Source organism: Crotalus tigris, unplaced genomic scaffold (genome assembly GCF_016545835.1).
Source record: "Crotalus tigris isolate CLP2741 ecotype Arizona unplaced genomic scaffold, ASM1654583v1 scf7180000017611.44802233496:7321179, whole genome shotgun sequence".
NCBI classification, from domain to species: domain Eukaryota; kingdom Metazoa; phylum Chordata; class Lepidosauria; order Squamata; family Viperidae; genus Crotalus; species Crotalus tigris.
Genome location: NW_024096511.1, coordinates 57,024 through 585,250, shown reverse-complemented (window position 1 = coordinate 585,250; position 528,227 = coordinate 57,024). Strand labels below are relative to the sequence as shown.

Sequence of the window (528,227 nt, the reverse complement as noted above, 5' to 3'; positions counted from 1 at the left end):
GAAACACTGATCTAGTCCCACTTCAAATAGGGTAGAACAGTGGTGGCGAAACTATGGCACGCATGCCAGAGGCAGCACTCAGTGCCCTCTCTGTGGGCACGTGTGCCGTTGCCCCACCAGAGTTCGCCAGAGTACCAAGCACATGGCATTTGGAAGTGACAGGGCAAGAAGTGAACAAGCAAGCAGCATTGCCTCCCCCCCGGGGATGCCCTGGAGATGGCGAAGGACTGGCCTTGGCCACACTCACCTGTCTGCCATGACCACTGCAGGCACGCCCCTGAGAGCACCACAATGCTGATGCAGCCCTGCCACTTTGCGATAAATAAGTGGGTTTTGAGTTGCAGTTTGGGCACTTGGTCTCTAAAAGGTTCACCATCACTGGGCTAGAACATGGGTGTCAAACTTGCTGCTTCATGTGGCATGTCGCAACTTTTTTTCACATTGCTGGAGCTGGAAGTGGTGCAGCCTCCACATGATGCAACCGGCTTGCAGGCTGGCAGTTTGACACCCCTGGGCTAGAACATGAGCCTATAACTAGGGCAAATGAACCATGGTATTGGATGCTGAAAATAGAACAGTAAAACCATCCAGATTTACTTATTCAGTGTTTTACAATAGTCCAGCAAGATGATCTGCAGTTTCTTATATAAAGCTAAGATATCTCAGAAAGACTTTAGGACAACCATCAAGTCCCTTTTCCCAACTATGTACAACTAAAATTGTAAGAAAAATAGCTAAGATTGTCGAACTGGATGAATAATTAATAAATTTATATGGCATCCAATTCCGAGCAACTCTAACCTAATAAATGTTGGTTACATGTGGTGATTATGTGTCATATTGGTATGTTGTCAATAGCTACTTCGTAAACTGAAAGGTTTGTCTCTTTCCAGTGTGGTTATTGTTTTCCATGGGAGATATTCTGAATAAAAGAGAAAGGGCTGAGTGGTACTCTGCAAAGATTTGAGGGTGCAGGCTAACTCAGGAACATTAATTGGAAACATTAAAAGTTTGAACTGTAAGAGACTATGTATGCCCAATTCATACTTATAGAATCATAGAATAGTACTGGAAAGGCTATTGAATCTGAACCCCTGATCAGTGCAGAAATCCATTGAAGCAATATTGAAAATGGCAGTATTTACCATATAGTTTTTCTATAAATGCTTTTTCATACATCTTCATTCTGGATTAAATAGTATGACAACATTCTCAACACTGCAGTATACTCATTCAATTAGTTGAATTCCTTGTTTTATGTAAGTCTGTTGCAGTCTCTCACATTCAAATTTCCTATGTTGCATTTACATCCAGCTCAGCTTGCTTTTTACTGAGCTTTCAGAGGAAATGCTCCAAACGATTAAAACTTTTCACCAGTATATTCTCAATATAATTTATATATTTTTTATTGTAGAGATAAAACATGTAGAATTCAAATGCCCATTTAAACATATGATTCCAAACTGCTGGAATGTATGTAAACACTTAAGAATCTTTGTCTTGGTCTTCTTGAATGCTGGAAATTTAGGAAACTCTGCTTACTCCAGGAAAATGTAAACATGGTCCTTTGAACTAATGTTTGCTACTGATTTATTACTGATAAAATGATAAAATATTAGCAATAGCTAGACTCTGCCGGCTGATGATGTTTAAGGAAAATCAGGTGTATGAATTAAATACTCTTATTAAACTGGTACGCTTTTATTCTATTAATTTCTTTAAAAACTTATCATTGTTATCAAAACGGTACTACTTTTATTTATCCAGAAAAAGCAAATTCTATTAAAGGCAATGAGCATATTCCATAAAAGTGGATGGAAGCTTTCTGTTTTCAATTTAGATTACAATATTTACAGAACACATAAACAATATTTTGTAAGAGATATGTTCTATCACAATCCAGCATACTATAAAATACAACATTTTAAACAATGTGGATTCATATTAGAATTTTTCTGTACCTTAAGCAACTTTTATTAATTAACGCATGCAATAGTGGGCAGATGGCTTTTGAGAATAATTGTAAACATACAAAAACAGTCATGTCTGAAATGATACATTACAATATATAATATTTCCACAAATACAAAATAAGCTTCTACCAAAAGGTACAAAAGATATGGTATATAATCTTTTTTTTAGTAACATACATTCAGAGGGCTGTCAGGTTAACCATGGATTTAATGATGTTAAAATATCTTAAGGTAAATTAAAGTTTTCACATATTGCAGTCACAGATTCTACCCAATATTTTCGGTGATCATTTAATTTTCCTATTGAGATTAATGATATTAAATTCTCTGCAATCTTCTCTGTTTATTTAAGATTAAACTGACTGAACTCTGTGTTCTGTTGCTGACTAAACATCCATAGGGTTGGAATTCTGAATGTGTACTGTAGGAATCTGGACATTCTGATTGCCAAAGGTATATCTGTTTACACAATGGCTACGACAGTGTGTGTTGGCAACTAGGCAACAACTCACACAAATTCTTTTAAAAAGGCAATGTGACATTATTCCCGCTAACCCAGGGATTCCCAACTCCTGGTCCGTGGACCAGTACCGGGCTGTGGCATACCAGCAACCAGTCCACACAAACAAGCAAAGTCCCATCCACAGGATGCTGGCAACACACAAAATGCCTCCTCCCAATCCACAGAAAAACCTCTCTCCACGTAACCGATCCCTGGTGCCCAAACGTTTGTGGAATTCTGCCCTAACCCAGTCCACCAATGCTTTGCACTGCTGCAATTTTTCATTGTCTTTCTCTTGCTAGGCTTACACCCAAGTTCCACTTTTATTCTGGAACACTCTGGGGGTTCTACATGAGATCCATAGGTACTCTTGTAAATAAATATGTCACGGACTGGCATTTTGGTTTTGCAGCATGCAAGCATTCCATATATTTTAATTAAAAAATAAAGTCCAATGCTGCAGAAGCCTAACTAGCCCCACTGGGGTTGTCCTAAGGTTCTCTATACACATAGACATCACACTGCCTATCTGTGAGCTACACTGTATATATGCTTAAATTTGGAAAGTCAAGCCTACATTATTATTCTACTCCCAAGTAACTAATCCTGCATTAGTTACTTGGGAGTAGTAACTAAAGTTTAAGTGTCTTGAAAAATCAACCTTACATTCAATGCCATCTGAATCCTAAATATGTATATGGAGTATTGTCATGATAAAATGGGATGAGAAGATCAGCAGCAGAGAAGCACTTTCCAACTGCAACTATCCAATAAATCAGCTTTGTTTGTTGCCTAATAGGTTTGCCATCTAATAACTATTTGGGTTTGGGGCTGTTTTTTTTTTGCTTTTGCTTTAAATCCATATACTGAGAATAAAGTTGTACTATCACATATTGAGGAGAAAGAAAACTGAAAAGTGAAACTCAATTTTACCTTCTCCCCAATTTCAATCTATGAGACACATTCAATATATAAATGTTAAGAAGTATGCAGGTAAATTCAGATGGAAGATCGTGGGCATTACCACCAATGGCATTTATGCCTCTCTCTCAAGAGATTTCTTTAATGGGGGTGGGAGACCAGAAGAAACACAAAATAGCTATCTAAGTATTCTGCACTAATTATCAGAATGGAGCAAATTTATCATATTCTTAACCTTGTCTAGAAGCATCCAACAAATTTTTTAACACGGGAAACCTGCACACACAAAATACTATGGTGTTCAATCATTTAGTATGAAGGAAGCTATGAAGCATTGCTATAGCAGAAATGCCAGTAAAAAAATATTAACAGAGTCTAATGCTTAGAAGATTGCGTACCGAATGTATAAATAACTACATTTTCAAACATTTTTACTAATACATATTTGGATAAAGATTTTGAACCACAGGCTAAAAACAAAAACTTAAAATTGTCTGACTGTTAAAAAATCCCTTATATATTTACTCAATAAAATATTATCTTGGAATAAATCACCTCACCAAAGTTTCTGTCCTTTACAAAAAGCAATTAATTCCTGAACAGAATTGTTATTAGTTATCAAACTTCAGAATGCAATTTCTTTTTTTTTAATATAATAAGTCTGAAAACAGGAACGGCTAAAAATAAACTGTTATTCAAACAAACACATATTGCTTTATTTACTAAAAGTATCTTTTATTAAGTCCACATCAAACAGATTAAATGCCATCATGTCTATAGGGTTTTATGTTACCGAGGACTTCATCTTCCCAGTTGGGAAGACAGCAGAAAAAGAACGCACAACCTATCACAATCACTGTGCTTGCCCAACCAAAGCCATAAGCCCAGCTGAACATGTTGCTTCCCGTCAATATAATATCTTCAGTGTATTTCACTGGATAGATGACCAAGCCTAAGATCTGGAAAGCAGCTGGATGGAAACAAGGAGGAAAAAAAGGCATTAAATAAAATCTCACACCACACAGATTATTTGCAGCAAACTGTATTTACGTTAGAAGAGATTAGGATGGCCCCAATCCTGCTATCCTTTGTAAGATTCTAAAGACCTGCCTCTATGCCCAGAATTGGGGCCTTAAGCATATGAAGTGATTCATGTCCTGCTGTATTAGCGTTTGTTGACTGGGTTTATTTCCTTGACTGCTGTGCATTTAAATTATTACACTGGTAACAATATGTTGCAACTGTATTTTTATTTAATATATTTGTTGTCCAATCACTTGTTGAGATTGGTGGTTTTACATACTGACTGATTGAATAATGAGGTATTGTTAATATAGTACAAGACACCAGAGTATCTATCTTAATTATAATCATTTATATAAATAGATATAACATTTCCTAATTAAATCTCTTAAAGTTTCAGCCTTGTTTCTTGCATGCTATCTCACCAAATAGAGTTGAGATTGCTGCAATCTCATCTAGGGAGAATAATCCTGCATAAGAGAGATGGCTGAACTCTGCTAATGTTCAATGACCTACCTCTGTAATTATTGGCAAGACCCTTCATTGGTCCTACCAATAATTAGATTTTTCAAGTCTGTTCGCTAAACACTTGGAAAATTTTTATACCATTGACTTTATTTCCTATCAGCACAAAGATTGTTGATAATAACTTGTAAAAAAAATTTCTTAATCATGGGAAAACATCTATAACACACAATGTATGAAACACCACTATGTGTATAGCAACCAGACAAATCAATATTAATGTGATACTTACATCTGTTAAACACATCACAGAATTAGGAGCCATTAGGCATATTCCTTGTCAAAACAAGTATCCAGCACAATTGATTCCACTTTCCAACCACTTATTTTAAGAATTTTTCCCCTAACTTTCCATTGGAAACCTGCCCTCCTGTAATTTCAGAGCACTGTCAAACAGATTACATTTTGGGATAACAAAAATGGCTATTTCCATGCCTATTTCCTATGGAATATTCCCTAAGATACTTGATTGCTATCAAATCCTTCAAATACACCTGGGAGTTTTGTGCTATTATTGTTGCAGAGCTTAATATATTTAGTCTTTCATGTATTTTCTCACTGAAATTTTCAGTTCTATAATCACGTTGGCCTTCTTTGAAACTGTTAAAATGCATCTGGATCTTCAATTGTGGCACCAAAAACTGGCCAGATGTTCAAGAATGATTATGACTAACGCAGAATAGAATGGAACTCATACCCTGTGATTTAGAAAATAGGTTTCTACTGATACTACTTAAAACCACATTTGACTCTCTGCAGCTATCCATATTCAAGCATGGTCAACTACAATGCCAATTTTTTGCTTACAACATTATGAAACCAGGTTTATCTGTGCATATCTGATTCCTTTTTCATGTGACAAACTTTGTATTTGCCTCTGCTCTGTTATTTTCAATTCTGCTTTCTACCCAGGGGAGGGGGGGGGGAATCCATAGGCAGTTCTCCAAGACTGTGAGGCACAATTTTGGATGTTGAATATGCAGACAGGGTGAAGTGTGGGAATAGCAGTGTTTTGCCTTTCCCATCCCCACTCTTAATGCCCCATATATGCCAAAATAAGACAGAAATCCGACTACCCTTCTCAACTGTATCCTGCAGCCTTCCAAAAACCTGAAGGTTGAGTTACAACTTCCAATTCTCAGAAGCTGCTCAACTTAACTTGACTTATTAAAATAATTTTGATTTACTCTTTCATCTTTAAGGATACTAGTAGTCATGCCTAATTCTATCTTTAGCAAGTCTGGCTGGCATTCCTTCCACCACCTCCAAGTCATTAATAAAAATACTGAAAGATGTGAGATCCAAATGAAGGATCTAGTTGGGTTTCTGCACTACACTAAGCTTTGGTTGGGTAGCCATGATTTCTGAATAAATCATGATTGGATAAAGCTTTACTGTATAGTAATCTATAAACTATGCTTCAAAAATCACCCTTAATTCATGTAAGACAATAAACCCAAACTAAAGAAACCAAATTGTATGAAGTTTTATAAATGATTCTCATGATAGCTGTGGTTCATTCATAACTAACTTGCTACATATAATCCTAGGAGCTTTTTTGTTAAATTGAAGGTATTAAGTTCTATTATATCCACAATACAGAAGGGAATATACTGATGCATTAAATATATTTTTGCAAATTAATGCAATTGTAAATTTATGCAAATAAAAACTCATGTGAAATATCTTTAATAATACATCCCAACAGTAATAATCTAAATATATATAAAAGTTCCTCCAAAAATGAAGAGACTTGCCTATTAAAAAATAAACTTGGGGGAGGCAAATTAGAAACTAAATGATGAATTAATGCTGGCTAGCTCCAATTAAGAAAGCTGACCTGATTGAGTCTGGACAGTTGTTTGTTGCTAGTATGAAATCTAAATAAAGTTGTACAAGAGGAGGAAAGAGCTGACTAAGAAATTAAAGCTTTTTTTTTTTTTTTTTACATATTCTAGAGCAGGGCTTTTCAACCTTTTCACCCATTGTACCACTTTTAGGATATGGCAACATTCGAGTACCACCAGTCGCCTAGCAAGGTGTCAAAAACTTGATGACCCCAAAAAAGGGGGGGAAGTGATAAAATACAGGTAGTCCTCGACTTACAACACTTCACTTAGTGACTGTTCAAAATTACAATGGCACTGAAAAAAGTGCACCCCAAGTCACAGCCGAGCAGGACGCCTGCCCGTCCGGCGGCGCTCTTCTTCCTGTCTGAGGTTTTCATTGTTGTGAGCATTTCTGTTGAGGATTGGAAGTGGGGGGGTGGGGGGGTAGGAGTGTTTGGTTTTTATTCCTCCCCATCTGCTGGGTGGTTGCAGCAGGTTTTGGTCACTTCACATGACCCTGGGACACTGTGACCATCATAAATATGATTCAGTTACCAAGCATCTAAATGTAAATCACAAGACCCTGGAGATGCTGCAACATTCCAGCTGATTGGCGCTTCTTCTGGGCTCAGCAGAAGTGCCAGGATCAGTGCTGCTTTCCGGCTCATTGGTACTTCTTCAGAGCTCAGCAGAAGCACCAGGATCAGCACCGAGTTCCAGCTGGAGCCTGGCACTGATCCTGGCAATGATCCTGGCACTTCCACTGAGCCCTAACAGCCCCGAAGAAGCGCTGATCAGCTGGAAAGCGGCACTGATCCTGGTGCTTCCGCTGAGCCCTGACAGCCCTGCAGTTCCAGCCATCTCTCGCTCAGGCTTGTGCAGTGCTGCCACTGATTCAGCTCATTCCCCTCCCCCACTACCACTTTTCTAGGATGGTCGTGTACCACCTGCCAGGTGCCAATGTATCACAGGTGGTACCCGTACCACTGGTTGAAAAGCCCTGTTCTAGAGAGAAGGAAAGTCAAAGAAAATCAATTTTCTTATCTACAGGCTTACCAACAACGAAGAGCAAGCCACCGATTCCTCGAACAAAGTTAAACCGTAGGATTTCAATGGAAAATGCTATGACTGCTAGGCAGAAACAGATGCAGAGGATGACAAAACCAACAAGGTATGTAGCAGCAGCAGCTCTGCCCCAACCTTTGGGGGGGGAAAAAAGAAAGATAAGAATCATATATACTTTACATATAAATATATACATTTTGTATTGAATGTAAGCTTAGAAAAATATTGGTTAAAGGGACTGAGCAGACTCTTGCTTTTATTGTTAAAGGCATTATCTATTACATATTGTGATGCTTCTTTTCATCTTACACAACTGCAAATCCCTACAAAGAATCAATAGCTACTGTACTGTAGGCCTGAATTTGGTTGATTATCTTCTATTGACAGCTTTTTCTTTCTGTGTTCAAGGCATCCCCCCATCACTGCATTTTTAAAACAATCTGGGTAATCTACACAGTCACAAGGGAAGTGAGATTTTTTGCTAAATTAAAGAACCCTAAATAATATACCTAAATATATTGCTTCTGCTCGTTTTTTTCCCTGTGGCCTAGTGCCAAGCCATGATTTACTTAACTATAGTTTATTGAATAAGCTACAATTAGATAAATATACAAAACAAGTTTTTGTGGTTAAGACCTTGTATTGTATCCCAGTAACTTTTCAGAAATGGCGTTTATACAGCACTGTTCCAAATAGTTTCAACAGTCAATGAATCAAACTTTACCATTACAGCTCTTGTTTATACTTCTGATTAGTGCAAGTGCACTAATGTATTTTAGTTCTTTACCCTACAATTCCCAATATGGACTTTATTTTCCACAGCAATCATAACCTCATCATCTTCTAGGTAAGTGTACTTGAACACCAAGAATTTCCCAGCTCTCTTCATTACAGCAGAGAATTGAGGATAATTCGCAGAAGTCTTCACATCAGATTGGTCTCACTAGGGAAGACTACACTAAATCAACACTTTTTATCCATCATAATCCCAAGATCCCTTTCTTAGTTAGTGATCACTTGCTTACAATCTGACATATGTAAATGTTTTTTTTTTAATCTTCCATAGGTTTACACTTTACAGTAAATTACATTTGTTCATCCTCCAGATTTGAAGGCATTCTTTTGGGATTTTGTAGTTTCTCTCCTTGATCCTCAGACAATTTGGTCACTTCCAGAACATTTATGAATTAACCAAAGTACTCATCTGATTATAGACCCTTGGATTAACCCATTGCTTACTATCCTCCATTATGAGAAACAATTGTCACTATCCTTTTTGACCTGCAGCACTCAAAGGTGGACACAGGATTCACTTGTTGACCAAGAGGGGAGGTTGAGTTCACCTGATAATACAGCCATTAATCTTAAATCCTCCATTTTAACCACTTGATTACCTCAGTGCTAAACATATCCTTTATTTAGTGCCACTGTTGCTCATTCCCATTTCTTGAGGGGCCAATCTTAGTATTTTCTCAGATCACCATATCTAATTTATTTAAATCACGTTTTTTTTTTTTCATTTTGCTAAGAGTATAGAATTTAATCTGTTGTCATGGGATCTATATCCCTTTCATTCTATGGGGGAAAAGTGATTGTAGTTTTCTATTTTCCATCTGGAAAGGACGGCCACAGTATTAAAAATAACAGGTTATCCCTCATGTATTCCATCTTCCTACATTCTAATTTCTATAACAAATAACTTTTGGTGAGGAGCTATTCTTTAATGCAAAAAAATAATTCAAAAAAGATACATAGGATTCCATGTTACATCTAGTTTAATCTTGAAGCAAATCTGAATTACAAACTCTGCAATTTAATTATCATTCCAAACAAAGAATGCCTTCCTCCCCAATGCATAGGGAGTGGCTCTTTTCTGTATTCTGTGCAACATCAATACTTAACAAGTACAATCTTGAATAAGAATTTGTGCCAGTTGCAAGTCTGTCATTAACAAGTGATCTTTCTCCAAGGTAGCTTCCTTTTAAGCGAAAGGGTGGAATAAAATCAGTGTATGAATTACTTGCAATTTTTAATCTGAGTAACATCATTATAAGTATTAAGTCTTCCTATTCTGCACTCTGTTTTTCTCATTTTTTAAAAAAGGAATTCATGATGCAAATTGTAAGCAAGTTCTTCATTCAGGTAATTGCTGAAATTTTGCAATAATCTTACCAATTAACTAATTTATTGTGACACATTAATCTTAGCTAGCTCACCTGCAGCAAACACTGTAATAACACAAAGATTTAATGTTCATTCATTCCATTCCCAGTATATGTTGAATATATTCTATCTGGATGTTCTTTACAAAACATACACAAAAAGTGCTGTAAGAAAGGCCAAAGTTTAAGCACTATCTTTAAATTTTTTTCACATCTGAAATATCAGTTTAGCTTCCCTCACAGAAATCTAAATTTAAATACATAAAACAATCTACCCATGTTAAAATATTTTCCATGTATTCAAGTACACAAAATTTTGATTTAATGTTTTTGTTTCCAAATTGAATCACTGAGCTTCTTAATTCTAAATCCTAGATTCCCCTCCCCCATTATCCATATTTGATAACTAATTATGTTTAGAGAGCCCAAACATACACAACTTATAAGCAGTTACACTGTACTTTTAAAGACATCTAGGTTAGGGCAGAATTTGCTATCATAATTTCACTGACCTCAATTATCAGATCTACCCTGAATACAAGTGTTGCAAAATAAATTGGAATAGTACAGGTAGTCCTTGACTTACAACCACAACTGAGCCCAAAATTTCTGTTGCTAAGCGAGACATTTGTTAAGTGAATTTTGCCCCATTTTACAATCTTTCTTGCCACAGTTGTTAAGTGAATCACTACAATTGTTAAGTTAGTCACACCATGTTAAGTCTTCCCTTTAAGACTTTGCTTGTCAGAAGGTCATACAAGATGTTCACATGAGCCTGGGACATTACAACCATCATAAATGTATGACAGAAAGTGTCCAAATTTTGATCATGTGACCATGGGGAATGCTGCAACAGTCGTAAGTGTGAAAAATGGTCATAAGTCACTTTTTTCAGTGCCATTGTAACTTTGAACAGTTACTAAATGAACTATTGTAAGTCAAGTTAGTCCTTGAACTGTTGTAAGTCAAGGACTAACTGTAGTTTTTGTTTGGCCTGTATTTTCATACATTAATCTTTACATCAAAACCTGTGTTTTATTTTGTTGACATGATTTCAGTTAAGACAAAATTGATTCCAGGAGGTTCTTTGCAGCTGATAAACTTGTTTGGGAAAGATAAAAGGAACACTTGATTCATGCCAGAATTTTTAGACACTCCTCACAGAATTATTATCAACTCTGACTAATAGCACAATATATGCTATCTCAAAGGCTTCTGTAGAAGTCGCTTTCCATTTTATCTCAAAAACAAGTCTATGAGGGGGTAGACTCAGCTGTCCCAAGAATCACTGGCCCAAATCTCCCACCATCAGTGTGGTTAGTCATCAAGAATATTCTCTTCCCTAGAGGAACCCATTTTTAATGGGAAATTATATATTTATTTCCTTTAATCGATCGAACTATAAGTGCTAGGCTCCTCAGCTTATGTAATTTATATAAAAATTTGCTCTTACTTAAATAACCGATTCTATACCTTTTTTGTCAAAAACAATAGTTAAATAAAGGTAAGAATTAGAAAGAATATTTATTTCTATTACATTTTAAGAAATATACCAGTGAAATAGCTTGCATTTGAAGTACAAATTATACCTATTCTTTATATAAAGGAACAAATGCAATTGTCACTTTGATTTTTCCAATTAAAGGCAAAAAAAACCCCAATGATTACCAACAGTTTAAAAAAACATCTCTAAAGGACATGCTTAGCAGCACCCAAGTTCCTCTGCTTCTACAATTCCAATATACTTTGTTATTCCATTAGTTCTCAAGGCACCATTGTATACACACTCAATCTTCTGTAATTGGCACCCTCCAGATGTTTTGGGATCCCAAATATACTTTGCTGTCTGAAAATCTTCGTAATTGCCACCCCAACGTTTCTGGAGGCACCAACCTGAGGAAATCTAAGTTAATGTATCACACGAAGTCTAAATATAGTAATATGTTAACTTCTGGGTACGTTTTTTTCCCCCTTAACTACCAAAGCTTGCAAAGCGCTGCAGATCTTCCCCTATTTGGCCACAATTCAATTCTAGCTCAGTCTAACAAGAGATTACACACTCTTTTGGTATCAAGTTACAAACAGCAGTGGGGGCAAAGGAATAGTTGCTCTCCCACCACCTCTGAAAGCACAAAGGCTATTTGCTTCTCCAGCTCTGACCGGAAGGTTAGGATTTATGACGAAGAGGAGGAATACAATCAGGGCAGTCAAAGACTCGCTTTCTGTGCATTAAAACAAACGCACGATGAGCAAAGCTGGTCAAGTTTTGATGAGTTAAAGGTGCGGCAACCAGTTTTATCCAGAGCCTTTCAAACTAATTTCAATGAATAATTTCGATTGAGGCGGCAATTCGCCTTATTGCATCTTAGAATAGAACTGGTAGGGACCTTGGAGATTTTCTAATCCAACCCCCTGCTCAGGCAGGAAACCCTATACTATTTCAGACAAATAGTTGTCCAGTCTCTTCTTAAAAACTTCCAGTGTTGGAGCATTCACAACTTTTGGAGGCAGGTTGTTCTTAAAATCTTAAAATCCTCCACAGAGCAATCTGTAACTAACAAAGGCCTCGTCGCCTGTTAAGCCTTTAATCTCCCCCTGCGCCTCGCTTTAGGATCTCTAGCCCCTCTTTTGAATAGCAGTCCGGTTTCTGCTCCTCATTACCGGTTTCTCAGGCTCACCGGGCTATTAGTTTTGCATAAAAGCGAGGCTGAAGCCATATACGCAGTTTGTTTCCAAGCAAGGCCTGTACTTTAATGTCCTTTAATGTGAACCGTTGCGTCCTTTGCAAAATGTGAACCGGGAAAGTTTCTTCCCGGACCCATTTTTCGATTAGTTCCGTCTTTTTCCCCACCGTAACCCTCCCAACATCGACTAAATAAAGCGAGACTTGCGAAAGGTTAACAATGCACGCCACTTGCACCAAGACTTACTGTAATCCATGAGAGAATTGCAGATCCACTTCCCATCCTCGGGGTTTTCTTTGCGACAGTCTTGCCACAACCAGGCTTTACGCACGTAGGGGGCTTCGGCCGACTCCAGCCATCCCTTGCCAGCCAGTGCAATGATGCCAAAGATGATGGCTATACCCAAGAGAAGGGGCAAGATCCATCTGCACCTCCAGCAGGCCAGGCCGCACCTGAACATTTTGCGCAGACGGACTTCAGGTGAGGAAAAAGGAGAGAAAAGCAGGAAGCGTGGCTTCGGGTTCCCCTTTAAGGCCAATATCCTAGGGCCGGGCTTGCGCCTGGGAGGAGGCGGTAGAAAAGGCGCTGCGCTTTTTAAGCAGCGGGCAAGGTTCGAAGGACGGCCCCGCCTAGATTTCGGGCGCGCAGAGCGCCCGCCGCTGTTGTTGCTGCTGGAAGAACCTGTCGAGCGAGAGAGAAACTGATGATAAACAAACCTGGATTCCAAGCACCCTCCCAGGCTTTTAACTCTTTCTAGGCGGGGGAGGGCAGCATGCATATCCTGAGGTGCGGTTCTGTTAGGCTGCCTCTTAATGAAAAGCGAGCAATGGTAACTCCCGACAAATACACTCGTAAGTGAATGGATATCCTCGCGTATCCGTAGGTAAAGCAGCAAGTAAGGGTAATTAGAAGGAATTTCTAAGGCCACGTGCTTAAAAACAGGTTGCAAGTGGTGTTATCTCAGGAATTGCTTGCCAGATGCATTCCTCTCTTTCTTTTGAATGACAGTTTTTGTTTTTTGTTTTTGAAAGGCTGGTCGTTTCAGCCCAAACTTCAAAGCCGAACCCTTCCCAATTTTCCAGATGGTTTGGAACCGGCAGCTTATAAAATTCCCGGTATTTGTACTCTGGGTTGGATGCCACTGGGTTGAGAAGGCTTCTGTAAGAGATTTAAAGCTACCTTCTTGTACCCTTCTTTGACATGTATATATTTTTTTTCAATATGTAAAATGTGAAGAAACCTTGCTGTCAATTTTACAGATGAGAACAAACCTGCAGTTCTCTTTCTCTGTCAAATCAAACAACCAGTGGTGGGATTCAGCCGGTTCGCACCACTTGGCCAGAACCTGTAGCTAATTTTTTGTTGGCCGGGCCCAGAATGGATTTCCGGAAGCTGCATCCACACACAGAACCTGTTGTTCACAGATTTGAATCCCACCACTGATCTTAACAGTTTTCAGGAATCTCTTATTGTTTCTGCCCTTGAACCAAAGAATACAAGTAGTCCTTGACTTACAACAGTTCATTCAATGACAATTTGAAGTTAAATGGCACTGAAAAAAAGTGACTTGTGACTGTTTTTCACAAGACCATTGCAGCATCCCCATGGTCGTGTGATCAATATTCAGATGCTTGGCAAATGGTTCATATTTATGACAGTTGGGATGTTCCAGAGTCATGTGATCACCTTTTGCGACCTTCTGACAAGCCAAATCAATGGGAAAACCAGTTTCACTTAACAACCAACTTAATAACTTAAAACTGCAGTGAATCACTTAACAAAAGTCGTAAAATGGGGCAAAACTCACTTAATGTCTCAGTAACAAAAAGTTGGAGCTCAATTGTGGTCATAAGTCGAGGATTGCCACTTCATGCAGTCTATACCCCTACTCAAATGTAGAGACTTATAAGAAGACCTTCACTTGACAGATATTATCACGTTAGATTTTTATTCCAGCAGGGTGTGGATGCATGCAAATGAATGAAGTGGCAGATACTCATATATTACATTTACTGTATGGCCTTATTATTGTTTGGTTGACTAGTTTTACTCAACAGCTATACATCTTCTAGTATTACTGAAACGATCGAGCAAAGATTTATCCAATGGAAAAATAAGATTTAACTGCATATCATGCAATAAAGTCAGTACATCATTTGGCTCTGAAATCATAGCATTACATCATTGAAAACTAGAAGTGAAAAATTCATATTTTGAAAGTTCCTCAAGTTATTTTTTAAGTTAAAAAGGATGCTGAAGGATGCTGAAGGAAAGTGATAAGCCCTGCTGAGTTAGTTTTCTTCTTGTGTTGATCTTTATATAGAAGAAAGCCATTCATAGATTCCTCAGCCTGGCTCTGTATATTGTTTGTTCAGTTATTTATATGAGTGGTGCATCTATTTATAAGGATTGTCTCAGCAACCAGACAAAATGGCAGAAGATTAGATTTCCTAGTGATTTTGGAAAGATCTTTGAAGGAAACAACATCCTATGAGAAGCTCAGTTATTTTTTGGAGGTCCATAATTGGAGGTAACAGATTTAATTACATGCAGCCAGTAGCAATTTCAGGGATTCGGTTTGAGACCAATGAAACAGAAAGGGCAATGTTTTGCAATGACAACCACCCCCCCCCCCAAATTCTCCCAAAGCCACAGTTCTGCTTTACATGGACCACAATATTCAGATTTCAAAAAAATGTAGTGAGTGTGATCTGAGAACTTTTATTGCCATAAATAATCTTCAGTGTATTTATTACGAGAAGAGAATTGCATTGATTTCCTTGGGCTCCTTAGTTACATTTTTCTACTTTAAGCTATGGAATTTTGTCATGTTCCGTACAGTATTTCCAATGTGCCAGACTGACAAAACACAGATGTGCAAAAATATTAGTGTCACTTTAGCTGGTAGTATCTGTGCTGATCTCCTTTTCTGGTTCGTTGAACTAGTTGTCATAGCTACATAATGATTGACTCTTCTAGATATACAAGATAAATTGAATGTTTGAGTAGAAGCAAGTAATGCATTCTTATCCGTAGATACATGGATTACAACATCCTATATTTTTCAGCCAGTTTGTTGATTTATTCTGGAATATGACAGCATTACTGTTAGCATGGCCTTAGTCAAAATTTTGCTTGGCTCACACATTTCTTAATAGATATGATAGGCTTGTTCTATTAATCTGGTCTGTTTTCTTTGATCCTTTTTAGGTTGTTTACCTTTGACATTTGGGAACATGTTGATGACAGCCATTCAAATGGTTGCTGTGGATGGCTTTTGTGTTCCCAAAACTATGGAAGAGCTACGTAATTAGATTTATCACAAAGCTGCCTTCTCTTCCCTTAACAGGAGTTCCCTGTTCACTTAATTTTCTGAGCATATGGGATTCTTTAAAGTTTTAGATTATTGCCCCCCCCCCATTTATATTTTCTAAGAAAGTTTATTGTATTCATTTGAAGACCACAAGCATTTTTTAAAATAAAGATGAAACTGCAAGATGACATTTACAGCGTACCAATTTTCCACTATTTTTAATTAAAACAATAACAAGTCAGATTGGATCTAGTGGCACTAAGAACGATGTCTGTCCATTAGCTTTCCCAAGCAATATATAGATGATTTCAGCATGTGTCAGAGCCTATATGCTAGAATATATTTTTCTTAACATTTCTTCTTGATTTTCTGAATATCTATCCATTCCAAATTGTGCAAATGCAAATTTAATCTACAAGTTGTATGCATATTGATGGAATTTTCCATTCTACATACATTATGCTCACCTTGTCATAGCACGTCAGTTACTCTGTTACAACTGTGAGTGAAACTGAACAGGTCTTCAAATCAATGACTCAACAGAGAAAAATTAGTCTGGAGAAGAACAAATTCTTGCCCCAGCAGATTTTACCAGTTTTGCATATCTCACAGCTACTTAACATTTGTTCCTAAGACCCATCTCTAAGTGAGGAACGTGTGGAATGGTATAGACATTATATTCTGTGGTTGCTGTTTCTGATTTACACCTTTGATAATTAGTACAGACTGTCCTGCTTTTTAAGAATCAGGCCAGAAGACATAACTCCTCTGAAATGTGTTAGTTGAGAAATTGGGTCTTTGCAATGAGTGTGTCCTTAAAAGGGCCTCTCTTTAAGTAGCAATTAGGCTAGTTCATAATGAAACAGGCAATCTCTTGGATAGCCAAAATGAAATCATGTTGGTTCAACGCTTTGAAGTGATTCTGGAAAACTGGTAATCACAGCAAATCTCCCAGTATGATATGCCACAAGTGTTTTACCCACTGAAACAAAGGAATTGTTAAGTCAAGATTAATTATTCCAATTGTGATGCTCTTTACCAGTCCTATTTGGTCCCAGGAGAGTTTGATGACTATGAAGAAATCAAATGGGTAAAAGAAATCTGCGAGGGTAGGATTATGAAGGCATGGCGTGAAATTTAGGAATCATATTTGTGATTATAGGGAAACACAGTTTTAATAATTCAACTTATATTGTCCTATAATGTCAGGATATATGAGGGTTAATAGGAAATTAATAATCTCACACTAGTGACAAATTTTGTAAAATAAAGAATGAGCTTTCTTCTTGACAAACCAAACAAGTAGTTTGGTTATTTCATTTCATTTTATTAAATTTATTCTAGCTGCCCACTCCAACAGATTTTGGGCAGCTCATAAAATTTAATACCAAGTTAATACAGTTAGAAGATTTAAATAGCCCAAATTAAAAATAGCCTTCAAAACACAAAGTGACACAGTGACCCCAAATACTGTATAGTGTGGCCTGGGCTGAAAGCCAGATTTTAAGACCATTTCAGAATCCCAGGAGAGTGAGTGCCCTTTGTACCTCTGAGGGAATGTTTTCTAGATATAGGTGAGACAAGGTGGGCATAAAATATGCACCATGGAAAATTCCAGCCATATATGCATACAACTTGCAAATTAAATTTGCATTTGCACAATTTGGAATGGATAAGATATTCAGAAAACTGAGAAGAAATGTTAAGGAAAATATAGTACAGGGGCTACCACAGAGAAGGCACACTTCATAGGTCCCACAAGATGGCAACATTTTATAAAAGGGACCTAGAGCACATCTATTTTGCCCAAATCAGAAAAAACGGACCCTCAGATAATAAAGTCCTATGCCATGAAAGCCTTTAAAGGTAACAATCAGCATCTTGCAATGCACCTAGATGCCAGCTGGTAGTCAATGTACTCATGTAGCAGTGTAACACATGGGCACAATGAGAAGTGCCCGTTACTGTTTGCACTGCTGTATTTTGAATCGGCTGCAGCTTTCAGATGTTCTTCAAGGTGACCTCGTGTAAAGCACATTGCAGTAGTCCAGTACTGTGGTTACCATACTATGAGTGATTATCTGCAGGGCCCCCTGGTCAAGGAAAGGGCACATTTGGAGCACAAGATGTACATGTATAAAGGCCAATAGATTCAGCAATAACTGAGTCCAGGAGGACCCCCATGTTGCACACAAGTCTTGAATGAGTTGGAGCAGCCATATTCAAGATAGACGGTGGAAACATTTCCAGTATTTGGGGAGAGGGGAAGTTACCAGAGCAACTCAGTCTTGTCAAGATTGAACCAAATTCTGTTTCTCCCCACCCAGACCTGAACAGCTTCCAGATGCAGGGTCAATGCCTCAATATCTTCATTTGTGCAGCCCAGCATAGAGATGTAAAGCTGGGTATCTTCAAATACCGAACCAGCAGATGATCTCACCTAGCAATTTCATGTAGGAAGGGAAATGTCAGTCTCTGAGCTACATCACGAGGGACTATGGTCAATCTCTCCCTGTCAATACCAACTGGAGCCAACCACTTAGAAAGGAGGTGAACCACTAAAGCACAGTCCATGCTTCTAGTCCCTACAAGTCCAGAAGGATATCGTAGTTGATGATATTGAAAGCTATCAAGGAGCACAAAAATATATCATCCCCCAGATCCACTAGAAATCAATAATCGTGACCAGCTCTCTCCATATCCCAGTCTGAAGCCAGCATGAAATAGATCCAGATTATCCATTTGCTCTAAGAGCCTCTGTGACTGCTGTCCAACCACCTCTTGAAATATGTGTTCAATCTGCACTTGCAAGATAATGAGGTGCTCTAAGAATGTGCATAATATAAATTGCTGTGGGCTGAGAGGCAGAAACAAAGCTTCAATAGAATAGATTAGAACAGTGATGGCAAACCTTTTAGAGACCAAGTGCCCCAAAACTGGCCCCGCCCCTGCTCCGCCCCCACCCTGCCTGCCCACAGGGCCACTCACCGCCTTCAGGGCCTGCCGCAGATCACCCAGGCAGCCCAGCAGCGCCATGGTGGCCATGCCCTCTGCCCGCGCCCCGCAGCAACAACTGTGCGCTATGAGGCATGAAGGCAGAGTCTTATCTACGCTGCCTGGTTGCCATGTCCTTAGCTATGCTGCTCTGCGTGGGCCACATTTGGGGGTGACTCTCCTCCAGGGGGAGTGCTGTGAGGAGAGGGTCACGGGGGAAGGCAAGGCTGGGGCAACGGCACATGTGCCCACAGAGAGGGCTCCGAGTGCCGCCTCTGGCACATGTGCCATAGGTTCACCACCACTGGGTTAGAATTTGTGATAAATACTGAAATAAGCAACAGGAGCAAATGCTTCCTGTTCAAAACATTAAAGGAGCAGTTCTTTTAGCAGTTAATTTAAGTTACCATAAGATGCAAATAGATCAACATTTTTATTAACTAAACTGATAATCATCTGGGCAATATATTTTTCATGATGTTAACAAAATATTTTTAATGGAGTTTAAAATATGCAGTGTCATTTTTTATATTCTACCCCAAAAACTATCTGGACCTATATTCTGCTTCCCATAAAAACAAAGCAGATTTTCAAAGCCAGGAACCAAATCTGAAGCAAAAACAAAACAATGACTGTATAGCAGAAAGTGTGTTTGCTGATGCATCATTTTCCTGAGTTTCAGTTTTGCATAAACACGAAATAGGAATTGAACACAGTGAGCACCACCCAATTGAACACAAGGGCTTGCTGCTTTGTTATAGCCCACTTGATTTACTGCTTAAGTGTACTTTTCTTCCAAAAACAAAAAATGAACAGAATAATTGAGAAGAAAGTGCCAAAGAAGATAGAAACTTTATTGACTGAGGAAGCTTGAAATTCTCAAGCTTATTAAAAGAAACACAGGACCCATAACATTGTGCATGCTGTTAGTCTAAATGATGTGATGTTATGGACAATCAGAAGAAATTGTGAGAAAATAAAAGCAAGCTTTATTTAGCAGGGTGTAGCAAAGATGCCACGAAGTCTATTACAATCAGACATAAAAAAATCTGAAAGAGATGGAACATCCATTAAGTGTTTTGGTTAAGATCTGATGAAGAAGAGATAAGGGGCAATTTTCTCACAATAAAAGAGCAGATGTTGGCAGTATAGGAAGAAAAATAGCTGAGCCTTCTGAATGAACTTTGTAACTGCTTTGTTAAAACTTATTTATTGTGTTTAATAATATTTTTTAAAATATTTTGGTTATGAATGTGTTTTTATTCTTGAATTGTCTACCTCTAATTTTATTTTTCCACACTTTGTTAAACATACTGCCCAACATACTGCACAGCATAAGCGTTTTTAGGAATGCAATTACTATGCTATAGTATATGAGAACTGATGTATTCCTGGAGCAGCTTTTATAACCAAAAAGGGGGTTATTTGCATGAAATTCAGTTTAGGGAAAGGCAAAACCTGTCTGTTAGCCCCATTAAATTCTGAAGGAAATAACAACAGTGATCTCACTTGCAATCTTTTTATCACCATTAAAGACATGTCTTTGAGATATTGTTGAAGAAATCCTCCTGCTGCTTTTCTCCACAAATGCCCTATTCTTTTGAAATTTTCATTTGTCCAGATGGACAAATTAATAATTGAGTTCATATACTAACCAACTGCTGCTCCAAGCACCTATAGCCATGATGGAGAGACAATAGCACAATCCCCTGAGGCGCATCACCAGGGATGGTGTTATTTGACTTGGTGATAATGTATTTGATGTCACGCCATATGCCACTTCCACAAGGCTATTTCAACTTTCCATAGGGTGCCAGGAGACATGGATACCTCTCTCCCCTGTCTTGCCTATGGAGAAGATGCAGCTGCTACTAGTTCTATCTTGCTAGGCTGACAGTATGTTTACTCAGATGGTTACTCTCCCAGTGTTTGGATTAGTCTGAGGTTTTTGAGAGTCGGAGGTGATTCACCAGATACCTGAATTACAGGACAGTTCTACATTAAGGATCTACGTGCTTGTTTCTCTAAACAAAACAAATGAGAAATACAAAACAAATGTTTGGTGGTTAAATCACTGACTGCCTAGTATGTAAACTGCCCAGGTTCGAATCCCATAAAGGGTGTGGCTAACTGAAGAGAGCAGAATGAGCTCAAAATGGCCATCTTAGTCTCCCAATTTAATTCTTTAACTCTTTGTCAGAAAAAGAAATGAGAAATAAGTATAATTTCTGCAGGGACAGGGCTGAGCTTCCAGACTGAAAGATGAGGCAGTCTCAGCCCTGCCCGATCTTCCGGCCTTCGCCCAACTGTTAAGTTGTTCCTTCAGTGCAGGAAGTAAAGATGACCTTGATGAAGATGGAGAAGATCCATCGCCAAGGCAATGACAGAGAAAGACTGCAGAAGTCCAGATGAGGGAGGGTTAAGAAAATAAGTTGGACAGGCACCCCCAAATTCACATGAATATAAAAAAAGAAGGAAGTCAATCACATTCCGACATGCACGTTTCTGTTACTGTATAGCTAATCTTAATAAAAGTAGTTTTAGGCCTACATGGTGTCTATTTCTTGGTCTGCTCTGCCTTGTAGGGTTGACATTCACTACCACTATCTTAGAAAATATTCTTGCTCACTTCTTCCCCACAGCCCTGCTGTATGAAAACAACAGGACTCTTACTTTCTGTGGCTGACTTGCCAGTACATTAACATTAATTAATTAATTATATGAACTCTACTGCCACCTTGTGCCCTTGTAGCTTTAAAAAATGCTCCTCCTTTTAAGGAGTTAAAACCAAGAGCCTAATTTATAAATTGAAAATTAAACTTGATTAAAATAAGAAAAAAGAACTTTGTTTTAACTTTAGGTAGTCACATCCAAAACCAGATTTGGGTGGATGAAATAAGCACTGATAAAAATCATAAACAGCATCTTCAAAATCAATCCGTAAAATGCTATTGGAGAGACTGAATACAGATCCACCTAAAACAGCAAAGAAAATTATTAGTTTTATTTATACAAATAAAATATACTTCAAATACAAAAGCAAGCAATTATCAGAAACAAGCAGCCATGGTCACAGAAAATAAATCATAGATCTTGTTGATACTTCCAACCTGATAACCTTACTGACTGCCTACTTGGGGCTCAGTAATACTGTAGCTGCCAGGTCCACCTACTCGGCGTAGTAAGATGGTCTTACTACAACTGATCTGTGGCTAAACAGCATCACCTTAAGGCCAAGCTTACCAACAATCCAACCATCAGGATTCAGGTGTGGGGCTGCCAAGATGGAAGCAGAGGATCAATAATAAATCCTCAAGTCTTCCTTTCCTGGAATGGCACACCCAACAGCATTGGCTTTATCTCCCTTGGTTTGTCACAACTGGAATCATGCCATCTTTCACAATATGCCAGTCCCATTTAACGTGTCCATTCACCATCATGTTTCCACATTGCCGCACTCCTCCCATCAGTAACCACACAAGAACTCACTAGCCTATTATTCACTCACACAATCTCTAGACAACTTTATCCCAACACACCCTATAACTACCAGGTTTAGTCCTGGTAAAGCTACTGAGCCAGCCATTGAGCCGGGCTAGTAGACCACCCTAAAATCTCAGTATAAGAGCCACACAATGTAGAAACCCAATAAAACGATGGCACTTAGACTTATATACCGTTTCACAATGCTTTACAGACCTCTCTAAGCAGTATGCAGAGTTAGCATATTAACCCCAATGATCTGGGTCCTCATTTTACCAACCTCGAAAGGATAGAAAGCTGAGTCAACTTTGAGCTGGTCAGGAACAAACTCCTGGCAGTGGGTAGACTTAGCCTGCAGTACTGCATTTTAATCACTACGCCACCATGGCTCCTCCTCCCTCTCTCCTTACCATGCCCCTAGGACAGGGGTCCCCAACCCCCAGTTCATGGACCAGTACCGGGCCATGGCATGCCAGCAACCAGTCCGCACAAACAAGCAAAGCCCCATCCGTGGGATGCAGACAGCACACAAAACCACACCCCCTTCAGTCTGTGGAAAAACCTTTCTCATGGAACTGGTCCCTGGTGCCCAAAAGATTGGGGACCTCTGTGCTAGGAGCTTCCTCTTAGTTTTGCATAGTCAGAAACAATTTACTTTTCTTTGTTCTAGGGTTTGCTTAAAGAATCATTTATATTACGCTTACTCTTATTTTACATATTTCCTTTTTTCTTCATAAATGCAATATATTATACCAGTGATGGCGAACCTATGGCATGCGTGCCAGAGGTGGCACTCAGAGCCCTCTCTGTGGGCACACCTGCTGCCACCGCCAGCTCAAGTAGGTCCGTTAGGCCACTGCTGGCACCCAGAGTGGCGGCCCCACCCAGCACAAAGGAGGTGAAGCAGCTGGCTAGGAAGCTCAAGTAGAGGTGGTAGAGCACGCCCCCATGCGCTCGCTGGCCTCTGTGTGTGAGGGCTGAGGGTGTCAGGCAGCAGCTGCCCCTGCCTCACCTTGCCCTGCAGCAATGGCACCCCTGCCTCACCCTGCAGGACGAGCCTGCTGACCACTGCCCCACACACCAGAGACTCCCTGGATCTCCCCCAATCCTGCCCAGCCCCCACAGGAGTCCCCCCACGAGCAACATCAAGGCAGCCACGCCCACTCCAGCCATGCCCACTCAGTCTGCCATGTCCACTGAGTGGGCCATGCCCACACTCACCCCCGTAAGGGCACCACAATGCTGATGAGGCCCTGGCACTTTGCAATAAATAAGTGGGTTTGGGATTGCTGTTTGGGCACTCGGTCTGTAAAAGGTTTGCCATCACTGTATTATACTATACTATACTAATTACTATACTATACTATACTATACTATACTATACTATACTATACTATACTATACTATACTATACTATACTATACTATACTATACTATACTATATTATGCATTTATGTACACATCTAAATTTGTAGTGCTCTGTATTGAAAATGCGATGATTGGTAAAAGCCTTTTTTTTTCTGTTAATGGGTTAAATTAAACCTGACAGAAATGGATGTGACTACTTTATCCATTCATATAGTCATGCTCATATAATGTCAGGGTGAGGAATGAGTGAAAATAAAATCAGGATATGGAAAAGAGCACGGAAATGTCCCACTCACTTTAATCCTTTGCCATCTAGTTGTTCCAGTCAGACTAAGCCTTTTATTCTGTTCACAATTCATCTTCAACATCAAAAAAAAAAAAAAAAAGTCCTAAAAGCAATCAAGGGGAGAGTAAGGCACAGGGCTGGGGTGGGAGTTAGAATTAAAAGGCTGTACTCTGTTTTTCATACAAAGAATTTTAAGCCAGCCAGATCTCGTGCAAAAAATAAGAGTTTTCTGTATCTTTATTTCTGCCTTCTAAGGGTCACCCAGATTTTTTGCAGTTGATCTGGTAGCTCTAAGTAGCTTAGGGAACAAGAACCAGTGGCTTTTTTTAAATCATAATTGCTTGATATGATTCTCTTCTAAATGAATGACAGGGAGACCTTTGAAATGGACTCAGCCTGAATCTTTCCTACACACCCTTTGTGATTCAGTGTGATTAAATGGGTGTGACAATGTTTGAGGAATCTGACCAATATTTTTAGCCAGTCAGCAGCTTGCAACCGATTAAATATTCTAATAGGTTATCCTGAATATGATCCTGATTTTAATAAATGCTCCAACCATTTAGTCAAATTAGCTCCACCTTTAAAGCATTTGTGACTCACGATTATTCTATCCATAAAACTCAGAGCTGTTCCAGTTTGAACTCTAAAGACTATGGGAACAAAACCAAATTGTATCACATTGTAGGCTGTAATTGGAAGAACGTGGAGATATGGATTACTGCAATGCACTTTACCCGGTCCTTCCCTAGAAGTTACAACCGGTCTAGAATGCAGAGACACACCCAGTATTGGGAGTCCCTAGGTTTACCCATTTTACAGCCTCTTGCATACAAGCTGCCTCCCAGTTTTCTGGGTGCAATTCAAGGTGCTGGTTACTACAGAGACCAGGTTATCTGCAGGACTACCTCTACCTGAGTAGATCTGTCAGGGAGAATAGGGTGGGCATGCTTCCGGTCTCTTCCCTAAAATATATCCATCTTGTGGGCTTCAGAAATGTGGCTTTTCCACTGTAGCCTCCTCCTGAGATTCAACAGGCCCCTATCCTTCAATCTTTCTAGAGAGGACTTAAAACCTAGCTCTTCCCACAGGCGTGGGGATTGGGTGAGGCCAGGGTAGGATGAGAATCCATGTACATTAGAGAAGTCTGGCTGTGGCACCAGGTTCTCTTCATTTTATTTTTATTGTTTTAAGCCGCCCAGAGTTGTTTTTAAGATGGGTGGCTGTATAAACGTTTTAAATAAAACCCATAAATAAATCAGTGCTTTGTCATGTTCCAGCCAGGAACTGTAATTACCATATAATCTTCTCCAATACACTCCTATTTGAGGTGCTCATCTTTCTTCCACCTAGCTTACAGCTGTAGGAGACGGCCATGTGGATTAGTGTAGAATGAGCTTCACCTATTGTATCATCCAGATATTCAAGAATTACAGCCCCATCAGTTTCACACCACTTTAAGGTTATGGTGTATAACACCCCTTCCACCTCCTGCCATTGTTACACTAGTGGCAGAATCCATGCAACTTATTTCTATTGAAAGACATCTGCTATATCAATGGTGGCGAACCTATGGCATGCATGCCAGAGGCGGCACTCAGAGCCCTCTCTGTGGGCACGTGCGCCATGCTCCGAAGATGGCAACCGTCCCTCTTCAACCAGCCACCCACTAACTTGCCGAGGCTCCACATGGCCAAATGCATCTCAGCACCCATGCGCTCGCTGGCCTCTGTGTGCAGGGGCCATGGTGTCAGGCAGCAGCTGCCCCGGCCTCACCTTGCCCTGTGACAATGGCACCCCTGCCCTGCCTCGCCTTGCCTCGCCTCACCCAGCAGGATGAGGCTCCTGCCCACCACCCACCTGCCAGAGACCCCCTGGATCTCCCCCAACCCTGCCCGTCCCTCCCCACGAGCAACATCGAGGTGATCACGCCCACCTTGTCCACACCCACCCAATCTGCCATGACCATCACAGCCACACCCACCCAGTGAGCCACGCCCACCTGGCACCCAGCAATAAATAAGTGGGTTTTAGGTTGCAGTTTGGGCACTTGGTCTCTAAAAGGTTCGCCATCACTGTGGTATATCATGTCCATGCTAATCAGATAATCATAATGGGACATTCTTGAATTTACACATGTCTACCTTCAGTTAGATTTTCCCCTTCTGTACTGGCAAACAAAAATATTCCTTAAACACCAAACATCTGGAAGATATCAAAAGTTTAAAAACACTGGGCTGGGCAACCAAGGAAGTGCAGTAAATATCTCCACCAATGTCAAGGCTACTTGCGATGCTTCAGTGTAAATGTTTTCCTGGCAAATCTTTGGTGCTGCATGAGGAAGAGGAGACTTCAATGGGTAGCAGTCTTTTGGGTTTCCCTGTTACATGCAGAAGAGGAACAGAGTCTTTGGCTTCTCACCTGTATGACTGCACTCACTTAACAATTGGCATCTGGCAGCAGACCAGCCTGGCAAACAATCAGCCATTGTCTTCCAGCTGTAGCAACATACTGTATATTTTTGTTTCTCCTTTAATGAAACGTACACTTAATCTATTGCTACACCCCCCCCCCTTTGGAGTTTGGAAGTTGAAACTCAAATACTTTGGCCACCTAATGAGAAGGAAGGACTCACTGGAGAAGAGCCTGATGCTGGGAAAGATTGAGGGCAATAGAAGAATGGGACGACAAAGAATGAGATGGCTGGATGGAGTCACTGAAGCAGTAGGTGTGAACTTAAATGGACTCCAGAAGATGGTAGAGGACAGGAAGACCTGGAGGAACATTGTCCATGGGGTCGCGATGGGTCGGACACGACTTCGCAATTAACAACAACAAACAACATTGCTAAGAAATTGAATAAATATCAATGTTTAACCGCTAGAGGGCAGAAGGTACAAATATGAGGAAAGTGGGGGGTTAAATTAAATTAAATTAAATGCCGAATTATTTTAGGAGGTACACCTGAGGAATATTCTTACCAGTTGTGAAAAGGGTTTATCCCTACTATTTGGTAAAGTACTTCTTGAGAGAGAAACACCTTAGAGAATGCACATGTCCTAAATAAATAAAGTTGGAACAGACGTATTTTTTCCGGTTGTTTTCCTTTTCAGAATCACAATTATAAATGACTGAGTCATTAAAATTATTTATTGAAACATGGTAGGAAGCATTTATCCAAATTATATGGGTTGCATCTAAGATGTGTAGATGCTCAGAGGTTTGGAGAATGCTCTTGCAGACATTTGATTATTCGCAAAGGTAAAACAGATTTAAATTATAACAAATGGCATATGAGCCATAGGACGATATGACGGCAAAGAAGATAATGAAATTTTGGGCCACATCAATAGAAATATAATTTCCAAATCATGAGAAATAATCATTCCACTTGAATCTGCTTTGGTTCAGGTCCACCTTGAGTGCTGTGACCAATAGTCCCTTTTATTCAGAGAAATTGGAATAAGTATACAGAAAGGCAATAGAGTTGTTCAAAGATCTACGGGGATAAATTATTTTAAGAAAAGATGACTAAGAGATATTTTATATCTTGCTTTTATTATTTTTTAAATAAATAACTCAATGTGGCAAACATACCTAATACGCCTTACTCTTCCTACTTACTCTAAAACATCAAACACTCTGTGATGTGAGTTGGGCTAAGAGAGGGAAGTGGCGGATCCAAAGTCACCCAGCTGGTTTTTCATGGCTAAGGTGGGATTAGAACTCACAGACTCCTGATTTCTAGCCTGGTGCCGTAACCATTTGATCAAACTGGCTCTAAGTAGTATTTAATATTATCAAATTTGTTTTGAATTTGAATTATCAAACTGGAACAACCTGCCTCCAGAAGCGGTGAAGGCTCCAACACTGGAAGTTTTTAAGAAGAGACTGGACAGCCATTTGTCTGAAATGATATAGGGCAGTGATGGCGAACCTTTTAGAGACCGAGTGCCCAAACTGCAACCCAAAACCCACTTATTTATCGCTGGGTGCCAGGTGGGCGTAACCCTCTGGGTGGGCATGGCCAAGGCAGACTGGGTGGAGGTGGCCAAGGTGGGCGTGGTCACCTTGATGTTGCTTGTGGGGAGGGACACCTGTGGGGGCCAAGCATGGTTGGGGGAGATCCAGAGGGTCTCTGGCAGGTAGGGCAGTGGGCAGGAAGCTCGTCCTGCACGGTGAGGTGAGACAGGGCAGGTGTGCCATTGTCGCAGGGCAAGGTGAGGCAGGGACCTGACACCATCGGCCCCTGCACACAGAGGCCAACGAGCACATGGGGACAGTGTCCATCAGCAGCCACAGCCTGCCGCCCCCTCGGCCGGCACACTCTGGGGCTCCACAGCCTGCCACCAGCAGTTCAGAGAAGCCGCCTCTGAGCTGGACAGCCGGCCGACACCTGAGGAGGCAATGCAGTGGGTCATGCCTGGGAAAAGGAGAGCATGCGAGGCCAGGAGGGATGGGATGGGGGGAGGAGGGAGGGAAACCAGCTGTGCTGGGATGCATCTGGTCACATGGGACCTCAGCAAGTTAGTGGGTGGGTGGTTGAAGAGGGACGGTTGTCATCTCTGGGGAATGGCACGCATGCCCACAGAGAGGGCTCTGAGTGCCGCCTCTGACACGCGTGCCAGAGGTTCGCCACCACTAATATAGGGTTTCCTGCCTGAGCAGGGGGTTGGACTAGATGACTTCCAAGATCCCTTCAACTTTATTACTATTATTATTATTATTATTATTATTATTATTATTATTATTATTATTATTATATCAAATATTACTGTCCAAGCAACCAGAAGTATATCACATAGAAGAAGGTCAAGATTGTTCTCTCTCATTCCAGATTGCAGGAGACAGAACAATGGACTTAAGTTACAGGAAAACAGATTCTGATGGAATGTTATTGGGGGCAATCCTAACAATAAGAGCAGTTTGACAATGGAAGCAATTACTCCAGAGAGCTTTTCATTCATTTTCAGAGCTTCTTTTCATTAGAAATATTCAAGGAGAAGCTAGATCGCCATCTACCTGGGATGCATTACTTTGATTCCTGTGCTGAACAGAAGGGTTGACCCAATGGCCTTTTTAATCTATCTGAATGTATGATGCTATTGTGGGCAATATTGTAAATGCAACCACTGTGAAATTTAATATTTCATCTGGCTATTTTTGTGCAGGACTTCATAAATAGCACATATTTATCATTTAAATCAATTTAAATAAATCAGTGGGAGGCTCAGTTCAGAAATTGTACTTTTTATATAGCACACAATCAAATGAAGGAATTAGTTACCTCAGGAAATAGTAATGGACGTCATAATCTTATTGCCTTTTTAAGGGCTTGGCTTGAATACATTTATTGAAGTCAGTGGAAACATACACAAGACTTTGAAAATGAATGGAGAATAAATCATTTATTAATGAAGGAAGGAAAATTGCCAACTTTGAGGTACCTCTGATTACTAGATCTTCAAACTATATTTAGGATATCCAGCTTTTTAGCTACCCAAAGGCCATTTCTTCAGTTTGATTCTTGTATGGTTATGATATTTTATATAAAATGTTAGTATTATTGTGAGTGTATGCATATCTAAAATGGGAAACTATTGTTTCTTATTTGCCCAGTACATTATGGATATAATTTCATAATTTCAATAATATTTAGGATATCCAGCTTCTTAGCTATCCAAAGGCCAGCTCTTTGGTTTGATTCTTGTAATGTTATTTATATTTTATATAAAATGTTAGTAGATATTGTTGTGAGAATATGTATATCTAATATGGAGAACTGTTGTTTATCAAGTTGCTCAGTAGCATGAAATTATCAAATAACCCATTCAGATTGGAAGAATGAAGTTTTGAAGGTGGCAATGCTAAAATGGACCCATGAAATTAGGCTGCTTCAGACCAACTACTGTCTATTTGTTCCAGCTGTTAAAAACACAAAGCTGTACATACCTGTTCAGAAATTCAGTAACTGTCATTCTGTCTTTTTAAATAAGGGATACCGTAGCTGCATATTACTAAAGGGTTGCAGCAAAAATCACAGTTAGAACCATTCCCTCAGTGGTGGATTACAATGGGCAAACACTGTGACACATAGTAAAAAGTTCTTACCTGTTTTAATAATGAACCAATAATCATATTAGCCCAGAATATCCAGCTCAGCTTTGCTAATAGACAGTGCCCCCCCCCATACTTCAGGAAGCCTCATATTCTTGCATGCTTAATGCCTACTTGGTAGAATTCATCTGATTAAATTTGGAGGTTGTATCCACTGTGTTCAGCACTGATCATCAGCAAATCTCTCCCAATAAACAAAGATTTATTCACCATATTTCAGTAGTTCAACGGAAGCAGAAGCAGATGTAGGGCCTGGATGCTCCCTCTCCTTTGAAGAAATCACAGATGGCTGGATTTGCTCAACTGCATGATTTACAAAAAGGCCAACACTGGGTATGAAAAGCTCATTAAGCCAAAACAGTGAGATATATGAATCAAACCAATATTTTTCCTCCTATTTACTCTCCCTACACTATAAATGTCTAAAAATTGTCTGTTTCATCTGAGGAAAAACATCTCATTGAATACTGAGAATGTATGGGGAGCAGTTGGAGAATACAACTAGAAGAACTATGATTCTGTATGGTTCTAGGTAATATTCTATGCATATTCCTACATTGGGCAACGGATTAACTCTTATATGCTGATCCAAGCTTTCCATATTATGGTTCAGGATATGAGGTGGCAATCATACAAGAGGATTCTTTTTTATTACATGGCCCTGTTTTAACCTTCTATTTCTATTACTCTCTTCCACTCTCAAAAACCTGTTTATTCAATAAATGGGACTATCACCAATCAACTAGTCCTCCCCAATTAAACAATCGCTTAAAAAAACTACCCATTGCAGAATTTGGCAGAATTTGGCAAGCTTTCCAGGTTAATTTTAGATTATTTAGATTATGATCTATTTCTGTTGGTTCGTTCCGTTTAGCACCAAGTATGTTCCTAGGCATGTCAGCAAGCCTTCTATTTGCCCCCTGGGAATAACCCAACATTGCATTGCCAGAATGAGAGAAAGGGGGGTTTCTGCTGCAGTATTTTAGGTCCGTGATGCTCCTTTTATTCTGAGCCGACAGCAATTCACCATTACGCTTTTCACATTAGGGAAAATGATGTCTGCATTAGAGAGGAGTATAGCAAGTCTGATTCACCCAGCACCGTAAGCCATGGTTTGCTAAAGAAAACTGAACGGCTGGGTTCCCATGTAAGCAAAGCAGACTCCGGCTTCCCCGTCCTGCCCCCTCGGCTACCTGTCCGCCCCGCCCTCCCGCTGGTGGCGCTGTGGCTGGAGGTCTGGGCCGCCAACCGCAGGGAGCTGCCGTCACTGCCTGCCCTCTGCCGGGCGAGGAGGGGCAGGAGCGCGCCGAGTGACGTGTCCCCATCCCGGAGCTTAGCATGATTCATCAGCAGCTGCCGCTAAGATGCTGCGCGCAGCCCCGATGTAGCGCTTGAGCGCCGACCCTCTCGCCGCACCCCCGGCCCGGAGACTTCCCTTCCCTTTGGGCGCCGCGGGAAAAGGCAGGCAAGATGGAAGAAATCCTGAGGAAGCTGCAGAAGGAAGCGTCGGGGAGCAAATACAAGGCGATCAAGGAGAGTTGCACCTGGGCCAGCGGTAAGGAAGCGAGAGGCACCTTTCTTCTTCTTCTTCTTCTTCTTCTTCTTCTTCTTCTTCTTCTTCTTCTTCTTCTTCTTCTTCTTCTTCTTCTTCTTCTTCTTCTTCCTCCTCCTCCTCCTCCTCCCCCGCGCCAGAAAGGAAAGCCGACCCGCTCTGCCTGGGCTGCCTTTTTGATGTCTTAATGCGCGAGCTGCATCTTCCCCCGTTATCACCCAACCTGCCTTTAAAAACCTGGGGCGGGAGGGGGTTTTGTTGTGTGTGCCGTTTGTGAATGTGCTTTTGCGTCGGATCCATCCTCGGCTGTCGATCGCTTAACTCCGTGGATCGAGGGACTCTTTCCCCGTCTTCCTCTCCTGGCGATGGGTCCCCTCCGCCCACACCTCCAGTACATTTTTACAGTCACCTCTACGACGGCAGTCATTTCCCATGAACTCCCGATTGTGTTAAGGCTTATTCCTTTAGCTCTTTTTAAACTCTTTATTCTAAAGCTGGTTGTTGTTGTTGTTGTTGTTTTGGTCCCTTGGAGTCAGTTGTTACTTCTAGTATTCTGGGCAACAATTTTGTCACCCAATCGTTTCTGTGCTTAAGGCAGGGCTAGAACTTGGGTGTCCTTGCTCCTAGTACATGGTTTAAACCAGGGGTCTTCAAACTTGGCCCTTTTATGACTTGTGAACTTAAATGCCCAGACTTCAACGCTGGGAGTTGAAGTCCACAAGTCATAAAAGGGCCAAGTTTGAAGACCCCTGGTTTAAACCATTAGGTCAAACTGGCTGTGCTCCTAAGGTGCAGAAGTTATAAAGCACCCATAGGAAAATGATAAAAACAGAAAAGTGCTACAAGTCGTCCTCAACTTATGACTACAGTTGGGACAGGAAAATTCATCACTAAGCAATCAATCACGTGATTGCACCCAATTGTATAACCTTTTCTGCCACGGTTGTTAAGTGAGACATCACATGACTGTTTCTTGTGACCTTCCCTGCTGGCTTACTCATTGACTGTGTTGGTCCAAAGCCAACTGGGAAGGTCACAAATGGCCATCACAGGACCCCAGGAAGCTGATACATGGTAAAATGCAAGCCAGTTGCCAAGAACCTGGTTTGCAGTCAGGTGACCAGGTTGATGCTGTTCTGGCTATAAGCATGAGGATCAGTCGTAAGTCACTTTTTTCAGCACTATCATAACTGTGATAGTCACAAGTTTGAGGACTACTTATACGCTGATTTAATTTAGCCAATCACAAGTGTTGAGGTACTCAGAGTATCCATCCTCTCTTGGAAGAATCGGTTTTCTGATGAAAGAACTATTCCAGAGGACTTGTTGAAGGCAACTTTTATAATACAAAGGTTGTCCAAGACCCATTGACAGGTTAAAACCCTGTAGAATGGCGACAGCAGGGCCTATTAACAATTGGCATCTGGCAGCAGACCAGCCTGGCAAACAATCAGCCATTGTCTTCCAGCTGTAGCAACATACTATATATTTTTGTTTCTCCTTTAATGAAACGTACACTTAATCTATTGCTACACCACCCCCCTTTGGGATTGTTCGTTTTTAATCCATTTTTCCTGATTGGGTGATCTCTAAGTGACACTTTACAATAAACCAAGCAGGAATGGTATTGCGATCTCCATATCTGCAGGTAACGAATATTAAAAAGGAAAATGGCAACATAATAGATTACGATTATAAAGTCGCTGGCTTAATCTCCTGTGAGGGCCTAGCAATTTAGTAGTCTGCCAACAGCTTTATTTAAGCTATTTCATGATGGTGTCTGCAGGGAAGAAATTAAAATGTCAAGATGTAATCAAAGCCCTGTCCTCTTTTAACATGCGTTTTACATACATACACACACACAGACCTCTACTGTCCTGCAACTTGTTACACAAGACATTCTGATTCGAAAATGATCAAACAAGATATTACAATGTAGGTTAAAGAAAAATGTACTGTACCTCCTTCCCACCTTTTTATCAATATACGCTTTCTTGAGTGATGACATACATTTGGTATACTATATAAATGTGCACGTTGTACTATGGTAGACTGCTTCACTATTTTTATAACTTTAAATGGTTGTTTTGCCTTTGCTACTCATATATAGAGCAATAGTCTTTTTAAAGTGTTCCTTGAAATATATTTAAGATGTTTACATTGCTGGGGTTTTAAAACAACTATCCTTGCATCAATTTGTGCTAAAATAATGCAATTTTTTTATTATTCAAAGCTAGGAATGAGGTTATCTATAGGATGGATTGTTTTGTTTTCACTTACCAGTCAGAGGAAAATAGGGTAGGGATGGTTTTCAGTCCAGATTAAATTAGTATTTGTAAAACCTACTAATTCAAACAATAAAAAGTAACCATGAACGGATCATAAAGCTGTACTTTTATTTATTTTAGGATTTGAGTTTGTTACATAAATTAAACAACAGTTCATGTGCATTTGCTTACATAAGCATAATAAGCTCTTTTAGAAGTTAGGAAATGGTGTCATTTAAGCTAAAGAGACAAGATTTGAGATATCTTATTGTGCCATATGGAAAGGGAATTTACCAAGGGAAAAAATAGACCAAAATAAGAGGAAGAACAGAGCCTATAAAAATAATTTATTGGAGAAAATGTGCTTTTAATTTAGTTCTGAACTAAACTAAATACCTGCCCATGTCAATCCACATATATGTGCATTTGCCGTGTACAACTTGAACAATTTTAATCTGGGATAATCCTAATTGAGCAAAATGGGACTTCAAGTTGCATAAGACTATATGTAATGATGAATGTTTTCAGTTCCATGCTGGATGCTTTTTGAAATAATTCCTTCTCCCTTTTCTACCCAGAAACATTAGAATCTTTAGATGCTACTACCAAGATCCCTCCTTATCAGTTAAGGTAGGAAATACATTTTTTTTATTCTTTGGTTATGGCTGACATTTGAAATGAAAGAGTAAAAGTCCTTTCTGTTTTACATTTGCTGACTCTTGAAGTCAGTATAACACTGCTATGAACCAAAGATGTAAGCAAGATGACCCATTGGTCAAGTTTTCCATTTTCCTACATAGTTATGTATTTGTGATTCCGAGATACGCAAGAATGTTTGAGTATATAGACTGCTTGAAATATGATGGGAAATATTGTGTTTTTAGCTGACAGGTACTCCCTTCCTCTCTCTCAAATTCTGTAAAACCTCAGCCCCCAAAATCAACAAGAACATCACATCTATTGTAATAGGGGAAGGCTAAAGGAAATGAAGATATTAACTTAGAAGCTTTTGAAGTGCCCTTATGAAGTGCATTTCAGTGCTATCCCAATTAATGTTGCCATTGTCAATTCACATTGTTATTGCTTGTTTTGGTAATAGTAATTCCATAATCAGAGAAGGGCAATTCTGCAAAATCCCCATAGTCCAAAGCTTGCGAAACCCTAAAAGTCACAAACTACGTAAAAAAATGGAAATGGGCAAAATTAAAAGCTCAGAAAAGATTATGAATTACGCCTCTCTTTCTAATTGTTTGAAAGTAGACACCAATTTTGTACTGCATGCCCCATTCTTGCTTAGGAAGATGTGACTTGGTTAATATATTGTTTAATCATTGTGTGCGGAATGAACCACAGTTGGCCAGGCTTATTCATAAACCATCGCTTTCACTCACAGGAGCTGGGTTCATACAACATATTAAGCCATAAACAAAGCAATAGTGTTATTATTAAAGATGATAATAGTGCAAGCTTTGGGAAATGTTAAAATATCATTAGGTAATAACAGTGGCAGGATTAAGACTATAGAAGCAATGGAGCAAATATTACAGATCTGACATGAAGTTCTAGATATATTTTTGTCTTTGGGTCCATAGCTTTGACATATTTTTGATGGTTAGAAGGCCTTGGGTTATGGAGAATATCACAAAAGATATCTCTATGCTCTCTTTTTTTGTTACTTCCTATTTGCTTGCTGGCAGAACTGTTCTCTGGATTGATATTGATCTACAACAGAGTGAAATACTGACACGCTATTTTGTTAAAAGTCCAGCTTAAGTGGCTACTTATTAGCATTTATGGAAGATGAAGTGCAACTTATAGAAATAGATAGATAGATAGATAGATAGATAGATAGATAGATAGATAGATAGATAGATAGAAAGAAATTTTTGTTCAATTGTGTCCTATTCTTAGAAGCTCCCTGGACAATCCCTGCTGTTTTCTTGGTAAGGTTCTTCAGAAGAGATTTGCCATTGTCTCCTTTTAGGGCTGAGAGAAACTGACTGGCCCAAGGTCACTAGCTGCTTTGTGCCTAAGGCAGGAATAGATTATAGAGTCTCCCAGTTTCTAGCCTGGAGTCTTAACCACTACCTCAAATTGGCTGTCTACATAGGTGAATATATTATATCAGTATTAAAACAGAAGCAAGGAAAAGCTTCCTTCATAACTGGTAATAACTTCTAAGTCATTTGAAATTTCCCTCTCTAGGAAGCATTGTGCCCATGAAAATAACCATTTTTTTTTTATGAGAGCAGAACTGGCTTCAAGATTTCTTACTTTTTGTATGAGTTTGTTTCCTGACCTTTTAACTGTGGCCTTAATAGATGAAAAAGAAAAAAAATCTGAATCTTTCTCTAATTCATAACATGGTGAATTAGTCTTAAAATTGTTAGCCATGTGCCATTTATTCCCTCGCATTATGAAACAAATCGTGTTCTGAAATGTTGTATCATTGCCTTTAGCTTTGGACAACATTTTCTAATACTGTAATTACCTAGATTACCTAGGGGTTTTTTTTTTTTAAAAAAAAGAATGTCAATGATTGCTTTTGCTTTGGTTTCCATCTGCACAATAAAGGCTAAATCCAGAACTACATTTTTTTTCTCTTAACAAGTAGGGTAGGAAATTTTGAAGATTGTCTAAGCTTTTGCAGAAGGTGGGTAAAAGCCATGGGAGTTGCATGCAGCTTTTCTAAAATTGGTTCAAGTTGTTAAAAAATATGAAGACAATTTGGTTTCCTTCCTTCACTTTTAGTTTTCTAATGTTTTTCGTCTTGGGTTTCTGCCAGAATTGTGCATCTAAGAAGTGCTTTTCCCCACCTCCTTATTTCATGCATTACCAATGGCTTCCACTTAATTGCTTTAACATTTACCAAGATGATTTGGTAATCTTTGATAGCCTTTCATGAAACTAATTTTTTTGCTAACTTTATTTCAGTTTCTTCTTTCTACTTTTTTAAATTCTAAATACTTTAAATGGTCTGAAGCTTTAAGTAATCTGACTTGAGGTAAACAATCCATTGCATATTGTTTATTAGGCTTATATATCTCTCTTCCTTAAAGAGCTCAAGGTAGCATCCATAATACTCTCTTCCCCATTTTTCTCCTAGCAGCAATTTTGTGATGTAGGTTGTACTAAGAAAAAGCATCTGGCCGAAAGCCACCTATGAGCATTCATGGCTAAGCGTAGAGTAGAACCTGAGTTTTCTTGGTCTTAGTATCTATAGCCACAATGATAAATAAGATGCTTATTCAATAAGAAGAATGAAATAATAGTTCAGTGTTTTGAAGACATAGCAACAACTGAATTTTATTCAAAGAAATGGAGATTTCCAAAGATGTTCTTAGACTAGTATTCTGTATGTCAGTTGAAGTCGGCTGGGATTTTAGAAATTTCATACTATAGTTCATTTGTCTATTTTACAGTTGCCAAACCTTTTTGTTTGATTTAGTTTTATATCCTCCATTGCACAGTTAAAATTCAGACTCTAGCATTTTGAAGCTAGTTGAACCATCTGATGGGTCAAATTGTAGAATGAAGAGATTAGGGATAAAACTTTAGCTGATAAGGGCAAGAAGTATCTAATTGGTATTTAATCGCTAAATGCTGTGATGGGAATAAAGAAGGTCCCATAATATTAATCAGAGCTTTGGCTGAATCCTGTTCTTGATTAACTAATTCTAGGTTAACTAATTGATTTAGGTTGAGGTTTTTAATCTACTTCACTATAATACTGTACTCAGGTCCAAATAGGCCAACCATTTCAGATGACCGCTAGATGGTAACAGAGAAATAGAGTTTTCTCTATCGCTTTTTCCATCTAATAGTCATCCAGAGTTTTTAAACCTAACTAGTTCCATAGTTTATCAATGGACCAGTTTTATCATTTAAAATGTTGTACCTGTACCTGACAATCAATGTGTTTGCAGATTTTAGCTGTAATGCACTACATCAGTTTTATTAGAATCCACTTGTTCCTTTGCCAGATGGATGTCTAGATGATTGCCATACAGTAATAATTTTTGTTCCTAAAGGCACAACAAATATAGCAGAATCAAGCTAGAATTTCCAAACATGTTCAGAATCTACTTATACTTTTTGCTTTGTTGATTTTCTTTTCTTTTATACTCGATGTTAGAAAGGAAGAATGGGTTCAGAAATCATTTTCTCGTATTATCCTCTCAAATCCAGCCCATAGACTTTAATATTTAAGAGGATATGCCAGCATCACCAATCAGATGTTAGGATATTTGAAGTTTATAGTAGTAGGGATAGAGGCTTGAATGCTGGGTCTTTTGGTTCTTGCCTGAATAATCCAGTTTTGTTGTTGATGTTGAAAATAAGAACGAAAAAATTCCCATTTCCCCTGGTCATATCTCATATACTTTTAGTTAAAATTAATGGCCAAAGAGAGCCATATTGTTTCATGAAATGAATTACCTGCTTTTTATACCTCTTTAATACCAGCGAAAGACAGCAGACTGTTTATTATTATGTTTATAACATTATGAGGAATTGCTCTCTGTTAAGATATGAACAGTGCTGTCAATACTGCTATGTCATTCTCCAAATAAGTTTGCTGTAGCTTTCACATTTAGAGAAATACAACGTTGTTCCATCCCATTTTGTATATTAATACAACTGTACCACATTTGAAACTCTGATCACGATCAGGCTTAAAAAACGAGTATTAAACTGACTTTATTGAAATATAAATTGAACTAATATCATATCCATACTCTTAAAAAATATCAGGATGTTGGAGCAGTATTCCATTTCATTATCATAAATTGATTGCTGTTTTTGCATTACATTCATATCAAACTGGAATCTAACTCTTAAAAGGGTGATTTTTATAATTTAAAAGTGGACATCATCCAAGATAGTTTATGTGTTGTGCAAAAGCATTAAACAAAAATCCTATCAAATATTGACAAAGGAATTCCATTGTACTATATAGATTTCAAGAATTTTGCAGAAATTATTGGCTATATGGAATTGTTTGGTAAAGAGATAATTTCTTTTTGTAATGGAAGAGAACAACAGCTCTGTAGTCAGAATAAACCATTGGGTTAAAAAAAAGTCATGTAATTTTCTAAAATACATTATAAAATACATTATAAAACTGTTCTATTCAAATGTAACAAATGGTCTTATTCTGACACAGCCATTTGGAGGCTGTAAACCAGAGGTGTCAAACTGCCGGCCCGCGGGCCGGATGCATCATAGCAAAACTGCGCCCACCCCATTGCCAGCAATGGCAAAAAAGTCACGATACGCCACGACACGTCACGTGACATTGTGAGTTTGACACCCCTGCTGTAAATGTAGATATATTTTTTTATTTCTTTGTCAGAATGTTCAGCTTTAAATCCTGGCTCAAACATTGTCTTGCTGAATCACAATTAAGATGGGTTGTTGATCTATCCCTTGATATCAGTTAAAGAAACAAAGAAAAGGACACCAAAGAGGGGGAAAAAAAACTATAGGAATTGTATAATTTTGTTTCCCTCAATTGAGCAAATGATCACAGTGAAGAGGCTGATAGCAGCATAGCTGCATCAGCACCTTTTGTCATTCATGTATGGATCAAAGGGCTATAGCACAAGTAAAATAAACTTTGAAAAATTAATCATAAAAACACAAGCTATTTGATTTCTGAGTTCTAAAGAAACCTCTCTTTCTTTGAAAACTAGGGAGAAGTGCCTCCTTCCGCTGCAACTTGCTTTGGAGAGCAAGAATATGAAACTGGCACAGCAAGCTCTAGCAGGGATGCAGGTGAGTGGCTAAGGTTTGACCACATTTGGAGTTTTTGAGTGAAATAAGAAGTTGACAGGAAAAGTGAAGGATAAGAAAGCTTAATTATATAATGTAAAAGCATGCAGGCCCATAAAATGATATGAAAGATAAGCAAGACTATGTATTAGGGCTAATCCTGGGCAAAACCTTTACAAGTGGTTGTAATGTAGCCTTCCTCAAATTTTATGCTCTCAAAATATATCTGCTTATAAGAAAGCATTCTCGGCCAGCTTTCTTGGGAGTTGTACACTGTCACTCTCCCAGTTGGGGAACAATGCTGCAGTGAATATGGAGCAATAAGGAGTCTTTCATCTCACAAATGAAAGGTGGACTTTGTGAAGCCTGTATAAAAGGACATCACTGGTAAGTGTTGTAGGTCTCATATGCTTGTCTAATGAATCCTTTAAACAAAAGCCCTTGGTACACCAAGGTATACAGATGTTCCATCTTGGGATAATTGATGCTTTCATACTTTTAAGATGGAAAAAAACCACCTCTGGATGAATGAAAGAGAGGAGAAACTTAGTAACTTGTCTTTTTTTTTTTGGGAGAAAAGTCCAAAATGCTAGTCTGACCAATATTGAATGAGTGGATTGGTCGGCATTCTAAGGGCAAAGTTCAGTGCTGCACTTGCCTTTAAAATTTACCATTTCTTTATTGTTTGGTTAGTAAACTTATCCTTAATTCCTGCTGGCAAAATTGAATCTTTTAGTTTAGATGATTGTGAAAATATCTCCCTGGTCCCAGAACTAGAACTCACCTTCTGATTTTATTTACCTTATCTGAATTATAAAGGCTTTTTCTCTTCATACTACAACAGGAATTATGAGCCTCACTCTGTCTTGTGATAGGTATTGCATGCATTAAATAGATTTTACTATTCCACCAAAGCTTGCTTCCTGTTATTTGGAAAGGAATGTAATTTATTTGTAAATATTATGTTTATAATAACATAATGGGAAAACCGAATGGAAAACCTGTGACATTAAACAGTTCCATTTTCCTTTGCAGAAGCTGCTGTCTGATGAGCGATTTGTATCCATGGAAACTGACTCTGATGACAAGCAGTTGCTTAATCAAATGCTGAATGCAGTTAGAGTGACTCCATCTCTCAATGAAGACCTGCAGGTAGAAGTGATGAAGGTTAGTGTTTTACAGACGTCATTACTTGCTTGTTCGCAGGACAAGCTTCCTATCTGACTCAGCTCCGTCACTCTGGAGTCAGCTGTGTCCCTTGATTGAATTATTTTATGCCACAGTACAAAGCTAGCTCTTATGCTCTTATTCTTTACCAATGTAAGCCTGGATCTGCAGGACTTTACCTGTATTATTTTTTATTCATGTAAAAAGTAATTTTCTTCTTAGTTGAAAGTCTGCCCTCCCTTTTCCCAAGCCTTGGCTAATGAATGCTCCAGGAATTATCTAATTCTAGTACACATTCTATTTGCTCCAGGCCAGGGGTAGGCAACCTTGGCCTACCCCTGCTCCAGGCCATCCTGTTCCTAACTTCTAGCTGAGTTATGCATGATGTCTAATTCTTTGTTACTCCTATCAGTCCTCTAACCACATAGAATTGATAAAAGTGTTACACGTGCATATTCTCTATGAATGAACATTCTTTGTTCTTGCCAGACAGACTTCACAATTACAGGCATCCCATAGCCTTGCTTTGTTTTAGCAGACATCCCATCACTGTTGGTTCCAGACTACACTTGGATATGAGGGAAAAACAAAGTGGATGTCCCTCTAAGCTCTGGAGCCATAAATTATGCTGAAGTCCTATTCTGTTGTTTGCCAATGGCAGAGACAATCAGAATCATCACTGTCCTTAATAAACAAGGGTGGAGAACACTTTTAGTTGTTTGCTAGACTAAAGTAATTTTAACCAAATTGTATAAATGGATATACTGTATTATCTGCCTAAAAAAACGAAAAAGAAAATTTCTTGGGCTCCTCAAAAGTCCCTCACTTTAGTGGAAGAAATGTTTACTTCCAAATCTGGCAAACTTCTGCACCTGAATTTATATGTAGAAAACTGTAAATACATTGAATATATTGAATGTACTCTGCTCCTCTTAGAAATACAGTTTCATTACTGAGAATTAAATTAGTAGTAGTGCTGACCTGGCAAGCAGCCATATGCATCGGAAATGAGAAAAATATCAATATAACCTTGTTCTGCTGACTGTTACCATGACAGTTCCTTGCTGGAAGACTGCATGTCTGGAGAAAAATAAAATTATGATAGTGTATTTCCGTTCTCTAAGACGTGTATGTCATTCTACCTACCGAGACTATATAAAATTTGAAAAACTCATTTTTATTTTTTTTCCATAGTTTAACTTTGAAGTTTAACAAGAAAATGATTGAAAGGGATTGAACTGAAATAGCTTTAAAAAAAAAAGTAGAATAATTGAAGAGGTTGTCATTCCTTTCTACCAGTGGTGGGATTCAAATATGTGAACAACCGGTTCTCTGTGTGGATGCTGCTTCCGGAAGTCCATTCTGGGCCTGGGCAACAAAAAAATTGCTACCAGTTCTACCAAACTGGTGTAAACTGGCTGAATCCCACCACTGCTTTCTACCAATTCAGAAGCCACCAGTTTGTTAGATATTCTGGAGTGTTATGTTGGATTGGAGAAGGAGTGGCAGAACCTGGGGGCAGAATTAAAAGAAGGATCAGCCTAGAACCCTTATCTAGCCACAAGCGAACTAAGTCCAACCCCCCCCCCTTGAATTCCATTGACCCTTATCTAATTCCAAGCAGGTGCTAACCATTAGTTGAGAAGATTCTAGTGCATAGGCTTTTGAGCAGTAAATCAGTTTAATCAGACCTTCACATGAGGGCCTGTTTTTTCACACTTGGCTAGGACTTTAGAATACTCCAACCCAATAATGTTCTTTTCTGCTCGATTCAAAGTCAGTGTTTCAAATGAAAATTAATTAAATTTTGCTTAAATTCTCAAATCCTTCTTATTTCTAATATTTTTAAATTTAAAAAGTAAGGATATTCTGGAGGATATCTTCATAAATAGAGAGCTTAAATCTAATACTCCTTGTCTACTATGCAATTAGCAATTAAGCTTTAGCTTTTCAAAACTATGGAGCATCTGAGAGCATTCTTCATTACTACTGAGGAATGTTATCGGTAACAAATGCCTATTCCTGCAGAGAATTCCAAGGCACTTCAGCTGTTCTCTGAATAGGCCAGATCTGATAATGCTGTGCTTCTTCAAAAGTGTAAACCTGAAAAACCAAATAACATCTAGTTAACTGGAAGCGGGGAACTTTTGCAGGACTGGAAGTCTTCTGGGTGTGACCCCTGAAGTAAAAGAGAAAGCAGTAATGTTAGGGCTGAGATAGTTATGCATGCCTAAACCAGCATGGAAGAGATGAGGAAGGTCTATGGGCGACCTTTCGGGAATTTGGGAAAGCAAATCAATAAATGTGACTTGTTCACATTATTTTGAAAAGAAGGACCAGAAGAATAATGTTTTTGTGGGCAATCAATCCTGATTGAAAAAACAATGAGAGATTAAGGCACTTATTTCTTACATTCTGGGAATTAGGTTTGTGGGTTCCTATGTTGGGGCTAATCCGAAACAGAATGTGTATTTTGAAGCTAAAGTGTCAACTCTGTTATATACTTACTCCGTTAGTTTTTATTTGACATTGATGTTTTGTGACTGTGTCCATCACAGCAGACATTTTATGATTCAAAGTGTCATTTCCTCTTGTAGCATTCATTGGCTAACGGTGTTCTTAATAACTTCTCAAAATTCTAGATGTCTCATCGAGTCAAAAAGATTGATATGAAAGCTCTGTTTAGGATTTGTTATAATCATTTGGCTAGATTTACATTTTTTTTAAAAAAAATCCATTTGTTTTATGTTAATATTATCAACTTTGGGCTGTGAGATGTCTGCAAAAATTGCTCAGTAGACAGTAATTTTTGCTCATAAACTTTCCAGATCACTTTATCAACCTAGCAGTAAAACTGCCAAATTGTGAACATGGAAGTGTTCTGCCAAGAAAATGGACAACTCTCTGGTAGAGAAGAGACTTGACTGAGTTATTGGGTATATTTTTTCCTTGATTTGACTTGTTCCAACTTCCCACATTATCCTCAAATGTAAAAGAGCTGAGAAAGCAGCTGCATGCAAAGAAAGATGAAAATAACTAATTAATCCCAGCTCAACTATTTTCCTAAACCAGTGTCAGGAGTGACCTTTTCTAGTATTTATGAGCTATTCCTTCTTTACTGTTAATTAAAGTGATAAAGAATCTCTAGACTGAGATGATGACTATATACACTGATAAACTGTTTTTTGTTTTTTTACTCTGACTCTGGAATAATTAATCTTCATAAATTTAGTAGGTCTCCTGTGTCATGCAGACATGGAATAAAGACTCCATTACAAAGTGAATAAACAGTTACCTAGACAGAAGTGGGATAAAATAAAAATGCATTTTCATGGAGAAAATCTATCTATGTGGTCGCCAGGAGTCGAAAATGACTTGATGGCACATCAATCAATCAATCAATACCTGCATTTATTTGATGGGTGTGTTAGTTGCTTGTCTCTTTCAAGAAATATTAATTTTTCCTTAACCAAATGGAAATAGAGATGCATTGTTATTGATTTTCTGTGTTGACTAGGATTCTCATGTTATTTATTGTACAGAATTTTTCAGTCACTTTTCATATGCAGTGAAATTTAATTACATTATAATGAAACAGATTCTGCTGGATTTTCTTCCATATAAATCTTTTCATAGATTCAACTTTGCTGTGACGAATACATCCTGATCCTACCTTTGCCTGTATAGATATAAATAATACTGGTGTGTTCAATAAGATTTCCCTCTCCTTTCCAACCCCCCCCATTCATAATATAATATTAAAAAATTAATAACATGTTAATATGTACTTAACTGCAGTGAATTTTGGTAAAAATAAACTTGAGAACAATATTATATCATTTATTATATGTGTATCGGATTGTGATGGGAGATAAAATAAATGCTCTATTAAACCGCATTTAAGGTCATAATATTCTTTATCCTTTTTGTGAGGTTTAAGATACTGCAAGATAGCTAAGAGTGGCTTTCCATTAGTGAAAGACATTTCTGTTTCTGCAAGGTGGACCGTTTGGCATTTGCAAATCTCTCCTACTCAGTTACAATGTTTGCTCTGTAAATGTCAAATGTCATGTATAATTACTTCCTTGTTCTGTCAGACTGGCAGAACAGGAATTGCAGTATTTTTACTTATCTAAATCACTGTTGTAAAATATTTGGCATTTCCCAAGTCACTGTTTAAAAGTGCTCCTTGAAAATCCACAATCCTGAATCTAGTGTCTTAAAAAGGGTATATATTCATTTGGGCTTTTGAAGAATGTGAAATATTGATTCAGAGAAGATGTCTAAATATTGCCTCTGAGGCAGTTTCCCATTACAGAACCAAACTAGCTTTAAACTAAGCAATCAATATGATCAACCCAGACCAGGAATAATAAGTCTGCTAATGACAATAGTGCCATTCATGCAGAAAAAGCAGCTCTAGTTGGCCTGTGTTCAGTAGCATTTACCGTGTATGTGTGGGGAGGGAGGGAACAGAAGAGTCAAAATGGTAGGCACAGCAACACAGTTGAAGCACCACTTCTCTTTTACATGCCTTAATAACATATGCATGTCCAAATGGCGGGCTTAAATAATGTTTCTACAACTGCCATTTTGACACTTTGATTACTCATGCGGAGATCAAGCTTGTCTGTATTCTCAGTTGTGGTTGTTCTTCATGTTTTTAACCATTTTTAAGTATTAACTTTGTTAGGCTACATAATATGATCCTCCAGGTACAATTAATTTTATTTAATTAATTGCAAAAATTGCACAAGTGGGTGGACTTCCGGAAATGGCGTCTACGCACTTCAAGTGGGCCATTCTGGACCTGGGAGGCTTCCGTGGCTCAGAACAGACTTCTGGAAGTGGCGTCCATGCACTTCCGATGGGCTGTTCTGCACCTGGGAGACTTCTGTGGGTCAGAACGGACTTCTGGAAGTGGTGTCCACGCATTTCCGGTGGACCATACTGGGCCTGGGATACCTCCGTGGCTCAGAACAGACTTCTGGAAGTGGCTTCCACACACTTCTGGTGGGCCATTCTGGGCCTGGGAGACCTCCGTGGCTCAGAATGGACTTCTGGAAGTGGCTTCCACGCACTTCCGGTGGGCCATTCTGGGCCTTACAAAAAAGGGACAGAGCTTCAGCCGGTTCGCCATAATCAACAAAAAATTAGCTACTGGTTCTGCCGAACTAGTGCAAATGGACAGAATCCCACCACTGATTCTAACACTGAATAAGGAATTTTATCTCTAGAATCAGGGATAAATATGATCTTCTTTCTGCTGTTCCTAAGTAGACAATTTTCTTGCTTTAGGCCAGGCATGTCAAACTGCCGCCCCCCCGGGCCGGATGCATCATATTGAAACCTCGCCCACCCCATTGCTGGCCATGGGGAAAAAGTCACGATACGTCACAGGATGTCACATGACGTCGTGAGTTTGACATGCCTGCTTTAGGCTGTCTGTCTTAGCCGAGTGAATTAATGCATTTCTTCTTTGGGGAACTGCTTTACAGTTATTCCATGCCTCTATAAGAGTTTGTCTAAACGTTTAAGCATCCATCTCTCTGAGTAATTGTTTCTAATCACTTGAAAACCATTTCACAGCTCCAGTGCTTAAAAGAAATCTCTGTGTTCATCCTCTTCATAATTAAAAACATCATGCTGTGTATACTGAAGGAGTACTTAACCCTTCTAAATGTATATACATGTTTCCCAATTTATTTTGCCTTTTTTTTAACCAGGTGGCACAGAAGTGCTTCAATCAGAGGACTGAAACTAATTTTAAAAATTCGATTGTTAAATTATACTGCCTTTTCTGGACCTTGGTCAATATTTATTATCCGTAAAGGTATCAGTTCAGAGATCCTTGAGAACAACATATGGAAATGTGCCAAAAAATAGAAAATTAAAATTGTTCTCCATTCCATCCAGCTGATCCATCCACCTGATGGAAGTGGTTTGTTGCATTCAGCACACGTAGGATTACAAATAGTATTTGTAAACAGTGGGAGACGAGTAATGTGGAATAGTCCATCCTATAGATACAAATCAGAGCAAAACCAAAATTCTGGGAGACTACAATTACAATATTAACTTCTAATCAGAACTGAAGAAGATTCTTGGATGAGAAGCAAAACATTTTCAAAGGAAAAAAAAACAAGAAAGTCCAATTGTCTTTTGAAAAAACACATTTGGAACATATCCTAAATAACTGCAGTAGATTAATAAGTGAATGTAATGTAATGCTTAGAAAGATAATGTATGGGTATTTATTTTTTTTCTAAAGCTTCTTCCATAAAGGAATAAATGTATAAAAATTATTAATATTACATTTAGTGGAATATTGTAGGTTGCATCATTTCCTGGCTATACAGGGAAACTATGGCAGTTTCTTCATTTGTGCATTCTTTTCCATTGAATAGATACTCTGATTGCTCCTTGTTTCTGCTTACTCCTATTTTATTTATTTCTATTTCACATTTATGAACTATTAATACCAATTCATTGTTTTTAAGTCTCTCTCTCTCTCTCTCTCTTTCTCTCTCTCTCTCTCTGTGTGAGAGAGAGAGAGAGAGAAAGAGAGAGAGAGAGAAAGAGAGAGAGAGAGAGAAACCGAGTTTGTAGCTGCAGTGGATCTTATTTCATTTTTCTCTCTCCATTCTTGGTATATATTTTTTCATTTATATGAGAAAGATCCTAAGAAACAGGGCAAAGAAATGGTCAGATAAGAAGAGACATAGTCCACAACTGCCTAATGGGCAGAGAAAGAGTCTCAGAAGGGAACCTCCCTAACTTGTCAAGCTGTAAAAGAGATTTGTATTTTCAGATTTGCAAGATTCTGTTAATGCAGGGGTTCTCAACCTTGGCAACTTTAAGACTTTAAGTCCACAAGTCTTAAAGTTGCCAAGGTTGAGAACCCCTGTGTTAATGTAACCATACAATAAAGTAGTTCATCTGGCCATATTTCCTGTCTGGTTTACCTGAGAAGGTTAACATCACTCTGGCAAGTGTGCAGGTACAAATCTCTTGTTGTATCCTATACTCTAACCAAGAAGTTAGAAAAGATCTCTTCTGAGGCCATTATGCAGCTGTGGGCTATGTCCCCTCTTATCTGACCATTCCCTAGACCAGGAGTCTTCAGACTTGGCCCTTTTATGACTTGTGGACTTCAACTCCCAGAATTCCTCAGCCAGGCTGGCTGAGGAATTCTGGGAGTTGAAGTCCACAGTCATAAAAGGGCCAAGTTTGAAGACCCCTGCCCTAGGCAGTATCTCTGCTCCATTAATCAAGGTCTTTCTGATATACCATTACATCAGATTATTACAACAGTGTTTTATCCAAGTTCTACTAAATGTGTTGTAGTGGCACTAGAAAAATATTTATTCTGAGTAAATGTAGTTAGATAATATGAAGTCTGTTACTTGGTAGTTAATTATTTTATTTAGCAGTACTGAATTCATATCAGTTGTTCATCACTGCAGCAGATAATCAGATCAGTATGCGGAAAAGAATTAGGAATTTTGTGCAATGAATTTTGCAAGAGTATTCAAACTTCATATACAAGATGGTATGCTTTTGAGCAATATGTTCTCTTATAACAGTTTTCATGTGGTAGAGATTTCTTAAAATTGTAGTTGGCCCAATGTTAGGCTATTAATCTCCTCTCCCTCCAAAATTTCTAAAAATAACTGTGATTCCAGATTGAATAAATTGAAAGATTGGCAGCTTTGCAAATACAGAATGCTTTAATTCAGGACAGCTATTTTGAAAATAATAAGAATACAAATCTTCCAATTTTGATCTGAGGACTTTAACAATTTCTTGAGGCTGCAAGTTACTTTCTGAACTGAAATGCGTTTCTGTTTTACAGTACTATTTTTTAATATTCTGCACTTATTTTGAAAATGAAAAATTCAAATTATATTAAGTGCTGATTGCCAATATGCAAGTGCTTGAAAATACTGCCAAATTCAGTTGTAGGAATATATCTTTCTATTTAATAAAATCTAAAACTTTTTTTCTCTTATTGATTTGTAGAACCTATTAAGATAATATTCATTTTCTTGGAAACCAAAAACAATATTTTTTCTTTTATATCAGAAAGCTCTCCAACTGTGGTTAAAATCTACAATGTTATTATGGCCATTCAGTACTGGAGGGAATTTTCTTCTGAGCATGTGCAAAACAAGAATCCGATATTGTTTACTTAAAACAAAACAGGGTTTAACTGACCACATTTTAAGCAAAGTTACTTCAAGCTCCATTCCAGTTCTCTTTCCAGCGTGTAAGCATCTATATTATTCTCCATGATGCTCAATAATACAATGACCTTATCTGGGGCATCCTATCATATCAAATATACAGATTTAAACTGTGCAGAGTAGGATTTTATTTTGACATTGATAATGGAAAACATTAAGGAGATGAACAGGCAGCTTCACTTTGAGTTTTAGGACCTATCTTTCTGTTCGCTCAAGGATATTAACTCTGCATCTATTCAGGATGGATAAAAGAAATATTTACCCTCTTTAGATTTTGCCATTTACTCCCTAATTTTTTAGTATCATATTTTCACCATTTTACTGTACCTTAGCGTAGCTGTTGTTTTAAGCAGAAAGATGAGCTGTGTGTTTTATTTATGTTTTTACTTGTTAGATTTATTCCCCACCTTCCTTCTAGGATCTGACAGTGATGTACATAGCATTATTTTTCAGCTTTTATAGAACAGCATTTGGAGTAGCTTGCCCAAAGTCATTCATTAACCTTCCAGGGCTGTCAGTGAAAAAAAGAGGGCAATTTAAACAACTATGCACCTTTACAATGTGGAGAGGTTAGCCCCATCCCTGTTAACTTTCTGTAAGTCCCTCAAAACATGGTTGTGTGAAAAGGCCTGGGAATTCCAAGGGGAGGGTGAGTTGCCAAAGTGGTCCTGTTGTTAATATTTGTTGCTCTCTCCTTGCCTGTTAATCATAATGTTAATATTTTTAATTGATGTTTGTTTTTTTACATTGTTATTGTATACCACCCAGAGTCATGTTTTGTGAGATGGTGGCCCTACAGTATGATGAATGAATGAATAGCAATTAATTATATGTTCCCTGGGATTGTGTCCTGGGACTTGAGGATTTCACTACCAATTCCTGCAGTGACATTTGGATTTCTAAGCAGGGCAATTATAAATAACTTTGAAGCATAAACAATATATAACCATTTTTGTATGAAAGTTTTGATTTCACAGATTTTGTACATTCTTTATGAAATGCCAAATGCACAGCTAGCTGACACTTGGTACATCGATGAAAAATTGACAACAACATCCAAAGTATTTAATATTAAGCCACTTTGCATTCAGAAAAGTGATAGTAAGTGCCACAATCATGTCAATGGATATCATTGGAATTAATTCCTTTTTTTTTTAATAGTGGGAGGATTTTTTTCTATTCCATTTGTCTCCTTCCATGACCAAGCTTGAATGGGGTCTATATTTTCCCTTGCTACATGTAGAGGCATTCTTAATTTTCTCAGATTTCTACACTGCAGTCATTCAATATCCTTGCAAAATAAGACATTTGTAATATTTGTCCTTTGTAGCTCATTTCATTGATTTGTAGTGTTACAAAACTGTTTTTGCCCTATAAATTTAATTCATAGCATTGTAGATATGCTATTTTAGCAGACAGAGTTAATATTCCTGGTTGCCACTGTAGATCTTTCCCCATTAGCGGTTGGATCAGGATGGTCTTAAAATATTCATAATTTTATTCTTGGCACTATAAACATTTTCATGCTGATAGTTCTGGGTGTGCTACAGTCTAGACAGTAGTTTGCACAATCGGTAGTCAGTATATAAAAGTCTTATAAAAGGCTGATACAATTAATGTCAAGATCCTTGAAGACCTTTGAATTATGTGCTGCCTTTGTTTGGATTGTATTATTTTTATTATTTATTATTATTGCATTGCACTGCACAACACTGCATTGCATTGCATTACATTGTTTGTGAGGTTCTATTCTGGCTTTAACATTATGGTCCTCTGTGTGTTGTATGATTTTGCAGTCAGATAATAGACAAATATGCTCTAGACTTGCTTCCAGATTGATGTTCATCACTTTTGACCATTAACGTGTTTTTAATTGAGAGAATCGTCAATCTAAAATTCTTTTGTGCTGTATTTGTTTAAATCTAGGTACTGCTCTGCATAACATACACTCCAACATTTGTGTTGAACGGAAGTTCAGTACTTAAGATTGCTGAAGTGAGTATTCTCTGTCAATTGGAAATGAAACTGGAGCTGTTTAATAAAACAATGTGCTTCCCATTAGATTATGGGGTTTTTTTTCCATTCATGATGTTAGATTTATGTCAGTCATGTATCTCTAATGCACATAATTGTTTTGGGAGAAGTTGTTATTCTCTCCTCACTCTCTTGAACTCTTTCAGGCAAGCAGCTTCTATCAAAGTTTTTAAAAAACATACCAAAATGTGACTGCTATTAGTTTTCTGTTTTGTATATATTATTAGGAAATGAGACTTTAGTACTCAGCAATATAAGATAAAAGAAAGAGAGAGAAATGCAAATATGTGTCGACAGATATCTGGAACAGTGACTTATGTCTAAAATAGCTGGTATACAAATAGTCCTCGACTTACAACAGTTCATTTAGTGACTGTTCAAAGTTACAACGGCACTGAAAAAGTGCCTTATGACCATTTTTCACACTTACGACCATCACACGTACGACTTATGCAGCATCCCCATGATCATGTGATTTACATTCGGATGTTTGATAGCTGACTCACATTTACGACAGTTGCAGTATCCCGGGGTCATGTGATGACCTTTTGCAACCTTTTGACAAGCCAAGTCAATGGGGAAACCAGATTCACTTAACAACAGTGTTACTGACTTAAAAACTACAGTGACTCACTTAACAACTTTGACAAGAAAAATCATAAAATAGGGCAAAGCTCCCTTAACAAATGTCTCACTTAGCAACAGAAATTTTGGGCTCAGTTGTGGTCGTAAGTTGAGGACTAACTGCACATTATCTTCTAATCAGTATAACTGTATTGGTCCTACAGTATTGTCTCTTTTCCTTTTCCCCAAACAGGTTTGTATTGAAACTTATATTTCCAGTTATCACCAGCGGAGTATTAATACAGCTGTACGGGCAACCCTCAGCCAGATGTTGAGTGATTTGATTTTACAATTACGACAAAAGCAAGAAAATACAGTGAGTCAATGAGGCATCTGTAATGGTATTGGCCTTTGCTGCTTATGCTTCAGTTAGGGTTGGTGTAATGTTCACAAAACTGGATTTATAAATAGGTTTTTACAAACTATTAAAGCCTAGCAAAAAAAAAAAAAAAAGTCAAGGTAATTTTTAGCAGGCTCTGACATTTTCTTCTGGATCAGGTTTTGTCTGAGCCTAGAAAAATATGAACTTTTTCCTGCTTCAACTGCAAATTTCTACAAATTGTAAAGTAAGACATTTGTCTAGAGTAACATTGCTACTTGTGTTTTGTCTGTGTTATTGACAGTACCTGTCAACCCTGTAAACATTGGATGTTCCCACTCTGATAACTGATGAAAATTGCAGCCATTTTCTCTTTGCTTTTAACATGCTTTTTCTGGTATTTAGAAATAGGTGCATAAGGGGGTAGGTGGGTGGGATAAATGCTCCGAGCTCAGCTAGCCATAATAATAACACTGCTTTGTGGGAACCCAAGGACGAAGGGGGAGGGCTGAAGAGCTGGGGAGAAAGCCTGTGTTTTAGGCTAATTGGAGAATGTGATTTATGACAGCTTATTGGGGGGTGGGAATCACACGTTACTTTGTATCAGGGGGAAGAGAATTTAGTTTTTGGGTTCAACTATGTAGTGCTGATATTTTGTTTCCTGAATAAAATGTTCTTTAAGGAAGATTTTTTTTGCCTTGAAGTTCTTTTGATGGGTTTCATCTATCGGAACCATGACATTATCTCTATTCTCCTTTGATAGATGACTGAAAGCCAAGGAATTCTTCAAGATTTCAAGAATTCAGGTATCAGTTAATTAATTTTGAGAAAATGATTTGTTAACTTTCATATTTGTGCAAAATTATGGTGTTTTACTTTCATAAAAAAAGGACCAGAGATAGGCAACTTAATATAGGGATCTTGCTTAATAACCTCAATTGAGACTGTAATCTCAGTCATTGAGCAAAGCAGTTGTTAAGCAAGACTTCAGGTGACTGTTCATAACTGCTTTGCTCAATGATCACAATTCCCACACTCCTGATCGTGGTCATTAAGTGATTGCACAGCTCATTAAATGGATGGAGTCCCAGGTAAGGAGTATGAGGGTGAGGGAGATCCTGGGAGGTTCTACTCAAGAGCTGAAAATCCTCCCTGTTGAAATCCAAGCAGGATTTTCAGCACCTGAGGGAGAGACATCTGCACCAGACCTCCCTCACTTACCTGAGGCAATCAGTGCTCTTACCTTATTGCTCTGCCTCTCTTCTCAGGAGCTGAAAATCCCACCTGGAGTTCAATTCCATTTTATCTCTAGGGACTGATATCCTTTGGTAGGCTGAAAAGAGCTGCCTGCCAAAAGATATCAGTTCTCCTTGATAGATAGAACTCTTTTGACAGGATGCAGAAATAGAGTTTTAATCATCAAGATTTAAGCTCCATTTCAGCATCCTGTGGGAGGATGTCAGCTCCGCTTCACACACAGAAGGGAATAGAGATGCAGGATGCAGGAATAGAGTTCAGATGTTCAGGATCATGAGGTCCTTGACAACCGGTTGTAAGTAAGAACAGAATGCCAAGCATCTAGATTGTGATCATGTGACCGTGGGTAGGTGGCACAAAGAAGTGCTTTAGGAGCCATAAAACTTCCTTTCTGAAGCCACAAACAGTTGTTAAATGACCAGACTTAACTTCCTCTGGAACTGTTTCAATTCCCATCAGCTTCTTGGTCAGGGGCAAAGGACTGGGCACGCAAGCAGTCACAGCTCCTTTTACACAAGGGGCAAATGGACCTTCATACTCGAGTGCCTATTACTTGCATAGCCTGGTTTCGAAAGAGCCGCAGCCAATAGTGGGCTGCAGCCCAGGTGTTAGGGACCCCGCTCCAATATTTAGATCACATGTACTCCTATTTTATATCAGTTTTTTCAAACTAGTATCTTTTGCATGTTGTAGCTTAGACTACCATTTTCATTAGGGGAGATGGGAAGTATGAGGTAGCCAAGCTGATTGGGAATCATGAGTTGGATTCTAGCATAAGTACAGCATACAAGACTGCAGTGAATATGAATAGCTTCTAGCAGTTTTGCGTAGCTAATGAGTGAGCAATTAGAAGGTAGAAATTACTTCATGTGTACCAAGAAAATTTCAGTTCATAGGTTTTATCTTTTTTTCAAAAGTTTGGCAGAGATTGAAACAGGTTGAATGTATGTTGGTACAGTACATCTGAAATCCCAATAGATTTGTTATGGGTCAGCTCATAATTGTTTCCCAAAGTCTCTATATCATGACCACTACAAGTGATGTCCTCTACAGAAAAATTTGCAGAATTCACACTCAGTAGATTATGCATTCCAAATTGTCACATATTTGATTTGTGAGCTGGTAAGATTCTTGATAGAGTTTCTCTAAGGTGGAGTTTTTCTTGCAATATGATATCCCAGTCATCCACAACTTCAGTGTGATGGGTCCAGTTGCCAAGATTGGAGATATTACATGTGCCCAATTTTGATATAGCCTATATCTGAAGCTATTAATGCACGCCTTTTATTTACTTTGGAGATTCCACCACTGAGTCATTCTGTGATGATGTTGTCTCTGTCTTCATGGTCCTCTGTGAAAAACTTCAGACAGCCATCAGGTAAGTGAGTGTTTCTAAATATAAATGAAGTCAGGGAGGATATCTATCCTGTTCTTGGTTGGGTTTCCTATCTGTCCTATTGAATCAAGTTTAGATTTGTACTAGTTGATTAATTTTACAAGCATAACACTAGCCCAGTGGTAGGCAACCTTGGCTCCTTTATGACTCATGGACTTCAACTCCCAGAATTCCCGAGCCAGCCATGCTGAGAGGAAAGGGAGAGGTTTCCAAGCTGAGCCATGCTGGCTCAGGAATTCTAGGAGTTGAAGTCCATGAGTCATAAAAGAGCCAAGGTTGCCTACCCCTGCACTAGCCTGACGAAATTCAGAGCCATAGATATGTTCTGTATCCAGCATAATCTCTGTTCCTAAACTCCTACATTCCATGTTTTCCATCATCAGTAAAACTATGAAAAACAAGTTTTGAGTAAGTTTGAAATATGGGCATAATGCAGAACATATTACAAAAAAACAAATGCTGTAATTTTTCACTGTCAGATATTTACTCTGCCAGGTGCAGTCTTCCAGGCAGATCCTTGCACTATTAGTTTAGGTTTTGTTATTGTACTCCTCATTTGGGATGTTAATTTCTATTGTATTTTGAATATTTAAAAGAGTAGTCCACATTTTGGCATTGTTACCATAAAAACTGCTCTGTGTAAGCCGTTAGCAGTAAACCGATTTCCTTGCATGATAGAACACATTTTGGCAAATTAGTTCTTGATGTGTAGTACATGAGCTTCATTGTGGAAAATTAATTGAACATTGGATGGGACAACTACAGATTATGTAGTTGGAGGAACAGACAATTATTGTTCCCAGTAATTATTATTATAATTTATGTAATAGTATATAAATTTCTATAAGTTTAGGAACTGTAATTACTTGTGTACCTAAATAACTATAATTATTTGCAAGTGATATCTAACTACTATTTAATTGCATGCAATTTGTTAGAGAGGTTTATTGCATTGATGGGTATGTTTTTAATTATTTCAGTAAGGCTTTTGGAAGTGTGGTTTATTATTATCTATTATTTCTTTATTATATTAAATAATATCCCACTTTTCAGGATAAGAATACTAAAAAAAACATCTTATGATAAATATGAACAATTGTAAAGTCTCAGCAGTGAGAGTATCTGGTTGACCTTGTTTGAGAATACAAGATAAGCAGAACTGAAGGATCTCAAGGACTTACAAGGATTGTAAGCTAAACAAGGGCATGGGAAAAAAACATTTTGAATAAAGGGTGTCACAAAATCATTTCATATTTTAGCCTCAAAAACTACATTGATGACTGTATGGATTCACCAGGGCTCAAGCTAGATATATTTTACTTTAAATAAAAACTGAAAAATAAATATAAATAGAAGCCAATTCCTATGATCTATCCCACTGTTAATGGTAAAAGCTTTCTGGGAGTTGGATAGTCTAGGAGAGAAGACCAGATAATTTCTAGCATATTGGTGGAGATAACCATTGTAGTGGCCTCTCTCCATTAAACCATCATTGCTTCTCGTAGAAATCTGGTCTGGTTTGTTCTTAATACTAAAAGTCTCTGATTATTTCCCTGCTAGAATCCTATAACATCCTCTAGATTTAGAATCACTCCACCAGCATGTATAGAATAATTTGAGAAGAGGAGATTATCTGCCAGTAAACACAGACAAAATTTAAAATATCCTGGAGAACAGTAAGGAAAGAAAAAGCATTGAAATTCTAACTGGACTCCAAAGCACAAACAGAAACCACATATTTTTATGTTTCCTTTTCTAAGGTACCAACAAAGAACATGGAAGGGAATTGGGGGGGGAGGGTGTTTCCCTCTTTCTTTTCTCCCCACTTGAGAATGAGCAATCTTGAGCAGGCAGCAATGTCCGTGCCCCATATCTTAAATAGAAAGCCTAAATCTAGCCAGCTCTGCTTTCCTTCAGGGCTGTACATGTAGAAAAATTAATTATACTGTTCTCCTGTAGTGCTTCATTTTTTCTAATTGCTATCTCAGAGGAAATCTCTCTCTGTGTATCCTTATATATAATTCTCTTACTTTACTGATAATGTATCATTGGGGTAATACACCTTGGCATGCTGTTTGAAGAAGAAAACCATACATTTATCTGCTTCCCAAGTAGCTAGGTCAGAAATAAGCACAGAGAAATATGTCTTAAAATATTAACAACCCTTTAGGCATGCATTATTACCCCCTCTATATCTAAGCAAGGTATATATATCTGCAAGTTTGTGGTTTAGTTTTCTTTAAATTAATCCTCAAAACATAACGTGTTTGTGATCAGAGACATGTGGATGAAGCAAGTCATTAAGCGAAGAGAGATTTCCATGTCTCCATCAAAGGCATCTTTTTAAAAATAAACAAAACAAAAAAACGAGGCAGTGGAATTCACCAAGGCAGTAAGACAGAGGTTTTCTTCATTATTTTCTACTTGGTATAGTATCTAACTAGATCATTATTATTTCTATTCTCAGTTGCTGGGTAATTTGTGAATTTGCCAATTAGTGAAATTGTTGGGCAGAGAAGATTAATATGGTTCATAATTTGGTACTTGTGTATAGACCCCCTAATGACTTAGAAACAAAATACTTAAACAATTATCTCCTGGAATACTAAGTTGCCTGAATGGTGAGGCCCTGCTTGTGATCACATGGAGCAGTGATATAAAACTGAGACTTCCCAGTCACCGCATTTCATATAAAATTCATTAGGGAACTCTAATTAGCCTCACATTGCTGCATCTTAATGATAAATAAAATGTACATTGCAACTGGGACCATTTCGTTTTACTTGTATGTGTATACATATTTTTATTTGGGCAGATAAATTGGGTGTGCATATAGATAATAGTAATAATAGCAACCCGACAAAAATATCTTGGTCCTTAAGGAAGGAGTCGTACACAAAGGCAGTCTTCTGTACACAAAGATATAGAGATATATGACTGGGTGCCATGTTCATAATATTAAGATATTCAGCCAACATTCAGTAAATGGGCAGGATATATGCAATAATGCAAATGCCCTTCCAAAATATAAAGTGAATGATATATAAACTAATTGCCTATGATTAGAACGTGATTAGAACATGATTCACAGAAGTAACTTTCAGCACCCTCGCCTCATTTCTGCCTATACCAGTAGTCCTCAATTTACGACCACAATTGATCCCAAATTTAATGTAAGGATACATTAACAGGATCTTGCAGACATGGAAGTACAACTCTCCTACCATCTCCTTTACCCCTGAGAAATTAGGGAGGTCTCCACTTACCTCCCCCCCCACCCACTATCCAGCTGCAAGCTATGGTGTCTTTTATCTGACTATTCCCTAGACCAGGGGTCAGCAACCTTGACAACTTTAAGACTTGTGGACTTCAGCTCCCATAATTCCTCAGCCAGCTGGCTGAGGAATTATGGGAGCTGAAGTCCACAAGTCTTAAAGTTGTCAAGGTTGCTGACACCTGTCCTAGACAGTACCTCTGGGCTGGTTTCTGAAGGTCATTCTCAAATACCTTAACATCAGATCAGTTGTAGGAACATGCTCTTTTTAGTGCACCCAGATACTGAACTGCTAAGTTTGTGGATGTTTTCAGCCATGTTCCTTCTTTCATTTTCACAAGTAATGCACTAGGTGTAGTTTTGACCCCCATAATTGCATACAGCTGCCTTTTCTTGCCTTGCCCTTGGAGAGGACTTTCTCTTTTTTTCTGACTCACAGGAAAGTATGCAGTGCTTGCTTTTTCATTATCTCTATGCATCGTGCTTCCATTTTTCAGTGAGAATCAGCAGTTGCAGCTTCTCTACCTGGAATGCATTCTTTCTATGCTGAATAGCTTCTCTGCTAGCATGCATCACCATAAAGGATTTACTGACCTCATCTGGTAAGTAGATGTGCTTGGAATGATTAAAAAGAACAGAGTTTCAGACCTGTATCAATCTTCTTTGGTCTGTATATTTGAGCAGAGGTAATACTTATTTAGATTAAACGGGGGGGGGGGGAATGCTTAGGAAATTCAATCTATCTGAGTCTGAAATTGCTTCATGACCAAAAATCTCGGTCTTTTGTGCTGCCACATCAGAAGCCACATCTGTCTTTGAGAAGAACACCACCCAGTGGTGCACTGAAAATGCAACAGAGAAAACTGGGATCTTACCCTAAATGAATGACCCTGTGCCTTTCACAGTAGGGTGACTTAATGCAAACCTATTTCTCTAACCAAGGAGAGAAAAAGTTATTAGAGGGCATGCAAATTGAATGGACTGAGGGATTGCACTGGTAACTTTTTGGTTTTTTCTCAGTGAGTTCAACAAGGCATATATGGGCATCTCCATTTACCCTATAAACCTGTGAGGTATGTTAGGTTAAAAAAGAATAACCAGTCCAAAATCCCACAGTCAGTCTTTTGGTAAATTAAAGATTTGAACTGGGATTGGTACTTCTCCAATGCTTCAGTGCTACACCTTGTAGCTTTACAGCAGTGGTTCTCAACCTGTGGGTCGGGACCCCATTTGGGGTCGAACGACCATTTCACGGGGGTCGCCAAACAACGCAGTCCGCCATTTTTCCCCCTTTTCCTTAGCTGTGCTACTCCCTTTTATTCTATTGGCTTTTGAAAGCCAATAGAATAGACTCTCTTGAATAGAGTCTAATTCTATTGGCTTTCAAAAGCCAATAGGAATTGTCCAGGCTGTCTCTGCCCTGCTGAGCCCGCCAAAAGTCCCATTCTGCAAACGGTGCTGCACCAGTTGAGTAGTCCTCGACTTACGACCGGTTGAGTAGTCCTCTACTTACGACCGGTTGGGGGTCGCGGCATTAAAAAGGTTGAGAACCACCGCTTTACAGCATTCTGGAGTAGGCAAGGACATCAGACAATGCTCATGTAGCACCTATCTGCAACTCTTTAACGCAGCTATTTCTTTTCTGAGAATCATGTCTATCATCTATGGCTGGTAGCTTTCTGTAATGCTCATATGCTAAAAAAATTAAGACCATAAGGAGTTCAGGAAATTAATGAAAATTTGCATTAGAATATTGCTTTTAAACCAACAAACTGGGTATCATCTGGACAAAGTAAATATTACTGTGGCCTATAGAGAATGCCATTTCCATTCCCATGGAGCTATAGTATGAGTTGGAAGCATCTGAGAAGAAGCAGAGTAAATGGTAGAAATGTTATTCAAGGAGATCTCAAAATACCTCACGGATTGGACAAATATTTGAATATAAGTAGTTGAAAGATAAATGTGTCATTTTAGTTATCAGCCTGATCTCCTTTTGCTCACAGGAGTTTGAAAACTTCTGCTGGCCTGATTTCCCCTTGCTTGCTGGGTAGGAAGGCAGCTGGAGGCTTGCAAGGTCGAGATAGCTTGATCTCCATTGCTCACTGGTTGGAATGGAGGCTGAAGAACTATGGGAACCTTGAGGGGCAAGAAACAAAGCACAGGGTGCCTCGGGGTGGGTATAGCCTTGGGAGATCGGGGCAGGTGACCCTGGGCCTGTGTAGTCCCCCAAGGGCCTCCCCTGAGGTATCGGGTGCTCAATTTAACAAACATTTGCATTCATTTAATGTTTGCATCAAGAGGTGGAATCATTAAGCGAGGCCATTTTGCTTAACAGCTGTCGTGACATGCCACCATAATGGCAGGCTCCGTATCGTTTGCTCATATTCCATACCTAAAGTCTACGAGTATGAAATAGGGAGAAAAATCAGTCAAAAATAAATGCAAATTAAGGCACATGGATGAAGGAGGATGAAGGGTTGGTGGGTAAATACCAAAACCTTAATTCTGTTTATAAGTCACTCATTCTGTGTTTCAGTTATTTTCGATTGTTCGTTTTTTCTATAGAACCGTACTTTTTTTTCCAACATAAAAGAAAAAAAAACCCTATCTTAACTATCTCTTCAGACACTGAATCCTTCATTCCTTCTCCCACACTTTCTTTTTTTTTTAAATTTATTTTTCTCAGGAAGCAGCTGTGTCCAGCCCTGATAGTCATCTTGGGCAATCCGGTTCATGACAAAACTATCACATCTGCTCACAGCCATACTGGTCATGAAGTCGATTCTCCTTCTTCCGGAGTCTCTGACCACGGACGAGGCTCCGGCTGCTCTACAACTGCCCCTGCCCTTAGTAGTCCTGTTGCACGGACTATCTATTACATTGCAGCAGAGCTGGTTCGGTTAGTGGGCTCACTAGAGTCTATGAAGCCTGTTCTACAATCTCTCTACCATCGGATGCTTCTGTATCCCCCACCCCAACACAGAGTAGAAGCTATCAAGATCATGAAAGAGGTGAATTGACACTGCCTGGTTGATTTGTCTGCCTAATTGTCAACTTAAACTGCAGTTAAATTTCTTTATGAGTTGCAAAGTGTTTGTTTTCAATAATAAAATTTATGAAACAATACTGTGATCAAAAGAAACAATCGTAGCACAGTCCTTCATTAATTTCCTTGTCTGCTTGAATTTGGGAATAAACTTTGACAAGGTATTTCAGGATTAACTGGAAATTTTGAAAAAAAGAAAAGAAAAAAAAAACCCCTCCAGTTTATTTCGCCCATCTCACTAGGAAAGTGACTTTAAAATAATGTGTTAATCCGATGTTCTTTAAATTACCTTATATTTAGATACTTGGAAGCCCCCAGCGGCTTTGTGATTTAGCAGGTCCCTGCTCCACAGAACCAGAATCAAGAAAAAGATCCATTTCAAAAAGAAAGTACCACCTGGACCTCCTTAAACTGTATGTACCCCATTATTTTACATTGTTTAATAACTATGTTGCTTGATTGCTTGAAACAAATATTTTCTTCCCCTTTGACAGTATTTAATTCAATAGACTTTCCAGGATTCTAATTAGCACGGTCTTGTTCTTCAACTGAATGTGCAGATCTAAAAGTCTAAGAATCTGTTAAATAATTCTAAAATAAGCAAAATGTCTATGGAAATTCTCAGCCATCCAGGTCATGGTTGTCCCAAAGGTACTTTTTTTTTTTTTCAAAAGGCAACTGGACTTCCTTGTTTTTTCCTTGAAGTTGTTTCACTTCTCATCCAGGAAGCTTCTTCAGTTCAGAACTGAAGACCTTTGGGTCTAAAACAGGGGTTCTCAACCTTGGCAACTTTAAGACTTGTGGACTTCAACTCCCAGAATTCCTCAGCCAGCAAAGCTGGTCTAAAATATGCTGATATGCAGACATGCATCATAGATATTCTGAGACATCAGGGGAAAAAATCTTAATTACAACATCTGTAGGATTTTTTCCTTTGCAATACTGTTAATGACTGGAATACCATCAAAGGCAAGCCTTTGTTTTATCAGATGGATGCCTTTATTAATTAATCACATGGCTCTGATTAATCTAATGCTGACTCACTACCAAAGAGATGAAACCGTCTCTCCTTTTTAAAGTATAAATTCTTTACCTAATGTATAATTGATCTAGGAGGCATAAGAGTGAAGGGTGTCTTGTATTTCTTTCCATTGTAGAATCTTGGATGGTATGACTGAAGCCTGCGTAAAAGGTGGTATTGAAGCCTGTTATGCCTCGGTGTCCTGTGTCTGTGCCTTGCTTGGGACTCTGGATGAGCTAAGTCAAGGAAAGGGTCTTGATCAGGAGCAAGTCCATCTGCTTCTCCGACGGTTAGGCGAGTTAAAAGAGGGGGCCGAGACCAGCAGAGATTCCATGGAGATCAACGATGCTGATTTTAGGTGGCAAAGACGTATCCTATCATTGGAACATGCCCCCTGGGAGGCAGGCCACGAAAAGAGTCCTGACATTAGTATTAGTGTTACCACAGATACTGGTCAGACCACCCTTGAAGGAGATATGGGACAGACGACACCAGATGATCATTCTGAAATTCGTAAGAATTCTTTGCAATCCCCAGCTGGACCAGTAGGCAAAGAAATTCATTATAAAGAGCCAGAATCAGAAACAGTTGACCAGCCGGATGTAGTTCAACGGAGCCATAACGTTGTCTATCCAGATATAACTAATTTCCTTTCTGTTGATTGCAAGGCCCGTTCGTGTGGATCTAGATACAGCGAGAGTAATTTCAGTGTTGAAGACCAGGATCTTTCCAGAACTGAATTTGATTCATGTGACCAATATTCTATGGCAGCAGAAAAGGATTCTGGAAGATCAGATGTGTCAGATATAGGTTCAGATAACTGTTCTTTAGCTGATGAAGAACAGACGCCACGAGATTGTCCCGGTCACAAGTCTTTACGAACTGCTGCCCTTTCCTTGAAGCTACTTAGAAACCAGGAAGCGGATCAGCAGAGTGCCAGACTGTTTATTCAGGCTCTTGAAACTCTCCTTCCTCATCTTATAGCACTTTCTACAGTAGAAGAGGTGGATTTGGCTCTCCAGAAGTTTTCTTCAACTTTTTGTTCAGGTTTGTAAGCTGCTCATTTGGTTTCTCATTAATGGTCAATTCCTATATTAGAATCTCTCTCTCTCTCTCTCTCTCTCTCTCTCTCTCTCTCTCTCTCTCTCTCTCTCTCTCTCTCTCTCTCTCTCTCTCTCTCTATCTATCTTTTGCATGTCTATGTGTATGTGTATCACATTTTATTTTAACTAAAAGAATATCTGATCCTTGTGGACCTTTTAGGAAAGATCTATGAATGAGATATTATTCCAACATTTTTCTTGTCCTAAAAATCCATTGAATACTTGTTTGTTTGCATAAGCAAATCTAATTCCATATCATGCCATATCATATCTATAGGTAGTATGAGAAGTCATTTCAATTATTTATTTTGATTTTCTCTACCATCTTGGTATTTTCAGCACCTTCAAAATTGAACAGGGATTCCAGTGATGGCGGGGGGGGGGGTTTGGGAGGGGGTTGGGCATATCTGCTTGAAGGAAACAGAGCCATATCTAAAACTTACCCAGAAAACCATCACTAACCCAAACCCAGTCCAGCACAGTGTTCATTACTCCAGCTGTTTTACTTTTTTCTAGATGGTATCGACAGTGCTAAGTTATTTATATTTATTTGGTTGGTTCTTGTGCATAATTCCTGCCTCTCTGTATTTATTAGGTATGATGCATTCTCCAGGAATTGAAGGGAATGCCAGCTTTAACTTCCAAAACCTGATGAACGCAGATAGCCTCTATGCAATCTCTCACTACACACTCCTGCTCAACCTGAAGATGTCAAATGCAGAATACTATCGGAAGAAACCAGCTCAGTCCCCTGTATTACTGGTGAGGTCAAAGCCTGCCTTGACCCTTACAGTGGTGAACATGTTGCACTTGGCCACATCCTGTTCTATAAATCTACAGTTCAGTGATCAGGCCAAACCTTCCTTTGGCTCATAAGTGTGAACAGAATGTATCAGAGATCAGTTACTGAAAGACAGAACATAGCTGCGTGGATTTGAAGAAGAGGGATACACGGAATGCCACAGAGATTGAGATGTCAATTTCCTCCGTTTCTGTGATTTTAGGGTTTAGATTTTTAAACACCCTTTTGGATAGCATTAATCAGAAGATGAATCCCAAATTAAAAATGGATGCAAGATTTTCCTCCTGATTCAGAGGGAATTAGGAGCCCTGAATCTTTCAATAAAGCGAAAGGGACAAGCTTGCATCACTTCTTTGGTGTACATCAGCCATAATGCCCTGAGTTCAGGCAAACACTAAACTGCTAAGAAACCTAAAGGAAAGGAAGTAATTGTTCAGTGAGAGGAAATGAAAGAGGAGAGCACACAAATCTAAGATTTATAATGCTTACGTATAATTTGATATTGCCTCAAAGTGGCTTGAGAGGCTCTGAGGTTTTCCCCTTTGTAAACATAGCAATATTTTTTTATCTCCGTTGGATGCTGCAGCTGCATGTCACTATTACATTTGTGTGTGTAAAACTCCTTAAGAAGGAAACAATACATCTGGCTGTATCTTACTGACTAAATGCACTCTCTTTCATTCTGCAGAAGGAATTCATGAAACAGGTCCAATCCAGTGGAGTATTGATGGTATTTTCTCAGGCCTGGGTTGAAGAACTTTACCATCAAGTATTGGAGAGAAATCTTCTTGGGGAAGCTGGTTATTGGGGAAATCCCGAAGAGCATAGCCTTCCACTCATCACCATGCTGACAGGTTGGTTCCGTGACAGTGCTACCCTTTGGGTACTATATAAAAGCAAGAGTATGTGTGTGTCTGTGTGTGTGTGTGCTAACATAAAAAATAAATGCATTTATATCAGTGTTTAATATATTAGAAATAAATATTATGGGGATCCATCTGATATTGTATCCTTTTCCTAAAATAATTGATGGGTGAGCTATTAGGCTTAATCATTTCAAGCTGATGTTTATGACTTTACCAGTGCCACTGAGATGAAAGCAAGAAAGAAGAGCGATGCATTGCAGATAATTTATCCAGATGTTTTTCCTTGGCAGACATCGACGGCTTGGGAAGCAGTGCAATAGGCGGGCAACTGATGGCTTCGGCTTCCAAACAATCTCCTCTATCCCAGACTTGGAAACCAGACGATGCGTTGATGGCAGGTGAAAGGATGCGCACATATATGTGTGTCATATTTTAGGCCAGTGTTTCTCAACCTTGACAATTTTAAGACATGTAGACTTCAACTCCCAGAATTCCACAGCCAGCATTGCTGGCTGTGGAATTCTGGGAGTTGAAGTCCACATGCCTTAAAATTGTCAAGGTTGAGAAACACTGTTTTAGGCTAAAGATTTAGCTATTGATTGAAAGGGAAACGTTTCCTTCTATATCTGCCTGTGTGATACAGATCCCATATAAAATCTGGTTCCAGCTTTTACCTGTGACAATCAATTATAGTTTTTTTTTTTTTCATTTGGGGCATTTCATAGATGTCATCAAAGTTATGGTTCATTGACATGTACATTGTGGATAAAAACATCTGCTTGATTTTGGAATAATTCACAACCTTTGAAATAATTTCTCATTTTTCTTCTCTTTCTTTCTCAATCTTGGCCTCACCTTGTCCTTGTCCTATGAAAATCCCCTCTCTGCCCTTCTATTAGCTCCAAGGGGGAGGGGAATGATCCCATAAGCATCTGTGGAAGTTATTTTTCTGGGCAAATGTCAATATAATGGACAGATTTTTCCATCAGGGTCATGATGGGAGGAAATTACTGTCCCCCTCCCATACTTTGATATAACTTCTGATTAAATACTTAGCATAGTTAGAATAATTCCTAAGAAGGTCTTTCACTTTTCTCTGCTTCAGGCGTTGCTTTTGCACGACACCTTCTAATTGGTTGCTGGAAGAATTTGATTGATACCTTATCAACACCTCTGACTGGCCGCATGGCAGGGAGCTCCAAAGGATTAGCATTCATTCTTGGGGCTGAAGGCATCAAGGAGCAGAATCAAAAGGAGAAAGATGCCATCTGCATGAGTCTAGATGGACTAAGGAAAGCAGCTCGGCTCAGTTGTGCTTTAGGTATTCACTGGCATAGTTTTCATGTTTAGATAAACCTGTGCACTCTTTCAGTATCCAAAGAAGTTTCAATGTAGAAGAGCGTTACGCTATGTGACCTGTCCCTTTTGTGCTACCAGATGTTTAGCAATACATAGGTCATGATTCCGATCAATAAGACCAAATAAATCAGAACTCCGAGGCAAAAAAGTTCCTCAAAGAACATGTTTATTGGATACATAATATCGGCACGTTCAAAAGTGAAACCAGATCTAAACCTCCCCCCCAAGAATCAAAGTAATACAATGTAACAATTCCCACCCCTTTAGTCATGGTGCCCAATAGAACCCCTTGACGGGCTTTTCTAACTCAACGATCCTCCTCCGTCCCTCCGGCATGGGAACGACCTTGATTCCCACAAGAGTTGCTCATGTTTAGATTACCAGAAATACCTTCTTCCTTCCTCCCCTTCTGGTGGCAATCCAAAACAAAAAAAATGGCTGCAGCTAGCTTTGTTACAGAGTTGACAACATGGCTAACAGCTCCTGGAATGAACTATAATTCATCGGATGTTTTCCTCCTGATCATAGGTGTTGCCGCTAATTGTGCATCGGCCCTTGCTCAGATGGCAGCTGCCTCGTGTGTTCAAGAGGAGAAAGAAGAGAGAGATGCACAAGAGCCCAGTGATGCCATCGCTCAAGGTACGACTTCTCAGATGTTCAGAAGCTCCCAGTCAGATATTCACGATTTCTGTATTGCTCTTTTTTTTTTTAACCCTTCTTATTATGGGCAAGTATCTTCTGCAAAGATCAAGGATGCTTCCTTTAAGCAAAGAAAGAAAAGCTTTTACAGATTTAAAATGGGCAGAATCCCCCTGGATAAAACAAAACAAAAGAAATAGAAATTTTACACAGAGTCACTTTAGAAATAGATTTTATTATGGCACAGAATTGTCACAATAGGTGACAATGTGCAGTTGACTTTTCCAATCTTGAAAAAGCTTGGATCCCATTCATATTTAATGGCAGATAATCTCAAACTATTAAATTTGACTCGGCTGGAAAAAAAAGATTCCCAAAGTAGATGATGGCAAGCCACTTCTGTACATTATCAAGAAAATATGCATGTATCAAAGAAATAACCATAAGTGGAACAAGACTCCGCGGAGACCTTACATTATTCCCAATAAGGTTTGAATGGAGTTGAAACCAAGAATCTTGTAAATAAAGTAAGGGTTTATTTACTTAAAGAGTTTATTTATTTTAAATAAGAAACTATAGTTGGTGGCATATAGTGTGAATTTATTTCCTATCTGTTGTATTTTTAGGCCCATTTCACCTCTTTGGAATAGATACAAATATACAGAAGGGGAAATGGGTTTGAATCTCCTGAATCTGCCCAGCCTCTGAATCTAAGTTGCTTTTGGTCCACATATTTGCACACGTATATACTTGCTGGCAAGCAGAAAAATTGCCCATTTAACCTGCCTGCTTTCAATATTTTTTTACCTTTTCTGCTAAATATTTGAAGGTTGGGAACAGTGTCAGCGGGAATAATCTTCTTTTCCTCTCCATGCTTTAATGTAGGATAGGGCAATTTTTTTTATTTTTTTAGTTTTTGAACTGGGAACTTCACTTCTTTTTCTTCTGCCTGGGGGTTTGGGTGGCATAACAAATGATATTGTGATGACACTGGAATGGACAAAATAGTTTCCTTAAGCATTCCGGGATCTAATGGCACCCATTTTGACTCTTCACTTACAAAGGAGAGAAAAAAATGACTTGATGGGTGGGGGATACTTACATACTGTCCACATATTAAATGCCTCCAATCCACCACAGCAAAATTAAGAAATTGACATTTTAACCCCACCCACTCTGCGTCCTTTGGGGGCCCATATCAGGCCACTTCTGCTTTAATTTGCTGGAAAGATGTAAAAAAGGCCCAGGGGTATTTATATATTGTACTGAAACTCGATAGGCTTTTAAAAGACATTCTTTTCTGTCTCAATATATAATGATACAGTAAAACAGAAAGTGGAACAAAAACTGGAGCAGATGGGGAAGGCGCATGGTGTCTGCCTCCACACCGCTCATGTTTTATGCATGGATGCTGTTCTTGCTGTGGGATTGGAGATGGGAAGCCACAATCCAGACTGTTGGCCTCATGTATTCAGGTAAGGAAACTGGTTGAGCCAATTTAGACTGTAATGTGGTGCACTTGCAGACAGCTTTCTCCAAAATGAACTTGACACCTTGCAGATTGCTTAAGATATTACCAGCTGCTTTGGTGTAATTATTCCAACCCCCTTAAAAAACACAAAATATTATCCATCCCTTTATAAAAAAAATAGAGCTCAGTGGAAGGTTTTATAATAATTAATCAGGAATTCAATATTGTGCTTGCCTATTTTGCTCTACGCATTTCAGAATTTGCAGATTTTACTCTACATAATTGCAATTTCTGACTTCCCTTTCCTATAGCTGTTGCTCCCAGGAGCCCTGATTCTCATCTGACATAAAGGTTTTAAGAATTCTTCAGGTACTTTAGCCATCCCATGCCAATCCCCAGAGCTAAATCCCTTTGTCTAACTCCAATCCTTAAACTTCACTTACCAGACAGCCGCACATATCCAGACGACCACAAGATGGTAGCTACAATATACATAAACTCAATGATCTTTGCTGTCATCTGGTGCTCAACAAGTGAAACAGTGTTCCATTGTTTTAAGAAGTTTTGTTTTTGTTTTAAGTCAATCACTAAATGATTAAAAAAAAGGGACAGCAAAAAAGGGGGCAAATGCAGTATATGGAGTAACCAGGGCATTATATGTGCCAATTGGAGGAGGTTTTTCACATGGTGAATGATGTTGGATAGGACTAGAATTTCAGCTGAGAGACCATCAATCATGGGCCTCAGAATATTGCATTTTTAAAGCTGTATGTATCCCAGTAGTAATATTACTGGATGCAGTAATATTTAGGGCAGCATAGGTTCCTGCTAGCTCTGGAACAGGAGAGGAGGAGGGGTGAATGTGATTTGTGCTTATTACCTCAGAAGCCTTAATGCTATATCATTCACTAGCCTAGACCTGGGCATTTTACAGCCCTTTAGCTGTGTCTGCCTGAGCCATGGCAGTATCTCCAGCGGGGGGGGGGGGGGTCAGGGGCCAGGGCGGCAGCCGTTCACGTCAGTCCCAGTTTCTCATGTGACCCCTTGGGTAAATTAATTGACCACCCCTCCACTAGCAACTGCTCTCCTTTTTTTTTTTGCTAACATTGTGACAATCTGGGCAGAAACAATTGGCCTCTGAGCTAAAGGCAAGCCCTGTACAATGACCCCTTCCTCTTTTTTCGTGATATTCTCTCTCAAGTTATCTATGACCAACCTATTTTTTTTTTTTTTTTGTATCTCATCAGTTAGATCAGCTTAATTTTCAAAATCCCATGGGATTTCCAAAAGTGTTGACAATTCTTCAACATTCTGCTACATGACAGCTGAAATATTTGGGTAGAAACGGTTTTTTGACAAGGAAACATGAACTAAGAATGTGCATATTCCCATACAGGGAACGTAGTAAAATCAAAGAAAACAAGACAGGAGAAGAGTGGGGAAAATTTCTCAACTTTATTTGGCTTTTGCACTTTCCACTTATAAGTTTAATATGTGAACTGTGATTTGCCCTTGCTTCTATTTATATTGCTCTTACTTGCTTTGCCTTTCAAGAATTCAAAGTAAAAACCAATAGGCCTTAACTTTAAAGTTACACTTTAGGATTCATTGATATTTTTTAACCAGAGTAGGCTTCCTAATTATTATCTATCACACATTTTATACAGTATTTGATATTTGTCCATACAAAATTATCCAAAGATTGGTTCTTGAAAAATTATTAAGAGGTTCCCCCTTATTTGACATTTATTTCTATTTATCTAACTGGGTAGATGGGTAGATATTTCTCTCTTTCTCTACATGTAAAGCATTCTTAACGCAAATGAGTTTAAGTGTAAAAATTGATCAGCCTAGTTAAATTTGTTTTAGTTCTGTTGATTTAACCATCTGGCTAAAGCTGCTATGACTAGCTGAGTATTATTAATGGAGATGTACTGATTGTAGCTCAGGTTATCATTTTAATTTGCAATTAGCATATATACTTCTTGTGTTTACAGATTTACTCATTGCTGTTGAATCGGTCCCTACAGTGGCATCCCCATTTATAATTTGGTTGTTGGTATTCTTGAAATAATTGATATAACCAATGAGATTTGTGATGAGTAAACTAGCAGAACCATCCATGCCATGGTTCATTTTCCTATTTTTTATTTTCAGAGTATGGGAATACATCAGCACTCTGGAACATGTCCATTTCAGTGATGGCACTTCTCAGCCACCTGTAACTATCACCCAAGCCCAACAGGGGGCAGTGGCCCTTCAAGGTGAAGTTCAGGCTACAGACTCTCCCCAGGAACTGATTCTAGAGCAAGAGGCAGCCCTGAGGAACAATCCTGTCATCCAACCAGTATCCATTCAAGATCTTATCAAAGAAGGCAGTAAGGGAAGAGCTTTTGATTTTCGTGGAGGCAGCTTAATGACTGGGAGCAGTGCTGCCAAGGCTATTCTCACCCTCTCTAATCAAGCTGACAGGTATTAGCAACAATATATTGGTTGAAGTTTTGGATTTATTTAATATCCAACAGTGGGGGAATGCTGTCATTTTCACAACCTGGGTCAGTTTAATAAATGCCCAGAATTAGTGTGTGTGTGTGTGTGTGTGTGTGTGTGTGTGTGTGTGTGTAGCCACTTTTTTAAGATATGTATAAGGGAATGTTGAAATTTATGCTCATGTGAGATGGGTAGCCATATAAATATGACAGACAGATAGATAGAGCCACACAAATATGACAGACAGATGATAGACAGATAGATAGATAGATAGATAGATAGATAGATAGATAGATAGATAGATAGATAGATAGACAGACAGACAGACAGACAGACAGACAGACTGTCTCATTGTTCTTATTCAGTATCTTTCCATTGTGAAATTCCTATGTATGAACATAACGTAACAGATACATGAAAAGCAGGGGAGTCCATAACTTCTAGTCAACTACAGTAATCTACATATGCTTCCCCATCCACACCCACATTCCATTTTTGTAGCTCCAAGAGGCCAAGAAAATTGTTCTGTGAAATTCAGATGCAAACTGTCAAAAATAACAATGTAACATGTCATAAGAAACTATGAAGAGGAAGAGAAAGAGGTCTATAATTGCTTTCAAGTTAGATACATAAAGAAATAAATGGACACTTCATAACGCTCTCTTTAATTTGCATTGCCAGGAAGAAATGTTGCAGCCAGTTAACCTATCCTGCTTGCTTGATTATTTGTGGTTAAAAGTTGGCTTGCTTGAATCTAATTATGATAACATTGCAAACTTTTGAAAAAAGAAAGTGACAGGTTGAAGCTCTGCCTCCTGGCTGTGTAAGAAAAAAAAAATAGGGGAAACACACAATGAGCTCATTGTGGCTCATTCTCAGCATGTTGCATACTAATTTAATGTGATGTGCTTCGTGATTTTTATGGCAAAAAGTTGCCAGTTTTCTCAAGTGTCTTTTCTATATAATGTGTTTAAAGTACTTTCCAGAAATTATATTCTTTTGCTATATAATTTTTTATTGCCATACATTTCTACCATAAATCTACCATAAATCAGGATTTTCATATAGTTTTTTTTCCATATTTGAATGTACTATTTCTGTGTTTAATATATTCTCATTTTTTTCCCCTATGTTTTGTGGGTCATCGAACTGATCAAAAGTTGAGTTGCTGATTATGTTAGGATTCAGAAATACCCCATTCCTTGTTGATTGAACTGTCATTCTTTTGCATTTCTTACCGCTATGTCTGCATGCTAAACTCTTGCCCATAGAGGAGAGAAAAGGTGTAGTGACTCAGGTCTGTTTAGCTCAGTGGTTCTCAACCTTTTTTATTATTAAAAAGTTTTTATTTTCCATTTATTCATACAAAATACAATTAACCATTGGTACCGCCTGCTCATTCCCCCCAGGCTGCGTCCACCCTCTCTAAACCTTCCCTACTTCCCTCCTCGTTCTCTCCTCCCCTCCTACTCTCTTCCCCTCCCCTTCTCCTCTAACCATCCTACTTCCTCCCTACTCCTTCCTCCCCTCTCATCCCTCTCACACACATGAACGCAGCATAGGGGAAATGCCCAAGCATTTACCATGACTATATTATCATTACCCACTCACTCACCCACCCACTCACCCTCAACCCTCCCCCCTCGCTTCCCAGAGCAGAGTACAGGGTTAGTAATAAGAAGGTTAACAATAACAAAGAAAAGAAAAAAAGAAAGAAAAAAGAAAAAAAAACAAAAGAAAAAAAACATCATTCTCAACCTTTTTAATGCCGCGACCCCCAACCGGTCGTAAGTCGAGGACTACTCAACTAGTGCAGCACCGTTTGCAGAATGGGACTATTGGCGGGCTCAGCAGGGCAGAGACAGCTTGGACAATTCCTATTGGCTTTTGAAAGCCAATAGAATTAGACTCTATTCAAGAGAGTCTATTCTATTGGCTTTCAAAAGCCAATAGAATAAAAGGGAGTAGCACAGCTAAGGAAAGGGGGGAAAAAATGGCGGACTGCATTGTTTGGCGACCCCCGTGAAATGGTCGTTCGACCCCAAATGGGGTCCCGACCCACAGGTTGAGAACCACTGGTTTAGCTGCTTATATGAAAAGGTCTAGTGAAGATTTAGAAGGAATGATATCTTCTGCCTCTTTCCATGAAGGCTTTTTGAAGATGCTGTTGACAAACTGAATCTGATGGCTTTGGGAGGTTTCCTGTACCAGCTAAAAAAGGCCTCCCAGTCCCAACTCTTCCAGTCAGTTACAGACACACTCGATTACTCTTTGGCCATGCCAGGTATGCCTCTTAAACAGATATCATAAACTTCTTTTTGATTCTAATTATGGATGCAAAGCTGCTAACAATACATGTTCAGAGTGTTAATGCTGAAAGAGCTGAACAGGCGCTAGTTGTTGTGGGGATTCAGATTAAGCAGCTGGTCTTAGACTTCAAAGTTTTCATCAGTCTGGAACCCATATTTCTGAAGACTCAGCTGTCTTGATTATTAAGATCTTGCAAAAGAGGCTGCCTCTACTTGCTATGGCTTGGTTTTTATAGAGCAATGACTTCTGTATCACCTCCCAAGCACTGAGATGTTATTTCTTCAAAGCTGAGGTTAGTCCTCACATTTGATTTTGAAAAGAGTTAGGTCAATATCTCTTTAACCTGCCTTGTTAAAACTACTAGTAGGAGGTTTTACTGTAGATGTTCAACAAATGCATTATATTGCCATCCACCATTCATTCTTTCTAAATAAGCAATGTATTTCACTGTTAATATTGGTTTAATTAGCTTTTTACCCGAGTTTTGAAATTTCCTATAATCTTTTCTCAAAAAAGTTATCTTCAGTGACCCAAAGGTGCTTTTTCAAGAGGCTACTGGGCTTCCTTGTTTTTCTTTGAAAACGTTTCGCCTCTCATCCAAGAAGCTTCTTCAGCTCTAAATAAATGGTTGGAAAGGGAAGGATTTATATTCTTTGCAGACAGCTGGCCCTTTGCATTCTTTTAGAGAGTCGTTGAGGCCACTTGGAGGTTTGTCTGTGTCCTCAGGGTCATCTGAGTAGTTCAAATGGGTGTAGTTCAAATGGGTGTGGAACCCCGGCATCTAGTCAGAGCTGAAGAAGCTTCTTAAATGAGAAGAGAACCATCTTCAAAGAAAAACAAAAAAGTCCAGTTGCCCCTTGAAAAAGCATCTTTGGAACAGCCATGACTTGGATGATTGAGAATATCCATAGACATTTATCTTCACTGAATACAAGAAACGGTGCAGGAAATGGATACTTGTGAGCAGGATTTTTCAATGGTACCTTCCCCCAACCCTTGCTTCCATTCTATAGCATCCTAGAATGCTCTAATGAGGCACTGACTTTATTGTCTTTTTGACACCTGAAAATATTTGTTTGTTCCCTCAGGTATTTTAATCGGTCAGTCTGCTAATTTTAAACATATATGGTGCTTAGTAACTTTTTAATTATTTTGCCCACTGCTTTTATTTTTTAGTGTGATATACTTTAGTTACTTGATTACTGTGTTTTATTGTATATTTTAGTAGTTTTTAGAGTTGCATTTTTTGTATTTTATTGTACTGTTAAGTCACACTGGGGGGCAAACTTGATTTTGAAGGGATATTTTCAAGCGGTAAATATATAATGAATAACTGAACTAATAAAACAGGGAACAGGGAAGAAGTGGGATGTGTGTGCATTATTTTAATCTTTAATTCATATTACCAGATGTTCTACTCATTCTTAACTTGTAGGAGAAATAAAATCCACTCAAGAAAGAAGAAGTGCCCTTCACTTGTTCCGTCTAGGAGGAGCCATGCTCCGAATTGTGAGGAGTAGAAGCCGGCCTTTGCTCCATCTTATGCGCTGTTGGCACCTAGTGGCTCCTCACTTAGTGGAAGTGAGTGAAATTGGGGATAGGAAGAGGAAAGAGGGGGGAAAAATTGTAGAATTTATACTATTGCAATTGGCAGCCCAATATTTTTTTTTATTATTTAAAAGAATGAAAAACTGCCTCATTTCAGAGATTTTAAGATGGGAGTGCCCAACCTTGGCAACGTTTAAGACTTGTGGACTTCAACTTCCAGAATTTCCATGGCTGCCTGGAAGTTGAAGTCCACAAATCTTAAAGTTTCCAAGGCTGGACAACCCTATTCTAAGAAGTATATTAAATCAAAACACAATACTGTACAAGGAACAATAAACGTACATTAAAAAAAAGAAACATTAATGGAGCTATTTTTTCTTGATCTGTTTTATAACAGAGGCCTTCTGGAATAGCCCTATTTTAACTATTCTCTGTAAGGCCATAAGAGTGGGGCCATCTTGCTTTCACATTTAAGTTGTTCCAAAGGAAGGAAGGAAGCAGCCACTAAGAACATCTGTGCCCAAACTCTCTTCCATTTGGCTTCCTGATTAGAAGGAACTACCAGGTGTCTTGATTCACCCAGATCAGGTGGCTGTCTAAGATACTCACCTCCCAAAAGATACAAGTAAAAGATACAGCATCCTAAATTGCACTTGGGAACCAACCAGCACCCAATATAACACCTATTACAGCAGCATTATATGATTGTGATACCATGATTGTACAGTAAGCATATAAGCAAACATACTTTGCATTAGTTGAGGTTTCCAAATGACCTAGTCCCATGTAGAGCAAATTGTAGTATTCCAGATGTAGATTGCGGTAACTATCTTCAGAGCATCTAGTTAAGGGACATAAAAAGATCTGTGAAGGTAAAAGAAGTTATGCAAGAAAGATAATGCTCTAGGACAGGGATGTGGAACTATGATCCCTTTATGATCTGTGGACTTCAACTCCCAGAATTCCCAAGCCAGCCATAAAGGGGCCATAGTTCCACACCCCTGCTCTAGGGGATATTTCTCTAACTTGGTGCCTTCCAGATATATTGGCCTATAGTTTCTGCATCCACAAAATGGAAGAGGATGCAGAGGGAATGGGGAAGTTAGAAGTTGGAAGACAACAGGTCCTGACGAAACCATGTGAGATTATCTGTACTGCTGTCATTTTCCATATTCTTATATAATTGGCTTTTTGGTGTTTCTCTTAATGACTCTATTTTACTTGCCTATTTTTGTATATAATTATCAGTTCAGCTATAGTATCCCATATATTTGGTGCAATCACTTTTTCTAAACATAAATGCTTTTGTTCTCAAGTTGACCTTGATGTAAGGCAGTCAAATTATAAGTGGGGAATAAAAAAAAGCCAAAGCAAAAATAACCAAATCATTAAATGCTTTGGTTTATAGGCATGGCAGCCTTTCTCAAGCTTAGATTCCTATCAGAATGTCTGTGTTTTCCTCAGTTTTCTTGATCAAAATATTTTCTGCCTGTTACTAACAAAAATATTATACATTTTGCTTCAAATTCTCTCCCTGCAGGCTGCCTGCCATAAAGAAACGCATGTTTCTCGGAAGGCTGTTTCTTTTATCCATGACATCCTAACAGAGGTTCTGACAGTCTGGAATGAACCACCTCATTTTCACTTCAACGAGGCACTTTTCCGTCCCTTTGAGCGCATCATGCAGCTTGAACTTTGTGATGAGGACATTCAGGACCAGGCAAGCTAGATGTTTGGTTAAGTAAAGAGGGTCTGTCCCAGGTTTTTAAGTTTATTTTTTTTAAATCATTATATGCTTAGTGGATGCAGTTTTGCATTTGTTTATATAGGTAGTCATGGACTGTTTGAAGTTACCACAGGCGTCCCCAGAAGTAACAACCTGCTTTTGAAATTATGATGGCCACACACAAGCTGTGTGGTCACATGATCACATTTTGGACTCTTGGCAACCGGCTCACCTTTATGGCCATTTGCAGTGTCTTGCAATCGTGCAACCACAATTTGTAACAGTTTTGCTGGTTTCCAGCATTTACTTCCATTTGATTGGAGAAAATGAGTTGCATAATAATTAAGAGTTTGCTTAACAGGTTCAGCATTATGTTATAACATATTATCCTGAATAGCTGAAACAGAAAACACTGACCCATTGTGTCAGGGTAGAGATATCCCGACATAAAATTTTATTTCATTTTATTTATTAAACTTGTATCCCGCCCATTATCCTGGAGGTAATGTTGGTTTATATTACCACAGGACAGATATTTTCAGTGCTATGATTAGAAACATATAGCTGATAAAGAAGTTGGTAGTAGCAATCTATATCCCGGTTTCTTTGATGTACAAATATGAGATCCATGAAGATACGGTGCCATATTTAGAACATTCCAGAATGTTCTTTTGTTTTTCAGAAGCTCCGCAACTCATTTCTGATGTTCTTATTTCTCACACTTTTCCGTGTTGTTCTCTACACTACTGTAGTGTATGAATTCACATGGTAAATAACCTAACCCCAATTTCATTATATGTGCAAAAATTCACTGAAATTAGTGGACCTTGTCAGTCTGAACCACAGGTTATCTTTATTAGCAACTGCCACATATATGACCGTGGTGAGTTATGACAGTGATGAAAAATTAAGTTGTGATCTATCTTCTTATTTATAACCTTCACAGATCTGTAAAGGCAGAGTTGAAATCATAAGCACAGTCACAGTTTCACTTAGCAACTGCTTCACTTAATAACCAAGTTGGTGGTCCCAATTGTAGTCGCTAGACAAGGACTGTCTGTAGCTTGTTTGCTTGGTTCCAGTGAGTCTTTTCTGAGCCTAGCTTAGTCCAAATCCAGCTTAGCATTTTCTTTTGGCTGGTTATTTTCTTTGTAATGCTTTGGTGCTTCAATTATACCAGGTAGTCACCTCTATAGGAGAGCTGGTGGAAGTTTGCTCAACTCGAATTCAGTCAGGCTGGAGACCATTATTCAGTGCTTTAGAAACCGTACGCAGCAGCAGCAGCAAGTCAGAAGTTAAAGAGTATCTCGTTGGAGAATATTTGATGGGTGAGGTTTCTCTCATTCTCTCTTCCCCTTCCCCTCGCTTTATGAATTAATTTCTGAAAAGCAATCAGTTGCAAAATAGTCAACAATAATGACTAAACTGGTAAATTAAAGCCAATATAAAAGTTTGTTGCAAAATGTTAAAAATAATCAAGTATAGTTGTATTTCTATTTGGTAAATCAACCATTGATTTTTATATTTCAGGAAAAATCTAACGATTTAGGATAACATAGTACTGATTTAAGAAATGTCACTATTTATTACATTTGTGTTTGATTTTTGGAGCTGCACATGAAGCCATGTAAACAGTCCATATAATAACCGGATCTTTATAAACTTACTAAATGATGACAATCATTTCCACGTAATACTGTTTTACTCCCCATTACATCATAATTTCAGTATGAAATTGATCCGTGTTTATCTTAGTTCGTGCTGATCTCAAAATGTTAGGTACATACAGGGAATGCCATACCCAGGGCCTTTTTTGTCATAGAATGCCCAGAACGGAGTTCCGGCACCTTTTTTGAATGGAACCTTATAGGATAGGCAAGGCGGGTTGTATGACGTGTGTGAGTTCCGGCACCTTTTTTTTTTTTTTTTACAAAAAAAGCACAGGCTATACCTATTGCTCACTGCAGCTGATCAGCAAGAGGATGCAAGTCATCAGAGTAGTGAACTCTTACACTATCAGCACTGCATACCCACAGAACTATCCATCCAAAGTAGAGATTGAACCTCAGGGAGAATATCTTTTTAAAGAATGAGGCTAAGATTTCCCCAAATCCAGACTAAAATAACACAACCTATTAATTGATTACTTATTCTTTTTTAAAAGTTTGGGTGTGTTGACTCTGGGCTGGACTTAAATTTCTTCTTTTCTTCTGCCTAGCCACATTGCTGTTCCAGTAAGAATTAACTCCCTTTTTATGACCCCTTAATTCAGTTTAGACTCAGGGCAACAGGATGGATCTGAGCATTTACTGGCTGGATGCCCTTCCTGATGCCACACGGAGTTGCAGCAGATATATTTTTTTTGTGACTTAGGTGACAAACAGCTGCTGCTATCTAGGATTGAACTCTTAACCTTCTATGTGGGAGGCAAGCATCTTCACCACTAGGCCACCACGCCGCTCAAACATTACCCAAAATCAAAATTAAAAAAACTGCCCAAACTACCAGCAGCCTTTACAAACTGAACTGATTCAAAATGCGCTGTTCTTAGCAACCATTTTTTCCTCCTCCAGGCATTTAATAATTAACAGTTACCCAACTAGCAGTTAAAGTCCCGGTCAGATGCTTGATTGCGGCAGGATTGACATTTTCCTAGCTTCATCTCCTTCCACACTGAACAGTTCAGTCTGTAGAGGTCCATGATTATTTTGCAATTAATTGTGCAATTGCACAATGAGATAAAGATGTGTAATATTTTTATTTAATTGATTTATGGCTCATCTCCCTATTGTAGGGCTTTATCTTGTCTGCAAAAGGGACAGGTGAACCATAAGGCAGTAACCCGAAGGTTACGAAGACTCATACTTTCTAATGCTGATTATTAATTACTTGGATTTTTTTTCAGTCCAAATATATTATTAGTAGTAGTAGTATGCTTGAATGAGTACTCTTATGGGAAACTGCTTCATGGTGAATTAGACCATTAGCCCCTTTTTATCAGTAGTTATTAGCAAAGGTTCTACAAGGCTGGACTTGGAAATTTTTCATATAAAGGTTCCAATGATCAAATCTTCTAATACCACCCTAACTACTATTGTTACAATCAGAATCCAAAGTTCATGTTTTGTTCAGTATAGACACATATATGTTCATTGAATCTCTCTTGGTTTAATTTGACAATGAAAATATCACCCTGTGCTGGAATCCTAAGTACTCCTATCTTTGCATCAACCTCCTTGAGACTTACCTTTGATTTTTAATTTTAAAATGCAATGGATGTATTTCAAAATAAGCCCACAAAATTTCACATTATGTGCTATGAAGCCATTCAGTGTCTAGAAAACAGAACATTTTGTTATCATCTAATTATTTTCTTTGTCTCTTAGGAAAATGTCAGGCTCCAGTGTTTGATGTCTTCGAAGCTTTCCTAAATACCGACAACATCCAAGTCTTTGCAAATGCAGCCACCAGTTACATCATATGTCTTATGAAGTTTGTCAAAGGATTGGGTAAAACTTTTTTTTTAAGAAAAATCGGGCAAATTTTATGTCATATGAGGATTCGTGTTTGTTGAAACAGATGGCAAGCAGTGTGTACTGGAGGATAGCCAACACCAAGAACTACTTCTGAATGCAGTTAAAACTACAACAATTTGTGATTTTCTTTTAATGAATGAGGAAGTAGCAGTTCTGTGATTTATAGAAGAGGACCCATATGGAACTTTTATGATATTCTGCCGCCATCCACCCCCACCCCCATAACTTTCCAAGAATGCAGGAGAACATTTTTGAATTGTTTTCTGGAGGCTACTATGTTCCCATTTTATGCCTTCAATTAGCATTCATTAACAACTGTGGAAGCGTTTAATACAGCTTTCCTAGTGCTCTAAATTTGGTATTGGCCAGACTCTAAAACCCAGGAATGCAGACAATTGGTACACTTGCTCAGTGGTGGGATTCAAATATGTGAACAACCAGTTCTCTGTGTCCATTCTGGGCCTGGGCAACAAAAAATTAGCTGCCGGTTTTGCCAAAGTGGCACGAACCAGCTGAATCCCACCACTGCACTTGCTGAAGATTAACAAGACAAAGTCAGCATATTTTCTTTTAAAGCCTTTTATTACATAAAGAAAAATATAATAGAAGGGCACACTCAGGCATTTCATGATCGGCTGCAATCAAAATGGAATATGTTCTTACATATAACAACACCATGCAGGATTAGGAGATCTCAACTCCTCCCAGGCCGTTTTGTCTCCTAGCTTTTCTATTCTTTGCTTAGGCGGCAAACAAACAAACAAAAAACAAATTCTTCAGTAGTAGCAGATGGTTCAGTGGAATTGAGGCACAGGAAAACAATCCTTGGCATAAGATCAGCAGTTGAATCCTGAGGAAAAGCTAAGGATACATAGATTCCCTAGCATTGTATTTGATCCCTAAACCAAGCCAACAATTTCTGCGTATGCTCACACGCACTTTTTCTGTCTCTCCCTACCTGTTCATCCTTTGAAACCCTATTTTATTTTTGTGCCTGAGTAAACCTTTCTGGATTTGATTGACACCGTTCATAACAGCAGTAGTCTTTTAATCTATCATGTCTCACCCTTTTCTCTCTCTCCTCGCAGGGGAAGCAGACTGCAAGGATATTGGTGACTGTACATCGGGATACCCATCTACAGATTTGTGCCTTCCTGCTCTTGATTATCTCAGGAAGTGTTCCCAGGTGGGCAGAATGAAGCCATACAGCTTCAGTTGCCATTCCATCAAGGCGCTTAAATTAGTTCCTAATCAGAGGCCCTTACACGCAGTGAGCTTTTCATGTGCATTAAAGACCTGGCTTAGTGGTGAGGGCTGCATATTTCAAATCTCAAGCGATACATTCCAGACTGAAATAGCGTTAGGATTTGTGGCTTCCCCTGTTGTTTTTATTATAATGCCACATTGTTCACCCCTCAATGTGTAAAGTGGGAGAGGAGTTTAACACTTAAATTCTATTTGTCACATTTACTGTTAAATTTCCAAGTAACAGGTGAAAGCGCATGGTCAGAAAAGGGTCAGTGAAATTAAAATCACAATGAAGGTGAAAGAATATTGTTTCAAAGTTATGTAATGATCTACATTTCCATTCTCATATTTAGCCTCGTTCTCTTCTCTGCCACCTAATCATTACTCAATTAGTTTTGACCAGCTAGACCAGTGATGGCAAACCTTTTAGAGACTGAGTGCCCAAAAACCGCTCCGTCCCCACTCCGCCTCCCACCCTGCTGCTCTGCCCCCACCTGCCCCACCCGCCCAACCATGCCATGCCTCCATGGCCCACCACAGATCGCCCAGGCAACTCTGCAGTGCCATGCCAGCCACACTCTCCACCCTCACCCCCACAGCATCATCTCCTGCTGCCTGCCTATGTCCTAAGCTGCGCTGTTCTGTGTGGGCTGCGCTCAGAGGTGACTCTCCTCCAGGGGGGCTACTGGTGAGGAGGGGGCTGCGGGGGAAGGCAGGGCTCCGAGTGCCGCCTTTAGCACGCGTGCCATAGGTTTGCCACTACTGAGCTAGACTGTCAAAAAATAAACATTTTAGCAAAGTGTTTTTTAAATACATAGCTTAATGTCATGATATGCCAATGGAAATCCCAAACCAATCACATCATGTCCTTCCCTTTTTAGCTACTTGCCAAAATCTACAAAATGCCCTTGAAACCTATTTTTCTCAGTGGGAAATTTGCTAACTTACCCCAAAGGATCCAGGAACAATCTGCGAGCAGCGAGGATGGCGTTGAATGTGTCCTTTCTGAGTTTGACGATGACACAGGTAAGCAAATGTGGCTTATCTAAAGAAGAATGGACTTCTAAAACGTGGTTCCTTAGCTATGTCATATGAAGTTCAGCAAACAGATTCAAAACTATTCATTGAAAATATATATATATATAACACCCAAGGTTTCGAATAAGAACTTGACATCCTTTCCATTTGTCACGGAGATAATTTGCTAGAATGGAAAAGCTGCAACCGTAAAAGTTTTAAAAGTTTTTTTTTAAAGAAAAGAAGAGAGATGTAAGCTTAAATTTCTCTTTGATATTAATTGCCCAGACAACTTTTCCTTGGGAGCCTAAAATGTTAACACAGAGCTAAGGAGTCCGTGTCATCTTCTGCACGTGCTTATAATCAGGTATTGTAGGTGCTTTAGATTTCCTGTAGCCACGAGGAGTGAAATACAGCATATGTCCTTCAGGGCTCTGTCTAATTAGAATTCCCCTCATTTCCATCAGAAGCAGATTAAGCACATGCAGTATGCAAAGCAAATCTGCTTGCATACATTTCTTCCCTATTATATTGCAGCCTTTAATGTGAAAATGCAAACTGGAGTCTAGTCACTGTGGCAAAAGAGAGCATCTCCAAATCTGATTTCTAGTCTGTTTCCAAATCCAGACTCTGGTCTGTTCCAGATAGGGAAATGCAATACAGCTACTGTAAAAGGGCTGATAGGCTGTAAAGCCTGCAGTTGCTATAACCTCTGGTTTAGAAACTGCCCTCTAGAATGCTGTCTAAGGAATTTCCATTGGAAACTCATTGTCTATTTGATTATTTGCCAATTTCTCAGTTTTTCTCCATTCCTCATTTCTGCATGACTGCAAACCAACAGATCATTAATTTAAAGAGAACAAGCATTATTTCTGCAAGCATCATTATTTCACAAGATGCTATATTTGAATTTATGTACAACGTACATCATAATATAATGCCTTGATTCAGCAGAGAGCTGCACATATCTTTTTGGCTCTGTCCTCAGCTAGAGCCATTTCTAGACAATATCCTAGGTTTGCTTTTTGTATATACCCTATTTTACAAGGGATCTGGATTTTTATTCTATTTTTTTGTTCTATTTTTATTCTATTTATTCTATATTTATTCTAGCTCACCTTTCTACTTATACCGATAATCAGAGTGGCTTGCTGTCATCCCCCTTTTGTTACAGTCTTCTGTTTTCCTACCACTTGCATCATCTGGTTTTTTTCCCCTCACTGAAAATAAATATGTTAACAAAGGAAAGATAGTATGAAAAGGCAGCAGAGTTGTGCTAATTACTTTCTGAATGGAACTAGGCTAAGTGTATATCAGAAGTACAGCTATGCTGTGTGTAATTTTTCAAGCTGGTCAAACAATTTGTCCTTTTCTTTTTACAAAGTGGATGATCTTACTTTGGAGGAAGGTTCTAACCAGGTTGTGTTCCTCACTGATTAGTGAGTTTCTAATTTTCAAAAGGCTACCCCTTTGTGTTATATCAGAGTAGAAGAAAATAGGTTTGTGTGTATTGATTGTGGTGTATTGCATGAAAGCATTGGATGATTTGGCAGTTAAATGTGGGGAAAAGGATAAGAGAGAACCAATTCCAATAGCAGAAGCTCACATGGAGAATTTCTTTTCTGACAAGCTTGGCATCTGGCATTTGATTAGCCTCTGCTGGAAGCCAGGAAGACAGAATTGAGCAAGTCTTACATGCAGGCTGTAATAAAATAAAAACAGGCATAATTGAAATAAAGAAGTATGGATCTGGAAAAAATACAGGAAGTTTGTCGTATATTACCCGTATCCTTTGACGTAAGATTTTGTTTCCTTAGGCCTTATTAACGTCTGGATCATTCTGCTAGAAGAGCTAACAACTGCCATATCTAATTGTCCCCGACAACACCAGCCTCCTACTCTGGATTTGCTCTTTGAACTGCTAAGAGATGTTACCAAAACACCAGGTAATTAACCGAGTTTCAATACAAAAAAATTAAAAGCACTCCTTGTGAACTCTCAAGCTTCCTCCTTCCATTATATATTCAAGATGGACAATATTTAATATTTATTTAATAATATTTATTATTATTAATAAATAATAACAAATAATATTTATTTGTTATGTATATGTTGTATATAGTATGTTTAGGTGTGTGTCATGTATGTGTTTCACTTGAGAGCGGACAACTAAATTTCATTTTTGATGTGTGCCATTGTGCCCAGAGTAAAAAAAATGACAATAAAGGTTATCTTATCTTATTTTATCTTATCTTATCTTATCTTATCATCCTTATCTTATCATTTCCACCACAGGAGTCAAAATCTGCGAGTCATAGCATCTCAAAGGAAGCCTTGTCCCCAAAGCAGTGTGGCTTATATTATGACAATACACCTCCATTTTGTAGATTTTGACATACACATATGTACACTTCACTAATGCCACTGATTTCCACATCTGCTTCCAGAGAGGGTTTGATTCCAATCACTTTATCTCAGACCAATCTATTTCAAAGGCTTTTCGTGGAAAATATAATTGCAGAACATTTTCCTGAGAGCATGCTGTGTTAATTAAGTCTAAGTGCCGTGATACAAACGAAATGGAAAATCAGGAATTGAGAAGAAAAGCACACCCAAGGGCACCATTGTCTTGCCATTTCCATTTGTATTCTGTGTTTTATAATATTATTAAAATTAGTTCATGCTGGTATATTTATATTTTGCATGATATTTGATAATTTTAAATAGGAATGTAAAAGATTTTATGGATCAAATGATATTGTACTACTTTTGTTCCCCAAATTAAACCATTTTAAAGTTGAAGGGACAGGTTTAAAATAGAGGTAGGGAGTGCCCAAGTCACTTTGCAATCCCTTGAAATTTCTATGAGTATACTGCAAAAGTCACTGGCAAACAAGTAATGCCAATATGAGTGTGTGTGTGTGTGTGTGTGTGTGTGTGTGTGTGTGTGTGTATTTTGTCAATTGGCTTAATTCATTAAATTAAAAATGAGCAAACCTTTTAAAATAGGGGGAAAACAACTCCAAAATTCTGGTACTCTCCCTCCAAAGTTACCATTTTCTCACAGCTTGATGTCTTTCCTGGTCAATACAAGTTATTGAATTATAAGCAAGAGGGTGCAATGGCTGAGCCATTAAAGATGCTGAGCTTGTAAACTGGAAAGCTGACAGCCCATGTTTGAGACCTGATCGCTGTGCAACAAGTTGAGCTGGCATTACTTGCCCCAGCTCCTGCCCACCTAACAGTTTGAAAGCATGCAAATGCGAGTAGATAAATAGGTACCACTTTGGTGGGAAGGTAACAGTATTCCGTGCACCTCGGCATATAGTCATGCTGGCCACATGACCTCAAAATATCTTCATGCTGGCTCCTTCAACTAAGAAATGGATATGAGCACCATCCCCTAGAGTCAAATGCAACCAGACAGGAAAAACCTTTATCTTTAGTATAATTATAGGCAACTCATAAAGGAAATACAGATTCATAAATAAAGCTGTATAAAATCATTTGCAAGTCTAAGAGCATGCTGTGTTAATTAAGTCTAACTGCTGTGCTATAAACAAAACGGAAGATCAGGAATTGAGAAGACTGTATTTCCAGACTGTATTTCTTTAATGTGACTATATTCATAAAAAATACATGTTTACCTCAGAGAAATAATGTAGAAGTTGGCTGTCACATTAAACTTAGAGACATCATATGTGAATTTTATTTATTCACTACTTTAAAAAAATTATAAAGCATTTCCTTCCAGAGGTTCTAGATGATATACAAAAGTATGTCTGTCTTCCTGGTACAAAAAAGAAATGTAAAGAAGATGGCTAGTATTACTCAGCTAAGTATAGCTCCACCATCTCTTTCCTGTATGATTTTAACTTGCTGGTCCTCAATAGGCAAGCTGTGATTCTTGAGATGTTGTGGAACATAACTTTAGCAACTTTAGTATAACTTTAGCAGAAGAGTTGAGGTTGGCCCAATGGTTAGAATGCAGTATTACAGGCTATTTCTGCTGACTGGTGACTGCCAGCAGTTCAGAGTACGCATCTCACCTGCTGAAGGTTGACTCAACTTTCCATTCTTCCGAGGTCGGTAAAATGAGGACCTAGATTGTTGGAGGTAATGTGCTGACTCTGTAAACTGCTTAGAGATGGATGTCAAGCACTATGAAGTGGTAGATAAGTCTGGTATTGCTACCTTACCGTGGTCCACCTTGGCTGAGACTGTTGGGAACTAAGAGTTCAACAATAGCTGGAAGACCATAGTTTCTCTCTCTCTAGCCTAGTCAGTCAAAAATTCCTCTTCTCTGCTTTCTTGAGATATAGCACCAGAGTAAGAGCATGAGTTAACCTAAGCTTATATTTGAAAGGGGAGGAGATTCTTTATCCTGCTCTTTTTTATCTTTTAGGCCCAGGATTTGGTATTTATGCAGTTGTACACCTCCTGCTCCCTACAATGTCTCTTTGGCTTCATCGCAGCCACAGTGATCATTCTTACTGGGATGGGGCATCCGCTAATTTCAAACATGCCATTGGCCTTTCCTGCGAATTAGTGGTGGAGCACATTCAAAGTTTCATACATTCAGGTGAGCAAAGCACATCTCACTTGTTAACCTTGTGCCAAATAAATATGACTGTTGTAGATTCATGCAACGTAATCAAAAGCATGTGGATTAACCACTGAAATGAGAAAGAGGCCATGTTAAAGTAAAACTGGTTTAGTTTCTTCATGTATTTCATATTTATTACTGCTTTCTATTTCAGCAGACAGGGAGAAAATGGAATAATTCAGCTAAATTTCTTTGGTTTGTATTGACATTTCAAAAAATGGAAATCGAAAGATATTTGTTCAGAGTTTTCAAAAAATAATTGAAACCTACTTATTTATACACACAACACATGTATTTTATATGGCCATCCAGTTCACTGCAGACTCTGGTCTACTAATAATAATAAAACAAAAACAAGGGCAGTTCAAAACAGTTAAAACAATTACAATAAATCAATTACTATACTGTGTACCAGGGGTACCAAATAACTCTCTTTCAGTGACCTCTTTTAACTACCTGGCCATAGTGCTTGAGAGAAAATGCAGGTCTTTAATGTCTTATACAACAACAAGGTCAGAACCCTCTGGATCTCCAGAGGCATCTTGCTCTAGAGTGCAGGCACCATGATGGCAGAGAAGCACATCTCCTGGGTCCTGCAAGATAACACCATTTCATAGAAAGGAGCCTAGAGCATGTCCACATTATTGGATCTGGTGGGGCAAGCAGAAAAAATATGAGAGAATGGTGTCCCCAAAGTATCAAAATTATACACAGTCTCAACGTGATATCATCGGTCGCATAGTAGAACTTAGATTCCAGGCATGCAAGCATCCCTAGATGCTTCTAGTTAGGATACTGGGTGGGTTGTCTTTTTTAAATCAAGATTAAACAAAACATTCTGCCAAAATAGCACATTTTTTGCTCAAAAACAAAATTTGGGATGGTTCACAAATTGTTCTTATATATCATAATTTGGTTATAAATCAGTAGGAAAACTCTAATACATATGGCAGTACCTAGTCAAACTTGGTTAATCTCAAAAACTTAAGTACTTGAATTATAGCACTTGGTTAGGAGACCAGAATTGTTTTTATTTTTTATTTATTTATGTACTTATTTATACCTCATCTTTTTTGTTTCTACAAATGCAGCAATACAAGATAGTGAACATACCCAATACTGCTTCCTCCTCCTATTTTCCCTACAAAAACAGCCCTATGTGGTGGGTTGGGCTAAGAGAGAGTGCAACTGGCCCAAGGTCGCCCAGCTGGCTTTCATGGCTAAGGCAGGATTTGAACTCATGGTCCCCTGCTTTCTAGCCTGGTACCTCAACCACTAGACCAAACTGGCTATAATTACCAAGCTTTGGTAATGATTAGGAGGAAACAGAGCAGTTCCACATCTATTTTCAAAAAATAATATGGCAGTTCCCTAAGCTCACAAGAAGTAAAGGAAGGCTTTTTTTTTTCTTCTAGTAATACTTTTCTTCTTTTTTTAAGATGTTGGCTATGAAAATATGATCAACACAATGCTCAAAGATCTTTTCAAGTTACTTGTAGCTTGTGTGGCGGAAACCACAGAGACCATCTCTAGAGTCGGGTGCTCTTGTATCAGGTAGTACAGATATTCTTTTAACTGAGAGTGAAGTAAATCAATATTTGTGTTCTTCAAGTACCTAAAAATTCTCTTTGTTTCCTATCCAAACAGAATAGTAACACTAAATGAAAGGTCAAAAAAGAATGGAAGTTGTTGTATTGCTCTTCTTATTGTTGTTGTTTGCTTTCGTTTTGTGATATGTTTCCCCTGCATAACATCCTGATTGTACATAGTAAATTTATCACTGGCTAAATGATTATTATTTCTGTGAACCTCTCCTGGGTGACATAGACATGAAAATCAAATGCAAACAAAGACTCAGTACTTTGATAGCACATAAATTTCTTCACAATTCTCTAACCTAGCTGGCAGATCAATAAGGACTGTCATCTGATTGTCAAATGAATGAATGGAATCCAATAGTTGTCTTCTAATAACTGAATATTCAACAATTAGTAGGAGAAGGCCACTGCCTTTTGCCTGTGTACATCTTCTTGCAAATGCTCTGAAGAGTTGGGGAACTCCCCGAAGAGATTTTAAGGGTGTGAAGAGGGGAGAAGTTGCATTAGATAATACCAAATGATTATCTGTGTCTTCCACCATCTTGTTCCTTCTCTGCAGATATGTACTTGTGACAGCTGGTCCTGTTTTTACTGAAGAAATGTGGCGTCTGGCATGTTGTGCCTTAGAGGATGCTTTTTCAACTACTCTTGAACCAGTGAAGGTATAGCCTGTGTCAGTGATGGCGAACCTTTTAGAGACCAAGTGCCCAAAAACTGGCCCTGGCCCTGCTCCACACCCTGCCCCACCCCTGCTCCGCCCCTGCTCCGCCCCACCCTGCCTGCCTGCAGGGCCACTCATCACCTCCAGGGCCCGCCGCAGACCACCCAGTCAGCCCAGAAGCGCCATGGCGGCCACGCCCTCTGGCCACACCCTGCAGCATCAACTGTGCGCATTGGGGCGTGAGGGCAGAGTCTTGTCTACGCTGCCTGGCTGCCATGTCCTTGGCTGCATTGCTCCACGTGGGCCACACTCAGGGGCGACTCTCCTCCAGGGAGGCTGCTGGTGAGGAGGGGGTCGTGGGCGGAGGCAAGGCTGGGGTAACAGCATATGTGCCCACAGAGAGGGCTCTGAGTGCCGCCTCTTTCACCCGTGCGATAGATTCACCACCACTGGCCTATATACTATGATGGACCCTCTCCCAAAGCTACTTACGACCTGGTTTCAAAATTCCAACATCAAAAAACACCTTCCCCTACAGTCATGTGATCACATTTTAGGTTCTCAGCAACTGGCCAGCATTTACAGCTGATTACAGCACTCTGTGGTCACATTTACAATGGTTTTGCCAGAAACTGGCATTTTGTTATAGTTTCCAGTAAAACTGACCCATAGCAAACAATGGGTTCACTTAACAATTGCCTTAAAAAAGGTTATAAAATTGGGCCAATCTACATGTTGACCTGCCTTATGATGGTCATGATTATGACTATAATTGCCAGGATCAGTGATGGTGGTAAGTCAAAAACTACCTGTTACTTTCCTTTACAGTGGACTTTAGTGAACATTAGTTGCATGGCACAGCAAACCATGTTTAGTTTGTGAATCTTGGTTGCACCATCTTACAAAATGTACCAACCCAATATCTATGATGTGAGCCAAAATTAACTGTACTATCAGGTTTATATTGGAAAAATAGAAAGTACAACTAACAATAGTGTAATATGAGAAAACGCTATTCAGCTTTGTATGTTGCTTAAGATATAGTTTATTATACCAATAACATTTTGCCTCTCTGTAGAATCTGTTGGGCTATTTCCACAGTGGCTCTGAAAATCTAAGCAGTGATGCCTGTGAGGTGAAAATGGCAGCTCCTTCCCTCTCTCCTAGTGCCGAAGCTGAATACTGGAGAATAAGAGCGATGGCCCAACAAGTAAACAACTTTGTTCCATACTTAACTGGTCTGTGCACTGATGCATTCTTAAGATGGCTTAATACTTCCAATAAAATCAATGCTTAGGTTTGACTAGATTATTTGGGAATTCATTTGGAGCATTTTAATCATGCTCTTGAGTTTTTTTTTATGTTATCCGGTCTATAAAGATGGGGGTTTTATGTTGGTAACATAACTGACTTCAGTTATCTAATGTTAATTACCCTGATATATATATACACGATTTTATTTATCTGTTTATGTTTAAAGTTTGTGTATTGCCCTTCCAATTCAAGGGAATGATCCCTGGACGTTGATGCCCTCACTGAGCTGAATTAAGTTTAAGTAGGCAAGATCAAGAAACCTTATGAAAAATGTAATTCATTGAGTGTTGAGGGTGGAAATATCAGGTATTCGTCTGGGCAGATTTTGCCCATTGAACAACTCCATTTGCAATGTAGATTGAAAAGGATCTGCCTTGAGGCCCTTGATCCAACAGATTGTTTGGGGAATGTTCTGCACAAAGGTAGTTCCTCTAGTCTTGCTGAGGTCCTCTACCTGAGATGAATTAAGTAAATAGTCCAAGTGTCATGGTTCCGATAGATGAAACCAATTAAAAGAACTTCAAGGCAAAGATTTTTTCCTTAAAGAACATTTTATTCAGGAAACAAAGTATCGGCACTTACATAGTTGAACCCAAAACTAAAGTCCCCCCCATACAATGTAACAAGTTGCAATTCCCACCCCAGAAAGGCTGTCATTAAATCACATTCAACAATTAATCTAAAAGGGGGGCGCTCTCCTCCGCACTTCACAGCCCAGCCAAAACTTTATCTAGAATTGACCTTGAAGCTCACCCAGCTGCAACTGTTTAGACTAACTTAAAAAGCTCAAGTATTCCCCCCTTCTACATCTGAGAATCCCAAGCATCAGAAAAAGCACAAGTAAAGCAAAAGCTAAAATGGCTGCAATTTCTTAATTGTCACAACGTTGATACCAAGACTTAGATTGTCTCATTTTAATTCCAGATTGCTTGCTCTGGTGCTGAGTTGCCTCTAGTTCCTGAATAACAATAAGGCAACAGCACATTGATATGATTTTCCCCCCCATAGGTGTTCATGTTGGATACCCAGTGCTCCCCAAAGACACCCAATAACAAGGAAGGATTTGAGCATGCTCAGTCTTGTGTGCTTATTATTGAGCTGCCTCCTGATAAGAAGTCCAATGGCCATTCGCAAAAAAGGTAAGAAACAGATTTCTAAGATTAAACAACAAGCAAAATGAGGCAGAGGAAAGGCACTTTATACTCATATTAATATTTGGATAGTTTAGTGCAGGGGTCTTCAAACTTGGCCCTTTTATGACTTGTGGCCTTCAACTCCCAGAATTCCTCAGCCAGGCACGCTGGCTGAGGAATTCTGGGAGTTGAAGTCCACAAGTCATAAAAGGGCCAAGTTTGAAGACCCCTGGTTAAGTGTCTTACAGTGGAAAATAAAAAGTAGTTGGAATGTGTAATTCAGTAGATCAGATGTTTCCAAACTCTGCTTTACAATGGCTCCCTTTAAATAATAAATAAATATCGGTAAAGAGAATGAATAGGGATGAAAAAGAAATATAAATGTTTTGTCTTTAAATTTTACTCTGTACACCCTGTGATGTTCAAGCTTTGCAATAGAATAAGGAACATAGACTGCAGCATATGTTGATAGTGCAAGATTTAAAAACTGGTGACTCTCTTTCCAAGTTGCTTATGACCCCTCTCCCCCTCCCCAAGCAGTGCTGACTTGCAGTTTGAAAAGTCCAGCATTACATACGGTCTTGCCTCAGAATAAGAGTGTGGCAGTGAACTTCATAAAATATCCTTGGCACCATTAGTGCATGCTTAAGATGCAAACCCTCACAGCGAACCACAGATTTGCACCTCTAACACTGAGTTAGCCAAAGTATGTGAGAGGGAAGGGGAATATATGTACAGTATGATGAAAAACTTTTTTTTTTAGAAGATATTGCAGAAAGCCGACAGCCCTTAAACCCAGATTTCTGGATTAATTGTGAGCATTTGTACAAACTATGAATTCATTGTAGGAATATAATAAATAACATTCATGCTGTCCCATTTCTCAACCTATTCTGATTGGGAGCTCATTCTGTAATTTTTTATTTTTTTTTTTAGCGGGGATACAATTGTCCCTCTTTACAAGACTTGTTACAGAAGTGGGTTTGCTTGCTTGCTTATTTTATCTTCTCTTGCATGTCAGTCCAGAAGTGTATTGCAGTTTTGTTTTCACTTAGTCGAGTTTCTCTTTTTTTCTGTCTGAATTTCTTTATAATGCTGCAACCAATACACAGGAAACTTGGGTAAGACAGAGTTTCTTTCCTTCAATGCAGTTTTAAGCCAACATGCAGATCATGTATTTTCTTAAATGGCATTTGAGATACAGATATTTATCCAGAAAAAATATCCCCTTAGCTATTTAAGAAATTGAAATAACTATTTAAAACTAACTGCTATTCTCTAACTATCTAGTTTAAAAGGGAGAAGCTTTCCTACCTTTTTAAGACTAAATCAGCAAGGAAGAAGGCCAGTACAGTTGTAATTTCAGCTCTTGATTAAATTACAACCTCTGTCAGATGCATTTATAAAATGCATTTTTAAAATGGAAACCCTTGAAAGTTCCTGTGTATATTCCACCCTTCCCTTTTTCCACACTGCGGTGTGCAAATATGCCACAGTGAGATATTTGCTATTTTGCCAGTAGTGAATGTGTTACCAAGGACGACGACTTCCCGCCATACACAATTTCTGGCACACTGTGATGTCTCACTGTAAAACATGCACATATGTCACAAGAGAAAACACCCCCACCACTGTTACCTCCAAACTGAACTATCATCATTTGGGGCATCATTTTGGCTATTCTTTTACCTCAGAAAGCCACAATTTTCTTTGGTGCTAGAAAACTAATGCCAGTAGGCCACCACCAGAGAGTATTAAAACACAATGAAAGCACTATAAATACAACAGCGATTAACAAAGCCCACACATTGCAAGAACAAGTTGCAGATGATAAGCAGCATTAGTTAACGATAATGCTTACAACAAAAAATTATAACGATTATGAGGTGGTTATTACCTTATCACCTGAGGTTTCTTGAAGAAAGAGACTAATATAATTGAGCAATTCAAGAAACATTAATGAGGTTCTAAATTCTCTTTCTTTCTCTTCCTGCTACCCAAAGTATCCCTTTCAGAACAATTGTAGTGAGCCTGCTTTCCCACCAAGTGCTGCTGCAGAATTTGTACGATATTTTATTGGAAGAATTTGTGAAAGGCCCATCACAAGCTGAAGAAAAGGTAATACACCAGTTGCCAGAAACCAAACTCACTGGTTTCCTCAGGTACATCTCTATGCAGAACTTGGCGGTCATCTTTGATTTACTACTGGACTCCTACCGAACAGCCAGAGAGTTTGATACAAGGACTGGGCTGAAATGCTTGCTCAAAAAGGTATCCGGCATTGGTGGGGCTGCCAACCTATACCGCCAGTCAGCCATGAGCTTCAATATCTACTTCCATGCCCTGATCTGTGCTATTGTGACCAATCAGGAAAATATCACTGCAGAGCAGGTGAAGAAAATCCTTTATGAAGATGATGAAAGGAGCACTGATTCATCCCAACAATGCTCTTCAGAAGATGAAGACATTTTTGAGGAGACTGCTCAAGTCAGCCCACCAAGAGGGAAAGAGAAGAGGCAATGGAGGGCCAGGTTGCCATCTTTCAGTGTTCAACCTGTGAGCAATGCAGACTGGGCTTGGCTAATCAAAAGGCTTCACAAACTCTGCATGGAGTTATGTAACAACTACATTCAGATGCATTTGGATTTGGAAAATAGTGCTGATGAGCTCCCTGTCTTTAGAGGAGACCCTTTCTTCATCCTTCCATCCTTTCAATCAGAAACATCCACACCATCTACAGGAGGCCTTTCCGGAAAAAACACCCCTTCCGAAGATGATAGAAGCCAGATTAGGGACTCACTCACCGAAAACTTCACTCCTAAGGGAAGTACGGATATTCTGCTTCTTCCACCTTTGAGCCCAAAAATGGAGAAGAAAGAGCAAGGCAGGAAAAAAGAATGGTGGGAGAGTGCTAGCAACAAAATTTACACCATAGCAACAGATAAAACCATATCAAAACTAATGACGGAATATAAAAAAAGAAAACAACAGCAGCATAACTTGGCTAATTTCTCCAAGGAGATGAAAGCTGACAAGAAAGGGGATCCACTTGGTACAAGAGGGCCAGATTCACCTCTCCCCCAAAGGCCACAAAATCTGATTGATCAAGGCCAGATGAGGCATTCCTTTAGTGCAGGACCAGAGATTCTTAGGCAAGAAAAGAGGCCACGCTCCGGGTCGACTGCCAGCTCACTCAGTATATCAGTCCGGGATGGGGAGGCACAAATACAGGTAAGAAAAGAGGAGAAAAGAGGAAATAAAGTGGAAGAACTTTAACTTTGGGACACCTGCTTTTGCCTTTCATATTGGGGCACTTGGTTTCTTAATTGGTTTTTAAATACAAACCTACGATTATATAAAATAAATTAGTTTTTAAACAGAAGCCTACTATTGTATAAAATATGAGATGCCTGTGTCTACACAATGAGTCTTAAGCATATAGCATTTTTAGCAAAATGCTCTGATATACAAGATACCTACCTATAAAGTGTATACATACAGCTTCTTGGCAAAAGTGCCTTAGTCTAACTTACTTTCACATGAACACTCTGAAAATCATCTAAGTTTCTTCTGTAGTTCAGAATTTTCTGAGATTAATTCAGATGTCAACAAGATCCTTGTGAACCTCCCAGAATAAGTTAATATCCTATATTTTTTATTCAGTTTAGTTTAATTCATTCAAAGTAGTCACCAGCTGACTCCAAAACAACTCTGGGTGGTGTACAATAAAACCAACAGAATAAAAATTGAACTTAAGCAATATGAAAAAATGAAGGAAAGAAACAAGAACTAACAGCAGATCCAGCTATCCACACCTATGCACAATTTGACAGGGCCTGAACCACCCTAAACCATGGCCTGGGAGAATAGCCAGATATTTAAGGATTTCCAGAATGCCATCAGGTTGGGAGTCATACAGATTTTGAGGAAGGATCTCGTTTCAGAGAGCAGGTATCACAACAGAAGGCATGGTTTCAGATCCCAATAGATCAGTGGTTCTCAACCTTTCTAATGCCACGACCCCATAATACAGTTCCCCATGTTGTGGTGACCCCCAATCACTTATACATCACCGGGTGCCAGGGGCCTGGCCAAAGAAAAGGGGGGGAAAATGGCGGACAGCCTTGTTTGGCGACCCCTGTGAAATGGTCATTCGACCCCAAATGGGGTCCCGACCCACAGGTTGAGAACCACTGCAATAGATGGTGTTTAATTGAAGAGACCCAGAGCATACCAGCCATGCTGGATCAAACAGGTTGGGATGATGCCACAGGATATAGGTGTTTCCTCAAGTAAGTAGAGTTTTATGGGTCATAACCATCACCTTGCATTGTATTGAGAAGCATTCCAGTAATCAGTGCAGCTCAAGAAGCAGAGGAGACACAGATGCGGCACACCCATCACTGTTTGTGCTGCTGCAATCTAGACCAGTTGAATCTTCAAGATCAACTCCATGTAGAGCACATTGCAATAGTTGTTTCCTTTTAGTTTTTCATTTCTGGCATGTTTGTCATATTAACATTTTTATGCATCTTGGCCTGGATCAACTAGATATGGTACCAGAACATAGAAAATGGTCGCTAAGTGTCCCTCATCTAAAGAGATTATTCTCCTTTCTTGGGAATTTTACACTAATAGCCCTATTACTCAACCCTGGTAAAATGTTTTTCATACCAAACTGCCTTATGTTCTCACTTAACATTAATACTGCATTTTTTTCTAAAGGTGTCCTTCCTATTTTCCGTACTGATCTATGCTCTTCCATTTGTTTTTTTTTTTTTTTGCATTGTCCTAATTTATAGATTTATTTGTTCCCTTTCTCTCTCTCTCTCTTTGCATTGTTTTAGGCATGGACCAACATGGTTCTGACAGTTCTTAATCAGATTCAATCCTTACCAGACCAGATCTTCATCGCCCTTCAACCAGCAGTATTTCCCTGCATCAGTCAATTGACTTGCCATGTGACAGATATTCGGGTTCGTCAGGCTCTGAGAGAATGGCTAGGAAGAGTGGGCAGGGTTTATGACATCATTGTGTAGAAGACTTTAGTTGCCTTATCAAAGAGAGACTGAATCTAACATATTTCAAGAAACAGATATAAAGTGCATTTGTTGAAAACTTGTCTATTTTAAAAAAAAAAAGGTAGAACGATGTACATCTGCCCGTTTGCTAGTCAGTAATAACTAGCAGGCTCTATCCCATGCTGTTAAATCTTAAGAGCATAGTGTGGTCATACTCATGACCCTAGAGAATGTAAAATAGCAGAATATGATAGTAAGAGCCTTTGTATTAAATTTGAAATAGGTATTCAGACATGCTGATATTCAGACAGGCTGACAGGCTCAGTATGTTTGATGCTGCATATTTTCTAAAGAGCAAAAAAAGAATGTCTCTTTCACAAGGTAGCAAAGAAGATTGTGGAGCAAGGAAAATAGCATGGAATGGACACAGTCATAGAATAGACTTCGTCAAGACTGACCATTGAGAATGTAATGATTGTGGAGATGTCTTTAATATAGATTTCTGTTACGTCTTAAATGAGGCATCTGATCCTTAAGTCATCTAAATTTAAAACAATAGTCATGCCAACGAACAGAGGAGCCCATTTATTCTAACCTTTTTAAAAATCTTGGCAATGAAAACTAGGTCTCCAAACTTAGGAAGTGATTATATTTCAGTGTGATTGTAACAGGTTTTCAGACAAAAGTACTTACCATCTTGGAGGTACTGTAGGGGCCATGAATTATTTCATATTGCTATAAGGTGCCTATCCAGAAATTGGTAGACTTGTCCAATGCTCAGTTGAGAAATGAATTTAAGCCTTTTTTCTCATTTTGATGCAGACCCAAAACCAAATATATATTTTCTATGTTCTGTAAATTACTTAGTTTTTTCTGGTTCTATATCTTTGCTCATCTCTTCACTGGATGTTAACAAACACTGTAAAATGTATCCCAGATTTTCTGTTTTCAGGCTTTTCATTTTGTATTGCCTGGCTTCCCTGTCAGGACAAAAGAATCTGAAAATTAGGCATATGAATAGAATATGTAGAGTTATCAAATTTTTGCCCTTACAACAAATCTGTGAAATAGATTATTCTATTTAGTGACCTTTATAGTTTTAAGGCCAAGCAGAAATATAATTCACTCATCATTTTTTTCTTAAGGCAAGCTGGGTGACATCCAGAACTGAATATAACAAAATGTAATAAAAGTTACGCTAATTATGGGACAGATTGAGTCACCACATCTATTTATTTACTATATTCATACAAGATGTATAAATGCTCTCTCTCTCTGTTTTCTTTTTGAGAGTAGAGCATAACTTTTAAGTATTAATTTATAATTTAATAGGCTAGTTACAATTGAGAAAAGAATACACAAGGAAGGGAAAATACACAAGTTTATATAATGTGGCCATTATATAAACTTGTAGAACAGTGTTTCTCAACCTTGACAATTTTAAGGCATGTGGACTTCAACTCCCAGAATTCCACAGCCAGCAATGCTGGCTGTGGAATTCTGGGAGTTGAAGTCCACATGCCTTAAAATTGTCAAGGTTGAGAAACACTGTTGTAGAAGAAAAAAGAAGAAAAATTCAGTATGTAATTTGTGGGAAGCAGAAGTGAAGCAGAAGCTGGCTGGTATGGCTGAGAATTGAAGCAGTACCAGGGTAGAGGTGTCAATTAGGTGTTAAGCCCAGTAAGGGAACTTGAGACAGGCAGCTGTCACCTCATCTTGCCTTCATAATAGCATTTGCACCCTGACAACTTCTCACACTGAAATTGACCATGGTTGTCTTAACTCTGGATCTCCAAACACATAGAATGGTCAGAGGACATGAGGGTGTTTTCTGTCCCTCTAGTTGACCAACAGCAGAATGACTAAAACTCCCTCCACTCAATTCCTCTGTAATGATCATACAGAAACATAAATTCCAAATCCCCCTGAGAAGTTGTTCTGATGGGATCTATGTGAGGTGAGCTTGATTGGAAAAATGCAAATAAAGCACTAATGTCCTCTGATGGTTTCTCGGCCAATTCAAACATCAACCCTTTCATACATTTAGGAACTACTATGAGTTGTACAAGTGAAATCGCTTCTTGTTGCTGACAATTTTTCCACCAGCTATTTTATTCTTTATAGTTGTGACCGATGCTTATCGATCTTATTCTGGCTGGTGTGCAAGAGTGAAGAAAGATAAATTCTAAATATTGGAAACCTTATGGATCAAGATACGATGAGTTCAGGGGCAGGTAGCATGGGAAGGCATGCGATTTTGTCAGTGAGAAAAACCAACGACCCACAAAGACTTGCAGAGACAGTGATTAAGCTGCTTTGGATTCAAAAGCAAGTGGGAAAAGAGCAGGCTGGTCTGGAGCTCATGCCAGGGGAATTCAGGACACTGGTGTGAAAATGCCTATAGGCAGCGTGTGAGGTGTGAATCTCAGCTCCACCAGTAAAGGGGAGCTCACCCTTGAACTGCTGCAAAAACTGAACAAATGGCAGCCATGTTTCACTGCTCCAAAAATAATACGTACTATGTGATCCCACACACTTTCCTTGTGTCTTACATGAATATGATCAAAGCCTGCATCAGCTTTCCCTCTCTTTGTTAAGTCATTGTTGGAATATGCTCAGATGAGAGCAGTTGCTCTTGTATCTGTTAGAGGGCACTAGCAAAATACTCTGCCTGCTCGCTGGGATACAGTTGGGATCAAACTTATGAGCAGTGCTATGCATTGCTTGTTGTGCTAGCCTTCATTTCCAACCATGGTCATTGAACTGATTGAGTGAAGAGCCTTAATCAGCCTGCTATATGATGCCTTGTAGCTTGCTTGAACAGTAAACGGTCCTGTTTCCTTTGCTTCCCCATTTTCTCATTCAGTTAACAGAAGACTTTGAATGTACACGTTGTGTCAGCTGCTGCTGAACTCTAGTGATTGTTTATTATGAATTATGGAATTCTTTGTCAGTGCTATGCCCTGAGATGATTGTTTGATTCTTCTGTTTGTTTGTTCTTACAAGGTTTAAATAATGCTGTGTTTCTCTGGTTCTTTGTGAAGAGGGAATTGTTTTAGGGCAGGGGTAGGCAACCCAAAACACTTAAAGAGCCACTTGGACCCGTTTCCCACCAAAAACAAAACACTGGGAGCCGCAAAACCATTTTGATATCTAAAATGAAGATAACACTGCATATATCCTTTTTTACCTTTATTATAGGTGTGTGTGTGTGTTTGTGTGTGTGTGTTTGTGTGTGTGTGTGTATGTGTGTATATATATGTATATGTATATGTATGTATGTATATATATATATACATACACACACACACACACAGAGATAAAAAAGGATATATGCAGTGTTATCTTCATTTTAGATGTCAAAAGGGTCTCTCTCTCCCTCCCTCTCTATCTGCCCTTGATCTGCCACTCCTCTTCCCCCGCTCTCTTTCTTTCTCTCTCTCTCTTTCCTCTCTCTCTCTCTCTCTCTCTCTTTCTCTCTCTCTCTCTTTCTCCCCCCCTCTCCTATCTGCTGCTCACCTGACAAGCTTCAGGCTGTTGTCCAACAAGATCAGGGGTAAGCAACCTCGTCTCTTTTATGACTCATGGACTTCAACTCCCAGAATTCCTGAGTCAGCCTAGCTGGGCTAGCTAGCTCTCTCCTGCCCTTCCTGCTTCCTGCTTCCTGCAGAGATGCAGCAAAGGGAAGAGCTCAGCCCAGTAAGCTTTTCAGCTCCTCGGAGAACACTGTGAGTGCACTCTCTTTTTTATATATATATATATACACACACACACACACACACACACACACACACACACACACACACACACACACACACACACACACACACACACAAAACACAGAGAGAGAGAGAGAGAAGCAGGGAAGCGCAATTCCTCTCTCTGTCTCTGTCTCTCTCTCTGCAAAGGCAGAGGAGGCTGGGAGCCGCATGGGAAGGCTCAAAGAGCCGCATGCGGCTCCGGAGCCGCAGGTTGCCGACCTGTGTTTTGGGGGACATTTTCACACGGTGTACACCTACACTGTTTGCTAGTGAGATCTTATGCGCATATTCTAGCTTGCCCCTTTGAAGCATCTGTTGAACATGGTAACTTGAACAGAGAGAGAATCACCTTACTCAAGATTTTTTTCATCTGTTCTCCTGAAAAAAAAAAAAATGTTCGGATTTCAAGTGTAGCTTTTCAGTTCTGTGCTGTTGCGTATAGGTTACTTGTATATTGTGTGCATGGAATAACAAAGTGCTGTGTAACAAACTTGTAGGGCCACTATTACACAAAGCAGGCAACAGTGAATTATTATTTATTTTCGAAGAAGGGAAGTATTTCACATTCCTGCCACTACCAAGAACGACTATTGATTGTAAAAACATCCCAATTGCTGCTTTCACCACAAGGGCAAGCGGTAGATACACAACAGTTCCTGCTGAAGATCGTCATATTATTTATTTATTTATTCAGTCATTCATTCAAGGTGATTGAAAGTATTATGTAACTCTTGAGATGTAAGTTGGCTGCAAGGTCAGCCAAACTTAAAGAAAAAACATTCTCTGGATAGAAAGAGGAGGAAGTGCCTCATTCTGAGGATATGGTAGATAATGTCAAGGGAGGAACTAGAAAATTAGTTTAATATTTAATTGAAAATCACTTGAGCGGAGGAAGGAGGAATTTTATTTTTCGTCTTTTCCAACTTCTATAAACTTATCATGGAAATGTCATAAAAGTGGGAGACACGTTTGCCTGTGATGCTTTTGGCCTTGCAAGCAAGCCATGGGTGCACATCGATGGAGAGAGCCATTAGATTTTGTGTGCGCCAATCTATCTGCCCTTTCCATCTTCTAAGCTCTTGTGAGGCCAGAGCTCATGTTTGCATTTTGATCCGCAAGGCCCTCCAGGGCCATGGAATTGGACTTCTCCCATAGTGCCTGCAAAATCAGGCAGTCGTATACTCAGTGACTTGGTCTCCATCCATCCCAGAAGGAGAAACGGGCAGGGGGAAAGGACGTTCTTCAGGGCAGAAACTTGCACCCTATTTCACTATGCAAAGTTTGGGTTGTGATTATGGGATCTAAGATGGAATTTGCACATTAAAGGAATCAGAGGGCAGTCATAGAATGTAGTTGCTCTGCATCAGTTTTATTTGTTTATGTCCATTTTGCAAAAGCAGTTTAGGGTGGATCCTGATATCCATATTCTAAATATTCTCCTCCTAGCAGCTGCCCATGATTTGGAGGCAGAAGCAGAAAAACAAATACTGACAGCAGTGACAGAAAGTGTAGGAGTTAGAACTTTCACACAATGCTGTTATGTATATGCAGAGTTGTTGTCTGTCATGGCAGCTGGCGAGTTTGTTTTGTACCATAACATTCTGAACAAAAAAAAAAAGGTGCTCTGCCTTAACTAAAGGGAAAGTTGCTCTACCAAAATGAAAGACGAACTTCAATCTTCAAGCAATTAATTTACTAACCAGGTTCTGCAATTATTACTTTTCCCAGACAGACCCTATGCCAAACAGTGAAGTGCAACCCCCAAAGGAGCATCTTCTCTCTTATACCAAAGATCCTATTTGTTTTTTTAAAAAAAAAAATTAAATAGTGATGCTTGCCACAATTGGGCTTGTATCACTAGGTAGACATGAAAAGACAGGAATCCAAACTATTCTCCAGGGGGAAAGATATTTGGGGACTCTTTCCAGCCAACCTTTACTCTTGGATATGCCTAGTTTTTGGCCAAGATATGCAATTCTCTAAGCACTTCAAGACTCAGAAGAAGGTTAGGTGTAAAGAACTATGACGCCAGGATGTACTGAGACCCTGGATGGGTCCTTACAGTTTGTTGTCTTTGCATTTGTTTTATGGTGGCCAATGAAAGCCTATAAGGAATATCTGTTGACAAAATGTCTGGATCCTGCCATAGCTTTCCTTGCACTCTTAACAATAACTCTCCTAGACCCTCTTCTTTTGGTATATGTTGGGAGGGGAGAGGGAGGGACATAACCTGAACCATTTTTCTTGTGTGTGTGTTTAAGAACAGTTCATTGCAAGTCACTTTGCAAAATGTATTTTGTGTATATTTTGTTCAAAGGGAATTCTTAAAGGAAGATATTTTACAACGAATCATAATTATTTGTGTTGCTTGTGTTATAGAATAAAGAAACTACAAAAAAGTAAAGCAAGTGTGGAACTTTTATTTATTTAAATAAAATAAATAATTTTATTTGGGAAGTTCAATAGGTCAGAACAAAAAATGCTACTGAATAAGATAATTAGTTACATCCCCTTAATTTTGTAATCATTTTTTTTTTGTCCTAAGACAAGTGATTTGAATACCACAGTTGTCATCCTGAAAATATGATCATGCCAAATCTAAATGCTAACAGGAATTTGCTGGCAAGCAATTTTTCTGTTATTTTCCTTAATTCGTCTTTAAAGACTGTGTGAACATTTCAAGTGTAATTGTTCCAACGCACTAACAAGCTATTTTATTTTCATTAATGACCCTGTCTGACAGACTCCATGTATGAACCTAGCCCTCTTAATCCGTTTAAAGTCTTAGATTTTTCCAGTATTGCAACAATTGAGCTGATAGGAAATAGTTAGATCCCTTTCAGGAAAAAAAAAAAAACTGGGCCAAATAATCTTTTCATCCCTGTTCCTTCTGACACTTGGTTGCGAATTCTTAGAGGATCTGACTTGGGAGAGAAAGAAAGCCTGTCTTTGTGCTGTGTCTTGCCTGCAGGTGGTAGACCCTAAAACAGATTGTGGCCTATTCAGAGAAGCAGCAGTACTGGCAGTTGTCAATTGCATAGCAGCTATTTTGACAACTCTTCTGTATTCATCAGGGGCTGCACAGCAGACAATTTTACTTTCTCTGTTTGGCCCTGGAGTGGTACAGAAATCGCTATGTGTTGAACAAGCCTAGAGGATATTACTATAGGACAGGGGTGTCAAACTGCCGGCCCACGGGCTAGTTGCATCATGCGGAGGCCGTGTCCACCCCAGCTCCGGCAATGAGAAAAAAGTTGCAATACGTCGCGACACGTCACGTGACACGGTGAGTTTGACACCCGTGCTCTAGGACATCCTTTTTCCTATTGTCTGCATTGCTCTGGTGACTTTAGTTGGGCTTATACTATACTCTTCTAATCGCTGGATAATAAACTTGACAGTTCAACCCAAGGAAACAAATTAGACAATAAAGTGTCCATTATACTTATTAGGTATTATCAGATGATTTCTGGCACAATGAGCTGAACCTATTGATTACAAGTAATGAAAACTGTCATCTAGTCAATTCCTGTGATTGAACTGTAGTGGTGCAATCCTGAGGTGCAAGGAATGGCTGCACATAGGCATGGTGGTCTATTCGTGCATTACAGGCTGGAACTAGAGAGGAAAGATTTAAATTGTCTCTCCTTTATTGCTATGATCCTATTATAGTGATTGATATTTGCATTTTGATCATTGTTCTTTGCTGCGGTAAAGAATTCCAGACACTCTGACAAAAGTCATGGCTAAGGCCTGGAAGCACAAAATATGCTACCAAGTGCCACAATTATAGCACCCAACTCCTCAATGTCATTCGGATGCTGTCCACTTGCCCGGAGGGAATTTAATTAATATTCTACAATCCACTGTAGTCCTTTCTAGTTTGGTCCGAAAGCTATTCTCTTCCAATTCATTTTGGAATTATAAAGGAAATTAAGTGGGCAGACGTGGAGATTTCTAGAAACAGATTTGGAGTTTACCAATGTTATATGAATAATAACTGTTGATAGAAGAAAATATTTGTAGCCCTGGAGGATCCTTGGTCCAAATCCTTTTTGTAAATCCAAAATAGAAACGCTATTTAAGAGACTCCTCTGGTCTAATATTTGTATGTCCTTTTTAACTATTAACTTTGTAGGGGAGATGGACAATGTAAAAATTTAATACAAAAATAAAGTTAAAAGCTCAGCTGTTAAGTTAAATGTTTCACCTTGCTCAATATCCTTCTTGTAGTCAATCATATTTAAGTTGAGATTTAAGTCAATTTCATTTTTGTCCAATAAAATTTGTTCTTCTTCCATAGCATCATCTATTTAACCAATAATGCTAGAAAATTTCTGAGTTATTTGTTCACACAAGACATCCATTGTTCAATCTTATTTTAACTGAAAAAAACTTATCCAGTGAATGTCATAAAATTTACCACTCTGGAGGTTCTCAATATTTAAAAAGTAATTTTAAAAATCAATTTCAAAGTGATTAAAAATGAGAATTGGCAGAACTTTGAGTCCCAAAAGGCGGCATTACACCTATGAGTTTAGATAGAATTTTCTCTCAACTCCCAGCTGCTATTCTCCCTATCCAACCACAAAAGCATTAGTTTCTGTGGTTTACTCAGCTGTCTGGGATGTGTGTGGCCAAACTCAAGATCTTTGCTGTTTTCAGAGAGATTTCACTGGCCCGGATCCTGCACCTAACCACAAATTTCAGCAATAATGTCCCTGTTTTTCAAGAACATCTTCAATTTGCCATGACTCACTGGAGTTCCGTATTATTGTATTGTTGTTGCCTTTTGGTTAGACACAAGTGGTGTAGAATCCAAAATGAGAGAGGTACTTTTAAATTTCATTTTAAAAAATATTCAAGACATGTTGCTATCTCTTGTGAAGCATGAGAGGGGGGAGGGAGGGAGGGAGAGAGACAGAGACAGAGTGCTAAAAAAAGTCTTAAAACTGGTGTCAAACTCGCGATATCACTGGACATCGCGCAATGTATCAGGCTGGTTTTGCCATTGCTGGCAATGGGGTGGGCGCGGCTTCAGTATGGTGAAACCAGCCTGACACCCCTGTCTTAAAAGGTTGTTGAATTTGGACCAAAAGTGAGTCGGGGTTCACAAAACATAACATGCAATTGTTTAATCCTATCTATTTACTCAACTACAGTTAGCTAATTTAGATTCATAATGTGATAATAGCTTGGTGCATGCAGTGTGTTAAGCTAAAACCAAACCAGTTATCTTATATGATAGAATGAACCAGTCTGGATGTGAAATGATGCCCCTTTGTAGCCTGGGATAAAAAGCAAATCATTTTTTAAAAATAAATAGAATGCAGAAGTGGGCCCAAGTCAGATTACAATCATAGTATTAGTGGAGGCGAGTAACACATAACCTCTTTGTCCCTACCACAATGCTGCTCTTGATATAAGTTAAGAGCTTTCCTTATTAGGATCATTTTCACTCAGACCTATAGTGGGACCAAATGTTAATATCCACTCCCTGGGCCAGCTGTTGTGTTTTTCATGCATTGCATTCAAGGCTAAAGTGTAAATAACCTACTTTGCAAAAAACATGAATCTATAGTAACATCCTCCACCTGGTAGCTTTCTGAGATATTTGCCAACAATCCCTAGGTCAGGGGTAGGCAACCTTGGCTCTTTTATGACTCGTGGACTTCAACTCCCAGAATTCCTGAGCCAGCTGGCTCAGGAATTCTGGGAGTTGAAGTCCACGAGTCATAAAAGAGCCAAGGTTGCCTACCCCTGACCTAGGTATTCTTAGGCAGTCCAGCCTTTCACCGTATTTCCTGGGAAATTTGGAAGTTCTGGCCCAATGCATCTGCAAGACTTCTGTTTTGAAGCTCTATAGGCAGAACACTTGTTGTGCTTCTCATTGTGTTATTATTTGTAACCCACCAGAATTATGACACAGAATTGGGTGCTACATAGCTCTTTTAAGTAAATAAATAAGATTTGGGGTTATAGATGCTGGGGGAGAGGAGTTACCTGTTTGTTATCCGTTTTGTATTTTTTCCCCTTTCATAAGTGGGTTACTATCATTTCTGATAAATCGTTTGCCTTACTGAACAACTGAAAAAGGCTGCAAGATGACACAACATTTTACTTTCGGCTGGCAGATTTCCTAATCAATGGCTGACCTTCGTTACATTTTATTTTACAGCTCCTTCATTTATTTTTCAAGATCCAAAGTAATTATGATAATCCAGCCTGCTGCCTTATGTTACAAAATCAATAGTTTTTACCCAGTTGTCTCCTCTAAAAGTCCAGAGCTACTTGCCGCGGTTCTATTCTCCTCTTGGAGACGTCTCAGCCCCCTCTCGGAGGCACAGTCTGTGAAGCAGAAGATCTTGTCTAGGGTTTCCTTTCCAGCAGGAACAAAGAACATTTGTGCTTTCTTCATTTGCTGGCTTCAGATCAGATATTTTGTGATGGAAATAGCACTCATTAAATATTGAAGAGATCAAATTCCCCCTTTTTGTAAAAAATAAAATAAAATCCTCAAGGTTATGTCTCCTTCAGCAGGACCAGTGAGCTCATGAAATAAGAAGTTGCGAGGGGTGGGTGAGAAGTGGGGGGAACAGGAGTGAAAATGCAATGTCCTGTATTTACTTGACAAAAGAAGAAAGCCTCCTACTATTTCAGCTTAACACAGTAAGGCTTACTTCATAGATTTTCTTTTAATGACACATATCTAATGATGATCACAACAAAGCCATTAATCCTTAGCACCTATTATGGAAAAAACAGTCCTCCTGCTCTCTTGGTTTTCTTGTTTTCCATTCACTGGAAGGAATAAAGAATCCAAGTCATGACTATGAAGTAAGCAGGAGAGGGCCCTGCTACCCCTTCTGTCCATCCCACCTGAGTTACTCCTTGGCCGAGGTGGACACAGTAGCAAAGAACTATGAGACCTTTCCCCTTGGCAGAAGAAGAAAAGCTCTACCAATGGGAAATGGCTCCATCCCACATTATTGCAGTTATTTGTAGTACTAATTGGCAGCTTCTTAACCCTCGTACAGGTCCATCATTGTGGGAGTATGTGCAGAATGACTTCTCTCCATATATTTGTCTAGCCTGCTACAGCTACATCTATGTATCAGTCTACTTTTGACTTAAACGTGTCTGGCTAATTGCTCCTGAAGGGTTAGCTGGCTTTGTATCTTCAGCCTGCATTTAAGGCCAGCTAACCAAGGTTTTCTATGGAAAGTGAAGTGGTGTTGTCTATCTTCTTCTGACAAAAGTCTTTCGCTGCAGAACATTGCAACACTGCACTGTTTCCTCTACAGAACACATTAACCGACAGAAAGACTCAATTGCAATGATGCTAATTAGAGTTCCTAGCAGCCTTAAAAACTACAGGATTTGCCACAGAGACCCAAGAAGAGACAGATGATCATACTGTAGATCAAAAGAATCCGAAGCTACTCAGAGCAGCCCCCAAAAACCTACAGAAGGACCAAACCATAATTATGCTACCAGAAGACAAAGGCTGAACATAGTTATCATGGACAGATCACAATACATACCAAAAGTCAAAGAATTACTGAAAGACAAAGACATCTTAGTGAGCAAAAATAACATTTTCAAAAGAATAAAATTCAAAAGGGGATAAGAAAACAACAACACACTGCTCTTCCTGGATATTCATTAGTAAAGGAAATGACAGTAAATTAGGAATACATCTATTGAAAAACTACCCACATTAACAGAGTGCAGTACTATCAAAGTAACAACACCTCAATTTCCCTGCAAGAGGAACTTTGTAAGAGCATTATTCAGATGAAGTCATCAATGAACCCCTCTGGTCTCCATCCATGTAGAGTTTCCACAGCAATGATGGTAGTGGCACTGGCCAAAGTGAAACACTTCTTCTGCTCCAGCCAAAACCATCATATTATGCTACTTGCAGACCTGGCTGCCAGCCTGCTCCACGGGGAAGATCTCTTACATGGCATGTTGGTGGGACACATGAGTAGCTGAAGTCATATTTATATCCTCAGAATCTCTCACACATGTATGCAGTAGAAGAGCTTTCCTATAAAGTAGAAAGGAAAAGTGTTTTTAATGAGGAGGCCTTGACCTGGGTTTCATTATTTCTTACAAAACTTATAAAAACTTCCATACATATGTTCTGTCACTTTGATTCCTATCCTGTCTTAGGAAGCCTTCTTGACTTCTCACTAATGGTCAGGCTGGCTGGAGTAGTATGGGAGTTGAAGTCCACGTATTTGAACGGTACCCAAACCAAGAAAAGTTGGTTTATATATTTATATTTATATGTATTTATATATTTATATATATATGTATTTATATATTTATATTTCTTATTTTTAAATGCCCCTCTCCCTCGTAGAGGGGCTCTGTATGTATGTAAATAACATAATGTAAGTGTTCTTCTCATCTACAACTTCTCATCTATGACTGCATTAATGTGTTCCATCTAAGACGATTTCCTAGTTGGTTTTAGATAAAGGATTAGATGATTGAGAAAACAATGATTCTTATCCTTCCTATACTAGACACAACATAATCAGAAGATGAAGTTATGAATAAGATCAGAAAGGCAAATTGGACTCAAAGGCAATAGGTACATTGAAGTTCAAATACTAGAAATGAAGAAGCCTTACGCAGAGAAGTACAAAGAGTCTTTGAGGGCGAAGTTTGGAAGGGAGACCAATTAAAAACCTTTGGATAATTGATAACACAAAGTGGCAACTATCTTAATTCCATACACCCAAACCAGCTGAATTTTCTTATTACCACACTAGTAATGGGATAAGATAGGAAGACAATTTAGAGTAGTGTTTCTCAACCTTGACAACTTTAAGATATGTGCACAGATAAGTCCCAGAATTTCCCAGCCAGCATGGTGAGTGGGAAATTTTGGGAGCTGATATCTGTATATCTTAAAGTTATCAAGTTTGAGAAACATTGATTCAGAGGACTGAGGGGAAACATATACATCTCAGTACTCCATCATGGGAAAATGACACATGAGCTGACAATGGCAGCATTGCCTGGATCTGCTAAAGGTTGTCTGATGTTGTTTTGCAATACATTTTGGAGAAAGGTTCCCTGAGGTTGGTGTGGCAGGAGTTGGTATATTCCAACCGCTCTCTGCCTAACCACATTGTGCTGACGGAGGAAACTGCCTAGATGGGCAGTGAAGCATCTCTGAAACTAAAAAATTGTCCAGTTGCAGCCTTCAGACAACCTTCAGACATCTCTGCCTGGATGATTGGGAATCTTCATTGACATCTCAGTTGCTAATAACCAGGAGAATACCACTGGGGGTATTCAGTGATAACACCATCTCAGAAATACAGTTCAGAGAGGCCAACTGGCTACATTCAGAATAGGGAAGTATCTCCGGTTGACCTTGTTTACAGTGCTAGTGAAATAAACGTGTAAACCAAGCCCAAAGCTAAGGGATCTTAACTGGCAAAATGATCTTCCCACACTCATATTTTGGATCTGATGAAATATACCATATAAGCATATATGGCTGAGGAACTTTTGATCTTCAAACCTCTGCTTAAATGTCCCTTGATGATTCTTATGCAGAAGTCACAATAAACCATGTAATTCAGAAAGAGGTCATAAACTGAGCCCACACAACAGCAGGATCCAGTCTGGCTTGATCACAGGAACCAGAGATATAGTCTTCTGAGCTTTTGGACTCGTGCTGGAGCCCATCATACATAACAGCTCTCATAAACTTAGTGAGACATTTCACTAGTGATCCCCAGGGACCAAGTCATTGCATACTGTTGGCTTTGAGATTAATAAGAACCAAAAACAAATGAGAACTACACTGGAACTACACTGTTTAAAAATAATAAAATCACGTTGCAATAAACCTTTGCCATTTCCAGGCTGGAGTCAAAAATATAAATGGTCTAAACCAGTGGTTCTCAACCTGTGGGTTGGGACCCCATTTGGGGTCGAACGACCACTTCACGGGGGTCACCAAACAACGCAGTCCACCATTTTTTCCCCCTTTTCCTTAGCTGTGCTACTCCCTTTTATTCTATTGGCTTTTGAAAGCCAATAGAATAGAGTCTCTTGAATAGAGTCTAATTCTATTGGCTTTCAAAAGCCAATAGGAATTGTCCAGGCTGTCTCTGCCCTGCTGAGCCCGCCAAAAATCCCATTCTGCAAACGGTGCTGCACCAGTTGAGTAGTCCTCGACTTACGACCAGTTGAGTAGTCTTCGACTTACAACCGGTTGGGGGGTCGCAGCATTAAAAAGGTTGAGAACCACTGGTTTAAACAGTATTTCTCAACCTTTATTTTTTTGCCCATTAGCTCTCTTCCTGCCTTGATTTTCTCCTTTGCCCCCCCCATCCAAGTCCCATTACCAGTTATAGACAAGGGACAATAACTAGTGTGTTTTCTACAATCAAAAAGACAGTATTTATAACATAATATATTTTGTGGCCCTCTTGGCATATGCTATGCTCCCCCGTTACATCTTTTTCATCTGTAGCCCCCTTGAAATATCCTAAGCCCCCAGAGAGAAATATGGACCCTGGTTGAGAATTTATGATCTAAGTCATTAGTTTGCCAAGTTCCATAGGGTTGTCAGGAATCATAATAATTAGAGGTAAAGAGGGCTCTTTTTATCCTTTTATAAGAGATAATGAAAAAAACTTTTTGTTTCTAAATCTAAAATATTATGGACTTTATAAAAACAGGTCACATCTTCACACCAGGCTGTCGTAGTTAGGCAGATCAAGCCCCAGGACAGGCTTAATTGCAATCCTAGTTGGGAATTAGCCCCATTTGAATCCAGAACTATTTAGTCTAAATACTCTGCATATGTCCATCATAATTGAATGATAAGCATTTGTGTTACCTAACCGTGAGATTCTCATGAGTGCGGTTAAAAAAAGTTATACAAAAGAAAGTGCCCCGACACCTTTCTTGACAAAGGGAGCTGTTGTGAACGGTCCCCTAAAATGCTAATATTCCATTCCTTTGTTTTCTGCATCGTGCCAATTTTTTCCACCTTTGGTTTTGGTAAATTAAATCAGCAGCTACAATTTCTAGGAGCCTGACAACAAATGCCCTCTTCAATAATGCATATCTCAATTCAAAAAACTTTCCCTTGGATGTAGAAACTGCATGCTTGCTGTCCCTCGTTGATCTTAGAAAGAAAATGATGTTCCAGTAGTTTGAGCAAAGGGCCAGCAGCCACAAGGCGTCGAGTCTCAAGCCAGTGGGCATCATATTATACTCATCCCATCTTTGTCCTTTGTCAGATTTGTCACAAAATCATTTGCAAGGTTATTCTACAATCCCTTTGCTTTGATCACAAATTTGCACCAGGGGTTTCAGGCATTGTGTTCCACTTGTAGCTTTCATTTGTTTTCCCGCCTCTTCTACCTATTTTCCTTCTACCCAAAAATCATCCTACTGTGTCTCAGTTGGAGAAATCTGGATAGACAAGAGATAGAAACAGTGAGACCCTGAAAAACCATCTTTTTCCTGCCATCTAGCAGTCATCTGGGTTTTTGCAGAATGGGTATGCTATGCCTAATAATCTCATTAAGGAGAAAATAATAAAGTAGCTGGATATAGCTAGCTTTGCACAACACAATAGCTTAAAACATAATTTATTTCTTATGGTTTCCTATTCTGCAAACCTAGCAAAAATGATTACTTTATTCAGTGTGTTGTAAGCTTGGTTCAGTTAATAAATAGCTAGGATGTAATGCAAGCATTGTTAGGCAATGTCTTTTAGCTGGCAGGAGACATCTGTCAGAAAGTATACTTGTTTCTTTCTTCCATTTCCCTTTCATCAGCAATGTTTTTTGTTTTTTTTTAAATCAAAGCAGTTGAAAGGGCCAAGCTTCAGTTTAGTGGCTTTAAAAAGTTGTTGCATAAATTAGCAAAAGCACAGGGTTCTCTCCAAATCGATTTAGCCATCATATAGCCTGCCAGATATATTATTAAGAAGCCTTTAAAAGTTTGAGAGTGCTTGCAAAATGCAATCAAGTTCAGAATCATAGAATATTATTCTGGGATAGGAATACATAAATCAGCTCATGAAGCAGCTCCACACCAGTTATCAGTCATCTGGCTCTATTCATGTGCTACTAAAACTCTCGGGTCTGTAATCTTTAACTGGGAAAAATAATGTATTATAGGGCAACAATTTTTGAAACAAGGTATCGCAAATGGACTAACTTACAGAATGTGTCCAAAATCCAGGACCCATGATTCCCATTGAATTGAAATTTGGCAAATTTGTGGTTGCTACAATATCATCACTGGCTTGTCCCGCTCTTGCCCTCTGAAAATTGAGTAGATTGGTTCCACTCACTGGCTGCCCTTTGGAGCGCAGTCAGCTGTGGTCAAGCTGGTAAGATGTTGCTCCTGCTCCCAGTACTTTATTATTATTATTGTTGTTGTTATTATTATTATTATTATTAACAATAACAATAATAATAAGTTTGGAAGGGACCTTGGAGATCATCTAGTCCAACGGTTCTCAACCTGTGGGTCGGGACCCCATTTGGGGTCGAATGACCATTTCACGGGGGTCACCAAATAACGCAGTCCGCCATTTTTTCCCCCTTTTCCTGAGCTCTGCTACTCCCTTTTATTCTATTGGCTTTTGAAAGCCAATAGAATAGACTCTCTTGAATAGAGTCTAATTCTATTGGCTTTCAAAAGCCAATAGGAATTGTCCAGGCTGTCTCTGCCCTGCTGAGCCCGCCAAAAGTCCCATTCTGCAAATGGTACTGCAAGTTGTCTGCAGCGAAGGTGAGCTGTCTGGAAGTTTCCACCCCTCCCTGCTGAGCAACTACTAAAAATGTAAGTAAAAGAGGGCCAGGGGTGGGAGGTGGGAGGCCGGCAGGCGCAGGGAGGGTTGCTGGCACACGTGGGGCCTGGCGGGTGCCTTACCCCCCTTGGGCTGGGCCAGCTGGTGGCCCAGCCGGTGGTCAGCCTGCTCCGTCTCTGCCGCTTGCCAGCTACGCCTTGGCTGGCGCAGGGGGCGGCACCACGCATGCGCGGTGCTCCTGGGCAGGGAAAGTCCTTGACTTATGACCGGTTGGATAGTCCTCGACTTACGACCAGTTTAGTCCTCGACTTACGACCGGTTGGGAGTCGCGGCATAAAAAAGGTTGAGAACCACTGATCTAGTCCAACCCCCTGCTCAGGCAGGAAACCCTATACTATTTCAGACAAATGGCTGTCCAGTCTCTTCTTAAAAACTTTCAGTGTTGGAGCATTCACAGCTTCTGGAGGCAATTTGTTCAACTGATTAATTGTTCTAACTGTGAGGAAATTTCTCCTTAGTTCTCAGTTGCTTCTCTCCTTGGTTAGTTTCCATCCGTTGCTTCTTGTCCTGCCTTCAGGCGCTTTGGAGAATAGCTTAACTCCCTCTTCTTTGTGGCAGCCCCTGAGATATTGGAACACTGCTATCATGTCACCCCTCGTCCTTTTCTTCATTATACTAGACAATTGTCCTCGGTAATTCTGTTCTCTGTTTAAGTAAGGAAATATCTCTGAATTCAGAGTCATGGGTTGTCTAGTGGCAACAGAAAACTTATCTGCTGTTATAATTTATTGCCACAGGGAGGGCAAGTAACTGTGTGGAAGCCTCCTCTGTGGGGTGAGCAAAGGAATGGTAAACAGTAACATGAAAGAGAAAGACATGCCAAGAATGGCCTTATTATCACAAAATGCTCCAGAAGCAGCAGGACTAGGCCCATCTATTTACATTTAGAAGCTGAGTAGGGCTAAGCCTACTTAGTGCTAATGGCTGGCTGGAAGCAATATGGGAAGCTTAGTGGCCTAGAAGGGAGAATAATGGCCTCCTTCTGTGGAGCAATTGATAGTTAAGCTCTTCAGGAAGTTAATATCCATTGATAGCCTAATTAGATCTACCAGTGTTGAGCTTCAAAAATCCAGACAACCTCGAGATGGCAAAATAAAAACTTGACAGCTGCGAGAATAGCATTTGCCCAATATTGGAAAAATGAAAATGTACCATCGGATGAGATCATAATTAGGAAAATTCTAGAATGTACAGAAATGGATAGACTAACCTTAGATTTTAAAGAGAAAGAAGACTCAGTTTATTTTAAAACATGGGAAAATTTTTATCAATGGTTAGCAAAATGAGTTAATGAAAATTGATTCTGAAATTTATTAAGATGATTGATGCTTATTGATTAATTGATATGCTTTATAATTATTGCTATTTTTGTTGACTACAGCTACTTATTATTATGTTAACTATTCCCACTGAATACTTTTACCCGGATGATAGTTTGTTTGCTAAAGCTTGGAATGTCATCGGGGGCAACCCCATTGTTGTACCTACCCCCATTCCAATCCCTTCCCTGAACACTACCCTGAATCCCATTACCTATACTGATCCTTTTCCCCCTGTACAGTACCTTTATAAAACTTAATAAAATACTTATATAAAAAAAAGAGATGGCAAAAAAAGACTGTCCAAACCTTTGCAGACCAGTTTTGAAAGCCTTAAGCCTACTCCCTCAAAAGCCTATCTAATCCTGTTTTTTAAATATACAAATTATTTTGTTATGCCACAATTGCTGGCAGTTGTGAATAACTCAGATAATGTCTTTAAGAGGTAAAAGGAAATTGTTGTAAAAAAAAAAAGTTCTATAGTTTTGAAACAACATCCAAAGATCTTCTTGCCACCCCATAGTTGTTCCAAGTTAGTTGTAAAGATTCTTGACAGGATTGTAACTGGACTGCATATTTACATAAGGAAAACATGAAAAACATATTCACAGTGTTGGAATATTTTTTTCCCTATATATTTAAAGATTGATTAAGCAGTTGTGAATAGACAGTAGTAATGTCATTGTTTAAAAGCTGGCTTTTCCAATAAAAACAGAGATATTGTCAGATCTGCCCCGGTCAGATCCCTTAGGAAAGAAATATCCTCAAGACCCTGGGTAAAAAGATAGGTTTTTAAAGATTGCTGGCTGTGCAGTATAGTCAGGCTAGAACTAGGATTCTTGCATGAAATTTTTCCCCTCATCCCAGCTCTCCCCCTTGATCAGTTCATCTTCAGTCAATGAAGAACTGCATAGGTGTTTTGAGAACCTCTGAGATGTTTGGGGCAATCCACATTCCACTCTCAGAATGCGTGTCTTTGAAGACTGGCACAAATTATTTCGCACTTCTCTGGTCTTCATCAAACTGTCATTCCCCTTCCCTATTTCCCATCACATCCCCATACATATTTATTGCCCATTTGTTCCCCTTGCCCTATCTCCCCTAACTTTTGATGGCAGGATGCCGGCAAGGCACCAAACCGCAGATGGCAGAACTTACAGATTATAGTATCACATAGCAAAATCCATGAATACGTATGTAAAGGAAGACCTATATCTTCTGCATAGAAAAACACATATCTAGATGAAATGCCCACATTCCTGCTTTAGTTCTTCATAAATGTTTAACCATAAATGAGATATTTGCTTTCACTCTAAGATAAGGAAAACTTTGTTTGTAATAAGTTAGGAGATTCCATTCCATTGATAACGATTGGCTAAATTTCAGAACCCTATGAAAAGGAGAATCAAAGTGAAGTGCAAGTGGCCACCCACCCAAAACAGTTGAACAACTTTGAGTGAATAAATGGATTTCTGACTCTCCACTAATTGTATGGTATGCTTCCTTTCTGGCTTGGACAACTTTGACAACTGTCAAAGCCTGGATAATTTTCTCTTTCTCTTTTCTTTTATTGTGTTACGGAACCCCAGCTGGTCTGGTTGATTTATGGCTGGAAAAGTTGTGTGAACCTGACAAATAATTTAACTGATTAACCAACATGTCCTGCTTGTGCAATAGAAACAACAAAGCTTGTCAAAAGCAATATTCTCTACCAAACTAAGTCTAGCAGCTGCCTTCAGCATGTTTTGCACCTGTCAAGGTAACTAAAGAAACTTTAGCTTTTTTTATTACCTATAAGAAGGCAGTTAAGAGCGCTGAGCCTCAAGACTCTCGTAATGGCACAGTTACACCATAATTCAGTATATTTTAGCAGGTATAGTGGTTAAGAAATTTTCTTCATTAGAAGCAAGATAGGGCAACTTCTTTTTACTTATAATCCTTTAAAAATAGAAAAGGAGGGGAAACGTTTATATCTGAATGAATGTTGAGATGGGAAATATGTGAATTAATTGACTCTTTCAGTTATTATTGCAGAGTATTTTCCCCTTGCACTTTCTTGTTAATTGATTTTATTCCTGTTTTAGTTGCTCTTTTTTAATTAAAGTTTTACAAAATACATAAATCCTAACACAAACTAGTAGAGCAGAAGCAATAAAGAAAGAAAAAAAAGGCAAAAGTGTAGGAAGAATTAAAAAGTAAAAATAGAAAGAAACTTCCAGTTTTCTTTGCAGCAAATATAAGTACAATTGCAGAATTCCTTTATGGTTACAAAAATCCTCACTGTTTTTCTAATATGCAATTTTTATCAAATCATCAAAGCCCCAAATCATAATTGCATTTTTTTTTCTGTTTCATGCAAAAATTTGATAAGGGGTTTCCAGACCAGATATTATTATGTCTTTAATCAATTTAGTCATCTCTGCTAGTTCCATTTTTTTTTTTTTTTGTTGGTCTTTTTAATGATAGACAAGAGCCAACTTGGCTACTGATCATTCTAGAGATATGGATTCCAAAATGTCTATATAAAAGAAATGGTTGGTTGTTGTTTTTTAAAAAAATGATAATTATAGTTGGACACGATTGAAGTATTTGATAAATCAAACAGGAAATTCTGTTTTGAGGAAAATTCAGGTGAATCTGAATAGCCTTTATTATTTTATTTCACAATAGAAAGGATAGCACGTCTGTATAAAGCAGAAATCATAGCTTTGTAAAACAGGGTTCATATTGAGGTCATATAAGGATAAGGTTGCATCCTGTTTTGTGAACTATTGTCATTAAAAACACCCAAAAGCATACTAACATAATTCATGTATAATAAAGGACCAGAGGGAGACTTGTACACATAGTGAAACATAGTAAAATAGTTAGAAACAGACCCAAAGAGATTGGACCAATGGCAGGAATTAACAAAATGTATTCAACCTGGGGGGGGGGGAGAGAAGCAAACTAGTGCATTCAGGATAAAATACAGGAAGCATCTATGCAATTGGATAAAGTGCTTGGAAGCCAGAACTTATTTATGCTGACAAAAGGATCCTGTGATGTTAGCAGCTTGTGACTATTGATAATTTCTGAAGTACTTGTCATCATCAACCAGGTATAAAGTTTATCAGTAAGAATTATTGGATGTGTGTTAAATACATTCATATCCCATGAATACTCTTCATCTACATTGGGTAACACAGGCATGTTTTTTCCCCAGATCAACCTGCTTGGGGCATCTTCCAGAGGCCCACTGGGTTAACATACCCTAGACCTGTCTTATGCCCTGGTATGCTACTTCGTAGTTGCAGGTAAACCTCGACTTACAACCATTCATTTAGTGACTATTCAAAGTTACAATGGCACTAAAAAGTGATTTATGACTGTTTTTCACACTTACAACCGTTGCAGCATTCCCATGGACCGTTGACAACTGGCTCGTACTTATTATAGTTGCAGTGATCAGCTTTTGTGATCTCAGAAGAAATCAACCCCAACAGCTCTTTAAAAGGCCAAATCCTGAAGTTGAAACTCAAGTACTTTGGCCACCTAATGAGAAGGAAGGACTCACTGGAGAAGAGCCTAATGCTGGGAAAGATTGAGGGCAATAGAAAAAGGGGACGACAGAGAATGAGATGGCTGGATGGAGTCACTGAAGCAGTAGGCGTGAGCTTAAATGGACTCCAGAAGATGGTAGAGGACAGGAAGGCCTGGAAGAACATTGTCCATGGGGTCGTGATGGGTCGGGCATGACTTCGCAACTAACAACAACAAAAACAAGTAAAGTCAATGGGGAAGCCAAATCATTTAACAACTGTGTTACTAACTTAACAACTGTAGTGATTCACTTAACAATGGTGGCAAGAAAAGTCATAAAATGGAGCAAATCTCATTTAACAATTGTCTTGCTTAACAACAGAAATTTTGGGGTCAATTGTGGTCTGTATTGCTCCCACTACTTATCTTCCAGGGAGCATCTCACTAGGCATCCTTTCTCTAACCCTGCTTTGTAAAAGAGATTAAATTACCACAATCTGCACTGTCTTTTTGGCAAACAGAAATAAAAATAATGTCTACGATACAACCCCCTGGCTTTGTTGGATGTAGGTTTATAATCAGCGATTTCAGCTTTCCCTTTCCCCCACCCACCCCCCGGGAAATAAATCAATCTCATAAAAGAAAAATCCACTTTGGATTTTATTATTAAAAAATAAAATCAAAAGAAAAAAAGTATGAAGTCTAATTTATAAAAAATGCATACATCATCTTTAGTAGACCATAATTAATGATGACTTTCTTCCAAGAAATTAAGTAACAGAAAAGGAAATCCTAAATTCGGTACAAAATTACATGGAATATACTACTTATACAAAGTTATAAGAATGAGATAATAAAGTTTTTAACATGCCAAGACAAAATAAATTAGCATCAAGTCTAACTACAGCAGCTATCAAATCCTTAGAGATAACTTTCTCCATTATTTTGTCCTAGCTTCTTAGGTATATTTCAGCTGTTTATCACAGCTGTTGAGGAGATTGTACACTCAACTTGTTTTCCCAGCACAGGTATGAAAACTGTTCATTTTGTATCCTGAATTTTTTGCCTTTGTTTTGTAAAAAAAACCAAAACTTTAGGAAGAAAAGGATTGTGGGAATATGTGAGCATATGCCTGAACTTCGTATCTGAAAGAAGGCATTTATTCAAACTCAAATGCTATCTGGCACTTAGAGCAAGTCCACACAGTGTTCTTGCCCCGATGTGACAACAGCCTTTTAATCATTTCCAAAGCATGTATTTGCATGCCACTGCCTGTATCTTATCATCCACTTACAGCTATGGCAGGGCATGGAGTAACCACGGGATTGTCCATGCCTTTTGGAGGAAGCTTTTCACACAGCAGATAATGTTGAGCAGAACTGGAATTTCAGCTGAGGTAGCTATCTGGACAGCGCAGACCTGTTTCAGGGGCTCAGTAAAGTCATGTTGTGATGGCAGCAATATTAAAGATGATGACAACATTTTGGGACTTCCAGGTGAGGGAAAGACATCTTCAGAGGAGCAGTGACAACCATGCACTAAGACTGACAGACTGGCAATGTATCTGGTTCAATAGAAGCTCTTCTAACAAGGAGAGGACAGGAGATTGCCCACTTATGCTCTGGACAGTTGCTCCTCACGAAAATTGACCTATGAGTTTGAGTGTAAGAAGATGAGGGAAGCCATCAAGCTTTCAACTATTATGTAGCTTTTAAGGACACTGGGTTCATTAACCTCACTTTCTAACAACTTTTGGATTTATAATTATTTTAAAGTTAAAAGAGTTCTCTCCAACAACAAGTTTGAAAAATTATCTTGTAATTAAAACTTCATCCCCAAATAACTAACAAACAGCTTAAAGGAGTTAAAGAATGTAAAATAAATGGCTAAAAATTAAATAAGAATTTAATTCAAGAACATTTTAAATGAATTTAAGGAACCAGATGAATTTGGAATATTAGGACTGTTGATAATACTTTTGAAATAACTAAACAAATAAAACAATATTTTCATAGAATTTAAATTGTTTGGTCTATTAGGAAGTAGATGAATGGTTGGAAATTTGAAAATAAAAAAACAATGAAATGAGAGTTTGTGACTGTAAAAATGAGACACTACAGAGGAGTGTCTAAACTAAACTATGCAGGGACAAAAAAAGAAAGAAAAACTGTTTTTTTATTCTTGAACCAAAAGAGGTGCAGTGAAATATATAAAATGACAGATAAAGATATGACACTTGAGACATTTCAAATGGATTTTGAAGAACTGGGAAAGAAATAAAGTTAAATTGACAGCAGTAATTTCTGCACTGCAAATGCATTTTTTGAAGAAGACTCTGAAGAAGAAACAAAAGATTAGGGAAAGAAAATAATATGGAAGAATTATAGATCAACAGAGGATAAAGAGGTGAAACAAGTTCTAGCTGATGTACAAATATTGAGAAATAAATTGTGGATTATAAAACAGAGATGACAAACTAGAAATACAAATGATCAACCAAGAGATGAAAAATGATCTGGGCAATGATTTGTCATTAGATTTATTTTTTAAAAAAGGTTTCTAAAACCTTGAAGATATTTCTGAAATGAGAGAAAGAAAATTTGAATAAAAGAAAGAAAACTGAAATATTTCTATAAAATTCTGCAAACCATTTATGGACATTTTCCTGATCCTTGGTCAGAAATTACAACAATTCTTGAATTTTGTAAATGGATAATGGGAAGGGTTATGGGAAGAAGTAAATTATGAGTGAAGGCAAATATATCTGCAACAAGAGACAGCAACTATTTGTTTGTTTGTTTAATACTCTTCTGCCATCCCACAAACCATTAAAACATTCCCCAGCGCAGAAGCAAATTATGTATGTAATCTTATAGGGGTTGGGGAAATAGTAAATTTGCTTGCATTTGTTGCAAGGAAAATCCAGAATTACTTCTTTTTTTAAAAAAAAAAATCTTTTTTTCTTTCTTTTTTTCCTCTTCAATATCATTTTTCGGCTTTTCAATAAAAAGTATTTTAAAAAAAGATTTAGGATGGCAAAATTTCCTAATGCTCCAGGGCAGACAGGGAGCAACAATACAATTGTATTGGTATGGTCTTAAACTCATAGGGAGGCTGCAGTATTGTAAATGTTGGCAGGCTATCTACAACTCAGGCAAACTTCTATCTGGAAGTGTGGAAATCCCAACGTCAAGAAGGAAAGTAACAACAAGGATTTTTGCAAAAACAAAGCAACATCAAAGGCTATTAAAAATACACAAATTACAATCTTCCCTGCATTGCTGTTCTCCAGATTATATAGGACTGCAACTCCCTTCATTCTACAAACTTGGGAACCATATTCACCGTGTCTGGAGGATGTCTAGTTGGACACGGTTGCAGTAATAATATCCCAAAGCATAATCTTTATCATGAAATCACTTTATCATGGAAACTATATCATGGAAACAATTCATCTTAGAACTAAGGAGAAATTTCCTAACAGTGAGAACAATCCACCAGTGGAATGGTTTGCCTTCAGAAGTTGTGGATGCCCCATTACTGGATGGGACACGTAGGCGAGACTGGACAGCCATTTGTCTGAAATGATGCAGATTCTCCTGCTTGAACAGAGGGTTGGACTAGATGACCTCCAAGCTCCTTTCCAACTCTGTCATTCTATGTTATTCTGTGAAATGCACTTCTGCCACTGGGAGAATTATTGTCAGATAGCAGATTTACTACTAGAAAGTATCATTGGGATAACGACATGTTATAGTTTGCTTCTGGTCCAGAGAGGTGGAAGCAAAAGACACTTTTGTCTCCCGAAGGAGGTGAAGGTATTTTCCTATGATGAAATGGAGCATGCTGTTAGCTCTGGTATAAAACAAAAGGTATAATCTCATCCGGAATATTTAGCGGATGAGACCCTTCTCTTCTTCTACATTTCAGCAAGGTCACACATGCAGTCTTTCCTTAGTTTCAGTATTAACATTTCATTCCTTATTTGAAAGCACTAGGGGAGCTGAGCTAATGGAAAGACTCAGAGATGGTGGGCTGAGGATTTTTGTCCCTCTACTGCAGTGTTTCCCAAACTTGACAATTTTAAGGCATGTGGACTTCAACTCCCAGAATTCCACAGCCAGCATTGCTGGCTGTGGAATTCTGGGAGTTGAAGTCCTCATGCCTTAAAATTGTCAAGTTTTGGAAACACTGTTCTACTGCAACGATTAATCCGGAACTAAAGATATTTATTTTAAAAAAACTACCTGATAGTTGAAGCAAATATATTGCATTAGCTGCATGTTAGTAATGTAGCTAAAAGCACATCTATCATTAAAACCCAAACTCTTCATCTTCTTCGAAATTTGACCTGTGCCAGTGGAATGGTTTGCTTATGGTTCATTCAAGGATGCAGTATCATCTTGTATCATTCATGGACATTCAGAAATGTAAAAACCTTGAAATATAACCTTGAAGAGGCAACAATTATTTATTTGTTTGTTTAATACTCTTCTGTAATCCCACAGGAGTCCACAAATCATTAAAATATTCCCCAGCGTAGAAAAAAAAGCTAAAAACCCTATAACATCATTTTTCAGACGCCTTCCACAAGAGCTTCATTTTCAATAGTTTCCAGAAGGTCTGAGGCTGAGCTAATGGAATATATCACAATGTAAAGTTCAACCAGCAAGTAGCAACAAAGAGTCTGGGCGGGTGTCTCTGCAGCTTCCTATCCAAAGAGAAATTTTAACTCAGAATGCACACTGGTATTGCAAAAAGTCAGAAATGATGAGCACAGTTATTTATTTGACTCTACAGGAAATGGTATAAATGGTTTATTCGGCACTGGATATATTCAGTGGTGGGATTCAAATATGTGAACAACCGGTTCTCTGTGGATGCTGCTTCCGAAATCCGTTCTGGGCCTGGGCAACAAAAAATTAGCTATGAGTTCTGCTGAAGTGGTGCGAACTGGCTGAATCCCACCACTGGATATATCCAGCATGAGGACATCTCAAATTACGGTTCTCTTCTCTTTGCACTCGCCAGATGCCTGGACTTTTAACTTCCAGAATTCTCAGCAACAGTCACACTGCTTGCCTACTTTGGGACTTGAAGACTTCCCATTTGGGAAAGGCCATCACATACAAATCTGCAACCACAAGATTTTAAAACACTACTCAGTTCCTTAACCATAAATCATTAAAGAAAGAAGGAAAATGTCCTCAGATTCTGTTCAGGGCTATTTTGGTGTCTCCAGTTCTGTACAGAATAGCCCAGGATCAGAAAGTTTAACTTACTTACAGAAAGTTTAACTTACTTACAGTTCTGCTTCACTCAACCTGTAAATAGGCTACTTCTCAGTGACTCAACTGTGATGAGGATATACTATGGATCTATTCCATCCACTATGCAAATGGTAACAGTGGAAGAACAACAAAAATGCTGCTGTTCACCCTTCTAATTTTATCTAAATCCTTAATCTGTTTATAACATTCAATTACAAGTCTATTTGTTGCTAGTTCCTAATGTATATAAGGACAGTACCATATAGACCCATGGTGGCGAACCTATGGCACGGGTGCCCGAGGTGGCACTTGGAGCCTTCTCTGTGGGTAAATGTACCATTGCCCCAGCCTTGCCTCCCCCCGTGACTTCCTCCTTTCCAGCAGCCCCCCTGAATGAGAGTCGCCCTCAAGCGTGGCCCACACAGAGCAACACAGCCAGGGACATGGCAGCCAGGCAGCGTAGACAAGACTCTGCCCTCACACCCCATCATGCAGTTGATGCTGCAGGGCACGGGCAGAGCCCCCATAGTGCTGCTGGGCTTCCTGGGCGATCTGCGGCAGGCCCTGGAGGCGGTGAGTGATCCTGTGGGCAGGCAGGGTGGGGGATGGGGGCAGAGCGGGGGTGGGGCAGGGCCAGTTTTTGGGCACTCGGTCTCTAAAAGAGTCTAGACAAAAAGCATCAGAGGATATATGAATCTAATTTTCAACCTCAATAATCTCATCCCGTATGAAATGAAAATATTATCCAGGTCACTGTCCCCTTCTTCTCTGCTTGAAAAGATGTTCTCAGGATTCTTCCTTGGGGCTTTACCCATCGGTCTCTGAACCAGTCAAAAACTGCACCTACTGGTGATCCTTGTTCTTCCTCAGGCAAGAAATCATGTCATTTGTATACAGGGCATGTCAAGGTCAGGAACCCATGGACTCCTTTGAGGTTGCTGCCTTCTCTTCCCACCAACGTATCTAGCAAGCAGGAAAAATCCCCACCATGTATTACTCTCCTTAATAAATGGAAGCTGGAAGTGTTGACAGATGAGGTTAGTTGTCTGTCAAAAATCACTTTGGTTTTGCATGTTTCTTTGCATTGTATACTCAAAGGGAGTCCCAACAACAGACATAGGGATAGTTGTGCCATGAAGCAGCAGAAAAACAGTGGGAGTTAGCTCCCCACCCCCCATTTCATGGTACCAGCACCCTGATTGCCATCATAGGACTTCTACTGTTCAGCATGATGCAAGTTTTCCAACAGCTGACAAGTATAAGTGGAGAGCCAGATTTTAGAAATCAACTCTCCCACTTTCCCAAAATTGAATGACAGTGCTCAGATACCAGAAGGAAAGGGATGTGTCACACCATCCTGAAGGGTTCTTTCCTACAATACTCCTAAGAATTTATATTCCTTGCGGATAGCTGGTCATTTGCATTCTTTTAGAGAGTTGTTGGGGCCACTTGGAGGTTTGTCTGTGTCCTCAGGGTCACCTGAGTAATGTAAGTGAGTATGGAGCCTTTTTGGAACTGCTGAAAGAACTGTGTTAACAACTATCGTCATTCGCTTAATAGCTGAGGCAAAAACAAAAGTTGTAAAATCAGACATGACTCACACCTTGCTTAGCAATAAAAATACTAGTCCCAACTGTGGTCATAAGTTGAGGACTACTTGTACTATGTCACATATCTTTAACACTTAGCAATTTTACATTTGAATTCCTTGCCTGGATACTAATAGGACTAGATGATTTCCTTTGCCTTCTTCTTACTAATAACCGATAGAGCACAAATTCTTGCTGTTACAATTTTATCAAATGTTTCCCAAACAATGTTAAATTCAGAATATAGCCAAGGGGGAACTAAAAGAAAAATAAGAACCACCAAGTGATCATGCTGACATCTTACCGCTCTTTCAATACAGTTTTGCTATAAGGGGAGCATAGAAACCATTTGGAGTCTTTTTGCTTTGAATAATTAAATTAAATGATTGAAACATAATGATACTTATCTGTTAAAAAAAAAGCTATGGAAGATTAAAGAGCAGAATTAAGCCCGTTAGATGTGTCACTGAAAGCAATCGTATATTCTCAGTTACTAAAGCTTTTTCTGGCAGCAGCCTTTTTTCGGATTTATCATTAACATCTACATTCTAATACCTCTAAATAATTCAGAACAGCTTTCAGCTATGCCCTTGCCTGCCTAACAGCAACTGCTTTTGCTATTTACATTGCATCCAAGTGGAAATATTTCCTTAACCCTTAGGGAAAAGTAAGCCTTTTGTTATCTCTCTATAACATGAGGGCTCCCTTCCTCTCCACATACACATTATGTATATATATATTTATATATACATATATATATCAATTGTATGTATATGAACTATAAATGTAGACAATGATTTATCCAGAGTTAGGACCATGTGCACTCAGACTGTCATGGAAATACCCCTTTAATAATCCTAATGCAGGCAACCATCCAATCAGAATGCTATCTCTTCCCTGATACCTGATGCCAGCTTCCCTGGTAATGTAGGCCACTGAAGCAAATCCAGAGAGATTGAGTTAGAAGACAAAATAGCATCCAAGATTCATTTGGTCAGTGTTCTACCCTTTCCTTCTTCACTGCCAGGAACAGGAAAGAATATCAGCATGGTTTTCAGCTTAGGCATTCCAAGCTAGGCCTAGTATCAGGAAAAAGAAAGAAAGAGGGAAGTGACGGCATTAAAAATAATCAAAAAGAAGACCACAATTGAAGAGGAAGAACAAAGAACAAACCCATACATCCATGAAAGTATGCGTTGGCTTCTGGACAGTGGTAGCTGGAAGAAATTTGGACACGCTGACAGGGGAAACTATGACTGGTTAACCAGTGAACCAGGTATGCCATTGGTGGAAACAGAGCTACAGGTTCGTATCTTCTCTTCTCTTTATATTCTTTGAATTTACTTCTGTTCTTTCAAGATGTCTTGTTTCAGGATGACAAAGGGTTTGTGCAAATGCTTTATTTTACATAAATTGCATGCTGTCCTCCATGCAATAGTTCCTTTGTTTCACCAACCCAGGGAAAAAAAGTTTGCAGAAACTGATATAAATATTTACCTCAAAACTTAACATCAAATGGATATTTTGGCTGCTTTTGAATCTGTCATTTTATTTCAATCCTATTTCATTCTCAATCTTTCTTTCGGCAGACCCTTTTAGTGATATTAGAATAAGTGATAATTCAGCAAATTTTGTTTCCTGGATTATATTACTTTTCATAGTGTTATGAGTGGCAAAAGGGGAAGGCGTGAGAGATAGATCAGAAAGACTACCCTGACAAGACAATCTAAAAGAGATTTTGAGGGTCAAATTATTTTTCTCAGTATTTTTTACAGTAACTTGTAAAGTAATTTAGTCTGCTTCTTTAAAAAATAGCCTAACTGCACTGGGTCAAAAATAAAAAACTAATAGCAGGCTAGTAATGTAATTCTCTGCATGTTTACTCTGAAGTAAGTCCCACTGAATTTAGTGGAATATTGAATGGAATTTATTCCTTCTAAATATTTCTAAGTTTCCTGGTTAGACAGAATAACTTATTGCAATAAGACCAGAAGAATAATAGTAATATGACAGTAAATGATTGCAATGGTGTTTTTTGTGTTGATGTCAGCTATTGTAAGCATAAATGTAATTCTTCACATATGCATGATTTCATAGAATTGTTCACAATGCATATTTTTTCATTGATAATGTCTAAAATGTGAGTTCATTCTTCTGAATGTTTAAACTATTACCATACTAAAAAAAAAAGTAGTGTTGAAGTTAATACTGAATGTGTTTGGTCTGTGATGAAAAATTAGTGATTACTCATTTACATCTTCAGAACACTATTTAATGTTAGAGTCAACATGCTTTGAATCTCTATATGGTGATTCACATCTACACACAGTATATTTAAATATCATTCCATGTACACATTTTTTCTGTTCTTGATTAAAATAGCTTATTTCTACATCATTACCACAATAAGCCAAATTCCATTCTCAGTAATCAACCAGATTTTTATTTTATTTTTTGCTTTTTCTCTGCCTTTGTTTAAAATTCAAAAGTACACTCATATGTTCACAAAAGTGCATAGGAAAACACTGAAGAGAGAAGCAACCTAGAACTAAGAAGAAATTTTCTAACAGTGAGAACAGTGGAATTACTTGCCTTCAGAAACTGTGGGTGCTGGAGATTACTAAGATTACTAAGAAGATATTGGATAACCATTTGTGTGAAATGGTACAGGGTCTCCTCCTTGAGCAGGGGGTTGGACTAGAAGACCTCCAAAGGACCTTCCAACTCAGTAATTCTGTTATTCTGTTAAACCCTGCTCTGCAGTGATGAATTTGTAAGTTTGGCTATAAACGTGTATTATACTCATTGATTATTTTTGAAAGCCTGGCTAGGGAAATGTTAGAATCAACAAGTTTTTCTTGTGCCTATTTATTAATGAATCAAGCAATTCTATATATTTTTGTAAAAAATATTATTAGTCATATCTGTTTTCTTTTTCTATGTTTTCTCAACCAAAATATATAAGACAGACAGTACGGCCAGGTGTAAATAAAGAGCACTGTAAAAGGGTAATGTTTGTTCCATACAAGAAGACTCGGGATAAATCAGTCATACATTTTAACAGAATGTATTTGGAAGAGATGCTGTTTTGTGGATTGATTAAACCATTAGAGACATTTTGCAAAATTGGTTTACCAAAGTATTCAAATAGAATAAAAGTACACACTCTATAGTTTAATCATTCTTTCAAACTGCCTTCAAGTCTCCAGATTAAAACTCCAAAATAATATCAATGTTTTAAATAGACAAACTATCTACAATACACATTTTGTATTGTATTCAAAGCACTGAATACTTAAAGTCAACTGATGATTCATACTAAAAACCTGCAACAAATGATATCATTGCTATTGCATTTGGAAATATTGATTAACCTATCCATTCCCTCATGAGATATAAAAATCAGAGTATGCAAGATACACTTAAGTATAATTTGGAATACATCCTATTTACCTTATACCATTAGGCTTCAAGTGGTAGTAAAATAGAATTAAACATAAAAGGTTTGCAGTTTACTTTTCCTTCACAAAGTATTTATTTTAATGGTAGTGCTGCAATATTTGATATTCACCATAATCCTTTCTACCATATTATATACCATTAAATATGTATTGAATATATAATTAAAGAACAACATAAATTTTTAATTTCCCCTTTCTTTCCTAGTGACAATTTCTCCATTTAAATAATGTCCCAGCTGAATATTACAATAAGCTGGGGTCTTGTTTACATGATACACTTCTAATACAAACAGTGAAAAATGCTGACATGAGAATTATACATTTTCATGCTAAAGAGAAATGATATATATTCACATTTCAGATGTTTCTGAAGAACATCTAAAGATTGGCCAAGTATCCATTAACTCAGACCAGTGGAAAGAAAATGTCTGGAATTTAAACTATGGAACACAAATATATATAAAAAGCTCTGACATCTGCACATGACAATGGGCAAATGCATGTGTTACTTTATTCTTATAAGCAATAAAGATTCTAATATGTCTGAAAGTCTTCTATCAAATCAAGCCAAGTGCTAAATAAAGGGTTAAGTGTTTGAAGAACTATGATTTATTGTGAAGCTCTAGTTCAAAGCTCAACACAGAAAAACTACAGAGAATTCACACCACAGAAAATATCTATTAGTATAGGCAACATATATCACTAACATATACTATAACATACATATAAACATATACATACCATATTAATAAATGAACAGTCAAAATGATACTTCTCTATGTCTTTATGTCTTTGTGGATGCCCAGTGTTTTAATGCAAGTGTAAAATAGACTGAGTTTGTGTTGTCATTTGCCCCCAATGTCTATGACTAAAAATCATGATTTGCTATCTGACATAGTTTTATCATGAAACTGATATGCTTATGTACATCATTTACAATAATTCCTTTATGTTTTAATACAAGTACAATAGTCAGAATGAAACCATGGGCCCTATTTTTTTGCAATTGTTTGAAATAAGATTAAATCTACGTATGCATTCCATGCAGAATTATAAAAACTTAACAAAAACAAGATGAAAAAAATAACAATAATATATACATCCTTAACAAATCTATTAAGGCAACTATTGCTTTTTTAATTGTTAGATTGTTTTGATAACACAAAATGTAACAATAGGTGTCAGCTTGTATTCTCAAAATTGTGGTGTCCTATTCCATTCAATTAAGTTTCACAATTCCATCCAGAAGAATTCCCATTTCCATGTATGCCTTACACAAGCAGAAATATTTTTATCCCGCTTAAATGATCATTTAACAAAAAAAAAATCCTTTGGCTGTTAGCATAAATTTCTTAAAGTAGGACAGGTAGATAAATTTAAAAGAAATGAATGCTAAAGGATATCTCTTAAAGTAATTTAAACACCCTACCAAAATAATAGTGTATAAATAGCAAAAACTGTGATTTATTTGGCAGCAAAATTAATAGCTGCTTATTCATCATCTATCCTGTCTGGTTTTTTAAAATCTATTTACCTTTTTTTATTATTAAACTTTTTATTTATTTTCTAATATTACCATTATATCTTTGAAAAACAACGTGGCAGCTAAGCTACAATGATTCAATTACATATAGATATTATTAATACAAGTCTCCAACTATTCAGCCAATATTTCCTCTCTTTTTCCTTTAATATGTACTGTCTCTTATTAGCATACTTCTTATTCTATCGATCAGATACAAAATAGCTTTCTTACATTTATCAATATTTTTAGCTTATGTATATCTTAATTGTTTTAATATTCCATCTTTTAGACCAGCGGTTCTCAACGTTTGTGTGACGGCGACCCCGTCACACAAACGTTATGCGCATGCGCGGCGTGGCGCGCATGGGGGTGGGGCCCTGTGCGTGGCGCGCATGCGCGGTGCCCCCCCGCACGGTACGCATGGGGCGGGCCCCTGCACACGGCGCGCACGCGCGGCGCCGCCCGCACGCGCAGCGCGCATGCGCGGCGGCGTCCCCCGGAGGCACAGCGCCGCCCCCATGCGCGGCACGCATGCGCGGCGCCGCACCCCAGAGGCACGCCGCCGCCCCACGCGCGGCGCGCATGCGTGGCGCCGCCCCCGGAGGCACGCCGCGCCCCCGGAGGCGACAAAATGGCGGATCGCCGCGTTTGGCGACCCCACAAAAGAGGTCGATCGACCCCAAATGGGGTCGCGACCCATAGGTTGAGAACCGCTGTTTTAGACCATCAATAACCTAATAAATTTTCCCAGTTTTAATTTTCCATTAATATTTAAGTTTAACGTTTAGTATTTATCATTTAGTTTTAAGTGGCCCCAATTCCCTTTGTCACAATTCCCCAAAACATCTGATGTTCAGGATACATATCTTATCTATTTACCCTTATCAAAGTTTAAGAGGGTACTTAAATGGGGGGGGGGGAATGTAGAATGATAAGGGGAAAAAACCCTGATTACAGTTACTTCTAGCATGGTTAGATAAGTGCAGGGATGAGGATAAATTAAGTTGCAAGATAATGTTTATATGATTCACTCAACGTTTTAAATAGATTTGGAAAGTGTCAGTTGTGTTCTTCTTCATACTTTATACCATTGCTAACTCTAAGGTCAAAATCAGCTCTAGGATGGCAGGAGAGACTGGAATGTAATGCTGAGACTTGATCACTTTAACCTCTTAACCAATTTGTTTAATTAAAACATGGGTGTGCAATGCACCAGTTGCATCCATGTGTGCACTTCAGAGCATCCTATAGTTGCCGCTCCACCTATCCACTGCATAATTACTAGTGAAATCATACTGGAGAAGAGCCAAGTAGTTTGCCAAAAGCATACTTCCTTTGGGAAAGGGCACAAGCCATCAGGTTGTTTTTTTTTTAAAAAAAAATCCCAGTCACTGATTTGTTAAATCAGCCCTCTGTTAACCATAGAAGAGTAGGAAAACAGTTGCTATCTAACGGATAGCAGTAGAGGCAATATAAGAGAGATAAACATACTGATCTGGATCCTTATTTCCTTCCCTCTGGAAAAGATTTCTGTTTCAGTGGCGCTTTTTAAATGGGATAAGGGCAAAGAGGGCATTTTAACACCTGGAACTCTAGAAATGCTGCTACAGGTGTTAAAGGATGCTCTAAAATGGGTTAAGAGGTGGTGCTGTAGGACACTTCCCCTCCCAGTTTCTGAGATGTAATTAAAAGAACTCCTTCAAGGATTGTTCCTATTGGCAGGAGCAAACATTAGATACAATCAATCGTTTTGAGGTTTGATGGAGGTAATTATCGGCATAGAAAAGGAGGCTACAGAGTCTTTGCAATTGCTATTTCCAAATCACCTCTGACAGTCCATAATAAAGTTTTCCTGAGTGATAGGGTATAATAGCAAATGCCAGCCTATGTCTCAGAGGCTTGAAGAAGAGAGATGGATTAGCCCTTAGGTCAGTGGTTCTCAACCTTTTTAATGCCACGACCCCCAACTGGTTGTAAGTCGAGGACTACTCAACTGGTGCAGCACCGTTTGCAGAATGGGACTTTTGGTGGGCTCAGCAGGGCAGAGACAGCCTGGACAATTCCTATTGGCTTTTGAAAGCCAATAGAATTAGACTCTATTCAAGAGAGTCTATTCTATTGGCTTTCAAAAGCCAATAGAATAAAAGGGAGTAGCACAGCTAAGGAAAAGGGGAAAAAAATGGCAGACTGCATTGTTTGGCGACCCCTGTGAAATGGTCGTTCGACCCCAAATGGGGTCCCAACCCACAGGTTGAGAACCACTGCCTTAGGTGGAGGCATTTTTCTAAGGGCAAGTGAGAGCCTGCTTGGAGAACTCATTGGGCAGTATAACTGCTCAGTTGTGCATACTCTGCAAAACAACACATTCTATTATATCTGTGTTTATACTTGATTAATTTGCTTATTTCAATGGGTTTGGGCTTTTTTGACATTACTGTTTACTGCCTTGAGACGATGTTTTTATGAAAGGCAGGATTCACATAAAATGAAATTGGCTAAGGCCTGATACACATTCTTGTCTTGGTTTCTCCTAGAGTCAGCATAAAGCAAGTTCGACCAAAGAAGACATAGAGCCATTCCTATGCATCATATTACCAGCTACCGTGATGCTCTTCCTGGCATTCCTGTTGCTCTTCCTTTATAGACGTTGCCAACGTCACAATCCTCAGGCTCAGATCTTCAGCATTGACCTGCCAGAATCCCTTCCGGAGCATGAGGTGACAGATTTTCTCTCTGTGCTACCCTGGAACAATGAGCAGAGGTTCCAATACTCCACTCTCCTGCCTGAAACTGCCTTTCTCACTGTGTGCCTGCCTCCATCATATGAGGAGGCCACCATGAAGGCATCCATGGAAGAGGACCATGTTCAGCGATTTCAGGAGCCTTTGCCTCCTTATGAAGAGACCAAACAACAATAAGCACACAGAATTCTTTTTAGTCAGGGTCTCCAGTCTATAATGACTTCTGAAAACAAAGTAAGAAGAACTAAGAGCAAGGCAATCTGTACAAGCACAATGGAGCTTCAAAGGATTAATTTAAAATGGTAACAGTATCAATTTAAAATGGAATATATATTGAAACAGCTCACCAGCCAACTGTATTGGATGAAGGAAAGATTAAACTTAACACTATGTCTAGGAAATTCCTGGAGTAAATGACATACAGATGTTTTAGAAGGCGAATCTGAAGTGAGTTGGATTGCAACAGCTGTGTTGGAAAGCAACTAGACTTGAATTACATATATACATAATTGAAAGGGCTTTAACGTTTGTAATGCAGTAATATTTCTTAGACATTTTATGAGTTCAACAAATAACAAGTTTACATATCAAAATACTACAGATTATACATTACTTTTGAAATGTATCTGAAGGTCTCTGAATGGCACACACAATAAACGTGCGGTTTTTTGAGTGTTTAAGAAAAGTGGAACATTTGGAGATTTAATTATTGGAAGGCACAATAAGATACTTAATACACTAATGCGGTAATCTTCTGCACTGTGTATAGAACAATTTCACGATTTTTCTACTTTTAAATAAAACTCCAGTAATCTTTTAATTCTGGATATAAAGTTAAATATGGCTATGTTAAAAATAAAGTATTTAAATTTATTTATTTATTTATTTTGCTTTTCAGGTAGATTACATTTATGTCACTATAAATCAGTATTATCTATCTATCTATCTATCTATCTATCTATCTATCTATCTATCTACCTACGTACCTACCTACCTATCTATCTATCATCCCTATGATCTATTTGCGAGAACAACCTTTCCATAAGGACATCTACCTGTTCTATCTGACTAGATAGGGTAGGCATACTCTTCATGTCTTTCTTTATACACTGTCTCCTTGCAGGGGTTCTCAACCTTGGCAACTTTAAGACTTGTAGACTTCAACTCCCAGAATTCCTCAGCTTTGCTGGCTGAGGAATTCTGGGAGTTGAAGTCCACAAGTCTTAAAGTTGCCAAGATTGAGAATCCCTGCGAGTTATAGGATATGTGCCTTCTCCCTTGCCCCTCTGGAACATTCTTCCCTCTGAGGTATAGCAGACCGCTATCCTCCCAGCCTTCTAAAAGGGACTGAAGATTTGACTTTGCCCCCCAAGTGCTGGTTATAGGATGAGGTGACTGTATGCCAGAAGCTTAATCTGGGGCAAGGTTTTTGTTTTGTTTTGTTTTGATGTTTATGGTTTTAAGAGTTTTAATATAATTTTTTGTTGTTTTATTATAATATTCTTTAATTCTTGATTGGGAGCTTGGTAAAACAGCAGTGACTATATAAAGATTTTAAAATAAACATTGAATTTTTAGCTGTATTTCAACATCATAGTTTTAGATATGAACCTAAGGGAGAAAATTTAGAACAATTATCACAACTATTTTAATCAATAACATATCTATATGAATATGTAATTGCATAGTTTTCATAAGTCAACAGGCAAAGTAATGCTTTAAGTAATATCCATCAATAGACACAAACTTACTCTTATCTGATAACTATCATTTTATATAGACATGTTAGTAAAAACAGAAACAAATAATTTCTTGGTAAATTAGAATTGCCTATAGGTGAGATGTGCAGCATACAAATCAAATAAGTAAGTAAATAAATAGCTACTGTAATTGATGTGGATGCTTTACTCATATTTATTTCAAAAAATCAGTTATTTCAAAAAAACACCAATTGCCTGTTGTCATCCAGATAAACATTTCAGGACAAATCAATGCAATCTACACTAAGGAATGAATTAACATCATTATGTTGAGCTAGCATTCTACATTTTTTAAATTAAATAATTGCATCAGTATAACCTCTCTAATACTGATACTATAGCTCTATTGCTTATTTATTTTTAGTAGAAGTTGTTAAGAAACAAGCTGGAATTTAACAGGCCAATATTCTTTAAATTCAAGTCACTTGACTAACAATGCTTTTCTAGTTGGACAGATTATGCATCAACATAATAAATATTGCAAACCAATATTCAGAGTGTCTCTACTTTCTTAGCCTAATAAAAGTTTACTTTCTATCCCATCCATTCTTTATATATTAATGACTATCAAGATCTCTTGGCAATTCACAATAAAAAGGATAAGTCCATAAAATCAAATTAAAATTAAGTAGTTTGAAAATACATTAAAACCATTAGAAACTTGTTCAAAGGCAAATATTTCCAAGCTCAGGAGAGGTTCAAAGAACAGGAAATTATAAGGAAGCCTCAGGATGTTAGATAAGGTCTAACAAATGTTAGATAAGGTCTAACAAATGTATATATTGCTATGCACAGTAAAAATATAGTATTTGAGACATAGTTAAGCCTGAGAACTAGGGATATGATAATCCTTCTATTCTAATATGCTCAACAGTACTTCCTAAATCAGTGGTTCTCAACCTGTGGGTCGGGACCCCATTTGGGGTCGAACGACCATTTCATGGGGGTCGCCAAACAACGCAGTCCGCCATTTTTTCCCCTTTTCCTTGGCTGTGCTACTCCCTTTTATTCTATTGGCTTTTGAAAGCCAATAGAATAGACTCTCTTGAATAGAGTCTAATTCTATTGGCTTTCAAAAGCCAATAGGAATTGTCCAGGCTGTCTCTGCCCTGCTGAGCCCGCCAAAAGTCCCATTCTGCAAACGGTGCTGCACCAGTTGAGTAGTCCTCGACTTACGACCAGTTGAGTAGTCCTCGACTTACGACCGGTTGGGGGTCGCGGCATTAAAAAGGTTGAGAACCACTGTCCTAAATGGTACTTTGCTAGGATACCTAAAAAGACCAGGATATTACTAATCCCACTTGAGAGTTTAATCACACTTGTGACATTTGAGAGGATGGATTTGTACAGATAAGAAACTTTTATTTTTATATTGATTTATGCAGAAGCAATTTAAAGTTGCAACATAATATATTATCCTGAGCAGGAGGTTGGACTAGAAGACCTCCAAGGTCTATTGTTATTGTTATTATTATTATTCCTGGCGGTTCTAACAATGAACTGTTGTGCAAGTGAAATGTGTGGAAGAATGTACAACAATCTGCAGTCAGCAGTCTTTTCGTGTGAGATATTTTGCACAATGATTCAAAGGTTATTTTTTTTTCCATGTACATCCAAAGGTCTCAAATTTATGCACTTATTCTGAAACCTTGCCGAAGTTCACTGTTCTTACCCTGAAATTTCGTGAATTGCCTATCCCAAATTACACAAGAAGAGTTTGGCATTCTTACAAAAACAAAAAGGAAGTCTTGTAACCCTCAGCAAGTTTTCATTAGAGGACCCTCTAATCCAGGGGTTTCCAAAAGGGGTTGCTCGCACCCTTTGGGGGTGCGAGACAATATTCCAGGGGTTGCGAAAACTTGGGTTTTCAAAATTATAGTGTATATGCATAATTCGTTGCCGTTATTTCGAACTTTTGTTAAGGGTGCGAGAATATATCAGAAGCGTTCTTAGGAGTGCGGGTATAGAAAAGGTTGGAAGCCCCTGGACTAGCCAAACCCTAACAAGTAAACCTCGCTCGCTCCTTGGCTTTGCCCTGCAAAGTGCCAAGCGCGTTCCTCCCCGCAGTTCAAAAGGAGTGTGGGATTGTGAAGTCAACGTCCAGTTTGTGCTTCAACGAGGCAAGGGCGCAAACTTCGAGCGCCAAAAGTTTTCTCCGCAATCCTCGAGCGCGCGAAAAGCCCTTGGCCCGAGGCAGCCCCGCACTCGGGAGCAGCCAACGCCCCCGCCGAAATGCGAGCATTCCTTCAGCGGAAAGAAACGCAGCGCTGTGGGAGCGAGCTGGCGAGAGGAACACTCGTGCCTTCTGCTTCAAAGGGCCCTTTTCATCTCTCCCTCTCCTCCTCCTCCCCCCTTCTTTGGGCATCTGACAGGAGGCCATGAGCTCACTCCTTCTTTCCCCGAGAGACCGTGCCACCACAACAAGCGACATCCCACACCAAGCGCCACCAAAACCAGAAGCTTTTTTCCCCGCCCCTTTCGCAGTCCAGCAAAACAGCAGGCCGAGGCTCCCTTAAAATCCCCCCATGGGCGTAAATGCCGCCCACTCGCAACCAATCAGAAAACCAAATTCTCCGTATTCCCCCCCCCTCCCCGCAGTGACCAGCAGATTCTTTGTGCGATTTTCGGGAGCGGGGGGGGGCGAGCGGGGGCGGAGGAGAATAATTATTCTCTCTATCCTAAACCGGGCAAGCCCCGCCCCACAACTCTGCCAGCTAGAAATGTTATGCTCCCAAACTCGGGTGCCCTTTGTAAAGTTCTTGCTTGGGAACCAGAGAAGAGGCTAACCGAAAGGTGAGTTTGGCCGAAAGGAAGGAGTAGGCATTTTGGTCTGCCTCCCTTCCCCCCCCCCCGTCCCATATTTTGTACTACACTTCCCATAGACCTTTCCCCTGGGTCGTGCTGTCCCAATTGAACTCTTCAAAATCTGAACGGGGTCAGGTTAGCCTTTGGCTGAATGAGCGGAGCGAAGCAGGCAGGACGCGATGTAGGTGTGAGAGTTCCTGGATTGGGACTTTTCTTCTTTGAATAGAGGGGCGCGAGAAATGGAAAAGGAGGCGGTTTTGCCCCGCTGCTCGGTGGCCTGCAGAATAAAAGGTATACCGGTTGAATGGGGAGGGGGCATTCTGAAGCCATGCAAGGCAGAAGTGCTTCAGGGAGGAATGCAAAGTTTATCTACTTAAGGAATGGTGAATGCTTATTTAGGAGTGGGACTTCAGTCTTGAGGGGGTCTATCAAATTAATCAACGGGTGTGTGTGTGTGTGTTTGTGTGTGTGCGCGCGCGCGCGCGCTGTGGAGGACACTACAAGCCCAGTTAAAAGAACAGGAGCAAACTTCTATCCAGGAAGTTGTTTTCAGGCCATTTTTGTGTTTACAGTCTTCTTTTTAAAGTGATGATTATTTTTATTGTAGAATTTTACATAGGCTTAAAAACTCTAGAAAGAAAAAGTACAAAAAGAAAAGGTAAAAATAAGGGGAAAGATAACAAAAGGAAAAGAAAATATATATAAAGAGGCGATTTCTGATCTTATTTGCAGCTGTTAAAAACACCAATTTCCATCTGATCACATCCATACTACATATTATGGTCTCCTTTTTCTCTTAAAACAATCCATTTTAATCAAATTCCCAAATCACCAGTTCATTTTTATCCATTTTCAGCAAGATAACCATAAGGGTTTCCAGTCTTTTATAAAAATAACTGCTCCTTAATCAAACAAGTCAATTTAACCATTTCTGCAAATATATCTGCTTCCAATCTTGCTACTCAATTCTTTTCCTTGTTCCTTAGCCATCATAGCTTTTCTTCCTCTCTTCAACTTAAGAAGTTGAAGAGATAAGAATAAAATAAAAATACAACAACTATATTGTAGTTGTTAAAGACCTACAAGCTAGAATCCTTTGCAGATCTTCTTTCAAAAGCTTTATGAACTTAACAAGTCTAATCCAGAATATAGAAGAACTCCTATAATTTTATTCCTTGTGTTTATATAGGATGTTGAAGACTATAAAACAAGCCCTTTTTTCTTCTGGCTTGGAGATGCCTAAATGGACTGCATTGCCAAATCAGGTGACTTATCTTTTCATTTCCAGCCTAGGATTAGCCTCATTCAAGAAGTAATGGAACTGATTTTCCAAATAGTCTTCAGAGACTTACAGACCACAAAGGATCCAGCCCAAATTAAACCAAAGAGATTGTAGGGGCTAAATCCATAATGTGTGGTTTGGAACATTAGATGGTAGGAGTTTCCGGACATGCTACTGGGGGGGCTAAATACATATAAACATTGTAAATTGGTGGGGGGCACTAAAAGGGGGAAGTTGGAAACCAGATAGCTGTTTTTGTTTTACTTTTTGTTATTTTGTCTGTTTTTCTTTTTTCTTTTGCAAACAATAATAATACAGTGGAGATCTTAGTATTAAATATTAAGCTTAAATGGAAACCTTTACTGTATAACAAATAGTTTTGTATATGTTGCAGTTGTTTGTTAATGACACTTTTGCCTTTGGATGTAAATGTTAAATAACCTTATGACTGACATTTTAGGAATTACAGTTAATATTGTTATAAATATTTTTAAAAGTTTAAATTATCTAAATATTAGAGTGTTAATAATTTCTATTCAATACTGTATGCACACTATTGTGCTTAAATAATACAATGTACTACTTAGGTTTTATAATAATAAAATACAGTTAAACAATAAAAAGAGTTTTCTAGCACAATGGCCTCTAGTTCAATGTAGCCATGCCATAAAATCTGCATCACTGGTGCTAACTTTGCATGTCGTCAGTAGATGTGTGCTATTGTAGATGTGAATATCCCAGAAAAACAATATTAAAGGGACTGTGAATTTCCAACTTAATTTCATATGGCCCCCACTCCTTGTCAACCCTTGGAATTAGGTCAGGTCAGGAGGCAGAATTAGGAAGGAGTCAACCTGAGCTTCTCTCACACACTTTTATTGTTTGCCAGAATGAAAGTTTCTTTGTTTATGTAATCATTGTTTCTATTTTTTGGGGGCTCCCTTCCCCCCCCCGTCATATTTCACATCCTATACTGCTGCCCTCCTGTCTTTAGTATGCATTGCATAAGTTAGATCCTCCTTGAGAACAGCCCTCTAATTAAATAATACAAGGTGGTCTCCTTAGATAGGAAACTCTAGGATATTCCAAATAAACTCTTATTGGCCATATTGTCTAGGTTACCCAATTACTTTGCATCTTGAATGTGGACTTGGGCAGCAGCTGTCCTTGCATATTGTCTATGCTGTCTCCTCATGTAGGACACCTCACTAGTGAGATGGGTGGTGTATAAATGTAATAAATAAATACATAAAGTCACTTTCTTGCAAAGAAAGATTGACCATGTTCCTGAAAAAGAATCCTTGTGACTGAGATGACAAACAGACATAGCCAGCCCAGGTCTGTACTTGAGATGGCAATAAAAGTGCAACTATCTTGATCTGTTCATATGATGCATGAGCAGGTGGAGCAAAGTGTTGTGTGCAAGCTGTGTGCTTGTTCTGCCCTATTCTGGGCGCTGAAGGCCAGCCTGTTAGTCTCATAGAAAGGGAAGGGCAATGCTTTAACTGAATGTTGAAGTAAAATAATTTAACTGCTAGTTTCATCAACTTGTGATTAATTAAATTAATTTTGCCTATTCAACTTGAATCAAATTAATACTGAAAAATTAAAAAATAATGAATTAACAACCACTTTGCCCCAAAAGCAATATTCTGGTTTCAGTTATTATTTTAAGTCAAGGACCATATGTACATTCTAATTTTTTTCTAGCAGTCCCATAACTTTGAATAGTCAACTGGACAAATAGCCATAAACCAAGGATTATTGCTACTCTTTTTTGATATCTGTCAGGAGATTAGCCTATCCCAACCTGACACCTGTCAGGTATATGGAGGCCAAAACCCAGAATTGCAGCACAGGTAGCTGCAAGTTCTGGGAATTATGGCCTAAACATGTTTGAAAGGTGTTTCAACTTTGTGAATGTTACTTGGAATTACCACCAAAGTAGAGAGCAAATCTATGAATAGTCCATTTTTCCCCTCTCTTTGAAATAAAAACCAGACATTTGACTCTGGGATGAAAGAGGATAGATCTTTTCTATCTTACTATCTTTAACACTTTCTTCTGTAGCAATTTTTTGCCACTCAAAATACTTTTTCTAAACATTTCTACCATACAGAAAAATGTCTTTTTTTCTTTGAAGCGTGTATTGCAGATAGATGGCAATTTGACTGAGGAAATGACTTAAGAGTGGAGGGAGATAAGAAGCTCATCCTTATTTCTTTGCTTGAATCGCAACCTTTTGTGGCTACTTCTAATTTTTAAACTATCACAATATTAAATGCATCTGTGTATATTCTCCAGTAGGGTCATTCACAAGCTTGAAAAGAAATGCTCTAAGACGTTGCGTGAGCCTAATATTTCTGACTTATGAAAACAGCATGTTTTTCTGTGTAGAGCCAGTGCCATGAGGCTTTAAGAATTCCTTGAACCAGTTCTTTTTCAGCCTTGGGCAGAAGCCTGGAAAAACTTAGGCTGTTTTAATAACTACAGAGAAGTGCTGTGCATGTGCTCACAGCATACGTCAAGCACTTTTTAAAAATTCTTTGTGAGGTGTGCACAGCTATAATACTAATGGAGCTGTTTTGTGAGCAAAAGTGTGCTATAAGATCAGATTGCAGGATGGCAGTAGGAAGCATTTTTGAAATAAAATTGGAAAATGCGTTTTAAATAGTCCTTCTGTTAGTACAATGCCTCTTGTTTGAAGTCCCAAAGGTGCTTTTTCAGAAGGCAACTGGACTTTCTGAGGGCTTCCTTGGTGTGTTTTAGTTCTTTTTCTTTCCAATCTTTGCTGGTAGATAGATTTTCAGTTCTGAGGTGTAGGGTTCTGATAACTCCCATTTTGTGCTTCAGTGGGTGGTGAGAATCAACATGTAAATATTGATCCGCGCGTGTGAGTTTTCTGTAAGATGGGAAAGGATAAAACGCTGAAACACAAACCGAAGACACAGATAAACCTCTAGGTGGCTTCAACGACTCTCTAAAAGAATGCAAATGACCAGTTGTCTGCAAGGAGTATAAATCCTTCCATTCCCCACCATCCAGTCAGAGCTGAAGAAGCTTCTTGGATGAGAATCGAAATGTCTTCAAAGAAAAAAAAACAAAGTCCAGTTGCCTTGTGAAAAAAGCACCTTTGGGATAACTATGACCTGGATGACTGAGACCCTCCATAGACACTCCTGTTCGAAGGTGTTCTGTCCTTTATTCATTTACTGTTTATTTACTATGTTACATCCCACTTTTCTTCCAATGAGCTCTAACCCACCCATCTATTCTCACAACACAGGGTGATTCAGGTATGGCTGACTTAGAGTTACTGAATGAATGCCTATGGAGATTCTCAATCATCCAGGTCAGGGTTGTCCCAAAGATATTTTTCAAAAGGCAACTGAATATATTTTGCTTCTCATACAAGAAGATGCCGAAATTCCAAGAAGAACTGAAAATGTTTCTTGGATGAGAAGCAAAACGTATTCAAAGAGAAAAAAAAGGCAAGAAAGTCTAGTTATTGAATGAGCTTTATGGTTAAATGTGGGTCTGCCCTATCCTAAACTAACTCAGTAAACATTGTAACTCTTAGCAAACCTTAGTTTAATTAATGTTTTATTTAATGAATTCCTTCTGAGTTTATAGTATGCAAATTATTTAGTAATAGTGTCATGATCTGTGACCTGGACTTTTTTTTAAAGGCATCTGATTATGAAATTCGACAGTATGAACCTGCCAAATGGGTGTGTACATCTCTTAAAACCATAGACTGGGATGCAGCCATCAATGCTGGCTTCATGAAGCTCTTTAACTATATTAAAGGCAAGAATGAAAAAGGTAATATACAGAGGCTTTGGGCACCAACGTGCAAGCTATTTTCTTGAAATTGTTCTTTTTTCATGTGGAAAAAAAAACCATGCCACACAGACATATTTCATCATTTCCCAAAATGTGTTGCCTTTCTCAATATCTTACATGCATATTCTAAAAGCTTTTATTGGAAGTTGTTCTTTATTTTTTTGGCTAAAGGCGCATACAAATATTTTAATAGACATTTCCAAACATGGATAAAGAATAAGTAAGTTCTTAAAGTTGTTAGAAAAGTAATCATTCTGAGGACATTCATTTTACCAAAGGTTGTGTGGTTAAATTGCCTCAATCCTCTAAATTTTTGTTTAAAATTGCAAAAAACGTTTAATGATTGCATTGGAACTACTTTTTCCTCTGTAGTAGTCAGGTGCATTTTTAAATATTTCTAAAGTTACCTCATTTGTAGGTTTTCTGCCCAGAAAGCATAGTAGATATATTTTGTTTTGACTGAGTTAGTCATTTGATTATATTTATTTTGTGTGCAGTTAATATTGAGCTAGATCAGTGGTGGCGAACCTATGGCACGCGTGTCAGAGGCAGCACTTGGAGCCCTCTCTGTAGGCACACGTGCCATTGCCCCAGCCTTGCCTCCTCCCGTGACCCCCTCCTCACCAGCAGCCCCCCTGGAGGAGAGTTGCCCCGAGCGTGGCCCACATGGAGCAGCGCAGCCAAGGACATGGCAACCAGGCAGCGTAGACAAGACTCTGCCCTCACACCCCATCGCGCACAGTTGATGCTGCGAGGCGCGAGCAGAGGGCATGGCCGCAATGGTGCTGCTGAGCTGTCTGGGAGATCTGTGGCAGGCCCTGTAGGTGGTGAGTGGCCCTGCAGGCAGGGAGGGTGGGGGCGGGGCAGGGGGGTAGAGTGGGAGCGGAGCCAGTTTTTGGGTACTCGGTCTCTAAAAGGTTCGCCATCACTGAGCTAGATGTTTAATCATTATTTCTGGCTGATACTATTATTTAATGTATGAGAGATTTCAGGATTTTAGCATCCTAGTTTAAAGACTCATTCCTTAAAGTTTAGCAGCATGTTTAGTTTGCTTCTTGGTGGAGCTAGTGACGTGATTCTTCCTGCCTTTTGCAGGAACAAAGATAGCTATGACAGCTCCAGTGACATGCTATGTCCAGCCAGGAACTGGCCCGTTCTCCGAGTCCATCACAACAGTTGCCTTTTATTTGCCAACTCAGTACCAGGCAAACCCACCCAAGCCTTCAGAAGCAGATGTCTTCATCGAAACCAAGCCAGCAATTACAGTCTTTGTCAGGTAAATATTGACCTCTCAGAAGGGACCCTCTCTAGTTTCTTGGACTAAAAAGGCAAGGGGGTATTTTATATAGGTAACACAGTCCCTGTTTAAAATATATATTACTACCTGCTGCATATTAACTAGCCAGTTGGGATGTGTGAGAGAAAGGTCCCCGCCCCTTTCTAGTAATCTTAGTATGATAATGTTTTATCAGTTGGGATGAAAGATAACTCTTGCATACAACAGCTAATTGGTCGTAATGGAATATATCTGGGCCAAAAGCTATTTAACATTGTTAATAATTGTTGTCTGCCACTTTGTGGTGGATAAAATATGTTGTTTATACTTTAAAATATTCTAGGATTAAAAAAAAAAGCCTGCTAAAATCAAAAGTTTTCAGAAGTTCTCAGATGCTTTAGTAATTATAAATATATAGTTTTTCAATTTCTGAGCAACTTTGCTTAAGATCTAGCAGTTCTACAAATAATAAACCTAAAAAGAAACCAGGGGATGGAAACAGTACAGGTAATCCTAGAGTTACGAGCGTTCACTTAACACTCGTTTGAAATTATGTCATAAGTGTCCCCTAGTTTTTATGAGCAAGTCCCGCGGCCTCAGATCCAGTTGTCAGTGGCCTAGAAAAGGCTTTTTGTGCCTGGATCAGGCTACCGGAGGGCCGCGGAAACATCCCCCAGCCTCAGATCTGGGCGGCAGCAGGAACTGCGGCAGAAAGGAGATGGATCTTTTCCAGGTGAATATGGCGCAGCAGGAAGAGAGGGGGAAGCATGAGGTATCTTAGTGGGTCAGGAAGACCTTTGGGGCCTATTCCATCACTAGGCCTTCTCCACTCTGAGATACTTCATGTTAGTCTTAACGAGCAAGGCAGTGAGTAATGGGCAGGCTCCATTACACTCATAACTCGAGAACTACCTGTATTGTAATGGGTGAAATTTGTATTCTGTGAAAGTTATTTTATATATGCCATTACAGGAAGCTACATTTGTACCTTCTCATTTCTTCTTTCTCTTAAAACAGTCTTTGGGATTGGCCCACGTTATTGTTTTAATCCATGAATTTCATTGTTTGTTGTATTCAGAGATAATTTTTGTTTGTTCAGCATTCCATGCTCATATGAAAACATCACGGGGGTATATTCGTTTGTTGCTTTTATAATATATGGATGGATTCCCTTTGTGAGAAAATTAAACAAAGGACAGGAATAACATAAACCAACGCTTAAATGCTGGGAAAAATATTTCATTAACACTGATTTTGAATTTTGACTTTGTATGGTTGGTCTAGGTCCTGCTTTTTCAAAATATGTATGTTTCTGTTCTTAACAGATCATTTGGGGGATTTGCTAAAGCTAAAAAAAACCAAGAAGAAATACAGGCACTTGCTGAAACTTTAAGGCGGGATGGAAGAACATTTCAAGAAAAGATCTATTATACTGCTGGTTATGACAGTCCATTTAAATTGCTGAACAGGCATAATGAAGTTTGGCTTATCAAAAAAAGCTAAACTCTTTCCACAGCAATACAGATTATAAGTATTAACTTTTAAATGCTTAATTGAAAAGGGAACTTTCCTTATGTATAAAAGCTGTGTTCCTGTATATTTTCTAACATATTTCTTTGCTTTTACCATTGCCTAAATTTCTATGCTGATATAAAACTCATCTTTTTTTTGATAAAATATGACTAATAGAATAATGCTAATAATTATTATTTTATAATATTTATAATCCTTGAAAGGGAAGAATTCTGTTTTGTAGTAAATTAATTGAACTTTCTACAAAAACAGTAATGCTTATGCAAGACTTTTCCACCAAATTGGAGGCCTAATCTGGGGAGAAAGGAAATTTGAAAGGCAGGTAAAGAAATCTAGAATCTCTGTAAATCCCACAGTTGTTTCTGGAGTTTTGTTTTCCTTCAGTAGGACGCAAACTGCTAAAGGGCATTATTTTACTGCTGATCTTTGCTGCAAAATCAAACATAGTGATTTTTTGATAGTCTTGATATACTAATTAAATAAAAAGCCATTTCAAGTCCCCCCACCTTCCACAGAATAGGGAAAGGGGCAGAAAATTACACCCCTGCTGCATTACCAAATCCCACCATATCCCTTGGAGAAAAACATTAAAAGGCAGTACTCTTGAGCTGACCAAAAAGAGATTACTTAGGTAAGCCAGGAGATCCTATCTGCTTCCCCTTTAGCCCTTTTGGACCCCTTTGAAAATGTTATTTAAAAGGTAAGAAAGTTAATGCCAATCCCCAGCTGCCTCTTAAATGAAACACTGGGCTGGGGATTTTTAAACAATTCTGATGTGTCCTGTAAATCAGGGGTTGCTGAATTTGGGAGGCACTTGTGGCCTATTTAGGGGGCAGTTTTTAGGGTGAGAATGAGAGCAGCTTGCTTCAGAGGCCACCCATTCCCTTTCTCCTCCTTAACTTATTGATTGTGGCGCTTAATTCTCTGAACTTAATTTTTCTGAATAATTATTGAATATATAGGTAATTCTTGTTTAGCAATTGGTTCCGGCAACTCAATCATTATGTGAAGTGGTTGCTGTGTGAAAATCATGTAACTGCTTATGATTTTTCTTCAGCTTCCCTTTTTTCCTTACTCCCTCACCCTTTGCAATACTCATCCCAGTGCTAAAATAATTAACTAGAATGTAATTTGTATTTACATTCATTGGAGGAGGGATGACAAGAGTAAGCAGGCACACAATGGGCAATAGACATTGAAAGGAATGCAGTAGGTTGGCTGTGGTGCTTGCAGTTGCTTAAGAGGCAAAGAAAAGCCTTCAACGTGAAACTGATTAGGATCTTGTCAGTTTCAGATAGCAAGGGTAGTGGGCTGGCCTGTTCTAATCAAATTATTAAGGTTCACAGAGCTGACCTTGTTTACTTGTAGTTAGGACTTTGGGGAAAGTTCTGTGCAGGGACAAAAGCAGTTCAGGAAATAAAGCTTGTTTAAAGCAATCTGTAAAGGGGTAAGAACGGGAAAAAAAATCAAGTTAACCAAAGAACAATGCAGTATAGTGCTGACTGACTGTTGTGGCGAACACATGACAGATGCTGCAAAGGTTATAAATGCAGGCATTAGTCGCAGTTACATTTTTGACACAGTTTTCACTTCAAAAGATTGCTTTTTGAGGCAAGTACTTAAGAACTAAGAAGGGATATCCTTAATTGGAAAACCAGATTCCAGTTGATTGTTAGATGCCACAGTGTATGTAAATTATCATTCACATGCTATAAATATTCAAGAATATTCATGCCTGAAGGAGATTCAACTATCATTAGTTTGTGGGTGAAAATATTTGACATTAGTTTGTGGTTTGTTTTGGGGTGAAAATATTTGTGAAGCCTTGAGGGCCATAAAGCAGAAAATTTAGCAGTTTAGTTCACTAGAGTTCAATGCTATTATCTTCCATATAGTATGCGGTGAGTTTTTCTACCATGGAAATATGCAGTATTGCTGATCCATGTTGCTATAATGAAAATTAGCATAACTTGGTCAGATTATGATGGGGGTTTCAGACTCCTAGATTAATGCATCATTAATGTATGATTCTTACTTTTACTGTATTATAAACTGCATTTTTAATACCTGAAAGTTTGTAAGGCGCTATATATCTTTTTTTAAAGAAAAGATTAATGTAGAGTTCAATTCTGGTACTTCAGCTAAAATTCTTATCACAGATCTCCCAGTTATCCTGTATTTTTATTCAGTATAATTAATATGGAAAACTAGTGTTACTTCTCAATGAAATTGTATTGTATGCTGGTTTTTCCTCATGTTTGTGTATACAGATAGTTGACTTGCAACCAGTAGCTTAGTGACCCTTTGAAGTTATAACAGACCTCCCCAACACTATTTACAACCCAGATTTTAAGTTCCAGGGGCCACCTCCGTCACAACTGCATTTTGGAGCTCGGCAATCAGCCCACATTTACAGCCATTTGCAGCATCTCATAATCATGTGATCACAAATTATGCTTTGGGGGGGGGGCAAAAATCACAGTTTCTGGCAAAATGCCCATTGTGAATAATGATTTCACTTAATGACTATGATGTTTGCTTAATGGCCATGGTTAATATCTTAATGACCACTGCAAAGCAGGTTGTAAAATTGAGAATGATCACATAATCTACCATAATTCTGGGCTCAATTACAGTTGTAAGTTAAGGACTACCCGTATAACAGAGAATAGCAAACAAAGAAAAATGTATACATACTAATTTTGTGCCATAAAACAATAGAAAGAGGAAATATTTCTTTGTACACATTAGTCTCTAAACTTAACGAGACATAAAACTCTCCCTTAAAATTTCATGCCCTCTTAACAGTTGGCTTAATCATACCAAACACTAAAGGTGCTTTTTAGTACTAAACAGAAGAGGCAAGCCTGAAATTGGATATTGTTTGTAAGCAATTAAATGGTTTACTAATAAATACATACTCAAGCCTGCCTTTTAAAATCAAATAATTGTACTTTTACTAAGAACACATGATGTAATGTTTCATATTTAATTATATATGTTTTGGGGAATAATTCCTTATTTGGCAAGTACGCTATTTTGTAAACATCTTGGTTTAATAGGTATTGTATACATGCATTGGCTGAAGCACAAGGAAAAAAATGAAAACAAGCATGTCTGTGTATGACTGATATATGTGCAAGTAAGTAGTTAAAAATATTCTGTTCTGAAGAACATCCCACGGAATTCCAGAATGTTAGTTTTCCCCAGACCGGCTGGTCCAGATACAACAATTTCTAAGCCTGTGAACCTTTTTTTGGATTATATTATATTTCCCTATTATTGGTAACATGACATAAAATCTACACAACTGGTTCCATTTAACATTGTTTATTGCAAACTCATCCCTTTGATATGAATTATTGGTAGTGAAGTGTGATGGGGTATACTATGCCCTACTCTCTTTCTCTTCAATGCTTGCTTCAAACTCCCTGGTTTGAGAACAAATACTGTAGGCAGATTTTTCCTAAGCCCATGTGTACAAATGTTTCTAAGCATTCTAAGAGTGGGTACACATCGCTGAGTTTGAACACAATAACATAAGTAAGCTATTCTCTAAACAGCAATAGAGTTTTCAGTCAGATAGGCAGAGCAAGGTGGATACATAATTTCAAAGTATTTAATTTTATCTGAAATTTTGGAACTAAAATGCAGTTATTTAAAAAAAAAAATACCATGCTGATGTATCCTCACAGCAACCAGTGTGTTTTCAGAAATGATTACTGATTACTGCAAATGTCAAAGCTACTCTCCCCATAAAATACATGGAATGGTTTCTTTTTTTCCTTTTGGATCTTTCTGATTATGTGGATCATCTTTCTTAAGAGGAAAATAAACATATACTGTAAGAGATAAACACTATCTGATAAATATATTTTAATGATAGCATCTGGATTTCCCAATATGATCCTTTGCTAATGTTCATTTAAGGAGATGTATGGAAATAGAATTAATGGTCATTAATCTGAGTCACAAAATGACAAATGGCAGCCTTGTTTATTAAAGCAGAATCACAGCATTGTCTCTATCTTCAGTTGAATGAAGACCCCTGAAATTTACAGTATTAACAATATAGAGATGGAGGGCAAAAAAGGAGTCAAGTGTTTTTCATCAAAATAAATTATCTACATACAGGGTTTTTCTTAACATCTAAAAATGTAGAAATTCCAAACTCTGAGAAAACAAGAATTACCTTAAGAACTTCCATTATGTACAAATACTATAAAAACCTTACAGACTATCAACTTATGCAAAATTCCTTTTCAAAAATTAAAAGTTTCTTTACAAAACGGTGAGCAAAACTGCAGTTTTGTCTGTAGTTTTCTTTACAAGGAAGAAAGTGTTATTTTGTAAATCAATGATAAATTCTTAATAAACGTTAAGTCTTCTAAATGAGCAATGTTATTTCCCTAGAAGGAAGGAAATGCTGGCTATTCCTAAAAAGTAAAAGTAATTGTAGTGCACTCTTTGGTAACAAAAAGACAGTCACTGTTGAAACTTTCAAGTGATATGTTATTCAAAGCTCTTCTCCCTTTTGACAAAAGTTGACAACAATACAATTCCACACAGTTTAATAGAAAAGGAAAACGTATTCTTCACAGTTCTATGGTGTAACTTTTCCAATGTTGCATTTATTTTAAAATTGAAACATTAATGGCTGATTATTATGTTTCCCCTGAATCTATCTACATCCCCATTATAAGCCTGCAGCTATTTATTTTAGGTCTCCAAAACTTTATTCAGAGAAACCACATAGCATAAATGGCTTCTGAAAACCAAGCAAATGGATTGTAATATGGCTGCACAGCAGTCACTCCTGTATCACAAGTGTTTCTTTGTCCCCAGTTGGAATTTTCAAAATTTAACCCAAACTCTTGTTATATTATTAAGACATGGTTAGATCATAAGAGGAGATCACAGATCACATCAGAAGCAGCAGTGGGACAATGCCAGTCCTGCTAACTAATAGGCTGCACATTCCTTTCCAATAGTCCCTGCTGAAAGTTTACTAGGTTTTATAAATATAATACTTAAAAAGTTACTTTCACCTGTACCACAGAAGCTTCCCCCCGCTTTTTTTTTTTTGCAGGCTTACTTAGTTTTTTACACCCTCAAAAAAGAAAAAAAAAAGCATGCTCAAACAACAATCCAAGAACTGTCATTACTATAATTGTTGTTATTAAGGCTTTAATGGAGAGGTCTGGTTACTAGTGTCTTCCAAACAAAAAAGTCAATCCAATTATGCTGAACAGAATATCAGTATTGCATCATCTAAACAGCATCCCATACACAAATTCACCCTAAATTTTACTTAGACTCGGTGCCTTATTTGTTATATATGAAAGTCTAGCCTCTTAAGTCTCATTTAAACTTTTTTTAGTTTAAATGCTAATATATATATGTATAAAAAATGAAGGGCATTCTGTGTTACCCATTAAGATAACAAGTCCATGAGCATGTTGTCATCCTCAGTAGAGTCTCTATTTTCATTAATATCTGCATCATCACTCTCAAATACATCAGGCGGTTCCTCTTCTGAAAACCTGCGAGTTCTACTTTCTGCAGATTCAACTACTTCTACATCGCCCTCACAGATGACCGTCATAGGGCTACTCTGGATCCGGTTTCGAGCGCTGTACTTGCTACTTGCAGCAGAGGGTGGGGTTCGAGATCTGCTGTATCTTGTGCTGGATAGAGACAGACTCCTTGGCATCAGGCCTTCACTCTTGGCCCATTCCTCCTGGGGCCTTTTGGTCTTGGTAGGAGAAGCCACTGTGCTCTCACTCAGCTCTCCGGTAGAATCTAGTCTAGCCCTTTGAAATCTTGGGTCTGTATTCTTTAGCATCTCTGCTGCTGACATACGAGAACTGGTGTCTGAACGGCTCCCTTTTTTAAGAAGCAATGCTTTGAAGTTGTCGTTGCTGGTGCTGCTCTTGCGAATATTTCTCTGAATTGATCCTGCCTGCCTCAGGGAAGGCAAGTTTGGGGAAGAACCAGTAGGTGTGACTGGGGGTGATGGAGAATGATTTAGAGCGTGATCATCCTCAGAATCTTTGCGGCCAAGGACTTTCCTTTTGGATCTGTGATTGTGAGTTGGGAAAAAACAGGAAAAAGTTACTAGCCTCTCATATAAAAAACTTATTTTGCATCCCAAGAGGAAAAAGATAACAAAGTAGTCCTCTGCCTGCCTCAGATAGCGACCACAATTACAATAGTGATGAAAAACTTTACGACTACTCATATTTACAACCTTCCGTAAAGCAAGGGTAAGCTGAAGTACATTCGTAAGCAGTCATGGTTTCACTTAATGATCACTTTGCTCGATGATCAAATTGTTGGTCCCAATTGTGGTTGCTAAATGAGGACTTGTTAAGAAGGAAACATATGAGTACAGTAACTAGTGGAAGTGTATTTTTCGAAAAAAGGAATTATATGCCATATTTCAGATCTTAAATCATTTTTAGCTACCGGGCACAAAACTAAATCAAAGTGCATGCAATTTAAACGTTTCTTCTGTTTATTTTGTAAAACAAATATTTGAATCTTGCTAAACATTACTTTTAATGAACACATATTTGCAATTGAATAATCTCTTCCAAATTGAGTACAGTTTACAAAACGCATGCTAATATGCATTTCCCCATGAAATTGCCATGGGAATGGAATTAATGAAATCAAAATAAAATTGATAAGCTCTGTGGGAAATTATCAATCCATCAAGCACTTCACTTGCCTATCAAACAGCAATTAGCAAATTGGACAAAGTGTTTAACTATTTAGCGTTCAACTGACTATATTAAGGTCACACGATAGAAAAGATATTCATTAAAAAAAGATATGCATGGAAGGAAACCCCCCCCCACTCAAAATGTATAGTTTAAAACAGAACAAATATGTAATTATCGGAGTTGTATTCCAACACAAACTATAATACCAAGCATGTGTTAATGCTATCCAAATACATAAACATCTTTAAAGTAACTCAGAAATAATTATTGGAATAAGTATGGCATAGTTTCTGGTCTCTGCTGCATTATACTTGAATTACTGTTTACATTTAGTTAAACAGTGTATGCAACCCACCAGTATTATTCCATCCCTGGAAGCAGTACCCATCGACAGGAGAGGAGGGTAGTGATTCAAAATGGCTAAGCCTCCAGATAAAAAAGAAGGGAGGGGAGAGCTGTAGCAGAGTGGTGGAGAAGAAAGCTGTGCTATGGTTTTTGGAAACGTGATACTATGATTGTAGGTTCTAACCAACATATTTCTGATTACATATTCTGCCTCTAAAGAAAACTAGGTTGTATATTTTTATGCATTTGCAGTAGTACACATCAGCAAGAAATGTTAAGAGAAACGGAAAAATGTTCTTTTTCCATATTCAGTTTGACAGGAAGAACAATTTGTTAATACAGAATCAGAAAAGATTGGAAATGCAGATTGCATCACTGTAGCAAATTGAACAGTGGACACATTCACAGATATATATATATATATATGTGTGTGTGTATACACACACATACACACACACACATATACATAGCACTATGTTGTAATATGAAAATCAGCAATAATGCAAACTGCTGTTCTCTATTTCTGTCTTATACACATTAACTAAACAACGCCTATTGTTTTATATATCTGTGCAATACAGACCCCCTTAGAGAGCAGCATCCAAAAAATTAAACAACTTAAGAATACAAAACCATGGAATTTAAATTCACTTATGAAAGTGTAGTTTTTTCCCCCTAAGGCCTCCATTATGCATCATTCTTTCTCTCTTGCTTGACAAGAAGCCTCTCCTGATGAGCGTGTATAAAATCTATGACTAAAAGAACAATATAATATAATATATTATATATAATATAGTATAATATAATTGATTTTAACTGATATTATTGCCTTGACCACTGGACCAAACTGGCTCTATTTCTGGTCTGGTTCTTTTTCTTTTTTAATATATTTTATTTATTTCTGGTCTGGTTCTGATTCATATTAGCTTGAATGCCTGAAGAGTTATTTTATGTACCTAAAAATTTGTAATGTCATAAGGAATTGTTTACTTGCTTTTATTCCTTTTATTCCTTCATCACATTACAGTCAGTTTTCTTTTTTCTTTCTTCCTTTTTTTTGGGGGGGGGGGGGCAGGGATCCTCAATTTTCTCACTACATGTAAGAAAAATTATCTTTTACAGAATTAAAATTGATGATTGTGTCAATTATCCCAGATTTAATTCGAATAACTATCATGAAATAGTATAGTCCCAGCAGCAAAACTGTTTTTGCTGTCATGCTTTAACATTGCAAACAGCAACATCTACAGGACCTTGCTGCTGTCACCAGATTAATGAAAGCTGGGTGATAGTATTGTGCTAGAACTTTACCCTTATGGGCTCTGCAGATGATGACATCATGAATGGGTAAAAGGGTGGGTGGCCTTGCATAATGACACTGCTGTGTCATCAAATGATCCCCAACTACACTTCCCCCTGTAGACACAGGAAGACACTGTTGATTGCAAAATATAAGTTGGACATGATTTGAAGTTATCTTTACAATGGTTACTATCCCTATGAAAGTCAACATTCTACCACACTAGGACATAACAAGAAAAATCTTTGTGCCTCGAGTAACTAAAGTGTTGTAGTTCCTGTGCCTATGAATAAAAGCAGGCAACAGCTTGGTTGTGTGTTAATGTAGTCACTTTCAATTTTACTTTGAAACCAGTTCAATAAATGGCAATAAATGACCACTAGATGGAACCAATGCTTCATGCTAGATACTACAAATTGGTAATCCTGTACTTTCTCTATTGAAGTTCTCCTGAAGCATATTTAGAGGGTGTTGGCTTCTAAAAATTTATCACCAAAGAACCTTCCTGTAAAAATAATGTTTACACTGACTTCACCCAGCCTTCCTGATCCTGAAGCCCTGCAGATGTGTTGAACAATAACTCCCTCAAAAGATGTTCATAATTCAAATCATTTGAGGCAAGCTAAAATAGCTGAAATGTGTACCTATAATCATTTCCCCTTTTTAAAATTAAGAAAGAGTAGGGTTTGTCGGTATTGCACATTTCAGTTGATAAAGCAGCATGTTATCTTTAATTAGACTATGACAATCTCTATTCTGGCTATTGTCATATGTTTTCCCTTATGATGGTTATATTGTGTTTACTTGCCAGTTTAAGCCAAGCTTGCCATGAAGCATTAGAGTTGAGCCTCTGTCCCAAACTGCACCAGGAGTAAAAAAGAGATGGAGGGGATGAAGAGAAAGAAAAAGACACACAGAAAAAGCAATAGTATATGTTAAATCATGTAGACTGAGACAAGAGCACAATCAAACAAGGAGTCACCTGGCACCAAGAAGAGACCATGGCTGATCATGTAATAAAAGATGATTTTGTGGGTAGGAGAAGGAAACGTTATTGTAAAGCAATGAAAGGTTTTACCCCTACATACAAGGAAGGTGGGACATGGATGCATTAATTAATGAAAAATGAAAGCACAAACATTATGATAGAAGAAACATACTGAAGAAACTGCAAAGGACACCCAACAAAGTAATCTTTTTTTTTTTTTAAAAAAAAAACCAATTTAAGCAGTACCTGTGAATGGCTGCAAAAAGATCCTCAGTTGTCCTTGGTCGACTTGGCACTGCCATTATCTCACTGCCTTCCCCATGGCTTGGGCTCTGTAGCAAAAAGCTGGTTGCTGCATCTGCTTCAATCGCTTCAGCTAAAATACGAGGATGAAAAGAACCAAGCAAAAATGTAATCTAATGCAATAGTTGACAGAACGACAAATGAACAAATACAGTCTGTACATCAACTATCTGTACAACAACAATCGGACCTGTCTTTTAATAATGTTCTCAGGAACAGGCTTTTACTGGTTTATTACCAAATTTAAAAGCCTGCTGAAAGTTTTTGGATAGAATCAAAGTGGAACTCTTCCCCCAATAAAGAAATCATCATCCCCTTGATGTAAAACGTACACCTTTGCGGCAGGATTTTTTTTTTTTTTTAGAATAGGGATAAAGCTAATAAAATCTTATCTAATAAGGTTTTTTTTTAAAAAAAGAATTAAGTAATAATTTCACTACCCATAGTAATCCGAGCTTTTTGGTTTTCCTTAAGACTAGTGTGAAATTAGATTGAGGGCATATGATCTTTACCACATATGATGTAAAAATCTTTACTGTTCTTACGATGTGACTCTCCCCAATTCCAGATGTGATTGGTGACTAATAAGACTAGGTGAAAAGACAAAACACAGTGGAAAAAAACTTACAACTTTCATCCCCTTGAGAAAACTGCTTCTCTGCTCCAGGGATGCTGTCTACATTTCTGTCTGGACTGCTTCGCTCACAGGAAGAAACCGGCTCCTCCAGCCGGGGCTGCAGAATAGAGACCCTGCTTTCACAGGAGGTAGGACTCGCAGCTCCTCCTTCGGGGACCGGATCGCTAGACTCCATTTCATAGGAACCAAGTCCATCTGTAGGAGAATTGTTAACCTGGCTGTACCGTGCAATTTCAGCATCCTTCATAGTTGTACTTGGAATGCTTCTTGCTGTTTCACCCACAGCTATTTTCTCCGTTGTAACATCAGGCTGAGGGGGAGGCACAAACAGGAACAGTTTGGGTTTCTTTGAAACAGGCGGTGGCTTCTTGTTTGGCAATATATCCTGAGGCTTGCTGAGAAATCCAGATTGTTCCTGAAGGGATGAACATGCAAGATTACTACAAGGGTCTTGGTTCTGCACCAAAACTTCTTCAGCTTTGTCTGGTTGTGATTCGCTGGCAAATGAGTTAATTGTGCTTATTGCATTTCTGGGCATTTTAGCACTGGTAGGCTCAGACCTTCTGCTGTTTGGGCTACAAACAGGTGATCTCTGGGCTTCACCCCCAACTGCACCCAGCGTGTCATTGTATCCTCCTGACAAATGTGATCTGAAAGGCAACTCAGCAGAAAAAGAATCCTGGTTTTTCTCCTGAGGACTTGCTTTGGAAGCAGACTCAGCTGACTGCTCTACCTCTGATTTCACAGCTTTCTTCACTGACCTCAGCTGTACCCTCTGGAGAGCTTCAGTAGTTATTAGTGGCATTGCAGGCCTTGGGAGAACATCCTTATTTAAGAGCCGTTTTGAATTGTTGCAAGGAGCTTCCAGATTACGTTTCTTGAAAGAGTACGGTACAGGTTTATGGCCATCTCTCATGAATTTGGGATCCAAGGGTGGGGCTGGTGGAGGAACTGAAGTTGGAAAAGTGGGTGGGAGGTGATGAGAAGAATCAGGAAGCAAGGAATGAGAAGAATGGTTTGAAATATCTTGATTATTGAACCATCCAATACTTTGAGGAAAATAGGCATTTGTGACAACATCTGGGGGAGGAGGTGGAAAACTTGGTGATTCAGGTGGCTGAGGAAGATCAGTAACATCTGCTACGGGAGGGGGTGGGGGAGGAAGAAGAGGATCATTGGAATCTGAAGATACTAGTGAAGATGATGTAGCTGGAGGGAAGCTCAGGGTAGGATCAGGTTTCTTTATGGTCCCTTCAGCAGATGTATTTGATGAGAGAGATGTGGAAGAGGAAGACACTGAAACTGAAGACAGTAGACTTGATTTTCTTTCAGGCACTCTAGGCTTCATCTTGGACTTAGCATTTCCTGTTGACATAGACTTTAGGACGACAGGCACTGGTGTAAGTGCTGTGGGTGTGTTGGATTGGCTGGAATACCCACTAGACGGTGATGTAACTCTCTGTGATTTTTCTGGAGAAATAGCTTTTGTTTTGGCCACTCCAGAGGGCACTGGCGGTATAGAAGCCCTTGACTCATCACTAAGGTGACTAACATTATAATCAGTTAGCTTTGGTAAAGTATTAGAGGAATAAATTGCTGTGGATTTTAAATGGTCATCTGGAGTCCCAGGATAATCACTGTAGTAACACCACTGGTCAGTGTATTCTGATTTGATGCTACTTGTGTCACTCTGAGCTGGTGTGACTGCACAGATGGAATACATGTTCAGTCCTGTGGCAGACATCATGCTGCTACTGGCACTCACAGTGCTCTGGCTACGAGACCGCAGCATCCAAGGATCATCATAATCACTGCAGGGACTTTGTGATGGTGAGCTGCCATTTTTGCACTGGAGGTTCAGTTGCAAGGAATGTTGAAGGCTAGCTATCAACTTATCATCCAGTACTTGTCCACTAGACTGAGGTTTATTCTTGGGGATTCTTCTAAGAGAATCTGTTCTGGATGGTGGGAGAGGTGGTTTTTTTGCCTTTTTAAAAGAAATGCTACGTGTGAGTGACTTGTCATTGGAACTTGCAAAATCCTCCAGAGATTTCTTCTCGGTTCTAGCAAACACATTAATGACACTATGCCTGGGATTTGCAAAACCATTTTCACTGCAGCTTTTAACAGACTGGACATCTGAATCCACATGCACAGAAGGGTAAGAGATATCATTGTCCACAGAATATAAAGAGTGTGAGTCTTCTTTGGCTAAGACTCTTTCAAGGGAGTCAGGGCTGGAGCAACCTGGAATGGCACACTTTGACATGTGTAAAGTGGTGTCATTTCCAGAAGGTTTGAATCCACAGTGCTTTGCATTTTGTTTAACTTTGTCCTGTATGTTGTCCACAGTGTAATTTGATTCACTTCTACTGTTAATGTTGTGAGAATGGTTTGAAAAACGGTGATCGTTACTAAAATTATAGGTCACACTTTGGGGGACACTTTCTGTAGTTCCTGTATCACAAAAGGATACAAACACCATTACACCATTGGATGAGATAGTGGTGTCTGAGGCCTGTGAGTGATGTGTTGAGCTGTTGTCACACCAGGTGCCATTAGAAGAATGACGTTGCTCTTTTGAATTTATTATACCATTGCCGACAAGATTGTCTCTAGGCTTTAGATACAAAGAGTTCATCATTTTCTTATCTACTGTCTCGGAACTCTCTGCCGTATTGTTATTCATAACATCTGAACAGGATGATAGGGAAGCATTTGGTGTGTTGATGGTAGAATATGCAACATGTGGAGAGATCATACATGCTGTACTTTCTGTTTTTCCATTCTCAGAGTTTAATTCTTGAGATTTTGGCTTCTGTAGCCCATCTATCCTACAGCCATTTCTCATATCATCTATTCTTTCATTTCCTTGCCACACACCTACATGATGTAACAAAGGTCCACTTTCTGTTGACTTGGAGAGGCTATGCCTACGTTCAAGTAACTGTAGGGACACTCTTGCTCCCGATCGAGGTAGACTGTGAAAGCCCAGGTCATTATTTAGGTGAGAAGTAGACATGACTCCAGCAGAATCACTCATCACAGACATGTTTCCAGAAGAACTGGAAAACTGTGACATCTGGGCTGCAATTCCTTGACCTTTCTGTGCACGTATTCGCCTAACTGAGGGTGGCACCACTTTAATATCTTCTGTCTGACAGCTGGAGTCTTTGGTGCCACACTGCTGCATAGAAGACTGATAGCCCTCAAGTCTTCCTAGTGTAGAATAATGATCAGGGACACATAATGAATGGCCACGGATGTCACATTTGCCATTGCCAACTGTAGATATTAAAACAAAACTGTTAGAAAAATAAATATACTGCATTGTTATAATTGCATTTAAAATGTGTCCATTAATAAAAAGTTTATACAGAACTCCCATTTAGTTTTTACCATACAAGTTCCAATATGTTCAGGTATTCCTAACAAAGGACTCTTGGTATGCTTATATTTGCATTATATATTATATATGTGATATATTAGGATTTTTAAAAAGATGAAAATAATTGATATCAACTAATGCATAAAGACAGCCAACAGCAGTCTAGTAGGTTCCTTATGCGCTTCAATTCAAGTATATTTTAAATCATACCAGCTGGCACTATTAGCAGAAATGAAAATGGACTATTTTGTGATATCTCAAGAAAGAAAGTATCAAATATAAGTTGTTTTCCAACCCCTGTACTTTCTAAACTCTTTCCTCACTGTAATTAGTTTCCACTCACAAACAAGAATGAATCCTACTAAATTCATTTAAAATACTAAAAATTATTTTCTGCCAACATTATTCTACTTAAATTGTGCAATCCTTTTTTTTAAGAATTCAGTGCTTCATGACAAAACAACACTTAAAACCTAATACTGATTTTTTAATCAAAATTAACATGAAATAAAATATATTTAGAAGTATTCATTAAAAATTAAAATATTAATTGAAGCTTTCTATGCCGTCAAATAAAACAATATTATTTAGGTTCCAGTAGATACTGTATTCTAATGATTTCCTGATTCTAAATGCATTTGAGTTCAACAGTGATGTGTCGTTTATATGTTGTGATACAGAATTGGAAAAGAGATACAAAATCTATTATCTTGATCTAACAATAGGCTTGACTGGAGGACTAGGAGGAATTAGTGCTTTGCAGGAACATTAAAAAGACTACCTCAACCAACTCCCAGAACATAACATTAATCCAGAACGCCCAGGAGTATACTAACTTAGGGCCTTGCTCCCCACGTTTCTGGTTGTGAGACCCTATTTCTAAAGATGGGCTCAAGAGATCAGTTGGGAATGTTGCTACTGTACTATTTTCCTTACTTTGGGCTCCAAGATCACCAAAGATGGGGACTGCAGCCAAGAAATTAAAAGACGCTTGCTCCTGGGAAGGAATGCTATGGCAAAACTATATAGCATATTAAAAAGCAGAGACATCACCCTGCCAACAAAAGTATGTATAGTCAAGGCCATGGCTTTCCCAGTTGCAATGTATGGCTGTGAAAGTTGGACCATAAGAAAGGCTGAGCGCAAAAGAATTGAGGCCTTTGAACTATGGTGCTGGAGAAGACTCCTGCGAGTCCCCTGGACTGCAAGGCGATCAAACTGGACAGTCCTAGAGGAGATCAACCCTGACTGCTTTTTAGAAGGCCAGATCCTGAAGTTGAAACTCAAGTACTTTGGCCACCTAATGAGAAGGAAGGACTCACTGGAGAAGAGCCTAATGCTGGGAGAGAGTGAGGGCAATAGAAGAAGGGGACGACAGAGAATGAGGTGGCTGGATGGAATCACTGAAGCAGTAGGCGTGAGCTTAGATGGACTCCAGAAGATGGTAGAGGACAGGAAGGCCTGGAGGAATGTTGTCCATGATGGGTCGTGATGGGTCAGACACGACTTCGCAACTAATAACAACATGGTTAGATCATATTCTGGTATGCTTGAGATTCTCTTATGCCACACACCCTTCCGGAGGGAAGCTCGACCCATTCAAGCAGTCATTTCCTGATTATTGATAGACTCTAATGGATTCCAGAGGAACTGGGGGACATCCCGGGGGGGGGGGGTTGCTGCATGACCCTGCAGAAGCCTTGGTAGCATATCCTGGAAAAACAGCTCTGGACAAGACTGCACCTAAGTGCCTCTCTTGACTCATCCCTCCTGACTCTCCTCATGATTGATGGAGGAGTAGTGGGCTTTGAAAGAGTTTAAGAGATTCCTAGAGCACTGCTGGATGAAAACAAAGGATAACTCCGATTGGACATGACGTACAGCTGCTATTAAGGCCTACCTTATGTCACTAAGAGTGGCAAAACCACATTACTTTTCTGTCCTGATTGTGCCTGCAGGGTATCACTCTGTGGCCCTGTTCTGGGTCACCTAGTCCCTCTTGGAATGGGGAGGGGGCTCGGATAATCATCTTCAGGATCTGCAGAGGAATTTGTTCAACACCTGATGCACAAAGTCACTCGGATTTGTTCCCAGTTGAAATTCATGTCAACGATGTCTGACAAGAGTGGAATGGGCGTAGTGCAACCATCCTTGTTCTCTTGATCTCTTAGCAGCCTTTGATACCATTAACCATGGTATCTTCTGGGTCAGGCGGGGCGGTTTGAGGCTAGGTAGTGCAGTTTTGTGCTGGTTTGGTTCCTTTTGCTAAGGCCAATACCAATCAGTAAGAGAATAAAAGGTCCAGCTCATAACCTCTCCTTTGTGCCATGCCACAGGGTCAATACTCTCTCCACTCTTTTTAACATCTACATGAAGCCGCTGAGTGATTGCCACTTGTAGAGGCAGGGAAGGTGAAAAAGGGGTATATCTTCCAGAGGCATCTGATTGGCCAGTCTAAGGAATAGAATCTTGGATTAAAATGTGCTTCGATTTAATCCAGCAGGACACTTCTGAGGTGAGTAATTACAATAATTGTTTAACTTGTAATTATTAGTGTATGGATTTAGATTTTTTTTTTCTGGCAACATCTGAGGATTGAATCACATTCTCACTTTTTACATTCATAAATTATCCTCTTGACTGAACATGAAATTATATTCACTATAATTTGCTGTTAAGCACTCTCTAGGCAATGCATGCATAGAGTTCTTTTCTTATATGTCATACAAGTACTGATTCCTGATGATTAAGTATAACATACCTGTATTATGTTTGTGCATTTATTTTCTCTTTCTTTAATTTTCTTTCTTTTCATTTCCCCAAATAAGGTCCATTTAACTGGAGTTTCTTATATTAACTCTTGAAATTTGAAAATAACTTCCTGGTTCTAATAATTTTATGCTCCTCTAGAGATCCCTTTCCATTGGCAAAAAAATTAGGATGAAGACATGTACACACATGAAAAGTATAATTGTGTAACCTTGTGTAATTTAAAAATGTGCTTTAAAAAGCCCTGCTCAGCTTTCACTGTGGTAGGTCTTAAGAAGTTCTGGAGGGATCACTGGCTGTGTATCTTGGAAAAGGTAATTACAAGCTATCTTTTCTCCAATGCAATATGCAATGCATATTCTAAATGGGTTAGAAGTAAGTGGTCATCAGAAAATTGAACAGTTACTAGCACAGAGAAAGTAAACAGAAGAGGAAAGAATAATAAAAAGGTAGTGTTTCATATGCAGAACTCTACATTATGATCACAGGCTCTCATTTATAAAATCACTGTAGCTAACTGTGCGTGAAAGGATTGGATTTCGTGAACTTCAGTTCCTCCTATCTCTATTGAAGTTAGAAGCACTTTAAAAATGAAATATGATGTTGCATGAGGACCTATCTCAAGAGATGATAGAGAGAAGCAAAATTCCAACTGTGCACAATTTGGATGTAGCTGTAGATGTGATTTAAATGTTTTAGTTGTTTGCTCATATTCGCCTTTATTTAGCAGTGATTTCTGCTAAAATCATAAGCATCTTTTATTTTTTTAATTGTTAGAAATTCCAGTTTTGATATATGTACAGTTGTTCTTTGCACGAAGTATAAAGCCATTGCAAAAATTAGTCTGAGACCCCAAATCATATAATGCTTTATCATCTACAAAATTTTTAAATTATTTTTTATGTGAGAACTCTGATTATATCCAACTTCACTGTTGGTATCATTCAAATGATGTTACAGGTAATCCTCATCTTATGACCATTTCTTTAACGATGATTTGGAAATGCAATGGCCTCAAAAAGAGTGCTTTATGGTCTGTAAAGTACTTTCATCCATTGCAAAAATTTGCACCATGCCATATTCATGTGATAATGTTTTTAATATTTTGATCTGTTTAATTTGCAGTTTTAATGTGAATTTATATGCTGTTTTAACATCTGATTGGGAGCTACTCAGAGTTTGTTAGAAGATGGGCAGCTACATGTTTTTAATAAATAAATAGAATGTTGATTTTTGGAAAGTTATCAATGTGCTAAGGGTCTAGATGAATTTTAAATATGTTTTTGAAATTAATTATTAGAGTCCTTTCCATGAAAAACATGCTATTGCTTTGAACTCTTAAAAAAAGAGACTTGTTAAAAATTCTGTGAGAACAGAGAAAGAAAGAAAGGAAAGGAAAGGAAGTTCTAGGGCATTATTTGAAGGAATTAAAGATCAAGATGGTTAAAAGAGAAAGGAATATAAAGTTGATTTACTTGATTAAGATTAAAATAGCTATGTTATTATCTCTGCTAACCCTTAACAGACTTTTTGCTGATCAGAACTGAACAACGAAGTTTTAAGACAAGATATATATCTTATAGATATATCATATATATCATATAGATATGAAATACAAGAAGAAGAGACAATTCGTTGTATTTTAACAGAAAGTGACAAGTTACTAAAATTGTTTGTACTTGTTCTCATGGAGGAGAAGACATTTCTTTATATATTTCTTTTCTTTACTATACTCTTATTTTTTCTTTCTTTTCTATTTTTCTATTTCTTATTTTTTTCTTTTTAGTTTGTATTAGGTTTTCTTTTTTAACTGTAATGTTTAATAAAACTATTATTAAACAATCTTATAAAGCATAAGTATTTATTATTGAGATAGGTGGCTATATAAATTGGTTAAATACATAGTCATATATACTTGAATCTGCATCATATTTTTGAAGACTTATTATAGGTAATCCTCGACTTACGACCACAATTGAGCCCAAAATTTCTGTTGCTAAGTGAGACAGGTTAAATGAATTTTGCCCCATTTTATGAACGTTTTTGCCACAGTTGTTAGGTGATTCACTGCAGTTGTTAAGCTAGTAACACGATTGCTAAGTAAATCTGGCTTCCCCATTTACGTTAATTGTCAGAAGGGTGCAGAAGGTGATAATATGACACTGCAACTGTCATAAATAGGTACCAGTTGTCAGGCATCTGGGTTTTGATCACAGGGCCGGTTGTAAGCATGAAAAACAGTCATAAGTCACTTTTTTTAGTGCTGTTAACTTCAAACAGTCACTAAATGAACTGTTGTAAATCGAGGACTACCTGTATTTTACTTTTAAGAAGGGAGATAGTTAGTAGAATAACTATAACAAATTGATCCTCATTATATGTTAGAACTTGGAGAAATGTTTAGGTAACAATAAAACTGGCAAGTTATATCAATGTACTTAATACCTATTCAATAAAAACTATAATTTTCACATTTTCACTTTCCTACTCAGATGGCCTTTCTATGTACCATATAATAGAAATGTATGTATTCATTCAACACATAATCTGAAATGGGAAATTTTCTGGAGGAAAACTATCATCTGTGAAATGGCCTTGAAAATTAGCAAATTTTCCTAGTCCACTAGTGACAGTATCTACATGTGTTTTATTGCATTTCCTTGCAGCAAACCATAAGCATTTCCAGGGTGAAATGGGAATTTTAATTTCTTGGTGAGAGAAAAATAATAAGACAAAGAATGCACTCACTATTCTTTCTTAGTGACCAGCCATACATTCATTTGGAACTTTTAAAAGGCTATCAGACTGTATTGGTTTCATAAGCGCAATTAAATGTTATGAGTTTAGTTACGATAAGCAATTAATTGAAATGGAATACAGTTCTGATGAGCCATACCTAGCTCTCTTTGGATGTTGTCAGGGATTCCTGTAATAGTCTTTCTCCGTTTCATTTTCTTCGGCCGCCTTACCACAATGTCTGTGTAAACCAAAGACCTCCGTATGCTGGCTTGGCGGTCAAAATTCTCCCCTGATGTACAGTAGAACAAGCAAAGCACCATTATTTTCAAGCACGCTGACATCATGCACTTTCTTCCACTTGCTTATAGTAGAAATGAAGAAAAGGCATTAATATATGATGTTAGCACTGTCATACAAAGCAGGAACAGATACAGCACTCTGCAACTGTAAGGCTTAAAATGTAAAAAATTAAATGCCTATATGGATAATCTCTTGGTGACTTGATCTCCTGTGATTTTTGGATAGCAAGAAGAATGCCTGGGTTATCAGGTGTCAGCACTAGAAAAAGGTGCTGACCCTTGTACTCAGTCATGTTTAATAGAATCTGTTAAAACTTGTTGGATTCACGAAACACTGTAAGTCATAAATATAGACATGTAAACCATAGTGTTTACACAGCATCCTAAGCCAAATTAAGACCTAACAGCACAACCAAAAATAGATTTTCAAGTGAAAATGATTTAGGAAAACATCTGAGATACATATACATACAGTTACATATTACACCAAACTATACAGTATATGACTGCATGTTGTCAAAAATGACTTGTTTATAACTGTATGATTCTGTAAGTCTTGAAAAAAATACAAAAGTGTGTTTGCCTATTCATGGAATTAAGAATATTCTTATTAAATCAGCTATCTCTGATCAAAAAGATAATATACTCCATTTCATTCTGATCATTCACAAAAAAAGCATACTAATCCATAGCATTACTGCATATGGATAAACAAACTATAATTATAATGAATTGCTTTTCCACTTGAAATCTCAGTTATGTTTAATTTATCACCAGTGGATGCCATATTTTCTGAACCCCTTGAATTAAAATGAAGTTTAAGTAATTTAAGATGATTCTCATTGCATGTAACAGAAGTAAGCCTTATAGTTGACTATGTGCTGCATCATAATGGACCCAACAGCAGTACTCCAGGTCAGATAGCTATAGACTTTTCCATTTTTTTCAGTGAGTTAATAAGTTAACTATTTGTCATTAGCCATGTTTATATTCTGCTATTGTTTTTATTCTTTCAGATAGATTACAAATCAAATATACTTCACATTTTGGTTTTTGTTTGTATTCACAAAATATTTGATTTAAAATTTTCAGAAAACCAGATTATGTTCTTTCATAGCAAAGGGAAAATACAGGTATTTGAACTGTTCCATATTTTGCATTTCTGACTAGCCAAGTTATTTCTCACTGAAAAGTATCTTTAGTACGGTATATGCTAGAATGTGCTGTTTATGGATCCTCCCTAGATCAGGTCAATTCATCAGATCAGATTTAAGGAAATCATGGGATATGCAAATGATTTAAAAGAGATGTTTTAAGTTTACACACAAATATTTTCTGGATTATAGCAATAGACTAAAGGTAATTATGTCATCTTCAGTTGCATGGACAAAATTTTTGTATTTTGAGAAGATGGTATTGTATGTGAACCCAAAGACATCCTGTTTTTGTTAGAGGGTGCCTCTCTAATGTTAGGAGTAAAGGAGCTTTTACAGTTGAACAGATTAAGTGTTTCAGACCATCAACCCTGCTCTGTTCAACCTACCAGGGAGCCTCTTACATTATTGCTTTTCTTTGAACAGCAGTACTCCATCCCATACTGCAAAAACTGCAAAAAAATTCCTCAGATGTGCCAATGTTGTTAGACATTAAATTGGCTCTTGGAAGAAGTGCCGAAAGCCACTCTATTCTCATAAAAGTAGTACTACAGTTGCCTACTCTATACCTCATCCCAATTTCTATCATATCAGACTTTGCAAACCAGAGAGAATATTCAGAGGATTAGATAATAACTGTGTATAATCACAGTTATGAGGCTCATTTTACTGTTCCTTTTTTCACCAGCATTCTCATTCAGCCTTCAATTTCCTATCATCAATTAGAATGGTGTTATAAGTGGCCATTTTATAAAATGTTCATGCAGACTAGTAAGGTACTACTTGAGTTTGTCTAACACACTCTCTAAATTAAACCTCTTAGGAAAATTGTGGGTGAAAATGGTTTCTTATCTTTAATTTGCATTCCACCGATTTTTTTCATTTGAATTTCTGAGCCACTTTTTTTTTTTTTTTGCTGTAATTTACATTTATACAGAGCTGTTTAAATGTCACTTGCTAATTGAGGAGCAACCCAATGAAGCCCGTTATATGTAAGCAAATAAAGGCTTTTATCTTTTACTTGAGACAACAATCACCAAGTAACGTCTCCTACTCCCTTTCCAAGTATTTGGGTAAAACTACATCCAGAGACACACAACAGTGTTAAAAAAAAAAAAAAAGCAAAAGTTGCTGGTCTCTGGAAAAGTGTAACTACATCATGTATATCCCATATTGTACATCGTGTCCAAAACAAGTTAAATTCCTGCTTATTTAGTAGACTAAATCTACTCCCAAAGCTGATAACAAGTCAGCAGCTCTTCCTGTTAAGACTTCAGTACATTCATATCAAGTTTTTAGTACTAAAATTTATCTTACTAGAAGAGCACTGACAGATGAAACTGAAGATGGGACAGCATTATGTGCTGCAGACAAGTGAAATACGATGTCCATTATTAATTTTATTTTACAGGCTTTTAATTTTTATATAGGACATTCGAAGTTGATATTAGTTCAGCAATATTAATATTTTATTGTAATAAAATCCATTGTGGCTGGCCTAGACTGACATAAATATATTTCTATGCAAGAAGAATCAATAGATTCTTGTGACCTAGTCCTCGTATCTCACACAGACCAGAGACATATATTTGATGATATATTTATTCCCTTAATCTGAAAAGGATATTTTATCCAGAAAGCAAATATTTGGGAGGACAAATTTATAGAGCAATCTTTATGTACTTACTCAGATATAAATAGCCATAAAGCATGAAAAATGAACACTTTAGCAGAGTTGAAGTCTTTCTGCTTGAGGATCACATTAATCTCTGGTCTATTTTTTTATCCCTGTGTCTATCTTTTTGTGGGTCAAATAGGATTAAACATTTAATCTTTCCTATTAAATGTTTTTGACTAACATGTTTTTTTTTATCTTGTCTGTACCCATGACTATGGGAGGATACTTCCGCTAACATAACAGGACTCTCCCCAATTTCTTTGTTCTTTTGATATCATGTGCTCTTCATATCTGGAAGGATCTCTGCATATCCAGAGCAAATCTGGAAGTCATGCAGAGACTGCACAACTGAGGAGATTCAGTGGAGGGCATGACTATATCAACAAAGAAGCTCCAACTGAATACAAGCATACATTTTTAAGAAGGCAGAAAATAAGGGGTGAAAACCCCATTTATTGGTTTGCATTAACAATTTAATCTCCACAAACACTTTTTTTGTTTTTCTAGTGTACATGGATTTCTATTTTATCTATTTCTTTTTCACATGTTTTTTTACTGAACTCTGATTGCTGAATTATATTAAAATGCTCTAATAAGGTAAGACTAATAATATAGTTAAGCAGATATTAGTCACCACTTGGAAAAAGAAAACACCTGTTAATTGATTATTAATGAAAAAAAAAATCAGTTGGTTTAACTGATCTTGTAGATTAACGTGTGATTGCAGTTCAAAAATAGTGCCTTGAGTCTGACACTCCTTTTTAAGCAGGAAAGAACAAAACCCAGATGGAATAAGAATGACGAATCCCTTGCTAAAGAAACAAGAATTCAGTTTTCAATTGTTTGGTCTGTTTTCTAAGGATCAGAAACAGTCTTACTATATAGACTATATAGAAAACCGGAAATAATGATTGCTTCTTTTTTTGCATCAACTTCCTGAATTATGACCTAACCTATCATATTTTTAAAAAGCCTAATTCAGCTATGCCTGCAATCTCCTTCTATAGTCTTTTTCAGATTCTTGATGAACAGGTTTTAGGGCCTTTACAGGTTAACTTTGTTCTTCTCCCTGCTTTTTCTCTTGCTTAATAATTCTAGAGAAAATGAAAGCTTGCTAATTATTCTGCTTTGTCTTCCTTAGAGAACAATCTTACTTCAGTTCTAAATTCTTTTATTATGGGACAGCAGTCTCAGTTGATTTATTTCAGGTCATTACGCCTTACTCATCATTTTATGTACCAAAAATATTATTTCATAATGATATGTATGCTAGTACAAAACATATTTGGTTGTGAATGAAATGAGGTGGATATTTTAAAAGTAAACCTCTTTAAAAAACTAGCATCTTAAGAAACGTTATTATGAAAAAAGTCATTAAGCAACAAAGATTACACTACAGAAAGTTTGGAAGTATAACATTTCAGCATATTTAATCATTCAACATGAAGAAGAGAGAATTCTGTTACTGTAATAGTTAAAGGCCCTGATGCTTAACATCTGTTATCATTATTTAACATAACCAGTACTTTCTATAAAGGTGTGATTTTGCTCTAAATATCATAAAGAAATGCCATAAATCTGTAAAATTAAAAGCCTACCTGTTACATTAATCGGGATAACATCAGTTGGGACTGCTTGAGCCTGTTGTCGCATCTTCTCCTCTGGAGTTGGCAATGGAAGTGATTTGGTCCAATTTGTCTGAGTGTTGATGTCAGACAATTCACCAGGAGTTGGCGTTTTGGGTCTTTTGACAGGAATGAGTTTCTCCTCTTCAGGGGAAGGAATCGAATGCTATTAAAAAAAACAACAATCCAGTATATCATCAATTGTAGGGATTTTATGAAATTTGCTTTCAAAAATTGCAGCAAAAAGGTAAATTAGACATTTTCCCAGCCACACGTTACCTTATTTTAAATAAAGCGGTTCTTATGTGAACAAGACATTGTGACAGAATTTGAAAAAATGTTTTGGACATCTGACTCAATTTCTTATGACAGTTTTGCGGAAGATTTTTAATAGCCAAAGCAAGTGTAATTCATGGTTCAATTCCTTACTAAAGCATTTGGTAAGAAAGTAATCAAATATGTAACCATTCATTTATTAGCACAGTGTTTCCCAAACTTGACAATTTTAAGGCATGAGGACTTTAACTCCCAGAATTCCACAGCCAGCAATGCTGGCTGTGGAATTCTGGGAGTTGAAGTCCACATGCCTTAAAATTGTCAAGTTTGGGAAACATTGTATTAGCATATTAAAAGAATTCTATATTCACACTTCAAGACACAGACAACTGCAAGTCTATAAATCTATAAGTGATAGGTTAATTTTTCTGCAATACTTTCACTTTCTGGAATATTCTAAAGCAAACTCATTTGGGACTTTCTTATTTTTATTTTTAAATTTGATTAGCATTAACTTCAGCAACACTGAGGTATGATTTTTTTAGAAAAGCCATTGTTTTGCATTTCATTATGGAATAGCATAGTCCATTTTTTCTCACAACAAAGTATCTTGGGAGATAGAAAGTTAAAGTATCACAGATTATGAACACTTGAAGATATTGAAACTACTGTGCAACCTTTATTATTGTACTCTAAAAAGTTAATACATTCTTAAGATTTGATAAATATCCATTGTAACATTAATTTGATGAAATGACAGCATTTATTATACAAGAAAGCTAAGAATATATCAAAGTCCATCTCAAAAATATGTTAACATAGATACATTTATAGGAATTTTTATAATAAATGCAATGGACAAACTACAAATCAAGGAATGCAGCTTATTATGTCAGTTCGGGTTAAAACTCTGCCAAAAGTTGAGAATGATTCAGTGAGAACATAAATACTTAGTACCCTCTTATTGCCTATTTATGAATATTTCATCATAAATCATCACAACTGTGATGTCAAACATTAAACTAATATATCTATATATGGCAGTTTCCATAAGTTCCCACTAAGATTTCTGACTGTCAGGGAGTCCCATGGTCACATGATCTGCAACCTTCCCTGCCAGCTTCCCACAAACAAAGTCAATGGGAAAGCCAGTAGCAAGTCAAAAGTTGTGATCACGTGAAGTCCTCCTGGTGATTGGCGGGATTGCCGTCTCTAAACAATGCAATGACATGATATTGTGCTTTATGTTCACATCTTTTAGTGATGAAAATTCTGGTCCCAATTATTGTAGTTAAGCAAGGGCCACTTGAACAATAAATGCTATATCCATTTTTTAATCTCTTAGAAGTGTTTTTCTGAAATATGAAAAGATGCCTTGGTGGGGAAAAAAAAGGTACACATTATGAAGCTGCACCAAAGCAAAGCCATCTTAGTCATACAAACATCTTAACAGTAAATCATGAATTACTGCTTACTTCCAGGATAGCCTTACAATAAACTGATTTTTAAAAATTTTCTCAGGCTAGTGCTGATTTTGAAATTGTATAACTGGCAGAAAAGAATATATAATGCGTAAGAATAAGAAACCCTTCATTTTTGAGTGCAAGATAGAAATAGTAGAATGGATTGTTATTTATTATGTAATAATAGCCAAAAGGGATGTTTCTTCTGCCTTGGGTTCACTGAGAATGAAATAATACTTCAAGTATGGTGCTGCTATGTGATAAGCCACAGCAACATATTTCAACATAATCATAAACATACTGATTAACAATGTAAAATTAGTAACTGTCATAAGATTATGACCCTGAATTTAATTTTTTCAAATATAAAAAGAAATAAAATTGCATATAGTAAATAATGAACGATAGTTTTGTTGGGAAAGGGGGACCATACAGCTATAAATAAACACTGTTTAAGAGCACTTATAATATTTAATATAACAAGTTTGCTGACAAAGAAGGAAATCTATGATGGATCCACAGAACAAAATACCAAGGTATTTACCAACCGAAAAAAATGAATTTCTCATTTGATTATTTGCCACTGAACAGTTAAATAGGTATTGATCTCTTCTAATACAAATGTTTTAATTTTTTTCAATATTTAATGTATTAAAGTATTTTGATTCAGTCAAAGTAGCCACTACTTTTAGTACACCAAATCCCACTTGGGGTCCTAGCATTAACAAATAAGAAAGGTATTTTTCTAGGTTATTCCAATCTGAACATTGCTGAGAAACACTTTCAGTGTTATTGCAACTGATGAAAGAAATGTAAATGTGGATGGCTTGTAGCAGCTGAAGTAATTCACTGGCATTATCTATTATTAAATGTCCCAAAATTTCAATTCTAGAATTCTTAATATTTTGGGAGAGTGAAATTTAAATCCAGTATGAGATTATTGGAACAAATAAAACTAGACAAAGGACTTTTTGGTATCAGGAATTATTCTGTAGGATCATTGCACTCCACTCATTCCTTATCATTGTAGCATAGAAGAAGCCTACTGTACATTTATTTTCTGTCTCCAGGGGCATTTAATGAATCAATCATCAATCAATCAATCAATCAATCAATCCAGTACTCACTAAATGAGGGAATTTAATAGGAAAATGCCTATAACCATTATACAAAAATTCTACACATTGATGAGTAGAAAAACTCCAGAAACTAAAGAAGATGCAAAAGTAGAGCCTTTCTATTGAAGAAATTGTATATTTTGCATTTCATTTATTCTCTATATAGTTAATAATTTAATTCCCTTACACAGCAATACTATGCACATTTAATTGAAGCATATCCAACTGAACAACATGCATTTTTATCTAAAGTACCTAGTTAAACTTGGCAGATCTAAAAAAGGTAAACAGCATCAGCTATGCTTAATATTTGGATGGAAAACAATCAGGAAACCCTAGGGTTTTGTGCTAGACCGGGTAGCTGAAATTTTTTCCAGAAGAGAATAACAAACCAATTCCATATTCAAGAAATCAACTTGGACTGTCAAACTAAATTCAGGAACTGTGCCTTGCAAAATTGTAGTCTTAATCCAATGTCTTTAGGATCTTATGTATTTATAGTTTCTTTGCTTGATATAGATTTCTGAGTGCCTCTGTCTTACATAGTCTTATCAAAGAAAGGATGATGTTGTAATACATAAAACTATATTTTAATTTGAGGCTCTCTTTAAATCAAAATTTCTCTGATGCAAAGTTCATTGCATAATGCAGTCATATCAATAAATGTTGACACTTACATATATTCAAGTTCTATTTATCTTTGTACAATGGTGTTTAAAAGTTTATGAACTCTCTTGAATTTTCAATATTCCTGCATAAATATGACCTAAAATGTGATCTGTTCTCCAAACAAGTTCTAAAACTAGATAAAGAGATGTCATATCGATGTAGAAATATTGAACATCCAAGAGAGTTCACAAACTTTTAAGCACCACTGTATTCTTTTTCAGAATGTAAAGCTACTCATTTAAACAAAAATCTATTCCAAACAAACGTTTGGTTATTTTAAAAGATTTGAGAGGAACCTGAATTTTAATCAGTCATGAATCCAGCTGGTTGGTCTTCTTATGCTTCTTCATTCATTATCACAGAATTGAAAGATTGACTTTAAGGGGCACTGAATAAATTCATGGAGGATGTGTCTATCAAAAACTATTAGTCTTAAGATTTAATGAGGGCAGTATGCTTTCCACTGAAAGGTGGCAGTATGCTTCAAAATACTTGCAGGGGAACAATGATAGAAGATAGTTTCTATGTTCTGGTATGAACATCCTACAACTGACTATGTGAAACATAATTATGGATTAGGATGAGCATTGAGTTAATCTAGCAGGGCTATGTTCTTATCACTATCACCAATGTTTTTCTTAGAAATTCCAAATTTAGAAAACATTTAAGCAACAGCTTTCTCATTACCTTTTCTTTTGTGAAATCTTCAATTACAGCACAAGAATTGTATAAAACAACAATAAAATCTTTTTTTCCCTGTTATCTCTATACTGTAGGAATCCAGATATTTATGCTGGAATTACTAAATATGGATAGACATCCTTTTGATGATCAGAAGCCATGCTAAATCTTTGACATACGAATATTTTAATTTCTTGCAGTCACATTCAGAGAAGGATTTGGGGATTGCCAAAAAGGAGATTTGGAAGCTGCATAAGTTCCTTCTGTAAGATGTATGAGTTAGCAAGACCCTAAGCGTTTGTCACCGTTCATTCTTACATTAAAGGTTTTAAGAAAGTTTTGTACTTAAATTAGTTTGGAAATTCAATTTTATGACAAAATGTACAACACTTTCTGAATGTTAGTAACTTTCCACAATGCCCATTTAGAAAACAGGAAGAAAACAGGACAGAAAAAAAAAGGTTCAAATTTGCCAAGAAATGAAATAGTATTTTAAAAAGGAATAGGGAATTTAGTGTTACTGCACAGTATTTTTCCCTGTGACATGAAACAAAGCAGCAGGACAAATTTTAAAATAAGAGCATTGTTAAGAAGAGGACAACAGCATCAGACTGCAGATATTACAGCTGGATGATTCTGGAGGGGGCTTGATACCTTGATTGTCCATGACATCAAACAACAGCAGGCACTTAAGCAAGACTGAGGGAGGCAGTCTAACAGACTAGACTGTTGAGTGAGAGAGAAAAAGAAAGCAAATGAGTGACAAAGAGAAAATAATGAAAACACACAGACATAAAAAAGACATAACAGACACAGTATGCACATCACAGTACAAATAATTTAAAAAACAGGGAGAAGTTGTCATATGCAAACACATCTTTTCCACAAAACATATAATGAATGCAAGAGAGGAGCAGAAAAAGGAATATTACTTGGATCAACCAATTCAGTGTGTTTACAAGTAGGAACTGTACTTAAATTAGCATCATCAACCAGGTCTTAACATGACAAACACCTCAACCTGTGTCAGGGATTACATGTGTGTGCACAATGATAATCCAGAACTAAGTCAAAAGAATATATAACTATGCCTATATCAGGTCAAAGAAATTGTCTATGTAGTCCATATTATCTTCTCTGACAACCAGAGATGGGTCTTTTAAATCACCCATTCATGAACTAATGGGGGCATACCTCTGTTTTTCAAAACAATCATAAATGCTAGATTAATAGAGCAATCAAGTCATAGACTTCCATTTAAATGTGGTGAAACCATGCACAATGTTTATTATTTGAAAATTATGTCTCAGTTGATAAAAAAAACTACAGTATAGATTTGAGTTTCTATGAAAATGGTTGCCATTGTTACATCAACCAGTACATGTCATACATTTTTCAATCGGCAGCATTTATGTAACTCCTTAGAATACAGTATTTGATTGTCAAGCCTTTAATTACTACTATACAAACTAAAGGATGTAGAGAACAAAAGTTGAACATTTATGTCAGGGGCAGATAACCTGCAGCATCAGAGCTACAGGCAGCCTAACTCCTCTTTTTTTGTGGTCCTCGGATCCAATGGTTCAAAACCAGTGGTCTGATTTCTACCTATTTTGAAGAGGAAATGCATGAAAATTGTAGTCTAAGCTCTAAAATGGGCATATAAGCATTAAAAATGAAAGGTTACTAAACTTATGGAATTATTCCTAGCCTTGAACTATCCCATAGGTAAACTATGGCTTTTGGCCATAAAGAGGTTGTTGCCTATTTCATGGAGGAAGGTTCTGCACAACATTAATGCTCTCTGTTTCTCTCCATGCCAAATTTCTTGATTTACACCTCCTCCCCACGTATTCACCAAAATAAAATGACTTTCCTGGACGGTTTCTGTTTCTTGCTGAGCTGCTGCAATATAAATGCCTACATTCACCCTGGACAACGTCCTGGTCTTCACCTTTGACTGCCAATCAAATGAGAAGAAGTAGAGGCACAACATGAATAGAACAGAGTTCCTCTAGAAATGGAAAGCCAAGCATTTGGAGGTTGGAAAACATGCAGCTATGGTAGCTGAGCCACACATTAATGTTTGGGAAGGAAAGAATAGTTGATACACAGAGAAAGCTGCTGGAATGGGGCCAGTTGACTAACGAAAGAGGGAAGGGAGGGATGAGTCAATGATGCATATACCCAGTTTGCCTTCTGTAAAATGAATACTTGAAAGGGAAAGCAACACTCAAAATTGTGATTTGGAGTTTGGGAATTTAGATCCTACCCCCTAAGATTTACTCAATATTTTAGCTTATTGTTTTGTGACAGTCTCCTGTACTGATTTATAATGTATAAACTAGCTTAACAAGTATACTACGTGGCATATTAACTAGATTTTAAAATTTTATTTATAAGTACTAATGTGTAGGCATACCTTCAATGAAAAATTGCCTAGAAATAGAAAGCTAAAGTATTTTTTACAGTAAAAACCTTTGCAATGTTTTTGTCAGAAGATCCATTCTGTTTACTGAACCTTTCAGGCAAATTACTACCCTTAATGTAGTTCATCACATAATGAACAGGTTGCTTACCTGTAATTGGCTCTCTGAATGGTCATATGTGCATTCACACAGTCTGTCTTGGGAATTTTTCAAAAGTGAAAAATATTTTGGCAGGAAAGAAGCTTTGCTGTTCATGCTTGAGGTTTCTCTTCTGCTTCCCCGAGACAATACAGCAGGTAAAAAAAGCACCAGAATTTATCCAAAATACTCACTAGAAAGGGGAAGGTGGGTGGGTTGTGTGAATGCACAGATGATGTCTTCCAGATCCCTAGCAACAGATAATCAACTCTTTTTCTTCACTGAGATCTCTAAGTGCTTCTCACATATGGGTAACTAGAAACCTTATCTTCTAGAAACAAGTAGCTTATCATATGAACAACAAAGACAACACATCTCAGCCAAAAGTAACATCTGTTCAGGATCAAACTCCTGTGCAATAATGCTTGACAATTATCAGTGGTTGAGAACATGTATATTTGCACAACTATAGCTAATGCATCACCTTTAGTTCTTCTTGAGCATATTGTACTTGGCAACTCTTATTTGTACTTGGTTATAATTCTGCCTGACTACCACAATGTGCTCTGATGAGGCTATCTTTGAAAAATGACCAGAAATTGCTGCTAATGCAAAATGCTGTAGCTAGATTGAGAAGCTGCATGAGCTGACAACTGTCTATCAGATACAGTATAAGGTTACTTTCAAAGGTAGGTCTGATTATCTAAGGCAGGGGTGTCAAACTGCCGGCCCACGGGCCGGTTTCATCATAACGGAGCCACGCCCACCCCATTGCCGGCAACGGCGTAAAAGCTCCGATACGTTGTGCGACATCACGTGACGTCGCGAGTTTGACATGTCCGATCTAAGGGACCAACTTTTATTAACCTGACTGGGCACTTCAATAAGGCCCTTTTGAAGATGCACTCATTGCCACAAGTTTATCAATCTGGTATGCAGCAGAGAGTCCTGCATACCAGATTGAATTCACTCCCTTGAATTCCCACTTTCCCAACATTTAGGAAAATGGCAAAAACATCTCTTTTGTCATACACTTAATTGAAATGAATGAGGGTAATCAAGATGAGAATCTATTAAAAAGGGTGCACAGGTAGTCCATGTTTAGCAGCTGCCTTGTTTAACGACCATTCTCAGTTATGATGAGGAAGAAAATGTAACTTTTGGCCAACCCTTGCATTTACAACCTTCATAGGTCTTTAATGCAAAGGAAGCTGAAGTAAGATTATAGAAGCACAATCACAGTTTCCAAGCTTCCAGTCCCAGTTGTGGTTGCTAAACAAGGATTATATATATAGTATCAATCAAGATGAAGACTAGTTTGGATTTAGCATATTCTGGAGAATAATTCATTCTGCCTGAAAAAGCTGTCTGTAGTTAAAGACTTCTTCATGGCCCACTGAAGACTCCAGAACTTCAGCTGATAGTAGTTTTAAGTGCAGGATTGGCATAATTATATTTACTGCATAAGTCAACCTGATTTGGGAACAGCTGTAAATGCCTCATTTGCAACATGTAGCAGCCATATTGCTGACTGATGTATCCCATTGGACTACATTATTTTGATCGTGAATGGTTTACACTGATCACTGTTCAACAAAGTCAGTGCAAAGTGTTGATGTTACTCTTCAATTTGGTATCAAATTTGCTTAGTTATGTGAAAGATTCAGACAGATTGTAAGCCGTCCAGCGTTACCCTGCAGTAAGATGGGCGGCCAATACATTTAATAAATAAATAAATAAAATTTAGAGGAGATGCCTCCTCATCAATATAGGAAGAACATCCTTATATAATTCAAATTGTTTAACCTTTGAAAAAGTGTCAAATATTTTTTACCTTTTTAATGTTCTTTAATTCTTCCTGCTGTTGTTTATGTGTGTCTTATATGTTTCTCTCTATATAGATATAATATACAATATTGCATGATGGCACCAATTACTCTAGAATTTCTTCCCTCTGAACAGCTTCTTTTTTACTATTTTTTAAGAAACATCTCAAAATATATTTCTATTCATTAGTTTTTTTTTTTTAGAGAAGTCATGCCTATTTGGGAGTACATGACAAATGAACTAATTAATTAAACGCTGCATAAGGGACAGGTATTACTAAGATATGATGCTATCAATTCATTGTGGCATAAATAATTCAAACAACAGAATAAAGAAGACAATCACATTATGTTCACACCCTACATATCAAAGTGCAAACAAGGGAAAGCCAATAAAGGAGTGGTCGTCTCATTTATGGTACGTTCTATGGGACAATGTGAACACTACAAAGTCAGGGTATTTACAAGAGAACAATAGTTCTTTCTACGTGTTCATAAAAGCAGCAAAATCTAACCTAGCCAGTTTTTAAATCAGAGCTTTTATACCTGAGTGTTTGCACAGTTTTTTTTTTTTTTTTTTTGCAAATAAAACTATTCTGCAGAACTGAAACAAGATCCTTTTGGAACAGAACATTTTAAAAGCTGAGCTATCATTTTCAAATCTGGAACATAATATATATCTTGTGCGTTTATTTAACTTATAAAAATTACTGCAATATTTTCCATTATCTTTTCAAGAGCCTGCTGTCTCACCTTCTGTTCAATTTCTTCATAATCATCTTGGTAACTTCCATAGATTGTGCTGGATGAAGATGAAAATGTTGGACCCTGAGAATAGTATTGAGAACTTCTACAGCCATCTCTCCGAAGTTTGTCACATTCTGTAAGTGGTGGAGGATATATAAGAAAAAGATACCATTAACTGTTGTTGATTTACACAAACATTTCAAACAAGAAGTACAAATATTTCCAGGGAGGTCTTATTCATCTGTAACTAGTTTTCTCGTCTTTAATAGTTGAAAAGAGAAGAAAGTGTGGCTAACTGATGTGGCAATGTCAAAGGCTAGAAGAATAGGAGGCAAAGAATTGAAGAAGATCACAAAGTATCAAAATCTGAAAACCAAAGTTGAAAGTTTATGATGTGGTGGTCCCATAAAAAAAAACCTTAGATGGCACTTAGAAAATCTGCTCGTTGATAATAATAGTTCCATATGTCAATTACAAAAGGCCAGATTGCTTGGATTCACACATATATATGCTAATACATTACAACATATTAGGTTCTTGGGAAGAACTCAGTGTATATGAAGGCCAATACCAGCTAAAGAACTGGCAGCTGTGAGTTCACATTGTTGTGTATATTATTATTTATTTAGTGTATGATGAGAACACGACAGAAGAGAAGTAAACATATATAGATAGGCCACATAATAATCATAACGATGTCCAATTCAGCTATCCAGGCGACCGCCTCTCACTTTGCAATGGTCACTTGCATCTATAGCATTTCTTAAACTACACATGCTCCCTGGAGAGTGCAAAATGGATGACAATGTCCAGATGGAGCCGTACTGCCCTTTTGGGCCTCACGGTCAGGATAAACAGAAGTGAATAAAATCAAATGAATTATGTATATAATAATAATAATAATAATAATAATAATAATAATAATAATAATAATAATAGTAATAATACATTCTAACAAATATTTTTCAGAATATACGGGAATTGCTGAGATGAAGAAGCTGAGTAAAATTGAATTATCTTTCCATAAACATTCTAACAACAACTTGTTTACATTTAATCTGGATAAAATCTCTTCATTTATATAATTAATTTTCAATTAGTACCTTTCTTAACTGATATTCAGAGAAATATTGCTAAGAATAACAGATGCTGGAGCATATGGGAAAATAAAACCATCAAGATTTGGATGAACATGCTAATTTGCCCAATCCAACTACTTATTTCACCTTTCCAGATATTGGAAAGGGGCAGGTGACAACCAACATTTTTCAAAGTCTGCAAAATTAATTTTATTACTATAATATGATCCAAATGTTTATGGAGATTCTTAATCATTCAACTCACAGGTGCTTTTTCCAAAAGGCAACTAGACTTTCTTGGTTTTTTTCTTTAAAAACATTTAACTTCTCATCCAAGAAGCTTCTTCAGTTCTATAATAAGAGCCATAAAACTTTATACAATGTTTTGTATTTTGGTATGTTCATTCATATATACAGATGCATAGATTCATCTATGTTGAAGAAAAAATATTGTATCAGTCCAATGTAGGGCCACACCCAAATAAAATATCTGTACTGCAGTATTAAAATTATAGCATTATGTGATAATATGTAATAACCAACCAATTGTACAATGAAGCCTATTGGTCCACCAGCAGATGGCCTACAGAGGCAATCACACTGCCACAAATTTCCAATACAGTAATCCAAATTTTATAATCTCTGAAATCTGGGATTGTTGTGGATTGTTTTGCTTTTAGTTACAACAACAACAATAATAATGTCCAACCCCCTGCTCAGGCAGGAAACCCTATACCATTTCAGACAAATGGCTGTCCAATCTCCTCTTAAAGACTTCCAGTGTTGGAGCATTCACAGCTTCTGGAGGCAGGTTGTTCCACTGGTTAATTGTTCTAACTGTCAGTTAATTAACAAGCCAAGAGAGGAAACTATGCTTTTATCCTAGTTGAAATTTTTATTACAAAACGCACAGTGCCTGACTTTAGATGAAATTTAAGATGACTATGAACATGAAATCACTTAGCTCTTTAAAGATACATGGGATCATTCAAATGAAATAGAAATTTCTCCTACTGCGTTTGATTAAAAGTTATCAGAGCTACATTGTTGATAAGAAGTGAAATAAATATAGAGGTATTTGCTAACTTTGTCACAATGTAGGATTCGCACTTTTTGTTCATGTACACGTGTTGCAATATCTTATTAAAATCTTATTAAGGGGAAGAACTTATGGCACAAAAATAGCTCCTAGTTCCCACATAATACCTATCAATGATGATTAAAAACAAGAAAATAATTTTTCTTTCTTTCTCTCTCAACACACACACATACCCCAACCCAGGGGTAGGCAAGCTTGGCTCTTTTATGACTCATGGACTTCAACTCTCAAAATTCCTGAGCCGGCATTGCTCAGCTTGGAAACCTCTCCCTTTCCCCTCAGCATGGCTGGCTCAGGAATTCTGGGAGTTGAAGTCCACGAGTCATAAAAGAGCCAAGGTTGCCTACCCCTGCCCCAACCCAATCAAATTTGGGATTTTTTAAATCTCAGTTTATTCATGAACTCTTATCTGATTTCTGTATTCTTTCACAAAAGCAGCCAAGCAAGCACGATTTAAAGAAAAGCAAACTCAAATATGGTGTAAATCAATTCCTTGAAACATAAAACTGTTTTGACTGAGACCAGCAACTGAATTCCATCTGAGAAAGATGTTAATTGCAATGTTCTAACAGAGTAGAATGGCAAGCTTTGCAATTAAGTTAAAGGTGCAGGACTATGTCAGATAACAAGCCTGATTGTTTTCTCATCATCTCCTGAATTCATCATGTTACATAGTTACTTATCTCACTTAAGTAATGCAGGAAACTCAAAACTTCTAGCAAATGGAGCCTGCCTTTGTTAACAAAGAGCATATTGCAAACAGCAAAGAATAGATTGGCAGAATCTTTTATTACATAGATTATGAAGATTATGCAGTTCTGAAAGCCACCTATAGAACTGTAAAAGCTGTTTTTAAAAAAACACCTTGCTTGTATTTGTTTTTTCTGGTGTAATTGTTGTTTGTCCCAATTCAGTCTATTTCAAAGGTTTGTTCACTTAGCAAAATGCTGAAAGTGTGGTTTTGCATGTAGACTAGGAAGCCTCAATATATGTAGCACATCCGCCAAAGTATTCATTCCCCCCCCCCATTCATATGCATCTGAAATTATGTGGAATGTTCATATAGCTTATAGAATTTATTGTGATACTGTGATGTTGTTGTAACGTTTTGTTCAATTTATTTTCCAAAGCACCAGAAGGCAAGACAAGAAAAAATGAATGGAAACTAATCAAGGAAAAAAGCAACCTGGAATTAAGGGGAAACTTACTAACAGTGAGGACAATTAACCAGTGGAACAGTTTGCTTTCACTCGAGTTTTTTAAAAAAGAGACTGGACAGCCATTTGCCTGAAATGATATAGGGTCTCCTGCTTGAGCAGGGGGCTGAACTAGAAAACCTCCAAGGTCCCTTCCAGCTTTATTCTGATTCTGATTGTGATGTTTAATTCCTCGTAGCCATCCAGAGTCATGATGTTGAGATGATAACCATATAAATATAAATAAATAATAAAGTGGAAAAGTTCCTTTTAGCTGGATGGGAGAAGACTATGTGATCCAGCCTTGAAAATGTGGTCACACAGTTTATATATCATAATGCAATACCCCAAGTTTCCATGTAGCTATGGTAGCAAAAACCACAGTATAAATCACAAACTCAATTCCCTGACTCTTCATAACATTTTTATGCTGGTTTTGTCACTGAATACAATTCTGATAATATTTTCTTTTAATTCTGGTTGTCTATTTTCCATGCCGTTTTAATAGCAAAGCAACTAGTCAAAAAAGCTTCGTTTTACATTACTTCAAATATCATGTTTTTGAGGAAGAAGTTATTTCACTTTTCACACATGGAACGCTTCCAACAGCAGGTACTGCAGAAAGCATAAAATGCACTAGAGCTCATTATTTCCTCTAGCAACATAGAGTCCAGGGGTACAGGACCCTAAAGCGCTAATCCTGCTTTCTGGATTATTTACAGTATTTTTTTAAAAATAGCCCTTATATTTAGGAAATCCCATCAAATCTATAGAGAGTACTTTTTTAGTAATCTGAGCACAAGCAATTGATCAATTAGTGCTGAAGTACATGTGATCATTTTAATTTTTTTTTACAATAGAAAGACCAAATAATTAAACCAAGAGAATTCTTTGTAGTAGAATGGACTACTTGAGTTCTTTGTAAAAATATATTCAAGTAAGTCAGTAAGTCCCCTAGTGCAGGGGTCCCCAACCCCCGGTCTTGGACCTTGGTATGAGGCCATGGCATGCCAGCAACCAGTCCGCACAAACAAGGAAAGCGCCATCCACAGGATGCAGGCAGCACACAAAACCATGCCCCCTCAGGTCCGTGGAAAAACCTCTCTCCACGTAACTGGTCCCTGGTGCCCAAAAGATTGGGGGCCTCTGCCCTAGTGGCAATGACAAATCAATGTTGTTTTCTTGGTAGTAATATGGCAGTGATTTGCCATGCCTTCCCTCCCCTCAGAGTAATTGTTTTTTAAATTCTCATATTTCACAGTGCTGAGATTTCAGTTCTTCATGATATCCCATCTACATCTCAACCTTGCTTAGGTATTTCAAGATTTTCCATGAACACTTACGTGCTGCCATCTGCCAACTTCTCCTCAAGTTAAGGGTTTAGCCTGCTGTTAAAAGTCATTTCCTGTTCATCAACTGCTTTCCACTGAGCAAAGCAGAAAAGGGAGGAAAGTACCAGAAAGAGGGGAACAAGTGGCCTTGCAATATGTCTCACATTTTGGACCCATCCATTACAAGTACAGATATTCCTCTAGGAAAGGTAGCTAATGACATATATTTCTCCCCTCTGCTTATATAAAGATATGCATTTTTACCATTACAATACAGGCAATGAACACATGAAGCTGGCTAATTATGAATTAGTCTGTTTTAGAATTAAAGTCTGACCATCTTTCCAACAAGCTTCCCCCCCCCCCAAAGGGAATGTTGGTGACATATTAGTAGTTATTGAAAATCATTGAGTGTTCTTATTCATCATTAGATCATGCTCAGTGCATTTTTATATATGTAGGTATGTAAGTAACCTACAATTGGATATTTTATTGTTTCTGGCCATATGGCTGTAATAAACTGATTGATTGATTGATTGATTGATTGAGCCCTTATATGAGGAGATAGCTTTTACACCAGGCATAAACCTTTTCTTCAGCTTTGGATTAGACACCCTGGATGTTCTCCAAGTCAACACTAATCTATCTTCAACATTTTCCAATTAATTCATTAATGCAGATTTATGTCACACAAAAAGAGAAAAGAAAAGAAACAAGTCAGGATGCTCTGCTAAACCATTGTTGCACATGAACTGCATTATTAGAAAGCCTCTCAAATCAAAGCTTATACTTCTGTTTTATAGGAACAGCTGAAAATTAATACAAATGTTTGCAAAAGGGATTTAAAATCCACTAACAATGGGTATAGTAGCACAAAGCAGCTGATGGTTAATATAATTGCAACAGCTATCTGGATCACAAGAGGGCTTTTAAAAACAAATTCTTGATTCTGATAAGGATCTATTTCTGTCTAACAGTCTAAATATGGCAAATATGGCAAAACTTCAGCAATGAAGTTTGCATCAAGTGGAACAGGACCCATTTCTGTAGACTTAAAAAAAAAAAGGCTGTCAGTAGCAGAAATGAGATGCCATAAGGACTGTTTCGTATCAAGCTTAGTTTTTTTTTTTTTTTAATGCTAACAGCAGCACTTGGGCTGTTGCTGAAAAAAATATCCCAGCCTGGAATATAAAGCAGGTTCATGAACTATATCCAGAGTATATTTCACTGCAGTTTTGGGAGGGGAAAAAAAGCTTCTCTTTTTTTAAACTGAGACAGGAATTTGAACAAATGTGTTCCCAAAGCAAATTGACAAAACAAAAGACTGGTTGATTTTTACATTTTTGACAATGACACACTGCATAATGGTTATAACTGTTTAATTCTCAATAGCTTGGTACAAAGGCACTATGTAGGCATATACAAACATAACTGTTTTCCCCCAAAACCAACACGTATTAAAGGCACAAAATAACATTCAGATATTCTGCTCTCAACCCTTCAAGACCCATTTTGTCATTAGCTTTAGGGGTCAGCATAACAAGTTGCAGTCTTCCCTCAATCACACACTGGACTATACACATTCCCTGCAGCAAAGTATTTATATAGATTCCAAATTAATATGCACTTTTCAAGATGAAAGTTGGCTTATTCGTTCACTGGTCATCTTCTTGGTTCATATGACTATCACGAGAAGATTCCCGCTTTGGGGACAACGAGTTGTACTCAGTTATAATCTTCAGAAGAAGATGTAATGGGATAGAAACAGAATCTTTGTATTTGCAACCCCCTGAAATCTCTTTCAGCAAACTGGGGCACGCTGTGGAGTCTATCTGGAAGCCCCACTAACACATATGACGTTCACTGCATGAATGGAAGTCTATTAGTGCAACTAATTATGGTGAAAGAATTAACATTATGGCTGTTTTAAATGATAATGACTATTTTGTGATTTTTTTTCCCCCAGGCTGCTGTGTGTTTTAATTTTTTGCATATGTATTTTTTTATTTACTTTTTATTATCATTAGCTACGCAAAATAAAGTATTTGAGATGAACGGCCATAGAAATCAATCAAATAAAACACTTTAAGCTAACAAGCATAAAGTCGAGACAGGGCTTGCATCTTCAGCTTTCCAAGAAAGCACTAAAATCATTGGCTGAATTCTTCAAATCCTGGCCTAGCACAAGGGCAGGCAGAGAAAGAACACTGAATGCAACTATCGTCATAAAGTTGTCACCTGATCAGAGAAGGAAACAGAGCAACAGATGGGTAGGGATTTGCAGAGATAAAGAGGAAGGTTTAGGAAAAAGATATGTTTTTTTATTAGGCATGATACCTACAGTAGATTACAATGAGGGCTCACTGCTGGAGCAAAAGCTTTGTTTCAAAGTTAATAATAATTTAAGTTCCTTAATAAGTACTGACTTGCCAAATATCATCCAGAGAGAACTAAGTATTGATTATTCATGTTATGTTCTAAGCAATAAATGTTGTGAAGCATGCTTCGCACATTACGTATAGGCAAACAATTCACTACATTTATTTTCACAATGTAGAGGTAAATGGGCATGACTGAGGCAATCACTCCTTATTATCCATAAATGCATAGTGTAGATATCTAAATTACTCAGAGACAAATGGACAGGATCACCTTGAGCCCTCCCTAGTGATAGCTTGTTAACAAATACCATTTGCAAAATACTATTTTCGGTTTTGTGCCCCCCATTATGGGTTTTCTATTCATGCCAATTGTTATTTTCCAGGCACTTCGCTTGAAATTCTCTGATTGGGAGAATAAAAAAGGGAAGTATTTAATTGTAGGCATGAATTTTATTTTCAACTTGGATTATCAGCACAGAGCAATATTTTTTTCAATTATACTACTTTTATCTTTTGTTTACTGCATTAGATTAGCTTGTCTTCAATTTCCTTCAATAAGGAAATAAAATTCAAGCTGTGCTTGAATTAGGAATAGAAAATAGTACATTTTTATACACAAAAATAATTTGATACTTCTAGTATAAACACATATACTCCATAGTTAGTTATAAAAATTAACAGTTAGAAGCTTCTAACTGACCTTGCCTGACCCCAGGATCATATGAGGAAGGAAGTTGACCAGATAATTCCAGAAGTTTAAGTAGTAAATTCAGATTTGAAAAAGCATCCTGGAAGAACTTTTATAAATCATTTCTAAGAAAACTTAACAACTGTGCCCATGAAGACACCAAATGTTCATTCTGGTTTGTAGACTCTTAGAATATCTTTCTGCATAAGAAATAGCATCCAGCCTCAGAACAGAATCTTCTGATCATTTCCACCTGGAAATTCTAAAGAAATGGGAACCCTTTAGAGGAGTCTTTGGTATAAAGCAGTGGTTCTCAACCTGTGGGTCGAGACCCCATTTGGGGTCGAACGACCATTTCACGGGGGTCGCCAAACAACGCCGTCCGCCATTTTTTCCCCCTTTTCCTTAGCTGTGCTACTCCCTTTTATTCTATTGGCTTTTGAAAGCCAATAGAATAGACTCTCTTGAATAGAGTCTAATTCTATTGGCTTTCAAAAGTCAATAGGAATTGTCCAGGCTGTCTCTGCCCTGCCGAGCCCGCCAAAAGTCCCAGTCTGCAAACGGTGCTGCACCAGTTGAGTAGTCCTCGACTTACGACCGGTTGAGTAGTCCTCGACTTACGACCGGTGGGGGGTCGTGGCATTAAAAAGGTTGAGAACCACTGGTATAAAGGCATAAGTGCAAAAGAGAAACAAGAGGGAAATACCCATACAGTCTGCTTCTGTAATATGGATGCAATCTACCACCTTCTGATCTCCAGATACATTAAATGCTTTTCTCTAAATATAATAAATAGCAGTAAAGAGAATTAAACAATACAAATACCTGTTCTTCCCTTTCAAAATAGGACAGTGTGATTTTGTCACTTACCTTCAAAAATATATTCATAACTGGAAACTAAATCATTTCTTAGAATAGCTCATCAACCTAGTTCAGGTAAAGCTTTTATTGCATTATTGTCCTGCCACATTTACAAAGTTTTATGAAGGTCCAAATATTGTTGTGCCCTCATTTTTAACTATCCTATTTCCCCACCAATATTTTTTATTTTTATTTGTTATTATTATTATTACTATTATTATTATTTTCCAAAGCGCCTGAAGGCAGGACAAGAAGCAATGGATGGAAACTAATCAAGAAGAGAAGCAACCTAGAACTAAGGAGAAACTTCCTGACAGTTAGAACAATTAACCAGTGGAACAACCTGCCTCCAGAAGCAGTGAATGCTCTAACACTGGAAGTTTTTAAGAAGAGACCGGATAGCCATTTGTCCAAAATGGTATAGGGTTTCCTGCCTGAGCAGGGGGTTGGACTAATGACCTCCAAGGTCCCTTCCAACTTTATTATTGTTGTTGTTGTTGTTCTTGTTCTTGTTATTATTATATCATCCCACAGTCAGCCAAATTTTCAGACTGGGTTTGGCATTTTTGTCTACCTACTGAGTCCTTACCAAGGACCTGGGATAGGTAGATCTGGATGGTGTTACAGATATCGTCGCAGGATGGAAGCTCTTCCCAATAAGGCCGCCTTTTGCAATTGACTGATGGCAAATTTGTCAATGCCAATGGTGTTTAAGTGGTTCTCCAGTTGTTTTGGGATTGCACCAAAGGTACATATTACTACTACTACTACTACTACTACTACTACTACTACTACTACTACTATCACACAATATCTTTTCATTGTAGTGTTAAAAACTCTGTGTGGAAGCATTCCATTTTTCTGACCACAATTAAAGAACAACATATTTTCACATTCTGCTGCACTTCACTCGAAGCAGCAAATGTTTGAACATTTCTATTCTTGTCGACCACTTTTGAAACTAACTCTTATCATGTGAGGTGATAAATTACAGAGCACAGAGATTTTCACTTAGGAATACATTTTCCATACTGAGATTAGGGCAGCAGTTTTTCTAGCTAAAATCTACTCTATAAAATCATATGTCATTTAATAATGATCATTAAATCAAATTAAAAACCATATCATCAAATACTTCTGGAAGCAAGAGGGTTAATGTTTTTATATTAAATATTTGTTATTTGGTTACTAACTTCTACTTTTACATTAAACAATTAATTACATTATTCAAACAACTTTGGCTGCAATGAATTTTTCAAACAGTAGTGCCTGATATTCTAACTTCATGCTTTCAATATTCATGTACAAAACAAACTCTACCCAAGATATCAGCTAATTTTTTTTAAAAAAAAGGAACTTCAAAGTAACAATGAGATTTTTTTAAAAAAAATGCCACAATACAATCCAAACATGCAAAAATAAAAATAGTTCATTGAGAACACAGATTTTCAGCTATCAGCTTATATTTCAGACCACCCGCTTACTTTTAGGGTGTCTCAGAGGCTACCTTTCTTCTTTATTCTGTGTCAAAATAATTTAATAAATATTAGGCTAGAAATGAACTAATCTGAACTGGTCATTTGTCATAAGAGTTTCTAAGCAATTTGTGCCTTTTCTATATTCTAAATTCTTTCTCTACTGGATGTTCTAAGACCGGGAATTCTCATTTCCTGGATTTTGGAGAGGGATTAAAGGCAACATTGTACAATAGGCTTCAAGGTGACAGAACAAACCTGTTTAATTCCCCAAACCCATTAGTGAAATTAAATGAGTTTGTGAATGAATTTTGGAAAAACTGGAAACTGGAAAAACTTAAGAAAAATTAAGAACTTTGAAAAGATACATGATTCCTTAAGGCAGGAGTTCTCAACCTTGGCAACTTTAAGACTTGTGGACTTCAATTCCCAGAATTCCTCAGCTGAGGAATTCTGGGAGTTGAAGTCCATAAGTCTTAAAGTTGCCAAGGTTGAGAACCTCTTCCTTAAGGAAACAAAAGGTGGTAGCTGTGATCTTGTTGAGTGAACATGTCTTTGTAAAGTTCCTACCTCTCAGTACGGACTTCAGATTCAATTTGGCTTGACGATGCAGCTCCTCTACGCAGGGCGGCCTGCTGGATGGTAAGAAGACATTCTCCTGCTGATGCCAGGGCGCAGTATAATGAACTGTCCATCTACTCTCTTCATCTAGATTGGAGACAGCTGTAAAAGAGCAGAAAGACAAAGGTAAATTAAACACTGTGTTAAACACTAAAAGTTAAAAGAATGAAATCACTTGATAAACTCAGAGAAATGAAAGGAGTAATAACAACCATTTTGATTACTCACTCTGTTTTATGTAGGTAGAAAGGCATTTATGTGGTTTGCTACAACACAGTAGCCCAATAGTTCGAAAAACAACATAAAGTATTCACGTAATGTTTTAAAAAATATTTTATTTTTTATTCCCTTATGGGTTTATTTATGGAGCTAATATGAGACTCCAACTGAAAGTGACAGAGTATCTTATAACTTCCCGATATAGTTTTCTTTAAAAAAATGAACACAATATAATAATATACAACAAAACACAACATCAGCACAATCAGCAGCAAGCAATAACACACTTCAAAAATGAAACAAAGACTCAAATAATTTCCCAAAGACCCCTTGGAAGACCCAGGACTTAACATAGTATAGCAAAGCTCAGTCTGACCTCAGGAATATGCATTAGTGTTGTACAACGCTAATGGAGTAGAGTTGTGATTTAAAAGGATATGTAGCAAAATGTATTAGTGCAAGCAAAGTATTGAGGTAGCCAGCATCTCTGGAAGTCTTAGCATTTAGCAATTGTCTCTGCATATTTGTGCATGTATAGTCATTTGCTTCCCTGGGAAAGGAAGACGTAACTAAGGACAGATGTAAAAAACTTCTGGAACAGCTTGCTAAAATATTAGAGGAGAGAGTTCAGAATTGTTCTTTCTGACCAAAGAATTCCACAAACAGAAAGAAGGCTCTGACCCAGACCCTCATTTACATAAACTTCTCATTTACATAAATTCATGAAAGGAGTAGACAAGTCAACCTCAGAGGACAAAAACACAGAAGCAGAAGGAATCTCTTGGGACCCAAGCCATTTAGATAGAACTTTAGGATTAAAAACCAGCCTTGAGCGGTATAAAAGGAACCCTCAATTATTTATTTAGTCCCCCCCTTTCTTCACTAAAGAAATGAAAATGCTTGCACAAATAACTTCAGATCTGGGTCTTCCAAACGTGGGACACCTTTCTATTGGATCCCACTTTGTCTGACTTTTACAATTTGCTTAAAACTTCCGGAGGGCATTTTGGGTTGATTCTATCTTTGGTTATAATTTGGCTGTTAATTTCATTTTATTCTACACTTTTATTGGTTTGTAAAGTGTTTATTTGTGTGCTTTTATTGTATAAAGTTTCTTTGGTGCTTTATATTGTAAACTGCAAGCTCCTTAAGGATTAAGTGTTTATAAATGTAATTAAATAATTACAAAATGATTCAAAAGAATAACATATTCCAAGGGCAGATGAATGTAACTTTAAAACAGGCAGGAAAAAGTTTTTAGCCTGCTTTAAAAGGTCTATAAAGAACAGCTTGTTTGAGGTCTAAATGAAACTTCCACAAGAGTTTCCCAAGTTAAAATCTCCTTTGAGTTAGACGTTTGCCTGCCTCATCTCAACAACCTCCTAAAAGTGTGAGACACATAGCGGTGTTTCCAATATTGAACACAGCAAGCAGGCAGAGAACTAAATAGATAATTAAATCCTCCAGATAATCTGTTCCCACACTGCTCAAGTGTGCTGGAAACATTTGCGCTTCCCTCTGGAAGATGCTAGTGGGGCAGTTCTAAATGTAAGGGCTTCTGTGCTGTGAAAGGCTGCTGGATCCTTACCAATTTCTTCTGGCAAGACTTAAGATAGAAATACTTCAGTGATTAATTTTCCCAATACCGAACTGGAGTGGAGAGGCAGACATTTTTCTAGTTAGAACAGGCAGATGAAGAATGGGGACAAAAACTTCAGGAGAATGGATTGGGAGCAGCTCCAAAGCAGTTCCATCCTTTTCTATATCTCAATACTTAGTTAATTTATCTCTACCCTCCTCCCTTCTTCCCTCCCAACAAAGTTCTGGACAGCCCATAGTTGCTAGAACTCAGCCCATATGATTGCCAGGTAGACCAGGAAAACACAGCACAAATGATATTTCCATCTAGAGCTTGCCACAGAAACAGAACTTTGCCAACAGAGAAGGATTACATAAAGCCCTTGTGGAAAGGGATAGTATGATCAAATAAGAAACCACAGATCATCCTTGATTTACAACCATTTGTCTAGTGACCATTCCAAGTTACAACAGTACTTAAAAGAATGGTTTATGATTATTCACTGCACTTATGACTGTCACAGATCCCCACAGTCATGTCATGAAAATTGGGGAGCCTGGCAACAGGCGTGCCTTTATGACGATTGCAGCAAGCTGGGGTCATAATCACTACTTGCAATCTTCTCAGGCAGCTTCCAACAGGCAAAGTCAATGGAGGAAACTTGATTTGCTTAATGACTGCGTGATTCACTTAACAACTGCAGTGATTTGGTTAATAATCGTTCCAAAAAGGTTGTAAAATTGGGCACTAAATAAACTGACTTGCTTAGCAATGGAAATTCTGGCCACAGTGGTGGTCATAAGTCAAGGACTACTTGCATAAAGATACTGCTTATGTAATGATTTACAAATATTACATTTTCTTTGTAAATACAATAATGAAGAGACAGAATTCTGCCTTCATATGGTCTTCATATAAGATGAGTTCTGGAATTCCTTGTTTCCTTGGATGACACTATAGGTTTTTTTGTTTGTTTGTTTGTTTTGCACAAGTGCTTTCTTTATCTTCCTGGTTTGCTAAAATAGAAGAGCCCAACTAAGGTTCCATATATGTACTAAAAAAAATGCAGGTATGCCCTTCACAAAGATCCAAAAGTTGATATAAACTATAATTTTTGTGAAGAAGTTATTAGATGGCATGTGTGTGTGTTGTGTGTTTGTATGCGTATGCATTCAAATAAGTGAATAAAATTTTATAAAGTGTTAAAAATTACTAATCCCTTCAAAATCAGAAAGGGGTTGATTCACTTGACCAAATGTTGGATGGTATTCCTCTTAAAAGGCACATTCAAAACTGAGCAGCCGTCTTTTATTGCAGGGGTCCCCAACTTGTGGGCCGTGGCCCAGTCCCAGGCTGCGGGCTCTTGGCCAGCAGGCTATGGAAATGGCTGGCCAGTGTGCACACGCACTCCCCCCACTCACATTAGCATCTGTAGCCCCGTTTTTGCATGCGCACGGGCACGAACAGAGACGTTAGCATGGGGTTGGTATCCGTGCTCCATTTGCACATGCACCACTAGCCTGGGTGGATTGTGCGGCCCATTCGTGTATATGGCCGTTCGTGCATGCACATGGCACTAGCACATGCTATATGCACGAACAGGCTGCTAGTGCCGCCCCAGTATGCATGTCTCATGCGAGCATGCACTGATTCTGAAGCTACTCTCCTTCCCTCCGATCCGCGAGCCCGGAATGGTTGGAGACCTCTGTTTTATTGGTCTTTATTAACAAAGCACAAATTATTATATAACTACAGGTAGTTCTTGACTTACAACAGTTCATTTAGTGATTGTTCAAATTTACCAAGGTGTTAGAAAAAGTGACTTAGGACAGTTTTTCACATTTATGACTATTGCAGCATCCCCATGGTCATGCGATCAAAATTCGGAATGCATGGCAACTGGTTCATATTTACAACAGTTGCAGTGTCCCAGGGTCATGTGTTCATCTTTTGACAAGCAAAATCAATGGGGAAGCCAGATTTGCTTAACAACCATGTTACTAACTTAACAACTGCAATAATTTACTTAACAACTGTGGCAAGAAAGGGCGTAAAATGGAGCGAAACTCACCTAATACATGTCTGACTTAGCAATACAAATTTTGGGCTCAGTTGTGGTTGTAAGTTGAGGACTATCTGTATAATGGAATATATGCTGAGAAGTTGCGTAGGTAAATAATAACACAATTAGTGGGAAACCTGTCTGCATTTTTTTCACCACAATAACCAACCGTGATAAATGACCTGACCAAAAAAGTCTTCCCTTTCAGTCTGGCTACAGTATTTTGGCAAACCTATGAATACGACCGTTTGCCCTTAAGAGTTCTTCATGCACATCTTACTAATGGGAGTCAGCAAGATCTGCTTGAGGAATTCTAAGGTCATCCTCATTTATTACACCATATATTACCAGGACCATCTCATGCAGCCAGGTAGATCATGCTGACACAATGCTTGGCTGCCTTCTTTAGCCTTGCTGAAGAAACCCCACCCCCACCTCCCCAAATAATGAACAGAAAGATGAGCCCATCTACCTGACACTTCAATCACTTTCAATCTCTACCTATAATGAAGAATGGATGAAACAACTGCGAGGGAGAAAACAAATGGGAGAGAAAGTCACAGATGCTGAATACAGAATTAAATTAGACTTGCCACACAAATGCTGAGAGCAGGATTATTGCCAAGTTTCCTTTCGAGTTAAATGCAGAGTACCTTTGTTAAAATATATATTTATGCATAACTATTAGCCAATTAAAACAATTTGTGATCTTAAATAAGGGCTGCTTGAGCATCGGATTAGACTGAAACCCTTGAAATATATCTATGATAAGTTTGGAGAAAGTAACAAAACCAAGCAAAGGGATCCTGCAGTAGTTTTGCATGAGCACGGTGCTATAAGGACTATACAAGCTTTCAGCTGGTTAAACATCTCTATACAATCAACTCTTGCCTGTATCAAGTTTCTTTCAAGATTACTATTGCATCAAAAAGCCTTTCTCCTTTCTCCATGGCAATTCAGGCACACAAAAGAAAATGAGCAAGCGGCAATTCCAAACTTCACAAGCTCAACAAAAGCTAGGGCAGGTGCTTAGGGCACTGTTTAATAAGCTGCCTCCACACAATATCAAAGCTCAGTAAACTAAACAATGCTACTATGTACAGTTGGAGAAATAAGAGCAGGTTATGTAATGGTTTTGTAATGTTTCTGCCAAAAGTCTAAACAGATTTTTTTTTTTTTTTAAAAAAAGCCTACTTACTCTTTTTCTTGAAAAACTGTATTAAGGCTTTGAGCTTTGTATTGATAAGCACCCCCATTTCAGTAGGAAATGCCTCGCTCACTCCAGGATTCCATAGAGGGTGAGAGGTATCATGCCGAAACTAAATTCCAGCGCTTCCCTAGCAGTTCTTACAATTTCTGCTAACTTTGTTCGTCCTTATGGCACCCTTCTTTTCCTCGTTTCTTCTTTTAAAAGCAACCTCCACGTTGCAGTGAACATCCTACCCATTAGAAACCATTAACAGCCCTTGAACCTGAAAGCCTCCATCGGAAACATAATGCTGTGCCTGCAAACAGCCAGTTACAATCTGAGGAGAAGGTTGGGGAGGGGGTGAGGGCAGCCAATCTTTGTTCATGTTTGCATGGAAGCAAGATGGAGATTTCTGCTTCAATGCTCATTCATAGAGTCCCCCCTTTCTCTCCCCTCCCCACTTCTCTTAGGAAACCAAGAGTTCTTCCTTCCCCTGCAGACTGTACTTTATAAAGATGAGTACAATAAATGTACATCGTCCCCCCCTGGCATTACCTTAATGGGATCTTCAAAATCCTTTACAAGACAGAACATGAGGTAGATGCTTTAATGGGCAGGACCTAACTTATTGTAAATATGATTTTTTTTTGTAATGTCTGGGACAGTGAGATACTTAGTTTTTTTTCTAAACCCATCTTTTTTCTTTTCCTATCAAGGACTTAAAATCAGCATGATTCCAGCACTGCTATAAAGTCCCTATAGACCCATTTTTTGTGTAAATCATAAAGTGCCTTTCCCTCCGTCTGTATATTTTGATCTTTTGGGCTGCTTCTAAAATGATTTTCCTTTCAATCGTTCTGCTCTCCAGTGTTACATTTATCTACCCATTTCTGTTTTATATGAGTCTATATAGTAAACACCGCTGTACAGTTTATCTTTCCATTCATTCACTCATTGACTCACTCATAGGATTGGTTAAAACTAACTTACACTTACAATTCCCACTTAGGTATAGGGTATAGTTTCTACCTAAAATATCTTAAACCGATATTGGTTAAGTGAAGGATTTTTTAAATGAAAGCATAATCCCTTTCCTCTCCTTGCAGCAATTCACAATTTTTGCAGAGAACAATGCTAAGCACGCTATTAATGTGCTCAGCAGGGCATGCCTGTAGCACAATGCCGAGGCTCAAGAAGTCAGGCTGCCCTTTCAAAGAAAGACCAAGCAATGTCTTAGCTTGACACTGAAAGGAATTCTCATTTCCCCAAAGAAACACCAACAGCAGGGGCCATCAGTCTTTTCTAAGAGAGGCTAGATAGACTCAAAGCTTTGGGATAGCATATGTAACCAACTTTGTTTCACTACAGAAATGTAAATGGGTAGACAGACATGTTCCCTGATTAATTACCTTCAGGAAAGAACTTCTCTTACTGTAGAAGTTGCTTCAGCATACCAGAATAAAATTGGGTCCAATTCAACTTATTACCACAATGGTTTATGTTAGAAATTCTGGCCCCAATTATGCTAGTAAGTCAAGTATTCTGTATTCTGTATGAGGAAGGAGAGGGAGGATTCAATTTTCACTCAACCATGAGATCCACTATATGCCCTTGGACAAGTAACCATTTCCTAATGCAATCTATTATACAGAAGGAAACAGAATTTATTTTGATGATTGGTAATTCTTTGAAAGATGGGTATAATATAAACTTAATAAAAACTAATGCCAGCTAATCGAGATTTGTATAAAGTTTTGAATAATGTTTGGGCATGTTAAAATATAATACATAAAATGTTAAGGGCTTTAAAGGAAAATTATTTCACCGTACAATTAGAATAAATCTGGTAGCAGTTATTCAAACTAATACATTTTATTAAAAGGCATAAGCTACACTATGGTGGCAGTGGCTTCGTTAAACAGTAGCAACCACAGAGTAACATGTCTTGTCTCCTAAGAATACTTTTCTATTTAATGTATAACAAATGCATTTGTTATACATATAGAGTGTTAAACCAGTGTTTTGGCGGAGCAAACATATGTCCCATCTATGATGACAAATACACTAAGCTACAAGTATTGCCAAATGAGGTACCACAAAAAAGATATATTTTGGACTTCCGCTTCCAGATCACGGCACTTTCAGCCATACAAAGAGCTGTCACTCTTTGTTGGCTGTTTTCTCTCTACCGGTAGACCTTTATGCGGGTCTTAAATCGCCCTGGAGGGGTGACCACTGTCAAGGAGGCTTTTGCTCAGCCGCTGTGGAGCAGCGGCTCCACAGCCAGTCCGAGCTAACTCCGTACGGCTGATGGAGAAGATCGGTCAGTAAAATGGCCGTTCACTTCGCTGTGCTAGCTGAAGTCAGAAAATCATCTAAGCATAAAGAACCAGTGGTGAATCCGGGTGAGACCTTTCCTCCCTCTTTCCATTCTGAATTATTTTTCCTGCAAAGAGCTTGCTTTTTGGATGACTTCCCTGTTTTAAGAAAGCAGCTTTTGTCTGTTTGGGGAAAATAACAATAATAATAATATTATAAACAAAACTATAGAATAGCACTTATTATATTTTGAACCTTTTGAATATTGAACATCCCTGGAAAGATTCCTAATTTAGAGCGTTATTTTACTTACTATACTGAAGATATTTGCTTTTTTCTGTTTCTTTCGTTGTCATTCTTAATGAGATAAAGGCTTTTAACGTGCAAAGAAAAAGCTTTCTATAGCTTATTGAGGACATCTTGTGGCAAAAATAGTGTTTGGAGAACACTATTTCAGGAATTAATAAGAAGAAAAGATAAAGGCTTGGAAACAGCTGTGGGTTGTGTTTGTGATTTAAACATTGTGGAGGCGGATGTATATGGACTCTTAATAAATATAGTTTCCACAAAAACTTTAAAAGACTCTTTTACTATGGAAATAGAAGATTTTTACCCACAGCTTGACTATGGAGCTGATATTGGAAAAAATATTGGAAATGACAGAGGAAATGAAGTTATGGAGAAAAACTAAAGAATCACAAGCTGAGCCCCAAATTTTAAAAGACCAATCTACAGGCCAAGAAGAAGCTTATATGCAACAGTATACACAATTTGAGATGGAAGCCTCAAACTTTAAAAGATTAACCTATAGGCCAAGAAGAAGCCTATATGCAACAGTATACACAATCTGAGATGGAAGAAGAAGTTACTGATCAAGAAGTTACTGGATTATGAGCTGATATTGGAAAAAATATTGGAAATGACAGAGGAGATGAAGTCATGGAGAAAAACTAAAGAATCACAAGCTGAGCCCCAAATTTTAAAAGACCAATCTACAGGCCAAGAAGAAGCTTATATGCAACAGTATACACAATTTGAGATGGAAGAACTCACTGAACAATTGAACTTTAGAAAAATTCTGGACCTAAAATCCCAGATTGAGACCTTAAATAACTACTCTATAAATCAACTAACTAGGAGGATATTTCACAAGTCTATGTACAAATGGAGAACTTTGAAGATCAAAAAATGACTAAAAGTGAAGTTCTCACATTGCCAAAATTAACAGAAATTGACAGCCAGACGCAATCGATTGAAAGTTATGACAACCTGGATAAGCAAGCTGAAATTATAATATGGAATAAAATGGACTATATTGCGTATATGATACTGGAAGAAGAGGAAGAGAATTTTGATCAGATTGATTTGTTGATAAACATTAGTATTCAAATACTGAGATTTGATGACATAGAACCAACATTACAGAAACCAACTTGGTATAGAAAAAAAGCCAGAGTTAGATTTTAAAATGTGATTTAAAATTTTAATTATTGGGTCAAAAAGACTTTAGAAATTTGGACTGATTGGACAATCTAATTGAGTAAATGAAAGCAGTAAGATAATAATTGGTGTAATAATATGTTTGTCTTAGATATGATAGTTAATTTGGTTGAGAGTTAAATTTTATTTAACAGGTCGAAATGATTCTTTTTTTGTTTTTTGTTTACTCTGTTTATATAGAAAATTATTTTGTAATAGCAGAAGAATTAGAGAGATCTATGATAAGAGAAGAAAGGGTATTAATTAATGATGTATTAAATTAAGAGATGGAATATATGTGAAAATATTAGAATGTTATTCTTGGAATATTATGTGTGTTATAGAAGGGATACCCAAAATTTTATTAATATATTTATTTAAGATCAATTGGAATATTTTAACTGAAATTAGTGGAGATTAAAAGCAGGAGTGATTTATATAGATGTAATAGTAGGGATGATTTTGTGGATTGATTGAATTTCAAGAAGAAATAGATTAAACTAAATTTGTTATATCATGTGAAGAAATAAAGGGGGGAATTTTTTTAAGGTATTAATTTTAGTTATATATATACAACTTGTTTTGTTATGATTGACTACCCTTTCACCATGGTATTTTCCTAAGCACTTTGAAGTTAAAATTAAAAAAACCAATAAAATGTATATTTTAAAAAAAAGATACCAGTATATTTTGGTTGCCACATATTGGTTGCTTTCCCATACAAGCAGATAGAGCAAAAAGTAAATCTTTTTAAGGCTTCATTTTAAAGCACTGAATCTTCTTTCTCATGTAGTATACTATACGGCCTACTCAAAGAGAAACATTAAGAAACAATACCTATTCATTCCAATTAGATCTCATAATAAATATGTAAGAAGGAAACAAACAAAATATGAAAAAAAAATCACTAAATCCCCCCCCCACATACACTGATATTCATACTATTAATCCAATCAACCATTTTACTGCAGTGACTTATCAAATACTTCTACAAGAACTAATGATAAATAATTTATAAGTTATGAGACTTTTTTTTCCTTTTCTTTTCAAGCCATCTAGACTTAGCATCCCCTAGCATTATCCCTCAGAACAAAAGTGAGTTCTTGTCACAAAACCTCCCCCAAGAAGCAACCTCTCCCATCGTGAACTGAACTCTACTCACAATAGTCTCTTTCAACTAGGCTGCCTCAGCCTTCATGCATCTTAATACTGCCTTGGCTCCTAAGAAGTAATAATTAATTAAACTGGGGATCTGGAGAAGAATCAGAAAGTAAGTCACACTTAAAACAGCAGTTAAAAACAAAAACAAAAGCCCAACATAGAACACAAAGCAAGAGCCATACATAAAACATCTTTGTGAAGAAGATTACTGTATAAAGTAGGTAACTGCTTAGCAGAAATTCATGGCAGTTTCTTTGGCAGATCATAAATCCTGAGAAGGAGATTGGTAGATTGACAATAAATTGGATTATGATGAGAGGCCAAAAAAGTAAAAGGAGAACTGCTTATAATGATCTTATTTTACCATAAATAATAAAACTTTCTGAACAGGGGTTTTAATTTAGTATCCTTGATTACTAGGATTCATTTTTTATACCACCACAGACTACAAGCACAAGCACATCAGAATAAGATTAGTATAGTATAGTATAGTATAGTATAGTATAGTATAGTATAGTATAGTATAGAATAGTATAGTAATTATATTATTAATAAGAAAATAAGATACTAGTATTTGTGAGGATCTTTTATATGGCCAATTCACATTGATGAAACAAAGGAAAAGTATGAGGAGAAAACACTGAGGAATAAAAATAGCAATTTATTTACCAGAACTTCTGTAGTATGAAAAAGGATAGAAATAATTTAGTCCGACATTCACCATGTAACTCTATGTAAAACAGCATATCCCCTGAAAGTGACATGTCAAAGATCTCATACCCATCCTCACCTAAATGACACACACAAAATATCAAAATTAAATGCATTGCTTGCAAAATTTATAAAAATTTAGTAAAATACTCATAGTTCCATAGAATTATTTTGAGTCTGTGATGCTGACATGTAAACTTATGTCTCAGGAGTCATAATTATAGCTTGCATAAACCAAACCCTGTATGCCAAATTCAGGAATTATGGGACATATAATCTCAAAACCATGGTTACAATATTTTTACTTTTACTATACTATGACTGTTTTGTAGGCATTCATCAATCAATCTGTCTTATGGGACATATAATCTCAAAACCATGGTTGCAATACTTTTAATTTACTATGACTATTTTGTAGGCATTTGTCATTCAATCAATCTTAATTTCAAAGAATAAATTATGAAACTGCCATAAATTAAACTGGGGATCTTAAACTAGGTTTCATGGCCTATTTTACAAGTTTCAATTCTATATTTAAATCTAAAAGTTGGTTCCAATGTGCTGTGTAAACGTTACCACAAATAATTGCACAAATCACCAACATTTAAAAAGTATAAAATATGCACAAAATATTTTAATGAAATACTTCATAATATAGCCAACAAATTAGTGTGCAGGTCATCAGCAGATAGAACAGCTACATATATTTCTTCAGTAATCTACTGTAAGGTCAAGGAAGACATGATCTTAAAAGAAAAAAAAATGAGATTAAAGTGTAAACAGTCAATATTACAATCAATACAAATAAATTAGCAATCCCCTGAGGAAATCTCAACCAATAGGAGCTCCAGACTGTAAGCTTATCATATGTCTATACAAAAAACTTTGATGCTCCTCTATCTACATTCAGAACAGCTGAACCACAAAGAATCGAAGTCCTCAATTCCTTAATGTCTATTGTTCTATATCACCAGTTTATATCCATTAAAGGGAATGATATTTGTTTATGTATCAGATTTGAAGACCACCCATCTCCCTCATATAGGCAGTGATTGTTTTTGCAAAAAATATAAAACAGAAAGACAAATTTCAGAATTTTAAATAGCACTCAAAATTATTTTGGAGAAATTAATTTAGACAAAACAAGTATGACATACATAGGCATCCTAGTAGACATTAATTTCCAAATTTGCTGAAAAAATATTATTTTTACATAGCTCCTTCTACAAAGACACGGGGAATATACTCTGTGAACTAAAAATGTTAATAAATAATGTACTATATCTTTGAAGCAATAGAAAAAAGTGCTGCACAAAAGCCTTTATTTTTCAGCGCAATAAATTCCTTCAAATTTGAATAGCAACAAGTCAGTTCTGGTTACCCATTGATAGCTCAATGCCACCTCTGAATTTGCTTAATTATTTAAATATAATGCTGTGGGCTACCATCTGCTCAGCACTCTGCTTATTTACTCAGGGCTTTGCTTGCAAGCTTCCTGGCATTTATTTAGTACATTTATCTTAGCTGAATGCATAGACTAAGAGGTACCAATTTCTACAGTTATCTCAATCATTAACCTATAGTTGGCAGCTAAAAATGAAAATTAATTATTTTCTATGTTTCTAAACAAGCTTGTTCTGTAACTGAGAGATAGCAATGTAAACCACTTACACTGTCAAAAATGGGAGATTCTCAGTCATCCAGGTCATGGTTGTTCTAAATGTGCTTTTTCAAGAGGCAACTGGAGTTTCTTGTTTTTCTTTGAAGATGTTTCGCTTCTCATTCAGTCAGAGCTGAAGAAGCTTCTTGGATGAGAAGCAAAATATCTTCAAAGAAAAACAAGAAATGTCCAGTTGGGACATTCATTTAAGATGCTCAAGAATTTTTTTTTTAAAGAGTTTGGTCATTTAAAAAATTGTTTAAGTTTCTTGACGATCAAAACTAAGTACAGTCTTAGTTCAACTTATGACTACAACTGGGTCCAAATTTTCTGTTGTTAAATGAGACATTTGTTAAGTGAGTTTTGCCCATTTTACGACCTTTCTTGCCACAGTTGTTAAGTGAATCACTGCAGTTGATAAATTAGTAATCTGGTTGTTAAGTGAATCTGGCTTCCCCATTGACTTTGCAAAAGGTGATCAAATGACCTTGCAACACAGCAATGGTCATAAATATGAACCAGTTGCCAAGCATCTGAATTTTGATCACATGATCATGGGGATGCTGCAAAGGTCATAACTGTGGAAAAACAGTCATAAGTCACATTTTTCAGTGCCATTGTAACTTTGAATGGTCACTAAATGAACTGTTGTAAGTCAAGAACTATCTGTATGTTCGATCAGATCCCTCTTTTGGCCAACTGATTTATCTTTTTCTTTAAAACCCTGCCTATTTGAAAATTGGCCATTTTCTAATTTAACAAAATAACCTTCCCCATTCCTAATATATCTGTCTCAATTGCACTACGAATCCTATCACAAGCCATTTCCAGAATAGAACATTATCACCCTAATTTCAGTAAGCTAAATCAGAAGAGAGCCAGTTAGATGTAGTGATTAAAGTTTCAAACTAGAAACCAGAAGACTGAGGGTTCTAGTCCTACCTTAGGCACAAAGTTGGGTGAATGACCTTGGCCAATCACTCTCTTTTTAGGAAGCAGGTTGTGTCTCCGGGGTGCAGTGTTTAAAGTTTTATTCGTCACATTATATGAGATTAACTATTCCACGAATATTTTCATATGAGAGTAGAAGCTAGGTGATCAATGTAATACTTTTTGAAAAGATAACTATGGAACTTTGCAATACGTGCTGTAAAGATGTTTTGCTCAAGAAGAAAGATTTTTAAGGACATGGAAAAGAAGCTAACATATGGGTAACCTGTTGTAGTCATTTTTCTGTAACGGAAAAAAATCAGAACAGATGGTAGTGATGGGAGAAGCATAATTAGCTTCTTCCCAAAACAGTACAACAGATTTGGAAAATCTGGAAAAAGGTAAAATGCTGCCATCTGTAGGCAGTCAATAGTTACTATTCCCTTCTCAAATATCACAGCCATTTAAAACATCCTACCTACCTGACGGGTGAGAAAGGGAAGCTACATAAGTTTTCTTGTGCACAATGTTCTCTTTAAGATGGTCAGGACAATACCCTCTATTCCAGGTCTGGCTAGGTTTTATATTAAAAAGCTACATTAGCAAGGAGCTGGTAGACCACCAGAGCTTAACTCCTGATCACATGAATACGTCCGTGTTGACTTTCTGTCTCCTATCCAAGTCCTAATTAGATCAGTCTTGCTTAGCTTTTTTTTTTTTTTTTACTTCAGCAGACTAAGCTAGTATTTTTTCTTTTTCCTTTTTAAAAAATGAATAGTTTTGAGAAAACAAGAGAGAACGTGAAAAAATATAATACAGATAAGCTAAAGATGTAAATATATCATGGAGATTATAGCTTTTTAAAATATTACTAATTAGTTATGAATAGCTATGAATATTACATGTACTATAATCACATTAAGTAATTAAGAAGCTTTCTTATACTCCAAGTATAAAAAGCATGGTCAACACAATGTAAATCACTGAATGGAATTGTGCATTGTAGTGTTTTCAGTCCATATTACTAAAATTCTATTTTGATTTAAGAATCTCATAAAATTGAAATGCAGATTCCATGGATAGATGAATCCAAATTTTGGAGCACCCAGTATTTTCATTAAACTAGCCATCATAATTTCTTTCCATAAGCCTTGACTACTCAGAGTTATTTATTTATTGTAAACTGTTTATTATTAATATTATACACACAGCAATGTGAAATCACAGGTGCCTGCCCTTTAGCTGATATTGGCCTTCATATGCACTGAGTTCTTCCAAAGAACCTAAAATGTTGTAATGTTGACCTACATGTGTAGGGATCCAAGCATGTGTGGCCTTTTGCAATTGACAGATGGAAATTTTGTCAATCTTCAGATTTTCTAAGTGTGATCCAGGACTTTTTGGTACGATACTCAATATGCTGATAACCACAGGGACCATCATCGCTGGTTTATGCCACAATCCTTAAAATTTGATTTTCATTTTGCATATGACTGCAGTGGTTTTGATCTAATCACCATCTGACTAGAACAGGGGTGTCAAACTGCTGGCCCATGGGATGGATGCATCATGGCAAAACTGCGCCTACCCCATTGCTGGCAATGGAAAAAAAGTCGTGATACGTCATGACACGTCACGTGATATTGCAAGTTTGACACCCCTGGACTAGACTATCATAACAAGTTTTATATGGGTTAACTTTACAGACCACCAGAAACTTCCGTTAGTACAAAATGCAGTGGCCCCGTTGTTCACAGGTAGGCGCATATTACACCTGTTTTGTAGGTCCTACATTGATTTCCTATTTGATTCTAGGTATAATTTAAAGTGCTGATTTTAATCTATAAAGCTCTATGTAGTTTAGTGCTTGCTTACCTGCAGGACTACATCTTCCCATTAGAGAACCACTTTGATGATGTTGGGAGAAAAAGGGAACTGTCTTCCCTTTGGATCCCAGAGCCTAGAAACATGTTTCAGTGATGGGAACAGCCCTCTGGAATGACTCCAGTCAGTGATTTGTCTGCTTTTCATAAAAAAAGTTGAAAACAGGGCCTTTCCAAAGGGTTCTGAGGCTTGAAGCTATGCATGATGGATTTTATTTATCTTATCTCTATATTTTTAAATTTTATTGTATATTCTTATTCTACCAAGAGTCCTGTGATTGAGGTTAGATATAAGTTTGATAAACTTTTTTTCAGTGCCAGATTAAAACATTTTAATTCATAATTTTAATTTGAGAAATTGCTTATTTTTTTCTGTTTCTATGATGCCAGTTTACATTAGAGATAGTCCTTGACTTACAACAGTTCATTTCGTGACACATAAGCTTGAGCATAATATTAATAAAAATAATTTATGAATTTAGAAAGTGTGTGGTAAAGGAAAGACACTAGCTTTGTTTTTAAAGAGAGGAGTACCAATTCCCAGAAACACAGTTACTAAACGCACTGCTTTTTTTTTTTTGTTCTTAAATGTGTTAATATAAATAACAAAGAACAGGAGGGACACAGATGGGTTGTATATAGGATGACACAAGCATTTTTCATGGCTCCAATGTTCTGTTCTCTGCAGATACAATTGGTTTTGAGTTTACCCTGTTCTCATAATGGATTCGCTACGGAACAATCCCCCATATGGTTGACCCATGCAAGAATTAATATACAATTAATAAAATAATCTGATCATCTGGTTTTGTTCAAGGGGGCAGCTGGCCCATATATAAGATGCTAATTAGACAAATTAAGATGAGTCACTTTTGTCCTGTGATGAACTAATCGTTTACTGTATCCAATCCTCTTACATCTTCTAATAGGTTGTGCCAGTAGATTAGATAAAATGAGGTAGCAGATTTCTTAGAAGACAAAAGGGAAAGACAAAACATATTGCAGAAGTTAATTACTTATATAAGTGACTGATAGATCCAGATAGTCTATCTTGTTCCAGAAAGTAATAAAGGAATGTAAGAATTACAATGGGCTATTATTTACCGTGGAGATAAGAAAAAAAGAGAAAAAAAAATTAATTTTTTGATAAATATAAAAGAACTGAGGATCTTTTCTGATAATGTTGGATCTGTAATCTATGTACGGAAGAGCTTTTGTTTCTTAGAAGACTTTTGCTATCAATCGCCAATCACCAATTTTTGCTATTTTCTTTATTTCCACTGTTCCCAGAAAAGGAAATTTCAGTACTACCATTAACTATTTTAAGATAGTTATATTTTTATTATATTTTAAATATTTCATTTCAAAATAACAATATAATTAGTAATTTTCCATATTAATTATACTGAATAAGATACAGGAAAACTGGGATATCTGCATTAAGCTTTTTAGCTGAAGGAGCAGGATTGCACCTTACAAACCTTCATAGAAAAAAAAAATACACAGCTTATAGAACAGAAACAGAAGCTCGGGAACTACATGAGATAGAGAAAAAAATGTCATTTCCACCAGACTGCCAGTCTTTCAATGAAGGCCAGGATGGGCAAATGGCAAGTTCTTCTCAAGAGGCAAGCCAAACGCCACTACAGTAGGACACATACACAAAGAGAAACATACAAACACATGAAGAATGCAGTGGAATATTTCCATTCCAGTTGTTTCTTCAGAAAAATGGCTAGAAACATCTATAACTTTCATTCATTCCTTTGGTCCATGAATTATGTCAGGGTCCATTTTACATACACGTTGATTCCCACTGCTACTACCAAATATTTTCCTAGGCACTCAGAAACAAATGTTTTAAACAAAACAAATAGCAGCCATTCATTCTCTCTCCTCAACATATAACCTTACAGAAGTCATAAAGCAGCATCTGCCAAAAGTAAGATTAAGGTGGCATTACAAGGATGTTGAACAGACAGACGTGAGAAAAGCCACAAAAGAGAGACTAGGACTAAGCAACTACGTTAATATTCAGTTGTAGCTGTCATAAATAATAAGTACTTTTAATTTACAGCATTTGCATTGCTTAATGACTGTAGTTCTCTGTCTTTCAAATATTAAAGCAATTACACTATTTTAGTTAAGATAACTGACACACTATTATCAAATCAGAAAAATCTTAAATTAATGACAGCTATTTTATTACAAAGTCTTTGGTCCTGGCAAGTCAATTTTATACTGAATAAATATCTGTAACTAGGAACTTAAATACTCTTGACTATTTACTCAAACCAGCCATCTGCTAGCAATCAATCTAATTGAGTTTGCATAGTAGTGTGGGCAAGTAAATAATGGCAAAAGGGATATTAAACTAATATTTATTAGACTATGGCTACAATTCTGTCCTTGATTACAAAGTTAGTACTTGTAAATAGACGTTTCTGATTGTTTCTGCACTAGCAATGTGCTTGTTGCTAGAGCCTAAATAATCAGAAACGTCCCTTTACAAGTACTAACTTTGTAATCAAGGACAATTTATATATGTTGGAACTGGACTGCTTGAAAAGCTATTTTTTTAACTCACTGTAAAGACTTAATGACCTGCATATACTTTTCTAAGTTGGTTTGGCAGCTATTCAGATACATTTTATCATGTGAGGAGAATGCAGACATAATCAGCTCAGTGAGATAAAATTAAAGATCAGAATAAGGAAAGAGGAGCTGTGCATTGTTAATAGGAAGAAAGAAACAAAGGTAAGAAATTTAATAAATAGAGCCTGAAAATAATTTAAAAAGGATTGATAATGGTTGGAAAACTAAACCTTGCAAATAGAAATGTGCTGAAAATAGAGCAGAGGTGATAAGTTAGCGGCTGAACTAAGAAGCAGCTTTGTTAAGAACTAACAAAGATTTTGTGAAATACAGAAGCAAACATTCTATAGATATGCAAGAATAGTAAAAGAATAGTAAAAAATAGCCTTCCACATATTGGTTTGCAATAGCTACACATATCTTTGTTTATACTGATAAAACTGGGATTATATATGTAATGTAACAGCCCAAGGAAACGAGCTGCAGGAAGCCTAGCTCTACTTTATTTCCATGAATCGCTTTTATTTATGATATGATTAGCATGGTAAATATTTCATATTTCAAGCAAATATAATGCTATTATATACTACTGCATATAATATGTAGTGATAGATATATATGGCAAACAGGTTTTAGGTCAACACGTTAAAGTCTGTTTGCTTACAAGACACCCTTCTAAACAATGAGGCTCAGCAAGCTTTGTTAGCGAGCGGACTGACCACTGACCTACTTCACTGTGGACTCAACTGAATCTCTCCCACTTTTTCCCATGATGCAGTTTGCAAGTGTTTTTTCTATACACTGCCATACTGCTTTCCCAAAGTAAACAAGCAAATAACATTCAGCCATGCCAATAAACATAAAAATTGTGTGTGCATGCTGATCTGACTTTAGTTTATGCAAGGCTGATAGCAGATGTTGGAGACCAACGGCAGCCCTGGGGTCAAGGGGCACAGATAGTACAACAATTAACACAGCTTTAAAGCATGCCATCATTCCATATTGATCTACTGTGTCCATTTGCTGTCAGTTCTGCACCTGCTACCAGGATCAAAAATTAAGGACCAACATTTGTATCAGTATTTTAGCACTGTAGCAGTGCACTTCAGCAAAGCAGAACACAAGAAAAACAGACCATCTACGGAACAAAACAGATGCCCGTGTGACTTTATCAAAAAGTACCCGACACTCAACCCACTGTAGCACACTCAAAACAAACTATGAAAAGGATAACACTACCCACTCACGCAAACCATTTTAAAAGCAACCACAGGGTACTACAACTACACGGTATCACTGTAGCCACACACCAACCACAGGTAATCTTCGATTTATAACCACAACGGAGCCCAAACTTTCTGTCACTAAGTGGGACATTTGTTAAGTGAGGTTTGCCCCATTTTACAACTTTTCTTGCCATCTTTGTTAAATGAATCACTGTGGTTGTTAAGTTAGTAATATGATTGTTAAGGGAATCTGACTTCCCCATTGACTTTGCTTGTTAGAAGGTCACAAAATGTGCTCACATGACCCCAGGACACTGCAGACATCGTAAATATGAATCAGCGGCCAAGCATCTGAATTTTGATCACATGACCCTGGGGATGCTGCAAAGGTCATAAATTAGAAGTATGAAAAACAGTGTTGTTGTAATTCGAACGGTCATTAAACAAACTGCTCTAAGTCCAGGACTAACTGTAAAGCCCCTCCAAAACATCATTAAGTAAAACAAAAAAGCCAATAGCTCAAGAAGAAAAACAGGAATCATCCACAATGTACAGTATAAGGACTGTAACAACCACTTTGTAGAACAGACAAGAAGAAGAGCACATACAAGAATACTCACTCGCAATCAGAAGACACAATCAAAATTTCTTAATCTCACAACTCATGGATAGACTCAACCATAGTTTCAACTCGGAAACTTAGATCAAACTAAATCCAAAAACATTAGGGAATTCTTGGAAGCTTGGCATTCAGACAAATCAGCCAATAATAGACACATAGAAATAAACCAATTTTACACACCATTTAAAAGAGACAAAAAAGAAAGAAAAAAAGTCCAGAACAGATCCTTTCCAGAAGGATATCTCCAAGTCCATTTTCATCTTAATTTGCCTGTCATTTATTTCTATCAAGTTATTAACTCATGGATCTGCAGATAAGCAGTGCCTATAGGTAATCTCTGATAAATATGATTATCTCCCCATATCTTTTCAAATAAAAAGAAAATGAGCCCATATTAAAATATTAGAATTCTTGCCTTTCAAATTTTGCTACAATCATCCCGTTTCTATGACCCTATAGCTAGTAATATAAACCAATAAAATTGGTTTGAATAGATTGGACTAAGTGGGTACTATTTCTAGTGTAATTCAACAACTGGTCTTAAACTGGAGCCCAAGAAAAACCAGCCCAAGAAACACCTTGGTTTCCAGTTGAAGACCAGTTGTGAGATTACATTGGATACAACAGACACCGATGTCAAGATACCTCTTTATGTTACAACTGAACTCTGATGCTACGTGACTTAAGCTTTATCCCAGATTATTTATCAACCTCTGAACATACAACTGCAGACACAGATGGCCTTATCTTAAAAGCTTATTTAAAATCAGTTCTTCTAACTCTGGAATGCACTTTTATTTTAGGTCAAGGAATAATAGGACATAAAATAAATCTGTTTTTATTTCATTAAAATCTAAGAAAAAATTAATACAGCGACTCCCCATTTAGTGACTATCTTGATTAGCAACAGTTGGCAAATATGGGAGTAATAAAACAGTAGAAAAAAAACCCTTTATCCAACTAATGTGTGCACTTAAGTATAAATTTTTCACCTGACAACAATGCCAAAGTGAGAATAAAGCTGGTGTAGCTGCATGAGAGAAGTGCATGAGATGGCATCAACCAACAAAATCTCTCTCTCTCTCTCTCTCTCTCTCTCTCTCTCTCTCTCTCTCTCTCTCTCAACGGATTACATTGCTAAATGAAGAGACATTAATGTCCAGTCATTTAGTTAATAATTTTGCTTCTGTCATATTTAAAAGGTCATGTTATAATCACTTTTGGAAATATCTTAAGGCTTCATTGGATCACATATGGTCCCAATAGCTCATGTTCTGTATTATTTGCCAATGTTTCTGACCTTTCTGCTTAGCAAGCAAGAACTGATACTGGATTAAATTAAACACACTGATAGTGAAATGATGACTCACACCAAGATCAAAGCACCAAACCTACCGCACAAATAAACCTCATTTCAGTTTTCAAATATTCAGGCGTTTATTCCAATGTGGATTTTTAGAGGAAGTCATATAATGTTATTAACAATGGAATATATCAGTAGTGGCAAATCTATGGCACGCGTGGCAGAGGTGGCACGCAGAGCCCTCTCAGTGGGCACGCGCCATCGCCCCAGCACATGTGGTCTCTAAAAGTTCACCATCACTGGCCTAAGGCCAGCCAGCCTGGAGCCGCCATTGGGGAGCCCACCATCCCACCCACCAGAGACCCCCTGGATCTCCCCCATCCCTGCCCGGCTCCCACAGGTGTCCCTCCCCATAAGCAACATTGAGGTGGCCACGCCCACCCAGGCTATGCCCACCCAGTCTGCCATGACTACTGCAGCCACACCCATTCAGTGGCCATGCCCACCCAGTCTGCCACGCCCTCTGTAGCTGCACCCGCCGAGTGGGCCACGCCCACCCGGCACCCGGTGATACAGAAGTGGGTTTGGGGTTACAGTTTGGGCACTCAGTCTCTAAAAGGTTCGCCATCACTGGAATATATCATTTAGTAAATGAGATGGAGTAAAAGATTTTCCTGCCATGAAGACTGTTTTTCTTCAAGTTTCACCTTTCGAGGTTACATCTCGTTCCACCTGTTAAACCCGGGTTTGACATTTTAGAATATAGTCAACAGAAGCAAGTACTTTCACTCTTCAAAACAGGTTGTTGCTATTGACAAAAAAGCCATTTATCCTGCACAATGTTGGAGGATTTTAGCTTTTTTTCATGCAGCTGCTGCAGCATCCAAAAAATAGGTTGCTGCCAAAACTAAATAAAAAGAAATGCCTCTAATCTAAAGCAACAATAGAATGACAAAACTGCTATAGCTGGCACATCCTAGTACTAAGAGAGAAAAGCCTTCTTTGCATCGATGAAAAGCACAAATTTTACAGTTCACTATACTAGAGCTGGGAATTCAGATACTGTACAAGTGGAATAAGGTCAACTATATCATCCCTGCCAGTTCAAATACATTAAAATTATGGATTAATATGTAACCCCTCCAACAGAAAGAAAACCCCAACCCCCAAATTTTCACTGGTCCTCAACAACTTTAAAGATCCAAAACATACAGAATTTCCTTCAGATGTATATCTTGGTAATAGCCAATGCAGCATTCACTTTATTAATTGTAGTATTTTTTAGAATTAAACACCAATAATATTAGGGTTACTAACAGGCTAAAACATATTATCTATGTCAGCATTTATTTAAAACATAAACTTATTTTCTATTGATTAAGGAAGTAGAAATAAAAATATATCACCCCATCATTCCACATTTGAACTATGCTACAGGTAATAGTCCTTGACTTATAACAGTTCATTTAGTGACTGATCAAAGTTACAATGGCACCCAAAACCTGACTTATGACAATTTTTCACACTTATGACCACTGCAGCATCCCCATGTTCACCTGATCAAAAGTCAGATGCTTGACAACTGATAATATATATTTTTGATGGTTGCGCTGTCCCAGGGTCATGTGATCCCCTTTTACGACCTTTGACTTTGAGCAAAGTCAATGGAAAAGCTAGATTCACTTAACAACCGTGTTACTAATTGGACAGCTGCAGCGATTCACTTAACAACTGTGGCAAGAAAGGTCATAAAATGGGGGCAAATTCACTTAACAATTATCTCACTAGCAACAGAAATGTTGGGCTTAATTGTTACCTGTATAATATTAGAAGGTTACAAGTTTTTCCTTCAATTTTTCTGGTGCTGACAGAATAAAGCTGCTCTCACTTTGCTGCTCTCACTTTCCTCTCACTTGCACACACAGTATATTTACAAACAACAACAACAAAAAAAACCCACTAGCAAGAGGAAACAAGATTTATGTATGTGTGTGTTCACTTAGAAACGTATAAATCATACTGGTATTTATAGGCCATATAACTCTTAACAACTTTAAAAGAATATCCAGTGCAATGAAAACAATATAAAGGCAGTATCTCAGGGAATAATACATTCAATTCATTGATAAAATTCCTGTCCAGGCACATACTCCCTAACTCAGCACCTGGGGAAGGTTTTTAAGGAGAAAAATGTCAGGGCCACTGGGGGAATACTATCTCACAGTGGAGATGACACAACAGAGCAGGCTTTCTATGTAGATCCCATCAGATGACCCGGTTTTAAAGATAGGACTTGGAACATTCTCATTCTATCAGATCTTACAGGATAGGCACAAACAATGGGAGTAAGAGGATCACTCAGATAGTCAGCTTAGAGTTCACTAACTGCATAGCCATTTTACCTGGAAAAGTTCTTCTATCAAAGTAAACAAAAAATTTTTAATATATCATAGGGGAAAGACCCAGTAGTGGGATTCAAATATGTGAACAACTGGTTCCTGTGTGGATGCCGCTTCCGGAAGTCCATTCTGGGCCTGGGCGGAAGTGGTGCGAACTGGTTGAATCCCACCACTGGAAAGACCCCAGGTGCTAAGTAAGCACTGGCATAAAATTGCCAAAAAACATAGTTACTTAATGCAACGCGGTGCTAATTATTCAATTCAAAACCTTGAAAAGCCTGAAATCCATACATTATTAATACAATGGATATATAAGCAGAGTCTTGTTATATATAATAATTGATAAATAGATCTTCATATTAAATAATGTGCATGCAATTTCGCATACTGTTTTGCACTAAAAATTCTTTTCATGCTTACACTCAAGAACAGTTGTCCATAGTTCTCTGGTGTTTCCTCTGATGAGACATATGGTAACTAAAAGTGCAATCCTATACAAGGCTATGCAGAACAAATTCCCATGGATGTTTATAGGTTTGCCGCTAGGAATCATGCGGTTTGTTGCTGAGAGAAACTTTTTGCATTTTGATAACATTTCATACACATTATGGCTTAGTCCACATCCATCATATTATATTGGCTTTCCTCAAACCATATTGGGAAAAACCTCTGGATGCAGAGTTTGATGACGGCAAGTTAAATTAGCCAGCAATGCACAGCATTAGTCTTGTAGACAAAACTGTAGCCATCTGGTCTTGGTTTTCACTTGAAACCAATATTGAAAATACGAGCTGCAGCAGTGGATTAGTGTGGCTTCTCTAACTTTATTTTTCTAAACATTTTTATTTATTTTATTTTAATTATTTTTTTAAAAAATAGATTTTTTTACATTTAGCCACTTGGGCCTAAAGATTAAGGCTCTAGGCTAAAACCAATAAAACTGTGAGTTCTAGTCTTGCCTTGGACATGAAAGCCTTCTAGGTGATCTTGGGCCAGTCACTCTCTCTCAGCTCAACTCACCTCAAGAGTTTGCTGTTGTGCGTAAACTAAGAGGAGGAAGGACTATTACAGGTTAAGACTGCTGGCTGAGGAATTCTAGGAGCTGAAGTCCACAAGTCTTAAAGTTGTCAAGGTTGCAGACCCCTGGACTATTAGATATGTTCTTGAGCTATTTACAAAATTAACAAAAGCAGATAAAAGAAACCTAAAATATAAATTATAAATCTTTTATTTTTTAAATTCAATTATTTGTTCAATTTATAACCTGTCCTAATCTTTCAAACAACTCTAGGTGATGTATAACATACAAAGACAATAAAAATGAGTAATAATGCTGTTCAACTCTTTGCCAAAAAAGTAACCTTAAAATATATTCCTAGATAAAGCAGACACCTGACTATATATGTATAAAATATCTGAAGACTAAGGGTTATTCATATGTGCTATAGGCACTGATTTTATTTTGAATGACTGGCTTTGTTATCTAGAACACAGATAATCCTCAACTTACACCATAATGGAGCCTGCCCGTTATGACTGTAATATATGATGGTCATAAAGCAGGACCTTATGCGATTGACCCAATTTTACAACCTTTTTTTGTGGGGGTTATTAAGTAAAATGCTGCAATTATGTCACAGTTATTAAGGCCATTATGGTTCGCTATGGGCATTTTTGTTGAAAACAATTAGTAAATCCTAGTTTTCAGCAAAAACTAGCAATTTATTTATGCAATTATGGTCACATGATTACAGGATGCTGCAAACGACTGCAAATGCAGATCAGTTGCCAAGCGCCAATTTCAGAACTAGGTCAAAAGTGCCTTTTGGGAAATTGATCATCTGTGACCAGTCACAAATCAAGGACTATCTATAGAAGTTGCTACTGTTCAAGAAAATATCTTCTGTAACATCACATTTAAAATAAAACCTCAAGCACACATCGTAATGATGAAAAGGGGCGTTGACTTACCTGAACGCCTTTTCTCAGCACGGAGATGGATAATCCACGCAGTGGGTTGAGACTGTATTCCTGGCCAATCAGATCAGTCAGCCAAAGTTGCCACGCCCTGTCCTGGACCATGATTCTCCAGTCTTGACTCGAGCGCAGCCATTGACTGACAGTAAGACGTTTTGGCTCCACTAAATATACCCTATTATCCTAGTCTATAAGGGTGGGTGTGGATTATCCATCTCCGTGCTGAGAAAAGGCGTTCAGGTAAGTCAACGCCCCTTCTCCAGCACTGGAGATGGATAATCCACGCAGTGGGACATACCAAAGCCTATTGTCCCTTGGGTTGGGGAATAGACTGGTCCCGTGTGTAACTTTGGTCTAGAACCTGCTGGAGAACCCTCCTACCGAAGGAGGCCTCTGCAGAGGAGTACTTGTCGATTTTGTAATGGCGAATGAATGGAGAGGGCGAGGCCCAAGTGGCTGCCCTGCATACCTCTTCAATAGAAGCCTGCATGGCCCATGCTGCTGAGGTGGCAGCACTCCTTGTGGAGTGGGCCGTGATATGCTTGGGGACTTGCAAGGACTCCGCCTGGTATGCCCCAGTGATGCATGCCCTAATCCACCTACCGATGGTAGAGGACGAGACCTTCCGGCCCCTATTAGCGGGGTGGAAGGATATGAAAAGCGCTTCCGAGCGTCGGAATTCCACTGTGCGCGAAATGTAATGTCTTAGTGCCCTTCATACGTCCAAGGTGTGCCATTGTTGCTCCAGGGGATGAGCTGGGTTTGGACAGAAGTCTGGTAGGACTATTTCCTGTGATCTGTGAAAAAAGGAGTTGACCTTTGGAATGAATGAAGGGTCTATTCTTAGGACTACCTTGTCCCTGTGAAAATGACACAGGTCCTTCCTCGTTGAGAGAGAAGCTAACTCGGATATCCGTCGAGCTGACGTGATAGCTACTAAGAATGCTACCTTATGGGTCAGGTAGCGAATGTCACATGTTTTGAGTGGTTCGAAGGGCGCTCTGGTAAGAGCTTGTAGTACTCGTGGTAGTTCCCACGATGGATACCTGTGCACGGTTGGCGGTCTGATGTTCGCAGCCCCCTTGAGGAAGGATCGTATTAAGGGATGCTTGCCCAAGGATTCACCGGGGCTGGCAGAAAGTATAGTTGAGAGGGCGGCGATTTGCCTGCGCAGCGTGTTTGGCGAGAGGTCCCTCTCTAGGCCATCTAGTAAAAATTCTAGGATCTTGGGAACTGTGATCCCTTCGAGTAACAATTCCTGTTTAGAGCACCATGATTGGAAGCTTCTCCACGTGGCCTCGTAGATACGGTTCGTGGAGGGGCGCCTTGATGCCTGTATGACCCTAATTACACCCTGTGAGCAAGCCCCCTTGGCTAAAATTGACCGTTCAAGAGCCAGACGGCTAGTTGTAGCCATTGTGGCTCTGGGTGGGAGATCTCCCCCTGCTTGAGGGAGATCCTCTCCGGAGGAATCCGCCATGGATTCGTGCGGGAGAGACTCCTCAAGTCTGCGAACCAAGGTCTCCTTGGCCAATAAGGGGCCACAAGGATTACCTCGGCCCTTTCCCGCAGAATCTTGCGTACTACCGCCGGAAGGAGAGGTAAGGGTGGAAACGCGTACAGGAGTCCCCTTGGCCATGGGCTCCGTAACGCGTCCGTCTGCTCTGCTCCCCTGGATGGGAATCGGGAGAAGAAGCGAGTTAGGTGGGCATTGGAAGGAGAGGCGAAAAGGTCCACCTGGGGAAGCCCGAAGCGGTGACAGATCTCCCTGAAGATCCTCGGGTGTAGCTGCCACTCCGAGTGATCTATTGTTGATCTGCTCAACAGATCTGCTTGGATGTTTGCCTCCCCCGATATGTGGTCGGCCTTTATGGAGGCCAGATTTTGTTCTGCCCAGGCCCCCAGTAGGAGGGCCTCGGCCGAGAGCGAGCGAGAGTGTGTGCCCCCCTGACGGTTTATGTGGGCCTTGGCTGTCACGTTGTCCGTCAGGACCAGTACGTGCCTGCCTTTTATGCTGCTGTGAAAATGCCTTAACGCTAGGTGAATAGCCCGCAGCTCGAGCCAGTTTATGTTGTGTCGGAGATCCACCGCTGACCAGCGGCCCTGTGTCCACTTGGTCCCCAAGTGGCCTCCCCAGCCGAATAAGCTCGCATCTGTTGTGACTACTACTCTGTCTGGTTCCCTGAAGGGGGACCCCCTGAGGAGAGCTGGAGATAGCCACCACCTGAGGGAGTGTCGTACTCTCAGAGGTATGCCTACCCTCTTCCGGGATGCACTGATTTGCTGTCTCTGAAACGGGAGCATGAACCACTGCAGTTCTCTTGAGTGCAGCCTTGCCCAAGGAACTATTGCTATGGTCGATATCATCTTCCCTAGCAGCTGGGAGAGGCAGACCAGCGTCACTGACTGACCGCGGCTTACCTGTTTTACGGCTTTCTTTATGCTGCTGAGGCGTTCCCGTGATAGGTACACCTTGCACTCCTTTGTGTCTATGACCGCTCCCAGATGGAGTATTCTCATAGTTGGGGTTAAATGGCTCTTTGGAAAGTTCACCGAGAAGCCGTGATCCTGCAGGAGTTTTATCACTAACTTTAGGTCCGCCCGAGACTGCTGGGCGGACGATGACTGGATTAGAATATCGTCCAGGTAGCACTGGACTCTGACTGGTACGTTTCTTAGGTGTGCTGCCAGAACCGCCAGAATCTTGGTGAACACCCTGGGCGCTGATGACAGGCCAAATGGAAGTGCCCTGTATTGAAAATGGTGCCCCCTGTAGGCAAACCGTAGAAAACGGCGGTGAGCCAGAGAGATAGGGATGTGCAAGTATGCCTCCATGAGGTCGATCGATGCCAGAAAATCCCCTTTCCTTACGCTTCCAAGGATGGAGCATAGTGTCTGCATTTTGAATTTGCGGTATTTTATGTAGAAATTTAGCCTTTTTAAATCCAGAACGGCTCTCCAACCCCCCGAGGGTTTTGGGACCAGGAAGAGGATAGAATAAAACCCCTGGTCTCTCTCGTTCATAGGCACCGGCTCTACGGCCCGTATGTTTAGAAGGTGCTGAACGGCCTCGTTCATGAGCCTTCTCTTTGTTGGGTTTGTGGGACAGGGGCACGGGCAGAAGCGGTTCGGGGGCTTTGAGAGAAATTCTAGAGATAGACCATGACGTATGGTGTTCCTGACCCATACGTCCGTGGTGGTCTCTTCCCACTGGGGAGCAAACCCTGCTAGTCTGCCCCCTATGGGAAGGTCTGGGTGGGAGTCATCTGGTACGGCGGAAGGGGCGGTTGCTCCCCCGAAAGGGCCGTCTTCCCTGCGTTTGCCTATGTCTTGTGTTCTGTCTGTCCCCCTGTCTTTCCCTATCCTGTCTAGCTTGGACGGGTTGGGAATTTTGAAAGTAGTTGACCCTGGCTTCCGTACGAAAGGATTGTTTCCTTCCCCAGGAGCCGGGTCTCTTGTCCTGCCTTTTAAGCATGTGTTTAAGGACCTTGCGCTTGTCCTTGTTCTCTGTCAGGTATGGCGTTAGTGCCTCACCAAACAGCTTTGCCCCTTGGTACGGAGCCGAAGCCAATTTCCACTTGGATTTGGTATCCGCCTGCCAGTTCTTTAGCCAGAGGATGCGCCTGCTCGTGTTGTTTGCCGCCATTGCCTTGGCTGAAAACCTGGTCGCTAAAAGTGTCGCGTCCGACGCATATTCCGTGGCCGCTACCATTTTGCTGAGTTCCTGGTGAGTGCGTATATCCTCCATGGGAACCCGGCCCTGTAACTCATGGAGCCAACAAAGTGTGGCTCTGGTGAAAAAGGACGCGGAGGTAGTCGCCCTGGTAGCCCAAGCTATTGCCTGGTGTGTTCTCCTGTAGTTGGACTCACTCTTTCGGTCCTCGGCTTTAAGAGCCTCAGCAAAATCTCCTGATATGGCCGTGTCCGATATCAGGGGACCTATGGGTTCGTCCACCACCGGCACCTCCAATGTTCCCTCTAGCTCCCTTGCTACGTTAAATAGCTTCCTCTCCGCATTGCTAGGAAGCGGTAGGGAGGTTGGCGCTGCCCACTGTTTCCTTATTGTGTTTAGGAACATGGTCGGGCATGGTATGCGGTGTTGAGTGGTTACCTTTTCGGCGAACGTCGGCTCAGCCTCCGTGTCAACTGTGACAGGCTCCGCTGGTGTCCCATGCCCCAGATGGGCTGTGGCCTCAGCCTTGCGCAGAATGGTAACAAAAAGAGAAGGGTTAAACAGGCCGCTGAAGGACGGCCCTTGAGGTGAGGTGTCCTCCTCTTCCTCAGACATTTGAATCCCTTGTGACGTACCTGGCTGGTCCAGGTAAGCTTCCTCGGAGACCGACGAGTCTGAGAAGGAGGAGAGGTCCTGATGGTCCTCCGTTTCCTCCCGATGCCTCGTTCTAAGTCCTAGAGGCTTGGCTTTGGAAGTTTGAGCCCTGGCCTCAAATGCACGGTCCACTGCCTGCGCTATTAGGGTAGCTAGCAGATCCCCCGTCAATGCAGGAGGAGTAACCATTGCCTGCGACCCTGCAGGTGCTGTGGTTAGCATGGTCCTTGGGGTTTCCTGTAACCTCCGTGGGGAGGTGGATTGGGAGAGCGATGAGAATTCGCCTATCCCACCCTCTGTTTGGGACTGTGATGAGTTCCCTAATGACCAAATGGCCTGTGGGGATGAAGGGAGACCCAGCGGTAGATCAGGACCTATCCCCCCATTCTGCCTATTTTCAATTCTGGCCCTTTTCTGGGCTCTGTCGAACTCTTTTTCTAGGGCTTGGTGTCTTCTGATTGCCTGTTTGTCAGCCTTCTTTGATGACTTCCTTGCAGCCTTTCTAGGGGCTGCAGAGGATTCCGAATCCTCTGAAGCAGGTGCTCCAGAGGATGAAGGCGGGGCTCCAGTGGAGGGAATGATTGCTTCCTCCATTCTCCACTAACGCCGGGCCGCGATAGGGGGGACCCAGGTAGTAGGAGAGCTCCAACTTTGAGTAAGGACAGGCGCACTACTGGGGGCGTCTGGAACTCAGGAGCAGACTCTGCAAATTGTCAGAGTTAGTCACTGTGCACGGATAAGAACAGGCACGCTAATGGGAATGCCTGGAACCCGGCTTGACTATGGTGGGTAAGGACAGGCACGCGACTGGGGATGCCTGGAACCCACCACTAAATCCAGAAGCGTACGGGCCACTAATGGGGGACCCGAAGTCCGGAAGGAGCCAAAGGCAACTAAACACAGTTAGCTATGAAAGGTTCTTATTTACTTTAGATTGAAGACACCAAGTCCTGGAACCCGCAGCTATGTGTCTGATTTGAATGTCTCTGAATGAATAATAGATGCTTTAGTACCCCAGTACTGCTTGCCTATTAATTCACTCCAGCGGCTGAACCTATGCTTCACATGGAGCCTTAGATCCCGTTTGGACAAAAATATGGCCGCCGCTGCCAGGAGACTACTGCGCATGTGTTAAAAGGAGCAGGAGATTATTGCGCCTGTGCTAAAAAGGCTGCCTGTGCCACGTGCGGTTGTAACAAAGAGCCGCGCGTGCTCCCAGCTGTACAGACAATGGCGCCTCGTTTAAAAATCCTGAGCAGCCTGGTGAGTGAAAGAGACTGCTCCTTCGCACGCCAGCTGTTTCCCTTAATCAATCTCCCTCCCAGCATGCGTCCCCTTTGTCCTCCGCTCCCCTTGCTAATTGCCTGCCTTTCTGTTTTTCTTTCTTTCTTTTTAACGCGAGGGGTTGCACGAGCCTCCCCGTTTGTTTAAGGCGGCTGCCGGCTGCTGGAAGGTGGTTGGGGTTTGGGTTAGGGAGGGGAGTTAGGGATTTCCCCCTTTTAAGTGGGGGTGGTTTCCCCTGTAGGGAATCTGACTTCCTGAGTCTTACAATTTAGCCAGGAAATTTTTGAGTAATCAATTAAATTGAATTAAATTATCTCTAATTAACTTTTAAACTAAGCAATTTCAGCTACTAGAAGAAATCCCCCCCAATGGAAAGGAACTATACCTGCCCAGGAGCCAAAGTTTTAGGTCTTTCTGTATGGCCAGATCAGTCAAGACTGGAGAATCATGGTCCAGGACAGGGCGTGGCAACTTTGGCTGACTGATCTGATTGGCCAGGAATATAGTCTCAACCCACTGCGTGGATTATCCATCTCCAGTGCTGGAGAAATGACTTTACAATTTTTTTTCCTATTTCAATGCACACAATAGATAGATCACCGCTAAAAACCAAAGAAAACCCTACCCACAAACTCAAACTCAACCTCCAGCTATTTTGTAAATACTGCTCCCCAGCCAAAAATGGCCAAGGTACATGTTTGCCCTATATGTTGCCAACACCAAATACTTTTCCCCATGTTATTCAAAATATATTATCTGCTATTGCTGCCATAAATCAATTTTCCTTAATTAAATCCAAGGACAATGTTTATCAGAAGTAAACTAGACTGATTAAGACTAACCTAATCAAAGTTAAGCCTGATTAAAACCAACTGTAATCAAAATTAAGACTAACAAATTCAAATTATGTTTGGAGAAGCATATTATAAAAGTTAACTACACGTTTTTATTTTCTTTCCTAAGAGAAATAGATTAACTCATCCTTCAAAGTGTCCAGCTCCCTTAGACACCTTTCCAAAAATCTGTTTCTGATTCCACACTTTACTTATTTGCTAAGAACATTGCCAAGAAAAGAATTCGAAGAATGCCTTTATACATACACTACATAAGAGACAACTGGTGAACAAACCACTGATGTCTTTTTTTTTTTTTTTAAAGAGAGAGAAGATAAATTGGCATTTCTAGCAAGGAACTTTCCTCTGCAGTGCAGTAAGCACATACTCAGGATTTTTCAGAGATGGTCTTTAACATTCTATTATTAGCAGAAATTATTTCGCCTACCCCCCTTCACCAAATTCACAGCTGTACAATAAATTAGACAAGGCAAAATATTTTCAGAGTTCATCCATAGTGTAACATACCTAATTTACTCTGCTCCTCATTATTCTTATATGCTGATACCATACAATGATTCAACCAAATATTAACTATTCTGATCTTACTTGAAAAGAATTTGGGAAATCAATAATAAACCAAAGGACACTTTCCAAGTGACCTTGAAGCTGTCCATCAGTAATTCCTATGTAAAAAACAAAGTAAGCAAGCAAGGCATACTAATCTCCTGATGGCAGAATCCTCGTTATGGAAAGATATAGGATATATGTATCACACTAAATATTTTTTTTAACTTTGAACTGATAAATTAATTAGCATATATATTTTATGTGTCATCTTGTTTTGGTGACACCTTCCCTCAATACAATGATTTGACTACCTGTCACAAGACAAAAGCCATTACTTTCCTGTAAGTTCTGTGCCGACTGTAAATCAAGACTAGCTTTTAAGAAAAATAAGGCTACATATATAAAAAAATGGAATTTTGTACGCTGCATATTGCATGATAAAATGAACAACATGTTAGTAGCATTTCCACATCAAAGAACCAAGACTTGTTCTCAAAACTTGAAACAAGATAGAGGACTCAACTACACATGTTGGGTTTGATCTTTTTGTCTACACATCCTGCCCCTCCTAGTCATTAGTGTTCCCAAACTGTTACAACATCTAAAAGGGAATGCATTCATGTGCATTTGAACACAAGGAAGGTTCTGCACAATAGTAAAAGAAACTCACAGATTACATGAAAATCAGATCTTCTCACTTAGTGTAAAAAAATTGAAAAGAACAAAGGAAAAGATGTGCAGAATGTTTGTCTATGGAGATTCTCAGTGATCCAGGTCATGGTTGTCCCAAAGGTGTTTTTTCAAAAGGCAACTGGAGTTTCTTCTTCTTTTTTTAAAGACATGTCACTTCTTATCCAGGTAGCTTCTTCAGCTCTGACTGGATGGTCTTCAAAGAAAAACAAAAAAGTCCAGTTGCCTCTTGAAAAAGCACCTTTGGATGCAGAATGTTTCCACCCCACAGTTTCAAGACCTCTTTAAGCAGTGAACAACTTTCATGTGCATTGGTGCAGCTTTATATTCTTGGCCCTTCATAGACCATCTTTGTTATCAATTTCTTGCTAGTATATCTTATTGTCCTACCTCTTTCTTCTCTAAAGAAGGGTCGTGCTTTTTCTTGAGACTGAAAGAGAAAAGCAGCCTTGCTCCATGCAACTGCTTTTGCTTGTATTTGTCCTATTACAATTCCTTTTCCTCAAGCTCTTAAAACACTGACTTTCCTGCTTGTGACCCTCTAGTCCACAGGTTGGCAACCCGCGGCTCCAGAGCCGCATCTGGCTCTTTAAGCCTTCTCCTGCGGCTCCCAGCCTCCTCCGCCATTTGCAGAGAGAGGCACTTACGCTTCCCTTCCCTTCTCTCTCTCTGTCTCTGTGTGTGTGTGTGTGTGTAAAAAAAGAGAGTGGCCTCACGCTGTTCTTGGACAAGCTGACAAGCGTATTGGGTGGGACTCTTGCCTTTGCTGTGGCTCACCAGGAAGCAGCAGAAAGCAGCAGCGCTCTCTCACTATCTCTCACTCACTCACTCACTCACTCACTCACTGAGTGGGGGAAGAGGACTGGCAGACCAAGGGTGGGACAGAGCCAGCCCAATAAGAATGTGTGTCAGCTTGTTGGAGAAAAGCGCAAGGCCAGCTGGCCAGGTGAGCAGAAGATCGAAGAGAGGAAAAGAGAGGGGGAGAGAGGGGGGCAGAGGGAGGGAGGGAGGAAGGGAGAGAGAGAGAGAGAGAGAGAGAGAGAGAGAGAGAGAGAACTCATGCACAGCAGCCTCTATTTCTTTTTAATTAAACTCTTCAATCAAGCTGCCCCCCCTCTCATGCACAGCTCCCAGTGTTTTCTTTTCTCTGGGAAATGGGTCCAAGTGGCTCTGAGTGTTTAAGGTTGCCGAGCCCTGCTCTAGTCCCATACTTTGATGATGTAAATAAATTGCTACTTGGGTTTGACCTGGAGGATAGAGTACAAGTAGAGTCATTCTATAGGGGAGATGGGCAACCTCTAAACAAGAGAAATAAAAAATAAAATAAAGTAATTAAAACTAGAATACACAACTCTCATTTCAAAGCTTGTTTGATGTGGAAGTGCTGCCAGTGTACTGTGGGTGCCTCCTCAGATCCTCCTCTGTTCAGATCCTAGATAGCACATGTTTTTTTAAAGAAAAACCTCACTTCACAGCGCAGGTTTCATCTCAGTGCCAATCCATTGCCAAGATAGGCTTCCAAGATTAAGATTAACTGGTAGGACAGGAGTCTTAGCAACTGGAAAACATAAGGATAGCTTCAATGCAAACATATATGTTGAATGGAGGAAAAGTTAATTATTTGTAAGGTTCCAACTGATATGCCTCAAGACCCTTCTTCCATCCAACTATGAGCTCAGTGCCTACAACTCTGGCTGCCAGAGACTAAATTTTTTCAAAGAGATTAAATTTTCTCAAGTCATTTTCAATCAGATGTTATATAATGTAGATTTCCAAACTGAAATCTCTGTGGTAAGTCTTCGACAGTTCGTTTAGTGACCATTCGAAGTTAGAATGGCACTGAAAAAAGTGACTTATGACCATTTTTCACACTTACAACTGTTGCAGCGTCCGCATAGTTATGTGATGCTTAGCAATTGACTCATATTTAGGACGCTTGCCGTATCCTGGGATCATGTGATCACCTTCTGTGACCTTCTGACAAGCAAAGTCAATGGGGAAGCCAGATTCACTTAACAACCGTGTTACTAATTTAAAAACGGCAGTGATTCACTTAACAACTCTGACAAGAAAGGTCGTAAAATGGGGCAAAACTCACCTAACAAATGTCTCAGCAACAGAAGTTTTGGGCTCAGTTGTGGTTGTACGTTGAGGACTACCTATATTACAGTAGTGTTCCGTGTCTTGTTCTTCTCCTGCCTTCTGCACTTCCCCACTGATAATCCCTCACTGATGCCTGCCTCTCTATTCGCCCCCAATCACCAATCTTATACTTCCCTGCTCTTCTCCTCTTCTTTGAACTTGCCCGTAACTCAATATGTGTTGGAAACTGGCATTAAGACTCCCACAGCAGCAGCCCCAACTAGCTGCTCTCCTTGGAAATACCTTCACTTGACCTGGGTGTGGCAGCGATCAGATATGTCATCAGGACCAGTGCTCTCCAGCTAGTGTGGAGGGAAGGAAATAGGCAACAAAGAGAGAGGAGCAAGAAAGAAGGGAGAAAAATGCAGGACCCAAAGAATTTCCTTCACGTTTTCTACATCTCTAACAGCAACAGTGGCTAACCATTGCCCCATGTCAGCACAACAAATCTTCTGGTCTCATTTTAGAATAGAATAGAATAGAGTTGGAAGGGATCTTGGAGGCCTTCTAGTCCAGCTGCCTGCTCAAGCAGGAGAACCTGTACCATCTCAGACAAGTGACCGTCTAGCCTCTTTTTAAAAATTTCCAGTGATGGAGAGCCCATGATTTCTGGGGGCAAGCTATTCCACTAATTAATTGTCCTCACTGTCAGAAAGTTTCTCCTTAATTCCAGGTTGCTTCTCTCTTTGATCAGTTTCCAACCATTGTTTCTTGTCCTGCCATCTGGTGCTTTGGTGAATAACGTGACCCTTCTTCTTCGTGGCAGCCCCTCAAATATTGGAATACTGCTATCATGTCTCCTCTATTTCTTCTTTTCTTTAGACTAGTCCAGGGGTTCTCAACCTTGGCAACTTTAAGACTTGTGGACTTCCCAGAATTCCTCAGCCAGCTTTGCTGGCTAAGGAATTCTGGGAGTTGGAAGTCCACAAGTCTTAAAGTTGCCAAGGTTGAGAACCCCTGGACTAGACAAACCCAAGTCCTGCAGCTGTTCTTCATATGTTTTAATCTCAGGCCTTTGATCATCTTAGTTGCTCTTCTCTGAATTTTTTCCAAACTCTCAATATCTTTTTTGTGATATGGTGACCAAAATTGGCTGCAGTATTCCAGGTGTGGGCTTACTAGGGTTTTATAAAGCGGTACTAATACCTCATATGATCTTGATTCTATGTCTCTATTTATACAACCCAGGATTGTATTAGCTTTTTTGGCTGCTGCTGCACACTGCTGGCTCATGGTCAAGTGATCGTCCACTAGGACTCCAAGGTCCCTCTCACAGTTACTGTTTTTGAGCCAGGTCTCACCCAATCTGTACTTGTACCTTTGATTTTTCCTGCCTAAATGTAAAACTTTGCTTTTCTCCACATTGAAACTCATTTTGTTGGATAGGGCCCATTATTCAAGTTTGTCAAGATCTTTTTGGATCCTGAGTTTGTCTTCTGGGATGTTGGCTACCCTTACCAGTTTGGTGTCATCTGAAATTTGATGAGTTCCCATTCAATTCCCTCATCTAAGTCATTGATGAAGATATTGAAGAATATTGGACCTAAGACAGAACCTTGTCGTACCCCATTGCTTACTTCTCTCCATGTGAATGTAATGCTGTTGAGGACTACTCGTTGAGTACGGTTTTCCAGCCAGCTACAGATCCATCTGGTGGTAATGTTGTCTATTCCACCTTTTTCATTCATTCTTGAATTGTGATAAAAAAACAACAACACTGTAGGGGAATATTGATAGGGCTGTGTCAATGAAGAGTGAACTGTCATCTATCACTAAGCAATTTTAATTGTACTCAGTGAATTGCAATTGCTCCATCTGAAGTTAATTCAAATGTCCTTTCAGCCTCTTTCTCATCATAATTTAAACAAAATCTGAAGTAAACAATATTTCTGCACTGGACACTAATAAACAAAGGCTCAAGATACATATTCTTACTTACAGAAAACTGAAATGCTGTATTTATAGAAAAATAAATAAACAAATTTAATCAAGCTCTGTGGAGGTTGTGGAATCAACATATTGCCCAAATAATATATTGCAACATTGAAGAAACTAAAGCATCCCATCTCCTATTCATGACTTCCAGGGTTTGCTTCTGATCTTGTTATATGGTATCTTAAGCGATACATAAATAAGTTAAATCAAGTACTAGAAGCTACTGAAAGAAATCCAACAATAGTTAAGAGAACAAAACTCATGGAAGTAGAATAGAAACTATTACTGTTATCGAATATAACACATATACTGTATTGTTTCTTAAAAAAGTCAGTTTGCTATAGAAAACAGGAGACTCTGACCCCCTTAGGCATGAAAACTGGCTGGGTGACTTTGGGCCAGTCATTCTGTCTCAGCCAGTTTTCTCTGATCGCCTCAAAGAGCTTTTATTATTGGAAAAATAGGAGGCAGGAGTATTAGGTATGTTTGTTGCCTTAGTTTTTTATATATATATATATATATATATATATATATATATATATATATATATATATATATATATATATATATATATATATAGTAGGATAATATAATAATAAAATACTGTTTGCTTGTCAGCAAGCAACAGACCACAAAATAGACAAAGTAATAGAAAATGAAGAATCCAAAGCGTTCTGCACTTCAGAATTCAAACAGACACACATTTGCTTCCTGACACCCCAGATTTAATAATTGTTAAGAAAGACAAAAAAGTCTGGATAGTGGACCCTGCAGTATCTGGAGACGTGAGAAAAGAAGGGAAAGAACTGGAATAAATCATAAATATATAAAAGTAGCCAATAGTAGAACAAGTGTAGCAAAAGAAAGCAAAAATGGTACCAATAGTGATAGGCACCTTGGGGTTCCTATTCCTAATTCTAAAGCAGCTAGAGCAGAGGTCCCCAACCTTTTGGGCACCAGGGACCGGTTCCGCGGAAAAAAGTTTTTCTGTGGACCGGAGAGTGTGTGGGTTTGTGTGCTGCCTGCATCCCACGGATCGGGCTTTGCTTCTTTGTGCAAAGCGGTTGCTGGCATGCCTTGGCCCGGTACCGGTCCATGGACCAGGAGGTTGAGGACCCCTGATCTAGAGCACCACTTGAAGACCACAGTCATGGACAAAAGTCACTATCAGTCAATTGTAAAAGGCAATTTTATGTTACAGCTTACATCCTGCAATGATACCATTAACACCATCAAACAACATCTGCCTAATCCAGATCCTTGTGAAGGACTCAATAGGTAAATAAAGATGCCAAATCTAGTCTAAACATCTAGCTGACCGGGTGAGGAACCGTAATAAACATTATATAAAAGTTTGATCTTTAAAGCAGAGATAATTTGCTAACACTAAATTAGGTCTAATTTACTAAGTAAGAGTTAAATCACAAGGCTCCTCCTTTATCACCTGTACATGTCCACATGTTCTGAGCCAGCTAGAACCAATATAAATATCTTGGCTATATCCCAAGTGGAGGGATTTATTAGTAACTCTTTTGGTGTTTAGAATTTATTTAACATATTTTGCTAACTTTTCACTATTTTTACAGAATATATAAAAAAATCTGTTTGATTTTCCTGTGTTGAGTATCAACTTTTGGAAGAATTTTAAAATATACCCTCCCACAAAACTTTGTCCATCAGTTTTTTCCACACAGTTTTTGCTATGCAGAAGTGTTCACATGACCAATACTATAAGCAAAAGTCACCCCATTGTAATTGTAAACATATTCAAGTATTTCTCTAGATAACAATGAGAAGGCAGATAACAGCAGGCTGTGGTATTTTATCTACTGGAGCCCTTTTGTTGTTTTTTTTAAAAAAACAGAATCTGGTATTTATTACAAGCAAGATCAATGTGTAAAAGGAACATAATTGTTTTTTTTTGTTAAGATTTATTTCCCATCCTTAGCCATATCTCAAGATGACACATAGAGTACCTCATTCATAACAACCATTTTGTTGTGGGTTGGGCTAAGAAACAGTGACTGTCCCAAGATTACCCAGTTCTAGTATAATGCATTAACCATGACACCTTAGTGGTTCTTATGTAGTGCATATATTATAACTGTAAGAGAATCCCATTTTCCTCTTTTTACAGCCTGCCTATCTCTGAAACTCCCAATAACTTCTTGGCCTCTTTGTAACTTCTTTAAGCTGCTCAACAGAAATGCAATCTTTGCATACTCTTATTTTGCAATATAAATGTATTTGATTTCAATTATTTGATTTGTCCTGAAAGGCCCAAAATGGTTCATAAGAGTGCTCCATTATAAATTCCTATAATGCAAAATCTCATATGTTTTGAGTGTGACTCTAAAATTTAGGTCAGACCAATTAAAACTATTTGTGTTCTCTCTCCCTCTCTCTCTCTCTCTCTCCCTCCCTCTCTCTCTCTCTCTCAAATTTAAAATGTAAACACAAATTTAGCAATAGATAAGTAATCTCTCCATTGAAACAACATGGTGCTTAAAAATAATCAGTTAAAAATACTCTGGCAAAGCTGCAGGGGGAGAGATTGGTAGCATTAACATCCTAATCTGATTTGAATTTAAGAAATGTTACCAATGTACTAGTTTACAGCGCATACAAGGGTGAATCAGACATTTGAAAACTCATAATAAGTCGCAACAGTTATTTTCTTATTGCAAATATGTATTTCTCACCACTGCATATGACAGTCAATCCTGGCAGAACAGCCTAAAACAACTATCTTTTTATTATCTTATAAATTCTATCTCTGATGTATCAGCGTAGAATGCTTTGACTTGTACTCTATGCATATTAGTTTGATTTCTCTTTATTCCAGCAAGGAAAACACAATACAATTAAGCAGCTCTTTCCTTTTAACAATCAGTCAATGAGCAGAAATGGCAAATACAACTAAATGTAAACTTATGCCTCACAGGAGAACATCATACATTCATATTGTCCTTATCTTTGAAAATAAATGCTCATTTTCAATTCAGAAAAAGTTTGCAGAAATACAACACTGTGATACTTTTTTGTGCCTAAGCCCCACTCCCACTTCCACATCCTTAGGAAGAGCACAATTTTGGGGTATATGATACCCGCCCTAAAACCATCCCGATGCAGCTTTGCATTTATATAACTCGAATAAATCTTATTTCCTACCCACCCCTCCACACCCCAATATAATTTAGGAGGTGCCGTTTTGAGAACAGTTAGATAAAGGAATCATCTGATGAATTCTGTTTAGCAGCTGAGCCGGTGTACACGCTTCGCTCAATAAACCCATCCAAACATTCCGATGACCCAAACAATGTATTTGCAAACGGTTGATAGGGTCAGCAGTTTACAACCTGCAGAACAAGCTTGTTCCTTTGTACAGGAAAAGATTACGTGCATTCCAGCCAGAAATATGCCTTCTCTCAGATCACAAAGGACAAAGGGTGAGATGTTTTGGGGCTGTTCTCTGACTCAGTCGGATCTAAGACCAGAGATTACACTTCTCATAAACTTCTGAGGATTGCCTCGACTATGGACAAAAAGATTCCACTACCCCCTTCCCAAACAGCAGCCCAGCCCAACTGGCTCTATAAAAAAAGAAGCCAACATCACTGCCCCAATTCCTTACCTTTTAGACAAAACATTCTGAGACTGTTCCATGGAAGGAAATGGAAAAGTCTTACTTGGGGAGAAAGCCACACACCAGTGCTAGGTACAGCTGTTCCCCAGTTCCCCCCATTCGAGCACTCAGCCGAGAAGCTGGCTGCAGACCAAATCTGCTGCTTTAGGAAGCTGTTGCCCAACCCACTGATTCTTCAACAACACAACTGACACCTCCCTTTTCCCCCTCCCTGTTACTACTACAAAAAAAAAAAAAAAAAAAGACAAGAGAAAGGAAAAGGGAATTGTGTCTCTTCAGCCACGCCTATCACATACCACTTGAATACATTTTTTTTCTCCTTTGTCAGCTCGTTTTTCCTTTGAAAACAATTCACACTCATGAGCTGGTCAGTGTTAAGTAAAAAATAAAACCACCTTTCATTTACCTTAATTGTGTCTCTGAATGATGAATTCTGTCTCACGGTTAACTTTCGGGTAGTCAGTATAGCTCATGGTTAATCAAATGTTTGGCCAACCATATTTCTGACAGAGGAGAATATTCCTAGCTCAGGATTAAAATGAGAGGGTCTTTGGTACTCTCTGAACTTGGTTGTTTTCTTGCACACATTTCATTACCCAAACTAGGATACATCATCAGAGCACATCTTACAGCACTGATCAGGTTACCTAGTTTGGGTAATAGAATGTCTGCAAGAAAACCAATCTCAGAGAGTACCAAGGACCCCTCAATCATATTTCTGCCCTTATTGGTTAAACAAACATAGGTGTTACATTTGTTATACTTTAAACATTTACTGTATTTTTAAAATCAAAGGTCCCCAACCTTTTGGGCACCAGGGACCGGTTCTGTGGAGAGAGGTTTTTCTGCAGACCGGAGGGGGCGTTGTTTTGTGTGCTGCCTGCACCCCATGGATGGGGCTTTGCTTGTTTGTGGTGGACCGGTTGCTGGCATGCTGCAGCCTGGTACTGGTCCACGGACCGGGGGTTAGGGCCCCTGTTTTAAATCACATCTTTGAGCTTTATCCAAGAAATAGTACTTAAACACAATATTCTTTGTAGTTTCAGTGCCTTTCTAAGAAGAAGAGGTGTATATTGTTTGCTGCTTTGCTTCCCTGGGAAATTATTCAAATTATTGTAATTTGCACATGTACTACAACAGACACCTGTGCTGGAATAAATGTTTGAATGAGATCCACAAGGCCGATATTAAGTTCTATCCTTCTATAATACATTCATTAATTACATTAAAAGAAATAATAATACGTAACAGTGTGTCTAGAAATAATTGGGAAAATATGTGAAACCTAACAGAGTTAAACATTTTAAGTTACTATATGTATGATAATCACTTTTGCCTCTCTATATAGGAAGAGGATAAAAATGTAATAATAAATGTGATAAAGATAAAAACCAAAATAAATTAATCTAAAATTGGACTGGATTGAACAGTTCAAACAATATTTGGCTTAATAATGTTATATTTTTGTTGTTACAAAACAGCCTTGTGTGTTAAAAATAAGCAGAAAGGTAAAGTAAAAGTTAAACAATAAATAAAAATAATGTAATGCCAAATAATACAATAATACAATCACACCCTCAACATTATTTTTATACTCACTTTATACTTTCTCATGCTATGTAAATGCAGATAGAAGTAATGCTATTAACTTTTCTATCTAATTTTCCTATCAGAACAATAGATATATAAACAGGTAAATTTGCATGTAAACTCTTGCTTTGGAGACATTTTACCGTATAATGCAGAAAATGAGAGTATTCAGTCTACTTAAAAGTTCTCAATAAAGGAAGGCCAGGCATTGGAAATATAAGAAGTTAGGCTGGTCTAGCATTCAAGAAATTTTTGGAATAGTGGGTAATAAGTGCCTCGGAGTCTTGTTTTACCTAGCCATCTGCTACAGGGAGGAAAACAAACAAAACCAGCAACAACAATGCTGAAGCAAATTGGGAAGAATAGCATCCGTCACACTCTAAATTCCTAGTGTTCTTTTTAACTCTATGTTATCACCATCATTGTGGTAGGGGCTGACCCTAGAATAATCTGGGCAGCTCATAACAAATAAAAATATCACAATAAAAGATAGAAGATGAAAGATGGCAAGTGTGACAGATTGGATTGAATGAAGTAAGAGGTCCCACTCTCCCTCACCAAAACCCTGGGTGAAGAGCCAGAGGAGTGGGCACAAAGGATCTTGGGGGAATCTCATTCCAGATGGCAGGTGGTGCCACAGAGAAGGCATATTTCTGGGGTCCCAATAAATGACATTGTTTAATTGAAGGAACCAGAAATGCACCAATTTTGCAAGTTCAAATCAGCTGGGCAGATGCTATGGATATGGATGGCCCCTCAAGTAACCATGCTTTATGTTCTATATAGGCTTCATAGTCATAACCAGCACCTTGAATCGCCGCAAGAAGCAAGCTAGGAATTGGCACAGCTCACAAAGCTGAGGTGTCACATGGGCTTACTGAGGCACTGTTGCATTCTGGACGAATTGAAGCTTATGGTTTGTCCTCAAGTACAGTGTGCAGCAGTAGTCACACCCCAAAGTGACTGGGACATGAGTGACTGTCTTCCCCTGACCTAAGGAAGAGTATAACTGGCGCACCAGATAGAGTTGTGCAAAGGCTTTCCTGGCTACAGCTGCAACCTACTGTACAAGCAGCATAATATTTAGGACAGTGGTTCTCAACCTGTGGGTCGGGACCCCATTTGGGATCGAACGACCATTTCACGGGGGTCGCCAAACAAGGCTGTCTGCCATTTTTTTCCCCTTTTCTTTGGCCACGCCCCTGGCACCCGGTGATGTATAAGTGGTTGGGGGTCACCACAACATGGGGAACTGTATTATGGGGTCGTGGCATTAGAAAGGTTGAGAATCACTGATTTAGGAGGTCCTAACCCTCCCTTCCCAGAGGTCCTCTAGGGTTTATGCTGGTGTAGCTGCTTGGTAGTTACTACTGCCACCACCTCTCTTCTTGAGAAAGGTCTTTACCTGGTATCCTAGCTCTTTTTTATTATTATTTTTATTCCACCTTTATTTTCATATACAAGATAAGGTAGCAAACACACCTTCCTCCTTCAATTTGCCCCACAACCACAACTCTGTGAGATAAGTGGGCTGACAGAGAGTGTCTAGCCCAAAGTTACCAAGCCAGTTTTTCATGCCTAAGGAGGGAGTAGAACTAAAACTCTCCTGATTTCCAAGCCAGCACCTTATATACTAAATTGGCTTTGATGTGAACCAAAGAGAAGCAATGGTGATCTTAACTCCATTGTGTAAGGTAGGTAGGATTCCCACAGGCTATATTTACTTGTGAGTAAAAAGGGGAAAATTGGTAAAGCTGAAATAAATTCTATAGGGTCACTTTCTGGTGACTGCATGTTTTTGAGGCATGTAGCTAGGGAATTCAGCCTTCTCTCCATTGGGAATTAAATCCACAGCACAAAACATAATTCCAAAATCAATTTTATATATATTAAAAACCTGTTTTCCTGTTTAATTTTGCAAGTAGTAACACACAAAAAGGATGGGTAGAATAACAGATAATACAGATAAACCAAACAGCATCCTCAAGCATCCTAATCATAACCTAACCATAAAATTAGCAAACAGAATATAAACCTGGGACAGATCCAAGGTGGGTGGGATATACTGTTCAAAAAGACAAAGATATATACAGACCGAGAATAACTGCACAAATACAATAAGCGTCAAAGAGAATTGTTATCGGAGACAAAGGTTGTAACCAGCACTCACATTAAAGTGAATCAAAAGTGAAACTTCTTCATTACAAATATTTCTTATTCCTCACAAACAAAGAGTTTCTCATGCAAGCAATCACTGCTTGCTTCTCTAGGATGCAATATTACAATATTTGCAATATCCTTTTTTTAAATTATTGCCTGCAACAAATTTTTCTACCTTAGTTACTCTGATCTTTAGTTAATCCCTGAGGATAGCAGCTAAATTTCCTTCTGTTCCCCCAAAACTCTTCTCTCTTGAGGATTGGATTTGCAACAACCAAAACTTTTCTATCAAAAGAGAATTACTTTTCATCTACAAGTTCCCAGCTGTGATTCAGTTCAGTTCAAGGATGTCTGAATCATGGTTTGTGCGTCTAGCTTGGGGCAATGAATGTGGAGAGAGGGCTTGTATGCTGCCCTAAGATTATTTTTTGGGATGGAGGCAAGCAAAATATGTGTCAGAGTAATCAGGAAATCTGAAACAAAGAAACTGGTAACCTTAATGAATTTAAAAGGAGTCTCAGGAGGAAAAAAAAAAACCCATAAAATGTTTCTTTCCAGACTGATCTTCTGTTGAAACTTCTCTTTATAAAGTATTGTTTCATAAATCGGATATTTAAGCCAAAAAACGTGTTATTAAAAATAAATTGCGGTTAAATTTGATAGAACCTACAAATATGTAAAAACACTTTCCTTTGCTTTTCATTGCATTTATTTACATTTCTGTTTTTAAGGAATAAGAGAAAATTAAGTTATCAAAAGTGTAAATCTACAAAATAAATTAAAGCTTTTTAAAATTTATTTATCAAATTTATATTACTCATCTCACACAAAGTGAGTCTGGGCAGTGTACCATAAAATAAAAAAATAAAATAAAATTTCATGTAATATATAGTCCTCAAATGGAGGACATAGAAGCAGTCCTCACTTAACAATCACAATTGAGCCCAAAATTTCTATAGTAAATCATTGCAGTTGTTAAATGATCCATCAAATTATCTGACTCAATTTTACAACCATTTTTATAATGGTGTAGAGTAGGGGCCCTCAACCTTGGCAACTTTAAGACTTATGGACTTCAACTCCCAGAATTCCTCAGTCTGCAAAGCTGGCTGAGGAATTCTGGGAGTTGAAGTCCACAAGTCTTAAAGTTGCCAAGGTTGAGGACCCCCTCATTAAGCAAATCCATTCTCTCAAACAGCATTTGTTTTTTGCTGAAAAGTGGGGGAAAAAATCATTGCAAATCGCAGTCCCAGGACTGTGGGATTCTGCAAACAGTCATAAATGCAAGCCAATTGCCAAGCACCTGAAGTGCAGTCATATGATTGTGGGGGTCATGTGCAGGTCAGTTGCAACTTCAAGAACGGGTTGTAAGCAATTTTTTGGGGCAGTCCATTGTAACTTTCAACAACAGTTAAATGACTAATCATTAAACAAGGACTACCTGTATCAGATATTAAATTGATAAGAACAGATGCTACACTTGATCTTTCCATGCTAAGGTATGTAGCAGCATTGCTGCTATAGTCATAAAAACGAAGTCTTGTGTTTTTCTCCACTTGTCCATCTGTCATCTCTAAAGGATTTCAATATAACATCCATTTTCAATTTTTTTTTTTTTTTGGAACAAAAGTATCTTCCAAAATTTCTCAGCCTTACATGTCCACCAAAGATGATAAAAATTACCTTTGGATTGATTACAGATAGTCCTTGACTTATGACTAGAACTGAGCCCAAACAAAAGCAAGGCAGTCGTTAAGTAAGTTTTACCTCATTTTACAACCTTTTTGCTACAGTTCTTAAGTGATTCACAGCTGTTGTTAAGCAAATCAAGCAGTAGTCAAGTGACTCTGGCTTTCCTCATTGATTTTGCTTGTCAGAAGCTGGCTGAGAAGTTATACATGTGATCACATGACCCCAGGATAGTACAACCATAACAAATACATGCCAGTTGCCAAGTGTTCGAATTTTGATCATGTGACCATGGGGATGCTGCAACAGTTGTAAGTCTGAAAACCACTGTAAGTTAAAATACCACTGATACATCATTTTATATAAATTTCAAACCTTGTGTCCACCTATATTCTTAAATAATTAATATTTTATTGAAGCTATATATAATTTTACCAGTAAAATGACATTTCATAATGAAAAATAGATGCTATAGATTTTAAAACTTTTTTCCACGTGTAGAATTACTGGATTGTTTTGAACACAGGGCAACTAATCTAATTTTTATAACTACAAGATAAATAAGGGAAAGAGTCAGTTCAAAAGATGGCATAACTACATATAAATGGATACATCGGTACAATTTAATTTAATATTAACTCAGACTGAATGTTCCAAAGTGACCTCTGGGTCTGGCACTCCTTATCACTTTTTAAACAAAAAGAATCAGTTAAACCGCAGTAAGACTCTGCATGAAGCCAATCCCAGTCATGAATCAAGTTAGGCTCAAGAGCAAGTCAAATAAAAGTTAGAGGGCGTACAAAGGGCAATGCCTCATAAATTTGTGACAGGTCAAGAGAGAAATCTTTAAGCTCTCTTTTTAAATGAATTTAAATTTAGAAGGAAACAAGAATTAATAGAAAATAATCTGTAATAGTTTCCCATCCCTCACTGTGTTCTGTTCTGCAGTGAGAGGTTATGTTTTTGCCCTGTGTTTTTGTTATTTACCAATTAAGTTATTATTATACAAGTAAAATAAAAAAATCTGCTGCTGCTGCCAAGTTTAAGAAAGGTTTAATAGGTGGTTACAATGTATGATCAACCGTATTCCTGAAATGTATTATATTTAAGCTCCAGAACAAAGAAAAATAGAGTAAAACTAATTAATATCCAGTAATGTAGTTTTCAAAAAACAGTTAGTTGGATTAAAAAAGCCTATATGACGAAATAGATTACTGCCTGATAATAAAACAAAACTACCATTTTGGGCAAACAAAAACAATAAAGAACAGCAGCAGTAAAAAAACAAACAAACCAGAAATATACACACTAATGATGGCAAGGGGTTAAACAGTACAGACCACTTTCTGAAGACTAAACTTAACCTTAATAAATAAGGAGATCTGAATGCTTATTATTTTTTACTTGTTCATAAATTATCTTGATTTAATGATGACCCTGCCAAGTTTGTGAATATTATCAACTCTTCAGAGCCGCAAGAATTGCTTGTGAAAAATACCAAAAGGAGCTCTCTAAATTAAGAGAACAGTTCAAGAAATGAGGTTCAATTTAAATAGGTGTAAACTGATACACATTAGGCCTCAAACTCATGGGGTCTGAGCTGACTGCCACTAGTCATAAAAAAAATGTTAAGGTCATAGTGGACAGCTGAATAAAGATTTTGACTCAGTATTCAGCAGGAATGGAAAAAAGGCAAATTCCATTGTAGGCTTCATTAGAAAAGGACTTGAAAATAAAATTGCCTGACATTGTAATGCCATTATATGTTTGTATGGTACCTCTGCTCTAGGAGCATGTGTATAATTCCAATAGCTACATTTGAAAAAGGATATAATAGAGATGGAAAAAGTAAAATAGAGGAGAACCAAAATGGGCTTTAAAGATTAGAACATTTAGGAAGAAAAGTATGCTAGAAATAGAGACATAACAGAACTTACGAAATCATGCATTACATGGAGAAAGTGGACAAGGAGAAGTGTTTTGTCAGTCTTGCAAAAGGATAGGACCAGATGCCACCTCCTAAATGTATAATTGGAAGGAGATTTAGATAGAACAGAGTAAAGCAAGCAGTTCTTCAGACAGTGCATAATTACCCTGTGGAATTCACTACCCCAAGATGAAATGATGGCTACTAACTTTTAATGAAGACATTCTAATGCAGTTAATTATCACACTCCTGGAAAAAAAAAGTATTGTATGTTAATTTTATAAATAAGAAGACTAAAGTGCAAGTGAATGAAGATTATGAGCCTAATTATAACAATTTTATTTAAAAGTTTATAATTTCCCAATGAACTTGGTTTCTTTCACACCAGTTACACACACGATACAGGGTAAAATTCAACTTATTTTTGTTGTTGTTACATATTCAGTGAAGCAATTCTGTAGCATGTAATTTATTACTGTACAGAATTCCAGAGCTATTTAAAAGAACCAAATATGTATGTATGTATGTATGTATGTATGTATGTATGTATGTATGTATGTATTTTATTTTATTTATTGGCTGCTCATCTTATCTCAGTGTAACTCTGGGTGGCTTACAATCATAAAAAATAAAGATTGTACAAAAATAAAAGCATAAATAAAATACTACACAGAACCAAATACTATGGCCCAGTTAAAAGATGGGAAAGGTGGGAGCAAGGTGGGGGGAAGTAGGATCTATTGTTAATCGATCAACCACCACCACTGTGATACTCCCCCGCTGGAGCCGCACTCCAACTGGCAGAACTCTAACAGAAGATCAGGAGGGTTGCAGCCAACCTCACTCTGGTGGCAAGATGTTCCAGAGGTCAGGTGCAACAGCAAAGAAGGCCCTTCTCCTGGACCCTGCCATCCAGAATACTTGGGTCGATGTGGCCCGCAGCAGGCCTCCTCTGCCGGCATGGGTGAGACAGGCCAATCCCAGTGGGATGAGAGAGTCCCTCAAATAGCCTTGACCTATTCCATGAAGAGCTTTAAAGGTGATTACCAACACCTTGAATTGCACCCAGAAGCAGACCACCTTTCAATGCAGCTCATGGAGCAGTGGTGCTACATGGGCCATTCTTGGAGCCCCAAGAAGTGCCTGTGCCACTGCACTCTGCACCAGCTGTAAGCATACTACATTACAATACCAAATAAGATGCTTAATATACAGATCTGTGTAAACATGGGCATATAAGAAGCCAATGGCAAGCTTTTAAAAATATATATCAGTGGTGGTGAACCTATAGCACAGGTGCCAGAGGCGGAACTCAGAGCCCTCTCTGTGGACACGCACACTGTCACCCCAATCCTAGGCCTTCAGCTGGATTTTATAAAACCTTTTCGCTTTAGGCCTCCACCATGTGCAAAAAAAAAATTTCAACTTCTCGCGAGAAAAAAAAAGATCTTGCAAAGTTGGAATTGATTGATTGAACTTTTTAGTCCCATCCAGTCTGCTGTTACCACCGCAGCCACGCCCACCCAATGGACCATGCCTACCCAATGGGCCACACCCAGCCAATGGGCCACACCCAGCCAATGGGCCACACCCACCCGGCACTCGACGATGCATAAGTGGGTTTTGGGTTGCAGTTTGGGCACTCAGTCTCTAAAAGGTTCACCATCACTGATATATATAAATCTGTATGGAGAGTTGCAGAGTTATGACTGCAATTGAACCTGAGACTGCTGACATAAGTCAGTGCACTCGTAAAGCAAAATATTGTGGCCTTGTTGAGATTATTAAACAAGAATTGCAGATAGTTAAGCAGAAACCCACCCAAGCCAACCCATTCCAGGCTTGGTTCCTCATAGCCCTGAGTCTCAATAAGGCAAGGGACTGCCTACAACTCCCTTACCACCTATCTCTCCCCCCCTTCCACGGCAGCAAGCAACCCCCGGAAAACAGACATCGGCTATTCCAAGGTTTATATCTGAATTATATTTAGGTAACCTGCTTCTTGCCTTTTGTGGTAAGTCTGAAATAGGAAATTTATAGCCGATTGTTATATTTAAACTTAAGCTTAACTTCACCTACATCTATAGAACATTCTAGTGGTTGTCAGCCTCCCAACCTACTTTGTGAATTCACAAATTACACTACGCAGATTTAAGCAGGGCAGTTTCCTATTGTAGGATACAAATCAGTCATGATAGAAGTCAGTTTTCCTGGAAGTGCTTTTATATTCAATATTGCAGAGTTTCAGGGTACATGTTTTTTTGCTGTGGTGGCAACAGATGAAAATAAACCAAGTCATACCATGGTTGACTGCTCATATTTGTAAAATCAACAAAGATACCTGGGTATATTAGCGACAGATAAATGAAGCCATTTAAATGTAGCTGTTCCCCCAGTAAACTATGGCAGATATAATTTTTTAAAAAACTATCATTTTTGCAATAAGAAAGCTTCTTAAGTAAATCTTTCATGTTTTTAAACGAAAAAAAGTAGAAAAATTTAAGAATAAAAATCAAGTAGCAATTCAAGCAACTGCTAAATGAATGCCTTAAAACAGTGCATTAATCTCTTTGCTTCAAAGACAGGTTTTGTTTTTATTTTTTAAAAAAACTTTACTGGTCCCCATCAAATCAAAGGGAGAAGATTCATTCTGTCAAGGCAAGCAAACAAGGAAAAATAAAGAACAGCTATCATTTGAGATTTATACCAATGACAATCAACTATCTGCTTTGCCCTGGGGATGTCAGCAGGTGCAGCTAATCAGACAAAGTTTATTACTGGGGGACATGATTTAAGTTGGTAATCATTAGATCAGGCCTGCCAATTTGAAAGTATGATTCTTTAACCCATGGCGAAGAGATGCGCATTGCGATGTGTTTAATAATGAACTGTTATCTTCACATTAGAAAAACCAACCACACAGTTTTCATAAAGTTAGTAATGATAAAATGTAGCAATCGATAGCAAAGAAATACATAAATTATTTATTACGTCCGTTTAAAAAACTATAAACAATATTCATCGTGTTTAAATGGGCTAGTTGTTTCACTTACAATATAATTCAAAGGCTATGCAGTTCACGATTGCGGTTGCTGAGTTACAAAAATGTTGTGGATGATTATTTCGCTCAAAATCTTGGCCTTTGGAATTGTGCTTTAATAATCAGATGGGATGCCTGACTATAAATTTTTGCACTGTACTTCATGCTTGTGAAGCCCTTTACAATCCTTTCAGTATTCAACTTTAGAAGCTCATTTTTACTACATCCTTCTTCAACATTCCTACTCTGTGAAATTGCTGTTACCTTATATGGGGTTCAAATGTCCTAAAGGACCGCTTTTCTTAAGGTTTGATGGGGGAGAATGAAATACATGCCAAATGAAATCTAGTTGAGACTAGACTGATAATAATAAGTGTGTAAAAGCCGTATCCATGGCTGCACCCAAACTAAAGTTACCTCTGGCAATTAATTTTTGTTTCTACTCCTCTGTTGCTACTAAAATATTTCACTTAGAAAGGTACCGATTTCTCTGATTGGGCTTTAATATCTGAGCCTGCTACTATCTCCTGCAGTGGTGTTCTACTACTTATTAGTATTTAAGTGATGCAAGCAATGTTTTATTTTAATTATGAATAGATAGGGTGTACATTTAATTATATAAAATTACACTATCACTGTACAAAGCATTTATCTAGAATGTCAACAAACAACTATATATTTACCTAAATGGCCAAAGCTAATTTGTACTTTGTTGGATATACTGAAATCTGCCATAAACATATTTTAATCCAGCACAATAATATTATAAAATTCATATCTCGGTGACAAGGTTTTCAATATTCTTATCTTTCTGAAAACAAATGTGCAGAAATAATCTTATTAATCAAACAAACCAGTATATTGAATAGTGTTACTAGCCAGGTGCAGAATTAAATTCCCAGGTCCACAAATTGACATAATAAATAACACCTGTTTCTTATACACAAATCATACCCATAGCCTTCTTGTCACAAAGTAATGTACTTGTTCCCCAAAAAATTAATTCAGCTGACACACACATGTGCACACACATGCATACACACATACTACATACATTGTCCTGAAGGCAGGACAAGAAGCAACGGGTGGAAACTAAGCAAGGAGAGAAGCAACCTAGAACTAAGGAGAAACTTCCTGACAGTTAGAACAATTAACCAGTGGAACAACCTGCCTCCAGAAGCGGTGAATGCTCCAACACTGGAGGTTTTTAAGAAGACACTGGACAGCCATTTGTCCGAAATGGTATAGGGTTTCCTGCCTGAGCAGGGGGTTGGACTAGGTGACCTCCAAGGTCCCTTCCAACTTTACTATTATTATTATATGTGAATATGCAGATGTCTATGTGCATGCAGTAGAATGTATGTGTTGGAAAACATTTCAGGGAAGAGGTAAACTTTCAGGAATCTAGTAATTTTTTTTACAAAGGTGCCTTTGAAGTTCTGCCAATGATAACATGTTTAAATAATAATAAAAAAACAGCCATCATGTTTTTCAAACCAAAGATATAACCGGGTAACATATTGGAACATATTAAATTTCATCTGGGCTAGAAAAATGATTCCCTCAAGCCCTTTTGAATTGGGATTAATAAAAGGCCAATCTCCTGGAGAAAAATGAAGCCAAATTTCATAATTCATTGCTCTGTAAGACCAATTTCAGCTACACAGAGTGCTTGCTTAAAAACGACTTGAACATTACAACATCTTAGTTCTTCCTTAATTTGGATTTTAGTCTGAGATTTTAAAAAGGCAACCCTTTCGTTCAAAGTTATCCCTAGCAGACATTACTTGCCTCTTTCTCCACAGCAATTAGGAGAAAGATTTTGATCCACCCCTTCCTTTTTCTTTCTCTTTATTGTCAGTCTTCTCTAAAAACTGGAGTTCTGAAAATTCAAAGACATTCTGCTTTATGAAGAAGAGAAAAGGAAGGAAGAACAGGAAAAGAGAAAAAAAGAAATAAGCTAAAACAATGGGAAATTCACCTACTTAGACTCTACCACTACACAAGGAGAAACAATGCAGGCAGAAGCTCCTGGATAAATAGGTTTGGTAACTCACAGGGGAGCCTAGTAATTAGAAGCAATTTAGAACACAGTGAGGAAAAATAATTAGAAACTTCTGAATCCAAAGTCTGTCCACTATTTGTCACAACTGCTGACTCCAGTCTATAGCCTCAACCATTTCTATGATAAACTATTTTTTCCAAATAGGAAAGCACTGAGTTTTATAAAATATTAAGCTAAGAACTTAGAAAAAAAGTAGAATACCTAGAGTACTGACTAGATCAGAAATTATGTCTGTCTGATTATTACTTTAAAAAGACATAATTCAGAATTGGCCAATTATGATAATTCTTAAGGCTATATAAATGAAACAAAAGAAGCACCCACTAACTCAAATTGAAAGTAGTTTTCCAAGAACACTGAATTCTGCTAAAGGTTTAATTACTCATTCCTTCTAACACTTAAATAAATTACAGATAGAAAAGCAGAATTATTGATTTCCAGTGAGGATTCGTGGCAAACTAGATGTTCCTGAAGGGGCTGGAATAGCACTGTAGTAGAGATCAGCAGCCACACTGTGAAGTCTGGCCAGCAATATCTCTCTGGAAAAAGGAGAAACTGGGAGATTGCCCATTTGTACTCCAGACTGTGACTCCTCTAGATTGACTTGTGAGTAGAACGGCTGGGAGTTGAGTGATTCCAACCAAGCTCACAGTTATAACATAGTCCATATGGACTATTGTTATTTTTAGCTGCTTTTTAGCTATTAGGAACCTCCACAAAGGCAGGTTTTAGAACACTGGGTGAGTCTCCTTTAGTTCTTAGCAAAATGGATTTTAAATACAGGTTTAAGAATTTAAAAAAATGTTTTGAATAAACAGCAAAATTGTGATTAGAATTTGAAAGTTACAAATGGATTAAGGGTCCAAATGGATTTGAAATAAGATTTTGAAATTAATGACAGTCTAAGAATCCTTCACATGGAGAAATGCTGTTTTCAATGGTTAAAAAAATGTTAGGATGGAACTTTGAAAGTTAGATACTAGAAGGAACTAGGGATTACAATTAAAGGAGACGATCATTTAAATTTGATTTACTAATACAGAATGGAACAAAATTCTTTAACAATGGATGTACTGATGGATACTTGTGAACAATCGATCCAGAAGTTAATTTTAAAAGTGTCTGCCTGTATAGATAGACTGTATATAAAAAGTTATAGAAGAGGAACAAATTTTACCTGACTAGACTATGACTGTTCTGAAAGAGATTTTAAAATGAGAGGATATAAGACAATGAAAAAATATGTTACACTGGACATACAAAAGAAATCAGCTGATAATAATTAAAATGGATATACAAATAACAAACAAGAAAGAAAATGACCTGGATAATTTTTCAATATTGGATTTACAAAAGAGGCTTGTTAACTAACGTGTTAAAGAATTTTGTTGGACAAAGAAAAATTGAAAAGAAATCAAGTTCTAGAATATTAGTTGAAGGCATTAAAGATCGAGATTATTAGAAGTAAAAGGAAGGAATATGAAGTTGGTTTATTTGATCAAGGTTAAAAATTCTTATCTCTGGTAACCCTTAATGGACTTTTTGCTTTTGATGAGACTATAAAGATTATAGATAATAGATGAAACAGGAGATGAAAAGATCATTTCTTATATTTTAATGGAAGATGATAAATTACTAAAATGTTTATACTTTATGAGAAGGGAAATAATTTCTTTATATTTTTTTCTTTCTCTACTATATTTTTTTTTCTTTTCTATGTTTGTTTCTATTTTTCTGGCTTTCTAATTTTTTTATATTTTTATCTTTTACTTTGTATTCATTCTTATTTTTTTAACTGTAATGCTTAATAAAAATATTACAAAAGAAACAGGAAAAACAGTATTAATGTACCTATTTCAAAAAAGTATAAAATAGTACTAATATTGAGTCTATAGTTTGTTTATCTTTTCTGGGCAAATTCCAAATTTAACTCAAAATAACAGTTTAAATCAAATTGAATTACATTGTTACAAACCACTATACATCTAGCTTATAGTTTTAGCATATCCAAGTAAACATTAGTTGTCAATGCAACATCCTTATCTAAACTATCCATGTGATTATGGTATCAAATAGCAAACCAAAAGTAGTTATTACTTTGGAATTTTAAGCAATTACTGGTGTTTTAGTCTTTGTTTGTGCATGTGTCTGTGTAAGGAGGAGAGAAAGAGAGAGAGAGAGAGAAAGAGAAAGTGAAGGAAGGAACGAAGGAAGGAAGGAAGGAGGAGAGAGCGAGGGAGAGGGAGAAGCAAAACACTTCTTATACTTTGCAGATTTTACAGCAGGATTTCCATCTGCTTAAACCACATGGCTGCCAAACACCCATCAGTCCTCTGTGCCAATTTTGAATTAGAAAAGTGGCATAGATCAATCACTGCATAACTTCTAGGACAAGCTGTTCCAATTTCTGCAGCTTCTAAGAAATGAGGTCTATTCTTGGAGCATCTTAATACAGCAGCATGCTTTCCCCTGGAAAAAAATGCTGTCCCAATCTAATGTCAGAAACATGACCAAGGCCTAATTATGCTGTTTTAATAAAAAAAAAATTACTATCCTCTGTTTTCTTGTACATGGTAATATTATTTCTGAAATAACAAATTTCTTTTAAATCTGAACTAACAAATTGTGATTTAAACTTATTTATATTGTAAAATGTAATTTTTATTCAATTTACATGCCAGGGTTATTATTAAATTTAAATCACAGATCAGACATAAAATAAACTGTGATAGATAAGATTATACCAGTAGTACCTTTTAGCCTTTTGGTACTCTCCATGGAGTTTTCTTGGCAAGGATACTGGAGTGGAAAAGGAGAAGGGGGACAGCAGAAGAGGAGATGGTTAAATAGTGTCACTGCTGCAGTAAACTTGGGTTTGGGCAGATTCTAGGAGACAGTGGAGGACGGGGGGGGGGGGCTGGTGTGCTGTAGTCCAAGAGGTCACAAAGCATCAGATATGATTTATCAATTGAATGACAACAAAACAAAACCAGTGGTACCATAAGAAAGGAAAGATAAGGACAAGACGTATCATGATTAAACCAGAAAATCTGGAGTTGCTGATAGTTTGTTCTTTCTTTGATATGATTTGATACATGAAGTGCCCAAATCATGAATATCAACTCTGGGTGACTAACATAGGATTAAAAAAAACAACAACACAAAGATACACCATAGAACCATGCAACCAAAGCCAAACCACAACATATCCAACCTGAACCTGGTAGAAGTCAAAGTCACCCAACACTCTGGCCCAGAGGTAGGCAACCTTGGCTCTTTTATGATTCGTGGACTTCAACTCCCAGAATTCCTGAGCTAGCCATGCTGGCTGAGGAATTCTGGGAGTTGAAGTCCACGAGTCATAAAAGAGCCAAGGTTGCTTACCCCTGCGTCTGGCCTAATGCCAGGTTGTCAAGGACTTATGGAAGGCCAATGGAAGGCATTGGAATCTCTAGAGATATACTGTTCCAAAGGGCAGATGCTACATAAATAAGGCACACTTCCTGGGTCCTGCTAGATAATAGTGTTTCATAGAAGGGACTCAAAGCACACAGGTAGTCCTCGACTTACGTCAGTTCATTTAGTGACCATTCAAAATTACAACGTCAATGAAAAAAGTGACTCATGACCATTTTTCACACTTACTACCTTTGCAGCATCCTCTCCATGGTCACATGATCAAAATTCAGCCACTTGGCAACTGACTCATACTTATAACAGTCTCAGTGTCCCGGGGTCATGTGATCCTCTTTTGCAACCTTCTGACAAGCAAGATTCACTTAACAACCATGTTACTAACTTAACAAATGCAATGATTCACTTAACAACTGTGGCAACAAAAATCATAAATGGGGCAAAACTAAAAAAACCCACAATTTTTACACTTAGCAACATAAATTTTGGCTCAAGTCTGGTTGTAATTCGAGGACTACTATATTTCCCTACTAGATCTTGTAGAATGTGCAAAGACAAACAGAGACAGGAAATCCCACAAATAACCTACTCTTGTGCCATGAAAAGCTTTATAGGCAGTAATCAACTTGAATTATCTCTAAAAGCCTATGGGTAGCTATTGCATCTCTCAAAAATCTCCAGGATTTAGGGACTGAGAGAATTCTTATAGCAATGATTTGATTGATGCCTGTTACTATCTCTTCATTCCAGGCAGTGAACAAGGTCCCATTGATTTGTGCACAGAGCCTAATCTGTATTTATATCTTTGATTCTTCCTTGCTAAATGTAAAACTTTGTTTTTCTCCACATTGAAACTCATTTTGCTGGATAGGGCCCATTTGTTCCAGTTTGTCAATATCTTTTTGAATACTGAACTTGTCTTCTGAAGTGTTGGCTACTCCTGCCAGTGGATAAGTCCCTGCAGTTTTGTTGCAAGATTTTGAAAGTGGTTTGTCATTGCTCCTTCCTAGGGCTGAAAGAGATTTCCATTCAGAAATCATACTGAAACAAGTAGCACCCAAGAAATACTGCTAAAATCAAACCAGACCTTTGGAATCCATCAAGCTGCCTTGATCTGATGATGTAAGCACTTGATTAGCGCAAGTACAGTATAGTTGTGAGAAAAAAATCTAATCAGATCACTGCCAGACTATAACAGATGCATGAAAAGACCAGGCTTCCTTTTGTGTGCTATTTTGACTATTTATTTATTTTCTCAAATAAATAGCTACCAATCTTATTAACCTTCATTCTAGTCAGCAAACATAGTGTTAAAAGCCAAAACAAAAACAATTACTAATAAAACAAACCCAACTTAAACCATAAGAAGAAACAATCACACTGATAGGTTCACCGAACCTCCAAACCTCATCCCCAAGGAGACACCCAGGTCATTGAGGACTTACAAAATGTAAGGGCCATGCAAACCTCATATTCCACTAAGAACATCCTATGACAGAAAAGGTCTCTTTGCTTCCTGGATCCCATCACACAAGGAACGGTTGCTGGATTTGGGTATGTCTAGTTTAACGAAGAAAAGGATGAGGGGGGACATGATAGCTGTGTTCCAATATCTCAGGGGCTGCCACAAAGAAGAGGGAGTCAAGTTATTTTCCAAAGCGCCTGAAGGCAGGACAAGAAGCAACGGATGGAAACTAATCAAAGACAGAAGCAACCTAGAACTAAGGAGAAATTTCCTGACAAAATTAACCAGTGGAACAACCTGCCTCCAGAAGCGGTGAATGCGCCAACACTGGAAGTTTTTAAGAAGAAACTGGACAGCCATTTGTCCGAAATGGTATAGGGTTTCCTGCCTGAGCAGGGGGTTGGACTTGGATGACCTCCAAGGTCCCTTCCAACTTTATCATTATTATTATTATATTATTATTATCAAATGGCATTGTTTAATAGTTGCAATCTGGAACATTCCCATCAAGTTAAATTTAGTGACAACAACTAAACAACTAAAGAGAAGTCCCACTGATCCTATACAATGAAGGGTTTTAGAGGTGACAAAGGAGGTCCTCCAGAAGCCTACTGGAAACAAGTGTAGCTGCTTACCCATAACTGCTTCCATTATTGCATTCTGGACCAGCTGCAGCTTCTGAGTGATCTCCAAGGGCAGCCCCATGTTTAGCACATTTCAGTAATCCACTTGGGACATGGTGAAGGCATGAGTGACAATAAACAGTGCTGATCCAGAAAAAGGCAAAATTAGTACACCAGATGGAGTGCTACAAAAACCCTCCTGGCTACAGTCAACATCTGTTCTTCAAACACAAGTCTTGAATCTAGAAAAATTTCCAAATTGTGTACCACTTCTATCTGAGGGTCTGCTATCCCATCAAGAACTAAAGATGGAAAATCACCATATTGGGCAACGCTAGACCCCAAAGTCGTTTGGTCTTGCTAGGGTTGAACTAAAGCCTAGACTATCTTATCCCACAGCCTCCAAGCACTCAGAGACAACTCCATCAGCATCACATGGTAAGTTGGAATAGTATACTACTTATACTTCTTTATTTTATATGAGTCAAGTGCACAACAATGCTGTCCACCCACCCTCAAAATCAATGAAGTATGTTCATTCCCACATCTTTCTCCCATCCCTTCACTGGCTGAGTATGTGAACTCACATTAAAGGGAAAAACTAGCCCTTGCAAGAAAATCTAATGACAATATAATTAACAAAAGACAACATAAATCTTAAATGAACAATACATTACTTACTTCTCCATAATACATTTGTGTTGCTAGATTTGTTGTCCCTTTCAAATTTTAAAAAAAAGCCAGCCATCAACCAAAATAGTCTTTAAATAATTTGTTTATTATATTTGTATAGTTACCCATCTCACAAGAAAATGACTCTGGCCAGCATACAAGACTAAGTTTCAAATACTGAAGCAACACACTTCGAGGAAATAGACTAACATCTGGGTAACACACTTGTGGTACTGCAGCTTCTAAAACGTTTTGATTAAATGTCCTCTCCTTGGATTCCTACTTTTAGCCTTACATGCAAGCCAAATTGATTTCAATCCAACTTCATGTAAACCTGATCATTTAACTGAACAGTTATACAAAAAACAAAATAAGAACATTGACGTGCCAGCATTTCTCCAGAGTCTATGCTACATGTTAAGTTTAAACCACAACATTGTTGAAATATATAATTCATTTTAGTTTTTGGAATACTCTTGGAAACAAAATGGGTTACAAATTACTAAGGACAGCTTGCTTTTTTTAGCCACGTTCAGTGTTACATAGGAAAGGATGTTTCACAAAGGATGGTATTGGCCTCTCCATTATTTACTTCATAATTTTAAATTCAACTCGAGGTGTAGGCATTCCAAGAATAAGGATCTTACAGTGAACAGTTTTGAGTAAAGGAACCATTTAGAAATATGCAGGGCTTTTTTTTGTCATAGAACGCCCACAACGGAGTTCCGGCACCTTTTTTGGATGGAACCTTGTAGGGTAGGCAAGGTAGGTTGTATGACATGTGTCAGCTTTTTTTTTTTCAAAAAAAGCAGTGGAAATATGAATAGGTTAATTTCAACAATTGGCATATCAGTCACTGTATTCTGTAAGTAAATTTTCCTTAAGTCATGCTAATCTCTGGTACCATTTCTTGGAACAAATCTCAAAGATTAGGAATGAAAAGTAATTTATTGGATTTTACAAGTAACTGAGCTTTATGCCTAGGGGTTTCCGATCCAAGGCTATTATATTATCACATTGTTTGTAATCTGAATTCAGGGAAAGGAATTTTGATTTCTTATTTTTCAAAAAAGAAATCATCTTACATTTGCTTTATTCATGTTACTCGGATCTGACATTTTTACCTGGGGTTATTTTGCAATCTCCAAATTCTAGCCCAAAGGTTAGTCTGCCTGACTGGGAAATTATTACAACTGCAATCGCATCTGAGTGTTTTTAACACTATGACAGAGTTGCTTTGAAACTTTTGTACCAATAAATCTTTTGGCTCATAGACAGACCTTATAAAGTTATCATCAGTGGAAACATGGTAATATTACTCATCCATATCAGGTTTCGGAAGATGAATCAGTGCACAGGGCAATGCAAATTCCAGGTGTGGTTATAGACATTTACAATATATGCTGAATTTAAAATGTCCATATAGGATACAAACATGGATTCCAAAATTGACCATAGAAATAGTGCCAAGTTTATTAAAGCCAATACTGCATATATGGCATCAGCGAGTCATTAATGTTTACTTCAGAAGATTAAAAATAAAAAATATCCTGTGACTACCTGGGAGTTATTATGAACTTTCTTGTACAGAATATACAAGGGTTAGGATTATTAACCTAATATTAACTTGATATTAACCTTATATTTCAGAATTTTATTTAATTATTAAATTGCTTTAATATCAATCACAAAACTTTTGTTTTTACAAATCTATCCTCTAAGTGATTCAGGTTTTTTTTTAAAAAAAAAGATTTGACTTAACATCTCTCCAGTTTTTCAGAATTCTAGATTTTCCATTTTGAAATGCATTTTACAATTTGGTATATGATTTCTGAATCTTGGCTGACTTAACACATTTGGATTTAAGAGGATAGTTTAGTAAATGCTTTTTTATTAAATTATTTTTACTACTTTTACAAATGACATTGAAGACTTTGACTAATGTCAGGAGTGATATCCTGAAAATTCCGACTGATTTACAGTAGTCTCATCTTGTCTAGTCTCTTTTATTCTTCTCTGCCTCCTTCCACTATCTTTCAGTCTCGTCTCTTTTAAACAGAGCTTCAAAACAAGAGAAAATACACCAGAGAAAGACCTAACTGACCATAGGAGAAATTGAATAGCCATTTACTTTTAGGGGAAGATCTTTGGGACTCCAGCAGGGTGCCACAGCAGGAAACAAAACAAATTTGGCATCCAAATAAGAACTCACAAGTAAGTTTTCTAGTCAAGTGCCATAAAACAATAGATACATACCCATCCTCATTTTTCCCACGCTATGAAATTTGAAGCTATCATGGGTTGTTTTACACAAGTGCTCTTTCAACACTTGTGACTGGTTATTTTCTTAATGTTCAAAAATAGATTATGCCTTTTTCTGTAAAATATAAATTAAATAGCTGCACAGTTTCCAAAACATCTTCTCATTTGCTATGATTTTGTACTTATGTATAAATTCTAATGGTACAATAGCTAACTCACTGGATTGAGTTAGGGGGTTCCTACAACACTGGCCAAAAAGATAATTCTTACTTTAACATGTCATAAAACAAAGTCCTGATCATGTTTTATAAGAGATGAGAAATGAGGCATGGAATTACTTACAAGTAGAAAAAAATTTGATTTGTAGGAAAAAAAATGAAACAGTCACTGGTAAGAAAGAAAGGTTGGGAAGTAGAGTAAAGGTAAAGACATTGTCAGGTCAAACTCAACTCCTGACCACTTCAAGGATGCGTCTGTATAGTTTTCAGAAAGATGGATGAATCACCATTCCTTCTGTCTGGAAACAACTCTAGCTAAAGCTAATAATTCTGCCTTGCCAGAGTGCCACATAAGTACGGCACACATTTAAGTAGGAAATGAATCTCATATGAAGCTAAGCCAAAAGTTCCAATCAAATTATAAAGACATTTGTATAGTACATTACTAGCATGATACATTTATGAGAATACTAAATATATAAATAAATGTTCCTTAGAGTCCCACCTTCCAGAAACTGGAAGCAAGAAAAAATCCTTCCACAGGTGAAGCAAGAAAAAACCCTTACTATTTGTTTTACATAAACCTGTTACACATGTCTGTTATATGCGCTGATTATGTCTCCAAAAATAACTGAAGAATGTGTTTTTGCAATTAACATTTCCCCTGTCTTCTATCTTTAGGCCCATTACATTTCAGTTCCCCTCCTCTCATGCAATGTCAGAGAAATCCTTTGTCACCACAAACTGCCACATTAAAAAGCACAGCAACAAAAACACTGTTTTCATAGGCTAGCCTCTTAAGAAGAATGATTTTGTGAGAATACAATAAAACAGCAGGTTGCATTATCAAGAACCGCCCCAGAATCCAGAAGGTCAACAGAGACTCTTGTAGAAAAAATGAAAAAGGGCATGGGAACAATGAAGCACAATCTTACAAAGCATAATTAAAATGATGAGATCTGGATTAAGTATAAAAATAATTATCACCATTTCTGTGTTGTGGTCTGTAGATCCAGTTCTCATCCTCTTCCACCTCCTGCCCACATATGGATGTGAGTTCACCATCACTGCGAAATAACCTTTTTGTTTGCTTGGACAGCGTAGAGAAGTTTATCCAGCTAACAGCACGTGAAAGGGATCCTGGATTAGATTTAAACCGCAGTGATTTTGAGGAGCTCTCCTGTTTCATTTTCTCTTAAAAAAAAAAAAAATACAACAACCAGATGCAACATGCAACAATTAAGAACTCTCTTAAGTCTTCTCCCGTTCTTTTTTCTTTACCACCAGCGTGGGTGTATATGTGTTTTAAAATAAGTAACACACTTGTTCATTTTAAAACTCAATCGAACATAAAACCAAGTGGCTAATTCTGCTTTTGCCCACAGTACTTTCCGAGCTGCCAAGCACAACACAATGGAGGCAAACAAAACAGACTGACACCCTGAAAACAACCTTCAGGAAATCAGATTAGGAGAGTGTCGAAGTACAAGCCCGAAAATACACAGATTTTGGCTTTTCCCAGCTTTCATCCAAAGTCCATCTCTTCTCTCCAGTGTGCTTGTAATCCAGGCTCCTCTCCTATCACGTAGAGAAACCAAGAGCTCCTTTGATCAGAAAGAAATGCACGCTGCTAACAAGTTGCCAGGCGAGGAGGATATAAATTACAGCAGCTCTCTCTTTTCTCTGCGGAAAAGGCATTCTGATTCCCTAAACCAGCCATGTAGCTTCTCCCTATAACGAAAAGGCTCAGAGAAGGCTCTCCAGAACGATTCTCGTTAACAATAAGCTCGGCTATAGCCATCAATTAGGATCAGGGTGAAATACGATAGGCTTCCGCTCCTAAAGGCGCAGCTATAGGGACAGTAACTCCTCCCTTCCACGGCAGAGAGCTAACAACAGTTCAAACTTCTGAACAGGAAACAGAAGTAAAATAACACAATGGCATCTCAGCTGATTTACATAGGGAGAAATAAGGAAAACTCAGTAACCGAATGACAAGTCTTTTTTCTAACATCAGACATACATTATACATGTACATAGTTGTTTATTTTAGTGCTACGTTTATTGATGGGGGTAAGTAAGTTTTTAATATATGACTCTTTGTTTTTCTGCTCTGTTCTTACCATAAGTATTACTACAGAAATTATCTGGCTTAAAGTTCATGATCTCTTTTTTGTTATGTTGTTGTTAGTTGCGAAATCATGTCCGACCCATCGCGACCCCATGGACAACGTTCCTCCAGGCCTTCCTGTCCTCTACCATCTTCTGGAGTCCATTTAAGCTCACGCCTACTGCTTCAGTGACTCCATCCAGCCACCTCATTCTCTGTCGTCCCCTTCTTCTATTGCCCTCAATGTTTCCCAGCATTAGGCTCTTCTCCAGTGAGTCCTTCCTTCTCATTAGGTGGCCAAAGTATTTGAGTTTAAACTTCACTAAATTGTGCTTTAATCCATTTCAGGATTCATCATTAGATTAAGATTTTGCTAATAAAATGAATGAAAACCACACATCAGGGGGTCCACTGTTGAATATGTCTTAAATTGTGGGAGAAAAACAACAATAAAAAGGGAGAAACGAACCAATGTACAAAAGCAAAAACAAAAATGGCAATGTCCAATGCATTTTTAGTTTCTCGGCTTTTAAGGATCATGATGACAATAACTGCATGTTAAGACTTCAGATAATAAAACTGTAGGCCTTTCAAAGGAGCGGCAGTTCTTGAAGATATATTAAAAATGTAAGACACATTTCTAGGACTATGTACTCTGAGAGCACCTGAATCTATCTGCAGAAATCTTTGGAAACCCACTTGCATAGGATTATTTCCTGCCAACTTTTCTGATGTGATAAAGTCAGAAAAAAAATATAAAGAACAGAATGTGTCACTAATTATTGAATAAGTGATGTACCCTAAGCCATATTATTGCTTTAGCATGCAGAAGCAGACTTTCTGAAAAAGAAAAAAAAACTAGCAGAGCAGGACTTTCAAAGCTTTCTCCCTGAAAAGTTATGGTTACCTGACTCATAATGAAAAGATAAGGTACAACCCTCTGTCTGGGAATCAAACAGCTAATTATCGTATCAGATTACCTATGAATCAGCTGACTTTCAGCTACTTGAACAATGGATTAGCCAACTATCTTTAGTAAATAATTGAATAGGTTGTATTTATACTGAATTAGCTCTGAAGAACAGCACATGCACCTCTGGCACTTCCATTTTTTCTTTCACATGCCAATGCAAAAGAAAACATGCTTTATGACAAATATAAACTTAACTGAACAACTAGTATAACTTCAGCCATACAATTCATACAACTTCAGTACGTAACACATCTGGAAGTGTGAATTATATTCTAGTAAACTACAGATTAAATGAATATGAAGAAAATCGGAAAATGGAAGTAACTTTCTAGTTAAATTTCAGAACACTGGACAGAAACTAGATTTTCAGTCAAATATGTTCAATTAATATTATGGCTGTTTCCCAGCTGGATATTCTAAAGTACAATATATTCATTTCATGGAAATCAACTGAATATTTTATACACAAGTATTGCAATATATTTTATAGTATTATGTCAATTTTCTGTAATAATCAATGGAGAAGTAATTTCTTATGCAACAAAAACAGATGAAGAGGGCAAAACCTTGCAAATTTGGGAAAATTAAATTCTCTGGAAAGGTCAACCTAGTAACATAAAACATATCAAATTGAAATAAGTAACACTGTTTGTTTTAACATCTACTCCCAAATCAAATTACTGCAATCGGAGTGCATAATCCAGCCCAATCAGGACAGAATTATGTACTTGTAAATTGAATACACATTAATATCTATTTCAGTGGAAAAAACTAAACATACAATTATATTTATTAACAGGACTATGAAGTACATAATTTTAAATAGCTTGTGACTAGCAATTTAAAGAAGATATTTTGAATGGTAACTAACAGAGGGGGAAGTTGTAAAACAATTTTTAAAGAAAGAGCACTATATTCTAAAGAAATATTTCATAACCTTATTTTTTATGTATAAAGTTACCCTTGGAAGAAGAGGAAGTTAAACTTTGTAATTTAACAATCTCGATTACACTTTAGAACAGTGGTTCTCAACCTGTGGGTCGGGACCCCATTTGGGGTCGAACGACCATTTCACGGGGGTCGCCAAACAAGGCTGTCCTCCATTTTTTTCCCCTTTTCTTTGGCCATGCCCCTGGCACCCGGTGATGTATAAGTGGTTGGGGGTCACCACAACATGGGGAACTGTATTATGGGGTCATGGCATTAGAAAGGTTGAGAACCACTGCTTTAGAAGGACTTTTCTCCTAAGTCAAGCAATTCATTCTAACTTAGACACTGTGATATACTAATATCGTCCTTCATATACAACACAAATTCTGCCAGTACCGTAGATAGTAGAAGGAAGGAAGATAAGTAATGGACTGTGTGCTAAGCAGGGCAGAATAGATTTCTGTGAATCAAATATCTGTGATTGAAAAAGATGTCATTTTAATTTATTCCTCTTCTATGTCTTCTGATATTTTAGGAAACCTCCAACAACCTCCAAAAGGGTCTTCAGAAAAAAGGAAAGTGTGTTCTTTCTCCTTCCATTAGTAGGAATATCCAGTTTGAAAACAGGAACCTTTCTGAAATCCTGCCCAGTTCAATAAACAAAAAGCAGCCCTACTATTTAGCAGGCTTGGACACAGCCCAATTATTTATAAATTAGTAAAAAAAAATAGGTATTTTTAATTTTCTACTAATATATTCTTTATTTTAAAATAGAATTACTTAATTTAAGATGGAAAAAAATTATTTTTACACTTCTAGAATATATTGAATTAAAAATGAAAAATAGTGATTTTTCAGGCATTGCATTATAAATTTGACATGACATTTCATTCATTTTATTTGTTGCCATTTTGAGATTGGTATGATAACCAAGGACTGAGATTCCTGTAATCACAGGTGTTACTATCAACGAAAACTGATGTGGCTGATACATATTTCTTTTTTATATCCTGTTCTCAAGTCCCGAGTTTCTAAATCCAGGAACATGTAAGAGAATTGCAAGCTCTGGTTTTGGATGTGGTGGCACTGCCCCAAACAGACTCAGTGCGCAATCTGGGGGTTCTCCTGGACTCACAACTCCTCCTCAAGAAGCATTTGGCAGCCGTAGCCAGGAGGACCTTTGGACAACTGCAGGTTATACATCAGTTACAACCTTTTCTGGACCAACAATCCCTCCTCACAGTCACTCACACCCTAGTTACCTCCTATCTTGACTATGGCAATGTTGTTGGAATATTCATGAGCAGGAAGAGTCATGTGGTAACTCAGTCAGCCAATGTGAAGAAAGTGCTACTGAGTCTGTGCAAAAAGGTATTGAGTTAGGAGCTGGATTTCCAGTCTCAGGTTTGTCTCTGTATCTCTCTGTAAGAAGTCTTCAATTGAGCTATGTTGCTGTAAAGAAGAATGTATGGTATTGTAAATATTTTGATATAATATAAAGAAGTTATTTTGAATCAGCTAAATGCAGTCAACTGTGAGAGCTTCTGATTTATTTTTTCACCAATAGAGAAATTAAAATTCTCTAACAGGTTATGGGCCCAGAGCTTACTAAGGACTGCACTGTAATTTAAAGCTGGAAGAAATTGTCTGTGTTTAGAAAGTATAAGAACAAGGCAGAATTAGCAGAATGGCTGCAATGGGTCCTGTTTGCAACCAGGTGAATCTGTGGAACAGCATTTAAATAAAATGCAAAGTTTATTTTTGGACTTAGAACAACGTGGGTCCCTGAGTCCCAGAAGGTTTTATTGGTGTTGAACAGTTTAGATAAAACCTGGGACACAGTTTCTGCCATATTTGAGTGTAAAGAAGAGCAAGAACTAAATTTTGAGACTTTAAAGGCATGTTTGCTTAATGAACAAGAAAAGCGCCATTTTAGAAGCAGCCAGAGGTGAAATTCCTGAGGAGGGTGTCCAGACTGCAAGTCTCCGAAGAAGAAACATTTTGCAGGCAGAGAGCTCAACAAGAAAAGAATTGCTACATTTGTGGAGAAAAGACACATCTGAAAAGGAACTGTTTGCAGAGGAACAATTTGCAGCAAAGGACATTTGTGCAAGCAAAAAGGACTGATTTGCAAGAACATTTTGGTGTTGCAAAAGTTTGCTATAGCAACAACAGAGACAAGTGGCTAATAGATAATGGGGCAAGTCAAACAATTGTTAATGACTCTGAATTATTTTGCAGGTTTGTTCCAGTAGCACAAGAAGCTGTGGCTCTGGCAAATGGCCAGAAAGCAAAAGTCATAGGAAAAGGTGATGTAAAAATTCCATATTTGGAATCAAAGTTTACCAATGTGCTTTGTGTACCTGAGATGGAACATAATTTGTGTGTCTAATTTAGACAAACAAGGTTTTGAGATCATTTTTGTAAATGGGAAGTGTCTCATCAAAAGGAATGGGAATATTTGTGCAGAAGGCATAAAGGAAGATAATCTATATGTATTGCAGGGACAAAAGGTTCAATGTTCCCATATATTTAAGAATGTTGCAGAGCATGATTCATGTGTTCATCTTCTACATAGAAGACTTGTCCATGCAAGCTTTAAAGTTTTGCAGCAAATGCAAGATTTTGCAGAAGGGCTAAATTGGAAGGGATGCAAAACATATTTGGACTGTGCAGTATGCAAAGCATCGAAGTCAAAGGCATTCCCAGTTAGTAAATGTAGCACAAGACAAACAAAAAGAGTTCTAGAGCTGGTCCATGCAGATCTGGTGGGACCTATGCAAGCCAGTTTGGGAGGAGCAAAATATGTACTGGTAATTGTTGATGATTATAGCAGGTATAGTTTTTGCTACTTGCTTAGAGCAAAGACAGAGGTGCTACAACAATTGAAATAGTGGGTAAGTTTTGTAGAGAGAAGGTACAGACAACAAGTGTGTCAATTGCAAACTGACAGAGGTACTGAATTTATGTCAACTAAATTCCAACAATGGTTGGGGCAGTTGGGGATAAGACACAGACGTACAAATCCTTACACAGCAGCAGAGAATGGTGTAGCTGAAAGAAGGAATGGTGTTTTGCAAACAATGAAAGGTTCATTATTAGAGGATTCTGGTATGAGCAGGTCATATTGGGGAGAAGCCATATTGACTGCAAATTATATAGTTAACAGGCTTTGGAGTTCCTCCATTAATAATACTCCATATGCCATTCTATATGGCACATTTGAGAATTTTTGGAAGTATTGCATGGGTACATATTCTGAAAGCAATCAGAAGAAAGGGACAGCAAAAGGCAAGAAAGCTCAGGTTTGTGGGCTATGAGCCAGGGTCAAAAGGATATTGCTTTAGCGATGGAAGTAAAAGAGTTGTAATTTCAAGGTCTGCTAATTTTGCAGAACAAAATTGGGACAGAATTAATGCAAATTCTGGGTATGTCTCACTTAATGATGGTGATCTATTTAATGACAATAACTCATCTAATGATAAAAAAATGATTATTGAAGATGTCAATGTTCAGGGAGGAGAGGCTAAACAAGACATGAAACCAGAAAGAATTGAGACATGGGAGCAGTTAATACCACATAAGTCAGAGCGATGTAATAAAGGAATTCTACCTGACAGGTATTCTGCCAGCAAGGTAAAGGTTTGCAATGTGTGGTATGAGCCAAGAAGTTATAAAGAAGTATTGGCATTACCAAAAGCTGAACAAGAAAGATGGAAGGAGGCCATGGATAAAGAGATGAAATCCATGGGAGACCATGAAGTATTTAAATCAGTGACTTTGCCACAGGGAACCAAAGCTGTGGGTTGTAAGTGGGTATATAAGAAAAAGGTATTGCCAAATAAGTATGCACAGTTGTTGCAAGATTTAAATATTAATGTAAAAGATTATGTAAAGGTATTTGAAGACAATGCTGCCTGTATAAAAATGGCAACTGGTGACAAGGTGAAGAACAGAAGTAAACATGTAGACATTAAGTATTGTAATGTCAGGAACGCTGTAAAAGGAAAATTGATTAGTTTACATCATTGTTCTTCTGAGGATAATTTGGCAGACATGATGACTAAACCATTGGGTAGTGTTCACTATGGAGAATGTGTTAAGTCAATAGGTCTGATGTCTCTTCCTGTCATGAAGGGAGGAGTGTTGGAATATTCATGAGCAGGAAGAGTCATGTGGTAACTCAGTCAGCCAATGTGAAGAAAGTGCTACTGAGTCTGTGCAAAAAGGTATTGAGTTAGGAGCTGGATTTCCAGTCTCAGGTTTGTCTCTGTATCTCTCTGTAAGAAGTCTTCAATTGAGCTATGTTGCTGTAAAGAAGAATGTATGGTATTGTAAATATTTTTATATGAATATAAAGAAGTTATTTTGAATCAGCTAAATGCAGTCACCTGTGAGAGCTTCTGATTTATTTTTTCACCAATAGAGAAATTAAAATTCTCTATTGGTGAAAAAATATGCTCTACATGGCACTGCCCTTGAAAAGCATCCAGAAGCTCCAGTTGGTTCAAAATAGTAATAATAATAATAACAACAACAACAACAATAGTTGGAAGGGACCTTGGAGGTCATCTAGCCCAACCCCGTGCTCAGGCAGGAAACTCTATACCATTTTGGACAAACGGCTGTCCAGTCTCTTCTTAAAAACTTCCAGTGTTGGAGCATTCACCGCTTCTGGAGGCAGGTTGTTCCACTGGTTAATTGTTCTGTCAGGAAGTTTCTCCTTAGTTCTAGGTTGCTTCTCTCCTTGATTAGTTTCCATCTGTTGCTTCTTGTCCTGCCTTCAGGCACCTTGGAGAAGAACTTGACTCCCTTTTCTTTGTGGCAGCCCTTGAGATATTGGAACACTGCTATCATGTCCCCCCTCGTCCTTCTCTTCGTTAAACTAGACATACCCAATTCCAGCAATTGCAGCAAATGCAGCAACCCTCATGCTTTTGTCCAGACCTCAGTGTGCACATGTGTCACTTCTACTGCAGGAGCTGCATTGGCTGCCAATTTGCTTCCGGGTGCAATTCAAAGTGCTGATTGTCACCTTTAAAGCCCTTCATGGCTTGGGACTGGGTTATCTAAGGGACTGTCTCTTGCCAGTTACATCCATCCAACCCACTAGAGTGGGCAGAGAAGGAATGTTGCGGGTCCTGTCCCCTAAGCAGGTACACCTGGTGGGACCCAGAAACAAGGCCTTCTTCATATGGCTCCCTCCCTTTGGTATATCATCCCTGCAGAAATTAGACTGGCCTCCACTTTGATATTCTTTCATAAGGCCCTGAAGACTTGGGTTTGCCAGCAGGCCTGGGGAACCCAGAGTGGGTTGGAGCTCATCAAGTGGCTCATCTAACTAGATATTTTTGCCAGGAGGGCTTGGGGCTTATTGCTTTTTATTTTTTTATACTGTGTTTTTAATGCTTGTAAGTTGCCCAGGGTCATAAAAGAGGCGAGACTTTGTCAGAAACAAGAGAATGCTACATTTTGCCTGGTAAAATACGTGCCTAAGAAATGGAATGTTAACATTTTAGAAACATTTCCAAAAGAGTTAAAATACTGCAAAAAGGATTTTCCTTTTATATTATGCTTTGAAGATTTGTTTATCAAAACCTTGCAAAACGTGACAGTGAACAGCAAACCCACTTGGCATAGTCATCAAGATGACAAGGGCTGGTTATCTAAAGATTAGCAAAATACTTTGCTTCCAGCTTGGAAGATTCCAAGACAGTAGAGGTCATCTCCTCTCTAATTTCTGCTCAAGTGTCATGTTGATAGGGAACTGAATGCTTGCCACCACTCTTTCCTTGGAAAGCAACAGAAAAAGAAATTGGGCAAGGTGAAGAAGTTTCTGTAGATAGTGATCTCATCTCAAAGCAGTGTCTGAATTCTTATCTTGTTCCGTTCCTGAGAAATGCAAGGGGAAGGAGGGTTTCTTTAATTCAGTGATTCCTGACTTGTCATATAAGATCACTAAGTCTTGCCAGATGTTGATATTCTAGCATGCATTCATGCAAGATTTTAACATTTTGTCCAAAACCTCACAAAAATGTTGTACTATAAATATAATGTTCAGGCACCAAGTTGTGAAGCCTGTTGATCCTTGCTAGATCTAAATGAAATTAGTGAACTGCCTAAAGAAAAAGGTAGGAAACAGTGTTTAAAGCCATTACTTGGCAGAATAGTTATAAACCTCTCTCTTTGAATTCTTTTTTTTTTTTTTTTTTGGTTAGGGGAAAAAATCCAATGCTTGTGGGTAGAAGTAATTGCCTTCAGTCAGGTAGCTAAGGAAGTGAATCCAAATTTTGAGTTTAACAGAATAAAGAGAGCCAGAGATGGCAGAAGACCGTATATATTTGACTACTCTATGCCTTTGGAAGTGTTCTCATCAAAATTTAATCTTTGCAATTCTTATAATTTAATTTTTAATGAATCGGTGTAGCAACTGGTGAACTTTTCAAACATTCACAACTATTATATACTACGGAAGTTTTAAAATAGTAAATTTTAATGTTTAGTAAATTTATTAATATCCTTATGCCAGAAAATAACCTTCAAAATATATGACAATCCATAATTAAAAAGAATAAGCAGCATACAGCAGTTAAAACAAGTTTAATTGTTGACCTCAAACAACACAGCTATGAACAGCCCTATGTAATTTGTTTTGAATTATGTGTAGGATATGTCTGGCCCTGCTAACCAGAAAACAAACTCATAAGTAAATTAAAATAAACCATGCAGACATTTTCTAGTTAATTTTATCTGGAGGAACCCTGCAGAAAAATCAGTAGGCTGGAAAGAAATTGCTGTTAGCTGTTTCCCATTAAATTATTCAGCCATTAAATTAACAAACAATTCCTATGGCTTACTGTGCCATTCAAATGTTGTAATAGTCTGTAAATATTGAATTCTTAACCAACATTACCAACATTCAAACACTGTTTTATGTAAAAGAATGTAGAGAAATTTAAGAGTTCATACCCCTAGCAAAATCTTGTTCTTCAATCAAGTATGTCCATCTCTATAATTAAACTGTCGTATCCAACTATTTCTTAACTTCTTTTTATTCTCTGTAAAATCAGATAGTTATTCCATGCAATATTTGAGAGTATGAACAATTATTTCCTTTGTTATTTGTTACAAATTCCTATCAGTGGATTACAGGAATGGGAAGGAAAGACTTCCCTTCTTTTTCCACTATATCAGTCCACAAAGGAAAATAAAAATACAAATGGAATAAAACAGATATAATCAAATCAGAGTCCTAGTGTTTTAAAATTATCTTAATTAGATTATTGTATTAAAAGCATAATTATAAACATTTTAAAACTAAACCGATGTCAGAAGTGACATTCAGATTTCTAATGTAGAGGACCCTATAGACAAAACATAAAATATAGCCACAAGATGGCAGTGTGGAATAATTAATATGCTTTTACTACTCCAAGCACCTAAAGAGTTGTAAACAAAAGCAACTTTAAAAATGTGAGCAGTAAATAAGGCCATAAGCATAATAACAGCGGAGAATATAGAAAGAATGTTCCAAAACTGCACTGTACATTACTCATCTGGAAGGAATGCTTTAGTTAAAACTGAGTGTTTGTTGAAACACTGGCCATTATTCTTTCTTTTGTTTTCCTTTAATTGTCTCCTTAATTCTAGACAATGCTGCCTTTTTCTGATGTCTTCTTCTGGAGAGACCAATATATTAATATATCAATTCTCTTCCAGATCAGTGTTGGTACAGATTGTTAAAGAGAATGGGATGGGATAAAATACAAGGGAACACATAGAAAGTAAAATGTTAGCTCTAGGAACATAGTAACTTAGTTAACATACAGTAGGTAAGAGTTTCTTTTGCTATAATATCCCTTTTTAAAACAGCATTCCCTAAGCACTGAAAAAGTTCTGCCTTCACTCTCATCCATTGCTTTAAAAACTAGTACTTCATTTTTCTAAAATAGGGGTGTCAAACTGCCGGCCTGTGGGCCAGATGTGTCACAATGAAACTGCGCCCACCCCATTGCCAGCAATGGAAAAAAAGTCATGATATATCATGACAAGTCACATGATGTTGCGAGTTTGACGCCCCTGTTCTAAAACCTTCTTTAAAGCAGAACTGCACCCAGGGCTGAAACAATCCTGCAGGTTGAAATGGGAATTTGCGAAACTGAATTTGTGGGAAAATTGTGTTTCTCTGTTCCCATGTTTATAAGGTCACCAGAAACAAATGACACTGCAGGCATGGAATCTGTTCACAATTTTCCTTCATTTGTTCAAGTTTTTATTTTCTCTCTTTTTGTCTTTGCAGTTCAGTTTACAACATGCATGCATAATCTGATCTATCAATATCAATAAAAAATAATCTGTCATGTCTGAACATAAACTCTCATATCCTACATTTCTATAGACAATTAGGCTACTAAACATTTTCTCAAAAAGAATATTCCATTCATTGTTAGCTTTTTAATAGATTCTGTCTTGAATACAGGAAAACATTTATACAAGGACACAAGCCATACAAGTTATCAATGAACAAGCTTAATTGTTGCCTCCAAAAATCACAGCAATGAAATACAGCCAAAGGCATTTTTTTTTCAGTTTTATATAGGATACTTTTAACTGCTAACCAACTGTGAACTCACAGTTTGTATCTACTGGGTATTGGAATTTTTCTAACCCACATATGGCCATAACATACATCATTTGCTAAATGGGAACTAAGGTTGTAATAGTAAATACTTGCCATTCTCACTGCTTTACTAATAAAGTGTCTGCAATATTTGTGTCCACTGCTAAATAAAACAGCTGAGTTTTGGCTAAACAATCTATATTTGGCACTCTGGGCAATTTATTTCCTCCACTCTCTTCATACCTGATTAGGCTGTAAATGTAAAAGCAAGTCTGGCTTGAGTGGAATAACCAGGATTAAGGAGGCATTTGCAGAAGAGAATCAACAAGCAAGTCAGTATCTGTCCCATATTTCTGTAATTTTAGTAGACGTATATTTGGAAGCCTGTATTTGTAGTAATAATATGGAATTGTATATTATTTTTTTAAAAAATATTTCCTGCCAGTGGCCTTGTCCTCAACAAGAAGTTGATTCCAAACCACTTCAACATAGCCTAGTAATTACATTTGATCTGATCCCTCTTGGAAATTTTTTTTATCCCAGTATAGATTTTTTTCAGCAATATTTCAAAAAGAAAGTGCCACATTGAAAATTCTGATGAGTTAGTATATCATCTTCCCATGTGTTTTTTAAGCTTGGGTACAGATGAGGTTGTGGCTTCACAGAAAATAAATCTTTTGTGACAAGCTATTCTGCAGTGTTTTAAACATAAAACAACTATTTCTTTCTTTTAAAGCAAAATTTAGAATATTGGAAAATTTCTAAAAAAGCTAAACAAATTATTTCCAAAGAAAATGAATTAATTTAGATGACCTGTCAATTTTTATCTTCTGTGTGAAAGGTAAAGCAGGATAACAAATGAATCCCATCTACAGGTATTACTTGACTTATGACCATAATGGACCCTGCCCATTATGGTGATAAGTCATGATAGTTCTAAAATGGGTCACCCACATGACCAATCCAATTTTATGATCTTTTTTGCAGTGAATGTTAAGCAACTGCCATGGTCGTTAAATACTTGTCACTGTCCTTAAGCAAACCAATTGTGTGCTACGGGCATTTGGCCAAAACCCAGAAGTAAATACCAGTTTTCAGCAAAAATGTCATAAAATGTGATCACATGACTGAGGGATACTGCAAACAGTTGCAAATGCAGGCCAATTCCTAAGCACCTTAAATGAGATCAAATGACCATCAGAGGGGGCCTGGCCATTAAGAAGTTCGAAACTGGGTCATAAGTAATTTTGAACTAAACAACCAATCATAAGCCATCATAATTTAAAACAGTCACTAAGCAGCCAGTCATAAGTCAAGAACTACCTGTATGTCAACTAGCCAATATATTGTGGAAAGTCAAATTTTGTTTACTGTCCAGAATCTATTAAATATCTCCAGTAAAATATCCTGTTGGTGTATAGGTTCCTGCTACCAGATAATCTACATATTTCCAAAGATTTTCACAAGGTCTATGAATGTGCAAAAACAAGAGGAAGGGAATATAACATGATCAAGAATATGATGATGCAACCAAATAAAAGCATACTTCCTCTTTTCCACATTGGCCCCAGGTGAGGGCTAGTAGTCTATTTTATATCACCTATTCTTGGAATTTCTGTTCATTGGTGGAATATAAAAGCACAGTAAACATATTAACATCCTCCATAGTAGCTTTTCCAACTTGATCTACAAGATATGTTTGATTCATAAGGACGTAGCAGTTGTTATACAGCACTATACATCACAAACTAGGAAATGCTGCTCTGTGGAATTAGCACTAATCAGGATTTCTATATTTGCCCCAATGCATTTAGATTTAGATACAATATTTAAGGCAAAAGCGAAGCAGCTTATCTTTACCAATTCTTCATGTGTCAGTATACTAGCAATAGGGATATAATTCAGAAATTATAGTTATTCAATAGAATTTCATATGATCATAGAATCAATATCTGATAATCCCTATACATAGACAGAGGTATTTAGTACATAAGCAGAAAACCAGTTCTGCACTGCAACAATCTATTACTGCGCTAGCAGTAGCTTAGTCTACTCCTTTAAAAAAAATGTAATCTGCAAAGCTACAAAGATCATTATTTTGGATCTTTTCAACTTTTCAACTCCTTACAAAAAGTATTACTTAAGACCTGTAAAACAAGACGCTTGATGTGTCCTTGGCATCTGCTTATTAGGCGGTCCACCAATCTGCCTTAGAGATATAGCATTATTCTGTCTCTTTTATACTTCTTTGTATATCTGCAATGAAATATTGATTGGAGGTACTGAAGTGTTTAAATTACAAACACTTCTTTGTTTTCCTTTTGCAATGTATTCAAAAACAGTAATATAATCTATTTAGCAGCTCATCTCAAATTTCTTTTGATTGTTAACATTAGAATGCAGAAAACATACATTAATGGTTAAGAAAGAATTCGGTTGGAGGGACAAAGTTCACTAAGTTAGATTGTTTCTAAACGTTGAGTTTTGTTTTCATTTGTAGTATAATGACAGCAAGTGGCTCAATCAATAAAAATGTATACCAAGGTGGATGCAACTGGTGTGGTGGCAGAGACAGATATAAATAAATGACCACTAATTCTAATAAGGTACAAATCCAAGGAGGAGGAGGGGAGACCAGAGAAACAAAATTAATATTTTATTTTTTTTCTCACTTGCTACCAAGAATTAATTCTTCACAGACCCATTATTTCATATAGCTATTAAATCCTCATATAAAAATGGTAGCAACCTTTACACATTAAAAGTCATTCAATGTTTTTGCTTGCTTATAAATATGAATGGGGAAAGTATGCATTAATAAGGTGACCAATCGTCCTTCTTTAGGAAGGACAGTCCTTCTTTTGTAAGTTCTGTCCTCTCTTGAAAAGTGTCCTCCTACATGTCCTCCTTTTCGATATTTGAAGACTAATCTGTAAATCTCCGTATTCGATCGATGCCGATCCAATCCGTTGTATGTGATGTGACGTATTTGTATTTGACATGATGATTCGTCAAGGCTCGGTACAGTGCAAGACACGATTTTGAGATGCATGTGATCTGCACAGGAGAATTGTTTTGAGAGAGTGCGCCACGCGCAAAAGTGCACCACACGCAAGTGGCTTTGTTTACTTCTTACTGAAACACGACACAGCACACACGCACACATTAGACTCACTTTTTTTCTTCAATTTATTTGTGTCCTCCTTCTCATTGTAAAAAAGTTGGTCACCTTAGTATTAATCAAAAGCTGTTATTCAATTCATGGAATACGGAGACCCTACTAATAAAGCCATTCTTTGAGGAACAGTAAAGACAACAATATAAACCCCTCATATTTTATACTAAGTCATGGAAGTTCTTATTTTTTTTCTCCTCAATTAGCCATGGATTTATACAATTGTTGTTTTCCAATTAGTCTGAAATCAAAACATTACAGTGATTGAATCCAGAGGATCTGGGAAAATCCAATTAGAAAATAAATACCTCTGAGAAAACTAGAAAATGTTTTTCAACAGTTGAGTAAAACATAAATTAAAAAACAGAATTAAAATGTATAGGGCAGTTTCATAATACTAAGCACAAATAAGGTTTAACAAACTACTCATCAATTACTATGGTTTCTTGAAAGAAAAATACAAAACAAAAACAAAGAGATATACTCAATAAGGGGAGAATGATGGTTCAGACATGCACCAACAGCCATGTCTCATCTGACTACTTTATATATATCTGATCTACAATATGATGAATGAATCAATTCCACTAAGAAACACGAAATACTAAGTCAGGTAAGACACACATTCACAATTTCTGATATAACAGCCTGCCATGTGACATGTATTTGTGAACCCAATCAATTACACCATACATCTCTGTTCTTGAAGTTGCCAACTGTCTTTAGCCCATATTTCTACAACAGTGCAAGCACTTTATCTCAAGCAGTCTTTTCTTAAGTAGTTCTTAAGTACATTCAGAGTATGACTTAGAATCAGAATGTATAATTCTAGAGCCTTTTTATATTAAGGGGAAACAAATAAGGGGTAGAGAGAAAAGGGAAGAGAATGTAGAAGGTGGAGAAATAAGAGATCACAGCTAGAAAATATACATATACAGGTAGTTCTCGAGATACGACTGTAATGGAGCCTGACTGATTCCCACCCCACCTCCTCACTTATCTTATGAAGAGCTTGGAGCTCTTTCAGAGGGGTGGAATGGATTGCTAAATTTTGCAACCGCATGGCGCTATTCCAGATGTCCCATCCATAAAGTGGCAGTTGCATTGAGGTTGCTGCTGTGCAGCTCAAAAACAAAGTACTCAGTTTTTATGCCTTAATGAGGTCTGCCCAGCATTGCAAACATTTTCTGCCATGTTAGAACTTCTGTAGTACTATGCAGACCTCGTTAAGGCAGCAAAACAAAGCAGTTTGTCTGGAGGCTGCCATTTTGTTCCTGTCCACAAGTGGGCAGGATAAAATGGTGGCTACTTCCAGGTCATCTCTGCATGACCCAGGGACATGTTGCCTTCCTACCTTTCCTAACATAAGGTCCAGTGAGCTTCAAAAAGTAAGTGTGATGGGTGGTGGGCATGTGGGGAGCAGGTCCAGTGCTATGCAGACCTTGTTAAGGGTTCTTGGCAGGGTGGGATGGGGGGAGAGAAGTGGAGGGGGCACTGCAGCATCCCTGTGGTTGGTCAGAAGGGAGAATGAACACAGAGGTGCTGTAGCTGTCATAACTTTGAAACAGAGTCATATGTAATTTTGGGGCGTCTGTTGTAACTTTGAAAGTTCATTAAGTGATCTGTCATAGCTTGAGGACTATCTATACATCTACATAAAAACATACATATCTATAGAAATATACATTACAGTACAGTACATGGCTTATATATTTGTGAAGAGTATCATGAAACCAGTCATTCCACAATATTCAAAAACAGTTCTCACTCTATATAAAATATAGCAATAAAAAATCAGTAAGAAAAATTTTAAACAATACCCACTGTCTAGTTATAAACAAGTTTATTTATTCTGTTATATATTTATCTGAGAATAAATGAGAAAAGCTGCTAAATCTAGGCCAATATAACTTATATATTCAGGTCTAGTTTCCCATTTTATAATCATGGATTGAAAAGCTTCCTTTTTTGTATGCTAACATATTTTGAAAGCATTTTATGTTTTTAATATCAAAGAAATTCACCAAACAAGGTAACTTATATAGGACAGCATTAGTATTTCTAGTTTCATATCAAGATCATCGGAATGTTTAAATATGTAATAATATTCTGATTTCTGTTTCTCCCCACAATTTTCTTCAAAAATAGAGAGCTGACTTTGTTTTTAAGCAACTCTGAGGTAGTTAGCTCTATTATGCCGAAGAACATTCTTTCTCTTTTCTGTTATACTGACTGCTTTTATTTTGTATCCAAATATCTGGCAAGAAATGAATGCAAAGAAACAAACAGAACTAGAACTTTCCCCACTATAGAGCACAAGGAAGCCAAGACAAATACTGAGAAAAAGAATTATAAGGCAACCAATTAAATACTGTATTTTGCTGGGAGGGTTTCTTGAAATTTAGGAAGAAACAATTTCCTTTCCAGTTTCTTGAAACCATTTCCTTTATAAATCTTTAACTCCAGAACTTATTGGCAAGGCTCTCAAAACTGTATTTACTCCCAGCTATAATGTCATCATTCCTGGCAAACACAAATTCTCTGCAATTTGTACTTACGGTATTGTTTTCTATGAATTCAACCAACGTAAAATTATAGAAGAGTAGCAACAATATCATACTTATTTATCAATCAGTAAATTCCCAATAAACAAACTATTAACTAGAATAAGATGTTCTGGATTAGCAGGCACCATGGACCTGAAGGAAACAAACAAGCAGACTTGCAGGAAGCTTCTGAAAAGCCCTTCAACAATGACAGGAATGGATAACCTTCTTCAGGAAAGGACAATCTCCTTTCTATAGACTCAATTTAGTTATGCATACGCGTTTTTGGCTATAATTGGAGGATTTATCTGAAGTTCCTTTAAATGCCATTTTCCATGTATACTTTAATTATAAAAGGCAGTAAAATATCATGATTGGAATGTTAGTTCAGGATTAGAAAGACATATTCAAATCTCTATTCAACAATCGACTTCTTTGAGTAACTCTTTAGCCTATCCTACCTCACAAGATTGCTATGATGATTCAATGGAAAGAAATATACAGATCTCTTAAATTATAATGGTTTCTTCAAGTACTTACTTTTTCAAGCCCGTATAACAAGCACATACTACGTATAGCATTCCCACATTCTCTTCTCTTCTCCTTCTTGTCCTTCTTTGGTGGATTTGAGTCAGTAGGCACCTGAACCAAGGGTGCCCAGTTCCCAGGCTGCGGCCCATTACTGGGCCATGAGCCATTTGGAACTGGGCCATGGAAGTGGCAGACGAGCATGCTCACTTGTGTTGAGTGGTGGGCGCGTATGGCTGCTGCTCATGGAAATAGAACTGCATGTTTGCTTGCTGGCCACTGATATGGAACCATTCCCTCTATCTCCCCTACCGGTTTGTAAAGCTGGAAAGGTTGGTGAACTCTGGCCCGGACTATCCCTGCAGTTTTCTTGGCAAGGATTTCAGAAGTGGTTTGCCCTTGCCCTCTTTCTAGGACTGAGAGTAAATGGCTGGCTCAGGGTCACGCCAATGGCTTTGTGCCTCAGACAGGATTAGAACTTTTGATCTCCTGGTTTCTAGCCAGTGCTTTAATCACTACACCACATTGCCTCTCTACATTTTCTGTATTATCAATGTTTAATTTGAATGGTGATGTTCTTGAGGTTATTGCCACACAGGCTAAGATTTTCAGCCTAAAAATATTAGCTGATTATAAACATATGAAAAATAATGAATCATAGAGAATGAAATGTTCAAAAAAATTAAATCTGTTTATTGGGATTATTCACTCATGCTGAAATCATTTTTTAAAAAAGTCTACAATAGTATTTACATTTGCTAAAGTTTAGTATAATCAGGAAACCATTTGTAATTGATACAATGAAAATAAACTATGGAATGTGCTGCATTAATTTAGCAAGGCTATCTTAGTTCCAATCATAGGAATCACAGAAGATAGATAGATAATCGTTATGTGCCAGGAATTTCTGCTCCAACTATGAATGTCCATTTTAAAAAGCCATTAAGAATTATTCCAATATTTCTGTGGTATTAGGATTAATCTAGACAGTCATTTTCAGATAACATAAAGCAATTGTGGTGATTGGGTTTCTACAAAACTAGAAAAAAGGGTACATGTATTTTTAAAAACTGTAACCTAGGGAACATACCCTCATCATAGTCAGCACTGAATTGTTCAGATGCTTAAAATATTGATTACAAATATCAGGGCTTTTTTTCTCATAGAACGCCCAGAACCGAGTTCTGGCACCTTTTTTGGATGGAACCTTGTAGAATAGGCAAGGCGGGTTTTATGACGTGTGTGAGTTCTGGCACCTTTTTTTTTTTTTTTTTTTTAGAAAAAAAGCACTGACAAATATAGATGAATAACAAGCATAGTCACCTGTTTAGGCTACCATTCTATAGGATAAATATGAAAATAAATGTGTTGCTCAAAATATAACTCAAATTTAACAGTCCAAATTCATACTAAAAAACTGAATGTCCCAAACTTAACACTGATTATTTAAATAAACATTACCACAATATGTAAAATATTATCAGAATATTTTAAGCAGAATACTGTTCATTAAATTACATTGGTGAATAAAGTTACTGAATGACATTTATATTACAGAATAACTTCTGCTCTTGCAAATAGTTAAATGCCTGCAAAGAAATTTCCATTCTCACAGTTACTTGGATAGTATTTTTCAGTTATCAAAATAAAGAGACAACTTGACAAAAGAATTCAATAAAATTCTTGTTGGATTACGGTGCATAGATGGGGACCTTGAAGATCTTGAGTTTACTTTTTCTTAAGTATGTTCCAAAAAAACATGAAGTTTATAAAGTTTTATTCCACATTTGAAAGAAGAATAAACTATTCTGTATCAGATTTTTACAACAGATAATTGCAAAATGCTTGTGAACTTTGCAGTATCATTTTTTAAATGTAATTTACCTATATTATTTCTCTCTCTCTGTGTGTGTGTATCTATTCTATAAATCATGAACAATAAAATGATTGTTCCCTCATATTTCTTCTTGCTTCTTTGATAATTATATATTACTATTGCAAAGAAGTTTTTAAAATATTTCAAAATAAAAGAAAATAAACACCTAAGTCAATTATCTATAGTGCTCCACACAGTTCTATTTCCTATACTGTTTAATACTGATGCAATGGCAAGGGCTGGGCCTATAGAATGAACAAGGAAGTGTTTCCCCCCTTCTCTCCCAGTTATCCTCTAAGTCAGGGCTTTTCAACCAGTGGTACGCATACCACTGGTGGTACTTCGGCACCTGCCCCGTGGTACGCGACCTAGACAAGTATAATGGGGGGATGAGCTGAAGCGGCAGCAGCACCAGAGAAGCCTGGGGGAGAGTCAGCTGGAGCTGTGGTGTTGCCGGGACTTTGCTGAGGGCCCTGTATTGGTGTGCGCAGCTCTAGATCATTGGCACCTCCAGCAGCCTCTGCTATCACTGGGAGCGTAGACTGGGCTTGGGATGAGAGTCAGCTGGAACTGCAGAGGCCCCAGGATCGGCGGATGCAGCTCCAGCAGATCAGCGCTGTGTTTCATGGCCAGCTGGGGAGTGGGTGACTGCCTGGGGAAGTGTGACCGACACTGGAGCTCTCCCTGAACCCCAGAGATTGGCACACCCGGAAGACAAAAGGAGGAAGAAGGGGGAGAGAGGAGAGGGGATATAAAAGGAGGAGGTTTTGGTAGTAGAGGGAGAAAAAAAGACAATGGGGAAAGCGATGGGGACAGAGAAAGAGAGAGGGAGAAGAGGAGAGACTTCTATGAGACAAGCAGTGAGGAGAAAGAGAGGAGAAGTTTCTGTGAGACAAGCAGACGGATCAATGAAGGCTGTGAAAGAGAGAGAAAGGAAAGAGAGAGAGGAAGAAGGGCCGACCAGCTACCTGACCACCAAGATATGATGCATATTAATAAATATGGATAAATTCGTCATACATTCGTCAGTGCAATGATTCAGTGATTCAGCAAAGGAACCATCATGAAAGAAATTAAAACCGGTACTTTTTTCCTTTTTTCAGGTCATCAAGTTTTTGACACCTTGCTACACTAGTGGTACTAAAATATTGTCATGTCCTAAAAGTGGTACACTCTGTTAAAAGGTTGAAAAGAACTGCTCTAGATCAGTGTTTCCCAAACTTGACAATTTTAAGGCATGAGGACTTCAACTCCGAGAATTCCACAGCCAGCAACGCTGGCTGTGGAATTCTGGGAGTTGAAGTCCACATGCCTTAAAATTGTCAAGTTTGGGAAACACTGCTCTAGATTATTACACCAGCTGGATTATCAACCCTAAAGTTGGTACAGCAACTTTAAAGTACTTTCTCTGCCATTATCTCCCTGTGCACAGTACTTTAATCTCTGTGTGTGGAATGGATAGAAATCCCACAGCCTCTAAGCAGGAAATCACAGAAATTCAAGAATGATAAGAGTGAACATCTCTAATGCCATCTCCTGTAATTGTAGCATGAGCTTGATATGTGTGCTAGGGAAAAGTCACTGCACACATACCTCCTAAGTCAGAACAATATAAGAAGTTTAATTGTAAATTATGTTTAACCAGAAATTAAATTAAATTTTAAAAATAAGGAAATAGAATATGTATTCTTCTATTGTTTTAAGCAGCTTACTGCGAAAACAATGACTATGGAGAAAATCCACTTGCATTACTAAAATCATACACAGCATCTTATGTTTAACCTTCCACGGAATTGTACGAAAGAGAAGAAAGATCTCTGAACAGATCATATGATGATTCGCCAGCTTGCACTCTGAGGTCAATAAGTTCTGAGGAGCATAAAAACAAACAATATACAATTCACTTAGAATTTGCAGAGAGCATAGCACTAGAGACATTAATCGCAAATACTCAGAGACATTAAAGTATATAACACCCATTACAATAAAGCATAAAATCCTGACCAAAGTTCTCTTCCTGATTCAGTGATACTTTGAATTGCTTTTAGCTTTTTCAAGCTTAGTTTTTGAGGCTTAAGGGAGATTAAAGTCCAGCTTCTTTCATCCTCCCATCCATCTTGCTCTTTTTGCTCTTCCTCCCCACTTCCAGGTTTGGATTTAAGACAAGCCTCTTTTTTTTTTAACTTTAGAAAGAAGAGGAACTAAGATGATTCCCTTTGTCTTACTTAGGCAAATAAAATTTGTCTCTTTGCCTGTCTACCTGTTCCTAATCTTTGCAAGTGTGTTTACTGTAGATGGAATGCCTGTGGAAATTCTCAGTAATCCAGATCCTCCAGGTCCTGGAATATTCTTGGACTTCTGCAAGTGCTGCAATGTATACTTGAGATAGCTGATGTCTTATCCTTCCCCCTGTGCTGAGAGAGGGCTGCTCAACGTTAACATAAGTGGCCTCTTTTACACTTCTTTCAGCCCAATGATCCTCGCTATCCAAAATGTGGACTTTGCTGTCTTCAAAAGAGTGACCTTTGTCTTTCAAATGCAGATGGACTACTGAATCTTGTCCTGATGGGTTTGATCTCCTATGTTGTGCCATGCGCTTGTGAAGGGGTTGTTTTGTTTCACCAATGTGCAGGCCTGCACGTCTCACTGCATTGTATTGCATATATTACATTGCTCAATTTTTGTCTGAGTGTTTTATCCTTGGGTGGACAAGCTTCTACCTTATTGTATTCTTGGGTTTAAATTGTACATATATGTTGTGTTGGTTGAAAATTCTCCTCACCTTTTCAGATATTTCCTGCAACATATGGAATGACAAGGTTGCTACGTTTGTTGTTGTCTTCTTTGTCTGTTCTCTTGCTGGATCTTTTTTTGGATTTGATGAAGACCTAGTTAGGATAACCACAAGTTCAGGATGAGGATGAGATGCTAAGGCCATCTCTGGGAATTAACAGTCAACTGAAAAACTACAATAAACAATTGAATGACAGGGAGAAATGTTTGCTCATTCATTATAAACATCTACTGTACATGAAACTGTTCAGGGAGATCCTTCAGAACTCTGGAGTATACTAATGACACGTAGCTATGCTGCTCACTATCTTTTATCTCCAAGGAAGCAACCACTAATCTTTAACATTGAATACTCTTGATAATAGTCTGGATAAGCAAGAATAAAAAACTGAATTCAAAAAACAAAACAAACACGGGGATGCTTTTAGTAAAGAGAATATTGTACTCTGGGATTAAGATGAAGCTTGCTTGGTACGGGACTGCACTCAACCAGAAACAAGCAGGTTCATCATTTGGGTGTGATCCTTACACTCCCAGTTGTCACAGGATTTGCAGATAGCTGCAAATCGTGAACAGTATGTCAGATTGTGAACAGGATCTATACACAATTATGGCTCAAGAGTCTATGGTGATCGTTCCTCTCTGGTTACTTCAACAGTGGAGAGGCCCTCCTGAGGATGCTCCGCTGTCACCTGTATAATTCAAAATAGGATTTTGCAGGAAATAGCAGGCTTCTTTGTTAATGGCTGAATACATACAGAAAATATTTTAACACCCCAAAGCCAGAGGGGTATCCCTTTACTTTCTCTTGTATGTAATAATGGTTGTCATGTATTCCTACAAAATACAAACAGGGCACATATTTTGTCCTACATCCAAACTTTTTTGGGACAAGTACATCAATCTAAACCATATAACATCAAACTATTTAAACACACTGACATAGAAAGGCACCTTATTCCCTAGAAAGGTAACAAAAATCAAACATTATTTTTAAACTGTTAAATTGTTAAACTATAATAAAAATGAAGTTGATTTCTTCTCCAAACCTGAGATGAAACATTCTTTGCTGCTAAGAAATTTTATTACCCTATGAGAAATTATTTAGAAACATTATGTGTAGTGAGTGACAAGTCTGTCATCTAGTTATTGTATTAAATTATAATTATTTATATCCCATGATTTGGGAATATTTGAGAGGCATTTTGTATGACATGGTTCATAGTATAGATGAATCCAGAGTTCTCATCAAGGCACAAGTTGACAGGTTCAAGTTATCATATTTTAGACAAATTACGGGAAGACCAAGTTCCCTTGGGAACGTCATAGTGGAATGGATGAATGGACGAACGAATGAACTAACAGACAGATGGACGGACGAACAAATGAATGAATGAAGATGGACAATTATATTGGTGAAGGACAGGTTAATTTCATTCTACATTGACAGTCTTTAAATTTAAAATCTTTTACATTCCAAGCTTAGAAAACAAGTAGCATGATATTTTGCCATCTATGCCAAAATATGTCTTTCCCTACAATCCTTCCTAACCTGCACACTCTACCCTGGTCCACTACTTAAAACCTAGCACATAGGATGCAGTTTGAAGCCATCTTGATTCCTGAGAAATTACGATTTGGAGCATATAAGGCATCAGCTTGCAAAAGGTTTTTGCCTTACTCAGAAAAGTGAGAACCACATTCAAAGAGTCAAGGATTCTATAACAGAGGTATACACCTTGCAATCATTCTCATGGAGACAATGGAGCTATGCTGGTTCCCAGTTATATGGATTCAACTTTCAAAGTTGAAAGTTTGAGAGTGGAAGGGAGACATCAGGGATGAGACTGCATCTTCCCTTCCCACCCATTCTGTAATTCAATTCAAGTCTTTGAAATGCTAGCAAATCTGGATTTAGTGCTGTCTTGGTGGCTGGGATCTCTTGATAAATGAACTTATCTATATTGAATATGACTGTTCTTCCGTGAATTGGTCAATCAAACCTCTTTCATTTCAACTCCCACTGTTACCTAATGCCCGAAATTCAAGAACATGAAAGTCAACTGGGTGACATTGGGCCAGTTACATTTTCTCAGCCCAGTGGATTTTAATGAAAAAAAATTAAGCTAATTTATGTAAGAATACTTTCTACAATTCTTTCAATTCATATTTTTTCTATGAAATCCAAAATGTTTAATAATTTACTAGATGCTTATTCTGACAGATAAACAATGACAGTGCTTACATGACATAAGGAAGTGGCAAAACAAACACAAATATTAGATTATAATAAAACTTAAAGAACTACCTGGTTAGCCTATCCTAAATTTAAAAATTAATCCTTGTTTTAGAATGTGCTGTTCTACATCCATTCTTCATCTAAATCATGTGGACTTGAAGGTGTGTCTCATCGTCATGACAGTCAACCTGAATAACATTTTATTTATTACTCAGTTTCCTGTCTTTAGTAGAGAAATCTATGAAGCAAAGATTTAGTACTAGGCTACAAGCCAGACAAGCCACAAAAAGTTTTTATACTTTTGCCAAGATTTCGTGCTCTTTGTAAAATGAAAATCGTGACAATTATGTTGATGCTTCTTCTGAGTTAGAAGGGCCTCTAATAGACAAGAACCTATTTTAAGCTTTCAATACGCTGTTTCACAAGCTCATTCATTTCTTTTTAAAAGGCAGTTTATGTACCAATTTAAAGACTAATGTTCTCATCTTAAAACATTTGGAACCAGTCAAGCCGCGGCAATTTTCAGGCAGTAATCTTGAAATACCAATTGAATAAGAGAGAAGAATTCAACAGAAGCAGAAATCTATTGGCTTTTGAAAAAATGCTGTTATTGTTTCTATGTCAGCTTCCTGCTTTTGTGCAATAGCTTGCTCTTCCAGAGTTTTAACAGCCAGGAGAAAAAATATATAGAAGAAACAAAGTTCATTTAACAATTAAAAATTTATAATTCTTCTCCATGTGCTAAGCCAAACTAATACCCTTTTAATATTTAATAGAATACAGTTTCACAGTGGCTGAATTCACTCACTATTATAAACCATGATGTGGTTTGTTTAGTTTAGACTTAGATGAGGTATGAACCTGATCATTCTAGTTTGAAAGTGTATGGGTTAACAGTAGGTATGATCCATACCACTTAGCTTAATAGCTCTGTAAATTCCAATGCACCTTACAATAGCGATCCCCAACCTTTGTAGCTTGGTGGCCTGGCTGGGGGGGGGGGAAGAGGGGAACCAGGCCATGTGAGTGACAGGCCAAGCACACACACGCACGAGTGCCCACCAGCTTGCCCCTTGTGCAAATTGAGCTATGTATTTGTATGTGTGCTCCGGCCAGCCACTCGCGCAGCCCAATTCTGAACAGACCATGATCTGGTAGTGAGCCACGGTCCAGGGATTGCAGACCCCTGCCCTATAACATAGACCCCTGACTAAGACATTAATGACATATAACTCAGAACTACTATTATTGTGATAGCTACAGTAACAGAATCTTGTAAATCTGAATGTGCTTTCCCACTCTCTCAATTCACCAGAACTAAGAAAGAGCTTGTCTGAGACAGATACACAAAGTCGTTTCTTAGAATGGGCTCAAGCCCTGCTTATCTGACTGTTGCCTTGGTAGCAGCAGTTTGTCCCTGTCTTCAAGGCCATTCCCTCTGCCCTCTACAATTTTGAACAATGTTTAGGATTTGAAAAAGTCAGAATTGTGTCACCAGCAAACAAGTTAATAAATAACTTTTTCCCTCCTACTTTTATTTCCTTGTTAGCTACCTTATTTCTATAACAAATTCAATTAACAGTGGCGATAAACAGGTGCTTTATGACTCTTAAAAGTACACATTGCTATCAATCATAGCTATTAATTCTTACCTGAGCAAAAGTATGATTATAAATTTGACATATGAGACTGAAGAAATAATCAACAAATTCAAGTTTCTGTAATGTTTGCTTTAAAAAGATCTTTTCAACACAATCAAAAATATTGAAAATGCTTAGTTAGCAAAATAATAGAGATCGTGTATTAATTTTACAATGATTAATGATATTCAACAATTTCCTAGTAGGATCTGATATATATATATTCCTTTTGGGGATAAATCCTGATTGAACAGAATGTATAATTTACTGGTTCAAATTAATTTGAAACTTAGTGTATAATTTATAATCTATATTAAGAAGAGATATAGGTCTATAAAATGATGCTTTTGTAAACCTTTACCTGATTTGAGAATTAAAGTTATTTTGAATATTTCCCATGTTGATGGCCAGAATATTCTTGGTGGAAGAAATTGCTAATTAACAAAAATTCTAAGATCAGAATTTCTTTAAACTCCTTACAAAATTCCCTGTTAAGCTATAAGGTCCAGGCTACTTACCATATTTAATATTTCTCATTCTGAAGAAGAGGAATTAAGGTATTTTATATATTTTAAAGGTAAAGTTCATAGTTTTAGCCTACTGCATTGAAATATCTGTTAACCTTTTCTATTGTTAGATTTATAGAAGTATATGTCTTTTTTTTTCCTAAAGGCATTTTTATCAATATTTTTAGTACTAGTAATGATTTGAAAGAATTGAGGCCAAAGAATTGAGGCCTTTGAACTATGGTGCTGGAGAAGACTCCTGCGAGTCCCTTGGATTGCAAGGCGTTCAAACCGGTCAGTCCTAGAAGAGATCAACCCCGACTGCTCTTTAGAAGGCCAGATCCTGAAGTTGAAACTCAAATACTTTGGCCACCTAATGAGAAGGAAGGACTCACTGGAGAAGGGCCTAATGCTGGGAAAGATTGAGGGCAATAGAAGAAGGGGACGACAGAGAATGAGATGGCTGGATGGAGTCACTGAAGCAGTAGGTGTGAACTTAAATGGACTCCAGAAGATGGTAGACGACAGGAAGACCTGGAGGAACATTGTCCATGGGGTCGCGATGGGTCGGACACGACTTTGCAATTAACAACAACAACAATGATTTGGTCTTTAGAATCTTAAGAGCCCAGGGGAAAAAATCCTTACTACAATATAAATTCTAAAAAATCCCAAATGAACTCATAATTAGGCTCCTTTATATCAAGGATACCTATCAGTTGCCATTTAATATCTAAAATGCTTGTGGATGTTATGCATAAATCACCTAAACATTCTGAATCCCAGTTCAAGCAAGATAGATAGGGCAATGTTCATTTCATCCCATAACAAATTCCATAACAAATCAATCTTCATGTTACCTAGCTTCTCCCTGTTCCAGATACAGTATAGTTTCCCTATAAAACATCTGTGTCATTCTCCTGGGAGAATTTTCGTAAGTTAGTAACTTCTTCAGTGTATTTCTGTATAAAACTCAGGTTTTCAGTTTGCAGAATCTTGGAAAATCTTGCTCATTTCCTCCTTTTTATATCTCAGTCCCCAGCTATCACTTATTTATTTATTTATGAGACTTATATACTGCTTTAAGTGCAAGCACTCTCTAAGCGGTGTACACCAGTAAGCAATGTACATATATATTTATATTGCCCCCAACAATCTGGGTCCTCATTTTACCTACCCCAGAAGGATGAAAGGCTGAGTCAACCTTGAGCCGGTGAGATTTGAACCGCTGACTTGGGGAGAGAATATATCAAACCATTCTGCCTGTACTAATTGCTAAAGGAAAGTTTATCCCACAACAAATATAGCCAAAAGCTGCCTGCCTCTCTAAGGGCTCTTACGTCTAATTTTTAAAGATTCATGGTCAGCTGAATGTACTTCTGGGTAGCCATGTGTAGTTAAAGATTACAAATCTTTGTTTTAAATATTTAAGACACCTTTGCTCATTGTACAAGCAGAAAAGAACAGATCCTAAGAACATGAAAAGCTCTGTAACTATATATTATTTTTAAAAGATGGTAAAATCTGTCTTGAAATAAAAGACCAATAGCCAGTTAGCACTAAAACAAAGAAATAATTTATTACCTCTCAGGCCTGACCACATTTAAATAATTAGCTCCTTTACAGTGTTAACTTTGATTAGTAATTTAAAAGAAAGTACCTCATTAAGATCGTAAAATTTATGGGTCAGCCTATTCTTATTTGGACACTGACTGTAATAAATATATTGTTCTTTCTGCTGGGAAAGCTTGGAATAATATAGTTTATAAAGTTAATGAAAAATACAGAAACCAGCAACAGAGTTCTGAATGGAATAAATGGTGATTTATCACTGCAGTAGTGCTGCAATGTGTCAAATAAAGACAACTATAAAAATTAGATCTTTTTTTTTCCTTTAAATAAACCTTAATACATAAACCACCTAGTTATTTTGATGATTTGACTGGTATGATAAGTAGTCCATTTCTGAATTGAAATGATATGATAAGCATGACTTTAAAGATCAATTTCAGATCTACTTATTGCATTTAAGACTAAAACATCCGCACTGCAGGAATAGATCCCTATAGAGTATTTCAATTACCCAGAAGTAATAGAATGCTTATTTATTATGCTTGGGACGTTATTTGTTCTTGGAGCCAAATGCATTTAAATGTACTTATAGATATTTGCAGTTGTTTGCCTATATTTTCATACAATACACAAATAAAAGCAATGAAAAATTCAAATTTCCATACTAAGCTTTAAGTTACTGTATGTTACTGTACTCTCTCTTCCCCTTTATAAATGTTATTAGTTCAGCATTACCCCATTTTAATTATGCAGCTATACCATACTTTCCAGTCTTCAGACTGATGAAAAGAAGTGTATTTATGTACTACTTTTTGTAGTCATTCTATTTCCTTACAACAGACATGTCAAACACAAGGCCCGGGGGCCGGATGCGGCCCGCAAAGTGGTTTCATGTGGCCCGTGAAGCCATCCTGGAAATAGTGAGGGAATGGCCCCCACTGCCTTGGCTCTGACCCAGGCCAGCCAGCCGGAAGCCAATGTACAATTTTGTAGTGGCCCTCTATGCTGAAACACATTCAATCTCCCTCTGACTTTGCCCTGGTACCCATCATGAACAACCTGGCTAAGGAGAGCAAGCATAGCAGCAGCCTTGAGAATGAGGTAAGTGCAGCTGGGCGCCCCCTTGGGGAAGTGGGGCTGGGCATTTGGCCTCTGCTGCCCAGGGCTCCGGGCAGCCCCCCCCCACATGGCCTGAGAGGAACAGTGAGGCTCCTCTAGTGGACCATGCCTTGGCACTTGCCCTGGTCCCACCCCCTTCTGCCAGAGACCCTCAGATTTGTCCCACTCCTGCCCAGGTCCCCACAGGCAACATTGACGCAAATGATGTAGAGCTGGCCATGTCCATCCAGTAGGCCACACCCACTCCCTCCACACCCACCAGTAGGCTGCACCAACCCTGGCCACACCCACCCGGCCTCCCAAGGGCAACTGCAATGCTGATGCGGCCATCAATGAAATTGAGTTTGACACCCCTGCCTTACAGGAGCTCATCAACTTACAAACACAATTGAGCCCAAAATTTCTATTGCTAAGTAAGGTAGTTGTTAAGTGAGTTTTGCCCCATTTAATGAACTTTTTTGTCACTGCAGTTGTTAAGAGAATTGTGTGATCATTAAGCAAATCTGGCTTCCCCCATTAACTTTGCTTGTCAAAGCCTGGCTGTGAAAATTACCAATGGTGGTCACATCATCCTGGGATAGTGCAACTGTCATAAATACATGCCAGTTGCCAAGCACCCGAATTGTGATCACATGACCATGGGGATTCTGCAAAGATTGTGTGAAACATGGACATACTTTTTCAGTCACTTTTTTCAATGCTGTTGTAAATCTGAATAGTCACTAATCAAATGGTTGTAAGTCAAGGACTACCAGCCATTCTATGAGCATAGCCACTAAAAAAGATGTTTCAGGCAACATAGTTTTTCCTTAAATCCTACAGCCTTTTATTCATCACAACTCAAACACAGGAATACCCTACAAAAATCTGCTTTGGTACAATTCGCAGGCCTTCTTTCTAATATTCAGCTCTTCTCAAAAATAGATCTTCATGTTAACTTACGTGGACATTCAAGATTAAACATTTGAATATTCTTTGAGCTGGGTAGGAATTAAATTTTTGTCTAATATAATTTGATGACACTCTAGGAAACAGATTTTTCACGATTCAGTAACTCAGAAAGGATTCTTCCATCATTTTCCACAAGGATATATTTTAATATATTTTAATATAAATGAACTTCATACAAGCTTAATGATTACTCAGAAATTTTTTTTTAGTGAAATAAGCCTAAAGTATCAGATTAAATAGGATTTCAAATAAGCCATTTTTTTGAGAGTGAGTTTATGTTTTCATTAGTAAGCTGAAACCCTTGAAGCTTTTTTTTTAATATCACATGTAAAACAATGTCATTAATAGGAGAAATCTCATTGGGACTGAGAAGAATAAGTTCAATTCACATTCCTCCAGAGCAAGCTAAACTTCCACTAACTGGAAGATAGTACGCTTAGAACTAGGAAATTAAATATTCACATTTAATAAATCATGAAGAAATAGTTTTAAAAAGAAAAGAAAAAAGGAGATAGAAATAGAAGTGCTGCACGATCAACATTTATTACACGCATGCATGGCAAAGGATTACTATTATTATTCAATTTTACTTCTACATCAATAGCCATAGTGTGATTTGCTTTTGACTTGGAGGGAAGTGTGAATGCCACTACTTTGCTTGTAAGCCATAGTTTCTTTCTATGGCTAAATTTGTGTATTATGCTAAGCCAAAACCAAAGTATATTATTTTCCTTTGCAATCATCCTCACAAGAGAAGAAACTCTTCATACAATGAGGCCTACTCCTCTGAAGTCATACTAGTGAATCTAATCTTCAATGGCACATTCAATAATTAAATCTGCTGTGAGGAAACCTTTGTGTGTACAGCTGTATACACAAAGGCATTCGTGTGAGCTCAGTATTGTGTTGTGAATTGAGTTTTCCCTCTCCAGTTACAATTACATTATGCCTAGCATAATTGGGGATTTATGTGATTTAAACTTTTGTGTCATTAGAAATTCATGTTGTTTTTATAAACATATGCATACTTTTCATATGATTCATTATTACTCATGAATAGTAAATTCATGAATACTGTAGTAAAATAAGTTTTGATTACTGAGATAGGCAATCAAGAAGTTTTTAGGAATCAGACTGAACATGCAGACATATTACAATGATAATAATGCTAACCAATAATATTAATACTATTTTATGTTTTAAAACATAATAGTATTCAATGCCCTTTACAGTAACCTGTTTCCTCTTTCCCTTAATGTTAACATGTAGTTCAGACTTAAACAGTCTCAAAGTCGCATTTATAGTATAATTGCAACATTTCTAGATACATATAAACAGAAAAGTAGTTTAAGATCTCCAAGCTCTTTATATATACAAAAACATAAGTGCAGCATGTTGTATAATGTGGAATTTGTAATTTACTGTCACATGCATATGAGTATTTACACAGTAATCTGGACTATGCTGAATTTTTGGCATTAGAAAGTTCATAAAGCCATATTACAAAACAGTTCTTCTATGATTTTAAAGGCACTTAATATTATAAGCAGCACGTGTTATAGATTTAAAGAAATATTTTCATGATCAACATTAACTTAATTTATAGTAAAGTTAAATCAAAATCATCTATTAATTAGGTATTTATTTCATGTTTTAACGCTGCATTCCAAACATAAAGAATATGCTTCTATTAATAAATATAATAAACAGTGCTATTTTTCTATGTTTAAAATCTTTCAGAAGTATTAATTGGCAGTCCCTGTTAGTGACTTTAAAATGTTTATCAAAAATTCTGTTGACTGGATTCATTTTTCACTGGAACTCCCTGTTCCAGATTGTGCACTAATTATTTGGTTTCTATTTTTTTTTCTGTCCTTATCATAAACAACAGACTTTTTTTTTTTTTGCTGGACAGATTATAATATAGAATTAAACCTGGCAATCTAAAAATCAGATTTATGACCACTATATCTAGACATAAGCAAATTCTGTGCCCAACATTTTGGTGACAGATTATAAGAATTAACAAGAATTATATAACTTTGCATCATATATGCTGATTTGCGTAACTTTTGCCAATTTCGTCCTCATCTAAGCATAAAATTGGTGCAGAATCCTCAAATCTGTTTTTGGTCTTTTTTTTCAAAATTTTATTTATAATATAATTAAAAAAAACATTGGATATAACGTGACATTCCAGTATATACATTCTTATCAAATTATTCCACATTTTACAATCGGTTCTTCATCTTTGAATATACATCTAAATTTTATATACAATACTTATTCTAAAATTACATATATTTCTATCTTAACACTAGCCTATAATCCCAACCGTCCTCCTCGAATCCCTCCAGTGGTAAAATTTATCCCAGGTTTCGAAATAAACTGATCTACATTTGTCTTTCAATACCATTGTGAGCCTGTCCATTTCCACACATGATAATATTTTATATAGTGTCTCTTCCTCTGTGGGAATTTCTTTGCTCTTCCATTTTTGCGCGAACGCAAGCCTAGCTGCAATCAAGACATGTAACAGCAAATAGATTGTTCCCTTATTGTATTTCTTCGTAGTTATTCCCAACAGGAAAAGTTCAGGTTTTAACTCTAAGTCCAACATTAATATATCTTTCAGCCATCTTTGTAGCCTATTCCAATACTCACAGGCCTTTGGGCATTCCCACCACATATGATAATATGATCCTATTGCTGTTTTACATTTCCAGCATAAAGGTGAGATATTTGGACCCATTTTGGCTAGCCTTACGGGTGGGAAGTGCCATCTATAAAACATCTTGTAGAGATTTTCCTTGTACAAGGTAGCTAGAGTGAGTTTCCTATTTCTTTCCCACAATTCTTGCCAAATATACAGATCAATACTGAAACCAAAATCCCTACTCCAAATTAGCATAGTCTCCTTGACCTGTTCTTCATGCATTGCCTGATCTAAAAGAAAGTGATATATTTTTTTAATCATTTTATCCTCGGACCCTAATAATATTTTGTCTAGTTCTGTCGGTTCTATTTTTATACCCCACTCTTTTTTTGTCTTTCCTATATCTTGCTTGTAGTTGGAGGTTTGCCCATCATTCTAATTCTATCCCTGCATCTTGAAGATTTTTCCTGGATTTTAATTCTCCTCTCTCATCTAATATGTTTTTATAAGTTATCACATTCCCTAACTGGATAAACCTTGGGTGTATATACATTACTAATGTTGAAATCCAATTGGGAACTTGCCTATAATTCTGTTGCCGTATTTTGGTCCATACATCTATTAACGCCCGTCTGATGTAGTGCCTCCGGAAGTACTGGTGAACATATGTTTCTTGTCCCATAACATAGCGTGCCATCCAGTCTGCATGTCATGACCTTCCAATTTTAATAATCTCCGGTTTTGAGCTTCCGGTATGAGGTGACGGCGATGGCGGCTATCTTTTAGCCGTCCAGCTGGGGAAGTGTCAGAGCCGCGGAGCACAGCGCGCATCAGCTGGCCCGCGGCTCGGAATTCCCTTCCCGGGCAAAGGGAAGGGACAGAGAACGCAGGAATAGAGGTAGAACCCCTAAACCCCCTCTGGATTTATTTCTAGAGGGGGTGAAAGGAGTGTTCCCTCGGAGCTCCTGCTGATCTCCGCCTCCCAGCTGTTTTTGCTTCCTAGGAAGCAAAAGAAACCGCCGCTTCTATCTCCGTGTTTATAGTATTTTGGTGAGTAATTTTTAAACGGACGGAGCAGTTTAAAGGATTTTTGTTATATACTTTAGGTGTTTATTTTTTTTATTATTTGATTTTTACTATTTTTCCTCCTTTTCTTTGTTATATTAGTGAAAGGATTTAAGATGGCGTTTTGAAAGTGTCGGAGTTTTTTTTTCCTTTCCCTTTTGTTTTACTTTCCCTTTTTAAGGACTGGCTTTTGCTTTTGCTTTTGGCTTAGAATTTTTTCTTTTGAATTGTTTGCTCTTTTATCTTTTATTCTTTGGATTTTCTCTGGATTTTCAAGGACTATAGTTTGTCTCTTTTTAAATTCTTTTTCTTTTTCTTTCCTCCTCCCTTCTTGTGTGGAGGGGAAAGGGAAGTGAGAATTGCGCTTTTTAAAATGGCTTCAAAGAGACAGCAGCCTGCTTCAATACCAAAGGTTGTTTCTTCTCCTATAACTTCCACTGCACAATTACAACAACAATCTAAACATGTACCACCGGCTCAGCCACCACCCTCCCCCCCTCTGCCTGGACTTTCAGCACAAGAGGTCAGAGGCATAATGGGAGAGATTGTAGTTCAAATGAGAGAGGAAATGAAGCAATTTGCCTCACAGATTAAATCAGAAATTAAATCTGATCTTAAAGAAGAGATAACGGGGATAAAGACTAAATTGCAAGAAAATAATAATGATTTACGACAAGATATACTTGCAGCAGTTTCAGGCTTGGCTACTGTGGTGGTTAAGCTCGATGCAAGGCTTGAGGAAGTGGAAAACAAAGTTGATTCCTTTGATGATAAAATTCAAGATGTGGAAAGGAAGGTGGAGTCCTCACAAGAAGATATTTTGATGTTTCAGTACAGACAGATGGAGTATGCCCTGAGGATTAGAGGCCTCAAGGAAGATATGAATCAAGATTTGGTGGAGGTGGTCCTTACTGATCTGGCAGTGGCCTTGGATATGGATAAAGGAGAATTACATAGAGAAGTGGAAAAAATTTATAGACTTAACTCCTGGATTGCTAAGCAGAAGAATTTGCCTAGAGATGTGGTGATTTATTTTACAAAGAAGTCCCTGCGGAATGAGATTATACAAGCCTTTTACAACAAAAGATTTCAGATTGCTGCCCAAGATGTTATCATTCTAAAGGAAATCCCATCCAAAATTTTAAGAAGCAGGAAAGACTTCGCTTTTTTAACCAATGAGCTCAAAGCTAGATTGATGCCATTTAGATGGGAAATTCCGATGGGTATTGTTTTGAGCCATGCGGGGACACGCTACAGATTGAATACAGTTGACAAAGCTAGAGAGTTTTATACTTCGGTCCTGGGTGCAGGCTCAACTCCATCTGGTCAGAAATCTCCGAGTGGCAAGGAAGTCGAGCAGCAATCTGAGGCATTAGGTTTGGTTTCCGCTGGGATGATACAAGCTGAAAGGCAACGCCAGATGGAGGTTAAAGAGCAGAGAATGACTCGTGCAGCTTATAAGCGTAAAGAGAAGGAGCAACGTAAAAAAGAGCCTAAAGAGAATTCTTCTGGAAGTGCATCACCGCCGGTGGGAGGAGCAAGACCCAAGAGTTATGCAACACATGCAGCTCTTTCAGATCTTGATGGTGTCTTCTCCAGGCTGCGTGCCAAGGGAGATGGCAAAGTTTTTGACCTGGAATGTTAATGGATTGAATTCTCCTCAGAAACGGAAAAAAATCTTTTATTATTTGAAGCAACATACCAATGATGTTATTTGCTTACAGGAAACTCATATTTTACTTAAAGATCAGAAATATTTAGTCAATGCTCGTTTGGGATCTCATTTTATATCTTCTGCTCCTGGGAAGAAAGGGGGAGTTGTTATATATGTTAAACAAAACCTACCAGCTTGTCTGGTAGAATCAGATCCCCAGGGGAGATATGTGATGATTGAACTTGGTATATATGGTAAGAAAGTACTTATAGTGGGACTTTATGCTCCAAATCAACAACAGGAACAATTTTATAAGCAGTTACATCAAAAAATAACATTGCTTGACTATAGATCAGTGGTATTAATGGGTGATTGGAATGGTGTCTTAGATATACAAAGGGACAAGAAAGGTTCCTCTCCTTTTCTTAAACAAGCAAGGTTACCTAAAGCTTTTTTTGATATGAAGGAAGACTGGGAATTAAGGGATTATTGGCGGGAATGTAATCAAGAGGAGAGAGATTTCACTTTTTTTTCTGATAGACACCAATCTTTTTCAAGAATTGACTTTTTTTTGATTACTACGGATTTGTATAATAAAGTAAAGAATGTAAAGATTTTTCCTAGATCACTGACGGATCATAGCCCAGTTTGGATGGAGCTGACTCAAGAGAAAGAGGAAAGGAGATCCTGGAGAGTTAATGAAAATTTGTTCAGACAAGAGAAGAATGTTCAAAAGTTAAAGGAGTGTTTAAAGGACTATTTTGCTTTGAACATGTATAAGGGGACTTCAATGTCAATGGTATGGGATGCAGGTAAAGCATTTATGCGTGGTGTTTTGATAAAAATGAATAATTGTCATAAGCGGAAGCAGATTCAGAAACGTAGAGAACTTGAAGATGAAATCAAATCAAAAGAAAGGGCCTTGATTCTAAATCCTTCTGATGAAAGTATCAAAGAATCTGTAAAGTTACTAAGGTCACAATTTAATATGTTGATAGCAGATCAAGCGGTAACCAATTTATTGTTTATGAAACAAAATACATTTTGTAATGCTAATAAGCCTGGGAGATGGTTGGCTTATCAATTAAGAAAGAAACAGAGACAGAGAATAATAGAGAAAATAAATTACAAAGGTAAATTACTTTCTCAGAAGGAATTGATTAAAAAATCTTTTTTGGATTATTATCAAAAGTTATACAAATCTACTAATGTGCAACTGCTAGATATAAATAAATATCTAGCTGAGGCAAGTTTTCCTAAATTGACTGAGGATCAGAAACATGAAATTAATGGCTTAATTACTAAGGAGGAAATTGCCTCAGCAATTCAACAATTGAAACTAGGGAAAGCACCGGGTACGGATGGGTTAACAGCTGTTTATTATAAAGCTTTAATGGAGGAGATGATCCAACCATTAAATGATCTTTTTAATGGTATCTTACAGGGTTTAGAGATTCCTCCTTCATGGCGTAATGCTTTTATATCATTGATTCCAAAGGAGGATCAAAATCTTACTTTACCAAAAAATTATAGGCCTATATCTCTTTTAAATGTGGATTATAAGATATTTGTAAAAATCTTGGTAAATAGGCTTATGAGGGTGGCGCATCATCTTGTGCATAAAGATCAATCAGGGTTTATAACAGGAAGGTATATGAAAAATAATGTTAGACAAATTATTAATCTATTAGAATATTTAGACAAGAACAACCAAGTTCCTGCAGGGCTCATATTTTTAGATGCTGAAAAAGCATTTGATCAATTGAATTGGCATTTTATGCTAAGAGTAATGGAAGAAATGAATTTTGGCGAAAAGATATTACAAGCTCTTACGGTAATATATCAAAAACAAATGGCACAACTTATTGTTAATGGAGGTTTGTCGGAGGTTTTTACAATAGAGAAAGGTACTAGACAGGGGTGTCCTTTATCGCCATTGTTGTTTGTTTTAACACTGGAAATATTATTGATCAAAATTTGAGAGTCTCAGGAAATTAAAGGAATAGAAGTTAACAAAAAAGAATATAAGTTGAGAGCTTTTGCGGATGACTTGGTTGTTACTTTGTCGCAACCTGATTATTCTGCAGTAAACTTATTACAGTTGATTCATCATTATGGTTTGGTTTCGGGTTTCAAGATTAATGTAAATAAGACTAAAATCTTACCTAAAAATATGTCTAGTCAGGAGAAGCAGATTTTGGCTAACTTGACGGGTTTTGAGATTGTTAATAAGGTAAAATATTTGGGGGTGATGTTGTCTGTTTCTAATGTAAAATTATTTAAAAATAATTATGAAAGGTTGTGGGTCAGGGTACAGAAGGACTTGAAGAATTGGGAGAAGTTGCAATTATCCCTCATGGGAAGAATTGCAGTGATAAAAATGAATATTCTACCCAAGTTTCTTTTTTTGTTTCAAATGTTACCGATTTTGAAAAATGAGATTAATTTAAGTGAGTGGCAGAAGGGTCTTAATAAATTTATTTGGGCAGGGAAAAAGCCAAGGGTTAAGTTTAAAATTATGCAAGACTTCCGTGAGAGGGGTGGACTTAAGGTACCAAATTTGAAATTATATTACGATGCGGTGGTCTTAACACTAATCAGTGATTGGGTAAATTTGACAAATCCTGAGATACTTCATTTAGAGGGATGGGATTTACTTTATGGGTGGCATGCCTATTTAATATTTAATAAAAAAATGGACTGGGTCTTTAAATCTCATATTTTAAGAATTTCTTTACTTAGGATTTGGAGAAAATATTATAAAAGTGATTTTAAAGTTCCATTATGGGCTATACCTTGGCATGCGATAGAAGGAATAAAAAGAGGAGTAAAAATGGATATGGTGTCTTATAGTCAGTTACTTAGATGGGATGGGCAAAACTGGCAGTTAAGATTACGGGAAGATTTAGCGCAAGAAAATATTATTTATTCTTGGTTTCAATATAGGCAACTAGTAGATAAATGGAAGGTGGATTGTAAATTGGGTTTTCTTAGAGAAGATGGAAATCTTATTAAGCAAGTCAAGGATCAAAGACAAACCCATATCAAGAGAATTTATGGGGTATTAGTTGAAATGGACTCAGAAACGGAATTAATTAAAGATTGTATGATTAGATGGGCGCAGAATTTTGGTGTCCCAGTCTCATTGGACATTTGGGAAACCATTTGGGTGAGAAATGTCAAATTTACACAAGCACAGAACCTTAGGGAGAATTTTTATAAAATGTTTTATAGATGGCACCTTGATCCACAAAAAATGTCTCTTATGTACCCTGACGTGCAACCCAAATGTTGGAGATGTGGTTATAAGGATGCTTCCTATTATCATATTTGGTGGTCATGCAGAGAGATAAAAGCATTTTGGATCAAAATATGGTGGAATATCCAGAGAATTTTTAGAAGGAGGGTAAAATTTACTCCGCAATTATTTTTGTTAGGCATTGTTACAGATTGTGATACAAAGGAGGTTGTATTGATGTTAAATTTGATTACAGCCGCTAGGCTGTTAGTAGGACAATATTGGAAGAAGGAATCTTTGCCTACATTGCAGGAATGGTTTCTTAAAGTAGCTTATCTGGCGGAAATGGCAAAGATTTCGGCTTTCTTAAAGCAACAAACGCAAGAGAAGTTCCTTGCTGTTTGGGACAAATGGATAAAATTTATACAATTTAGATTGGGTATACAAAAATATCACATAGCTTTTTTATAAGTTTTATTTTTATATATATATATAGATATTTTTTTATATATATATATAAAATAAATTTTTTAATTTAATTTTTTATTTTTATTTCTTAATTTTTAATTAAGCCTATATTCTGCTCTGGGAAGCTCAGGGGGGGGAAGGGAGGGTTTTTGTGAGGGGTGGGGGATGGGGGGTTTTTTTTTATATATATATGTAATGTTTAGTTTCTTTTTTGTATATGTTGTCTTTTGTTTTGTATTGTTTTTGTCTTTTTGTAAAATTTATAAAACTTTTAATAAAAAAAAAAATAATAATCTCCGGTTTTCCAGTCGAATCCAATCCCGCACCCATAGTAAGATTGTAGATTGATAGTATTTTTCCAGGTCAGGGAGGCCAAGGCCCCCCCTTTCCTTAGCATTCTATAATAATTTTAATTTAATCCTTGCTTTTTTTCCTTGCCAAATGAATTTAAGTATGGATTGGTTGAAATTTCAAAAGAATTCATTTTATAATTTAATTGGTATACATTGAAATAGAAATAATATTTTAGGTAATACGTTCATTTTGATTATAGCAATTCTACCCATAAAAGAGAGCTGAAGGTTTGTCCAGGTATCCAAGTCCATTTTAATCTGTTCCATTAATTTATCATAATTGTCTCTTTTAATTGTCACACACCTAGCTATTAATTGTATCCCTAAGTATCTTATTTTCTTTGTGATCTGAATGCCTAATCTATCAGCTAGTTCATTTTTCTGTGTTCTAATCATATTCTTCACGAGCATTTTAGTTTTTTTCCTTATTTATCTTTAGGCCTGCCATTTCACCATATTCACCCAGTACTTCCATTAGCCTTATCCCTGATTGTAATGGCTCTTCGATTATAAAAACAAGATCGTCAGCAAAGGCTTGCAATTTGGAAATTTCTCTCTTGATCTCTAAACCTTTAATCTGCTCATCTTTCCAAATCATTCTGTTTAGTACCTCCAGGGGTAATATAAACAATAGTGAGATAACAGACAACCTTGCCTTGTACCTTTTTGGATTTGAAAGCTTTTAATAGTTTCTCCATTAATTATCACTTTAGCTACCTGTTTGGAGTAAATCGCTTTGAACATGTTTATGAAATTCTCCCCAAAATCCACGTATTCCAATTGATTAAACATAAAACCCCATTTCACGTTGTCAAATGCTTTTTGTACATTGAGAAAGATTAATCCCATTTGTTTTTCATTGTGAGCTTCATAATATTCCAATACATCCAATATGATCCTGACATTATTTTTTATGTATCTTTTGGGTAGAAAACCATTTTGATCTGTATGTATGAATTTTACTAAGAATCTTTCAAGACATTTAGCCATTATGGCCATGAAAATTTTATAGTCCGAATTTAATAGTGAAATGGGCCTATAGTTTTTAATGAACACCAAATCTGAATTATCCTTGGAGATCAAAGTGATAGTTGCTTCTTCCCATGAGGTCGGAATTTTCGCATTCTTCAGAACCTCGTCGAATAGATCTATTAATATTGGACTTAGAGATCTTGCATAATTTTGTATATTTCTATTGGTAAACCGTCCGGACCTGGGGCTTTATTGTTTTTTTGTTTTTTAATCGCCTTAGATAGTTCCAAAGGTGTTATCTCTTTGTTTAATATATTTTTAATCTCTTCTGGAACTTTCAGTAGATCAGCTAATTGCAAGTATTTTAGTATATCATCATTATTTTTCCGTTCTACATCTTTATATAATTTCTTATAAAACTCATAGACCACCATTTTTTTCCTTTCATTCTGATATACCATCTCTCCTTTTTCATTGTATAGTTTTCTAATCCTCTTTTTGTCGTTATGTTTCTTTATTCAGTAGGCCAACCTGATCATATTGTCTAACAAAGACAATCACTGTCCTTTAGTGGGATACCAGTTGGGTTTCTGGATTGCTAAATATGAAAGGGCATATGGATCACTGATCCATCAAAGCCAGTAGAACAATCTCTTTCTAAGGTTTCAGGGAGACATTTTCCAGTTCTGCATCAATCTACAACTGACCGCAATAAAGTGGACTTTTGTTGTGTAGATTTAGATTTAAGAATAGCGAACGAGGGATGTGTTTGGAAGGATAGTGTAAGGCAGAAGACAAATGTTTTCAAATAAAAAAATTGCATTTTTAATTTTTTTTAAATGTATGTTGCATTACATTTTTGTTTATAAGTGAAGATCAAAATGAATGGCATGAGATGTAGCTAATAAGGTATATATATATATATATATATATATATATATATATATATATATATATATATATATATATAAACTTTTTATAGAGATACTCAAATGATATTCCTGCTTTAATCAATCTTCTTTATTAGCTCCTTCTCATTTCTATTTCCTTTAAACTTATTAAGCATGTATGTGCATATATACACAAACATATGCGTGTGTATACACATGTGTGTGTATACAAACACACAAACATACACACACATACTTAGCAAGTTTAAGGAAAATTGAAATGCAATTCCAGATGAAGTATTTTCCATGCATATAATTGGATACTGAGGAAAGATTGTGAAGCAGCCACACCAAGCCTTTGCTCATGCTCATATGCTTCACAAGTGCACTTTTTAAATGCTTTGTACAGTTTTATTTCAAATACATAAGCAATGTATGTTTTTATTAGAACTATAAAATAGCAAAAATCAGTATGTGAAAATAATCATTACCTAAAAAAAGTAAAACAGAGAAGTTTTACTTCTCTGAATTAGATATGGTATTAACTTTTGGATAATCTGGCAAGCACAGAGCATACAACTCGAGTTGGAAACATAATTATGACTTTTCCTTATTTTACTCTTTCTGCACATTAACAATACATTGCAAATTACTATTAATTAGAAATTCTCCTACAGCGATAAAGCAACTGTCTTATTCAGTTGCATATACATATAGTAGATGTTCTCACTCAAATATATGCGTCCTTCCTTGAAGCAATATTATTTAGTTTATCATCTGCATGAATAATTAAGATATCATGTCTAGTACTTAAATTATTTGCCAATGCCTTTAAAATTCCAGCTGGTAAAATGTGTATCCTTAGTTCTTGTTTCCAGATATTAACTTTTTTGCAAAAGAGATCCTACAGTTGACTGGTCAAATCAGGATTTATACTTAATTGCATTAATTGTGTTAAACATATCAATGTTCTAAAGGGCTCTGTGAACCTTTGGACTTTCCCATTTGTTTTATGTTCCTGTTTGTTTGCTAATTGCCAGAATGGGGTCATACTAGAGCTCAATCCTTCTTTCCCAGGTGACTTATCTCCACACCGGGCCCTTTCATGCAGCATTTCATAAGATATCATTCTAAAGCATATCTACAAAAAAAAAAAAAAAAAAAAAACATAGCACACACAAATTCTAATGACAGATTAGAATTGAAACAGACTGAAATATCTCCACTTTTCAGTAGGTTATAAAAAATATGCTAGATTAGTAATAGCCAGGATAAGAATAATAAACTAAATCAATATTTGGAGCCTATGACTGACAATTATCAGCTGCAGCTTTCAACACTGACATTTCTTCACCATTAATACCGACATGATATGTCATAGACTACTCAACATTTTACATGAAGGAATAATATTGAGTTACACCTATGTTTAAAATTTGATCTTAAAAATAGGTCTGTTATAGCAGATTTTTTTTTATTCACACAAATATCTACACCTAGTATCAATCATTTACCAGTCTTATGGAAGGAATTGTGGAAGGAATAAAAATGAAAAAATCTATCACTGATGTATCTGTAAGGATAAAAAAGAAAATCTTTTAAATGTTTCCCAGAAAATATACTTGGATGCTAACTTGTTATAAAAGACTACGAAGGTATTTTTTTATGATGTATATAATAATTTAAAGTGAAATCAAGTTAGCAAAGAAGTTGCAGCAACTGCAGCATACAGTATATTTAAACCCAATTTTAAACTTTTAAACCCAAGTTAAAAAGCAGGGAAAAAAAAACTTTATCACAACATGATAGAGGGATGAAATACAATTGGAAGGATAGATGTTTCATTCTAAACTTTCCCTGATTAGCATTATTTTAACAAAGCCTGCCTGACAGGTTATGTTTACAAGTGCTAATTAGTTCAAAATGAGTACCTGGGAAAAGTGGGCGGGAAGCTGGTTCTCTTATTTGCAAAGCTATTGCTCTAGCTATTTTTCCCCCCCATCACATCTTTCATCTGTTTCCCAAGCCCATTATTAATCTACTGTACCTATGATTATTTGATATAAGGTTTCCTGCTTATATTAAATGCAACAACAACTTATAGGAAAAAGAATTAATATGAAGAACATACTTTACAACAGAGGTCCCCAACCTTTTGGGCACCAGGGACCAGTTCAGTGGAGAGAGGTTTTTCCAGAGACCTGAGGGTTTGTGGTTTTCTGTGCTGCCTGCATCCCGTGGATGAGGCTTTGCTGTGCAGGGACCGGGGGTTGGGGATCCCTGCTTTACAATATCATTGAAACTGTGTTGATGAGCAGAACTTCCAATGAGCCATAATTATTCTATAAGCGAGAAACACGGAATGGTACTTGAATACAGGAATCAGGCTGCTGAAATCTCTTGGCAGTTAAAGAGAGACCATCATCTTACATGTACTCCACACAGCTATATTTTTGCAAGTAGATGACAGGAACTACATTTTTGTGGTCAGCTTGCAATTGTCCAGAAGTCATGGGATTCTATCCTGCTTATACGTCAGGTGCTAGGAACCAAGAATAACCCGATGAATTGCTCAGAGAAATTTGTTTGTTGTTGTTTCTCCGATACACAGGAATCTTTCCAGATTAAGGTATACTCTGTATAACTATCAGATAAATTCTGTGAAGGTTTAGGAAGAATCCCTCCTGGGTCTCTTTCTGCATACTGAAGACTCAAGGCTGATTTGTCTCTTAGCTTTTGTGAAAGACCCCCTCCATGCTGCAACAGCACCAGATTCCACCACATTACAATCACTAATGTCATCTATATGGACTATATTCAACTGGAGTCTACTCTTAACCACTTTGGGCTTTATATTTGATATTTCTTTGACTTCTTTAAAGTTTAAGAACCTTTAAACTGGCAAGGTTTATTGAAATCACTGGTAAGTTTATTTCAATTCTTAAAAAAAGTTTAACTATAAGTTTAAAGATTTTTATTTTTTATTACAAATTAATAAAATTAAAATTAATATTACAGCAAAAGTCTTGATATCAGTTTCAAAATGTAAGCAAAGGATCCTTTGGGAGAGGAGCTTTTCAATTAATTTTAAAGTCTTAAACTTTTGTTGGCCTTAGAAAGCTTTAAACAGATTAAGGGCTCAAGTGGACTTGATTTAAGATTTTAAAATTGATTGAAAGGCTCCTCTCCCAAAGGATCCTTTGTTTACATTTTGAAACTGATAACAAGACACTGAGGATTACACACTAGAGGGCACCAGATGGCTACCTTAAAAGAAACATTTGATCTACTGTAAAGTAGGGTGACAGGAAGTTTTGAACTATTTAACTCTTTTGTACATTGGTTGGTTGAAACTGACATATGGGTAAAATTAAAAATTAGAGGTAACAAAAAGGAGATGGAAATAAGGGATTTACAAATGAAGTATTATGGCTTAAAAACTGATAAATAAATACAAAAAAATAGTCAAATTAGCAATATGGATTATTTCCTTGTACTGAATTTGCAAGAGGGATTTGCTGAGTTGCTACATTGGAAGTACAAAAGGGGCTTCATAAAGATGAAAACAAGAATTTTGTGAGAAGAGGGGGTATGAGAAGACATATGTTAGAACTTTCTCTGAAGAAAGAAAGGTTGTTTACAGGAAAAAAGAAAGAATACAGAATTAGTTTATTCCATCAAAATGAAAATAATGAGTTGTTATTTTGGGAAATATTTATCAGATGCTTGATTAGGACTAGATGATGGTTTATTTCAATTAACATTTAATTCTTTTTGGAGCGGGACTAAACTTTGAAGAGAGAAAATGGGGATTTGTTTTAAAGGGAAAATAAGGATTTAGATTAGGTGTAATAGATATAATTTGTGATATTTTGGGTTTCTCCTGTTTAATAGAGTTCTAGACATGGGTTTACAGAAATTGGGATGACATATGGAATGAAGAGATGTTTGCTTATAATTTAAGAGATAGTGATGAAATTATTAAAGTTATTAAGGACGAAGGGGGAGCTTTTTCTCTTTTTCTTTTTTGCGTCCCCTTTTTAATTTATTTTTTAAAATATATTTTTATTCTGTAGTTGTACAAGTTTTGCTTGTATCATATAATCTCAAATAACATTATTTGGAAAAAATGCGTTGCTGAGCAATGGTCTTCAAATTGTTTGAAAATAAGAGCTTTATTTTGTTTTTGTGTTAAGTTCTATGAACGAGACAATTTTAATTCTAACGTGGTATCACAGAATGAGTCTAGTCCAGTTAAATGTAGTCAAAGCATAGTACTTCTGTACAGATGAGTCTCATGAGGCAACAATAAAGGACCCTGATGACTTCCCAATATGAGTGTTTAAAGTAGTAATGCAAGGAAGCAAAGACTTGTGCAGCTCTCATCTTTCTCTCTCTCCTTTGGTGGTTCCTGTGCTTTGAATCACAAGACATTCACAAGGTAGAGAGAGAAATCTGCAGACACCATGGAATATCTGCATTGTTCTTCCATTCGTGCTAAATCTCCAGCTGCACCTGCTTTCATATGGTATTCATTGGTGTGCTCATCTTAACAGGTGGAGCAACAAAAACAAGGCTCTGTTGAGGCACTCCTCCAAAACTGGCAATCTGCCATGCTTAACTAGAACAAGCTTAATGAATGCATTTTATAGCAGTTTGTTAATTGTTTAGAGTACAAAATTTCAATCAAATTAATTCTGTATGGGTTTTAGTGAATTTTGCATGCAACCATCATTCAAGTCTGGAAACCATTCTCATAAAAATATATGGCCACCAAGTGAAGCAAATGAAAAAATACAGAATATGAAGAATAAAGACTATGAAGAATAGAAACTGTCAAAACAATGAATGAATTTCCAGGATGGTACGATGTAAATATACTGGTTTGCAGGGTGCTTTCTGCTAGCGATCCTAGTTTGCATAAAATAGTACGAATATCCTTGAAGTAAAATTGGGCATGCTCTTTGATCAAAACGTGCCAAAGCTAACCACCAATATTTTCACCATTGGCAGGGAAGTGACACAGGTATTGTAAGTTAAGGTAGGTAGGTATACCTGCAGGAGATCACAGTCCTGTCTTAGGCTTTGGGCCAGCCACTTTCTCTTACCCTACCACAACTCACTGCTGTTACAAAAATAGAAGGAAGGACCATTATAAATGTCAACCTGAATTGTACAAATAAAAATGGAATGTATATCAAACAAATAAATTAATACTATATTACTATCCTCATGCTTCAATTCACCCAAACTGTTATTCTGTCAGATAATTCAAATGGATAGGGGCAATCAGAAGACAGTACAGAGAAAATTTGAGAAGTAAAGAGATGCACACATGCAGATAGAAAAGTAATGGATAGCATGCAGTTGATAAAGATTAATGAATATTTGTTAAAAGACAAAGTGGAGGTATAAAATAACATGGTTTTGCCCACACTGTTGCATGGAAGTGAAGATTGTTAATGTCTGGAAAAACATATAAGTAAACTCAGTGGGATGGAATGAGTGGCGAATGAGTGTGTTTGAATACAAAAATGGTGACTAGTACAAAAGAATTGTGCTGAGTTGGCTAGATCTTCTGGAAATAATGACTGAGGACAAGTCTCTCACACATAGATAAAAAATAAATAAAGGAAGAGTGAATGGGTCAAGAGGAAGCTGAAGATCCCAGTCACTACTGGAGTTGATAGGATCAAAGTGAGAATTTTAAATAACAAAGGGCAATGGACAAGTATAATAGAAGAGGATCATTTGCAAAGGCAGAAATGGACAGAGTGGTTGATGTTGATGTAAAAAAGATTTAGCTAAATTTCCTTTGCTTTTGCTTTTTAATGCCTTTAATTCTTTGGCTTGGTATGTTAATCCTTTCTGCACTTTATATGATATTGCTTACCCTGAAATAGAACAGAATAGGTATCTCTATAGGTATCTCAGCCTTCCATGATTCTGAGGCGAGTAATATCAAGACCCAGATTGTTGGGGACAATATGTTGACTCTATAATCCACTTAGAAAATGCTGTAAATCACTGTGAAGCGGTATATAAATCTAAGTGATATTGCTATTGCTATATCTGTAAGAATTAAACAAGACAAGAACGGAGTTTTCTCACTAGATTCAAATTAGCATCAGTCTATTTCATCATACAATAGCATGATTTTCAATAAATGAAAAGAATACAAATACTTTTGAGCATTTTTTTCACTATAAATCAATAATCTGAAAGAAAGCACAGAATCACTTTCCTAAAATCCTTATGAACCTCCTCTAAACAAATCTTGTAAGCTGCCCTGAGTCATTATTGTATGATAGTTGGCTATATGAACTGAAGATATAAAAAATGAATAATTAAACACCTGTCACCAAGGCCACCTGTCACCTGTTAATCTATGATGAAAATGGTAGAATCCCAAATTATAACACAGAAATAATTCAATAAAGTAATATTTTAATGCAAAATAAATTCTAAGTATCACAAATGAAAAGGATTTTTTCCAATAGTCATTGGGTGGATCCAGATTTATTTATATATAGAATAGACGCACTGACATCAACAAAACTTAGGAATAACTTTAGTCAATTGCATTCAATGATTGTATTACATATCATTAAGTCTGAATATACATTTTCATTATTATTAAATTTATTTCCCTGCCAACTCCCAGAGACTCTGGACAGTTTACCATATACTTTAAATACAGGTGACATTTCTACAACTACACACAAAAAAAAAATAGTTACATAACTACAAGTAATTTCTCCTTTATTACTGGTTGATACACTTGGCAGCTATGAGCCTTGCAATACATAATAAGTCAGTAACAGAAGGATATAAGGTGATAGCATACTTTAAAACAGGAGGAACAATGAGAACTAGATTTTTTTTATACATGTAATTCACCTTTAAACGTGGGGCAGATAATTTCTTCCTGCTTAAACTTTAGGTGGAAAAAGGATATTAAATTACAAATTATTTTTCCCCAATGCGCTACTGTATAGCAGAGGTCCCCAACCTTTTGGGCACCGTGGAGAAAGGTTTTTCCACAGACTGGAGAGTGCATGGTTTTGTGTGCTGACTGTATCCCATGGATGGGGCTTTGCTTGTTTGTGCGGACCATTTGCTGGCATGCCACGGCCCAGTACTGGTCCATGGACCTGGGGTTGGGGTTGGGAACCCCTGCTGTACAGTATATCTTCATATAACCATATCTGTTACATTTCCCTTCTTTCAAATGAGACCAGGAATATGGCATAAGATGACCGCAAATTGGCATTCCATACTATTCTGGAATTTCACGAAGCAAAATATATCCATTCCTGCATTTGACTTTGTAAAAGCACTTCTCCATGGCCAAAAATAAAAACTGACTACAAAACTAAAAGTGACTGGAATAAGGACATTTGTCACTATAGCCAATTTCTTCATGTATCAGATTACATTTAAGTACCATACTACAGTATTGTATAATACTACTAATTTTAAGAAACACAACATTATCGTTTGAAATTAATCCCTTTCCAAGTAAGACATAGCAGAAAATAAAACCTTACCTGTTATGCCTGCCTTGCAAGTCCACAGTCCTACACCCATTAATTAATGTTGTAATTAGTCATCTAATTTGCCAACAGTAGCCAAAAATGTCACACACTTTTTATACCTTATAATTAATAAATATTCACTGACCAAATATGAAATAAAGAAATGACTTTTAATACTACTTTTGGTTTCAAGCTCAAAATATTTAGATTTTTTTCTCTGCAAACTTTATATATTAGTTATTGGAAATGAAGAACTGATGCACAGACTACAGTAGATAGATTATGCAGTACATAAATTAAAGTTCTACAATATATCTCTGTGTCTCCTAGATATAGCTGCTAAATCACATGGAAAAAAGTGATACCACCAGTGGTATAAAATGTCAAAGACCTATTAGAGTGACTTCTAAAGGAATTGCTTTTAGTAATGAGAAAACAAAATGTTTTAAATAAATAATAAATCATTTACTGAAAGGGACTTTATATGCATTTTTATATAACAAAGAGGCTTATAAAACTGCAAATGGCTTTGTGACAAGATTAAATTATTATGATTACTATAATAAGCACCGAGTTTAATCAATGGCTGCAATAGGGAACTTCCACACATTAAAACAGATACAAGAATAGTATTGTTTTCCAAGACTGCCGAAGAGGAAAGATGTTAATTACTGTTATTTTTCTTATATTCCAGTTGGTATTATTTACTTTTTAAAAAAATCAAAGAGTTCTTTCCAAGTCATGCCGGATCTGAACATAAATCAGAAATTGTTAGCCAAAACTAAGGCAGATTTTTTACAGCTACATCTGATCATTGCTAATTGTTCGTTATATGTAGTTATTCTTTTGAAGATTATTAGAAGCATTGATAATAGGATAAATTTTATTACAAGGATGTTTGGCTATATTATACACAAAAAAATCAAATTTTAGACAATAATTATTTATGTGCAAATCCATTGCTTATTCAAACAGATTTTGCTTTAGCACAGCGAAGATTTGTGTATTTCTGGTTGGAAAGGGTTCATGTTCTAATGAATCCTTCTGCATTTTTTTTACTTCTTATAAAATATGTCATTAATACTGCAAAGGCTAAACTTCTGAAACAAATTCTTGTTTTTTATTATTCTCTGTTAAATTACAGAATTATGGCTGCAACTTATTAATTCCAGTGTACCTTTTGTTGCTAGTATTGCAATAGTCTTGAGGTAAATTATTGAATGAAATTTGACAGTTTTTCAGGTAATTTTGTGATAAAGTAAAAGAAGAGAAAAATTTTGGTCTGAGCTGTAGAACCTTAGGTGTTTAGTAAAGATTTAAGAATAAACAGCTGAAACCATCCAGTGAATCAAATTAGGCTGTTTTGCCTTTTTTATCTGGTTCCTAAAAAGCTCCAATGGCTCAGACCGCATCTTAACAAGACAGGCAATGTTTCTTCAGAAAACTGGACAAGACAACTATGATATTCACTTGTGGAAAAGCATAGGTACAGAAGAAAAATAAAGCTGCTAGAACAATCCTGCAGTGTTATATATGCCACAGAAGTGATTACAATATTGAATCAATGTTTTACAAACAAATTCTTTCAAGGCAGGAAGTGCTGTGAAGGATGGAAGATTCTTCCATTCATATGTTTCTTTTTTTAATACACAGGAAAGCCCTTTCAGAGTATTTTTCTTTGTTGCAGCAGGAGGTGAGTGAGCCAAATGAGATGTTCCCCCACGGAAACAGCTGACCCCAAACAAAACAAAAACAGTCACAAGTTGCACTGCACAGTATTTCCTTCCTAACACTGGATGGCTCTGGAGAAGACATGAACTGCAGTCACCCTACTGTATGAATCATCAGAATAAATGGGAAAGGAATTAGCAATTTCTACAAAGAATCTCTTCTACCTTATCTATAACAATTTTATTATACCATGTGTCAAGGGAATCAGAAAGGAAAACCATTAACTTTTACCAAAGCCAGACAGTTTTTATACAAATCCAGAAGAAGCATATTATCTTACCTAGCATGCAGTAAATTGCTAGTTTTCCAGGCTTCAAATACAAGGAAAACATTTCATTTTGATTTTATTTTTGTTTATAGCTATACTTTTTATGCTGCTCTGGTTAAACAGCCTCCAAGTGGCTTGCAAAGCTTTTCAGGAAGGAGAGATTTAAAAAAAAAAAATCTTTAAATTCTCAGTTCATATGGTATTTTTTTTGTAGATTTCATTCTTTACTTCCAATTTCTGGATGAGAACTCAAACTCATTATTCATTATTCTTAAGGAAAAAATACAAACAATCTTTTCTTTCAATGGCTAACAAGTCCTCTGAATAAACAAATAGGATGCTAAGTGCTAGCATATATATAAAACTTGTCCTGATTATAAAGTTTTTCTAACCATGACTGTTATATCTTATTTGGTGTTAACTTTCAGCAATGCCTATAATTTCATTTTCCATTTCTCAACCATAAAAAAGATCCCCAAGATCAAATAAAATATATATGGGTGTACAGGTAGTCCTCAACTTACAACAGTTCATTTAGTGACCGTTCAAAGTTACAACAGCACTTGAAAAAAAGTGACCATTTTTCACACTTACAGCCCTTGCAGCATCCCCATGGTCATTTGCTCAAAATTTGCATGCTGGCAACTGATTCATATTTATGACAGTTGGAGTTTTCCGGGTTATGAAATTTCCTTTTGCGACCTTTTCACAACGGGGAAGCCAAGTTCACTTAACAACTGTGTTACTAATTGAACAACTGCGCTGATTTGCTTAACAACTATGACCAGAAAGGTTGTAAAATGGAGCAAAATTCACTTAGCAACAGAAATATTGGGCTTAATTGTGGTCATACATCGAGGACTACCTGTATTCATTTTTATTTCTAAAGGCATTTCTAAGGTCTTTTACATGAAATAAGGTAAATATATACATCCTTCATTGATGGTACATACTATAAATTAAATTTTGCAAAATTTTGCTTCAGGTTTACCATTCAAAATGACTTTGTATAGCATAGCAGTTTGAAACTATTAGATATATAGGGAGATATGAAGGCTTGCAGAAAAAAAAATAAAAAGCTTGAAAATTTCAAAACTTGAAAAAATGGGGAAAGATGAAAAAATTCCAATGCAATGTTTTGTTTGGCATAATGGATGAAATAAAACAGGGTGATCGTATATTGCTATCCTTTATATTCCAAATATATCTTATTAGGACTGTGCTGTGCTTGAGATTCAAAAATCAAAAGATGCTTCAGAATATGTAACAGTAGATATATACTACCTATCTGGAACTCCATAATGCAAAGTGCTTTTTTCCTGGATCTTTTTATTCAGAGTACCAGAGCAATATAATTCCTGTATGCAATATGACTCTCAAATCAAAGGCAAGAGGCAGTTCTGCCACAAATGCCACTGAAGAAGGAAGGAAGGAAGGAAGGAAGGAAGGAAGGAAGGAAGGAAGGAAGGAAGGAAGGAAGGAAGGAAGGAAGGAAGGAAGGTAGGTTGGTTCATTGCCTGAAAACAGGCCTCTTGCTATTTTTTCTTTTAAAGGTTGGTAGATCTGCCTTGATCTGGCTTCAAAGGACAGAAGCAGCATCAAGAAACACCAAATTGAAAATTTCAAAATATCTTAAAAGTAAATTCAATTATTAGACATAATTATTATGTGACCAGTGTATATTTTTGCATGTAATAAGCATGGCAAACTTTATAATTGTATGAGCAAAGTTATGTATATTGTACTGAACGTTCTCAAAAGAAGCAAAAAGAACTCAGAACACTAAGGATAACATTAAATGAAATACTGCATACATGTCAAATATTCCCAACATTTCTTCTGAAAAAACTGGAAAAAAATCTCAGTGGTTTCATAATTCCCGGAAATATTATATCTCCAAATATCCTTTATGGCATAGGACTTATACTGAGTGTCAGTTTAATTGTTAAGGCATCAGGCTAGAAACTGGAAGATAGTGAGTTCCAGGCCACCTTAGGCACAAAGAAAGCTGGATAATCTTCACCAGTCACTTTCTTCCAGTCCTAGGAAAGAGGAAATGGCAAACCACTTCTGAAAAACATTGCCAATAAAAATGCAGGGAGTTGTCCAGGCAGTTTCTGAACATCAGATACAATTGAAGAGAAGGGGGCAAAAACGACTTATACTGCAAACCGTGAAAGAAAAAACTAGCAAGCCCAAGCTGACAAAAATAGGAAAGAATTTTACAGAAATTGTTAAATATTTTTGCTAAGTATAAAGCAAAATGAAATAAATTAGCACAATGTAAATTCTTTTTTGTTCTCGGAATTATATGCAGAAATTAAGCTATGTGCATAAATCATTACTTCATCTTAATATGCTAAGGTGCTTGCTTATTATTTCTTGTATATTATCAAGAAGCTTAAAATTCAACAATCAGCACGAACTTCTGCTAAAGATATTGGTTACCTAACACAGGATTATTTGAATTATGTTACTGAAAACCTTAGCATTTGATGATGTTCCATGAGAAAACAAGGGCAATACCCTAACCCCAAAAGTTCATGCAGTCTTCCACTACTAAAAGTATGCTTCTTGATCAGAGGCTCACGGGAAATATTTTTAATTAATTGGTTCTGTGGCCTGAAAAAAAAATTGAAAACTCTTGGGCTAATGAGCCCTCTGAAAAGCTGCTCTATATACCTGTGCAATTTTTAACGCAAACCAGGGAAAAAATATTGCATAGCTTCCCAATTCCTCAATGAAATCTCAGAACACTATTCGCGATCCAATCTAAATAGAATGTAGTGTTGAAAGAATAAGCTTTAGATATTGTAAATTATATATATATATATATATATATATATATATATAAATCACATCAACAGAACGATCTATTGTGGACAGAATTTAAAAAGGGTTTTATTTTCTTAAAACAAAAAAATATGAATTGAAACAAAAAGGTTAGTGTAAGCAAACAAGAACCCCAATTACTCTCCTAAGGCTAATGTGCCAAATAAAAGCTGAAAACTGATACCCATCAGAAATGCTGACAAACAAGCTTCTCTACTCTGCTGAATTGTCTGTACATCATACATTATAAGCCTTGTTTTGTGCAGAGTGGGACAAACTGCAAAACTGAAAAAAGAGGAGAGGTCGAGAGAATATTTCACTGCAGAGAGCCAGCAGGAAATTCCAAACACTCCATGAAAGAATTAACAAAGTTTCTGGGAAAAGGATGTGTGTGAGTATACAGAGGAAAAATCATAACATGCTTCTGAACCTTCAATGACAGGGCCTGGGATAAGGAAAAGACAGAAGGAAAGAAGCATACCTCCCCTGGCTTTGTTTCCATTCATTTTAAACAGTCAAAGGTAGATTGCCCATGCCTAAAGTTCAATTCCAATATTACCTGTATATTATTTATATGGAAGCCTTTTAATTCAGAATGAACAGATCATGTGACAGCAATTTTTTTTTAGCCTTGGATCTCTGAATAAGCTGAACACATACTATAAATAAAAACAAATTACTTTACTAGAACAGATTGTAAGTAAAATTGAATCGGACAGCGGGGGTGAATAAAAAGGAACATATTGTGCAAAAAGTAAAGCACTTCCATGTTTAGACAGATGGAATAAAATGGGAAGTGTTAAAGCAATGCTTTCATAAGCATAAAGAGAAATTAAACATCTTATACTCACTAGAGCTTACTCCCAGCACTTGGAGTGGACTCCAGTGAAAGCTGAAGTCAAATAACTTTTGTGTACTGTTGATTCAGTATTCTCCCAGAAAGATACCCTTAAGGATTAGACGCCTTTGTCTAACTTTAAAGTACTTTGAGGTTGAGCAAAGATACCAGACTAGAATTATTTTACCCATGGGAAAATTAAGGAAAGATATACTGTGACATAACTCAGCAAAAGTTAAGGAATTCCCTCCTAAGGAAAAAAAAATCTTCACATTTTTCAGGCAAGGACATTTTAAAGAAAGATGTATTTTGTTCATTATAAAATATTCTCATCACACTTTGAACAGTAGTCAAAGTGGATTCCAATTTTCAAAGGATAAAACAACAGAAACAGATTATTATGTAAAAGGTAAATAACCAATGACAAGAGCAAATTTTGCTTTAATTAGCTTTAAAGGCTCAGGAGACCAGACTTCAGCTGCTCTCCAAAAAACAGACTAGCCAGATGCTAGGCTAATTTTCTAGCAGCAGTTATAGCTGCTACCACAGAAGATGCCATCTTTACCAACCACTATCTCATCAGTCAAGGAGAAGGTCTCCCCAAAAGTGTCAATTGTTGATCTCAATATATGCTCATAAATAAACACTTCCCAATAAAGAACATTTGTAGCTCAGGGCTGAAATGAGGAGTCCTTGATATTCTTTCAGCTTGGTTGTTTTCTTGCAAACCTTTCATTACCCAAACTAGGTAACATCATCAGTGCTGGTCTAATGAAACATCTGCAAGAAAACAACCAAACTGAGAGAGTACCAAGGACCACTCATAAACACTTTCCCTAGACCAGTGATGGCGAACCTTTTAGAGACTGAGTGCCCAAACTGCAACCCAAAACCCACTTATGCATCGTGGAGTGCCAGGTGGGTGTGGCCCATTGGGTGGGGGTGGCCAATTGGGTGGAGGTGGCCAATTGGGTGGGCATGGCTGCAGTGGTAACGGCAGACTGGGTAGGACTAAAAAGTTAAATCAATCAATTCCAACTTTGCAAGAACTTTTTTTTTCCTGTGAGAAGTTGAAATTGACTGATTGAACCTTTTTTTTTTTTTTTTTTTGCACATGGCAGCGGAGGCCTAAAGCGAAAAGGTTTTATAAAACCCAGCTGAAGGCCTAGGACTAGGGCGACGACGCACGTGCCCACAGAGAGGGCTCTGAGTGCTGCCTCTGGCACCCGTGCCATAGGTTCGCCATCACTGCCCTAGACCCACTAGGACAGGGGTCTTCAAACTTGGCCCTTTTATGACTTGTGGACTTCAACTCCCAGAATTCCTCAGCCAGGCACGCTGGCTGAGGAATTCTGGGAGTTGAAGTCCACAGGTCATAAAAGGGCCAAGTTTGAAGACTCCTGCCCTAGGACTTCATATATTCTGCAGCAACATTTAAAAGCTATTGTACAACTTTCTTTAGTAGGAGACACCTCTGTGCTATTTTGGTGCACATGGGTGTTGGCTTTGTGTTCTTATGGAACAACATGACTCTGATAACATCTACAGTTTAGCAAGAATGTCCTTTTCTTTCCAAATGAAATGAAATTGATAAAAGCTTTTCATCCTGAAGGTACCATTTGTGCATCTAATACTAAAGTCAAATCCATAAAAACACTCTGGGCATAAGAACAATATTGTTCAGAAGAAAAAATTAAATTAAAACTTTATTAAACTTTATTAACTTTATCAAAAAAACTTTATTAAAAATTAAATTAAAACTTGCTTTTGAATGTTTATCATGTTTCAATATCTCTTCAATGAGGGTTTGATAATTCAAGTGTCTATCAGTGTCATCCAAAGCCAATCTCTGTTTGAATGACTTTTATAAGGGACACCAACAGATTTTATAATAACACATCACTTTTAATAGGGCTTCTATAAACTTATATGCATTATTTTCAAAAAAATGTATAATATTCAAATTTACTTAATTAAGGGACCCATGGAAGAGACCATTTCTAGAGTTTAGTATTATCAAATAGCTTTCATCTGAACAAATTCAGTCAGATAATCTCATGTTTCCATGGGAGAAGTTAACTAATGACATTGTAAAGAAATCTTTCAGAGTGTCCCAGAAATATTTTTTTCAACTTAAGTTCTTAGTGTTCCCATTTTTTCCCCTCTTTACTGTCCTGTTTATAAAAACATGCACGAAGAAACATAGATGTGGAAGGTTTTCTCTTATCTCGAGAAAACTTTTTACAGCCTGGGACCTAATCCCAAGCCTGCTTCACACCTTTCTGGAATTTTAGGCATGCAATCCAGAAGGAAATAATCCCATCTGATGGCCACACATCTGTATTTCAGCGCACGCAGGCCAAACACATGTGTCGTGCACTGTCACGGAGGGTTCCTAAGTGGCCAATTGTTCGGCTAACCACTACCTAGAAAAGGAAGAAACCCGAGGCTTTGTTTTGAGAACTGGATTCGCAAGGATCCCTGTTTGGGAGAGGCAAAGCAGCATTTCAACAATGTGGCCCAACCCGTGGAGCCTGTACCTATTGCAATAACCGCTAAACTCTTTCGTGCAACCCGCTCAGAACCACCAGCCCCCGGTCCAGAACCGAGCTCCGGTTTGGACGGGAAGAGGAGACGGCCCCGTTTTCATTCGCGAGTGGAGGGGGGAGGGTTGGGTATTCCGTTGGTCCAACGGATAGCGAGGGGAACTTTTGCTCCTTTGGAAACTTCAAACATTTCCATCAGCCCAAATCTCCCTTCTTTCCCGGGCGGCAGGCAGACACTCACTCACTCACACCCCTCCCCATCCCGCAGCCGCTGCGAGTGGCCCTCCAGCCAAGCAGTCCGACTAGCTCGCCCGCCAAACGCAGTCACAGCTAGAGACTTACGGACTTTGACTTTGCGGTGATCCAAGCAACCGGCGAGAGCTTTGAGGGACTCCAGGCGGCACTGGAGCCGGACGCTCCGGCGCCCGAGGCTGTCGGCTTCGCTCTGGATCCCGCTGAAGATGTCGCTGGCCCAGCGGGAGAGATCAGAGAGCTGCCAGAGGAGGGAGACCAGCGAGCGGGAGCAGACTTCTTCCAAAGAGTCGAAGAGGCGAAGCCCCGCGCCGCTCCGCCTGGCGTGCCCGTCTTTGTCCCTCTGAACGACGGCGGCGGCGCCCTCTTCCAAGCGGCAGAGCTTGAGGGGCGCCACGGTCCTCAGAGGAAAAGGCATCGTTGGGCTTCCGCTTCTCTGGGCGGAAAGCAACACGCATCCAACCCAAGCGAAAGCTTCGCGCTGGGTCCTCTTCCCAAAGAAGGCCGAGCTTTCCTTTTTCTTCTTCTTCTCCTCGCCGTTTGTTATTAAAAAGGCCGGAGCAAAGAGCTCGCGTGGCCGCCAGCCCCGTTAGCCCAGGGCCCGCAGGGGAATCGCCACAGGTACATTGCGCCGATGCCAGCGTTTGGAAAGAGTTGGTTCGCTTGCCCCGCCGCTTAGCCGAAAAGGCGCTGCAAGAGCGGAGCGTGGCGGAGGGGGGGGGGGGCGAGAGGAATCCAGAGCTTTGCGCCGCTGCCGGGCAGCTCCGAACAGAAAAACCGGAGGGAGAACTGATGTTCTTGGAAGTCAACGAGGAAGCGGGCTGGAAAGAAAAGGGGAGGGCTCTGCTCGGCGGACCCCGAAGGCGCTTGAACCCCTCGCCCGGTCACCTGGGATCCCCCTCTTGTTGCTTTCCCGAAACAGCCGCTCTTCCGCCCTGGGAAACCGACAAGACGGGGACGGGAGCAAGACGATCCGTCTCACCAGAAACCTGGCGCGAGTGCTTTAAGCAATCCCAATAACAACAATCAAGGCCGCCGCCTACCTGTGGCTCTCCCTGCCTGAGTTACTCCTTGCCCCCAGCCAGCCGAAGGTGGAGCGCCTCTTTCTCCGCCTTCGTATTAACTCTTTCTGCCGCTGGAGGTCAGCGAATCTCAGCTTTGGCTCAGTTCATTTCTTTCGGCCGAGGAATCTTCCCGGGCTCTTTGCCTCAAAAATGAACTTCCTCCTCTTCACTCTGAGCTGCCCAGCGGAGCCGTCCCTTTACAGCTGCCACCCTTTTCACCTATTTTAAGGGCCCAGGAGAGCCTCGGCCTTATTATTTAGGTCTCCAATGCCCGTTCTTTTTCACAGAAGCGGTCTTACGCTAAGGGTAGGAGAACAAGAGTATAAATGGGGAATTGGATTTTTCTGGGACCTTTTGGTAAAATGGACTGAATCCCTAATGGCATTGCTGTGGCGGTTTTAAGGGTGGGCTCCCTGATCCTTTTTCTTGCAACACTCATTTATTTATTACTTTTATATCCCATTTTTCAATCAGGAATGGAAAGCAGAGCATCTTCTGTTATGCTCTGCAACAACAACCTTGCGAGGTAGTTTTATATCCCATTTTTCAATCAGGAATAGAAGGCAGAGCATCTAGGGTTCTCTCCTCTTATGCTCTGCAACAACAACTCTCTGAGGTAGTTTGAATTTAGAGAAAATAGTGGCCCAAAGCAACATGATGAACTTCTTGACCCCTCACGCACAGAGGATCTTCCATTTATCTATATTCCTAGCCAAAAGATAAGACTTTTTTCCATAGCACTAGAACCCTGGGAGCTAAATTGTGGTCAATTTTGTCTCAATGAGAGTCAATATTGGTATCTCTTTTGATCTTTTATTCAGGTGACATTCTAGTATATGTCATGCATGTCACATGCTCATTTGGACTGATATGTGGCAAACTATTTAGGGAGAATTTCTTATACTATTCATTGATAATTGGTTTTTTCCATAAATCTTGAGGTTTGTGGGATATCTCTAAGGGCTAGATGCATACTAACTTGTCCAGAGTTACCTTGTGATAAGATTGGTGGCCAATAACTTTTATAAATAAATACTAACCATATGTTATTTCTTGTAGTGCCTTAGCTTGCTGAAAATAGGGGCATTTTAAGTAAAACCTCTGAATCGTGAGACCATCTGGCTGATACACTTGGAAAGAAAACAAGTATCTATATAGCAGACATAGCAATAGCACTTAAGACTTATGTATATACTGCCCCATAGGCTTTATAGCACTCTCTGGGCAGTTTAAAGAGTCAGCATATTGCCCCAACAATCTGGGTAATTTTACTGATCTCGGAAAGATGGAAGGCTGAGTCAACCTTGAGCCAGTCAAGAACAAACTCCTGGCTGTGGGCAGAATTAGCCTGCAATGTTGCATTTTAACAACTGTACCGTCAGAGGAATAGAACTGTTATTCTTTTAAAAAAAAATAGTTTGCTCACGTCTTCTGGAAGTAAAGTACATTCATAAAAATACTTCAACCTCTTGTGTTGCCTAGAATGGTGTTAGCTCACTCATATTAGTCATGCATAATATTTTCTATATCTTTCTGGCTCCACAGTTATTCAATTACAAGGATTTTCTAAATCTGATTAAGTTTCTCAATGTCATAAAATACAATTATAAGCTACAGGCACATACAAAAGAAAAATGCATTGGTGTTACTTTAGCTGTAATCACTAAAAACTTCTGTTCCTACTTTAGGTATTTCTGCAAACATGTGTATGCTTGTCTATCTCCCGTACTTCAGGCAGGGGAACTGTTAGGCTACAGAGCAGATGTTAGAATCCCTGCCCAATCTTGAGTTTAAACATTCAAAACCAGGTGTTTGTTACTTAGAACATCTAACCATGAAGAAGAAATCATTTATAAAGGACATTCAGTTCAAGCTTGGTGCTACTTAATAACCAGTGAATGCACATAGAAAAGAATTACACCTGCCATTTTATCCAACCAAGTTTTAATTACATGTCAGCTAATTACATTCTTCCTGAATAATGGCTCAGGTGGTCATTATAGTTGGATTAGATGATCCGGCATACACCAGCATTAAATTAGGGCCTAGGGGTCATAGATAATTAGTAGAGCAAGAATAGACAACTCAAAGATCTTGCACAGCTTCAGACTAGGGCTACACGGCTGGAAATTTAGGGTAGCACTGAACTGGTATAGTGTCATCCAAATTACTTTAGAAGGCCCGAAAAATACTTAGTACGAGCCCCTAGATGGCCAAAGGGCACTCATCATTATCTGATGATGCTGATGAAGTGCCTGGAGGCTCTCAGGGCCAGGAGGAATAAACTCGGATCCTTCCAAGATGGATTGGCTTTGGATTTGTGGATCTAACAATTCCACAGAAATGGCACCTTTCTCTCTGAATGGGGTTCTATTACCCCACTTGGAGATGGTCCACAATCTGGAAGCCCTAGACTCATGGCAATGAGTACAACCGGCAGCTAAATAGGAGTTTTGCCTAGTTCCATCCGGTGCACCACTTATAACTATCCTTGGATCAGAAAGGCAGGTTCATGATCACTCATACTTTATCACTTCTCAGTTGGATTTCTCTAATGCATTCTACATGGGTTGCCCTTGAAGAACATTCCAAAGGTACAGGTAGAATCCATCAGCTCAGGTATGCCCTGATATATTTGGATGACACCCCACCCTACCCTTTGCTTTAGAAGCCCCATTGGCTGCCATTGGGTTCTGAATGTGATTCAAAGTGCTGGTTGTCGCTTCGAAGGTCCTACTTGGCTCCAGTCTTGATTATTTCAGAGGCTATCTTGTCTGCCCATTCACCTCCTTGTCCAAATAGGTATCATATGGCCAACAATCTCCAGGCTTCCTTCCTTGGCAATTGTCATCAGAGGGAGACAGAAGCAAGTTTTCTTTTCACCAACATCTCCATCTTCTGGAACTCCTTCACAAGATTCAGTAGGCTTTATCCATCCTGTGCTTCAAGAAACTAGAAAAAAAAAACTTTTCCTTTCACCACAGGATAAGGCTTTGTAAAACAGAGGCAATGCCTGCAGTATCTTTGGTATATTTATATGAGTTTTGTTTTTGTACCTATTTGACATTTCAATTGTTTAAAAAAATATTATTCTCCTAAAAAAATCTGGGAATGGACAGCATACCAGTATAGTAAACTACCAAATAATGTCTGTTATCCTCCTATAGTCTGGTGCTGGGTTCCTCCTCCAGATATAAATTATACCACCAAAATCTTAAAATGTCAGATTTCAAACTAGAGGGAGAGATGCAGATAGCTGATTTAAAGTTACTAAAAATGAACTAATTTAATAAGAAAAAATAGATTAATGAGAAAGTGTACTCATAGCAAATTAAGTGGAAAAATGAGCACACTGTTCTTATATCCTCCTGGCATTTAGTCATCACTAAATGATTAATTGTTGTAAAATACATTTTGTAGCCATATGTTGTGGTGAAGATAGTCCTAGTCATGGGGTGTCACAACAAGGACAGCCAATCCTTGCTATCATTGAGAACAGGGTAGCAATTTGTCTTGATATTTTCAGTGATTCCAACCCAAATTCTAAACGCAGAAGAGGGGAGAAGGGAGGAAGAAGGAGGGAAGAGGAGGAGGAAAGAGAGGGAGGACCAGGGGAGGAGGAAGGAGGAGGAGAAAGAGAATGACAATTAGTAAAGGCCAACATAAAAAACTCATCAAATGATTCAAATTGCAGATTGTGCAAAGAGGCAGAAGGAACAACATACCATATATACTGCTCATGCGATCACAAGCTGATTATAAACAACAATATAACATAGTCACCAAAATGATTCACTGGAACATCTATTTGGACTGGACAAATGTGCCACTCTCACCATCAACAGGGGGAAACAGTGAGTGAATCAAGATGCCCTACAGAAATAACATCAAGAGTCTGGATAAAGACAAACACTACAAACACCTGGGCATCCTTCAAGCTGATGACATCAAGCACACTGAAGTCAAGAAGGAGGTTACAAGTGAATACATTATAAAAGTGAAGAAGATCTTAAAATCCAAACAGAGTGGAGGAATTACCATCAAGGTAATTAACACCTGGTCAATTCGTCATTAGACACACAATTGGAATATTGAAATGGACTCAAGTAGAATAAAAAGTCCTGGATTAGAAGATCAAAACAACAACAATGAATCATGCCCTTCACCCACAAAGCAACGTTGATAGACTCTACTTGCCAAGGAAAATAAATGGGCGTGGATATCTTATATCTCCCACATAAGATCAATTGCACGGAATGGGAATTGCACAAGGTACAGCCATTTTGAGGCAGAGCTGTCATAGGAAAACATCTTGATGCAGTGAACATTTACAGTTCACTAAAAACATGATGAGTACCACACATCATGCCAGTTGGCAGGAAAATGTATGCTTTCTAGCTACAGTTTATAATTAGACATTTTGAGTATTTGCAAGTACACCAGTCAGTTTAAAAAGAAAAACGGCATCGGAAGAATATCTGAAGCACAGTGAAGAAGATAAACCTAGTATACGATGAAGACTTACTGAGTACTGAAAAGACAAAACTAGTCTATAAGAAAAGCAAAGGAAAAATAGAAAAAGAGACATGGCAAGGCAAAGTATTACAAGGCTAGTACATAAACTAATAGCAGGCAAAGCAGATAACATCAAGACCTGGCAATGGCTAAAAGCAGGAAAATTGAAGAAAGAGACAGAGGGGCTAATTCTGACTGGATAAGATTGATCCTTAAGAACAAATGCATACAAAGCCAGAATTGAGAAGATAGCAATGTACAGCAAATGTCAACTCAGTGAAGAAGCTGAAGAAACAGTGGATCACCTTGATAGCTGCTGGAAAAAGTTTGCCCAGACTGCCTATAAACAATGGCAAGACAAAAGGGCATTGGAAGATCTGCAAGAAATATTATTTGTCTGCAAGCAAGAACTGGTGTAACCATCAGAGGTAATAGAAAATAAAGAAATTAAATTGCTCCGGGACTTTAGAATTCAAACAGACAGGCACCCACCACATACCCAGACTTAACAACTGTCAATAAGAAAGGAAAAAAAGTCTGCATAGTGGACGTGGCAGTATCTGGAGAAAGGAAAAGAAAGAACTGGAGAAGACAACAAAATACAAAGACCTGCAAACAGAAATAGTAACAACTATGGCAAAATAAAGCAAAGGTAGTGCCAATAGTAATAGATGCTTTGAGTGCAATCCCCAAACATCTGTATCACCACTTGAACACTATTGGCATTGACAAATCCACCATCAGTCAACTGCAAAAGACAATTTTACTAGGAACAGCTTATTTTCTGCCATGATACATTTAATATCTGCCTACCCAGGTCTTTGGAAAGGACTTGATAGGTAGACAAAAATGCCAAATTTATCTAAACTTTTGGCTGACTGTGCGATGAACCATAATAATATTAATTCAGGCCAACCCAGCGATATAAAAGTGGTTCCAGGACCCCAAATTGCAGCCATTGCCTTTCCCTCCCTCTCTTCCTCTTTTTCTGTTTTACCTGCTCTATACCAATATAGGTTGCCAGGCCAGTTTTCATACATAAGGCATCCATGCTCTATGCATGACACTTCATCCAATTTTCTGAGAGGGATTAAGTTGCTCTGGTGTGTGCATGCCCAAAGGACAGAGACACATTCCATCCAGACAGGCACAAGGAGGAGCATCTTCATGCTCCCCTCATATGAGGCAGACAAAAAAACCTGTCACCAAACTGCTTTGGTGAGATAATGGTATAACATTACTGGTCACCATAGTATTATCTTTCTGTGAAGGAAACCTAAAATTCAGGCTATGAAAAAGAGCATGTGACGTGTTAGTATAAAGTTAGTACCTTATAATGCCTTGTTGAGATCACACTTGGAATACTGCATCTGGTTTCGGTCGCTACAATATAAAAAAGATGTTGAGACTCTAGAACAGTGGTTCTCAACCTGTGGGTCGGGACCCCATTTGGGGTTGAACGACCATTTCATGGGGGTTGCCAAACAATGCAGTCCGCCATTTTCCCCCCCTTTTCCTTAGCTGTGCTTCTCCCTTTTATTCTATTGGCTTTTGAAAGCCAATAGAATAGACTCTCTTGAATAGTCTAATTCTGTTGGCTTTCAAAAGCCAATAGGAATTGTCCAGGCTGTCTCTGCCCTGCTGAGCCCGCCAAAAGTCCCATTCTGCAAATGGTGCTGCACCAGTTGAGTAGTCCTCGACTTACGACCGGTTGAGTAGTCCTTGACTTACGACCGGTTGGGGGTCACAGCATTAAAAAGGTTGAGAACCACTGCTCTAGAAAGAGTATAGAGAAGAGTAACAAAGACGATTAGGGGACTGGAGGCTAAAATACATGAAGAATGGTTGCAGGAATTGATTATGACTAGTTTAATGAAAAGAGGACTAGGGATGACATGATAGCAGTGTTCCAATATCTAAGTAACTGCCACAAAGAAGAAGGGGTCTACCTATTCTCCAAAGCACCTAAAGGCAAGACAAGAAGCAATGGATAAAACTAATCAAGGAGAGAACTAATTTAGAACTAAGGAGAAATTTCCTGACAGTACTCAGTGGAATGATTTGCCTCCAGAGGTTGTGAGTACTCCAACACTTGGGGTTTTAAGAAGAGATTGGACAACCATTTGTTGGAAATAGTAGGGTTTCCTGCCTGAGCAGGGACTTGGACTATAAGGTCCAAGGTCCTTCCAACTCTGTTATTCTGTTAAATTGGATTTTTCTTTTTTAAAACTACAACACACTGCTGACCCATATTCAATTTTCTATTAACTAATATTGTATAAGCTTTTCATAGGTATTCCACAAAGATGGCACCAATGCAACTTAAACTGAAATAAATACAAAGATAATTCTTCAGTTGCATACATTGTCTCTGTGAGTAAATGTTTATTTAAATTGCTTTAAGTGGAATGCAGTTCAACTTTTCCCGTGCAGCAACAGTTAATGGAACTTTAAACTAGGTGTATTCATCAATATTATACTGGTTCCTGCAGTGAGTCACTGGAAAGTACAGTAGTGGGTTGGTTTTTTTAACAACTGAACTGCTTATGTGCTTCAAGCACCTGTTTTATAACTTTCTTTGTTGCAGGAATGCAGACTCTCTGCATGCGTGTGTTATACTGGTCAGTAACCTAAGGCCTGGAACAGTATGTCCCTATTCCCTGCATTCTACTCTAGAATGTCTTTTTCGGTCTTTGTTTGATCTGTCTTGCTCAAAAACAAGAGATGAAATTGGAGGAAGATTGTTTAAAGGAATAATTTTGAATTCCTTGAAGGGCCCTAGCCTAGAACAGTGCATGCTGCTCTCCAGTAGATTGGGGGGTATGACAGAGCATTAAAACCCTGGATAAGTTTGCTCCCTTCATTTAATTACAGGAAAAGAATCTGCTACATAGCAAACCCATTTTCAGTATTTTTTCTCCATTCAGGTCACAGTTCTGTCTCTGCAAATGTGGCAGTTCCACAAACACAATAACACAAATTCAAAGCAGCATTTGGCAGCACACCAAGAATACAACAGTAACTAATGCATTGATAAAATAGTCTAAGATGGAAGCGGGGGGAGCAGCAACCACAAAGACTGCAGTGAAGGAAACAAACAATAATATTTTTTTGGTTTTCTGTTACATTAATTTTAATCACTGTCCTTCTGGCTGCCTATGGTTTTCTACAGGGTTTTCCCTCCACAAATTGGCAGGAATCCCCTCACCAGCTGTTCTTTTGACAGTGCATGAATATCTGGGTCATACACATGTTTTCTTCCAAGTATTCATAAACACAGCGGTTTGCAATTGTCTAGGGACATCTGTATACACATAAAATTATTGTCAAGCTATGAGTAGATGTATAGAATGGATAACCACAGCCCATCTTCCATAATAGGAAATAAAAAGCCATGCAAGCAAAACATGGTACCAGGGATTATATTTCCCTTTATACACTTTGAACAAAATGAGAAAAGGAGGTTGTACAAATGTTGATGTGACTGTACAAAGCATTGTTGTGCAAATTCCCCTCAACCATTAACATGACTAGTTTTGACTCCCCCACTTCCTATTATGCAATTGTTACTTCAATATGACAATTCCTAAGGTCCACAGTTGCAACAAAACTTTACAAGCTAGAATGGAGGACACAACTATAATAATGTGGGGACTGGTCACTTGCCATGAAGTTGTGCACCAGTCTCAACTGGGAAGTTCCCTAGTGGGAACAACCATAATGGTTGAGATGTGCAGTTAAGTATGAATATCAAACAGTTTGCAGAGAGTTCACATTTATGGTAAATCATGAATGATTTGGTGAAATGGGATTTCTGCACTGTATAAGAGTTCAATGCCTTTTGTTTTTCAGAACTCTATTTGTTGCTGGAAATTCCATGGCGATTGATGGAGGTGTCTTTACACCATTAATTACCTCCAGAGATAGCATATACTAAATATATACTAAATATATCAGCTATTTTTCAGGCTTCTCAGTCAACAGGAGGCATAATGCAATCACACATGTAGGAAGGTAGAATGGCACTCAATGTAAAGTTGCCTACAGTATTGTGGAAGAAAATGTGGTACAGGTATCTGTGCATGTGTCATTTTTGGTATGTTTTCTGCATAACTTCAAAAGCAGGTATCATGTTATGCCACTCCTGGACACAATTTGTACTTCATCTTGTGCTAGATCCCAAGAGGAGTATTGCCTTTGTGAGTAGTGCCATAAGAACAAACTGTGGAAGATACTTTAACAGACTTAATTTGGTCATTCATGTATGTAGGTCATTTGGCATATTGAGGTCCCTTGAAAGAGGCAATCCATTTAGATTGGATTTTGATCTGCCACTATTCCAAGTACAAAGACTCTGTTGATTTTCCCAGAAAACTGCAATCACCATCAAATTGCAATCACTGGCCAGTACAAATCCTTTGAGTCTGTAACAGAATAAATATTGAATTGGGCAAATTGGTAATTCACTGTCTTGCCAGTGTAGAAGATGGATGAATCTAGCCACATCTGTTCTTATTTATGTCACCTTCCTTTTTTAAAAAAAGTGACTGGCTTATAACAACTTGTTTTTACTAAATGTATATACCACCAGATAACCAGGACTGTGGGAAATTTACAGCAGTTAAAATTATGCAAGAAAAAAAGTTCTTGTATACGAGTACCCCCATCCACTGCATTATTGCAGAAATACTTTTGGAAGTTTTTGCCATCAAACTGAATTCAATGTTAAAAAATTGAGGGGGGAGGGGAGGAGAAAAAAGGGATAAGGGAGATATTTGGGATTGCATTCATTGCCCCAGTTGGAAAAAGAGAGCAATGTCTGCCCTTCCTCACGACAATCTTCTTCCCCAACCTGGCTCCCGCTAGCTTAAAATTCCCATCGGCAGCATCTATTGTAGCTGGGAGATGATGGAGCTATGAAGTAACGCATCCTACTAAAAGCAGTAGGATGCTGGCCATTCTAGTGCTTTGGGTTTCTGTCGAGCCTTTTATCCCCGAGTAAAAGGAACAAATACAAGCCGATCAGAGCCCAATCCACGATTGCGAACCGCACATTCGATCCCTTCTCGGTTCGAGAAGGCGGGGGGCGGGAGAAGAGAGGATTAAGCGAACGGTTGCACGTTTCGGCGACGTGGAAGCGTCCCTCTCGAGAAGAGCGCGCGGTCACGTGACCAACATCTTCCGGGTTCTCTCGCTTGGCTTCGTCTTCTACAGCACGTGGGTTCTTGTTTGCAGCGGGCCCGGAAGTTTCGTTCTGCCGGCTCATTCGGAAGGGCTGAATTTGGGGTGGCTGCCGATTGGGTATAAGCTATAAGGCAGGGCCGGCAGGTTACGGGGTTCAATCGGACTGGGCTGACTTGGGAGATACCGGGCAGTTCCGCGCCACCGCAGGTAGGTCTAAGGCCCCCATTGCTCGCCGCCCCCTGAGAATAGCAGCGCTTCCGCCACACGGTGAAACGCGAACCTGCCTAAAGCGTTATCGGACAGCTCGGTCAAATGAGAAAATGGTTGCGGGGATCCCGCGTCTGCAAAACGTCAACGCTTGTTGCGTGACTGTGGGAGTGCGTATAAACAAGACGTAGGTTTTAACTTGAGCCTTGGGCCTCGATCAGTTTAAGATTCAGGTCAGACCTCATTCAGGGTATACAACTCAACAGACAGTCCACTCCTTTAGTTGAAATACGGGCCCCTTTCGATTAAAGGGTTTGCGGACCTGACTTTGGATTTCAAATAGGAAAAGTCACGAGGTGAAGTTGGGTTGTTGTTTTTTTACAAGCATCCTTTTCTGCAGATGCTTCAGTCTACTTTGCCTCTGTTTCATCTGGAATAAATGAGGATGTTATTTGTTGCATCAGAGAATAGCAAAGACCCATCAGAGGGCTGGAATCAAAGCCGGACCAGACCCAAGAGGGCCTACTTACCAAAGGGCCATCCAAGTACAGGAATCTTCAAAAATGGTTTTGTCAGTTTGAACTAGGAGGCTCTCATTTCCAGAGCAACAAATCAAGCAAGAGCTGAGAAGGAAGAGACTATATTTTAGGTTTAACATCGTGGGACTAGATATTTTCCTCCTTAAAATATTATCCAGGATATGGTAAAAATAAAAATGCTAGCCATGATGGTATGGTCAAAACTGCAAGTGTTATATATAGGGACTCGAATTATGACCACAGTTGAGCCCAAAATTTCTATTGCTAAATGAGGCAGTTGAATTTTGTCCCACTATATGGCCTTTGTTACCACAGTTGTTAAGTTAATAACAGTTTTAAAGTGAATCTGGCTTTCCAATGACTTTTCTTCTCGGAAGGTTGCAAAAAGCAATTGCATGATTCTGGGACACTGCAACCATCATAAATATGAACTAGTTGCCAAGCATCCAAATTCTGATCACGTGACCATGACGATGCTACAATGGTTACAAGAGTGAAAAATGGTCACGAGCCACTTTTTTCAGTGCTGTTGTGGTCACTAAACAAATGGTTGTAAATCGAGGACTACCTGTATTCATCCAATTGCTGACCATCTAATTCAGAGGTATCAAACTGCCAGCCTGCAGGCTGATTTCATCATACCGGAGCTGCGCCCACCCCATTGCTGGCAACGGCGAAAAAGCTCCAATACGTCATGCGACGTCACATGACGTTGCGAGTTTGACATGCCTGATCTAGTTCTAGGCCAGTGGTTCTCAACCTTTTTAATGCCACGACCCCCCAACTGGTTGTAAGTCGAGGACTACCCAACCGGTCATAAGTCGAGGACTACCCAACCGGTCGTAAGTTGAGGACTTTCCCTGCCTGGGAGCGCCGCGCATGCGTGGTGCCACCCCCTGCGCCGGCCAAGGCGTAGCTGGCAAGCATCAGAGACGGCGCAGGGCGACCACCAGCTGGCCCAGCCCAAGGGAGGTAAGGCACTCGCCGGGCCCCACCCGCGCCAGCAACCCTCCCTGCGCCCGCCGGCCTCCCACCTCCCATCCCTGGCCCTCTTTTACTTACATTTTTAGTAGTTGCTCAGCAGGGAGGGGTGGAAACTTCCAGACAGCTCGCCTTCGCTGCAGACAACTTGCAGCACCATTTGCAGAATGGGACTTTTGGCGGGCTCAGCAGAGCAGAGACAGCCTGGACCATTCCTATTGGCTTTTGAAAGCCAATAGAATTAGACTCTATTCAAGAGAGTCTATTCTATTGGCTTTCAAAATCCAATAGAATAAAAGGGAGTAGCACAACTAAGGAAAAGGAAAAAAATGGCGGACTGCGTTGTTTGGCGGCCCCCGTAAAATGGTCGTTCGACCCCAAATGGGGTCCTGACCCACAGGTTGAGAACCGCTGTTCTAGGCAGTTTACAATAAAATGAATACATAAAATAGACAATATAAAATATAAAAATTAACCAGAATTCAAGGATTGTATAACTATGTATAGTTACTAGTTGACTTTTTTTTTTAACCATAATCTGGGGACACACCTACCATTTTGAATGGAATTGTACTAGAACAATTGTACTAGAACAAAGTCTTGAAATAGTAAGGAATGCACAGAAGGTTTTTCAGGAGCTTTGTGATTATGCATATACAATATACCAATGTGATAGCCATGCAAAGCTTTTATTGAACAGATTGGAGTCTTAAAATACCTCAGAGAGGCTGAATTAGTTTTTTGGGGGGAGGGGGAAACGGTTATCTATTCTCTTCCAAATAACTAGCATTTTCTTTCATGGTATACTCATACTGATTTTCAAGCAAGGTTGATCATACTGGCTGGCATTTATATTTGATATCACTTATAGACCTTCCAGTAATACCCAAAATTCTAATGGAATACCGTATATGGTGGCGTATAAGGCGACTTCCGCAAGCGCTAAAATCGGCGACAAAGACGGGGGTCGTCTTATACGCCGAGTCGTCTTATACACCGGAAATACTGGTAGTTTTCGGTGTATAAGACGATGTTCTAGGAATGCGGCCCGGTGACAAATATGGGGGTCGTCTTATACGCCTGGTCACCTTGTAAGCCGGCATATACGGTATATATTTTAATACATTTTCTGTGGGTTACAGGTTCATTATGACATTAGACCCATTTTTGAAGATGAAATTCTGAAGACTTATTAACCAAAGTATTAATACATTTTGCAACACTTTTTAAATAAGGCCATAAGAAATAGAACTGATTTTACTCCAGCAAAATGGGACTATTTAAATGTATGTTATTTATCCAGTGGTATACCCTTCTTTTCAAGGAGTTGAAGGACATAGTCAATAAAAAATTCATCTGTCCCAATAGCCATTTAGAAATTTGGAGCTTCAGTTCTATTTTTACTTGGAAAAATATTTTATGAAGTATTGGCTTTGAATATATAGTCATAGGATTTGATTAATAATATTTCTTTTCCTGAAAGTAGCTTTCAAATATGTTCCAATTTAACTTGGAGGATTTATATTCTGATTTCTAGTATATCTGAGTTGGCTTGTGGCAAGATGGGCACCAAACAAAATCAAGCTGGTTTATGAAATATAAAAATACATACTGTGCAAAATTACTTTTCCATTGAAATCATGATATAAGCATATGTTTAAATGTTGTTTGCTATTTCTCTTCCTCTATAATAAAAGATAAAAGAACCAGGAAATGGAAGAGAAAAAAACCAAAAGGAGGAGTCCCAAGTCATCCATGACTCATGTCAGTCAGGTTCTCAACAATAAGAAAAACACTGTGCCTTCTAGCAAAAGTACAGCATTTACCAATTCTGCATCCCAGATTCCTTTACAAAGATCAAAGTTTAAAAGGTAAGGTTTTATATGGAATGTGCTACTAGCTATCAAAGCTGGTCAAATTTGAGGGCTGTACAGTTTTCAGGAAGGGAAACATTAAGGGATAAAGAATACCTGGCTCACAAACCATCCAGCTTGCCATGCTAAGCCATCTATAGAATCCCCTTTTTTTAAGCTCCCCCCCCCCCGCAGAAACTCTTTGGTGTGATATTTCCCACCCCTCTCATTTGGGGAGGTTTATGGGTTGGACAGAGTCGAGCTTAAGTCTGCTGGCCCCTTCTGAAATCATCCAAACTCTTATGTATGAGTTTAATCATTAGAGCCAGTATTTGGTTCCAAACTAATTTTGGTTCTATTGTGCTAGAATAATTAAACACATACAAACCCATATATGCTTCTTCTTTAACTAAATGGGAATTTTGCATTTTTAAAATGGAGTGTGATCTTTAGTCGCGAAAATGGTGCATGACAGGAAATAGAACTACCTTCTTCCTTGATCAGAGAGACCAGACCAGATTCTTTGGAAGCTAAACCCTTTTTGTTGAAAAAGCAAAGTCTAACAACCGGAGTAGTTCTGAGGAGAGGGACGTCTCTCCCTGAAGCCTTTCATCACTGTACTCTGTCAAGGTCAGCATAAAAATAAAAGAAGCAATTACTTCTTTCTTCCTGTCAGTACAATATTTTGATACAAATTTCCATAAGCTCAAGGAGCTTCGTGGAGCTTTGCATGACATCTCAAGTGGGTGGGGCAAGAACACAGTTTTTGAAGGGTTTTAAGGGGGATAAAATATATCCACACAAAAACAAATGTACCACATGTACCCCCATCCTCAAGGAAAGTATGTCCTTTGGCATGTTTCCAGCCCTCAGGTATTAGTAATAGTGGACATTTCCTGCCAATCCTGTAATTCCAATACGAGAGAATATCTGCAGCTCAGAATTGAACAGTGAAGTATTTGGTGCTCTCTGAGCTGGTTGTTTGCTTGCAGATGTTTCATTGCCCAACTAGATGACATCATCAGCATGAGTAAGTGTGGGCTTTGCTCTGTTTTCATACAACAGCTTGCCCTGCCAGTTTTGGTAGGGGTGTAGTTTTCTCTTAATCAAAGAACTACCAAGGAGAATGAATGTAATGAAATATCTGCAAGGAGACAGTCCAGTTTTGAGAGCATCAGGGACTCCACATCCCTGTAATTTGAAACAATTAAGGAGGTTCTTCCTCAGGGCTTTTCTAATCCCCAGATGCTACAGTTTTCCAGATTTTTTCAAAAAGCATGAAAAGCAGAGTGGAACAATACTTTCAAAAGAAAAATAAAGATATCAGACAACATGTGGCATTGCTAGAAGTTCTAAGGATGGATACCTTAAAAAGATTTCAGGCTATGAACCTGTTAAAATAATATTTAAAAAAAACTCTGATCAAGAGGCCAAACTTTAATTGTGTTCAAGTAAACTTTACTCTTAGTTTCTCACAGAACCCAATCAACACAACACTGTTTGAAAAAATAGTGCCGCTATGGCGGTCATTTCAGCAGATGGAGGCAATAATTCCAAAAATCATTGAGACAAAGAATAGAAGCAGCCACGCCATTAACATTTTATACTCTGTTCTGCTGTTTTTGTCATTTCTATATCTGACTTCATGTTTCACAGAGTTGCTTGCTTCTGATTAGGGAACTGGATAAAGAAAAATTAACTACAGAGCAATTCAAATATGGTCTGAGAAATATCTCAGCTGCTCTGTTGACTGTTTCTTTTTTAGATTTGGCAAGGAATGTTTTGGCCAGAAAATGGAACAAGATATGTCCAGATAAGAGAGCATCCTTTGGTTAGGTCCTGAAATGTCTCCATTCTAGAACAAATGCATTAACATTTCAAGATCTAATGAACATTCAGAATGAAGGCAGGAGTACTGAGTAGTTCAAGTTCTGCTAATTATTTGAACCAAGGAACATTTCCCTAAGTTTTATTCTTTTTTTCCCCTTAATACTCAAGAATGGAAAAATGTGTTCCCTGCTAGATTTGAAGTGGTTGTTCTGTAAATAAAAGTATTTCTGAATGTAACAATGCAGTCAAGGAAGCTGTTTCCAAAGATGAGTTCTTGGCTGCTAAAGATATATTAAAAGTGTACATTCCTGTCTGGAATTACTGTTAAGTTCAGCCCTTAAATGGGCTTGTATTTCTCTTTCAGGAATAGTGATATGCAATGCAAGCACACTCTTTTCTTTTGAAGGTCCTAGTAACTGAGAGATAGTTACTTTGCCACTCAGAGTTACCTCAAACTGCGATATGAGCGGCATATAAATTTGATAAATACATCCAGGAATACATCCAAGGCTTTGATAGCAAATATCCAGGCACGTCTGAAATCTCCTGTTCAATGGACAGAGTGCAGTTGCAAAACAGTAATCAAAATAACAGGTTCTACTTAAATACAGCGTAACTGAAACCAAAATACAGGAAAGTGAAAAAGCAAGTTCTTCAGGAGACATCTAATGATTCTGCTACTCTTACTGATCAGATAGTAGGTCATGCTGGTCAAGATAAGATGGCACCTGTATATTATATATCTTCCTAAATTATTTTCTCAAGAGATAAGCCCAAACATGAGGCCAGAAGCTGAATCTTCAAACATTCCTGTACAATATAAGAAGGCCAAATATTGAGGGACCTAGATGTTGCAACAAGCTTTGCATGTTCTGACAAATATTGTCGGATTTCTGAAAAGGGCTAGTACTTCAGCCATAATAACCATTTTCCTTTTTAGCTGGGAGGCTATTTCATTACCTACTTGGTACAAGAATAGTAGAGTACAAATAAGAACAGTTGGTTGGAACTGAAAGATACCAAATCTGTTCTTTCAGCTTTTTAGGGTAAAGTAAGGCATTTTATAAAGTAGATCACAACTTACTACTTGACAAGATAGAAAAATGTGGGGTAGACAGCATCACCACCAGATGGATCCGTAGCTGGCTGACCGGCTGTACTCAGCGTGTGGTCCTCAATGGAACCGCATCTACATGGAGGGAAGTGTGTAGTGGGGTGCCCCAGGGCTCTGTTCTGGGCCCAGTGCTCTTCAACATCTATATCAACGATTTGGAAAAAGGGGATAGATGGGGAACTCATCAAATTTGTGGACGACACCAAGCTGACAGGAATAGTCAACGCTCCAGAAAACAGGTTTAAGATACAGAAGGATCTGGACAGACTTGAACACTGGGCACTATCTAACAAAATGAAATTCAATGGTGAAAAAAGTAAGGTTCTACATTTAGGCAAGAAAAACCAAATGCACAGGTATAGCAATAACTGAGAGGGACCTGGGAGTCCTAGTGGACAATCACTTAAATATGAGCCAGAAGTGTGCTGCAGCTGCCAAAAAGGCCAACACAGTGCTAGGCTGCATTAACAGAGGGATAGAATCAAGATCACGTGAAGTATTACTGATAATGTTTGTACTTAAAGTTATTTTCATTATGGTAATGTACATTTATAAAGCTTTAAAAACAGGTTTAGGTTGAATAAATTTAAGCTAAAATTGGATTATTTTAAATAAAATACAGTACTTAAGGGAAAGAGAGAGGGAATATTTGATGTATTGATTGAATTATGTATATATGTTTTGTTTGCGGATGTTTGACCACCCTAACACCATGGTGTGTCTTGAGTACTTTGTCTTAAAAAAAAAAGATCACATGAAGTGTTAATAACACTTTGCAATGTTTGGTAAGGCCACACCTGGAATACTGCATCCAGTTTTGGTCACCGCGATGCAAAAAAGATGCTGAGACTCTAGAAAGAGTACAGAGAAGAGCAACAAAGATGATTAGGGGACTGGAGGCCAAAGCATATAAGGAAAGGCTGCTGGAATTGGGTATGTCTAGTTTAATGAAGAGAAGGACGAGGGGGGACATGATAGCAGTATTCCAATATCTCAGGGGCTGCCATAAAGAAGAGGGAATCAAGCTATTTTCCAAAGCACCTGAAGGCAGGACAAGAAGCAACGGGTGGAAACTAATCAAGGAGAGAAGCAACCTAGAACTAAGGAGAAACTTCCTGACAGTTAGAACAATTAACCAATGAAACAACCTGCCTCCAGAAGTGGTGAATGCTCCAACATTGGAAGTTTTCAAGAAGAGACTTGAACAGTCATTTGTCTGAAATGGTATAGGGTTTTCTGCCTAAGCAGGGGGTTGGACTAGATGACCTCCAAGGTCCCTTCCAACTTTACTACTATTATTATTATTAACTATGGAATTAACATACTGTAGTTAATGTGGACTATGTGTTGGTGAAGGTGTATATAATGCAAAATCTTTTTTTTGGGGGGGGGAAGGTTGGAACAAAGCTAAATCCTACCATGATTTGTCCAAATAAGACACTGCAATGTCTTCACTTAGTGGAGCAATTGAAATAGTTGTTCCATACCAATTAGAGAAGAAAAGGAGGCTTCTCCCAAAGACTGAAAAACCTTCCTAAGCTATTTAAGCAGTTTTCTATTAGCCCTCTTGATAAAGAAAAGCAAAATCTAGAGACCTATGATAAATACATTTCCTCACTCACTAGTAGCTTTAGAAACTAATGCTACAAATCATAACCCCAGTTCATATAATAAGTGATCAGGAGTTATATTTGGGAGACAAGGGGGTTAAGTTCTTCCTTCAAAGCATTTGTTGAGGTGAGACATTCAAATTAGCAAGCAGCCTGAAGGAACTAAATGACAATTTTTCTGTCTTTTTCTCAGAGGTGTGAAAGAGAAAGCCAAGACACCAGGAGTGGAAAACAAAGGAGCCCAGTCAGCTCCAATCCAGCATTCATTTCTCACAGATGTATCAGATGTTCAAGAAATGGAGAAAGGACTTCTGGGTCTTCTGAATGACTTCCATTCTGGAAAACTGCAAGCATTTGGTATTTTTATTCTGACTGTTCCCCTAGATAAATTACGTGTTGAAATGCTCATGTTGACCACTGCTGAAAAAGGGGGACATTGAAAGCATAACTGAAACAACTGCATGATTTGCTGAAGTCATACAAATTGGGAAATGTTTCATTAAACTGTTTTTTCAAGGCAGAACAAATTGCTTAAATCAAGGTACTGTTGCTATTATGGTGCTACTTAATGGATTTATGTTTTCTACTGTGGTGAGTACTCAAGATAATTAAAAAAGTTTTTAAAAGATAAAAATTAACACTAAAATAGACAATAATGATATTTAACAATTCTGAGCCTGGCAATCCTGTTTTGTATTCCATTTTTAATATATTTGCTGTCCGGACTCTACCTTTAGAATGTGTTTTTTTTAGAGGACTGGAGTAGAAAGAGATTTTAAAAAATAAATTAGCACCCTGTGTAAATTGTCCACAGTGGCTGTGGCTTCACCTTCTAAGACTGGAAAGTAGAGTATATACCATATATATTTCAGCATACTTCACTCACAAGCCTACATTCTCGTTAGCTGTGTAAGTGATCATAATAAATACTTCAATTAGCCACAAGATGGGCAGCAAATTTTGATAAATAAAATAAATTACTTTATCCTCCAAATGAAACAAATTTTATTTGCTACTTATTCAGGCATGGGGAAAATAGAATGAGTCTTGCTCATCAGAGATGAATTATAGCTAGATATTTGAATCTTTACATTATTTTCTATCTTTGATTTTTTTCCCCTAAAAATTGGGAAAGCTGAAACAAATTGGAAGAAATAAAATAATTCCAGTGAAATGGTTTTTTTTAGAATAAAGAACACAATGTGACAAAAAGCTGTTGTTTTAGTTTTACCAAATGTCTCCGGTTATGGCTAAGCAATGTGTTTAGACCCTTGTAGACCCTCTTGCGACTCAGAAAATCAAATGTGTTTTTCTGGAATAACGCTGAAACTGGAGGGAGGTATTTGACCCTAGGAAAAGATATCCCTGCTTTAAAGAGTTGCAGAGAGCTGTTCTGTAAGCATACTTGCATTGTCCAAAGCATTATTATTATTATTATTTTGCCTTTGTTCACAATCCTACTTTCTGTTTACTTGTAATAAGTAGGCTTTTATCTAGGGCAACAGAATATTCAATTCCTGTATGTAGAGGACAAGCAATGCAGTACAATTCTCAAAGGCAACACTAGATACTTTTCTGTTCCTAGGTGGCCATGAACAAGGAAGGCAGTGCTTGATTTGCTTGTGGAAAAGTCTGCTGCTGACTTTTTGTTTAAAGCCTTAAATAAGCCTCAAAGGATAGAAGAAAGACCCAGAAATAAAATTACTATGTTACTAAAGTGCTTCTCAAACTTGGATAAATTATTCAAGCTCTTTGGATAATGCCACACAAATCTATTACTGAATCATCACAGGGACATTGAAATTGAAGTGTTTTACCTAAATGGATAAAAGGGACTCTTTCTGATAAGCGAAGGAAAACATTTTGGAAGCAATGGATTAAAGTATGCTTTCCCATTTAATGAACATACCAAACTTGATGTATTAGTAAAGTAATGCAGATTACAATGTATTTCTGAAAATAGCAAAATGAACCTATATCGCTAAGGGAGTAAAAAAGTTTTGTATGACTTTGCCACCAGTGGATTGTACTGCTGCACCGCTCTAGATGGGACTGCCTCTGAAGATCACTTGGAGGCTTCTGTTGGTCTTGTCAGTGTGGCAGCCCAGGTGCTAGCTGTTACATGCTGACATGAACACGTGACACCGGTGCTCTGGGCCCTACAATGACTCCTGTTGGTTTCTAAGTGCAATTCAAATGCTGTTTTTAACTTTTAAAGCCTTACATTGCTTAGCGTGAAGGTGCTTTCAGGATTACCTTCTCTAACTAGTCTTGACCCATGTGTCACAGTCGAACCTGCTGGTGGTCACTCATATCTGCAAAGTTAACAGGGTTGGTGACTCACAGCTTGCTTGTCCTTTGGTATGCCTGCATTCTGGAAGAGCCTTTTCCTGGAAATTATGTCAAACCCCCCCCCCCACACTTCGGATTTTCTGTAAGCTGTTAAAGTGGAGCTTTACAGAGCTTTTGAGATTTGAGTTGACGTCATAAACTTCCCTTAGGGTTGGTTGGTTGACTGTCATTTTTCTTTCTCTTTTATTGTGAATGTTTTATGGTACTATATATATGGAAAGGGTAAACTGACAAGAGCCTTCTTGATGTAGTGAGGCAAACCCAATAAATCATATTTATTCATCACCCCACAAAACCACTTTTTAAAAATGATGTGTAGCTTCAAAATCTCCAGAGATGCCACATCTTTAGCTTGCGATCGCCTAAAGAAACCAGAAAACCACCTGCAAGATTTATGGAAGGACAGGTTCAGAGAGAATGACTGTGAAGAGGAGCTAAATTATGGAGTTATCAGATCTTCAAAGGGGAGCATTGCTTCTATGCTGTTTCAAGTAAAGTACTCTTTTGAAGCTGTTTTGTGAGGTAATGTTGCCCTGCAGTTCTGAAGAGTAAAACACTGCTAGGACGTTGCACTTTGATCATTTTCTTAAGCCTCCTGTAGCAGTTCTGATCTGTCTGTTAGCATTATGGAAAGTTAATACTTTTAATTATTATCAAATCTTTGACAATGCATTTTTATACCTTTGTTTACTTCAGGAAATGAATGTTCTATTGAGCAAATGGAGCATGTAAGAGAAATGCAAGAGAAGTTGGCCCGCTTGAACTTGGAACTTTATGGAGAGTTGGAAGAACTCCCTGAAGATAAAAGAAAACTAACTAGTGACTCTAATCTGGATAGATTGTTGTCAGATGTAAGTATAAACAGGGCACAAGAAGTTTATAATAGAATTTTGCAAAAGGTTGGTTTCAAATGCCCCAAAGGTGCTTTTTCAAAAGGCAACGGGGCCTTGTTTTTCCTTGAAGACGTTTTGCTTCTTACCCAAGAAGCTTCTTCACTTCTGTTTGTTTCAAACAATTTTGAGCACCAAATTTTAAAGAGTGACCCATTTTAACAGCAAAACTGTCTCACAGTATTCAAAACATCCTGCCTTTCATTCAACCCTGTACTTTTGTGAAATTTTATGTTCAGAATTGTCCAAAATGAAGTATTTTGCACACTCCTACTTGATAGCAGGAATGCAAAAATTCCCGAATTCAGTTCTGTTTTTTTAATCCTATAAAAATATATGGCTTTCTTATTTCTGTAGGGTTTGCATAATAACAAAATTACATTGTTCAAACTGTAACCTTTTCCTTCATAAGTGAGTGTGCCCTGACAATGAGACATTTTCCCAATATTATACTACCCTCTATTGATAAAGAGAAAACACTGCAGCCTTTCTTTTTTTAAAACAGAAAAATACATTTAAAAAGGAAGTTATCATTCCTTTGTCCTTTGTCTCCTAACCCTTCCCATTAAATTTTCATAAATTTCAGCATTACAATCTCTGGAAGCAACAAAAGAGGTATTGACAGGCTTCAAATATTTGTTTTGCATTCTGCCTTTGTGGTACCATTAACATTTGCATTTGGAAATTTGGTAAAGGATGAAAGTTGAATCTAATGTGGATTGTAAGATTAGTTTAGTGCTGTCACAAATATTTGAATAATAAAAAATATTAAATTGGTGGTCCACTGTTGTTTCCAAAGTAGAAGTCTCAAGCAGAAAAAGCAAATTCAGCTTATTTTTCTATCATTGATGAAAAGCTGTTCTGGAGAGTTTAGAACAGTGGTTCTCAACCTGTGGGTGGGGACCCCATGTGGGGTCGAACGACCATTTTTCCCCCTTTTCTTTGGCCACGCCCCTGGTACCCGATGATGTATAAGTGATTGGGGGTCACCACAACATGGGGAATTGTATTATGGGGTCGCGGCATTAGAAAGGTTGAGCACCACTAGTTTAGAAACACTGCAGAATATTGTGGGACATTGCTGTGAGAAATTGACATCCAGTTCTTTCCCAGTTGGGGTTCCAATAGATCTCAGTCTCTTTTATAAATGCAATTAAGCCTTACTGATAAATTATCTGGACAATTAATATATTAAGTGCAATTTTTTATATTTCCTTCTACTGTAGCTGGAAGAACTGAATTCTTCTATGTATCCTTTTTGTGAAATGTCCAGTCTTGACCAAATAGCTGTCTAAATGTAATAGCTCATTTTATACAAAGGGTAAAATTCAGTGCATGCGATGCGACTGCACCTCAATCTAAGAACAGTTTGATCTGTTTTATCTTTTTAAGCTTATAATCCAGAAACATTTAACATTTCTTCATGATTTATAAGTTATTTTAAATAGCATGCAAGTCACTTCCTTCCATTTCCATTTCTTTTCACTTCCCTGTCTTTGTACATCTACAACTTTACCTGGTTACTTTGCCTTCTACTCAATTTTTGAACAGAGCAATATTTCCTTAGTGGCTTGGAATGAAAATTGGTTGTATCAAATATGAACTAACTTAAGAGTTTGATAAGAAACTGTGATTTACTGCATGTTTGGGCTATAATTTGATTTCATGTGTTTCTCACAAAACTCTTCTTAATATAGACCTGAATAATAGTGGGAAGTTTCATTTTTTTTGCACAGTAATACTTTTCTCCACGTGGCTTAATAAACTATAATTTGGGGTGAGCTCTCTCTTCTGTGTGTCTGTTACTATGTAGATTTTTAAAAAAGATGATATGCTTACTTCATATCATTTTTCCTAATGCCTACCATCCCCAACTTAATTGCCTTACTCCTATTGTTTCTAATAGCAAGAGCACTTATACACCACTTCATAGTGCTTTAGAGCACTCTCTAAGCCAGTGGTTCTCAACCTTTTTAATGCCGCGACCCCCAACCGGTCGTAAGTCGAGGACTACTCAACTGGTGCAGCACCGTTTGCAGAATGGGACTTTTGGCGGGCTCAGCAGGGCAGAGACAGCCTGGACAATTCCTATTGGCTTTCAAAAGCCAACAGAATAAAAGGGAGTAGCACAGCTAAGGAAAAGGGGAAAAAATTGGCAGACTGCGTTGTTTGGCGACCCCTGTGAAATGGTCGTTCGACCCCAAATGGGGTCCCGACCCACAGGTTGAGAACCACTGCTCTAAGCGGTTTACAGAGTCAGCATATTGCCCCCTACAACTTGGGTCTTCATTTTACCTATCTTGGAAGAATGGAAGACTGAGTCAACCTTGAGCCAGTGAGAATCGAACTGCTGGCAGGCGGCACAACTAGCCCTCAATATTCTTTCTAACCACTGTGCCACCACGGCTCAAGATAATAATAAAGGTAGTAAAGATAATAATAGTGAAAGGATAAGACAGAATATTGCACCAAGGCTGTGAAGACCCAATCCTAATACCCAGTGTGAAATTTAATTAAGGAACATAATGTTGATTTTGCATTATTTTAAAAAATGTTAAAGATAGTACGAGCTGGGGCTATAATGTGCCCAGTTTTACCCTCCAAACCCCCATTTGATATAGCCTAGTAGCAACTCAGTGTGGTAGTTAAGATGCTGAACTAAATCCAGGGAATCTCAGGCTCAGGTCCATCTTCTACCACTGTAACTCCCTGAGTGTTTTTGGGCGACTTTTGCTCTCAACTCAATCTACCTCATTCGTTTTCTTTTGTGAGAAAGAAATAAAATAAAAGGTGAAAAGGCTTCCACGTCTGCCACTGTGAGCTCCCAGGGAAAAGGCAGGTGTAAGTGAAATAAATAAATCGGCAACTTGAGAATTGCAGTATTTAGAGGAGAACTTCTGGGATTATCACAGAGAAAGAAGCCATTTATTTTTTTAAATGCTTCACTTACATACTTTTTTAAATACTACTTCTGTCTAGGGCTGTGATTTAAATTTTAGTGAAGTAGTACTACAATGCCACGTTGCATGTTTTATGTGAAATGTAACTTGTCCATTTTTCTCATGCTCACCTGCTACTCAGGGTCCTTTTTCAGAATAAATGAAAAGACAAGTTCTATGTATCCTGCAGCCTCTTAAAAACCTCTCCAGACATTAACTCAAAACTTGCTTCTCCTGAAATGCATGGAATCCTAGAAGAGCATAAGAGGTTTTACCTTTAGCTCAGACTCATCAAATGCTATTCCTTGACTCCTTGCTTCAGACAGAAACTTCACTTAGCAGATGTTCAAGATCTTCCGAAAACCAGCACAAGCTAAATGTGCCATTTTCTTGCTTGTATGGGGGAATCCAAGTTCTTGTATTTAATTTCCAGCAGACTGTTCCTTGCTTCTGAAACAACATGTTGAAAATAATTAATATGTGCACATACTCCTCTTAGCAGACGTGCATTGTTGTAGCCTTGTCAGGCTTGAAGCTTAGGGTACAGTATGGCCATGTTTTGCTGCTATGCTTTGTATCGTTGCCTTATCCTCTGTGAAATGTGGGGAAACTTGAAAGAACATTTCTAAAATGGAAAAGAAAATCAGTATTGATTAAGTTAATAATGAACTATGGTGTGCCTGCTTCCTTTTCCACAATGTAGACAATCAGCACATGCTCAGTGATGCCATTAAATGAATGTTTAATTTATTTTAGCAATAAAATAATTTTAAAGATTTCTGTTTTCTATAGAATTTATGTTACCATTGAGTGTTTTTATGTGTTATTGAATTTATAAAGCTGCCACATTCATAATTTATTACTCTGGGCCACAGATACAAGTAAATGCCCAATAAATATGAAACCAACATAATAAACTACACCAGTACATAGATAATCAAGGCTGAAAATAATAGCAATCGTACTTAGACTTCTATACTGCTTTATAATGCTTTACAGCCCTCTCTAAGCGGTTTACAGAATCAACGTATTGCCCCCAACAGTCTGGGTCCTCATTTTACCAACCAAGGAAAGATGGAAAGCTGAGACAACCTTGAACTGGTGAGAATAGAACTCCTGGCAGTCAGCAGAATTAGCTTGGAATACTGCTTTCTAACCACTATGCCCTCATGGCTCAAATAAACACTCCTTCTCATAATCAAGTGGGTTCAGTTACCATCTTGGCCCAAAACACAAGAGAAAAGCATCTTTTCTCAGCTTTACAAAAGAGTAGTAGGATCAGGGTGCCTGCACATCAGGGGTGGGGAAGATGCTCATCCCAAAGAGCAGATGCTGCAACAGTGAAGGCATGGAGTCTAGGTTCCATTAAATAACTGCCTCTGGGAACCTGAAGCATATCTACTTTGGGCGGCTAAGTTGGATGAGCAGAAATGGCTGAAGATGGGCTCATATCCTGCGCCTAACTCAGCCCTCGGAGCAAGGGAGGAATTGCACTACATTTTCATTACAGCTTTACATTTCATTTATCACTTGGGAGACCTTGTTATTAGAAAGAATGAGTTTGCAGTTGTACATTGATCTCACCCATTTAATAACCTTGAGTGAGAAAACAGTCTCAGACATCTGTAAGCACACAACCAAGCTTGGAGGGCACCAAGGATTCCACGTTGGTCTCTGTTGTATGTATATATATATTTATTTTAAGTAATGAAAGTGTGAGGGTGTGGTGTTCAAATTTTCCACTTCTAGTTTCAGGTAATTAACCTTCTATATCTGTATGGTCTTATTATTTTCAGATGATTGACAAACAAGAAATTAAAATGTGAAAGTGAGTGGTTTCATACGGAGATCATTATATTGATGACTGATTAGCATCGTAGCTTGATTCTCAGCGTAATAACACCTTTTTTCTGCTGAGCCTTACTGATCTGGTCCCTTCCATATAAATGGGGACCACAGTAATTCTCACTAGTATAAGTATTGGCAGGTTTTAATTGTTTCTGAGGTGTTACTTCAGTGGTAAGTTGTTTCAATTTTCTAGAAAATTGTTTTGAGTCCCTACTTTGTATTGCAGTTTCATGTGTTAAAATTAGTAACAATATGGATTTCTATTCCCATACTTGATATTCATGGAAATCGCCACTACAGATGTGAAACCTCTTCATGTTATGGTGGCTCCGTGACAAGTGTGCCACATCTTAATAGATGATGTGGTCAATTAATAGAGGAAGCTGATGTCCAGGTAAGACAAGGAATACATTAAATCTAACTGAAGTAGTCAAGGTGACTCTTAAGATTGCTTTCTCCCTACCTTTTATATCTCTATAAAACCTTTCTGTTCATCCTAAAAATCAGGAGATTTTCTGGAAAGAAATATATAGGATTGCATTTGTGATATATAGTATGCTATATATTTAAATGATTTCAACTGCTAAGTAGAGTTGATAAACTACACACACACACAAACCAAAAATCCTGGATAGAACACAGCTTCCCCACTTAAAGCACACGTGGAATTACTTTTTAGCATAGGGGACCAAAAGAACAGGATGGAATTGGAACAACAACAAAAAGGATAGATGCACTGCGAAGGAGAAAGAGAAGCTGAAATAAGATGGGAAGGGGGGAGTAGCTGGATAGGAAAGGGGAAAAATCGGAGTAGCCTTGCTTAGAAGTTACAAATAACATTAAACTCACTAGAAGAACAGCTCTTCCTAAGCACTTCTTCCTGCTTTTTCATACCTTTTTCTGTAGACACTGATTTGGTTGCCTGTGTAGTATAGCTTATATTACTACAGAATACAAGAACTCATATGTTCACAGTTTATTATTTGGAGAAGTCTCAATTCTACTTAGCAGGTTTCCACTAATTCAAGAGGCTTTTTCAATCCAAGTTGCTATTGTTTGAAAAGGAAAAAATGGAAGGAATTTGCAGATGTTTGCTTCTGGGTTTTTTTTTAGCAAGGAAGAAGAGCGAGCATAGTAAGTTAAAGTGGCTGTTACATTTGGCTCCATCCCTATTTTTATAAGTCCTTCAAAACTTGATTGTGCCAAAAGGCTTGGGGATCTTAAAAGAAAGGGGAGTTGCTGAGGTAGTTTCATTGTTGTTAATATTTGTTGCTCCTTGGCTTGTAATCATAACATTAATTTTAATATTATTGCTTTCATAGTACTATTTTATAATACTTTTTAATTATTTGCTTTCATAGTACAATTTTATAGTTTTTTACTGTATGCCAACTAGAGTGATATTTTGTGAGATGGATGTCCATATAAATATGATGAATAAATAGCAGGGAAATCCTAAAAGTCTACATCACCCTTTTATGTCATTTTTGAATTGCCAACAACAATGTATGAAAGTTTGGAGTTTTTTTTTTAATGGACCTCCCTTTTTAGGAAGAGCTTTATCTCTCTTGTTCTTTCTCTCTCTCTTTTTTTTTTAATCAAAGCTGAACCAGAAGAAATACTGTCATATAAGTACACAGGTTGATAGACTTAGTGCTACAGTGCTCCCACAAATCCAAGGTGACTTTGCCCTTGTAAATAGATTCATAGTGGACAAAGAATATTTTCCTCTGGTCCTGAGTCAGCAATGTTGGCTGAAAGCCCAAGGTATGTTGTATTGTGTACATGGGTTTCTATGGAGATGTGGAGAAGACCTTCAGCCAACAGTACTTCTGGCTTTTCTCAGAAGGGAAAGATCCACCACTTCTTAAGGTAAAGTAGTAGATCTACCTGTGATTACTTATTTGTTCAAGAGTGTGAAATTGGTGGTAGGATATTGAAGGGTCCGGGGTGCGTAGTGTGTGTGTTGTGTTTCGGCAACTGCAGAGTTGGTATTCTCGTAGACTAAAAAGAACAAAACACAATGCTGAATCCTGAGACTGATGCACAAAAGCTTAATTTGTAGTATAATTCTAGAAGTTAATAGAATTTATCCTAACTCAGATTCCCATGTCTAATTGCATTCAAATGCAACCACAAAATCCACAACAGAGCTTTTGAAAAAGAAAAGTGTATGTTTTAATAAAAAAAAACCCCGAATAGCTTATTATTTTATTTTCCCCCTTCTACACACAGACAGTAGTCACTGATTTATTTCCTGCATTTAACCCCATGTTTTAAACAGTGGTTCCCCCCAACATTTTGTGTAAGAATGAAAAGAGTCCCAACACTCATGTACACAGTTTACATTAAAAAAATAAAAATATCACTACAGTTTCTCAAGCTGCCAAATCATAATAATCTAAATTAATTGATGCTGGTGTCCTGCTCAACATGGATTGATGGGGATCCAAGTAATATCTGAAAATGAAGGATGTAGAGAAGGATAATTTATACAATATAAATATGTGTAAATATGCTCATTCTGATAAAGTTATTAGCTTCTAGAGATTGCCCATGAGGTAGCATTCCCAATTCAATATGCATACTTCAACCCCTTCTGCACATTTTAGCCCTCCCACAGCTTGCACAAACAATGCCTTTTTTGGTAGGAGGACAATGGGTGTTGTAGGTCCACCATCTTAGATTACAGTATTTATTTATTTTATTTTTATCCAGTCTTTACTACTTTTACAAATAACTCAAGGCAGTGAACATATTCAATACACTTTTGCCTTCCTGTTTTCCCCACAACAACCCTGTGAGGCTGACAGAGAGTGACTGCCGAGAGTCACCCAGCTGGACTACACAAATCAATCCAAGTTTTATAGCTCTCTGTGTGTGTTTGTGTGTGTGCTTTTAAGGCAGTTTTGACTGCTGGTGACTGCCTGGACTAGTCCCTGTGTTTTTCCTTGCAAGATGTTTGGAAGTGATTTACTATTGCTTCATCCTAGGGCTGAGAGAGTGACTGGCCTAGAGTTACAGAACAGGCATTGTATCTAAGGCAGGATTGGTACTCCTAATTTCCTGGGTTTTTTATCCTGGTGCCTATGACAATAACTGCCTCTATTTTATAGTATTGCCCTATTTTAATCAAATACTAGCCCATCATTTACTTGGACTTCAGTATGGAGAAAAATGTGGGTTAGACAGCATCACCACCAGATGGATTCGTAGCTGGCTGACCGGCCGTACTCAGTGTGTGGTCCTCAATGGAACCGCATCTACATGGAGGGAAGTGTATAGTGGGGTGCCCCAGGGCTCTGTTCTAGGCCCAGTGCTCTTCAACATCTTCATCAATGATTTGGACGAGGGGATAGATGGGGAACTCATCAAATTTGTGGATGACACCAAGCTGGCAGGAATAGCCAACACTCCAGAAGACAGGCTTAAGATACAGGAGGACCTGGACAGACTTGAACACTGGGTGCTATCTAACAAAATGAAATTCAATGGTGAAAAAAGTAAGGTTCTACATTTAGACAAGAAAAAACAAATGCACAGGTATAGTATACTATAGGAGGTACCTTGCTCAATAGTAGTAACTGTGAGAGGGATCTCGGAGTCCTGGTGGACAATCACTTAAATATGAGCCAGCAGTGTGCTGCAGCTACCAAAAAAGCCAACACAGTGCTGGGCTGCATTAACAGAGGGATAGAATCAAGATCACGTGAAGTATTAATACCACTTTACAATGCCTTAGTAAGGCCACACTTGGAATACTGCATCCAGTTTTGGTCACCACGATGTAAAAAAGATGTTGAGACTCTAGAAAGAGTACAGAGAAGAGCAACAAAGATGATTAGGGGACTGGAGGCTAAAACATAAGGAACGGTTGCTGGAATTGGGTATGTCTAGTTTAACAAAGAGAAGGACAAGGGGGGACATGATAGCAGTGTTCCAATATCTCAGGGGTTGCCACAAAGAAGAGGGAGTCAAGCTATTCTCCAAGGCGCCTGAAGGCAGGATGAGAAGCAAAGGATGGAAACTGATCAAGGAGAGAAGCAACTTAGAACTAAGGAGAAACTTCCTGACAGTTAGAACAATTAAACAATGGAACAACCTGCCTCCAGAAGTGGTGAATGTTCCAACACTGGAAGTTTTTAAGAAGAGACTGGACAGCCATTTGTCTGAAATGGTGTAGGGTTCCTGCCTGAGCAGGGGGTTGGACTCGATGACCTCCAAGGTCCCTTCTAACTTTATTATTATTATTATTATTATGGATCATAACACAGTCAGCCAGATGTTCAGACTGGATTTGGCATTTTGTCTACCTATCGAGTCCTTACCCAGGATCTGGGATAGGCAGATGTGGATGTTTGATGGTATTACAGGTATCGTCGCAGAATGGAAGCAGTTCCTAGTAAGGCCGCCTTTTGCAATTGATGATGATGATGATGATGATGATGATGATGATGATGATTAGTTTCTGCCCCAACAATAATACATAACATTAATACCATACATATGAAATGCGATGTGTTTTTTATTTTATAATCATAAATATTACAAAAATGATATAGGGGACCTAGAATAATTTGAAGAAACTGAAGACACAGTCCAAATGTTTGGCTTGTTTTTAGGAGTTTTATAATTAGGATGTAGAATTTAACTGAATTTAGAACTCAGCATTTACTCTTGAATATGAAAGTTATACCATTATTCCACTTCTAGCTACTAAAGGAATCTAGTTGATGTCTACAGTAGAATTAACAGCAGACAAGAATGACTATTACCTAAATAATTATAGTTCATACAATATATATACCTCATGGTGACATTTGAAAAGCTTAGGATACCCTACAAGAGACAGAGTCCGAATCGGAGTCAGACAATGGAAACCCTGCATACACGATTCAGTTCTTGGACACCAATTGAAAACAAACCACTTAACAATCAGGTGAGTTAATGTTAACACTTAACATTTAAACTGCTAAATAATTTGCTTTATAATTTAGTATTTCCAAAACTTTCATAGCTCGCTTGTTCATCAACAGCAGGCTGGTTTTATACTTTGTTTAAATGTTTCCAGAAAAAAAAGTGCTCTGTTGTAGCAAGCATATACATTCCATGAAATTGTGGCATCTAGTTCTGCCTATAACTGAAGAGTATCATAATAAGCCTTCATAAAAACTGATTTGAGTTCTGCTTCTTGCTTCCTGGTTTCGACCAAGAGAATAAGTTTGTTATTTTAGCACTTGCTCATCTACAGGCTGCCTGAAGCAAAAACCTACTACTTGTACGCAAAGATTGTTTTGATGCATATTTGACTTGTGGTTTCTATACTCTTACATAAATCTGAAATAAATACAGCTTCCTAATGCAGCTCTTGTTCCTTTCTTTTTTTTTTTTTGGCTGCTAACATAAAAAAAAAATCTGTTAAATTAGTCTCATGTCCAAAAACTTTTTCTCACCACAATCACAACGATGTAACATTGTTTTTTAAAAAAATAATTTTATTGCTTTTAAAATAATAACAAAAAAAGAAAAAAGGAATAAAACTCAAAAATACATTATAAAAATACATAAGGAGTACTTAAAAATAAGTAAAAGGTATGTTGGGGCATAAACATTCGTGCATCATATATAGAGAATTGCAACTGTTTACTGTATATTTACATACTGTACAAGAAAAGAAACACTAAGAAAAACCTATACAAACATTAGAATGATCCATTTTTTTACACTGTATTGTCTATAAGGACATCCATACAGACTTATTTTGTCTTTAGTACCTATAGTCGGAACATTATTCCATTTCTCTGATGGTCTCCAAATTCTGCTATCTTGCCTGTAGAATTATAATGTTGACTATCTAGTATTCTTCAGGATGTTCAGGTTTTCCCCCCTAATGATTTTCCTTCCTGCTTTTATTTATTTATTTTTATTTATAACATAAGCCACAGTGAGTTGTATAGGCAGGTTCAAAATTTAACTCAATCAATTGATCAAGATGGAGCTCAGCTGAAAGAGGGTCTGCTACTGCCTATATATGATGAAAAAACAGCATAGTAGAAAGTAAACGAGTGTTCTGTGATTGACATCCATTTGTGAGGGTAGACATGATTTATTTTGAAAATTCCAATGAGGTCCCCAGACTGTAAAGATTTCCTTCCCCTAGTTCAAGCTTTTTTTAAGAAATAATTTGGATAGCCAAAACTATGCAGTATGCTGCAGCTGCCAAAAAAGCCAACTCAGTTCTGGGCTGCATTAACAGAGGGATAGAATCAAGATCATGTGAAATATTAATACCACTTTACAATGCCTTGGTAAGGCCACACGTGGAATACTGCATCCAGTTTTGGTCACCACGATGTAAAAAAGATGCTGAGACTCTAGAAAGAGTACAGAGAAGAGCAACAAAGATGATTAGGGGACTGGAGGCTAAAACATATGAGGAACCAATAATAAATGGTTTTGTTCAAAAGCTTGATTTTGCAGCATATGTGAGGATATGTGGCCCTCCAGATGTAGTAGCTAAAGTCATTAGCACTGGCCAACACAGCCGATGTTGAGGGCTGTTGAAAACTGAAGTTAACCAATGTCTAAGTTTCTTACCCAAGTTGCATCTTTTAATAAGATTATAAAATGACCCTGCAATGAAAAACTAGCAGTACTGCACATGGAATGGTCTCATCTTGTATGTTATCAAACTGTCTTTTTTATTTAAAAAAAAAACTTGTGGCTTTGTTTAGCTTTATCAGGAAAGAATCAGACTTATAAGCCACTGGTTTGACTTGTGGACAGACAAACAACGCAAGCAGTTTCTCCTCTTGATATTGAACAAGTGCAGTAAATCACAGCTGAAGTAAGTGAGCCACTTGTTTTAATACTATGCTTTGTGAAAATAAAAAGTAGATTATGCAAGGGCACCTCCTATAATATGAATTATTTACTGCACATTGTTTGCTATTTCTGGAGTCCAATCCTAGTCAGCTGGAGCTCATTGAGATCTCCATACAGAAATCTAGAAGTAGTAATTTTTGTAAAATGTGGGTGCACAAATTGAGTGGACCAAAAGGCACATTCAACCTTTGGGATCTAGACTTCAAAAAAGTAACTGCTGCTAAAGCGGAAACTAAATATACTGTAAAATTATTTCAAATTAATTTAACATTGTGAATATAGTTATTTACTAGGCATTTAATAATTCTCCCTGTTCAGTTAACAGTTTTATTTTTATTTATTTTATTTTATTTTTATGAGACTTATATACCGCTTTAAGTGCAAGCACTCTCTAAGCGGTGTACACCAGTAAGCAATGTATATATATTTACATTGCCCCCAACAATCTGGGTCCTCATTTTACCTATCCCGGAAGGATGGAAGGCTGAGTCAACCTTGAGCCGGTGAGATTTGAACCGCTGACCTGCTGAACACAATCAGCTAAAGTGGCCTGCAGTACTGCACTCTAACTGCTGCACTACCTCGGTTGTGATTTAGTTATGGGTTGTGATTTAGTTATGGGTCTTTGGGGTAGTGGTGGCTCTAGCAACTTTGTTCATGGGTGTTATAAAATATGTACTTGGAAGCTAGTGACACGAGCACCTTAATATTATTTCTGTATTGATGACAAGATGTAGGCTTATTTTATAAAATATGAAGCAAAAGAGTTAAAGGAGATGTACAATATATATTTGTCCCATACACAGCCCTATTTTCCAAAACGTTGGGGGAAGGTGGGCCAAAATGGGAAAAGTACATCAGATAGAGATCTGCCTCTGGGGCCTAAGATCTTGGCCTCTAGATATCTAATGTTAAGCCAGGCCTTTTTTAAAGTTGAATCTGTCCACTAGCTTCCTTATAAACCTGTAGATTATAATCATGTCAATTTACAGACAGTGGCAAAAATAGTAGTGTTGCCCTGCCTTAGGAGGTGCTGCCACATGAAAATGAAAGTGAACATGAAAAACTGAATAGATGAGGCAAAGGGAAGGGGGGAGAATCTCAAAATCATGGCTTACCCATTAAATGTTCATAGTTCACATTTATATAATCTTCTTTTCCTGGCAATAAATGTAAACATTTCCCTAGATCTGATAATTTACTTTGGGTTGTTCTTTTTGTGTGTGTTTTACTTCCTTGTTGCATAGGTGTGCTGAAAAATGGCTTGTAGAAAATATCCCACTGAGCCATATAGATTTCACCACTCTGCTGCCACGTTTCATATCTTTATATATATTCTCCTTTCTCAGTCCGAGGGATCTTTGTGCTGCAGCCCAAATCAATTGGCACTGGAAATTTTTAACTGAACAGGTAGTATCAGCGTATGCCTTTTTTTCAGATAAGCCAATGCTACATGCTAGAGTTGTAGAACCATGGTCCATTAAATCAGGGGTGTCAAACTGCCAGCCTGCGGGCCGGTTGCATCATATGGGGGCCGCGCCCACCCTAGCTCCGGCAACGCAAAAAATTTGCGATACATCACAACACATCATATGACGTAGCGAGTTTGACACCCATGACCTAAGTGAATTTCAACTCTCAGCTGTTCCAGATTATGTGACCCATGGTGAGATACTGGGAATTGCAGTTCAGCAACATTCAAAGACCATAGCTCCTCATCCCTCCTTCACCCTTTGAATAAGCCCCACCAAGTTCAAAACTGAGACTGAGGGTTACACGTTGTAGTCATCCCAATTAAACGCCAAGTTACATGTTCTTATGCTCATTGATTTGAAATGACATGAACATTTGTAACATTCTCTAGTGAAGTTTCCCATTTGTGTTACTTGTCTCTTAATTATAGCCATTTCTTTTCTAATCTTGAATCGTTAGATGAAGAAGGTATCTTTCTTATTCCATATGGAAGGAAAATAGTCCTGTTTTCAACGATTAAAATTCATTGGCCTTATTCAAATTTAAAGTGGAATACTATCAATTGTAGGAGAAAGAGTGTCAGGAGAAGGAGGAGAAGGAGTGGTAGAATCTGGGGGGCAGAGTCAAAAAAGGAATCAGCCTAGAGTCTACTTAGCCACAAATGGGCTAAGACCAACTCTTCTTGAATTTAGGTGACCCTTTTCCTACCGCTAAAATAGTGCTAACCTGTAATTGAGTAGATTGCTGTGCATAGGCATGAATAGTAATAAATCAGTTTACTTAAAACTTCATGTCTGTGCACTTGAGACCAATACAAAAATTGGCAATAATTAATTTTACATTCAGGTGGCATCTGTCAGATCCATTCACCAATTAACACACATATGGATTAGCAGAATTTAAATATAACCCCTTCTATATTTATTTATTTTTATACTATTAATCAATCTTATTTATTGTTTTCTAGATCTCTTCTATTTCCATACATTGTTATGATCATTATAATTAAACCAAATTATGAGGCTCCTGAGTTAAAATCAAAGGAATTATCTTTAAATTGCTTTTGAATAAAACAGATTGCATGTACCTTCCAAATCAAGGAAAAGGGGGAAGCTGGTATTTGTGTACCTCATTCCCATAGATCTGCTTCTCTTACATATCTGATGTTAGTCATCAACAATTAAGTCATGCTTTATTTGATTTGATAAGCTGTGATAATAATTTCTCTTTGAAAATAAAGCATGTTTTCACCTCCTTCACTAAAGGACTGTCTGTGGATGCCAAAATGCCTTAAGTTAGGATGGTTTCTTCCGTATGTTCCTGAAAAGAATGAATATGGCGCTTGGAAGCGTTATTATATTGCTTGTGCAACCAACCTGGATTATCTGACTCCTAGGAGAATTGCATACCACAGAACTACCAGTGATCTCAAAACAAAAACTGAAGAGCAAGAAGAAAGAGGGCAAGCAAACTATTTTCGGAAATTTATTCGAGGGAGATTGGCAGTACACAAAAGTAAGTTTTGGTTCAGTTATTAGTAAGGGTGGATCCCATATTTTGACTTTAGCAGCTGGCAATCATTAAGTTCTCAGGAATATATGAGATGCACAGGAGTGCCTAGCAAGCCCCAAGGACTAAAATCTGAAATAAATAGCTTTTTAAATAATTACGTTAGACAGAAAAATGGAAAAGGTTTAGCTGACCTCTTTTCATAAATGTAGCAAAGTGGTAAGAATATTGTCTTCTCTTTGAAGTATGTGGATGCCTTCCTCAATTAATGTAATTATTTTCCGTGGGGCTTGAATGTAAAATACTCTAATGAATGATTCCTATATGAAGTATCAAATGATTGCAGAAATGGAATGCAGTTTATAGAATGAGTTATTCTTTCCCCTCTGTCCCTTGTTGCTCCTGTGAATTTGATTCTTTGCCTGTGCCAGTTTTCTTTGGATGCCAGTAGTTCCCCCTTTAGCTTTATTTATTTTTCACATTTCTGAACTGTCCACCTCCCTCAAAGAGTGTAGCTGCACCCTTGACACCTAGTAATCTCTTTTTTAAAACCAACCTGGGCAGAATTTTGTGGGCCAAATCCTTTTATTTGCACCCCCAGGGCATGTTCCCATTATTGGCATCATGATTAAAAAAAAAAATAGGGAGACAAAATTGAACAACTCATGTCAATCTTCTGCTATGACAAATATGATGAAAGGTTTGCCCTTTTTAGTAGAGCAGTTTGCATTTTTTGTGTGCCCACATGTCTATAAAGATCAAAATGTTAGTCTAGTTGTGGGTGGCCTGTGGATTCGTACATAAATTCTCTTCTGTTTAGGAATCTTGCACAGCTTATTAAAATCTAGAACTGGCTCTAAATGAAAACAGATTTTTAAATTAATAGTATAACCTGACAATGAAAAAGGGAGCATAAATAATCACCTTTTGAAAGTAACATATAATATAGTTGAATGGGATTTATTTTTCAGAAGAATTATTCAAAGCTCGTCCACCTTGGATAAGTGGAACCCGGAGCTCAGGATTTTACAAGTCTGGATTTCAACCACATTTGTCCCAATCTATCTATGACCAGGCTAAATTATCAGCTGAATTATTAATGAAGGTATTATTCCCCCCCCTCCTCAAATGTTTACATTTTTATGTCTGTGCATGCAGAGCTTTACTTAAGACTTGTCTCCATCCCCAAAATAATGCTCCATAATAGTGCTTAGTGCTTAAGCATGTGTTAAGGAGAGCAGTGTAGGCATATGTGGAAATGAGCTTAGGGGCCTGAGGATCAGCTAAACAAGAAATGTTGGTTCTGGGGTCCCCATTGCCAATCCCTGGTCTTGTTAATCTCATCTTGCTGTCCCTCCCTGTGTTTCCATCAATCTCCACCGGCTGAATAACGATGGTAGGAAAACCACTCTCTTCAACTACCTCCTTTAATTGGCTATGCAGGTTAACATAGATGAGTGTTGCTCAACCCTGGCAATTTTAACATGGGTGACCTTCAGCTCTCAGTGTTTCCATCCCAAGGTTGAGAAACACTGACCTAGATAAATAATCTAACTACCAAAAATGGTGTGGTGTGGTGGCATCTTGTCTGGTACTCCCTAATGCCTTCAGCTGACACTACCTGTGCTTGCATCAAGTGCCTTTTTTCCTTCTTAGAGAAATTTTGTATCCAAGAAACAGCATTTTCTGTATTTTGGCAGCCCTTAACTGAATTTTAGAAGGCACCACTAAAATTCTCAAGATGAAGTGTGACATTTTCCATTTTAGTCTTGTTGCAGATCTAGTTGGTTAAACAGCAGCAAATTGATTCTTCAGAAGCCATTCAAGTGGCTCCAATAATTCAGTCTGAATCTTTGTAGCAGAGGTCTAAAATGTTTAGCCAACAATAGAGGAATTAAATGTCAATGGTCTGTGGATCTGTATTCATCAAAAATATTACCCTTTTCTTTTGTTCTGAGCTAATTAACAGTTCCCGACCCGCACATCCCCAGAGTTCAATTCATTAAAAAGAAAATGCAGGAAGATCCATTGCAACTTAAATGTAAAATGGAATGTCAATGTGCTAATGACAGAATATTATCTTTCCTCCTCCCAATTGTATCCTTGTAACAGCCTTTGGGATTAAGAGTTGTGAATGCCTTCAAATCACAGAACATTGCTTGACTGTGAAGGCCCTAGGCCAAGGGACAAACTTCTTTTCTTGTTCAACAAGTAGATTTCAGTTGCTCATAGTTTTATTCCATTTCTTTTTGTCTCGCTGAAAAATGAAAGGGAAACAATATATACAGGAGAAACCTTTCTTGAAGAGCTGAGTTGGGAGGCTAGACCTTGGCAGATTTCCTTTTTTCCTACTCTGACTCTATGATGGTGTCATCTTTGCTCTTCGTCCTTCAGCAGGTAGTCTATATCTCCTGCAGGAATTTAGCACTCAGGTGTCTTGCTTCTTCTATAGCAGTGTTTCCCAACTTTAGCCTTTTTCAAGGTATGGGCTTCAACTGCCAGAACTCTTATCAATGGCCCTTCAGGCTGTTGGAATTATGGAAACTGAAGTCCACACACTCAAAATGGCCAAGGTTGGGAAGCACTATTCTAGAGCAGGGCTTTTCAACCTTTTCACCCATTGTACCACTTTTAGGATATAGCAATATCCGAGTACCACCAGTCGCCTAGCAAGATGTCAAAAACCTGATGACCCCCCCCCCCAAAAAGGAAAAAAGTGATAAAGTACAGGTAGTCCTCGACTTACAACAGTTCACTTAGTGACTGTTCGAAGTTACAATGGCACTGAAAAAAGTGCCCCCAAGCCACAACTGAGCAAGACACCTGCCTGCCCACCCGGCAGCACTCTTCCTCCTGTCCGAGGTTTCCATTGTTGTGAGCATTTCTGTTGAGGATTGGCACTGGGGGTGGGGGTGTTTAGTTTTTATTCCCCCCATCTGCTGGGTGGTTGCAGCAGGTTTTGGTCACTTCACATGACCCTGGGACACTGTGACCGTCATAAATATGAATCAGTTGCCAAGCATCTGAATATAAATCACAAGACCCTGGAGATGCTGCAACATTCCAGCTGATCGGCGCTTCTTCTGGGCTCGGCAGAAGCGCCAGGATCAGTGCCGAGCTCCTGCTGGAGCCTGGCGCTGATCCTGATGCTTCCGCTGAGCCCTGACAGCCCCGAAGAAGCACTGATCCTGGCACTTCCGCTGAACCAACAGCCCTGCAGCTCCAGCCATCTCTCACTCAGGCTTGTGCGGTGCTGCCACCAGTTCAGCTCATTCCCCTCCCCCACTACCACCTTTCTAGGATGGTCGCGTACCACCAGCCAGGTGCCAATGTACCATAGGTGGTACCCGTACCACTGGTTGAAAAGCCCTGTTCTAGAGTATACACCTATCATCCTTGGGGTTGTGGTTCCTCTTCAATATGTCATGTAATCCCTCTCTCTAAATGCTTTTATTGAAACAGTACTTTCCACAAATAATTTGTTTTTCAAACAGAGTTCTCAACAGAATAAATCTGCATTAGGCTTCAGACTAGAAGCTGAGAAGCCATACATCTTGTCTTCTGGGAAATCTCTACCAGAAAGGTAAATGCCATTTCAAATTAAGGTCTCTTCTGCATATGGAAAGAAGAAGATGGTCAACCAAAGTTTCTATAAGGGTTCAGAACTAGAGATAGAAGGGAACCTTGTCTTATCCTGTTCACCATCTGAATTAAGAAAAAAATCCCCATCTTGGGGCAGAAGCAGAGTTTCCTTGCAACATGGAAGTTTGACAATAGAGCTATATATAGGCTGTAGCGGTGTTTCTCCAACATCTGCTTGCCTGCTGTATTTTTTAAAAGCTGTAAACTTTGAAGATATCTGTCTGTAGCTGTGCCCTCCCTAAGAGAAAGGAGGAAAAACATGTTTCCTCTCTTTGTCCTCTCCCCTTCCCTCTGTTCCTTGTCTTTCCGTCCTCTAGTGGCATTCAATTTCTGTGTTGCAGATTATGTACAGCATACAATATCCAGTTTGAGAGTGAAAAGTGCTTGCTTATTAACTGCCTTGCGATGGGGACATGGTAGGACCTCTGTTCACTGTGCCACAGCTAATCTGTTCTGCCAAAAATAGCCAAGAAATGTCTCTGGGGATATTTTTTGTCTATGGGCGCTACAGAGATTTATATGCAGCATGGATGGTGGGGGAATTCTGTGAGTTGCAGTCCACACATCTTAAAGTTGCCAAGGTTGAGAAAATGAGTATACAGTTCGATTTAAAACATTTGCCTTAGAATTTCTGTTTCCAGTGGTGTAGCTTGGTGACCAAGGGAAACTTTGCTGTTGCAGGAAATAGAGTGGTATTCCTTTCTGAGCACTGTTTTTGAGATTCAGCAAAGGAAGGATTGATAATGCACTGCATACTATCTAGTCTGTTTCTGCCTGCCAGTGGAACAGAAAGACTTGTTGCATTTTCCTCAGATCTGTTCTGGGAGTTTGGGGAAGCTTCCTGAACAAATATGTTGCTTTCACACACACCAGAGGAAATCCTGTTGCAGGAGAGGAAATCTGCTGGTGTAATATTAGAGGGAGACTTCAATCTGGATATAGCCCCAGGATGACCTTTGGAAGCTGAGTGCACCACTTTTATCTCTGCTAATTAAAAAAAAAAAAAAAGCAGCCTCTGAAATATTAGGGGAGTGGCTTTGGAATCTTAGTTGACAGATTTGCTGCTAAACAGGTAGAACTTTCCACCTAATGAAATTCAGGGGAGAACCATAATATCACCAGGAAATAATGAGATCATTCAGCAAGCATGATGACTTGTTTGTGCTGTTGTTTTTAGCAAAGACTGTTTGAAAAAGTTAAGTGTGAAATAAGATTGATCAAAGTTTGTTATTTGTTTGTTCGTTTATTTGTTTCATTTATTCATTTATTCATTCAATTTCTATTTCTGCTCATCTCAAACAAATGAAGTTTGGATGTTCCATATTTGTGTTTTGTTTTTTAAGCAGGGAGATCCTTATCTAGTTGCAACTTCAGGACAAGAGGAGATGTGTTGCCTGTCTGTCCAACCTTGTGTTTACAAGTCTAGGTCTCCTGTTCTGTTGTGCAGAGAACTGCTGCTGTTGTTGCTGCTGCAGCTGCATGCAGAATCTAAAAACCTGCCCCAGAATGAATGAGGAGACCCAGTAATTGGTTCATCTGATCCAGTATTATCCATTCAGATTGGCAAGAGGATCTTTAGAGTGTTGGGCAGATATTTTTCTATCTCTGCCTGGCTGTACCATGGATTGATGTCCTCTGTCAATAATAATAATAATAATAATAATAATAATAATAATAATAATAATAATAATAATAATAATAATAATAGTTGGAAGGAACCTTGGAGGTCATCTAGTCCAAGCCCCTGCTCAGGCAAGAAACCCTATACCATTTCAGACAAATTGCTGTCCAGTCTCTTCTTAAAAACTTCCAGTGTTGGAACACTCACAGCTTCTGGAGGCAGTTTGTTGCATTGATTAATTGTTCTGACTGTCAGGAAATTTCTCCTTAGTTCGAGGTTGCTTCTCTCTTTGGTTAGTTTCCATCCATTGCTTCTTGTCTTGCTTTCAGGTGCTTTGGAGAATAGCTTGACTCCCTCTTCTTTGTGGCAACTCCTGAGATATTGGAACACTGCTATCATGTCCCCCCTCGTCCTTCATTAAACTAGACATACCCAATTCCAGCAACCGTTCCTTATATGTTTTAGCCTCCAGTCCTCTAATCATCTTTGTTGCTCTTCTCTATACTCTTTCTAGAGTCTCAACATCTTTTTTACATTGTGGTGACCAAAACTGGATGCAGTATTCCAAGTGTGGCATTACCAAAGCATTGTAAAGTGGTATTAATACTTCACGTGATCTTGATTCTATCCCTCTGTTAATGCAGCCCAGCACTGTGTTGGCTTTTTTGGCAGCTGCAGCACATTGCTGGCTCATATTTAAGTGATTGTCCATTAGGACTCCGAGATCCCTCTCACAGTTGCTACTATTGAGCAAGGTACCACCTATATTATACTATACCTGTACATTTGATTTTTCTTGCCTAAATATAGAACCTTAGTTTTTTCACCTTTGAATTTCATTTTGTTAGATAGCGCCCAAGGTTGAAGTCTGTCAAGATCCTTCTGTATCTTAAGCCTATCTTCTAGAGATATTAAGTCCATAAATCCAGAGCTCGCACGGGTTTGCCACTGTTGACTGTGATTATCATAATAATAAAACTTCATATGTAATATTAACTTTTTATTTGTGCAGAAGGAACATTATCTGTAGCAGTTCTTGTCTTACCTTGTCTCACAGATTTCGTCAGCCTATTTCCCAAGGATACCCCAATGGGAAGTATTCGCTCCATCCACACCTGGTCTTGATATCTTCCCACGTGCCTGCATACGAGGTAAAACTTCATGCAATCCGTCTTTCCTGCTTTCCTCCATGGGACTGAATGAGATGTCTTCCATTTTGTACACATAAGGGGAAAGTTGCATCAAATATATCCAACCATATTGGGTGTCCTCCTGGACTCACAACTAAATTTGGAACAACATCTATCAGCTGTGGCCAGGGGGACCTTTGCCCAGGTTCGCCTGGTATACCATTTGCCGCCTTATTTGGACCAGGAGGCTCTACTCACGGTTACTCATGCCCTTGTCACCTCAAGACTGGATTACTGTAATGCGCTCTACATGGGGCTACCCTTGAAGAGCGTTCGGAGGCTGCAGTTGGTTCAGAATGCAGCCGCGAGAGCGATTGTGGGTGCACCAAGGTACACCCACATGTCATCTATCCTCCGCGAGCTGCACTGGCTTCCTGTGGGTCTCCGGATGCAATTCAAGGTGTTGGTTGTCACCTTTAAAGCCCTTCATGGCTTAGGACCAGGTTACTTACAGGACCGCATACTGCCGCACAGTTCCCAGAGACCAATGAGGCCCCACAGGTTGGGCCTCCTTCAGGTCCCGTCGGCCAGACAATGTCGGCTGGCGGGCCCTCAGGGAAGGGCCTTTTCTGTGGTGGCTCTGACGTGGTGGAATCAACTTCCCCCCGAGATTCGAACTACTCCCATCTTGCCGGCCTTCAAGAAAGCTATTAAAACTCTCCTGTTCTGGCAGGCCTGGGGTTGATGTCCCCGGGGGGGCCAGGATACGATTGGGACATGCTGTGTGAATGTACTCATTTTTATTGTTATATTTATTGTTTTAATTTTGTATGCCGCCCTGAGTCCCTAGGGATTGGGTGGCATATAAATTTTATTAATAAAATAAATAAATAAATAAATAAACCAATCAAACAACAGAAAATTTGCTAGGTGAAATATGACAAAACACAAGGACTCAAACAAAATGAAAATATATTTCACAATTCATTTAATGTATGAGCTAAAAATGGGGAGAGTGAAAAGCAGAAAGAAATCTAGTTCTCCGTAGCCTTTTCCATCAAATATTTGCCTTGTGCTGAAGAGTTTAAAGGCTAGTCTTAAGCTGAATAAGTACTGTATGTTAAAGTTGGTTTGCTGATTGATAGAGCCTTCTGACTCATTTTTGTGTTGGGCATTCTTCTAATGCATAAGCAAATAGTGAAGAAAGACCATCTAGTGTCAAATTAATAAACTTTGAAAGATGCCATCTAAAACAGGAAGTATGTTATTTAAACTGTGCATATACATGTAATGGTAGGGTTTGTTTCCACTCTTCCATATTTGTATGTGGTTTATTTTATTACAATATTGAATTTAAAAATAGTTTAGGAGAGTAAACCAGAGTTTATAATAGATTTTTGTTGGCTAATTGCAGTTGTGGCTTAGCATGAACAGGGATACGTGGTTTACTCTCTCTGTGTGTGGGAAGGGTATTCTTTGAATTCTTTTAGTACTTACCTAAGCATCAGAAGTGCAAGTAGCTTTGAAAAGTAGATATAACAAAGCATAGTTATTAGACTATATCCAAGACAATAGTCTTGCTTTTTTTCCTAGTTTGGCAATTAGAAAATTGTTAATATGACTTAGTGGTGGTACAACATCAGCAACTAGAATGTTGGCAAAATCAGTCTTGTACAGAAAAATACAACTGTTGAAGTCATTGTATTGGTTATCAGTAGGCTACTTGGCTCAACTGTTAGCCTTGGTCATTATCTATAAAGTCCTAAAAGGCATAGCAACTTGCTATATTGGGTGATATCTTGGTGGAGTGGAATCTGCCCACCTGATTTGATCATGGAGAGTCTACTTAGAGATCTTCATCTCTTTGTGAAGTAAAAGTTCGACATGGTGGTAGGACCTCTTAGCAATAACCTAGTTTATAAATATCTGTCCATTGAGCTACATGTGACATTGTAAGCAAGTGAAAACAGTCTTATTCCATCAGTCCTTATCCTAACTGAATAAGGATACCATGATGAGTATTTTTATGGTTTTTGTAGCAGTCTTGTTGTACTGGTTGTTTTAACTAATCTGCTGGATATAGTGTGACCTAGAACTGCCATAAAAATCAACCAACCGATAAATAAAATAAACCTTTTATGCAAAGTATATGGATCACAGATAAATTAATTTATAGGAAGGCAGAATATAGAAAAGGAAAATATCCTGAGAGTAAGAGTACTTTAATAGTGGAACCAATCTCAGCAGATTGGACTTGATGATTCCAGCTTTGTTTTCAACCCTGCATTTCTATGAGTAATTCATTTTGTGAATATAATTTTAATATTTTTCTTTTCTAGTCATAGAAATGAATCCTATCTAATAACAAGAACTTTCAAATATATAACAGTACAAGAATGTCTTTAGACTAATAGAATTCATTCACTGTACTAAACACATTTGCTTTTAATTTGAAAACTATGTTCTTACTTGTTGTTTTCTTTCAATTTTATTTCAGATGGTTGTGGATAGTGTTAAGCATGGTGTGGTTCTGGTAGTGTATGAGCATACTGGGACCACACTGGAAAGCCTCATTCATTCGGTAGAAAAGGCCTTGGATGGCCAAATAGCAAAGAGTATTGGGATAATTAGTGATGGAGATTCCAGAGAGATTAACTTGCTTCAAGGTAAAGTTAAGATAAAATAATAAGAAACTTGAATAGCTGGCACAATCTTTCATACTGAAATATTACACCGAAGAGTTGAAATATGTGGAAGTGAATTTCCTAGATTCTGAGTTATATTGCAAGTTATATTGGTTTATCTATTTTCTAGCTGATTATGGAAAATAACCTCTTCCAGAAAAAAGATAACTATATGAAATATTATTGTTAAAAGGTTTTTTTAAATTACCAACAGCAACAACAAAAAAAAACCTGCAGAAACCAGCAAATATATTCAATGTACAATTTTGTGTGGCCATCTTTGCTGAAACGCATTCAGTCTTAGCTTCACAAGGCCGTCCAGAAAAAGTGAGGAACCAGCCCCTGCTGTGTCGGCCCCACCCCTGGGTTCATGCTGGGGAGGTGTCACCTTTTGTGAGGAATGAAGAAATGGACCATGCCTTGGCGCTTGTCTCGGTCCCACCCCCTTCTGCCAGAGACCCTCAGATCTGTCCCACTCCTGCCCAGGCCCCCACAGGCACCCTTGATGCGAACGATGTAGAGCTGGCCATGCCCACCCAGTAGGCCACACCCACTCCATCCACACCCACCCAGTAGGCCATGCTCACCCTGGCCACACCCACCTGGCCCCTGAGGGCAACCGCAATGCTGATGCGGCCCTCAATGAAATTGAGTTTGACACCCCTGCTCTAGGATAATCTTTATATATATCATCATCAATGCAGATGGCAAATTGCAAAGGAAGAAAGGTTTTGCTGGTTCCTCCCTCAGTTTGATTGGAATCTAAAAATATATACAAAAAGGAGCAGGAAGAGGGAAAGAGGACAATTCTTCCACATTTCCTATACAAGGCAAAGATTATTGTGGCTCTAAAGTTAAGAGATGGGCTCCAACTCAATAATGCCAGGATGACATTGTTTCAATCTTACTTCTTACAACAAAATTAAATCATAGGAGTTTGTGCATCTCAAGAGTAAAGGTAGGAAAATCAGAGTCTGGCATGTTACTTATATGCCTCTTCTAGAAAAAAAAATTGAACCAATCAATACTTCTGGTGAGGTATAATTAGGAGAATCTTTCTGCAGTTCAAGACAGCTGGAACCCTGAATATTGTCCATTCACCTTAAAAGCATCGTTTGCTTAATTTTATTTAGGTTACACAGTCAACACCCAAAATCTTCTTAAACCTGAGGTGAGAGAGTTTTGGAAGCGCTTAAAAAGTTGCATTATGTCTCCAGAAGAAGAGGGAAGCATAGACCTCTTTGTTCCTCTGGCAGCTTCAGGTCAGTCCAACTTGCCACCCTGAAAAGTTGGCATCTTTCTCTTTGTTTACAATAGATCTAATCAAACAGGAAACTCCTTTGATTTGTTTGGGCTTCAAAGGAGCTACCATATGTTATGCACTGGTTAATTGCTGGCCACAAACTATGAATGATTTTGCTTCTTCCCTCTTCCTTCCCAAACCCTTTTCTTTTGGGTTGTGCCTTTTAGATATTAGCCAGAAAGTGGGCGTTATCACGTCTTACTCATGCTTTCCAGTCATTTCCACAGTACAAGCGTAACCAGAGGCATACATAGATCAAAAAGTCAATATGTTGGCTGTAACCATGTGATTGAAGTCCCAAGACTGTGTGTGTGTGTGTGTGTGCATGTATGTGAGTATGATTGTTTTGGGATCTCCAACTCCCCCCTCCCCCAATACTCCTGAATATAACTTCATTTAATTTAGCTTCACCTAGCAAACATTTGGGTTATCCTCAGCTGTATCAGAATTGGTCTTCAAGAGGCAAAGATCCTAAGAGTTGGTTCACAGAACAAAGACTAAAATATTGTTTGTGTGTCTTTTCGCTTTCAAATTAAAAAAGAAAGAAGTCTTCTCTGATGGATAAAAACATCCAGAAATCCAATTTTCTCTTATGCTCTAGCTTTCTCCTCTACCTATTTATAGGATGTCCTGTGAAGAGTCTTTACCACCCTGTGAAATAATAAAATATTATTTGCAGGCCATTATAGAGATTTCCACCTCCACATAGTATTGTTATCACAGTATTGTACATATTGCACAGAATTATGTGGTTCAGGCTCAGTCAACAGAAATAGCACAAAAGGGTAATAAAATATGAGGAGCAAAGAGAAAGCAAAAGACTCATACTGATTAGAAACATTATTCTGAGTGGGTTGTTTTTTTTATAATGGCCATAACACCTCATTGTGAATCTATTCCAGAAGGGGTAGCGATGTTGGGAGATCACAGTAACTGGGTCAAGGAAAGATCTCCTTTGCCTTATTCTTTCAAACAGGCAGTAAAATTAAATTGGGGAAAAAGTAATACCACATTTCTTGTGGACTATTCATTGCTCAATACAGAGCATGTGTTTTCCCATCTCCAGCAGGAACAGGCAACTGCATTCATCTACTCTTAGGCTGATGTTTATTTTAGTGTTGCAATTGCTATATTCTACATTTTTTTTCAAATAATGTTTATTAAAAGTTTGAATTAAACAATAAAAGATAATAAAGACAAAAAGAAAAAAAACACAAGAATATAAATGTATAAAGGGGGGGAAAAAACCCTTCTCCCTAAGAAATGACTCCCCATCCTCTTCAGGGCAAGTAGACAATAAACAATTCCCTAATCTCTTTACCTTCCTTTAGCTAACAGATATAAAACTCTTCATCTCATAACCTACTTCTTAACAACAACAAATCAAATAAGTAACCATGTCTCCAATCCAGTTACCAGCAAAAGAGCCAAGCAGAGGTCTAAATTTTTTCATCAACATATGTAAAACTTAACATTCCACATCTTGCCGTGTAACTACAAGCTGTCCTTGACTTATGACCACAATTGACCCCCCAAATTTATGTTGCTAAGCAAGACAGTTGTTATGTGAATTGTGCCCTATTTTATGACCTTTTTTGCCACAGTTGAATGAAGCATGTTAAGCGAATCATGCGGTCGTTAAGTGAATCTGGCTTTCAGAAGCCAGCTGGGAAGGTTACAAATGGTGATCATATGACCCCGGGATAGTGCAACTGTCATAAATACATGCCAGTTGCCAAGCATCTGAATGTTGATCATGTGACTGTAGGGATGCTGCTACGATCATAAGGGTGAAAACCAATCATAAGGCACTTTTTTCAGTGCCATTGTAAGTGTGAATGGTCATGAAACAAACAGTTGTAAGTCAAGGACTACTTGTATAACAAAATACCATTTGAAAGTCAAGAAACGGTCCCAATATCCTAATATAAACAAAATTTTAAAAAACCCAAATTTAACATGACAGAAGAAACCATTTTTCCTTCACAAAAGAGCAGCTTTAATCCACAACATTCCAAATAACATCTTATCCTCAAATGCATGCTACGCTTTAAATGATTACTTTACTCATTTTCAGAGGCAGGAAAAGAGATCCTTTCACAGCTGACTCATCTCACTGGAGCATTCTTCAGGACTCCTACCGGAATAGCTACCGGGTCTTATCAGCACAGTAGGTGGAGAAAATTCCTACATATTTGGGAAGATCTACATCAGATATTTGACTGCTGGCCATATACAGTATTAAATCAGCTGCATCCCATCTTATTTTCCTCAAAGTTGCTGGGCCCAGGCAGAAGCTTCAGCAGAATCAATACTTGTATATAGCTTACATTTTTAGGGGATGGATGAGATTGCTAATAGATTACAAGTGAGCAATGACATTTGCTAGCAAAGAACAATTGCCAATCAGAAACTGATGTATCAAGTTTAAGGATCAGTGATCTGACTTGGCACAATAAACAGATGCAAATGGTATTTTGTAATGGGATCCTGAAAGACTCTAAACAAGCAGCAGCAGGTTCTTCTAGATCAGGCATGTCAAACTGCCGGCCTGTGGGCCAGATTTGTCATGATGAAAAACTGTGCTCACCCCATTGCCGGCAATGGGGAAAAAGTCACAATACATCACGCAACGTCACGCGACATCGCGAGTTTGACATGCCTGTTCTAGATCTTCTTAGCAATACTAAGAGGACAATTGAAATTGCTGGATGAACTATAAGATGTCATTTAAAACAATTTTGTGTGTAAGATGCATGTATTGTTCCACATGTTATTAAATTGCAAGAAGTCCAAGCAATAGGTTTTGAACACGGGAAACTGGAAGAAAGAGAAACAAATTTAACTACATCATGAATACTAATACTTCCATGTCGAAAATACCCAAGTGCTTCCGTGGCAAATGGATTTGCCAGTGACATCATAATTGCCCTTATGTGTCCACGGGATGTTGTCCACAAAGTGGTATCCATTTATTTACTTGCAGTTTCCCATTTTCAAATCGCTGGGTTGGCAGGAACTGGAGCAAGTGACAGGAGCTCACCCTGCCCTGAGCAGCAATGGTCTTGAACGTGAGGCTGCCGAACATCAGCTCAGTATTCTAATCTAACCTCATGAGCTACCATGTTCCTGCTATATCATTTATATGCAGCATTGCTTTGTTTTCCAGGGGTTTTTAATACAGAAAACAAAATCAGCAGTTTCTTATTTGATAGCATATTGATTCTCCCCAAATCTTAGCTAATTCTGTTTTTTTGGGGGGGGGGGGGAGAGACTGGAACATAAGAAATAGTCCATGGAGAGGGAAATGACTTTTGTGTTATTACAGTTTTCAGTGAATGGCTGGGAAATCAGAAAGAAAGCTCTCCTCCGTTGCTGTACCTCACTGAAGTAAAACTGCAAATATGGCTCAGATTCACTGAGTTGCTGGAAGAGGCACTGGATGTTGTCAGGAAAAAGCTGAGTCCATATTTTTTTGATTTGCAAAAGAACATGGCGGGCAAAATTATTGGTAAATTTTTCTCATTGTAGTCTTCTATATATATCTGAAATAAGAATTCCATTGGACATTGTAGACTTTTTGTCAGTACAACAAATGCTCTCTCCTTAGCAGTGGTGCTCAGTTTACTACAAAGATAGATGCCTGGGTTGACATTATATATGTGGATTTTTTTTGTGTTGTGTATTTGTGCATTCTTGCATGCCTTCAAGTCAATGTTGACTCCTGGCAATAGCCTGGACAAGCCCCTGCAGTTTTATCCTTGCATCTTTCTTAGGAGTGAGAAACAATGACTGGCCCAAGGTCACCCAGCTGGCTTCATGCTTAAGGTGGAACCTAAACTCATTTTTCTGTTTCCTAGCCTGGTATGTTAATCACTATACCAAAGTGGCTCTCTATTTACAGTATGTATAAAATCTCATTGTTGAGTTTGATTTCTGTTCAAACACTTGTCAGGTTCAGTGCTGATTAGCTGTGTGCTAGATTTGACTAGATGCTGCCAACTAATTCTCTGTCTGGATCTGTATATGTGCAGGCACAAGTAACTGGGTAATTAGAATATCCAAGTAATTTAATTACAAAGGGATTTCCTATTTTTGTCCCCCTTTAAACAAAACTGTGAAATGACTAGATAGCAACCCTGTGACATCTTACAAGTAACCAATATTTTATACACAGGTCAAATTATGTTTAATACTGTGAATTGGTCCAACATTCAAGACAATGAAAGAATAATCCAGACTTTGGCTAATGGATTAGTTGAACTCTCAAGAGGAAATCACGTATGATAAGTGTAAACTTTTAAAGCACTATATATTAAAAATAAGTTGCAATGGCATCAGTTTTGACTTCAGGACTTATTTGGTATCCTTCCATTGGCATCATTGTACTATTTTAAGACAACTTGGTGGGTGCAGGGTTATATTCCCCGTGTGGTGATCCTGAAAACCAGGAGTTGAAACCCTAGCTCTATGCACAAACTATCACTAAGAGGGCCACACCATTGTAATTCCCCTAACACTACTGTTTCTTGCTTAGATATGTTCTTATTAGCGCTTAGGATAAAGCTCTTTGTGAATTCACTTACTAGTCTGATAGTCTCTTTTCCGAAAAGCTTTTAAGGGGATGTGAGCAGAACAGGAAAGGGCAGCATCTATGTTGTCAAGTGACTGATTATAGCATCCATTTTATCAGACCAGAAGCTACAATCTCAGATCTACCTAATGTTTCTTACAGTTCTCTTCATAAATTGATTATCTTCATAAATTGATTATACACAGAAGGCTATAAAGGAGCACAGAGACGATGCGTCTTGACTTCACATAGGATTCTGTGATGCCTCCAGCACTATGGCATTTATGTCCTCAGTGCCACAGCTACAAAGCAGCACCTGTATATACAGTCAGCTGTATGTACAAAAACAGAAGAACATGTTAATCTCTTCCTTTTTTTTTGCACGCAGCTGTATTTTTAGACAACAGCTGAAGAGAGTTGTACTTCTCCGAGACTTAAGATGCATGGAGTGATAAGCAGGAAAGTGATTAAAAATGCTAGGAGTTCTATTTTTTGACACACTGCAAATAGCTTTAATTTAATTTAGCTAATGAAGAAGAATTCTCTTTGTTGAGCAACCAACCAAAATGTATGTTCCTATCCCTGGGCTCTTATAAAGTTCAATGCCCTGTTACAGTCTGCCTGAGAACAGTTGCTCTCAATTGTTGTTGCTTTGAGAACAAATTGCCACCAATATTCTATTGCAGAGAAGGAGACGGCCAAAAGGAAGCCTTCTGAAACAGTTGAATGAAGCTGATCTGCCATATGTTTTTCCACATCTTTTGCATTGATGCTGCCTGCGCATGATAGCCACTATTCTTAGCATGGGACAATGAAGTATCAACTTGACCATTTTGTTAATGTCGTGTTTTTTCACTGCCTTTCTTTATGTTTTGTGTGGGAGAAATTATTCAAGATGAATTAGCTCGTGAAAGTGTAGAATCATGCCATAACTTTTTACTCTGATACAGCCTGGACCTAATTTATTAAAATGAAAGGCAATAGTTGAAACACTATCTTACTTCCTCTCTTACTAGTTGATGTGGCAATGGCTGTATCTGCGTGAAAGGAAACAATAAGCATATTCTTTTAAGCATTTATTTGTATGATTCTTTAGGAAAACCGCTTGGAATTTCTATCATCTTTCCTCATGAAGAAATGTGAGACTGAAGAACTTGCAAACCAGGATTTTTTGACTGAGAGCACTTCGGAATCAGAGCTTGTACTTAAGGTACAAAAGAATCAAGTGTTGGGTTTTCGCTACTCCTGTAATTTTGTTTGTCCTTATTCTGTTCAAACCCTTTTTCTTGACAAAGTAAAAGATAAGTGGTTTGTCATGAGATTTGAGGTCTTTGATGGATCATTACTTGAATTTTTTTTATTGAGATGGTATTGTTAGAATAATTTTATATCCTACTATTGAAAGGAAGGTAATATGTAATTTTATTAAAAAGGTATTTGCACTCTAATTCTCTGCTTCAGAATTCATAAAATTGAACTCATATATGATGTATATATTTCCAGCATGGAAACTTTAGTGATTAAAGTGGCCTATTTTAGCTGGTGCTGTGCAAGCCAAAGTTATTTCAGTAGGGGTCCTTGGTGCTCTCTGAGTTTGCTTGTTTTCTTGCAGATGTTTCATTACCCTAATTAGGTAACATCATCAGTGCTAATACTAGCTTATTTCAATAGCTCATGCAAACAAATATCTACAGTAAATGTGAAATAGCATATTGAAAATAGCATCTCAATAGCATATTGAGATGAATGAACTGTATAATGTCTTACTTATGAGAACAAGTAACTAGCAGTACTATACATTTTGATTCAAAAGTAAAGCCCAGTAAAGTTTAATACCAGGTAAGCATATGTAGTGCTGAATCTGAAGAGGTTTTTGAAGTAATAGCAATATGCTTGAATCTCCTTATATATATGAATATATCTGGATATGGATATACGAAAAGAAGCTTCTAAGTTGCATAGCCAGAAATCAGATATAAATGCACCGCATCAGGCTTTAGATAGTTAAAATAAGCACTTTTTTAAATAAAAAAATTGTTGTTTCTCTTTTTGACATTTAGATAGATGAACCTCAAGATGTGATAGAGAAGCGCCAAAGCTTTGCCAGAGAACTTCTCTTAAGTGAGAGAAACTATGTCCGCATTCTGGAAATTGTGAAAGATGTCTATGTAAAACCATTAAAAGCAGCACTGGCATCCCATCAGACCATCCTAAGTGATATAAGTATTCAGCTCATCTTTTCTGATGTCTTGAACATTTTACAAGTAAACAGGTATATTTCACTGACTCTTTTGAACCATTCCACTACTAAAAAGTTTTAGAGATAAAACAAAGCCAATCCCTAGCAACCCAGCTCTAATAAATACTCAAGTGTTTGGGAATATAGTACCGGTAATTTGAAGTGATTAATAAATTTCCTGTAGACATAATTTCTTTCTAATCTGGATGGATGGATGGATGGACGGACAGACTTTTGAGTCAGTGTTTGCTCTTGGTGACTGCCTGGAGAAATTTTCTTGGCAAGTTTTTTCAGAAGTGGTTTGCCATTGCCTCTTTCTAGGCTTAAGAGTGAATGGCCTAAGATCATCCATCTGCCTTTGTGCCTCAGGCAGGACTAGAACTACAATCTCTCAGTTTCTAATGTCTTAACCACGATTTCAAACTGGAACTCTGTGTTCCAGTATGGTTAACTAACTGCTTTCTAGTCTGGTTTGTTAAAGAGTCATAAAGACGAGTATACATTGGATATGACTCCAAGTGTTCGTTTTCAATGAAAAGCAGGATTGAAAGTTGGACATTTCAGATCAGGAGCAACTGTGTCAATGTCCAAATGAAAGAAAGTGATAGGGGCACTATTTTCTGTACAAGTCAAACCCCAGCCCTGGTTCCAGTTCTGAGGGCCTCCATTTTGAAACACCTTAAGAATAATTCAGAGAAATTTGGATAGTTCAAGAAGAACAATTAGAAGACTGGAAACTAAAATCTGTGCAAAACACATTGGTACAAGTGAAGGATTTCTCTTGTAGTACTGATGCAGTCATATCCTTTGGGAAGCTTGGTACAGCTGGGCTTTCTCTGGTCATCAGTACACAAATAAGCACCTCACTTTTACCAGCAATCCCAGCACTGCAGAAATGTGTCCATTCAAGCAAACAACCTGAGAAAGCAAGCCATCAGTGCAACCCCACTGACTTTTGACAGGGTTGCCTTGACACTTCAAACAGGAATCTTCACTTGCATCTATGTTATTCACAAAATGATTTTTTTCCAAACGATTTGCGTAGCTCAATAACTAGGTTTTTTGTGGTTCTGAAAGCACTTCTCCAATACCTGGACGGGTGACCACACAGACAAAGTCAAAGTCTGATCTCTATAATCTTAGAATGGGGGGGGGAATGGATTCCATCTGAATGTAGAATAAACTTCCTAATGGCAACAGCAGATCAACACTGGAACCAGTAAGGGAGATGGTGAGCTCCCCTTTACTATGAATGGCTAGCTATCAGTGATAGTTTAATTTGGATTTCTGCACTGAGGATGGGGTTGGATTTGGTTGTTCATTTAAATGGCTGCTCGAATTATAGGATTCCCCACAGTGGGTGGAAAAGCAGTGATGTACTATATTATAATGTTTAGGATGAACATTTGAGAAAGCTAAGTATCTCTTCCGTTCTTTGTAAATTGGTTGGCAGGGGCTTTCCCAGTTTTGATAATGAGATAGATAAATAGCTAGAGAGATAGATTATTCTTGACAGTATTCGTGATAAGTGCTTTGCCACTGTTTTTTTCCAAGATGGTTTTTTTTTTCAGTTTCTAAATCTAGCCTACAGCCCTGAGATTTCATAGTTTCCTTTTCTGGCACTCAAGCCTGACTCTGATTAGGTTAGCCAGGTGCTGCTGGCTGATAGAACATCAACTATTGCAGACAAGTCTGGATTAGCAAGCATTCAACTTCATGCAGGTGATTTAACAAAATTTCCCAGAGGTAGCTGCTTGAATGCTTAAAGGTGTTTTTTCAAATGTGGGTCAGGCAAAGTATCAAATTTGTTAAACGTTATACAAAGCTGAGTTTCTTGTTTATATTTGGATAGCTCTAATATATAATCACCTGTAGTAATTCTAGATACATGGAATCACTTGGTATAAGGCAGGCTGCAATAACTGGATACCAGGGATTTTCTTAATAAAATATGCATTGAACAGCAGCCATTAGAAGGGCCAACTATTTTTCAAGGGACAGATTCTATTCTACCACTTTTTCAGATTTCTGCTTGGGTATGTGCTGAATTTATCAGTTTTTAGGAACAGAATATTTTAAGGTTGGCCAACTGAATATTAAGCTTATCTGTGATAAATTAATATCACAAATTAATAGTTTTATGTAGTCTTACTGGGATCTTTTCTACTAGAGTAGAGACAGACACATTAAAGGTAAGCCTTAAGTCTTGCCTCATTGAAACTGGGAGGGAGATAACTCCTTAGATGTAGAAACATAATGTCATCACCAGCTGTTGTAACTTGTCTGCAACCAGATAGAAAGATAGAAACACCCTTCTATGTCTGTTCCAAATACAGGTGTTTTTTAGCTGAGTTAACACGAAGGTTTAATGAATGGAGCCCTGCCCAAAACGTAGGAGACATATTCATTAAGTTGGGCCAGCATTTTCAAACATATACAATTTTTTTCAACAACTATGCAGTAATTCTGAAAACTATAGATAAGGTAAGAATGCACTAATTTCCCAGGATCTGATTTATTCTTATCTATAGGTTTATTTTATTAAACATACTCTCACTAATTCTTTTAAAATACATGATGGGCATTTCCCTTTTACCACTTTCAAATGGTGCCAGTGATGGAAGCTTTGGTTTTGGCTAGCATGCATTACAACAGGTTTAACTGGAATTCTCCTCATCTCAATGGAGCCAGAAAATAGGTTTGAAGCTGCCTATGATTATGCCTGGAGGCTAGCATGTATTATGGCAAAAGGTTTTTGTTGTTCAGTTGTTTATTTTCTAACCTGATATCAGTGTTTGTGTTTTCCCAGTGATTCAGTCCATCTCTCTGGATTAACATTGCTTCCTTCTTCTCATTCCTAACCTATTTTGATATTTCAATTAATTTTACTTTGTAGCCCATCTCCCTGTTTTTAGATAGCTGTGCTTGCCTTCATCTAGTTGCAGGAGTGTCAAACTGCCAGCCCACGAGCCAGATGCATCACACCAAAACCACGCCCACCCCATTGTTGACAATGGAAAAAAGTCTTGACACGTCGCGACACATCACATGGCGTCGGAAGTTTGACACCCCTGATCTAGTATAAGCCAGTTGCTATTCATTGTGGGTTTTCCATTCCACACAATATTAATTGATGAAGGGACAGTTTTGGCAGGATTGTTTCAGATTTATCTCCAGAATTGACATTTGGCTTATTTTAGCTATATGCGATATCAAATTACACAATAAGGAAATATAAAGAAAACAATACCTGCCGTATCAGATGCATAATCAATATTGTGAATCAGAATCAGAATAGAGCTGAAAGAGACCTTGGAGATCTTCTAGTCCAGCCCCCTGCTCAAGCAGGAGATCCTATACCATTTCAGAGAAGTGACTATCAAGTGACTGTTTTTAAGACTGTTTTCTTAAAAACCTCCAGTGATGAAGCACCCATAACTTCTGAAGGCAAGCTGTTCCACTGATTAATTGTTCTCGCTGTTAGGAAGTTTCTCCTTAATTCCAGGTTGCTTCTCTCCTTGATTAGTTTCCATCCATTGTTTCTTGTCCTGCCCTCTTTGTGGCAGCCTCTCAAATACTGGAATCATATCCCTTCTAGTCCTTCTTTTTTCTAGGTTAGCCAAACCCAAATCCTGCAACTGTTCTTCATATGTTTTAGTCTCCAGGCCTTTAATCATCTTAGTTGTTCTTCTTTGTACTATCATTATTATTTGTATTATCCTTATTATTCCTGCCTGTGAACTGGATAGCTTAACTAGTTTGAGCTGTTCAGTGAATTAATGGTTTCTATTTCCATTAAATAAAAAATGTTCCTTACAATCATAATCATACACAACCACAGATTAGGGTACAAATTACAGTTTAATGCCTAGTTTCAAGTTGGCACAAAGTTACATGCAAACCATGGCTGATGGCAGAGGGTTTTTGTTCTTATCTGATCTGCCTATCCAGAGAATTCCTAAACTTCTCAAGCCAACTTAGTTCTCATCATGGTGTTGACTGGGAATGATGGGCTTTATAACCCAACACATCTGGGTGCAGACTGGTAGAGAATGATGTAGTCCAAAAATAGAGGGATGCACATCATTGTAGAAAACTCTAAAGGGAAAACAAAGAAGGCAAAATGTGTTGGGAACTTCATTAAGGCAATAGTCTGAATACATTTTCTGCTGCAGCTCCCATCATGGTGATCCAAACCTTTTGTTTCCACAGTGCCGAGAAACTATTCCAGTATTCCGTGCTTTCTTGAAGAGACATGATCGGACGGTTGTTACCACCATGAGAAGGTAACTTCATAAGGGAAGGATGGTCATAGCCCTGGGAGCAACACATTGGCACATGTCTTCTTTTATTAAATATTTAAATATATATTTTGTGAGGCTGCATTCTGACTTAAAGAGGGAGTCCTAGTAAATAAGGAAAAAAGCAAAGTTAGGCTGAACCAAATAATGCTTTTCAGAAAATTGGTTCAGGAGCATTCATCCAGGACTGGATTAATCTATAAAGTTCTAGAAAGAGAAAGACCCAGAACTTTCTTGATCTGCCTCTGTCAGCCATAATCCTTTGACTGAACTGGAACAATTTGCAAAGGAAGTCCAGGTAGCCAGAGTACTGCCAGCCCTTCAGCCATGTTTTCTTCATAGGATAACATTAGCACAGTACATTCTCTTTTTTTTTTTGTCTAGAAAATGCAAACTATTCATTTGCCTTGGCAAATTTGTATATTTGCTTCCATATACGAGGAAAGGAAACGTTCTATGAATGCATAGACGGTAGGAGCAGAAGCACTACTAATTTCTTTCCATTTCATATTCTTATTTTCTCTGGACTGCAAAAAACAATTTTAACTCTAGGTTTTGGCTCATAGTTGAATGAACATAAATACCAGCTTCTTCCTTCCTTCTTTCTTTTTCTTTCATTGGATACCTTGCCCAATGTATTTTGGGAGTGTCCCACACCCAGGAAGGAAAGGAAATGATAAGTGGGTAGGTAGCTGATATGATAGTTTGGCCTATTGGCTAAACAAACTACACATCTGGTGCTGAGGTCTTTTAAAATTGTGATGATGGCAGCATTGACATTAGAGCAATCTTCTTTGTAAAGTAAAATAGAGTAATCTATCAAGCATGCAGATCATAGCAGTTTATAGAAAAGATTTTAAAGCAGTTAAGTTACTTAAAGAGTTAGTTGACACTAAAATTTAAGTTTCTTTGCAAATTATTTTGATTGTGCTTATTTATCGTTTTTCTAATCAATGCATTAAATGTATATGTTGGCTGTGTAGCTTACAGGAACTTCTGCTCTGCCCTTCTAAAAGAGTCAAAGAATACATCACTCTCCTCTATGCTCTTAGACTTCACACTCCTCAAGAACATACTGACCACGAAGACTTGGCCACTGCAATTAAACAAATGAAACAACTCAAAGATTATATAGACCAGGTCTGTCTTCTACATTTGCTTCAGCATGATGATTATTTTGCACTCTTTTGGATGAATGGGATTTATTGCATGCTACACAGAATATCCTCTAGTTTAATTATCCCAATTGGGATTATGAAATAGGGGTTCCTCCTCCTTTAATGCAATGGGATTTGTGGTTTCAGTCACATTCTGGAACTGCTGTTAGTTGCAAAAGGAAAAACAGAAACACAAAATAACTATAGGATATTTCCTCTGCGGCTAATAGGAAGTCAAACTAGCAAACTGGGCTGGGGAATTCCAGTCACAGCTGTTCAGTTTTACATCTTTGTATATTTTTCCAGATATGCTCACAACTCAAGTTTAGACAGACAGTAACTAGAGAATTTATTTTTCAAGCAGTGGTAAGAGCCAGCAAAATTCCTATCACAGGGAGAATTACCTAGTACCAACTTGATTATTCTTCAGAATTCTCCAACCCATTAAATCGATTGCAGACCAGGTTTATCTCTCTGTTAACGGCTGATCTGTCACAATGCCTGACTATGGGGAATATTCTTGTACTGCTGGATTTGGAATGATCTAAAATGGTTACTTTCTCACTTAAATTTGTGGTTAAATTGCTCTATGAGACATAAAATTAAAACCTGTTCATTATGTCTTCTGACTGCTATCTGCTGTTCATGAACAGTATGTGCTTCTTTGTCCTACAGGGCGGCCTTCACGATCTTTTCATTTTTTTATTGTACATAAGTATCACTCTTTCTTAAATTGTTGGATTTGGGGTAGGCCTTAGGATACTTGGAGAGATGCCATTGGTATGGGGGCCAATCTAAAGTCTAGCAGGTAATCTGCTAGTGAGATTTATACAGTTTTTTATTGGCATTTGGATTGTCACTTTGATGATGCAATTTTTGGTTTATATGTTGTTGGGGTTTTTTGATATGCATACCACTGTTTCCTCTGCTGATAAGAATATCTTTTTCTCTTGTGAATTTGATTCTGTTAAAGATGTTATTGATTGTGTTGCGTTTTTCAAGTAACCTTTTTTATTATGACAAGTATTTTGTTACACTTAACAGATTTTGCATTTTGGATTGTATGTGTGGGAGGGCAATTGCTTCCAGATATTGCATGATTGTTTTGTTTTGTTTTTTTGCTATGAATCCGGAGATAGGTGATTTCCATAAGGGTTCCTCTGATTAGTTTGTTCTGTCCATCAGAATGAAAGCTAGTCTAGAGGCAAAGATCTTTAGGTTTCATGATTATATTTATTAAATGTTTATATACTTGGCAAGGTTTGGTACTTTATATAATAAGGCTTGAATGGCTGATTTTGGATGCATAGATGTGTAGGGTGTTCTGCCATGAAATGAAGTAATAATTTCATCTTTCTCAATTGTTACACCTTAGATTTTCTGAAGACCCTGCAATGGTGAATTAATTGTATGTTTATTCCTATTTATGCAATTTCCAATTTTGGGGGTGAGTCCTAAGTTGTATGTTGTGGTTTCAGGTAGTAATACAGTTAGATAGCTGATATGTTTCATTTGCCTATTTTGGGAGCATCTATTAAAACAAAAGACAATGGACCCACAACTTTTCATATGCTATTCTTCTTTTTTTAAGCTGTCCTCTGTTACTTATGTCATTGGGTTGCTTTCGAGTCTCTCTTAGGTTTGTATATTTGTACTCTGTAATATATTTATGATTGCACGATAAATGGAACAAATGTGCAAATGCTCAGTTGTCCATCTGGTACACTTTCATCATACAACTTTTAATTTTTACTTGGAGAGTCTACCCTATAAGACATAAATCATCAGAACTTGTCTGAAGGCAGTCTGTTCCCACAAAAGGCTACTTAGGCGTTTTAAATTTATGCAAAGGTTTTCAGACAGGTGACTCTTTATATGAATATTGAAATGAGGGAAATTACATTTTCTTGGCAGACAATAATTTGAGCTGATCCATTTCAGAAGGTAATGTTTTGAGGGATTATAAAATAGATTCTCAAAATTTAATCCAAACATACATAACCGATACACTGTGCTAATTTTGACTTCATTTTTTAAAAAAAATTGACTTCATTTTTTTTAAAAAAATAACATACAGTTGTTTCATTTGTTTTTTAAAGAATATCTTCTTTTTTTATAATATTTTATTAGTTTTCTAATTTTACAATTAAGTATTTAAAAAGCAACATGGTGACTGGGTTAATCAATAGTTCAATAACATACATTTAGTATGTACATTTAGTACAAATCTCAAGTTATATCATCAGATATTTCCTCTCTTTTTCCCTATTATATCATATTAGGTTAATACAGTTCTTATTATTATCAACTAAGTAAAAACATTCTTATTACATTTATCAATAATTTTTAGCTATGCATATCTTAACTGTGTTTACATTCAATCCTTATATACAATCAATGTCCTGTTATTGCTTTTTTCCCAAGCTTTAATTTCCCATCAATATTCAAATTAACATTTGATATTTATAATTTCCAAGCTTTAGGTAACCAAAGTTTTCCTTATTTCAAATTCTTTCTTTTCCCCTTTTCATAACAAAATCTAATATTCTAAGTACACATCTTATCTATTTGAGTATAGTCTTGTTCTGTTTTCTAAAAGTTATCTATTTTGCACCACATTAAACCATCTAATTAATAATACAGTATCTCCTCTAATAAATCAAAACCATTATATGTATTGTCTGAGGTAACCAATAAATCAATAGTATACATAGTTTTTTTTCTTTTAGGCCTAAATTTTTAAAAGTTCAAATACTCCTTCTCTTTTTCTGGTAACCTCTATTATCTCATATTAGGCAAACAGAATTCTTATTTTCAACTGATTTCCAAATATTTTAAAATAGGCAACCAAAATTTCCCTTATCTCAACTTCTCCCTTTTCCCCCTTTCATACCAAAGCCTATTAGTCTTGTTACATATCTTAGCTATTCAATTATAATGTTACTTTATTTTCTAAAAATTATCTATTTTCCACCATAATCAACCCTCTAATTAGTAATATGAAATCTAATAAATCAAAACCCTACTTTTCTTCAGCCTTACTTTGGCTTTCTTCCTTTGCCAACTAGCCTTCCATGTCAGTGCTTTTAAATCATCAAATAGTTCTCCCTCTATTATCATATATATTATTTGAAATAAGAAAGACTGTTTGGTTGCAGGTTTTTTTGGAAGAACAAGCCCATTTGTATTCATTAGGTTCCTCCCTATTACTCCAATTTCCCACAATTGTTCTGATAGGTTTATCTTCCATTCAATCTGTTCTTCTTCCTTCTCAAATTTCTTCTGATTTATGTAAAAAGTCTTCTCCATTTTCAGTGTTGTCACTCCCTTTTCTGATTTTTCCATTGGCTGGGTCTGTTGGTCAATTGAGTCTTCTGTCTTAGTGTTTAGTTGTTCCACTTCTCCTGTTATTTTCTGCATTGTTAGTTCTTTAGTTGTAGTCCAGATCTCAGTTTGTATATCTAAGCTGGCATCTTGTTCCTTTATGTTGCATCTTATTTTGTCACAAGTTGAAAGAATGGTTTTGTGTATTGATTTCAACATGGAAAGGATTTTTTCCTGATCTTCATCCATAATCTCTCGATAGTGTATTAAGCTGAAGACCTTAGAATCAAACGTTAAAAATAGTTTTTTGTTTTTATAACTGGGTATAGGACATCTATTTCACATGTTATAGGTGGTCTTTATAGTGGAAATTATTTGTCAAGTAAGAATTTATAGTCCAAGATATTCCAGCATCTCGTGTAATAACAAATGCTTCTCACGTAGAGAAACAGGAAAGCAATTCCTACGTACAGCTCTGAAAGTCAGTAAAGGTTTATATTCATAGTTCAAACAGGTCAGCTATGCCACCCAAAATTCCTTCTTTGCAGCTGAGTTTTTCACAAGTGGTATCTATCAAGGTCAGAAAAGTTTTTTCTAGACTCTGGGCTTCAAGCCAAGTCTCTTTTAGGCAATAACAAGTTGTAATACCATACTTTGCCACAAGATGTCACTGATGCCATTTAAAGCTTTTTAAGTCCAAAGTTGTTATGATAGTTTTTCAAGATTTATTTCTTTTTTTAAGATAAAAACAAATGTCTCCAGTAAGAATAGGAAAACTTTTAGCCCCCAAGTTTCAAAAGCATATACATCCAATTAGATTAAAATTGTTCTTATAGTTGTTCCCCTGGGTAGGTAGTCGCTGCTTTTCTTAGAGGATGGAGTAGAAATTCCCTTCCCTCTCTCCACACAGGGGGAAAAATACTTTGGGCAGCTTTTAAAGGAAAAGATACTTAAAGTCTCAAAGAGAAGATCAGATCTCACCCAGTTTCAGCTGCGTTGCTTTAAAGGTGCATGATGGTGGTTTTGACTTCGGCTGTCAGCGGCTTAGTGATGAGCCATATTGCTATGGCTGGTCTTTCTCCTGCTGGTTTGGAGAGTTGCCCTGGATCAAACAGAAGGGCTGCCACCCTCCCACAATCAAGCAAGGGTCCCCTCCTTGCTTGTCGCCCCTACAGGGCGACCTTCGACCTTTTCCAGGGTCCCACAGCAGGACGAATTCAGACACAGAAGACGGAGCTTGTCTTCCTGCGTCCGCAGACGCCATGATGGCAAACCAGAAGTCCAAGAATATCTTCTTGATTAGCATAGCCCTCTCAAGAGATCCTTGCAATAACTTAATTCCCATATATTAAATTTTCTAGTTGAAACTGAATGTGGGCAGAAATGATCAACTATTGAGTGTGCAACGGTGTATCCAAGGAGGACCTGTAAGTAATCAGCTTTGTTTATATGAACCAAAATGCCCAACAAGTGCAGGACATTTATTTGTGATAATTGCAGAAGATGTTTCCATAGGATGAGTTTTGTGTGTTCAACAATAAATGACAAAGATAAAACCAATTGACCTAGTCAAAGAAATATATTTTGATAGAATGATAAAGAAAAGTAAATGCCTTCTATGAATGGGGAAGTTGATTGGAAAAGTATTAAAAGTGCAAAATGGGAATGTGTCAAATACAAGACAGTGTGTACAATAAAACCATGAAAATAAAAATTATAGCAAGTAAAACACAATGGCTGACTTATTAGATTTGACTAGGCTAAAATCCCATTCAAGCAAAGAGCTATGTTATTCTATAGTAATTAGTGTCCTTGACTAGGAATAAGTATTCTAAGTCTAATACTAATTCTATAGTATTTGACTCATGTTCAAAGGCAGCTCCATGTTGAGCTCATTGTGATAGCCCAGCTGCAAGGTGGATTGGGTTTAAGTTACTGTTGCCAGTTCATTGTGGTAGGTAAACTACAACTATTGTGCCAGCAAAACTGAGGAATAGGTCCCCAGGCCACAGCCTCTACATCAGGGGTGTCAAACTGCCGGCCCGCAGGCCGGTTTCATCATACCGGAGCCGTGTTCACCCCATTGCCAGCAATGGCAAAAAAGCTCCGATATGTCGTGCGATGTCACGTGATGTCACGAGTTTGACATGCCTGCTCTACATGCTGATTTAGCAGGAATTGTTAACCCAGAAGTTCCTTTCCCAACTCAAGGATTAACCTATTCTGGGAGATTATGATCCTAGCAATAAACACAAGCAAATATCTATTGCCATGGTTTGGATGTTGTTAGTTTGTTTGAGTTTGTTTCTCCCTATTTCAGACCCTAATTATCTCCAGAAGCCGGTACCACTTGACTTGGAAATTGGAATATACTGTATGAGACAGCCCATGGATGGTTGGATTGATGTATTGATTTATTGCCCATGGATCAGATGTTGGATCCCTCACTGTAACCATCCATTGGTGAATCAGAAGCAGCCATTTATGTATTTATTGGAGTGTTGTTGATATGTTTTTAAATTGCTGTTTGACACCTACAATCATGATGTTGAAATGGGTGACCATACAGATTGAAACAAGAAATAGAGTAGGCAAAGAATATTGCTCAATATGTCAGAAAGTACTTTCAATGTTTAAACATTTTAGAAGTCTGTGATTTATAAATCTTGCAATTAAATGCATAATAGCTAAAACATAATGAATCAATTTGGTAACAATAATTTTTAATGTTCTAATTCACAGCAGTTATTGAAAGCCAGTAGATATCTAATTATGGCTCAAGATGTGGCCCAGCTAAACTGTTCTCATAGAACGAATTTGCAATTCAGGTAAATGCATCAGTAAAAATATTAAGGTTAATATAAACAAAATGAGGTCTAGCATTATAGAAGTGTTCCACTGTTTGTTCTTAAAGGTTTTCTTCTTTCTAAATAGAGACCATGAAGATAATAAATGCTAAATGTATTGAATTATTTATTGGGTAAATAATGTGTTACGTTGCATACTTTCCTTGTTAGAGCGCAATGAATCTTTTTTTTTAAAGAAAAAGAAAAATACAAATATAAACATAAACACAAGTATATAAACACAGTTATAAAACCCTACAGTATATCTCTGGGTAGTTTTGAGATTGCTTATCCATAGAGATTCTGCCCACCCAATTCAAGGGCACAAAGAGTGCCTACACCAATAACTGAAGGTTCCCATCCTCAAGGGATCTGAAAGTGGGTATTCTCTTCAGGGACTCCCCTATTCTGGAGCAGCTTGGTCCCCAATGCAAGGGTAGCTTCCCTTCCCCTGTCCTTCTGGAGGCTCATAGGAATTTGGCAGATATGAAAATCCTTGGGACTTAAGAACCTCCTATTGCTAGAAATATTAATCCTAATTTTAAATCTACTTTTTTATTGCATTTTTCTTATTGTATGTTACTATTACCAATGCATTAGCTGCAGTTGTCAAGCCCAAGGCCCGGGGGCCAGATGCGGCCCGCGAAGTGGTTTCATGTGGCCCGCGAAGTCATCCTGGAAACAGTGAGGAAATAGCCCCTGCTGCCTTGGTCCTGGCTCAGGCCGGCCGGGAGCCAATGTACAATTTTGTGGTGGCCATCTATGCTGAAATGCATTCAGTCTTAGCTCCACAAGGCCGTCTAGAAACAGCGAGGAACCAGCCCCTGCTATGTCGGCCCTGCCCTGGGTGCATGCTGGGAAGGTGTCACCTTTTGTGAGGAATGAAGAAATGGACCATGCCTTGGTGCTTGCCCCGGTCCCACCCCCTTCTGCCAGAGACCCTCAGATCCTGCCCAGGCTCCCATAGGAACCCTTGACACAAACAATGTAGACTAGCCATGCCCATCCAGTAGGCAACACCCACTCCATCCACACCCACCCAATAGGCCACACCCACCCAGCCCGCCAAGGGCAACCATAATGCTGATGCATCCCTTAATGGAATTGAGTTTGACACCCCTGGCTTAGAGTAATCTTGACTGATATGGTTTACAAATTTATAAATAAAAAGATTTTAAAAAAATAAATACAGGGCAACGGTTAACAGTGATATAATTATATCATTGGGCAAAACCATACGTGTGCCGCTAACATTCCAAAAATATACAACAAATCAGCCTTTTTAATGAGATCCTTGCTGAGCTTTGAGCAGTTAGGGAAATATTTCATGCGTATTGGATGAAACTTGTTAACTTCTGTATTTTATTGTAGTAATCCAAAAATTTTGTGTTTTGTGTTGTCTTATACTTTTTAAGGTATATAGACTTTTTTTTGTTTAGTACACTTTTATAAACATTCACTATAATGCATTTTAAAAAAATGTTTACTGCATTTGAATGTTCTCCCGTGGCAGTTAAATTATTTATAAATTATATTAACATGGATAACAAAACTAATCCTTCAATTCAATCCTTCAGGTTGTATGAGCATACCCACGATCTTAGACTTTTCCTGTTCAATGATGTCCTTGTTATTTCACAACGCAACATCTCCTACAAGCCCTTTGAACAAATTCCTAAGGTCACTTACCAGTTTTTGGCTACAATAATGCTCCATCAGCTCCAGATTGAAGATATTCCAGATTCTAAATGTATGCTTTTCATTACTCTAAAATAGTAAAAAAAATGTTGAATGCATTCATAGACATTTTTTAAAAATATATATTTTTAATGAAATAATACATTCTCAGAATCAAACTATGTGATACCTGTGTATCTGGCAACTTCCTGCAATTTTCTTGACAAGATTTTCAAATGCGCTTTGCCCTTGTCTTCTTTATAGGGTTGAGAAAGAGGGGCTGGCTCAGGTTTGCATAGCTGGCTTCCTACCTAAGGAGGAATTAAAATTCCCAGTCTTCTAGTTTCAGGTCTGATGCCTTAACCACTGTACCAAACTGGCTCACTTTTCTTTATTACATACAACATTGCTTTTGAAAGTAGGCTTGTTCTGACTTGAGCATTTAGGAAAGAAAGACCCTTGACTCAATTTTGAAGAGAAAGGTTTGCTTTTACCAAAGTCAAGTGGTTACAGCAGAAGCAAAGCTGGACCTGAATATCCCCACACAAAGCCTGCATTTTCCCCTCTTCCCTGACCCTCCTGTTTTGACCAGTCCATCAGTGTCCAATGATATTCGAACTAGATATTTTGGGAACGCCTTTGAGGTTTGGCACTTTTTTGGTGGAGTTTTGCATTCCGTCCTCACAGCTCCGTCCTTGATTGGCCAGTCTGTTCCAGACTGACACCTATGGTTCCTGCCACCCTACCATTTCCCCACCTACCTCCCCAAGCTCGCCTTTCGCTGCATTTTATGACAGAATGCCAGCGAAGCGGAGCATACTGAAGATGGCAGAACCTGACATTTTTGCAGTGTGTTTTTTTTTTTTTTATGTAGCAGGAGAAGCTCTGTTTTAATGATCTCCAGCCCACTTGCCCAATGGGGGTGCAATTTCTGAAGTGTATTTGCTCACCTAAGAAACAAATTGGGAATTTGAGCCTCAGTTGAAGGTGGCAGTCTGCTTGAAGTTCCACACCCTTGTCTGCATGTCTGACGTTGATGCAGATACAAAACGGGTGGGACTTTGGTGATGCTTTCATGATAACCATCTTGACTTGAGTTTCATCACATCCTCCCCCCCCTTCCCCAGATACTGCTGATTGAGACTTAGGGTGGTGTTTTTTTGGTCAGCGAACAATGGAGCTGGCAGGAGATGCTTAATTCCCACTTCCTTGAAAGACAGGATCCATGGATTGCAAAAGCTATGCCCTTTAGGAAAGGGAAGACAGTATTTTGAGTGGATAAAAATAGTAATGTTCTGTTATGTTCATGAGGATGCAATATAAAAGAGCAGAGGTATTCTGTAACTCTCCTTGTGAAAAGCTTTTTGGGGAAAAAAATGGGACCGGATTTTCTGCTTTACTTCAGATGCCTTTTGTTTGGCTTCTCCATCAGCTGTGTATGGATAGTCCTTAATTTACAAGCAATTTACAGTTGCTTAGTGACCATTTTAAAGTTAAGTTACAAAGGCAATGAAGAAAAATGACGTATAACCAGTCCTCGCACTTATGACCATTGTACATCCCCATAGTTGCGTGATCAAAATACGGGTGCTTGGCAACTGCCATGTATTTACAATTGTTGCGTCACCTTGGACTGATGTAAATTTCAACCTTCTCAGCCACTTTCCAACAAGCAAAGTCAATGGAAGAAGCCAGATTTGCTTAACAACCATGTGATTCACTTAACAACTGCAGTGATTTGTTTAACAACGGTGGCCAAAAAAGGTTGTAAAATCTGGTACAGCTGACTTCACTACCACCTTGCTTAGCTACAGAAATTCTGGTCCAGTTGTGACTCTTAAGTCGAGGACTACCTATAACAGAATATTCTCTCGTCAGTGTACAGGTAGTCCTCGACGTATAACAGTTCATTTAGTGACCATTCAAAGTTACAACAGCACTGAAAAAAATGATTTATGACTGTATTTCACACTTATGACCATTGCAGCATTCCCATGGTGGTCAGGTGATCAAAATTCAGATCAAGTTGGCAACTGACTCCTATTTATGACGGTGGCAGTGTCCCAGGGTCACCTTTTATGACCTTCTGACAAGGAAAGTCAATGGGGAGGCCAGGGTCACTTAAGAACTGTGTTAGTAATTTAACAACTGCAGTGGTTCACTTAACAACTGTGGCAAGAAAGTTAAAAGGGGGCAAAACTCAAGAAATGTCTCCCTTAGTAACAGAAATTTTGAGCTCAACTGTGGTCTAAGTCGAGGACTACCTGTAGTTGATGGGAAGAGCTGTTAGTATGTAGTTTTTAGGAATTTCAGTTCCCTCGCCTTTCTCTTACTGTGACTGTTGTTTTTCTTTTCCCTATTGATGTAGGAGAGAGAAAATATCCAAACATTTTCACTCTGAATCTGCTGTAAGTCTCAGCATTTGCTGCTGGGGTGGCAGATTTATCAAAATGAGCGTATAACATTGGAATGGATGCTAAATCATATCCAAATCCCTCAAGGTTTTATTTGAAATTCTGGAAGTCCATTTAGAATACAAACTAGCATGTGTACTCAGACACAAAGAAAGAACGGAACAATACAAATCAAACTGATGGTAGTTAAAAACAACTGGTCAGTAATGTAATGAATGCATTCATTATCCTCGTTCTGGTTCCCTTAGGTTAGGATATATAAGTCATTGACTGAGATGGGTGGCTATAGAAATTGAAGAAAGAAAGAAAAAGAAAGAAAGAGAGAGAGAGAGAGAGAGAGAAGAAAAAAAGAAAAAAGAGAGAAACAAAGAAAGGAAGGGAGGAAGATAAAAAGAAAGAGAGAAAAACAGAAAGGAAGAGAAAGAGAGAGAGAGAGAGAGAGAGAGAGAAAGAAAGAAAGAAAGAAAGAAAGAAAGAAAGAAAGAAAGAAAATTTGGCTCAAGGATAAAAGCCTGAGCCTTTTATAAATTTGCACACTGTAGGCAAAGTAATTTGACCAAAAATATTCCAGTGAAAGCAAAAATATTTGTATCAAATATACCTAAAGATGGATCTATCCTGACTACATTTTAGAAGTAGAGCCAGAATTAAGCCAAACATCTAGAAGTCAATAACCACATAGTAATCCTTACTAAAGATATCAAACTAAGTTAGACTTAAGCTGAACACTTAAAATTTAACAATTGGCAAGTTGTCCTGCAGCGAATTGGCCACAGCGAATTGGCCTAGTCCCAACCTGACAGTGTGACTCAAAAATCATATGGAATTTATGTAATCCATTTAGAATTCAAATATCTTGGACGATGACTGGAAAAAAAATTTAGAAGGGTTTTATTGGACTGAGATTTATAAAACCTTAAAGCTTCTTGTAACAGTCTTTACCACTTTGGAGGGGAAATTGTCATTTCTAAAAATAGAGAGTAGGTTGAAGGGTATTCAGTTGGCAAGAGACCTTAAGGTTGTGGTCCTATACAGAAGCAAGGAAGGCAATTGTTTTGTAAGCTGCACCCAGTTTTACAACCCTTTTTTGCATGCTGAAGCAAATCACTGCAGTTGTTAAGTGAATCATACAGTCATTAAGTGAATCTGGAGTTCTCCTCTTAACTTTGCTTGTCAGAAGCTGGCTGGGAAGGCAGCAAATAGCAGAATGACCCCAGGATGCTGCAACCTTCCTAAATCCAGGCCAATTGCCAAGTAACTGAATTCTGATCATTTCATTGTGGGGATGCTGCAGTGATCCTAGGTGTGAAGACTAATCGTGGTAACTCTCTTTTTATAGTGCCTGTAACTTTGAATAGTCACTAAATGAATGATTGTAAATCAGGGACTACTATATATCAAGATGGCATACTGGGCCTTTTTTTTTTTGCTCTAAAACAAATAGATCATTGACTCCAATCATTAACAGTTCACAAAAACAAAACAAAAAAAACCAAAGCAAAACATTGGATGGAAAGCCCCCTCACTTTGGCAGACGTGTTTCCTGTTGAGCCAGTATTTGTAGATTAGAGTAGCTACTTCTGCAGTCAGGATATGTCAGGACAGGTCCAGAACTGCCTTTAATGGGAAGCTGAGAAAGCTATTGGTACTTTCCTTGATCCTTCATATGCACCCTTACTATCCTTCAACCAGTTCAAATTGGAATTCCCTTTAAAGCAGTGGTTCTCAACCTGTGGGTTGGGACCCCATTTGGGGGTCGAACGACCATTTCACGGGGGTCACCAAACAACGCAGTCCGCCATTTTCTCCCCCTTTTCCTTAGCTGTGCTACTCCCTTTTATTCTATTGGCTTTTGAAAGCCCATAGAATAGACTCTCTTGAATAGAGTCTAATTCTATTGGCTTTCAAAAGCCAATAGGAATTGTCCAGGCTGTCTCTGCCCTGCTGAGCCCACCAAAAGTCCCATTCTGCAAACGGTGCTGCACCAGTTGAGTAGACCTCGACTTACGACCGGTTGGGGGTCGCGGCATTAAAAAGATTAAGAACCACTGCTTTAAAGCCAGATAAACAGCATCTGACTCCAGACAGTTCATCATAAAGGAAGTACATTTCTGCTTTTTAGTTTCCTAAGTCATTTCCTTTAGATGATTAAGTACACCCACCTGTGATCTCACCTCTAGACAAGCCAGTTTGGTATAGCGGTTAAGGTATTGGTCTATAAACTGGGAGACCGAGTTCTAATCCTGCCTTAGGCACAAAATTAGCTGGGTGACATTGTGCCAAACACACCTTCTGCACCTTAGGAAGAAGGAAAAGGCAAACCAAAAATCTTGCCAAGAATACTGAGGGGACTAGTTCAGTTACAACTGACGTATGGGCATGCATACGTGCGCGCATATGCACACTAAAAATCCTCACCTTTCAGTTATTAATTTTTGGAGTAGTGCATCCCAGGGAAAATATAATTCACTTTTAAAAATGTTCCTAAAATGAGAAGCATTTGGGAGCACTATTTATAATTTAAATATTTCTTATTGGAGGTGTGGAAGAATGGGAAAAAATAGGATTTCACTTTAGTCTTACATTTAATTATTACCGGCGATAGGTCAGTTTGGACAAACTTCCTATGCATCTTGGAAAGATACAGATAAGACAAGTCTTTTACCTAGCTCTAACAACATGAGGATCTCATTCTCCTAATGAACCTCACAGGAAGGCTGAAACTATATATGGGTCAATACATGGCATGGGCCAGGTCATATGCAGAACCGCCTCTGAAGATATCTGAGGATTTCTTCCTGTGCCGCCAGGTCAGATATAATCAGTGCTCCAGTTCCCTTCCCTTAAATGTTATCTAGTACAGAGGTGTCAAACTGCCAGCCCGCGGGCCAGACATGTCATGTGGAAGCCGCGCCCACCTCATTGCCAGCAATGGCAAAACTCGAGTTTGACATGTCTGATCTAGACAGTGATGGCGAACCTTTTAGAGACCGAGTGCCCAAATTGCAACCCAAAACCCACTTATGCATTGTTGGGTGCCAGGTGGGTGTGGCCCATTGGCTGGGTGTGGCCCATTAGGTGGGCGTGGCTGCGGTGGTAACGGCAGACTGAGTGGGACTAAAAAGTTCAATCAATCAATTCCAACTTTGCAAGATCTTTTTTTTTTCCTGTGAGAAGTTGAAATTGACTGAACCTTTTTTTTTTTTTTTTTGCACATGGCGGCGGAGGCCTAAAGCAAAAAGCTTTTATAAAACCCAGCTGAAGGCCTAGGACTAGGGTGACGGCATGCGTGCCCACAGAGAGGGCTCTGAGTGCCGCCTCTGGCACCCGTGCCATAGGTTCGCCACCACTATAGTAGGACCTCGGAAGTCGGTCTCCTCAGCAGAGCCTTTTAGTCTTCCAAAAGGCCTTGAAAGGCTCAACATAGGGGAAAACTGGAGCTCACCGATTGCAATCATTTATGTATTGGGGAGTATTGTTTTGGGATAAATTGTGTATTTCTGGCGGCTAGCTTATGTCTTCTATGTTTTGTTGAAAGCTGCTCAGAGTTATGACAGATAAGGTAGGCAGCCATATAAATCTCTTAATACATTCATACAGGTTGGAATTTTCAGACATTCTATGCAAGGATGCCTGTAATGTCTTCTTATGACAAATCTAGGTTTAGCTAGGCAGCCAATTTTTAATTCATTTCACAATAACCACTTTACGAACACTGAACAAGTAATGCTTACGCTATCATGAGAATTTTTTTGCAATGTATGTCTATTTTAATTTTTAACTGCTGCACATGTTGACTTAAGAAACATTCTTAAGGAATCTAAATTAATGACAATTTTTGTTTGCTTATTTTCAGATATCAAGAATGCTTTTCTTTTACAAGGGCCCCGACATCAGTGGATTTGTTCTACAGATGAAGACAAGTTTGTATGGTTTTCTGCATTACAAAAAGCAATTCACTGTAGTATCAGTCAGGATGTAAACTGAATAAGGCAATGTAGTGACTCAAGTTGGGACTGACAACTTGGTCATTAAGTGAAGCAGTTGCTAAGTGAAACCCATGTCTGTGTTTATGATCTTATTTGAGTTTTCCTGTTTTATATACCTACAAGGGTTGTAAATGTGACAATTGGTCACAGTTTTCAATCCTGTTATAACTGCAAATGTTTGCGTATGAGGCATTTGCTAAATGAGGACTGCCTGTATACTTTCCATGTATTTTTCTCATGATCTAATGACATGGTGGATGTGACCATTAACTGCAATAACTTTTTTATTATAAGCAAATTTAGTGTGAAATAAATATATATAATGATTTATGACAGGAGGTTGTGGTTGAGTCATAGGTTATGAACGTGGTTATTAAAATAACACATCAGAAGTTTTTTTTAAGTTTTTCCTTATCACCAATAAGATACATCTTGGCTGATTTTGGACTTTACTTATGCAGTCAAAATTTTATATGTGAAAATTTCAATTTTGCAGTAGAAATTGTTTCAAACACTATCCCTATGCTCTCATCCATATCTTGCACAAGTACTGGATAGGCATCTGCCACTTATACTGATTAATGCTGGAGGAAATCTACAAACTAAATATTGTGTAAGATCTGGAATCTTTGGATTTGAATATGGAATGTCAGGATTGAGCATAAGGCAGGCGCACATTATATCCAAGTCCTCATGAGCTTCAAAATAAATTTGTGAAAATAAAGTGGTTTTGTTTCAATGACTGAATATAAGGGATATAACTACCTTTCTAGACCTTTCATATGTTTAGTAAAATAATAAATTATATTGCTATGACCTGATATTGTTTATGCTATACAATATGTAGAAAAAGACTGGTGAACCATTAATGTAACTGCATGATGCATTATATTTTATTCTGAATATATTATTTTGCATGTGCAGTGAATACTTTTTATGATTTTTTTGCTTCTTCCTAAATGTTTGATATTTTCTACTAAAAAGTTTGTTTCCAATTTTTATTAGTGAATATATGACTATCAGTAGCATATAGTGATCTTAAAGACTAGTAGAAATTCTGCAACCAGACTTAGTCTGGTTCACACAGAATGCTAAACATATCTTTTTTATTTTATTTTATCCTATCATAATGTATGAACTCACCCAGTTCTAGCCTTAACTGACTCCGTATTCAGTAAAAAAAAAATGTACAAAAGTCAATTGTTTTCTGTTATTGAGCCAAATTAAAAGAATTAACTCCAATTAAAATATTGTGCTGTTTTATTGTTGTAAAAATCACACAGTTGCTAGTTCTGATTCTGCTGAGATACTTCCATGCATTTTAACATCTATGTTCCCACAGCCAGAATAAGCCATTAAATAGAATATCTGCTGTTAGTCAGCATTAATGCAAATTTACATATGAGATCAAAAGGGTGTGTATTATACAATATACAACAAATCCTAATACAGTACATCAACCTGAATAGCAGGATACACTCAGGAAATTTTGTGTTAATAACAAAGCCTGTCTACAAGCAGAAAAATAATGCCTGCAGACATGAACAGAAATAAGAACCCAACTTTTTAAGAAACACAACTCGGGTGTGGGGGGTGTGGGTGAGGAGTAGAGGGGGAAGACTGGGAAAGAGTTGAGGTACTGACACATTTCTTGACCACAAAGAGTGTTACAGTAACGTTTGGTGGATGTGTCAGTTTGTAAAGGATAATGTGCAAAGCATGCAACTATATGTGGTGTTCAGGAAAAGTGCATGACTGAGACCAACACCCGATCCTTTCACAGAAGAGAAACACTTGTGGGCAGACTGCAAAATGACATCATGAATGCAAACATTTTAACAATAGTCAAGCTGTGGTCACACGCGCAGTATATCAACAGGCAAGGACAACAGAATTTGGTATGGCAAAGTATAAAAGAATATAGGCTGGACTTGGAAGATATTGGGTTACTCAAAAAGAATAGGCTTCTGAAATTACTAATGATTTGCAAGACTGCAAACTCTGATTTGGGGATCAGTGATGACCACAGCTGGCTAATTTCCATTTACACAGTAAGACAGATGTGTAAAAGGTATTTATGATAAATATATGTGCTTCTGTGATAAAGGTAGCTTTTGGGATGCTTTTATTTATGATGCTTTGACGTGAAATATAGAAAATTCATTCAGTATTCAGTTCCAGTTTGGGATATAGGCCACTTAAGTTGTATAAATCTGGTTCCAACTTAAAAATTGTGTCCTCCCAAGAAAATGGGAAAATTGGCAGTGCCAATATAGTGAACATTCAAGGAAACACTTATTTCATTCTTTGTATTAAAATTATAAAAAGTTACTTAAATACAGCTGTGGACAGAGGACATATCAATCACAACAAAAATGTTAAGAGTGCACTGAGTGAAACATGTGGGATTTTAATTAGGCCTTTTACCCAATTTTCTGTTTCAGAGTTAATTATTTCACAGTTAATGGCAACTGGTTTATAAGTGAGAGAAGGGCCGAAGCTGTTCCAGTTGAACCTCCAGTGAAATTCTCTCCTCCAGGACATCCTAGAAAGGAGAAATTTGCCATTTAGATACCACAATGAAAGTGCATTACCACATATGCATGCACATGCATGCACAATTATACATATTTTGCTGGTTTTATGCAGAGAAACGTGTTTATGCAAATAATATAAGACAGTGAAGTTAGACACAACTTTTACTTCAGTATGCAAAATTTCTGCCTAAAAAGTGTTCTTTATATTTTTCTTAAAAACATAGCATCAGTCAGCAATTACGTTCAATAATCTTGTTTAGGGAGGAACACTTGTGGTTTCTTTGCAAGAGAAAAAGTAAATCAATACAGAAATACTGAAACAAACTGTTTCAACAAAACTATTTTACATTTAGTGAATAGAACAGAATCTGGAAGGGACCTTGGAGGTCTTCTAGTCCAGCCCCTTGCTCAAGCAGGAGAACCGATACCATTTCAGACAAGTGACTGTCTAATCTCTTCTTAAAAATCTCCAGTGATGGAGCGCCCACAATTTCTGAAGGCAAGCTGTTCCACTGGTTAATTTTCCTCATTGTTAGGAACTTTCTCCTTAATTCCAGGTTGCTTCTCTCCTTAACCAGTTTCCAACCATTGTTTCTTATCTTGCCCTCTGGTGCTTCGGAAAATAGTTTGACACCCTCTTCTTTGTGGCAGCCCCTCAAATACCGGAATACTGCTATCATGTTGCCCCTGTTTCTTCTTTTCTTTAGACTAGCCAAACCCAAGTCCTGCAGCCGTTCTTCAAATGTTTTAGTCTCCAGGCTTTTGATCATTTTAGTGGCTCTTCTCTGAATTTTTTCCAAGGTATCAACATCTTTTTTGTAGTATGGTGATCAAAATTGGTTGCGGTATTCTAGGTGTGGTCTTACTAGGTTTTATAAAGTGGTACTTACTAGGTTTTATAAAGTGGTACATGATCTTGTTCTATGCCTCTGTTTATACAACCCAGGATTGTATTAATTTTTTTGGCTGCTGCTGCACACTGCTGGCTCATAGTCAAGTGATCGTCTACTAGGACTCCAAGGTCCTTCTCACAGTTGCTGTTTTTGAGCTAGGTCTCGCCCAATTTTACTTAAAACTTTAATTTTTCCTGCTTAAATGTAAAAGTTTGCTTTTCTCCATATTAAAACTCATTCTGTTGGACAGGGCCAATTGTTTTCAAGTTTGTCAAGATCTTTCTGGATCCTCTGGGGTGTTGGCTATTCCTGCCAGTTTGATGTCATCTGCAAATTTGATGAGTTCCCCTTCTATTCCCTCATCTAAGTCGAAGATATTGACAAGTACTGGGCCTAAGACGGACCCTTGTGGTACCCCAATGCTTCTCTCCATGTGGATGTAGTACCATTGAGGAGTACTCACTGAGTACAGTTTGTAAGCTTTTTTATTATTACTGGATGTATGAACTGCATATGATGTCAGTTTAGAGGTAGTCAAATTCATTATTGTCTTGAGTAGTTGTTCTTTAATGCAGCTAATGCTGCAAACCTATTTTGCTGGGAAAATGTACTGAGAATTAAAAGCTTACATTCTCTGTGAATCTGCAGTCAAAATCTTCCACCATTTCAATGAAATGACTGAGAACATATCTGTCAACAACTTCATTCATACATAGAATACTTGTCAAACTGAATGGCTCTTTTCCCTTCTTGCCCCCCCCCCAATCTCATGGATCTTGTAATTAAGTTTAAGTATTTCCAACATGCTCTGGAGCCTGAATACAGCTAACTTAAACTATATGAAGTAACTGAATCTCCGAAAAAACATAAGAATTGAAAGCATGAGCTGTGGATACTGGGCTTTTCTTTACAAGTCTGCTAAACAGAAAGTACAATACTGAAGAAGAATGTATGTTTGTAAAACATCTCATAATAACTTGTCAATTATCTTACCTTTAATTGTTGCTGCAATTCACTGTTCAGTCTGGCCAAAACAGTGTTGGTCTCCTTATTGCGTCTAATTGATGCCTGAATAGCTTTCTTGTCCTTTCCCACTGATCTGAGGAGACATTTCATGAAACAACTTTCAGGAACTGTGGAATACTTTTCTCCCCTAAAAGCTCAAGTTGTTTTGAACACAATATTGTTAAATTCCTTAGCTCTGTAATGTGCTTAATTGTACAACTGTAAAGAAAATGGCTTTTATAATTTTGGCCTTCTGTTTTCTCAGATTACAGAGCTAATATTTGAAGTATTTAAAGCTTACATCCGTTTGCTGGCACTTTCTAAGACTCTTTTTTTTCTATGAAGAGATCCCATGTTGAACAACTCAAAATCATCTTTGAATTGTTCTATTTTGCAAGTTCCAACAGAACAGAGTATCTGTAGCTCAGGAACTGTGGAATCCTTGCTGCTTTCTGAACTTTCTCGTTTGCTTCCAGACATTTCATTACCCATCTGGGTAACAACATCAATGCCAGTGAGTGTGGGTTCTGCTCCCTGATTATATATAACAGCTTTTTTCCAAGTGTTTGAAACAACAAAGCTGCTGTCTGCACATTTCATTGGATTGAATCCTTTATATTTCACAACTTTATAGCTTCAAAAATCACTGAACATGTTTCCAACAACAGTTTTAACCAGGCATGTCAAATTGCTGGCCCATGGGCCGGATGCGTCACGCTGAAACCGCGCCCACCCCCTTGCCGGCAATGGGGGAAAAGTCCCGATACCTTGTGCGATGTCATGTGACGTTGTGAGTTTGACATGCCTGGTTTAAACAGTACCAGTTTATATGACTGTCTGTGTAAATGTAGGTGGTGGCCAAATGAATTTCCCAATCTCCTGTTTTGTGGCCTGCCCAGAACAACCCCCCCCCCCAATTAAGAAGCAAAATCACAGGGGTTTGGTTTTTTTTTACAGGGAAACAGCTCACAAAATCAAAAGCACATTATCCTGCACTTTGACCATTGCAACTTAGAAAAATACCAAAGGTCTCAATCTTCAACTTTCCTCTTGGACACACCTTAGAATCCAATTTTAGTTTAGAACATCACCAAATGGAAAAAGTTACCCCAAGAGTTGGGCATTCTCTCAATCATATATAAAAAAAGCTCCACATGATGAAAGAAGGGTATGTGTGTGTGCATCGGTTAGTTTGCATGAGCCATTTCATTCCATCCTTATACAGAACTCACAGATATTTTATTTAATTTTAATAAATAGGCACTTGCAAAAGTAGCTTGCAAAATATTCTGTAGTAATTTCCCCTGTAGCCTCAAGATTAAAACTTGTGTGCAGATCAAAGTTTGTGTATACTGCCTTTCTTAGCAATTGGAGGACTCAAGCATCACAGACCATTTATAGGCCTCTTTAATAAATCTATTTGCTATTTAAAATGAAAATATCTCAGTATTAGAGATACTCATACACATCTTGGGTTACCTAGGAATAGATGGCTGAGAAGCAAGAACAGCAGCTATGACACCTGTTTTCTGCGCATGCTCCTCAACTTCAGGTCTCAGCTCATCTTCGGATTTTGGCCTTCTGCGGATAGGCTTTGGCGGTGGTGCTAGAGGTGTAGTGCCTTTGGCCTGAAAAGAGAGTCATCGTGGTTGATGAATACATACTGCAGTTAAGTTTCACCTGACTTCAGAAAAATTAGTTGGTTAAGTAATTACAAATACTAGTTATTTAAGCTATAAGAACCGCTTTGATGTAGTGCAGTGGTTCTCAACCTGTGGGTCGGGACCCCATTTGGGGTCGAACGACCATTTCACGGGGGTCGCCAAACCACACTGTCCGCCATTTTTTCCCTTTTCCCGAGCTGTCCTACTCCCTCTTATTGGTGGCCACACCCACTTGGGGGTCACCACAACATGGGGAACTGTATTATGGGGTCACAGCATTAGAAAGATTGAGAACCACTGATGTAGTGGTTAAGGCACCAGACTAGAAACCAGGAGACTGAGTTCTTGTCCCATCTTATGCACAAAGCCATGTAGGTTACCTGGGCCAGCCCCCTTCTCTCAGTTCTTGAAAGAGAGCAATGGCAAAGCACTTCCAAAATCTTGCCAAGTCCATTCAGTTGCCAGGAATCAACACTGATTTGATGGCAGGCAGACACACACAAATAGCTAGTGATTAAACTAATTAGTACAATTAATTATGGCTTTTAAAAAGATCTTTCTGTAAGTTTCTTTAATAAGAGACCACACACAATTCTACAAGCTGTAAGGTAGGTGTTCCTAGAGATATAGGACCTTTTCTTAGAGGTCATCTCACTTGGTAGAAGCAGCTAATTTTCATAAATGTCTCTGAAGACCTCAGCTGCAAAAAAAAAAAAAAAAAAAAAAAAAAAAAAAAAACGAGCAGCCATTTTGCACCTCATGCTAACTCCTTGATTTTCCATGGTTATTCAGTTCTTTAATAGAAAAGCTTATCGGCTCTGTGCTCATTATTTATAAATGGTGAAAAGAAAATAAACCTGAATGAATTGCTTTCTGGGCAACGATTAATACATTTTATAAGATATGTTCACCTGTTAGCATGTTGCATACCATGTTTGCAGGGGTAGTAGAAACTGTTTTGTCTTCTATTCTTCCGTCTCCTTTGGCAACTCTTATAGATCCTGCAGTATCAGAGGGCTTTTCTACCTAAAGAGTCAGAGACATATTCCAGAAACTTATCATGGCTAAGGATGAAAAAGCTCTTCAAATTTATGGAAGGATAGGACTCATGGCACTTAATATAGCTATAAATTATAGATGTATTGATATGTGCTAACCTGGACAGCCTCTGGAAGTTTCTCAATTTCTTCAACATCATCTTCATTTACATTTGATGCAGCAAAAACCTCAAAATGGCTAAAGTCTGCGAAGTTTGGCTGTTCTGGGATTTGTTGAGGTGAAGTACTGTTATGCACTATTAGACCATCAGCATCTGCTGGTCGATGAACATGGCTTCCAGCCTATAGTTTAAAAAAAAAGAACTTTTGAAAATATAACAAAACACAAAAAGTTGATCGAGAAAGTTTGCTACTATACCTTTAATCTAGTCACCACCAACTGAGTCAAATTATGGCACTTTCACACTATGAGAGCTCATCATTTTGAGAATACACAATTCTTGCTTGCTTTCTCCAAGACAGGCCGAGTGTGGGCTATGCACTGGCAAAGAGTTTTGTAGTAAAGAGGGTAATTGTATTTCATAGCCTAGAGCAGTGGTGGTGAACCTATGGCATGGGTGCCAGAGGCGGCACTTGGAGTCTCCCCAGCCCCGCCTCCTCCCACGGCCCCCTCCTCACCAGCAGCCCCCCCGGAGGACAGTCACCCCTGGGCACGGCCCACGCGAAGCAGCGCAGCCAAGGACAGGGTAGCTGGGCAGCGGGGACAAGACTCTGCCCTTGCGTCCCGTCACACGCAGATGATGCTGCGGGACATGGGCAGAGGGTGTGGCCACCATGGCGCAGCTGGGCTGCCTGGGTGATCTGTGGCGGGCAGTGGAGGTGGGTGGCCCAGTGTGCAGGGCAGAATGGGGACGGGGGGTGGTTTTTGGGCACTCGGTCTCTAAAAGGTTTGCCATCACTGATGAGGAAAATGTAATCACGAAAAGAATGTCGGAAGAAAACGTTGCTAATTTAGAACAGAAATTCAAATATACCTGTGTGGGCTGAGGTCTTGGAGGCACTGCTGGGGGACAAGCAACCACTCCAGTCTGCTGTTGACCTAAAAAGCAGTAAGATTGAAAAACTTGTGGCTTAATAATACACTAATCATATTAGTTTCTGGAAAATGTTTAGCTGTTGTTTGGATATACAGTATTCTGTCAATTAGAGTCATACTTCAGAAGTATCTGTTGCTTTATTTCAGCCCATCATGCGTGTTAAGGGTACACAATGTTTAATAGATTTTAAAACTTTGTGAAAAAAGCCAAGTCCTCTATTAATTCTATAAAGTAGCAAAGAGACAGACATTCTTTAAACCGTCTCAATATTACATTTTAGAATGTCTATACCATTCTGAAATGTATACAAAGTCACGATTGCAATTATAATTGACAGTGCCTTGAATGCCATGCAAAATTTGTTAAAAAAAAAAGTACATAAGTGATTCATAACCTAATATATACTATTATCCCTGGGTGCCCATAGATTGTAATGTGCCCAATGACAACTGGCACCTGCCAGTATCCTGTTTCACGTGGTTTTATTAATTTTTTTGGATGGTGGTGGTAAATCAATGTTTTGGCTATAACTTTTGAGCAATTATTTCTGTAAGAACATAACCAGTGGACCTCTGGCCCATCTAGGCCAGCAATCTGTTCTCTCAGTGGACAAGCAACTGCATAAAGATGTCTACTAGTCTCCCAGCAGGTGGCCTTCAGAGGCAGCCACACTGCCATCAAGACCCATAGCCAGCGGTCCCCATGATTTCCATAAATTCGTTCAACATTTCTGAAGCCAGCCAGGCTGGCAGCCTGCCCAACCTATGCTAACACCACATCTCATGGTAAAAGATATCATATCATGTTCTCCAAATTCAAATATAGATTGTCATTAACAAGTGGGAACCTTGGTTTGCTAAATCATATCAGAGGTGTTTTCCTTTGAGCTTTATACTGACATTCCTGTGATTTAAAATGGAAGACTACAGAATTTAATTATAGTAACAATATCACATTAAACTCCTGGCAAGACAGGCATAGGGAATATTAAGAACTGAGGAATTTACCCCTAAGGAAATATAATAAATAGCATTTTAATTATAGGTCTCGAGGAATAGAATGCATTACTAATCATCTTAGAATTGTGAACTCTTGAATATGTAATGTTTTTAAAAACTACCATTAATTTTGTTCTTCAAAAGTTATTTTTTTCTTCTGTAGTAAAAAAACAATCTTGTAGCATTTAATATGCTTCTTTAACTGTAGTAGCAGTATTAAACGTATTTCACTAGTTTCATCAGATCTTCCTTAATACTTGGAAAAAAATCTAAATGATTTCCATAAGCAACATGTACATTTCTAAAAATGCATTAATTCAAAACAACAGAACCCCCCCCACACACACACACTTCAACTACACCCACCTGGAGTAACTGGGAAGGTCCTATTCATATCTAAAGATGACGATCGGGAATGAGAGGGGTGAGGCCTTGGAGGGGGTGGAGGAGGAGCAGGGTTATCTGGAGAAGTCCCTGAATGTGACCTGAAAAACAATGGAACTACAGCAATTCTATTGCAAACTGCAACTTTCAAAGACTAAAAGACCAAAAAAAGTAACATGTCAACTGACGAACTAATATCCCGCCATCTTGGATTAAAACAAATTTGGTTGAGAATGCTGATCTTATACAATGCAAATAGTCCATTTTTAAATTTGTGTATCACATTGGATGCATTTATTATAACTGCTATTACTGTACATCAGTGGTTCTCAACATTTTTAATGCCGCGACCCCAACCGGTCGTAAGTCAAGGACTAAACCCGTCGTAAGTCGAGGACTACCCAACCGGTCGTAAGTCGAGGACTTTCCCTGCCTGGGAACGCCGTGCATGCATGGTGACGCCCCCTGCACCGGCCGAGGCCTAGCTGGCAAATGGCAGAGACGGAGCAGGCCGACCATCGGCTGGGCCATCAGCTGGCCCAGCCCAAGGGAGGTAAGGCACCCGCCGGAAAAGGGGAAAAAAATGGCAGACAGCCTTGCTTGGCGACCCCCGTGAAATGGTCGATCGACCCCAAATGGGGTCACGACCCATAGGCTGAGAACTGCTGCCGTACATCAAAGTTCAGCTACACCTTTTTCATTTATATATTAACATTTGAAAATGGACATGTTAAAAATCAAGGCAGTGTTCCTCAACCTGATGCCCCGTCAAGATGTGCTAGATGGATTGCTTCATCCAACAGACCATCCATTGTACCTGGAAGGACTTTGGAGAATACTAGCTGAGGAAAGGCTGAATTAAAAACTTTAACCAAATGTGGAGCAACAGGGCCTTTCTGTTTGACCCGCTGAAATTAGCTCATATTAGGTACTGTACCTTCCTCAACAATCGAGGAGAAATCCTGGGCCTATGCAGTCAAGGAAATTGAAAATAACAGATCGAGGCCCAAGCTGTTGATTGGAAAGCAGTTATTCTATCAGGTAACAGAAAAGGGTGAAGAGTGCTTTGCTGAAACAGCATCTCCAGTAGGTTCCCCTCTTCCCTTATTATTTCCACTGATGTTATTTGCTATAAGAATTGTGTAACTTTATGGACTGATGATTGCGTTTATCACCATTTTCCTGCTTTTGTTTTGCATCTGTATATTGTATTTCTTCTGTTTTATTTCATGAGAGCAGGATAATATGTTGTTAATAAGGAAATAAAATTAGGTGACTACAACTAGCAGGAGCACTTATAGAACAATTAAAAAAAAAAGCTTACTAGCAAAAAAAACAAAACAAAAACAGGACGACAATTTACCTGAGGACAAAGAGATTTCTGGAAACAGAATGACACATTCTTCAAAGCATAACTATGTATGTCTATTAATCCAATTCATTTTGCCTAGAACTCAGTCATCTAATTATTTAAACAGTCTGTGAGGGTTATAACTTCTAAAAGCTTAAAATACTGCAAGTCCTCTGAAATGATAACTCTGAAAAGTAGTACACATTCATTTTGTCTTTCTGTTAATGTCACAGAAAAATAAACACAATGCTATTAATTGTAGAGCAATAATACCAGGAAATATTATAAACCCTTGAATCGCCATCATAGAATCACGTGAAGTTTTATCAGATTAAAGTTATGTTCTGCAAACAGGCTACAGAGTGACCAGTTCAGGCAAACAGCCTTCTGCTTGAATGTGTTTAATATTTAAGCAGCTAATTACCGTTGTCTAGTTACAGTACTTCCAATGTGTTCTGCATCTGAAGTAAAGGAATCTGAGCTGCTGTAACCATCTGCTGGAATAGATTAAAATAAAATCTTACCCTTGATAAATTATATTGCATTACAGTCTATGATGAATTACATTGCATTACAGTCTATAGAACTAGAATTTAACTTTTAAGAATTTAAAAAATAATAAATTGAGCCCAACTGATATAACATTTGACATAAGACAAATTTCTATACCCATCAGAGGAATTCTGATGTCCAGCCCTGACACTATCACTGAGAGTATATTCTTATGGGTATATAGATGGCCCACAACAGATACCTATGGCATAAAAGAAGTCACAGTAAATAATTTTAAGTGAGCAGAATGTCAGACAAAACTGCTAGGTTTAAGAAATCCATAGTCTACCACCTGGAAGGTTACATGAATGAATTTCTATTAGAAAGGATTGTGTGAATCATAAAATTGGAAAGATCTTCCCCAGCCATATTTGGGCTTGGATATTTACTGAACTAAATCATATCTTTGTACTAGGAGAAAACACTTTGACTATATAAAAACTACAAACCAATTAAATTTTGTTGTTGTAGCAATTAACGCACAAACATCTCAGACAATTCAAGAACACCACACTTATAAACAGCTGCTGAAAAGGACTAAGTTATACTTTTTTTTTTTAGCTGACTGAAATAGCATGTGTTTTTCAATACATTATTGAAAAATAAACACCAATACTTACCAGCTGTATTTCCTCCTGTGAATTTTACTGATGAACTTATTTTACTTTCTTCTGCAAGATCTGGAGACTTCACTAACAGGGGACTTGTAGGATTTGTGTGATCTGGAAAGAAATTTAAAAACATTCAGTTCAAGTTTAGTGAGTATTGAAACTACAATTGTGCAGTTTGATGCAAGCCACTAAACAATAATGGTGAGCTTCCCTGCTTGTTTTTGAAACAAGAAAACAGAAAAAAAAGGTATGTTAAACTACATACTACAGCATGGAAAATTTAAAACTCTGCATGCTGCAATTTTGATCCTGAACTTTTATTCAAAGGCAACCCAAAAAGAGATCATGTCTTAAAATGTCTAACCTAACTTTTGCAGTCTTTTATTTGCGTCACTAAGAGATCTGGAGAAATTGTACATGCTTTTATATAACTCTGATTACTCCGGGTAAATATTCTCCCAATGATTGCTTTTGCATTTGCTCAGTAATTTACTATACAATTTGAGCTGTATTGTTTTTCTAATTGTCATTACAGAAAATCGGGAACATTATGTGCTTCTTTAAAATATAAAAATACATTTTGAAACATAAAATTCTTTTACAAAAGTGTATTGCAAAGTGAACTCAACTTCACGTAAGTACCAAACCTGAATCTGTTTTGTCACCCTTCCAGTATTTAAGATCTATACTATGTCAGAAGTGAGCTCGATTCTTCACAGAAGAGTAACTGAGGATAACCAGTTATAGTGCCACTGCTGAAAAATGCACTGCGCAGTCTGTCACTGTATAGTCTGTCACAAGCTTTAATCATCATCGCGTGATACGGATACAGTGGTACAGTCTGTCTCTGTCTCTCTCACGCACACACCAACTAACAGACTGCCTGGCACTTTTTTTTAATATTGGTGATTTCACAGAGTTCAAAACTTTTCATAGTGAATCAGGAACATTTTGTTAAAAGCCTTTGTAATACCTTTGTATTACTAGGCAATTAATTTTGCCAAGGGGCTACTGCCACCCACTCAATGGTTGCTGCCCAGAAAGGGAGAGTCAAGGAGTCAGATATGGCCTGCAGGTAACAAAGGCTGAATATCCATTTTTTTTTAAAGAGAAACAGTAGTAGAATTGGAATTAAAACTAACTAAATATAAAAGCGTAACTAAATATGAAAACAAGAAGGAATTCTAACTGGAATGATACGTGTGTGTGTGTGTGTGTGTGTGTGCGCGCACGCGCGCGTTTGTGTATGTGTGTGTGTGTGTGTGTGTGTGTGTGAGAGAGAGAGAAATCTTAGGAATTTATGAACATTTTAAGCATTTTTGTGCAATAATTCTGTATAATACAATGCAATATTTTATTCTATACAAAAAAGCAATCTAGTAAGAAAAATATGAGTTAAAATTGGGGTTCAGTTTGTCCTTGAAAGAGTTTTTCAAGACTCTTTGTTCAGTTAATTTTTAAAGTGAAAGAGTTTCCTGTGTTTTTGAATCCCATTACATTACTCCAATGCAATATGTGATATTCATATAAAACATTAATAGAGGAGTCAAAATTATCCAAAAATACTCCTAAGTACACCAAGATCAAAAAATGGCATATTTTGAAATATATAATGAGTAACAAAATGATTACAATCTTTCCTTGGAGCCTTTAATTTTGTGGCTTTTAACAAATAACTAGTTACTGTGGGAAGTGATTTTTGGCTATTAAAAAAGATACTTCTATAAGTGACAAGCATCTCTTACCATTTCCAGTTCTTTTAAGTTCCATTTCTTGCATATGAATTTTGCTTGGTGTCATTCGAATAGGAACAGGGTGAACAATAGCAGTATCCTAAAAAAGAAAGGGATTTGAAAGGGAACTATTTAAACCAATTATTCTATCCCGAATAGACTGGTTGCTATATACCATTTTATGTTAAAATTTGAAATATTAAACTATGTTGGGTTAAAAATAAGAAATTACATGGACAAACTGGACTCAGTCTTACTACCCATATCCATTCCCATTTCCCTTCTTGTTGTTGCTTGCTCATGTGTTCCTTGTTTACCTTTTCCCTAAATATCCAGTTTTTTCAATTTTTTGTATTCTCTTAAGAAGCAATCAATCCTACATTTAACCATTTCTTCTGATTATGTTATCTACATAACGCTATTATCAAAAAGAGGCAAATCTACAAAGCAATAATTAAATTTTCTTTAATTTCATTTACAGGATTATCAGGAAATGGACTAATTGTGCTAGAGAAAAAAGTATAGTTTGACCTTTATGGCTTAGTGCCTATAATGAAATACAAACACACTATACGCAATTTAGATACTATGTCTCTCTATAAATCTCTTTTATAACCAAATAACTCAATAATATTAAAATTTTGCACATTTACACACATTTGGGATCTCACATATGGAGTATCAGCTCTTTTGCTGACACTGCACAATGGCATGGAACATTTCATTAGAAAAGCGTGTCTATTTTCCTCAACACCAAAGCAAAAGTGCATTGGTAGTTACTTGTAAACAAGCGTGAAACCTTCCAAAGCAGTTTTTATGCAATATTCTGCCCATAAACTGATAACATGTTCAGAAGCACATGCATCATATAGTGCCTAACAATTTACGCAGAGAGACAGGCATCAGCTAGCTAGGCAAAAATACATTCCTACTTCAAAGAGAAAAAAAAAGTTATATTTTTATTGTGCTTCTTATTGATTTTGAAGGGAAAAAAACATGTTAGACAAAAGTTCAAACAATCAAAGTAACAGAAGCAAAAATTTGCTACCTGTGATCTGAAGTAGCATAGCTACATTCAATATGGTAAATTGGAGGACTACTAATAGAACAATAAATATTTCCATGTTCCAGAAAAAGTTTGTTGCTAAGCAACACTATTACATAAAATAAAGGGCTAAAGAGATTGTAAGACAGTGGTTTCAAATATTTTGGTCTCTATTTTTGGTTCAGAACCCCTTTGCTTTCTTAAAAATGATTGAGGAACACGAAAAACTTTGGTTTATGTGCTTTATATCTATTATGATTTACTGTATTAGAAATTAAAATGTAGACATTTTAAAATGTTCATTTATTTCACTTTATGAGCCTCCTGAAAGGTTTTCGGGGACCTCCAGCCCACACTTTGAGAATCTCTGCTTTAGGGCACTGATTCTTGAATTGTTGAGGACAGACTTTTGAGCAGAAAGCATAAATTAGTTCAAAGCAGTATTCTTATTATGGTTGGTTGCAGTCAGCCAAATCTTTAGATTGGATGTGGCATTTTATCCACTTATCAAGTTCTTCCCAAGAACATGGGATAGGAGGATCTTGTTGTTTGATGGTGTTAAAGATATGGTTGCAGTGTAAGCTGTTCTGAGTAAAACTGACTTGTGCAATTAATTGACAGTGATTTTGTCAATACTGATGTATTCAAGTAGTAATGCTCCACATGTTTTTGGATTGCACCCAAGGCACATATTATTATTGATACTCTGTTTTCTTTTGCCTCATTTGTCCTACTTCTGTTTGCAGAATAGAAGATTTGTATTTTGTGATTTTCTTCTACTCTCTCTTCAATTTTATTGTCTCCAGGTATTGCAACATCCACTCTCCAGACTTCTTTGTCTTTTTTTTTAACAATGTTTAGGTCTGAGGTTTTATGTGGCATGTGCTTGTCTGTTTCAATTTAAAATTCCAGAGCACTTTAGCTTCTTCATTTTCTTTATTTTGTGGTCCCTTCAGTTCTTGCCTGCAGAATTTCCAATGTACCATTGTTGCCACTTTGTCATCCTGCTATTTGTAGTCAATCTATATGATCTCTTTGCAACAGCTAATAATAGGTGGTCCACTGTTTCTTCAGCTTCTTTGCAGAGTTTGTTACTGTTATTAGATTTTTATCTTTCCCCCTTTTTATGTATGCCTTTTTATATGAATAAGATGCAAAGTTCTGAATACGAAGATCAAGAACAAGCTAGTGTGCTTCCATTAAGAACACAATAATCAACAAACCTGCAAACACAGGGGTTGTATGAAAACTTCTTATCTTAATTTTTTTTTCTTCCCGCTACTTATCCTGGTTTGAAGAAATGACTGACAAGTAACTTGTTCTTGATCTCTTTTAGTGACAATGTGGACTTGTATTCCAATTTAGTCATTTCTAGGCATAGACTAGTGAATAACATATTTTCACTTCCCTTACAAAATAATCTCAAGTGGGTTAAATTGGATAAAGCATAAAAATATAGAATAAAAAGGTGATGCAAAGAAAAAAAGAATAGAAGCAAAAATCATCCATCCAATATTCAAATAAAGAAGGCGTGAGTGAAAATTTAAGTCTTTAAGAAGTGCTTCAAGTGTTTCTGAGGAAAATAAAGCTGAAACTGAACTCAGACAAAATGGAATACTGATTCTGGATGCTTAACATCAGACTTTGGACAAGTAGCACTTCTGATGGAACTACGCTCTTCTTTAAAACAAGCTGACAATCTGGGGTAGCCTTGGATCACTATTGATACTGTATTGACATATTTACACAAATTGCAAAGAGGCCCTTTATCAGCTCTGGATCTGGTGATTCATGAACTAATAACATTAGGCTGGACTATTCCAATGTATGGCAGCTCTTGAGGATGATTAAAATATTGCAAGTGGCTGAGTGTAGTAGCACAATTGCAGCACAATTTGTGAGTGGTGCCTCCTAGAGATTCCCAGTATACTACTAATAAAAGCAATCTCTTTCCTGATCGGTTGTTGTCTGAGTCCAATTCAAGGTGCTTATTAACATGTATAAATATTTATTAGCTTATAGCTAAGCTATTACAGAACTGACGACTCCTCTATAATCTGCAACATACACTCTGGTCATCAATCAAGCATTTTTTGTGGTTCCTTCCCATATACCAGTGGTGGCGAAACTATGGTACATGTGCCAGAGGCGGCACTCAGAGCCCTCTCCGTGGGCACACAGACGGTAACCCAGCCCCGCCTCCCCGTGGCCCCCTCCTCACCAGCAGCCTGGAGGAGAATCGCCCCTGAGCAGCGCAGCCAAGGACATGGCAGCTGGGCAGTGGGGACAAGACACTGCATTCACACCCCGTCACACACAGATGATGCTGTGGGCGGAGGGTGTAGCTGCCATGGCGCTGCTGGGCTGCCATAGCGATCTGTAGCGGGCCGTGGAGGCGGTGGGTGGCTCTGTGGGTGGGTGGGGTGGGGCAGAGCAGGGATGGGCTGGAGGCAGGGGTGAAGTGGGGGCGGTTTTTGGGCACTCGGTCTCTAAAAGGTTCACCATCATTGCCATATACATTTGACAACAATAAATTCTGAGAAATAATATAAGGGAAAATATTGGTTCTTTGGGGATACGTTATTATGTTTAGTCTAGCTTTCTTGTGTGCAAGATCATATGATGAAGCATGTGTGCCTGACAGTGCCTATGGCATCCATGTATTTCCACGAACAGTGAAGAATGTGGGAAAAGTAAAGATTTAAATTATGTCATTATGAAACACATCTACAAAGGGCGTATGCATGTAAGAAGCTTTTGGGTGTAACAGAAAGAGAATTGGATCCAGAAAAACCAGATGGTCCTGGATGTCTACGTTCACCGCAGGTTTTGTCAAGTCACAATTTTTACTCATTTTATTTCCAACACATTTATCAATAAAAACTCAGTTAAAATGTTTTACCATCTTTTAAAAAAATCAGAGTTAAATAAAAATCTCAAAATATTGGAGTAAATATTAGAAAAGAACAGACCACTTTAAAAATATTCTATTTTAGTCATAGTGATAGACAATGTAATGAATTTTAAAGCAGATCGAATTATTAAATCGTTTACCATTCCCCACTTTAGAATCACACATTAAACATGCAAAACCAAAACAATTAATGAAAATTTGGAGTTAATAAAATTAATTTCAAAGAAGCAAGCTAAGTGATTGACTTACAGGATCAGCTGGTGCAATGTTAGAATCAAATTGGGTCAGAGTTTGTGAGCTGGAAGAGCGTTCACTAAATGTCTCCCACTGCTAAACAGACAGAGGAGAGACAAAATGAGAATAGAGTCATCCCTGGAGAAGATTTAGCATAGTTCAGAGGTTGGAATGGCAGTTGCTTTTCTTGGGAAGGGGAGCCAAAATATATATTTCAACAGTTTTCAGATTTTGTCTTGCAAAATCTTTTAAATCAACGTGAAATATTGTACAGATTAAACAAATCAATTTGAAAGTGAAAGTCAGCATATTGATTGAGAAATTTTTAACAAAATTGAACTAAACAAAACAGAGGCTTTTAAGTCACTGCTGCTATTGCTACCAATATGTAAGATTCCTTGTTTTTCTAGAATCTTTTGTTTTATTTCATTTAAATGAAAATTAATATAAATTTTCTTCACATAAGATCAGAAATAAAATTTAACTTTATATTAGAAAAAAATGAAAGAATCACATGCAAATTGCCATTGCTATACCTGAAAACATAATAAAGTACATTTTATACATAAATTAAATATATATTTGACAATTGAAATAACGCAAATTCAAACTATTCAATGTAAAAGGAAAACTGCTTTGGCAATCATTTCAGTAAGATCCAAGACATGCCCTGTTGAAATATATAACTGCTAATGCTTTTTTTTTTCATGCATAAACTAAGACACAGGCAAAACAGAAATAATCAGGTTTCCGAGCAATGAAGGATTTGGTCTAAGATTCAATGTTCACGATTACTTCATGGAATGAAATGTTAATGTCTCTGTTAGTGGAATGGTGAGTTAATTATTAGACATATCAAACATTTAAACAAACGGACTGCGTATGTTTTCCTAGCAAATCAAGAGCTGCTAATGCTGCATAGCTGGGAGAGAGCTTAGCTGATCATAAGGGCTGGACCTAGTTAGAGAAACAGTTGCTCTTGGATAAATAAATTAAATCTAGCTGGGAGAGTGTACAAAGTAAAGTTAATGTGGATAATATTGGTACATGTTGTTCTGTCATTAGTAAGAACTCTAAAATCTAATATATCTTATACGAATATTTTGAAGAATTTCAGAAATTGAAAAAAATCCAGAGATAATAATGTAGAAATCTAATGTACCATATAGTGGTTTTTTTTTTAAAAAAAAATAATTATACAGTATTAGATATAATGGACAGAATTCAAAGAACCCTGAGCAAGACTAACAAATAAAACTTTCGTGTTTCTTCAGTAGCAACTTCCTAAACTTAATTTGGCGTTTGAAAAGCAATCTGCAATTTGCACAGAATCAGCAATTCAAGGAATTCAGTGGGAACTGTAAAATGTCCTTGCATGAATCATAAACTCTGGTATTATTCAATATTATTTGCCTGTTTATATATATTATCTTTTGTATAATCTAAGATTTTTATGGTGAGTAGAAAGCAGTTCAGTACCTCCCAACTTTTCCAGGATAAAACGAGGAACTTAGCAAGTAGCAAACAACTTTCTACTGACAAGCAGAAAACACTGAAATGAAATTTGATATACATCAAAGGTCTCAACTGCAATCACTGTAATTCTCTCTAATTTCCACTGTACTTCATGCTTCCATGATGATGCCAGCCTGTTTTATTGGCCCACTTGTGTTATCAATTTAATATGCAAAGGACCTTATGGCATTTGACTATAGGCAGTGCTGCCTTATTTTACTGAGCCTCTTCACATTTGGTGCCTACTAATTTCTGGTAAGTATTGTATAATGGGCTCCAACTTTGCAAGGTCATTTTTAAAGTTGCTGATATATCTCGTCCATTAAGAGTGAATTAATGTAGGGAAGATTTCTAGCAAGATTTTTGACTGTTCATTATTGTAACAATCTAATTATATTGACTTTAGTATTTGATTTGATTTTAACTGTATTGATTTTACCATTATTTTTCTATATTTCACATTAATTATTGTAAGCCATCTAGAAAGTTTTTACACATGAAAAGCAGGACATAACTGATAAATAAATAATACATTTCTTGAGACCAAGAGACTGGAAGAAGTAATTTATTGAGCTAGTGATGAAGTTTTTAGGGGATCAACATAAACCAACAAGTAGTAGATTTATGGTTTTCTGAACTGATTTTGAGAGTCAGAACAGAACATTATGCGCTCAAAACAAGTCATCCTAAATATTTCAAATCTGAAACAAAACACTCATGTTTTGGAGATTTTGCTCCAGCTTGCTCCAAAACACATTGGCTCTTTTGAATAATTCTAGATGTACTAGATATCAGGACTGGCCTCTTTTATTGGGATCCCCGCCCCATTTTCTGTCACTAATGTTTCCAACCTAACAAGAACTCTGGTTCCATCTCTGCTGCTAAAGGCCAGAAGAATGTGACCAAAGATCTAACTGGAGATTGCCACCTAATGTTTTGGGGTTATAGGAATCTAGTTGCCTAAAGAAACAGCACATGCTCTCTACATACTGCAGCAATAATGTGCTTTCTTTTGTTTTCAAATGGTATAACATCCAATAAGTCAGCCAGATCCCCCTTTAACTTTCAATATATCCTCTGTTTCCCTCTAGAAGCAACCAAAGTACCAGATTCATCCTGACAGAAATTAGCAATATTAGACAGCAAGGGACCCAGAGGGTGGGATGGAGAAGAAGACAGGCTGCAGCATCCCTCTGGTCAGTTGTAAGGATGGATAGATTGCCAAAAGTCTGAATTTCATTCACATGACCGTGGAGGCGCTGCAGTGGTAGTAACTTTGGGCAGCAATCAACTCTTCATTGAATGCCATCATATTTCAAATGGTCACTGTATTTGCTTAGACTGCTGAGCCATCTAATTAGCCAATGGTTGTAATGAAGGTTTGTATGGTTTTTTTTTTTCTTTTTAGGGTTTGGGCCTTTATTTCCCATTGTCTGTTGCCCCAAAATGGAGGCAGGCTACCTTTTCAAGACCAGTGGACGCAGTTGGAATTTTGAGATAATACAGAGGACAAACTCAAAAAATGACTTTTTAGAGAATTGGTAAAATTGTTATCAGCTTCCCATTTCTAGACCCTCAGAATGTTCTCTACCATACCTATTATTAAATTAATCTAAAAAAATAATACATTCAGGTGGGATAGAGAGATGGTAGGTAGACCTGCTCATAGATATCACCTATCCATTGCTACTTCACAGGTTCAAGCCATAACCTGTAATGGCAATAGGAGATCCAAAAGTGGTTAAATATAAGGTAATTTTTCATAGTGGTAACTGCTATTTGGCATTAAAATTATTTAGCTTGGGGTAGTGCAGAAACCTATAACACTAACCACTGCTTGGACTAGGAGATCCTGTAATTCTGAATTCTAATATAACTGGCCTATGGAAAGACATATACAAATATTTATTTGACTTGCGAGTGGCAAATAATTTTTGAAAAGACAAATATTTAGCACCACACTAATATATTTTGCAATACAAGCATTGCCCAAGCTATTTAATGTTCTAAATAATTTCTGCATTAGCAATTTCACTCAGATTCTTTCAGCTTTCAGAAGAGATTCAGGAAATTCAGAATTGAATGAAATTCAGAAATTTCACTGAAGACATAAAACTTCCAGCTTCCAAATGATAAACTGAAGCAAGCTCCACTAAAAGCAGGAGCTGACTGCGATCTAATAAAGAGCTGGTTAAGTAGACCAGATCTTCGTAATTTTTCTCTGGACAAGAAATGGACAAGTTCTCCAGACAGTTGTTCCCCATGAAGAGACTGCAATGGATTTAGAAGCTCTCGGAGGTGAAGGAATAGCCAGCTTGCTCAAACTGTGTTTGGCACCTTTGAAAGACACTGAGTTTGCATACATCTTTTCCAATCACTTTCGAAAATTGCTTGTTAATTCAGCTATTGATTGACGGGTTAATTTAGTGCAACAGGTAAGTTTCTTCAATCCTTAGCAAAATAAATTTTAAATAGACTTTTAAAGAACTTTTTTCAAATAAATAGCAAAAGGGTGATTAGAATTTTGATTTTTGAAATTAATTATAAGAATCCTTCCCATGATAAAACGTTTTTGTTTTGAATTCTTAAAAACATGATCGATGGGACTTTAAAGATTGGACACTAGAGGGAACTAAAAGATTACAATTAAAAGGAAAGAATATTTCAAAGAGCTGAGGTGGCGCAGCAGTTAGAGTGCAGTACTGCAGGCCACTTTAGCTGACTGTGTTCAGCAGGTCAGCGGTTCAAATCTTATCGGCTCAAGGTTGACTCAGCCTTCCATCCTTCCGAGGTAGGTAAAATGAGGACCCAGATTGTTGGGGGCAATGTAAATATATATATACATTGCTTACTGGTGTACACCGCTTAGAGAGTGCTTGCACTTAAAGCGGTATATAAGTCTCATAAATAAATAAATAAATAAATTTACCAATACAAAAATGAAGCAAAATATTTTAAGTCTGGATACACTAAAGGCTATTTTTGAACAAGTGGACCAAAAAATTAATTTCAAAAGGGTCTTCCTCTATTTAAAATATGTTATGGAAGAGGAAGAACTTTTATCTTACAAGACTGAGATTGATCTAAAAGTGAACTTAAAAAGATAAATTACAAGAATGATATGGAAAAAGATGATACAATAGATCCAGCGGATGTCTTAATAATTAAAAGGAAGATACAAATAACAAACCAAGAAAGTGACCTGGATAATCTTCCTACAAAGGTGGTTATTAAAGCTTTAAGGAATATTGGAAGAAGAGACAGAAAAATCAAAAGAAATAAAATTCTAGCACATTATTTGAAGGGATTAAAGATCAGGACTGTTAAAAGTAAAATGAAGGAATATAAAGTTGGTTTATCTGATCAAGGTTAAAATAGATATACTGTTATCTCTGGTACTCTAAATAGATTTTTGCTGATCAGACTGAATTATGAAATTTTAAAGATTTGTTTATAGATAAGAGGTGAGACATGGAAAGAAGAGATCTTTTGCATTTTAAGAGAAGAGATTGTTTATACTTGTGACAAAGAGGTAAGTCCTTTATATATCTATTTTTCTTTTTCCTTACTATATTGTTTTTTCTTTTCTATTTTTTCTGAAATTTCTATTTTTTTAGTTTATATTAATTTTATTAATCTTTAATAAAATTACTATAAAAACTATAATAACTATAATAAAAACTATAAAAACTATATTTTTAAAAAATACATTTTTCAGATATATTGAAATCTAATTCCCAGTCAATGGCCAGACTGATTTAACTGGAATCCTGATTGTACTAGATCAGTGATTCTCAACCTTTCTAATGTCGTGACCCCATAATACAGTTCCCCATGTTGTGGTGACCCCCAAGTGGGTGTGGCCACCAATAAGAGGGAGCAGGACAGCTAGGGAAAAGGGAAAAAAATGGCGGACAGCATGGTTTGGTGACCCCCGTGAAATGGTCATTTGACCCCAAATGGGGTCCCGACCCACAGGTTGAGAACCACTATACTAGATATAGGCAAAAAGACCCGAGCGTGCTTTCTGGTCTAGGTAAGAAGGGGTGGTAGAACCTAGTCAATTTGAAATAATCCCAGAAAGCTAAACAGCATTTGGATGGGAAACTACCAGAAACTTTCCAAGATTTTAGATTAGACTGGGAAATCAAAAAAGGGAAGACCAAAAAAAAAAAAGTAATGGCAAATCACATCCATACTTTTGCCAAGTAAACATAAACCATCACTAGGAGTCCAAAATCACTTCAAGAGGGACTTTATCTTTTACTGTGGTGTAACAGCAAAAAACGAACTGAATCACTCCAAAAGAAACCTCAGTAAATTTTTCTACATTATAGAGTTGAAATCACCCTCAAGAAATTAGCAAATCATCTATGTAGGATTTAGAACAGAAATCACTGACAGATAGCATAACTTTTGTTTTAAAGAGCAGGGAAAGAAAAAGAAAAAAGTGAGCCATTGTATACAATCCCAATATATTCTCCAGTTATGACAAGATCAAGGCTATATATACAGGAACACGAAATGTAACCCTACATTTAGAACGCAATCCAATCTCTGTTGTGTTATATATTCATTCTTAAAGTAAGAACTTCTACAAAATAGGGTATATTTTGCTAACCTCGCTGCTTTGATTCAGTTCAGGCCACGTTTGATTAAGTGATGGCATTGATGGTGATTTGCTTGGCGGTGCTTCTGCTGGGGAACTTGCAAAACCTACCTCAGCAGATTGATCTCCCACTTCTGAAACAGGAACTACTAAAAAAGCCAAACACAACATTGTAGTAATGTCTTTAAAACTGTGTGCTAATAGTTCGTTTCACATTGCAATTTCATAATTAATGTATGGAAGCATGCCTATAACATCTGTTATTTATGAACATTTATCAACTTATTTCAGAGATACCCATTATGTAAAGAACTGCACTATATTTACTTTATTTAGCTCCATTATAAATATTCTAGAACGGGTTTCCACTGGAGAATTTGAGAAATCACAGCATTTGTGGGTAGTTCTGGCATTTGTACTGCTCTCTGCCCCACTATATTAAAAAAGGCTTTCAACTTTACAGCAAACCAAAATATCACTGACCACATAGATTCTATTCTCATTAATGACTCTAATAAAATAGTAGTTAAGTACCCCATTGTTTTATTTTGAACTATATTATATAGTCTGGGAAAAGAGGCAATAGAAACTAGTAGCAAGTATATTTGGGCTAGAAAGAATGTTTTGATTATTCTCTATATTGTATATGATATTTTAATTACTTTTACATTTTTTCTGCTAATACCCCTCACTTGTTTTGATACATGTATTGGGTGGCCTTTGCCGCTGTTGCATATTTCTTAGCATGACAAATTTACCTGCCATAAAGTAGCAATTTTGTTTTGTCAGCTCTGTGCTTAAATTCTTGGGCAGGCTATTTTTTTTTTCAGCCTTCCCAGTTTGCCTTCCTGTAAAAATTGTGCTTTATGATTGGCTGCATCAAAATTGGAGATATGTCCACTAGCCTGAAAATGTTGGATACTCTGGTATAAGAGGGAAGTAACCAGAAAAGCTATATTGCGCGAGAAGAGTTCTTTCATGTTTTGGATTCAAACTATTTCATATAAGCAGAGCAGAAATTTCAGAACTCTAAGGCAAAATAACCTAATATTTTCCTTTTTCAAAAGTTATAATTTCACTTTATACATTCTGCATGTTAAGAACAAATAATATTTTCTTTGAACAATCAAAAATTACCAGCTTTCTAGTTTCTTATATTTGATGGCCACCAAGCATGAGAACAATCATAGGGTTGACTTTACTAGCCAGGGTCTAGAAAATTCTATGAGATTGCAAGAACTTCTGCAAAGATAGGGAAAGTGCAAAAGTTCTGTTTTATTAATAGTCTTTTATGGAAACCTCTTCCAGAAGTTCTTACTCCTTAAAGGATAGTCCTTGATCACATATTATGTTAAACAGAAAAAAAGATTGCTTGATTAGCTTCTTCATGGCATTAGAATGTAATCCTTAGGTGTGTTTATTCTAAAATATCACTAAAACAAATAGCTATTCCCTGGCTGTAAAAAGAAGGTTGCTAGGTTGGTACACGTCTTTGTTAGTAATACAAACTATCCTCTTTATTTCTATATTTTAAATTGTTTGATTAAATTGTAACATAGCATATACAGAACTGTTACAGGTGAAATATATTTTTCTGTCCAATAAGCAGATAAAATAAACTATTTTATTTTACCTACATAAGGACAGAAGCTTCTGTCTCAAAAAGAAAATCAGTTTTATACAGACACACACACACAAGAGAATGAAATAAAACAATTGCAATGCACAAGCAGTACAGTTTGTGTTACACATCCTTTAGCAATTAATTCAGAGCAAAAAAAAAAAAAAGTACCTGCTGAGTCCTCCAAATCAATCAGCTTGGGCATTAAACTTTCAGGTAGTTTTTCCGGCAAGTCATAACCATTTTTCCTAGCAACCACTAGATGGAAAGCAGCACAGAACTCATCCAATGTTAATGCACCATCTTTATCAAAATCTGACAGCTCCCTGAAATGAAATTATTTAACTTTATTGTACTTTTTTTGGAAAAACAACAACCCCTTTTCTGTTTTTTTCCAAAAGTCTTTCAAACTGAGAAAAAGTAATTTGAAGAAGTTCTAGCAAATATCAGATACTTTTACTCAGGGCTTTTTTTCTCATAGAACGCCCAGAACGGAGTTCCGGCACCTTTTTTGGATGGAACCTTGCAGGGTAGGCAAGGCGGGTTGTATGATGTGTGTGAGTTCCAGCACCTTTTTTTTTTTTTTTTTTTTTTTAGAAAAAAAGCACTGCTTTTACTAGGTAAGCATTAGCCTTTCATAGTCTGGCATATTGCATTTAAAACACAACTGAATCCTAAGAATCCATGAACTCATGGAATGCTCCTACTGGATGAAGAGCAATAACCAATTAATAAAAAAACTAATTTCCCCCATTCAAGAAAACCTTGAAAAATTCCTCCAAAGTGCTTATAGGTACTCTACACACAGAGGTGATGCAGGAGAATTATTAGAAAATGCAAACTGTCAAAAAGCATTTTCCATGCCTCTTTGCCAAAAGGAGTTTGTAATGTATCAGAATCCCATCTATTCACATAATATTAACTCAAAATATCAAAGTTGTGGCATTCAGTATTGTGGAAACCTTGAAGAGAACCCTAATTATCTGCTGTGGAAGAAAAGCTAATAACTATTTGACAGCACAAGTTAAATTTAGACAACTATTTCTTAAAGAATGTGAAGGGAGCATCTTATCCAATGAAGCATTCAAAAGACTTGCCTCTTTACACTTGCCGTGATAGAGGGTATGGAAATTACATCAAAGTGAGATACTGTCTTTGTCTCTTAAAAATAGTAGGCAAACGGATGCCATCTAGATTACAACTCTTATCAGTTCCAGTTACTGGACAATACTAATGAAATTATAGCCCCAAATATTTAGAGTGAGATGAAGACATGAATAAAAATATTATTTGAACAATAATTGGACCCAGACGATGTCAGACTATATTTACTTCATACAGAAAACAAAAGGCAGAAGTCATAATTAATTTGTTCTATTGATTGGAGATAATAAATGTAATCCTTATGTAGTGATTGCCTTGTTTATTGTTTATTGACTGTTCAAAGTTTCGATAGTGATGAAAAAGTAATTTTTCAGGATCAGTTATCACATTTATGACCTTCACAGGTCTATGTTTGTTTTTCAAGCCATGCACATGTATACATAACCAGAACTAAACTGTTGTCTGTGTCATATAATATATACGGATATATGCATAATTCTGTATTTATTTATTCATTTTTGTCATATTTATGCAGTGTATATTGGAGGTGGTGACCCTTTGAGAGTTATCTGCAATGAAATTTCATTTTAATGTATGCCAACTAGTGTACATTCAAAGTGGCAATAAGGTTATTATTTTATTATTCTATTCTATTCTAAAGCAAAGGAAAGCTGAAGTAAGATCATAAAGTCAGTTGCAGTTTCACTTAGCAATTGCTTCGTTTAACAATCAAATGGCCAATCCCAATTATGGTCACTAAATAAAACTACTGTAATTTGGATACAAGTATAAAATCTTATGTTTCTTTCCTTGGTAATTACAACAAAATTTAACATGAGATCATGTCAGATGGAAATTTACTCCTTGATTTTAATGGAAATATGATTAAGCTTCTAAATTACACTTATTTTTAAGACAAAAGGTTTCAGTATAAATGGTAGCGTTAGTTGCTAGGCATTTCAGTTTTATTATCCAATAACCTGGGCTCTTAGAACGATGAGTTTAAATAATTATATTTTAACTTACCAGATGTGTGAAAGTTCAAGAATAGGAAGCTTTGATTTCGTAAAAAATTCTTTAGCTGCAGAACCTAAAAATATTAAATTTATTTATTTATTTGTAAAATATATTGGTCGCCCATCTTACCCAGGGTAATAATGTTTGACTTTCAAACTAGAATTATAACCTCAATTGTAAATTATAAACTTTATCTATGACACTAAAGCTAGTGAGGTTTTAAAGATACACTAGGCTGGGGGCTGGGATCACAATGAGTTCAAAAACGCTAATGTAGCAAATCATTAGAAAACATTAAGCTAAGAAATTCACAAAAGCACTTACACAATATTTAATAGGCTCTCTTATGAATAAAGAATCCTGTCTATTAACAGAAGGACCTCTGATCTAGCAGAAATTAATACCAAAAGCTGCATGGAAAATTTTTGGACTTCTTTCTTCACAATCTCATTCCCTGGCTCAGTTTTCTTAAATGTGCAGAAGAAAAGAAAGAACTGCTTTAATAGCATTTTAGTTACTACATGCCAGGTATCTCTTTACTGAAAACTGAACTACGTACATTTTGTAAAATCGGTCTAATATTAGATAATTATACAATTATTCATTGTATCATATGTGCTTAAAAAGCTTACCTGGAATATATCCATTCAGATCAGGCTGAATAGTTTTAAACTGATTTACATAATATTGCCTTTGTTCATCTGTTATTTTCCAAGGATCATCATAGCTACTCGACTGCCTACGAATTTCTTTTGTTGTTGTAGCTGATGCTACAGTTCGTACTGTAGTCTGGTCCTGCAATAAAATATTTCTCTTCAGCATTTTCTGCTTTATTGACAATCTACAATTTTCTGTACTTATTTGCCTTGAAAAAGGAAACAATAGTTATTTATGAAAGTAGACTTCTGACTGGTGCTACCTGAGTAGAGCCATACTCCCCCCCCCAAATTATGATTGTGAGCTCAGCCATCTACTCTTTAGATCCATGCCCCTTCTGGCTAACTAAAACTGCCAGGGAGGCATCTTGTGGGAGAGCGCTTGTGGCAATGAATTATTCCTTGAGTAAGGTGATATGACCCCTGACTAAGAAGCTACTACTAGATCAAATCATACTGGACAACATTTTTCCAATATCTAATCTCCCCTTTTTTCCCCAATCAGGATTCAGGCCTGGGTAGGGGGATGGAAATGGCATTGGTGATACTTTTGGATGATCTCTGGCGGGAGCAGGATAGAAATCCTTGGTCTGCTTTATCTCTGAGCAACATAATCTCTTTGTGGAGAGGCTCTGGGTATTCTCTGAAGTTTATTCCAGTAGGTGGTGATCGGATAGAAGAGATCAGCCCCTACCCTGATATTCTCCCTTCTTCTATTCAACATCTACATGAAGTCACTGGGGACATCATCTGTTGCCATGGAGTGTGGTATCTTCAGAATGCTGAGGATACCCAGTTATACCAATGGAGTCAATGTCTTATCCTGGTGCCTGGAGGCTATGGAAGCCTGAACAACAAACTTCAATGGAATCCTGCTAGGACTGAGTGAGTCTGGGTTTTGGGGCCCTCTGGCCCAGGCACTATGCCATCTTTGGTACTTGGATTGCAATGCCCCAAGCAGACTTAGTGCCCAGCTTGTAGTTCCTTCTAGATCAGTGACTCCTGCTCAAAGAGCAGGTGGCAATCATAACTAGGAGGGCTTTTGCACAGCTTTGTGTTTGTTGCCCATATTTGGACCAGGAAACTATGCTCACAGTCACCGATGCCCTGGCCACTCTCAAATGGACTACTGTAATGCATTTTACATATCGTTGCCCTTGAAGAATATCTGGAAGCTCGGGCTGGTGCAATATGCAAAGGCATGGATAATGTGTGACCAGAATAGTATACATTACGCTTCTGCTCTATAGGTTGCACTGATTGCCAGTTTACTTCTGGAACCAGAAGTGCAGGTTTTGACCTTTAAAGGTGCAGGTTTTGACCTTTAAAGCCCTTTATGGCATGGGGCTAGGTATGAGGGACCACCTTCACCCAATTACGTCTCTCCATTGCATCAAGAGATATGCTGCAGGTCCCATCTAGAGTTTCGCCTGGCAAGAGATGGGCTTTATCTGTCATGGCACCCACCCTCTAGAACATCATCCCCACTGAGGTGAGGTTTGTCCCATCCTTGACATCCTTCCTTAAGTCTCTTAAAGCATGGCTGGCTGGGTCAGCAGGCCTGGAGATCTCAAGGAAACGGTGAAATGCTGCATTGTTTTTAACATCAATTATCTCCATTATTTTATTATTCATATTGGTGTTTTTTAACTGTAGTTTTAATATTTGGATATTATGATTGTTTTTACTGTAAGCCACCTAGAGTTCCTCTACTCTGAGATGGGCAGATATTTTTGACAGATAAATAAATAATTTGAAATGACAACAGCCATATAAACAACATAATGTTATGGAAAGTGTGCACAGAAGTTTAAAAATCAAAACACAAAGAAAAGCTGAAAGCTGGTTTTACAAATGAGTTTTAAAATTAAGATTCCTTGACCAAGAATCTTCAGTGCTACATGTTCAATGCCAGATTACATTCTGAGAAAGAAAGAATGAATTAGAGCTTAATCTTAAAAGACATGTGAAGACACAGCGCAAATCTTTAGCAGCAGTATGAAAATGACTGACATTATTTGGAATGAAGCAAATAAAATAATACTAATAAAATGTCACACCTGGACAGAAGCAGGATGCATGGTTAAAATAGTACTGGTTGGTGTATTATCTGCAAAACTGACCCAGTTTTCTTGATGCGGTGGGGGTGAATGGCCAGACCACACTGGTTCACCAGCATTACAGGACCCTAAAAATCAGAATGCATGTCAGTTTCAAAATCAGTATAACAATCTATTCAAGAAATGTCTGTGCTGAAATACTTTAAGAAGTTAGCTGAAACAGTGGTTTGGTCAGGGGTTTAAAAGTTTAATGCAGGATCCGAATAATATAGGTTCAAATGAGATTTGAGCTCAACCACATACTCATATTAAATGTAGTCTTGATTTTCTACTTCACATACCGATTTCAAAATAATTCACTCAGTAACCTGCTAATTGTGTTAACCATTATTACTACAAAGATTGCTTAGCAAGGCTTGGTTTCCTAATCTGTCTGACAGACATGTTACAATTTACAGTTTTCTAGCCAAACAAATTTGAATGTAAAAATTGGGCATCCCAAATCTGAATGTGTAACAAGAGGAGTGAATGAACTTAAGACTTAGTCCTAATAAACAAAACTTTAATAAAACAACAATATGCTATCCGAGGTACTTTCTGTAATAAATATCAAGCATGTTGATTCTTTCACTTTTAACACATACACACACACACACACACACACACACACACACACACACACTTCAGAGTAAGTGAAAGTAACACTCTTTTTGCTAACCTAGCAAGGCATTAATAGTAATGTTATTTACAGTTAAACAGATGTTGATATGAAAATTTGACACAAACAATGTCCAGACTAAGATCTTGCTAAAATATTATTTTTATAGTCTGCTCAACTATTTGTTTAAAAATACAATATATATTTTGGTAGAGAAAAGATGTGGATCCTCTTTAAAATACTTTTTCAAGTACAGTCCTTGACATACCCTAATGAAAGACTAAGTCTGGCTTCCCTTATTGTAACTAACATTCTCTTTAGTTAAAAATTAAAAATGCCCTGGCAGTCAGATTTATTCAACTGTTTTAATAGATACATGAATGAGTAAAGGGAAAAACCAACGTATTGTATTCCTAGTAAAAACCTGTAATACTGCTTTATAATCCCTTTATAATCATTCTTGTCCCTCCGATCTTCCTACAACACTCTTCTTACTATTGTGTTGGCCGATTTAAAATGGATCAAGTACTGTTCAAAGGCCAAGACATCACAGCACTAGAAAAATAGTGTAACCAGAAGTGTTACTTATAATAGTTAGTTATTACTATAACCAGAAGTGCCACACCACTTTTTTCCGTTTCCTCTCTCATCCCTTCTCTACTCCACAGACATGAGAGAGACACAGATCTCACACACCTAGTGTGTGATGACTGATTGATTAAAGCCACACCTCTGGAATTACAGGAGGAGCATGGATGACTAATCCTGGCATATTCTCTGGGGTCAATAATAGTTCATGGCATGCATACAGATAATCCCAAGAGCAGCTGTCTTCTCCACCCCCACTCCTACCCAGAAACCAGTATGGTTTCTGAACAGCGAAGGCTATGCAGGGCCAAATAAAACAAGGGACTGGCACATGATAAAGTGGGATGACTGGTTATTGTCATTTATGAATTTTTCAGCAAAAGGTTTAGCTTCCCTCAGTACACAAATAGCCAAGAAGAATACAGTATTCTTGAACTATTGAACTATTCAAGCGCAAAAAAAAAGTTAAAGTACTGAAGAGTCAAGCATCATGTGGACACACACTGTAGAGATCCTTTGAAAATAAAGAGCCACCGGACAATAAAGAGGATTGTCTGATTTCTCAGAAAGAGAAATGATGGGAGTTTGCATTGGTGCAGAGCAGAAGGTAAGGATTATTTATCACTAGGGTCGGTGCTGCCTGAAGTGTGTGTATTCAAGACATGAAGTATGGTAAAAGTAATTTCTGTGCATATCACCTGTCCACCCCATTCTAGAAACAGGTTACCTCAAATGCCTGGAATCCCTAATTAGTTATTAAATTGTTTGACAGGAATTTCATAAGCCCAGACAACACTAGAAGACATTTCTTAATACCTGACTGTGCTTCATTAAATGGAGCCCAGAAAGGTCCCTGTCCAGCAACGGATCGCTCATTATTTCCTCCACTAGGATGGCGGCTGTGTTTCCTCCACGAATTGGGAGAAGTTGGTGGAGACTGTTGTGGTGAAACGACTGGAGATGTAGACTCCTAAAAAATAAAGAAAAACATTAAGTACTGAAACAAATTTCTAAAACAAATCACTGTTCTTGGGTGAAAACTAGTGGAACAGAGAATGGATTTCTGTTTATACAATCTCTTCCCTTCCTTCCATCCTCTCTGAACCAGGTTACAGGTAGCCCAAGTGACTTACAAGCGGTGCTTGTACTTACAACGATTTCAGTGTTCTGCAGACACGTTGTTGCCATTTGTAATCTTCCCAGCTGACTTCCAACAATCAATGGCGGCGTCAGCAGGAGGTTGCTAGTTGTAGTCATGCGATGTCTCGCTTAACAACTACGGATGATTCACTTAACCATGAATGATTCACTCCACTTAGCGACTGCCATCACTAACTGGACTGGTCACATGTAGTTTTCCTTAACAAGTACTTCACTGGGTGACAGATTTGCCAATCCCAATTACAGTCATTAAGTGAGGACTACCTGTATGAGGGTACACGGGGAGCTTCAGGGAATGAATTCTTTTACTCCTCTCATTTTATCTGCAGAAATTGTTTCTGCTACTGAATATATGAAGCTGGATTTCACCCAAGATATAATTTTATTAGAATAGGTTAACACATTTTGAAAGGGACAGGTCCTATCTTTTTTATTGCAGTACAGAATTACATGAATAAATATTTCATCATTGAATAATTAAAATACCGCTCCACACAATGACAGATGAAGCTTATTAAGGCAATAGCAGTTGTCAAAGATTTTTGTGGAATCAAATTTAGTTCTCTTTATTGAGAAACAAACGAATGAAACAAATAAAAAACTACAGGGAATTACATGCTGGATGAAAAGTCACGCTGCATGAACCAATTACCACTTGAGGCTTTTCTCTGCCCCTTTTCAAGCAAAATCTGCTCAAAAGATTGGACAGTCCTTTGAAGCAGATGTTAAAGGTATGACAAGGAAGGGAGAATTGCTCTATTCTAGCTTTGTTGATGAAAACTGTTCTGACAATGGATTTTACTCTGTGTACTGGAAACATTCACGAAGGATAGTAGTTTGTAATTAAAAGTCCTGCAGACATAAAATCTTCAGAAAAGTTTCTCATTCTCATTTACTGCCGTTCAAAGCTGTCTGGTACTCAATAGACAGGGTTATCACTACAATTTTTTTCAGCATTTATTCTCTTATTGCAACTGTTCTCCCCCACAAATGTGGGGGAGAGGTGACAGGAAATACTCTTTTAAGAATACCTTTCAGTTAACACAATCTCTGGATCAAGCCCAGCTTGTTCAGACATGTCTGATTCCAAAGCATTCAGTAACAATATATTATATACGGTACTTTTAATGGAATTATATTACATGTTGTGCTGCCAGTACCATATCCAGAAAAGAGTTGAATGCATAATTTTAATACAAGTTATAGTCTGTCAACTCTATGATAAAGGTTTTCAGTTGAAGGTAGTCAGATGAAAAGTAATCAATAAAGCCTGCCTATATTTAGCAATCTGTCCTAAGCAAGGTAAACAACTTGGTCAAAACAGTATTACTATGGATACATGAATTAAGGCTGTGCAAAGCCTTCCAAAGAGGTATTTCTCTGTGTGGGAACATATAGGAAGCATCTTTCCTGAAATAATTAAAACAATTGTTTACAAGAATTGCATGGAAGGTAATCCCACATCTTTGCACATGCATGCATGGACATCCATTTTGCTTCACTTCAGCCGCTGGAACTTATTAACTCTATATGCTTACTGTCAATTATTTTCACTTTTTTCCTTGATTTTTAACTTGCTTTTTCTCCCTGATGTTGCATAAAGATTAACTTTCTTTAAATTAAGTCAAGTAAATCACAGATGGCAAATCTTCACATCCAAACTGTTCCTGAGATCAGAGATCTGGACCAACCTAATTCTATGCATATGATTGCAGGTTTTTAATCATTCTTCCTTACAAAATATGTCTCAAACCAAGTGTGTCTAATTTGCGGCCCATGGGCTGCATGCAGTCCTTCCTGGACAGCTAATAATGTGGCACCACAAGATCATAAAAATATATAAAAAAATAAAGGATGTTTGATTTGTATACACATTAACTATATTATATATTTTGTATGCGGCCCAAGTCAATTCCTCTTTGCTCAATGCGGCCCAGGCAAGCCAAGAGATTGGACAACCATGTCTTAGACCTTGATACATTTAATGCCAACTAAAATGGCACTCAAGATCAACAGAGGACAGACTACAACCTCTCAATACAAAGGAGATAGCAAAAGGTTATTATTACTCAAATATATGGATAGCTGGAAAAATGGCATTTAAAATAGTGGTTAAATGTATTGCTTAAACAACAGAAAGATTAGTGCCTGAAATCCCCGGATGGCCGTCCATATCTAAGGTATGGTCTGATACTAAATAAACCTTAAACCTGACCGTGCGAATAGTTGCCAGAAGTAAACACTGAAGCCGTATGTGAAGGAAGTACATATCTGAGTAGTTGAAAACCAACCCATCTGAGATTTTGGAACTGTAAGTCCTGCTACTCTAAACTATCCAGAAGCAAATAAATATTCATTTAAGGTCTTCAGAATTAAGCAATGAGATTCTTGCAACCGGTACAATTGTTACCATATCAACTTAAGCTTCTGGACAATTTTCATAGCCTCACAAAAAATATTTTGCAATAATCAAGACGTTAGCTACAATGAAACATTTTATACACCCAAAGTTCTGATCAGCAATACAATTGAAGCTACTGAAAAACACTCCTTGATACAGGAGTTTCCTATGCATCTACACCAGTGGTTCTCAACCTGTGGGTTGGGACCCCATTTGGGGTCGAATGACCATTTCACGGGAGTCGCCAAACAATGCAGTCCGCCATTTTTTCCCCTTTTTCTTAGCTGTGCTACTCTCTTTTATTCTATTGGCTTTTGAAAGCCAATAGAATAGACTCTCTTGAATAGAGTCTAATTCTATTGGCTTTCAAAAGCCAGTAGGAATTGTCCAGGCTGTCTCTGCCCTGCTGAGCCCGCCAAAAGTCCCATTCTGCAAACGGTGCTGCACCAGTTGAGTAGTCCTCGACTTATGACCGGTTGAGTAGTCCTCGACTTACGACAGGTTGGGGGGGTCGCGGCATTAAAAAGGTTGAGAACCACTGATCTACACAATCACCCTGTTCACATACTACTTTGGTTCAACAATACGGGAAAATGTAAGTGTTTTCAATACTGCACTATGTATAAAAAGGAAAAAACAGAAAAGCTGAAGACCAATCTACGAATTAGCAATCGAAATATTAATCCTTGCTAAATCCAGTATTTAATTTTTTTAAAAAAATTGCACAAATGTTCAGCAGAAATTATTTAGAAAAATAACTGTAGAATTCCTGAACTTCTCATCTCTTTCAAATTAAAATCGAATCTAGAAATAAATCCACATCTCTGTTCCTATTTTAAACAGTCTACTTATCTCCAGATTATCTTCTATATACCATTGTATTTTCAAATAAATTGGAAGAGCCGAAGTCCAAACCTTCCATATTTAAAATCTCCTGCTTTGAGCAGGGGGTTGGACTAGAAGACCTCCGAGGTCCGTCCCAACCCCTATGATTGATTCTATGTTCATATTTAAGAGCATATTATTTCCTAGAATAGCTGCAGAGGGCACACATGCAAGGAAGAGGAAAGGAATCTGTTCAGCTAACACTATCTGTTCTATTGGAAGGAATATGCTAAGTTTGGTTGTACAAATATTAAAGTATTTCATTTTATATAAATAAAAATTAAGCTATGTGATTGTGTGAAATAGAGTAAAAAAAGGAAGACTAGTTTGAGAAGGAATCTACTGAAAACCTTATTAAATTTGAGATTCTAGGACAGGGATAGGCAACCTTGGTTCTTTTATGACTCATGGACTTCAATGCCCAGAATTCCTGAGCCAGCCATGTTGAAGTCCACGAGTCATAAAAGAGCCAAGGTTGCTTACCCGTTCTAGAATAAAATCATGGAATCTATTTTTCCTGACACAATTTCTTAGACAAGTTAAAGTAAATCAAAAGTAGCCAAGCCTGCGACTATTATTTTTTTTTAACTTATCACAGAACTAGACATGAAAGACACACATACCCCCTAAGTCAGCCTCTAGATTTCATTACCTGTTGATCTGTAGATGGACGTTGTTGAACTATATCATGGCTCACAGAGCCCTTTTTAGCTTGTATTCTGCCTGGTGGAGGAGGAATTGCACCTGAATAGGAAGATGAGTTATCAGCATCTGAAGAATACAAGGATGAATGCCTTAACTCCTGCTCATTCTTTGACATCACAAATCGGGGCAGGGGGAGGTCTTTGACTGTCAAAATAAGATGACATGGATTAAGAAACTTATATTACAAAATTCTGTTGAGTAGTAAATTAAAATATAATTTTAATTTTGAGTTGTTACTAAAATATTTTGTTAAACCGTATTGTATTACTATGAAAATAACTAAGATTGTGACAGTTCAGTTAAAATCCAAAGAACAATAATCTTTAGTATCAGTATTTTCAAACATAAAAGCATCAATACAGATAGTCCTCGACTTAGAACAGTTCATTTAGTGACCACTCAAAGTTACAATGGCACTGAAAAAAGTGGCTTAGGGCCGTTTTTCAGTTACGATCTTTCCAGTATCCCCATGCTCACGTGATCAAAATTCAGACGCTTGGCCACTGGCTCATATTTATGATCATTGCTGTGTCCCAAGATCATGTGACCCCCTTCTTTGACCTTCTGACAAGCAAAGTCAATGCAGAAGCCAGATTCACTTAAGAACCTGTTTCCTAACTTATCCACTTAACAACTGAGGCAAGAAAGATCATAAAATGGGCAAAATTCACTTAACAAATGTCTCACTTAACAACAGAAATTTGGGGTTCAATTGTGGTCATAGGCTGAGGATTACCTAGAAAATTTAAATATTTTAATAGGGATAATTTATTTTCTAAATGTCTTGAAGCTTTAAACACATCTCTTTAACATACACATTTAATATTTTGTATTTCTTTTTATCTAGAAACAAATATCAGAAGGCATTTAATTCATAAATGCATATACAGGAGTGCTGTAGGAAGAGCAAGAAGCTTCCATACAGTAAGAAAATGTAATTCTCCATACAATGTAGATATACATATGTAGTTTATGATCATTTTTGTCAATAAATAAATGAACAAGTCTAATGTTTTTGAGTCATTTTTGTAATTGGGTTCTCTTGATCTAGTTTTAGGACTTGTGGGAAGAAGGGATGATGTTTTAAGTCACATTTATGCAAAAACATTGAAAATTCAAAAGGATCCACAAACCTTTAAGAACCACTGTACTGTATGTATTTGCATCTAAACAATAAGACATGGATCTTAAGTATCATAGTAACTTAACACTGAGCTTGCTTTATCAGTATCACAACTCCCTAAATCCAAATTTAAAGCATTTTAAAGCAATCTTGACCAACCAAGCTGGTGAACCTCAGGAAGAGAATCAAAATAGTTTCAACTCAGATTCATGGAAAAGCTTGCATCTATCAACTGATGTTTATTTTAAAAGCAAGCTCCCAAGTTTGAAACGTGTAGTGTTTGTTGCAGCTGTGCCCCTACACCCAATAACAACTTTTTAAATATCGGTATTTAATCCATTGCGAAGTTTTTGATATCTAATGAACTATCACAATATGGGCTTTCTGCCGGATAATTCTAAAAGCACCTCAAGCCCTTTACAGCATAATACCTGAGCAGCCACGTGTTAGAATGCACACAAGCCTTTTATGCTTGTGCTTCCCCCCCCCCCACCCCCTTGCTTCTATACTTAACTGACAGTGAATTGAGAAATCTCACCAGGCATTACTGTTTCATTCTTCTGTAGGTTCACTTATTTATTCCTATTTCCCACTACGGGAAAAATAAATAAGCACCGACTTTGAGAATAAGTTAAAATAAAAATCAGGCCAGGCTGTTTGACATTCCTTTTCACATTAAAAACAAAATTCTGCATTTTCCCTTACACTTAAAAATGCATGACAATCTTAAGGCTGAACGGTTTACACATATAAGTTATATGTTTTACATACATGTAAGAGGTCTAAAATTCAGCTTTCTTTTGTAGCTCAAGAGCTGGAATTCTGTTCCACTTTCTTGTGATAGTAAGAACACTAACACAAGTCATGCGTGAGACACTGTTTTATGAGTTCCTTATTTCATTTTTGAGGAACTAGGCCAGTAATATATCATAGTCAGACAACAGGCATATGGTATTTTAAATTTGATTTTCATATTATTTCAAGGCTTACCAGAATTTAAACTTTCCATTCGTAGTGGAAACCCAGACTGAGCCACTGCAACAAGTTTCAAAGCAATGTAGAATTGGCTTCTTCCAAAGTATCCAAGTCTAGTTGCACCACAAAGTTCCATGATCTACAGACAGATCAATATACATATTGTGAGATTGTATCTGTCTATAAAGCTTAGTATGAATATATGCATTCTGTCAAAGGAATAAATAATTCCAAAATTCAAAGTTAATGACACTGAGCCATTTTTCAATAACTATATATTATAATAAGACAGTTTTGCAATGCATGGGTGCATATTACTTATTGTTAATTTCTTCATAGATAATATGCATGCAGCACTGCACAGTGTAGTCATGCATTTGTAACTGTAATGAAAAATTTGGCAATTTTAAATGCACATTTTAATAGCCATTGATTCAAAGAAAATAAAATCCACAAGGAGGGCAACATAATGAATATCTATAAGAGACTGCCATCATATGAATGTTCATTACAAATTGCAGCCATGTGTTCAGCAACAATTCTGTTCACCAATAATGCAAAAGTATTATAAAGTACTAATTTCCTAGTTTCTATTCAATATTTAACATAAGTATGCTTTATGGTACTTAATAGTTCATGTTCCTGTTCAGTGAAATATCCTAATTTCCCCAGTTTGAATATTTGTTACGGCAATACATTTTGCTGTTTCCACCAGAAAAAGAACTTCATTTTTATTAATTTCTGTAAGACTCTCAATTTCAGTTTTTAATCATACATTTTTCTGATTGCAGCATACTGTACAAGCAAATCTATCAGAAACAATCTGTAATGATCTGGCTGACAGTATCAACGTCAAGTCAATTAGCTATGGGAACCATTACTGCTCAGCCAATTTCACTGGAAATTTGGGATAAACCATTCTGGAACCTGTTATATCAGATAAAAAAACTGGGTACTCAAAACCTGAATTATAACATTAATAATAAAACTGATGCAGTTTGATTTAATTTAATTTTAAAAGGTTCCAGTACATACAGGAAGTTTTACCTAGATAAATATATATAAAATTATATAATAAATTGAATATAAAACAAAATGGTCTTCCAATGCAACATAAAAAAGATGGAATACAATTAAAAATATCTCTTGCTGTGGCAAAATATATTACACAGGCTTGTCCATTCAGTCATCAGGCATCAAGTTCAATCTGGATGAGTTTTTATTTTAGTTAAGAAATACCACTGAATTCCTAGAGACAGCAGAGAAAGAACTATCTGTGAGAGGTGTTTATTTTAACATAATATCATGACTACTAGACTACAAGCAATCTCTCTTCTTGTGTAAGTTTAGTTACTCTGCAACAATTTGTACAAAAGCTGCAAATGAATGTATAATAGCATTGCAGGATTAGGCACATTAAGCAAGATTAATTCAATCCCATAAACTCCCACAATATTTTGGGTTGAAAATTGAGATGCTATGTTATTTCTGACTCTAAACATAGTATTGATTCAAAGTTTCTTCATTAGTTAGTTGATAAATGCTTTAAAGACAAAAAGTCCCTGAGTAGGTAAGTTCTTCATATTCTTGAACTCCTTTTGTAATATGTAAAACATACATATTAATTGTATCTCAATTTAGGGTAACTATATTTATATTCTAGATTTTTTAAAAAAAAATGGTTAGGAGAAACTTAAGACAGTAGTAACTGAAACGTTATCCCAGTAATTGCAAGAAAATCTATGCTATTTAAGTATAGCTCATAAAGTTCCAGTTCAATTAATAGTAGCTAAACATGATACAGCATTTTAAGTGACTACTTATTGCATCAGATGTACACATAGCTGAACAATTTTCTAAAAATACCATTAAAAGAAATTCTTCACATTTGAACCTTAAGGTAAAATTTGCTTTTACATACATTAAACAAGTTAGGGAATAGGCATACCAACCATGGATTCTGGAATTTTTTCCAATCCCTTAACAATAGCTCTGTCGTAATACATCCTAAGCAGGGGGCTTAGGATGGAAAAGCTGGAAACATTGTGAGACATTTCTCACTATCTTTCTTATATAAATAAATTGGGCAAATTTTTTTCCTGGATATTTTACTTCTTAGACCTTTTTTTTGGACCTTTTTTTAAAGATCAGAGCTTTCTTTTATCAGCTTCTCCATCCCTACCAGATGTTTTCAGAAAATTTTCAGAAAGTCAGTCTGCTAATGAACAGATGGCAGGAAGGTCCAGTTGCCTTTACATAAAAATGGAATGTACACATTGTGATATACACCAGAGAAATTTAAATAGAATTTTAAATACTTCTGTCCAGCAATCACTCCATAAAGTTAATCAAATGTTTAAGCTATCAAGTTCTAATAGAATGCATTGAACTTCTTGCTCACATGAAACTGCCTAAGCTTTCACTACATTTCCTTCATTGAATAGAAAGAATGAACACTTAATTTGACCCAATCTTTGTTTTCCATAATTCCTGTTTTGTATTACTGATAGGCTAAAAAGAGACATATCCTTATTTATTCCACTGGGATTCTCTATTAATAATTTTTCTATTGCATGCTTTCTTTTCAACTAGATTCCAAAAATGGAAGTTAGTTTACATATTAATAGTTCACCTTAGTTAGAACTGGATCTTAGGTGATAACTGGCCGTGTATCAACAATAAACCAGTATTTAGTGTTTCTCTCCATTTTGAGTACAAGCAGAAACTGTATAAAATACTACAGCAATCAGCAAAACAATCACTAATTGAAGAGTTATTCAGCTAAAAATTAACTGTATTATTATATAGGCTGCTGGACATTTATGCAATATGCATCACAATAAGAAAGTTAAAGTTAAATGCAACATTCTGAATCAATACAGGAGAAATTCTAATTTTCAGGTTGTTTTTTTTTTTGTCAAATTGTGTCAAGTGTTTGTCCTATGCCACTTCTGAATTTGTTTTACAAAGTACACAATTTCCCATTTCAAACTTTTAAGAACTTCATTGTGAACAATTAAAACGTAGCAGAAATGTATATGTGTGTGTATAAAAGTCAGAACAGCATCTATTTTGACCAATATATACATTTCTAAATGTATCATGATTTTCATATATGGACATACATGGCAAACAGTCACACAAATATTTATTAATGTTCAAAGCCAGGGGCTTTTTTCTTCTCAAATAGAAAAGCAATAATGAACCATATGATCTAGTGGATCTGAAAAACGTACTTATACTGAAGAGACGTATCATAAAAAAATCTGAAAGCTATCTCACCCTTACCAGGCAACAAATTAAGAGACACAATGCTACCTTGGATAGTGATAGGCAGCCTACTTCCCAGTTAGATGCTATGGGCACTATTCTTTTTACAGTATGACCAAAAGCAAAAGATTGTGGAAGATACAGTCCAAAATACTTAAAGGGCACCTGGCTATATATGTGGACTTAAAAGGTCTAAGTGAATGCTTAAAACATTCTTAAAAACAAAATCAGAGGAACTATAGTTTACAATGAATAAATAAAAAGCAATAAACATAGTTACAAATCTTTGTAATATAAATGCTTTAATTCTGACAAAAGTGATAAGCTGGAAAGTAAAAGCAAACAGAAGAACATATACAATGTGCTTGAATACTGATAGAATTGAATCTATTTTGACAGTTACAGAAGATGTAGATCTCATTCAAGTGTAACTAAAACTCAAACCCCTTTTAACAAAACAATTGTATTCATAGGCAAATATAGCAAGTTTTGTCAAAAACTTATCTTTTATACATGTTCCAGTTAGTCAAAACTCAAGGCCATGTCTATTTCATACAAGGGGCAAAGCAGTCTTAATACAGTCTTCTCTACTTGTTTGTTGGCAACAGTTGTGTAATACACAGTTCAGGCTTTCAATAGATTAAAACAATGTAACACAACATCTACTTACTAACCATATCATTAATAGATAAATTTGTTTTGCCTCATGAGAGTCCTGCCACACATGCTAAAATACAGTACACTGCCTGCTTTTTATTTGTTCAAGTGAAGGAAATAATCGGTTACTGTCCAAAAGAGTTGGAAGCACTAATTGTCACTAACCTATTTCAGTGCCTTAAATTTTCAATAACTTCAAAAAGAAGTTGGGCTGCATTCTACACTTAATAAAAAATAAGGCACTGATACAGGTTAATGACAACTACTGCTTCTGACACTTTTGGATAGTAATCAAATGATGATGATCAAGTCACACCTATGACTACACACTTACAAAACCCAAATGTTTTTGTGCAAACTAATAAAATGAACTAGTGGAATAAATAAAAGTTCACCATATCAGATTGTTAAAATAGTATTATGCCACTTTCTATGAAATATTTAGTACGGTTCAACACTCCCAGAAAGAATCCAAGAAAAAAAGAAAGAAAGAAAGCAACTGCACTAAAATTAATTTCAAAAGATACATTCCTAACTATAAGGTATACTTTGCAAGCATACCGAGCTAAGAAAGCTCTAAAGCAGTGGTTCTCAACCTGTGGGTCGGGACCCCATTTGGGGTCAAATGACCATTTCACGGGGGTCGCCAAACAACGCAGTCCGCCATTTTCCCCCTTTTCCTTAGCTGTGCTACTCCCTTTTATTCTATTGGCTTTTGAAAGCCAATAGAATAGATTCTCTTGAATAGGAATTGTCCAGGCTGTCTCTGCCCTGCTGAGCCCACCAAAAGTTCCATTCTGCAAACGGTGCTGCACCAGTTGAGTAGTCCTCGACTTACAACCAGTTGAGTAGTCCTCGACTTATGACCAGTTGGGGTCACGGCATTAAAAAGGTTGAGAATCACTGCTCTAAAGCATCCACTCCATACCATGAAACTGTGTCCAGTAATTCAGAGTACCAGCACAACAAAATTGAGAAAAGGATTACCACATAGTTAGAATGAATACTAGTGAAAGAGAAAAAGGCAAAGGTTGTTTCTGTGTTGCCTTTAAGTACTACTTCCACTCCAAAGTTATAGGAAAAAGCCTTGCAGTTCTAAATTCCTTGGAAACGCCTATCTTCATATCCAGTTTCCAATTAAATGGTCTCCTTATTTTACTTTTGCGGAAGACTTCGGGTTTTTAAATTAAAAAACCAACCAAGAGATTAACGTCAATACCTTGCGTTTTGTCGTAAATGCTGATCTTGCACTGGGAAACAAGAAGTGCAAAAGTGCCCGAGACACCACCAGCTTGTACCGCCTCCCTCGGTGGTGCATTTTCAGAAATGGACCCGCTTTTCCTTAAACATTCACTCCCCAAGCGATCCTCCCGCTGCAGCTGCTGGGGCTCAGAAGCCTCGAGGGGAAGCAGGAACTCCCCGCAGACGCTTCCCTAGCCGAGGCCCCCCGGAGGTCAAGAGCAGCAGTCTGGGTCGCCTTCGGGGAGAAGGGAAGGGGGCCAGGTGGAAGGAAGCCACGGAGGCGGAGGCGGCGGCAGCTTACCTGCATGACTATCTCGTTGGGTAACTGCGCGGCGCGGAAAAGCTCCAGGACCCGCCCGTTGGACGCGACTTTCTTGGTGCTCTCCGTGTCGCAGTAGGAGAAGAGGTCGCAGTAATAGCGCTGCTCCGTTTCACTCAACGTTAAACCCTCCATCTTACACCGGCCCTGCCCTGTCCTGCCCCGGGGATCGATCCGACAACTGGGTGGAGTGAAGGAGGGAGCGGGACCGCGCTCACACGCGCGAAGCCGCCGCCGCCGCCTCGCCTCCTCCTCCTCGCGCCAGCAGTGGCCGGGGAGGAGGGGGGGAAGGCCTTCCGCAAAAAGGGAACGAGAACGCGCGCGTGCGTGTGTGTGTGTGTGTGCCTCTCGCCGCCTCGGCTGTCGCTTGTTGATCTCGCGCCGCGAACCTGTCTTTGCCCACAAGAGTTGCGGAGGAAGGTTCCAATCCAGAGGAAGCCCGACGACAGGGGGGAGGGGCCGTGGCCGCGCGTGCAAAGTGGGAAGGGGAAGAAGAAGAAAAAAGCGCCCAGCGCTTGAGTCGGTCGAAGTCTCCTAATAAAGTTTCTGTACGTTTCTCTTCCGTGCCTTTGGCCACGCCCATTCCCCCTCCCTCAGGCTCTCTGGGGACGGCGCGCGCAATCAGGGGCGGACGGATTTAATTCCACTCCCGGAAAAGAAGAAATAGAAAAAAAAAAAAAAAAAACAACTGCCCGAGATCTCGCGCACAGGACCCGGATGCGAAGCTGATTTGGAAAGCTTAGCTCTTCGCTCCGCTTTCTCATACGACAGAAGTGTTGGGGACGGGCGGGCAGAGAGGCAGCTACACCGTCCTCTGACGGTCTGGAGGTCTGCTACAATGTTTCTGAGTACTGTAGCGTCCTGTGGATGTCTAAGTTTTGGAGCTTGCTCGTACGATCAGTTGAAGATGAAACAACAGAATATCTTTATGGAGTATGGTGGGGATGACTGGTTCTACTCTGGGGATCATAGGAACTGTAGTCCAACATAGGTGAAGGACACCAGATAAAGGAATATATTTATTGTTGATTTGTTACACTCCACCTGCCAATACCTTATGAAAGCACTTGAATAAAATTAACAACAATAGAATATTAAAAAGTAAAAGCATATATTTAAATTTAACAAAAGATTTACCTTTAGAGATTTTTCTAAAGGTAAAGAACAAATAAAAAATGACACCCTCAAGACCAGTGGTTCTCAACCTTTCTAATGCCGAGACCCCATAGTACAGTTCCCCATGTTGTGGTGACCCCCAAGTGGGTGTGGCCACCAATAAGAGGGAGTAGGACAGCTAGGGAAAAGGGAAAAAATGGCGGACAGTGTGGTTTGGCGACCCCCGTGAAATGGTCATTCGACCCCAAATGGGGTCCCGACCCACAGGTTGAGAACCACTGCTCAAGACAGAGGATGTTGACTCCTGTTCACACCAAAGCAGTTTACTTGGCAATGGTACCAAAGTGGTTTGCTATGGATTTCTGGGATGTTTTCCAATTTCCTAATCTAGCCTACGGTCCTGCTATGGCCTGGCGGTTTCTCATTCAAACCCTATCCACATTGGATCTTGCTTAGTTTGAGTTTTTAAAAGCTTGCTTGGGTGCTGCCACAAGAGGCAAATGCAGTTCCTACGGTATGTTTTCACATCTTGGGGGCAGCACAGAAGGCTGCCTTCCACATGCCACAAAGACTGATCTCTGATTATTGTGCAAGGGTATCTTCAAAAGTCCATCTGCTTCAAAAGTTAACAGCTGGAGAGGAAGAGAAGGAAAGCAGGCTGAAAGGAAGGAAGGGGAAGTCCCTTCGATCAGAGGTTTTTAATTTATTTCAGGCCATTGAATCTTTTTTAAAAAAAAAAAAACACCTGGGAACCCTTGAGAGTAATAGGTATTTGGATGTCAGAGGACAAGCCCTGATCTTTCTAATATAGCTCAAAAAAAATTACTATAGATATGCCTAAAAAACAGCATTGAGGCTGACATACACGGCTGAGCTCATTAGAGTTTTCTTTCCCTAGGAACCAACTCTAAATGCAGTCAGTTGTTCATACTTTGGTGCTGTTTTTCACGGAGGTCCAGAGCAACTTTTCTATGCAACTATGAAGAAAAAAATCCCTCTACACAAGAGACTAATGGAGAAAATCATCTTCCCTACAAAGATCAAAGTTTACTTTAGGTCTTTGTGTGAAGCTTTTTCCTCAGTCCCACAGAACCCATTTAACTCTTCACGGAACCCTAGGATTCCACAGAATCCAACCTGCAAAACCTCACCTTAGGTAGGGAGATCTATGAACTGGTACAAAGAAGAGCAAGGGAGGCCAGTGATGGCATGCACGATAGTGTCATCCCACTAACACTGCAATTTGTGTTAGCTATTGGACATTAGTATGTAGTGGCATTTGCCTGGTACCAGTCAATCAATTTTTATTTATTTTGTTTGGTGATATCACGTACAGGTATTTCTCAATTTATGATCCTTTGTTCAGAGACTGTTTAAAGCTACAATGATGCTGAACAAAGGGACATATGTACTGTAAAGTTATGGTCACTGCAGTGTCCCCCTAATCATGTGATCAAAACGTGGATACTTGGCAGCCCACCTGCACTTATGATCATATAGGCTTTGTAGTTCCCATCTGCCTATCTTCCCCTTACCTGCTGCCCTTGTGGCTCACCCCCTCCAGCTGATCTTCACCATTTTCTTCCTGTTGCTGATGAGGCATGTCCAGTCAGGCTGCCGGGTTGGTGAATGAAAGTCAACACCAGCTAAAGAACTGACAGCTGTGGTTGTATGTTGTTGTGTATATAATAAATTTATAATACCTCCCAACTCCCATTAATGAAATTAATTTTAAATGACCTTTTCTTTCCTTCCTGGTGGTTTTCTGTTAAGCATTATTAAGCTTATATTCCTACCAGGTTGTGGTGGAATCTTGAGCAGAATTGAGAAGAGAATCTCATTTCAGCTGCTTCTACACCAGGGGTCTTCAAACTTGGCCCTTTTATGACTTGTGGACTTCAACTCCCAGAATTCCTCAGCCAGCGTGGCTGGCTGAGGAATTCTGAGAATTGAAGTCCACAAGTCATAAAAAGGCCAAGTCTGAAGACCCCTGTTCTACACCATCAATGATTCAAGGCTAACCAGCCTTTTCATTCTTCACCTCAACTCTGTTTAAGATTCCATCACAGATGTACAGAGAGTTCCTAGGACATTTTATGCTTCCACAGGATATTACACATCATTCCTTCTTTAAAATTTAATTTAAATTGGGAATCATTTATGTACTACAGGTAGTCCTCAATTTACACTTTATGCACTACAGGTAGTCCTCAATTTACAAGAGTTTCCTTGCTGGTATGTGGTATTATAGAAACTAATTATTCTACTGTATATTGTTTTATTACTTCCTTGGAATCCTTATTTGTATGAAGTTCCCAAATAATTCCCCCAAAATTGGGCAATACACTATAAAGAGATAGTGGAATAGAAGACAAAGAATTGGAGAAAATCACAAAGTATCAAGATCTGAAAATCAAAGTTAAAAAATTAACTGCAGCGATTCGCTTCACAATTGTGATAAAAAAGTCATAAAATCAGATGCAGTCACGTGATGCCTCATTTAACAATTGTACTGCTTAAATAACAATTTTTTTGGTCTCATTTGTGGTCCTAAATTGAGGACTAGTTATATAGCTTTACACATGGACTTGTACTACATCTGAACCTCAGGGTTTTTTTTTTTAAAAAAAAACATAAGACTTTAAGCTATTAGCTGTTGCTGATCTATGATAATACAGACAGGCTTTCTCAGATTAGATAGGAATCCTATTAAATGTTTATTCTGATTGGTAATTCTTAGCATTCTTATCATACTGTTTCCTTTTACTAACAATTGAGTGTGAGTTTAATAACAGTGTTAGAATGCTAAATTAATGTAAGTTCCTCTTTATGTGCACTATTAGTCTAATTTTACTTTCAAAATTCTTACTTAATTTTATATATTCTGTAAATCTCTTCCGGTTCTTTGTTCTTTTAATTTTTTTTTCTCATTTGTGTTACTAAATATTTATTAAAGTAAAATAATTTAAGTAGAAGAGGTTGGGATAACTGTTACCAAATATTAAAGTGCTAATTTGAGTACATTCAAACGTTTTGTGTTTTCATCAGAGCACATAAAATAATAGGTTCACTTGTAATCAGGAGATCTCAGTGAAGCTATCCGTGATATTAATGGGCGTGTTTACTTAGGCAAAGAAGCCAACTGGGTCAGCTGCTGCTTCTCAGCTCTAAGCTAGGAAGTGAAAAAAACACATTTACTGCCCATTGCTGGACCAACATCAATGGTGGGATTCAGATATGTGAACAACCGGTTCTCTGCGTGGATGCTGCTTCCGAAAGTCCATTCTGGGCCTGGGCAACAAAAAATTAGCTACCAGTTCTGCTGAAGTGGTGCGAACTGGATGAATCCCACCACTGACCAACATGGTAGATTATTGTACATAATCTTCATTGAAAAGACCACCCTGCAGCACATTGACTTGGAATGATAATGATAATACTATAGAAAATATGGGAGACTGGATCCTGTGTACTTCAAACCGACAGTGTAGTTGAGTCCAACAGAAAATGCAAAGTAATCCTATGCATACTTACTGAAGAGGAAATTTCACTACAAGGAGTTCTTGTCTTATGACCACAAGCAAGACCAAAATTTCCATTGCTAAGCAAGACAGTTGTTAAGTGAATTTTGCCTCATTTTACAACCTTGTCACAGTTGGGTGAATCACTGCAGTTGTTAAGATAGTGACATGGTTATTAAGTGAATCTGGCTTTCCCATTGACTTTGCTTGCAAAAGGTGATCACATGACCTTGGGACACTGCAACCATCATAAATATATGCCAGTTCCAAGTATCTGAATTTTGATCAGATGACCTTGGGGATGCTGCAATTGTCATAAGTGTGAAAAATAGTCACAAGTCATTTTTTCAGTGCTGTTGTAACTTCAGACAATCATGAAATGAATAATTGTAAATTGAGGACTTGTATCATGAATGAATCTTAGGATATAGTCACCATATTCTCTTAACTTTAGGTTGACCTTGCCTCACTAATTGCTTTTTAAGGAAGTGTCTCCTCTTATCTCTGGCCTCTAACTTGGGGTTTCTCATTCTTTTGGAGATATATTTTCCATCTTCTCTCTATACAAATCTTGCTGAATATATGATTTGGCTGAGTTGGCCAAGCAACCGCTATGATGAAGTGGCAAGAACTGGAATGTATCCAGCAACTTTTGGCTGCTGTATGCACGTTACCATTCCAGTCACTGTTGATTTTCTTCCATGGCTGTTTCGATTTGTGCTATTGAACTAACACAGGGGTCTTCAAACTTGGCCCTTTTATGACTTGTGGACTTCAACTCCCAGAATTGAAGTTTGAAGACCCCTGAACTAACTAACATGACCACAGAAAAAAAGCAGCAGCAGCAGCAGCAACAGTTGTAACTAAAGAAAATAAGATCAGGCTTCTTTTAAACAACCTGCACATAGGTCTCAGACCCATGGGATTAGTTGTTTTTTGAAAGTTTGTATTCTACAGTGCAGCTTCCTCTGAGGCTGCTTTAATAATCTGCTTGCAGTTTGCCTCTCCAGATATGTAAGTCAACAATTTATTTATTTATTTATTTATTTATTTATTTATTTATTTATGAGACTTATATACCGCTTTAAGTGCAAGCACTCTCTAAGCGGTGTACACCAGTAAGCAATGTATATATATATTTACATTGCCCCCAACAATGCTTCTAGAGGGATCTTGGTTTATCTGCAATCACTAAAGCAGCACTAAGATTACTTGAAAACGTGTAGACTCTGTAAAGTAACCTGTCAATTGGGGCGTTTTTTTCTTGCAATGATCAGACAGCTGGGTGCCACCAAAGTCACAAGAGCAGCAGCTATATTTAATGGTTTTGATAGGTGGATAAATCCACTGCTAGAACCATTTGTAAAATTCACTTCCTCCCAAGGCCCAGCTCATATCTTGAGAAGTGACTGAAATCCACCAATTCCTGCACCTTAATATATCCTGCAGTGAACTGTTATGACATTACTGTACCATTTGCTGTCCGCCTTACTAGACAGAATATAGGCAAAAATAGGAACTAATTTTGGTAGCCTGCTTTTGTAGACTCCCCCGGAAAGACATATGCTTTATACATGGCTGCAGTCCTGAGGTTGGGGCAAAAAAATGGAATTCATCAGGCTCATGAACGTTCATCATTTAAGGACTCCAGGTAAGTGGCTGGTTGAAAGGCCTGGTGGAAAAAATACTATAGCCCCAGGTGATGTCAACATTCTGCCAGTTTTCTGATCTATGCGAGGTGGATTGATCGGGTAACGAGCACACAGGTATGATCTAGCCTTGTTCCAAGACACTAACATTGGTGCTTCCCCACTTGGCAAACGGAGCTTATTCTCGGTTGCCATCAGTTTAACCAGTCTCGATCTTAACCCCTCGCCTCCCCAGAAGCGTTTGCTACAGGCGTGTGGGCGGCACCTCTCCTTCCGTTCACTTTCAGTCTCCGGGGGGGGGGGGAGAGGTTGGTCACAGGTTTCCTCCTCCTGACACTCTTCCAGAGCCACACTTCCTCCGGCACTTTGCTTTGAACGCCGCTCCTTCTCTCCTCCAGAGGTAAGTCTATGAAGGTGAGCTGGAGTCGGCATCCACAGTCACGCGGCCGACGCGCGGGCGGCTGGGAGGGAGGGAGGGAGGGAGGACGGCAGGGGAGCCGCAGAGCAAAGTCCGCTTCGTGGAGCTCTTGTTGGCGAGCCGGGGGTCTGAGCGAGGCTCTTTGTCAGGCGCATGGAAGGCGAGGTTGGCGGCAGCCGGCACTTCCGCGCCGGCGCCATGTGATCCTCCACGCGGATGGAAAGGGCAAGGCAGGAGAATCCACCTTGGAGGGAAGTCCTCGAGGGTCCCCTTTGGCAGGCGCTGGCGATTGCTGGTGGGCGAGGGGTTTGTCCCAGGCGGGCGCAAGAACCGGTAGCAACCGGCGGCGCGGCCGATATTCTGCTTTGCGCAATTGCCAGCGGGAGGGCTCCAGCCCTAAACGTGCATGGCTTGCAGCTGGGATGCGAGCCCTACAGAGGCGTGGGGACTTGCTTCCGGAGAAGTAGGCTTGCTTGGGGATGGGGTTATTATCCCATTGCTTGCCCGGCGGCTGTACCTGCGCCCTTTCGCTTTCTTAGCCCCGCCAGGCGTCTTTAGGCAAACAGTTCGCGTTCCCCCGTCCTTCCTCCTCTGCAAGTCGCATTTCCCACCCGCTGCTGGTTTCCTTTGCCTGCCTTCTCCGCCAGCTTCTCCCACTTTCTGGATGTAGGGAACTCGAGGGGCGCAGAGGAACAGGTGAAAGCGGTTTTGTCAATCTCGAGGAAGGGAACCAAAGCGAGAAAGATGCAGAGAAGACTTTCAACTTGTTGAAAGCTTTCATTAGCTGAATACAGAAGCTCCCTGACCATATTAGAGAGCCATGCAGCCGTTAAAGCATCAGGCTTGAAGACTATGAGTTTTAGTCATGCCTTGGGCATGAAGCCAACTGGGTGCCCTTGGGCCAGTCACTCACTCTCAGCCCTAGGAAGCAGGCAATGGCAAAAAATATGAAATCTTGGGTAACCGAGAAAATTGCTGGACTTGTCAGGCAGTCACTCATACATAAACCACATATGACCAAATTAGGGTGTGCATTGCACCAGGAAGGAAATTACTCAACGTGTTGTTCCTATTCTAGTTGCAGGGAAAAAAAAAGAATTGAGAAACGAATATACTCTTAAGGCACGAAGCCAATGAAAAGTCCCAGGTTCCTTTCTCTCCTAAAATAAATGTAAGGCACTTGCATACCATTGCTTGCCATTTTTATTCATTTGTGAGAAGGAAGCATCTTAAGTCAGGATTCAGTTACGCTAGCTCTATGACTTTTTGAAATGGTAAACAAAAAACATTCCCTTAACATTTGAAATAATATGCACACTTAAGTAATTATCGCCTGCCTCATCTCTGCTCTTTGAAGTGAAAGGAAACATGTTTGTTCACTGTGCTAGTAACATTACATACTTTGTGTTGAACTATAGGAGTTTGCCTGCCTAGGTTGCAGTTGTACAAGTTTCTTAGGTGTAAGTCTCATCAAACTTAATGAACAATGATGAAAACTGTCTTGAATGCATTTGGGTCAATATAAAAGGGGAAAAAATGACATTATTATAGGTGTATACTACAGGCCACCCAACCAAACAGAGAATATAGATGAACTTTTTGCTAGTCAGCTAACTAAGGTATGTAGGAAGCATATCACAATAGTAATGGGGGACTTTAACTACCCTGACATCAACTGGGAGACAAACTCTGCACCAAGTGGAAGATCAGACAGATTCCTTGCAAACCTAGCACACAATTTTGTGTCCCAAAAAGTAGAGAAGGGAACTAGGGGATTAGCCATTTTGGATCTAATTCTCACTAACAGAGATGAAATGATAGAAGGTGTTGAAGCCACAGCAACCTTGGGAGGAAGTGATCATGCAATATTGGAATTCAACATTATGAAGCCCAAGCAATAGAACACAGTCAAACTAGAGTCTTGGACTTAAAGAGAGCTAATTTCAATAAACTTAGAGAGGGCTTGGGAAGGATTCCATGGATGAGAATCCTCAAGGGGAAAATAACTCAAGAAGCTTGGGAAATTTTGAAAAGTGAGATAATAAAAGCCCAGTCCAGCACAATACCAAGAAAGAGGAAAAATAACAGCTCTCAAAAGAACAACATGGCTGCCTAAAGAACTCTCTGATAAATTGAAAGATAAAAAGGACAAGTATAGAAAGTGGAAAGAGGGGCACATAACTAAGTCAGAATATCAACAAATAGCCCAAGCCTGCAAAGATGAAATGAGGAAATCTAAGGCTCACAATGAACTAAGGCTTGTGACCAAAGTAAAAAATAACAAAAAAAGCTTCTTTCAACATGTAAAAAACAAGGAAAAAGTGAAGGAAATTATTGGTCCATTAGTGGGGGAAAGTGGCAAGAAGGTGACAAGCAATAGGGAGAAAGCAGAACTATTTAACTCGTTTTTTGCATCTGTCTTTACACAAAGGGAAAAAACAGACCAACTTACCAAAAATAGTGCCATAAAAAACAATAGAAACGCAAGATAGGCAAGAAAATGGTAAGTGAGCACCTGTCCAGCCTAGACGAGTTCAAATCACCAGGACCAGATGGATTACATCTCAGGGTTCTCAAGGAACTGGCAGATATGATCTCAGAACCATTGATCTATATTTTTCAAAGATCCTGGAGCACTGGGGAACTACCGGAGAACTGGAAAAGAGCTGATGTAGTTCCCATCTTCAAAAAAGGAAAAAAAAAATGGACCCAGGAAATTACAGACCTAACAGCCTTACCTCGATATCTGGGAAGATTCTGGAAAAGATAATCAAACAACGAATCAGCGAGCACCTAGAGGCAAATAATGTCATTACTAAAAGCCAACATGGGTTTGTCAAAAACAGATCATGACAGACAAATCTTATTGCATTTTTTGACCAAGTGACAAAATTAGTGGATCAGAGGAATGCTGTGGATATAATTTACTTGGACTTCAGTAAGGCATTTGATAAAGTAGATCACAACCTACTACTTGATAAGATAGAAAAATGTGGGTTAGACAGCATCACCACCAGATGGATCTGTAGCTGGCTGACCGGCCGTACTCAGTGTGTAGTCCTCAATGGAACTGCATCTACATGGAGGGAAGTGTGTAGTGGGGTGCCCCAGGTCTCTGTTCTGGGCCCAGTGCTCTTCAACATCTTCATCAACGATTTGGACAAGAGGATAGATGGGGAAATCATCAAATTTGCAGACGACACCAAGCTGACAGGAATAGCCAACTCTTCAGAAGACAGCTTAGGATACAGGAGGATCTGGACAGACTTGAACACTGGGCGCTATCTAACAAAATGCAATTCAGTGGTAAAAAAAGTAAGGTTCTACATTTAGGCAAGAAAAACCAAATGTACAGGTATAGTATAGGGGGGTACCTTGCTCCATAGTAATAACTGTGGGAGGGACCTCGGAGTCCTAGTGGACAATCACTTAAATATGAGCCAGCAGTGTGCTGCAGCTACCAAAAAGGCCAACACAGTGCTGGGCTGCATGAAGAGAGGGATAGAATCAAGATCACGTGAAGTATTAATACCACTTTACAATGCCTTGGTAAGGCCACACTTAGAATACTGCATCCAGTTTTGGTCACCACGATGTAAAAAAGATGTTGAGACTCTAGAAAGAGTACAGAGAAGAGCAACAAAGATGATTAGGGGACTGGAGGTTAAAGCATATAAGGAAAGGCTGCTGGAATTGGGTATCTCTAGTTCACAGGTCGGCAACCTGCGGCTCTGGAGCCGCATGCGGCTCTTTGAGTCTTCCCTTGTGGCTCCCAGCCTCCTCTGCCTCTGCAGAGAGAGACAGAGACAGAGAGAGGCAATTGCGCTTCCCTGCCCCCCCTCTCTCTCTGTGTGTTTGTGTGCGTGTATGTGTAAAAGAGAGTGCACTCACAGTGTTCTCTGAGCAGCTGAAAAGCTTACTGGGCGGAGCTCCTCCCTTTGCTGCGTCTCTGCAGGAAGCAGGAAGCAGGAAAGGTAGGAGAGAGCTAGCTAGCCCAGCTAGGCTGACTCAGGAATTCTGGGAGTTGAAGTCCATGAGTCATAAAAGAGATGAGGTTGCTTACTCCTGAGCTTGTGGACAACAGCTTGAAGCTTGCCAGGTGAGCAACAGATAGGAGAGGGGGGAGAAAAAGAGAGAGAGAGAAAGAGAGAGAGGGAAGGAGAGAGAGAGAGAGAGAGAGAGAGGAAAGAGAGAGAAAGAAAGAGAGTGGGGGAAGAGGAGTGGCAGACCAAGGGCAGATAGAGAGGGAGGGAGAGAGAGATACCCTTTTGACATCTAAAATGAAGATAACACTGCATATATCCTTTTTTTACCTGTGTGTGTGTGTGTATGTATGTATGTGTATACACACACACACACACACACATATATATACACACACACACATACATACACACACACACCTATAATAAAGGTAAAAAAGGATATATGCAGTGTTATCTTCATTTTAGATATCAAAAGGGTTTTGCCGCTCCCAGTGTTTTGTTTTTGGTGGGAAACGGGTCCAAGTGGCTCTTTGAGTGTTTTGGGTTGCATACCCCTGGTCTAGTTTAATGAAGAGAAGGACGAGGGAGGACAAGATAGCAGTATTCCAATATCTCAAGGGCTGCCACGAAGAAGAGGGAGTCAAGCTATTTTCCAAGGTGCCTGAAGGCAGGACAAGAAGCAACGGATGAGAACTAATCAAAGAGAGAAGCAACCTAGAACTAAGGAGAAACTTCCTGACAGTTAGAATAATTAACCAGTGGAACAACCTGCCTCCAGAAGCGATGAATGCTCCAACACTGGAAGTTTTTAAGAAGAGACTGGACAGCCATTTGTCTGAAATGGTATAGGGTTTCCTGCCTGAGAAGGGGGTTGGACTAGATGACCTCCAAGGTCCCTTCCAACTTCTTCTTCTTCTTCTTCTTCTTCTTCTTCTTCTTCTTCTTCTTCTTCTTCTTCTTCTTCTTCTTCTTCTTCTTCTTCTTCTTCTTCTTCTTCTTCTTCTTCTCCTTCTCCTTCTCCTTTCATTAGACATGCATATAAAATTTCAATGTTGGGACCTCATTTATTTATTTATTTTAAAAAGACAGCTTCTTATAGTGAAAAGACTTGTAGGAGAGAAGTGTTAAGATTGACAGCCAAAAATCAGGAGTCTGGTTACACCTTTTCTGATTAACTGAATATTGACATTTTCTGAAGATAATTGCTGCAATACGAAGCAGGGGCAGTTCTCCTATGTGGGTGGATCCCTGCACAGATTTTGAGTAGTCTTGTCAGGAAACTGCCATTGGTTAGCAAAATAATAATATATATATATATTCCCTATTTGCTTGAACTAGTTTATATAAATGGAAGGCTGCTCTTGCAATGCCTTTTGATGTAGAAGATTTTGAAGAGGTGGTACTTCGGCAAGTCTGGATCAGGGGTCTTCAAACTTGGCCCTTTTATGACTTGTGGACTTCAACTCCCAGAATTCATCAGCCAGGCACGCTGGCTGAGGAATTCTGGGAGTTGAAGTCCACAAATCATAAAAGGGCCAAGTTTGAAGACCCCTGGTCTGGTTGCTATGGTAGATACCAATTTGTTGATGATACTATACCTATTAATAGGCTAGCAAAACTCTTAATCTGTACTGGCACTCTTGACTTATAGCGACCATTTGAAGTTACAACAGCAGTGAAAAAAGTAAGTTACAACTTGTACTTACGAACTTCTAGCATTCCCATTGTAACAGGATCAAAATTAGCGTGCTTGGCCACTGGCATTATTTACAATGGTTGTAGCATCCCAGGGTCACGTGTTTGCTGCTTACAACCTTTCCAGCTGGCTTCTGATAAGCATTTGCTGCTTACAACCTTCCCAACTGGCTTCCGATAAGCATTTGCTGCTTGCAATCTTCCCAGCTGGCTTCTGCTAAGCATCATCAATGGGGAAAGCCAGATTTGCTTATTAACTTGCATTCTTCACTTACAACTGCAGTGATTTGCTTAACAATCCCGGCAAAAAGGTCATAAAAACAGGCATGACTCATTTAACAAGCACTTAGCAACTGAAATTCTGGTGCCAATTGTAGTTGTAAATCGAGGACTACTATAGAGGTCTGTTGAAGAAAGCTAGTTAAAAGGGTGGCAGCTTTTCAAGTTGTTTGTGTTCTTATCTGGTTATGTTGAAATTATGTTGAAATTCTGCATTTGCACTAGTAATATAGTGTATTATATGAAAGTAAGTTTTTCCCAAATGAATTATATTTTAAAGTAGAAACATAATCTTAGATTTGCTCTGCAAATAGCAAAAGGGGCAGGCAAGATTTTGAGGGGGGGGGGTTCAAATCTCCATTTAAGGGGAGGAAAGGGAAGAATTACCTTAAATGCAAGATCATGTGCTCTTCAGAGAAATATAATACTTGAAATAATTGTTATGCTCTTTAGGTACAGAACAGCCCCTTTTGCTACATTTCCTAATATCATCATTCATCATTTTAACCATTGTCTATCCACTGCAGGATAGAAGGCCTCTTCAGTATATTTCCAAACAATATGGTCCTGAGCTTTCTTTTGCCAATTGGGCCTGCAATGCTTGCTGAGGTCGTCAACCCAACTTGTTTTAGGTCTCTTTCATGGACGTTTTTTTTAATCAAGTGGGATCTATTCTATAACTGCCTTGGTTCGCCTCCCATCAGTTTTTCTTGCTGTGTGACCTGCCCATTTCCATTTCAATTCTTTTACAAGAGAATAAAAGTAAAAGAATTTCCTAACATAAAGGCATTTTAAATACTAGGATATTTAACACAAGTAAATGCTTTATATATACAGGTACCCCATGCATTTTGAGATTTTCCTTTGCAAAATACGCAGCATTTTATCTGACTTCCAAATACGTAAGTCACTGAATAAGGAAGATAACTGTCTCTTTGAGAATGTGAACTGATAAAAAGCCCCCCCTCCCCCACATGCATTCATTGTGTCCCTAACTGCACATGAATCTTCTTTTAAAGTCTCAATACATGTTTTGAATATGAAAGAAAGCGAAAAAGAACAAATTTATAAGGCAATAATATATTTGTAGGTTACAATGAATGTTGAACATGAAATCAACCTGTTAGTTGAAGAAATTCGACGGCTGGGGACCAAAAGTAAGTATGACTAAATGGCTGTAGAAGGAATGCAAAATTAATAGACTAATAAATGTGTTAGACTATAACTGACATAATTTCCAATGTATATTAGTCTAATGTTTCTGGAAGGCACTATACTGGAGAAAATCTCCAATGCAGGAGAACCTATAGAGAAAGCCCCATTTGAAAAGTAGGGTATAAAACTCAAGATACAAGATTTTGCTCTTAAAACATGGAATAGATTGGATGGAACTCAATAAAGAGTTCTGGCAACAGTTCAAATATTAAAGGAAGTGGTTAAGGCTTTTGCCTCAAGCCAATCTGATAAAAGTTTAGTTACAGAATGTAAATTATTGTCTATGTGCCAGCAAGTTGGTCTTTCAATGGTGCACTTATCACCACTTTGATTAAGCTATCCTCTATCTTTATTTCTACCTTTCCCAATATTATAGACTTCTCCAGAGAATTTTGTTTCCACATAATGTATCCAAAGTGAGATAATTTGAAACCTGTGAGAACTCTGAATTGATTGGTTTGATGATCAATTTGTTTGCTCTTAGCTATCCAAGTCCAGAGAACTTTTTCCAACACCAATAGGATATAAGTATTGATACTAAAGAGAGAATAAGAACAGCATGGGAGCCCCAGACTATTTAAGCCTGGATTTTTTTTTCATAATTTTCCCGCTTTTAAAATAAAACTGGATTCTTATGTGCATGTTGGTTTCAATTCAAATTGCTAGTGTTAAGTTTAGGTTTTAACCAATAGTCTATTGCCTATTTGTAGGTTTGTAGCAGTTTGTAAATTCTGGAAAGGGCATTTAAATGCAATCTTATTTTTTCCCCACTGACTTTAATTTCAGGAGATAGGTTAAAAAAAATAAGTGTTTTTTCTTGCTTTTAGCTTAGTGTATTATACAAATTGTGATTTGTAAAATATTTTTATAACTTATATGTAGGAAAACCCATCTAGTTGTGATTTATTCAACAAACCATGGCTAACACATATGAAGCCAGATTATTAATCGTGACTACCTTGAGTTACTTTGGGCCTAAATGATACCAGATTTTCATGAGTATTATTCAGTATATAGTCACAAAGCAGTTTTCAGTGATTAATAATGTAAAAATGGAAGATTAACTTTTTTAAAAAAGAAGTGTTAAAATGTATTTTTTCTAACCTTAAGTTAAAGATTTTTCTTGATACCTTCTTGAGTAGCGTCAGCAAATCTAAAATAATGTTGTAGAGATTGCTCATTTGATATAGTTTGCTATTTGATCTAATGCAGTGGTTCTCAACCTTTCTAATGCTGTGACCCCATAATACAGTTCCCCATGTTGTGGTGACCCCCAAGTGGGTGTGGCCACCAATAAGAGGAAGTAGGTCAGCTAGGGAAAAGGGAAAAAAATGGCGGACAATGTGGTTTGGCGACCCCCGTGAAATGGTCGCTCGACCCCAAATGGGGTCCCGACCCACAGGTTGAGAACCACTGATCTAATGGATTTGGATTTAGTAATAATTTTTACTGATTTGTGCCTCCAAGTGTATGTTCTGTTTAAAAGTTAACATATTGGTTGTATTTTCACATTTACATTGTGATGAATTTGGGTACAGGTACAATAATCTTGTTAAATGAAATCAGAAAGCTTAAAAATCCCCAGGTCCAAAGACTTATTGGAACTAAAGTGTTAATATGCCGTTTCATCCTCATGTTTCCTTTTGTCCAGATCCTGATGGGACATTGAGTGTGAAGTTTGGAGTGCTGTTTGAGGATGAGAAATGTGCCAACCTTTTTGAGGCTTTAGTGGGAACCCTGAAAGCTGCAAAACGACGGAAGATAGTTAATTATCCTGGAGAGCTGCTTTTGCAAGGAGTTCATGACAATGTTGATATCTTGTTATTGCAGGATTAGTTACTTTCCAGCAAATGGCATTTTTTAGGTATCTATATGTAACTCAGATCAAAATGCATTTGATTGAAAGTATATCTTCCTATTTATCTTTATAAAATTATATATAAAAATCCCTTGAAGGCCTATTAAGAAATTCTTTTCTGAAACCCTTGCTACATCACAGTTTGTTGGACCTTTTGGGCTGGGGGGGGGGAATTTGGGAATGACATTCTCAAATGTATGAAATGTTGTTAAACTTTGAGAATTCCTTACAAATTAGCAATATTAATAACCTAAGCCCTGCTTCAAACTTCCAAAGATGGGTTTATGGGGGATTCTGCAAGAATCAAAGTTACTATGGCCAAATAAAGTATTCAAGCTAGTAGTTCCAGCTGAAACTGAATATTTAATACGGTCTTTTTATGCAATGCTTGAAACATAGGTTTCTCATGTGACACTTTCTGAACTGTGATACTTCAGAGGAACTGTAGAAAATTATGACAGCAATGGCAGGCAGAGGAATTCTCTTGCATTTTTTTTATGTATTCTCATTAATGAATAAGCATGTTACGGAAATCATTTCAAAGGAGAAAATAATTTAAGAGAAATTTGTCACTGATGTGTTATTTTTGCACTTAGTTAGTTACAAAGTGACCAAGACAAAGTGTTTTGTCTTTTATTATTACAATCATCTCCAGCAATTGGCAAATCAGGCATAAATTAAATTCTGAGGAAATATTCCAAAGGCTATTTGGATATTTTCTTTGGCAGTGCTTCATTGCTAAATGGGAGTCTTGCTGTTGAGAAATTGTCCATCCAGTTTCGCCTCCCACAAACTTGAGAATCTCAAAAGACCATTTTGTCTAACTCACAGAATATTCCTTTTCTTAGGGTGAAGCCAGAAAGAGAAGTGGGAGGACACTCCTTCTATTCCTCAGATTCCAGTTTCTCTATAAGGCTCCTTACTTGATGATGGTGCCCTTCTGGGGAATAGAAATACCTTAGATCAGGGGTAGGCAACCTTGGCTTTTATGATTCTTGGGCTTCAACTCCCAGAATTCCTGAGCCAGAATTCTGGGAGTTGAAGTCCATGAGTCATAAAAGAGCCAAGGTTGCCTACCCCTGCCTTAGACAAACAATAGATTACTTCAGGTAGCATTAAGTATTGTCCAAACTGTTGTTCAGGCAAGTTCAGTCCTTTTCTATTTGGTCTGTTTGAGAAAGAAGTGGAATAGGTTGTGGGAAATGCTCTCTGAACCCTCCCTGGCACGGAGTGAATACTTGAAAGATAGAACATGACATGAGAAGACTAGGAAGACTGCTTCATAGAGGACATGCACATGTGAAATGGATAGAATTGGACAAGACCCTCTTACAGAAGTCCATTCTTTCAGTTCTTTTTACAAGATGACTGAAGTGCATTTCTTATTACTATAGTTCATCTAGGAAACTAGCAAATCGTCAATGCTTTCTCTCCTCCCCTCCTCCCCAAATACTTGAGGATTGAAGACTGTCTAAATGGCACAACAGTGTCACAATACATTTTGTCTTTTGCTTCTTATCTTCTTATTCTATGCATTTTGCATGATCCTTTTGTGTCTAATGGATTCAGTGGCTAGCAAAAGGGCTTCAAAGTAAAATACTTTATTCATCAATAAATAGAAATCTAGGAGTTATTTTTAGCTATTTAATTCTGTGAGAAAAATGCCTTTAATTAAATAAATATTTCATGTACACCAAGAAAATTTGGTCTCAAAAATACATATTTTTGGTATTTACAATAAAATATTTCCAATTCTCGCCAGTGTGGTTTGTTTCTTCAGGTTTGGAGTAGTTCACCTGAGCACTGGAATTCTTATTTTGTAAGAATCCTCTTTGCCAATTCTGTGCACACTTGTACTGACTTCTTCAAGACTGATGCATTCAAGGAAAAGAAAATATAGTTTGTTATGGTGATAATGGAGAATAGGAAAGCGTCAAATGGTACTCAATCTGAAAAGTTGCTTTGATGCTTCTGAAGGAATTTAATACAATATTTTCCTCTCTGGAATGTTTTACATATTTGTTTAAATAATGCATTCTGTGTTAGGAGTGATCTTATTAAAGTTATGATTCAAGATTAAAGACATGAAAGAGAAGCATTTAAGCTTTCAATATGCCTTAAAATAGCTGGAAAATGTTCCAGCCTGAGCAGGGAGTTGGACTAGATGACCTCCAAGGTCCCTTCCAACATTATTCTTATTATTATTATTATTATTATTATTATTATTATTATTATTATTATTATTATGGCAGATAAACAAGGACACAATGCATCAGTGCATCAAGGTATTAGTGTCTGATTTCAAAACAAGATAGTTTCCTATGGAAAGTCTTCATGTCTTTGAATTAACTGACAGCTGGCTGACTAAAATGCTAGAGGTTTCACTCACATTTTTTGATTAAAGTTTATGGTCAAAGGATACACTTCTACAATTTTAAGATCCTAATCATTTCTCACTTTTCAAAATAATTGTACAGCATATGCATTTTCTTATGATTTATGGTTATTGCAATTTTACTTTAGGAAATAGGGAAAAACCTAAAAGAACAAAGTTCCAGCAGTTTAATTATGAATTAATATGATACATAAATTGAACCATAGTATTGCCAAATATTTGCTTGAAAAGTTTATATTGTAAAAGCTCAAATGTTGGTTTGGTATAGGGAAGATCCAGATTCCACCCTCAGTCAAAGAAGCTTACTAGGATACATATGATTTTCTCTCAGCCCAATACACTACATAGAACAGTCATTTTGTGTAAAAATGAGAGTATTATGTACACTCCCTTGAGGGTCTGAAGAAAATGTTGGATATAATTCTAATAAACTGACTGCTATTGAGACTTGAGAACCAAATAACAATGTAACAAACAGCAGCAAAGATTCTGATTAAATTATAAGGTGGTGTGGTCAAAGTTACCTAACTTTTTAATAAATCTGGATGAGTTCACAGCCCAATTTTTATCAGTTACAGCTTATCAAATTAAGCAAAACTGTCTGGCTTTACAAGTTAAACCAAAATGAAAACTAATCAGAGTTTAGTGCGATGTGGAAATCCATTCTCATCTAATTGACTATGGAGATTCTCAAGTCCTCCAGGTCATAGTTGTACTTTTTCAAGAGGCAACTGTAATTTCTTGTTTTTCTTTGAAGATATTTTGCTTCGCAGGAATATCTGAAAAGCTCAGGAGGATCTTCAGCCAACACAACATATGTGCACACTTTAAACCCAAGAATACACTAAGGCAGAAGCTTGTCTACCACAAGGATAAAACAGCAACACAAACTGAGCAACGTGGTATATGCAGTGCAGCACAGTGAGATTTGTGCAGATCTGTACATGGGGGAAACAAAACAACCATAGGCACAACATAGGAGAACAAACCCATCAGGACAAGTTTCAGCAGTCCATCTGCATTTAAATGACAAATGCCACTCTTTCAAAGACAGCAAAGTCCACAATTTGGACTCAGAGGACCCTTGGTTTGAAAGAGGGGTTAAAGAGGCCATCTATGTCAAAATTGAATAGGCCTGTCTCCACAGAGGGGGAGGGATAGGACACCATCTATCTCCAGTCTACATCACAGTCCTTTCAGCAGTTTTAAGAAGGCTCCACACTCATTTGCACTGAGGACACAGTTAAACCTCCAGATGGCCTCAACAGCTCTCTAAAAGAATGCAAATGACCAGCTGTCTACAAGGAATATAAATCCTTCCTTTCCCCACCATCCAGTCAGAGCTAAGGAGCTTCTTAGATGAGAAATGAAACATCTTCAAAGGAAACAAGGAAATCCAGTTGCCTCTTGAAAATGTACCTTTGGGACATTCTCATCTAGTGCTATGAAAATTATTTCAGCGAATACTTGCTGGAAATGCAGCAATGGGTTGGAAAACAAATCAAAGCCCACAAACGCAATTAAGCTGATAGGAAAGGAAGTATTAACAGATGAGAGCAACAACTGCAATGCAATCAATGCTTGGCTCAAGGTATATGGAACCCCAGGCTACACTGACTGAGGTGCCACTTTCCACCGACGCAAAGGTTTGCATTTTAAGAATGATTCAGCAGGAAGGGAGTCTAGGTTTGGGCACCTAAGACTAGTGCCCACTCTGCCTTAGCTTAAAGCGCCAATTCTTTAGTTGCTGCATTAACTGCCAAACAAACATCTTATTCAAGGAATGGGATGTTACAATTTATGGCTTGGCTCTGAGATACCTTATGGTCCATCTTTTCCAAAGGAATCTGCCTAGCCTCAGCAAGCAAGAAGGGATGTTGTACTTATAGTCCTGCCTGTTAAAGAGACCAAAGGCATAAGGCTCCAAAGGCAGAATTGCTTTTTTTAAAGTGGGTCCTGTTATGGAACACTTTGCCCTAAAGAGGTCTGCTAGGCCCTGTCTTTATTTGCTTTTCACAGAGGCATGAAAACAGTTCTGTGGCACCAGGCATCTGGCAATGGACATTTAGTATTTTATTATGACTGTATGGCACTGGACTGTTATTTTTTATTGCACTAGCATTTAATATACATGTAGATATACATTCTCTCACACATCTTTATATTTAAAGCTATTACACATGCAAACATAGGCTTTTAATTCTATTGTAAACTGCTCTGAGTTTAGGGAGCTGGGCAGGTCATACATTCATATAAACTAACTAATCTCCATCCAGGAGCTGGATCACCTGTTGAGTAAAGAAAGAAAACCAAACAGAAAAGACAAAGGCTTTTCAATCAATACAAATTCCCACCACAAATAATACAGATAAATATAATTCATAGGATTAGGGAGAAAAAGACTTCAGTATCCTTTTTATATATGTGAAAATTTCACTCCTATCTACATATTGTGATATTGTGATCTTTTATTATAATATAAATATTTAAGAAATTACTCAGCAATAGAGATAAAGCTTGGAGCCTCCTAAATTTGTAGGCATTTCCCAAATAACCAGTCTGAAGCGATTTTTACAGGTTGTTCTAGAGCTTTTTTCTTCCAATAATTCAGAATTATGTATTTCTGTGTTGAGTCACAGAGTGCTATTCTGGATGAGCAACAGTGCTTAGTTCTAGAGGAGGAAACCCATTTATTGGCTTTACGTGGGCAGTGGACTTGCATACAGAACTAAAGCAGCACAACTGCAGGGGAAAACCATAGGTTTGCTGTAAAAGATTGACAGGCAAACACACAGTAGTAAATGCATTTTAAAGACTAATGAAGAGTATAACAAGCTGTAATGCATAAATAATCCTACTGATAAAAAGATTTAGTTCACCTGCTACACAGAACAGCAGAAATATCCTTTGTATTAAAAAAATAATAATATAAATTAAAATTAGACATAAAGAGATACACAGACTTTCCTGATTTCAGGATATAATCCTTCAGAGCTGTGTGCTTATAAGCTTCATTATAATGGTATTTTGGAGGCTGCCTGGGCTAGCAGATAGCAATTAGGTAAAAAACACCTGAGAGGGCAAAAGACGCATGTATTTGCAAGAGAAAATGAATAACGGTACTCTACAAGGTAAGGCAAATAACATAAAGTAATGCTTAAGCACAATACGAACCCCTAATTTTCCTTGAGTCCATGAAATGGGACATACAGTAATTTCCCTGGTTTTAGTATCCCTTAAAAATTAAAGTAAGCCTATGTTGCTGTATCATATTACAACGATCATTTTCTCTTGCAAATATATCCTTGGGAGAGTCAGAATGATTTCATCTAAAACAGCGGTTCTCAACCTTTGTGTGACGGCGACCCCCGTCACACGGATGCGCTGCCCCCATGCGCGGTGCGTATGCGCTGCGCCGCCCCGAGGGGGAAAAATGGCAGATCGCGTTGTTTGGCGACCCCCGTAAAATGGTCGTTCGACCCCAAATGGGGTCGCGACCCATAGGTTGAGAACCGCTGATCTAAAAGCTTAATGGTAGTTTTCCCCAGATCTAAAAATCTGGAATAGTGTTTCATCACTCTGATGGTGATGGAAAAACAAATTAAAATCCACACAGGCAATATTAGGCCAAATGAAGGTTTACAAAATCATCCCAAGTTTTTGAGTTTCAAGAACACTTCAAGGCAACCTGGATAAAAAAATATATATTTGCTATTCTTCCTTTGACCTATATTCTAAAGTAGATACTGTCATATTCTTAGAGAGAGAGAAAATAAAACGATTGCTTAACATTTGTTGTTATTAATATTATTATATTTTTAGCTTTAGCATTAGATCCTCTGCCATGGTGGTCCCAAGTCTGGATGAGAAAGGAGGTGGTTTGGGCATCAGGCTAGCAACCCATCTTTGTAAAAATTATAACCACTACAGAAACAGCAAGAATCTCAAGAAAATTTCTGTAATTATATACTATAAAGAATTTAAACACTGTACACAAAAACAATGAAATATAATACACCCATTCCTTGTTTAGTGACTATCTCGGTTAGCAACCGTTTGCAAATACAACCGTAATAAAAAACTCACTTTCTGACCAATACATACATTTACAACTAAGTTTTGTATGCTTGCCCGCAACACATTTCAGAGTGAAAGCAATATTGAAGCAACTGTATGGAGAACACCAACTGAATGTGATGGTAATAACCAATAATCTTCCCAGCATCTCTCTCTCTCTCTCTGTCATGTTTTCACTTAGCAACCATTTTGCTTAACAACCTGGTTGTTGGAATGCAACTGAGTAACTAAACAAGGAATGTGTCTACAGCACGGGTGTCAAACTTGATCGCATCACGTAACATACCGCAATGTTTTTTGCCTTTGCGGAGCTGGTGTGGGCGTGGTTAGTGCGTGACACATTTGGCCTGCAGGCCGCCAGTTTGACACCTTGGTTTACAGTGTCTATTGTCAGTATCACAAAGCTTTGGGAGATGATAGATATTCCTTCAGTGGTTCCATCTTGATTTAAAAGCCAAATGGCAACTCTGTCAGGGAAGCTGTAGTCACAGAAATTGCACTGGGCAGGGGATTTGATCAGATGATTTTCAAGATTCCTTTCAATCCCTTCATTTTAAGATTCTATGAATCTACTTGATAACAAAGTAAAAATTGGAGAGGCATTTTCTCTTTGGTAACCAGAGGGGACCAATCTTGGCTTTTCTTGCTATTATGTTCCTCCTTAAAAGCAGAGATACAGTTTTCCAGTGGTACCTGGAATAAGGCTTTTATTCAAGCTCTCTGCTCTTTCTGTGACTAATGGCTGAAAGACAGTAATCACAGAAATACAGATGTTGGCAGCCCAGAAAGATAATCTAGTTTAATTTTCAATCCCCTGGTATGTATACATCTATATTAAGAGGTCCAGAATGTGATTATCAATCAAATTTAACAACTGCTCCCTTCATCAGTTGCCTATAAAAGCAACACAGTAGTGCTTGAATTAATTGTAATACCATTCTGCTTCTTTTTCAGACAGGCATTACAAAGTCTGCCTTGGAATGTTCATTTCCTTTTTTTCATGTCTTTTGAAATTATTGTTTTCTCCTATTCTAACAGCAGCAAATATTTTCTTTGCTCTTGTTTAGCTATTTCATTGCTTCATTCATTGACCATTCACAGTTACGACAGCGATTAAAAAATAACTTTACAACAATATTAGCATTTATGAACTTTGCAGAACTGTAAAGCAAAAGATGCTGAAGTAAAATCTAAGTGTTTGCTTAATAACCAAGTTAGTGTTCCAACTGTGGTTGCTAAATGAGGACTACATGTAACAGGATTGAAAATTGCATCAGGAAAAAAATATTTAATACGGTTAATATGTGAATTGTCATACTGGAGCACTTTTGTGTGTATGTGTTTTTTTTTAAAAAAAAGCTGCAATAATAATCAGACGTTTCATAGTTTTTAAGCAAATCAGCAAGCTTTTTAAAAGTTGAATTAGAAAAATAGATAAAAGAATTTAAACCTGCCACAATATTAAATACATCTTCTTTGCATATATAATAAATTAGACCAAGAAACCACAAAGAGATTGGGAATGTTTATGGCTCAAGAAATCTTTAAAAAATGGTCCCAGTTTACATCAAGAATGACTTCCATTGTGGAAGTCATTGTGGAAAATTAATTAAGAGATCAGTTAATTACTGAATAATCCTATGACTCCTAACATAAAATATGATTTTTATCTGAGAAAAAACCACCCCAGATTAAATGTTAATGATAATATCTACACCATTTTCGCATGCTTCTGACAATATGTGAAAAAAATCCAAAACTACTCTGGTCTTAATTTATTGCATGAGCAATTAGAACTTCCGACAAACTTTTCTTGAAGCTGCAGGGTGAAAATACAGATACAAATACAGATAATCCTCAACTTACAAATACAACTGAAACCAGAATTTCCATTGCTTAGCAAGGCATTGTTAAGTGAGTTGTACCCAATTTTACAAAGATTTTTGCCAAGATTGTTACCTGAATCACTGCAATTGTTAAGTGAATCCAACTTCCCAAATGAACTGGAAAGGTTGTAAATGGTAATCACATGATCCCAGGATGCTGCAACAGTCATAAATACATGCCAGTTGCCAAGTGCCCAAATTTTGGTTACATGGTCATCGGGATGCTGTGATGGTTGTAAGCGTGGAACCTGTTGTAAATCACTTTCTTCAGTGCTATTGTAATTTCAAATGGTCAGTAAATGAATGGTTGTAAATCAATGACTGCCCGTAGTAGCAGGTATGAAATGAACTAGATATATTTCCTGATAAGTTTTGGAAAGTTATCATGGATATCCATAAAAGAATCTCAAATTAACTATAAAAGCAAACAGATTTCCTGCCATGCTTGTGAAATAACAACAAAAACCCCAGTCCAAATTGAGATTGCTTGATGAAAAGCAAAAGATTAAGGTTTGTAAAACTAGCCAGATAAAGACAGGATTTGGAGCTCTTATATAAACTTATTCTCTAATTAGACATCAGAAACAGATGGCTTATTCAACACTGTGGGTTGCTGTCCTGCATTCAGAAAGATATTTTGGTTGTATCACATGTAATAATCTTGATGCATTCCCCCTTTGAGATGTTGCTTTTGTTTTTTAGTCTGCTTCTACACAATGTTTTTAGTTATTTTTTGTACACCACCCAGAGTCTCTTTGTGGGAGAAGGGCAGCCATATAAACTTGATAAATAGATAGGCACGTTAATAGGTAGATAGATGATAGACAGGTAAGGAGATAGATATTTTAGTTTGAACTACGAAGTGATATACAAGACATCATAGCTGCTGGGAGAAGAACTGATGAACTGCACCCACTCACTGAATTCAACTGAAATATCAGGTTACTATACAGGCAATCCTTAACTTACTGTATGATTGTAATTGAACTCTCAACTATAGTCGTGAGTTATCACATGACGGTATCTGATTTTATGACCTTGTTTTGCAGTTGTTACTAAATGAATGTTGCAATCATTTAGTGAACCCATTGGTCTCTATAGGGCATTTTTTTGCTAGAAACTGGAAATAAATGCCAGTTTCTGGCAAAAATGTTGTAAATCATGGACATGTGATTGCAGGATGCTGCAGATGACATAAATGTGGGTCAGGTTTTTGACCCATCCCAAATTCAGTCATGTTACAGTGGGGGATGTGGCTGGAACTTTGAATCGGGTCCTAAGTACCTTTTTCTGGGGTCCACCGTAACTTTGGACTTCCCTAAGTGAGTGGTCTAAGTCAAGGACTACCTGTATATTGGATTGGAAGAACGCCAATCCAACCTCAGTGTTTGCTTTTAGAAATATAAATATTAAATAAATAAATATAAAACACAACTCAGCACTGTATCTCTGGAAAGATTTAAACATAGCAAGTCTTATCTCCATTGAAATTTCAATGCCATGTTGAAATAATATTGAGAAATAAAGCCAGGACAACATTGTTATTTCATGGGCAAACCTGCAGCTCTTTTTCAAAAGGGCCAAGCTCAAGTCAGGTCTGACAAAGATTGTACTTTATTGTGGAAAAAACATTTTAATCCCGTTCTTTGCATGAAGAAAGCAGCTTGATAGTTACTTTTCCCCCAACCTCGTCCACAACACGCCAAACCATCACCAAAAAGCATGGCAGAGATGGCAGGTTGAAATCTGGCACTGTTAATATATGCACATTTAAGATCGATTTCCAAGTAAAGCTGCAATCTAATGTGCATTTCAATAATAATAATAACAACAACAACATACAGTAATCAATCAACTGGAAAATGCATTTTCAATCCTTAATCTCCTATGCACAACTCTATTTCAATTAATATTCCACGTAGTCCATTTCTCTCGGCTTTTATCTGTTCACCATGGTCTTCTTCTCTTCAATTACTTACTTCAGTTGCTGGCCCGTTTCCTTTGGCAAACGATTTGGGGTGGAATTCCAAAGGAATTCTTCTAGTATCATATCACGGCGAGAGAAAGGAAGCGTCCATTCTGGGAGATTAGCCACTAATCGGATTATGAGTTCTTAGCCAGGCTCCCTACCCTTGCTTATTCCTCTACTGGGCCTGACCCCTGTAGACATCTGAAGGAAATCCAATCACAGTTGTAAACAGCTCCGGGAGAGGAAAGGCGCTTTCCTAAGTCCGAACGCGAGGCTAAGCGCCTCCTCGTTGCTGTCGCAAGTCCAGCCTCTGAGCCGCGCCTTCCTCCTCCCTTCCTTTCACTTGCTCTTTGCTTAGCACTGTCGCCAAGGCCTGGCAGGCGAGGGGGGGGGGGGTTAGAGGAAGAAGCGGGCGGGGAGCCCAGCATTGCCGAGGGCGCAGCAGAATCAAAACAAGCAAGACACGCCTTTTCCCTGGCTTGCATTTCTTCCGCGGCGAGGCGTCTGTGGACGCGCGCCCGTGTGTGTGTATGTGTGCGTGCGTGCATGCGACAGGGCCGCGGTGCGTGAGCGAAGGACGAGTGTGCTGCTCCGCCTGACAATGGAGCTGCAATAGGCGGGGGTCGGCGGGGGTAGCAGCAGCGGCAGCAGCACTGCCATCAAGAGTCTCCGCCGTCACCGTCGCCTCCTCCTCAGCCTTCCCGCTGCGACCCGCTCCTCCTCCTCCTCCTCCTCCTCCCTTGGCGATGCCGAACCAGAAGAGTAACAAGGGCAAGAAGAACAAGCGCGCTAACAGCAGCGGGGACGAGCAGGAAAATGGAGCCCTGGCCGCGACGGGAGTTGCGGGCGCCGGAGGAGTCCTGGCCGCCGTGGCTGCGGCCGGAGCGAGCGGGCCCGTGGCGGCTGCAGGAGGTGGAGGAGGCGGCTCCGGGGGAGCGGCGGCGACAGGCTCGGCTTCGGGCGACTCCAAAAACGGTAGGAAGCCGCGGGACAGGATGAAGGAGGGAGAGCGAGGAAGCAGGCGTGCAGCGCGCAGCCACGAAACTTCACTCGCTGGCTCTTTTTTTTTTTCTTCCCTGTTTTACCGGATGGGCAGAGCTGGAGGCGCCCTGCTAGTGGGGGAGCTGCCGGGCCTTCGATGGCGCAGCAGCCCTAGGATGGGAGAAGCGGAGCGGGCCAGCATGCTGATGAGCCGAAGGGAAGCGCGGTCCTTCGCTTTCTTAGCTTGAGTTCGACCGCCAGCGCGCGGCCTGCCACCGGGTCTCGTGAATGGAAGTTCGAACGCTGGCCGGGGCTGAAAAGAGCCAGCTTGCCGGCCCACGTGCCCCTTCCCGCTTCCCCCTCCCCTCCCACGAAGGGTTGTGCGGGGACATGGCGGCCCCAAAGACGGGCTGCATAAGCACGCGTCCCCTAAATGTTGCATTTGCAGTATAAAAAGAGCTTATGGTTTCTGTACCTTCTGGCGGATTTCCCCCTCTCCCTTTCCCCGCCCCCGCAATACGCTAATTTCTGGGGAACTGAAAACTGTTCTTACGTCCTCCTTACTGTTCATGTCCAAAAAGTGAACCGGTGAGGTTACACTGAGTGGATGCGTCTCACTCCTTCAAAGTGACAAGTGTTCAATCTTTTAAAAACCAACAGGACGAAAAAAAAAAGCTCATGCTGGCATAGTGTACATAAAAAGTGACCCCAAGTAAAAGGTGCAGAAAACGGCACGGAAGTTTCTCCTTTCTCTTCCCCCCCCCCCCCGCTAAAGTATGTACAGTATCTGTTACTTTCGCTTTAACCCGGCCCGCATATTTTGTTTGAAAATATGCTCTGATAAAGTTGGAGTCTCAGTAGTCAAAGTCAGCTGGGTAGGAAGTGTCATATGTTCAAGCCTGTCTTCACTGCTGTGAAGAGATGGGTCTTGTTCATGTGCATGGCTTGTAATGTTTCCCTCACTGACACCCCCCCCATCTTTCTGAAATTGCTGTTTTCTCCAAGTGCCTGCCTAGCCAGCCCCTCATGTCCCACACAATTATGAGCTTAGTGTCTGTTGGGAATGACCCCTCTCAGCTTTATTCAAATATCAGGAAGATAACGGTCTAGATGTTTCTATTTTTTTTAAAGACATAACAGATTGCTGATGAAAGACATCTATATTTGCAACCAGATAGTTTGCAGGGTAGCAGAGTTTAGCTGCAGCTGTGCCATCATCTCAACCTATCAACCTGCCTACAACCTAAAATAAAGTGAAACAAAAATATTGTCCTCCCTGCTCTTTACTGTTTCCACTGAAATAAGTTAGAGAAAGGGAGGGGGAACCCTTTAAATCATTTTATGAGCCTTTCAAATACTCTTTAGCTTCCCAGTGATATTTTTCTCTTTAAACTCAGCACCTATTTTGTGAACGCAGAATGTCAGTACCCAATATAAAAAAAAATGTATGTGTGAAACATTTCTCTACTTTTTTTGGTAGTTGCCAGGTTTTGTGTGTTATAAGAACACAAGAACAAGCTTTTTTTTTTGCTTTGTATTTGAAAAATGTCCCATATAATTCTTATTTTCATGCTAATCCTTGCTGAAATGTACAAAACACTGCAAATACTTGGGCAAATAATGTTCTCTAAGGAATTTGAAATAATATGTTTTGTTTCTGCATATGACGGTGAAATAGAGGAGATGCATCTGAAAACAAAATCTTTCTGTTCATAACAAAACAAAATTTAAATTCTGCAGTCTCCTAGGAATAGCTTCTGGCACAATGCCTACTAGTGACGAAATATAGCAATTTGATATTTTGTACTAAATTTAGGACACATGCTGATGTTCAGCACATTTGGATGAGGTCTAATAATGTATGGATAACTATTATTGTATCTTAGTAAGGATATATTCCCAGACATTGGGACCTTATTTGTTAACTGACAAAAATAGAAAGAGGGTGTAAAAATATTAAATCTCCATATAGTGTTAAATCTTTAAAAATCAGGGGCAATTCTTGTCTAATCCTCAAGCAGTTGCTGTCTGTAGTAATTGTGGTAAAACTCAGTTTGAAAGATGTTATTGTTAACAGCTTTTATATAACTGTAACTTTTCCTGTTTAACTTTATGACTAATTTTATAGAAAAAATATACTGAAATGGGGCCAACATGGCTTTGGAAGATACATGAAAGTCATCAAAGTACTTGTGTAATCCTTGCAGACTTGGTGGAATCCTAAGAATTACAGATTGCATTCTCGAAGAAGCTGCTACTTTTTCACAATAGACAAAATACATGTAAAAATATTGCCTTAAAATATTTGAAATGGAAATGTATTAAAAACAAATCAGAAGGAGATCAGATCCATTTGTTTTTCTAAATATTTTGATTCAAAGACTATGACTCAGAATGTCAAGGAAATTACTGTATTTTTTCTGGAACAGGCTTGAATTTTAAAAATTGGTTTGTGGTTTGTAAAAAGGCTTTTTAGTAAAAACCTTTTTAGTATTATGAATTGTATTTACAGAGGAGATGGGGAGGTATAGCCTGGCTGTAGATCTAGAACCTGATTAGTGGGAAGGTAATTGGTACCGAATCAAAGTGACTGTAAATTATATCTTGTTTAATTAATTGAGAGTTATAAGTAAGAATACTAGCAACTACAAGTTTGAAATAAGAGTTTCAGTACATAAACCTATTTAATTGATGAGACAAGTATGATAAATCAGTTACTATCTTGCTTAATGTTGCTGTCCCAAATATTGAACTTTTCATGAAATTATGATTTCTGTAAGAATATATTATATGATCAGTATTTCTTAAACCTAGGAATTTATTGGAAGATGTTTATTTTTTAAGAGTAATTTTTAATTTTCAAGAATAATTAATTTTCTGTATTTAGAAAATAGTTCTAAAAACTCATAACTTGCCCCTTGAGGTAGCTGGTGGAGAATGTAGTTATTCAGTAGCGTGATTTAATTTCTTTATTTGGAAATCATAATTTTGTATTTTATTAGCTCAGAGGTAATGTATACGTACAGCTACCTGCATATTGTATAATCCTATTACTTAGGTTGATTATAATCTCTTAATTTTCCTTACTCAAGTCATTTTCTCATAAACTCCCTTGCGTATGAAAAGTTTGTACATTGTCATCTAATAGAGTTTTGCATCCTTCTTCTTTTTGAACTGTATTACTTTTAAAGAGCTGAAAGAAAATAACATGTACAGCAATGTCCATTACAAAAACTTGTTCAAAATAATTTTTGAAGCATACACAGGCATGCCAACTAAATATTTGCATATGGTTCAAAAGTAGTTCAAGCCTTTGAAATGGCTGCATCAGCATGTTCAAATTAGTTCTTGGAGATATATTGAGTAAGGTGAGCATGTGAAGACTTGCTAATTCTTTCATCAGAATTCTTGCAAAACTGAAAATATCCAAATAAGTAAAGTTTGCTTGTCTTTTTGGTGAAATAACCCAGAACCACAAGATTTGACTATAAATTACATAAAAATATATTTTCAGTGTTCATTGTGTCATTTGTTTTTATTATGAAAATTGATACACATTTTTATCACAAATTTTAATACAAAGGCAATTTCCAAGTTATATGTGTTGACTTATTGTAACTCTGGCATTATGCAAATGGGTGAGACCATCATCTGTGCATGAGCAGAATAGCATGTAATCCCATGTGCAAAAATTGGTTTGTGTTACTGTTAAGACTGACTTAAGATTTATTGCTAATTTTATGATATTGAAATAAGAACAACCTATTTTCAGTTTAGCCACAAAGTTATTTGTGCAAAGTGGAGTGATTCAGCTTTGGAATGTTGTGCTTTTTCTTGGTACAGATTGACCTTGGCATTTCAGCAGTGACTTAACACATTTCCTGAAATATATCATAGAGAACAGGAAGTTGGTTGAATTACATTTTCAGCCTTTGGAAAATAGACTTGGAAAGCTTTTCTGAATATTATGTCCAACAGTGGAATGGTTTTCTAGGATAGAGATGCAGAGATTAGTAATATGACATACATTGTGCCCATGCATATACTTGCATGTAGACCTATGCACAAATAAGTTGACCAACAAATTTTTAACCAAAATGCCATGAAAAATGTGCCAGCTGAGGATAAGCTAAACTTGGAATTTTCGTAAGTTTTAATTTTCATAATTGGATAATCTGCGAGTGGCACATTTTTCATGGTATTTTAGTTAAAAATGAAAGAGTTTGGTTATCCGCAGACGGGCTTACAGTATATGTGACAATAAATGGGTTATACAGGCAATCCTTGACTGCAATTGAGCCCCACATTTCTGTGGATAATTGATACATTTGTTAAGTGGGTTTTGTCCCATTTCTTGTCATAGTTGTTAAATGAATCACTGCAGTTGCTAAGTTAGTAACATGTTTCTTAAGTGAATCTGACTTTCCCAATTGACTTTCTTGTCAGAAGATTACAAAAAGTGATCACATGACCCTGGGACACTACAACTGTCATAACTATGAATCAGTTGCCAAGTGTTTGAATTTTAATCACATGACCATGCGGATGCTACAGTGGTCATAAGTGTGAAAAATGGTCATGAGTCATTTTTTTTCAGTGCCATTGTAACTTCAAACGATCAGTAAATGGAACTGTTGTAACTCGAGGACTACCTGTATAGGTTCTTTAAAACAGCTGAGAGAAGAGCCTACCATATATATTTGTAGATAAGGCCATCCACAGATAAGCCAAGCTCAGTTTTTTGACACCTAAAATTCTTGGCTTATCCATAAATAGTTATTGGCTCGATTTGAAGTGTAGCATCAAGCCTACTTACCAAATGTGACTTAACACTAGAACACAGGCATTCTCTTGCTTATCTGTTTGGTGTTTGTGGAAAAAGTACATTTTTCCCCAGAAAAAAAAAGATACAGTAGATTAAATTAAGTGAGAATACATTGTATTTAGATGGCGCACAGAATTGCCTAGTAACTTGTGAGGATGAGAATGAATTTGTGAAAGTCAAAGACTGAAGGCCAGCTACCCTATATTGTGCATTGTCAGTGTATACATTTGGCAAGCTAAATTTTGAAATGGGTGCATAAAAAGAGTGTTTAATGTAGCAGCTGAATTAAAACTATGTCACCTTGGATGCATTTGTTGTTAGTTTATTTCTTTGTTGAATGTTTAGTCTGCCGAATTCCAAAATGACTCTGGGTGGTTTCACAAATTAAAAGAAACAATGTTGTATAAAAACAATCATTATCTGAAGGAGAACATAACTTCTTACCATATTACTGCTGATTCAAAAAGGGACCATCCAGCTCCTAAACCAAGGCCTTAAGAGAAAACCAAGATTTTAAAGATTGCTTAAACATAACCAAGGTAATCTCTGGCTGGATGCTATTCTAAAGGGTAGATGTGACAAGAGAAGTTCTATTTTCTTGGCTTCATTAGGTGGCAGTGCTTAATTGATGGGACCCAAAGCAAACTGACTAGCTTAGAATACATACAGGATGGTGTGACAGTGCAGAAAGCAGATGGTCCTTCAAATTGCTAGGACCCATGCCAAGCAGGGCTTTATAGATAATAATTAGCTCCTTGAATTGTACCCAGAAACTATCTGGTAAACCATGCAACTTCTCTAGCAGCTATCTTACATTGGCATAGCAAGGGTTATCCATCAGTGTTTGTGCTAACTCTGGACCATAGCTTCTGAATGATCCTAAAGGGCAGTCTTGTCTAAAGCTTATTGCAATAGTCCACTGTTGAGGTGACCAAAGCATGACTGATCATAAGGGGGGAGGGCTCTCAATCCAGAAATAGGCTCAACTAGGACAAAAATTGAAAAGGTGCAAAGGTGTCTCTAGCTACAGCTAGCAGCTACTCCTCATACAGGAGATGAGAATCCAGGAAATGCCAAGATTATGCATTAGTCCCAAGTGGGATGATGAACCGGGAAGGCTGAACACCCACAGTCATTTGGTCTTGCTAGGGTTTAATCTGAGGCTATTCGCCACCATCCAGGCCACAATAGCTGTGGATAAGAGCTTGACAAGATTTCTGGGCTAGTCAGGAGTCAAGATACACAATTGAGCATCATCCACCTATTGGTGTTACCTGACCCTGATCCAACGGAAGACTGCTCCAAGCGTTCAGAGCTTCAGGCTCTGAGTCCCTTTGTAAATTATGGGCTTTGGAATTGGTCCTTCTCCCCCTCACAAGCATCCAATGGAACTGGTTGTGCAGAAAGGAGAATTGTGGTAACATTGTGCTGTCCACTCTAAACAGTAGAAGGAATGACCTTGATGGACAAGAGAAAGAGCCACTGCCAAGATAACAGATAAAAGAGATCAGAGTCTGATGCAGGAATATAATTTGACTAAAAGTCTCAAGGCAAGACACTGCCTAGTTCTCACAAAGATAAACCATGTAGGGGGGGAGTGCAGATTGTATAGATAGTCCTCGATTAATGACCACGATTGAGTCCAAAATTTCTGTTAAGTCAGACATTTGTTAAGTGACTTTTGCCCTATTTTACGACCTTTCTTGCATCAGTTATTAAGTGAATCACTGCAGTTGATACGTTAGTAACCTGGTTATTAATTGAATCTGGCTTCCCCATTGACTTTGCTTGTCAGAAGGTCGCAAAAGGGGATCACATGACCTTGGGACAAAGCAACAGTCATAAATATGAACTTGTTGCCAAGCATCTGAATTTTGATCACATGATCATGGGGATGCTGCAAAGGTCTTAACTGAAAAACAGTTGCAAGTCACTTTTTTCAGTGCCATTGTAACTTTGAACAGTAAATGAACTGTTGTAAGTCAAGGACTGCCTGTACTGACCCACATGACATTGGATTCCTACTTTGATCTGCCTTGCAGAACTAACATCAACTCCCTGCAGACAATCCAGAAGGATGGTATCAACAGCCATAGAGAGGTCAATGGGGCAGAGATGGTTGCATCTCTGCTCTGTTTAGGACACCGACAAGGGTTGCTGGTGCCATTTCAGTATTGTGTCCAAATTTGAAACCTGTCATTTGATGAGAGGAAATCCATGAAGTCTTGATGTTTTGTTTGTTTTCAGTACCCAATATAGGAAGTAGAAAGAGTTTATATTAGGGGAAGAATTAATCCTGATGGCTAGAGCTGACACATAAGGAAAATAACTGAACAGAACTAAGAACCTTAGCACAAACTGTGGTCCAGGAGAAGCTGTGTGGTCCTACTCTTCTGTTCAAAGAACCTAGATCTGAGCAGCACAGTTACCTTGGTTTGGGTATTAGTGAAGGAACCTAGTACTTCATAGCATTTGATTTATAAAGAAAAGCAGAAGTCTAATGTTCTTAGTGATAGAATTTCCCCAGTCCTATTCCTGACTGGAAAGAACTGATATAAGTGGATGTGTGTAAGTTGAATTCCTCAGAACTGCCTCTAGTATGAGAGCCTCAATAGTAACATGTATTCTTGCTTTGGTTTCCTTTGGGAATTATTTAAAGGAAAAGGCAAATGCAGAAGTTGAGCAGCTTTTAAATGATTTGATGACTAATCACTTAGCAAAAGAGACGAAGTAATGGCTTGCAAATGTTGAGCTAGAACTCTCATTACTTCTGATCACTGGATGGACTGTGGAAAGATGAGACAATTCAGAAACATTTGAAGAGATACAGGTTCTGTACCCATGGCAGAGAAGAGAGAGAAGAAGTTTTAATTCTCCCTGAAAATGGGAGAGACATGTAGATTAAAATATTTGGCTTTAGCTCTTGGCTCTGGGGGCAGTGGCTGATACTGCTGAAGGCCCAGGCCTCTCCTTCAAGCCCAGCCTCTACGTTGTCACCAAGTGCCTCTATACTGGTCAGCCTATAAGGGGGCGGTAAGATCAGCAGGCGTGGGAACTGGGCAGCATTTTTCAGTGACAGCAACAGTGCTGGGGCTGAAGTTGAGGTCGGGGGGTCAATGGCAGATGGCTGAGACTGCTGAAGACCTCAGTCTTGCCTTCAGGCCTAGCCTCGGTGCCGACACCGCTGAGCGCACAAACAAGGTTGGGCTGGGGCTAAGGCTTTAAGAAGCAGCTATGGCAGCCCCTCATTTCATGTACAGCCTGAACTGGGCCTTCCAGTGCCTTCTCCAACTCCCTGGGGCACCTGCCTGTTTTACCTGGGACTCTGTTTGCTTAATTACCCACAAGATTGCTTAATGACCGCAATCTGGAGTGCTGGGATTGCAGTTGTTAAGCGAAGTGGTCATGTGATGTCTCACTACTTCAACAACTGAGATTCTGGTTCCAATTGTGGTCATAAGTTAAGAATTATCTATAAGCCCTTTTAAAGAGTCTTTTAATAAGCTATTTGTGAACTCTTCTAATTTAAATGTTTTCAGATAAATTATCCTTTCAAGGATATCTAATTTTCTTTCAGACTCTAAGGCAAGTTCCAGCCCATTTTTACTGAGTGATATAATGAAGCTATGCTAGTTGAAGTGGGCTTGGCTATAATAACAGTGTTTTGAAAAAAATACCAGTTTATTCACCAAAACTATGCTGTGTTAAGTTCTGCAGTGTGCTTTACTTAATTATACCTCTAGCCATCATTATTCATTTGCCATTTTTGTGAGAATTTTGTGTTTCAGTTGAGTGACAGCTATATATAGATTTGATTTGAGTTTCTGGTTATTAGAACTGCATGTTTCCAAATGTTACTTTTCAGAAATGATTTGTATAATAAGTCTCTGAATATCTATTAATTTCTCTTTTTGTGGTGTATGGCTGGGCTACTTTATAGTCTTTCCCCTTTCCTTTTGCTGCAGTTTAATGTTGTTCTTTAACATTCATTTCCTGCTTTGTGATTATTCATGGATTATATATTGAGTGTGATCATAAGCCATATTACAGTATTTATCTGATAGATGGCCAGTTTTGTATAGGGGTAAACAAATGAAGTCAATCTGCTTCTGTTCCTGTCCAAGTAATAGAATGGAGAATTTTTGATATTGCTTTGTCAAAATTACGATATTAGTGAAATGGGGTTTTGCTGTTATAATCTATATAAGTACAGTTTATGGAGAAACAAGGGCTGGAGACTAAGAAACAAGTAGGCTACTACCAGGTAATATTTATGTCCTTTAGTAAATTTTAGGAATATAACAATTCCAACTGATTTTAATAACTACTGAAGTTTTTGAGCCTTCTATACTTTTAAATTTTTAATATTAACAATGTTAATATTAATTTGTATATTTTGTTTTTAACTTTATAACATGCCACCCAGAGTCACTTGATTGTGAGATGGGCAGCTATATAAATATGATGAATAAATAAAACAAAATGACAATTTATAGAATTGAACATGAGCTATTGCATTTGTTTGAAAAATACGCACTTAGTTTATGTTGCTAGTCAATTAATAGTTGCAAACTGAACACTTAAAGACTATTCCTTATTCTGCAGCCCTCAAAATATATTGGACAAAAGTTCCAATAATTGTCACATTTTCTTTCAATGGTATGCTGCAATTGGAATTACTTTATAATTACAGTGTTTCTTAAACATTTGTGAACTCTTTTGAATGTTCAATATTTCTGCATAAATAGAACCCAAAATATGATTTGTAGTCCACACAAATCCTAAAACCTGATAAAGAGAGCCCCATTAAACAAATGAGTCAAAAACATCATGATGTTCATTTATTCATTCTTCAAAAATCATGGTTAATTTTTTTTCTATTGCCTTTTTTTGTACTCTTTAAATTTCCCTCTAGTTCTTTAATCTGAGTATATAATAAAGAGTTGCATTCTTTTTTTTCAAATTTTATTAAATGTACATTTTAAAAACAAAAATGGACATGATTCAACTTCCCTGACTTCAACAGTGCTATTAGTATTCCCTTATGTTACAGAAAAAAAGAAAGAAACTTAAAATACATTCTATAACAGGACAGAGTATAACAGACTGTGCGTATAACATCTGTAATTTTTTTGATAAACCATTTTTCGATTGTCAATGTTGTATTTACATATCATTCAGTTGTGTCCTAATATAAGTACTGATAAAAAGTCCTTATAATATCAACTAGTCAATCGATAATCATCTCAGCGATCCTCCTTATCTCTAACCAATTTTTCCAAATTTCATAATACTCTGTTTCAGTTTTATTTTTAATCTCTAGGGTTAACCTGTCCATTTCAGCGCAGGATAAAATTTTATTTATTATTTCTTCCTCAGTGGGGGTTTCCTTTCTTTTCTATTTTTGGGTGTATGCCAATCTTGCTGTGGTTAAAATATGCAGTAGTAAGTAAAAAGATGCTTTGCTGAATTTATCATTAATTATCCCTAATAAGATTTCCGGTTTTAAATCAATTTTTTGTAATAACATTTCTTCCAGCCAATTTTTGATCCGATTCCAAAAAATTTGCGCCTTTGAACATTCCCACCACATGTGATAGTAAGTCCCTGGAAGCCTTCTACACTTCCAGGATGTTGGTGAGGTTTTTTTTTATCTATTTTTGCTAGGAAGAGTTGCATTCTTAATGGATCAGTGAAATTCTCTAAAGCAGTGGTTCTCAACCTTTTTAATGCCGCGACCCCCAACCGGTCGTAAGTCGAGGACTACTCAACCGGTCGTAAGTCGAGGACTACTCAACTGGTGCAGCACCGTTTGCAGACTGGGACTTTTGGCGGGCTCAGCAGGGCAGAGACAGCCTGGACAATTCCTATTGGCTTTTGAAAGCCAATAGAATTAGACTCTATTCAAGAGAGTCTATTCTATTGGCTTTCAAAAGCCAATAGAATAAAAGGGAGTAGCACAGCTAAGGAAAAGGGGGGGAAAATGGCGGACTGTGTTGTTTGGCGACCCCTGTGAAATGGTCGTTCGACCCCAAATGGGGTCCCGACCCACAGGTTGAGAACCACTGCTCTAAAGGTACTGATGGCAGGAGGATTTTCATTTAAATAAACCAGGGCAGAGTGATTACCGGTAACAGGAAAATAAAGAGAGGCAGCCCTTCCCAGGAGTTCTTTTCTTAGGATGTATCTGAATAAGAAAGAGAGAAGCATGCAGTTTGAAATGAGGGTATTTATTTGTTTTAGTTTATTTCTTCAGGTCAGATATTCCTGCTGATAATGGATATTGGAAGCACTAACTCTTGACTTTAGGGTTTCCCCCCCCCCCCAAAGAAGTGTATTAATAACTCCCCTGTTACTAAGCCTCCAGGAAAAGTTTTGTTACTGTGCTGGTATTTAAGTGTTCCATAGATTTATGACAAGAAAGAGAAAGTAGCAGGAATGGAGAGAAAGTGTGAATGATTGTAGATTACCTGCCTTTAAAAATGTGACTGTAATGTCTAAGCAGGGTTTCCATTTTGAAATAATAGAAAATGCTGGTAGCTTGGGTTTTAGATTTTGGCAGTGGTTTGCTCTCTGAGCTTGCCATTTAGTTCCCATAGGCTAGGTAACATCATCAGCGGGAGTTTTGCGGAAGTCCTATTCCTCTTTAGCTTATATATGTCTTCAGTGGTCGGTTGGTTACGTGATTGGCTCTTCATTTGGTGCTGTATTTAAATTGAGAAGCTGATTGGTTCCCTTGATTGGTCGTTCCGATGGTCTGGTTTCTTACGGGTTCAAATGCTGGATCTAGGGTTTCCATTTTTTCCCTCTTTTCTGTCTGGTTGCCTCTTTCTTGCTCCTTATCTTAATTCCCTTCCTGTGGAACTACTTTCCCCCTTCCACATTTCCATACCATTTTTCTTCTTTCCTTTCCAATTTATACTGTTCTTTTTGAAGAAAGGAAGCCTGTACATTGTATGTTTCTTTTTGTGAATAGTTTATGCATGAGAGAGCAGATGAGAATCAGTTAATTCTATAAATGGGATACCTTATTTTACAAGCAATTAATTTTAATTTTAATCATTAAAATAGGCAGTTGTCTGGCTAAACATGTTAAATCTGTATGGCAGATTAATCATTCTAAGGATTTTAAATACCTTAATTCATCTGGCTAGCTTTTTAAAGGGTAAAATACAAGTATTGTATTCTTCCAATTTTTAATAAAAAGTATCATAACTGTCCATTTAATTATAGACCAATTTTATAAGTGTAACTGCTAAATGAACCGCAAAGCATTTATTGCTTCAAGTTGGAGAATGGTTGTCCAAAATGGTATTTTGAAAGAAAAACTCATTTTAGAATTGAATGTTCTTCATTTGATCATTGTTTCACATTGACTCAGAAGGTTAATATATGTGAATATAAAATAAAAAAAAATTATGTTGCTTGATTGACTTAACTGATGGCAGTTAACTTTGATTAACTTAAATAACTCCAATGTGGTCAGTATCATTTGATCTTAATTATTCTAATAATAATAATAATATAATAATAATAATAATGATAATAATCCTGCGACGATATCCGTAATACCATCAAACATCCACATCTGCCTATCCCAGGTCCTGGGTAAGGACTCGATAGGTAGACAAAATGCCAAATCCAGTCTGAACATCTGGCTGACTGTGCGATGATCCATAATTATAATAATATAAATGAGATTTTAATATAATGGTCCAGTCTCTGACAATATTCCAGTTATTATCAAATAAGATTTTATTCTTGTACCACTATTTTTTAATGTATTTATTAATGTTTGTTTCAGTGTGGAGAGGATCATCTTTATTTCTAGTTAAAAACATATGAAAATGGGATTTATTATTAGTTTAGATTCATATGCCCCACAATAATTTGTGTGGGTGATTATTCTTGGTAATTATATTATGGAATTCACTAGCAATTAAGTATGAAAAAAGAAAATATGGGTTTTCCAATCAAAACATTCCAAATATATGTGGATAATTGATTCTCATTTTATTGCTCTAGTTGTCACATATTATTACAGAAATCTGTGCTTTCTTAAAATGGTTGTTGTGGGATTTCAAATGTTGTGTTCTTGTTTTGGAGTTTGGAAGAATTGATTATGCTTTCAAATATTAGGGCTAAATATTTAGCCCTATTTATAGCCTAATTTCTATCATTCTCTCGAAAAATATCTCTTTCTCCATATCAGAAGATTTAAATTCCTGAAAGCTAGTCCACTAATGCTTTGGAGTTAGAAATTGTTGTTAATCAAGAAGTGTATTTCTCAACCATAACAATTATTAAAATCAAACATAACAAAGACCATTTGAATTTTTGACTCTGGAATCATTTTTTTTTTAAGAAATGCAGTTTTGAAAGATGTTTATATGTTGGCTGACTTGCCTTAAATAAATGCAAATTAATGTTCTTTGAGTCATCCACATCACAACAATACCTTCTTCATAGTATACAATATTAATATTAAATTAATGTCACAGGTAACTAATTTTTGGCTTGATACTGAAAAATACTACAAACTTGCAATTATTAGAAATAAGTGCAGATCTATACTATTGTTTTAAAAACATATCTAGGCAACAATATGTTAAATACTTTATTGCTGTTAAATAAAAACAGTTCAATATATATTCTAGTTATGATTTGTTCTGAAAATGTTGTAGTAAGATGTCTAATCCATGTTATAAGTAATAAGCTAAACAAATAAACATAACATGAATTCAAACTTTGTCTTTTAAACAAAATGTACTGAATCATATGCCGTGGCGTCTTCTAAACTTTTTAGACGTTGTGAACAATCAAATAAAGGGTCAATCCATTAGGCTTACTCTGCTCATTTATAAAGGAAAATACTAGTGACATATGGAATCTCAATTCACAGCATAGTTTAAATGTACATAGAACTGCATATGTGCTTAGAACTCCTGGATTGTAGCTTAGCATAGCTCTTATATAGTAAAAAAAACTAAAATAAAGATTGCAAGTAGTTAATTTTGAATCATATAGCTCATCCATCTTATTTTTTCTGCATTCCACAGAAGCACCTTGTGCTACACCACTGTTGTGTAGCTTTGGACGGGCCGTTGACCTAGAAAAAGATGACTACCAGAAAGTTGTTTGCAACAACGAGCATTGTCCCTTCAGCACTTGGATGCATCTTCAGTGTTTTTACGAATGGGAGAGCAGCATTTTGGCTCAATTTAATTGCATTGGGAGAGCAAGGAGTTGGAACGAGAAACAGTGTCGGCAAAATATGTGGACCAAGAAAGGATATGATCTTGCCTTCCGTTTTTGTTCATGTCGATGTGGGCAAGGCCATTTAAAAAAAGACACAGATTGGTACCAAGTAAAACGAATGCAAGACGAAAAGAAGAAAAAATCTGTGTCTGAAAAAAGCAGTGGACGATCAACATCGGAGTCTTCAGAAGATCTTAAAAAGTGCAGGTCTGCTAACAAACCACTGAAGGGTTTAAACCATGATCTCCAACGACGGCATTCAATGGACAGGCAAAACTCTCAAGAGAAAGGCACTACTAGCAGTAATTATGCAGTCCGTTCTCCCTGCGGTTCTCCTGGGCAATCTCCCCCAGCAGGTTATTCTGTTCTTGCCCCCACCCATTTCAGTGGCCCCCGCTCTTCGCGATACTTAGGAGAATTTTTGAAGAATGCCATTCATTTAGAACCTCATAGAAAGAATATGGCCAATAGTGGTATGTTTAGGAATGCTCACTTTGATTATGGGACATCTGGATTACAAGCACATAGATCAGGACATTTTGATGCTCCAGTACAATTTTTGAGAAGGCTTGATCTATCTGAACTCCTTGCTCACATACCTAGGCATAAATTGAATACTTTCCATGTCCGTATGGAGGATGATGCCCAAGTGGGTCAAGGAGAAGATTTACGGAAATTCATTCTTGCAGCACTCAGTGCCAGTCACCGAAATGTTGTCAACTGTGCGTTATGCCATAGAGCATTACCTGTATTTGAACAGTTTCCACTGGTGGATGGAACCTTGTTTCTTAGCCCATCAAGACATGATGAAATTGAGTATGATGTTCCCTGTCACCTTCAAGGTACAGGTTGCTTTTATTTTTGTTTCATTTGTTTATTTATTTATTAAATTTATTGGCCATTTCTTAAATTGTATAACTGAAGTCTATAATGTCTATTAATATCTTGCATTTTTGGAAGGCAGTCTACATTAGCCTTTTCCATTTTGTGCATTATTCTCAAATGTGTGGATTTCTGTATTCCCAGACAGGAAGGCTATTGCTGAAAAATGTTTGCATGGAAATATTCATACAATGTGAGGATGCTCAGATTGATGAAGGCTAGTATAAGTACAACAGGCCATAATAAAAGCTTAATAAAATTTCAACTGTCCCTTCTGGGTGAAAATAACTTTGCGGAAGGAATATACTTTTAGCAAAGAATATGTGTGTAGCAGAGAAATTGTGTAAAAAAGTGCTGTAGGTAATTCAACTTGTTTTGTTTTCTTTTTGTCAGTGGCCAATGTTTCTGATCCATAATAATGTGCTTACATTTGCTGGCACAACTTTGGAATTTACGCAGAAAAAATTTGCTGGGGGAAAATCTTTGTATTTCTTCAGTATTCTAAATTATCTCCTTTTGCATTTGCTTACAAGAAACATATTTTGGATGTTAGATTAATGTGTTTGGATAGAGGTAGTCCTTGATTTGCAGCTGGAAACTTTGCAAATGGTGATCTAATGACCCTTGGACAAGGCAACGGTCATAAATTCATGCAGGTTGCGAAACACCCACAGGTTGATCATGTGACCATTGGGATGCTGCAGTGGTCTTAAGTGTGAGGACCAATCATAAGTCACCTTTTCAGTGGTATTGTAACTTGGAATGAATGATTGTAAATCGGGGACTACCTGTCTTTCATTTTATCACCCTGAGGTTGCTTAAATATGGATTTCGGGGCTTCTGGGTATTCAGAGGCTTTAGTTCCCAAATGCATATTCTTAAAGAATCCTTTAAAAATTCCCATTTGAGCATAATTTAATGCTTCTGGTTCTGAACTGCAAACATTGGGAGATATAATTGGGAAGTTACCCTCTTTGTTTTTGTCTAGTGCAGGGGTAGGCAACCTTGGCTCTTTTATGGCTAGCTCAGGAATTCTGGGAGTTGAAGTCCACGAGTCATAAAAGAGCCAAGGTTGCCTACCCCTGGTCTAGTGGTAATCTGATTGCTTGCTCTCCAGATCTAGCAGCCCTATCCTTTCTCAGTATGAATTTAAAGAAGCCATTCTGATCCCTCTTAAACGTGGGAAATTTAATTTAAAAGCAAAATAATAAGGCCTGAGGAAATTTTCCAAATTAATTACAAATGCTTTATATATACAACTACCTGAATTTATAAATATATACATTTGTCTATATACCAATAAGGGGAGAGTCTGTAAAATTATTTCTCAACTTATCTAGCAGGGAGAGAAGCAAAAATTACAGGAGTAAGAATAGATGAAGAACTGGAATATAGTCATGCTAAATGGTTATACAGGTAGGTGATCCCAGCTGTTGGGCAGAGGAGAATGATACCTAATTCCCCTATCAGGTAGTTACAAATAATAGTTTGAAGGGTACAAAAATACTATAGATTCACATTGCATTATGGTTCCATGTGATTCCTGCCTCCATTCCATACCTGGTAATTTGTATACTGTAGCTCCCTTGATTCGGATGTCACATGAAATTGGGTTGAGAATAAACTGGGTTAAGGAATAAGAAGTTTAAAGAGTTTTGAAAATTAGCTTGGAAATTAGTATTTACTATTGCTTACTCAATAAACAATTATTGTAAGTTAAAAAGGATGAGATGATTTATAAACCAAGGGAAAGGATAATGAGCTTGTTCTTAGTTATCCTATAAAGATTAGAATAATGTTGTTTGGGCTCACACAATATTATGCTAAAACCAAACAAAACATACAATATACCTATGCATTTATTTGTTTTATTAATCCAGTCAGTTTGTAAACTTTATCATAAGTTGTGAACTGTGATTTGGTCCAATAATAACTAAACTATGGATTATCACCATATAAGATCCAGATTAGTATCTAAATTGGGCCAGCCAGTATCAATCTCTGATGAGACAGTTATTTCATATTTTCTGATATTTTTTCAGGTGAAAAGATGCATGAAATGGAGACCTTCCCCTAAACAAATACATAGGATGTTTGTTTTCCTGTATTGTATATTATGAGTTAAGCACAATTGCTATAGGTACAATTCTACCTTCTTGCTTTCATACTGAAATCTTTTCTATATTTATGCAGAGTGTGCAAATGTATTCATGTAGCAGTTTGAACTCTTTCATGAAACTGAGTTAGAGCAAGGACTTTGTGATTTGAAAAAGCCTGCATTTCCTGTTGAGAAGAATCTGTTTTTCCTGACTTCTCTGCATAAAGAATTTGTGGGATATATTCTTTTGCCAAAAAAAGATATATGTGATTTTTATTCAAATGTATAAACACTGTAGATTTTTATGAAGTAATAACTGGAAGGAAATTAAATATATGGAGATGACTAATTAACCTGTGGGTTCTACTTTTGCTTTGCACATGAAGCAAACATCTATTATGAATTTAAAGAAGCATAGAGCTCATCCCCTCTCTGAAGCATGTGATATGCAGCTGAGAGTAACTGCAATACAAAAGTAATTCTCTAAAGTTATTTGTTAAGCTTCTTAGTTGAACTGAAAATTGGAATGCTTGTCTTGTTCATTCTGATGTGACAAATGAGCTGCTCATACCTAATCATGTGTTAGTTTTAGTACAGTTAATTTGTAGTTTAATTAAAAATCAATTTTGAATTTTTAAAGACTAAATTTTACAACCTAAACTCCAACAACACTATTTAGAAGCTAACTAGTATCGATTGACTGTGGACTGTCAGCATTAGATTAAACTAATAATGAAAGAATAATTTGCATTTGAAGTTAGAAATGTAATTCTGAATAAAATAGACTTTCCCCTTTAATGGTATTTGCACAGAAGATGGCTAGAAACATAATGGTTGCTGAATGCATGCTTCATTTCTTGCATTTTCTAATAAAAATGCCATTCACAATGTTGTTAATGAGTGAATTCTGTGATACATTTGATATAATCTGTTTTTACAAATCTCTCTCCACAGGAAGGCTTATGCACCTATATGCTGTTTGTGTAGACTGTTTAGAAGGGGTTCATAAAATTATCTGCATAAAGTGCAAATCTCGGTGGGATGGAAGCTGGCATCAGCTGGGAACCATGTATACTTACGACATTCTAGCAGCCTCTCCTTGTTGTCAGGTTAGTATTATGAAGAGTTCATATTTTAGTAAATTATGTTCTACGGTCTTGGCAAGCCTCCGGGATATAGTGATAGCTGTCTAGACACTAGTTCATGGATGAGAATACATTCATGTCTCTCTGGTGGATGCTGTTTCTCTTCCAAAAGCACATAGCTCATAAGTGCACTGCCAGCAATACCTGTCAGGTGCAAGCAATTAGATCCACATGGATAGAGTTCAGGCTAACTACTTTATTGTATTCTGCCTATATAATACAGGAATCTTGCTTGCCTTCTTTTGGGAACAGATAGTTAAGGCTCTGTGGAGCTTGTAGGGCAAGGTGAAGGGAGTCAGTTCTGGATCTCTTCTAGCTGTGTAATGATTCAAGGCTAATTCCCTGCTTGAGCCTTCCCCCTACCTGGCTGGGCACTTTCTAACAATATCCTTCCTTCAGTACTGGCTCCCATTCACAGTCATGAGGAGAAGCCCATGTGTCTATCAAGCACTGCAGCTAATGATTAAGAAGAATTTATGGGTATGTTATCTGTGACCTGTATATCTTCATTGAAGAGTATGTAGAGTGGAATTGCAGGTACACATAGAGAAGATAGCACTTTAATTATCTCAATGTGCGTAGAGATAAAGATGAAGCCTGGTGGTACAATGCTGTTCCATCTCCTGGAAATGCCCTCCAGAGGAACAGTTTCGATATTTCAGAGTCATATTGGCCAGACGTTAAGATTCAATGCATCAAAAACATCAATCAACTCCTCCTAGATTTCATTCTTGCCTTCCATTTTTATCTGATGTACCTAGAGATGAAATCTATGCGTAAAATGTAGGTATTTTAAAGAGCAATCCTCTCTAGGTAACTGATTCATTTTTCTTAATTTACAAAGAAACTTAATAGCTGATTCTACAGACATAGAAGACTGATATTACGCACTTTATTTTTCAGGCAAGCTTTCCCAAGTACAAACTGTAGTAAGAATTGGCCCATCAGGTGAAATCACAAAGCATATTCAGTAAGAATAAAACAAACAGAGGCATGATAGGGTTTGGTGGACAGTGGAAGCCAATTATGAGATTTTTGAAATTCTGTTCTTTTTTTCTCTGTCTCTCCTTCATTATAGGCTCGGCTGAACTGTAAACACTGTGGGAAACCTGTTATAGATGTACGTATTGGGATGCAGTATTTCTCAGAATACAGCAACGTTCAGCAGTGTCCACACTGTGGAAACTTGGACTATCATTTTGTGAAGCCATTTTCTTCATTTAAAGTTCTGGAGGCCTATTGACAAAAGCTTTGCCATAGTAATAGCTATTTTATGAGTATTGTTCCATTTATTTTACATATCTTTTATAAGATCTGCTCTGTGAAGGGGAGGGGGGCTTTTTTTCTAATTGAAAGGAAATGCAGCAGCTTTGCGTGATTGTGTACATGTGTTCCTGTGTAGATGTGTGTCATTCAGACAGAGGTCCTCTTGCCATGATTTCAGTGAAGGCTGGAGATGCAGCGTCATCTTTTTCTCTCTCTCTAAATATCATATTATCCTAGCTCTTTTCCAGATGTGTTGGAATTATGCTGCCTGGGTATTCTGAAACAGATGTTTCATCACATCTGGAAAGTTGTCTACATTCACCCAGCTTGGGAAGAAAATTCCATTCTATTTCTTCCCTTTATTGTTAAATGAAACAGAGTGACTTCAAGATATGGAGAAGTTGTAGGTTGGCGAGGTGAACAGATTTTCATAAATGTGTAGAAGAAAGAAAATTGTAGGTCTGCCCAGATGAAGAGTGAAATCCAGTATGATGGGAGTAGAGTTCTGCTTATGTGATAAGGTGATCCCTAAGGCCTTCGGGTGTGCTCTGAAAATCAGTTCTGAAGAGTGGGAGACTCTTAGCAGATGTTGATGATGTTGGGAGAATAGAAAGTGGTTCCATGCTAAGCAGCACTCCCATTATTACTGCCTTTTTCCATGCACTCTAATATATTTCAAGGCCTAATATAACATATGGAAGAGCAAGGGGAGGTGTGCCATGGGATCACAAATTGTCATAACCTCTCCCTTGCTTAATAATAATCTAGAGACTTCAAGTTTGTATGCAGATCCTAGCTGTACATTTTAGATGAACTAAGAAAGGATGCTGGATAGTTGTACAGCCAGCTTTTCAAAGACATTTTCCTTCTGTGTGCCTCTGTCCAATGATTATCTTCATATTTTGCTCCATGATGAATTTACATCATTCCTGGGAGCAAAATCAGGATAATATTAATAGTGCTGGTTAATACAGTTTGAGGCTCTGTTTGTTGAGATAAACTTAACCATTGACAAATGAATGTAATACTATGTCAGAAAATGCACTGGTTAAAATTGTTTTATTTTTGCATAGTGTCTTCCTGGGATATATATTTGATAATCATAGTTACTCTCACTGACAGATCATGCTGTTTCCATTAACATTGTAATTCAAACAGTCAGGGAAATTTCTACGAAAAAAAAACAAGCTTGCAATTTTAATAAGTTGTGTTATTTGAGCTTTTCTCGAGCATTTTAAAGTCACCTTAGGGTGTTCAGTAATACAGCAAAACTCATTACAAAATCTATTATCAAGAGAGGTATCTGCAACTTAATGTTGCTGGTTTTTTCATTGTGATTAACCCTTGTCTCTTGGTACAGTTATAGTAAACGATGTTCAAAGTAAATGAAGGATGATAGATTAGTGTGCCTACCTGTGAATTAATTTTCCTATAGGTTGAAATATCTAATAATTTCTTTACAGTATTTCAAAAGTGTTCTCTAAAACTAAATGGTGTTTATAGAACAGTTTTTATTAGTTGTTCACATATCATTTTGAAAAATTTCTGCAGAAATACTCCCAAGTTTATGTGTGCAGATATGGGCTTGTGTATAAACAGGCAAGGAATCAATTAAAAGACTAGCATATTTAAGGTTCAAAAGAATTGCTAAAGACCTTAGTAATTGGCTTACACCAGAGGTCCCCAACCTTTTGGACACCAGGGACCGGTGCCATAAGAAAAAAATTTCCGTGGACCAGAGGGGTATGTGGTTTTGAATACTGCCTGCATCCCAAGGATGGAGCTTTGCTTGTTTGTGCAGCCCATTTGCTGGCATGCTGCGGACCGGTGCTGGTCCATGTACTGGAGGTTGGAGACCCCTGGCTTACACTATTTTGTTGAATAATAGACCTCAATATTTTGAACCTCCCTGCTGTTTTGGATACATGTTATCATGTGGGGTGCATTGTGCCCCATGACTTGTGGAATTCATTTTATGTCTTTTGAAACCTAGCTTGAATTAAGTCATACTGAAACAGGTTAAACCCACTTTTGGTACCTATTTTGAAATGGCACTTTTACTTAATTTTTAAAACTTTTAATGTATGAGAAATTAAAAAGTGAAATAATTGAAATTATTCTTTTTTGCACTCCTCAGAGATACAAAATCAAAGCTGAAGAAATTTAAGAACAAAGTAATTGTTTTGTGATTATTGTTCTTTTATCAGTATTGTAGTTACTTTTTCTGTACATGTGCAAAGTTTTTGTTAAAAGTGAATGCTGAGTCTTTTGAAATTTGGTAGTCTTAAGTATTTGGTTTTTCAGCACAAATTCTTCAACATTAGAGACAAATGATCTACTTGAAAATGGAATGTTTTTACTGAACTATAATCATAACATTATTTCCAAAGATGAGCAGGTAAATGTAATTTCTGTAGATCAGCACTAAGGAGCAAATGAGCTGTCACATCAGAAATTTGTGATAGGAATTTGCAATATAATTTTATTTTAGATTTTTATGGATATTGCATGTGATAATTTGGAGTCTGTTGCAATGATGTGATGGGTCAGCGTGGGCAGTATAAACCTCTTTTCTTTTCCAGAGTTGTTGTGAAATGTAGCAACAACAACATTCGGTTATAATTTGGATGGCTGTTCTGGGCTACTTAGCTCAAAACAGCTCTGGGGGAAGAAGTAATTTGGATGAGAGGGAAGATTAGCAGTTCTTCAACATGATGCAACTTCCATCAAGTAGCCCTGAAAAAAAAATTATACAGAGAAATAATTGCAATTTTTAAGTGCAATTTTCTCTACTTTGTAGTTTCCAGTGTTGGGTCTGTAACTTGCAGAATTGGGAATACTAGTTTCAGCCTATCTGAAGAGTGTTATTTGGGGGAACATTGTTCTAGTGTGTGTAAGCTCTGTAGAGTTTTGGTGGATCTAATCACTCCAAACTTTGTACTGGATAATAAACATTGTGTAGCAAAAATAATCTATTGAAAAGAAAATGCATTGGGATCATGGCAGGCATGAATGAAAAGACACACATGTTTCAAAAGTATAATAAAATGGATATCCAATAATACATGGTCTGATGAACTATGTTTTCTTTCAACCCTGCAAGACTGTCAAACTGTTTTCATAGCTTGCATATGAATTTGAAATATTTGGATTCTAATTTCCAAAAACATTTATTGTTAACATTGTTGTAATTATTCAAGAGAGGGGAACTGTAGTGAAGTATTTTACTTTTCAACTCAATTGGACTTTTATATTGAGGCATTTCTGTTACTGTTTATTTTCTAATTTGCATGCCGTGTACAATTTAGCATTTCATTTGGATTACAAATCATGTTGCTCTTTCCCGTCACCATGTAAAGATATGAACATTGACAGTTGTATATGTGTTACTCCCTGAGGCATAGAGTTCCTTCCTAATTGATATATTTGATTGATATTAAATTATACTGGAATGATAGAGGCCATGAACTCATATTTATGTGCATTACCCGCAACCTGTATGCATGGAACACAATGTTAAATATGTCAGGCATTACTCGGTAACAAATTTCACAGGGGCTATCACTACTTCTCTCTACTCAGTGTGGATTGCCAGGAAAGCTCATATCCATAGCCATCAAGTTTTTTAGGTTAACAGGAAGTACTGTATTCATCAACTTGGTCATTCAAAATTTTAGGAGAGTAGTACTAAAAACAGAGTAGCAGCACAGTAATCAAAACCCAAAATTACAGATATCAAGACCAAGAACAATATAAGCCAAATAAGTATGATGTTTGTAGTTTAGAAAACGCATACAGTCTTGAGCATGTGTTGGGTGTGTGTGTAAGAGCGAGACAAAGACAGAGAGATGGTTTCTTGTGCACAATTCCCCTGTAGATATTTAGTATCCTTCAATACTAAAGAAAATGAGGCAATTTTTGCTTCTAGAGGACTTCATGTATTCATTGAAGCTGGCAGTATGAAAATTGGGTTCTATGGGATGTGTTGGTTATATTTCACCATCTGCTCAAATTATGTCTCCACAAATATACGTTGTATGTATGGCCATTTTAAAAAGATATTCGCAGAAGTGCAATTAATCTTAAATGATACATAATCAAGACATTGAAAAGGTAGGAACTAAATTGAATGAATTGCACAAAAAAGAGCATTCAGTTTCATTAGCGAAAAGCATTTATTTGCTTTTATTAATTTGAATTAATTCAACTTTCTTGATGATTGCCTATAATGCAATACCATATAAAATAGGGTTGTACAAATACTTCGAAAGAGGATCGTCACAGCGGGCTAGAGAGTAAACAGAATAGCTTTCTTTGAACTGTTAAAGCAACTGCATTTTTTTCTAAGTTCCCACAGTTGTTTTAGAAACTGCCATTTAATGCCTCCACGTGCATTTACATATATAGCCATTTCACTTTGCTGAGAGATGTATCCTGTACTGCAGTGTTTCCCAAACTTGACAATTTTAAGGCATGAGGACTTCAACTCCCAGAATTCCACCGCCAGCTATGCTGGCGGTGGAATTCTGGGAATTGAAGTCCACATGCCTTAAAATTGTCAAGTTTGGGAAACACTGCTGTACTGCATCTGGCAGAAATTTCTTTCCACCATAACATTATATTATATCTGTGAATTGTTTTTCTTTTTTTTTTAACAGGTACACATTGAAAGACCATCTATTGAATTTTTTTCCTGTGTCCAAATGATCTTTCTCAAACTTGATAGAACTTTTTATTTACTGTGGCATTTATATTTGATAACCTGATGGCAGAAATTTGTGCCATGTGGGTAACCACACCTCCACATACAAATAACAAAATGAAGATATTAAATGTTAATCCTGCATTTCCCCACCCTTCATGAAGAAAAAGAAAAACATATGTTCCTAAAAAAAACAGCAGAATCTTATAGTGTTACAGTTCAGCTTGATAGAATCTTTGATCACAAACAAACACAGGCTTTGTTAACTCCATTTAAAAACATTAAGTGCACATGAGAGTGTATGACTGATGCTTATTTGATCATTTTAAGTGAGTGAATTCCTGAAAGCCAGATTTGAGGCAACAGGTGATTCTGTCAGTGTGCTCTTGATAGGAAGACATGTAGCAAATTTAATTTTCTTCTGATTTAATTGTACGAGGTATGCAAGGGCAAATTATTGTGAGGTATCCAGCTTACCCTGTTTGCGTTTTGTCAGTAAAAGCCTATTTTCCTCAAAAAGGGAAAAAAGTTTTAGATTGCATTTTGCAGGGTAAAAATATGTACATAGCAAATGAATGTTGACAAACTTTAAAACAATTGGTTGTGATGCCATTTTGGGGTTGTGATTTATCTGTATTAAAATAATAAATTGTGGTGGATTATGTTTCTGGCTGTTTTAAACTAGTCCAGATAAAGGTTCACAGCACTGTATGTAAGAGGCCTGTGCAAAGCATCCTGCAGATAATTTCTGCAGTAAGATAATGATAGAAATAACATGAGGGTCACTTCAGTGTCTGTTGTCACCATGAAAATGCAGGGCCCTGTTCTTACTTTAAGATAAGATTCAGCACCAAGCAGAATTGAACTGCAAAGAGTCCAGAGTGGCTTTGTCAGCCCAGATTCACATTAAGGCCTGAGAGACCTTTGCAATATTGGTCAGTTTCTGAACACTGGTAGGCTTTAGAGGAGAGGTGTCCAACTTGAAGACTTGTGGACTTCAACTCCCAGACTTCCCCAGCCAGCAAACTTGAGCGTTTCAGTCACACAAGAACTCTATATACTACAGCAGGGGTATCAAACTTGTAATGTCACGTGACGTGTCGTGACATATCACAACTTTTTTTCCATTGCTGGCAGTGGGGTGGATGCGGTTTCGGCATGATGCATCCGGCCTGCCGGCTGGCAGTTTAACACCGCTGCATCTACTACAGCATCTGAAATCACACCTGGAGTACCTCATTCAGGAAGCCAAACAGCCAAGGCAACAGGTATGAAATAAGTCTCACCAACAATAGGTCTTACCCAGCCCTTCTATTTTATTAGTGGAACTCTGACTCACTCTGATCTCTGATGATCAACTGAAAGAACTGGACATATTTAGCCTTGCAAAAGTAAAAAAGGCAAAGCGTTCATCACTTTTGAAATAACTCGTTAATCTTTCACCCAAAAGAGATTGTCTTTTCCCAGTTTTTTCAGAGCGCAGTATCTGGGATAATATGTTTAACTAGAAGGGAGGCAGATTTCTATTAAATGATAGAGGGAAAATCTATTATTTAAAGTTCAACAATAGAACCCTGAAAAGGAGTAGGCAGCTCTTCACTGAATGCATTCAAGTGGCAGCATTGTGTCTTGGAAGCTTTAATTTGCATTTTTGCATTGAACAGGGTTGAACTGAATGGCTACCTTTGATTCTGATTCTCTGATGTGACAAGATTCAAGAGTCCAATTGTTTCAGGGACTCTATCTCATGAATAAAACAAGAAGTCTTTCATGATTTCTCCAGTTGATGCTGTTGCTAAATCTGAAACAAGTAGCCAATTAAATGAATATATATATTTCTGGCAACAACAATATGAAAGCCCTTATAACCATCGCAAAACGTGGTTGAGACTTGATGACAAATTCTTAGACGGGGTGCACACCAAAATTAAAGAGATGGCACAGACAAGGTTTGCTTAACCAAATTACCTCTTTGTTACTTTCTAGGATGCCACTATAGATTGCTATGTTGTTTCTGACACCATATATGGATATGCATTAATAAAATGGGTTTCAGTCCTTTTTCAGGGAGAGCTTATGGTCCTTTTTAGTCACCAATAATATAAGGGTTTTACTGGCGGATGTCTGCAGTCTATCATAATTAATTTGATCATAATTAGTTTGATATTAAAAATTAAATGGGATTTCTGTGCCAGAGTCTCATTTGATAGAACATCTTTAATGGATATTAATCCCAAGATTTGTTTCTATCCATTGAGATTGTTCTGGAAAGTCTTACTTTTGGATCACCTTCTGCACTAAAGGAGAATATACCATCTATATATATCTGTTAGGAGCATAAAGGAGAATATACCATCTATATATATCTGTTAGGAGCATTTCAGTGAAATACATTCTGATCTCTGTCATTATATCTAAACGTGAACATGAAGCAGTCAAGAATGTATTGTCCTGAAATGGAATAGGCTCTTTCAGAGGACATTTCATGTCCTCTTGCTGGGACATTTCATAATGATTTCTTGATTGACACTAGGGTTTGAAAGCACTACTTAGTTTGTTTGCTGAATCCTTCACTCCTTCAAAAAAAAACAAATAAGATGTCACTTGGCTTCTAAGATTCAGGTTGCAAACTTGCTTATGAAAGTTGCTTCCTTCTTTAAATAGGGTTCATTATTTTGGGCCACTAGCTCCTGGAAGTAGGCAACAGCAATATGGAGGAATAATCTTTTGTTTGTTTCTATATCAGAGATTTAAAATAAATAAAGAGGTATGAAGAGGTATTCCATATTAACAGTGGGCCATTTTTAAAAGAAAACTGCCCGGATAAGAGCATGGATGGTGATGCTGGAAGGAAACGAGTGTGAAGCTCAGACTGCATAAAATGTAGTTGGAATTATTTGAAGAAAGAGGTCTGGATTTAAATGGAAAGCTGAATCTGTTGTCAGAGTTCTATACATCTTTCATTCCTTAGCAGCTTCTTAGGATAATGATCTAAAATACTAGCCAACAGTCCCTTTTGATCAGCTATTATCCATTTATATCATATACCTAAGGTTTCTAGAGTTTCCTTAGTAATAGCAAATTTTACATTATTTTTTAAAATATTTGAAAAAAAAAGTTACAAGTTCTTGATTTATGACTAATTGAACCCGGAATTTCAGTGATGGTTGTAAAGTGGGTCACCACACGACCACCAGATTTTATGACCTTTTTTGTGGTGGTTTTTAAGCAAGTGTGGTTATAAAGCAAACACGTGATTGTTAAACAAACCCATTGTTCACTACAAGGTGTTTTTTTTTGCCAGGAATCTGAAATAAATGGTGGCTTCCAGCAAAAATGTAAAATTGCAGTCACGTTGCAATTTTACATGTTTGCAAACAGCCATGAAAGCAGGCTGGTTATCGAGTGCTCAAAATGTACATGATTGAGGACAGATGTCAGAACTTTGAATCCTGTGATCCCTTTTGGGGGATCTGTTGTAACTTTGAATGGTCACTAAGTGACCGGTTCTAAGTGGAGGACTATCTGTATCCCAAAACAACCCAACCCCTTATAAGTTGTATAAAACGGCAAGTAAAGTTCATTTGGTTCCTTAACGTCATGTAGAAACTGAAAAATAATTGTGATTATCGGTTTGGGCACAGGCTTTTCCCGGTTGCTTGAAATCCTTGATCTGTAAGTACAGTGGATAAAGTTGTAGTTGTTGCTGTGTGTGCACCAGCCTTTTAGTATTTATGGCTTTAAAAAGTGAGAAGTATTGAATATGTGGAAACCCTATTTCTGTCTGTTCATTGCCTTCAAATACATTAATTTTATGTTTCCATAAGGATTACTAAGGAAATTTATGAGATATCCAGGAAATTGACCACTCAAACAGGATACTTCAAAAACCATCTTGTAGCCGAATCCTATTTGTAATAGCCCCGCCTAGAAACATCTAGCTATTAATCTGGATCTGTCAGGGGTTTTCAAAACATATCTTTGCATCTCACTACAAGCTTGCCTCTCATTTCTGCCTGATATAGATGTGTCATTTCAATGAAGATCTCCGGTATAGACTTGCTATTTATTAATTATTCATTTGGCTTGTCTTACAGACACTGCCTGTTTGGGTGGGGCTATGGGATCAAAGGCCTGACATTTTTGCTCTTATATGTAACACTTCTTTCTGTTTTGCCTTTGTAGTCATTTCTAGTATTTTTAAATTGGTTTGGAGACCAACCTGCTCTCCCACTCTCTAAAGTGCAATCACAATAAATTATACAGTACAGTATAATGGTATAGAGATCTTCACAGAGATTTTCTAATGTCTAATGCTGAGGGATTCCTACTGTGAAATTGTTTCTGGAGTAGTCTATAATTTGAATCTGTTCAATACAGGTGGTAATGTAGGTAGATGATTAGCAACTATTTTTCAGATGGTTCTTCAGATTACTGAGATAATATCTCTCAAGTGTTTTGAAGAATCTGATCGTTATTAGGCCTAATTCACATTTATAGTTCACATAAAAATATTCACATCTGATAACTTGTTTTAGAAATGTGAGCTATCGTCTAATAAAAGAAACAGCAAAAAACAAGACAAAACTCAGTGAATGGATACTATTAAGGCAATGTTCAAAATACTAAGGAGGTTAGAAATGAAAATCTTATTATTGAAAGTAGGCTAAAATTCCTCAGATGTGGTGCAGTGTTTAAAAAACATGTAAATTCAATTGATAGGCATAAAATCATATAGTCTACCTAACATACTGAATCATTGTTTAATTCAGGAGGATCCAATAACAAACCTAGGTACATGTTTGAATAATATTTTTTTTAAATAAGACAAATTGTTTGTAATATAAAACTCAAAATATGAATGCAGAATGGGTCCCCAACCTTGGACCTTGGACCATACCGGTCATTGGCCTGTTAGGAACTGGGCCACACAGCTGGGGGTGAGCGGCAGGAGAGTGAGAGATTGAAATCAACCCCCCCCCATCCATGAACTAATTGTCTTCTATGAAACCAGTCCCTGGTATAGGAAGAGAGGTAGGCAATTTTGCATATTTTATAACAACAAAAGAATTAACTGCAAAAGGAACACCTAATTTTTGAAAGCAAAAATTAAATGCCATGCCCAAGTCTGAGGGCTACCTGTTCTTGCACTGTATCCTGAAAGATTTCCAAAGTTAGTTTATTTTTCAAGTTATATTTTATGACTAGAGATGTAACCTTATATGCAAACCACACCAAGCACACCAAGCTCTTCCTTTTCCCAACTATTTGTTTATTTAATTTATTTGGGGCATTTTGAAAGTAGGCTTCCCATAGGAGGACCTATCCATATTGTAAAAGTTCCATTGGAAATCAAGACTCTTAATTCTGCTAAATGTTACGAGAAGCTATTGGATTTACCTGAATGAGAAACAAAGCAAATTCAAACACCACCAGTAATCATGGGATACAGCAACCTGTATTCTATGAAATTGAAGCAGGTTTGAAAACACTTGTAAAGCCATCTTATTATGAAAGACAGAAATGTTTAGGAAAGGATTGGAGAATGTCATTTGGGGGGGGGGAAATGCATTATAGCATTATATGCATTATATCATGCTAATCAACATCTTCCATGTCAGCATTTGAGAGCTTCAACACTGGATGATCTGGACCAAGTTTTACTGTGTCCCCTTCTGGTTCCTCTGCTTTGGGCATGGATGTTGGATCAATACAGCAATCCTGGTTGCCTTGTGGCTTGCAAGAAGCCAATATCATCTCAGGAGGAGAAATTGGGTCACTTACTTGGGGCTCATGTAGTTCTTCTACTTTTTCTTCATTGGTTGGGATCATAGGCATATTCACATGAGACACCATGAAAGCTGTAGCCAAATCTTTGGGGATAATTTCACTGGTGGCAGATGGCTCATCAATAGCCTGACTTGTAGCTGTAGTCTTATTCTCCAGACTATCCTCCACCCCAGCTTGCTGTTCTTCCTCCTCCTCATCTTCTTCTGCCTCCTCCTCTTTGTTCTCTTCAGGGAATTGTGCTTCTTTTATTTTTTTGTACAATACGTTCCGTTCCTCCTGCAGAGCTCTGCAAAGATTTTCTAGTCTTTGAATTTTCACTACAAAACATTCATATTCCTTGGCCCTCATAGATTTCTGTGATAGAGTAAAAAAAGGAAAACATTTGAAGGCTGCCAAGCTGATATACGACAAAAGAGAATCTAAATGGCCAGACGAATCTCTCCTCCTTTTTTTGTTTGCTTGTCCAAATAATACTTAAAAGGTAACCTCAAGGTCCTACCATTGGCTTGCCATTTCTGCAAACTTTATAGTATTCTGGACCTTTTATGCCCCGAGATTTTACATTCAATTCATGCAAATCTGTAGAACCAGCTAAGACTTCTTAGATATGCTAATTTTAGCTTGCAGGATGCGAAAGGGTGTGCGCCAAAAGGGAAATTGGGAAATTACAAATTATTACAAATTATGTTGCTGTTAGCCTTTCACTTCTGCAATGCATGAAGCCCGCCCAAGTCATTCTATTATTGCATTTAAATCATGTTAAAAGTCTTTTTTCAAAAAATATTTTGCCAACTTGCGCAGTGAAAAATGCAAATGGGATAATTGGATTGTGCAAAGGTTATCCAGTGGCCATGCATGCTGACAGCTGGATTGCCTCTGAATTAAAGCGTGACTCCAAATTTCAGATTTCTTTAATTTTATCATTTCATTTCCCACATGCAACAAGAGCTTACATAACTCTATTCTGTTACTTCGTTTATTAATTGCCACTAAGCAAACAAGAAAGTATGAACAGTATTGGAAATCTTTCCAGTAATAGTGATGTCATGGCTCCATTAAGAACATTTTAATTAACAAGATTATATGGCTTTTATATACAACTGATTTTAAAATTTGTTTCATACCTCTTCAATCATGTCCAGTAAAGCTCTGTTACAGTTCTCAAACCTTGCTTTCCATGTGGCTGTATCCTTTTCCAGTTTTTTCATTTTCTTTGTCATCTGTGAGAAAAATAAAAATCTAGTGGACAGAGCAGGAAAGTTAAACTTGACTTTTTCCTAAATGGCTTACCATAGGGCTGCGTAAGCTAATTAAATGCTCACACAACCTCCAAATTAATTTAATGGATTTTGTATGAGAATTGTAGATTTATAGATGGTTCCCAATTATTACTCTCAAAGATACTAGTCCAAACCTAAGGGGTTATATCCAATGTTGTGTGAGTGTACTTATTCATGTACTTAAGCTTCCTTTCTATATCAGTGGTTCTCAACCTGTGGGTCGGGACCCCATTTGGGGTCGAACGACCATTTCACAGGGGTCGCCAAACAACGCAGTCCGCCATTTTTTCCCCCTTTTCCTTAGCTGTGCTACTCCCTTTTATTCTATTGGCTTTTGAAAGCCAACAGAATAGACTCTCTTGAATTGGCTTTCAAAAGCCAATAGGAATTGTCCAGGCTGTCTCTGCCCTGCTGAGCCCGCCAAAAGTCCCATTCTGCAAATGGTGCTGCACCAGTTGAGTAGTCCTCGACTTATGACCGGTTGAGTAGTCCTCGACTTAATGACCGATTGGGGGTCGCGGCATTAAAAAGGTTGAGAACCACTGCTCTATATGCTGCTTAGGTTTGATATAGTATTCTTCAATTCTCTGAGACTGGGAAACACATAAAGGGAGTTATCCATTCAGCTGGTGGATACTACTTCATCAGTGGACAGGCACACTTCATGTGTAGACAGACATATCAACCGTGAAGAGAAAACAGTAAAATGGTAAAATGTTGGTGGATATATTGAGATTCTACTACATATTCCCCATTTGAGTGACTGGACTGAAAAAAAAAATATTAGAGATGGGGAATATTTCAGAAATTATCCTGCCTACCAAAACCTAAATTGTATAAATACTCATATTTTTATTATTCTCTTTCCTTGCTTCTGTATACTTGTTTTGTTATTTCTTATTCTATCTATAATTCTTTCAACAATGCTTTCTTTAGTCCTGGAAAAAGTAGTTGACCATCCCATCTAGCAACTTATGCTACACCATATTTTTGGGAATATTGCATGACTTTCCTTCCTGAAAATACAGACTGGGGAGTGGGACAATCTGCCACAGAGGGAAGGGGAAAATCACCCAAATTGGTCAGCCCCCATGTTCCCTTATATCATAATTATATTTTTTACATTTCTATACCTTCATCTAAGAGTCACAAAATGGTCTATAACGAAAACCATTTATTTTGAAAAATCAAGATAGGAACCACCATCAGAAAACTAATTGATTAAAATAATGTAAATTAGCAGTCTACAACAGTTGGAAGCAACTGCACGAGGACTTGAATAAAGGGGTCACCTTAAGGCAGGGGTTCTCAACCTTGGCAACTTTAAGACTTGTGGACTTCAATTCCCAGAATTCCTCAGCCAGCAAAGCTGGCTGAGGAATTCTGGGAGTTGAAGTCCACCAGTCTTAAAGTTGCCAAGGTTGAGAACCCCTGCCTTAAGCTGTTTGCATGTTGCAGAGATCCTTTTTCTACAGAGATGAGAGAAGAGTGGTAGGAAACCTCTTCCTGAATTCATATCCAAAAGTACAGTATGCAAATGAACTTTGCTGTCTTCTTCCTGGAATTGTACCTTAGGATTTAAATCTATGCTTTCTTATCCAAAAAGTATGTAAATGAGTGTTGATGTCAGCCTTTACATCAGTGGTTCTCAACCTGTGGGTCGGGACCCCATTTGGGGTCGAACGACCATTTCATGGGGGTCGCCAAATCATGCTGTCTGCCATTTTTTTCCCTTTTCCCTAGCTGTCCTACTCCCTCTTATTGGTGGCCATGTTGTGGGTCACCACAACATGGGGAACTGTATTATGGGGTCACGGCATTAGAAAGGTTGAGAACCACTGCCTTACATTCATTCTCATTTTGACTTCTGTGATCACTTGTCATATTATAGAGATGGAATGGTTCAATGTTTGTGCAAAGATTTTTAAATCCACGTTAGACATGTTAAAAATATCCATCAGGAAAATCAAAGGTGAATAATACATACAAAGAACTATAAAACTGATATCTTTGCTGTTTTTCCCCTTTCTGGAGATCCTCAGAATAAATATCAATCTATATGTAATATTACAAAACATAAGCATATGTATACACTTGATTTTTTTCATGTTAGGCTAGCAAAAATAGAATGCTGTTGCAATAACACCATCAATTTATACATGTTTTCCATCTTTTTTATATATATAAATGAATAATACAATGGCAACTTAATGGTGACTTTGTGGATAATTCCAAGCAGTGAGTAAATGTAAAGCATGCCTATTGTCAGCTTCTTAAATAAATTGTAGGGCTGACATAAGCATGGAACATTTTTCATAAGAATCTGTTCTTCAATTTAATACTACTTAATTCTACTCCATTAACAACATTCTGAATTGTTATAAACTTAACCAAGTGAATTAATGCTTCTATCATCTGATTACTCTTTCCTGAACTTTTTAAAACATGGTTTCTGGCTCCTAGCTGTAGGATTTCTTTCACAGTTTGATAAAACATGATATCTAAGAACTTCACGGACTTTCCATTTCTCTAAATGAAAATGCTTACAAGAAGATAACAAAGCAAGAGAGCTAAAAGGATGGCAGTACAAAATACAACAAAATAGGAAGTTGTGTTTATAAATACACTTTTTATTATGGCTAATGTGAAGTTCAGAGTCCTATGTTTTGCAAATCAATCATAATAATACAAATGGCCTTAATGTTTACAAGATGAACCTTTTAGGGCTTTAACGTGGACATTTTCCTATTATGCTGCAAACTCCAAGTTTGCAAAATTGTACCACACTGATACTATCAGAAATGGCTAGGACAGAACTTTGTTTCTATCCTTATAGGGCCCAAAGATGCTTTTTCAGGAGGCAACTGGACTTTCTTTTTTCTCTTTGAAGACGTTTCACTTCTCATCCAAGAAGCTTCTTCAGCTCTGACTGGATGGTGGGGAATGGGAGGATGGAAGGGAATGTGCAGTCAGAGCTGAAGAAGTTTCTTGGTTGAGAAGTGAAACGTCTTCAAAGACAAAAAAGAAAATCCAGTTGCCTCCTGAAAAAGCACCTTTGGGACAACTATGACCTGGATGACTGAGAATCTCCATAGACATATCCTTATAGGGCTTTTTAAAAATAAACATTCCTTTCTAAAACATGAAGAAAATTGTACCATCAATTGTCACTATTTCAGGGCTGTTGGAGAACTCTGAAGGATCAATGAAGGGACTGGAAACTGCCGTAGGCTACATAATAGTTACTCCCAGTCTACACATGACTGAACTATTTATTTATTGCTTAGTGGTTTCTAAAACCCTGAAAGCTCCAGCCCTATGTTATGTTCTTTACTGAAGAAATCAACCAACCAAAACCCAAGATTTCATTCCTCAAAAGCTAATAAATGAACGGATCTAAATATCTGGAAACTTGATAGAGTAATCTAGGATACAACACATCCTCAAATTATCAATAGAGAAGTTTATAAACTTTTATAAACAAAAATTGGTTGGGAAACCTTGTAAACCAAACGAAATCAACCCAAAAGACATTCAGTGGTATCCTTTAACAACATGGAAAGTGTAGAGTTGGAATGCAATGTATAACCCACCTTGTCCATTTCTTGCTTAAAGTTGGCAAACACTTCATTGCTGTTTGTTAGCGTTTTCTGAAATTCTTCAAATCGTTCAGAGTAGAGGGTCAGCTGCATTCAAAGGAAGGAAAAAAAACGTGCTCAATTACACTCACCATTGCACAATAATTAGCATTCAATTCAGTTCAATTCAAAAGATCGCAGAAAGGTAATAAGATGAAACTTTTAGCTTGGAATTTAAGGTATTTTAAAAAGAGTTTGCAGAAGAAGACTTTTCCATCCTCTGCCATCTTCAAAGCGTCTGGAAAATCAAGATGTTCCTGAAAAATGGGGATACGGTATAAGGAGTGGGAGAATTGAGCTTGGATCCTAAAGGAAGTTATATTACGCAGGTTCATTAAAGAAAGTTTTCCCTTCCAAAGAATTAGGAAATTATGGCAGCTTGTAGGCATTTCAGATGCATTTGCTAAACTTTAACTCCCAGAATTCCTCACAATTATCTTTAGGTTATCAGCTCCCAGAATTCCTCATGTTTCTCCAGGATATTTGCACTTCAGCAATAAACAGGAGTGCCATAGGTTGCCTGTCCCTGCCCTGCTGACTCAGGTAAGTGAGGGTGCTAGTATTGGGATAAAGGAATCCAATGTCTAAAATGATCAACACGACATAAAGAACAGTTTCCTAACAATTTCACTATATCAGATGTTCAAAATCGCAAACTGCTAGTCCTTAAATGTCCCTAAATGCTAAACAGATATAGATAATCCCACTGGTTTAGCTATACGAATATTGGGAGATAACATTTGTAATTAGGACAAAATATTTTTCTTTTCACTGTTTTTCGTACCTTGGACAAAACCCAGCTTCAAATACTCAACCATTCTTGATGGTTTATAACAGACATGTCAAACACAAGGCCCGGGGGTTGGATGCGGCCCGCAAAGTGGTTTCATGTGGCCCGCTAAGCCATCCTGGAAACAGTGAGAGAACAGCCCCCACTGCCTTGGCCCTGGCCCAGGCCGGCTGGGAGCCAATGTACAATTTTGTGGTGGCCATCTATGCTAAAATGCATTCAGTCTTAGCTCCACAAAGCCGTCTAAAAACAGCGAGGAACTAGCCCCTGCCGCATCGGCCCCACCCTTTGTGAGAAATGAAGAAATGGACCACCCCCTTCTGCCAGAAACCCTCAGATCTGTTCCACTCCTGCCCAGGCTCCCACAGGCACCCTTGACGCAAACGATGTAGAGCTGGCCATGCCCACCCAGTAGGGCACACGCACTCCATCCATGCCCACCCAGTAGGCTGCACCCACCGTGGCCACACCCACCCAGCCCCCCTGAGGGCAACCGCAATGCTGATGCGGCCCTCAATGAAATTGAGTTTGACATTGAGTTATAACATTGCAAAATTTCAATTCCTCTTTGACCTCTGCAGCTGTACCTGATCTAGTACAGGTTAACATTAAATTCTTGTTGCTGATTCCATATATTTAATATACTCCTTGATAATAAAAATGGATGATTAAAAAAGGGTAAAAACATTCTAAACACGAAACAAAGAGGAATGTATGCTGGCTTTGAATCTTTTTTTAAAGAGAAAATATTTTTAAAATAAAAAGGAATAGATGATGGAAGAAAATAAGAAAAATAAGAAGCCAAATTTCTCCAATTTTTCTCAATTCCAGGTTAATTAGACTGCAACTTCCCAAACTTTAGCTGGAAGTGAAATGAAATAAATTCAACACAACATTACAGGTACAGCGATACAATTTATGACCATTGGGATCAGAATTTCAGTCACTGAGTGATGTGGTTCTTAAGCAAGTCATCAGTGACTGGACCAGATTTTACGGCCATTTTTAGTGCGGTTGCTAAAGAAATCTGTGTGGTTGTAAAGTGAGCCATGTGGTCATGAAGTGAATCACGTTCGTTAAGCAACTCCAGCTTTCCCCATTGATTTTGCTTGTCAGAAGCTGGCTGGGAAGTTTCCAAATTGCGATCACATGACCGTAGGACACTGCAACTGGTGTTAATGTGATCACATGACTGCTGGGTTATACAATGGTCGTAACTTTGAGGACAGGTTGTAAGTGATTTTTTTAGCACTATTGTAACTCTGAAACATCATTAAACAATTAGTTGTAAGTCAAGGATTACCTGTATTAACATGGGAAAGGTTATGCTAAAATATTTTTTTTATCAATACAAGATAAAAATAATTAAAAACTATTAACTATTAAAATAATTAAACACTATTTGATTAGCACTGATTATACTTTTCTATTTCTAGCCATCACAAATCAATATTGTTAATTCTTCCTATCTCTTACCATGTGATAAATTATAATAGAACACTGTATGGTAATATTTCCAATTAAAGATATGGATTGCTCCACTCTAGTAATTCATAAGGATTTAATTGAGGGCCCTTCCAACTTGGCCCTTTTATGACATGTGGACTTCAACTCCCAGAATTCCTCAGCCAGGCATGCTGGCTGAGGAATTCTGGGAGTTGAAGTCCACATGTCATAAAAGGGCCAAGTTGGAAGACCCCTGATTTAATCTAATGCATGCATGCTACCCTGTTCTTTTTCCAGGGAATATGCTTAAATGGGGTTTGAACATAGATAAGTTTTACAACATTTTATCCACTTTTACACATCTAATATGGTGAGCATGGCTAGCTGAAAAAGTACATAATAGAAACAAGGGCCTTATTTTACCTGAGCCCGGAGAACAGTATCTTGTTCCTTCAGCATTTTTGCCTGTAGTTTCCATTCTGCAGCTTGTTTGAGTAGCTATTTGGGATTTAAGAATGCACACAACATTTGAAAGATCAAGTGATTTAACTGTATTTATTTATTTTTTTTGTAAATATGCTATTTATATGAAATTACTTTTTTTAAACAAATATTTTTGTTCTAGTAACGTAGTATGGTAGTTTTTATTTTATTTTTTCTTTTTACGACCCTGTAATCCCTTTTTATCGTGTGGAATCAGGGTGACTGAATAGAGCTGAGTGTTTACTGGCCAAATGTCCTTCCTGACACCTATGTGGAGTTCTTAGCAGATATTTACACTTTATATCCTAATAGAGAAACATTTGTCGCTGCCTAGGATTGAACTCTCAACCTTCCTAGTGGGAGATGAGCATCTTCCCCTCTAGGCAACTTTTAAATAAGAGCTATAAGTCTGAGCGAAATGCTGATTTGGCTCTTCATGAGGTTTTCACAACTTTGTCCTTTTAAATCTTCCTTGCTTTGGTGGGAAACAACAAAGATTAAGATAAAACCCATGTAGTATGGTAATGGTGATAGCAAAGCAGAGCGAACTACTGTTAGTCAATGACAAATACGAACTATTCTGAGTCTGGATTAGATTTCAGACTTAAATCTTAATCCTACAAACTATCTGCATTTTGATATTGCTGAACATTTTGAAAGAGCTGCATAGTCACCTATTTAAACTTGAATTAGTTTTTACCAGTCATAACCAAATAGAACAGATGAGGCTGAAACTGCTTGTATGTCTAATGTGTTCTGGCTCATTAATGAGTTTTATTTTGCCATCTCCACTCTATAGCTCAACTTGACACGTCTAATTTACAAGACAAATCTGGGAGCTACTTGTAATAAAAGCAACTGTTCAAAGCAATATTTTCAATTAGCCCTTTTTAAAAACAGCCGGATTGTATAGCCTGGAGTTATCTTCCAAATCAGAAAAGTTCTGGGCTGATATCGGTGCTTATATTAATAAAATATGACGGAAGGGAAAGCCAACTCATAAAGAATATACAATTCCTGAATGCAGTTGGTTGTTCTTGTTTGCTTCTAGAAAAAAAAAGAAGGGTTAATATTTCATTTTTTATTTATTAATCCAATTTATATAGCTGCCCATCTCACCGAAGGGGACTTTGGGTGGCACAAAACAATAGATAAAATAGCCAATATAATAGCAGATAAAAATCTAAAAAACCCCACAGTAATAACATACAAACAAAAATACTCAACGTAGGTGAAAGGAGGATAAAAAGGGCCTCCCTCAACAGTGAAAGCACTGAGACAAAGCTTTGATTCCGTAGGAGCCCCAGTCTGGAGGGCTGTTCAAAAAACCAAAAGGGATGGGGCCAATCTAATTTTAGGAGGAAGGATATTCCGTAAGGCAGGCGCTACAGCAGAGGAGGCATGTCTCCTAGGATTAACCAAATGTAGTTCCCTAGCCAAGGTACCTACTGCATGCCTTCTCTCTGTGATCAAATGGGGTGGGCTGATACAAATGGGCAATGGTGGTCCCTCATATAGCTTGCTCTAATGCCGTGAAGGGCTTTAAATGTTTTAAACCATCATCTTGAATTGGACCTGGAAGGAAACCGGCAATGAGTGCACATTGCGGAGCAGAAGTGTAACATGCTGCCCTAGGAGAACACACTACTGACCATGCCACTGCATTTTGTACCAACTGAGGCTTCCAAATAGTCTTCAAGAGGAGCTCCATGTAGAGTGCATTGCGCTAATCTAATGAGTAGGCCAAGGATAGGCAACCTTGGCTCTTTTATGACTCATGGACTTCACTTCCCAGAATTCCTGAGCCAACAAGGCTGCCTCAGGAATTCTGGAAGTTGAAGTCCACGAATCATAAAAGAGCCAAGGTTGCCTCCCCTGGACTAGGCCATCTTGCCATTGCTGACTCACTACATCTTACTTGTTGCAGTCAACTCACTGCGGGACAACTTGTCATGGGACAATTCAACATGGGATTAGTTCCTTTTATTATTTATCAAACCTTACAAAAGCTAATAGTCATAGGAATGATTTCTTTTAATATAAGAGATAAAATAATTTTGACGAAAATGTGGTCAACAAAAATAAAAGGAACTAAGTGAATCTCATGGCAAGTTGCCCTGCAGTGAGTAGTGAGTTATCCCACTGTATATATGGGCCTTAAAACTATTGGCTGTAGCTCCTAAAGTCTCTCCCAAAAGTTTGCATTAGGTTGCAATTTTTTCATCTGAACTGAAAGAAATTATATTCATGTAAGTGGTTAATTATTAACTACATTTAAGTAGTATGCTCTTAATTTAATGTAAGTAAAATTAACACATAAAAAGTATCAAATTTAATTTTTGTATTGAATCCACTTCTTTTTTGCCCTCACCTACTTCTTGGAGTGTATCAAATAATCACACCATTATGCAATGAGAAATTAAAATTCTTTCCGTGTAAAACATAAATTTTGAAACACATGTAGAAAAGGAATTTTTTAACTGAACAATATTTACCAAAGTTTGGGCTAAAGGATATTTAAATTTTGAGCATGGCATTACATATGTTTTGAATACGATCAATACTTTTAAAAATTATTTTAAATTAAAGGAGAATTAAACTGGTTGGATTGCATGCCAAGAAGCAGCGAATAAACATTAAGGCCACCAGGGGGCAGCAGAGTTATTCTGCTGCTAATGCAAAATGCAACTTTAAGCAATTTCAAAGCTAAAGCATTTTGGTCTGATATAAAATCTAAAGATCAGATTTTTCCTAATTTGGTATGCCATAAAGAATATATCATGCTGTAGACACTATTGCAAAATATGTTAAACATTCAAATGAATTTTTGAATCATGACCTGTTGAAATATTTTAATCTAAAAATAGGCATCTTTGTCAATGGATCTACTTGCTTACAACTAAGTACAAGGACCTATCATAAGTATCCTATAATTAGTATCATTAGTATCATATAATGGTTCAGCACCATTATAACTTCAAATGGTCGCTGAGCAAGTGCATGTTAAATGAGGAAGACCTGTGGTAGATTGGATAGGAAGAATATGGGTTCAAATTATTACTCAGATATGGAGTTAAGCAATCTCCAGACAGATCGTGTCTTAATTCAACTAATAGTAATCACAGAAATCCAGGGAGAAGAAATTAGGGGACTTATAGATACACCTTGAGCTCCTTAGCGGACGTGTCAAATGTCACAATGAGCCCATTGCTTCCTGAAACCAGCAGATACTTCTCCTTTTTATACTTAAGGGAGGGTGAACATATCCTGTTCTGGAATGGAAGTCCTGTGTGATTCTGGCTCCTAAAGTTTCAAACTGACGCACTCCTGTCTCTGATGACAACAAGAAGGGCTAAGACAGTGGTGGCGAACCTTTGGCATGCATGCCAGAGGCGGCACTCAGAGCCCTCTCTGTGGACACGCGCACCATTGCTCCAGCCCTGCCTCTCCCCATGGCCCCCTCCTCACCAGCAGCCCCCCCAGAGAGCTGTCCCTGGGCACGCCCCATACATAGCAGCGCAGCCAAGGACATGGCAGCCGGGCAGCAGGGAGAAGACTCCACCCTCACACCCCATGTGCAGATGATGCTGTGGGGCATGGGTGGAGGGCGTGGCCACCATGGCGCTGCAGGGCTGCCTGAGTGATCTGCGTGGGCTGTGGAGGCAGTGGGTGGCTCTGTGGGCAGGCGGGGGCGGGTGGAGTAGGAGGAGGCGGGCAGGAAGGTTGGGGTGGTTTTGGGGCACTCGGTCTCTAAAAAGTTCGCCATCACTGGGCTAAGAGATATTGTGTGAGCTGCCATAAGGATGCAGTTGCATCTCTCCAGTTCTAGTCTGGTAACATAGTCATAGTCCTGTCTGCCTGTCTGACAGTCCTGTCTGTTAGAGTATGGAGGGTTGAGAAATTGGGATGCCATCAATTCTAGGCCTCAGGCATGAAACCCTTCTGGGTGACGTGAGACCAGTCACTCTATCTCAGTCCAACCTCAGAAAGTTGATATTGTGGAGAAAATAGAAGACAGGAATATAATGTACATCAACTTGAGTTGTAAAAAATAAAAGACAGGATATAAAACAAACAAAGGGCCTTTCAGGGGTGAACACAAACTACACATAAACAACTTAGGAAAAAAAATGAATACATATTCCTTTTCTCGCTGATGCTTTTCTTCAGCTTCTTTCATGACCTCTTGTGACTGTTCCAGCTTGGCATCTACCAGTTTCTGGTGAAGTTCTCTGTGCTTAAATATTTTATCAAGATGCTGGAAGGGGAAAAAAAAAAAAACACAGAGAGAGAGAGAGATACAGAGATGGGAGAATGCTAGAGTACATGATTAAGACTGCAGTCTCTCTATGAATCTGGGAAATCTTATCGGGAATTATTTTTGAGTAGGCAAGTACTGAATTGCGCTGTTAACAACAACAAACGTAAAATAGCAGAAATATTATGAAGTTATTTCAACTTCTGTTTGTTGGGAAGACATTATTTAGATTTTTAAATTATTTAAAGATGTTAAGTATCCCCAATAAAAACAACTGTGAAATTACAAGCTACACAAGTTCAAGTAAATAGAGTTTTTCTCAGCTCATGCATTATAATTTCTTTATAGCTGCTGAAATTTATTTGTAGCATTCCAAATATGTTTATTTTACTGGTGATATTTATTTATTCAATTTATATGGCTGCCCATTTCCCCACAGCAACTCTAGGTGACTAACATTACATAAAAAGCACAATACCAAAATAAACATCAAAGCACAACCATATAAAAACTTACAATGGAGGCAAAATCCATCAACAATAAAACAACATTTCATGGACTTCAATTAACTTATTGACCCTCAGTGTTGCTGAATAAATACATTGTTTTGTTTTATAAAGAATAAAAAGGAATGATTAAGCTACGAATATTGAGTCTAGAATAAAAATGCTATGGCATGTTAGTTGCAATGAAGGGAGGTACAAATAACAAAACTACAATATATCTCTTCTTTAAGGAGGAGAACGAGAAAAAAAATCTACTAAAAATCTACTAAGAAAGCCACAAAAGAACATTCAAGCTTCTGAAATTTAAGGAACTTATCATCAAGATACAACGCACAAAAACAGATGATAGGCAAAACTCCACAAAGTCCAAAGTATAGTTTAGACTGCTTAGACTTAATTCAATTAGAAATTGCAAGGCGAATAAACCCCTTATTGATTTTGCAAATCTTGCATAGTTTGCAAAATGTCTGCAACATTAAGAATCTGGGACAGACGAATCGTTACACTTACTCCAGTGCCACAAGGCTGGATCTAATTCTCAACTTTGGGGGAATATCCTAAAGAGTACAGATAGTCCTCATATAGCAACCATAATTAGATTCAGTCACTTGGTTGTTTAGCGAAGTGGTTGCTAAGGGAAAATGTGATTGTACTTATGATATTACTTCAGTTTTATTTTGCTTTACAGACCTGTGAAGGTGATAAGTGCAGGGATTGGTCACGGAGTTACTTTTTTTTATCACTAACTGCAAACGGTTGCTGTATGAAGCAGTCACTAAACAAGGACTACCGTATTTGCCATATTTACCTCCTCTCTGACTTCATACTGATCAATGATGCTTTTCAGTTTCTCAGCAAGCTCAGTATTTTCCTGGCACAACTTCATGTTCCTCTCACTCTGCTGCTCAATCTGTGCTTGGATATCATTCAATGTGCTCTGGAAATGATTTGTGATCTCCTTTCTTTTTTCTTCTTCTTCTCTTGCTCGCTGAAGAGTCCCCTCCTGTAATACAACAATTGGGTCATACCAGCTAGATCAGTGGTGGCAAACCTATGGCCCCAGTCCTAGGCTGGCAAACCTATGGCCCCAGTCCTAGGCCTTCAGTGGGTTTTATAAAACCTTTTTGCTTTAGGCCTCCACTGCCGTGTGCAAAAAAAAAAAAAAAAAAAAAAAAGTCCAATCAATCAGTCAATTTCAACTTCTCGCGGGAAAAAAAAACATCTTGCAAAGTTGGAATTGATTGATTGAAATTTTTAGTCCCACCAGTTTGCGTGGGACTACGGCAGCCACACCCAGCCAATGGGCCACGCCCACCCAGCACCTGACAATGCATAAGTGGATTTTGGGTTGCAGTTTGGGCACTCAGTCTCTAAAAGGTTCGCCATCACTGAGCTAGATTCAGCATTAGTTTTCTGAGATCAGCCAAAGATGATTAAGGGTTGTCATCTATCTGAGCTTATATTTTTTGGGCTTTGGATGCTGCTTTAATTAGTTTTACATTAATTTACATCAGATGTAGGCCACTTCTGCAGCCAAGAACATGTATTTGCATTACTTTTGGAAGGAGCAATGATATAATAGTGGCCAACATGTGACTGGAATCAATTTCTTTAGTTGCATTATTGACTATTTTATGAGAAATTTCTGGAGAAATTAATATTTTAACTGTACTGAGCTCACCCAAAAGTGTCCACTCGTATACCTCACACTTTATTGATCCACATAAAACTGAAGAAAAGCATTATAACACAGCACCAGTTTCCATGCATTGCCACTGGAGATACCAGTGGAAAAAATCTGGGTTATATCTCTGTAAATCTGGTTTCAGTTATTTTAGATAAAAGTGGGAATCCAGGAGACAAAATTAAATTAGGCACAATACAGGAGCAGGTTTCAATTCTTTCCAAAGTATAGTTTAGACCCGGGGTAGGCAACCTTGGCTCTTTTATGACTCGTGGACTTCAACTCCCAGAATTCCTGAGCCAGCCATGCTGAGGGGAAAGGGAGAGGTTTCCAAGCTGAGCCATGGTGGCTCAGGAATTCTGGGAGTTGAAGTCCACGAGTCATAAAAGAGCCAAGGTTGCTTACCCCTGGTGTAGATAGAAGCAAGAAACCATATTGTTGCTACTAATTTTCAGTATTTAAGAGTGAAAGATCCTTCCCAATCTATTGTGAACCAAGGATATTAAGTGAACTTAACTTTTCCTTCTGATTTCTCCTAAAGATCTTCTCTTCTCATTACCTTCAGGGTTTTGTTGTGTCTTTGGAGTTCCCTACACAGACTCTCTAATTTGCTTCGGGCTAGGATAGTTCTGCTGTGTTCACTCTGTAATTGGTCTTTCTCCTTTATGAGCTGTGTCTGTTTTTTCTGCAGATACTTCAGCTTTTTTTGTTCAGAACGATGTTCTTCCAGCTGAAAGTATGTGGACAAGAATAAAACGAGAGAGCTTGGGTCAAGGCTGTTTGTTAGGCATTTAATAGACATGACCTCCCCCCCCCCGCAGGTAACATGGATATTTAGAATAATTACTGGAATTTATTTAAATTTCATAGAAGGCAAAAAAGCTAATTTTTTTTCCAAATAACTTTAAATAAAATAGATTTTCTAACTTGCACTGGCAGTGGACAGGTGGCAAAGGGGAAAAAAATACCCAGAAAAAAACTTTGGCTTGGTTTCACTCACACCAAAATTAAATGAGAAATCAAAGGTTGGGTAAGGATCACCCCAATTAATTTCTCCATTCCTGATTCTGCACCAAATGTTATCAGTTCTTCAATTAATTATTCCATTTCCAAATTATTATTTCCATATATTCCATTCAAAGTAAAATTAAGTGATGTGCAATTCAATTTGGTGTTCTGGAGGAGGGTGTGTTCAAAATGCTGGTTGAGTGATGGGAGATGGAATAGATCAGGGGTCCCCAACCCCCGGTCCATGGGCTGTGGCATGCCAGCAACTGGGTCGCACAAACAAGCAAAGCCCCATCTGTAAAATGCAGGCAACACACAAAACCATGCCCCCTCTGTGCTGCGGAAAAACCCCTTTTCACGTAACTGGTCCTTGGTGCTCAAAAGGTTGGGAACCTCTGGAATAGATGGCAAAGAATGCATTTATTTATGAAGATTTTTATATCTCTTTTATTCAGAAATCTGGTAATACCTTTTCCATCTAGCACATTATATTACAAGGAATATAATAAAATCCAACTGACAAATAATAGAATAGAACAGAACAGAACAGAACAGAACAGAATAGAATAGAATAGAATAGAATAGAATAGAACAGAACAAAATAGAATAGGAATTTGTATGTCCAATCATACTTGGATTTTATACTGATTATATATAACAAGGAATTGATAATAAAAATATAACTCTTCTTATGTTTTTATGGTTTCAATTATTATGATATTTTTTGCTCACAGTCAATAGAATTGAGATTGACTAAATAGAACTGAATAAATAAATACATGAAATAAAAATGCCAAAAGTACTTGATGTGTTAGTTGGGAAAGGTGCTACAGATTCTTGGTTCTCCTCCTGCAACGCCTCTTTTACCAAGCTAACTAATTAACAATCTACAAACCAGCAAATCTTCATAACAATAATAAAATAATATAATAAAAAAGAATGAATGCATCACACTGCAGTAATTCTACCATAGCATATTCATGGTGGTGTGTCATATGCAGGGCAACAAAACTGGGATCTAAAATATTGTTGCCTTGTATATGACACAGCACTCTGAATATGCCATGGTAGAATTACTGCAGTCTAAAGACGTTCTGAAATATATAGGTCTCAATAAGCCTTCCAAACCTCTTTTAGAAGTCTCCACAGGTGGAACCCCTTTGAAGGTACTCTTTACTTGCATGCATCAGAGGAGTAGACTCGACTTAAAATAGATGGATAACAGATGATTAACTCTAGAAGTATACTCAAAAGCCAACTGCCAGGGAGCTGCAAGATCAATATGTCAGCTAATGGGCTAATGGGTCTGCCCACTTATCACACAGGCAGGTCCATTCTGAACCAGCTGAAGATTCTGGATGGTTATCAAGGGCAGCCCCATGAAAATGAATTAAGGTAATCCAGGTGAGAGGCAACAATATGAGTGAGTGTACTCAGTGCGTCCCATTCCAAGAATGGCCACAACCAGTGCAGTAAACAAAATGAGAAAATAATCTTTTTGATCATGGTCACGTCCAGCAGGAACTATGAGTCCAGATAACCCTCCAGATTGTGGACCTGTTTTTTCAAGAAGAAGACAACCTTGTCTAGAATTAAAGTTAATACAATCTTTTGGCTTCTAAATTAACAACCACTTTGTCTTTCTTGGGTCAAATCTGAGCCTGTTTCTCTTCTTCCAGCTTGGATAGTTGGCCCTACTAGGTAGGTAGATCTGGAAATTGACTCCGCAAAAACCCCAAAACTACAAGTTACTGAGTTAAGTTATAATAAGAGAAACTTGAAGCCTGCTTGTTCTTCTTCTACCCTAGTGAACCAGGGAGCTATTTGCCTCAAGCTACTTCCAAATATACTCTTGCCTCCAAGGTTAAATAATGTTTCATCTCTCTTTGCTCTTGCATATTTCTGTCAAGGTCATCTCCCTTATTCTCTACCCTGACAGATTTCAAACACATTGGGAGTGGACTCCCATTTGTCTCAGGTGGAGATATGTATTTAGAAATGTAAATATTGGTGATGTCTCCCGCTGAAGCAATGTGTGACTTAACAGAATAGATTCAGATATATTAAAAGAATAAGGGAGGGAGTCAAACTGCAGGAACTCCATATAGGAGTGTTCAAAGTCTGGCCCAGGCACACTGGCTGAGGAATTCTGGGAGTGAAGTCCACAAGTCATAAAAGGGCCAAGTTTGAAGACCCCTGGTCTGACCTCTCCTCCCCCAAAGCCACTGACTGAAATCACCTCCTTATGAAAGAGAAGAACCATTCCAGTATAGTGTCCTCCAAATCTTATCCTTCCAGCTGACCCAGAATATTGATCATACTTATGTGTCTTATACAATATAACTAAGAAAGGAAAATGAGTGGAGGAATCTTCCTTTCCCCTAATTTAAGATGGCATTTTCAATGCTTTTATCAGGGATCTTAAAAATATACTGTATCTGCAATCTGGCCATTTTGCATCACATAAGACATGTTTTTAAGCAATTCTCCCCTCCCTACCACAGATCTTCCTAAGTGCTATACTAACCAGTTCAGCATACTTCTTAAATAAGAGCTCCAATTTCTCTTCTGGTGTATTCAGCTTGGTCAGATGTTGTATTAGCAGGGTAGCCTCTTTTCCTGAAACAGGAAAATAGGATAAACGATCAAAGTGAGAATGCGTCAGAAAAAAATTAAGATTGCACGAATATATCTTAATCTGAAAACTGTGACTAATCAGGTTTTGTTGCTTCTGTATTTTAAAAGATCAGGAAGATGATGCACAGAACACCTACTGATGATACATTCCATGGTTTTCCTTTTCTGCTGCTACATCAACTTTATACCTACTTTTTATCCACAAATTAAAATAATTGTGTTTTGTGAGATGACAAGCTAAAAGAATGCAGAAACCTAGACGTTAACAATATTATATTTCTGAGATGTCCCATAGGGTTGGGCTCTATTTTTCAACACTATTGCAGCGATTCTGGTTTTTTGGGTTAGGGCATAGCCAGAAGATGGTGCAGGAAAAACTACTCAATATCCTTGTCACTAACAAATTATGTTCCATATAATTATATCTTGTTCCCTATGCCAATTAATATCTGCATGAAAGGGCTAGGGCAGGGGTAGGCAACCTTGGCTCTTTTATGACTCGTGGACTTCAACTCCCAGAATTCCTGAGTCAACATAGCTGACTCGGGAATTCTGGGAGTTGAAGTCCATGAGTCATAAAAGAGTCAAGGTTGCCTATCCCTGGGCTAGGGAAAGTCCTTTGCCTCTTTGGAACAGAATTCCATCAAAATTAAATTCACCTTGTGCAATAATTTAAGAGAAAGTTTTTACAAATTGATGTAGAGATGGCATTTGACAACTGTGAAACTATGAAAACTCTGTAAGAATATTTCGTGCAAATGTTGGAAATGTGGAAAAGGGGATGAAACATATTATCCTCTGTGATAGACTTGGGCAAAATATTTTGGTCAGCGATCCACAGGACATTGGTGAAAATAATAGGAATCGAATCTGAGTCGGTTACTGGAGATTTAGTCTCCTAAGCTTTTGGACTTGTGCTGGAGCCCATCCTTGGGGAACTACTTTCTCTGGACTCAGACTTGATCCTGCAACATTAACCTGGGACAAGTATGTTTGCCTTCATTCATAATAGGAATTCCTTGTCAGATGAAACCAGAACTGTACTTATTAGGGTTTATGGAAGAAGGACTGAGTAAAATGCACGGTGTCTTATTATTGTATATGATCATTGCAGCAAGATTATTATATGGGCAGAAATGAAAAAATAAAGATGCTCTAAATGTGGAAGACTGGATATGTGAAGTTAGGGACTTGGGGGAGATGGCAAAACTGACATGTCTAATGAGAAAAATCTACAGAGGCTCTTTATTAAAGAGTGTAGTGCAGTGGTGGGATTCAAATATGTGAACAAACAATTCTCTATGTGGATGCCGCTTCCGGAAGTCCATTGTGGGCCTGGGCAACAAAAAATTAGCTACCGGTTCTGCCGAAGTGGTGCGAACTGGCTGAATCCCACCACTGCTGTGGTGTGTTTATGGGCTATATTACAAAAGTAGGGACAAATAGATGAAATAAGGGGAGATAACATAAAATTTAAATAGTGATTACAACAGCACAAAATGAAAAGAAATTGTTAATGTGTCCATGAGGAAAGTGGAGGGTGGAAGTAGACTATATGTGGTTTTATTTTTTTGGAAAGAGAGATGTTTAGTTTTGAATTTATGTTGTATGTTTATGGTTCTGCATATGATTGATGTTTATGTTATGTGTGTGTATAACCTTTGAATATTGTCTTAATCTTAATAATGGGTTTTTGAGGGAGAAAGGCTGTGGCATTTGGGAGTGCTTTTTGATTCTCAGCTGTCACTGGATTTGCAAGCAGCAGCTATGGGAAGGGTTGTGTTTGCACAACTATGGCTAATACACCAATTAACCTCCTTTTTGAGTTTGCTCAACTTGGTGACAATTATCATGTCCCAATGGAAGAGAATTATATGTAGCTCAGGGTTGAACTGTGGAATTCTTGGTGTTCTCTGAACTTGGTTGTTTGCTTGCAGACCTTTCATTATCTAGCTAGGTAACATCATCAGTGCAATGCAATGCACTCACATTACCTAATGAAATATCTGCAAATTTGGCAGTTTATCACATCAGGTTTCTGACTGCCTCTTGTGAGATTTTTTTTTTTATTGTTAGTGCTTTTCTGATTCCCAGTTTCATAGTTTCTTAAAACTTTTTTCTTGTTTTAATCCCAATTTAAATCCCAATTATATTTTGAGGGGAGATTAGTGTGGCCTATAAGGTCTATAAATAAAGAAAACATTTTGAAAAATGGCAGTTGGGTGCAAAATGTGTGGAGCAAACTTCTAACACAAGCAGGGTGTTAGAAAGGATTATATGAAGCCTGCCCTGAATGATCTACTATTAAGAAGCTGCCATCCAGATACAATTTATGTTGCAGGTTTTTTTTAACCTTTAAAGCCCCCAATAGTTTAGGTCAGGGGTAGGCAACCTTGACTCTTTTATGACTCGTGGACTTCAACTCCCAGAATTCCTGAGCCAGCATGGCTGGCTCAGGAATTCTGGGAGTTGAAGTCCACGAGTCATAAAAGAGCCAAGGTTGCCTACCCCTGGTTTAGGTCCAGAATCTCTAAAAGAAGATGCTTTATTGTTCTGCTGAAGATGCTGTCATTGCTAGAAATTGGCCATTTAAGATATTCTTCTTCTGTACAGGTAGTCCTTGACTTAAAACAGTTCATTTAATGACCAGCTGAACTTTCAATGGAACTGAAAAAAGTGACTTATTACCTTTTTTCACACTTACGACGGTTGCAGGATATCCATGGTCAAGTGATCAGAATTCAGATGCTTGGCAACTGACTCACATTTATGATGGTTGCAATGTCCTGGGGTCAGGTGATCCCCTTTTGCAATCTTCTGCCAAACGTAGTCAATGGGGAAACCAGATTCACTTAACAACCGTGTTACTAACTTGACAACTGCAGCGATTCACTGAACAACTGTGACCAGGAAGGCCATAAAAATGGGGCAAAATTCACTTAACTTAGCAACAGGAATTTTGGCCTCAGTTGTGGTTGAGGACTACCTCCATGGCTTTCAGGATTCAGAAAGCTCTTTGTATGAAAGGGCTTTTGGCTCTCCGCTTTTTCAGCATTTAGGATAGACATGTCAAACACAAAGCCCGGGGGCCAGATGCGGCCCACGAAGTGGTTTCATGTGGCCCGCGAAGCCATCCTGGAAACAGTGAGGGAACGGCCCTCGCTGCCTTGGCCCTGGCCCAGGCTGGCTGGGAGCCAATGTACAATTTTGTGGTGGCCATCTACACTGAAACACATTCAGTCTTAGCTCCACAAGGCCATCTAGAAACAGCGAGGAACTAGCCCCTGCTGTGTTGGCCCTGCCCCCCGGGTGCATGCTGGGGAGGTGTCACCCTTTGTGAGCAATGAAGAAATGGACCATGTCTTGGCACTTGCCCCAGTCCCACCCCCTTCTGCCAGAGACCCTCAGATCTGTCCCACTCCTGCCCAGGCCCCCACAGGCACCCTTGACATGAATGATGTAGAGCTGGCCATGCCCATCCAGTAGGCCACACCCACTCCATCCACACCCACCCAGTAGGCCGCACCCACCCTGGCCACACACACCCGGCTCCCCAAGGGCAACCGCAATGCTGATGCGGCCCTCAATGAAATTGAGTTTGACACCCCTGATTTAGGACAATGGAAAAATGATCTCAACAGTCAAGCTTTTAATTGTCTTTAAAAAAACCCACAATTATTATACTTACTCATGGATAACCGAACCCAATTTTGGGAGTGTATTTTGGCACCTAAATTCTCAGCTTATCCGTGAGTATGTACAGTATATTTTACTATTGCATTTTGCTTACATTATTGTAAGCCCTTCTAGGGGCTATAAATGCAGAAAGGCAGAGAATACATTTAATAATAAATATAATAAGTATATCCTTTGTTTTATAGTGGAAACATTACATAGGAGAAAGATGCATTATTTAACACATCGAAAGACTGAGAAGGCCAGTGTGTTGGACTGGGATGCTGGGCTGAAAAGACCTAGATTCAAATTCTTATTCCATTGTTGAAGTTATTGGGCGGCTTTAGCCCTCACTCTTTCTGATCTTCACCTGATTCTAAGGGTTATTGTTGTGGGAATAAAATGAGGGGAGATTCCCATCTGCATATGCCTTGACCCAGGAAATGTAGGGTAAAGGTTGACTCAACCTTCCATCTTTCCGAGGTCAGTAAAATGAGGAGCCAGATTGTTGGGAGCAATATACTAACATTGTAAACCACTTAGAGAGGGCTATAAAGCACTGTGAAGCAGTATGTAAGTCTAATAGGTTATTGCTATTGCTAAATAAAAATAAATACCTTGGCACATCTGGAGCCCAACATACAAAAGTGCCCATTATTGATCAAATGCTACTCACTCCCATTATTATTGCTGCCCGAAACTGTTTCTAATTTTCCAAATTTTTCAATTGAAAACAAAGCAAGTCCCCACTTTTTAGGGAAAAAAATCATACTTTTTTTTTTTTTTGCAACGGTGGAGAAGAGAGCTGGCAGGATCAATGCTAAATGCTGACATTTTACAGAGACCCTTGTCATGTTTTCCCCAATACCAGCAATGACTGGCACTTAAGTTCTGCATTTCAGTTACACAAATCACTACTTGCCTAATCCTTTCAGGATTTTCTTTTCCGGTTTTTGTTCTTTCGGAATATTGGCCTCTTTGAATCCAGAGGCATCCTCCATAGGGACCTGTTCTTTCTCAGCCTCATCGTGGCCATCCTCACAGTCCCCATCTTCGGGATTGACCGATTCTCCTTTTTCAGGTCCGCCTGTTGCTTTCGTGTTTCCTTCCTCCACCAGACAGGCAGCTGACCCGTAGGTTTTAAGAATGTCCTCCAGCTGTTGGCTCAGCATCTCAGATATATCACAGACTTTTATTTCAGGCTCAGCCTGGGCTGCGTTCTCAGGCGACTGAGGAAGCAGGGTCTCGCTTGCTCTCCCAAAGCCATTCTGAGAAGACAGATCATCAGGGGTGCTTGCAGAAGGTGATTGTTGCTGCCCAGGCTGGTCACTGGCGCTTTGGTTATAGTCCATGCTGGATACCTGGCAGCAAAGAGAGCTCAGTTTTAGATGAACATCTTGAAGATTGCAGGAGGCAAAACAACTGACGCCGAAGTCAACAGTTTTAGCCTGCTTTTCAAGGTTGGCAATAGACAATTTATTTATATACAGGTTTATTTAGGTATTTCCAGTATCTTCCACACTTCTAAGGTAATAGCAAGTGTACAATCCCAGTAATAAATAATAAAATATAATCTCTCTCTCTCTCTCTCTCTCTCTCTCTCTCTCTCTCTCTCTCTCTCTCTCTCTCTTTCTCTCTGTATTCCAGAGAACAGGCACAACTATAGAAAAGCTGTAATTCCTCTGTATCAAAAGACAACACTATTTAATTGATATTTAATATCACCCTTGGTGGGTGGTATTGAAAGCTGCTGATACATCATCCCCCATCCTGGCTCCACCACCAGTCATCAACCCTGACTGAACTTAATCCAGATAATCTGCTTCCTCCAGGATCCTCTGAAATTCAGCCTCACCTGGAGAAATTCCAACAATCTTCCCTAAAAAGGAAAGATTGGAGACTGGATGATATTCATCTAAAATAATTGGGCCTATTGAGGATGGGGTATACCACAGCCTCTTTCAAGGCCTTCAGCACCATCCCTCTCTCAAAAAGGCCAGCAGCATCATTTGAATCCCACTATAGAAGATGTCCTAGCCACCTTCAACAAGTCAAGAATGGCCTGGGTCCAACAAACAGGTGGCCGAGCTAACAACACAAAGAACCCTGTTTATTTTCTCAAGAATCACTAATTCCAACTCATCCCAGATCACACTATCAGATTGTGCCCCTACCACCTCGGCTGGATATACCTAATGGGAATTCAGTTCAAGAACATATCTGATGTCTTTAAAGAAGCACAGAACACTCTTCCATACAACTGCTTAAATTATTCTTTCCTGTTGTCTTTTCCTGTAATCAGAAGTAGACTACTCAGTACTAATCACATCATTTTAAAAGAACACCAGCATGGGCGCTCTTCTCTCACAACAGTTCCATCTTCTTCCTTTTTTTATTATTGATTTTAAAATAATTACTTTCAATCTGTACATTTTGCCTTTTTTTTTTTTTTTTGGTGCTTCCTATTGCTGACTCACAATAAAAATGCCTTGCACTGAAGCACACCATTGGATAGGTGTTTTCTCTGTAACATGTATGTTTCTGGAATGATAGGGATAGAGAGGGTCTGTTATTCAAGTCTCTGATTTGGGACTTTTCCCCCCTCCAGAATGTCCAAAATAACTTCCTCCTTTTCTTTCTACAAAAAGGGAGAACCCAGAAGATTCATTCTTTGGATACCTATGCTAGTAACATTGTATGCCCAAGTGAACAATATGGTTTATGGCAATTGTATAATATACTCAGTATATCCAGCATCTGCAGCAAACCACATTTCTTTTCATCCCATCAAGTAGCAATTACTATCCAGGGGGCGATCTGATGGCTTTTGGGTTTCAATAGTCAGAGAATTAGAACAGTTCATACCCGTTTCATACCAGACATGAATTTGGACACCCTGATATATCTGAATTATGGACATGGATATTGTATTAATGAATGCTATAAAGACTTTGCAATGTTACTCTGGTCCAAAGAATTATGTGTTACGCTGTCTTAATGAAGAATTAAGTTGACACATTTTCTGGGATGAAGCCAGTTGCAGCAGAGTTTTACTCGGCCTAGAAAAATAGCAGCTGATGGCAATTACAACTTTGTTGTTTGTATGCTTTCTCAAACTAAATCAGTGACCCCCTTGGGAAATTGTTAAAAAAAAATCTGTGTATTTCAGGGAAACAAATGCTTTTCTGCATATGTACCACAGTAGTAGTTCCCTAGGTTATGCTCAGTAAAAAAGGAAATTCAAATAAGTAGACATTCTGAATGCTAGTAGTTTCAGCTAGTTCAGAGAAGCAGCATTAGGATTAGGTGAGAGAAGGGGTTTGATTGCATGCTTATGCCCTTTTTTTCTTGACACTGCATTGAGTATGAGTGACTAAACTAGATTTGGCCAAGTACAGTAGTTATTTCCCATTGTGAGCTGTAAAATGAAGATGAACACTAAATGAATACTTGTCCTATTATCGTGTCTATCTTTTTCACATAGAAATATTATAACTTACTATAACAATTACTTGGCAATAATTACCCTGGTTTGCAATTTTTTTCAGAATTCTGTTCCATTATTAGGAAAAAGGCATTGCTAGACTTATGTCTCATCCAGAGTAACACTGTATTAATTATAAAATGTCTGAATAAGACAGAAAATGCACTGAACAGGATAGCAAGGTATTGTACAGAAATATGGGTATGCATGTACATTTGTGTGTCTGTATATATTTAATAGATACACATCCACAATTGTATTGCGGATTTTGGGGGGGGGGGCAAGAAACCTTCATGGAGCACTGGAATTATATCACAGATTGGAGCCATGGTGGCACAGTGGTTAGAATGCTGTATTGCAGGCTAATTCTGCGGGCTGCTAGCAGTTCGAGTCTCTCCAGTTCAACGTTGACTCAGCCTTCCATCCTTCCAAGGTGAGTAAAATGAGGACCCAGATTGTTGGGGGCGATATGCTGACTTTGTATACTACTTAGAGAGGACTGCAAAGCACAGTGAAGCAGTATATAAATCTAAGTGCTATTACTATTGCTAGTGCTATTTACAGTACACTGAATTCTCCACTTTAAGGTATCTAAATAGTATGAAATACAATGGCTAAGAATAGGATGTGAGTTTCTTCACATACTTGGTTTGGTATTGAACAAGCATCCAATTGTTTTTCAAAGAACTGCAATGATACACCTTTGGTGATCTTGTATGTATCAGTTTCAGAGTTCTGATTTTGGATAGGAAGGAAGGAAGTATGATTGTAAAATTCATTAAACCTAGAAGTTGGAAATCTTTCTTTGCATAAGAGAGGCCAGTTGTGAGTTTTCTTTAGGAAGATGCTTTCTGGAGCAGGAAGAAAATTCTATGAAATAAAATGTTCAGCTTTAATCCATGCCTCTGTTTACTGATTTAGTATGATGTTTTCATACCCTATACACTTTTGGACTATAGTGTTATTCACATGTGTCTGGTGTGCTCTTCAGGGTGATACAGCTGAAAGTAACACCTGTTTAAGAACTTTTAAAAAAGATTATTCTAAGTTCAATGATACTTTTTTTCTATTTTATTATTATTCCATCAGTATTTCCTGTTAATAGTTACTGAACACCTCATCAACAAGTTGCCTCATTCTATATTTTTTAGGAAGCCATCTTAACATGTTTTCTTCCTCTTTATAATAGAGATCTATTTTACAAAATGTCCTTCTCCTTGTCACAAGGACTTTTTCATACTAAGACAGTTTAAGAGTTTGCCTATTTTTAGATCTTGGCTCTCTCTTCCCTTCCACTCAGTAGATATCTCAGAAAGACACACAACACCTGCTCTAAAGTCACAAGCTATTTTCAGCCTAACCAAGAAAGGATAGGGATCACACTGGACCCTGTCTTTATTATTTACATTTACAAAACACATACGCACCAAATATTTGAAAAGTTATGTCCACTGAGATGAAATTGGGCTTATTACCCAAGTAATCAATAGATTATATTAGTTAGCTGGTACCAATTAAAATGGAAGCATTACCAAGACTAGTGTGTGTATATGTTTAATGGGAAACACACACACACACACAGAGACAAGCATCCAGCCTTTGTTATTGCTTGTTCTCAAACATAAAAACCTCTGTTTTCTATCAATTCTTTGAACTATCATAGTTTTTCAAAACCTGTTAGAAAACACCTACTGAGCACAATATATTTATAACCAATTCAGAACATTTCAGTTGCAGTAAAAAGACCATTTCAGAAACATAATACAAGACTACTCATACTTTAAGTCAATCAGGATAATGATGATTCAAATATCCTTGTCAATAACCTCATGGTTTTCATATTATATACAAGTGACCTTCTTTGAATTCTACTTTAAATCCCCTTTCTCCTAAAATACCAACTTTGCTTTCTGGTTGAAAATTTCAGCAAGGCTGGTAATCTTTCACATGGATTCCCATGCTTTTATCTGCCCAGTATTTAAAGTATAGAAAATGATATTGTATAATAAAAAGATCAGCCCATAGCCCCCTATTCTCCCTATCACAAACAAATAAAAAGGATTTGGCACACTTACCTAGAGGGTAAAAAAAGAAATAAAGATGAAGAAAATGATGAGAGAGGCCCCAAAGGAAGGCTCTGACTACATAGAAGGAAAGGAGGAGGAGGAGAAGGAGGAGGACTAAATGACAGCAGGCAAATACACACCCAAGTTTGAAAACAATCTTCCAATCCCAAACGCCAAAATGAAGAGACCGCTGAAGTTGGGCTTCAGCAGCTGCACAAAATGCAGGAGGAATTTCAGCAGGTGCACCTTATCACACTACACAGAAAAAAAAATGTTACTAACTACCCAAAAAGCTTTTTTGCACTTTGAGGATTTGTCTGTAAATGGCTCCTGTTTTTTTTTCCTCCCTATAGTACAGCTTCTGGAAATATTGAAATTGTGCTCAGACAAAAGGTTTACTTGTGATTAATTTAATCGTGGTTTGTAATTAATTGAATTTTCAGGGTCTGCACAACCTAGTGAACTTCAATTTGGCCACACCGGGTGGAACTGCAGAATCTGCTCAGTTAATGGCTAGTTTATGGTTTAATCTGTTATGGAAATCCAACTGATGGAGGTTATGCATTAGAACAGGGGTTCCCAACCAAAGGTGCCAGATAATATTTCAGGGAGTGCAAAAACTTGGGTTTTCAAAATTATAGTGTATATGCATAATTTGTTGCTGTTGTTTTGAACTTTTGTAAGGGGTGCGAGAATATATCAGAAGCGTTCTAGGCATGCGGGGTGTAGAAAAGGTTGGGAACCACTGCATTAGAAGATAGGCTGTTTCACCTTCTCATGAGACATCCTGAGTAGATCCTCAGAGATCCAAGCAACGTGTATATACCTACCCCCCTCTCTCACAAACATACACAAACAATACACATACATGCATCATTAGTCCAGAGAGATGCATGTTACTTTATTATACTATATAAAAAAATACCAACTCCTCCTATGGCCACTGTTGGTGAACAATTGAAAGTTCTACCCTGCATGTTTCCCTACCTTGTTTCTAGTCCCCATGACTTTCTTCTTTCCCAGATTCCATTAGTGCATTTATTCGTGTAATATTCCATAACTGCTCAAGGATGGAAGACCGTCTGGAATGAGCATTTTAAATACAGCAATACCTTTCCTTTCCCATTCACTTGATCATTTAAGGTCGATCCTCCATGCTCACTCTAAAAAAATAAAAATAAAAAAACTCAGACCCATTTATTTGCATGTTCTCTAAAAGAGGCATGCATAGGTATATACCTAGGGTCTTCTGGTGTGTCATTAGCAGAATCAGTAGATGTAGTGTGCATGGTGCCAGTACAATAAAAAAGGCTGGAATTGGCTTCTTCATCTCCATTGGGAGAAGAAAGTTAATCTAAAGCACTGTGTCATTATTGTGATACCTCAATTTAATGGGATTCCCATTTAATGGAGTCTGGATGCAGTGGACAAAATGTGTCTTCAGATCTCATCCACAAAGTTTGTCTGGACACTTGACGTAGCTTAAGTCATTTGCCTCCATTTCTATCATAATTACTATTTGACTTTTTATGTCTTTTCCATTACACAGATAATATAAACATGTCAACTATGTAATTATGCAAATATTTATTTCTTAAATTCAGATTTAATAAATTCTTTCCCCCCAAATGACTCATTAAACTGAAGTGTTATCATATTAAAAATACCAAAAAGTGGAACACAAGTCAAAGAAATGACACCAAACCTCAGAAATGGTTTTCTTGACTAGCTAAAATGTATTGTACCGCGACTTTGTTAGGAAAAAATGACAGCAAATTAGGCTTGAAAAACCATCAGGACCACAACTTTCAGCACAACGTCCATGTTTTTTTTCCTAGAGAAACTACAGGCACATTGTGGGCATCAACAGAAGAGGATTGTATGTAGCTCAGGGTTGAATAGTGGAATCCTTAGTAGTCTCTGTGCTTGGTTGTTTACTTGCAGTTATTTCATTTCCTGACTGGGTAACACCATGATGTTATCTAGCTGGTTAATAACATGTCTGCAAGCAAACAGCCAAGTTCAGAGTGTACAACAGAGTGTACAACCTGCATCCAGAAGCAGTGAATGTGCCAACACTGGAGGTTTTTAAGAAGAAACTGGACAGCCATTTGTCCGAAATGGTATAGGGTTTCCTGCCTGAGCAGGGGGTTGGACTAGATGACCTCTAAGGTTCCTTCCAACTTTATCATTATTATTATTATTATTACCAAGGACCCCACCCACCATATGGATGTATGTCACTTTTGTTGGAATGCCAACTTTTGTTGGAAGCTGGTGCAAAAACTATACACTTAAAGCTAAAGAATAACGGAGGATGAGGAAGAGGATGAGGATGGGAGGGGTAAAGAGAAAAGAATATCTAAATTAAATGATGATTATTGTCTTTGCATGGCCAAATCCATTCCTGGTCACACTTGGTTTTTTTCCCCTTTAGTCTCATGTTAGTAGGATAACAGTGGTTAGAATATTAGAGTAGAATCAAGGAGATCCTTTTAAGTCTCCTCAGATATGAACTTCTTTGAGTATCTTTAGGCCAGGGGTGGGCAACTATGGCCCCTTTAAGACCTGTGGACTTCAACTCCCAGAATTCCTGAGCCAGCATGCTGGTTCAGGAATTTTGGGAGTTGGTCCACAGGTTGTAAAAGGGCCATAGTTGCCCACCTGTGCTTTAGGTAAAGACCCTAACTTCCCTCATAGGTTTGTTTTGAAGATAAGCTATCATGCATTCTACTACTGCTAAAATAGTAGGGCTGAATTGACAGATACCTAGTCTGCTCAAACAGAAGCTTGTTTCTTCCAAACATTTCTGCCAAGTGTCCCCAGTATTCATGTATACTATCAAATGACTCCATTTACTATAATGTATTGCCTAATTACAATTAAGTTTAGTGTGCTTTGAAAACACAAGCCCTACTCCAATATGTTAAAGCAGGGGTCTTCAAACTTGGCCCTTTTATGACTTGTAGACTTCAACTCCCAGAATTCTTCAGCCAGGCTGAGGAATTCTGGGAGTTGAAGTCCACAAGTCATAAAAGGGCCAAGTTTGAAGACCCCTGTGTTAAAGAAACTCATAAGACTGGGTTAACTATAACATCTTTTAGCATTTGAAACAAACTGTGATGCCAAAATAATGACATTTATCCCAAACTAAGCTCTAGTCACAATTAGAGTATATTTTCTGCATCAAATACTTGCAGAGTAAGAGAATATTATCAGCCAGAATGAAACTAAATTTAGAACGGGTGAAAGCTGACTTATTTATCACATTTTAAGCACATGCTTTCTCAAAAGAGCTCAGAGTGGCATACATGGGTTGCTGAAATATCTCAGAGCAGTCATGTGAGGAAGGGGAAGGTGAAATAGACTGGCTCCATCCTCTTCATGAACTAGTTAGGATTTTGAAAGCAGGTGTCCAAGTGTCTGAAGGCAAGTAATAATAAGTACTTACATAAGTCATGCTATACCATTTTAGAAGAGCAGTTAATGTTAATTTAAAATGAACAAAGTTAATTTTCTTACAGTGAGTGAGTTTCTCTATATCTATGCAAAGAGTGTAAAGGGCTGATAGATTAATCATTTATCTTATCACAGTATGAAATCTTGCTTCTTTTAAGTTGTTGCTATTTTCCATTTCTCTGCCTGAAAACAGTTGAAATTGGTTAGAAAATGATCAGCCTACTGAACTGTATTTTAACTGTATTTCAAATACGACCCAGAAATTCTGCAAACTGTACATCATAATGCTCATTTCCCTCTATGTATCTGAAACCACTTATCTCTGTTCCAGTGGCCCTGTAGGTTGAGGACAGTGCTGGAATATGCTTGCAAATGGTCTTTTTCTTCTCTATAAATTGTGCCTGGTTAACTTTAAAAGGACACCAGAGAAATGAATGGAGCATTCCACTAGATTAATGTATGCTATTTAAATAGCTATATACTATCTCCTTAAGCACAGCAACATAGAGGCACAACAGTAGAAGGCAGCTAGTGAACTTCTGGAATGTAACTTGACCTCAGTATGACAGAAAATGGCAGACTATGTGGTTGTTGGCCTGATTCAACACAATGTAAACCTAAGCTTCTTTTGTATCCCGCTGGTACTCTGGTTATCTCCAGCTGGATACCAACCAAATTAAACCAAGGCCTCCAATCCTGCAGACAAACTATGATAGTACCTTATATTATTTTTACAAAATATCTCCATGGGTATTTTTATATTGTATCTCCTAAATTCAGCATCCTGGTTGCATTTTGGTTTACCAAGCTAAGTAGGTCTTTTAATGAAGCTTCTTGATGAGGATGACGTGCAGCACATGTCTCCCTTTGGGGGATGAGCAAGGGAGATTTTGGTGAGCATTCGTAGTCATAAAACAATGGCATTGCTGTGTTATCTGCTTTTCCATCTGCCCTGTTTACAGTGCTTCTCTTTTTTCCCTTCACAACCTTGGAATCCAGAGTACTTGCAATAAAATTTATTATTAATTTTTAAAAGAAAAATAAGCAGCAAAAATGTCTAATTTTAAAACTATTTAAAGTCCCTTCTTCCCTAAAAAAAAAAAAAAATCCCAAATGTAAAAGGAAATTAGGGTTAAAAGTGCAATTGCAAATCTTTCTGGCCATCAATCCAATTTTAAAACCTGAGAAAAGAGTTATTAAAAATTGCATGACTGCGTTTCATGGGTGCATGTCAATGAAACTGCACATCTGAAATTGGATTACAAATAACATTTTTAAAATCCCTACGTGATTATATTAGAAATCAGTTTATAACTATACATCAAAATTGTCCAGAATGCCAGCTACATCTAGTGGTTGCTAGTAGGTTACTGCAAAACCTCCATAGGCATGTCAATGGCTTTTAATTTAGTATGCCAGATTGTATCTATTTTATTTGAACTGTGCAGACTTAAAGTAAACTCCAAACCCATTTTGGATTTAGTGTGCCAAAAATTCTAAGTAGTTTAATTATTGTTAAACAATATACATGATGGTTTAAGGACTGTTTGATCATTTATAATGTATGGGAGAAGACTTGACTTTAAAAGCAACAAAGTAAGTCCTGAGCTGGTTGTCTTGCATTTTAAACACCAAATGCTGATATTTAGATATCCCAGGTCTCAGCATGATACTTTTAATTGTGGCTTCAACTCTGTGCAGAAGAGTTGATCATCGTTTCCCGGGATCTGGGTCTAACTTAGAGTCAAACACTGCAAGTATGTTTAACAGTTTTCTTATGCTTGCTGTGCAACTGTCTTTACATATATATGTACACATGTATATGCAGTACACAAAAAAATAGTGTATATATACATATATATATATGTAGGTCTTTGGTTGTTCGGGTTTTCTCCCACGTAAAATTGGAAGTGTCTTGGCGACGTTTCGACGAAGTCCCATTCGTCATCTTCAGGCTGGTGCTTTCAGCTTCGTGCCTCGAGCAGCAATGTGTGGTCTTAGCTGTTTCTTCCTTTTAACTGCCAGTGGGGGGTATGAACTGATTGGGTGGGAGCTTGGCTGTGTTCTGATTGGGTGGAGGTGTGTTCTGATTGGTTAGGGGCGTGGCTGTGCTCTGATTGGCTGGGGGGTTGGCTGTGCTCTGATTGGCTGGGGGGTTGGCTGTGCTCTGATTGGCTGGGGGAGTGTTCTGTTTGGTTGTGCTCAGGTTAGTCTGAGTTGCAGAGGGATTCAAGATTTTGGGCTGCCCTGCCATTCCTTGGCTTCGCGTTCGTGGTCGTGCTTCCTCTTCATGGAGGGTGTCAGTTTGCTTCATGTATGGATTGGGGGGGTTTAAAGTGGCTAAACATCGCAAAAAACAAACCCAAAGCCACACTGACTATGAGGCACGACCACAAACCAGAAGCCAGACCACAGCTGCATCATTAGCCACTTTAAACCCCCCCAATCCATACATGAAGCAAACTGACACCCTCCATGAAGAGGAAGCACGACCACGAACGCGAAGCCAAGGAATGGCAGGGCAGCCCAAAATCTTGAATCCCTCTGCAACTCAGACTAACCTGAGCACAACCAAACAGAACACTCCCCCAGCCAATCAGAGCACAGCCAACCCCCCAGCCAATCAGAGCACAGCCAACCCCCCAGCCAATCAGAGCACAGCCACGCCCCTAACCAATCAGAACACACCTCCACCCAATCAGAACACAGCCAAGCTCCCACCCAATCAGTTCATACCCCCACTGGCAGTTAAAAGGAAGAAACAGCTAAGACCACACATTGCTGCTCGAGGCACGAAGCTGAAAGCACCAGCCTGAAGATGACGAATGGGACTTCGTCGAAACGTCGCCAAGACACTTCCAATTTTACGTGGGAGAAAACCCGAACAACCAAAGACCTACATACATACATAGAATATATATATATATATATATATATATATATATATATATATATATATATATATATATATATAAAATATACGACCACCAGGAGGATCCATGTAAGGAAATACTTTACTAAAACCGAGCTTTTGTTGGGAACTTCCAACATCGTCAGGGTTAAAAGCCAGTTAACAAAGATGACTTAAATAGGTTTAACTAACATTTGCACTCGGCTCCTAGACCGTGTCACCGGCCCTAGCCGGTCAATTTGTATTCCAGATATTTCCTTGATATTTGTATTGCATTCTCTTCTGTCATTCTTTCAGACCTTCTTACCTGCTCTTTCATTGTCAATACTTAGGTTTGTCAACACCCTTATATCATACCTAAGTAAGAATACAATACCAGCAAGTGATATTGAACTAAGTGGCGGTAAAAAGACAGAGATCATCAGCAGATTCTGTGCACCTAGCAGATGTTTTGCTTTCTATCATGGGTGAATGGCTGCCATTCATACCTGCAGGAAAAAGGAAAGAGCAGTACTTGACTACAATACTGTCATCAGGTCAAACAACCCTGACACTGTGTTGCCTAGCAGGGACCTCGTGATGGAATGAAATGTGTCTGGAATACCTGCTGAGAGTGTTAGCAGGGAGATAGCATGTGAAGAGAGTGGAATAAAGCCCACAGCTGAATTTGTGGCCACATTAGAGCTCTTTAGCAGAATAGCCTTCTTTTGTTTCATTAACCAGTGAGCTCTTTAGAACTGGGTCAGGGGAAAAAAATAGCAGTATTTGCTGACACGTAAAGAAATAGCTGCACAATACTGGCAGACAGCTACCACCTTTAGGCTTTTTTTTTTTAAATGCAATTTTTTTAGCACAAGAAAAGCACAGCCATTCCTTGTTTCAGGTGATCCACTGCAGCCCCCCCCTCTCTCTGTGGGGGGGGGGGCTGAAACTCTTGCAGGTGCCACACCTTCTTTTTCCAAGGCACTTCTTTGCAATTGAAAAATCACTTTTTCCTCAGGCTACATAAGGAAACTGAGAATGTGTCATTTAACTTTCATGTCACATAGCAGACCATTTTTAAAGCTCAATATTTTTTTTAAAAAGAAGGATATGTGTTCAGCAGTGCCCTATTGATACAGTTTCATGATGATAGACAGATTGATAAATAGATATAGATAGATGATAATGATAATGATAGATATGATAGATGATAAAGATGATGAGAGAGACAGAGAGACAGAGAGAGAGACACAAAGAGAGAGAGAGAGAGAGACACAGAGAAGATTTTCTATCTGGGAGGTGGCAGATGAAATACAAATTTGTGATCCCCTCCCAAGTCAAAATTGCCAGTCAGCAATTCTGGCTCTGAGGAAGAAAGTGACTTTTTTGAAGACCACAGTATGTGAAAGAGGCTCCCTTGCATAGCTAAGGAAATTATGGAAAATTCTTGTTGATAAAAAAGGAAAAGAAATGGGATTACCTTCCTTTTTGCTGTTCTTGTCAGGAAGAAGGAAAGGTAACAAGGATTGACCGAGGGTAGTTTTGCCAGATCCAAAGACAGAGTGAAAACAGAAGGGTCAAACTCCAGCTGTCCTCAGACAGAAGGAAGGATCAGGAAAAGCATCTGATGGTTCCAGACTTGGATGGGAGGGAAAAACAGAGCAAACGACTCTTGCTTGCTCTCATTGACATATTAATTGCAACTAACTATTTCTGTATATACATAATATGATGCGATGGGCAGCCATATAAATATAAATAAATTTAAATGTAAGCATAAAATTTGTTTTCATCCTCATAGTTTTCAAATACAGTTCCAATATAAGCATTTTTTTTTTCACTCAACCACGGGTTTTTCACTTCATTCAATCAAACATTCTCTTTAATTCTAGTTAAATCCACACACTTTTGTGATTCCGTGTAACACATTGAAGCAGCTTATATATCTCCTATCCTTAAGTCCACTTTACCTTTGTTCTGTTGAAAAATGTATCCTCTAATACTTTTTGACACAGGATTTAAATCTCTGCAATTGTTCCATTTTCACTGTTTTCTTTCACTTCTATCTTATCCTTCTCTATAATCTTCCCCAAGAATATTACCGAATAATGTTCATCATGCATTCAGAACTTCTCATTTTTATATCCTTTACAAAATCTATTGGAAACAAAGGTATTTTTAGCAGATAGTCCACAGACACCATTCTCTTCCTTCTTGAGGGAAGACCCATCCTCTGGATTTGTTAAAGTGTTATCATGAGCAAAAACATTTTAAAGCTGACACCTGTCACTTATTAAGGAATAAGATTCTGTAAAAGCAGTTTTCAAGTAAGCATCACAATGGAGATTCTTTCTTGAAAAAAAGTTAATGCAGTGTTTACAAATAGTGAATTCAGCTAGATATGACAATCAATATCATACTTCTTTTCCACCAGGATGTTATATTGCCCTTCAAAGCCTCCCTCCTTCCCTGGGCCAATTGATTAAGGCCAATTGATGCCCTAAGCACAGTCCAACAATGGTCCTTCCATAGCTTAATTGACAATACATGAAGACTCAGTTACTGCTAAAGATGAAATAACAGATTAAATTTTTAGTTATCTTCCAGGCTATCTCTCAAGCTGGACTCCACTACTAAAGTAAATATTGAGTGGTGGGTTTTTTGGGGAAAAATTGTTTAATACAAAATAGCAGCAAGCATATTATTTACTTATATGTAGGGCCATAAAAAGGTGCAAATCTTCAACTCTTTTTATGCAATGTTTAATAAAACCGTTATGAAGGAAAATGCAAATAGAAACGTTTATTGGAAACGAAGGTCAACTGCGGCAATGAAAGAGTTAAAGCCATGATAGCTGGAGAAAAGATCTCAATGGGGCTTCCCTACCCTTGGTGCCCTAAGCATGTGCTTATTTTGCTTAATGGTTAATAGGGGCAGCCCTCTCTGCAACTTACTATAGCCCACCTGCATATAAACTCTTTCCCAAGAATATGTGAAGGAGGGGAGAAAAAGGCTCAATTCTTTTCTCTTCGGTCTGCATTCCACAAGATGGCACCAGCATCTAATACATTCACCCACAAGGAGTGTTTACCTTTTAGAGCTGGCCACCCATAACAGATTAGGGGATTAAATATTTGTTTCTAAAAGACCTGGCCTTTCCTGCCCGCATCAATTTATGTCCCGGAGCGGGCTATTGCCAATACAAAAGACATTCAGACTATAAAGTGCACAATAGATGTCAACTTATTCTTCGTCTGTGTCTCTTGAGCACCTCATAAACAGCTGCGAGGAGCCGTTCTAACCAGATCACTCACTGCCATGTGATGTCTTTCTCAGCCCTGGGGGGGAAAAAATGGCCTCTGCCTGTTGTTTTTCCTCCAGCCGCAAGAGAGTGACGTTGTTTTATTAATCAGCATTTATTTTCCTAACAAGTGTCTTTTGTGTGGCTTCTGCGCAGGGAAGCTTATCACTGATCTCCATTGCAAATAAAGCACTGTGTCTATTTATGGTCATGGCTTAAAGAGCAGCGCAGCTCATGTACCATATTAGAACTTTTTGAAAAAGAGCCAAAATACAGGGGTCAGGTTTCCTATGCTACAAGCAACCTAAGTAAGAATACAATACCAGCACCCTCTTCCCAGCCCGGTTTGCAAATTAACCTGGCAATTGCTAGGTTAAATAACCTGGTAAACTAGTCACTGCTCATATTATCACTGATTAACTTGGGCGAGCTAACGTCTTAGAATACACTTACAGCAAGCAGTAGGGATGCAGTATGTCAGATAAGGTGTTTCCCCCTCTCCCTCCAAAAAGTTGGAACATTTGAGATTGCCAGTTTGATCGTGTTCCAATTTCATTCAAACTAAGTGAATAAGTCAGAGGATTTCAGAATGTTGATTAGCAATTTTATGCAGAATAGAGTTAACGATTGATCTTGCAGTGACTGAGGACTGTAATGAAAAGGAATCTCTGGGGATGTATTTCATGTTTTTCTAGGACAGAACCATTGCTTTGGATCATGGGACATGTCCAAACACTTGTGGTTTGGAAGTGAGGGAGACATGGTGCACTCTGGATAAATTAATATAAACCCAATAAAGCTATGATTTACAAAGCTGATGTATTTCTCTCTTCGTAGCATCTGCCATTGATTGGAATGTTTTGTGCAATTTTAATGAAAAAAGGGGCTTTTGGTGCCCAAAATATACTTATTTTGTTCCTATTTATGGAACAACTAAAATGGAAATATTTTATTTTGCAAAAAAAGTGACTATTATATTCAAGAATTTTAAAGCACTTTGTACAACATGTACCTAATGTCATCCCAAAGCTGATTATTTCACAAGTACTATTTCAACCGTACTTCAGCTAGTTAGAAAGCTAGCTGAATCCCAACATTATTTAATAAATTGGCTAGGTAATTATAGATCTGCAGTTTCTTGGACATCTTCAGGTATGCAGTTTTCCTGACCAAATCAGCCAAAATCCAAATTTGACCTCTATAAAGGTTTAGTTACTGCTGCAGATTACTGATATCTTAAAATAAATTGCTGCAAGATTTCAATGCTTCTAATTTTGCTGTGTATGTTACATAATATGCTGTACACAAACGTAACAAATCTTAAACATAATAGTAATGCAGTTAGCAGAAAATGCAAAGCCAACTACATGTGACTCAAAATATTGCTTTCTTGTTCAATTGTCCTTGACACCATATTCCTTGTTTTGTTGATATACAATAGAAATGTTTTGAAATGATTCTAGTATTAAGATCAAAGCATATCAGGCATGAAAATGTTGTCACATGCAGTTCCCTGCCTCAAAGCATACTGCTAGTCATCCATCATCCAAGAACAATTTATCCCATTCTAATAGGTATCAAGCAGCATTTCTGTGACATTACACAAAACATTGTTCTGGATAACACAGACAAGGCCAGGGTCCATATTATAGGAATAAGATAGATAAAGCCTGATGAAAAATGCTGCCTTTGGGGAATCCACTAAATACAGCTAAATTCAAGGAAGTAGTTTTAGATGTTTCACCAGATAACATACTCCAGCTTGATACAAACTCTAATGTACACATAATTCAGTGAAACTTAATATAGCAATTGGTATACTGTCAGACTGCCTTATATTCTGGTTAGAAATATTAGAGAATGATAATTGACACTTGGGCTTTGAACTGGTTGAGTGTAAGAGAGAGATCTGTAAATGCCTTCCTCAAATCTAAAAACTTAAAAAATAATTTTGAAAGTGAGATATCAGGTCAGTGTTTAATTGCTGTAGCCATGTTAAACATAATATTAAACACCTGATCTTGTACTGATCAAAGCAAGAAGGGGACACCTTTCTTTTCCCACCAAGAGAAAGTGAAATAAAATATACTGATTTAAATATTTTACTATCTCCATGTGAAAATACAGAAATTATTCTTCTAATATCTGTGTCCAAGCTTTAAACCATAATACAATTCAATTTTGTTTAACAAACCATTTCCTACCAATGTGTTCTACTCTTCATTCCTCTATAATGAAAACTTATATGATTTTAGTGCAATGTAGGTTTTTCAAACAAACAAACAAAAAATGGCTAAGAGCACTTTTATCATGATGCAAGAAAGATGGAACAAAAACTTCTACATGCTTATTTTATGAAGCCCTTTCACATAGTAAGGAATACATGTGCACGAAGAACAAAGTGTTATTGAGAGTACTTGTGAGAGTATTTATAAAATTAAAGTTTAATAGATAAATAGAATAAATACTTTATGCATCATAATTCTGGACAACTACATTTATAGTAAGTAAGTTGGCAAATCACAAGTTGTTGCCTCTTGGCAAATTCCACTTTTGATAAAATCACACAGGCATGTTACAATGTTACTTATGAGACTGTGATTTCATAATTAGATTTAAATCCTTTTACCTTCTGCACTGATCATGACATATAGCACACAATGGTGTCAAGTAAATACTCCTTCAGAATGTTCACACAACCCAACAGCTCAACAAGTTAAAAAGGGTCATATGTACTAAATATTTGGAGAGGGGCAATTGAAGGGGTGGGAAAGAAAAATAAGTTTAGGAAAAATAAGTGGGAACTATACCTAGGAAAAAGTTAAAGCATTTAACTTTTTTGTGGACACTGGCAACTTAAAATAAAATAAATTAACAAGTATGTTCTCAGAAAAAAAATTGTACAAAAATACTGTCAAATTTCCTAAAAAGCTTTCAACACAGTAGTTCTTTCCCCCTATGTATTGAATAAACCATGTAAGCACATTACCAAAATAAAAGGATGTTGAAAATAGAACCAGAATAAAAGCCAGCAAAGTCCCCTCCCACCGACCCCACCGCCATTCCATTCACACTTTTTATCTGTACAGATGGGGGAGAGGAACAGTCAGCAGAGTTTAAGTAACAGTATTATTTTTCCTGAAGAAGGAAGGTTTGGCCCACATTTGCTAAGCTTCCAGTTTAGCAGACTAAAAATTAGCATCACTCCAACGCATAGTTCAAAACAAAGGAAGAGGGCAGTATTTGCGCAGGAATCTATCTTGAAGTTCGCGCAATCAACTAATGCATTTTTTTTTTAAAAAAAATCTTTTTAAACTCAAGAATCTGAATGCAGTTCTACTCATTTGAAATCATAACTCACAGAATATCGACACGATTATTTTTTGCCCATGTTTGCATCTAGCCACTGAAAGACCTGCCAGGTTAAGGTTAGCAGGGAAGAAATTAGGCAGAGGAGACAGAGAAAGAGACACTGAGGATATGATAGGTTCAGTTAAAAATGATTACAGGTCAGGGGGACAAAAATGGGTGGCCAAGCTTAAAAAAATAAAGAAGTGGTGGTAGCAAACAGAAAATAAGAAAAATTATACAAGTTTACAGTTTACTCTGCTTCCCAGGTGTTCAAGCTCCTACAAGCCTTTGAAATACTGTTTCTAGAGGGAATGTTTTTTCATTCATACACATGGAAAAAAAAAGTCCTTTGTTTTACACGAAAGTCAGCAGCTCACTCTGCTAGACTGCTGTTTGCAAACGAAGTCTGTCATGAAATCAAACTCGTTCTGTCCCAGCCAAAGCTCAGGAAGCTCCTTGATGCGATCCAAACCCATTTCTACGACTAAGGACATCAGGACCTCCTCGTCAATGAAGTCAGTGTCAATGACATTGGGAGGCAGCATTGCTGCAGGGACGTGGGGCACGGAAGCTGGCACACCGCTGCTGCCCCCGCCCCCCCCACTGCTGCTGTGCTTTGGGTTGCAGTCCCGAAAATGCTGGGTTGCTCCGTTGAGCTGATGGTTGGCAGGAAGTAAATCCGGCATGTAGTGGTTGTGAGGGTAAGGATGGTGACTGAAGTACTGGTTGTTCAGCTTCTGCAACTGCATGCTGGCTGTTAAGGGCCCGCCTTGAGGAGCCACCGTCGGTGCCATGAATTGGGTATTATTAAACCTCGCGGTCGGCGGCATGCTGCCAGGAGGGTGTCCCCCGTTCACATTCCCTGGCCCCATGGCGTGCCTGATGCCACTGTTTGTGTTCATATTTCCTCCTCCGTAATGGAGATGGTCGCTCATCAAGGCACTGAAGGCGTGCGGTGGCTGCTGCTGCTGCTGGTGGTGGTGGGTTGGAAAGGGTCCCATTCCCATGCGATGGGCCGGGTGGTGGTGAAGCCCACTGGTTCCATCAGGGAAGCGTCCGTGGTTCATGGCCATCATGTGCTCTGCCATTTCCAGCCTTTGGAAAGTTAATATTGACAGAGAAAAGGATCAACATTTATACTGCCTGCCTGCGCCCCCCCCCATCGCCCCCCCCGAAGCTTGGGTACCCCCCCTCTCTTCCCCAGGAAGTCGCCTCTCTGGGTCTCCACCCTTCCCACCCTCCTCTACCCAGTCGGTCCTTTTCTCTTTCCAGAGAGATTCTTCCCAATTCACCAGCACTGGCAAGCGGGGAAGGCGCCTTGGGCACCATCGCCGGTTGGCAGCCACCCTCTCCTCTGTCACCACTCGCGCACACCTAGGCGCTCCCCGGCTTCTTTTTTCCGCCCCCCCCCGCTTTCGTCCCCTTTATTACTCCTCCAGCTTTCGAATCGGCAACACTCGTCCACGGAGATAATGCTAACAACAAACAATCCACGCGTGTTGTTGCAGGAAAAGCCTTACATAAGAACTACAGATGGGGAGAACGCTGTCCGACCTTCCCGCTCTCCTTGTCAGCAACTTTGGGAATTAAAGTCTGCCAAGGACCGCTTGCGATCTAAGAATAAGTGGATTACCAGCTCCCGCGGAAGCCTCTTCCCTCTCTCCTCTCCCCCCCTCCCCAGCCGCTTCGGGCATGCCTTCCCGTGCCTCCAGTCCTCGTCCCGGAGCTTCGGGCAGGGAGCGCGAGAAAAGCCCACCGCTCACCTCACGCTCTCTCGCTCGCTTTCTTCCTTCGCTCCCAACGCGCTGCTGGACCCAGTCAGCAGAAATCGCCCAGCATAGAGCAGGCGACGGTCCGCTTCGTCCTCTGTGTGCTTGACCGGGTGGAGGGTGGCGGTGAATTCTTCTGGCTGCTGCTGGGCATACAGACTCGAAGCCGCGGCTTCCCCTTCTCGGCGAGTTTCTCATCAGCCCTTGCCAACAATGAGCTGTGTTCCTTACCCTGCTTTGGCCACAGCTAATATAGGATTTCAAAAGGGAGGAGCGAAAGGCTTCGCAGGCAACCAGCAGTAAAACCTGGAGCAAAGCAAGGAAAACAAGCCAGGCGGAACTGGAAGGAATCCAAAGCCCCCCCGTTGTCCTCGCGGGCTCCGGGCCACGTGGGCCATCGCCGATGCCCTCGGATCCACACGGACGCGAGGGGCTTGCCAGCGCTGACGCGGATGGCCGGGCTGGAGGATCGGGCGCCGAGCGAGAAATGCGTGGATCAAGAAAAGCCGGACTGCATCGAAAGCCCGGGCTTCGCCGTCAGCCGGCAAACGGCCCTTTGGCTTCTAATTGAGCCATCATTCCGATCACTCGCTTATCTCTCACACCATTAGGCGCTATTGCTGCTTGCCTGCCCCTCCCCCCCTCGGGATACTCAATACTGGGCGTTTATTTATTTTCCCCTCTTGCCGTGCCTCCTCCTTTCTCCAGACTTGGTGAGGCTCCTTCGAAGCTCCAGGGTGCCATGAGAGGAGCCCAAAGGCCGGTCCTCGGTGCCCCCTGCACGAAGACCCCCCCCACCTTCCATCCAGACCCTTCGGCGGTTCGACTGTGGCCTTGGCGTTGGAGGCGCGTTTCCCGCCGGGGCGCGCAGGACCCGATCCGCGCTTTCGAAGTGGCACGCGCGGCTTTGCCACCGTGGACATTTTGCAGTTTTTAACCTCTCCTGGTGGCTTTGGCATTCGCACGCAGGCGTCTCTGCTCTGCAAACAAATGCCGCGGTCGCCGGACAGGGGTTCCTGTTGCCTGCCTGCCTGCTTCCCGCTCCCCCGCCATTCCCTGCCATTCCTTTTCATAAACCCGTCGGCATAATCCATTTGCCTCAGCTCGGGGGTTGGTGGGAATATAGAGTGGGGTAAGAAAGGCGGGTCTGACCCCAGGTTTAAGCGAGCTCCTTGCTACTACAGTCAGCAAGCAGCTGCCACGGCAAG

General features: G+C 38.0%; 12 protein-coding genes and 1 long non-coding RNA gene across 39 annotated transcripts; 8 read left to right on the top strand and 5 right to left on the bottom strand.

Moving 5' to 3' along the window:
- Positions 1-1,729: 1,729 nt before the first annotated feature.
- LOC120298889 (p53 apoptosis effector related to PMP22) lies at positions 1,730-13,311 on the bottom strand. The gene is made up of 3 exons (XM_039323062.1): positions 12,931-13,311; positions 7,830-7,973; positions 1,730-4,366 (listed from the first exon to the last, which is right to left on the bottom strand). The coding sequence occupies exons 1-3, from the start codon at positions 13,142-13,144 to the stop codon at positions 4,155-4,157; spliced, it is 570 nt and encodes a 189-aa protein (XP_039178996.1). The 5' UTR covers positions 13,145-13,311; the 3' UTR covers positions 1,730-4,154.
- An 18,222-nt stretch (positions 13,312-31,533) lies between these two features.
- ARFGEF3 (ARFGEF family member 3) lies at positions 31,534-99,815 on the top strand. 2 transcript variants are annotated; one of them, XM_039323039.1, is made up of 34 exons: positions 31,716-31,800; positions 34,643-34,694; positions 39,758-39,839; positions 40,872-41,003; positions 51,176-51,244; positions 52,101-52,223; positions 52,990-53,032; positions 54,783-54,861; positions 58,651-58,755; positions 60,843-61,167; positions 61,503-61,615; positions 62,360-63,270; positions 63,922-64,088; positions 64,817-64,982; positions 65,285-65,392; positions 66,100-66,315; positions 66,882-66,992; positions 68,317-68,467; positions 70,621-70,935; positions 73,104-73,237; positions 74,699-74,844; positions 76,352-76,531; positions 77,718-77,865; positions 79,924-80,046; positions 81,162-81,259; positions 82,203-82,347; positions 84,156-84,284; positions 86,744-86,920; positions 88,384-88,498; positions 89,102-89,204; positions 90,282-90,413; positions 91,526-91,656; positions 93,654-94,881; positions 96,498-99,815. In XM_039323039.1, the coding sequence occupies exons 1-34, from the start codon at positions 31,716-31,718 to the stop codon at positions 96,687-96,689; spliced, it is 6,534 nt and encodes a 2,177-aa protein (XP_039178973.1). In that variant the 3' UTR covers positions 96,690-99,815. The 2 variants fall into 2 exon arrangements, with proteins under 2 accessions (XP_039178982.1, XP_039178973.1); XM_039323048.1 differs by lacking the exon at positions 34,643-34,694 and having other exon boundaries at positions 31,534-31,800; positions 96,498-96,689.
- A 16,303-nt stretch (positions 99,816-116,118) lies between these two features.
- On the top strand, positions 116,119-118,207 carry LOC120298876. The gene is made up of 3 exons (XR_005554250.1): positions 116,119-116,378; positions 117,825-117,915; positions 118,016-118,207. It is a non-coding gene; the product is annotated as an uncharacterized LOC120298876 (long non-coding RNA).
- A 7,652-nt stretch (positions 118,208-125,859) lies between these two features.
- On the top strand, positions 125,860-133,525 carry SMIM28 (small integral membrane protein 28). The gene is made up of 2 exons (XM_039323017.1): positions 125,860-126,305; positions 132,521-133,525. The coding sequence occupies exons 1-2, from the start codon at positions 126,192-126,194 to the stop codon at positions 132,902-132,904; spliced, it is 498 nt and encodes a 165-aa protein (XP_039178951.1). The 5' UTR covers positions 125,860-126,191; the 3' UTR covers positions 132,905-133,525.
- A 3,601-nt stretch (positions 133,526-137,126) lies between these two features.
- HEBP2 (heme binding protein 2) lies at positions 137,127-149,085 on the top strand. 2 transcript variants are annotated; one of them, XM_039322998.1, is made up of 5 exons: positions 137,127-137,280; positions 138,482-138,557; positions 142,264-142,399; positions 143,516-143,696; positions 145,022-149,085. In XM_039322998.1, the coding sequence occupies exons 1-5, from the start codon at positions 137,213-137,215 to the stop codon at positions 145,197-145,199; spliced, it is 639 nt and encodes a 212-aa protein (XP_039178932.1). In that variant the 5' UTR covers positions 137,127-137,212; the 3' UTR covers positions 145,200-149,085. The 2 variants fall into 2 exon arrangements, with proteins under 2 accessions (XP_039178932.1, XP_039178941.1); XM_039323007.1 differs by lacking the exon at positions 137,127-137,280 and adding an exon at positions 137,393-137,583.
- Positions 149,086-149,206: 121 nt separating this feature from the next.
- NHSL1 (NHS like 1) lies at positions 149,207-312,236 on the bottom strand. Of its 5 annotated transcripts, none has more exons than XM_039322947.1 (8): positions 310,096-312,235; positions 189,210-189,362; positions 178,536-178,663; positions 169,156-169,348; positions 164,584-164,715; positions 155,522-158,815; positions 154,837-154,966; positions 149,207-151,309 (listed from the first exon to the last, which is right to left on the bottom strand). In XM_039322947.1, the coding sequence occupies exons 1-8, from the start codon at positions 310,421-310,423 to the stop codon at positions 150,664-150,666; spliced, it is 5,004 nt and encodes a 1,667-aa protein (XP_039178881.1). In that variant the 5' UTR covers positions 310,424-312,235; the 3' UTR covers positions 149,207-150,663. The 5 variants fall into 5 exon arrangements, with proteins under 5 accessions (XP_039178881.1, XP_039178889.1, XP_039178918.1 ...); XM_039322955.1 differs by lacking the exon at positions 310,096-312,235 and adding an exon at positions 252,114-252,882; XM_039322984.1 differs by lacking the exon at positions 310,096-312,235 and adding an exon at positions 229,990-230,631.
- Positions 312,237-320,764: 8,528 nt separating this feature from the next.
- Positions 320,765-335,859, top strand: CCDC28A (coiled-coil domain containing 28A). Its single transcript, XM_039322936.1, has 6 exons — positions 320,765-320,975; positions 324,193-324,366; positions 329,096-329,259; positions 331,951-332,105; positions 333,371-333,393; positions 335,406-335,859. The coding sequence occupies exons 2-6, from the start codon at positions 324,209-324,211 to the stop codon at positions 335,458-335,460; spliced, it is 555 nt and encodes a 184-aa protein (XP_039178870.1). The 5' UTR covers positions 320,765-320,975; positions 324,193-324,208; the 3' UTR covers positions 335,461-335,859.
- Positions 335,860-338,416: 2,557 nt separating this feature from the next.
- Positions 338,417-384,946, top strand: ECT2L (epithelial cell transforming 2 like). 4 transcript variants are annotated; one of them, XM_039322831.1, is made up of 22 exons: positions 338,426-338,803; positions 341,645-341,870; positions 343,666-343,778; positions 345,064-345,226; positions 346,555-346,804; positions 347,770-347,903; positions 350,293-350,381; positions 353,119-353,212; positions 355,689-355,857; positions 357,009-357,137; positions 359,256-359,348; positions 360,507-360,689; positions 361,356-361,459; positions 362,848-362,961; positions 363,812-364,023; positions 366,327-366,474; positions 368,203-368,276; positions 369,275-369,431; positions 374,134-374,199; positions 375,515-375,600; positions 377,196-377,368; positions 383,566-384,946. In XM_039322831.1, the coding sequence occupies exons 2-22, from the start codon at positions 341,742-341,744 to the stop codon at positions 383,694-383,696; spliced, it is 2,811 nt and encodes a 936-aa protein (XP_039178765.1). In that variant the 5' UTR covers positions 338,426-338,803; positions 341,645-341,741; the 3' UTR covers positions 383,697-384,946. The 4 variants fall into 4 exon arrangements, 2 of the variants coding, with proteins under 2 accessions (XP_039178774.1, XP_039178765.1); XR_005554226.1 differs by lacking the exons at positions 377,196-377,368; positions 383,566-384,946 and having other exon boundaries at positions 338,417-338,803; positions 369,275-370,895; positions 375,515-375,542; XR_005554229.1 differs by lacking the exons at positions 375,515-375,600; positions 377,196-377,368; positions 383,566-384,946 and adding an exon at positions 370,824-370,895 and having other exon boundaries at positions 338,417-338,803; positions 374,134-374,188.
- Positions 384,941-428,897, bottom strand: REPS1 (RALBP1 associated Eps domain containing 1). Of its 9 annotated transcripts, none has more exons than XM_039322904.1 (20): positions 428,263-428,895; positions 422,808-422,931; positions 420,642-420,838; positions 416,359-416,512; positions 414,297-414,424; positions 412,213-412,375; positions 411,590-411,653; positions 409,631-409,785; positions 407,851-407,987; positions 401,730-401,810; positions 397,534-397,621; positions 395,798-395,899; positions 395,050-395,122; positions 393,257-393,375; positions 391,830-391,894; positions 390,955-391,137; positions 390,728-390,823; positions 389,656-389,761; positions 388,122-388,227; positions 384,941-386,243 (listed from the first exon to the last, which is right to left on the bottom strand). In XM_039322904.1, exons 1-19 carry the CDS (start codon positions 428,413-428,415, stop codon positions 388,148-388,150), a joined length of 2,268 nt encoding a protein of 755 aa, XP_039178838.1. In that variant the 5' UTR covers positions 428,416-428,895; the 3' UTR covers positions 384,941-386,243; positions 388,122-388,147. The 9 variants fall into 9 exon arrangements, 8 of the variants coding, with proteins under 8 accessions (XP_039178838.1, XP_039178811.1, XP_039178800.1 ...); XM_039322877.1 differs by having other exon boundaries at positions 389,613-389,761; positions 414,360-414,424; positions 428,263-428,893; XM_039322866.1 differs by having other exon boundaries at positions 389,613-389,761; positions 395,050-395,119; positions 428,263-428,892.
- A 5,952-nt stretch (positions 428,898-434,849) lies between these two features.
- ABRACL (ABRA C-terminal like) lies at positions 434,850-444,107 on the top strand. Of its 4 annotated transcripts, none has more exons than XM_039322808.1 (3): positions 434,850-434,966; positions 442,035-442,101; positions 443,811-444,107. In XM_039322808.1, the coding sequence occupies exons 2-3, from the start codon at positions 442,041-442,043 to the stop codon at positions 443,993-443,995; spliced, it is 246 nt and encodes an 81-aa protein (XP_039178742.1). In that variant the 5' UTR covers positions 434,850-434,966; positions 442,035-442,040; the 3' UTR covers positions 443,996-444,107. The 4 variants fall into 4 exon arrangements, with proteins under 4 accessions (XP_039178742.1, XP_039178738.1, XP_039178755.1 ...); XM_039322804.1 differs by having other exon boundaries at positions 434,917-434,980; XM_039322821.1 differs by lacking the exon at positions 434,850-434,966 and adding an exon at positions 435,072-435,235.
- A 7,984-nt stretch (positions 444,108-452,091) lies between these two features.
- On the top strand, positions 452,092-478,256 carry HECA (hdc homolog, cell cycle regulator). 5 transcript variants are annotated; one of them, XR_005554202.1, is made up of 5 exons: positions 452,107-455,319; positions 469,210-470,250; positions 471,631-471,706; positions 473,343-473,497; positions 474,612-474,748. XR_005554202.1 is itself a non-coding variant. In XM_039322774.1 (4 exons), exons 1-4 carry the CDS (start codon positions 455,091-455,093, stop codon positions 472,512-472,514), a joined length of 1,377 nt encoding a protein of 458 aa, XP_039178708.1. In that variant the 5' UTR covers positions 452,092-455,090; the 3' UTR covers positions 472,515-473,335. The 5 variants fall into 5 exon arrangements, 4 of the variants coding, with proteins under 4 accessions (XP_039178708.1, XP_039178718.1, XP_039178725.1 ...); XM_039322774.1 differs by lacking the exons at positions 473,343-473,497; positions 474,612-474,748 and adding an exon at positions 472,484-473,335 and having other exon boundaries at positions 452,092-455,319; XM_039322784.1 differs by lacking the exons at positions 473,343-473,497; positions 474,612-474,748 and adding an exon at positions 472,333-472,351.
- Positions 478,257-484,248: 5,992 nt separating this feature from the next.
- On the bottom strand, positions 484,249-512,442 carry TXLNB (taxilin beta). Of its 3 annotated transcripts, none has more exons than XM_039322746.1 (10): positions 512,387-512,442; positions 507,619-508,057; positions 502,912-503,003; positions 499,936-500,106; positions 498,501-498,695; positions 497,067-497,186; positions 492,869-492,943; positions 490,165-490,257; positions 486,416-486,511; positions 484,249-485,645 (listed from the first exon to the last, which is right to left on the bottom strand). In XM_039322746.1, the coding sequence occupies exons 2-10, from the start codon at positions 508,046-508,048 to the stop codon at positions 485,100-485,102; spliced, it is 1,818 nt and encodes a 605-aa protein (XP_039178680.1). In that variant the 5' UTR covers positions 508,049-508,057; positions 512,387-512,442; the 3' UTR covers positions 484,249-485,099. The 3 variants fall into 3 exon arrangements, with proteins under 3 accessions (XP_039178680.1, XP_039178670.1, XP_039178684.1); XM_039322736.1 differs by having other exon boundaries at positions 512,256-512,391; XM_039322750.1 differs by lacking the exon at positions 499,936-500,106 and having other exon boundaries at positions 512,256-512,391.
- Positions 512,443-524,316: 11,874 nt separating this feature from the next.
- Positions 524,317-527,614, bottom strand: CITED2 (Cbp/p300 interacting transactivator with Glu/Asp rich carboxy-terminal domain 2). The gene is made up of 2 exons (XM_039322726.1): positions 527,014-527,614; positions 524,317-526,345 (listed from the first exon to the last, which is right to left on the bottom strand). Exon 2 carries the CDS (start codon positions 526,336-526,338, stop codon positions 525,616-525,618), a length of 723 nt encoding a protein of 240 aa, XP_039178660.1. The 5' UTR covers positions 526,339-526,345; positions 527,014-527,614; the 3' UTR covers positions 524,317-525,615.
- Between the last annotated feature and the right edge of the window lie 613 nt (positions 527,615-528,227).

Coding starts and splice junctions, on each gene's coding strand:
- LOC120298889 (XM_039323062.1), bottom strand. CDS start 13,144: ATGTTCAGGTGCGGCCTGGCCTGCTGGAGGTGCAGATGGATCTTGCCC. Junction 7,974..12,930: donor CAATTCTCTCATGGATTACA/GTAAGTCTTGGT, acceptor CCCCCCCCAAAG/GTTGGGGCAGAGCTGCTGCT. Junction 4,367..7,829: donor TGGCTTGCTCTTCGTTGTTG/GTAAGCCTGTAG, acceptor GTTTCCATCCAG/CTGCTTTCCAGATCTTAGGC.
- ARFGEF3 (XM_039323039.1), top strand. CDS start 31,716: ATGGAAGAAATCCTGAGGAAGCTGCAGAAGGAAGCGTCGGGGAGCAAA. Junction 64,089..64,816: donor CTCAGTCCCCTGTATTACTG/GTGAGGTCAAAG, acceptor TTCATTCTGCAG/AAGGAATTCATGAAACAGGT. Junction 86,921..88,383: donor TCAAAGTTTCATACATTCAG/GTGAGCAAAGCA, acceptor TCTTTTTTTAAG/ATGTTGGCTATGAAAATATG.
- SMIM28 (XM_039323017.1), top strand. CDS start 126,192: ATGCGTTGGCTTCTGGACAGTGGTAGCTGGAAGAAATTTGGACACGCT. Junction 126,306..132,520: donor TGGTGGAAACAGAGCTACAG/GTTCGTATCTTC, acceptor GGTTTCTCCTAG/AGTCAGCATAAAGCAAGTTC.
- HEBP2 (XM_039322998.1), top strand. CDS start 137,213: ATGCTCCCAAACTCGGGTGCCCTTTGTAAAGTTCTTGCTTGGGAACCA. Junction 137,281..138,481: donor GAGAAGAGGCTAACCGAAAG/GTGAGTTTGGCC, acceptor GTGTTTATATAG/GATGTTGAAGACTATAAAAC. Junction 143,697..145,021: donor GCAATTACAGTCTTTGTCAG/GTAAATATTGAC, acceptor TGTTCTTAACAG/ATCATTTGGGGGATTTGCTA.
- NHSL1 (XM_039322947.1), bottom strand. CDS start 310,423: ATGCCTTTTCCTCTGAGGACCGTGGCGCCCCTCAAGCTCTGCCGCTTG. Junction 158,816..164,583: donor CAACATCCAAAGAGAGCTAG/GTATGGCTCATC, acceptor TAATATCTACAG/TTGGCAATGGCAAATGTGAC. Junction 154,967..155,521: donor TTCTCAAGGGGATGAAAGTT/GTAAGTTTTTTT, acceptor CTCGTATTTTAG/CTGAAGCGATTGAAGCAGAT.
- CCDC28A (XM_039322936.1), top strand. CDS start 324,209: ATGGAAGAGAAAAAAACCAAAAGGAGGAGTCCCAAGTCATCCATGACT. Junction 324,367..329,095: donor CAAAGATCAAAGTTTAAAAG/GTAAGGTTTTAT, acceptor TCTTTTTCTCAG/AGGTGTGAAAGAGAAAGCCA. Junction 332,106..333,370: donor TGGATAGATTGTTGTCAGAT/GTAAGTATAAAC, acceptor CTTCTACTGTAG/CTGGAAGAACTGAATTCTTC.
- ECT2L (XM_039322831.1), top strand. CDS start 341,742: ATGGTGACATTTGAAAAGCTTAGGATACCCTACAAGAGACAGAGTCCG. Junction 353,213..355,688: donor CCCACGTGCCTGCATACGAG/GTAAAACTTCAT, acceptor ATTTTATTTCAG/ATGGTTGTGGATAGTGTTAA. Junction 361,460..362,847: donor AACTCTCAAGAGGAAATCAC/GTATGATAAGTG, acceptor ATGATTCTTTAG/GAAAACCGCTTGGAATTTCT.
- REPS1 (XM_039322857.1), bottom strand. CDS start 428,415: ATGGAGGGTTTAACGTTGAGTGAAACGGAGCAGCGCTATTACTGCGAC. Junction 411,654..412,212: donor TCTGAATGGATATATTCCAG/GTAAGCTTTTTA, acceptor TAATATTTTTAG/GTTCTGCAGCTAAAGAATTT. Junction 395,123..395,797: donor CACAGGAGGAAATACAGCTG/GTAAGTATTGGT, acceptor AATCTATTCCAG/CAGATGGTTACAGCAGCTCA.
- ABRACL (XM_039322804.1), top strand. Junction 442,102..443,810: donor TCGACGGCTGGGGACCAAAA/GTAAGTATGACT, acceptor CCTTTTGTCCAG/ATCCTGATGGGACATTGAGT.
- HECA (XM_039322758.1), top strand. CDS start 455,091: ATGCCGAACCAGAAGAGTAACAAGGGCAAGAAGAACAAGCGCGCTAAC. Junction 455,320..469,209: donor TTCGGGCGACTCCAAAAACG/GTAGGAAGCCGC, acceptor TGCATTCCACAG/AAGCACCTTGTGCTACACCA. Junction 470,251..473,342: donor TGTTCCCTGTCACCTTCAAG/GTACAGGTTGCT, acceptor CTCTCTCCACAG/GAAGGCTTATGCACCTATAT.
- TXLNB (XM_039322746.1), bottom strand. CDS start 508,048: ATGGACTATAACCAAAGCGCCAGTGACCAGCCTGGGCAGCAACAATCA. Junction 498,696..499,935: donor GACACAACAAAACCCTGAAG/GTAATGAGAAGA, acceptor GTTGTATTACAG/GAGGGGACTCTTCAGCGAGC. Junction 485,646..486,415: donor TACTGGACATGATTGAAGAG/GTATGAAACAAA, acceptor ACTCTATCACAG/AAATCTATGAGGGCCAAGGA.
- CITED2 (XM_039322726.1), bottom strand. CDS start 526,338: ATGGCAGAGCACATGATGGCCATGAACCACGGACGCTTCCCTGATGGA.